Below are 576716 nucleotides of genomic sequence, written 5' to 3' on the forward strand. Positions count from 1 at the left end.
GGTTTCCATGGATACGCTGTCACAGCCACATCATTAACTGCCCACTTCCACAACAGCAGTAATAACCCTCTCTTATGACCTCACTATTGCTCAACAGACACAACATCTTCATCTTGTAATGATTGTATAAGGGAAGCTATGAAATCATCATATAATTGGACATGATTATGTTTTTTCCTTTTATTCCTTTTATATAAAGTTATTTGTTTCAAATGGAATGCGCTATCGCCTCGCATCTCGCATGATTAATATTGCATAAATCATTCTGCTTTTCAATCGGCGACCATGACGTGCAGTTTATAATTCCTGCACCAAAATTATAGTGGGTCTGTAAAGAATCTGTCATTTTAGTGCTACAGTTTCTCAATTTTAAACAGAAATTCAGCTGAAACATGTGACTGGGTTATTCACCGAATGTCGCAGATGTGAAAAATGCCTTTTGATCTATTATTTAGTTTGCTATAACATTAACATTATTTGAATGTTAAAGATGCAGGAGTGCGTTCTCTGATTGAGGCTATCAAAGCTTCTAGAACCGTCTATGGAAATGAGTTTGAGAGCAACAGCTGATTTGTCACGCCTCTTCCCATGTCCCCCCTCTGTAAATCATGCCAATTAAACCCTCATGTGTCAATTATTGTGTTTATCTGGAGTTGGTTACTGATGAATTGTGGGTATATATGTGTGTGTGCGTACACGTGCAAGTAACCTCATCTGATTCCACATATAGGCACACTAACCAAAACAATAAAAAAAATCCTTTTTATATATATATATATATATATATATATTATTTACTATATCTTTTCGCTCCATAATGATATCATTGCAACAGGAAAGAAATGTCTCCAATTTAAATTCAATTTAAATAAAATAGCCAAGGAGTGCCGCTTTACTTCACTCTGTCTAAAGAAAAGTGCAAACTCTTGAATTTTCATACCTGGATAATTGAAGTTTTAAAATCAAGTGTTCAATATTTTTGCCACTACTAGCTTGGTGGAATCCAAAGCGAGAGGTATATATTCTAATCAGATTCTGTATTGTTAATATTCAATGGAAAGTGTAACAGTTCAGCTTTTTACAGAAGCAAAAGCTGTTTAAAAATTTATCAGATTTCCCAAATCTATTTCTTAGTCTGATTGTTTCATGCTCACATTGAACATTGTTTTCCTCAACATTTTTGAGGGGTTGTTGTCTACTTTTAACAGGTTTTCCCATTTTAAAATATGTTTCCCGTTATAGATGTAAATGTCATGTTAAAATAAACTTTGTTAGTCATACAGAAACATTCTCATTAAGCTGACCTTTGTCACCAGGTTCTGTATTAAACTCAGCATGATTCTCCACAGATTCGACCATTCTAGCAGAAAATTAAATTAACATAAAATCAATTAATACATTAATTAGTCTGCTTTAATTACATCATTCGGAGTCTACTTTGGGGACTAATTATTTATTTCATAATTAATGGAGGGTGATTAATTGTGAGGTTTAGACCGAGTATATGCCTTGCACCATTCCAGAGCTAAAGGGTCCCGCGCCTGCATAGTATACTTTCCCGATTTTTTGCATGCTCTCACCTTACACTTATTGTAGAATGGACAGAGTCCAGAGTCCGGAATTTGCCTGCCTGGGTGACATAATTAGCTTAATCCTAAATTGTTTTGCATTTTAGAATACATTTATTACAGAAACCGTTCCCCTGGAGTAAGGTTAAGCTCTTATCTTCAAGGATGCAACAGTAATACTTAATCAGAAAGCAGATGCTCTTTAATCTTCACATTATCTGAAATAATTCCTCCTAGATGGCAATTCAATTAAACGGAGATCCTTTCATACTTACAGTAAAAGGATAGTTCAAGCTCTCATGTTGTTTCTTGTCTGTAACTTGTCTGTTTCTTGACGTAGAACACAAAATGACAGCCTTGCTTGACATTCACTTTAATTTCAAGGAAACAATTAGCAGAATCATCATTATTAAAATTTGTAGTCTTTGTTACTCACTGTAGAAAATTCTTTAAAATATGGCACAATGTACAGTATCGTTACTTTTTTTACTGTTTCATCTGTAGTTTGACATTTTCACTCCATTGTGCTGTGTTTTCAATGTCCATGAAACTAATAGATAATGTCCTGGCAGAAAATAACAAGAACATTTTCCTTTTTTCTTTCATTGTCAACAGTGCATGGGTAAAATATGTCATTTTTTGGAGCTGGAACAACAAGAGGACATTTCTGGGTGATAGATTACAAAACGCGCTTCGTAAAGCAGTTTGTCCATTAAGGGCCATTGTAGAAACAACATGGCGATTTCCATGTTAGAGGACCCGTGAATGTAGATAGAAATAGCTTGTTATAAGATAATAAATACACAACGCTTCAGTATGTGAGGTCTTTATACACCTCTGAAGAAATAGTTATGTATGTTATATTGCATTTCTATCAATAGATCCAAGTTCTATATTTTACTTGAACAATTGTCTCGTTTGATTTTTATTTCTCTAACAGACTTTTAGCAAATATATTTGACATAAAGGTTAAATAGAACTTAAAGGGAACTCCATTAATTCTCCTGACCTATGAAAAAGCTATACGATTTTATGGGAATTCATCAATCAACCATAGTGGGGTTTAAACCTGATATACTTTTTTTTTAGCCCAAATGGTTGATACAGGAATTTTCCATTCTATGAACATAACACACCAGCATTGCAGTGGTCTCATAGTGTTTCAACGGTACATCCCAAGAAAACCTCCATCAGATGGTTTCTAGCAGTCAGACATCTGCTGGTTGTGCATGTGTGTGCTCCGGGTGATTTTCCTCCTAATTAGCTGTCATTGGTAATATGCCCATATCAGGGGTCATATTATCATTGGGGCTGATATATTCTCGGCGTAACCACACCACTCATCCAAAGGGTACGTTAGAGGGGGTGGAGGGAGGCAATGTGAACTTGGGGAGTTAATGAGGAATCCGACATAATTTAAATGTAGATGTGTGTCATTAATCTTAGGTGTCCTCCCTCACTCTTACACTGTTTAATTCACTCACTCCCTTTCGCTCCCTGAATCTTCCTCTTCGAACCTGAAATCAAGCTAGCTTGATATAATTTGGGATAAAGAAAACTATTACACAATACATGATGCGTTTATGATGCTCTTCAGACTGCGGGGACCACCGGGGCTCACGGCTCAAACGCGGCACGGTATACCGTTACTTCCTGTTTAGCTCCTGTGGAAACTTTTCATCAGCGCTGTTTCTCGTCCAAGCTTCAGAACTTCTCTCCGCCCACCTACACAGGCCTATATGGCTCGCAGATGAGAGTCGAGATAAATGTGCAGTCAGCTGGGCTCACATCCCAGAATAGACCGGTAACTACGGCGACTGTACGTTCGAGCGAGCGTACAGGAGTTAATGTAACCACCTCCTGCGCTCCACTCTTTCTTTCACACTCTCTCAGAGTAATTGCGCGTAATTGGTGGTCCGCTGAGACGCTCCATCCACTGCGTGTCCATCCCTTGTCTTTCTTTGATGATGTTTTGGATTGCTCGGGTTGTGTCACTGATAAGGCACGCGTGTAATCGATGTTGAGAGGTAGTCGTGGAGATGACACGACCCTCTCGACTGCGTAACCATAATTATGCCCACCCCCGTTATGCGGCACTTGATCGCAAACGATGTTTGAATTTTTTTCCCCCACCTCTTAATTATTTTTTAATTAGCAGACTCTGAGAGAGAGAGAGAGAGAGAGAGAGAGAGAGGGAGGGAGAGAGAGAGAGAGAGAGAGAGAGAGAGAGAGAGAGAGAGAGAGAGAGAGAGAGAGAGAGAGAGAGAGTTGGAAACACTAAGCACCAGAGATCATTCCCTAGTTAATTACTATAGGTACACACACATATAATATGGATTTTCAGTGTATTGTGTTAAATGTGATATGCATTATTTTCCATATGTCATCATGAGGGGGTTACTCATGCAAACAGCAAACCCTGATTCCTTTAGGAAAATGAATCGTGTTTTTTGTTATAGTAAAATTATCGTATATTTTTGTGTGTGTTTGAGTACCATTAGTACAACCATCGTTTAAAACCGATTAAGTTGTGGCTTTACTGCAAAAAATTTAAATAAAACTATAAATACTGCAAAACCATGTAAAGTTTTTAAAGTAAAATGAAAGCAATAAAAAAGGAAAGATTGTATACTATAAACATCTATACATTCCCCGCTCTCTTAGCTTTAGTGGGGTGATTGTTATAGTTTCTGTAGGTGTTTGTGCGGTGATTAAGATTACCATGACAACAGTGATCAGCTGTTCTAGAGGACGCCTGGATGCATTACCTTCTATTTTACATATTAAAACTCATTTATAATTCATAATATGTACTGTTTATACATATATGTATACATTGAGTGCCCTGTCACTTTGGATAAAAACATCTGCCAAATGCATATATGTAAATCTATTTTTCTCTATGGTCATACAGTAACAATTAAAGACCCCATGGGGAGAAAATCAAGTTTTTAAGGTTTTTTATATGTTCATGTTGTGTTTTTTTTTATTCTTTAAGACAATCCATGTGCTATTTTATAGTTTTAAACCATTGCTGAGTATTTTCTCCATAAAACTAAAGTTTCTCAAAGACAGTTTAAGAAATGCTGAGACTGCCCCGGTGTGTGATGTCATAAACCTGTAACCAATCACATCAACTCCTTGCCACATGCAAGGATAGTGAATAGATTAGGCTCTGAAATAATCAGCTGTCAGTTTCATTCATATAAGGTGGGGCTAATTTGCATATTCATGTATCTGCCTATACTGAATGAAGCTGGGGTGTAGAGTTACATTCAAGCTATATTAAGGCAGGAAAACAAATCACAGGAAAGAAATTCAAATATGCAATTTTTATGGTCAATGATTAGTTTTAATCATAGAGTAAAATGATCAACCACGGGGACTTTAATTAAGGTTGTATTTGTCTATCTTACTAAATGAATTAGATAAGGTGAACTTATAATGAACAATGATGTTTTTCAGCATTTAATAATCTTTGTAAATGTTCGGTAGTGTCATTCCAGTTGTTCATGTGAGTTCGCTCTTTTTTGTTGGTAAAAGTGTATTAACCATGTTTTTGGGTGCATTGATTTCTATGTTTTTGTAACTGTATTATTTATTTAGCTTTAAACCATAGTTATTAAGGGCTGTGCAATGTGTGCATCGACTGTAGAAGTATTGTTACTTCATAATAGCTAAGGTATTAACTAATGGTAACATATGACCTTGTTGTAAAGTGTTATTATTCATAAAATATTTATGTAATATCTAACATATGCAGCTTAAAATGTTTGCTAAATTACAGCATTCCAAAATGCACTTAGTTCACCCTTTCATATAACATCACTTTCATGACCTTTTATTTAACCCTTACCTTAATGTGTAAACAGTAATGCATCTCACCAGATTACTTGGGATCGGACCAACACATTAGGTATAGAGAACAGCTACGTGCCAACAACATTACTAAATTAAACATTCACACTGTGAGGTCATGTGACATCAAAGCTTTACTGTTGCATACTGCTGCATAGTAGGCAGGACATGCATTAATAAATATGCTATATTATTCAGCTGTGTTTGCTAGATTTGCTAGATTTAAGTCTGTGATCGGTGTCGTCAGTGCTCGGTCGGTTGTCATTCTGTTATTTTTCTCCTCGGGATCTGTTTTTCTTTAGAGCAGCTGTTGATTTTATTGTTTTAGCATTCACATATTTAAGTACATGAGCCAGGCCATATGGTGGCAATTCACTGAGCCAGGACTAGAGAAATAGATAAAGATAGAGAGAATGGAAAAAAAAACTTAATTTCCTCCCATTCCTCCCATTCTGTGTCGTTTCCTTCTTATCATTAGCACTATTATTAGTCACGCTGTTGTTATGCTTGTTTAAGGTGAAGGTTGATCGCTCTCGGAGTGTATTTATGCTTGATGTTGCTGAGGGTGTGGGCAGAATTGAGTGTGTGCAGACAGGCACATTTTCACCTGTTCACCTCCTCTCACTCGAGCTGCCGTTAAAGGTCTCCGGTCCTTACAACTGCACTGACACAAAACCAGCCACCGGCATTTTCAACATCCATCTCACTGCAAACATTCTTGAGAGAAGTATCTTCGTGGCAAAGCTATTTGTGCCCTTTGAAATCCAGGAAGTTTAACAATGGCCGTATTTGTACCGCAAAAAGACTGTTTTGTGAAATGATATAGGCAGCCTTGAGATATGATAGAAAAAGAGAGGTTGTAAAATAAATCAGCGTGTGTTTTTATGTGTGCACACGTATGTGTGTGCGGTTGCTGATTTATGGATATTAAATGAGAATGCAGTTCTATTTTTGATAGTGTGAAGAGTGGTGGACTTTGACAGAAGAGTAGCTATAGCAACCTACTCTTTGCTTCATTGACAGAGTGCCAGTTTTAATGTTTCTGGGTGAAATGTGGCCAATGAACTTTCTGAATGAAGCTGGCTACGAATTATGGCCCAAATCTGGGCTCGGGAAGGAGTTATGAAGCAGTAACCAAGGACATGGATCAGGGGTCATCTATCTCCAGCACCTGTTTTCCAAGGCGGGTTTTTGTGTTTATTATACCCCATATATTATCAGACACTGCGGATTCTACCTGCAGTCACTGAAAAACTTTATGGGCTCCTTTTATACAATAGAATATGTGGAGAAATTTGTGTCATGCTGTCGTCTAAAACTCTAACCCAAAGCAAGAACACAAGATACATCAACCATATGTTTTAAAAGGACAGCTCATCCAAAAATGAGTTTGCTGATCGTCATTTCAAACCTTAATGCATTTTATTTTTTTGCACAAAAGAAGATATTTTATAGAATGATGGTAACCAAACTACAGAATTGATTTGTGTCCATAGAGGAGAAGAGAATGGGTACCGTTTCTATTTGGTTAACAACATTCTATCTTCTATTGTGTTTATTTAGAAGAAAAAAGTAATACAGGTTTGAACTGACAAGAGGCTGAGTAAATGATGACAGCATTTTTGGATGAACTGTCCCTTTCAGTGCAATGCAATGTAAAATCTAGAAAATATTTATATTATATCAAAAAGGGATAGTACCACAAGGACTACAATTCTCATTGATCTTAAGATTAAAGTGCTTGTTGTATTATAAACACATACCAACTTTTAGAACTTCAATTTTGTTCCTCAGGCCAAAAGGAAATTTATTGAAACTTGACTCTTATCTTTCTGAAATCAGTCAGATGAACACATCAACACACAAAATGTGTATGCGGCTCATGTATCAATAATGCCTTTGGTGTCAGAAACTTGAGAAAACAAGTTTTCCTATACTTCTCTTTAATATAATGCAGTGTACATAAAATTTGTTCTTGGCTCTGCAAATCCTTCCGAATGATCTCAACCTTTGCAACAAAAGCTGCTGTTGAAGGATGCATCATTAAAAACTATATTAGACCCAAAGGCGAACTTGCACCCCATGTTATAACAGTAAATTCTGCTGCTTATTTCACAGAAGGAAAAAGAGAATTCTTAAAAACCCTGCTGAAAACTTTTTTTCATTTATAATGACTTGAGAGAAAATGATCATGAAAATATAAATGATGAAATGTAAAAATAGATATGATCTCTCATATTGGTTTAATTCAATGCACAAATTTCAATTTATGCGACTTAATCAACCTCATAGCATTAGAATATGTCAACGGAAATAATTTTTGAGAAGAAATCTCCATATTTAGCTTTACTGTTTGTAATAAAACGAAACGACCTATTCTCACAGCAATTCGTAACTATTTTACATGATGGCTAATTTGTATGAATTTTATGATGTAAATTGTAAACAATATATGCTTATTAGAAAAATGCAATAAAAATTCCCCTCCCCTAAACCAAACCATCACTGGCGTGAAAGCATATTGTACAAAAGCGCACTAATAAGATTGCTTGAGTTCATACAAAGTAGCCACCTTGTAAACTCTACAGGAGTAGACCTTGTTAGCTTAAAGTATGTGAAAATTATACTGTATAGTTGTGCTGGGCAAAGACTTTCAAAAATGAAATTATAAAATGGAAGCAGTGTTGGCCTACTTGTTGTTTAGTTTTGAAAGAAGGATCCCAATAGGCAGAGTCTCCAAGGTCTCTAGTTCTCTCTCTTTCTACCCATCCTATCTCCTCCCTGGTGTTGAATGCTTGTGAAGTGCTTATGGTAAAAGTTCCGCATATGTTCTGCATTGAAGTTGGGCTGCCGTGTAGATAGATGCTAATATAATCAACTGGCCCCACTTACACATTAAACACTTTATCCTGTACCACCGCTCTCTCTCTCTCTCTCTCTCTCTCTCTCTCTCTCTCTCTCTCTCTCTCTTTCTCTTTCTCTGTCTGTCCCACTTGGTTTTCCAATGTTCACAAATGTGACAGGATTTAAATAATTATAATAATGATAAAAAATACTTTAAAGTAGATAATAGTCATTTTTACAATACCAATACACTACACTGTGAGGTCAAATCAATTTTTCATACTGCTCACATTTAATTCTCTTTCATTATGAGAATCTTGTTTTCCATTTTGATTAGGACCCATCAATTATTGATGTATAGCTATTACAATGTATTATGTTATGTTATTAAGTGCTTTTATTTATTAATATTAAAGGTCAATCTGAAATTTAGCAACGAGCAGCTTTCCTGTAGCTCAGTGGTGCTTGTGGCCAGAGCATTGTGCTAGCAATTCCAAGGTCATGGGTTCGATCCCAGGGGATTGCACATAGTCAGAAATAAAAAGTAAATTTGGATAAAAGCGTCTTCAAAATGCATAAATGTAAATATAGTAGACAATATGTCACAGAGAAAAACTTATTGAATACATTAAATACGCCTTCTAACGTCAAACTTTAATCAAAATATGAATAAACGAAACGCGTTGGCTAATAGCTAGCTTGCAAAATAACATCCATGCAAGAAATTTCCTGATGACCGCCTCCTCTCTAAAAAACACGAACGCTCTCGCTCTCTCTTCTCTTAGGTGCCCACGACGACCTGCCCGCTCTGTCTGGAAGCTGATGTGTGCAAATTAAATGTTTTACGGAGTAAGAACTGGTCCACGCAAATCTGAGTACAAGTAGCATGTGATATTAATTTAAAACATACACCAGGTTGTACAGTCACAAAGTTTCCACACATGGTGCTTCACATGGTGAGAACCAAACATATTATTTATAATTGAATAAACAGAATTACGTTTTTTAAAGGGTTTGATCAAGTAGAAATGGATCCATGTCAAACATTGCACATGCATAGGTTGTAATACCGTTATCGATATCAGTTTTCAAATTCTGTAAATATATTGTTTGCTCATTATCAGATTGATGAAGTCTGGTTTGTTTGTTTTCTCTCTCTCTCTCTCTCTCTCTCCATCTCTCGTCAGCAGCAGTTATTTGTGTAAGTCTGGGTTTAAATGCTGTGTGTCAACAGGGCAGGTAGTATTATAGATTCTTGAATGATTGATTCCCCACCTTTCCTGAGAGATTTCTGCAAATGCTGATTTTAAAATAGCTCACCTTTCCGTATGGGATTTTTATGCTAGTTTCAAGCATGCGACACTACAGCATTATACTGTCTTCCCCTTGACTGAACAGGATAATGTATTGTTTTTATGGATTGCCATGACAGCTGTTGCAAGAGAGCAATGACAGAGCTGGCATTCATTAGTACCTTGAGGATGTGACAATCGAAATTAGGTCTCTGTGATGTACCGGTCCATATTTCATCTCAAAGCTGGAGGACTTTCACTGCTAACATTCTGTGTTAGGTAAGCCATGCTTCACGCAAAATACAACTGTCAGGCGTGTCGGCTCGCAGTGTGTTCTAGCATGGATTAATGTGATATTCCTCACATTTGGTTTGTGCTTGTGTTGCTTTCTTGGCTTCGTCCCAAACTCATACCTTGTGGTGTCCCTACTCTCCGTTCTGGGTCAGTGCGTGTGTGTCGGTGTGAAGGGAGGGCTTGTTCATTCGGTGTCACCCCGCTGTTAACCAGATACCATTACGGAGGTTAAACCTTTTCATCTATCAGGCTGTGATGATCAAACAGAGCCAAGCCTGCGGCTCGTGCACAGGAGTGCTGTTAAACTAAAGGACATGCCAAAACAAGCACACTCGCACACACTCGCACACGTGCAAGCGGGCGTACACGCTCACACACTGGGCATAGCTGGTAAAGACTCATCTGGAAGAAAAACAGTCTGTGTAACCAGCCAACCGATTCTGCACCAGCTGATCGGTGTGTTTGTGTTGGCGTTCTTGGAAGGCAAGAAACAGTCCATTTACTCATCGAGACAACACGTCGAATCTTTCAATTCTTTGTCCACTAACGTGACTCGAATCAATACGCTGTGTTTGGTGTCGATACGCCGAGAGCCCATTCTGAAACTCACCTCACAGCTTGCAGCTTCATTTCCAAACGCAGCGCTTAAAGCAGCCAATACTCAGGCGCTCGGGCATTCGTTTTTCTGTACATTGTAGTTGTACGTACACACGACTGTCTAAACCCCATCTGCGATTTTCAGTCGTAATTTACTCAGGACTGCAGAAATGACCTAGAGCAAATCCATAAATACCTCAGATTTCATTTTTCTTGTATTGATTGATACACTATCGAACAATACAGACAAGCGAGGTTTAAATATTTACCAACACATCATTTCCAGTCTGGTGAGTTTTGAGAAACCATTAAATATAGAAGCGAGCTGGTAAAATATGTTTGTGTGATATTGGTGTTGTTATGAAAAAGCATGATTATTGATTATTTTCATACAAAGACACTACGGAGAGTTATTACGGGGACTTTCAATTTCCAAACACGACTAAACATACATTATAATTTTCTATGTCTATAGGTTTTTGTGACCAATCAGCTTTGTTTAATGTTTGAGATTGTGAAATGGGTTTTATTCTACATTGTTCAGCCAACAAGGATGTTTTTTTGTGAATTTCTTTTTTCACTTTGTAATACAAACACAAATGTTGCAGTTAACACTTTGTAGTTCTACCCATGGCCCACAGAAACTTCTGGACACTCAACTCAAATTTGGCATGAGCTGAGGCGTTTTATATAGACTCACATTAATCTTCTGGCCTTCAGAAAAAAAACCTCTTATTAACCCACATAACCAGAATAAGATAATTACCTTTGTTACTGCTCTTCTGTGTTTAATTCTCGTTGGGTTGAGTGTGTGTTTGCGTGTGTGTGTGTGTCTATAGGAGGGATACTATAATCTGTGAATTAAGAATATTTTATTATCTCCTCATTAAGACTTATCATTTCCTGACGTTTTAATATTGCTGGTAACAAAGGTGTTTTTTTCAAAGACCTGACAAGTCAGCAAAAACAGAATGGTCACAAAATATCATCACATACTTCATAGTGGACACATGAGGAATAAAAAGGCTCCTCTAGTGCGCGTAAAGGAAGGGGAAGGTACCCTAGAAAACACTGAGACTAGCAATGCAGATCAAGGCAGTGAAGGGATGGTCTGAAATGATGACACACTCCACTTCAGGGGCCCACGTGCTACCATGTAACACACACATCAAAGTGACTTTGATCACTGCACACAAACACACTGTGCAGGTAAACAGGAGAGAGTGAGAGAATGGAATACTAACGTCGGTTACTACTTACTGCGTTCTATAAATGGTATGTAAAATAGTATGCAACGTGGGGATAATTTCAAATGGCAGTATGCTCGGTTGCTTGCCTGAGCTCTCTGTTTTGCATAAACAAATGGGGTTATTTTGCACTTCTAATCCTAAACCTAAAAAAACATCTGAGCTTCTGGCAGACACAGGGCAATGTTAAAAATCACATTCAAAATTACTTCTGGTTCATTTATCATGTTGGAAATAGTAGGTCAAGTCGAGTAAATTGCATTGTGGGAATGGCTCAGAATATTCCTTGTAGCTTGCTCTGTTCTATACTGCACATTTTGGCGATTGTAGTACTGTAGGTCATCTCTCATGCATGCAAAAAATTTGCATACTGTGCACTGTGCTGGAATAGCGCAAGTGGTACTGTATGGTAGGATGTTTTTCCAAACATAAGTCTTGTTTATTAGACAGAGTTCAGTGCGCTGTAAAAATCCCGCAACAGCTGTGTGTATTTTACAACAAACCTGTTATAATGACAAAGAGCCCTGGAAAAATCACCTTTGAAAAATGAGTTCTGTCCATTTGAGGATAAGCTTAAAATAGCAGATAAAACCTCTCGTGACATTCCCCTTTCCGCTCAAATTTCCGTTACAATTATGTTGAATGTAGTTGTACACCCAGACATTCTGACAGACTGATCCACAGACGGGCTGGCAAACTTGAATGGCGTGGAAACCCGATTTTGTCCAAAATGATAATGCTTCCGGTGCACTTGGATGTCTACTGTTCACATTTTGGAAGACTTACGTTGTTCCAAATAAAAAAACACAGATGTTTTTACTACATGAAAACATTTATTGTTTCCTGGTTATTTACTAGTATGTATTACAATATTTAAAAACCAGAATACTCAGAAATTGTGCAAGTTTTGGATGAATGACAGTAATGACACATTAAGCACATTTGAACAAAAAGACTAAGAGTGCATTAGTCAACGTTAAACACTGTGGGACGGTTTCCCAGACAAGGATTAGCTTAAGCCAGAACTAGGGCTTTGTTAAATTAGGACATTTAGTTTTTACAAACACACCGTAACTTACAACAAACATTAAACAATAATGGCACTGCTAACTGTTTTCAGTTTAGACAGCTCTAACATGTATTTTAGTCTAGGACTAGTGTAAAGCCCTGCCCCAGACTAACTTAAATGTTAGAGGTATCCTGATCAAAAACAACTTGCACTGGCATATCATAAAATCTACACAACAGCACAATTATTTTGTCTCAATGCACACAGTAATGTTTTTGTTGTTGTTTTTTTTTAACAACTTAAATATGCTACTTTAACTAAGATCTAGTCCTGGTTTAAGATAATCCTTGTCTGGGAAACTGACCCCAGATGTATCAAGATATGCAATTATTTGTCAACTTTTGTTCATACTCAGTGTATGTCTCTGAAAAATGTTTGGACACTTAAGTCTCACTTAAAATGAAGGCATGCCATTGCATTAGTTAACAAGAAATGAAACAAAGGCATTTTATAATAAAAGTAAGTTTCAAATAATGTATTTGTCAAACTAAGTGACACATGTTCATAATGTGATGCGTTACAGCTGTGTTTACTGAGTAGCTGTGTGAACTTGAGATACAAATGCAACCGAGATGATGATTTTTTATGAAACATTTTTAATTATTCTTCCTTTAAAAAGCGGAAGAAAGTCTAGCATCATTTGTTTGCCTACTGATATGATATTTGCATTCATTCTTCTTCAAAACCGGCTTACAGTAAGTGTTTAAATGTTTTTGGAGCCACTCTATAGGATTGTATAATTAGATTATCACTGCATCTGTTTCAGAGTTTGTGTGTGTGTTTTGGTGTGTGTTCAGATATAGCATCATAAGTTTTGTATTAGGATTGATGCTATTTTTAGCTGGTTTGCTAAGTTAATTTTAATATGTACTTAAATATTAACGCACACTTCTAGCAAATACCACTTTTAAAAATGCAGTTATATATAAATCCATGTCCTTCTAAAAACCTTAATTTCCATATTTCACATGAACCATTATTATTAGTCACCCTTCATGTGTGTCACTGGGCTTTAAATATTCCAACAAAATAAAGCATTACAAAGTGATTGTCAACTTTGAGAACACTGTATTTAATCATTTAAAAAGTCAAGTGTTTTTCAATTCCCTGAAAATTCCCTGAATTTATGCATCCAAGGATTCAAATATTTTTTTAATCATTCAATTTATACTGTTCATGATTGTCTAACAAATAAAACATTTGGGTTCTGTTGGTTGACCAGCCTAGCCGATATACAACTCTGTCTAACACAGTGACTGGAATCAGGTTTTACAGTGTGGTGTAGATATATAGCTGTAGATATATAGTTCAGAATCAGCCTTACAAGAGATTGAGCTGTATGACATCAGCGGAGTGGGCAGAAAATACTGGAAGTTATAAAAACACGTGGACAGTAACTGCAGGAGAGAACTCACTCCCTTGGGCAGGGGGAGAGGTGGTGAAATACACACAGAGAATGTTTGTGGTTTTATAGATGAGAGAGAGAGGTAAAGAAACAGGCGAAACCAGAGAAAGTGAGTGTGTTTGTGTGTTTGTGTTCTGAGTGGGCTTTTCTTCTGCTGTGAACCTCCTCATTGTTATGCAACTCACATAGCGAGAGACTCACCCTGGACAGGACAGCAAAGTGTTTTGGAAAAGACTCTCTCTCCCTCTTGCTTAGACACACACACTAATGCACACACCTGGGTCTCAAGGCTGTCTCTTTTCAGAGCTCACTTATAACATTTGCACACATACACACACATTTCGTCTCTAAGTTTAAAGTAATAGTTCACCAAAAAGGATAATTCTGTTTCTATTTACTCATGCTGTTCCAGACCTGTTTGACTGACTATCTTTCATCCGTCCAATACAAAGCGAAGTGTAGTCATATCTCTTTTTAAAACTGTAAAAGCACATTGAGACAGGGGTAATTAAGCTCCAAAAGTTGTAATAAACGTATACAAAATGTAGGTCATAAGTCTCATTAATAGCTTTTTTTGCCTAATATATATTCCAGTCCCCGATCTCAAGTATAAATCAGATGTGTATGCTTTCAAAAATGAATACGGTTCAGAGTGAATAAGGGCTTACATTTCAGGCTATTCCTCACACAAAACTGTAATATGGCTGCATGCAGTATGCAGAAAATATTGGACAAAACTTGTACGGTATGATGATTATGTTGGACACTAGTGAGATGCATTACAAGCATAGCGCAAAACATTTTCTTTTGAATTTCCCAAAAGAAAGGAAACCATATGGAAATGTAACGAAAAAAAGACGAGTAAATGATATCTGAGATTCGATTTAGTTGAGCGATTCCTTTAGCTGAAGGTGTTCCTTAAGCCACATAGCCATCCGCCGTCGTAGCGCACGTAGGTTTTCGGGGCGGACTTTAGGACCATGGAGAGTTCTCCCACAGTAGCGAGCGCACACAGTGCGTTTTGAAGAGGAAACCCCCACAGGAGCTCTTGCTGCCGGATACCTGAGACATCTCAAATCGTCCCTTTCCTCGCGCCGCAACCGATCGACGAGCGCACGGCGCGCCAAGGAATGCGCAGGACTGTCCGCTGGAAGAGGGCGCGCGGTCACGCCATGGGTCCCCCTTCATGATCTATGAGTTTCTATTGCGTTCTGATGCCGTAAAGTCACAGAGACCCTTGGAAACCTTTTGAATTCTCCTTCAAGCAGCGTCTGTATTGGAATAAACTCAGCTGGTGAATTTGTCTTCGGATGGATCATTTGGTCAGATTCCCCATTCACCGTGATGCGCGCTCGCTCCTTTTTCAAGTGTCTTATTGACTGACCGCGGATCAATTTTTGGACGTGGGTTGACGGTAAGCTCGTGCTCAGTGTTAGTTTACCATGCGAAGTTTGAAGTGTGTATGTGTGTGTGTGTGTGTGTGTGTGTGTGTGTGGTTTTGGAGAGGTTTCATGGCGATGCGGGGGTGGCGAGGTGATCTGCGCTAGCTCGTGAAGATGCCAGTGTACTCTAACCTTTACGAAATAACATCTAAATGTGGGGTTCAATGCACGGTTTATGACAACTCGTTTTTGGTGAAGGTATAATTCTAGGGAGAGACTCGCGAGTGCGTCAAGAACGTATCCCGGTTGTCTTTAAGAAAATCAAGAGGAAAAACAAATGATTTCCAATTATGGAAATGTGGCCGATATCGTCACTTGTGACATTTTTATGTCAGTCAAGAACAACCTTCCACTTCCCATTAACGTAATGCGAAAAATTGTATTATACGTTTTTTCTTTTTACATTATGCAAATTATTTAACGTTAAACATGGTTGCTGTACTTGACATTTTTGCTGATTTTTCTAAATCTTTGTGCATACATATTCGTATTACTGTAAACAGTATAAAATGAGAATCTTCCCTAATAATGACGAGAAATACAAACAAACTTAAAAGTAACGCTTCCGTCACACTGAGAATGAAAATGTCGTGTTCTTATCCTCTTTAATTTCGTGTTAAGTTGTCAGATTTTTCCTTCAGATTCTTTCATAAACAGAATTTCAGGTGAGATTCGTTAACATCTTGATATAAACCACGGACATTTTATACGCTCACAAAATGTAAGATTCTTTTTCAAATCGTCGTCTTTACATTATTGGCAAAACGACGGTAGAGTGTTTATTCCAATTGCGCTACTTTTGAAACCCCACTATCAGTATATTACATTTTAGCTTGATTGATTAAATGTAAAATAAAAACGCAATGTGCGGCACCGTTTGAGGTAGCTTGTTTAAAGGCGGTGTTTGCGGGAGTATTGCACCCTCCTGCGATGGTATGGACAGAACACACACACACACAAGCACTGCAGTGGCGTCTGATCACAGTCTGAGAGAGAGAGAGAGAGAGAGAGAGAGAGAGAGAGAGAGAGAGAGAGAGAGAGAGAGAGAGAGAGAGATCGCAACGAAGAGAACAACAATCTGCTCCTGAAACCGGCTGCTACAGTTTAAACCTCTTGTGAGCTTTTCACTCTTGAAGCTGTTAACTCTGGTTCGTTTTTTTACCCTGGGTAGATTTACAGTTATCTTGAGTTACATGTGTTCGCTGTTTCCTACAGTGCATAGTCCTCGTAGATAGATTTAACATCGCGTGTTTGTAAATCTTGGATTAACGTTCTTGTTTGCATATTTACAAGCTTACTAACTTGGGATACATTTTGGACCAAATGTTAAAGTGTCTCATTCTCAATTTATGTTTGCTGGTACTGTTTGATAGTAAACACTGAAACTAACACTATTGCACACTTATATTTAGGATTTACTTTAATTTCTGCTCAGTAAATGACCATTTGTCTGTTGCTTTGTCATTTGATATAGCAATTTCTGTCATTTATATGGTTATAAAATATGTATATTAACCAAGGGTTAAGCATAAGTGGCTGTTTCAAATCCCTCATATTTTCTTTGAGGAATTGTTGTTAGAAGGTAAATAAAATTGCTTCTGTTTTATTTATTTTGGAGTATCTTGGTTGTATAGACTAAAAGCATTGTTAATGCTGCAATTTACAGGGTGTGGGGGTGCACTAAACAATGCATAAGAATCAACAAACCCGAGGCATGGAAATTAAGACATGTCATGGAGGAAGAGCTACGATTCTGTTCCAATGAATTTTCATAAACACGCACAGCCCTCCCTTCCCTTGTGCCACCCACCAAATGTTTCAATCCAATGTGTAGCCTTACTGCATTTGTTATCAGATCAGTGTCAACTAGTCAATTTCTTAATACTAATAATTACTTTCGTTTTATCCCTCAGACCTGTTCCAAGAATCCATATATGAAAATTTGACAAAAATGACTTTGACAGTCCCATTGACTCCTCTTAAAGAAACTGTCACTCAGGTTTGGATGTGGCATCAGGCACAGCTCGTGTTTATTGTGTATGTGTGTGTGCACTTTTATAAAGAATGCATCTATTCCCATGGTGCGGCTCTTATTGCCTAGGGTCAGTTGGAAGGAGGACACACGCACACACTTTAAGCTATGGGGAGCAGAGGGGATCCAAGAAGATCTGGCTTCGGCGTGTGTCATCACCAGCAGCATTTGGATGCCCTATTAATAAGAAAGGCATGTTCTGTCGTGAGCTTATTTTTAGCCTGGAGCATTGGTTAGCCACTTGTCGATAAAATCTGTGAGGGAGATATCGCAGAAGCCAGCAGGAAACCAATAAGCGTTAAGATGCGGCCGTCTTTGATGTGATTGGCGCAATGATTGGTCATTTGACTGTGAGGCGTTCTGATAGGACAGCTCTGTCTATCTTGAGAAGCTAAGCGCGTCTGTCTGAACGTTTTTAGCCCTGATACATCAGCAGTTCAAATCAAGATCACATATCACTTCTGTGACAAAACCACTGTGATTGTTGCCCCTGATCCGTGGAAAGTCACGTCTGCCGGGTCTGATAAAAGCATGCATGTGTAATTTAAAGTCATGCGCCGCTATCAATTTTTCAAAAACCTGCTTTAGCACAATGCACACTCCGGTTGAACTCCAGATTAAAAAGCTTTTCCGGGTAAATTGGAGTAAACAGGTTGTGAGTTTGTTGCTCTTTTGATTTTGATGCGAAATGGCTCGTGTGGCAGAAACAGTCATTGTTATAAAATGGCTCAAAATCTTGGATGGTTTCAACTTGTAAAGCGGTATGTTGGTTTGTTTGTGTGCGCGAATGGAGCATGTACGGGAGATGGTTCTATTGTTTTCCCGGCAAACAAAACACACTCTCGAGAACCCCAGTTTCTATGGGACCACTTTGCCGGGCACAATATCAATAAGAAGCTTCTCGCTATCTGTGTGTGTGTGTTTGTGGGTATGTGTGCATAATGAGAAGAGTATGCTGTGGGAAAGCCCTCATTATAAAACAGTTTGAGCTCTCAGGCCATTAAAGTCAAGTAGATAGAGAGTGAGGGAGAGTGTGGAGGATACTCGGGTGGATTGCTGATGATTGAAACAATAAGTTTGTTCTCTATTGTCTTGTCAGTAATGACTGCTATTGGAATCCTTTGGGATGAAACATGTTGTCAGCTCTTGTCCAGGTGATGCTTGTGACCTGCGGTTCATTGATTGGTTTTCTCAAAAGAACAGTAATCGATTGGTAATAAGAGAAGAGATAGCATTGATCTTGGGTTGGCGAGAAGTTGCGGGGTCTTTTGGGAAAGTCAAAGCCGATTTCACGTGAAAACATGAAGCGGCCTTATTTGAAGCGTGGATGGGTGAGAATCATCATCACCCATTGGACCTCATGGGGGTGGGGTTAAAATTTGAAGGATGACACATCCACATGAATAAATTTGAAGATGATGGTGCCGCATATACAGTATATTTGTACACAAGTGTGCGGTGCAAAATATGCAACTCAAATTGATGCACGCACGCATAAACTCATTTACTGCTGGATTTCCTGTGGCTGATGAAGTCTGACATGCAATCTTTTCTTGAGTTTTTTTCAAGCTCTCTTTCTCTCTATTACCGTCACTTTCTATCTCCCTTAAGACTGTCAAGCTGTCAGAACCCTCGCTGATTCCCACCGAACGGTATTGAAACCTGCCGTGTGTATGGTGGCGTATGCACGTCGGTGCGAGTGTGTGTTTGTGCAGACCCAATTTAATCTCATATGCAAGGAAGGTATCTGGCACTTGCAATATGACAAGAGTTTTCAGTCTATGAGGCACTTCTTACCCTGCTTCTAGTCAAAAAATACTTCTGTATGTTTCTGTTACACCCTTGTTCATTCATTTATACATTATTGATTTTAGACAGACAGTAAAACTTGACACCCGATCTCGCTTTACGGGCTCAAAATTTCTCGATTTTATTCGCACGGCTCGTGTTGGCCGCAATTTGATAAGAACCTCATTTTGCTCTCTCTCGTCATTTAACCTTGAAATATAAGCCTGCGACAAATGCGCTGGATTCTAAGCCTGACAACGTTTGATGAAATTGGGTATCTGAATCCATTTTCTGTCCTCTCTCCATAAATGAGATGGTGCAGTCATTTACAGCGACGAAACTGAGTCAGGAACCTAGTCATCAGTCAGAAAAGCAGCCCAATAATGACAATCACAGTAATTCTGAAAACATTGGATGGGATGAAGATTTGGATTGAACTGGAATAAGGATTTCCCAAAGGGAGAAATGTTTTATTTGAGAGCATTGTCAGCTCTTTTAAAACAACATTATACTGCAATATGGTTCCATTAGCTAATGCATTAGGTATCATAAACTAACAATGAATCTGTTACAGCATTTCTTAACCCAGGTTTATATTCCTTTATAAATTATGCTTTTGTTCATTGTTAATTCATGATCATTCATAATAAATTAACCAATGGTAATTCATACAAAGTAATATTCGAAAAAGGTTCAAGTAAATTCTCATCCACATTCAATTTTCTTTTTCACTTGATTCTTTTTCATTATTGTGATTCCATATATGTCACGTAGCTTTGTTGGCGTGTTTCTATTGTTTGTTGACAGTTATTGGAGTAGTACAAAATACTTCATTAGTGTTACGCCGATATTTGAATGGAGATGGGTGTTGTGTTATGATCAGGTTTGTTTGGATCGTGGATATGTTAAGAGTACTTCTGACTGTTGTAGGTCTTTGTTGAATATGATTGTTTTGGACACTGGAGTGTCGTTGGTGAGCTATGACATTGGTAATGCTTTGTATAGTACATTCAAGTATCATTTTTTAAATTGTGTACTTTCAGTCAGATGGTTAATAGACTTAGATTTCTGATGAGGGTTTTTCCGGTAATGTCAAGAGGTGATACTCCAAATGTTTTCAAATGTGATTTTCTTTCCCTATTCTGTTTTATTATCTTTATATATGTTGAATTAAAATAGCCTTTATGAGCATGACTTTATTATGGAAGCCCAGAAGAAAATGCGTCTGCTGATTTAATGAAGCTCTCAGTTGTGTTTCGTTTTAAAGTTCCGCTTCAGATTTTTCATGTAAAATTCATAGCATGTAGCAATGAAATTAGCCCTTGAAGGTGCTAATGATTACAGGTAAAGTTCATAAATATTGTTGATTGTTTTGTCTTAGACAATCTGAGCACTGTTTGATCTACCGTGAAACTAACATGAGAAACAAGAGACAAAATTGACTGTTCACCTGGAAATACATACTTTCTTCCTTTTCTCATCATTAACCTAATTGCTATCTTGGAAACAACTGAGAGGTTTCATTTGTTATTTTTATTTCCATGACTCTCAGTTTTTCTAAGCTTACAACAGTGGTAATCAAACTGTATATTAGCAGTTAAAAACAAACAGTAAGTCTAGATGTATTGATTGAAGCCTCATTATAAGTCAAGGAATTGCAATGGCTCACTTGTTAAGCTTTTGTGCCAGACGGAAAATTTAAGTTGCAAAAACTCCTACCATGTTTTTATGATCAAGCTTAGTCTTAGGCTTTTATATTTCAGTTTTTATTGATTTATTTGAATTGTAAATAATATTTTGGCTAAAGGTCTTCTGTCGTTTTGTGTATGCTTTTTCTCCAGAAAAAGCTGCTTGACTTTAACTTAAGTTATAGTTTTCATGCTTATGTCTTGGGCTGAGCATCCGTTAACTCCTCCCCTTCAACCGTCAGTCTGCTGCCCGTTCCATTTTTAAATGCAACAGCTGTTTTCATACAGCCAGCCAAATCGCAGAGAAAGACACAAATTTTCTCATTAGAAATTCCATTTCACTCGGAAATGCGTCAAAATACGGAAGTAAAAACGATCGCAACTTCCGGTTCACGGGGACTTTAATGTTTTTAGTCGTCTGATAATATCAGTGTGCCAATTTGATGGTAAGGGTCTATACTGTAAATCTTGAGTCTTACGGTAAACATTTGTACATTAATAAATGCAATTATTTAAAATCTAATCAATCTGAACAATAGCTGTCATAATGCTAAAAAAGATAAACGCACCAGCAATCTCTACAAATCACATCTCAATTATAAAATTCACCGGACAAAAGGTTTGGAAAATCTGGGGGTCAAACATACACATGTCATGTTAGATGTCATTTAAATAGAAGACCTTACGTTTCTTAGAAAGGCAAGCTCTTTTTTTCTTTGCCACCCATTATCTTTGCTGGCCTTTTGACCATCTATGATCTGTTCCTTTTGGACTTTTGACTGAGAATGGGTCGGTCTGGTGAGGGGATTAGTGGTGCTGTGTGTCTGGAGGTGGTGTAGGAGAGCAGTAATACTTAATAATTAATCACCATCACCAGTGCAGAGCATGGAAGAGTACTCAGGGGTCGCTTGTTAGCCAGGGCCGATCAGTGGAGTGTGAACAGTCTGCAAGCCACTTAAACCACATACACACACATACACACTTGATCAATACTGAACTTCAATTCATGTAGGGACCACGGAAAGACTGATACGCGTGTGTCTCTGGTGGAGAGGCTGTAGTCAAGGTCACGTGTGCACTAACAAGTCCATGACATAAACAACTTTAAGGAGTCTGTACGAGACGTACATTTATTGTTTCTCAATTCCTGCTTATGCACTCAGTCATACACACGCACGTACTTGAACGCACACACAATTTATGCCCCCGAGCATGTTCGACTTCTGCTCTGATATTTGGCTGGCATGTAGAAGCTGGAACTGCTACAATAAATAATGGAGTCCACAAAGACCAGCTTGGTCTTTATCTTTTTTTCATACGCACAAATACAAGCCCACACCTAGGGAAACGCACATATGTGCAAGACCGCGTTTATTTGCCTCACTGACATCTATATGTAACGTCTGAATATAGATGCAGGTATGGTTGTCCTTGAGTCATTCGTTCTGCCGTGTCGTGAGCGTACGTGTGTGTGTGTTGGTTTTAACAGTGTGTGTTTCTCTGTTCATAACTCAGCACTCTTCCTCCAGGGGCACTGTTATATTTACCGCATGGTAAATGTGTTGACTGTCAGACCTGGAGGTGTGGAGAGTTTAAATTGGATTAAATCATAAAATCACCACATCAATCATTCACAGCTGGTCCATCCGCAACACGCCTGTCCGCACGTGTGCACGTACGTGCGCGGATATTAGCTCCAATGAGAAATAAGGAATACCTTCTGTACACATCCTTCACTGGACCGTAATTGAATTGCCGGTGGTGACTATGAAGAAAGCATCGTTCATAGACTGATTTGATCTTTGAAATGTTCAGCGGAGGAGATTGTGGAAATGTGTGGCTGTATTATTAGTGGGTTTTGCTAAGGCATGCATCTCTATTACTTTTGAACAAGCCCTGAACCCAAATCTTAATCTCTCTCATTACCAATAACTCAAATCGTGTGGGTTGTTGAGGTTAGGTTTGCCTTTTTTTTGTGAAGGAATCTGAAATGTTTTGCCCTGCGGATGATGAATTTATGGAAAGCCATAGTCATATCTTAAGGCCCAGAATATTAGAGGTTTTAGGATATGGGGTCTTTTGAGTTAGGCAGTTAAGCAATCACTTTTCACTCAGAACAGACTAAAAGCCGCATAGCAACACCTTGTAAACCTGCTAGAAGAGGAGCATGAAGTTTTTCACATCTCATGTTTACCGAAAATGCTAAAATGTGTTTTACCTTGACGTTACGTTGCATACTAAATGATGTCAGGGATTCATTAAAGCTTGAATCAATGGTCCCGTACACATTAACGGCTGGCTTGGAAAATGTGAAATCCTTAACATTTTACCTTTTCACAAATTTTCAGTCTGTCTGTTAGTCTCTCTCCTCTTTTAGAACCCAGAGATTATGTGTGGGAGAGGGATGATAAGCTCTTTAAAGAGATCACAAGAGCACTTTCTCTCTTTCGTCCCTCTGTCTTTTTAACACACACGGACACATCAACACTCCCACACACACACACACACAAATGTCTATTAACCTTTCAAATGCTACTGTTCCTGATGGGATTTAGACCTTCCAGTGTCTGAATTTGGCATGCAATTCTTCATCAGTAGAATGTAATTGTAAGATAATTGCGGTTGAACAGGAATGGTTTGCGCACACTTATTAAGTTTACATGAATTACGTTAAATAGACGGGAAACGGGTTATAATAGCGTTATTGGATCGGGTATATAACGTATAAGATCTTGGAGGGAATTTTAAGAATCCTGTTTAGCTGTGGGGTGTAATTTAGGGCCCACAAAGTGACAGAAGCTGTGCATCATAGGGTAAATCATGGTGACAGGGTTGTGAAAAAGGGATTATGAACCTGAAATGTTGTTAAAGTGACTTATCTATCGGAGACTTGAAAATAAACCGAGGCAGATTGGGAGTAATTGACATAACCTGTCAAGCACTGAGTGTCCAGCAGTGTGGTTCACCTGATCTAAGTCTTTAATTTATTTTTATAAATGCCTAAATCTTAATATATAAAATAAAAGTAAGAATGTGTCATTCTGCAGGGCTATTTAATGAATCAATAATCAAAATTTCAACTACCCAGTGCATTTGCACTTAAATTCAGAAACCAGTCTGTGTCTGTGTGTCTTTATTAATGAATATTTCAGGCAATTACGTGTTCAATGGACTTTAGAAGCTTGTACATAGCGTTCAAATGTCATGTTGGTCTTTCTAATCGCTCTCCTCATTTATTCTGTCACTTTGTAATGGAGATGAATTGCAGTTTTTTTATCTTATTTGTTAACTAGTTTGATTAAAATGAACATTGGGATTTTTACATTATATTTGCTTTCTCATTTTTGAGTCTTGGTTATATGGTGAAATGATTCATACACAAGCAACTTGTCTTGGAAGCACAAAATGCACTGCTTGACTTTACCCGGAGCTATTTCGAGTAAAGAGTGCAGAAGAATATCCTCATAAATTGTTATATGTCTAGTGGTAATATTTCTTTTCCGTGGCCGTATAGAGTACTTTATGTCCTTTATTACTCGAAGGAAAGAGAAAACAAAAAAGTAATAATTGTGCCCTTATTCTGTTATTGGAATCACTTGGTTCCCTCTGAAAATAGATTTCTGTTCCCTCTCAGATATGGAAATCGTATGGACGCTGTGCACAGGCAGCAAACAGAGATTAAAATAGATTTCAAATATTAACACAGAAACTCAGGTGATTGAGTGGCTGTGTGGCAAGGCACAGAAATCAGATAAAATATGAAGAAGTCTTATGTTAATTTGATTTGACCAAGAAGATTGTATCTCTCTTTGCTTTGTCTCAAGCATATATAAAGTAAAACACAGAAATGTCTGAATTTCTGAGAAATTCAATTTTGCAGACTGTGCATATTACTACAGGAACTTGGTAAATGAAGTACAGAAGGAATGAAAATCCATTATAAATAAATGCAACCATGCAACAGGTAAACTAACTTCTATAATATATATGTATTATTATAGAGCTGTTGAAATAATTAAGAATCCATTCTTCATTTGCATTTAATCCGCATTTTAGATTTTGGCCATTCCAGTCCAGTGTCTGTTGAATTTCAACAAAATCAAACCTCAGGAGTGACATAAAGTCATTCAACACCAATGTGAATGACTGACAGCGAGGTCAGGTTATCACATAAAACACATATTTTTTACTTTTGTAGAAATATAAATTTTGTATTGATTATAGTGCATGTTTTCTTTGCAGTATTTGATGTCCGAAAAAATACAGAGCATCTTTTCTGTTATTTTGACCTTCGTTTTCTGCAAATAGAAACAATGTCAATCAATGTCTCCATGGTTTGGTGTACATACAATGGAAGTTAACGGGGGCTATTGTTGTGTGGCCAATGCACTGGGTATTTGAGCCACAATGTTTACCCTGCTGAATGACCAGCATCAGCACCCATCCTGGTCCAGGTTGTTAAATGCTTTGTATTGCTATTCTTGTGCTGGGTTGTGAACCCAAAAAAACTTTCAGCAAATAAGCCTGGGTGACTAAAGAATGTCCCTGGGCAAACAAGTTAAAACACCCGGTGGGTAATGCGCCAGCATCCAAAACACAGCATATGTTGGTAATCATCTGCAATTTGACCTGCTATTGGCTTTCTGCATAGTTGTCTCCGCACGAGGATTGTTGTCTCCGCACAAGGATTTTAACATCAATAAATTCACATTTTACTTTGTAGTCCTGAGCTTATAGAGAAAGCGGATGCATCATTGCATGCAGGTATGCGGGTGATTGTATGTTGTCTGTATAACATGTGAGGTTTGTCTCTCTACTTCCATCAGGTCGGAGAAGAAGATGACAGCTCTCAACCCAGTGCTGTTTCTGCTCTGCGGTGTCTCTGTGTCTATGACGCTGAAGGTTGTATCGAAGAGGGGCTCAGGTACGTCCACCGTCTCTCTCTCTCTCTCTCTCTCTCTCTCTTTCTTATTAATCACAGAGGGACGCTTCAAGTTTTAAAGCGGAACATCAAATAGTATTTTACGCCATAATGAAAGCCGCTATGCTAAACTGTGCTCACGGGCCATGTGACCGTATGTATTAAAGCTTGATTTAATGCAATATTGACGGTGAAGGTCATTCGTGTGTGTTCAGAGAGTGTGTGTGTGCTTTCCCTCATGCATCACCAAACTACACATACACACAAATGGGAACACGTGTAAACACACACATGCAATTTTTCAACAGAGAACAGGTTGGGAAGAGAGAAGTGCCAGCCCATCTGTCAGAGGTGATACTCTAATGTGGGTGTGTGGGGAGGAGGGTGTCTGTGGGTGTTTTAGATTTTGTGTGAGAAATTGTGTGTGTGTGTGTGTTTGACTGACTGACTAGGCAAAAGAGCACAAAATGAGAGCCAAGACCACCGTGTACTCCAGATAATTAGGTGCAGGGAGGTGTTATGAGTTCAGCCGCAGTTTGATGTTCCTCAGGACAAAATAATATTTTTTTCCCATAGCATAATGAGCGCACAGAAGAAGAGTCACTCAATTACCGCAAACTCAAACTGTTCACTGAAAAGGATAAAAAAATATGAACCCTATTTCATTGTTGGCTAAAAGAACGGGTTACAGACATATTGCGGGAACTTTTAAGTACATGTTCACTTCATCCCCTTAAATAAGGCATGAAATGGCATGGGCAACCAAGTGTGTTCATAAAAGGGCTATTCTCTCAAATATTAATATTTTGTTGTCATTTACACACCCCTCATGTGCTGCAAAAATTAATTTATCCACTTGTGGTCCAGTGAACTGTGCGCCGCCATGTTGTGCAGAAGCACTTGAGGAGTCCCAGCTCGTGGTTCTTTCCCGGCTCCTGTTTCCCTCTCTCTCATTCCATAATTCCCTGTCTCACATTCCACTTACTTATCTATATAAAGGTGCAAAGGCCAAAAAAAGAATCGAAAAGAAAAGTTACCTAAGATATTGAACGCTTTTCCACAATTGCGCTGAACCGTTCTAAGCACAGTCTGAAACGGTTACAGTTATGTTTCCACGTGGGCCTGGTTCGACACGGCACGATTACGAATTTTTCTCGGCTCGTCACGGTTGTCTAACCATGCTGAATCATGCTAATGAATGCGTGCAGAGCCGTTATAGCTCAGTCTCTTGAGTTTCCAAGGCAGCGCGTAATGCGTTTGTGTTTACATTCTAAACATTTCGGTTATCAGCCCTGCGATTGAAAATGAAACCATTTACGTAACAACTGGCATGGATCGTCACGGAGTGGAACGATTAAGCCACGAGAACGATTCGGCACGATGGTGGAAAATCACTCATTGAGAGGCTGCTTACACAAGACCGTTTTCAAATAAAAATTTTAAACTTTTTATGTGTTTTGTTTGTTTGTTTACACAACAACATTTTGGGGGATAAACACTCATTTTTGACAATAGTGTTGTGTGTTGAAACGCTTTTATAATAAGCAAAGGAAAACGCTTATGTTTTGTACTCCATTGTTGTCTTCTTTTTTTAAAGAAAATATCAAGGTTACATTTAAAACAAGCAAAAACATTCTGCAAATGGGGTTATAAACTTGAATCGTTACTTAAAGGTCCAGTGTGTCATTTTTAGGATGATCTATTGATAGACATGCAATATAATATACATATGTATAAAGAGCTTACACATTGAAGAGTTATGTCTTTATTACCTTAGAATGAGCTTTTTCTATCTACATACACCGCGGGTCCCCTTGCATGTTATTTGCCATGTTCTGTCAGCCGTCGTAGTGTTTCAAAAGGGAGGGGGTTAGTGAGCGGTTGGTCGCAATTCGCAATCTTGCCACTAAATATTACTGACTGGACCTTTAAAGAAAGTTAAAACTTTCTCACCCTTATTGTTATTTATTGGTAATATATTTTAAAGATAAACTTACACATTCTTAAATTTTCTAGGTCACTTTCCTGTTCAAGAAAATGTATTTTGATTTAATTATTTTTTTATTGCTTAAAGAAATTTTTTGCAGGGTGTCAAACCAATATGACTTTCTTCCTTAAAAAGAAGAAAATATAAAGATTTCTGTTTCTGCTTTTTACACACAGTCAAAGTAATTGGGGACTCGGCCTGTCAGTCTGTAACACTTCTGCATAACATCTTATTTGTGTTTGACTGAAGCAAGAAAATCATATTGGTTTGGATTAACATGAGGGTGCTCAAATAATGCAGATTTATTTATTGTTACGTATTGTGGAATGAAATGAGCTAAATTTTATTTTAGCAAAAGGTTATTGAATGAATCATGAACAGTGGGCATTCCATTGCAGAATCGTGGTAGAGCAGAATGTTGGTTTGCTAAAACAATGCCTAAACAGCTATTTAGCTATTGTTTAAAATAGAATGGCCCTTGTTGCTAGGTGACATCAGGCGAATTGGAAAGTCGTTTCAGAGCTCATTACAGCAAGTTATTACATTTGAATGATGATGGAAGATTACAAAGAAAAACATTTTTTTGGAATGACGTCCGTTGATGAATTGCGCACAATAAGACCAGGAACGTGACGGGAATTTCTTGGAGACTTTTCAAAGCAGCGGGTTCCTGTAACTGAACAAACATGCTGCTTGCAACGCCAGGGTCAGTAGTTCAATTTCCAGCAATCGAATATACTAATAAAATATGTATACCAGGCACCAGTTGCGGAGCGGGTGGCGGGGGGGTGGCTTTTGGGGCTCAAGCCACAAACGTTTTTTTCAAAAGCCCCGAATCTATCTCAGATTTATAAAATGAATTCATTCAGTACGCTGGGTGGCAGCATTCAGCTTTAAACTCGGCCCTCCACTCCAGTCAATTTTACAGAAGAAGACGTTCAGATTAAAACAAAGGTAAATGATATGTGTGCAAATTAAAATGCTGAATCTTTTGACATTTAACACGCTTTTCCAATCGGTCATTATTACAGTGGCATCGTTATTTCTGTGAAAGTGTTATGTGATGTGAAAACTGTTAGCTGATGCAGAGATTACAATGTCTTATGTTAACACTAGGCGAATAGGCTACATTGCTCAATGTGTGCCGGCCCAATGTCGGGATATAAGTAATCATTTTATACCGACTTGTTACTAGCTTTTCTTGTTCCTGCGGCTAGCGCTTGTCAATGTCAAAAAGTTGACCAATCAAATGAGAAAGATTGGTTACACAACCAATTAAATTACAAGCAGAATGTCAGCCAATCTGACTGAAGAATACCGAACTTCAGCCAATCGGCAGAAACCATGACTGAATTCAAGCGCGGAGATTACTGTAGTGAGACGTAAGAAGGCAGACACCCCAATGCCAACTGTTTAAAATACAATTGTAAAATGGTAAGATTCAGAGATGAAAACTACTTAACAGGCTTCAAGACTCTATATTAGTAATGCTGTTTATTCCAAATTCCTAATCAACCTTTCTTATGTAACTTCATAGTAACAGGCTTATATCAGACGTATTCTGCACGTTAACTCTTTCCCTGCCAGCCTTTAAAAAAAGTTGCCAGCCTATACCAGCGTTTTTTTACATTTTTTCTAAATTTTGGTGGCTCACAGTACATTTTCTGTAATTAATTTATGAACAAACGATATATCAAATGAAAGAACAGAGTCTCTGCTTTCAAACAAAAGAAACTGAAATCTTCTTTTGTTCTTTTTTTATCACCCCTTAGATGTGGGTAGGTTTCTCCACCCAGATTAGACTCAGAACAATCATTAAAAACAGATCAAATATATACGTTCGAGGTTCAGAGATTCTGTACTTTTTACAAAGGTGTGTAACAGCTCCAACTGCTGTACAACAGTACAAACACTGATTGCTGTAATAACTCGTCCTTGGCAGGGAACGGTTGATTTTTAAATGACGAGATAACTTGTCAATGGCGGGGAAAGAGAAAATGTAATTGTGAACATTTGTGTTGTTATGGTTTCAAAAAATGATAATACAAAGAACAGTTACAAAAAAATGTATATAGCTGCCATAAATGGGGAAACAATATTCTCCTTGGGGGACCATGCCCATTCATTTGGGCTAAGCCCCTAATGTCTACAACGTCTGGTTCCGCCCCTGACAGTCACTGTAAATTGTTTTAGAAAGAAAGATCTGCCGAATGTGTATGTGTAAGATCACATCAGAGTCTTTTGAGCTTGTTTTTGTTAAATAACCTGTTAGTTTCTTTAAGGTACTGTGGAATTACACATTTAGAAACCCACCATTTCTATTGAATGAAAGCAAGCTGACTGCATGTCTACTACAAAGATGCACACAAATCTGAATCGGCAATATTTACCAGTAAAGAAATTTGTGTGCTTTAGCAAAATTGCACATTTGATATTCGACAGCATTCCTCAGATGCCCTTTGTGAAAGTTAAGTTGAAATCAACCTGGAATTTTCTTTTAATGAAATGGTAAAGTCTGCTGGTGAAACCAGCCGGTGAGTTTTTATTGGACCATTCGTATGCTTGACGCTGTGCTCAGATCAGTGGCTCTTCCGACCATATTGCAGCAGTCTCAAAGCTTCAAAGACACTATTAAATGTCAGACACATCAACATCACTCTGCAGCTCCAGATGAAATAATAACTCTCTCCCCTTCCATCTGATCATCTCAGCAGAGGCCCAGGGCATGGCCCAAACAACAGTATACGTGTGTGTGTGTTTGTGACTTTGAGCAGCGCAAACACACATCTCATCTAAAACAGCAATTCCTCTTGATGTGTTTTAAAGGATTTCACAGCTGTAATTGAACGGGGTTATGTTCTGATGCTCCTATGCTCTAATTTTCTCCTGCATTATGTGTGATGAAGATCTTGAGTTTGAGCGCAGATTCATAAAAAGAGATATGAGAAATGAGATGGAGGAAAAGTCATCCTCAGTTACCCTGGAGAAAAATGTACTGAAGAAATGCGCACTTACATTTGAATGAAAACCGATTTATGGAAGCATTCAACCACATTTCTTTGTTATTTTTGTATTTGTAAGAGCGCCTGGTAATTTCGCGGGATTTTTGCGATTTGGTTTAAATAAAACAAGTAAACCTGTCAGATGTGTTTTAGTCAAGGTAGATTTTATATTTAATTTAAAAGGATAGTTCACCCGAAAATGAAGATTCTGTGAATCGTAATGTTACCAACATTCTTCAGAATATCTTCTTTTGTGTTCTGCTGAAGAAATTAAGTCATGTGGGTTTAAAATGACGAGTAAATGATGACACAATTTAAATTTTTGGGTGAACTATCTCTTTAAATTTAATATAAAATCTACCTTGACTTAAAAAAGAAGATCAGTTTGAAGTCATATGAAGTCTCAATGCCATGGGATCGATTTCCAAGAAACACTCAAATTGATCAAATATATAATGCCGTTGTCATTGTAGATAGGAGCATCTGCTAAATGAATACTGTAACATATGCTAGGCATGTTAATTATTCTCACCATGTCTTTACTTTTATCAATGAAGTACAAAAATTTCACACTGATTTTCTTTATAAATCACATAAATTCCAATTAACGTTTAACTTAAATCAACTCTGACACACACACACACACATATATATATATATATATAAAATATATATATATATAAGCGTACATCTAAGGTGTCAGTTCTCTCTCATTAAGAGCTTTGCAGTTCCCTGTTTCTCTCTCTCAATCTGTTTCTGTGTTTTTAAATGCTAATGACGGATTAGCCCATGCTGTTGCCTCAGGATTTTCTCTCTTTATTCCTGTGTTTGTTTCAGTTTTCTCTCTCCGGTCTCCCTCTTTTCTTTTCCTGTCATGTTACTCTGACCCACAGACCCTCTCTCTTTATGAGAGGCAATGAAAAGCTTCAAACATCAGAATAGACTTCAATCCCTCTTTTCTCCATCTTTGTCCACTGAAGGAATTTTTTCATTATGTCCTTTAAAGCTGTGAGAAAATGGCTCTCTCTCATTGGTTAAAAGAGCCACCTGCTCGCACAACGAACCTGGTCGACCTCCGTCACTATGGTGAACTGCAGGCGGAGGTGAGCGGATGCGAGTTATGGGAAAAGAGTTGGAACAAACAGTCACGCTATTATCCAACACAGACTTGTTTGAGGTTAGCGGGCATTTGAGAGGTCAAGGAAAGGTCAAAACGAAGGACGCCCGGTCGGAACGGTGGGTAGTCATGGAAATGTCCTTAATTTGCTTTATGCATTCGGGCTACGATAAATTAGAGGCAGACAAAGCGATTTTTGCAATCGAGAGAGGGGTAAGAATCCATGGGAACAGTAAATAAGAGGAGAAGTGCATTGTGGGAGATTAAAATCGCTTGTTTGGCCCAAAACACATCAGCTCAGAAATATGGGCTACATAATGAGTTTATATGAATATACCTACTCAAAACAGCTATAACCATAAAGCACAAGCAAAGAAAAGGAGCCTGGTTCTCCCTCTTCCTCTCTCTCTCTCCCCGTCTCTACGGAGAGCAGTAGGAAATGGAAATGCACACTTTATGGGTCTGGGTGATTGGATTTGCATGGCGTCAAGCCAGCACAAACACACACACACGCAAACACACAAACGAAAGCGCAGAAAGTGTCTAAGAGAGAAGTGGTAACTCAAAGTCGACATGACAGTTTTACTGGGGTGCAGTTGCTCTCAGTTCCTAAAGCAAACAGCCATTTACTGTTGCACTAAATAGCGACTAGAGTTTGCCCTCAATATTGGAGAGAGAAATTACCGGCTCGAATTCAAGCAGGGAATTGGAAATTAGAAAGCAACGTTTGAGCTTCTTCTTAAAAGAATAGCTGTTAATGTGCAATTGGAGTGAACCAGCCAATCAAGATTGAACACACTAAATGTTAGATTTGGCAAAACGTGATTACATACCATATCTCTCAATTACACTCGCTAATGCAGATCTATGTTCCTGCCAGATCACTGCGGTCTGCAAAGGAACAACGACTAGTGGTACCATCCCAAAAAGGAAAAAAGTCACTCTCCCGTACCTTCTCTGGATCTGTTCCACATTGGTGGAATGATCTACCAGCTGCTACAAGATCAGCAGACTCGGTTGGCATCTTTTAAAAACGCCTAAAAACACATCTCTTCCGTCAAAACGTTGCTGTCCGTCACTAACCTCACTATTCTTAGCTTTTTATACTGTGCTAGGCTTTAATGGACTAGTTTGAAGCACTTTATAATTGCTTCCAATGTTTCCTCATCTGTAAGTCGCTTTGGATAAAAGCGTCTGCTAAATGACTAAATGTAAATGTAAATGTTTCATCTTTTAAACTCTCATTTTCCCATTAAATGGAAAATTGGACTCTCGAAATGCTCAGACCTCTTGAATTTCTGTCCGGACGCTTGTATTTATTTCCGAAAGCATTGAATTGATTGTAATTGCGACTGAAAACCATTTTTACCAACATCTCTCATGTACAGATCCACTCAATTATTACTGCGGCACTCCAAATTGGCTTTAGACGCATTCAGTTTCCTTTGATCATATGTGAGAGCCTCTACAATCCTGCTCGAGTCTGTCGAATTTGACGCTAGCCCACCTGTGGCAGGATGACAGCGTGCGGCGTACTGCTGCTTCATTGCCTCTGATCACAGGTCTCTGCCAAGCCTTATTAAGACGTCTCAATTTAAGTAAGAGAGAGATAGTCTCCATATTCCTAAATGGTTCTTTGTTAAAGCAGAGCATTTGAATTAAATGAGACACAATTGTTAATTTAATTCTACTGTAATTGACTCCAGTGGTCTGGTGTACTATGCTTATATCACAGAGGAAGACTGCCGTCTGGTCGAAAGAGCGAAAGAGAGCCGAAGAGTGACAAAGACGGTGAACGAGTATTAGGAGACCTCCAGGGACGAGGTGACCTACAATTAGTGACAGTAACATGATAACTCAAGGCCAACAGCGGCCCATTAGCATATTTCATAATTGATTACGGGAGATCTTCGGAGGACGAATATTTATTCAGGGCTAGTTAGGGCCAATTTGAAGGTGAATTAATGAGGAAACGAGACTTTAAAAGAGACCTGCGCTTTCTCTTTCTTTAACCTCCCGTTCCTTTACATGTTGAATTATGCAGGTATGTAAATTCGAGGTTGATAGAAGAAAACTAATTCCATCACAAATGTTCAGGACAGGTGATCTTTCCGATACGAATCTGTTATGAAGACAGTTCTGTTCTGCAAAATATAAATCCTGTCATTATTTTTTCACCCTTGTTTTTTCCCGAACCTGTATATGTCTCTTTCTTCTGTATGACATAAAATAAGAAATTTAGAAAAATGCTCAGGGTTTTTCAATGTCCATGCAACAGAAAAGGATTGGTGGACAGTGTTGTTTTGTGTTCTTCAAAATATCTTATTTTGTGTTTTGCCAAAGAGAGGCATAAAGGTTTGGTATGACATGAACGTGAGTAGCCTGAATAATGACAGAACTGCCCAAAGAATCTTTAATATAGGCTAAAATAACTAGATATCAATAGATATTTCTTATTGTATGATTATTTATAAAAAATGTACAGAAAACAATCAAATATTGTTATGAACAATTTGAGGAACTAAAGCAAAAAAATGTTATCCCCAACCCATATTGTTTTCTTCTGCTCGCTACGACCAAAACCAAAACTTCAGTCCAACTCCATCTCCTTTTGTATTCCTTGAGAAAAAGAAAATCATACGGGTTCGGAACGACATGTGGTGTGAGTAATTGATGACAGACGTTTTTAAATGAACTGCTCTTTCTGAATCTCTAAGGATACAGTTTGTTCTTTTTCTCCCTGCGCTGCCACACATGTAGGCAGTGCTTTATTTTGAGGTGTAGGCACATCAGTGTGATGTACTAATCATGACCACACTGCTTGGAAATGCGTCTGTAGTTATGGAAACTCTGTAGTGAGGCATTTTAACAAGGTTCTTATCTAAGCAAAAGAAACCTACTTAAACTAATTCCCCACCTCCACCCACTTAACCAACCGCACACACACACACAAGCCCTTCTCCTGAAGATGAGTGATTCCCAGAAACGTAAGAAGCAAGTGCACACAGAGGAGATTACAAGTAAAAGATTATTTCTCGTTTTATCTCCTATATTTTATTTGTAATGCGCTTAAAATTACCCTCATATAACACCTCAGCATCGGTTCAGATGCAATAATGGGAATAAAGCTAGTTGCTTGCCTATGCAAAACCTGATGCTAGGGTTTTGTGGGTGGTTGCCAGGTCATTGCTATGCAGTTGCTACGGTGTTGTTAATGTTTTAAGTGCATTGTGATGCAATTGCAACAATGTTCCGTTAGGTAGTTGTTAAAAGGGTTCTGGGCGATTGCTATGTGGTGGTGTTTCACGGAACATTGCTATGCAAATGATAGCAGGTCCTCATATGTAGTTTTCGACTTGTTTTTCTGTTTAATCCACAAGGTGAAGTCCTGTTGCTTAGAAAAAATGTACAGTTCCTCAATAGGCAGCACAATTTAGATATTGTTAATGCTGGTGTGGGACAAGTTACGCACTGAAGTATAGTTCTTTGTTTAATAGTAATTAAGTTTAATAGTATAGAACAAATCCCTGACTTAAAGTACGAGCAATAATAATAGCGATGCTTGCCTTAGCATACACCATTAAAAACCAGTCAGCATATTAGTAACATTATCAATAACACAGTAGATTTAATTCCCTCTTCCTCTCAGGTAAATGCAGTCATGCAAAACATTGTTGTGACCAGGGAACACCAACGTCATTTGCTTCTAAATTCGTTTTCATTTGTGTGTGCGCACGCATTATATTTCCCATGAGGACTGCAGAGCGGAGAGAAGGAGAGAGAGTTGTTTGATCTTTAACAGGATTATTCATCGTCTTTTCCTTTTATTTATTTATATTCTTCCTTTATGCGCAGAGCATCTGGCCAGCATTTACACTATTAAAGCACACACTCCTCACAAGTTTTGTGAGGTGTGTGTGTGTGTGTGTGTGCATGCGTGGAGGCGTAATTCCATGACCCAACAGTCCTGTTGCTTGATCAATACTGCGTTGAATTACACACAAGTCCTTAAGCCAAATGTTTCAAGTAACCTCCGCACTGTCAGCTCACTCGCTCCCTCGACCCACACGCATACACGCACATCACATGTACGTGTCAGCTTTATAACGGCTATTTAAATTGCTGAGGACTAGATATTTGCACAGTACAACATATACTGTACACCGGCGTGATTGAATTAATTCAAATGTCAGCAGTTTGATTTGTGGCGGAAAAAAAATTAACAGAATTTTTCAGGTTCAGTGCATGTTAAGGTCTATTGACGGCAGCTTGACGTGTCCTTTACTTTGTAAAAACGGACAACGAATAAAATGCAAGTCTACAGGCAAGGCAATGGTAAACAGATAAAAATAACTTAGTTGGCAATATCTTGAATTGGCTGTTTATTTTATTCAGTAATTTGTATTGGTGTGGATCTGTTGAGAGGTTATGTAGAGAGATATTCAATTTGTTGTCTTAAAAAATATATATATTATTGTTCACTCTCTCCCTTGTTACTCCAGCTTTGATCCTCCTTGTAGCATACCTTGTACACTAACAGTACTGTTTACCGTGTTGACAAAATGTTTATATGCTCTCCTACTTGTAAATCGCTTTGGATTAAAGCGTCTGCCAAATGAATAAATGTAAATGTTGTCTATATTAAGATGTAATGTAGAGAGATGTTATTGTGTTGTTTTGTTGAGATGTAAACTAGAAAGAGGATATTACTGTGAGTCTTGTTGTGTATCTGTTCTCCAAAACAACTTAGAAATACTCTCTAATTTCTTGAATTTTTGTATATCTGTTGAGATGTGTCAATGTGAAGTTATTGTCATTGATCGCGTTTACATGCACAGTCTTCCAGAGTCAAATATCTCTCATTATAAATCTTGTTTATCTACACTCAAAACGAATGTGTTAGTTACTAAAACATTATGTTACGATATTTGAACACATTGTGTATCATTTTTATTTGATTGTGTGTTAAATAAACACACAAAATGTGTTGTTCTTGACTAAACACAGAGAGTTGAGAACAGACTGTGCTGTTTTTTGTGTGTATTATGCAGACAGAGGTTATTGTTGTGTGTCTTTTGAGATGTTATGTAGAGAGAGGCTATTGTGTGTCATGTTGTGTGTCTGTTCTCCAAAACAACTTAGAAATACTCTCTCATTTCTTGAATTTTTGTATATCTGTTGAGATGTGTCAATGTGAAGTTATTGTCATTGATCGCGTTTACATGCACAGATTATGCTTAATAAGCTGATATATATAAGGTCATGTAAATGTGAAAAACTTTTATCGAGGAAAGGTCATAGACGGCTTAAGCAAAAACGGATCGGCAGAGGTAGTTTTTTGCTCATTACTTTGATTTCGCGCTGCATATAAAGCCCTTTACAGGGTTTCTATCAGTTTTGTTTATGTGCGCATGTCTGAAAGTGCAATAGTAAAAGTTTGAAATGGAAGTAATAGTAAAATAACATATGAAAGTCCGCTCTCGAATCATGCAGTTGATGTAAAAACGTCAAAATTAAGAACCTGTTGCATATGCAGGTACTGCGGACATGAGAAGAGATATAAAAATACAGCTTCTGACCTTTTTCCCGCTGCATTTTTAATTACTAAACAGACTATCGACGATGACGTCACTACAGGCGAGAAACCCGGCAAGTCTCAAACTTCCGTGTAGACACGGTTTTCTGCGTAGCCGGTTTATTTCTATGCATGTTAACATGTGAAAACAGGTTTCTTTTTAAGCTGATTTTTGATCCGTTTATTATGTGCATGTAAACACACTCATTATGTATTTGTTGAGATATTATGTAGAGAGATGATAGTGTGGATCGGTTCAGCGGCCCGTTTCAATAAGGCGGTTCAACCAACACCGAGTTAAAATGTGAACTCAGAGTTGATTTACTAATGTACCTGTAAATGTACCAAAAAAACTAATCAATTAATTAGTAAATGAATGAATGCAATAAAACTGAAATAAAAAAATCTTATGCACTCACTCCCCATCAATGCTCTAGTGATAAGAAGAGTAACATGTCATGATGTACAAGACACTTGTTAGGGTATAAAAATGGTACAGTTTTAATACAAATGCACAGGGAAATAAAAAAATGTCACTCAGGTCCTAAATTATTCTCCTGAAATTAAATGTATGTTCACACACACACACGCCCCAGGTGTATTGTATGGATATCATTGTTGTTTATCTGTTGAGATGATATTTTCGTTGTGTATATGTTATGTAGAGTGGTTATCATTTTTGTGTATCTGTTGGCATGATATGTCAAGAGGTGGGTTTTGTTGTTGTGTATCTTTTTACGTGTATTGAACCTCCTTATTGGAACAGGCCCCTGATGTATGGTATGGACAGGATTGTTGTGTGTCGAGATCCAAGATCTTGAGATATTATTTCGAGAAATGTTATTGTTGTTGTGTATATGTTGAGATGTTATGTAGAGAGATGTTATCGTTGTTGTGTTTTGTAGAGAGAGGGTTATTGTTCTTGTTATAGTCTATTGTAGAGAGATGTTATTGTCGTTGTGTATCTGTTCAGGTGTATTGTAGAGTGATCTTCTTGTTGTGTATCTGTTGAAATGCGAGAGAGTTATTATTGTCGCTGTGTATTTGATGAGATGTTATAGAGAGAGAGGTTATTGTTGTTGCTGTGTGTCTCGAGGCATTGGATCATGGTGGATTAGTGGTAATCTTGGCCACTGACACTCCCAAATGGTCGGATCACTGAGCACAGCCTCTCAGTCTTTCTCCTAAACAACCTTTTGACAGCAGCTTCAAGCTTTGTAAACCTGAGTTTTGTGTGATTAGCTCACATATGCATGCACACATACATAGACACACACACATTTCATTGCTCAAGACAGTCAGTGTCTCTAACTGTCAAGTGATCATTAATGTCTTACTTAAGGGACACACACAAACCAATAAAACCCTCTTAGTAAGCGCACAACGAGGCATGTGCTAATCTCTTTGTATTCAATTTCATATTAAAAAACAAAGTGCTTTAATGTGTAAATTCCTCATCACAAACGGCTCATTTTACTAATGACCCTTTAGACAAGCAAAAACTCAACCGGACCAGAATTCTAATATCCTTCTCAAAGCCCGGACCGTAATTCAACCTGCCTCAAACGTTTTAATGGTTTCAGAGCAGCCTTTTCCTTTACTGCCTTTAAAACCTCAAGAATTGCTTCAACAGACACAATTTTCTCTTCTTTGTTGACACATCCCCTATTAAAAGAAAATATCTTGGAGATTGTACTTTTAATAGCCAGTTTATTTCACAGCTAGGCACAACGACAATTTTCTATTTGCTATCGGTAGCCGGTTGCTTTAGTCAACTAATGATGGTGTAGAGCTTTTATTTCACCAATCTTAGCTGAGTACCTTTCTAGTTTCATCCTTTTAAGCTCCATTCTATTATGATGTATGTGCCTGAAAGTGTCTAAACGGGTGAGTCGTTTACTTTGTAATCCGTCTGTCCGTTTTCGTCTGGTTATGAATTTGATAACTAGACGTTATCATATTGTGCGTCCTCATTTTTCATCTCGTTGTGCTTAGTTATGATGAATGTTGAGTTAGATACAAAGCGCAAATTCCAATCGGACTGTTCACACTGAAGTAACATCATGTTATACAATCTATTTCCCCATAATAAAATGGGGATTATACATGTCTGATTCGGGGTGTTTAGCTATTCACATTGTCATCCTGAAAGATCTGTCACTTGTGAAGGAAGGAAACAGATTTGGGCCACATTCAGCTGCAGTGTGAACGCAGTCCTGAGACACACGGCTTAGAAAGATGAAAGTGCATTGCTATAGAGACCTGGGATAGAATTGTGTGTGTGTGTGTGGATTGGTTTAGATGCAATTTGCATGAAAAGCATCCAAAATATTAATGATTTGCAAGCTGGTTGTTTTATCTTACACAATGGGAAAGAGAGATCGCGCTCAATCAACTTCTCGTTCATTTTCTCAAGCTCCTGTTTTTCAGACTATTTTAGTGCAGTAGGTTGCGCAGGATTGAGAACATGTGAATGTTTTATAGGCTTACATAAGGGACCTCACCCCAGAGACAACCGACCTCGTTATCATTCATTTAGCAGTGAAAAACAAGATAGATAGATGGGGTGGGGGTAGATGAGAGAATGAAAAGAGACCGGGGAATGCAGAGGGGAGAGAAGCATGTACATGCAGAGGAGCAGAGCATGATGGGAATGGAGGAGAAAGAGGCATTGGGGGTTCAGGGTTTCAGGTGCGTGAGTGATGCGAGCGTTCGGAGAGAGAGACGGAGAGGGTGGAAGGGAAAAAAATAATGCAGTTGATTCCAGCATGATTCCATTTGGTTTCTTTTATCAGTTACCCAGAATGCCTCAGGGAAGCTTAGCTTTTTAGCATCGCTTGGGCAAAGAAATGTTGGATTCTTTGCTGGAGATAAAGATGAAACATCTCTATTTCTTATTGCTTTTACCGTCTCTTTTTTTTTTTTGCTTGCATAAAAAGGTCAGAGTTTCCTAGAACAGTGGGGTGCCATGTAAATCGCACCTGATATTAGAGTAGAGACATTGCATAATTGTGCAGCCAACCAACGCGTGTTTTCATGTGTGTGTTTGAGAGCCACAGGCTGTGGTGCATGTGCATGTGTTGGAGTTTATTGGGTCAGTGAGTTCAGGTTTAATATGAGTGACTGTGTAATTGCCTCATCTGTCTTTGACTACGTTATTAGTGCGATGCATAACGGCCCCCTAGAAACAAGGTTGTTATACTTGAATTTTTCATTTAGGTTTTATTTAGATTTTCTTTTCAAATATGAGCTTTTCATTTACTTTGGGGTTTTGCGTACAGACAACTATCTCTGTTTACACGGACAACAGACTTTGTTGATACTTTTGCTCACATTTCCTTCAAAAGTGCACTTTTTCGCTCCCCAAAAACGCTGTTGCTGTGTGAACGAACAGCCAAAACGCCTTCTTTATAGTTTTGCTTTCTTTCTGTAAAGATTTAAAATGTAATAAATTATGTAGAAATGTTACATTCATTTCATTTCATACTTATTTTTATTTTAATAATAACCTTTTAAGCAAAGCCGTTGAATATGACTGTTACGACACTCAATCTCTCCTCTGTGTGGTCACGTGGTTCATGGAGCCCTCAATAGTTCCAAACAAATCGGTGCTCTCAACCTATTTAAATATGATATTGATAGAGAACACGATGTGAAAACGGTTAAAGAGGTTAACAGGGTTTAGAGGCATCGTTTCAGTCAGTAGTGTTACACCACCCTGATGCAAGACAGATGTAAGACAAAACAGCAGGAAAACAGTGAGATGGAAAGAAAGGAAAGAATGGTGATGAAATTGTCATATTAAAATGTAATTTATTTGGCACATTCTGCTGAAAATTGTCCCATTTAGCATGTGTCATCAAATAAATGTTATTCACTTTATCTTATTTATGTAAAAGATTCAGCAAATTACCATCTATTGCCTCAGCGTTTTTATAAGTGACAATCGTCCCAGTCTGGTATGATGTTAACAAAAACTCTTGAGGGTCGCAACAAAATTGAGCAGCGTGTCAGTAAGCATTTCTGCACAGTATACGCTATTTATTATCATACCTTTTAGCATAGGCGGAATAATGAGTGGACGTTCTGTCCTCCACAGCGGGAAGAAAGTGTTCTGTAATGGGTTTCACTTAATTTGAACACAATTGGGAAGTTATTACAAAGACAGATTTAGCTTCTTGTGAAGTTGGTCAAGGCCAGTGCAGTCAAGCAGCAACAAAGAGGAATATGTTAAATAAAAAAAGCTTCATTTAAGGGGTGCTAAGCTGTATAATACACCTTTATGCTCTAACATAGTCTCACAACTAGCATTACAAATGTATTTGTTTGGCAACAGTCACAAAAACTGTCCATGAATGTTCGGGTCACAATTCACCCTTAAAACAGAAATAAAGGCAAACTGAACTGCCTTAAGCAATCATTATGCACTGGTTAACTGGCCAATCATAGCATACCTCGCTTTTCAGAGCGATGAGCTTTGTACAAAATCAGTGTGTTTCAGAGAGGCGGGGCAAAGAGGAGATACAAACATGCAGGCTATGTGGAAAATACCGCGTTTTTTAACCTTTAATCGTGTATACACATTGCATAACATGTAAAACAAAACGTAATATTCATTTTAGCCGTGTCATATGACCACTCTAAGGGGATAGTTCAGCCAAAAATGAAAATTCTTTCTGGTTTTGTGGCAATACAAAAGAAGTGAATGGGTACTGCGTTGTTTGGTTTCAACAAACAGGTTTGAAATGACAAGAAGGCAAATAAATAATGACAGAATTTTCAATTGGGGGGAACTATCCTTTTAAGGGTTGTAGTTAGTCAATTTTAACCTGTAAATTGCACACCCTGTACACACACTTGCTGTCTGACCTTTGAATTCTTTTTTTGATCAAGATGTACTTCGTTGTCACTTAAAGGCCACCAATGTCATGTCACATTAACTTGTACACAAAGGCTAAATAAAATACTGGTTTTGTAAGGGACACCCACATTGCTCACATTATTTCTAATTATGGGGGCCATTTACATTTTTCGTTTTTTGGTATCTGGCACTACAGTCACTCATTTGACTATCCCATCAGATTTGAATCGATTTATATTCTTCATCTCCAGAGTTTCAAAAAGCAATTAACTGCTTTTATTACACGCTCATGTCATCTCTTGAGTACACACACACGTGCGCACAACCATCTCCAACACACATATACTTGCATATGCAAACATTTTAAAACACAGCAGTTAATTACAACAGTGAAACATAATTAGTTAGCGTATAATTACTTGCAGGGGTTAACCTCTCTATAGCAACCAAGCTTTAAAATGAGCTGTGACTCATGTTGACTTAACATCTCAATAATTATAAGATTTTCTGTCGAAAAATCTGCATTTCAGTAGATCAGAATTTGCCTTTATCACAGTGGCTTATTTGTGAGTTTGCATCTAAAGCTTTGTGCGCCACTGGGATAAATGAACTACTGTTTATTGAACCTACAGGATCTGATAAGCTCTGTTAAAGTAAAATGTGTTTATGGATTAAATAAATCAGATCAAATACAAACACAAAAAGTGCCATAAAGTGAAATGAAATTATACATAAAATATATCAAATGTAAGACATTTTGCACAGTGGCTTGTAGTGTCGCTTGTTTAAAAAGGAAATTTGAATAGATTCTAACGGTAAGGAGACTAATACCTCTTTCTGTCTACAGTGGACGGCTGCACCGATTGGTCCGTGGACTATCTTAAATACCGGGTGTTACATGGGGAGCCGGTGCGGATAAAGTGTGCTCTGTTTTACGGTTACATCAGAGCCAACTACACCCAAGCACAGAGCATTGGACTAAGCCTCATGTGGTACCGGAGTTCTGGTTTGGGTCATGGTGACTTCGAAGAACCCATCTCTTTTGACGGGGTACGCATGACCAAAGAGGAAGACGCCATCTGGTTTCGACCAGCCGAGCTGCAGGACGCCGGTCTTTACTCCTGCGTTCTGAGGTGAGAGAGAGGCGCCGTACACACACACACACGTGCATGCAGGAACACTCGCATGCTTAGATATGCAAATCCACAGAGAAACAAGCACACACTCTGCCTCTCGGACATTAGCTGGATTATGGAACATGGTTAACTTCTTCCTTTGATCTTTTTGATTGTCTTTCAAAAGCCTTCAAGATAAGTTGCGCACTGTGAAAAATGAGAGCGTGTTAGCAGCTTCATGTATTGTGAGTGTGTGTTTGCATCCGAGTCTTCTCATGGACAGTAAAACTGGAAGTGAAATCTGTAAGAGATGGCAGAGGACAGTGAAACATTCTGTCATCCATCAATCAAGTACTGACACTCAGGCACTCTCCCATAATGCCGCAGGCCACTGTCACACATATTAAACAGTCAAGAAACTCTCTAGGGTCCTCATTTGCTCAGGTTTCAACCGACTTGAGGTCAAAGCACATAATCTACTCATCATATTCACTTTTGCATCACATAATGTCACTGCGCGCGTGTGTGTGTTTGTGTGTGTGCTTGAAAGACAGAAGGAACGAAAGACAGGTGGAGAGAAATAGAGTGAATTTTAAATACTCTGCTGCCTTAATTCGTAGCATTCCCTCAGGACAAATACAAAGTTTCACCATGAGCTGATTTTTTGACACCTTGCACTGTAAAAAAGCGAGTACATAAGGAAAATGAGACACATACTGTATTCTTAAAATCTACTGAGATGCTTACCTAGCATTTAGAGTTCTCATAGGTTCCAGCAAGGTGGTCACAGAAACGATTATTAACCACAGATTATAATGCAGATACATTTTGTTGGCCAAATCTAAAGTCAGCATCACATCACATTCTCACCAGAATGTATTGCAACAATCTTAGTTGAAGGATTTATTCAATATCCAATATTGAAAGTGGTTCAGTCTAAATAACACCGCGTCGACAACGGACACGACAGCACGACCACCTGCTTGTTCTTAATGGGTTTGTCGCATCGCGCTGTGCCCCATCCGGTCTGGACAAAATGTAAAATGATAATTGGTGCTTTGTCACGTCGCGGCGGTCGCGTCCTGTGTTGACACGACATAAGACTATTATTTACACAACATCCCGTAAACAACATGTTAGCATGTTGCTAAGCAAATAGTAAGACTCCTGCAAAAATCAGGTGCTGGTGTGGGAACTGCTGTTACAATGCATTTTATATTTAGCAAAAATGTATTTAGAATAAAAAGGCTTTTTTTAAATGAAAATGTTTAAAGGAAAATGTTTTAGGCCACATAATACTGTACACACCGTTGTTACGGCATCTGCCAGCAGAGGCTTACTGACAAAGATAACCAACAAAAACCCTCAAGAATCAATTGTGGGGCTTTTGTAACCCTTCATGTGAAGTGCCCAGAGTTACTGCCTGTAGAGCGTTTCAAATCTGTCACTTAAGAGATTTCATTTGAGTTATGAGAAGCCTGCCTATGAAGGCAGTAGAAGGCAAAGAAAGCAGAGTCATTTCTGGAACGGAGTTATTAAAATCAGTTTTTTGGGTTAGCAACAGGATACAGAGCTGTTGTTGTTTTTATTCTAGCTTTGAAATGATTAAACTGCAAACATTCGTTTTTAGCATCTTGGTGGTATGGTATAACAGATATTTTTATTATCTTCAAGGCTTTGTGAAGAGATAAAACAAGCTCATGCTGACATACGCAGATCTGGAAATAATGACGGTGTAAAAACATAAATGATCCTAACCGAGGTTTAAAACATTTGCCATATACTGTAGCTAATAGGGCAAAGAGAGAAAGGTATTTTTTTGCAGTTTGTTTATGCATTTTACTAAAGGTAAGTGCATTGCAGGTTGCCGCCCCAAGCACTCTGTAACCATGGTAACCTGGTAGGAGGTGTGAGGTCATTACCTTGAAAAGGTCAAATTTCGACAAATCTTATCAGCAGCTATTAAACTCAAAGCCTTTGGACAAAGCAAAAACTCTATACTCCTTAAAATTGAGATACATTATTGTGAATGTGTGTATTGCATTGCATTAGTATTACAGAGTGTGTATGTTTGCCTGTATATTTCTTATATAGTGTATTTTATTTACATATACAGTATATTTTGTAGAATTGTTTGACAATAATATACTTAAAGAACCTGACTTTTTGTATGTACATTGAATGGAGTTCATTGAGTAGACGCCTGATGCTTGGCGCTCTAGTGATAGGGGAGGAGCCATGAATGCTCAGACGCTCCATAGCGTCATCGATCCCCTGTTTTAGCTCTGACCAAAAACTCCTGAACAGAGAATTGGTCAAAAACTGTTTAACGGTTTAACTCCTCGTCTCAGTACTAAATAAATCTGAGTCTTTATAATGTTTGTCAGCAATAAATGTTTTAACATCAATAACGTGTTTAGAAACAATTCTCAGAATTCTCTTTACCCGGATTAAGTATAAACCAAGAAGTATTCATTTTTTTAACTTATGTTATTTTATTTGAGTTTTCGAAGTATAATCTTTTTTTAAATATATATAAGGGGCTTTTTGGCCTTTCATTTGAAAGGGCCGTAGAGAACAGACTAGAATAGAGACAGGGGACCGGCAAAGAATGCTTGAGCTGGAAATCAAACTCAGGTCGGGCCGCAAGTGCACTGGCACTATATGTCCTCACACTAGCCACAGGGCTATTGGCACCGACTCAAAGTATAATCTTGACGTGTAGATAAAATAAAATATCACTTACAATAAGGATACAGAAAATATATTTTTTAAATTAACCAGGTGTGCATGTGCCACCAAAAAGAGAAAGCAAGAAAATGACACAATTGTGGCACAAGTTCAAAGAAGATCGTTGGTGAAAAAGTGTTTAAAAATAAGAGCTGTGATGCTGTGTTCTCTAGGCATCCTGTCTTTGTTATCTTGGCCAATAAAGTGTAATTTTGGCACCTGGAACTCCTTGTCTCAAAATACTTCTTTTTAAAAACAAAGAGACTTTCCACAGTAGTCACTGTGTAGAGTTTTTTACATCTACGGCTAAAATAACGTAAACAGAGAAGAAACGATTTACTGTCACATTTTCTTAAAAATAACATATATTTGGGCTGTTACTGGCACAAAAAACATAATTGGACCTTAGTAAAGTTCTATAGTGGTTTCTCATGTGGTGTAAAGCAGTGCTGTAGTACTTGAGTCCCGACTTCAGATGCTTTTCTGTAGTCTCAGACTTGTCTTGGACTCATTGGTATCTACCCTCGGACTAGGTCATTGGACTCGCCAAATGTTCTAGTTGGTCTTGAGTTGATTTTTTTCTCCCTCCAAAAAACCTATTGATGAAGCGTATATGTTTGCTTTAGTTGGACTCTTTCCTTTTGGAGTAGATTACTTTTTGTGATGGGTGTCAATCTGTAAAACAATGATAAATAATACTAAATTAAGTTGATGACTGATTTGATTGTTCTGGTTCACAACGCTAAGATACTGTGCCAAGTTTTCCTGACATTGGTGAGAATCATCAAACTAATTCAGATAAACAAATGAACTGCAATGCATGCTGAGAGTCATGAATGTGTTTTGTACTATGATGTTAACCAGTATGCCTTGCTGCATGAAGCTTTCTTTTGTTGATGTTTTGTGTGTGTGTATTATCTGTCAATTCAAAGACGTATAATGAGCCATACCACTGCTTTAATCTCACACTGTACTAGTATCAGACAATACTCATAAATCAATAACACAATGCACTCATGAGCAATTATTTAGGTAACTGCACAAAGACTACAATCATTATCACCTGATCCCAATGGATCTTTGTTTTCATTGCTCCAACAGTTGTATTTTAGCACACTGTTATAACAGACAATGAAAACCTAACGCTTTAAACACAAGAATCAAGAGCTCAACTGAGGCAAATACTGATCACAATAATGATGGTATGTTGAAACTTCGAAGTTTTTTCAACATTAATTGTGGATGCAAAAGGGATTTTGATTCAATGCTGTTAACACTGACAAGTCAACAAGCTGAGAATGGGAACATTTTCCATTGGCAGCCCAGAATGTTACAGTACAATAGAAAGACAAAAAATCTGAAGTTGCACTTTAGCATTATGTGACTGAAAATTGCTATACCTAAGTCAATTAAATTACCTAATTTGATTCGGATTTTGATCATTAAAAATAAAGTATTTGGTCTTGAAGAGACCGTTTAATTTGAATTCGGTCTTGACTTGGACACGGACGGACTCGAACCTCTTTGAACCTCTTTTGACATCTTGACTCGGTCTCGAGTAGTCCTGGTCTTGGACTTGTCTTGGACTCGACAAAGGTGGACTTGACTACAGCCCTGGTTTAAAGACTCTGTGAGATGCAGAGCGCAGTTAATTCTCTGTCTTTATGTTACAGGAATTCCACATTTTGTATGAAGGTGTCTATGACCCTGTTGGTTGCTGATAATGACACAGCAGGTTGTTATAACTCAAAACTGCGCTACAGTGAGAAAGCAGAACTGGGCAAGAGTAAAGACATCTCCTGTCCTGATATCCAGGATTATATTCAGCCTGGAGAAAAAATGAAGATAACGTGGTACAAGGTACAGCGAGATACAGTGTGTTTTCAGTATAAAAAAATACATAAGTTTGAGAAGGCGTTTATGTTCAGTATAATGCATCTCTTTCCCCCTCTCTCTCTCTCTCTCTCTCTCTCTCTCTCTATCTATCTATCTCTCTCTTTGTGGTGCAGGAATGCAATGTGCAGCATTGGAGGAGCAGCGTGTTACAGTCTGCGGACATGCTGTCCATACAGGAAGTGAGAGAGGATGATATCGGCAACTACACCTGTGAGCTTGTTTTTGGAGGGTTCCAGGTGCGACGGACGACATACCTGGGCGTGACAGGTAAATGCATTGTGCGGACTATACTGTATGTGCAAATATACATCATTATGAGTGAGAACAGTTCCTTTAATGGTCTTTGTTGCAGGAAGTTTGTATATTTTAAATAAAGAATATTGGTAACAGTTTATAATTTTGGACATTAAAGCATTTCAATATGATTATGATTTACAGTATTTAGGTTCATATTTATATGTACTATTTTTCGTTGTCAATTTATGATTATTTTAATACTAAATACAAAAAGATTAATTTATACAACCTGAAATGTACAAAAATGTGTAAGTACGTGTAGACATTTCCATAATGCTTAATTACTAAATGCTGTAACATTGACCTTGTAGTTCATTTCTACAAAAGGTCCAATTTCTTGCTTCTGTTGAACTACACAAGATTCAGGGTTATCATGAAACTGTTATGAAGAGGAGTGCTGTTTCCTGTCATGCCTTAGCAACCGCATCCATTCACCTCGGCATCTTAACGATGAATTTTGCGGAGGCAAGCGCCACCCACATTTCTTTTAGAAAATATGAACATCTAGTTACTTGTGCAATTGTTTCTGGTGGCAATGACATTCCACATTCCACAACTTAAATATAAAGTTTATTAAACAAACAAAAGTGATATTTAAACACCCCATGAAGGTCATTCCCATGTTAAATGCAGTGATGAAGTGCTTCATTATAGCACAGCCATGAATGGCTTTTATTTTATTCGTGGCCTTTTTAGTTGAGAGAGAACGTGTGAGAAAGTTATAGGATTTTCTCGCCTTCTTGTGAGCACAACAGCTTATGAATTGTGTGCATGTGCTCACATTTGACCTCCATTACTGCTTTCTACACAAAACACACACTCACAGATTGAGAAAGAGATAGAGAATGACATTTATACAGACACCAAACCAAGCTGTCAGCAGAAAGGTCTTTTCATCAATATTTTTAGATTCTGACATCTCTGTCTACATTTAAACAAAATGTTATTGGCCCCTTGTGGGTTTGACCCCTTCGGCATCTGTGCAAGGTCAATAAAACAACACCTACAGTTGAAACGAGGTCAAACATTATTCTTTTTTTTCATTCCTGAACCCTCATTTTGTTGAAACCTATTAAAAACCCTGCACTGCTCCTCCAGCACTCATTTAAAGTTTATTTTAGGACTGCATTACGCTCTCAGGGACGATTTCCCAGATTGAAGTTGTAGTCCAGGACTCCAAATGATTCTCAATGGAAAACCACCATTAACAGCACAATTTAGTCCATAGCTCAATTTAACCCATGCCCAGCAAACAGAGTTTTCATGTTACGAGACTTCTAGCAGTTACAGGAGAATCATAACAGCATACCTCAATTTGTTTTGAGCTGGTTACAGTCGTACGTCTCTATAATTGCTACAAAAACCTGCCTCGGCGGTACATCTCTGCGGCGGGTTATCTGGTGGAACCGCCTGTACGCCTGAGGGAGGAAGTTAGCGGAAAAACACAGAATCATTTTCTTGTTTTTGAGTGCTTACAGACAGTCTATTACTGCAGACATGGTTTTCGACAACAAAGATTGGAGCAGTAGGTTTTTTGTGCTTGCGAGTGTGCATGCATGTCTGAAAATCTGAAGCGTGAAGCTGACCTACAAAAAAAGACGACCGATGATGTGAATCTGAACTATTGTACATCCTCTCTCGAGGCAGAAGGCCAAAAATGTGTGGTTAAACAGTTAATCATGCGCATTTTGCGCACGCTTACACGCGAAGAGAGAAAAGATGAGCGAGGGCCAGCAGTGAAGACAGACTGCGAGTGTATGAGTGTGTGTAGTCGGGTGTGAAGTCTACATATCGGTGATAAAGCTGATTCTAGTATTAATAGGACAAAGAAATGGTTCAGGCAGCTTTGGTCAGTGAATAGTTGCTTTTGAGCACAGGGTTGCATGCTGTTGTATATCTACAGGCCACAGGCGCACCATGATGCAACCGTCCGCACACACAGCTGACCTGCCTGGTGCCCTTGTGATCATTCAGTGATTCATCACACTTTGCTTAAATTCATAAAAATACAGATTGTGCTATAAAGAGAGCAAAAAAAGGATAAACAGCTGTAGGTTTTAATGGGAAAAATGGCAACAGAGAGAATGGGATCGTTAGAAATGGTTGAGGTGTTTTTTGTTAGAAGGAACACTTAATGGAACACTTAATGGAAAAAAATATATTTTGAATGTCACTTCATTATGTTTGAGGCCATCACACACTGTGGGGGAAATGTCTCTGAAATTGGTGGCCTGTGAGGATATAAATAGTTTCTAAACACGAAATAAAATATATAAATAAGCTTAATAGGACTAGGTATTATAATCCCACTATTTCAGCAGAGTTTAATTGCCCAATAGGAATTTTTCCACGCCTTATGTAGGACAGGGGGAGCAGTCAAGAATATGAATAGAGGATAGGGGGTCCGATGTTTCGCTGGGTTCGTCGGGTAGGCATCCTCTTGTGTTTGGGAGATCTATAATTATAGAAATACATAGCATATTTATTCTTATCTCTCCTTGCTATTATCAGAGAAACATCTCATGGGTTCTGATTCAGATCCCACTTTCATCACATCCATTATCCTGGGTGAAAGATGCCTTTTGGTGAGGTATGGTTCCCAACAATGCGACACATCCTCACTCGTGCCTCAGCCTCCTTGGGTGTTTCGGCCCTCTATCACAAGACAAGGGAGGCCCTCTGCAGGTTGATCAGACCTGGGTGTGTTTTGCCTCGTTACATGGTCATCTGGCAGCCCATGCTGTTTCCATCCACCACAGCCAGTGGTTTCTTCTTTCCGCACCACTGGCAAGTTCTTGTTTATCCTTCACTGGACCTGTCCTCTGAACCCCACTTCCTGTGTCAATTAGCTCATCCCAACACTTGCTTTGCTGGTAGCTCGGTGGCATCACACCTCAATGCAACCATACGATTCGACCCTTTGGCTAAGGCTGCTCTAGCCCCACTGGCACCGTTTATGCATGCTCAGTGCCCCCGGTTTCGTATGGCATAACATTACAACACATTAATAAAACCTCAACGCAACCATACAAGCCACCCCGTTGGCTAAGGCTGTTCTAGCCCCACTGGCACTGTTAATGCATGCTCAATGCCCCGATTTCTTTTTGGCGTACCATTACAACACCATTTTATTACGTGGTTATTTGGCAGCCCATATCGTGTCATTCCATTTCAACCACAGGCAGTGGCTGCTTCTCTTAGCAACAGTGGCAAGTTCCTTGACTACCAACCGTTGGGCCTGTCCTCTGATCCCCACTTGCTTAAGCAGCTTTGTATTGGAATTGGAAACAAAGCCTCTGCAGCCCACTTCCACAACGAGCACTTTCGCTGTCCATCCCGGATCTTCAGCCTCCGCTGCCAAGTTGGCATACCCGAGATTCTTTCTTTCAAATGCTTCGTTAATGGCCTCTTCCCGTACAGTCAACTCAACTATGATAACTGTCCTACTGCAGCTCTTATGTGGGTGTGGATGATCCCAAACCAAATCCCCCTCTGCCATATTGAACTTGACCCACGATGTCTCAACAGTATCTTAGAAAATCTTTTTTGGAGAAACTGGTCAATAGTTAAGTTTTTTACCTTGGGGATCAATATGCCTCCTGCCCTTCTCGAGGCCATTGATATCACCTGCTTTTTCCATGCCAAAGCCATTAATCTCCAAAGGTACCTCAATACTCCAGGGTCTTTTTTGTAGAGCATGTACTGTATACTGTTGGGTCCAGGAGCTTATATCGCCTTGTAGTGCCTCTTAGTCAATTCCTTTCCTCTTCTGTGGCCTTCTTCCTCTGTTTCCTCGGGCTCCTTCTTTCTCTCACAAGTCTGTCAATCTCTTTTTGTCTCCTGGACTTAGGTCGGCCCGTCGTCTCCTTCTGGCTTTTCACTTCAAATATCTCCACCCCATAGGTGTAGATGATCCCCCCTCTTCTCCAGTTTTCTTTCGACATCTCCTTTTTGGCCTGCTAAAAGCTGGACGAGATCCGAGTCAATGGTTGCCCACTCTTTATTGCAGGATTTAGCCCAATGTACCTGAGGTCTTCTTCCATCCATTTTTCTTTCTACTGCTTGATGGGTAGTCTCCGGGTTACTGAGTGCTGTAAAGTTTGTGCCTGGTTGGGCTTTGTCATCGTTATGATACCCTGTGGGCTGTGGTGCTGGTCCCGTCACTGGGCTTCACCCGACTTTGCCCTACCTCTTGTGAAGTATTGTTCAATGCGAGGCCCCTCACTAAGCTCTATTAGGCACTACTTCCTGCCCTGAGGGATTTCAATATCTTTCTCTTATGTTACCTTTGTCCAGCCGCAAATTTATTTCTGTAGTTTCTGTCCTGTTGTTCCGACTTCTGCTGTGCTGATAACCTGGAGAGCCCCCACTCTCGCAGATTCCAGGGGTATTCTTCCTCTTGTGTTTTTCGTAGCCATAGATGGGTGGACCCATTACACTTTATAGTAACGGATCCTGCCGACATGGGTAGCTAGCTCATGTCTGCCCCGATGGGGTCTATTCCCTCCTGCCAACAGTCTCTCCAGGCTGTCACCAGGTCTTTCCCTGGTTGTTAGCTGCCATTTCACAGCAGTCACTGGTTTTAACCAGATTGTTCAGATTATTTTGATAGGACTAGGTGTTATAATCCCACTATTTCAGACCAGTTTAATTGCCCAATAGGACATTTCCCACGCCTTATGCATGACAAGGGGATCAAGAACATGTCGGGTAGGCATCCTCTGTGTTTGGGGGATCTATGATTTAAAAAAACACATAGCATATTTATACTAACCTTTTCTTGCTATTATCAGAGAGATATATCTGACAACATTATAATTTTTTATTTAAAGAAATGTATCTGAAGCATTTTATATGCACACGTTAATCTCTTGTGGTCTTTGGTTTATCCGAAATTTCCACCAAACAGAATTATTCATAATTTAGTTTATTCATTACTTTCTGTTTTTCTCTGGGGCTTTGAGCATGTCTTTTAAACACAGGTTGTGTAAATTGCCGTTTTTACATGTTTAAGTTGATATCGTGTTTCAGTAGATTGAACGCTCTGAGCAGCAGTGTCTTTTAAATTACCGAAATCAAGATGGCTTTAATATCTCAATTGATTTTTTTTAAGCAGCAGCGAGTTTAAATGAAGAGGAAGAATTTTACTTGCATCTGCTTCTCGCGTTTTCCTCCCTGAGAAGACTTCAGTGATCGCACATGTATTTCCTTGATTTAGAGTTTTCGATGAAAACATTGTTACAATTTGGAATGACCAGCATTTCTCTTGTATTTTAATATAAACTTCAATTACACTTAAAAACATTTTTCATCCAGTTCTACCAAGAACAAATTATCTAAGCTATGCGCAACTATAAGCTATTAGTATGTCAACCATTTTTGTGTGTGTGTTTGTCTATGGAACAGAGAACTCAAGTATCTTAAGCTACCAAGGACCTCTAAGCAATAATATTTTCCTTTGGGTTATTTTTAAATGAATACTGACAGGACCCTAAAAATCAATTTTTTAGGTGTCTGGCTGCTGGCTATAGAGCTGTGTGTTAGTTCGTTGACGTTGTTCTTGCTGGCAAACAGTTTCCAAAAGTAGCTTGTGTTTCCTATTGCTATTTTAGTACAGACAATGTGGTTTCCATGGACACTTGCGTGGTGTCCATGCCAACGGCAGGTTTGGAGCAGTGTAAGCGTGTAATCGCGTGTGCCCAGTAGGGACGTTCAGTGGAGTGTTCCGGGGACAATGCCAACCATTCTTTACCTCTCCCACCTGTACCCACCTGTGCCCTTCCCTCTAAATTGCCATGGCAACGATTAGTAGGGCAGTTGCTCAGGCTCACTCCAGTCAACCATGTGCAGAAAGGATTATGGGTAGTGTAGACCGGTAAGGAAGCGCTGCTAAGTGACAGGGTAGGTATTAAGTGGTTACAAGATGATGCGTGGGTAAGAATGTGTTTTGTTTGTGTTTATCCATTGATCTTCATGTTGATTGGAGCCGTGTGGTTTTAAATCCCCCATGATACACTGGGGCTGTGATCTCACATAGTTTACACATGCTCCTAACACTTTGCATCTGTTGAGTCTAATCAGGACACGATAAGTGTGTGTGTGTGTGTGTGTGTGTGTGTACGCCTAATCAGTGGAGAGTTAGGTAATCATATTTCATTAAGGATTAATTACAGATGCTGCTAAGTGAGAGGGCGACAACTTAAAGGGATAGTTTATCAATTATTCCATCACTCACCCTCATGTCATTTCAAACCTGTATGACTTTCTTTTTTCTGCAGAACAGAAAAGAATATATTTTGAAGAACCTTAGAAAACCATACAACATTGCCCCCATTGACTTCCCTTGTGGACACAAAGCCACTAAAACATTTCTTTTGTGTTTCACAGAATAAAAAATAATAGGTTGTGGACGACATAAGGGTAAATAGGAAACATTTGCGACATTTACATGGAAACATCGTATTGAATTTGTTCAGATTGTGCCATCTGAATGTAGTGTTTACATGAAAGGTGAACTGATTTATGTGCATGTTTATATGACAAGTTTCACATACGATTCAATCTGCTGACATCTGCACACTCGCCTAAATGCCCACTACGCACATTATGTGTATATTTCTTTAGTAAACGGCACAAAAAGAAACACAGTAGCAGTTTTTTAAGGTCATTGTCTCGTGCACAAGCACATCCGATTAGGTTTAACCATGGTAAAACCATGGCAAAACTACCAAGACCCACCAAAGCATCTTCAGGCAAACAATAATTAGAATATATGTTTAATAACAGTGTATACCGAACTTTAGAACTAATACAATGCAGATTGATATCAGTATTATCGGTAAACATAGACGGCTATGATGATATTTACAAAAGGGCTAGTCAAACAATGTTATAAGCACTGATGTGTTTATTTTATATCGCAGACACCAGCATAACAATGTACAGTTCATAAATGCAAAATAATGTATACATATCAATGAAGCATGGTTGTTTTACACAGCGATTTACCATGGTAAAACCAGTAAATCCTTCCAAAGCACATAACATAACTAGATATAAAATAAATGTTTGGTACTACAAATACAAATTACATTTTATGATTAAATATTTTTGTATGTATGTACATTTGCAAATGTATCATGTTTTACAAAGAAACTGTTAAAAACTCACTCCAGGAAAACAGTTGACATTTTAAATGCGTAAAAATATTAATATGTTCCTTGACAAACATATGTAAATTTGTACTGCTTTGTCAGATTTATACCCTTTTGAAAAAAACAACATATGCTGGGTTAGGTATGTTTGGATGCTAGTTTGCTGGTTCAAGATGATCATGTGCTCACCATCTTAAACCAGCTCAGGACCAGTTTAAACCAGCTAAGGACTAGCACATGACAAGCTTAAACCATCATCAAAACATACCTAACCCAGCATATACTGTTTTTTTCAACAGGGTAGTAACAGCTGCTTGTTCCGTGCATCAGTCTGTGAGACTCAGTGATGTCTTTGTCCAAAACTTTCTACTTCGGTTTTTAATCTAATCAAGTGTTTACATGTCCCATCAAGCAGATTACAAACGGCATAAACCACTCTTTACAATCCGACTAAAATTTTAATCGGTTTGGGCATTTGTTTTCCGATTGACGTGTTTATATGGAGCACTTTCATTCGGATTGGATTTTTAATCGGATTACATTGGTCCATGTAAACGTAGCTAATAATGACAGAATTTTTTTATTTTGGGGTCAATCTATTAACTCTGTCTCAAGAGTCAAATAACACAAATGTTTGAAGACGTTCCAGTGAGACAATGTATTTTTAACCCCACCCTTAAACTCACAGAAACCATATTTTTCTAGATATTCATTTTTCTAGATTTATTTATAAAGCCATTTTCTTTATGCTAGGTCCACAGACTTACACACACTCAAATTTATAGTTCACCCAAAAATGAAAATTCTGTCATCACTCACCCTCTTGTCATTTTCTTTAAAAATAAAAAAATCTTGTCATTTCAAACCTGTATGAGTTTCTTTCTTCTGCAGAACACAAAAGAACCGAACAGCGATGGCAACCATCAACTTACATTGGTTTTGTATCCATATAATAGAAGTGAATGGATAAGGCACTGTTTGATTACCAACGTTCTTTAAAATATAGTTTCCGTTTTGTGTAAGAAAGAAAATTCATACAGGTTTGACATGACAAGAGTGTTAATAAATGATGACATTTTGGGGTAAACTATCATTTTTAGCAATACAGTGTGAGCATCTGTGTAATATTGAGAATATACACACAGCTGAAGGGTGTCGTTCTAAGACAGAACATATCGTGAATATAGCACAGCTGTTGACCAATCAGCATCCAGAACCGCAGCTATGCATTTTATAAATGCAGATAACACACTTTATTTTTTGCATTCCACCCTAGTAGTTCTTCCCTCAGAGGCCCCTTTTATCTTGGTGTTTATTTCACAAGGACATCTGAACAAGAATAATGCACATCATGAAAATCTCTGTTATCGCCGAAAATAGAGTCAGATCTTCTGAATGCTCTACTAAAGTGGATCGGAGCCAGCGCAGTGTGCTGCAGCGCAATGAATACATTGTCGTGTCCTCCCGAGCATCAAATCTGCCCTAGTTTCGACAGCAAACCGTGCTCTCGGGCTAATGCTAGGTCATTGCTGGTAGCTTTCACAGGTTAGAGATCACGCATGGCTTATCTTGTAGTTTATGCCGCAGATTAGTAAGGCACAGGCGTGTGTGTTACAGCAGTGTGTGCACATCTTCGATGTTGGTGGAGCCGATGGACATTTAAGGTGCATGCTTTTGATTAGCTGCGCCCCTGGTTTGGGTTCATCTGTTATGGAAAAGTAGTGTTACAGTAGTCAGGGGGGCACATTAATTATTTACCCTGCACTGTGCACCGGCCCGGCTGCAAAGAGTTATGCAATACGGACTATGACAGAGAGAGATGAAGAATGCGTACATCCTAGAGAAAGTGGGTTTGCATCTGAATAATTATGCAGCCCAAATGAGATCCCAAAAGGTATTTGGACACTAAAAGGGATATTTCACCCAAAAGTGAAAATTCTGTCATCATTTATTCACCCTCTTGTCATGTCAAACCTGTATGACTTACTTCTGCAGAAGACAAAAGAAGATATTTTGAATAATGTTGGTAACCAAACAACATCGTTACCCATTGACTCGCATTGGTTTTGTGTCCACACAATAGAAGTAAACGAGTACCACCATTGTTCGGTTACCGACATTCTTCAAAATATTTTTTTAGTTTGTTCTGCAGAAGACCCAACGGCGGTCCCCATTCACTATTGTACAGACACAAACCCAATGAAACATTCTTCAAAACTTTTGTGTGCCATGAGGGTGAGTGATGACTGAATTTGAATTCCACATTCTGTTGTTGTTATTCACCCTCACGTTGTTCCACGGATATGAAACTGAAGAGTAGAACTTTAAAGAATGTTGATGCTGCTCTTTTTCTATACAATGAAAGTAATGGTGACTGAAGCTGTCATTTTATGTTTAATGTGAAAAAAGAATTTTAGGATATGGAAGAGTACACAAAAAGTCCCAGTTATTAAAACGTATCCATTGAATTACGAAATCAAAACTTTCCTTTTTTAAGAATACACTACGAAGTCAGTTTGCTTCACATTCACACAGGTGCCTTTGAAGATTGATGCTGCATTCAACTCAGAAAGTCAGATGCCACTTCAGGTTGGACTGCCAGCTCGGAAACGGGTTTGCTAACGCAGAGCCATTCATACATTTTTAGATGTGACTCAAGTGTCCAAATGCTTTTTGGGGGTACTGTACGTGCGTGTGTTTGTGGGAGACGTTGAATGTGCATGCTTACGTGTGTTTGTTGCCATGTATATGTGTCTGTGTGGGTGCGTATGTGTGAGTTGTGAACCTCAGAGGGAGCGAGTGCTATCACACCTCTCCTACTCGCAGTCTGTCAATATATCAGACTCAAACTCTGTGAACTCATCTCACACAGAAAACTACTTGATGCTTGTGTGTGTGTGTGTGCACGATAACACAGAAAAAGAGCATGGAGGAATTTAAAAGAGGAGAGATTCTAGGGTTTTTTCTCCCTCATTCCCTGCTGTGTCTAACTAGTTTCCCCACCGTGCCGGCCTGAGCTCTTCTTTATTTCTCCCCTCTTCTGCATCACACCATTCCTCCGTCACACGCATCCCTTGCTACTGAGCCAACCCACATTACCACTCCATCTCTCGCTCTTCATCTCTCTCCCTCACAGTCTTTCTCCTTTTTAGACATAGAGGCGGCAGCATCTTTATATTGAGGGTGTTTTGTCACTGCTAATGGTTTGAAGACCAGTTACATGATGCTCAGTTACGGTTATATAGTACCTTTTGAGCTCTGTAATGTTTAAAGGAAAAATGTGTTAGTCTGCGTTGTAATTGTAGACAGTATATATATTTTATTTTTTATAGCTGAGCCACTTTTACTTTAATGAGTAGCAGTTTTGTTTGAGTGTGAGCTTTTTAGCAAAAATTTTTTTTTTACCAACTTTTGATAAAATTTTCATGTTATATCAATTAGTTTGTCTGTGTTGTAATTGTAGAAAGTATATCTTAAAAAAATATATAGCTGAGCAAATTTTTTCCATTAATGTCTTTGTCCGGTTTAACACAAAGGAAGATATTTGGAAGAATGTAAGCAACTGTTAGCAAACTTCTGGGGCACCATTGACTACTATAGTGGGAAATAAAATTTGTTTTTTTCCGTTAAACACCGAAATGTTTTTTTTATGAATTTAGGAAAGCAAGTTTTTACTTTAGCAAGTTGTTTTTGGCACCATTGACTACCATTAAATTTTTTCCTAAACTCTTACCAACTCTTTCATTTCACTATGATTTATTATTGAGTTGCCTTATTCTTGCCTTATTCAGTCAATATTAAAGATATCGAGATTCAATTTTCGTAGAATGTACTTTACATTTGACAGCAAATCACAAAAAAGAAGAGAGCTGGGTTTTCACATTCGTGCTTTATATCCGTGTTGCTGTTTGCTATTAAAAATTAAGTAAAAAAGAAAATACACTCTTAAAAAAAGGTGTTTCAAAAGGTTCCTTTTGATTCCATAAAGAACCTTAAACATCTGAAGAGCTGTTTAACAAAAGGTTCTTTGAGGTAAAAGAGGTTCTTCAGATCATTAAAAGTAAGAAAGATATGGTTCTTTAAAGAACCTTTGGCTGAATGTTTCTTTGTGGAAGCAAAAATAGTTCTTCTATGGCATCGCTTTGAAAAATTTCAAGCACCTTTTTTAAGCGTGTAATGTTACTTCCAGGAGGATGATGTCATTAGAAACTCACTTTTTCAGTTGAAGGTAAAAGTGTTTGTTTTAATTAAAAAGAACAGTGGTATGAAAAATTATTTCCATTAAAACAGAATCATTCCTAAGAAATGTTTTGTTTGAATTCCTGTGATTAGTGAAATAAAAAATGATGTCTTAACCCTCACAGAAACCTCCATAAAGAAACACCTAGAACATTTCTTAATAACTTGTCAGTTCTTCGTGTTACAAGCACCCTGTGACATGGGAGCATCTGCTCGAAGCAAAAAAGCAAAAATACCCAATATATTAAACCATAAATTAACAAAAAAATGACCCACTCCATTTCTCACTGCTTGGATTAGCTTTGTAATTGTTCTCCCAGACAGCCAGCAACTTGTTTGGTGACTCATCCTCTCTCTCTATCTCTTTTCCTCTGGTTTTCTCCCGTTCTCAGCACGTCTGAGACCCAAGCTGTGTTTAAAACATGTTACGATAGATACAGTCTTGACAAGCTCATTAAAAACCCTCACATTCTACCAAAAAACTCATTGCTTAAAACAAGCATAAATCAAAGCAAACAAGTGGCACTGTGAGCATTCTTCAGTACAAGAGTGTTGTTTTCCCTTACAACCTTAACGGGCAAAAGTGTGGCATGGGTCAGCAGCGTGATGTGTATATTCCGGAAGCGTAATTCATTAATTTGCTGTTTGCTATCCGTCAGTCACCCGGAATAATCCGTCAGGAGGGGCCAGCGCGCTTTTCTCCGCCGAGTGAAAATTGGATTTTGGATGAGCGATCGCGCGGCTTAAACTTCCACCAGCTCGCTGTCTATTAAGCGCACCCCCACCGCATCACACACACGCTCGTGGCCAATCTTGTGCCACACACGCAAATATACAAATATACATACTTGAGTATTGAGACTTATTTAAAGCCAAATACAAACGCACGCATGCACACACGGTAACGCCATGCATGTTGTATTACCTTGAGCGACGTGCTCGAGGAAAGCCAACTAACAAACACAGTCAGCATAACTCACCAGAGAGAGAGAAATACACACCTCTGACTCAAAGGAAATGAGCTGGAATTTAGTGCATCATGCCCACATGGAGAGAGGAAGCTCTGGTGAGGGGGATGGGGGGATTGATGGATAGAGAAAAAAAGTCAAGAGGAGAGAAAGAACTGAAACGAGAACACTAGGGAGACCAGGACAATTCTCGCTGAGATGTTGATGGCGAGATGCTAGAGTTTACTCATCCAATCATGAGCGCGTGGGCAGCGAGGGGACCGCGTGTGTGCCTCATCAGAAGTGCTTGATGGCACTTAGTAAAAATAACGCTGTGTGTGTGTGTTTCAGCTCCTCTGACTGAAGAGCCCCCCAGGATTCTGTTCCCTTCTGAAAACAAGCTTCTCACCATGGACGTTCAGCTCGGTAAGACCGGCTTCTGTTTGTTTGTGTGTGTTTTTTCTGAATTCCATATTACCGGCTGTTTTAGAGAGCTTTGTGCAGTGTGTATGCTGGGCATAGTATGTGTATATTTTTCATGTGAATGGAATACCCCAGGTGATACATGAAAGTATGAATAACTGGAGAAAGCATAAAATTCCTGTTCATTCAAATGATGATTTCTTAGCTGGTGTGAGAAATGTATTTGAAACTTGTCTGTTTCTACTCTGGTATTTTGTATTTTGTAGTTACATAAGTCGTAAATCCTACATAAGAATCACTTTGAAGTCACAAAAAATCATCACTGATTGGCTGATGGCAGCACAGCTGTTTCCTCTTTTCTGCACAAATGAGGTTTATTATAGAATGCACCATTACAAAAAATCAACCCTGTGGGCCTTAGGAACATTATTAAACATTTTTGAACACATGAAAAAGCTGCTGCTAAACAATATATGACCTGCAGTAAATGTTACTGTACATCGGATCAAGTGCTGTCAAACGATTCATCCCGATAAATCGCATCCAGAATAAAAGTTTGTGTTTACATAATATGTGTACTGTGCATATTCAATTTGTATTTATAAACACATACACATACATGCTATATTTGAGAAAATATACGATTTAAAAAAAATTATAAATAATTTAAGCTATTGGTAAATATACATTTGTATGTGTTTATAAATACAAAATTAAAATGCCCAGTTCACAGACATAATATTATGTAAACACAAACTTTTATTCTGGATGCGATTCATCAGCCCTAAATCAGATCAAATGATGGAGATCAGTGTTATAACATGGCCTGTATCGCAAATTGCAGTCAGCTCAAATTTTGTACCGAAACTCAGACAGTGCATATAAATAAATGACACATCATTTTTCATTCTCAATTCACCAATTCCCCTCTCACGTAGTGACAATATCGTCGCAGCTTGAAACATTTATCATTTCATACCGCATACTCTTACTTTGAAAAAGAAACAGTATGCCGCATGTGGCATGTACTTGTGCAGTAGGCAGTGAGCATTCCAAACATATGTGTTTTAAGTAATTCTGTTTACATGCAGGAGACATTTTGTGACTGCTTACACAATCACACACACACAGAAAAAAACACAAATTTCAACAGATTATTCTAATCTGTTATTGAAAAGACGTCAAACTGTTACTAAAAGAAACTCATCAAGAATGCTTAAGCTCATGCCACACACTGTTATAGCTCGGCAACATTATTTCTGTGTGTGTCACCACACACACACCAACTGAGAGGAGTTCCCCTGCTAGATAGATAGCTGCTCTAGTCAGCATTATGATGCTATGTTGTTTGCGCTCTGAATAGAAGTCATTCAAATAAATGCAAATCCTCTATGCTTATTATCTGCTGTTCTCTCCAACAATAGTGGCTCCATATGGTGCAGAAATATTTGCTGGGCGCTCTGTTGGAAGTCACTGTGTGTGTTAAACCAAGCACATGCAACATGCCTTTATATACGTAGCGGATAGTGACGCTCGTCTGCGCATGTGCAACAGTCTATTAGTGTGTGTATTGAAGTGAACCGTGCGTGTGTATGCGGTGGATGGAGGCGCGTCTGTTTGTTTGGCCGAGACATTGGATGCAGGCATGTTGGAACAAGAGCAGATTGGAGCATATTGTGACATGTTCTGCCTTCAGAATGAGCAGAAAAAGAGCAGGACACCGTTCATCGACTGGAGACACACATTGACCACATGATTAGTCATTTTGAGGCGGAGATCCTGCGTGTGTGTGTCTGCATGTGTTTTGCGTGTGAGCTAATACAAGCGAGTGAAGTTGAGCTATGCTGTGTTGCAAATGTATGCTTTGTAATTATTTTTTTCAATTTCATTTCAATCTAGTGTGCTTTTAGCGTAACGCAAATGTGTAGCATAGGTGTTTGCAGCGTGATGAGTAAAAAAATAAATGGTCAGGTTGGATACAAATATTTATTTTATTAATAAAAATGCACTATTCGCAGTCAGCTCAAATCATTTATTTATTAAAAATGTCCAATGGGGTTACCGAGATAAATTGAGGCTGCGTCTTGCAAAAGTTTTCAGTTGCCAAAAAGTATAATTTGCACTGTCATGATTTATTCGGTGAAATGAACGTGCTACCAAGGGAATGTAAAACAGCATGGAAAATGTAAGTGTACATAAATTTAAACACATTTCTCAAAAGTACTATTTACAAAGTTACCGAGCGCACCTTCAACAAGTGAAATAATGTACAGAGTGCAAAACAAACATAAAGTAGCAATCAATGAATTTAACAAAAAATAACAAATCAAAGTAGTTTTAACCCTCCTGTTATGTGTTATTTTAGCAATGATTTAATTTGTGGGTTTATATTGACCCCACAAATGGTTTATGGTAAAGAAATATGGTATTATTATTAGCTTTTTTACTCCTTTAACTAGTTTATAATCTGGGGGAAAATTATTATTTTATTAATTAATAGTTTATTAATTAAGTCATTATTATATAAATGCGTTTTCTTGTTAATTTGACCCTAAATATATCAGAAGGATAAGGCAATGTCAAATGAGCAGGGAATTAAGAGAGATCAACTGATGATGAGAAAGTCACTAATCATTTAAATGAACTATTAACTATATGTACAAAAAGGGTGTCCTTTTGTTCTAGAGAGGCAGTTCATTGTTCATCTAAATGTGAAATGTGCGGCGTAAAGGTGTGGGTTGCAGGTGACATTTAATGAAAGAAATTAGACAGATGGAAATTAGCAAGAGCAATTCTGAAGGAAAGGATAGCATTAAAAAATGAACGAGGTTGTGGGAAAGGGAGGTAGAATTCTGAGCTGGTGGAGGAATTCTTAATGCTTTAAGGACTTTTCAGAGAGGAATCACTTCTGGCTGAAGACTTCCTGCAGAAATCTTATTGGACACGCGCCGATACAGACACACACACACACACAAACTTACACACACAGTTTCATAAGTATAGCAGGTAAGAAGATATTGCTGTTCTTATACTAGTTATTTCCAGCATTTTGATGCTAATGTGTAATACTATGTGATATGTATGATGCATATGGTCATTACTTGGCTATAAACATGTTTATTATGAGAGATGAGCTTTCGAAATCATTTTTCATGCTCTCGGCCGTAGATGTGGAACAGATGATATGAAAGGATTGGATGATGGCTCGATGAGTGAAGGGTGCAGAGAGAGCAAGAGCGAGAGCGAGGGAGAGGGAGAGAGAGAGAGAGAGAGAGAGAGAGAGAGAGAGAGAGAGAGAGAGAGAGAGAGCTAGATAGATAGATAGATAGATAGATAGATAGATAGATAGATAGATAGATAGATAGATAGATAGATAGATAGATAGATAGATAGATAGATAGATAGATAGATAGATAGATAGATAGATAGATAGATAGATAGATAGATAGATAGATAGATAGATAGATAGATAGATAGATAGATAGATAGATAGATAAACGAAGAAAAGAGGGGGAATCTAGAGAGATTAAATAGGAGATAAAAGGGGGGAGCTGACTCCCATTCTACATGAAAACGAAATATTGTGACCTTTCTAGTCCTGTCTCTTTGTGTCTGTGCCGTTGCCATTCAAGATGAACTAATAGAATTGCAACACATGCTGGACTGAGATCACATTTCTACATCAAATCTAAACTGTATTGAGTACATTGATCTGAATTGAACTGATGAGAGTGAGTTTGGAACAACATGAGGGAGAATAAAAGATTTTCAGAATCTTCATTTTTGGGTCAACTGTTTTTTTACTGAACCGAAAATAACAATTGAAATGTATTCACTGTATATCTTTGCTTTTCTTCCTCCACAGGAAGAGCACACAGATGGCACACACACAAACAAACGCACACACACATTAACAGAGAAGCACACACAAACTCACACAAACAAATGCATTAACAGAGAAGTGGGGAGGATTTGTGCAGAGGTATTCAGAGAACACTTCTTAATATTAATCACCCTTGCCCAAAATAATACAGTTGTTGCTAAGCAACCATCGAGAAGAGGGCATTTCTCTTAATAAACATCTCAATTTATTATTGGGTAAGATTGGACACTGATATCTTTAAAGGAACAGAACAAAAACAGTTGGCGTGCAAAAAAGCTGCGTTTCCGTTGTTAGGATTTTGTGCTAAATAGCCTAGAACCAGATATTTGCGGTCTACAAGCCCATTTTCAGCTATCGGGCCACGGCTGTGGATTAAATGATTAATTTTTTATGCCATTTCCTGTTCATTCAAATCTAATCTTGTTTATTAAACTTTGCTATGTAATGCGCAGCAGGCAAATGAGAGATTGTAGCAGCCAATGAGCAGCAAGTTCTTAATTAGCCGATTCACATTTTTGATCAGTCCATCCAAGTTACATTAAAATGTTCAGTTCAATTTGAGAGAAAGAGCAGTAGAGGAATGACTAGACTTAATAAGAACAGACTGTCTTTTTCTTTATTCTAAAGTATTCACTATAGAGTTCTTTGTCCTACATTCTGGGTCCACAAGGGCACGATCCAATCAAGCACATGTGCCTGTTAGAGTCATCATGACCTTTCATGCACGGGCGGTTTATAACATGCCCTTTAAAGGAATGTTTCAGGTTCAGTACAAATGAAGCTCAATCGACAGCATTAATAGTGCAATGTTCATTACCACAGAAAATAGTCGTTGCTCGTATACTTTAGTTTAAAAACGTGGAATGATTGTGAATGGGCCTAACGATGAATTGCTGCTTGTGACAACTTGTGACATGCCCGCTACTATTTTTGTCACAGCAGAGTTATTATAGTTTTAAACTTTTTTCATATTTTGAATTGTCTTTTATTTTTATATTTATAGTTCTAATTTTTGTTTCTTTTTTTATTTAATTTATATGATTTATAGAGCTGAGGTCAAATTTACAGATCATGTCAACATTCAACAAAACATTTTTTCTAAATTTGCTACATGTGGGTATGGGACAAAATACAGAAAAGATGCTCGGTATTTGTTCTGACCTTAAATACAGCAAAGAACACAAGTTCATATTCACTTTTCACAGTACAAGTATTTAGAAAAAAATTAAATAAAATTATATTAGCTTTCATGTGTCTTGTCATGGTCTCGGTGTGTTTCACATTGGATGACTTCACTTCTGAGGTTTGATTTTGTTGTATTTCAACAGACACCGGACTGAAAGGGCCTCGATACATCTAGAAATTAAAATGTGTAAAGGTCTCTTAATCTTTTCCATGGCTGTATGTTTATTGTTATGTTCTTATATACAGTAAGTTTATTTATTTTTATTTGAGTTTCAGTTTAGTTTTGATTTATTTTCAGTAAAATTCATATTTTTCATTTTCATTTAGTAATTCTTTTTTGTCAATACATATTTTTCTTAACATAAATGTTCTAATAGCTTTAATTTTAGTAAACTATGATAACTTTGGGCCACATCCTTATAATTGAAGAATAATTAAGTTTGCTTCGAGAACAGTGATCTCATGACAGAAATCGCAATTTGGAGACGTTTACGGCCGCAAAATGACCCAGAAATGGCCGATGTTTGAGCCATATATTAGATTAGATTCAACTTTATTGTCATTACACATATACAAGTACAGTGTAACGAAATGTAGGATATATAAGACAGCCAACGTTTTCGCAAAGACACAACAAAAAAGTGACATTTCATTCACTTTCTCTGTGCTCCCTCTATCACCTACTTGTATCTATCTCTACACTCTTCTTTGATGCTTAACCTTTGACTGTATATCTTCTGCATCCCTGTAAAATGTTTGATCTCCGTCCTTTCTGTCCTTGCTTTAGCAGGAGGAAATCCTTTCATCTGACATTCAACACCACCCTGTCTTTCTTCTTTTATTGAGGTTTAGCTTGAGCCGTACCTTTAAACCATTTGCAAACCACCTGCCAATCTGTTAACAGACTCATACTCGCATACATTTAAAAGGCAGTATTAAACACATGCGTACACAAACGTGTCAAACATAGTCATTCACGGTCAAGCATCTTGAAACTGTTGAAAGTTACAAACACAACTGTCATTTTCTATAAACTGGAGCCCCAACCAAGGAATAATCTCACCAAATCAGATTTGCAGTCCAGAAATACCTCATTTATGTCCATCTTTGTTCAATTTGTCAGATATCCAAACTTTTTTATCAGTACATTGGGGGATTTGACTAGACAATCCCTCATGGCTGGCTCTTATGAAGTTGAAACTGAAGACGAGGAGGGAATTAGAGAACAGATCTATCAAATTCAAGTATAAAGAAATAGCTTATCTATTTATTCACTGTTGTTCCAATACCACACTTTTATGGATCTACTGTAAACAATAATTTTGAATCATTGGCTTACAAATGGACAGTGTTAAATACTTCTGTAAACTGATCAAAACGTTAGGGGTACTCGAGAACGCATTGCATTTCCAGTCTGATTTAACAGGAATTTGTGATTGTAAGAATGTGGCCTAGTCGTATCAATTAATGCGATGTGAGTCATACAAAAACAAAGTAATATGATTATTAGAAAAAACAACCCCTAAAATGAACCATCATGTTGCAAAAGCTGATTTTACTAAAATGCACCAACGAGCTTGTATAAATTCATACAAATTAGCCACCTTGTCAAATAGTTACGATAGTTATGCTGCGTTCCAGACACCTCGGATTTAGGATATTTCGGAAATCATTCCTGGAAGGGCCCTCTTTTATAGTTAATAAATAGTTGAAATGTTTTAATGTTATTCAATCTTTGATAACATTCATGTTGTAATGTTACTAAACACTTTTAATGGTTTTAAATCCAGTCGGTATTTCCAGGTTTGAGGTGGACAACGTCCTAAATCCGAGGTGTCTGGAACGCAGCATTAATCCGTCCTGATGCATATGGGATACCAGATATGCCCGTCAATAAACTATTCTGTCATTTGAAACGCACGCAACGCCCAGGTGTAAATGGGGGTCCGTTTCGCCTGATGAAAATTCCATTAAAATGTGATTTAAACTCCTGCCCACCTCAATTAGTCTTCCTTGTACTGTGACCACGTATCGTTGTGAAATTGTGGCTGAGATTAACCAACACCACACATGATCTCTCAGGGGTCCGAGCAGGTTTGAACCCACTGTCAGCTTTGGAAACAGACAGGAGAGAGAGAGAATGCTGAGAGGGAAGAATAGAGGCGGCTGGTTGAATACTTAAGGGTCTGCTGACATGCTGATATATCTGGATTCGGATTTATTTTGGAGATTGAAATATTCTCTGGAGAAATTCAGTGTGAGGGGGGATGGGGACATTTCTGTCAGCATCTTGTGTGTGCGCGCCTGCTTTTGTATTGGAAGACCATTTTAACATCCTACTTATCTAGAACAGTTGTGTGCGTATTTCTGCGAGTCTGTTTTATAATAGAAAACTTTCTCTTTGTTCGCAAATCTCCCTTTACAATTCAAATGTGCCGGGAGCTCCAAAAAACGGATTAAAGAGTTCTAATTGTCTTTTCTTTATCATTTGCACACTCTTTTAGTGTCAAATACTGCAAGCGCGCACACGTTTAACATCCCGGGCTCGGTGTGAGAGTGTCGAGGCTGGGTCTCTATTATGACATCACAAAGAAAGGATGAGGGGAGGACAAGGAGTATGAAAGGATTTGCGGAGGAGTACCTGTTCACAAAGCCGTATTCTATAGGCCTACCGATAATTAAAGTCTTACATGTCCCCATTGGGTTGCACTGCTGAGGAACAAATCAGCAGATGAATTAGAGGAGGGGGTAAAAGAAAAAAGGGGATTCAGTGGCCTTAGCTGTCTTTTAGTGCAGAATCTTGAATTTTAAGTGAAGGTCAGAATGTTGGTGTATTAAGTCTCTAGTCGTTCAAGGATGCGCGATGTCTTAGGCATGGAAAGTGTGTTTGTATGTGCGCGCGAGCGTCTTCACGAGAATGCCCGGTCAATGTTTCCGCAGTGTCGCTAAATGGAGCGAGCAAACAGCTCGCTAAACTTGCACGCCTTTCATTCACACACACACTGAGGGGGAAACAGCAAAATGGCTGGTTAGGGCTCAGAGCTCCCTCTGGTGGACGACATTATGAAACATCTGCGGCTTCTAGCTATTTTCTAAATCTAAATGATGCATTGAAATTGCTAAATGAGTCTATATTTGTAGCGGGTTATCCCCTGATTAGGAGGCAGAACGAGCTTTTGAAGACAACAGGGAACAGAGGAACTAGACGTTTTCAGGAGTAAAACAATAGTGCTTGCAAGGCAACAAAAGAATACTGTGAAAAAGCTTAGGTTTTGAGCTTTTACTCTATTTAAATGATATGCTGCATCAGATCTCTTTAGACTTTGTTCAGGTCACGATACACAGCACGTGATTCGTATTGTGTTTGATGTTTCTGTAATGCAAAGACATCCTCTTTTAAGTTTAAAACTTGTTGGGTAAATAGAACAGGAACAGACCGATCATAATTCAGCATGAATTACAACATTACAATTTATATGCAAATATTAGGCTACCATGACAAAACCACTGTTTTATTTTGGATGCTGAACATTCTTTTTAGTGTTTAAGTGACTGTAATCTTACTTTTTATGGTTATTCAACCGAAAACTGCGCGCAAAGCTGGAACGGAAAATGTACATTAAACAGTTTGTGCTGCATTAATTGCAGAAATTTGAGGAGACGAAGAAAGAGATTTGCATTTCCCCAAGGAAATACCAGTGCTTACAAGGCAAAAAAGAAATAGTGTTACAGTGTTAAGTAAGGTAAGATTTGGGATTATGGATCTGAATAAATGAAATTTGCTCTTGTAATGACACTGTGCGAGACACATTACATGACTACAGTAGTCCTAGCAGTTGAATGCATACAAGAAAGAAAAGACCAATCACAATTCGCAAATAAATATAATGAATTATATTTTGTTATTATAAGAATCTGAATGCTGAACGTTACTTTTAAGCCTGGCGAAATAAATAGCAAACCTAACATTAAATGTGTTTCCATCGTGGTTTATGCGCCTTTCTTCCTATCGAAAAGAAAATGTATCAACTTCATGTATCAACGCATACATTCTTTATGCTCATTTTCAAAATTTAAGTGCATCTTTGTTTCTGTACATTTTATGCTATATTCTAAAATGAGCGTTAAAATTGGTGGATGGAAACATGGCTTTAGAAATTATCTAAAAAGCCTTGATGCGGTGGTCACAATAAGTGGGTCAAGCTGAATTGCTACCTGAAAAGATTGTAAAAAATAACAATATTTCTGAAGAAATTGTGCTACAGTGTGCAAATGTCACCACCTAAATTCTAGGTTATTCTGAGTGAATGCCAGGGCGTTGCTGTGCTATTGCTAATGCTTTCTGAGTGGTTGTTAGCGTGATGCTGTACGGTTGCTAGGTTCTCAAAAGAGACTGCCCACAGATCTCTGATTTTAGATTTTACTTTAGTTTAGATATATCTTGTATTCTAACCTTGAATATGAGCAATAGTGACACCTAACTCAGCCTTAGCAAGTGCCACTAAAATAATATGAAAAACTGCATAGTAAAGAGACAAGATTCAGTCCAGAGAGAGTGAGTTGGAGGAGGGTTAATCCATTACAGGTCTGATGACAGGTCAGGTTATTGGCTGAATAAATATGATTTATTTATTCTAGTCCATTGAGAACACAACTGTTTTCAAAGATTCGCCGCCTGTCTTCATTTATTTATAATAGGTGTACGGACAAACAACATTGTACCGTGTCTACAAATCTGATTTATAACTACATACATACATACTACATAACATTGTACAAATGTCATTTGTGTTTATTAGCATACGTCACACTAGCACACGTTAGACCCTGCCTCTGTTTAATTCTGTGACTTGAGTACAGTATGTGGGCATGGTGCTGTTTTATAGAATTATGATCTCAGTGTCTCTTTGATCAAATGCTCCACATGTATTTCGCATCCTGATGAGAGACAGACGCTATTTCTGGTTTGTTTGGGGGCCCCGAGCAAGATCTTCCCTGGTGCTGGGCCCTATTCGTTAGCAGTCTAAAGACATGCCTAATTAATGTCAAACACTTGACAAACATCACAACATTTAGGCAGAAATGTCACCTCATCCGCAACTAAAGAAAGAAATGAAGACGTGTCTGAAACCGCTTAAGATTCTTATTAAAGGGACAGTTCACCCTAGAAAAATATGATGTGCTAATTTTCTCGCCCTCAAGTTGCGTCAAATCCCGTTGGTCTGATGAACCCAGAGAAAGATATTTGGAAGAATGCTTGTAACCAAACAGTTCTTGGCCACCATTGACTTCCATTGTAGGAAAATTACTATGGTTGTCAATAGTGACCCAGAATTATTAGCTTTCCTAGATGCTTCAAAATATTTTATTTCGTGTTTAAAAAAGCAATTTTCCTTGACTACGGTTGTCAATGGTGACCAAGAATGGTTTGGTTCTTGACATTTTCATTTTTGGGACTGTTCCTTTAAGCCAATGTGCATCTGAAATGCACACGTAGAGTTTATAGCCTACAGATTTGGTTAATTCGATCTGGAAAGGACTAACCGGGATTCTCCATTGTACTTTTGAATTAAATTTCAGGAATAATCCATGCTCCACCATACACAGGTAATTACTTTAGAGGATTAGATTGAATAGATTGCGATGATTATAGAGAGTTCATTAGAAATATTAAAGAAATTTGAATAGCTACATATTATTCAATGATATCTGAAAGAAATAGTATTCTAGTACATAATGCTACATGGAACAAACACTTTCTCTGTCCTTCCAATTTCTTTCCTCCAGCACACGCCATTGTGAGAAAGCTTGTCAGTTGCCATTGACCACAGGGAGGCCCCCTAGTGTCCATTGCAGGAAATTAGTCATTATCTTTGGCTTCATAAGCACAGTATGAGCCCAGAAATTTCTTACAGAAGGCAACAGCCCCAGGCAAAGAACGATAGCGTACAAACCACACAAAGAACATGAAAGATGTTTGTATCAATGTGTAATCGCAAACCTGTCTGCCTTTCTCAGGAAGCATGCTGAACCTGACGTGTCGAGCATTCTTTGGCTACAGCGGCGACATCAGTCCGCTCGTCTACTGGATGAAAGGAGAGAAGTTCATAGAGGACATGGACCAGAGTCGCATTCGAGAGAGTGAAATAAAGTAAGACAACACAATGGTAAAAGCAAATGATAAAGAATAATGAATTATGAATAAATCACACAGACATCATACCGAAAAGCTGAGAATGCATGAGCACAAACAGGGTTGCATGCAAGTTACACATCAAAGAATCGACCATTTAAAAAAAACAATACTGAAACCATCAGCAAAATTTGGTAAAGACATGATTTTTCTTGTCTTATTTGACAAAGATGTCTTGCTGGGTAGAAATTAGTATATCAGCACAGTACACAGTTCTGTATGAATATACTGTACATATCACAGTATGGAAAAACTGACTCATTACAGCATTTCAAAGAGTGTTAGTCATATCTTTCACTTTCTGGCGGGTGTGTAAGAGAGGTTTCTCTATATTGCCGTCTTAGTTGATAGATGGATTTTGAAATGGCATTGAAAGAGGACCACACGTGTATAATTACTGCGAGGGATTTGATAACTTCAATCTTAATGAATGGCATTGTGAGTCAACTCTAATAACTGGAATAGTTCTCTCAGTCCTTTCAGTCATGGGCAGCTTCACACAGAGGGACTGCTGAAAAATAGCTGAAAGTGATTATAGCTCAATTGGACTTGTGTTATGATGTTTGAATTCATGGGTGGAATTCTGCAGGTTAAAACAAATGTGTGTAGATTCCACCTGGGCCTACTTATGGCATAAAATAAACTTGTAGGAAACAATAATCACAATAATCATCAATGTAGTCATTTAGTCATTTGTACCACAAACAAACAAACAATATAATTACATAAATAATGACAGTTTACAAACAGGTTTTCAGGAAAATAAGCCTTCAAATAACTTAAAGTCGTCCCTGCACATTTAACTGGGATATGAAAAAAGGACATATTTTACTTCTAACAAAAAGCACCATGGTGATACTTTGTTTGGTGGAAATGCACCATAGCAATACTGCTGTTGTCTTTGTATTACTGAAAGCAAGATGTTCCAAATTTTCATTCTCAAGACCCACAGAAATGTTTTTTTTTTATGTAAAACAATGCATTCATTACCTATAGTCAATGAATAAAAGGCCATAGTTAATTTTTCTGGCCATTTTACAAATTAAATATAAGTTATATAATATGTCTGGATAGTTCACTCAAAAATGTGTTTATTTACTCTCAAGTTTATCAAAACCTGAATCTGACACTTTTTTCTTGGGTGGAATGCAAAAGAAGATATTTTGAGAAATGTCTCAGTGGTTTTGTGTCCATACAATGGAAGACAATGGGAGCCAAAATTGTTTGGTTACCAACATTTTCAAAATATCTTCTTTTATGTTCTGCGGAAGAAAGAAGGTCATACAGGTTTGAAACGACAAGAAGGTGAATAAATGATGAAGAATTTTCGTTTTGGGATGAACTGTTCCTTTAAATGCAATACCTACATATGTATTGGTAAGATATCAAAATTGCTAGTCATTAATGAAACTGTTTTTGAACGACCCACCTTAAAGGGGAAGTTCACCCAAAAATCTACTTTGTGTGATTTTTTTCCTCACCCAGATGACGTTAAACATGTTTAGAGAACTTCTGCAGTCTTCGGAGCACAAATTAAGATATTTAGGTGACATCCGAGAGATTTCCGGTGCTTTGACTCACATGCGTCAAAGTGCTCTCGTCCAAGAAGACGAAGAAGAAATGCTCTCGTGAACGCACGCCATACACTGACCAGACAGACGAGAATATATCGATTAAAGTCCGTCTTTTGGTTTGTTATTCGCACGTAAAGCATTCTCGTCGCTCCAAAAAATTCAACTGAGCCACTATGTGCGGATGGACCAATTTTACAATGTCTTTAGTACTTTTCTGGACCTTGGTCCAAAAAATTACACCATGGTGTCTCTGAGTAGGCCTGGAAATCTCTCGGATATCACCTAAATATCCTCTAAACATGTTTAAAGTAATTTGGGTGAGTAAAAAATCACCCAAATTTCCCCTTTAACACACCATATGACCCACAAGCAGGTCCCAGTTCAGATTGAATCCCCCTTAATTCACTGCTAATAAATCAACACCGTGGCATTTTCTTTTTAAATCAACAGCATCAACTATTGTTGATAATCATATTATTACTTTATAACCAAAGTATAATTTAGAGAGCATTCAAAAAACTGTTGCTTTAAAAATGATCCCACTGTGAAATGGCATATTAAGTCCAAACGCGACTGCGCTTTAAATGCTCACTGAGATATAGACAGTACATTTTCAATTACTGATATCACAAGCTTGTATATGAGCCTATTTATATCTAGCAGGGGCGGTCGCTGCGATGACACGCTGTTATTAATTCCCCTGTCTGAAGGAGCTAGATCAGAGCAGTGCTGAATACGTCCTAATAACACGAGGAAATGTATCGTACAGCATGCATCCAAGCATTTGCATTTACATGCAGTTATGCAGCAGCAATGTCAGCATCTTTTAAATGAAATTTCAGTTTCAAATGCTTCGGCCGGGACAAACAAGAGAGTGGATGCATGTTGCTATAATTAAATGAGAGCTCCATTTGTTCAGTGCCAACCAAACCCAAAAAAAAAAAGTCCTTCCAAAATTTGTAATCTCCACAAGCTGCTCGGTCTAAAATATATCCCCAAAAGATGAATTCATTAAACTGCTTTTTATTCCACAACACCCCGGCTGTATCGATCGTTTTTTTACCTGGACCATCTGTGATAAGTAGCTCATGGTGTTGCTCTTTTTGCCAGGACCATCAGGGAGCACCTGGGTGAGCAAGAAGTGTCCATTACACTGACCATTGATTCGCTGGAGGATGGCGATTTGGGAAATTATTCCTGTTATGCAGAAAACGGCAACGGGAGACGGCAAGCCAGCGTACAGATTGGAAAACGAGGTAGCGTATTAATAAAGCACGGCACGCCAGCACATATGGTCAAAATTATGATCTAAACAGCAAAGGATTAGATTACCAGGAAATAACAAGTACTTTAAGTTGTTTTGAAAAATGACGAATATGAACTTTCATATACAATAAAAGACAGTGACCAAGGGCTCTGAAGCTCTAAAATGATGGAAAAGCACCATCAAATTCATAGAATGATTTATTCTTATATCTTGTAAAGCCTGCTTTGTGCGAGGAATAAATAAACATCACTGACGTTATTTATTATTCGTTGAAAATCATTTTCGGCTAAGCTCTCAAATATCATTCGCACGTCCACGTATTGCTTGGTACGCAAAGTTTAAATATGTGCATGCACAATGATATTTGAGTGCTACGGTGGAGGAAAGATTTTCAGTAAACAATGTTATGAATTGCACAAAGTCACTGTAGAAGACTTTGAATGTATAGCATGAGACTACTTTACTGAACATTTCGGAACCTGGCAGCCTGGTCATTGTCTGATTCATTGTATTGAAAAGAGCATCTCGGACATTTCCAAAAATGATTCCTTTTGTGTTCCACTTCTGAAAGTAAGTCATATGGGTTTGGGGCGAATAAATGTTGACAGAAGTTTGGTTTTTGGGCGAACCATTCCTTCAATGTGCTATGGTAGTTCTTTAGATAAACAGCACAGCTTGTTCCCGTGTCTCCTGCCCCTTTTCAGTCTTTCTTTCTCTTCTTCAGGGAAATACATCAGCCTCTAAAATTCGCTCTCTTTTTGCGAGAGCCGCTTTGAAGGCGTCCTATCTTCTCTTTTAATGGCTGTTCAGAGGAAGAGACAGCTTCAGCAGTTCAGACATATTCTCTCCCTCTCAGCCCAACTCAAAACTATTCAACTGTTCTCTCTCTCTTTCACACATGCACGCACACAAATAAATGAATACACACACATACATACTCTTTCAACTCGTCTCAGCCGTATATACACATTCATGCCGATAATCTCAAAGCACACATAAACACAGACCAAATCTCTCATGTGCACACGCTCTCTTTCAGCTCACTGCTAAGCACACGCACACACACGGTTTGAGAATCAGCGTCCCTGAAGCATCTGAGTGTACTTTGTGTGTTTTCCTCCATTAGCTATTGCACTGCTGGTACACAGAGGCTGATACGAACATCATTAGCACTTAATCATTCTGAAGTCAATTCTTATTTCTCTCCCCTCGCGTATGTGGTTCTGCCTTTTCCTTTTGTTCATTTGTTTGAAGGAATTTGGTGTGTGAATTGAGCTTGCCCTGAATCAAGCCTCCTGAAAAGACCAGCTTAGCATGAATTTATGTGCTGGTTTGGTGGTAATCTCTTGATAGAGCAGCAAAGTCATGGTGGTCTTTCTTGTGAACTAGCAATATATTCCTAGTTCAGAAGCCTAGTCCATGCTGGAGACAAGCATCCAAAACAACTCGTATGTTGCTGGTCATTATTACAGGTATTATAACCATACAGGAGATATTTCCAGCTATGGATGAAATTAGGAGACCACTGCAACCTTATGGTCTCTGATTTATAATTTTTTCTGGTTTTCCGAAATTTACTTTTTATAGGTGGGATATTCTACAGAATTGGTTTTATTCATACACATTGTATAATATCAAAAGGTACACATTTCTAGTCATTGTGCAGTTAATTTTCATATTTTAATTTCAGAATTTTTTTGAATGTTCCTCCTCTCGCCAAGATTTCTATATTAATATAATATAATTAATATAATATTTCTAATAATATGATAAGAAGTATTATGTTTAAATATTAAGATTTTCACATTAACATGTAAATCAATAATCTTTCTTTGTAAAAGGCATAAAATGGATCATACAGATTTCATACAGAGTTAAGGATTAATTAGTTTGTATATACATTGAACCAAACACTATCATAACATCTTATAATGTTAATATAATTTAATATACTTTACTTTTGATAAAATATTTAATATTCCGGTCGTGACACACAAATATTCAGTAGGGATGGTAATGTTTTGGTAGTGACCACAGTATTTAATTTGCACAGTTGAATCGGACTTTCAACATTTTATGTTAATACAAATAACTAACTATGTTGCACATACGCAGCCAGCACATAAGCCAGACACGCATCTGACAGTTAATATCTCATAAACCTACAGCTGGCAAACTGTTTCACTACTAAAACATACTAAAATACTAATGATTTGCATAAGTGCAGAGTTTGGTTTATTTCCCCCAAAAATAGGCCATTGCACATTGAGTCTGATATTTGCGTCCGAAAATACGACCAAACTTTGTGTCAATCACATTTACACACTGCCTCCGATATTTTCGTCTATCATAAAATATTCTGACTGGGTTCAATTTCCTGCGTTTTTTTCATCTGTAGCAAGCATTTTGACAATCCAGAGACACCATTCAAACGAGCACCGAATACAAAAAAAACGCATATGAGAATTTCGGATTGTACTGTATCTGCAAAGACCTTAAATGTTCCTTTTTGTTTTCTGTTCACTACCAAAACATAAATTCGGCACAACCGAAACCCAGTGATACGTTTAGGTCGTTTAGGTCGTGACTGTTTTGATAGTGTCAATTTTTGAATACTTTTGAGCCTAGCTCAAAGATGCTAATCAGCACATGATTAGCAAGCACAGTTCTGAACAGATATACAGACATCAAAATTACATTTTATGGAGTATGTCCAAGAAAAATGTTTGCTTAATTGCAGAAAAAAAGATGTTTGGTGCTGACGTGAAAAGTCAGACTTTTGAACCAATGTACTCACTATGTAGCTAATAGAGAAAGGGACATAAAAAATATAGAGGTGTGGCTAAAATCAGTATCGGTAGTGACATAAAAAATCAGGGCACATTTTTTTACATAAAGTTTAATAATTTAAAAATAAAATATACATAAATATTTTTTGGAACTTAACTTTCTTAAAAACACCAAAATATTTTTTTTAAAACAACAATGGAAAAAAACATTTTCATAAGTTGAAATTCAGGGCTTTGGGAAACCAATCTCCCAATTAAAAGTAACCTGTAAATTATTATTTTTATACATTACGCTTACTGATATTATAAATATTACTGTGGGTTTCAATAGATAATAGATAATATCTTAGTAAACAACTAAGATTTGAATACTTGAATCCTTTTTAAATGTTTTTTTTTTATGTGGGACAGCAGTTAACACAAATTCTGAGAATGGCACAGGTATGTGTGGAATGAACATTTTTGCATCGCTCCATGAATCTTTCTCCCATATTCTAAATAAAAATATAGTTTTTTTATTGAGTTTGTTTGCATCCTTAATTTTTGACTAGTCCAGTATTTTTCCTGCAAAGTTTTCAGTCCTCGAGAACTGCAAAGAAAGCAATTATGTTACTAATGTTTATTTTTGTATAAAGTTCTTATGTATTTAAGAAGAAAAATATTTGATGGTATGGGTTTCTTTCCCAAAGCTGTAGTACATAACTCAGATGTAGTAAAATAAGATTGCGATTACCAGGTTATGTTGGAGTATCCAAAAACTATGGTACATCAATATAGTAATCATACAGTAATGTGGTACTGAATCCATCTCTTTACAGTAAAGCTGCTGCAGTGTTTTTTGCGAGCTGGTAAAGTACAATTTTGTGATAGGCACATTTTTAAGTTATTCTTTATGTACACATTTAAATGAAAACACTGACAACATGTCGCAAACAAAACTGGGTACAATAAGTGTGGTTCCCATTTTGAGTACTTGTGGCAGGTAGATTAAAAGTGGAATTTGCTTATTACAAGTTAGTGGACTGTTTATGTTCTTAGACATTTGGGGTGTAAATGAGGTATTCTGTACTGAGAATGAATTGGTGTTTGCTTTTTAACTATACATGTAAAAAAAGAGGAATGTTAAAATGTCAGTTTGAACAGTTTTATATATTTTGAAATATAATTGTTAAAATAAAGTTGTATTTAAAATTCAAATTCACTCTCTCTCCATCTCTCTCTCTCTCTCTGTTGTTTTTGTTTCATCTCTCGCAGTAGAGCTAATGTACACAGTGGAGTTGGCTGGTGGATTGGGTGCCATTCTTTTGCTCTTGGCTTTGCTGTTGTCTATATATAAGTGCTACAGGATCGAGCTGCTGCTCTGCTACAGGCATCACTTTGGTGGAGAAGATACAGACGGAGGTAAACGCAGCACACACTCCCCCTACTGTACTTACTGAGTATAGCACTGCAGCAACCACCACTGTATACTGTACACTTCCTTTAACAGAAGCTTTGTGAGATACAAAACATTTGGTTTTTATTTCAACTCATTTTCCTCAATATCTGCTTCCTGTTCTTTCTCCCTTCAGAAAATAAAGAATACGATGCCTACCTGTCATACAGTAAGGTGGAGCTTGATCAGTGGGGTCAGGAATTACAGGAAGAGGAGCGATTTGCTCTGGAGATCCTCCCGGATGTCCTGGAGAAACATTACGGCTACAAGCTCTTCATCCCCGACCGAGATCTAATCCCTACCAGCAGTATGTGCAGAACGTGTGTTATGTGTGCGTATGTCCGCGTTAGTGTGTTTGTAAATGTTTAAACATGTTCACAGCAAAATGTTTGACGCTCTAAGGCATCGTTGCTGGTGAGGTTTTAGGAAAAGCATAGGTCACAGAGGAAAACACCTTAGACAGAGATTTCGGAAACATCACTAATTATACAGAACTAATGAAAGCTAAATGTGGCATTTTCAGCTTATGAACACAACAAGAGTGCGCTGGGTTTACCTTGCCTTCTAATGTCTGCTGCTAAGTAATTAAATCATTTGTAATTAAAATCTAATTAAACCCCCTCGTCTGCAATAGTATGATCAGAAAGCCTTATGTTAGCTAGCAAACAGTGGAATCAAAAGAATACAAAACTTTTTTTAGACTCTTTGTTGTGTAGAATTTGGTCCATGAATTTAAACTCCCAAATATTGTCATTTTTTCATTGCGAGCCATCTGTTTATGTGACATTGTATGTTCGCATCATGATTTGATGTTGTGTCCAGTGTTTTTGCCCTGTATGTGTGCCGTGTCTGAAAGCTGAATGTTTATGTCCAGGTATGAGCAGTGATCATTACCAGGATGACACACATCTTCTTAGAGGTACAGCTTTCTTTTAATGCAAAGTCATTGACACGCGTGCACAGCGCACGCATCACGCATACAGTTCTGCATGTGCATTGGTCAATGTGTTGTTCATGAGTGACTGCGGTTGTTGCGTCTTGTGTGTTCGTCTACTTTTGTCCGTTACTGTCTTTTCAGCACCTGTAATCTGAATCGTTGCATCTCACGATCTCTCTCTTTCTCGTTCCACTGTCCTGTAGCGTACATAGAGGACGTGTCTCGCAGCGTAGACATGAGTAAACGACTGATCATCGTGCTGACCCCGAGCTACGTGCTGCGTCGCGGATGGAGTATATTTGAGCTGGAGTCCCGTCTGCGCAACGCTCTGGTCTCGGGGGACGTCAAAGTGATCTTAATCGAGTGCGCCGATCTGCGAGGAGTCATTAACTACCAAGAGGTGGAGGAGTTAAAACACTCCATTAAATGCCTGAGCGTGGTGCACTGGAACGGTCCACAGAGCAACAAGCCCGGTTCGCGCTTCTGGAAGCAGCTTCGCTACACCATGCCCTACCGCCGACCCCAGCAAACCCTGACCAATCATGCGCTGGACGCCGGCGAACCCGGCCCCTTCGCCGACCTGCAGACCGTCTCGGCCATCTCCATGGCCACGGCGACGTCCGCCGCCATGGCGCCTGCTCACCCCGAGCTGCGTCCGTCCCTGCGGAGCTCTTACCGCTCGCATTCGCTGGCACGGCAGAAACACTCGCACTACCGCAGCTACGACTACGAGCTGCCCTTCACGGCCGGAGGCACGCTGCCACCCCAGCACACCTACTGCAACCTGCCTCTCACCCTCCTCAACGGGCAGCGACCCGTCAACAACAAGACCCTGCGCCCCCAGCATAGCCTGGACGAACACCACGGCAACAACGCGATGCTTCCCCTGCTGCCGAGAGAGACGAGCATCTCCAGTGTTATCTGGTAATACTAGGACCAAGAAGAAAAGCATGTTCAGTTTAAGCTGCTGTAGCCAGACCATGGCTCATGGGAGACTTAATACGCTCATGTGGCAGGTATACAGCACGGGACACACCGAGGTTAGTGGGTTCCTGTGAGCAAAACGATCATTCTGTCTACGGTAAGTGGGTCTGAGGACGTCTTACCCCCTAAATCTTCTTCTGGGCATTGCTCCAGCAGCGAGGGATTACATAGTGCCATACCAGTTTTATCTAGCTGGGACTGTAGGCGTGAACTGAGCATTCAAAGTCACACCACACAGAGGTATACAGGGTCTCGTGTAGATGTTAGTGTTATATTTGTAGCACCACCGTCTTCCGTCTTCACGTTTGGTTTGATCTCGCCATCCTTATTTTTAGCATTCAATGCTTTCCTGTCTTTTGTTCTTTTCCTTTTTTAAGTTGGACGTGGACATTTGATGGAGATGCATTTTTTTCTACCCGTTTTTGAAGATGGACTGAAATAGCCTATGATTTAACTATTGTCATTTTGCTCGAAAGCTACTGCGTTTCGTTCCGTTTCCGTTGTCCAACGTAAGGTATGTATTTATGGTTTAAATTGCAGATTTATCGAAAAAGAAAATATATCACAAATTATGCAAAATATACGAAGGCCTAAAGGATGGGTTGATGGAGGCGGTGCTGTCTTCTCTCAGCAAAAGTGCAGGAGGAACAGCACCCTTTCTCAAATACTAAAGGGGATTTTAAATGACGAGAAATCTATTTTTATATCTGAAGAGTGCTGTTTCTCTCTAATATCACAGGGTCATTGGGACTATGGGACTGAAGACTCTTATTTGTGAATCTGGATATTTTATACTGTTTACTATATTGTCCTCATCTGTGGGAAAAAACCTGAAATGTTTTATGTTAACTTGCGAAACAATAACCAATTACATTTTTATGTTTCGTTTCTTTGTGTTGCTTTATTGGGTTTCATTTATTGATACTTTGGGTGGTTCACAGGTAGACCTTTACACATTTCTAATCCGTTTAACTCTCAGTCTAATGTCATAACTCACTGGATATATGCTTGTCTTTTTCTCCTCCAGCTGCTGTGTAACTCAGATACATGCTGGCATGTTTCACAGGGAAACACAGGCCTGTAAACGGACATTCTGTCACAGAGTGTAAATCTAAATATTGAATACATAAAAGATACCATATGGTTTAATAAATGCCCAAAGTCAACTTTATGTATTTGTTGTATCTTGTCTTATGGCAGCATGTACTGACTTTAAGGGGGGGGAACAAACTTAGAAACAAAGTCAAAATAAAATCGTTTTACAGTAAGAGGTCTAACTGTAAAAAAAATCTGAACTATTCCTGTAAGTTTCTTTCTGTATTTTCTTATTTTACAAATTTGCAAATTCTGTTGCAAAAAAAAGGTTGTTTATAAAATGAATTAGCATTATGTATGAATGTTTACCTCTTGAGTATGCATAGAGACTAGTTGTGTATCCTGATTTGAATATTTACTGTATTATGAACAACAGCTATCTCAGAGAGATATGTAATCTCTCTAGAGGCACAATCATTTTTCTTTTATATTGTTTCTCACTGTGTACAGTAAAGTCACAAACCACTATAAGCTTTTTGTGTGTGTTTGTATGTATGCATGGTTAGAGAGGTGTCACCAATTAACATCAGTTCTGATCTTTTGATCTTTTCTTTTAGGTTCACGTGAGTTGCCCCTTGCATTTTAAGCAAGTTACTTAGTACTGAATGCTACAGTTGAATAGACAGTTTCACAAAATTGAATTTTAGGTATATCAATCCACTTTTTAAATAAAAAACAAATGAGAAAAGATATGTACTTATTTCTGTATTACTACTGTAAATATGTGTGGCATGGCTATGATCAGTTGGATTACTAGATCATTTTTAATTTTTTTACCTTAACTAATATTTAAAAACTTCTTAACTTAAGACCTCTTACAAGCACTAAACTTAACCCAGTCTTACAGTTTTCTCATAACTCATTATCAAATATCTTAGACTTCCTTTCTAAATGTCTTTACTTTAAACCTACAAAGTTACCTATAACTTAAATAGACTAAGCATAAAACCTTCACATTTACATTTAGTCATTTAGCAGAAGCTTTTATCCAAAGCTTTTATCCAAAGCTTACAAATTAGGTATCAAATGGAAGCAAATAGAATTGAAAGACAAGAAAAGTGATAGAAGTCAGAACTAATGGGTCAGGTGCTGACTGAAGAGATGTGTTTTAGCCGATTCTTAAAGATGGCTACAGAAACTGCTGATCTAGTAGCAGCGGGCAGATCATTCCACAAATGTGGAACAGATCCAGAGAAGGTGCGTGAGAATGATTTTTTCCCTTTTTGGGATGCATTGCACTTTCAGTGATGGATGTTATATAAACGGGGGATATAACGCTCATGGATTTGGAGATTGTTTGAAACTGACACTTACACAATAAGCCTAATGAATGTAACATTTAGCCTACAATGCTATTTTAATTTATTAACATAAGTACAGTATGTTCATTGTTATCTTTTTAAAAAATTGTTGATATAAAAACAGTATGATTTTATAAAATTAGTATGATAAATATAATCTTATAGCATATGGCACAGTATTTAGGGCAAACACACATCCATTAGAGATTATTTGCCAATCAGTCATTAATGATTGACTGAAATAATGAATGAATGCAGACAAGGTTTTTTGGTTACAGAATGGCAACGACAAGATAGTTAATAAACATTATGTAAATGAAAATGTAGGCCTATATAAAACACAACTGTTAATAAACGTATTTACACATAAGATAACATATGTGTTTATTCAACCACAGATAAATATATACAAGTACAGCAAATTATGTGCAAAACTCCAGCACCTCAAAGTAGTAGATTTTCTAGTAAATTCTGGGGTATGTATACATAACAGTAGGCCTACATGTTTATGGAACATGTCTCTTGAGCTTTGATTAATGGGTTACTTCACACAAAAATGAAAATTCTGTCATCTTTTACTCATCCTCAGATTTTTCTAAACCTGTATAAATTTATATTTGGAAGAATGTCAGATCTCACGCCCCAATTGACTTCCATATTATTTATTTTCCATATTATGGCAGTAAATGGGGTATGAGAGCCGACATTCTTCCAAATATCTTTCTGTGTGTTCAGCCCAACGAAGACATTTATACAGGTTTGGAACAATCTGAGGGTGAGTAAATTCCATTCCAATCCATTTTTGGGTGAACTATCCATTTACGCCGGCTCAAAACTCTCCCTTGTGGAAGATAGCAGAAGATGCTTTATTAATGCAGATACGAATCACGTCCATTTACAGAATTTACTACATTTCAAGTGGAGCTATTTGAAAGTGAACCGAAATTCAGTTTGACTATAATCTAATATTAATCAGAATTATAAATATTTAACGTGTTAAAAAATATGTTGGAATCAAGTGAAGAGTGCAGCAATCATTTTGACAACTCGCCAGACAACGACACTGCACCACATGTAGTCATGCAGTGTATAATTTTGTGATATGTTTTTGAGTATGCACTGCTTCAGCGATAAAAGACAGACAGTAAAGAAGACATGCCATATGTTTTATACACTGTAGTTACAGTCATTACATAAATCCTCTGTCAAATAATAATTTGCTCACTCCAGCCTGATACCCGCCCACGTTTTAACAAAGCGAAATGTGATTGATCGCTTCACATGTCAGTCAGACTGTCTAGCCACTAGTCTCTGCCCTTGCTCGTTTTCGAAGAAGTTGACCAAGAACCGCCCACCTTAGGTGACCAATCACAGTTCGTCCACATAGTAACAGTTGTTTCTGGTGGGCGGGTAAATCTGAAATCAACTATGGAACAGCAAAAACGCAAGAAATGTTTGGAAAATTTGTGTTTGCTCTGTGGTGACGAGTTCTATCCGTCCAAAAGTAATAAGCATCGACTGTTTCACGGAAACAAAATTAAAATCAAAGCGGAGCATACAGTTGTGTTGGAGGAATTTGTTGGCAAATTTCAGGACACGACACGACTGGCCATTTGCGGCTCGTGTAGAACTCTCACATTGAGGTACGATCGGGTATCCAAAGACACGGAGAGACTAAAATGGCTTATAAAGGATACGTGGAGGAAGAGCAGAGAGAGACGATGCGCGGCGTCAACGCCTGCAGCGGCGGTAGAGGTGAAAAAACGACGAGAAGCGATCGACTCCACAACACATGATGATAGCACTGCGACCACCTCGCTACAGTCCACCGATATTTCTACAGCTAAAGTGAGTTACTTCTTTACTACACGGTAATGAACAAATCGGTTAACGTGATTGGATACTAACTCTTTCATTTATTTCAGGAGAAACTCAAAACTGCACTAGAACCATTGCATGACAGGCTGAGAATACTCGAAGACTTTAGTAAGACTTTGCATGAAACTGCAGAACATATTGTGGTAAGTATTGGCCAGATTAAAAGTTTGAATGTTGTCGAACCACTGCTTTGTAAATGCATTTGGATTCCTGCATCCCTATTGTTTTTCAGTGAACCATCCACTATTGGGATGTTCTTTCATCGTTTACTAACCTTCAGGTTTCGAGCCTGTATAAATGCATTGGTTCTGTTGAACACAAAGAAAGTTATTTAGAAGATGTTAGCAATTTTCAGTTCTGGGACATCCACTAACATAGTAGAAATTCATATTGTTAATTTAAATAAGATATTTTGAAGAATTTCGGAAAACAAACCGTTCTGGAGCACCTTTCACTACCATAAAGTGGTAGTCAGTGATGTTCCAGAACTGAAAACTGCTAAAATTCTTTCAAATATCTGAATTTGAATATATTTCTCTGTGTTCAACAGGACGAAGTAGTTCATACAGGTTTGGAACAACTTGAGGGCGAGTTGTTGACAGAATGTTAATTTTTGGGTGAACTATACCGTTTAATGAATTTTGTTTCAGTTTCAGACTCAACACACCGAATTGAAGATTAAGGACGAGTTTGTGAAGCTCCACAAAATGTTTTATAGCGAAGAAGCAACCAGGATAAAAGCACTGAGAGAGGAAGAAAAGCAGAAGGGTCTGATTATTAAGGAGAAGACTGGAAAAACGGGAAGAGAGATTGCATCTCTTTCACTCGCAATCAGAGCCATCGAGGAGGAGATGAAAGCCGAAGAAACTTTATTCCTACAGGTATGAAACCAAATGCAGAATTAGTATTCGTTATATACTGGAGACTACAAATTGTGTTTTACTAATGAACATGTATTTTAATTTTTGGTTTAGAACTATGAGACGACTGTCAAAAGGTTTGTATTGCACCCTCTTTTTATTTACTTTGAAGTTCTGAAATCATACACATTCAACATCATCACTGACTTTTAATGTTTTTTTTTTCTTTAGGACCCAATGTAGATTTCCAGATTCAGAGAACATTTCAGGAATGTTGATCGATGTGCCAAAGCACCTGAGCAACTTGAAGTTTGCTGTGCTGCATAAAATGCAGGAAAATGTTGCATACAGTAAGTGCAAAATTCAAGCATTTGACGGGCGAAAAGTACGATATTTTCATGTGAGTGATGCAATGAAAGCAATACAACACGGTGGTCAAGTCAGAATTTTTGGGGGTCCCATCTTAAAAAATGTGGGGTTACAGTGGCAGGGATGTCAAAGTAGATATTCTGATTGGAGAGGCAGTCTTTCGCTGCCGTGTGACATCATACTGGGACAAAAAATGATACAAACTGTTTGACTGCTTGGTTTTTGGCCTGGCAATAAAGTTCTGTTCTTGTAGTAAAATGATTGCTCATATGTAAAAAGGAAAAATTATTTCTTAATCCTTTTAAAACAAGTTCTGATAATTTACCATGCCTACAATCCACCTTATTTTTTATGTAAATGAGGTTAAAAACATCTTTGAACTGTATGTGTTTAGACATTCGGTGAGCCACTTTAGCTAATGGCAGTCATATTGCGAGTGAGACGAGTGTGCTGTTTTGACGGGCGAGTCAATATTTATTATGGAACCCAAAGAAACAAGAGTAATGTGTGCAGTTAGAGGTTGCCATAATAGCCGGTACAAACACAAAGAAATGTCTGAAAACCATTATCTTTTACCATAATACACTCCCCAGACCTGAATCTGGATGTCTGCATCCATTATTCATTACTTTAGCCTACTGTATGTCCTTTCTCCTGGACAATTTACCTACTTGACTACAATAAATAATAAACTATTGCTAACATTTATTAATAAACGTTCAAAGGCAGGAGTTTACGGGGAGAGTGACACTAAGTAAAATATCACATTACATATAAAGCATATTTAGCTCAACTAAACCAGTATCCAAATAGTGGTATAATAATATTAGCAGCAGTTAAAATTTAGCTGTTAGCATTTTTATATGATTAAAGCTGAAGAAAGCAAGGGAGAGAATGAACAACACGAGGTATTATCTTTATTGTATAGACATAAAAACAGACAGCTTTTGGTTAGGATGTTTTTAGAAAGTTGTGATGGATGCTGCAGCTAGGTGGCGACCTGCGATACAAGAGCAACCAGCCATCTCCATTCTTCAGTTATTAGCTGTAAGGATCCAGAAATGTTTGCTCCACTTTGACTGGTATTCATATCTGCTTTTAAAAACATGACCTCATGTCTGTCATGTATACTTTCCCACTGTGCATGTAAAGTTACTGGTACGTCTGTGCTTTTATGGTGGCGCACCAAAGACTCGTCAACTCATTGAATAAATCCTCATATGATATATCAGGCCACTTCATCCTCCCACGGTGTAAAGATCACGAGTGTGAAATTATTCTTCAGAGATGTTTTAAAAGAATTTTGTGTTTGCTCACGTGGCGACACACTTCCATTGTTTTCCATCAGCCGGCTAATAATACAGAAGATTTAACACAAAAAGAAAGTACGTCACTTGTCAAAAATAAGGCGGATAGAACGTGTAGAAAGACATGGTTTGTAATTTTTGGTCTGTTGTCTTTCCTCAGCTCATGTGACTTTGAACCCCAACACTGCTCATTGTAATGTCATTGTGTCTGATGATCTGACCAGTGTTAGATACAATGATGAAGAACTGGGACTCCCTGACCATCCAGACAGATTTGATATGTTTGCATGTGTCCTGGGCTCAGAAGGTTTTAACTCGGGGACTCACTGCTGGGATGTTGAGGTTGGAGACAGCACAGGCTGGTTCTTCGGTGTAATGACAGAATCTGCTCAGAGGAGAAATAAAATATTTTCACGCAGTGGAATCTGGCTTGTGGGACATTTCTGTGGTGAATACAAAGCACATTTTACACCACAGTCACCTACTCTTCTCCCAGTGAAAGAAAAACTACAGCGGATCAGGGTTCAGCTGGACTGGGACAGTGGAGAGCTGTCATTCTGTGACTCTATAACAAACACACACATACACTCTTTTATACACAGGTTTGCTGAGAGATTATTTCCGTTTTTTGGTGTTGGCTGTGACATTTCACCCCTGCGCATCTTGCCAGTAAATTCATCACAATCACATTAAAACAATCAACTAAAATTTAAGCAGAGATAAATTGTGTATTCATATAAACGTTATGAGTAATTATATATATATATATAAAATGTCTAATCTTAATTTGAAGTTACTGCTACAATGTGGTTCTGCTGGTCAGGATGTATCTTCTGTCATACATAATGAATAAAAGACTGTGTCAAGTCACCTTTTATATTTTGTTTTATAAAACATATTTTGGCAAGGCTTCCAAAGGACGGCAGCAATATTCAAGGCAAAGGGTTACTACTTTGAATATTCTAGATAGTTTTGATTTCTTTTGAATGCTTTTAGTCTCAGTATAATTTTCTGAAAGTAACAATTGTGTTGTAAGAATAACAAATAAGTGCTTAAATTTTTTTATAATCTTCATATTACACAATTAAATGACAAGGAGTAAGCTCTGAAACTCTGCTAATAGTTTTTTGTTTTGTTTTTCTAGTTATACGCAAACTTGAATGAGTTTGCGTGGCGTAAACGAATAGTAAAGTTAGTGTAAAAACATTATAAAAACACTAATATTGTGGTTCGATAAAGATGTGATAGAAACTGGAACAAATTTCTAAATTTCAGGTTCGAATTTTAAAAGATTGTAAACTTATGTTGTACAGCATCACTTTTTAGTATACTATTCATATTTAAAAAATTGTTTTATTTGCGATCTGTTTAAAATATTTCTGATCTTTGTCCATACTCCCCTGTTATAATAGTTGCTGATTTAAAATATGTATTTTTTTACATTTATAAGTGTTTATTTTGCTGTCGTAGGCATTTCCTTTTATTTCTTTCCACATCTGTCATCAAATTCACATGTTCTCAGTGGATATCTGCAGTATTGGAGTACTGATCTCGCTGGACTGATAACTGCTGGTGACTTTGAGCAGGCAGCTGAGCAGCATGTCTTTGGCCTGTGCCGTCTCCATTTTCTGCTCTCTGCTCAGCTGCAGGGTCATCTGGTCCAGGTTGGTCTGAAGCAGCTCAGAGGCCATGACGGGCCTTGTCCCCGCGGGTCCCTCGGTCAGATACTGCCTGTACAGCTCCAGCAGCTTCTGTTCCAGATAGCTGTTAAGCTGGGAGTTAGAGAGGGGGAGACCTAACTGCAGAAGAGAGGAGCGCTCACGTGCGCTTTCTTCCCTCCAGCGCCTTGAGCTCCTGTATTTATGGACTAAAGGAGGGAGCATGGAGGGGGAAGGGACATCTGCAGACAGAAGGAAAGGACCAGGTTGGGAGTCCTGACTGTTATTTCCAAGTGCATCATCTGCACTAGGGCTGAGAGGCAGCACCTGGCCACCGGCGATGTGTAAATCGCTGTAGTGCTGACAGATGCTATGGCAGCTAGAAGGCACCAAAAAGGCCTCCGCTTCTGGTGAGGCTGACTGTCTGGGGATGTTCACACCTACGGAGAGCTGTCTTCTTGCTGCAGGGGCTTTGGAGGAAGGACTGCCATTGGTCATGGTCGTATCAGTGTGCCTCTCTGGAGATGTGTGCACTGGGATTTGGGCTGGGAGGTGCTGGCTTGAGGGAGGTGATGATGGAGCTGTGACTGTGGAACATGTGCGAGGATTTGCACACTCAGGTTCATAGTCATACGCCAAAGACCACAGCTTACTTTCACACAGCATCTTTGAATACACACACAGAAGTTTGGATCAGTTCAGAACAAACTGTTTAGAGGACAATGCATTGTTTAGCAAAATTATCAAATTTATTGTGGTCCCTCTATAAAGAATTGAGATTTAATTTTCATTAAATCGGTATTTCTAGATTTATTGTGGTCATTCCGTTCCAATGTCTGTTGAATTTCAACAAAATCAAACCTCGGGAGGGACAAAAAGTCATCCAACAGCAGTGTGAAAGACTGACAGCATGACAAATAATGGTAAAAAAATCATTAACTTCTTTAAATTTCACTTTTTTAAATACATGCTTATAAATATTTCTCTACTTGTTTTCTTTGCAGTATTTGAGGTCTGAAAAAACTCAGAGCATCTTTTCTGTTATTTTGACCTTTTTCTACAGTTTTTATTTTCTGCAAATAAATGCAAATAGAAACAATATTTTTAGCTTAAATTTGTGAGAAAAGTTTTTAGTAGTTCAAAGAATGAAACAAACATTTTCATTTTACCTAAACACACACTTATAAATAGTACATTCATTAATTTGACCAAAGCTTACCTTCTTTACCACTGAAGATTCTCTGGATGCTGAGCTATAGGCTGCACCTGATGCTTAAAAGCACTGCTGTAGGTGTTTGTTTCGTTATAAAAGAAAGTTGTGCTGTTTCCTTACTTTTATGCTTCAATGAAGGAGGAAGTGAAAGTATTGTGATGAAATTGTTTTCCAGGTAAATTTGGAACTTCCTTTGTGTTAACATGTAACACTTAATCACTGGTGCATATTGTAGTGATAGCAGCTTGTTATATTCATCTTCAACAGACATGGAGCACCTCATGCAATATTAATATGATCATACATTGGCAGCAAAATTCAGTGTACCACCTGTCTAGCACACTGGAAAGCACCCACATTATTTCTGTCTCAGGGGAGCGTATCACATTGTCTGCTGTATTTCCCCTAGATTTTCCCTATAAGCTAGAATTGAGAAATTCCCTAATAGGAGCAGCCCAAATAAATATAATATATTTGAACAGATATGCGGTTTATTAATGTTACTGGTCAAAAAAATATAGCAATAACGTCTGTGTAAACTTGTCTGTTTGCAGAACTATATGTATTTTAGAGTTTTCTCATACTAGCCTACTTCATCCAGCTGTTTGCCACGTGGTTTTGCAGTTTCAGTAGAGAACATTTCTCTGTAGAACACTTCCTCTAATGTGTAATGCATCATGATTTGCACATGCAGCTTATAAATTGTCAGATTTTAAAAACACTACAAAAGGCAAAATTACTTGTGGTTGGTTAAGCTGTCTAGTGGTTGGATTTTGGCAATATGGATAAGACTATGCAAACGTGTAAGGAGTTTGCAGGTCTGGAGAGGGTATACAATTATAATTTTAAGAAAAACGTACACTAACCCTCTTCTCTCAACAGGTGGTGGTCTAGCTTTTGTTGAAACTAGTAACTTTGTATTAGCACCTAATGAACAATTGCTCTTTTATGACATATCGCTTATTGCTTCCCGAACTCTTTGTAAGTCGCTTTGGATAAAAGCGTCTGCTAAATGACTAAATGTAAATGTTAAACAATGATTAGCTAACATAATACAGAATATTAATCGCAGGAAGTAAACTAAGAAATAAATGTTTGATGTGACAACAGCATCCTTGTTGTTGTTGACGAGACTGGAGACCACATGCCACAGTTCACTCAATACCCCACCAGAAACTTTAACTGCCCCGATGGTATCATCTCAGGTGTCTGACTCATTTGGTTAATATGAACAGATGATTCTCCAGATTCTTTGTTTACAGCCTAAAACTTTTTATTTATTTATGTAGGTATGGTAACTATGATAGTTACGGACTGGTATATTTTCATCAAGAGGATGGTAAATATCAAGGTTGTTTTAAATCAAGCAATGAAATAAATAGCAAGCTGTCATTTAACAGATGCTTTTTCTATATTGATTCAGTCAATACCCTAACAGAGCAAGGTGCATACACACAATTTTGGTCTGACAGTGTTTATAACTAATGACAATTCCATTCCATAATTGCATTAAGTTTGTCCAGCAAACTTTATTTAGTTGTGTGTATCCTAATATGTCTAAGGTTGATGAATTATTAATATGATGTATAGGATTACAAGCGCACCGTTGCTATGGCTGAGTCAGAAACCTACCATGACTTCTTTTTGCGGATGGTCATCTCTTTTAATATTGTCTTTAGTCTCAATATAGGCAGTTCAGGACCATGGACAAGATCTCACATCAATACTCGTATATGGTACGAGCGATATTAACCAAGATATGAAGTAAGTTTTCGTGTGGAAATATTTTTAAACTTTAAAGTCAAGGGATGTAAAGTCCGTTGACTACAAAACCAGTTGACATCAAATGTTACTCGTTAGTTTTTAAATGCTGTTTTTATAAATCTGGATCAAAAGCACAATGCTGATCGATCCCTCGTGGGGTTTGAACCTACATATTATCAGTTTTCAGTCCAGATATTTGACCGCTAGGCCGTACCATCCCGTCACCAAGTGTAATGTTTAAGAAAATCAACGCAGCTTTCCGTCCGAACCATGCACATCGCTGCCGGGACGGGTTCAGGCCCAAGGATGACTACCATAGCGCGTGCACGGTGAAACTGGTCCGCAGCACCTCGATGCTCGTGGTCGGGGAGAACACTCGCGCGCATCAAGACTTCGCGCTGAAGCGCAGCGTGAGCTCCGTGAGCGTCGAGTCCAGTATGGCCCTGTATTACTACCAGAGCCGAGAGGATCGAGTATGGCTCTATTCCCAGAACCAGAACTGTTTGGAGTATTTACAGGAACTGGTAGCGCTCAGGCGTCAATACACCCAAAGTGTCATTGCCCTGAAGAATAACGAACGGAAAGAGAGCGCGTCCCGCAAGAAGAAACCCGCACCTCTGCCACCGCAGAAAAGAGTTGCACAGGTGAGACGCAACAAGGCTAATATTAGTATCGTTTTGTTTGTTGAAGGGGTTATGCTGTTCACTTAAAGGGATATAATTTCACACACAAATACAAATGATATCATTATTTACTCACCTTGGCTTCCAGTTGTTCCAAATCTGTATAAATGTCTTTGTTCTGGTGAGCACAGAGAAAGCTATTTGGAAGAATGCTTATAATTTAGTCTTGACTAAATTACTTTTTTGTTCTGTTGAACACTAAATAAGATATTTTGAAGAATCTGGGGCTGCAAAACAGTTCTGGTGCACTTTTGACTACCATTTTTCCTGCTATGCATTGTTTGCGTGAATGTAAAGTTTACCCATAATAGTTGTAGTAAAACTATGGTAATCAACACAGTTAGTAAACTTTTACTACAATGACATGTTAAGCGACAAGGTTTATTGAATAATAAAATATTGAAGGAAATTATTGCCTAAACCAGCAATGCAACCATAACCTTAATATAGTATTTCTTTGATTATTAAAGACTTCACGGCCTGAACCTTCTGCTCCACCAATCCCCAATGAGGAAGACACACTTCAGTTCTTTGATGCAGTGATTGCAAGCTGTGACCTAGAACCCAATCGAAAACCCCATGTGGACAACGGCCATGCGGATGTAGACTTCATAGGCAAGTTTGGAGCTTAGCAATTATAGGGATAGTTCGTCAGAAAATTTAAATGATGTCATCATTATTCAACCTCATTTTAAACCTGTATGAAGAAGATATTTTTTAAATGGTTGGTAACTGAACAACGGCAGTATCCATTTTTTGTGTACGTACAATAGAAGCAATGGGTACTGCCATTGTTCGGTTACCAACATCCTTTAAAATATATTTTTTTGTTCCGGTAAAAAGAAAGTCATCCAGGTTTGCAATGGCAAGACGGTGAGTAAATGCTGACAGAATTTTCTTTTTTTGGGGGGCTGAACTGTTTCTTAACATTGTCTAACATTGTAATCGCAAGCAGTGTCAAAATAATACGAATGTACTTGAATATGCATCTTCATGTTTTCAGCCTCAAATCAAATAGTTTGGTCCTTTGCACCTCACGTTTTAATTTTTCTTTTAGTGGCAACCAGTACCAGTGAGCATGACCTTCACTCCAACTGGGTGCTTCGGGACCCTCGTCGAATCTCCATCACAGAATCGCAGTCAAAGTCTTCAGATATCAGCCCTGGGCAAACAGCCCAGAGGAAAGGAGACATGGGAAGCACAGGTAGTAGGAGACGCTTGCAACGAAACCCTATCCACTTGCCGAAAGTGGTGGAGAGCGCCTTTCAGACTTTGCGCTTTAAACCAAAGGTAAAGAAGAAAGACTAGCTGAAGAGCACCCTGGGAGAAAACCTTTCCATTCCACTTTTACTGTTATCCAAACAGGTTGGACTCACTAGAAGACACCTGGGTAGAGTACATTAATAAAGCACAATTACTCAAAGCTGTTGTGAAACAGACATAGGCAGTGATGTCATTTCAGTGTTTTAAAGCTTACTCACTGCCACAGCTTCATAAATTATGCAATACAGCTGATACTTATTCAATTGCTCTCAATAACAAACTTTTAAAGACATCACCAGAGCGTAACCAATCTGGATAATCCAGTGCACTGATTCCATCCAGGCTGGGCAACTGGAATTTCCTCATCCCAATTTAAAATACTTATTTTTGGATAGTGCATGACACATGACTGATTCATCTTATTCAGTGCCTTTCTTGAATGGTTAATATGGGGAACTGAGTGCTTAATCTTTTGTTAACTAGCAATACTTTTAAGTTAAGTTTTTGTACATTAAAATGTATAAAGAGGAACTAAACACATGTGTTTAAGCCAAAGCAAAATGGTCTGGTTTCTGCTTTGAGAAAAGGAACTAGAATTCTTTCAACCCATAAAAATGGCAAACCAAACCTCAAAACGAACAAGCCAAACCAGGTGCAATTAGACTCCTAGATAAGTACAAAAATTGTATTATGTATAAATGAGATATACCTCAAATGGCGAATTACACACAATAAAAGTGGAGCAGTAAATAAAACTACAAAGCACAATGTCTTTTTTAATAACTTTATTAGCAAAAATAAGCACATCCACTCATATGAACACTCCTTCAATTCTTCTCTTGTTTGACTTTGAAGAACGATGCCATGCTCTTCATGCCAGTTTTGTCTACTTTTGCTAAAGTCTTCTGAGCTGCGGTCATCTTCTTTGGAGGCTGGGAAACCATGGACCACATTTTAATATTACACTTAATCTTAAGGTGCTTTATCAATGAAACCATTCAATTTAGCATAACTGACAATATCTGAAGCATGAACTGCGAAGTGATTTTTTAAGGCACAGACAGGCGAGACATAAACAATAAACATCCACAAAGTTTGGCAATGAAAGTTCTATTGTGTTTAATGAAGCATTTCTTTCCTCAATCCCATCAGCACTAATTCTGTGTTTCTAACTTACTTTTCGTGCAAAGTCCGAACTGTTGAACTTGGAGTAGTCTTCTCCAGCCTCTACTGGTTTATCTGACAGTTTTCGTTTCTATCAAATCCAAGACAGCAGTCACAACAACCATGAAGACTATATACTTAGTAATATAGTAACAACTACACGTGTTACTTATATTGTGTTAATAGTTACTAAGAAGTTCAATAAGGGAAGATAAGAAAAAAACTAAAAGCAACTCGGAATAACTGGCATAAATCATGGAAAGCAGGAACCAAGCAGCATTGATTTAACATTGAAGCATGACTGTAACATGCGGGCAGCTAATGTTAAGAGTTACCTTAGAGGGAGGCTCTGTTTCTTTGGGGTTGGATATCTCTGGCAACCTTTCAAATGAGACAAAAATAAAACATGATATTTTTGTTAAGGTTCAATATATGGCTATGAACAGGGCGTGGGTGAATAACTCGATAGTAGTGACCAAATTTGCTGTTTAATATTGCCCTGTTCATTTGTGAGGTGATAAGTCTAGTGTATGTACATACTGTAGATGCGTAAGGAGATCTTTGCTCAGGTCTTCACTGATGTATTCTGATATGAGACCATGTGCATAACGCAAATAGTCTTCTGAAAGTATAACACAGAAACTCATTAGCAAATACTGCAAACAATAATTCTTAATAAAAGAACTTGTTAAATGCCATAATCAATCCCAATATTATACACTGTAACAAATGTATGCATAATTTCCGATTTTCTTTAAGTAATGTTTTTTCCTAATCTGTCATTGCTTTAGTATTCTGGTGTTTGGACCCATCCCTGACTTCTGACCTCCTTTACCTTCTGTAGCATCTGCTTCCTGTTTAACTCTCACATATGTGCTGGACTTCACTCCTCCACCTACAGATATATTGCTCTTTTTCAGTGTGGTTACTGTCCTCTGAACCTGCGAGAAATATATCATTGATTTAGTACTTCAAATACCATTTCAAATCGTTATTAGTTACACAAATGCAATACTGTGCATTTTAGGCATATTAGTAGCTTTATCCAATTTGTAAAGATATATTTTGTTTGTATCAAAATGCTGTATATACAGTGATGTGAAAAAAGTGTTGGCCCCTTCCTGATTTCGTAATTTTTTTGGCATGTTTGTCACACTTTAATGTTTCAGATCATCAAACAAATTTAAATATTAGTCAAAGATAACACAAGTAAACACAACATGCAGTTTTTAAATAAAGGTTTTTATTATTAAGGGAAAACAAAACTACATGGACCTGTGTAAAAAGGGTTAAAACGTAACTTGACTGTGGTTTAGCACACCTGAGTTCAATTTCTCTAATTGAACCCAGGCCTGATTACTGTCACACCTGTTCGCAATCAGGAAATCGCTTAAATTGGACCTGCCTGACAAAGTTAGGTAGAATGTTATAGCTTTATATTTCAATATCTTAGAATAACAAATTTGTTGAAAAGGTTACAATAAAAAAAGGAGAAAGTCATTTTGATCCACACTCCATACCAGTTGGTGGCGGTAATGCACCCTTTTGTTATTTGTCAACCGCCAATAAAACCTTAAAAAAGAAATGAAGTTGACCAAAAGATAGACATCATGCCGAGATCCAAAGAAATTCAGAAACAAATGAGAAAGAAAGTAATTGAGCTCTAGCAGTCTGGATAAGGTTATAAAGCAATTTCTCAAGCTTTGGGTATAGCGAACCAAAGTGAGAGCCATTATCCACAAATGGCGAAAACATGGAACAGTGGAGAACCTTCCCAGGAGTGGCCGGCCGACCAATATTACCCCAAGAGCACAGTGATGACTCAACTAAGAGGTCCCAAAAGACCTGCAAAGGTTCAACATGAAAAGAACTGCAGGCCTCACCTGCCTCAGTTAAGGTCGGCGTTCATGACTCCACTATAAGAAAGAGACTGGGCAAAAATGGTCTGCATGGCAGAGTTCCAAGACGAAAACTGCTGCTGAGCAAAAAGAACAAAGGCTCGTCTCAGATGATCCCCAAGACTTTTGAGAAAATACTTGCTGGACTGATGAGACAAAAGTTTAACTTTTTGGAAGGTGTGTGTCCATTACGTCTGGCATAAAAGTAACACCGCATTTCAGAAAAGGAACATCATACCAACTTTAAAATATGGTGGTGGTAGTGTGATGGTCTGGTGCTGCTTTAGACCTGGAAGACTTGATCAATGGAACCATGAATTCTGCTGTCTACCAAAAAAACCTGAAGGAGAATGACCGGCCATCTGTTCGTGACCTCAAGCTGAAGCGAACTTGGGTTCTGCAGCAGGACAATAATCCAAAACACACCAGCAAATCCACCTCTGAATGGCTGAAGAAATACAAAATGAAGGCTTTGGAGTGGCCTAGTCAAAATCCTATTAAGATGCTGTGGCATGACCTTAAAAAGGCGGTTCATGCAAGAAATCTTTGACTTATATTTAAACTTGTTTGATCTGAGACATTAAAGTGTGACAAACATGCAAAAAAAATGTAATCAGGAAGGGGGCCAACATTTTCACACCACTGTACGGGACCCTGCCTGTGAAAATCCAGCAAGTCTTTTTTTTTTTCATCCTACAAAATGTAAATAACATTATGTAAAAATATAACAGAGTTGTCTTAGATAAAACTGAGTTAAGTCATGTCAAAGATTTAAATTATAGTGAAATGAATAATTGAAATCAAGCTTTGATTGTTATGTAATAACAATATATAATTAGATTGAGACTTCAGCCTGGATTTCACAGCGTAAAACATCACGTAATAGTATAAAATATCATAAAGTGCATTAACCTTTTTCTTCAGCCAATCCATGGTCTTCTTCTGGTTATATCTGTGAAACTTCAGACTGCCAACCTCTACAAAAATAACTGCTTTTATATATTGGGTGCAAACTATTGTAAATTGTTCTACTCCTCACATGCCTTCAAATATACACACAGACCTTTCTCATCTGCCACATGATGAATGGAGTCCAATCCCTGTTTGCATTGCAGAAGACGTGTACATCCAGGGTAATATTCATCCATCACCATCTGCTTCACTGGCTGGAACTTTCCCTGAGAACAGAGATCCCACTTCTCATGAAGGTCACGTGACAGATTGTGCCTTTGCTTTTTTTATTTGCACTTCAATTTTTGTTTACCTCGGTGGCAGCGCTCTTAATGTATGGCAACAGCAGAAATAAAGGATCAATGGGAGTCACAAGAAGCAGTTTACCATCTGTGCAAATGCAGGAATAAGAGATGTGTTATTCCACTTCACTTGTCCTATTGCTTACTACTGCAGTTCATCTAAGCCTCAAAAAGCCACAATCAAATGTCGCTTGGTGAATTGGTAATGTGAGCTTACCCCTTTGCACTGTCTGTCCAATAAACCAAGACCGAAACTCCTCTGTAAATGCCTTAACTTCATAAACACTGTCATCACCACGACCAAACAGGTACAGAGATGAACCTTCTGTTGTCAAACAGAATTAAAGAACTGTCATAAAGATGCAGTTTAGTTGAACTCTGGTGTAGTAGTTTAATAGTTAGATGCAATGAATCAATTTGCTATTGTAGCATTAATAAAGTAAGCAACCTGTAGCAGGATTTTTTAGTTTAGTGAAGGCTGGATCGCTGTCTTCAGAACTGCCTGTGTGCAGCATTGAATCTGAAGGAATGCAACACAGCATGACACATATATAACTGTATGAATCCATTGTTCAACGATTCTTATACTTTGATATGTTCATCGTAATACAAGTTGAATGTGCATTTAAGACTAGACAAAATAAAGAAAATATGATCTTAAATTAACGTTAATCACGTCTAGAATCTATGTGCATGTAACTTTCTTGCAAGTAGCACGCAACACTGTTAACGTAGTAGATAAATTATAACGTTACCTGGCGCAATGACAACCCAGCTATCGCTGTTGGTGTAAGCAGAGCGTTTCTTTTTAGTAGCCATTTCAACAACTGTGTTAAAACTGTTGAACGTGATAGAGCAAATTCGGTAAGGTCCAACATTCAGAAAGAAATGGCGGCAATTTGTTGTTTACAGTACTGACAGGGGCGTGAAGAAAATCGAAATTTAGTTGTGTTCCGTTATTTTTCTGTTGAATATTGCTTTACAATATTATACATTACTTAAAAAGACGGTAACATTTTTAATCCGGTCCAACTTTTCTTTAGAAAATCTTTGCACCTCGTTTAAAATATAGTTTCTGAAACCCCCCCTTAAAATGGTACATTCCCAAGAAGCCCTTAAAGGAACATATGTTCAACTGTTAAACTGGCGCCTCTCTCTCTCACAATTCTACACATAATTTCGCAATAATTTTGAACAAGATAACATTTATTTTCATTTATTTAAAAGAATTATAATTTCTGATAAATATAGCATAATATAATAATAATTTTAACCCCAAAGTGTCTTACCGTTGGCTGAACATATCAACCGTAAATCATCGAGGTTTCTAAATCTTACCGCAAGATGGCGACATTATCTTATATATGTAACGGTTTATGCCCTAAGGCAACAAGTATTCCATAATTGCGGATTAATTGCAAATTCAATATCTATTCTTAAATATTACCTGAATAAAATATTATAGTAATCTTATCTTAGTTTTTAATGTCAATAAAACAAAATAAATAAACTGATAGGAACGAGATACAGTCATATAAATAAACTTAATTCAACCCAAAAGTTAAACTGATCCATCTGATGGGACTGTTTTAAAACCACTTACCTATAACACAATCATTTATTTTGTGTAAGATTGAGGCAGAATCTATAGTTGGATGAGAGCATTAGTAATAAACATCAACCACTGACACCATCTGAACAAGCTTAAATACATATCTGATCTGTTGGTCTGTTTTATACCATGTTTGATGGAGTCGTCTATAACCTTTACAGAGATGAGAATAACCATTTTGCATCTGAGCCATACCTCCTCCCACACATATGCAAAATTAGGCAAACACACTAATGCTGCCTTGCACAAACATGCTCCCACAATATTGTTGGAAAGCAAAAAGAAAACGGACATTTAACTAGTGTTTGTTTTAACTTTTCCACTCTAACACACACGGTTTTCGAGAAGCAGACGTTACCTAAATAAGTAGCCTAATCCTTGCGAATCAGTTGCGTACTGTTGCTGGACAAATGGGGTCAATATACCAGGCACGAGCATCTTACAGCATCACCCAACAGCAGACACAAGCCTCTTTCTTAATGTGGGAACTGTCTGAGGTCCATGAGAATTTGGTGAGTGGGTGAGTAAGCTACTAAGATTGAGAAGCACAGTATACAAATAGCCACCAATAGATGGTTTTGAGTGTTGATGAACTAAGTGGTTTTATTGTGTTTTATTCATAGGGCATGTCGCTAGAAATCTATTTGATCTTTAAATGCTTTTATTGACACTTTTTGGGTTACTTTTTGGTCAAACAAACATTCAAACTAATTTTATGCTATATTTAAGCTTTCGCATAACGGGGTTTAGTTTAAACCTTAAAGAAACCTAAATTTAGTCGTGAAGCTAATAGGTGAAGGTAGGCTAATATTTCAACAATTTCGCGTATAACTTGGGGAAACAATCTTAGTGCGACCACGAAACGAAAATACGAAGTTTGTGGAGCATCGTCAAAATAAGAATATGTTTATGTCAGCAAACTGACTGTCAAGAGTTATTAAGCAGGTTATGTTATTTTATAAAAATGCTCCGACTAAGAAGTTTCAAGTTAGTTGGGCTATTTATATTCGTAAAAATATAGAAATGAATACAGTTTTTCACAATTTAAACAAGAAGGCGAATAGAGTGATATACTAAGTCAAGAAATACGAAGACATTCGTTACTTATTCTTACAGGCAACGTCTTCGGTGGATAAATCCATATACGTTATAGGTGTGGATTCGTTAAGTTACATTTTCGTTTGTTTTGACGCAGCCTGAAAACTAAGAAATATGAGATTTTCTTAATCAAAGCGACGATTTCAATGCTTCAAACTTATTTTCCAAATTACTACCATTTACCAACGTTTCAAGTCGGTGCAAAACAGCAGTGGGGGCGACGGATTTAAGTCTTGATTCATCAATAAAAACAAACTTCGTAGTATATAAGAAATCGCAAATAAGTTATTTATGATGAAACGCATACATCCTAAATGTAGGCTATTAGGTTGCTTTTGGATAACAATCATTTTATAACATTATGATATATTTCTGAATACCTATATCATATTTAGTTTTATCCTAAAAATCACCTACAGCCACGAAGTGATAATCGTCAGCATGTGTTTGCTTGTTTGAGAGTGAGTCGAGGAAGGTCGGAAAATGCTGAAAACCTCACCTCAGCTGTGTCAACAGGCCGTATGTTTTCCCTGTTATAAATAGATCCACTTTCAAATTAACTTTCAAAACGGCATGAAACATCCAAAATAAAGGAAGTCAAATTAAAGATTTATATTTAATGTAACATCGAGCACAAAGGTTGCAGTTGTACGTGACCCTTTTGTTGTCAGTTTATAGCTGCCTGATTTCCATAACTTTGGAAGTCAATGTTTTCCGATTTAATTTATATGTACATGTAGGCCGAATTATTAGCGTTTTTTGCAAAATAGTAACAAATAAAATAATTATTTGTATGCAAAAATACCTTTATTTGCCATTCACTCAATGTGGGACTTCACAATGCATGGTATCCTTAATATTAAACCTTTAAAACATTTAATTCATAGTAGAATTATACAGAAAATGTGTTCAGTCATTATATAAAGTGCAATGCATGGTTAAACTTACTAAAGCTCTAGTTTTGTTCAGCAACCGATGCATCTGGACATGCTTTCTTGCTTGAACGCGGCTCAATTCTGAAACAAAAACAACCCAAAGTGAAAATGGTTTCTCAAATTATATCAAGACAGGTCGTGAAATGCGTAAATTAGGCGTTGCCTAATAAAATGTGTAAAAGTCCACTTCAAAATGCATCCATAAAAACTATGCGTTGTTTAAACACACCGTGTATTAAGATAATATCTTTAAGAATATAATATGGTCGAGAAGTTTCTCACCTCTTCAAAATACTTCACAATAAACGGGGACTTTGGCTATAATAAGGTACTTGGCATCTCTCGAGCAGCCAGAGGGAAAGCCTCGCTCTTAAGTCATGCTGTGGAGGAGCGCTGCGACCGGTCGTCTCGTGTCGTAGAGATCGGGATTGTTTGCAGTTATGACACAGGACCCGGTCTCCGCTCCGCAGCACGTGACCAAATCTGATCCTGAGGTTTTTTGTAAGGCTAGGTCGTAGAGTTTGAGTCTTGAGTATCTAAGGTCGAGCACTGGCGCTTGGTCTTTTTTCCCCCTCTCTTTCGCGCAGATCTACCGCTCCGCCTCCTCAGCGCGCAACTTTGACGCTCTGTGTATAAATACTGGAACAAAAGAAGAACTTCCTCGATGGCTTGTGAAACGGCAATATAAAAAGGTGAAACTGTGATGCGAATTGGAATGAACGTGCTTCAGGAGGGAATTGTCAATACTTAGTAGAACATCCCTCAAGAGTCAAGTGATGTCTTCATATATAGATATATAGATATATATCAAAAAGATTCCCGCAGCGCTTTGGGTAAGTGCTATTCATGTGAACTTTGAAGTACCGATCAGTCTATCTGCACCGTGAGTAGACCAGCAGGAATTAAACATATCTATTTCACAAAATCGTTTTGTATGGTGGTGAAGTTTGGGTGGCAGATCAAAAAACGCGTTTATCAAGTTAATGTCGTTGTTGTTGTAACAATGATGCCACCGCTCTTGTGCCGGAGTGGCAACAAACGAGCTGATTCTCGAAAAGTTTTTGTCTCTTAGCTGACTGTCAGTCTTTACTTTGTGTTGAAATTCTAGCAAGTTGTTGAATTCTAATGATCCTTGAATCAAAACCGTAACTTTGACATTAACAGCGATGGGTTAAATCTACGCGCTACTTGTCAAAACATGAGCAACTCTTGCTTAAGTTGCCGGGTGTCTTCGATACATGTTTCTGTCTAAGTGTCAATATTTTTTTTTGAATTAAGAGTCTAATTAAACTACTTGTTTAAACTGTTAGTCGGTTTCTTATTAGTTTTTACGTACACAAAGACATGAGTTCCATAGCACGTCCACTGTGTTTTAGTGAGTAGTCTTTTGTCGTGTTGATCTTCTCAGCCAGTGAACAAAGAAACGCTAGCAAAGGCTCGGGACCCGAGAGCCCGTGGAAAGTAAGCGCCCTGTTTACAATAATAACACTTGCCCCGTGACGTCACACGACGGACTGAGCGCTCCTCCAATGGGGCATTCCCGTTGCTTCGGCAACACGCTATATTTGGAATGGCTTACATCATCGCAGATCTGCCTTTGAGGCGGGACATCCGCGAGGTTTGACGCGCTTGTCTGGACCTGCCCTGCACTGCGTTGTTTTATTACTTTACCTTCTGATAAAATATAAAAAACTGTCACGGATTAAAATACGAGGCGTGCTCATTAAGCAGTTCTAAAGCATTGGGATGGGTAACCGCATACTTTACAGTTAATAAGTGTGTATTAGGCTGGTGAGGACAGTTCTTTTGAATTTAAAGCAATGAGTAATTTCATTGACCTTTAAGTATCAAATGAGGTTAAGGAATGCAAAGAAAAGAAAATGTAAGTCTTGATTTAAACTTGGTGTAGATTCTTGGGTGGTGATGCTGTTGAAAAGCTGATATTGTGATTGTGGGGAGAAAATAAAAAATAAGATTACTAATGCAAGTAGAAAGAAGCTATACATATTTTGAGGAGTCTAGCACATGCTTCATTTTCATCAACTGGAATTAACAATATGTAAGCACAGTAAGTAAATCTAATATGACAGTCAAGTTTGAAAAGTCTAGTGTTGCAGAATTGTTCAGATACAACCACACTTATGAGAGACATTAGCAAATGTCAAATACATGGCATATAACTGGAAAATGAGGTTGACACTCTAAGTGTTTCATGAGGTGTACATGTTATTTGGCATACAGTGCCCGACACACTTCCAGTTCTCTCACCATCTTATCTGTGAGTACAAACAAGGGTGTCTATTTATTATTTCACTGTTCACACATTAGACCTTTGCATGCATACTCGTTTTGTTGTGTTTGTCTATGTTTGCAATTTGTTTAAAGAGGCTGAGTCGAGCTATCCTACTATAATCATATGCATCTAGATAACAAACCATTTTAGCAAAAAGCAATATGCATCGACAGCTTTGCCCCAGACTTCTGAGTACTCTTGGAAGTAGTCTTTGTCTGGGTTTTTTCAGTGGACGTTTATCGTTGATCAATAAGGCTCGGATTTCAAAGCAATTTGGTCACACAGTCAAGTCAACTAAATGTCCCCGAATGAATCACCTGGGGTTGATGGTCAAATAGTTACAAACAAGTGCCAAATTTTGAAAGTCTCTATCCGAATGATGCAGTCGTCAGTAATCCGAAAGGGGCGTATTTGACAGCTGGAGCACAGTTTCTTTCTTCTCCCAATCAACCTTCACGCTCGTGCTGGTGGTGTGAGTGACGCAGCTCGCAGTTGCTCTCAGTCTGCTTTAGTACAGCACCGAGCCTGTTGTCGTTGTTAAGCATCCAAGTGAACTGTTTGCTTCGGCTTAACAATATCAACCATCTCTGTTATGCGTTAGTGTAAATTTACCCGCACGTTTATATTGGGTTATAGAGAAAGACGTTTTGCCCGCAATGCTTTAGTTCCCTCTTACTTTCAATGAGGCAAATGAAAAGGCTTGTCCTCCTACTTCGCATCATAGCTTTGTCACATACGCGCAGTCGCGTACTAGAAAAGCCCACACTTTAGCATGAAATGCATACATTGCATATAGGTTGCTGACCGTACACGAATCAGATCAACTGTTTCAAGATTCATTTCATAATAGTGTTGTTCTGAAACGTACACAGCAGATTTGTGATGCAACTAGAGCTCCAGCGTACACCCATCGTCTATAACAAAGAACATCCAGCTGAATATATAAATGGCGTAAAAGCGCTGGGGATATTAACAATCGCTCGTCCTAGCATTCGTTATTTCAAACACAAACTGGCAGAGTTACAGTTAAACCGTGCTCTGCTGGCCGTGTAAGGATATTGTGCGTGGGTTCTGGGTTGCTAGCCGGTTTGAGGGTGCATTTTGTTTCGACCAATCCGGGGCGCCGCTTTAGGTCCTGGCATGCCCAATGCGGGCAGGGGGAGGCTCCGGCCAATTTGAATGAAGACTAGAGCTTTCGGCGCCATTTTCGAGTGAGAGCAGCTATAGCAACAACAGCTGCAGAGGCTCCGTACTGCAGTTCAGTAATACGAGACGGTGGGGGACGCACTTTTCGTCTGTTCTGAAGAAGAAGAATATTTTTTCCTCAAATTCACCACAAATTTGGGCTTGGCTATTTTCAAGAGGACAATGACGGGACATACGAAAGACAACGTAAAGTTACCTCAAATTGAAAACTGAGCTAACAGGCTAATCCGGCTAGCATCTCCGGCCGAGAAGGGGTGTCCGATAGGAGCCGCGCCGTGGAAACGAAATATTATTATTCTCGAAAAATCAAACAAATACACGGATGACCTGAAAAATCTGCAAAAAATTGAAAAATTACACCTGGCGACGAGGAATAGATTCGCGTGGGTTGCTTGAATGAGTGAGGTGGTTTTGTGCATTTTTTAAAACGTTGAGTTTGAGCGGGATTGGTGATGTGAGCGAGACGGCCGGTGAGCCCGACAGCCTATCAGCGAGCGATACACGGGATCCCACACCGTCCTATTCTTTAGTACAATTTTATTCCTCTTTCAGCAAAATAAGATTCAGCGTTTTAGCAACTATGGCCAACGTTTTGCTTTTTTGGCATTGACTCTAGAATTTGTGCCCCGTCGTATTTTTTCTCAACCCGTTTTTATGGATTTCCGAAGAAAACCGTTTAGGTAAGTGTAACGTTTTCCATGAAAATGTAGCGTGTTTTGTTTAATGTATATGATCATTTACGTTGCATTCTATCGCAAATAGACTAAGAGTGCATAGAAATAGAATAAAGGTGGAAAAGTGTTGTAATGGCAACTAACTGACCGCACTGGAGTTGGAAGCTGAAATGAAGAAGGCAACCAGTTTATAAACAGTTTGTAGAACAGGATCATCTCTCGATCGAACCAACATGTCATAGTGTGGTGATGTACTGTAACCACGCGATTGCAACATCAGGTTCGCAACTTTACTCAGAAAAATTTTCCCCGTGCGATTTGTAACGCACAAAGTGTTATGGACACGTATTCATGCTTTTATACAGGCAGGCCTATAAATTGAAATTACATAACCAAGTTGCACTATCGGGTGACTTAGGCCTAGCTGTATGATCGTGGAGTGCAATTTCTCATCATATGGATTGTTTTAGGATTATATTTACTTGAATGCCTTTCACAGCGACAACGAGTGCTGTTTATCATTTGAGAATAACATTAGGTGTAAATGCATAGACGGCTAATGGTTGATTGTCAGTCCTTGTCTGCGAAGGGTCGTGTCAGCCTGTGCGCCCAGTGTTTTCTGTCTTTCGTGTTTTCTTTCAAGTAATTATGTTTTTTTGTATCGCACTCGACCCGTGGTACAGCCCCACTGTTTTGAGGAAAGTGGCTCTTCGTGAACTTTTGTCCTGCGTAACGTGGTGGTCACATGCAGAAAGGTCATCAAGTCATTACCGTGATGCTTTGACCTCCTAATTGTCTTGATTGATGTAAAGACCTGTCCATGTCATGGGGGTTAACCTAGCAGAGACCTAAGGTCGGTTTAAGCCCAACCAGGCAAGAAAATGTATTAACTCCAGTGGGTTCAAAAATAAAGTTTTAAAGCTTTTAATAAACGTCAATAATAGTTTTATACATGTTATGTAGAGCTTTTTTTTTGTTATTTCTGATGTACAATTCTGATGAAAGACTGGCATATGAGTCTGACCTGTCTTTTGTATGTCAATTTTTATAGGTTTGTTTTTAAAGGATTTAATACTTGGCCTAAATATTAGTCTTATTTTGTTTAACTGACAAGTTATACCAAATCAGCCCAAGCCCAATTCACAGGTACATTTCATTATAATAAAATACACATTGTACTTCGGGCACAGTCATAATTTCCTCATTTACTTGGTTAAAATTGACAATGATTGATCATTGTTAGAGTAAAAATTAACATTTAGTTATTTTTGTATAAAACCTTTTATCGTTGTTTACATAAGTGTTGTTTTTGTATGTTGAGAACATCCCAATACCAAACTGTGGTATTTATTTGTGATGTAAATTTTCACATGCAGCCTTTTTTGTCTTACTAGTATTTTACTTTATTTATTTATTTTCTTACATTTCCTGGCAGTTTTTTCTTCCCATGAGTTGACCTTGCCTGCCACTGTAGGGAAATCCCCAGAAGTCAACCACAATGATTTCTTTATCATGTTCACAACATTGCAGTTTAATCAACACCCGTCATACAACCACTCAAATGGCAATTGATGTTTCAGTAGCACAATGCTAATATTATATAACTTATAACATTTCCTAAGTTGTATTATTTTTTTTTTTTTGTACCTCATGACCAGTGACACAACCTTCCTCTTCTATAAATAAGTGATATCTAATACTTTTGTCAAATCTGTATTTTAGTGATGCTGTTAAGTCCTGTCTATGTCATTGTTAGTAACACTTTAGTTTTTATTGCTTGAATGGTTATTATTCGACCCAGTGGAAATTAATGCACTCCATAAGACCACTGCGACAGCCATGATCTGCTGACTTCAATGTGTGTAATTATCTTATAAGTTATGTTAGGTAGGTTACACTTCACACACAGGGTAATATGCATTTCTCATCTGTGCAAGATTTTGAAAAATGTGATTTAACACTTATTTGGCTTTTGTAGAATATGTGGAGAACTGCTAGAGTCTTTCATCTAGTCACAGTTTTGGTCCTTTAGTGTCGTTTCTTTGCTGGCATAGAGAAAATTAGCTTTTTTCATAAGAGTTACAGGTATTGTGCAGACTTTGACTGAAGTTGAATGGTTTATTAATATTATATGTTATATATAAATGATCTAAGATGAGATACATTTTTACATTGGCCTAGGGTTAACTTGAGCAGTTTTTGTGCTGTCAGCTCTTCTGTAAATGTAATGAAAAAAATAACGTTTTGTGAAGTTACTTGTGGGGTGTAAAAAATGAAAGTGGGTACGAAAATTATTTGAGTTATGAGACCGTGTAACTTCAGAAAATAAAGTTTTATGGTCTACTGACCATAGGCTATATATAGACTAAATTTAACAGAGCAGATCATTTTTTGAAATTGTGGTAATAACATGCCAAGATGCTCTGAATTTGCTAAATTGATTGAAGTTATGTTACGAGTGGTGACAAGGTTTTACAGGTTTTTTATAATTGAAACCCTATTTTGACCTGCTGTACTATGCAGCAGCAAATGTGTGGTTGTAGACACCCATATTGTCTTTGACATCACGGATGCTTGTAATGATTATAAGAAAGGCTTGTTTGTGTATTTGAAAGTTTTTTTAAGAAGCCAGCCCAAATTCTGAGACTTAAAGGACAGGCATTGAGTGACAAGTATATCTTCTGTAGTGTACAAGCTGCAAGATGGAGTTTCTTTGCAGAGTTGCAGGGCTTTCTTTATTCATTGCTGTTGAGAGGTGGTCAGTGGAACACAGGTGTATGTTTCTGTGTATCGTATAAGCCACATTCAGGTGCAGCGGTGTCGTACAGGTGTGCAAGCTTGCCTGATGTCTTTCCTACTTTGAATAAATATTAACACATACATAAATGTGATGGAGACATAAACAAATATATACTGCTTTTTTACTTTAGTTGTAGGAGTGTAGTTAAATCACTGGGGTTTGGCTAATATAGAAATTGTTTTCTCTTAAGTGAGAAGCTATTAGTTGAGACCTTTTACAAAGTCTACACTGTTTCTAATTATTATTATAGTAATCTAAAGTCATGCATACGAAATGCTATATATTTAGCCAGAATTTTGATTCGACCATTTAACAGTGACAGTAATTCGTTGGGAGGTTTCCCCATTCGGAGCACGGGTCTCGGAGTGTGTGAGTGTGTCACATGCCAATGTTGATGGAGGAGTGGAGGTGATACCCTTTGACCATAAGGTCATGTGATCTCTGTTGAACACGAGCAGAGAAAGGTTAAATGTTATACATTCATTCACACCCTCCACTCACTCACTCTCACACACACACACACACACACACACACACACACAAGTGACTATCTTTCAGATAATGAGTTGTGCTGATATACTGTAAGTTATATAATAATAAAAATGACATAATTGTAATAATATAATGATGCCATAATATAATGCCTATCATGTGCATGTAATCTTGTGGGATTATGGTGTTGCCAGTGCACGAGACAAAATTAACTAAAAGATTGTAAAAACATATATTTTTAATCTTACCATCTGGAGTGTAAATATGGACAAACAGACACAACCTTGTTGAAGTGGCTTTGATTTGTGGATATATTTATTATTTTAACCGCTCTTTTCCTTGGTGTTAATTTTTTTGTGCATTTTGGTCTCATTTTGTAGCCCTTTCAGTTTTTTTTGTGCCTGAGCCTTTTTCCCAAGGGCTAAAAATTCATGTGGTCAGATGTTTCCTGTGAAGATACTCGTAATATCTTAGTACAGTACTTGTGTGTGTGTGTGTGTGTGTGGGGGAGAGAGAATTACAGACATACAGTTAAAAGAAAACGTTTGTAAATGTGGATTTCTACTTCTACTAAAATAATGCATAATATTTTCTTTGAGAAATTAAAGTTATTTAAATTTCATGCTGTGTTTGTAATGTCAAACAATATAGTTATTTATTTATATAATGGACTGTACTGTTGATGTATTACAGGCCACTAATGATTTTAATTGGATATTTCTTTGAAGGGTATGTGTATAAATGTGTTTGTTGAAATAGATAAAGCTAAGTTCAGGTTTATCTGAGAAGCTGCAGAGACAAAGACATATCCTCTCAATTTTTGTACACACACACTCTATTACACTCACTGTGTTGTTTTTGGTCTTTTACCAATGGTGCAGTTATTTATATACATATAAATGTTGATAATCCTGCTTGTTGATGTATTTTTTTCAGAATTTGCCTGGTGGTGATGTCAGAATGCTGAAGACAATTAATGGTAATAGCATCTCTCTGCATTTTACTCAAATGTTTTCACTTGATTGTTTTTAGGAAAGCAGTGTTTCACACCAAGCTGTTGTGGTGATATTAAAACGTATACAAAATAAAAATAAAAAAACTTTAAGCTTTAGGTTGTTTGTCTTAGATTGAGACCTCAAAAGAACAAAATGATCATGGATCATTTATTGGGTACATTTGTAATCCTGTTTTTGTCTTTTAAAAGTAATAAATTCAGTTTTTATGTCCAGACCAGCGAATCACTCTAATTTTCAGATTTTGAAAGATTAGTTTAGGTGAAAGTGTAAATAGATTGTTAGAACTAGGTTATAACATTAGGTTTTGTATATTCTGTAGAAGTGAGGAAAAATTCTCAGATGCTTGATCTTGATGAGAATAAACGCAGGCCATAGGTTCCTCTTGTGAAATAGTTCTCTCATATGTATACTTAACTTAACCCATAGGTATAATAACTTTTACATATTGAAATTTTATTTACTTTAAACAGCAAAGAATTGATTAATATAAAGCATATAATAAATGGAATACCATATATCTTTAAGCATAATGTAAGCATGGGAAATCTCTGTTAAAGGGAAAGTTGTTGGCAGGTGCCTGCTGTTGAAGTTGATTTGGATGTTGCCAGTTTTTCTAGAATGGTTAGTTGCTTGTTTCCTTTTAAATCACTGTTCAGATGAGCAACTAGAGGCCAGGTTTCCATATAGCGAAGAAATGGTGCTGATGGATCTGGAGGGAAAATAACCATTAATACCATTGACATTTAAAAACATAAAATTCTGATTATTTAAAACTTCTACTTAGTGTTGGGTGCTATCTTATTAAATGTCCCTAAAATGTAAACATGCCAAAAAGTAAAACTTTGGAGTTTTTAAAAATCCAAGTTAGTGCCATAACGTTTATTTTAATTTTTAGGTTCTGTTTAATGCTTGGCATTAAAAATGCTATTATTCATTGATCCATAGTGTTAATCTATAGAAATACATGCTTTATTTAACTGGTGCAACATGCTAACTTTGCATGCCATAACTTTTTGTCTGTAAAAATATTTTGATAAACATAAAATATAAATATTTACTGAATTGAATCTAAACACATTTTTAACTCTGACATGCAGACAAACATGTCATAGTGAACATGGAATTTTACTGCAATCTGACAGTATCACATCCAGTTGCAGGGTCTATGTTCTTGTTCAAGCGTCCTGGTCTCCTCTGTTTCAGATGGAGTTCTGGAGTACCTCATGTCCTGTTGAGAGAGAGAGAGAGAAAGGAAGGGGAGTCACTCGCATGTGGTGTTTGTGTGAAAAGAGAGAGAGAGAGAGAGAGAGAAAAGGGACCCTCTCTAGGTGATGGTGTAGCAGCACAGAATGGTTTGTGGTGATACAGAGATGCAGGCCGTGATGTGCTGCAGCATCAATTCCTGGGACCTACGCAGCAGGAAAGAGATCGAGCTCGAGTCTGTGAAAATCTGTGTGTTGTCTTGCTTTAGCAGCATGCAAATATTGGAGTTACTCCTTGTCCAATGCCTCCAATATTGCTCGTGCTGCTGAAGCAAGAAGTCACCAAGCTGCACGTGTACATTTTTTTATCACAGCTACCAGGGCCTTGCTGGTAATGGCTGACTCACTGGTACTAAAATACCTCCATGGGCTGAATCACAGAAGTAAGCTCAGCGCTCAGCTTCACTGGAGCAAACTGAAGGGTTAAAGGTAAAGGCAGACACAGTGTTGGTGAATCTAGGAAATTTCACTCCGTTTTATTTTGTATACCAGTCAAGTTTTTAATGTCTTTACCAAGTTTGTGTTTTTTGTGTACAAAATGTTTTCCTGAATATGTAAATGTATAATTCTACCAATTGGTTTTAATCGCCTTCATTACATATTCCAGCTGCTTAAATCTCTTTTTATGACGTGATATTTTTATTTATTTTGTGTCGATACAAATGATAAATAAATCCAAAAAAAAGGAAAAACTTGTGACCGCTCCTATACTTTTGACTTTGGCACACTTTATTTATTTGTTTAGCTTAGATGTTGCATTGAATATATGAAAGCTAGTATTTCGTGTGTTTTTCTGCTTTATTCTTAATTGACTACTCCAGATTTTATTGTCAATAGCGTAAAGTCAAAATGCGCATTAAAATTTTGAGGTGGGTAAAATAAGACTACTAAAAAATACTAAATAAACCTGCATTCAAACTTATTTTAGGTTTTTTCTAAAATAGTGCATATAATATTGTGACAAGTGTCCTCAATTCTATTTCTACAATCTAAACGGCATTTTAAGATTTTTAAATGTTAATATTATTACATTTATTAAAACGCAAAAATAATTGTGTTAGGATCGTTTTGTCAGTTTTTCCTGAAATTGTACAAGACAAATTAATTGCATTCCGTACCGTTATTAAGATTTTCAGGCTTTGATTTATAGATGTAATATTTGTTCAAAATAGTGTTCAAAACAAATCCTGAATGAAAAAAGATTTGAACTACTTTGAACAGTAATAGGAACAGTATGATGTGCAGGACTCAAACACTTAAATCGCCTTTTAATGATAAATTAGCGCCATTTATAACTACAGTTTGTTCTCATTTTTTACACAATGTTCGGATGAACTGCTTGCTTTCGATTCATTATTTTATTACCGATGCTGTAAACGCATGTTTCTAGTCTAACTTTGTGTCTCATTAGACTTTGAAACTGTGCATTTTATGTCCGTTTGAGAGCAGAAATACATCCTATGTTTTTTCTGTCTGAACGGCTCACGTTTATCACATCTTGTGTCCTTAGCAATGAAGAAACGGCGTTTAGGCCGACCACCACTCATCCTGTAATATGACCACGTTTAAACACACTAATTTAATTATCTGATGCTTCATTTGAGTCTTATGATGCTTTTAGACATGAATTAAAGGAGGTCGACACAGATATTATACTCTAGATGAATATGCTTTCATTGAGCTGTATTATTTGGATAACGTGAAACAACTATTGATGTAATTTAAGATTTGGAGTTACGATTATAGTTTATACGTGAATGCTTAATAATTACAGCTGTTTATTTAAAATAATTACGGGCAAATGGACGACTGCACACCAGCATATTGCAGTGTTTTAAAACATCTCTTAATGTATTATTTTGAATCAGAATCGAATGTCCTATTTGTACACTTTACTTGACTTTTATTTTGTGTGGCAACATGTAGGCCTACTTTAGAAGTACTTTATTAAAAAACTTTTCACCACACCACGGTCACGGGTGAAAAAACTAAATTAAGTCAAAAATGTTTACTCAAACAAAACAAAATGTGCTTTGATTTTCGCGCAATTTGTATTATTCCGTATGTGTGTTAGAATAAAAATGAAAAAAAGCCGGTCTATATCTTAATGTTTCTGTAAACACAAAAAGGTCGCTTAATAATTTTACCTTCATATCTTCCAGCACTCAAAATTCGCAGTGCACAGACTGAGACCCTGGTGCTCCTTATTCTATAGAAACACACAAAATATGTTGTAAGTCTTCAATCCGGACGGCGCTTGCATATTGTCTTGTTCCTTAAATGCTAGGAAATGGTATCTTTAGTAAACTGAAACAATTTTAATGGGAAAGCATTCTTTCTTTCTGCACCATTAAAATTGTAATTGGAGTTTAACTCTTAGTGCTAAGCTCTGTATTGATGCGCCATTTATCACCATGCAAGGTTGATTTGCGATTGCGAACGTATGGTAAAATAAAGTAATTTTGAATTAGGATATTATTCTTATATATGATAGCTGTGATTTTGAGACTAATTTAATATCTGGTTTTAGTCTAGAAAACGATGATATTACATTTTTACAAATTTTAGGGCACAGTGAAAATGACCTTTAATGCGGCTTCAAGTCGTTGTGTGATGATGTACCTAGTTAAATAATTTGAAGTCAGCATAATGCTAAAACTAAAATGCTTTTAATATTTTTTTATTTTTTTCACATTTTAAAATGGCCTACATGCGGTTCTTTCAGAAACGAATCTTGACAATACTTAAAAACAGCCAAGACAACTGAATCGTGAGTCAGATACAGAAAGGCAGTGAAAAAAGGCACCCAAGCTGACTACCCTTTTCCCTACAAATCTTTGTATTTTAGTATAAAAATGAAATGGAAACATGAAAGCTCGTAATTTTATACAGTGGTGCATTTGTTTAAAAAGATGTGAAAAACATCAAGGAATGTGCATTACATAACACCATACGCCATTTCATAATTAACAATTTCTTAGCAATACATTCGTCAGGATTATAGAATGTAACATATTCATCAACAAATATGGTATTCGTGTTATTCTAACGATTTTAGAACATTATTTTGTAAAGTAAATAAAAAATGTAATTTAATTGATCAACTCAAGTTCGCCTGGCAACAGTCGGCTAAATATATGTGCAGTGACGTGCGCAGGGCTCCAGCGATGACGTCATACAAGAACAGTCATCTCTGAATCTCTCAGGATTCCAATATTTAAACGGTAGGAAAACGGGAAAAAGTTTATTAAATCAGTCTCAACTTCCTGCTATTTCTGCAAATCTCGTCTCTCATGCACAGAAGGGCTAACATTTCCAAGGGGCTGTGGAGTTTTTAATCATTTGAAAGAAATGTAGAATATTGTTTAAAATAGCTCCATAACTACAAAACTCAAAAGACAGGAATTCGATAAACAAACGCAGCTCAATTAAACTTAAAATCAAGATTTTAGGGCTTATAGAGTTGAAGACTACTGTAAAATTCGTTTTTATGTAAACATAACTGTGTTATAAATAGGATGTTTAATTAAAATAATTAAAAAGGACCCCAATATTCCTGAATGAATTACATTGAGTGAGTTGTCGTGGTTATGTTTCCGACATTAACGCAAAACCTCAACGTATAATCGTGTTAATCCTCTCAAAGTTGTGTTTGTCTAAATTCACTTCACTACTGCTTCCACAGATACCCTAAAAATGATGACAATTTTTTAATATGTGAGAATTGTCCATTTTATTTCGAGAGGAGATTGGCCACTTGACGTGGAAAGTGAAAAATGATTTACTCCGCAGTGTCAATCAAAAAGTAAACGATGATTAACAGATTTTCCATTTTACGTGAAATGAGCAAAAAAAGTCAGTGTTATTTTTAAAGCACAAAATTGGTGACTATATATGAAACGACCATTCTTGTTGCAAGTTTAACAACAAATGAAAACACAAACTTAACTTCCCCAATGCCACAAATCTGATGCATAGTCTAGGTTGAAAAAAACTGTACCTAATGAAGTAAGTTATAAAATCAGCTGATGAAGTCGGATGCCGTGTTTATCAGGTCCATGATACAGTTCCGACACCGCTCAATGAGAAGTGTGCAGATTGCGGCTCCTTCTTTCCAACAAAATCCGAACCAGCGCACAATCTCTCCTGGACCTGGCAGAGTAAAGCCAGAGAGTGCGACCACCTTATCGTTTAAGCTCAGAGCAAGACAGTCTGAAGGGAGAAAGTTCAGCGCTGGCAGACACGCGCATACAACCAGAACAACTCTCCACAGTACACGGGAATAGCGAGGAACGGGGGCCGGGGGTAACGAAGCTAGGTATGGGCCGCTTTCGTAGGGGGCGCACAGCTTGTCCACCTCTCCAAATCGCACTCGATCCCATTCCTTCACATCGAAGTTCTGCAGGTTATGCAAACCCACTTCCAAGTCAGTTCGGGACGGCAGTGGTGTTGCTCGAATCACGCGCAGTTTTTCTCTGAAGTCTTGCATCTGCTGTAGAAAAGTGTGAGGATCAGACAGTGACCGAAAGGATTCGGCGATGGCGAGAGCGCGCCGCTGTTCCTCGAGCGCCGAGCGCAGTCGGTTGATCTCGGGATCAAAGGTCTGCATGACTGCGAGCTTCAGAGTCTCGAAGTCGGAGAGGATTTCGCTCCGTTTGTGCTCCAGTGTGCGCAAGAGTTTGTCAAAGTATTGAGAGACCCCATCTGCGTCCCGTGAGACCCTCTCCAGCGCTTTTTTCTTCGCTCCCTCCAACGATTCCAAGCACGAATGCACCTCCGCACTTTTCCATCCCTCCACGACACGAAACAACTCTTCAAACGCGACCTTCTCTCTTTCATAAGCCTCCTCTAGCGCGCAAAACTTGTGTCCTTTATGATCCCCTGTTGTGGCGCAAAAACCACAAATAAGTTTTAGATCCGTAGCACAGAAAATGTTAAGTGGTTGCCCACTGTGAGCTCGACAGAGAGACATCTTTGGCAGCACACGAATTCTGTTGTACTTCTCCACGATGCCGCGTAAGGAGTAATTGACTTGCAAGCTTGCGATGCCATTGTGCACGGTCTCCTTTCGACAGGTCGGGCATTTGAACGGAGGTCTCCATGCGGGGCTTCGGTTACCGTCCAGAATGCCCTCGAGACACTTCTTGCAAAAGCTGTGGGAGCAAGGCAGAACGCGCGGGTCCTCAAAGAGACAGCAACAAATCGGGCACGTGAGGTCCTCCTCCAACAGCTCCATGGTATCCTAATGTGAAAAAATAAATAAACAATGAGAGCTTGTCGACGATATGACACATCAATAGAACTGCCATCAATTTGCCAAGCTTCTATCGAGTGCATCTCTGTATCTAGGGCGCGCACTGCTGTCCAGGATCAGAGCGTCCGTTGTTTTATCAAAAACAAGGCACATTTGAGGTCGAGATTGTCCTACGAGCCAATAGTGAAGATTTCTTTATTATATATCTTAACGCCATAAGATCAAAAGACAATTTCCCTCGTAAGAAAAACAATAAAAAAACAACATCCTTGAACGGGCTATTTAAATTAGAGTTTGGCGTATGTCACATAATCTATAATTTAAGAATGAATATAATCTGCATCGATCGATTTTGAGTGTCCGTGCTAGTTTTGTTTTTAATGAGCGTGCCCGACGAAGAAGCTGCTGAAACTAAATATAGTAGTTCAGATTGCCTGATGATGAAGACTTCTGAGTGCACCAGTATTTCATTTTTAATTGCCCACGTGGGAATTATCGTGCACTGATATCCGAAGACCTTTTCCAACTTCGAGGTATTGATGTGAGGTGGGAAAAAAAGAAACGCCACCGTCGAGTTGTCAAAATGTTTGAGTTTCGCCCTATGCCCGGTGCTACGTTCGTGGAAGATTTTGCAGGCAGAAAGCATCAGCAATTGGACCAGAAACGCACTAGATGCTAAGGCAGTGTGCGACGCAATCGTGGCTCGTGTTGCTGTGCAGACTTCGCCGTGTCCAATCCAGCTCACGTGAGTATGCTCAAACAATTCAGATGAATTCGCTCAACGTGATATTCGACAGTGCAACGAAAGCCATACATTGCAATGGCGAATTCCGCATTAAGTCCGGATGGCATGTTGCATTTGCAAGCCCAGGTAGTTAGATACACGTTTTGTGCAGTGTCAACGAAAATGCAGAGGGTCCCTTCATTCGTGGATGGGGTTGCTAGGGGGAGTATACTCTCTCTCTCGCTGTCTCTCTCTCTCTCTCTCAGATCAGCATTTCTCTACATATAAGTCAATACTGGCGTTACCTATAATTTGCAATATAGCGTGCAATTCATCTGTTACATAAATAACTTATTCATATTTGTCATTTATCACTCGTCGTGGACCACTGGACAAACATCCTAAAACATGTCAAAATATACACTGGTGAATCCTATAGTATATGCTACATCACGCCAATGTGGTCTGTCCGCATATGCTCCTGCCATGTGTCGGGGTCTTGACGCATCGATAACCAATCGCTACGGAGTCACGTGTCAAAATATTGTGACCTCGATTTTTCTTCCCCTGTTTCCATGCCATCAGGAAGAGAACCGCATCCCATCTCTGCGCTCATTGGTCAAATCAGGGATGAAAGCTCAGGCAGTGACGTAATTGGCCACGAGAGGGCGAGAACCTCGGCGAACAGCAGGTTTGTCATAGAAGTACGATAAGATCAAATTGTTTTATTTTATTTGTATATAATAAAAACAAATAAGCGAATACAATACAGGTCATTTAGAAATAAACAGGGTTCATACCAAATAAATGTAATATTTTAGGATGCTCTTATAGCTTTTATGTAGGAGATTGTGACTACAGTGATAAATAATTAAAATTAAAACCGATAAACCCAAAATATTAACATATAAATAGTATCAAAGCGGTTGTTTAGCTATTTAGACCTGAAAACGGGTGGTCATAAACGACGGGTCTAAAATGATATAGTTTATATTTTGACACTGTGAATTCAGTGTTTATACGTTTACTTATTGTCCAATAAAAACGGCATTTTGTCACGTGGTATCTGTTACTGTTCTCACCGCACGTAAAGATGGACCAACCATAGTTGTACAAGATTGCTGCATAAGGATTTAAAACTTACAGCTGAACATTATCCCAAGTAAATATTTCTCAGTTCGGAAAATAACAGGAATCAAAATATTCAAACAAAATGTTGTTACCAAGGGTGTTTATAAGACAGCAACCGTACTGAATTTTGAATGCAGCCCAATCTTAGATCAAAGCCCGTTGGCGCCTCCTTGAGGCGAGACCATACGAAGCCGCTTCCAGCACTCAACTTGAATATTTACGATTTTCATTTGGGATGGAAAGTTGTGAGCTCTTCAGTATGACGTGTGTAACTGCACTTCCGGGGATCTCAGCGCTAGAATGGCTGCGGTTTTTACGTGTTGTTTGGGCTGCTGCGGGGATGGCGGACCGGGTCACGCTCCCCTCAAAGAAATGCCAACCGTGCATTTAGACACGCATCATATGGGTAAGCGTTATCTACACTGCTCGGAGAACATCAGAACCGCGGGTCCGAAAAAAGAGACAGATTTGATGCGTGTCGAATTAGCCAATGACGGCATATCCCAAAACAACGACTAGCAGTTCAATACTTCGGTAAATAAAGACGCATGCGCTCGTTGTAGAATCTATAAATCAAGTAGTTCGAATAATTTCGACAATCCATCAGTTGTTTATCGCTGTTATATAACGTTAGACCTGCCAGATCCGATATGACGTATCATTCACATTTCAATGGATTCCAGGAATGATTCTTTAAGAAGCTGCATATACGTCTAGTAGCCTGTATAAATACATACCTTGTGACTGCTGTGTCAGTGTGGTCATACAGAGTTTGCTTGGCCTTGTTTCCCAGGGACGGATGTGGTCATAGTGAAAAGCGGGAGGCGGATCTGTGGAACTGGAGCCTGCCTCGCCAACGCCCCTTTACACCAGAACAAGAGCTATTTTGAGTTCAAGATCCAGTCCACGGGTGAGAACCTTTGAAGATCTTGTACATTAATGTCTGTATGGGTATGCTACGGCTTTTTTTAGTGACCTCAGTATCACAATATGATGGTGTATTGATAACAGGTTGAAGTGGCCAAGATCTACTGGGGGGACTCTAGTTTGGGACATATTTTGTATATTTAAACCAAAGAAGCAGAAAATGCCACGTTATTTATGTATAATGTGTGCATAGCATTTGGAGGCCATTGCATGGATAAAATATAAAAATACTTTGACGTGGAACACTGTCTCCGGTGTTATTTAATATTCATATTTTTTCAGAAGATTACATGTTTTCTGTACCTATCAATGATTTACAATTGACTTAAACGGAATATGATCAAATTGTATCTTATATTTTATTAATATTTGTTGATCCTCTCTTGTGATAATACTTTGTAGCCACTTGATAAGTTTTACTTTCTGTTGTGTTTACTTCTATATATTGGGCTAATTCTTCTCAATGCTGAGCTTCTGTTTACATTCCAAAAACAACTACACTACATACATAAAATGTTTGTAGCGCATCATACATGCTATATTTAAATAAAAAGTGACAATTTTCTAAAGACGGACATCACTTTTGGTCAGGTCTGTGTATCTGTCTCAGTGTATGGATGTTTGAAATGCAGGTGTATGGGGGATCGGTGTTGCAACACAGAAAGTAAATTTGAACCAGGTGCCGCTGGGTCGAGACAGTCATAGTTTGGTGCTAAGACATGATGGCTCCATATACCACAACAATGAGGAGAAAAACCGACTGCCTGCCAACAGTCTGCCACAGGAGGGAGATGTAGTGGTGCGTTTCTTCCTCTGTTTGTTTGCTTACTTACATGAGCTACCAATAGCTTCATTGTGTAATATAGGTACTATATATACTGTATCGTTTGTGTGTCTGTTTTCAGGGACTGACCTATGACCATGTGGAACTGAACTTGTTTTTGAATGGAAAAAACATGCATTGTCCAGCCTCAGGAATTCGAGGGACAGTATTCCCTGTAGCTTATGGTGAGTGTGGTTTATGTATCACAATATTGGCACAATGATTCACCCTTGCATATTACCCCACGGCCAGTAATATCAATTCAACACCAATACTTATAAATGCTCATAATATAACTTTAGTTATTAATTTAAACCGGAAGCACATTTCTGAGTCAATAATCAACATGACACTTGTAAAAAATAGAGTCATGTTGCCATTCATGTAATATAAATAAACAAAGATGTTATACGAGGAACCATCTTCTTCTTCTCTCTCTCTCTCGCTCTCTCTCAGTGGATGACAGTGCCATCATAGACTGCCAGTTCAGTGATTTTTACCATACTCCACCTGAAGGCTTTGAAAAGATTCTGTTCGAACAGCAGATCTTTTGAATCTGAAGCTGTGTGTGCATACACAGTGTGAAGTGGATCTGTGTGCCTGGCAGCACATCGTTGTGTCCTCTTTCAATGTTGCTTCTGCCTTTGCTGTTACTACTGCTGCTCTTGTCCCTCTGGAAGATGAAGTGGGTGTGTGTACACGCACGAGTGAGAGATAATCTCTAATAAAGATCAATGGCACCTAACCCTGTTCCTGGAGGAGCCCTGCGGTACACATTTTGAATGTCTTGAATCAAGTCCTCAGCTCTTTAAGGAAGACATCCAAAATGCGTACGGTTGAGGGTCCCTGAGGAACAGTGTTGGGAAACACTTCACTTAAGCACTGAAGACACTTACCGATGTCAACTTTCTGGATTGGGTGATGTGAAACTGAGTTTATCTTTTTATTTAATGTTAGTGTACAGTGATCAGGTTTGTGCTGCCTTTATTTGATTTGAATTACATGTTGACTTATTTTAGATTTTCCTCTATATGTACAAAAATATCAGCTCTCTTGAGCAAAGGCTTGTATTTGCACTAGTTATTGGTCATTGAGAATCAAACCAAACCTCTCTTGTTAAATTAGTTTTGATGTGTGATGATTGTTGACTAATCTGTTACTGTCATTGCCTTTCCTCTTAAATAGGCAAGTGTATCTTTGTCCTGTTGATAAAGTCCTACCTACAATATCAATTATTTACATTATTTTCCACAGTGTATCTCTTTTTGCACATATTGAAGTGACTTAAGCTGGACAGGCTACACTTTTAAATACCAACCAACACTATGAAGAGATTGTTGTTGTCATCAGACCACACATTTTTGGTTTTAGTTTTTTCTTTTTGTCAACAATTAATGTATTGGCTATTAGCTAACAAAAACTGACAACTTTTTACCAGAATATGCTATTCATCTTTACAGTAACTGAAAACACTCAACCTAATTTATCGGGCTAATGCAGAGATGTGCAAGTCATCAAACTACAAACAGCATATATCATTTTTATTCTATGCTTACATGCAGTAACCCAAAGGTAATGTGTTTTCAGAAAAGGGGCAATAAAATATAACCACAGAATTATTGCCCACAATGAGGATAACAAATGTTTTTACATTCCAGAAGTGCTGTATTTACCTGAGGTATTCTGTTCTTTTCATACCTGTGTTATGATATGTTGACATCAATGGCCTATCAACAAATAAAGTGTTTAAAAGTGTTTCTGTTTATTATCTTAGTTCTAGGTTAAGGATTGAATGTGTTGAAGTTTGTAATATCTAACTTTTATTTATCTATCAACGATATGGTGTTAGTTTTTAACTGTTAGTTTAAATATTTATGGATGAGCAAAACACAAATTGTTCATGCTCACAATAATGGGCCTACGTTAATTTTTGGTGAGAAAGAACATTTTCGTTATTAGTTTGACAACATACATTTTATTGAAAAAATAACCTTATACATAAATGCATGCTTAATCACCACTGTACATCAGCCAGTAAAATATAGTAGTAGGAGAAATCCTCTGCTTTTTGTGCTTAGGAAAAATGTAAGGGATTACAACACATCTGTATGAATTATATACCAAAGTTGGTTTACGTTACAATAGCACAAAAAGTTTGAAACTATATTAACGACAAATACTTAAAACATACACTACCAATACTAAAAACTATGTTTTAGTCAGTCATAATTGTGGCCTATAATACATGATCTTTATTTAATGTCATAACTGTCTGGTCAGCGATGACACTGGTAGTTATGGATTAATAGATAAACATTTTAGACCTACATCTTATTTCTAATCGGTTAAACTTGTGGTGTTAGAACTCACCCCAAGTCCCTCAGTCTCAGCGTGCATAAACATTAGTCTTGACAGACAAGGATTCAACTGATATTTTGAGAAAATATTAAATAAGGTGCACAGCATTTATTCTGTATATCCTTAAGAGATGAAGTTTACTGTTCATAATTGTCATTAATAAAATGTAGCCTACAATCTGTGTTTGTTTTCTAAAAGGTATAGGATGAAACATAACATGTTAAGTGATTGTTCAAAAGTTTTTTAAATAAGAATTCATAAGAATGCTTGTAAATTGTTCAATTTAAATGAATGAATTAAATTAAAACTGGGAGTAAATATAGCAGGTATATAAATAAATATATTAATCTTCACATTATTACAGTATACTTGCTTATCTGCTTATTTATACTTTGAGCCTTAAAAAGACTTCTTAAGGAAAGATGTTTAGAAATAGATGTAAAAAGCTAACCAACAACATTGAATAGCTAGTGAAAACTCACAGTTTTGCATTTAAAGAATCTATTTTTTAGGGAACTTCTTAGTTCACCCAAAAATGAAATTCTGTCATGAATTATTCTAGTTGTTCCAAATCTGTATTTCTTTGTTTTGTTGAACACAGAGAAAGATATTTGGAAGAATCCTTGTAACCATTTCTTAACCCCATTGTAGGAAAAGGAACAATGGTAGTCAAAAGTACCCCAGAACTGTTTGCTTTCCTATATTGTGATGTTTTACTTTTCCACAGTTCCCTACACCTTATAGGCAAATACATCCCTCTCTCTTTCTCTCCCTCACAATTGTTCTGGCTTTTGTGACGTTGGCACTTATTGTATTATTGTCAGAGTGACATATCGCTTTATTGTTTCATAAATTCTCTGTAAGTCGCTTTGAATACACAACATGTGCCTATGTACAGAAGACATAATGTGCAACTAAATGGTAGGTATATTTTTTAAAAGACATTTGTGTTATGAATTTTTAAGACATCAAAATTAGATTTCTATAAAACTTAAGGACAAAAAAAGATAATTATTGCACAAGGTCACACTAACATTTGAATATTTTATGTTGCAATGAATTACTAAAAGCAACTCTTGCTCACTGACAGCTAAAATTAAACTAAATGTACCACTAACAAACCTATGTATCATAATGTGTAACACAACCTAGCAGTTCTATACATTTGAGTATTAGTCTAATTTAAGCTGAATCTGAGGACAGCTCTGGCATCTCTCAGTGCTGCCATTTTCCTCCGCAATTCTCGTTCCTGCTTCTCCAGGTCTAGAAACACAAAGAGCGAAGCATCAGCAAGCAAAGATATGTGCATAAAATATTAAATAATGCTTACTTCTGCAATGCACATATTAACTCTCATCAATAGTTACTCTGAGAATTTAAGAAAGTCACAACATATGAAAAGTGGAGCGATGCAGGATATGATGATCGTCATCGTGAAAAGCAACCTAAATATTGTACCTTGTTCAAGCTGAGTTATAATTGTAGGCAGTCGTCCAGATGCCTCTAATACCTTCAGAGCAACATCAAAATCTGTGTAATTTTCAAAAGTGATCACGGTTTAGCAGTGGTATTAACACACCCTTTAGCAGATTTTACAGAGGCTGCTCTCTCACCTTGCTGAGTGGCTTCCTGTGACTGTATCCGTTCTCTTAGGCTGTTCAGCTGAGATACAAGCTCTGAGAAGATTTCTTCAGTGCATCCGGCCTCATTACATTTAGCCCAGAATGTTGCGGCGCTGGACTCGAAGCTCATCATGGCATCCACATCATTAGCATCCGTGGTGCCAGGATGATGAGGTGACGCGGACGCCGCTTCCAGAGGAGAACGTTCCTCTGGGTGATCTGTTGTTATGTGAGTTGCTAAAAGTGGTTGTATTGCGGATGGTAATGCTTCTTGAAAGTCTGATGTGGGGCTTTGTGACTGATCGGTGGGACCGCTTTCTGAGCGTTCTTGTTGGGGCATGTGGTCAGCAGAATCGGGAAAGGCCGGTTCAGTGTTTGGAGCTTTGGGCTCTGGGGTAGTAATGTTTGTTGATGTTGTATCTTCAAGTTCAGGTTTAGGAGCGACAGAACCGGGTGAGGTACAAACATCAGCCGTGACGGCCCTGGAAGGTGAACGAGGGTCTAAACTGTTCTCTGAAAGGCAAAGAGAGCATATGATCAAATCAGCCCATTTGTTTACTGAAGTCAGCAGCGAGACAAGCCAAGAGAAGATGTACCTGATTCCATCGAGGGCCCCGAGTCCATGATAACAGTGCATTGAACAGTGAAATTGTAAGGTCCTGATGGTAATAAACTTTGAGACACATCCTGACAGACAGTGAAAGAGCATTGTGAGCCAGACAGTGTATACTAAAATATAGTGTTGAATAACGTAATCAGAATAAAGTATTCTAATGAGCAAGATATAGGTGTAGAACTCACTGAATCAATGTCAGTATCATCACCATCATCTCCTGAAAATAACAAGTGTTTTTACAATAAGGAAAAAACTTACTGTTAAAAAATGATTTTTATTATATTAGTATTTTTTAAGATATACAAACAGATAGTGTTTATTTATACCTGTGGGCAATGAATTGAGTCCCTCAGAGGGTCTGCAATGAGACATTTTTGACATGTTTTTACAGACATTTATAGTGTTAACTAAAAATTTTGCCAAGATAACAGCACTGCCTTAAAAAAGGTTTTTGACAGCAATAACAATAATGATAGTATCTGAAGTATATTGTCAGAAACTAATAACAAACTAAAGTGGTGTCTAAACACATGATTCAAGAGTAAAATTAAGAATAAACTTAGATTATTAAGTAAACAGAAAAAAAACATACCTTTTATTTTCACTCAAAGGAGTTGAATGCTATTAAAAGGGAACAAGAAGCTACAATTTAACAAGATTCAAAAGCACCCAGTTGGGTTTGATCCAAATCAGAATGTAAATTCAAGTAGGGCCGTCAAACGATTAATTGCATCCAGAATAAAAGTTTGTGTTTACATAATATATGCATGTGTACTGTGCATATTAATTTTGTATTTAAAAACACATACACAGATAATATACAATATAAAATTGTATAAACGTTTATGTATAATTTAAATTATTGATAAAAGTAAATAAATTGGTGATGTCAATCGATTAAAAAATGTATCTGATTAATCGCACATAACAATAATGTTTTAAAATGTACTTTTGCATTATAATGATTTCAAATTTAATCTTCAAATTAGTGTAGAACCAACAGATTTCTTTAACAGCATAATTTTATGAATGAAATCTTACATTCTGACATTAGTACTGCAACTGATGTCTTTTTAACATTAAAGGAAGGATAGGTGATTCTGTTCAGAAACATACATCCTGATAACAATCAAGAAGTATAGTGGTCAAATAATATTTTTATAATTATATATTGTCCGTGAAAGGCGTAGGACCGAAAAACGTTTGCCCAATCAAAACATTCTGGCTGAACCCTTGTGACTAGTCATGTGTACATTTTCAACCAACGTATTTTACGTTCCCTGTTTTACGCACCCTGGCAGATAAACAGCAACAACCAAACTTTCCCGCGAAACAGACAACAAGTCAATATACAAAACGAAAGTCAGTTTTTTAGAAAGCAGTGACGAAAAAACGTCTGGGTCATGAAAGAGGAAAAACTTGAATTAACATCGGTTCAGCTTTTACACGGTGGAGACAGCTCCGGCAGGCAAAGGGTCTGAAAGACGATGCCATGGTCGCTCTCTTTCTTTTGGACAAGTATGTACATGTACGACCAAGATCCACTATTGGATGACAAGCAGTCTGGCTTCAAAACAAACCACTCCACTGAGACGGCACTGCTATCGATCACAGAAGCACTGCGGCTAGCCAAGGCGGATTCTAAATCCTCGGACCGGATTGTGCTAGACCTATCTGCAGCGTTTGACACTGTCAATCACCAGATACTGCTAGCAACCCTGTCAACTCTGCCGGCAGATCCTTCAGGGTGTCATGGAGGGGCTCACTGTTCACTGCTGACCACATGATCACTGGGGTCCCTCAGGGATCGGTGCTTGGACCGCTGCTTTTTTTCATCTACACAACATCCTCGGGACCCATCATATGGGCACACGGCTTCTCCATCACTGTTAAGCGAATGACACCCAGATCTACATCTTGTTTCACCCAGATGATACCACTGTAGCAGCTCACATTACAGCCTGCCGAGAAGACATCTCAGCTTGGATGAAAGAGCATCACCTCCAGCTGAACCTGGCCAAGACAGAACTATTCATGTTTCCGGCACACCCCACGGTACAACACAATCTCACCATCCAACTTGGCAATACCACAATCACTCCTTCCAAGCAAGTCAGGAACCTGAGAGTCATATTTGATGAACAGCTGTCCTTCAATGATCACATTGCAAAGACAACGCGATCATGCCGAATGCTTAATTCAACATTAGAAAGGTTAGACCCTATCTCACTGCGGCACAACTCCTTGTACAGGACCTGGTAATCTCAAGGTTGGACTACTGCAATGCTCTCTTTGCTGGTCTACCTGCAAAGGCTATTAAACCACTCTAGCTGGTTCAAACGCAGCAGCATGCCTCGTCTTCCAACAGCCCTAAAGGGCTCATGTGACACCCCTTTTCATGTCTCTCCACTGGCTACCGGTTGAAACCTGTATCAGATTAAGTCACTGATGCTCGCTGACAGGTCTATCATTGGATCTCTGGTCTATACACCCCATCAAGAACCGTGCGTTCAGCAAACGAGCGGCATCTTGTATTGCCTTCTCAAAAGGGCAGTAAATTGCTTTCCCACTCATTCTCCTTCACTACATTACACTACACTAGGAACATTCTTCCTAACTCGGTCCGGTCAACCACATCTCTCACAACCTTCAAAAAACTACTTAAAACCCTTCTCTTCTGTGAATACTTGACAGACAAATGAAAAAAAAATTGTAATGTACACTAACCCTCTCTTTCTCTCAACAGGTGGTGGTCTAGCTTTTGTTGAAACTAGTAACTTTGTATTAGCACCTATTGTATTATTGCTCCTGTATGACATATCGCTTAGTGCTCCCTGAACTCTTTTTAAGTCGCTTTGGATAAAATCTTCTGCTAAAGGACTAAATGTAAATGTAATGTATTTAGTTTGTAATAACTTTGGTGGATTTACGATTTAGCTTCTGGTCTGTGCGCCTTCATGTGTTTTAAGCCCTTTAATTATAGCCATTTAACAGTATAATTGAGAGCTATCATGTCTAACAGGTAGGAAATATACAGAAATTGTTCTCAAACACTTTACAGTTTTTAATGCTAAATTGTAAAAGAAATACAGAAGAAGGTTACACTTTATTTTACAGTGCCCGTGTTACAGTGTAATACATTTAAATAGTAAATACCTGAACATGAATAAGAGTGCGATTATAAAATGTAACGCTAGACAAAGGATGATAAAACAAACGGATGCTTCATTAATCTGAAAAAAAACCTAATATTTCAGGGTATGTGTATGCTTTTGTGTTTATGAATACAAAATGTATATGCACAGTACACAGACATATATTATGACAACTTTTATTCTGGATGCGATTAATCACAATTAATCGTTTGACAGCCCTAGATTAGCATGAAGTCCTAGAACCTGTGTGTACTATGTAGACATTTAAGATGATCACAGTTTAATATATGCCACTTACATTTTGCTGTGTTGGAGAGGTGCATCCCCATGCATGTGGCACTGCTACTGAATAAGTGCTGGTCTCAAGTTCATCATCTAAATGAGATCAAATATGACAATATATGTATAAAATATGACAAAGTTTTCTTGTGATGTTGAATTAGCATTAGAAAATAACTGCGTTTTGAAAGTAATATAACCAATAACAAATACCTGAGTCAAGTACAGAAAACCTATTTTTCTTCCTTCTGGGAGTTTCTGGTGAACTACTGTAAAAGCATTCAAAACAATGTTTTTTTATTAAAAAGTTAAAGTTAGTTTTGCCACACACACGCACACAAACTCTACTTACGCTATTGGTGATTCAGATTCCGCCTGTTAAAAAATACAAAGGAAAGGGAAATTAAATTGTTGTTTGCCATATCTGTTGGAGTGCATGAGATATGTTCGGCTCTGTTTAAGTAGAACATTCATCATTGTGTTACTACTGTACATTTCTTAAACTGACATTAATTCCTAGATAATGTGCTAGAATCCAAATCGGATTCCATAAATATGTTACAAATTAAATCTGCGTAATAGTTAAGTTTGCACTTCTAATGCGGAAGATCCTGTAATAAGGAAAACCTCAAGTGTTTTTATGTGATAGAAGGCAGCGTATGTGTGTTATGTGTGCTGACCCTCTTGTTATGTTGTCTTGGAATGTCACTTTGACAGTCATTCAAATGAGATGCTGAAGCCGCATAAACCAAACCTTATAAACACACAAACAGCATGAATGTATCTCATTAAAGAAACCCTTCTGTCCAGGTTAAATTAAACCAATAAGGGTGTCATCACCATCACAGGGAACCAATGCTTAAACCACCGTTTTACCTTATTTAGAAAAATAAAGTATTAATCCGTACCTGTAGATGGTAGATTGAGTTTTTCACTGTGCCTGAATTGAAAGAGTTAAAATCTCTTAGGGAATTCCCAGACAACAGCTTTTACAGGATAAATCTTTGCTGTAGTGTTAATCTTATCTCATCTTCCAATATGTTTATTTCTCTCTCTTTAGATGATTAAAAGAGAAGTTCACCTCCATTTACAGACAAAAGAAGATATTTTGAAGAATGTTGTTAACAGCCCCCCCCCCCCCCCCCATTCACTTGCATTGGTTACGATATAATTGAATGAGGGGGGCTGGGCTGTTCTGTTACAAACAACTTTTTAAATATCTTGTTTTGTGTTCTGCAGAAGAAAGTCATACAAGTTTGAAATAAAAAGAGCGTGTAAATGATGACAGAATTTTCATTTGGAAGGTGAACTACTCCTTTAAGTAAATCGTACCATAGGTAAAACATACCTTTCACCTTGAGCTGTAGGAATTGACTGAAATTTAAAATGAACAAAGATGCATCAATAAATAACATTAAAAACAACTCAGTCTGAATCAGTCTAATGAGTTTGATGGGTCCAAATTTGCTTTACTGACTTATTTAATGACAATGTGTAGCCAAAAACACACACACAAAAATGTTACAATAAATTGCTTTTTTGTTCATGGCCTAACTTTCGCAAGCACATCATTTTGTACAAGTTTTGAATATCCACATTAAGTTATGACACTTGATGAATAGAGACACAAATTGTTTTACAATAAAACACTTACATTGTGCTGTTTTGGTGGTGTCGAATCGTCCAGATCTGACTCGACTGGGGCAAATATGGGGTCAATGCAGGTCAGCTGAACTTCATCATCTGAAATTATCATATGAAATTACAATTATTTTCATCTTTATGAAGAAACATAAATGTACTGCCTCTAACTGAACCGTAAACGTGACCTGGGTTGTTAGGTGTTGCTGTGTTTTTAGACTTGGAAGTATTTCCCTGTTCTGATGCCCTGAAAGAGCCCAAACAAAGAGAATCTTTAATAATCCCACTGCAGTTATTACACTCTCAAGATCATAACTACAGTCATCCAAGAAAGACTCAGATGGCTGTTAAAATGTGCAAAATTGTAAACACTATAAACACTAATACAAATCTACAATTGTAACAGTTTACGCTCATTAAAATAGATGATGATTAAACACAAACTGCACACTCACCCTGTAGATGAATTAGATTCCCTCTATTACCAAGCAGACAAAGAGAAGACAGAACATTCAATAACAATCCTTTGTCTCATATTTTAGAATAGTGCAGGTATCTCTTTACTAACCACCCCAAACCACTATGTGGTGTTTGCGTTTTGAGGTGTATCATTCACTATACTTGAGCAGGGCAGTATAGCTCTGCTAAAGTATGGCAGCTGCCAGCGATCTGCTGCATCCTCATACCAAACACACAACACGATAAACTGCAGGAACTAAAAATCTTTCAAACTACATTTCTGTGTGTGGTGGTGCCATAAGCATGTTTCATCATCTCAAACATCATGTAACTTTGGTTTGGGGGGACACAAAACAGGAACATTTTGTTGAAACAATTTAATATGCCAACAATCAGTAAACAGTTATGTTAATGAACAAATATGCAAAATTTATTAAAGAATGCGCAGTGGTTTTAAAAGTGGGGTGAGTTATATCAGCAGAAAGTATACACCGGCGAACAGAGAAACGCTATTGCAACCCTGCGACGCTATCGCGACGGAGGGGACCCCGCATGGCTAAGCATGAGCCTCGTCGGGCTCATTTTCGGTGACACTTGCTGCAGCTCCTCCGTCACCCGAAGCAGCAGTAGCTTCATGGGCAGGCTTATTTACAATCAAATAGTGTATGCTTGCCTTTCATGATCTCCTTTTGTTTTATGTCTCCCGGTTGAACCAATGGTCCAAAAGTCAGTGCGTCGCACTTTTCCTACACAAAACGACGTTGTTGTGTATCCTCAACCTTTTTTAAGTGGGTATACGAAAATCTTTAATCTTTTCTAGAGGGTATACGGCGTATCACGTAAACTACTGCACAGATTTAACATATCTAAACAACGACCAGGGATCCACACGTTTCTGTCAAGCCTTGTCATAAACACTAACTGCTGATAAAAGAACGAGTACTTATTAAACGAAAAAAGTAATAAATCACGCTTTACCCGTTTCTTCCCGATAGAAGTCCATTATAAAGAAACAGCTTAACATAGCCTACCGAAACAACGACCACTAATTGTATAAAAACTAATTTCTATTCAAATTAAAACCACGTGATTGAAAACAATCTTTCAGTGATCAAGTTTTCGAGTGTGCACGCGATGCTCGCAACGACACAGGCAGACTGTGTCGTTCTCGCTCCTATAGCCTTCTTCTCCGTGGCGATGACGGCGTGTGGTTAAAAAAATCTTTACAAACTAATTTGAGAGTGAGGGGGACATGCCCCCCTGTCCCCATTGGAAATATTCCCCTGCAAACAGGGCACATGCATTTGCATGGAAACAAGGTATGAAATGAATGGCCTGAAGTTATTATTAGTGTATTAATGAAGGTACTGTGTGTATCTATGAAATGCAAAGTGTCATGTGCTGCTGACCCTGACAGGCCTACGTCCACGACTGTCTGGTGATCCACGCGTAGACAGATTCAGACCAGACGGTGACGGAACATCAGATATCTCCGAACCTGAAACATAGGCTCATTCAATCCTAAACATTTAAATCAGTATTATGTAAAAAAAAACTTTCTATCTCAATACAATCGTTTTGAGCATAAGCAATAAACATTATATTACATAATGCTCGAAATGCAAACATTTGGACATTTTATTAAAACTTGGGCACAGCCTTATTAAACTAATTGTGTCTGAAATATTGTTGTGACACTTACTTGCTCGTTTGGATTGTGGATCATGCTTTTCACAGTACAGTCTAAATGGAAACAATCATTCATTTTACTACTATCTAACTGTAAAGAATTGAATGGCATTCAAAAGCAGAAGTGATTACATATTGTCTTACATAAAACGGTCTTCAATGACTCTGGCATTAGCCTCGTTGGCACAGGGATAGTAGTGATACGAGCGCTTACAACGGTTTACTTCACACCCTGCCGTAGCCCCACGTTTCTGGCAGTGGTGACAAATCTACAAATAGAGCAATTGTCAAAAGTACATCAAAACCACCAGGCATGGTTGTGTGGCGCACATTTACATTACATTGTAATTACAAACAAATAAATGTTTGATACATACTAATTTCCTTCCTCTCCGGACCTCTTGCTTCACATCATGTACATCGAATCCAAACAGGTCATCATATATAGGCGAGTTTTTACAGTAGATTCCTGATGCGTACAACTGCAGACAAAAAAAGAGAATAAAATAAACACATATGACCGACAGGTTTTGCTCTCTTGTTTTTAAAGTGATAGTCCACCCAAAAGTGAAAATAATGTTCATCATTTGTCATTTCAACCCTTAATGGCTATCTTACTTCCGCAAAACCCAAATGAAGAGATTTTGAAGAAAGTTGGTAACCAACCAGCACTGGACCCCTTCTATGGCATGGACACAACCAATGCAAGTGAATACCTTCTTTGTGTTCTGGGGAAGATAGAAAGTCATGCGGGTTTGAAATGACAAAAGGGTGAGTATGATGATATAACTTCATTTTTAAATAAATAAGTCTGCTAATAATTGTTAATGTAAGCTTTCTCCAGAGTCTATTCTGTGCCCAAAAGCTGAACTTGCACTGTGCTGAACAAAAGTACCGGTAACTACAGAAACTAACGTTAGTTGAAGACATTTTGCTTAAACTTTTGTCTTATTGTATTACCTGTGGCTATAATATGCAGTTTGTGCAATGTGTATTATAAAAGTCCATTCCCAAAAGTATGATTTCTCGTCCCTACTATTGTTCTGGTCATTGGTTGTATCTAACATAGTCTATCTCCTAACCGTAACAAGTATGACCAGACCCCAGTAGTTCCTTAGCAAACACCACTAGGTTATCCAGTATAAAACTCACTCACAAGACAGTTCTGGTGTGCCGAAATGTCGTTTTTGGATGAGAGAGCGCCGGTGATGTCGGTTTCGTCGGATTTATTGCACAGCACACAAATAATCTTCATTTTACGGGGTGTTGGATGTTGATCCGATCCCATGTTGAACTGCGCGTGTTCACATTCAAATGCCAGGGGCGGGTCACAAATCAGAGCAAGTGAAACTACTTTTGTTTAGTAGTCTAGTTTAGTTCTATTACCATGTCACACCGCTCGCCCGGAATTCACAAACAACGGTTACATCCGTAAGCAATAGCTTTCGATTTCGTGTGGCACCAAGTAGACCGATCAAAGTATGCCATCACAATCACGCGAGAGCCAATTGCTTCGTAAGATTTCGGAGCGCACTCGCGGTAGTTGCCGATCGTCTGCGCAATGTCGCATGCCATGATTTCTTCAAATCTAGACGTGTCCGCCACCGTTCCACTGACGTGCCCTCAGTTTGCTAGACTGCCACAAGACCTGCGCAGCCATGGCTTTGCATTTAAACTGGATACCCTTTCGTTATTGTCATGTGTTAGTGTAGTAAGTATAATGTTTGATTTTGCACAACAACAAATATATTTACGCCAGCTTCAGCGTTAACTCAGGGTTGCCAGATGTGTGAAACAAAATCCTTCATGACGAGCCTAACGTTTTGACGAGAAGGGATATACAGTTATGAAATTTACTGTAATTATATGGTGGCATTTTCACCATTACGGCCGTAGCTGTATCCCTTCTCGCAAAACCCCCCCTACCCATAGAAACAGATGCTAATGCGGCATTTAGTTTTGATATCTCTGTTGAAAGCGTACCGACGGGTTAGACGCATGCGTACTACGACCGCATTGTCGTTATGCCATACTCCACTAGACCAACAGAGGGCAGCACCTCTAACCACTACAATACATTTAACGCCAGGTTTCTATATAACCAACGATTAAAAAAAACTAAAATAAATAGATGTTTTTTATTTATATATTCGTCTATAAAACAAGATTTTAATATTAGACAAATGTACATAGAAATAACACAGGGTGATCACAGTCACTTTGAGAAACAACATATGCATATATGATATGCTTACATGTAGGTCCTGATATAACAAGTGTTACATGCATTTAGATCACAGGACATGACAATAAACATACAATTTCCCAGTATGGACACATAAATGTGGCACATACTACTTAATCACTTTTAAGGGATATGAAAGATGTATTACAGCCTTAATGAGAGAACGCCTTGGCTAGGGTTTTTCTGTGAATTTCACTGTTCACTCTGTTAGGACCACACTCTAAAAATAAAGGTTCCACTTAATATTTTTAATAAAAATAATTATATATCTATCAAATTCATCCTTTTTGGCCAGTAAACTCATAATATGAGTGCAGGAAAGCAGAGTCTATAACCATTGGGGTTCTTAAAGTGAGAGTTCATCCAAAAATGAAAATTCTGCCATAATTTACTCAGCCTCTTTTCATTTCAAACCTTCATGACTTTCTTTCTTCCGCAGAATACAAAAGAAGATATTTTGAAGAAATTTGGTAAACAACCAGCACTGGACCCCATTCACTATTGTATGGACACAAACCCAATGCAAGTAAACAGGTGCCAGTTAACATTCATATCTTCTTTTGTGTTCTGCAGCAGAAAGAAAGTCATACAGGTTTTAAATGACGAGCAGGTGAGTTAATAATGACAGAATTTTTATTTTTTGAGTGAACTATTACTTTAAATCAACGTTTTAAATAGATGCTGAATAATTTACATATGTATTAACACCCTATTGATAATCACGATTTTTAATATCACAGTTAAAGGGAATATCAGTATATTGTTATATCCCTACAGTACAGTATATGACAGACACACACACACGTATGCAAAACTCTTATTTCTGAAGATTCTCTGTGTTTTCAGAACACTGGATTTCTTCTTCTGTCCACACCGGTAGTGGTTCATCTTCACACTGAAATATAGAGGACAAACAAAATGTTTCAAACATGACTCCCGTTTACAGAAATACAAAAACTACCAGGGTTTCGCACCTTTTTCTCTTCTTTCTCCTCGTCGGGGTCAGAGGTCACTTGCTCATCAGCACTATAGTATCCGTCACGCTCAATGGCATCCAGTGAGAGAGATCCTTTAGTCCATCCTGGGAAAAAGGCAAAAAGACGATATTTGAGGAAAAGACCCTAACAAAGACAGGAGAGGTAGAGTTTGTGAGACTTTGTATTGCTGAACAAGTAAACACATAAATGAGAAGAAGAACAGAAAATCTGCTATTGAAACCTCACCGTGACAGACAGGAGACAGACCAGTGACCAATTCTCACACACAAAGCATGCGTGTAGGCTATGTGTTAATAGGAACGTTTGAACATTTCTGGGTTTAAAACAAGTTAATCTATATTGCCAAAGACAATAATAATAAGCAAAGATCATGTTTACAAAGATGCACAGACAATATCAATACAGCCTAACTTGTATTAAACCCAGTACACTATTTAAGGACAAAAACTTGGTTGAGAAGTCTAGTTGATAAGCTAGACAAGTTAGCACCTTCCAGTAAGTATCAGATGAGAAACATACAGACTACACATGCCACACTAGTAGCGCCTCATAGAATTATGCGTGCATGTTCACATACGTGTGTAATCAGTATGTGTACTTCTCCTACGATTCTGAAACAGGCTTGATGTACTGAACCACCTGACTCCGGCCAAGTTAGGGTGTGACCCTGTTTCTGAGAGGAAGATAGCCAATCAGAATGCTTCTCGGTAGCTGCATGCCCTGAGGTACTGTCTCTTTTCAAAAACTATTTTACATAAAAATGTCACACATCATTACTTTTTGCATCACATTCAGATCTTTGTTGGTGTCAGAAAACTTTATTTAATCATAATTTACATACAATCTTATTAGTTTAAAACAAATGATATTTTGTAAACGATTCCTTCTTTTTCTGCCATCATTCTTCAGACAGCGTTGCATACAGTTCAGTTTGGTGTCTTTGTGATAATGAATCAGAGATTAAAAATCAGCCATTGTCTATTTTTGTTTTTATCCTTGTGGGTACTAGCAGATATGAAATACAAAAGAACATCCTAAAGGCATACCTAGAGGCGTAGGGTCACTCCGGATATCCTGTCGTTTTGGTTTTGTCTCTGACCTGCAAGAAGACCCTGTAGACCACCAAAGAAACTAAAGAAGTTAAATATATTCTCTCCTTGTGTATCTCTAAACCTGAAATCTTCCACCCCACATTTGCATACAGCTAAAAAAAACTTGACAGATTGGAAATTCTGCTAAATATCTCCCAGACATCTTAGACAGTTTGTGTGACATGCTGGTGGGCAGATTTACATTTACATTTAGTCATTTAATAGACGCTTTTATCCAAAGCGACTTACAAAGAGTTCAGGGAGCAATAAGCAATATTTCATACAGGAGCAATAATACAATAGGTGCTAATACAAAGTTACTAGTTTCAACAAAAACTAGACCTGTTGAGAGAAGAGAGAGGGTTAGTTTCTTTTTTTAATTTGTCTGTCAAGTATTCACAGAAAAGATGGGTTTTAAGTAGTTTTTTGAAGGTTGTGAGAGATGTGGTTGACCGGACCGAGTTAGGAAGAATGTTCCACCAGATGAAGATGTAAGTTTAATTTTTGCTTGAACTTTGAGAGTCAGAAGAGTTATTTAATTTTCATACCTTTTATTCTCTCTGTCGTTCTAGGTTGTGGAACGTTCTCATGTTCTGTGCCTTTTACTTCTTCTGTCTTCTGTTTCTCCACTCCTCCACTTCTGACTCTCACATGTTCACCTTTCACCAGTCTGAAGATGAGATATTTTGTATTTCATGCTGTGAAATAAGCTCAAGTTATCTTAAATCTGTATATGTTATCAAAAACATACCTGCTGGTTGAGCTGCTATCTGAGCTGTTCTGATCAGGAACCTTTTGCTGACTGGCTTCTGCACAACACAAACATAAATTAGATGTTTCTATGTGCTAATGTTGGATTGGTGTTTTGGTTGATCAATGTCTACTGTAATGCATGAAATATTGCATGTGTCATTATTTCTAAATCATACCTTTGCAGGCCTCCAGCTGTCCTGTCAGAAGCTTCCGGATTGCTGTTACCCAGATGGTCTTAATTGCTTCAGATGTGGCCTACGGCACCACAAAGGAACATAAAAACCTCAAAGTACATTTGAACACGAAATCTCTGTGCACATATTTAGTAGACACATGCTTTGCTCACCTGTACCGTGTACACTTCATCTCTTGAACTGGACCAGATCTCAAACTTCTTGCTGTCCCCTTTAGCCTGTTCTGTTATTCCAATAGCACTCATCTGACACAGGATAAAACCAGATTTTTGTACTTTTTCTATGCACTTTTACACTAGGCAATGCTTTATGCATAAATAAATAAAAAGAACATTTTGTTAGAATGACTGCACAGAAAATATACAACACATCACTGACCTCTATGTTCAGAACTAATGTTACAAACACTCACGCTGAGCTCCTGTTTAAAGCTGTAGGAGGGGGCTTTCTCATAACCCTCCCCACTCTCCTCTCGTCTCTTACAGAAGAGCAGAGCTTTCTCCTGCAGAAACAGGTGTCTTTGCATGGGCTTAAACCTTGCAAGCTCCATCACTTTCACGTGACCTCTCTTATGCTCCGCCCACACGCTGAATGACCCCTGCATCAGCAGGCGACCCAGGTCTGCAAGGTTACCCTGCATGGAAACACAAATAAAGTTAAACCCTAGCTTTAAGCTATTTTTGGGGGGAAAATAAGAAACCCCTTCCAAAGTTTAATTGAATCAGCAATTCTAGATGTATGGTCATTCCGGTCCTGTGACTGTTGAATTTCAACAAAATCAAATCTCAGGAGTGACAAAAGTCATCCCACAGCAGTGTGAAAGGCTGACAGTATGACAAGACGTATAAAATATGTGATGAAGAATTGAGGTTATCACATATTTCTTTTTCTAAATACATTAAGAAACATTTTATTGCCCCAAAAGGTGTTTTCTTGGCAGTATTTCAGGTCTGAAAAAATACAGAGCATCTTTTCTGTTATTTGGTTTATCCAGTTTTTGTTTTCTGCAAATAAATGCAAATAGAAAGAAGATTCTTGTGTGAAACTTGCTCGGTAAAAATCGCTGGGTTACATGCTGGATCCAACCAACCATCCATGATTTTTTTATTCAGGTAACGTCAACTGCATTAGATAAAAGCTATGCCCCTTAATCTCACTGATTATTACAATTAATTATAAAAATAATGTTTGGAAATGTAAACTGAAATTTCCTACTGACACACTACAGCAGGTAAAAAAACTAGTGTTCTAAACATTTTGGCCAGCACTTTGTTTGAGATATATAAATTCTCAGAAGTAAATGATATACAGTATGAATGTAATATCATTGTAAATGATGTAAAAGACTAAAAGTGCAGTATGAAATTGTCTTCTAATATAAGCATTTCTATCAGCCCACTGTGTTTTAATGGCACTATGTTTTGACCGATTCTCATGTGGCAATAATAAAACTTTGAGTGTTCTAATGCTGCAATGTTGACATAAAGTATAGTAATTTATTTTTTATTTAAAAATTGTAGTTTTGTGTTTAAAAAAAATCCAACTGTAGGTGTTTGATGAAATGTATGACAATGGCACCCATTCAAAAAATGTTTTAAAGAAATGTAATAAAAATTTATATTTACAATTGCATTTGTGTTGTGTAATTGTATGACAGAAAAATTATAATAATTGTACATTCCTTTGTGGTTATTTATTTTTATTGGTAAATAAAAAAAGTAGCTAGGCAATGAGTCAACATATAACCCAATGTTTAGGTAATGTTTAACCCAGAAACACAGTTAACCTGACCCACTGGTTGGGTCAATTAAACGACCTAGCATTCTATGTGAAATGGTTACACCCAGGACTTGGGTCAAAATAACCCAGCACGTGTTGTGTCCCATAGTTACCCAGCAGCTGGGTAAAGGTTGGGTCATTTTTTAACCCAGCAATTTTTAGAGTATGGGAGAAATATTGTTAGTAGTTCACAGAATGAAATAAAAAATATAGTTTTACCCAAATACATACAAAACTAATAGTATATTTGGAAAACCTGAAAATATCTTTGAAATGGCCTCTTAATTTTAGGTATACTGTATATCCATTGAAATAAATGTGTTTCACCTCATATCCAGTGATAGCGATGAGATGCATTGAGTCATTCACAGCCTTCAGGATGTCCAGCAGGGAGGAAAGAGCCGCCTGCAGCTCCACCGACCCCTCGCAGCCTTTGCTGTATTTAATCATCTCCTAAAACACAGATAAACTACTGTTTTCAGTTTCCTCTTTGACAAACAATTATAACCACGTAAGGTACACATAAAATTAAAGGGGACATATCCCACACAACATTCAACAGTAAAGAACACGATCACATAACCACACACACACATTGTACCTTCAGTAGCAGCTGATATTTAGTAATCCTCTGCACAGGTTTTAGTAAATAGGAGTCCAGCCCCAATTTGTGCTCGAGTTTCCTCTGACACTCCTATGGGTGTATTGGTATAACATGTCACAAAGAATACTCCACTATATTTGTCATGCATACAGAAAACTGACAACCCATGACATTGCACAAATAGTATGAGTGGTTGCATGCAATTTAAATACATGCTTGTGTGCATTGTACCTGGAAGAAGGCACAGTCAGAGCACTGCCTCCAGAGACTCTCAGAGCGAGGCTTATTGTGACAGTATTTCTCATATATCTGCAGCTCACCCATCTAAACAATCACATTGACCAAACATTTAAAAAATAAATCACACCCGGTCTTTAAAATAGCGTGTACTTGAATTTTTAACGTCATACTCATTATTTAAACTCACCCAGTCCAGAAAGCATCGTCCCACAAGCTCAGGGCAGTCAGTGTACGCCTCCAGTGCAATGAGGAATATTCTAAGAGATAGGACAAGAGAAAGGATGAAAATACGATCTGTCTTTTTCTGTAATATTCCCTTTAGTCAAGCTTTCTCACAAAAACAAAAGGTTTGTATTGTGAAATGTGAATACGAGTTCGTCTACACAGTAATACTTTTTTATTTCAAAATGTCCCCTAAATGATGTACATTGAATGCTTATTCATGCTTCCAATCTACTCCACCAGATGACGCTCACCTTTTGTGGAAATTATAAATCTCCTGCATGTTCCCAAATAACACATCTTTTTTGTTCTGTAGGGCTGAAGGGATGAGAGGAGACATGGAGGGGTTGTCCATTTCAGTAGCATACCCCTGCAGCACACACAAACACATACTATATTTAACAAAGTGTTACTTGCTCTTTAAAAAAAGCTTCCTGATCCTGAAAGTTCCTGCTCAATCTATATGACTGATAAAAAAGTTCAATATCTGTCCCTTTAAATTACTTTCAGGACACCTTCATAAATAAAATGATGTAATTTATCTATGAACAAACTCATATATTCACTCACCTGCAAAACACACATAAGTTCTTCTACATATGCCCGCTCTGTTTCCAGTAACTCATTCATAACATGTCTGTGAACAAACATAGACACACACACACTTTATTTTATTGACAATACAATAGGTGGCTGTCAGGCTTATAGGGTCTTTCCCCTATGACCTTTGACCTCGAACAGACCTGCGGAGCACAGCGAGGGTCTCCTCCTCCTCAGATACAGAGACGTTGCGACTGCTCCTGTCAACCTGATCACAGCTAACCTGCACGCAGATGTTCTCAGGATCTCTGTGAGCTGAAAAAAGGAAGGAAATAATGCATTCATCTCCGAAAGAAACAAAACACCTGGTTTGAAGGTCCACTTAAAAGCTAGCCAAGAAAAACTTCAGTGGGATAGAAAAAACAGCAAAATGAGATGGACTTATGAAGAGACCTGGAGATGTGAGTGACTCCGGTCGAGGGGCGACAGGCTGAACTGGTCGTGTTTGCTTGGCTGCTAGTTTCTTTAGACTAACCCTCCTCCTCTCAAACATCTCTTGTAGTGAGGCTTTTTTCTCAAACAGATGGTTTACCTGCTCCTGTAAGACACACATACGATTTATATAGAGTTTGCTAACCAATATATGAATACATGGACATGAACAAAGACCTATAATAACTATAAACAAAGATTTATGTGTATAGATTTTGTAATTCTTTACTTTACAAATTAAATAATCAAGACATTGAGGAAAGTGTTTATCTTGCTATCATTTTGTATCATCCTAGTGTTTAAGAATTTAAACTGAAGTGAGTTTAAATTACAAGTGAATTGGATATTTTATGCTATGAAGTCATATTTCCTCACCCTGAGCTCAGTGTTCAGAATACTCCCATATTCATGCCAAACTGTGTTGATGTCCCATTGCTGCTTCTCATTGGCTGTCTCCAGGTAACTCTCCAGTTCTGACAGTGCCGATTCTGCCCCCTCCTGTGACTGGCACTTGTCAAGAGGCTGTGACGCTAGCATGTAGATCCCATCATCACACCATTTACCCATCTGAAAGAGCAAGAAAACAAAAGACATTAAATAAAAGAGAAGCCCAGATAAAACAGAAACCTATATTGCGGTTTGCATGTAGGCTATATATTTATAATTGTACGTGTTGAATGTACGTCTGACTTTGCATGTGTAAAAGTAACTGCATGACGTTAAATCCCAGCTAAGAAATTTAAATAAAGTTATATTTGTGAGGCAGTTTTTAGTCAGTCTAAAACAAGGTAATATATTATTGCTGGAATCCAACTGTTAAATAACTTGTTTGTGTGTGATAAAATAACTGAGCCGTTAAATGTGCATATATGTGATGTGTGCATGCATTTAGAATCACCATGTCGAGTCTATTATGTAGCTCGATAGCTTGTTTCAACATGGTCCTCTTGTCATTGAGCTCTTGGGTGAGTTTATCTGAGATTCTTTGAAGTTCACTGCATTTCACTGCAAGTCTGCCATCAATGTTCTGACTGCTGTCAATCAAACCTTTGCCCTCAGCAACCAGGGACCTTACTCTGTCTAGCACTTCCTGTAGTGAAGAGAAGTGTGTTCACAAGGTTTATTAAACATTTACAAGCCAACAGGAACGATATATTTAGTTACTTTGTATTAGCACCTAATGTACTATTGCTCTTTTATGACATATGGCTTATTGCTCCCCGAACTCTTTGTAAGTCGCTTTGAATAAAAGCGTCTGCTAAATGACTAAATCTGAAATATGCATGCACACGTCTGTATTATAAAGTGGGTGGAGACTCACACAAGTATTTTCTTCCTGATTGGCCAGCTCTTCGAGGAGGTGTTCTGTTTGGGTGTGGCTTATTCCAACATCTGAAAAAACATTCAGTGTGTCTGTAGTCTGCTCCAATTCTGCCCGCACCTACAATAAAACAGATTAAATAAAACGGTGTATGAATACTGTAAGTAAATTCGAATGTATTACAATAATAAGAAAATTTGATCAAAATGCGAAACCTGCTGAAAGTTGTGCTCAAACTGGCAGAGTTTCAAGTGCGATTCCAGTTTATTTTGATGCTGAAACCAGAAGTCATCGAACGCTGTAGAGCTCTCATTTAACTGGGATAAAATCCTGAGCAATAAAGAGAATAGGAGCCGTTATAAATCTCAATTTACATGATCTATAACAATGTAGCATGTGTAGTAAACACATGTAGTAATGTAGCAAAAAGCTTTTAAGCACATCTGAATTCATTTTCCAGAAAGTGACAATACGTTTTCCATTTCATTCTGTTTTGTTTGGATATTGGAGCATGTCTAGATAATGTATTTTTATAGACGGTTTCAAAGCAACAACATAAACAAAGGTTAGTGCGCATGCATTCTTTTGTGGCCAAAATATAGTCCCTGTAGATTATTTCGCATAACAAGCAAAATAAATAATAATTAAATTACACTAGCTAGCAAGTTAAAAGTATGTCTAACAGCATTATTTTGAGTTACTTGGCAAATGGACACAAATGACATAAAATATTAATATTTTTATAAGTTACTATCTTGACGAATAAAGACCGGAAGTTAACTTTGGGCCAGGCGCTTGTGTTCGATGAAACCGTCTATAGTCAGATGTGAATTCTTCTTGAGAAAGTCTAGAGACCTGTGCACTATAGCGAGGTTCTCCAGCTGATCGGGGTTTAGACTACTATCGGGATCTTTACGCACAGGTTCTCTAATGTTCTCCAGAAGTCTCCGTCCCTGGCTCAGGGCTCCGGCCATCTCTTCCTAAAGAGAAAACAATGAAGATTTTGTCATCACCAAGATCACTATTCTATGAACTTAAGTGAGTTGATACATATAAAAAGGTTTGATAAATACTTTCAGACTCTCTTTCCTGCTGGTGTGTGTGTTCAGCAGATAGTTGGCTGTTTGGAGGTTGTCAGGAAGTTCTGTTTCTGCTAAATCCCTTCCCAACACTTGCAGTCTGTGTGCCAACCTCTTCACTAATGCAGCAAAGCTTTCAAGATCCTACAGGCACAAAGAAAGCCAGATACACATGATGCATATTTTGACTGGAATTTTTTTTATATTGTGTGATTTTTTACGTTAGAGGTTTTGAATAGCAGTGTCTCACAGGTGTCTGTGTTAAAGAAATAGTTCTCCTAAAACTAAAATTACCAACCCCCAGGTTCTTGGACGCCTGCATGTTATACAATAATAATGATTTAAAGGGGAATGTCCATTGTTCTCATTGTCTGTGATCGTCTTTTGTCCATATAGTTGTCCATATAGTAAATGGTAGATTTTTAAGGTGAAATTATTGGTTGAACTTTCACTTTAAGATGTGTGTTTTGTTCTTACGGTACGATGTGTGATCCAGGTCTTGTGACAGTAGTATTGAGAGCCACCCAGTTCTTGTGTCAGCTGACTCGGCTCAATGTAATGGTGCAAATCAGCCACTGAGCTCAGCATGATAACCTTCAACGAACACACACACATGTAAGGTGACCGTCACACACAAGTGTGCACTGCATAGACACAACAATAATTGTTCAGACAACTTACCGGCACCTTAAAGTCATCTCTTTGTAGCTTGAAGAACACATCAGACAGTGTTCGCTGCAGTATGGCACTGGGTCTCAGCACCAGAACAAGCCGAAGATTACCAGGAAACCAACCCTACACACAAACAAAAAATAATGGACATTATTATATAAAGGTGTATTTTGTAGTGTATTAAAAGAAGACAAGTAAGTCAAGAACAATAAAAAACATTTTAACCTTCAAATTTCTTTTTGTGAAACATAAAATCTGCAATATGTAACGACTGTCAAAGTCTGACAAGTAAAGGACATGCAACCGAGTCAATCGGACTTACTGAGATCCGCAATAACGTTCCCTTTAAACAAGTCCATCGATCCCTGCGTCTGTCGATCACTACAATAAAGCCAACGCCTGCTGCACTCAGACTGATGAGGACACATGCACATGTGTTACTGTTGTCAACATGTATGATTTATATCACAGTCATAAGCATGTGTGTTTGTTTTTACCTGGGAACACTTGTCAGGTAGGTGAGAACATTACGAAAGTCTTGTTCTGCAATTTCACAAAATGAAGGGAATTCTGGGAAGATTATAATAGGGCTACCATCCTGTCCTCTTCCTCCTCAAATGCAAAAAAAGAAATATGGAGAATCAAAGAGGAGAAATCTGCTTCTGTTTTATGTGTAAGCAGCAGAGGGCAATAAACGCCGGAGAACTGTACATGTCAGAACAGACGTCATCACCAACGGTGTGCTTTGTCTTGTGTCGGCATGCATCAGAAATCTTAAACAGGCAGCCAATAAAAATCTGATCACACCACCTGTACGCTGTATCTTTACATGATGTGCTATTCCTACTGAACAACAAATGTTTAAGAGCCCTGTGACAGCCAAAAAACAACATGATCATAGATCGCCTTATTTTTACTACCAGTAAAAAATATTGGTGATTTACGACTTGCTCCTTGTGGGGTTTAACCAGCATCCCAATGGTTACCAGTCCTAAATCTATAGAGATACACACAAAGCAAACACCACAAATATATAAATAAGTTATATAAACTGAAATATCATTACTATTAATATTATATTATAGTTGTATAAATGTAATTTTTAGCAACAGTAAATAAACTATGATTATAACAATGTATATATCTAGAACGTCACTCTAGAGTCTAGACTCTGTGTGAACCTACTCCGACTAATCAGGAGGGAAATATGTGGTGACATTTGGGTGGTAAGAGGGCGATGATGGAATGAGAACGACGGACAGAAAGAAAGCCACTGGCTAAAGAAGCTCTTGTGACAAAAATATAAATTTGGCAAGTCATGCCTTCTTCTCCCTGTCTCCATGACAACAGGACAGAGATTGTGTGATCATCATTTACTCTGGTCTGGTCGGTTCAGTTTAACGGTTACACACCTGTCAGCCAAACCAACGCACATCTTCATAACACAGATACTGTATGTGTTTGCTTGTACATGCATGAACAAATCAAACATAGCCTACATCCTAGGCAGACAGGAGCAGGAATTTATGGGAGGTAAATTTTGACTAACAAATCTAAACACACACACTCTCATTCACATACTGGTGTTACAATCGGTTATATATTCAAATAGGCCCCTGGATGAGTTAAACGATAAGCAGGTTTTTTACTGACAAACTTTTGTACTTAGAAAGAATAAACACAAACCTGATGATTAGGTAGGACAATGACATTACACTATTATGTTATAATGTTTATAAACATAACCATTAACGTGCATCTGCTGAGAAACATCACAACACCATTGACTACCATAGAAGGAGAAATTGCTTTATACATTTCTTAATTCTGTTGAACACAAAATAAGTTTGGAAGAATGTATGAGAGCAAACAGTTCTGGGGCACTTTCGACTACCATTGTCATTTTTCCAACTATGGTAGTCAATGGAGGCCAAGAACTGTTTGGTTACAAGCATTCTTCCAAATATCTTTCTCTGTGTTCATCAGAACAAATAAACTTATACAGTTTTGCAACGTCACAAGGGAATTTTACTTTTAGTTCAAAATCTCTGACAACAGAATCAAGAGACATCCAAGAAGATTTTCTCTCCATTGCTATATAGGAGAATTTTCATTTATTTTCATGTCTATTGGCCCAACAAAAGAAAAAGTTACCTGAGAGGTAAGCAAACTGTTTCTTGAGCTCGGTGATGATGTCCGCAGCGAAGAGAGGGCTGGACTCATTCTGCATGATCTCATCTGTAACAAACAGACACACTAATATTATTTCCGCACGCATCCTAGTTCTGTCGCGTTGTTTGGGGTAAGAACTTAGACACCGATTCTACAATATCGCTCTTTATATGTCACGCTTAAAACATTTATCTGCAAAACATTAACAAATGGGTGGAAAGCACCTATCTTCTTCCTTGCCTTTATAGTATCATAAGGTGAAATAAACCACAGGTGATTTAGTGGCCCACGGTCTCCCCTTTGCTAATATATATCAGTGTATTGTGTCTTTGGCTGGTGTACATTACCAAAAGTGCAGGTGAACCTTGCCTAAAGCAATTCCCATGCTCTGGTCAATAGAAGATCATAAAAACTAGTTCTAGGTGATTTTCTAGTACCGAAGTCTCAACCAAAACCACAACACCTTCACCTCAGGATATGGACACAGACAAATATGTTCTTAGATACATATTTGCTCAAAAACAAGTGCATAAAATGACAAGCGTATGGGCTGGTTTCTGATGGGTAATGATAGCATAGAGGCCCCCTTAAACACCAGAAAACCAGCAATCCAAATAATATAATGGTGACTTCAATAGACCGTGCAAGGAAAAGGAATATTTTACCCAAATATTACTAATCCTCTTGCCATTTCAAACCTGTAAACACGACAGAAGATATTTTTAAGAATGTTTGCAACCCCATTGACTGTGATTATATCAACAGTCTTCTATATTGTATTTCAATATCTTCTGTGTTCCGGGTTTTGAAGATTTTATTTTTATTTTTGGGTAAACTATTACTTTATGATATAATAATCCATAACATAAATGGCTTAAAAGAAGGGCTGTATAACGATTACTAATCATTTGCAAAAGAAAGGTTTGTGTTAACATAATATGTATTTGCATTTCCTTAATATAATTATATAAATACACATGTGGATGTATGTTTAAGAAATATTTACACACTCTTTATTTTTATATATAATTTATATTATATATAAATATATTTTTTCTTAAAATGATACATGCACGTGTGTATTTATTTAAAAATAATTATTATAAACAGTAGCTTACATGCACATATGTAAACAAAAACTTTTCTTTTGCAAAGGATTAGTTGCAATTTATCATAATGCAGCCCTACTCAGAAGTATAAAAACATTATTATTTGGTTTAAGTATAACGTTTGACATGAATGTATAATGTTTTTAACTGCAGAAATAAGAATTTTGGCAAATAACCTGTGCCACTTGTCTTAAAAGCGACACTTGAAAGAAAACCACAGAAGAGACATGAAAAGGGCTACAATATATTCACTCCCCACTTTTGTTCTTTTTAAATAAGAGCGCATTGTCCCATTGGAGTCAGGTTCTACCCCTTAGGATGTTCAAATACTGAACAGAAAGACACATTTCAAATTACTTTAATCTCACAAATGTATCATTCCCCCACCTGCTAGAGCCCGTCCATACACAATGTCACATATTACCAAAAGGGCTACTAGACTAAACAACAGAATTAACAAATAAAATGACAGACAATACAAGTAAAGAAAGAGGATGATTTGCCAGAGAGACGAAATCCCCATCCTCACTTACTGTGTAACCAGTGGCAACGACGGGTTAAGTTGTAATATTTTTCAACTTCTGCTAAAGGAATGCACACAGTTCGCCCTTTGCTCTGTACATCCATCCCTCTGCAGTTCAATTCTGATTCTGTTGCTCGTCTGCAGCAACTCTCTGGTTGTGTTGTTACCGTAAGCAGCAACTTCAGAATGAGCTACCTGACACAGGTGCAACAATGAATGACTTCCTCTCTCTCTCTGTCTCTGTCTCTCTCTCTCTCACACCTTATTTCCACCCCCACCCAGACTTCCTGGACTCATCACGCGCAGGTTCTCTACATCACCTATAATTTTCATAAATGTGATCACTGACTGTAATGAACTACCTTCCTTCTTTACAGTCCTTTGTTTTTTTGCTCGCCTTGTGTCTGCATGTGGATAAGCACGATCACCCCTAAATGAGTTTAGCAGCCCCTCACAAGGAGTCCCTTCCCCCGCAGATGAATGAATGAAACCCTGTGTGTGTGAATACGATCTGATCTTGCTGAGACAGATAAGACCGAATTCAGACATCAAACCACTGTTTAAAGTTTAGAATGAATCACCATCCAACATAAGATATACTGATCTGATAGACTGTACCACATTTAGAGTGAAGGAGCCACAGCTTAATACTAAAAATTTAGCAAAATTGACAAAATGAAAATTATTATGTTTAAGAACATTTTGTCATTTAAGAAAAAAATCGGATATTCACGTTTGCTTTCCAACTTGACTAAATGATGCTAATAATATAGTTTGTAACAGAAAAAAAGATATTTGCATAAAAAAAAGAACTTTTGAAAATGTTTATTTTAAAAGCATAATGGTCACTCACTCTGTCCTCGTGTCAATGGGACCATAGGAAGTCCACAGTCTCTGCCTTGTTTAGTTCGCCCTTTTCTGGGTCTCCGCAGCATACTTTTGCCCTGACTGCTGCTATACACTTCTTAAAACGATCATATTGTTCCTTTAAATATGCTTAATGATACTAAATGGAAAAATCCAAAGTTTGTAAACTACACCTATAATTTAAAAACATTACATTTAACAGCAGCCTACCACTGCCATTGTACTTACTACTGCAGTAAGCAGTTCTGCTATTGCAGAAAAATATTTTTGGTATCTGTTTTCGTACTTAGCAGTGAGATCTGCCAAACACACACACATTGGTCAAGTCACCTCAAGCAGGAATCTCACAGGAACTGTCTCACAGCCTTTAGGTTTCTGAATACAAGAAATAGAGGAATCTTTTATTACATTTATTAAGATACAGATACGCTTAGCATTTCTGTGAAATACACAGCATAAACTGAAATATTTATTTCACCTGTTGTTTTATAGTAGCCCATTTTAGGAGCATGAAGCATTCATTTGCAGAAAACAGACCCTGCATGAGGTGATTACATCAAACGAATTTCGTATTCTTACTTTCTCTCTTTTCCTCTGTATGTCAGTATTTCAGTTTAATTGACATATTTTTTCTGTGTGTTATGATGACAAGAAACTAAATTCAGACAATTCAAACAATAAATATAAAACAATATAAATTCAAACTATTATGATACATATGTTGTATTCTGTAGCTATCAATATTTCTCCTGATAATAAATGAAAATGACAATGCATATATAAACGTGTGTCACAAAACATTTGCATGCCACATAACTCTATGTGGATGAAGAAAACCATTTGCCACTTAAACCAAAAATGACAGTGATGATGCATATGTGTTCAATAGAAAATAATAATGCTTACCATTAACAGCTGTCATTACATTTAAACAGTGCCAGAGTATATTTAATAATTATACACAGACACACACACACTCATATTCCTTACCAATGCTGTGAGCGACATTGCTCAGTCTGCGTTGTAGCTCATGAACAACCACCTTCTCTGTCTGCATCCATATCATCGCCATACTCACAAGGATGGAGGACAGGAGGACAGCAGTTTATTAGAGAGAGAAGAATATCCTTCAGTGATGGCCAATTCAGCATCAGCACCACACAAACGGTGGAGGGACTCTCAGATGTCACCTACAGTCACACAGTCTAAGAATATACCAAGCTGCCCTCACACGCATGTGCATATTGCTGGCACAGTGTGACGTCCAACTAGGAAAGTGGCGCCACCACGAGGACTGTTTCGACAATTACAGCATGACTCTATTCATCCAGAGTGCAAGATGGAAAGAATACAACTACTGATAGCAAACGTGCTTTTATGTATACTGTCAAATGACTAAACAATGGTATAGAATACAGGAGGAAGACACCTTTGTTGTGACATATTAATGGGATATGCTGTGTATGACAATTCAAGGTTATCTGGGCAGAGGTGGAAAGTCAAAGAGTGTGCTGCTATTCTGACCTATAACACGAACCATGAGATGTACACGGTGATACAAAAATGAAAAATAACACCCATTAGAAAACTGTGGCAAGGACAGTTTAGCATTGTATGTTTTAAAAGGATGCACAGGGACGCTTTGTCATTCAAAGTGCACAAAAACCGTGAATTGTGACAATTCGGGATTAGATTCCCTTTTGTTTTGTAATTGCTCTTAGGCCATAAAACATTTGATTTGTCACATCTTTGATATATTTTCGGATATCCACCAAAGGAGTGTGTATAAACAGTTAAAGGAAAAATTTACTCTTGTAGAAAACTACAGATGGGCGTTGCAACTTCCGGACTACAGCTCCCAGCACGCATCGCGGCTTTCATGTTGATTGTCCGTCTCGCGGGCTTTGCTTTGTTATGGCGGTATCTTTCGAAACTTACCGAGATTCAGACGATAACTTTAAAGACGTTGAAATCTATAAATACACACATCGGCGACCCAAGTCAAGGTACGGAGTTTATATTTACAGTTCTTCCGCTATGATTCAGTATAAAATAACACATTCATTCGATAGCCGGATTTCTATTTTCATCCAGTCGTGTCGTAATGTACTAGATGCACATTCTCTTTAAACTCCATGAGCTGCTTTCATTGACGACGTTATTAACGTTTTCGTGTAACGTTTAGATTTGCCTGTAAACTGTAATATATATAAGTCTTGATCTAGTGACGTCTGCTTAAGAAAAAGCTTTTTTTTGGGTGTATTGGGATAATGTAGATATATAAAAATGAATGCCATCATTATGCCAATACACCACAGTGTTCAAGACCTTTTTATTTTATAGTGACAGCATGCTTTGCTTTATTTATCAAGTTTGTGTCGTTTTATGTGTTAAACAAACCTACTTCTCTTCTCCTTATTGTTGTCTTTTAAGACAACATGTTAAATGCTTCCTCTTTTCTAGGTCGCCTTGGAAATGGATCGTCTGCTATATTAATAAATTGAACAATCAATGTAAATGTACCAATCCTTTAAACCCTCCTATTTAGGGCTTTCGCCGGCTTTTCATCGCCATCATGTCGTCTCCAGCTGGTCTCCAGCAAGGCCAGTTTCACTTCCTCTCTCAGTGGATGCCGGACATCTCCCGGGCTGGGGTGATATTACATGGGTCGCCGGGAGAGGCGTTATCTGGGTCCGTCCGGGGCAGCGCCAGGTCGGTGATGCAGGATCCAGACGACTCGTTCATCTGTCATTTCGCCCCGCTGCCCGTCTCCCAGAGCAGCAGCTGCACCAGTGTGGACATGTGCAGTCCTGCTGAACGTGCAACCGAGCAGTTTGATGCATCTTTGAGCTGTGACACGCAAAGCATTCAAGATATGATAAGAAACTCACGGGATCTACCTTTAATAGCAAAGCTTGAACAGGTGGGTCAAGATCCCCAATTATTCATATATTAAAAATCTTTTTGCTTGGAACCTTCTTGTTTTTGCAAATATTGCATGTGAAGATGATTTATTTGGTGTTTTTTTTATCTAGTTGAAGCAAGTGCAACATCGCATGCAGGAGCAGCTCAAAGTCCACCAGCAGGAAGAGCAAATTAGATTACAACAAGAGCAAAGACTTCTGGGCACAGAACGGACTACTGCAGGTGCATTTCCCATTCATTCGTACACAGAGAGCTCTTGTCGTTTAGGGCTTCTAGCTGTGTTTACATTCAAAAGTGTTGAGAATAAATCACAACAGTGATATTCTTTTTCATATTTTAACCAACACTTCATGCTTCATGTGTCTAGAGAGCAGTATGTGGAACCAGGAACAAAGTCTGGCAGAACTAAACACCGAACGTGATGACAATGATCATGATCATGAAGAGTCACTTCAGTCCACGACCGAGGATCATACTGTGTCCAGGAATGAGTGTGATCCAGAGCTACGGGACAGGTATACTTCGAAGCTTGTGACTGTGACAGTTTACCCGAAAGTTCTGACATCGTTTACTCACCCTCTTGTCATTTCAAACCTTTATGACTTTCTTTCTTCTGCAGAATACAAAACAAGATATTTTGAAAAAGGATGGTAACTGAACAGCATTGCCTCCCCCCATTCACTTCTATTGTTTGAACACAAAACCAATGCAAGTGAATAGTTAACAACATTCTTCAAAATATCTTCCTTTGTGTTCTGCAGCGGTAGAAAGTCATACAGGTTTGACAAGGTTGTTTATTTTTCACTTTATTGGACATTGTACATGTAAGTTTGATGAATGTGTAAATATTTTATGTCTTGTGATGTTTAGACCTATCAGATCAGGTTTTGTCGGGAGGACATTTGAGGAGATGTTGGAGGAGCAGCTTAAAATGGAGGACCAAAGACATGTAGAACAGGTCAGATGTTGAACTTAAAACAGTACTACGTTGAATCTCAGTATAATCTGTGTAGTAAACCAATGTATTTTTGAAGCTTTTATTGTGAATTTAACTCCAAATGCAAGTCCAAATTTATCTTTACATTAATGCTATTCCTATTTCCCTCTTGTAGAATGCGCCAGCAGAAACTGTAAAAGTAAAGAGACCTTTTCTAAAACGAGGAGAGGGTCTGGCCCGGTTTACCAAAGGAAAAGCTGCTGCACTGCCACACAGAAAAAGTCAACCCAAGCCCTCATGCCCAAATCCCAAAGTGTCCCAAGATCCAGTCACGAGGTCCAACAAAAACCTAGTTATGAACAAACCTGAAGGCTTAAAATCCACACATCCTGTGATCCAACGCAAGACTGCCGTGCTCAACAAAGAAAACCTTCCTCAGAAGAAGACCACAGTGGGGGTCGCCAAAACAACCGTTCGCCCTCACGTCCTTGGTGCACATCAGGGTCACAATTTGATCTCAACTCAGATCCAAAGAGATAGAAAATCCGATCCTTCCTCTAAACAAAAAGGCAACGGTGGCACTAAAACAGATGCTAACATAGGCAACTGTGGGGGTGGTAACGTTTGCGCTGCGGAAAACTCCTTTGACGTGTGGTTCACAGAACGCCGGGAACATTGGGAACAGGACCACCAACGTGAATGCGTTGAACTCGGGGAGTTTGAGTTGCTTGAGCAAGCTGCAAGTGAAATCTCCTTCACCAGCAACTCTTCCTTCATCAGCACCCTCCTTCAAAGAGACCGCAGGCGTCTTTCCTCAACACCTATTAAATCTTCAAATCAATCTACGTCAGGTGTCGGAGACGCTCGTGTTCATGGGGTGGGCCATACTGCACCAGTCCCTCCTTCAAACAAAGTAACAACAAGAGACGGCGAAAAAGAACTGATGAGAGAGTTCACTGAAGTGGAAGCTGATGCTAAAGACAAAGAGTTGCAAGCCTTTCCCATTACATCCAATCCTCCCATAAGCCACTGCTTTCAAGTGCCCGCTCTGCCTTATGATAAACGCACCTATCAGGATAGAGATGGAGCCAGCAGTCCAGAGGTCGACGATAGAAGTTCCTGTAACAATGAAGATTCCACTCTCATAGACTCAAGAGGCCAGATAGAGTTTGACGATGATGATACCTGGAACGAACCTGAGGATGAGTCCAGCTGTCCTGTGGAGGAATCTCCATCAGAGAGGACATTGAAAAGAAAAATTGCCTTCTCTAGAGGGTCAAAGCCAGTGAGTGTTAGTCCAGATGTTGAAAATGAGAACAAAGCTCCGCTCACATGCCCGTTGATTTCAAAGATGTTTCCAGCGCTGAAGCCAAATGCCTCTCCTCCTGTGGTACAAGCACCACAGAACATCAATACCGAAGGAGCAGGTAATAGTTTTTGTTTATCCTTGTTTTTTTGGTCAATGTGGTGCAAACAGTGCAAATAGATGATCTCACTAAATCCTGTTTGTGTTTTCAGCTCAGTCCAGCCTGCTTCGTGAGCGCTTGGTGGAGCTTGAAACCGAAATCGAGAGGTTCAAACGTGAGAATGCAGCACTGACCAAACTGAAGCAGGAGAACCAAGAAGAGAGAGAGAATCTCAGGTAACACCAGATGTGAAGTTATTTCTTTTTTGCATTATTTTCTTTGTTCATAGCTAAGATTTATCTATTTGTCATGACAATTGCATTTTAAACTCAATATTTTCCGATACAGGAAAGAGAGGGCCCAGTTTGAAAAGAAGAGGACCGAGGAGTTTGCAAAGTGGGAGGAGTTTAAAAAGGATGAGAACAAGAAACTCCTACGTGAAAGGAAGCTTTTCGAAAAACACGCTGCAGCTGTTAGAGCAAGACCTGACAAACAAGAACGAGATGAGATTCAGGTCTGTTTCTGTTATTCCCTAAACATAAGCTACATTTTGTGGTGTTTGAAAATCCAATGTATGAAATTTAACGGCATCTAGTGGTGAAGCTGTGAATTGCAACCAACAGCTCGCTCCACCCTGCCCTGTCGAAACAGTAAGGTGGTTGACACAAGACTGAGATGTTACATTTTCGCTTCTTGGCCAAATGAGATAACGTTTTTACGAAGCTCTGTAGAGCAGTGTGTCTGTTTAGGGCTACTTTAGAGACAACATGGCGAATGCCATGCAAGGGGACCCGCGGTGTATGTAGATAGAAATAGCTCATTCTAAGGTAGTAAAAACATAGCACTTCATTATGTAAGGTCTTTATACACCTTTGAAGACATAGTATGTATATTATATAGCATTTCAGTCAACAGATCCTCCAAAAATCACACAGCACCTTTAGGTTTTTACATATCATTGTTGCACTTTGGAAACCATTTCATGAAATGAAAAAAAAAAACACTATTTAAAATGATTAAATACTGTGTTGTCAAAGTTTATAAAGCAACACTTTGTAGTTTTCTTACCTTAAAATAATGTCACTAAAATTATTTCAGTGATAGAACAACTCTTAACCGGACCAATTTTACTGCCACTGCTGCCTGTGCAGCCTCAGAGCGGCTACAACCACACACTGTTACACCGTCTGTGCACACAGCATCGCCCATCCCCTGCCTGCCGAAGAGTTTCCAAACTGTGTTTCTGCATTTGTTCCATCAGCTTAGTCAACAAATATGTATTTGTGTGCCCACGGGGAAGCTTAAACAGCGACAGTATTTACGACACTAGTAACAGACAGTTGTGCTTTTCTACCAAATGGGGGAACAAGTGAGCAAATGTCCAATGTGTTAAACCCAGTAATGTACAAAGGGTGACTGAAAATGATTTCAATTTATGGTTTTATAGGTATGGCAACGATATGAAGGCAACACATTTTGGTATAGAAGAACAGGTTGTCATCTCTGTGAAGTTATTTTGTGTTTTTGTGTTTACGTCAGGTTCTGAAGCAGCAGGTGAACGTGCTGCAGGAGGATTTACGCAAACGAGAGGCTCGGTGGAGCAACACGCAGAATCGTCTCCGGCAGCAGGTGGACGCCTTGAGTTCAGAGAACGCATCTCTCAGAGACCAGGTGCGAATGCTGGAGAAACTGCGGCTCAGTGTGTGGAAGAATGCTGAAAAAGAGAAGGAAAGAGGACAGTCTGGTGTGTCAAACGGTAAAAGCGGTGCCGGATCCAAATGCACAGATTTTAAAGTAAGTGTGATGTGTCAGATCTAAGTTGGTTTTACTTTATAAACTACTACACATTCTGAACTCCTCTTCCTCCATCAAACTCTTCGATTATTTTAAGACTCTCTCATTCTGTATAAACAAATGTGCAAGATTTTGTCTTAATGTTTCTGGTTTTATATGTCTAGAGTCCATCCCAGGGTTCAAAAAGCAACACCGGCAGGAAGGGAAGTCCAGAAACACAGAGCCCTCCCAGAAGCTCAGGTATTATTATATCAGGTACACTATTGCTAGATTAAATCAATAGTGCAAATTAATTACGGTGGTTAACGTTTAAATCTAAGAACATTTTTATTTACAAATACTGCTGTCATGTAACTTGAACATGAATTCAAACCTAGCATTAGCTTCTTACTCAGAGTCAACAAAAGAGAATATTAGCTTAAAAAATGAGCACATTCCAGCGGGAGGATCTGATGGACTGGTTACAACTGAGAGGAACAATGATGCTTTGCTGATTGACTCTATCAACATTGCTGCTACTAGACACACCGAGCAGAAACAGGAAGAGATCACACATTCAGACAGCAAGGTAATCAGTCACAACAGATGTACCGGGTGCAACAGAACATAAGCCAGTAATGCCCGGCTTACTCAAATACTCATGCTTCTGTCAGATAGAGAAAGTGCTTCCTGATGGCAGCAGACTCATCGTTTTCACAAACGGCACAAGGAAAGAGCTCTCTGCAGACGGACAGACTGTCAAAGTCATGTTTTTCAATGGGGATGTAAAACATACAATGCCTGATCAAAGAGTGGTGAGACACTGAGATGCATGTGCCACAAAGTTGCCATAGATCAAAATATTTTTTTTTATCGGAAATCATGATTGTTTTTCTTTTTTTAGATGTATTACTATGCAGAAGCTCAGACCACACACATCACATATCCTGATGGTATGGAAGTACTTCAGTTTCCTAACAATCAAACAGGTACGCCCCGATTCCTTTCAAGTCTATGGTATGAGGGAGAAGTTTGGTTTGATACATGGAAGTTCATATCACACCCCTCTTTCCCTTTCCAGAGAAACACTTTCCAGATGGTCGTAAGGAAATCACCTTTCCTGATCAGACGGTTAAGAATCTTTATCCTGATGGTAGGGAGGAAAGTGTGCTCACAGATGGGACCATAATACAACTGAACCCGTGAGTACAAATAGCGGTCCACTCTTCCAGTTTAGACACTAATAAACTTGTAACATTTTCCATTATTCTTTCTATCAGGGATGGCAGTAAGGTGATCCAGTTTAGCACAGGTCAGCAGGAAATTCACACTGCAGATTTTAAGAGGCGCGAGTATCCAGACGGCACAATTAAAACTATTTACTCAGATGGACGGCAAGAGACACAATACCCAACAGGTCGTGTGCGCTTAAAGGATGCTCAGGGTCATATTATTATGGACACTAAGGCTTAAACAGCCAACAAGAGGACTTGAATTAACTTTTTGTATGAAAGAAAATGTGTATGTAAATGTATGAATTATTTATTGTGGATGTGATTTTTGTGGAAATAAATCTTAAATTGGTTTAAGCCCATCTCAGAAATGTAAACATCACAGGTTTGGACACTCACATAAACGGAAATCAATTTAAACATTTTAACTGAAGTCAATATACTGTATTATTCAAGGCGTAGCACAAATATCTGTTCATGTGCTGAAAAAAAATACACTTTCAGCTAGGTTTCTGTACTAATAACTGATGAGTGGGTGAAAGTCTGAATCAAAATAAAATTTATTTAAGCATTGCGGAACAAAGATCTTATACAAACACAAAATCTTTAAAGCAGCCTTAAACATGAACAAGGCGCATTTGTTTTTCCATTTGAACCTTTACATATTTAACAAAATGAGCTATAACTGTACCAACAAAGTTGGTAAAAGTCTTTTTAAATATTTAACAAAACAACTGCACAAATAAATATGAAGTAGCATAAACACCCAAGTATTTAAATATAAAAGCAACATAAAAAGATTTGCTATCCCACACACTTATCAAAGACTGTCTTCAACATCACGGTCACCCTACAAAAACAGAAAACAATCGTGAAAAGCACATTGAGGCACATTTTTTCCCTTAACACATTTTACTTCAACACTCACCTTTCTACAATAGATTATAGCTGCCGATCATAATCGGCAAGGCCTTTCTCCACTAGAGGTGTGTGAACAAGTGATCCATCAGCGTTGTACAGCAACACTGTTAACTGTGGTTCTGTTGACTGTAACCGCACATATTTAAGCAAGCATCCAAGTACATTAAGGCCCAGTTTCACAGACAAGGCTTAGCTTAAGCCAGGACTACGCCTTGGTTAAATTAGGATGGTGTGCATCCTGAGACAAAATGGCAATTACAAATTTCAAGCTATATCAGGGAAAAGTTATTTTTAGCTAAAACAGCTGAAAAGTTCATTTTAATCTGGGACTAGTTTTAAGCCTTTTCTGTGAAACCTATTGTAGATGTAGCTTAAAATGACAAGTTTATACAATGTGAGGTATGAATGAGACTTACAATTACCACAGCAGTCAGCTCGCCATTCAACAGGTCGATCATCTCCAGCATGGCTTTCATGCTCCACTGGGGACAATAAGGGATCAGTTCCTGCTCGGTGTTCATTCTCGGTGGTTTAAAGCCAGCTAACCTCACGTAAACAGCCCCACATGGGATATGAAGGAGGTGGGAAGGAAGCTGGCGCAATCTGTAGCACAAAAGCACACAGGGAGGTTACTCGCCATGTTCTTTTGACCCCATTTATTTTTAAGTAATTTCTTTACTTCAACATATTTTTTCACAAAAATATTCTCTTTTTGATTGGATTTGTTGCTTCAAATCCAAAGTTAATGAGGCAAATTAATTCAGATTTTCTTATGGCTGTAGATATAGCCTGCTGTGGTCCATTTAATTGATGTTTACAGACATACAATTTCTGTATGTATCAAGTTTTTTTTTTAGATCAGCGGGAAAGAAAAAATATGGAAATTCTAGTCACATTAATTTCCTTGTGAATCGTTTAACCAATAAGAACATTGTTTTATGAACATCATACCAATTCAGTTAAAATCTTACTTCTGCACTGGTAGGCTGTCATCAGAGCCAAAGTCCACATGTCTCACAAGGAGCTTTAGAGTAGGAGCGAGATCAGAAAACCCCAGAAGCTTTGCACGATAATATTTACCATCACTGTATTCAGCCAGACATGGAAAATCTGCACACACAATACAAAACACAAGGTCTCAAATTTGTTTAGTTCTTGAAATTGACATCAGATTTCCTCCAAGAGCTAAAACGCCACACTAATATGCACTGTAACCAAAAGCCAAAAACTACCAATGGGGAAATCTGTCAACAGGCTCAGATTTCCTGTATTGTCATTGACACACTCGAGAGCGTCCTGTAAACTTCCTTCCTGTTGGTTTCCAGTCGCATCCAACACACAGAGGAACACCTGCCGGGACACAGTAGAACAATATGCAAATTACACAATGCGACGCTTATGAGGCAAGATTAAAGACAGTCACTGTTTAAAGTTTGAGAAAAACAACTCAATGTGTCACTGTTACTTTTAATGGTAGGTCTATATACTAACCCATCAGCTTACATGATAACATACCTCATTCGGTGAGCGGATGTGCTTGACCTTGGCAGAGAAATGTTTCTTCCCGTCAGGAAGTTTGAATTGTGTATAGACCCCTAAAACAGGCTGGGGTTCCTTCAAGCCCTGAAAAACCCACAAGTTGAAATTGTACCAGCTTTGACATTTATAGAGCAAACTGTGTGACGCACCACAATAAGTTATTTTGAGCAAATCAATATAGAATTAACAGACGAAACTTCACCTCTGTGTTTATGTCCCAATCATCCAAATCAGGGATGGGAGGCTTTACCACATACTCCTGCACATAAACACACAGTAAATATCAAGAGGACAACACTTATGTAAGTAAATCAAACCCTGTCCTCTAACTTTTTACTAATCGACCTCTTGGCTTTTGAAGTCAGGGCCCATGGTGGCATACTGGTGGTGCACCATTATTTTACTGAGAGCCATGCCATCCACGGTTATCTCCACAGTAACACAGCCACGTGGATCCTCGGGGTGTTCCTGCGTCACAACAGGTTTAGAAGGACACTGCTGACTGCATTTGATGCATGAAGGGGTTTAGATGTCAGGATGTTAAAAGAAACACGTATAATCTACCTTACCATTATGTGCACGTTGACTGAACGTCCAAGCAGCAATTCCTTCATTAACATCACAGCGTCCAACTGCCATCCCTTTCCAATCTACAACAGTCAAATACTTGGGGTTTAAACCTATGCATATTTAATCCCAATCATATTCATTGAAATCACGTATTGATTTCTTCAACTAAAATGCTTAATCATTATAAAACATACCGGTATGACTCCATATATTTGACAGGGTATACAGAGCTGTGCCACATCCTCACAGAGAACCACTGGATACACGTGGCAAACCGGAATACTTTCCACAAGCCCCTGATCCACATATCGTACCTGTGACAAACATTCACACATAAAACAATATCACCCAGGGATTCAGACAAATTTTATCAAAACTAAATTAAAAATACAGATATTTCCAACAAGTAGGGATGTAACAATTCACGATACCGACCTCACATTAAATTTTTTCCCACAAAATGAGTGGAGACAAATAAAAAATGAACAAGTGCCCTTTTATTATTTCTCAAATGCTGCATATTTCTTTGTAATATAAAAAGATATGACAAAGTCTCTTTAATACAAACAATCTTACACTTTGTCCGTGCTTTTCCTAACTTGGAAAGCTGTTACGCTTTCTCCAGACCTAAGGGATCTCCCTAATAACACGGTGTCTGGCTTCACCCTCTGTCTCTTGGACAAATGTGAAAGTATTTGTTTGTTATCAAGCAACTATCTTGTCGTTATGAACACAATTATTCTTTGCTGTTTGCAGCTGGTTCTGTCTACAAAGATATTTTTACTAGACAGAGACGCTGATCTTGCACATGTTTTACTAGACAGGTGAGCAACTGTTTAGATTCCTTTACTGACAGAAAACGTTATGATTAATATATAGATCAACAAGGTTAGTCTCATTGTTTGAATGTCTTTTTCTGTCATTTATTTAGTTACTGAAAAGCAGTAATCGTTTTTAGATAATCTGAATAAATAGTAATAACTACATTTCATGAATTACGTCTAATTCATTACAATCAAATAAAATCATGTCATCAAACTCAACATTTATAAAACTTTTTTACTTTACATCATCCATAAACGTGATTTCTCATTCACGTCGTATTGATTATTAGTGGTGGTGGAGATGAAGACGACAGTTCCCATCATTCCACGCTCCTTCGTCATCGAGCTAAGCCGTTGTTGTAATCTTGAACATATCCGTTTTCAATATTTCGTACGCCCTCTAGCGACAAATTTTAAAAACTGCACCTTTAACGTCTCAACCGAATCGTCACATTTATAATCTATTTTCAACCGGCTCACAGTGAATCATAACATACCTACCAACAAGTAATGCATGTCTATCAAAGTCCAGTGGAAGCTTGCTGACCTTAACGTGTCCTCCAATAACCTCCAGCACATGACCCCTGTACCAGTACATGTCTGTACCCATGACAGCACACCCTAAAACACCTTTCCATTTGTAGTTCTTCTGCCTGGGCAGAGTTTTAATGTGCTGCTGAAGACGGTCCCGTAAGCGATCAAACTCGCACACTATAAACACAAAATGAAAAATTTACTGGAATCAAATAATATAAAGTATCTCACAAAAGTGAGTACGCCACTCACATTTTAGTAAATATTTTATCACATCTTTTCATGTGACAACACTGACACTTTGCTACAATATTAAGTAGTGAGTGTACAGCTTGTATAACAGTGTAAATTTGCTGTCCCCTTAATAATAACTCAAACACAGCCATTCATTTCTAAACCGCTGGCAACAAAAGTGAGTACACACCTTAAGGTGGGCGTACACGGTGCGAATTCTGATGGTCGGAAGATCGTATGTCCACGCACACGTCACGAGTGAGTTTATCGGAAAATCATACGGAAGAGGTGATATACGACACGATTTTACGACCTGCCGATTTCCGAAGCAATCGCACAAAGTTCCGCGCCCAAAACATGGGGTCAGAGGAAGATTTGCTTTTTTTGTGGCAGCAATGGCAAAATGTTCGGGAGGTCGGGAAGTGCTCGTAAGGCACTCTGCTCGGATCGTATTTCCTCGCACTTGATATGAGCCGCGACCATACGAGCATACACGATTTCCACACGATTGAAAAAAATCGCATGGAAACTCGTACGACAGCAAATATCGCACTGTGTACGCCCGCCTTTAGAGAAAATGTCCAAATTGGGCCCAGGTGTGTCTTAAGACAAGTGTGTCTTAGCCAATTTCCCCTCCCTGGTGTCATGTGATTTGTTAGTGTTGCAAGGTCTCAAGTATGAAAGGGGACCAGGCGTGTTAAATTTGGTGTTATCGCTCTCTCATACTGTTCACTGGAAGTACAACATGGCACATCATGTTAATGAACCCTCTGAGAATCTGAAAAAAGATTTGTTGCTCCACATAAAGATTGCCAAGACCCTGAAACTGAGCTGTAGGACGGTGGCCATACAGCGGTTTAACAGGACAGGTTCAACTCAGAACAGGCCTCGCCATGGTCGATCAAAGAAGTTGAGTGCTCATGCTCAGCGTCATATCCAGAGGTTGTCTTTGGGAAATGGACGTATGAGTGTTGCCAGCATTGCTGCGGAGGTCAGCCTGTCAGTGCTCAGACCATACCCAGCATCACATTGAGCTGTCGTCTCAGAAGGAAGCCTCTTCTAAAGACGATGCACAAGAAAGCATGCAAACAGATTGCTGAAGACAAGCACACTAAGGACATGGATTACTGGAACCATGTCCTGTTGTCTGTTGAGACCAATTTGGTTCAGAGGGTGTCAAGCGTGTGTGGCGGCAACCAGGTGAGGAGTACAAAGAAAAGTGTGTATTGCCTACAGTCAAACATGGTGGTGGGAGTGTAATGGTCTGGGGCTGCATGAGTGCTGCCTAAGAGGGTTAAGGCAGTGCTAGGAAATAATGGTGGCAACACAAAGAATGTACAGTTTTGGCCCAATTTAGATTTTTTTTGTAATTTCTTCAGAGTTGTCACATGAAAAGATATAATAAAATATTTACTAAAATGTAAGGGGTGTACTCACTTCTGTGAGCTACTGTATATTACTATTTTACACATGACCACCCACTTTCTAATACAAGTTCAGCATGCAGCCAGTTTGCAGATGAACTGTTACTCAAGGACAATTTTTACAGAGATCACTTACATATTAAAGTATAGTACAGTAGCAAGAAAGCAACATTTTGTCAAGGTGAAAAATGGTAAAAAGATCACCTGCTTCATGCATCATGGCGTAAATGACACCTTGGTCAGAGATGGCTGAGATGCTCATGACTGTGTGTCCGCAGGGAGGCAGATCTGGAGGCGGGTAGGCGTGTGTTTTTACGCTCTCTGGTGGAGGATTGAAACGGGGGGAAGGTATGGGTGGAGACTGGGGTGGAGTCTCAGTTCGCTGTGACTCTGTGTTCTCTCCATTCAGCACACATTCCTCTGAAAAAGCCTTCTGGGATAGGGAAGCATCCCTAGAATCCCAATTCAACATGTTTTTAAAATGGTTGTGTAGTACAATACCAGTTAACTTTGTTTTGATACTCTTCTATTTCTTTGGACAGGACAGCATACTGTAGCTATTCTAATTTACAGCTTAATACAACACAGAATACTTTTGTATGATAATCTAATATTCTATTAAGTAAGATGTACTTTTTTGACATTGGAGCACTTTTTTAAATAGGAGAACCTTTTAAAATAATGTTCGATGTGCCCTAAATTAAAACACTGTTTTGTTAAGCATTTGAAAAGAAAAGCATCAATATCTTACTATACAGAATAGGAGCAGTAAAGAAAACAAAAACATTCATATCTGTTACCCAAGAACATCATATTTTCTTACTTTCTCTCCTTGAGTGCAAGACCTTCACTGATAAGGAAATCTGTGATACTGATGTTCTGACCAGCTCGGTTTGAACAGAACAGAGATATCATCACTGGCCTGACAGTTGGATCCTGAACGGAGGTAATACACAGATTATTTGCATTTTTAACCCTTTAGAACCTGAAGCAAAAATAGGCTGTTTTCACACATTTAGTTTTTTTTGACAGTCAAATTCTAACACAATGTGCCATCATCATGTCTGAAGCAGTTCCTGTCTAATTGCAAGCTCAGGCCCAAATCACACACGTGTCATTGTCAAAAATTCCCAATCGCCTCTTCTGTTGTGTATCTCCTCTTTTGCATGATTTGTTTTGCTTATTTTATTAGAGTAGCTCCGTAACTACCTGTTAAAGGGTCATATGACACAGCTAAAACAAATACTACAGTTAGTTTTAGATTAAATGTACCATTTATACCCGATTTAAGGTAAAAAACTATGTAATTTACACATACCCTGCATGTTTGTATCTCCTCTTTGCACTGCCTCTCTGAAATCCGCAGATCTTTTACGAAGCTCATCGCTCTGAAAAGCGATGTGTGCTAATATTGGCCAGTTAACCAGTGCGTAGAGATTGGTCGAATACTGCAAGCGTGTGACGGAAATGTAATGTCTCGTACCATATTTGGAACATCAGCTATGCCCACCTTATCACAAATTGAAGTAGATTTGTGGGGTTGTGGTCACACGAGGCGTTTCAGGCAGGTCTAGGTGACGTTCGCTTTTAGATATAGTGCATCTTTTGTTCCGACACTTTAGTTTTTTGCAATTTTACGTGTCTAATACATACATGGGCAACTCATACCACACCAAAGACACAGAAAAACCCCATATGACCCCTTTAATATTCGCCCCTGCCACTCTCGACAAAAACAGCAGTGATTGGCTGACGAAAAGCAAGACATTACCATAGTACACCATATATGTTCAAAAAACACAGTTTGTCCACTTTTATGAGTGTTGTAACTTCTTTACTCTTACCTTTATGGTCATTATAGCTGTCGCACCAGTCAAGAACTGCGAGATTGTCTCACATGCTGTGGCTGTCCATGTGGAGCGTCCACCAGCTGGCCTAGCATAGAAACAAACTGGCTAAATCGAAAAGATTAAAACTACATGTACTAATAAAATAGGACACATTGGATAGCCTTGGACTAGTCATGGTGCTTATAAAAGGCAGAAGTTCAAATCCAGCTTGGGTTTGTTTCGAACCCCCCTCCTGTCCTTCCTTTAGTGGTGTGTAATGCAGTGGCAAAATGTGCATTATTAATTTACCTTATACCACTGAGGTTACACTCCAGTAAGTAAGATCCAATCAGATCAGGACGAAGGGGTCTGAGATTGTTCACAGAGAGATTCACCATATTGCCAAAGTCACAACGCAAAACCTAAAAATAAACACACCATTACATAGAAATGTTTGTTTCTAAACTTTTCAAATTTACTTCTAAATGTCAGTAGCTAACATTTAACCAAATATTTTTCTTTGTGTTCATCAGAACAAAGAAATGTATACAGATTGGGAGCAACTTAAAAAGGGAGTAAAGGGATTCTCCAACCAAAAATGAAAATTCGGTCATTTAATGAAAGTGTGCGTATGTCTACCTCTGCAACACTGCTGGAGGACACACTGCAAACCTTTCCTCTTTCCCACACCCCTGTGTTGTTAGCGGCACAGAACATCTCCCCTTCCCATTCCATCTCCTGTGGCTCGGATTTACTGTGCAGATTCTTCAGGATGTCATGGATTCTGATAACATTACAATAATTCAACACTTTCAACTCAGATTTGTGACCTCATTTTTAATATATGACCCCCCGCATATACTGTGACATTAACTAGAAATAGAAGCAAGCCTTAGCAGAGACCTGTTTAGGTGGCAGTCATTTTGTAGCAGCTGCACGCAGATGCTACCAGGAGAGGTGACGTGTGTCACACGAACCCTGATGTCTTTGAGACAAGTGGGAAGGGTCAGGGTGGGCTTGAGCTCTTCAGAATCACGAGACACGGAAGTCATCTCAACATGCAGTTCCTCTTCAAACGGAGGATCCCAGACAGTTGTCTCCAGTGATGGAGGGTCTTTAACCAGAGCCCTGAAGAGCATGACACATGACATATTAACAAAGATGAGAGAAAAGGGAAAGATGGAAGGGACAACCAAGATTACATAGTTTCCACTTAACCGTTTACTGGAAACCGCAAGACCCTTTCCGACCAACAGCTCTCCAATACTAGCACCGGTACCATCATCAGTGATCTCAAACAGACACACAGGCACAGGTCTAGTGACGGGCACAAGCTCTGAATAGGAGGTGAGCAACAAAAATATTTTCAAAACAATAGTCAGTCATAATATGTCACAATGTGCACAAGTGCATGTACTTCACAATAACGTAAATGTTAAGACTAAAGACACAAAAAATCTCAATTTTAAACCTAACTCCCACAAATCTGACAGATCGGTCAGGTCTATACACCTGGTACAGCCTTGTGTGATGATGGTTATGAATTTCAATTCTTACTTTTTGCCACAACAGTGACAAGTTTATTCTCTACAAGTTCCTTTAGCTCTTTACATGCTTCATCGCTCCACACATCCTCCAAACTGGACACATCAGCCAAAGTGCACCATACCCCCTGGGAAACAAAAGGACCACATTTTTTTCAGCCACTTTACTCTCCATCGTCTGTCTTAAATTATTTTTCAACACAGGTTTATGTGTGTTTTTTAATCTTACCATTTCTGGCAAAGCAAAGAACTCATCCTTTATCTGTCTCAGATCTTTCACAGAGAGAGTGTTTTTATAGCCAAAGTCCACATACCGCACGTCAATCATTCGACCACCAGGGAAACCTAAACGAAACACAGGCACCCTTTAAGGTTTTATAAACAAGTTTATATGCCTGACATGCACATATACACACATCAACACACCTGTGACCTGGGCCCTGTACCACTCTTGGTCATAGCGAGCAACACAAGCCTGTGACAGAGAGGGGCAGTAGATCTGGAGCTCACTGTCTGCCGCAAGTGGGCCATAACAGTCCTGAAGCTTCGAGTGCAACAGCAAGTACTCCATATTTTCAACCTGCAAACCACAGATTGTAAGTTCACGTGAACACTAATGTCCAACTACTACAGTTACACGAAAGCCTCATTTGAACTGGATTACAAAGAAAGTTCACACAAAAAAGATTGATAACTTTTACTTAAAGCCCTTATTTATAACGCATTATATAGGGTATGATGCATTATAACTAGGGCTGCAACAACGAATCGATAAAATCGATAAAAATCGATTATTAAAAATGTTGGCAACGAATTTCATTATCGATTCGTTGTATCGCGCGACTATAACGCGCGCGACATGTTTGAGTGGCGTGAGCGTGGCGTTTCTGTTGCGTGTCAGCTCTGTGGCGGCTGCGTCGTGTTTTCTGTATCTTTGCACACCAGCACCGTGCCTGACGCGGCGCTGGCGCGCTGCTGCTGCTATAGGTGACATAGAGGGAGGCCGCCGACAGACAAGGGTCTTGTATTCACGACAAGTTTAAACTTTTTTCACATAACCTACACCTTCCAAAATCCGAAAAATGAGTAAGTAGGCTGTCTGTTTATTTAAATAACATTTCCAAATGTTTTGTAGCTTTATTACCTGATGTTGGACCGTCACTCAGATGACACACTAGACTACGTTGTTATTGTAGTGTGTCATATTTTTTTCCATTTTTAATCACATTGTTAAGAGCATAAAAAACAAAAATAATTCAGTCACCAATACATTTTGGGGTTTAATACGAACCACAATTCGTATTAAGATGATTCTCAGATATGTTATTAAAGATGTAACGTAATCAATTGATGCACGTGTTTACTTTATGCAATATGTGTTTAAGATGGACATAAATTAATATTCCCATTCAATGCAATGTATCTTTTCATTGGATATAGCCTAAGCATTTTCTTGGAGGAAGATTTTATGGAAAAAAGTAGTTAATTGGAGTATTCATTTGCAACATTTTAGTAATAATATCTCATACTTAATAGGAATATTAATGTATAATTTATTTCAATATTCACTTGTTGTTTCTCCAAAAATGCATTATAAACATGATTTAAGTCCTGATGTTTTCTACAGTGGACATGTAAACCCCGTAACGTGTAGATGTTGGTTTAATGAAATTCAATTTGAAAATACGATCAAATAAATGATGATTAGCTTTCAAACATCAAAATGGCATTCATTAATATGTATTCGTGTACAAAATTACATATAAACATCTTTTCCTATTCTATTTTGCCTGGAAACGCTTCCAACACGCTTGCGTGTCTCGTGAAAAATAGGCGTCGATTCAATTCCTAGCATGCACGCGTTTTCCGTGCGGCTCGTCTCACGCAGGCAGTGTGCAAGCTCTAACCTGTTAACATGGGAGCCGATTTAAAAACGGTCACGCCAGGCTTCTGAGACGCTCACGCCACGCATCTAGTGTGTCACAGGACTAAAAAAAGTTGATCGCGCCGCGCAGCATAGCGGAGAAAAAATAAATAAAAAAAGCAGAGCGGAGGTAGAGGAAAGACCATCAGAGAGACCCGAAAAAAACAGCAAACCATGAGAGGCTTCTTGATGGGAAATGCATCATGTAAACCACAGCAAGCTGTAATAATAATATAATAAGTAATAATAAAGCTTTTGAAATATGTTTTGCAATGTCAGTTCTATTTTTCAATAAAGGGTTGAAAATGAATGCTTTTAAAAATTTGTATCTGATTCATCGATTAATCGAACAAATAATCGACAGATTAATCGATTATTAAAATAATCGTTAGTTGCAGCTCTAATTATAACTGTTCATGTGTGTTGTAATATATTAAAGTCCCGTGAACCGTAAGTTTCGATCGATTTTAACTTTTGAAGCATTTCCGAGTGAAATAGAATTTTAAATGAGAAAAATCGTGGGCCTGGCTTTCGTCTTTCTCTGGGATTTGATTGGATGCATAAACAGCCGTTGCATTTAGAAATGGAAGTTAACGGATGCTCCGCCCAAGGCATCGTACATCATACAATCCTAAGATGGATAGTCATTACAGGACGGAAGAGCATTTTCACATTTTAAGTCAATTTTATGAAGTCACACGGTTTTTAAAAAGAGAATGACCTACATTTATAAACTTAACAATAAACGTTATAAACAGGCATTGTGTTATATGCAAAGTGTAATAATTAACAGTGTTATATTTTAACAGTATTATTAATTCAAGGGACTTTACAATGCATTGCATTATAAGGTTTATTACAATGCAATACATTAAAACAAAGCATTATACAGGGATGCAAACTCATCGGGGTGAAAAATGGTGACAATGATGCAAGACCCACCCAACGAATATTCCATGGTCTGCTAAAAGTATCTAGAATAGACAACAACATAAAGAGTTCATTTGCAAAACCATTAATTTATAAAATCATGTTTTTATTGTGCCATCGTGTTTCTACTGTGTTGCTTATCTGTATCTTTTTAGTTATTATTACTTAATCAAAACAATCCAACTGTTTAAATGATATTACTCGGAATGCACAATGAAAGTGTGGAAACAGGAGAAGTGGATGCAGAGCAGACCGACACTGAACTAGTGCCCAGAAAAAAATGCTACCTCTGTTATTTGGCGATATTTTTGTTTCACGCATCAGACCCTGAGCAGAGAGGTACCGTGCAGAATTAGCAAAACTAAAGTTGTAAATAAAGTACTAAATAGAATGTGTTAGAAAGAGGATTCAACCAGTTGGTTGAGTAACAACCATTTAAAGTAACAACAAAGATTATAGAGGTTTAAGTTTTACAGAGTGAACCAGAGTTCATACTCTGTGTTAGTTACAATATGCTTAAATGTGTGTATATGTTGCAATCTGCTTAAATGTCTGTTTGTTGGGATTATTTTCCTAAAAATGTGTACATCCGTATTTATGTTCTATTTACCTGTATATTTTTTAAGTTAATTTAATTCAGTAATGCAAAGATGTTACTGCTATTTGCTTTTACAAGATTTTATTTTAATTTGAAAACTTTGTGCAATTCTAGTTCTTGTTGCTAGTTTGAAATGTATATCTCAGTTGAGAAATAATAATTTCAGCATTTTCAGTTATCTGTGTTTGCATTTTCCTTGATATCAACCAAGTTGACTCATTATACCCAGTTTATCGTATCGCAATCGCACATAATGAAATTCGGCAAAGAGGAGATACAAACATGCACGATATCTGAAAAATACAGGGTTTTTGTAATCGTGTATACACATTACATCACATCACATCAAAACAAACAATAATATAAGTTTTAGCCGTGTCACGGGTGACGTGTCAAGACAAATAGTTGTCCAGTACGATTCCTGTTACATATCAGGGCTTCTCCGTAAATGCAGTGATAGCGATTGTCACAGTGGTAACGCACTAACCCCATATTATGTTTCTTGGGTCTGCTCAGTTCCTTTCAAGGCAAACAAACCAGCGCACCTGTTGCTTAGTGACGGTTGTGTTGAAGTCAATCAGAAATATGCAGTCAAATTGCTGCGTAATTCAACAACATCTAATATTGATTCATGAATTGAGTATGTGCACTCAATCTGAGCGGCATTCAAAAGATAACCCTCATAATTTCATTCACTCAACCCCGTCCAAAGACTCACAGACCACTCATTCTCAAAAACTCATCGGATCCACACGAATCACAATGACCATTTTGGATCCAAAACGGCAAATTTCACTGAAAGGTGACAAGTTGGCATCCCTGATAATAAATAAATTCTATAAGTAAAGTGTTCCCAAAAAATTTTTCATATCTTCATCATTGACCACTGCAACATTCTTTAAATCTTCACATTTGGGATTGGAACAACATGAGCCCAAATAAATTATGACATTCTTTTTACATTTGTTTGTGTGTGTTTTTGTACCCACCAATTGCACATAGAAGTCTGAAGGTGTGTTGACATGAGAAAGCACAGCATTGACCTCGACATCTCGTTTGGGGTGAACTGGAGGATAAAACAGCAAGGGCTTACTGGATCCAGGAGCTGCCCTAGGACAGTAGAACCTGCACAAATATACTTCATATTCATCCTTATATACCAGCTTATAATTAAAGAGACATTGAAGCGCCAAAACATATAATGTCATATTATCATATGACACATCTAAAACAAATCTTATCGTTTGTTTTGGATGTAATGCAATGTGTATACAAGATTTAAGGTTAAAAAACATATTCGCGCAATATGACCCCTTTACATGACGTAACAAGTCATAAGGATTAATTATTCCGGCCATTACAGACCTGGCCAGTTCCATGAAAACCAAGTGTTCTCGAAGAGACACCATTGGTGCCTTTTTCAGATCCACCAAGAGCGTGCCGCCTTCATCCCCGAACACCAGCATCTCAACGGCCTTGGAACCCAGCAGAGACCTCATCTCATCACTTGCTTCTGTACTCCACCCTCTCACCTAATGCGCACATGAAAACACAATGACAACTCAACTGCCTCCATGGCTCGCCAGTTATCAATCGAGCCTCAAAATAAAAATTCTGAATACTCCAACTTTGCATTATGTAGCGGTCCTACAAACAAATATAGATGAGAAAGCAAATTTGACCTATTAGCAAATGAAAACCAACAGAACAAAATTTGCAGTTATTCCAGTCAACAACAACATTGCAAATGTCCCAAAAATGAACAGGATATTTTCAAAGCAGCTCACCAGGTCTGAAGGAATAATATCTTTAAGGGAACATTTAATGGCCATAGGAATCCAGGCATTCATTTCAGCCAGAACAACTGCATCGGGTTTCCGAACACATTCGTTCAATTTGCATAAACCTTTATCACTGAGAAAAATAAAGAGAGAAATGCAGAGAGACCAGGAAAGAAACATTAAAAGACTGAGCGAAAAAAAGAGTTAAGGAAAGTCTTATGTACAGATCATTTTAGAGAGTTTTGGTTGGAATAACTAAATCCCTCAAGTATGCATCACGCATTGTGTATTTTTAATCATGACACATTCTTTCCCGCCAAGTTTACACACATAGTGTTTATTCTCACCTTGGGATTGTCAATCCCTTGGAGAAGCCATGGTCCAGGAAGAAAAAACACAGCCGGGAGACTTCGGAAGCGAGGCATTTAGGAACATTCTCGATACTTCCCTTCTGACAGAGCTCTGTCACTTTTCCTCTACACCACGTATCCATCTTCCACCAGACAAAGAGCAGAGAGTCTGCTCATGAACACACACAGCAGATCAGCCACACGTTCGCAAACCTTCCCATAATACACACTGAATCAACAACTGAAAAGCCTGTTAGGTGTTTCCAAGTTCAAAACTGGACTGATAAAGGCAGAACAGGGAGTCATATTTAATATTGAGGGGAAAGATGCACATACCTATTTTGATTTCATCACTGAATGTGAAGAGGCTACTCTCTTCTGAGCAGAATGCGTTGATCTTTTGTGTCAGTTTGTGTGCTGACTTATGTTCCGTCATATATCGTACGTGGAAATTGCCAGGGTTTTCGATGTGGCTCACCATAACGTAGTGCACCACTACATTTCAAAACAATAACAAAAAATTCATGCATTTTACCAATAATGGCCCAAAATCGCTAGTTTCAATTTGTCTGGCTCACTTTACGTACCTTTCATACAGATCATTTTATTATTCCACCGGAACAATTGTGGACCAACGGAACTTCAGATCTATGTCCTTAAAGGGTAAGTTCATACCGTTCACTAGAGCACTTAGACGCATGCAGTGGGGGCAGATGCCGGCATTCTGACTGACAACCCGGAAGCGCAATTTTGAGTTTACAAGACATCGAACGCTGTATATAAGCTGATCTTCGCAAAATGTCTGATGATTTCAATATTGAAAAAGACTTGCACTTTTTTGCCCAAACCGAATGCGCATTTGTTGAAAAGCCTAGGTGAACATGCACCATAGACTGACATGACAGAATATATATTGATTAAAGTCGTTTTTTTGGTCTGTTTTTCACACATCAAGCATTCTCGTTTTTCGAAACAAATTCAATTGATCCACTATGAGCGGATGGACCAATTTAACAATGTCTTTAGTACTGTTCTGGACCTTGACAACAACCATAACCCTTATGTCTATGTGGAGGCCTGGAAATCTCCCATATGTCACCTAAACCTCTTTATTTGTGCTCCGAAGACACCAGGAGGTCTCAAAACATGTTTAACGTCATGTGGGTGAGTAAAAAATTTTTAGTAAATCACACAAATTTGATTTTGGGATGAACTTACCCTTTAAGCTACATGTAAAAACTAAAATTGCCAAAAAGGCAGAAGAACAGTTGTTTGGTTCATTGAGTCATGATACATGACCTACAAAAGGAAGTACATACATTTAGGATGTGAAGTTGAAGACTTGTCAAGCTTTCGATGTCTTCTGTGCATCCAGTGTTTATCTTTGTGCCTGGGTTGAGGGAGCAGTGTCCTGTGCCCTAATCGCACATGGAAAAGACTTTGAGTACTGTATTTACCCATTCAGTTCTGACCCTCAAGCTTATCATTTTACTCGAACTGAACTTTTGTTTGGACATTTCAATAAAATAAATTCACTCACACTTAACCGCACCACCGCTGTGGCAAAGTACCATGACGGTGGTGATCGCGCATTTAGTGCAGCTGTACACATCTTAATCTGGACAATGATTAGTTTCCCGATCCACGAGTAGGAAACCCAAGGTAAGTTTGTTTCAAATCGAAGTTGTCACTGCATCAAGAGCTTTTTTATTTCATATTTAACTTTTATATATTATTTAAGTTTTCATTATTTACTGATGTACATTTAAATGTTTTATATCCTATAGAGTGCCATTTCGCTGATAGATTTGCGCGATAAGCATGGACGGATGTTTCATCCTCATTTATTTCAGATATTATATTTTAAAAAAAGTATTTAAATAAGGCCCATATCTCTCTTCCACTCGTCATGTGGTTGCTACATGCAAATATGATCATATAAATATTATTTATATAAATAATATATTTTTCCCAACCACCGTGGTGGTTAAAAACTGACACCATCACAGCCCTACTACGCCCTACGCAACATCACTATTACATCATGAATCCAATTGCTGATCATTTTTTTTAGTTGAGGGTTTTTATATGATCTGATTCACTTGCACAATTTATAAATGTTTAGTTTACCAGATAATCTATAGTTTTAAGTAATCAAATAACCACACACCTGTTTCTACCATCTCTGGGCAAGCATCTGTATATTCCATAACGTCCGTAATGAATTTGCCGGTATCTGCTTTTCTTTCTGGAAATTCTTTTTGAGGGCGTGTCTTTTTAAGCTTGGTGTCGTTCCTTCCCATAGCACCCAGACTTAAGTTGTCCCAGACCTCCACTCTGTTCCCAGATTCCTCACTCTTCACTTGGCATTGGAAAGGCTCGACTGTGATTTTTTCCAAGATACTGTTAAAAAAAAAAAAAAATTCTAATCAGAATGCCTTCAGTTTTTGTGTCTGTAGTCTAATAATGGTCAATACTAAAATAACACTTGTTTACACACATGCAATGGAGTACATTACACGAACACTTACAGATCATCATCTTTATTGATGATTTTAAGATAGTTTTTAAAGCATTCAGTCAGACTGTCCACCTGAAGACTGCAGCTACATTAAAAAAAAAAATATATATGTTATGTTCAGAAGAAGAAGGAAAAGTATTGTCACAAGGATACGTAAATCATTCAAATGTAAATTTTTTATCAAACTTTCTTTTTTAATGGATAAAGTAGAACATAAAGAGAGACGGAGTGTATTCAACCTGAGTCCTGAACGCAAGGACAAAGAACTCATGTCATATGACTCAATATCCACTGGAATGTGTAGAGTCTCCAAAATCTAAAAATAAACAAATAAGTCATACTATATACCACATTAAAACTATAAATACAATCCACAATGCACTAATCTTATAAAAAAAAATTTTTTATAATGTTTAACTTTCCACTGACAATCCCATATTGGTAAATGATTTCCAATACAGCATTACCTCATCTAGATTGCAGTAAGTCCCTAGAGAAGGAACCTGACGGACATGTCGAGCTTTCTGAATGGCAGTCCGTAGCTCTTTTACTCTCTCTTCTATTCTTTTACATTCCTTCTGGCCAGCCGAAAAGAGAAGATCCACAGCACTCAATTTGGACAACAACAGACTCCGTCTAAACAAATAAAATTGGTTTAAAAAACAAACAAAAATAAAACAATATTTTTTTGAGCAATTTATATTTGCACAAACAAGACTTTCACACGAAACAATTTGACCTCCACATACCTTTTAAGCAGAATACTCTTTGCTTTATCTACAGCATCATCGATTTCTCTAATAATTCTGGATCTCTCTTTCCTCAGCTGAGCCTGAAGACCATTGACTAGTGTCTTGACAAATACACACAACAACATGAACAACTGTAACAGCACTTGAAATTTACTTTTTGGGTCACTTTTCACCAAATATTGTACGAATTATAATGGTTTTTTTTGTGTTATGTATATATTTATTGAACAAGTAGCAATCAATTTCAGATCATCTGACTAAATAATAATACATTCATTTTATGAATTACGTTTAATGTGTAATACATTATAATAAAATAAAATCATGCGTCAAACGCAACATTGCTAAAAGTTTATTATTTCCTTTATTACTTAACATGATTTCTCATGTTAAGTAATAAAGTCGGATTGAATACCATTAGCGCTGGAGTTGAAGACGACAGTTTCCATTCTTCTAGCTACTTCACAGTGTCATCAAGCTATGCCGTTGTTTTGAACATCTTTGTTTTGAATGTGTGCCCTCTAGCAGCGGACCTACATATTGTGTCTAGAAGTCAACTAGAAGTCACTTTTAACCTGTTTACCTGGTAAAGTGAATCCAGTTTATTCAGGTTTTCCGTGGCCTTCGTAAGCGCTTCATCCAAAACCTTACATTTGTCTGGTCTCTACAAAAACAAAACATATTCTCATACGGTATCATACGTTTTAACCTTCAGCAGAGCATATTATGTACATTTGACCATAACAACAACATTATCCAGCATATCTCATTAAAGTTAAATGAATAGAAAATTCATACCACTTCAGCAATCTCCTGTGTGTAGACAGTTGCAGTCGAGGCTGGGCTCTTTACCATTTGAGATTTCCATCTCCCTCCTGAATGCCTAATGACAATATCCTTTATTTTGCCTATGTTTGCAATTTATTAAACCAGTTTTTGTTTAACGGCTAAAGAAATGTAATTATGACTCTTGGTGGGCTTACCCTTTTTTAGTGTTCATCCTTGCAGTATAGATGAGGCCAACGATTCTGCTGTCCACATCTAACCCATCCACACCATCCTCACAAAGACTGGTTTCTATCTACAGTTCGAATCAGAAAGTCAACTCCATCATCAACATCATCACCAAGCAAAAGATCCACGTGCTTTTAACAGAAATCCATTGGTTTACCTATAATCAATTTACTATATTATGCAAATACATTTTAGCACTATGCATGTCTAGCATCTCAATAAGAACTTTTAAGTGGGCACACTATGAGGAAAGTCATAAATATATATATATATATGATGAAATGCGTAGATTCTTCAGGGAAGTTACCAGGCAACGTCAGAAAGAAAATGGCATCGTAGCACTATGGTGACTTGAGTACATGGTGTATGTACATGTTTCACAATATGTGTTTTACACCAATTTTACCACGAGAAAGATAGTTGTTAGGCATCACGTGAAGCGGTTTTCAAGGAATTGTTAGCTTGAACAAATAATGCAACTCACCTCACATTCCGTACACGTGATGACGTTCTGCGGAGACTCAAGCGCGCGCAGACATGTGGTACAGAAGATATGAGTGCACAGCAGCACGCGCGGAAGATTCCCCAAATCTTCATCTTCTGCTTGAAATAACATTTGCATTAGTATCCATATAACGTTACCATAAAAAACAACTCATTATTACACATTTCTGGACTATCATCTAGTCACGTTTGCGTCACATCGCGCGTCACATTACAAAAACGCTATACATTCAACAACAATTGAACAGTGTCGTGTGTTAAAAAACCATAAGCCTAAGTTTTGTTATTTTTGTACCGGGTAATGTGTACGCCGAGCCACAAATATTACAAACATCTGCCGAATCCGACATCTTCCATCGACTTCAAACTCCTACAACAACTAATGAACTCTGCAGGAGATTCCCGTCCAACAGTCCAATCAGAGTATGTCGTCGCAGAACAACTGTCCAATCAGAGTTCATTTTACAAATACAACTCTGGCCTAATGTGATTTAGTCCAATCAGAAGCCCCGTTTTAATTGAATGACGCCCTATGACAACCAGAGCCATTGAGGCTGGTCATCTCAATGGCTCCGATGACAACCTACCTGTCCGATTTTAATGCTGCTGCTTCATGCGCTTCAGTTTTTATAAACGTTGGCCAGCTTTTAGTGTTTGTCACGATATTTTTATTTTCCTATTATTTATTTATTTTCCTTGTTTTACGACACTTAAACCGTGTTGTTGAATCGATGCTTTTATTTGATACTTTTGATTTCCTTGATTTGGATCATTTATCTAAAATGTAACCTAAAGCAGGGGTCTGCAACGTTTTTCGTAAATTCGTTCATCTGACCTATTTAAATAGAATATTATTGTATTATATAATTATTTTTTCCTGCTTCTCTGTGTGTTGCAGAGCACACCGCTATTTTATAATTTTGAGCTCCGTTGTCTTCTTCGTGGATCAGCATTGTCGCAGCTGTTACATGAAAATAAAATAAAAACTTCTGCAGAGCACCATATCAGATTAAGGAGAGCAACATGCAAGGAGTCTCCGTTACTTTGGGGGCAACATGTTTGACGTGCACCATCACAAATTCCGAGATTTATTAAACATAAGACACAGTAGAACTCAAGAAAAGTAACAAGAAACTAAAGTTCTCAAACAACAGGGACACCAAAGCAACGTGAAATAACAACTGACACTAGACAACGGAAACACAAGGGCTTAAATACAGAGAATTTAACAAGATGAAAAGGCACACCTGGGGAAGACTAATTAACACCAAAAACTACAACAGACTACACGGAAAATTACACAGACACGAAGTCACAAAAAATTCATTAGCACAGGGGAAATGTGGACTGGGATCATGACAGAGCCCCCCTCTTCAGAGCGGCTTCCAGATACTCACAAAAGTCCAGGAGAGTGGTGTAGCGGAGGCGGAACAGGGGCAAGGACGGAGAGCCAGGGCTGTGCCGAGCAGACCTGGGCCGTGGTGTAGAGGTGGACCTGGGCTGCGGAGCAGGGACAGAGCAGGCAGAGCAGGAAACCTGGGTGTGGCAGGCCACGCTGGATGAGGGGCAGGCAGGGCAACTAAAGCATGTTCGCACACATTGCCAACAAAACACAGAGAGTTTTACTTACTGCGTGCGGTTCATGCCCGGCATCGTTTAGGCCTGGGAAAGCCGCTCCATCTATCAGTTTCAAGCGATCTCCAAATTCAGCATTATATCCACCATATATATATATATATAACAGTCCTCAACCAAATGCAGTGAACAGACAAACACAGCTGAACTTTGTGAACGTAGTTCTCTCTCCTCTGCACACAAGTGAAAGTGACTTTTGCACATGCTCCTTCTCGCGCTCTCCTTGGTTGATGTGTGGGCATGCCACATGCTTTTCCGGGAGAATTGTCCAATAAGGGAATAAGAAAAGTTGTTACGTAACAATTTTTCATGTTCGAAAAAAACTTTCAGAAACCTATACGAACACGGGGGGAGTGTATCCTGCAAAGAAATACTACGTCATTTGTCCAACTCGTTTTTGGACAAGTTGTTCATGTCAAGCATGAAAATACAACACGTTTAACATTGCAAATAAGTCAGAATGCATGAAACACCGTTGAAGGGCCGCTTTAAAAAGAAACTGTTTTGGGATTTTTTTATCAAAACACTGAGTGTACTAAAGAAAACTAAAATTACGAAAAGATGTCCCTCTAAACATGCTGTCATGCACTCCTCTCTCCATAGCCATGTTCTGTAGATCTATATCCCCTTGAGATCCCGCCTTTTAAATCCTCCCCCCAGCTACTCCAAGACATATATAATCTTTCACCATTCAAAGCGGTAAAAGACAGACCTCTCTGAAACAAACACAAGAAGATGAGAGATTGATCGCGAATGAGAAAAGTATTAGGAACTCAAAAGCAAAGAAGCAGATGATGTTATGGAAGCATTGATTTGATCAATCCTCTAAATTACCCTCAAGCGCTATTTGCAAAGATTGTGACTATGGGATCATTACAAGAGCTTGGATGGCAGAAGAGAGTCAGAACCAAAAGTTGTGGGGATTTTAACCATTCTAATGTAAGTGAGGCTATATTTCATAAGCAGGTGCATGTGTTATACAAAGCAGATAATATTAAGAAAACACATATAAAAAGGTAGCCTATGATTTACATACTTTTTGTCAGTATTGTGTGGTCTTTCACACGTTTAGCATTATATTATATGTCATTTCATTTTTAATAAGATAAATAATTAATTGTACATTTAGCTTCATGATTGATATATCTGGCAATTTTCAGATTAATTTTACATATCGTATATATTGTCATTTAACAGATTATTTTATTTCAATTGACATATGCATGGTCATTTATAGGAAAAAAAGTATTGTGTAGTTTCCTAGTGTCTACGTCCTTTTATACATGTTTATATAGAAAGATAAATTTTGTGCATAATAATTATAATATGTTCATTAAAACAAAAAAACTTTTTTATCTACACCTCCGTTTTAACAAATAGAGGTAAAATAAGGTCAATATATCCTTAGGTTAATATCTATAAATATACTTGGAGACATTTGTCCCCAGATTATTTTAACCTTGGAGTCAATTATTAGAGGTGTTTATAGATTACCGGATTACCTACAGCACATAATCTCTGATTAATATTTAGTACAACAACACTCTTTCTTATGTGACATTGATCACCCTGTCTCTCTGTTTCTCTCCTTTTTACACTCTTTTTCTTATTCTCCTACTCTGTAACGTCAAGTCGACCTTTCGGCGCAGGCAGTCAGCTCCCTCTCTTATTCTCAGCAAAGCATTAACAAAGTCAAAACCTGTTTACAGGTATGATACAAACAACACAACCTATACAATCCTCTCTGTGTTGTATGTTCAAATTATTAATGTTTATTTCCATGATGTAAATTCAACCAAAGTAAACCCACATATAGGTTGATGTCACATACAGTGAGAACTTGTGTAAGGGACTTCTGAATATATTAGCATTTTTCTGAAAGGAGACAAGGACCTACAAGAACCAGTCTGTGTGTGGTCTCACAACAAGTGTGTCTTATTATATGCAAGTGTGTGAAAGAGCCAGAGAGAGAGAGAGAGAGAGAGAGAGAAAGAGAGAGAGAGAGAGAGAGAGAGAGAGAGAGAGAGAGAAAGAGAGAGAGAGAGATGGCTGTTTTCAATCTCTTAAGAGCAATGCATTCTGACATCAACCTTTTGTCCAATGCGCAGTTGTAACACTAAAGCTAATTTATCAATGAAACACGTGAAAGCTCAGACAAGTCAGAAGACTTGATTAATGACAGACCGATTGAGGCCATTTAGTCTGAAAATCTACCAGTTAAGAGTGTTTGAAAGACAAAAATCTTAGTTAATGTATTTATACCACATTTATGTGAAGTCAAACCTGCTCTTTCGTTTATAATTGACAACTTTGTGCCATACGGCAACTTTCATTTTTAAACTCAATATAAATGTAATCTCAAAATTCTGTCTTGTTCTCTGATGTACGTGTCAGGGATTGTTCGTCTCAGGTAAGCCAGGATCCTCACGGGCTGATCCAGTCTCTGCTCGGCCCTACCAGGAAGCTCATTTCTCAAGGGAATGTGCTGTTGCAGACAGGTGTTCAGACCCAGGAGAGATACCTCCTGCTCTTCACAGATCTCCTCATCATCACTAAGGCCAAGTATGGAGAACTCCGATTGGGAATGGTGTTGGGAATGCAGTGAGAAAATCAGAAGTCTTATTTTTTGGTGAACTATCCCTTTGATGACTGTAAATAGTCAACAGCATCCTTTTGTAAATCTGTATATTTCAGGTCTGTCATGCAGGTGAAACAGAAGGCATGCGTCCGTGTGAGTGAGATGTGGACGGCCAGTTGTGTAGATGAAGTGTGTGAAGCAAACGCCATTACAGAAAGGAGCTTTGTCATGGGCTGGCCGACGTACAATTGCGTAGCTACCTTTAGGTAACAAACACACCCACTATCAAGCTATATTATTGAAGACCCCCATTCACATTCTATTGATCTTACATGGAATAGAATTGAATCTTAAAAGAAGATGCTTTCGTTGTACTGTACGTTTGTTCTATATTCTTCAGCACTTCGGAAGGGAAAGAGAGATGGCTTTCCCTCATTGAAAGGTCAGCTGGTTTATCATCATCATAAAATAATTCATATTAGAACCAAAACAATGTCCTTATGGAAATATGATCTTTTCTGTTTGTATTTAGTTGTATTAAAGAAGAGAAAAAACGGGACGATCCAAATATAATTCCACTCGAGATATATGTAAAAGATGCTGGAAATTGTGACTATGTAAGAAGTTATTCTTATGTGCTCTTTAGATAATGCTATTTTGGGGTAATTTTGTAAATTAATGTTGCTTTCGTTTATGTAGGCAAAAACTGTTTCTGTCAGCAACATAGACTGCGCCTCTGATGTCATTGTCACAGCACTGAAACAATTTTATCTTTCAGTAAGTTATCAACACTGTCTACCACTACCACTGTCAATAATACAATTTAAAAACAATAATTTTAATAAAAATAATTGTCATATATTGTTTACGTACACTTTTGTTGTCCACAGGGTGGAATAAAAGACTATCAGTTGTGGGTATGTTCGAAAAAAGATGAAACTCCATACCCGTTAATCGGTAAGATGAATATTTGAATATTTAGGTCACACACTTGACTGTCCACATAATCACGATCTAAACAGATGATACAATTTGTGAGACCCTGCCATGGGACAGAATTATAAAGTTAGGCCCTATAACCCAGAAATGCCCAGCATTTACCGCATCACCATGTCTGTTAGTTCTAAATTTAAGGACCTGATACTTTTATCATAAAATGCACATTTCTTTAAGGGACCTTTGTTCCTGCAGGTCATGAGTTCCCCTACAGCATTCAGATAAGCCACATGCGCTCACTGCAGCAAGATGCAGTAACAACACCTCACCGCCAGGAGGAGCATAGAGATTCATACTGCCAGTTCTTCCTAAGGCCCAGACAAATAAACTGCACAATCTCAGGTGAGACTTGTTATTACAGAATAGGATACTACTATACTATCTGTAGTATATTTACAATATAAAGTTATGGAAGTGATCAAATGTCAACTGTCTCTTGCATAATTAATTAAATTGTTCATAGTTTTAAATTAACCTGAAAGTTTAAACTGTTTTAAACACATCAGATGACTGTATCCAGGATTTGGCTCAGGCCACATCTGACGTCTTGATCCTATCGAGTGTATTCAAGAATTCAATGTCATGCTTTTTACATTATCTATTGAACTGATTGTAAAAGAAGTGGTTTTATTTATTAACTCGTTTGAATTGAGGACACAGCATTTAGCTTTGTAACACGTTCTTTGTAATACGTTCATCTTGGGTTGGAAAAGAAAAGGGGCTTAGCCCCCTGAGAACAAACTGAACTTTGTGAACCTTTAAGCTAAAATCTTCCATTGTCACCAATTCACTGCTTTTCATAAACTCAAAGTCAAAGTCGTGAAACATTTTTTGTTTATGAAATAAAACATTTATGAATCTTCAAAAATGTCAAGGGGATAAGCCCCCAGTACCTCACAAACTCAATAGTATTATATCACATAAACTATACTACATTGTCAACCTTGAGTGTCAATTTGATAACGAAACTGAGCCATTATATACAACACGTACAGTGCATCCGGAAAGTATTCACAGCGCTTCACTTTTTCCACATTTTGTCATGTTACAGCCTTTTTCCAAAATGGATTCAATTAAATATTTTCCTCAAAATTCTACAAACAATACCCCGTAATGACAACGTGAAAGAAGTTTGTTTGAAATCTTTGCAAACTTTTTAAAAATAAAAAACGAAAAAAGCACATGTATAAGTATTCACATCCTTTGCCATGACACTCAAAATTGAGCTCAGGTGCATCCGGTTTCCTCTGATCTTCCTTGAGATGTTTCTACAACTTGATTGAAGTCCACCTGTGGTCAATTCACATTGGACATGATTTGGAAAGGCACACACCTGTCTATATAAGGTCCCACAGTAAACAGTGCATGTCAGAGCACAAACCAAGCCATGAAGTCCACGGAATTGTCTGTAGACCGCCGAGACAGGATTGTATCGAGGCACAGATCCGGGGAAGGGTACAGAAACATTTCTGCAGCATTGAAGGTCCTAATGAGCACAGTGGCCCCATCATCCGTAAATGGAAGAAGTTTAGAAACCTCAGGACTCATCCTAGAGCTGGTCGACCGGCCAAACTTGGCGATCGGGGGAGAAGGGCCTTAGTCAGGGAGGTGACCAAGAACCCGATGGTCACTCTGACAGAGCTCCAGCATGTCTCTGTGGAGAGAGGAGAACCTTCCAGAAGAACAACCATCTCCGCAGCACTCCACCAATCAGGCCTGAATGGCAGAGTGGCCAGACGGAAGCGGCAGGAACTGGGAGACTAGTCAGGATCGAGGAAACGATGAATGCAGCAATGAAACAGACATCCTTGATGAAAACCTGCTCCTGAGCACATTGGACCTGAAACTGGGGCGAAGGTTCATCTTCCAACAGGACAATGACCCTAAGCACACAGCCAAGATAACAAAGGAGTGGCTACAGGACAACTCTGTGAATGTTCTTGAGTGGTCCAGCCAGAGCCCAGACTTGAACCCGACTGAACATCTCTGGAGAGATCTGAAAATGGCTGTGCACCGACGCTCCCCATCCAACCTGATGGAGTTTGAGAGATCTTGCAAAGACGAATGGGAGAAACTGGCCAAAAATAGGTGTGACGAGCTTGTAGCATCATACTCAAAAAGACTTGAGGCTGTACTTTGTGTCAAAGGTGCTTCAACAAAGTATTGAGCAAAGGCTGTGAATACTTATGAACATGTGCGTTTTATTTTAAAAATAATTTGACAAAAAGATTTCAAACAAACTTTCACATTGTCATTATGGGTATAGTTCATAGAATTTTTAGGATAATAATGAATTGAATCCATTTTAGAATAAGGCTGTAACATGACAAAATATGGAAAAAGTGAAGCGCTGTGAATACTTTACGAATACACTGTATGTTGCATGTTTTGGCCTAAAATCAGTCATCTTTTTCCAGATTACAATCCGTGTTTTGCTACTCTCTCTACACCAATAAATATTTAAATGTTTTAAATCTCCTTTCTTGCCTCCATTTCTCTTAGGTGAACCGAAGGGCAGGAAGAGAAAGATGTCTCTCATTAGCTGGGCATTCAAACGAGGCTTCAGCATAGAACAGGATGTGTTTTCAGAATCGCTCGCCTCTTCTGGCCACATAATGACATCATCTTCGGGTCATCTGTTTGGTCGGCCACTCGCAGATGTGATAAAGGATAACACCCTGCCACCACCCATTGTGGTAGAAATCATTTTCAGACTTAGACACAAACACCTGTGTTCAACTGCTGATTGTTTGAAGATGTACAAAAAATGAACATTGTTTTGCCTTGTGATCCCTATTGAACACCCAAGGCTTCCTCTACCTTTTAGTTTTTTATACTGGTAACAGTAAGAGTAGTAACATTCTCTACCTGCTCTGTTAAAGGACATGCTGATGTGTTTGTGCAGCGAGGGGGCCATGACACATGGAATATTCCGGCGCTGTGCTGGAGTGAAGGCCTGTCGAGAGCTCAGAGAAAAACTTGATGCTGGTCATCATGAAAGACCACTGAATGAAGAATCGGTATTTGTTACAGCTGGAGTGTTTAAGGTACATATTTGTGGGGGACTACCTCTCAGTACCTCCACTTCAAGTAAATGATTTAGGTCAAAGGGGTTCGGCTGACAAAAAGATTGAAAACCCCTGTAACAAAAGAAGCATTTTTGGCTGAATGGCTCCATAAAGAACCGTTAACATCCAAAAAAAAAATTGTAAAAAAGGAAAAATGTTTTTTCATTAAAGCAAAAAAGGTTCTTCTATGGCATTGCCGTGAAGCACCTTTTGAAGAATAATTTTTTAAGAGTGCAAAATCCAATTTAATGAAGTTTATGCTAAAACAATCTAAAGGCATAATCTTAATTCAAAAGAGAAAACAGATTTTTTTGTACCCAAATGTCAAACAGTTTTACATGATTCTCTGCAGTGCTCATCTATTCAGAGCACTCTCAAAATCCAAAAATCTCAAATAAATCAAACGAACTAAATCTGAACTCATCAAATCCATATATTGTATTGCATGAATGGCAGGATTTCTTACGCAATATACCAGGCAGCCTGTTATGTGAAGAACTCTATGAGCTGTGGCTCAGGGCAATGGAGAAAAATGGAGAGCGAGATAAACTGATGACGGAGAGGAAGCGACTACAGGAAGTGCAAAGGTAAAGACTCTTACATGCTGCCTTAATCATGATAATGATTGACAGCTGATACTTCATTCTATTATAGTCAAATTCAAAGTAAATGTAACAAACCAATCAATAATGGAGTCACGCTTTCAAAAATGGCTTTGCAAAATGATAGGATGTTATTCCACCTGCAAACATTATTTGTTAAAGATCTGATTTTGTTGAAAGCTGAGATAAACTGTTATGAATGGTGCTTGACAAGTTGTTTTCATGTTTTTAGGCTTGTTCAGCTCCTGCCTAAAGAGAATCTAATATTGCTAACTCACGTCATTGCTATGCTGCATCACATACACCTCAATGCTGGGCACAACCAGATGAACTCTTTTAATCTGGCTGTGTGTATAGCACCTAGCTTTCTATGGAATAGCAGCCCGCATTCTCAGGAAGAAGATGCCAAAAAGGTGAGTGCACACATGCATGTTTGTTATATTAACAGTTGAGCACTTTATCTAACAATGACCAATATTATCAGAAAGAGAATTGCTTTTTAATTTGAATGTAATCTGTTTACAGGTGTGTGACCTTGTGCATTTCCTGATTGACAACTGCTGTGCTTTGTTTGGGGATGCCATTATAACCCCATTAAAGGATTTGACTGAAGATAGGAGGAGCAACTATGGATCAGGTTACTACAAATAAACATGTCTTACTTTATTAACTACAGTACATGCATACAAATATAAATGCCTACACTTTAAAAATGTCCTGTTAAAGGAAAACAAAATGTGTCATCATTTACTCACCCTCCACTTGTTCCAAATCTATATACATTTCTTGGTTCTGATGAACACTGAGGAAGATATTTGGAAGAATGCTTGTAACCAACCAATTCTTGGCCACCATTGACTAACATAGTAGGAAAAATTACATTGGAAGTGGCCCAGAACTGTTTCTTCTAAATGTATTTGTGTTCAACAGAACAAAGAAATTTATAAAGCAATTTTTTCTACTATGGTAGTCAATGGTGGCCATAACCGTTTGGTTATAAACATTCTTCCAAGATATAAGCATTCCATCTTACTCTGTGTTCATCAAGAAATGTATCAATACTTGAGGGTGGGTTAAAGACAGAATGTTCATTTTTGGGTGAACTGTTCCTTTAAGTTATTATAAAAAACTAACTCCAGCACATGTCCTCTTTCTATCTGTAGCTGGGTCCTTGCATCAGATGTCAGACTCAGGATATGACAGTCTAAAGAATGAAGTAAACACTGACACAGAAGACATTTTGAAGAGCGAGCCTCTTAAGGACAGTCGTAGTATGGATTCACTCATTTCAGTGAGTGACTGTGACCTCGATTGGCCTGATGATGAGCTGGAGGCAGACTCCTCCCGCTCAATGGTACGGATCAGGAAGGTTACGCCCGCTGCCTGTCAGCCCAGATCCGATAAATGGCAGCGACACTCTGTGTCTATCACTGGTTGCGCTTTAAAGTCTCAAGAGCAGGACGAATATCTAGAAAGTAGAAAATGTCATAAGGTTGAGATACCTGAAGGTGAAGTCAATAACAATATGTTATTGGAACAGAGCTTTCAACAATTAAAGCTGGTCAGTGAAAAAGATGGAGTCAATCACAGGAAAAAGGAAGAGAACGGCTCTCCGTCCTTAAACTTGTCTGTGAATTCAATAGAAAGTGGCTTTTCTCAGTCCAGTGATTATTTAAGATCGCTTAAGATCTTCCAGTCACCTCAGAACTGTCCACCCAAATCTTACTGGGTTCGCCGCCACAGCGCAGATTACCAACAACCATTCAACTTGTTGAATGAGAATCTGCATCTGTTACATCATCAAACAGACAGTGTTCTTTCTCAAGGTGGTTTACAACATAAAACGTCTCAGTCCAGGCCCAAAAGTCCTCCTTCTTTTAGGCATGCCTTACTAAACCTAAAAAGAAAAGCAGTCGCTCAGAATCGCAAGCAAATGCAGTCTACAGGGGAACCATGCAAGGAAAAAAGCCTTTTCGGCAGGAACATACAAAGCCCTTTAGAGGACCACCAGGCATGCCCTGCTCCTCAAATCATCAGGAATACATCCAGTTATAGTAAAACAGGTGCTGGATGTGACTCAACATGTATAAAATTCAGGACAGAAGAAAAGGTCATCCTACCAGAGAGTATGTATTATGGACAGAGTCGTAAACTAACGGTCCACAGGATTAGGGGACAGAATCTGAATGCTGGTTCTAATGCTGGTAACCTCAATGGGCAGCAGCAGATGTTCAAAGGCACTGATGCTTTAAAAGTGAGAGGCGAGGTGACCGAGAAGCAGGCTGATGGGAGAAGTCGACGGCTCAGACGATGCATTAGCAGTCAGTGGGTTGGTGAGCTGGGATTTCATTCTGAAGAGTCTTATGTTTAGAAATGGCAGACACAAACATAATGCAATTAATACCGGTTTCATAAAAAGTCACTACCAAGTAATGACAATCGTCTGGAACGTCATCACATGCCACTTATTCAAACCCATAACATTTTAGATAAGGTTTTATTTGTGGCAGTTTTAATGTCTGTAAAAAAGCAGTCCAAATTTAAGTACTTCAAAAGGCACATTCGCAAACACTTTTTTTGTTTAAGTTGTAACCTTTTTTTAGGTACAAGAAGGTATTTTATAAACATTAAGCTGTTGTTAACGTGTACTTTATATTTTGTATAACTAAGAAAATATTTTTTTATAGATTGTTTTGTTTAAATAAATTTTTAGCATTCAATGTGTCTGTTTTTTTGCCAACCCTAAAGCTTATTAAAACTTAGTCTAACCCATCCAAGTGTGAGTCTTAATGTATAAACACTTGTACAGTTTAACTTGCTCGCACCAATAAAAAATGAAATCCAAGAAAGAATATATTAAAATGAATGCAATGTGTAATTGGGCATATCACTATGGCTTACCGAAACACAAAATAGAAAATGAAGACGACTTTAAAATAGTTAATCTAATTTATTACAATAAATCAAGTATACAATTATATTAGCATTCAAACGCATCTCAACAAAGACACACCCATTTCTTAGTTTCATACAAAGACTCTCAGAATCTGTGCAATTAAAAATTACATTTATTATGGAAGTGATACAAATAACATTAAGGAATAAACTCATTATGAAGGTTTACTATTAAAATTCTGCTGAATGAAATAAACCTCCATCCTACAGTGTTGATAAGATTACGTAGAGGATTCTTGTTGACTGTCCACTCGAGCATCAGCCACCGTCTCTGGTACACGCAGAAGCATCCCGTCAAGATCTTTCCTTAAACACACTTGGCAACCCAGACGAGATCTGAAATCCAAACAGGCAAAACAGAAACTGTTCCTGTGATTTGGTTTAAGCACTGAAAATCAACCAAATTAAGTGGCAGGTAAGAAAACGGATGTAGACTATTAAAATATACAATAAAAGTGTGTAAAAATACAATAACTTTATATAAAAATTATACTGAGCCAATGTTACAATGGGGGGGTGAGTGGTTTTTTGACATGCCACATTAAAAACTTTTTTTTATGTGGTGTGCATCGACCAGACTTGTGCTAGGGGTCAGAAACACAACAGAAAAAGTATTTCACTGAAAAATATATTTTGGCTCTAAAGGCAAAATGCTCCATCATTTGTAAGTCACTTTGCATAGAAGTGTCTGCTAAATAAAAAATGGTCTGTATGAAGAAGCTCTTAAAATAGCACTAAGACCATAGTTAAAACTACAACCATTCTTATATATGATTTCAAAACGAGTAAGTACATTTGGACGGAATTTTCATTGTTACCATGTTGAGTTCAGTCATTTAACTTTTGCACTAAACAATGTCCAGTTCTTAAGGCCTCTCACTCACGTGTCTGTAAGCCCATAAGCCAAGTCCAGCATGTCCATTTCTTCATCAGAAATTGATCCAAGCTTCTTATATACATCCTCTTCCAAAATAACGTGGCATGTCGAGCAGGCCAAAGTTCCCTCACATGCACCTAGTCAAACAACCCAAAACATGACACACAAAAACATTAAGCACACTCACTGTGAGTTTAACCAGCTTGTAGGCTAAACAGATCTGAAGCAAGCACTAAAATGCTTTGCAAAACATGGGAAGCAGTTCACCTGCTTTAACCGTAGATTACATTCACAAAGCAAGCCTAGCTTCCCAGATCTTAGGTTCTACTTTCCCACAGCAACCACATGTTGACTTTTGGCATATTTTATATTTGATGCTTGTATTTCTAATCAAATAAAATTATTACATTTACACTTAATAGTTTGTATTGTATCTCTTAACTTACCAAATCCATCAAAATCTAGATCCTGGTCGACAACAACATCAAGTATTGAGTTTCCAGTTAATGCTGTCACCGAAATTCTTTTTCCGTCTCGATTTACGAAGTTTAATGTCACCTTCTCCTCAGTCCTGCAGGATGACATTTTTAAATCTTCAAGTGACAGCTCACAAAAAACACATTCCTGCTGTCATTTACTTATTGTGTTCTATTTTTTCCATTGAAAACGAATCAAGACTGAATCGGTCTGCCCTTAAAGTGATTGCCCTTAAATTTTCCACCCAAAAATGAAAATGCCATAATTTACTTGCCCAGTTGTCATTTCAAACCTGTATGACTTTAGTTTGAAGAATGTTGGTAACCGAACAACGGCACCCCAACAGTACCCATTCACTTCTGATGTATAGACACAAAACCAATGTAAGTCAATGGGTAACGCTGTTCTACCAACATTCTTCAAAATATCTTCTTTTGTGTTCTGCAGAAGAAATAAAGTCATTGAGGTCTGAAATGACAAAGAGGTAAGGGGAGACAGATTTTCCATTTTTGGGTGAGCTATCCATGGGGTACATTTACACCAAAACAGCTAACTGTTGTCAGCCTAACCATAAAGCAGTGTTGGCCAAGCTCAAAAATCTTGCCTTCGGAGGCAGGTTTTCAAGATAGGAAGGCATCAAGGCACCTCCAAATCCAATGATTGCTTTACTTCCTGTCTCCTGACCTACCTCCATCAGGTCGATTTTTGAAGGTAGCATAGATGTATCCTTCGCTGCCTTCTATGACCGACAATTCTATGCGTTTGCTCACGCATGCTCGAGCAGTGTCAAGTTTAAAAATGTTTATGGTGGTCAAGAAAGCGGCTAGAGCACAGTTTTTATGTAAATAAAGTTCTATTTTCTCTTTTTACAACTTTCGATTGCATTTCTCTCTCTAAATTAGTATTGTAGTTTCAAAATTTTCGATTAGTTATCACAAAGGTGCACTCTGTTTATATTTCAAACAGATTTCCTTTACGCTGCCTCTGAAGGCATTGCCTCGTGAGACAGAGAGGCAACAAGTCAGCTGCCTAAGGTCCAATTAAGATTTCGCGTCTAAAACACACAGAAAACACGATCCGCACACACAGCACTCCGAAAAGTTGAATTATTTTAATCTCGATGCGACTACGTCGTCCCCTATTTGCGCACACCTGCCGTGAAATGTGAATCGGGCCTAAGCTTTCGGACTCCACCCTGGCAGGATTTTTCTAAAATGTTAGGTTTCAGTGACCGACCGAGTAATCAGTTTGCGTGTGGATGAACGGACAGGGCCTTTGAAAGAGAAGTCCTTACATATCATTAGCTGTGCACAAATATAAAACAATGAACAGTTGTGTGTGTCCTTAAGCAACTTTTGCAGAATAGTTTCACCTACTTAAACAGTCCATTGTGGAAAAGGCCAAGGGCTTTCCCATGAAAGGTAAATCTCTTAGAAATCCACACTCCAGCCCTGGATTGCACAAATCGGGATTTTCTAAACGCTTAAATATGCAAGTCCTGAAATCTGAACGCCTGCTGCACTGCAGAGATCATCTGAAATTGTTGTTGTTCCATTTAATTCATACGTTTAAGTCTGACAATTATTAACGGAATGCTTAAAAGAATCCCTCTTCACAACTTTACAATCTATTACAGACAAGATTTCAACAAGTTTTAACATTGAAATGAAATCTAGTCTGTGCTATTATGCTAGGATTACGTGCAAAAGACACATCCTGTAAAATTACTAATATTAGTTCACTTTCAAAATGAAATGCTGTCATTATTTACTCTCTCTCTTATCATTTCAGACCTGTATGACTTTCTTTCCTCTGCAAAACACATATTTTAAAGAATGTTGTTAACCGCCTATTGCATTGGTTACAATAGTAGTGAATGGGGGACTGAGCTCTTCTGTTATAAAAAAAATCTGAATATCTTCTTTCGTGTTCTGCAAGAGAAAAAAAATCATACAGGTTTGAAATGATAAGAGGGTGAGTAAATGATGACATAATTTTGAAGGTGAACTACTCCTTTAAATTTCTGTTAGCTGCACAAAAGGTCGCAGCTAAAGTATGTGCTGTAGTGACTCCCCCCTTTCCTCAAATCATATGGCTCTTTGTGTTTTTTCTCTGACTTTGATTTAAAATTCTTTGTTGGAGACGAGTATTTGTGTCATCTGTCTGTAAATGCTACGTTGTCTTCCCTATTTTAATCTATGGACATGACATTCACACAGTTCTCGTGTGGCTTGGTGGCGTTAAACACAAGTTATGCAACATTAACGTGGTCGTCCACATTAACATCACAGTGGACTAATCGCAATATATCAAGGCTTGTGTCATTTTAAAAACAATGTCTTACCTCAGTGGAAGCGTGAATGTGTTTATTCCTCTAATCTGTCTGTAGCGCTGAGCCTCGCACCGCGAAAATGCGCTTGTTTTACGCAATGTTTGATTCGCAGCTAACGTTAAACGAGCAACGGCTGCTCGATGAACGAACACCCTTATCAAAGATGACGACATTATTATATTTCGTTAAAAGCACGTCGAAATGATGTCCGCTGCTTTATAAACTTTATCTTAATTTAAAAATAAAATGTCGACTTATGCTGTGTGTCTCAAATACGTCTCTCTGTACGTCGCCCTACTAGTGGGCAAAAGTTAGTGGGCGTGCCCAAAGATTTCGGTTGGTGGAAGGAGGTTCCGCTTGTGATCTTTGTGGTCCAATCGTTGGTACCCCGCAACGCGTCATTTCCTTTGACTCGTTTTAACGCTAAAACTGATTCTTGAAGTTTCGGTAAGTTTTCCTGCTGGTAATGTCACGAGTTACAGATACATTCAACATATTTAACAAATTCGTAATGGTGTATTATTTTCGACCGGATGGTCAAATTAATATTTTATGTGACACTCTTTCTGTGCGGGTTGTACTGACACACGATCATATTTACTGCCATCTGGTGGTTGAAAAGCGCACTCGAAAAAACCGCGTCAGGACCTTTGGGTGTGAAGGTTTAAATTGTTTTGTCACGTGAGTAAAACAGACTGCTATTAAATAACAATATAGAAACACCGTGAAAAGACAAGGCTTTTAAGTAGCCTACCAGCTATGTAAGGTAGTTGATGAAGAATTCAATTGTGCTCGAGGAGTGAGGACCATTAACTGAAGAAAGGTTACTGTGTTGGGGGTTGTCCTTCTTTATCAGTCAGATCAAAGTCTCTGATCACATAACGCACGTAGTTTTTTGCCCAACGAAGCTTCGGACCTCAAACGATCACGTGCGTATGACAACTAGTTATTCTTCAGTTATACAAGGGTGACTTCACCTAAAAATAAACATTCTGGCATCATTTACTCACCCCGAAATTTGGAATATAACCAAACAGAACGCCCATTTACTCCCATACTAGGAAAAAAACAATGGTAGTCAAAGGTGCCCCAGAACTATTTGCTGTCCGACATTCTTCAAAATACCTTCTTTTGTGTTCAACAGAACAAAGAAATGTACACATTTGGAACAACTCGAAGGTGACTAAATGATGACAGCATTTTTGTGTATCACTTAAACATATGCATTCAAGTTTGTTTAATCAAAGAGGACACACTACCAATCATGATGTCAAGCCACGAGAGAAGCCCGGCAGGTCTCAAACTTCTATGTAAACGCTGTTTTCTGCGTAGCCGGTTTATTACTATGCATGTAAACAAGTTAAAAAGTTTTCATTTTAAGCAGATTTTTGATAGATATACGTTTATTTTGTGCATGTTAACACACATTACTCACTGGTTTGCTTATGAACCATGTACGCGTACGTTTTATAATTACAGATTCTTTGCACTTTACACACTAAGACACATTTTTTATTTAATTCGTATGACAAAATATAGAACATTTTCTACGCACTGTTGATAAATGAGGCCCCAACTCGCACTTTCCCCCTTCATGAACATCAACTTTTGCTACACAATAAAAACACCTTTCATGGTTTGATCGATTTGAACAGTCAAAAACGATGCAAACATAGGTATTTTGAGTTTGTTATAGTAAATTCCTATGGAGATAATCACTTGCTGCCCTCCATCAGCACTTAGCGCAGTGCCGTCATTTCATGTGCAAATGACCTAATCACATACAGTTAATGTCCTGTTCCAAGAAAGAGTTTGAAAGCAATGTTGATAATCACTGCTATTGCGCATTTGGACTTTTGACTTAAAACCATGTTGTCCCGTAATAAAATGTACACACCCAAGAACATCAGAAAACATTTAATCACAATGCATAGACAACCTGTTCATCAGGTTGCACATTATGACATTGTTAATGTTGTGATCGATTCTGATGTCCTTCACAGCTGCAACAGCGATGAAGGAAACTTAACATCACTCCAGAACAAGTCCAATAGAGAGTCAACAAGCATCACAGCTGTGATTCAATCAAGATTCAATTTAAGAATTAAGTGTATAAAATGATTTTTAAATGTATGCTTATTAAAATTGACCACAAAAGATCACAGATCACAATAGACACTTATCAGATGTGTAATTTTTACTATATGGATCTGTACAAGTATAGGATTGCAAAGGTTTTTTTCATTCCATAGAATACAGACCCACAGATCTGTAAACAGTAAGAAGTGATTACTGTAACAGAATGGATTAAACATGTTGAAATGACTTTCTTCTCAAACATTCTCTACATTTAACGTCATATTGTTTTAACTTTTGTATATTTTGTAAGTTGGAAATGTACCAACAAGAACCACATCAAAACTGCAACTAACATCCTAAAATGTGTAGACAGTTAATCTACTGACTCTGAGTGTTAGCACTGGTCACGATGGTATCGAGTGAGCTGCAACAGCAGTAAAAACTTCACTATTTTGTCAATATCACCCCTCATAAAGAAATGCAACAGACAGTCGGCAAGAGGGTTGAGATACAAGAGACAATGACAAAATATGTAAGCGTTATAGGCAACATCCAAATGTTCATAATCCAGCACACACCGGGTAAACAAAGTTGTAAATGAAAGGGGGGGATGAGAAACGTGTAGTTGACCAGCACAAGTGACAGGTTGCGTAAAACAACTGGGCGCTTTTTTGAGGTAAAGGAAATTGCATGTACCAGACAAAAATGGACAGGATGATTGTCACACACATTGGGTGACATTGATAAACTCTGAAACGGCTGGTATTGCATAAGTCAGGGGCACTAACCAGATGATCAGTGTAACTGTGCGGGAGGTTTTTTACCGTATGGTGAGATCTATACCAGTGAGGATGACAAACCAGAAGGTATCTTTCAAATGCAATACATGTCATGAAAAGCAGGTCCACCATCAAGTTATACTTATACGCATGCCACAGTGGTTTACCCACCAATGAAGTTGTTACCAATAACATCATAACACTGTATGAAATCCGAAATAGGCAGATGTATCTCGTAAACTGAACCAGCATGTTACGATATGACAAGAGAACACATTGCAAACAGGGTTAAAAGAACGACTGGAATTTCAATGACAGACACAACCCAAATGAATATGGCTTCTGGGTATCCTACATCTTCGTAAATCTTCTTTACAGATGATTTATTAAATACAGCCGAGCTGTTGATGCTGAAATGTGTCATGGTCTCACAGTGACTTGACAGTCAGCACTGTAATAATAACAAACCTGACCGTTTTTAAACATTCCCGTGTCACTCATTTCTGACTTCAGGCAGCACAACATGCAACCACTTTTAATGGATGTTTGTTGTACCACATGCATTAACGTTTACTCATGAATCAAAACAAAGACATATAAGCGAAAAATTTGATGACTTGATCTTACCTGGATTCAGACTGTGTGTCCGCTATCAGAGCATGTTGTTAATCGCTTCATAATGCTGTTTATGAGGAGTTTAAGGATGTGTTCTAAACCCACATGAATAAAAAACAAGCGACTTTAAATGGAAAGTGGTTACGATAGTGAGAACATGAGCCTTTTATGGTACAAAAACGTTATGCTACCTTCTCCCCCACATCTGAAGAAGCATAGTCCACAAACACAGTTGACAGAGTACACTTTTATTTGGAGAAATCAGCAAAGTTTTAGGGCACTTCTGAAATTGCATTTTATATCTCTATTACAAGGGTGGTGCAAATAATGAGCATGTATTATTTACTAGGCATGAGATTTGCTTCATTTGGTTTTATACATAAACTTCACGGTGAAATGACTTAAAGTATTAGATCAATTTGAGAACCCATTTATTCTTCCGAGTGTTTTTGTACAAGATCCTTTCAAATTTTCCGTCATTACACTATGGTTTCTTCAGCAATTATAAGCCATATTCACATGCAACAGCATTGTCAAAACTTGTTTAAAAAGTCTTAAAAGCTTCACTAACAACTTGGTTGCATTTTGAGTTCTTAACAGTACATTACCAATAACACAGTCGATTACTGCTAATATATAAACATTTAGGTCACACCAAAATGTCTGAGATACAACAGAAAAATGACATACTGTAGGCTATAGATTGGTTTATTCCTTTGAAAGTGGACATTTGAAAATCTGCAAAGAAATCTGTCACACACGCACACCAGTATATTTGTATAGCCTACTCAGCAACATAATCGAATAACCTGATAATATAATGGAATGGCGTCCCCTTGTGGTAAAATTATTTAACAACTGCTATACTTTTACATTTATGCATTTTGCAGACGCTTTTATCCAAAGCGACTTGCATTTCATTGTACTATACATTTGTTTCTAACTATGTGCAAACTATGGAATTATTTTTGTGCCAATAAAAATGAACGCAAACGTAAAAAAATGTACAATGAGAAAGAAGAAAAACAATTTGATAATGCAATACACTCAATTGCTCAAAGTGTCAGATTATCAAAGTGTTTTTCTTCTTTCTCATTGTACATTTTTGTTCGTTTTCTAAGTTTGCGTCCATTTTTATTGGCACAAAAACCTTATGACCCATGACCTGTGTTGCCATGCTCTAACCACTGAGCCACAGTAAAGAAAATACTCTCCTTTCATACTTCACTTTACTGTGATGCGTTTATCTTTTTACTGCTCATTTGCATTGCAATTGTTAAAGAGCGATTTTTGAGTGATATGTTGTTATCTTTGTTGTTAATTCAAAGGCAAGACAACTACTGATGCCAGGATACATTTCTGCTACATATGTATACAGTGGTTGTCTTGACATGAGTATCACCTTACCTCAGGGCCGGATTGGGACTCATTTTCAGCCCTGGAGTTTCATGCCTTAGTCCGGCCCACTTTAGTTTACGACTGACTATATTAAAATAATGATAATTAAAACCTAAGTCTGCAATAGCGCACTGTTCTCTACAGCCTTGAATTCATTGTCATTCAGTGAAAATACAGTAGCCTAAGTTTTGCTTCACAGTGAAGATTTATGAGAACAGTAAATAGCCGGACAGTATCAGAATCTATTTTCTTTAAGAATTAGTGTTCATAAATATCCAAACATTGAAATACGGAAAAAAATATAAATTACAAAAGATTAAAATAAAATGTATTGCACTGTCTAATGACACTATAATTTATTTTAATGAAACGTCTGTTTTACAACTTCAAATATTTTTTACAAATATGAGAACATTAATTAAATAATAAAACTATTTGACTGTTATCTGACTTTTTTTCCACAATGATTTCTAATGATTGTTTCATCTCTTTTTCCTCTGCATAAGTGTAGCTTCAAGGAAACATGGACAACCCTAAAACATTAATTAACGCGGGCTTCGAACCGACGTCGGTCCGAATGTGGGACGGGTGCTCTAACAATGAGCTACCTTGCAACTATTGAGACAATTTTGTTTTGCACGGCGGCTAGCATCTTGCAATGCTCCTATTCCTAAATACCTTAACGTTAGCTTACCGGCCGTCTCCTCGTCTTCATTTGTTTTGAGAAAAAATGTGGTCGGCTTAGAACATTTGGCCGCGTCAGTTTCCAGAGCTTTCTTGCTTTTTATTCTGGCCTTTTCAGCGCCGCCTTTGCGCTTTCTGTCATCCATTTTTTTTTCTGACGGTTTTTTATTTTGAGCAACTTGCAGTGGCGCTGTCGGGGGCGGGGCCAGGGAGTCAAAAGATAATCACGTCATCATTAACCTGCAGGCTGCGCTCTGAGTTGGGCTGCGAAAAAATATGAAATAAAAAAGAGTGGGGCTGCGATAAAATAATAAATAAAAAGATTAGGGCTGCTGTGAGTGAAGGCAGCCTAGGGAAAGCCACATTTCAACCGTGCCATGACAATACCGGCCCTCGCGGCCAAAAAAACTGACCGGCCCACCGGGAATTCTCCCGGTGCTCCCGATTAGCCAATCCGGGGCTGCCTTACCTACATTAAACCTGTTCTGCCACATAGTCTGTATAATATTTATTTCTAACCTTTTTGCTAAGCACAACACCAGAAAACAGTTCACTTTTTCTACAATGTCTTGGCGTAATAATTGCATTTAACAGACATCATACAATAACTCAAACGTGCTGATTTAAGGTGTCCAAATGTAGTTTATACTCAAAGAAACCCCGACTAGCCGCGCGTGCGCAAACAGAATCAAAATAATGATGCCGTGGCTGGTCTTAGTTGAACCGCGCGCAATAGGCGGGGTTTGGCGAAATATCAGCCAATCAGAGGGACCCACGACCAATGGGCATGATGTCTGCTAGCCTGACTGCTGCGCGAATACTCAGCGTGGCTTTAGTTAGTTTATACATTGAATCAGGGATTTGAAAGAGTCAATAAAAAGGAAACATGGTTACCATAAACCCAACAGCGCACAAATTAATGAGTTACGTTCCCTTTTTACTGGTTTTGATCGATCTTCGATTTGAAGGTAAGCTATCGGTTCTAATGCTCATTGTTAAAAGTAACGTTTTGTAACTAAGTGTGTAATGACGCGAAGTTCGTCTTTTTAATTATCAATAAAGTATTAAGCAATACATTAATAAATACATTGTTTAGACAAAGTGACTGTCTGGTTGTTTCAGTGCGCGAGATGTCAGTGAGTGAATAACAGCTGTTTAGATGTGCACACGTCATACACATGGAAAAACCTGACATGACAAATCTGTCAAGAAACCTGTTAGCCTTCTTTTACGTTTTAATAATGGCGATCGACTGCTGTCTGCTTACGATTTCTCGATGTAGCTTGTGAGATTTTACTTTGTGCATAGTGGATTTTGTCTTAACTTTTTAACGATTTTGGCTCAAATAAATGACGTTTATTCTGATTTCCATAGATTTAGTATACTTTGTTTATTCCATTTCTACATTAGTGAATACTGTATTATATTCATTGTCAATACAATTGGAAACTACTCATGTCTACTCTTCTTTTATAAATGAGACATCCCTTACTGTACTTAGTTTACATCTGACATGAATTTCAGGTGTCAATGGTGGAAAGGACGGTGGAGTGGAGAACCATCTTGAAATGGGGAAGAAGCTTCTGGCCGCAGGGCAGCTGGCTGATGCTCTCTCTCATTTCCACGCTGCTGTTGGTGAGTACTGGAACCTCCAGATCTAACAGCTTGCATTTGATATCGTGTCAAACAAGCAATAGTGCATTCTCACATCTTTGTTACATCTATACCTAATTTTCCCATGTGCCTGTTAAATTGATCAGATGGAGACCCCCAAAATTACATCGCCTATTATAGGAGAGCAACTGTGTACCTAGCCATGGGAAAATCGAAATCTGCATTACCAGATCTCAGCAAAGTGATCGAACTTAAACCTGACTTCACATCGGTAAGTAAAAAATGAACACAATTTGGTCTAATCCTGGTTGGTTGGTCCTAGCTGGTTTAAGAAGGTTTAGCTGGTCTTCCTACCTGGCCAAACTAGTGTAGCTGCTCTGACCACATCCATCCCCCCCTCAAAAAAACTGACCAGCAGGTTTAAATTGTTTTTCACCAGGTATGACTAACTGGGTTGAAATTGTAATGATTTATCATCACCAAGAACAAGAAATATGCCACTGTTCTTTTGTGATCCACAGGCGAGGCTTCAGAGAGGAAATCTACTACTGAAACACGGCAAACTTGATGAAGCAGAAAGCGATTTAAAAAAAGTGGTGAGTGACATTTGCATTGACCTTCGAGATTATTCTTCATCAATATATGCAAAATCTGTAAAAGTATATGTCTGTAGAAGGATGGATATCATTATCATTACAACTATTGCAAGGCTTTCCAGATCGCATAACACCTGACATTGTGTCACCTAGAAGGAAACGCAATATTTAGCTTCTCCTGTAATTACTGTACACCTCCCTGAAGTGCCGTAGTATTCCTTAAACATTGATAATGTCTTTAAATTCCCTCTTCAGGGTATAGACTCGCATGAGTCAATTAGTGGGGTATATTATCAGTGTAATTCTCCCAAAGGCATTCACTGAAGATCCTTTGTTTTTGTTTAATATGAAGAGGAGTGCAGTACTTCCTGTTGCTGCTTCTGCTGTCGGGCATTACCTGTTGGACTCATACGTTTTTGTTCGTCTCTCATCCAGCTCAAATCAAATCCAAGCAGCAGAGAAGAGCAGGAGGCCCAGAGCCAGCTGAAGAAAGCAGATGAAATTCAGAGACTGGTGGCTCAGGCTCAGAGCGATTTCAGCCGCAAAGATTACATTTCTGCCACCTCGTACCTCGACATCATCATCGATGTGAGTTAAGCAGAAAATGTCCCGCACAAATGTTTATATTAGACTTAGAGGTTGTATTTGCTTCAGGTGTTCTATGCTGCCTTTGTACTGTTCTGGGAATAAAGCAATGTTTTGGGAGAGCTCTCCATGTTTGTTTGTTTGTTAGATCACAAGCATTTTCAAACAAAACAAATATTATGTTAAAGGCCAGTGTGATCTGTTGACAGAAATGGAATATAATATACACAAATATGTCTTCAAATGTGTATTAAGAGCTTACGTAATGAGGCATTATGTTTTTATTACCTTAGAATGAGCTATTTCTTTCTACATACACCGCAGGTCCCCTTGCAGTGAGAGGAAGTCATTGGTGAGTGTCACACTCATGACTTAAGTATCTGTTATTTACTGTCTTGTGATTTTCTTAAGACATGTGTCTGGGATGCAGACTCCAGAGAGATGCGTGCCGAGTGTTACATACAGCTGGGTGAAATGGGTAAAGCCATCAGTGACCTCAAAGCTGCTTCAAAACTGAAAAGTGACAACACTCAGGCTTTCTACAAGCTAAGCTCCATCTATTACAACCTGGGAGACCACGAGATGTCCCTGAAGTAAGACATGGGGTTATTATTAATGCATTAAGACCGACTATAGTAAGTCTTATTGTGAGATACATAGAATGTGTTTTGAATAGAACTAGTTGTTTTCAAAATAGTATGTGAAAAAGTAGTATGCATGTAGTGTGCAAGGTTTTTTCTTTTGCATTATAAGTAAACATGAGGCAGTGTCCAGACACTATTCAATTGGAACTGGTTCATTAAAAATGTTTATAGGTCATGCAAGCCAAGCAAATATACTGTATAAAAGATAGCACGAAGAGTATAGCAGTATGCTATTCTGAATATAGCCTAAATTTGGACTATGCCTTTAAAAACCCAGATCCTGATCTAAATCTCTTGTTTTGGTGTGCAGTGAGGTGAGAGAATGTCTAAAGCTGGACCCTGATCATAAGCAGTGCTTCAGCCACTACAAGCAGGTTAAGAAACTCAACAAGCAGATCCAGGCCGCAGAGGAACTGATCGATCAACAGCAGTACGTCACAATACTATTATATAACTAACCTTCAACAAACATAAATGTTAGGTTCTGTAGACATATACTGGCTTAAATGACTTGTCATATTTTGTAATTGTTTAGCAGGCTGTTACCTCCGCCTTTGAATCTACATTCACCCTTTTGTCATTCAAACCTTTGACTTTCTTCTGCCGAACAAAAAAGATCACAGAACTGGCCCGCATTCGTTTCTATAACATTCTTCAAAATATCTTATTTTGTGTTCTGCAGAAGAAAGAATAAATAATGACAGATACACATATTTAACCACTAAAATACACCACGCCCACTCTCTGCATGTTTTCTGTATACATCCGTTTAAATGATTTACAAAAGGTCCCCATATTCATTTTCCAAAGAACTAAGCTACTGAATACAGCCGTTTAGAAATTAAGTGTTTTTTTCACAAATCTACAGGTACAGTGATGCAGTTAGTAAATATGAAGCTGTCATGAAGGCCGAACCAAATGTTCCTCAGTTCTTACTTAATGCCAAAGAGCGCATATGCCATTGTCTGTCTAAGGTAAGAGTGAGCACCCTGACCACCAGGTGGCACTGTCTACTACAGCTTACACTTCATTCATGTAAAATATATTTTAGTGGTGTAAATATGTTTTTTTTTAACAGGACCAGCAACCTGCCAAAGCCATATCCGTATGCAGCGAAGTTCTGAGTTCAGATCCTCACAACGTTAACGCTTTGAAAGACAGAGCCGAGGCTTATCTTCAGGATGACCAATATGAAGAAGGTGGGTCTGAATTGTATTTATCAAAACAATTTTTGGTTTTTAACCATAATTTGAAACGTAATGAAACACCAGTTTAGACTATATTAGACTATGTTACTATTTAATATATTAAAATGTTATTTTGAAATTAGTTGTCCTTACAATAATCCTAAATAATCAAAAATCAGCTCAAGACAGACATATTTGGCCAGTGGCGGCTTTAAATTGTATTTATTTATTTTAAAGCGTGGTGTTAAATATCCCCTTGGTAAGAATTGAGCCCATTGGTCCATTTTGATGTTTTGTTTTTAAACATTGCTTTGAAAAAACTGGTTGGATAACAGAATGTTGTTCTCCTGCAGCCATTAAAGACTTTGGGACTGCTAAAGAACTCACCGAGAATGACCGTCAGATAAAAGAGGGTCTGGAGAGAGCACAGCGACTCCTTAAACAGTCTCAGAAGAGAGATTACTACAAGATTCTGGGCGTTAAGAGGTTAGATATTAGATACTGCAATTTGGCATATTTGTATTGTTATGAATGTCTTATATTCACTCTTATTAAACGTGGTTGCAGGACTGCCCAGAAAAAGGAGATCTTGAAAGCGTACAGGAAGTTAGCACAGCGGTGGCATCCGGACAATTTCCAGAATCCAGAAGAAAAGAAAAAGGCAGAGAAGAAATTCATAGACATCGCTCAAGCCAAAGAAGTTCTAACTGACCCAGGTAAAAAGTCTACAAGTCTGGTTTCAAACCAGTGCGTTTTTGCCTGCTTTTACTCTGTTAAAGTAACAGTTACACAGTAACAGTTATTCAAGACGATGATTTATGCTGTCATGTTCGTCTTGTATCTCTGCAGAAATGAGGAGTAAGTTTGACCAAGGCGAGGACCCCATGGATCCAGAGAGTCAGCAGGGAGGAGGGCATCACCACCACTTCCACGGAGGATGGGATAATTTTCACGGATTCAACCCTTTTGGTTCTGGACCTTTTAATTTCAAATTCAATCATAACTAAAAGGTTCAGCTGAGAGGACATATGGAGGATTGACGTGTCCTGGAATCAGCCAATGGAAACCGAGACGCTGATCCCGCCCACATGCTTGGTTCTATCATCAAGTGGCTTAAAATGCCCATGTGATCCTGTTCAGTGGTCAAGTGATCCCACTTGCTGACTGTCACTCTCATTTGAAGAATTTGTGTTAAAGCAAATCCCTTTCAGGGATCTTATAACTGTCAGCATAAAGGTGTATTTGCAAAGCATCGTCTATGCTCACACGGACCTTTATTCCCAAGAATAGTATGTACATAGAAAACAAACTATTTTTCTATGAATCAAGTAATATGTAAATACTGAAATAAAGAGATATGAATGCTTATTTAAATGAACAGAGACGTTTGTCAATTTGCATTGTTGCATCCAAGTTGTACGTCACACTCTAAAGAGAGACCACAATCCAGTACCTCATGATGTATTTTTGTAGGCTAACCCGGAAGTAAGGGCCATGCTGGTTCCCTCGATCGAAAGCCTATGCATTTTCCACATAGACTGGTGGAAGATCATAAAACATAAGATCTGTGATTAACAAATGTTCATGATGTTTACATATTTTGTCTATCAAGATCATCTTTATAGATTGACACAATAGTTGCTATTTTTGAAGCCGAAATACAATCGACAGAACTAAATGCGAACATGAGGCTACACGTGGCCGCCGCCACCAATCCTCCGACAACTTTATCAAACTTTATTAAAAATGTGTTCCCTGGCAAGTAATTACTCCGTGAATGAACCCCCAGCAATTATTTTAGACATTTGTGCCCATGTTGCATTATTTGTGAGATTTGTGTGAAGATGTAATGTCCCCACCAAAGGAAGTAGATTTTAGGAACTTGTTAGCAACCGCCGCTTTAAAGACACAATAAAGGTTTAAAAAATCAAAAGCGGGTTATAACTGGTGTGTTTCATGTCATAGAATAAAACGTGGACACATGTAAAGGTTTTGTTAGCAAGAGACTTATTTCAGGCGAGTTACCAAAAACCCATACAAAAAACCTAGACTTTGGGTCGATGGAACCGGAAGTCTTAAAATGCTAACTCACTTCTGGGGTTGGCATACAGTCATCTATGATGTGCTCCATAGATAGAAGAACGAAAAGACATTTAGAACAAAGTAAATAGATTTTAGCAGCATCTAGTGGTGATGTTTCGAATTGCAAGCAATGGCTCACTCCACCCCTCCCGATTGAAGCATTTTCGCTTCTTTGCCGAAGGAGATTGTCTGTTAAGGGCTACTGTAGAGACAACATGGCAAATTCCATGCAAGGTGGCCCGTGGTGTATGTAGATAGAAATAGCTCATTCTAAGATAATAAAAACATACTTCATTATATAAGGTCCTTATACACCTCTGAATACGTTACGTTCATTTGACTGCATTTCTGTCAATAGATCCTCTAAAAAACTACACACTAGACCTTTATCATTTAGTAGATTCTAAAAACAGTCTGCCATAAATCACAGATTATCTTTCTCAGAATAAAAATATCACTTTATTCCTGAGAAAATCCACATCCTTTTATATTCCAGGCATTGTAAAAAATGTTTGTATGAGCAAAAAACAATACAACCAATAGCAATTTAGTGTTCGAACTAAGGTAGTATTTGTAGTGACAGTAGGACCGGTTGACTAAAGCTGTGACTGCAATACAGAATGTATGCTTTACTCTGCAGTACTTTATGACTGCATGCCATGGACTATGCTGGAAATTGTTCATATTGTTCAATTTAGAGTGCAAATTCAATACATGATTTAAAAAATGTATTCAAAAGCCAAAAACCCTTCATACTGTATGTGAACAATGATGTTGAAAGACAAAACATGGTGACAAAATACTGAAACATAAAATCCGTTGTGTAATATATTGCAAAACAGCACATCTGTTGTCTTGAATGGAGGAATGTGCACAGTATCGACATTATTTTTCGTTATAAATATGACATACATTTATAAACCCGTGCCATTGTAAGATCATAGACTGGCCAAACATAGCTCACAACACAATGTCTAAATCGTTCCTGACAATGATACAAAAAGCTGCAGAGTGTATTCGCCACAGTTTACATCAAAACATCAGAAAGGTTGATCCTTCATTCAAAATGATATATACATCACCAAAAATGACATGAAGTTCTTTAAAAACGTTTATTTTAGTGTATATTTCCTCAGTGTTCTCTGAGCTGCAGTGTAACGGTGTGTTCCGGTGTGTTATGTTATAGAACACATCTCTGTATGGCTGTCGAGTTCAAGCATCTCAGGAAGATCATGTGCTAACATCAATCTCCCCTTAGCCGCTGTAAGCACTCGCCTAAAGTTCGTCCCGTTGAGTACCTGTCAAAATACACATGATGTTTAGCAACTGCGCTGTAATGGCACCACATTGATCATAGATCTGTAATTTCTGGGTGAACTGTCCCTTTAAACATCCAAATACTGGGCTATATGACACATCTTTAGATTGGATATTGCAGTTCAATAATTAGAGTGGCCCGAGTACAAAGACTAGTGTGGCTCATTTAACAATTTCAACAGTAGAGATGTCATAGATGCCACAGTAATGGCGGCCTCTATAGGTTAACGTGTATTACATGTGTTTTGTTTTAAAGTAGTTTTAATGTATGCGCATACAAATCTTCAAGTATTGAGAGTAACTTGTTATATGTTGTGATTGTATAAATGGAACAGCATTGTTAATAATTGTTCAATGTTATTGTCGTGCATTTGTACCAGTGGGCCGCGACGATGAGGATGGGCTTTCTTGTCGGCTTGTTTTCTCTTTCTGCTCATTCACCTGCCTCAGAAATTGCTTTATCTCATTGTCGTACTTGGACCATTCCGGAACGATCCTTACTGCTGCAATCAGCTTGGGCTCTTTGGTCTTTGGGTTATTGCACTGCAATAAATCAACACAAAGCAAACCATCAGTTTTGGCAGCAAAACACTTCTTTGAACGGCAGCCTGTTCAGACTGTGTCTGGATGACCTTATTTAATTTCGTGAACCCTCTTGAAGTGAAAATTGCCAACGCTGTTCATCTATAATGGAGTTTGAAATCAACACTTTAATGACTTGTGAGTCACAAAGCTCATTTTTACAACATAACGGCACTTTCATTGCATCAATGCCACGGGAAGTTGGGAAAGTTAGAGGAGGAATGACCCATGAAAGTAAAAGCACATCAGGACTGAAAACTTCAGTTTGTTTATAATCCACTACTAGATTTCTATGTACACCTAAAAAAATCTGTAAACCTGTTAATCGTTTACAGGGTAGATGCAAAACATGAATTTTAATTTTAAGTCATGATAAACATTTGATAAAATTATGTTTTACTTTAAATCTTGTAAACCCAAAAGTTTTCTTTCATGTCAAATTAAATCATAAGCAATTTATTGCTGTATAACAACAGAACAAGATAAAAGAGATAAAAACGTTTTATATATATTATATATAACACAATTATATATATATATATATATATATATATATATATTATGTACGGATGCTGAAAAATTTAAGAAACCATTTTCAAGATTATTTTCAGTTTCCCAAATACGCTATTTATAAGTGTGAGTTTTTACAACATGCAACATTTTTGTTTTAATTCTGTGAACTACTAACAATATTTCTCCCAAATTTCAAATAAAAACATTGTTTCTATTTATCTGCATTTATTTGCAGAAAATGAAAGCTGGAGAAACAGGTCATAATAACAGAAAATATGTTTTGTATAATTTCAAACCTCAAATTCTGCAAAGAAAACAAGTTCATGTTCACTTTTAAGCAATACAAGAGTAACATTTGTACATGTATTTAGCAAAAGTAAGACAAAAGTGAAAATCTTTTTGATCAGTGTTTGTGTCTTGTCATGCTGTCAATCTTTTACATTCCTGTTGGATGACTTTGTTTGGACTGTCACCTTAAATCCGATTTATGTGCATATCCGATTTAAATCTTATTTAAATAATTTATTGTCCACACTGTGTATGGCAACAGTTCAGTTCCGTTTTAAATGCATTTTTTTGCAATATCTGATTTGGTTGCTATGGCAATGACAGGGAGCGTTGAACTTCATGCGTCGCTGTGCAAGCACATTGCTCTGTGTCCCTCTTGCAGTATGGTGATGTCATATGCTGATCAGCGCTGTGTAGAGTCGAACATGGCAAATCTTTCCACCGCACCGGATTACCATGTCTAATAAACCAGCTGCTGAAGTGTATAAAGCGGGTATGCGTGGCTTTATTCAGTGCTCGCGTCTCCTCCAGTACACAGACAACACCATAGCAGCCTTATATCTGCAAAGACGTCTGACGTGCTTGAGTTTCAACGTTGTGTTTCACGTGGTGCAAGAACGTAAGACAAAAGCTACTCAAATCCGATCTGAGCGATCAGACTGAAATGGATTTCCAGAAGTTCAGGATTTCAGACCACATATGAATGTTCACACTTGCTTAATATGATGGAATTTCAATTAGATAAGCACATAAAATGGATTTAAGGTGACAGTCTGAACAAAGCCTTGAGGTTCGATTGTGTTGAAATGGATTGGAATGACCACAATACATCTAGAAATGCTGATTGAATGAAAATGATCTCTTCCCACAGCGTTACAACTGTATTATGCTCCTAGACAGCAGGTAGACTTGTAATAGTCCATGAAGGAATGAACCCTTTCAGTAAGTCTGAATAAAAACAAACCCATATACCCCTGGAGCAAAACAGTTTAATGACAACACTTGGTATATATAAATGAGGTGAGAGTTTTGAGTAGAATGACACGGTCAGCATTCTTGGAAATGTGAGTGAGAGAGCAGCAGATCCGAGTCCATACACTGAACCTGTGCTATGTCTGTTCAGCAACCCGTTTCTAAACTCACACCCATTTTCTTTACAACAGTCTCTAATGAGACATTTCCCTCCCCACCTCGGAGGAGCAGCCGGCAGGGAAGGAGAGGGTGTAAATGAGACTACTATTTTTGTCATTCTGTGCATGTCTTAGCCATAGTGGAAATGAAGAAATCTGGATAGCATCCGCTGCAGGCACTTTAACCACACATCACATTATCAGGTTTTCAAGGTGCTCTTTTGTAAAACTGTACCAAAAAGTCACGGATTTGTCTCTGCTAAAATGGCGAGCTGTACCAAACATATTGTTAAGTTAAGCTTGAGGATTTTAAATATCTAAACTCTGTAATGGATTGAAAAACATGCAAGATCAATTAACTTTATTTAAATGAACAGTCACAAATCAATTCATGGTTATGCAGTGAAAGAACACAGTTGTTAGTGTATCTTCAATACTAACCAGATCTATGGTCTTGGCACTCGTCTTGGATTTGTCGTCACACCAGGTTTCGCACCATAGCCACTCCTGAGGAAGGGACTTAATGGCTACTTGATGGATCATGTTGTTGGGAAGGTCCTGTTACAAAAGAAACAGCGTTTTGTCTACCGTAATTCTCACGTTTGTTTCATAGTGGAAGTGTCCGGTGATGTCAGGTACGTACCTGGTCCAGGTTGGAAAGACTGTTGGGATCTTGGCTTAAGGCTTGATACTGTCCTCTGAGCCTGTCTCCAGCTGCTATCTTTCGGAATTTCTTTAGGTCAACCACATATAATGCACTGGAAAGTAAAGTCCACAATTATTGAATCTATGTTAAAATATTTGTGAACACATAGAGAAAAGTGATATTCTGTGATCTCAATGATTTGTTTCTGGCGCACCTGATGTGGTATCTTCTGTGTCCAAGATGGGATGCCCAGTAGCCGGTCTTCCAAAACCGGTAACCTTCCATCTCTTTTCGGCTGTCACAGAATGGAGTATATCCATACGGAGCGCCCTCTAGATCCAGATCTTTCAGCTCTTTCAAATCCGCCCTGACAATCTGAATACAATACACTTAGCTTCAGAAACCAAAACACTTCAAAGTAATAGTTCGCCCAAATATTTGTATTCCGTCATTATTTTCTCACCCCCTTTTCAATTAAAATGTTTATGGCTTTCTTTCTTCTGCAGAACACAAGAAGATATTTTGATGAAAGCTGGTAACCGAACACACAGGCCCTCATTCACTATTGTATGGACACAAAACCAATGCAAGCGAATGGGGGCCAGTTAACAACATTCTTCAAAATATCTACCTTTGTGTTCTGTGAAAGAAAGAAAATCATACAGGTTTGAAATGACAAGAGGCTGAGTAAATGATCACAGATTCACTTTAAAGGAACAGCTCACCCAAAAAATGCTCCCCATTGACTTTCCACAGTAGGAATAACATTTACTATGGTCAGTGGGGACCATTTTTCGGTGAACTATTCCTTAAATGAGTATAATAAATATAGAAATGTAGAAAATTAGATAATAATAATATATATTTTGAAGTTATATAATTATATATATTTTTGAAGTGTTATGTGTTCAATGAAGTGAGATAATAAGACAATAATGTTGAAATTTGGACTTTATCAGCACCAGAGCATTACAATGTTTAGCTTTTTTAATTTATGTTCAGTGTATACGAAGCAGATTGCTAGTAACTCATTCTGTGGGTAACCATGTGTAAGTTCACCTGATCAGCATCAACAAAGATGATCTTGTCCACAGCCAGAGGAAACAGCACATCCAGGAAGAGGATCTTATAACCCCAGATGATGCGCTGCTTTTCTGTCTGCTGGTGAAGCCAGCGAGGCCACTTATACTGAACCAGTTCATACTGGAAACCATACGCCTTTGCCATGTGAGCAATAGTATCCTGTACAAATACACAAAATGCATTAGAATGAATGTAATTTTACTTTATTAAGCTCATCACGACAATCTATTTATTTTAGGTTCCATGTTGGTGCATGCAAGGTCTGGCGTAGGCAGGATTTCACCATCAGCATAAAGTTTGGTCCACTTTGCAGCTTGTTTTGGCCAAGAACCGCCCACTCAGACAGGAAGAGACCGTCTGACTGACATGTAAAGTGACCGACTTATGTTTATTTATGTGACAAGTCTAAAATCTCAGACACAAAGCAGAATATTCTTCCTTTTGGGGCGGAAAGCTTGTCTCTTTAAAACTGCTACTTTACAGGAAATGGAACAAAATTGTGTATTTAAAAAAAGTAATACTGTGTTTTCAGAAATTTTGATTACAGTATATACAACAGTATATACGTACAGTATGGTATTTTAAACAAAACTATGCGCAGTAAAGTGCATCACATATAACCTATACGTTGTCACATGAAGGGCTATATAAGTCTTACCTTGAATGAGGGGGAGAGGTAGTTTTTGAGAAACCAGAACTTGACTGGGGTTGTCGTGTGTTGAAGGACAGAGAGCATCATTATTCTATAACAGCAAAAAGGAAGCAGCACAAGGCATGCGAGGATGAAATACAGAGCTGACGCAACTTATTGTCAGTGTTTTTTCATACACGTGGGTGTCTTACCTCAGGAAGCGCTCGTATAAATGTCCAGAGGCCACAGAGAAGATGTTGAGGACATCTTTCTTCTTCTGGTCTCCTTTGTTTGCACTCGGGACACCTGCAAAGCTGTAAAACACACACACTTATTTTAAAACCGTGACCAGATTAAAGACCAAATGCGAGTACAGTGTCACATTTGCAAGCACAGCATCAGAGCTGTTGTGCTGTGTCCTGTGAATGTCATGACAGGAATACGTAAACTACTAGTTGTTAACTGACTGTCATGACTCGGCTATTGTAGTATAGAATATATATAATGTACAGTATACATCCTATTGCTGGTGACAATATAATTTATGCATATATATACACACTGATATGCATTCATACACATACAAGTGACAACTGCTTTGAGAATAGCAGTTTCTGTAATGCTTCTTTCTGATGATTGCATTATTTTCTCCTTATTTACTCAATGCTTCTTGTGTAGCTGTTATGGTTTAGCTAAGACGGATAATAAAAACAATCAAAATGTCCTGACATGGTCCACTGGTTAAAACAGGTCAGTGTTGTGCTTCAGGCAGAGTTGTGGAAATTGCAAAGTCTCTCGGTCAGAAAAAATTATAATCAGGTTTAATCGGTTCAACAAGCACCTCAATTTAATAAAGAAGACCGAACATTGCCTTTACCTAACCAAAAAACAATCTTCATAATGTTTGCAATCCATGACATACAGTTCTCCCAAAAAAGCATCATTCAGCAGTATTTGAAAATGCATGAATTTCATTGGATAGAAAAACAAAATATTAAGAACGTAGAACTAACTCAAAAGTGTTATGGATATTAAAGGTCCAGTGTATGATATGTAGCGGCATCTAGTGGCGAGGTTGTGAATTGCAACCAACGGCTCGCTCCCTTCTCACCAAAATCATTACATTTCAGCATCTATACAAGGAGTTTAGATTAAGACAAAGCCTAAATTATTAGACTTAATATTATGCATATAGACAACTCAACAGATATATGTTACGAAGATGATCAGATTCCTAAAGACCTCAGCCTACATCCCTGCCATACAAAAATCAAGAGCCATCTGTAGCTTTCAACAACCACTCTAGCCAAGATCTCACCTACTGCTGCCTCTGCATACATTTTCACATTAAAGCTGATTTTGATTTGATTTATGTAACAAGCTTTACGCCATGAAACAGCGTATAGCTTTCAGAGCTTCATACTTTCAAAATACAGAGGTTTGTCCAACAAACGGAATCAAGGAGATTAAACTGCAGAGTATGAGTGTTTTCAAACAACTTTCCAAACCTTTCCAAAATCAAGCCCTTCACTAAAGGCAAAGTCATTGAAAGAGAAATGATGGTTACAAACAGAAATTGTTCCGTGTCATTCGCTTGAGAAAGAAAGAATGTAGAGATTAAGGTCCCTACCTTTTCTCCAAAGAACTCCACACACTTCACAAAGAGACAGCAAAAGAGACAGATCACAAAATTGTATTAACAGTGCTGTTAAACACCAGAGCCCACATATATTATAGAGTTTTCAGAATAAAAGTCTGCAGAATGTACTGCACTGAATACATTTTCAAATATGCCAAAATATTTATAGCTCATGTAGGGAGAAAGAAATGTTCAGAATTTAGTAACAACAGATGCGCAATTTGTGAGGAAATCTGCAGCCGTTTACAAGCACAGATTGCAAGCGGGCTTAGTCACATACAGTGTGCAGAGTTCTTGCAGACCACCGTTCTGTTAATGCAACACCATCACTTTGAGATTATTTTAGCAGTCAAAGCCTGTTTTCCAAAAGTACCGTATAAAAAGTGACAGTAAACCTGGAAAGTCTGGCCAATGTGCGGCACAGACATGAGATGACACCCTTTCCAAAGCCTGGTGAGCTATGGTATACAGATAGCATCCTAACTGTCTGAAGTCACAAAAGACTTTACTTAACAAATCAAGTTACAGCAGTTTTTCTCTCGGTCACACACCCCTTTAAACCCATAAAAAAAATCTGGTGCCCACACAAGAAATAATTGCGGACGTGCCACACTGAGTTATAGTGTCTTTTACAAACATCTCACATGTAGCACACTCCACACGAAGCACACTATAGACGCGACTAAAGCTAATGACTTTTAAAACAGACATTTTTTATAATGAGCTACTGTATTGCTATTTTGGCAAAAGTAAGGTATCTCAGAAGGCAGCAGCTTTTGCTGCTTATTATTTGGAATAGGCTGTGTGTCTAGAAGGCGTGTATGATACATTTTGTAAATGCCATTTAGATAGGCAGCACACTAGGTTTTGGAACGGAGCTTAGTGTACAGCTTGCAAAGTCCGACTCGCCTTGTTATGGAGTCCCACAGCCCTTTGGATTCAGTTTCTTCACTTAGCAGATCTTCATTGAGTTTTTCTGGTTTCTTTTGAACCTAATATACAAACAAAATGAATTTGCATTGCTCACCTCGGTTGGCGTTTTACAGAGAAGCGCATCAAATGGTCATGAATGGATTTAGTGCTACTGTAACTCAAACACTTACTCTCACTTTGATGATCTTGCTGTGGAAGCTGTTAAGTACCACGATGACATCACCAGCATCGGCAGGAGAGTCTGTCCCATCATGCCTAAAACACATGACATGTTTCTTCTCTGAATTCTAAAACAAAATCTAGATTTCAACTCCTGAAGGAAGTGCTAGCGCTTGTTAGTGGTGACAGAAAAAAGGAAAAGTTTAAAAAATGTAAGCTTAAATACAGACGAACGGAGGTAGCATATACTTTATGCTAATATGCTAAAAGGTTGCTTTTGAATTTATTGCAGAAAATGAAGACGAGGCAGATGTGGAGCATTTTTTGTATAAAGTTGAAAGAAAAATGCCGTGTTAACTTTAAAGCATGATAAAAGTGCAGTTAACGGTAAATGAAAGCCTGGATCCGTTAGCTTTCACTTTCTAAGCTGAGAATATAAGTGAATCACACACTGGAGAAACACTGAAAGAGTCAGTAGTGTGTGTGTGTGTGTGTGTGTGTGTGTGTTTAAGATTCACACACATACGGTTGGTATCGTTTTGTGCCAGACCACAGAGTGTATGAATAATCATACTGACAATGTGAAAAATGACACTTTCTAACTTTAACTTGCATGAATGAGGTATACATTTTACAGTCTTTACAAGACTTTTAAAAGAAGGCACAACTGTGCTGCCATAAAGAACTGCTAATACAGGCAGAATCTTGACATTGAGGAAATATATTAAAGATGACATAAACAGCATAAACATACGGTTTTGAATGCAATGCGTGTTTTTATCTTCAGCAATATTTGAAGAGAAAACACTCACGCTTGTATTTGATATATGTCCTCGGAGCGGCCTTCACGTAGCCTCAGGATCCAGGCGCCTGGGTTGGCCTTCAACTGGAAATAACCCTTTAATATACAGAGGACCAGAAGACTTTAATACAAGGACAAATGTGAGAGTCTTCATATTAATGCATACATTATATTTAAAGCTGCAATCTGTAACTTGTCTCCCTATCACCATTTGAAGCATAAAATCGCAGATTACATTCAAATTGAATGATATTTTTTGATACATTTTTATTATGAGGTCAACTTTGTTTTTTGAGGATCTATTGACATAAATGCAATATAATATACATAACTAGGTCTTCAGAGGTGTATAAAGACCTTACTTAAGGAAGCGTTATGTTTGTATTACCTTAGAATGAGCTGTTTCTATCTACATACACCGCAGGTCCCCTTGCATAGTATTGGACAAGATTTTTCTACAATAGCCCTAAATGGACAAACTGCCCTACAGAGCATGTTTCGTGAATATGTTATCTCCTACGGCAAAGACGGGAAAACATGATGACATCTTAGTCCTGTCTCAGCCCCCGTAGTGCCTCAAAAGGGACGGGAAGGGGTGGAATAAGCTGTTGGTTGCCGTTCGCAACCTCACCACTAGATGCCCTAAAAATGTTGTACAATGAACCTTTAAGTGATTTTGCTTCATGAAAGTTGCCTTGATACATATTTTTCAGCTTTAATATTTGTAATGTATGGTAACCACTTTCTAAAAGCAATAAGGTACAATAGGGTGTGCTTTACTGTAAATAAATCATGGCTGTAGTGCGTCTGCTTAAAAAAATATTTGTATTTAACCACCATGTCCTGTTGGCTTCCTAAGGACTACAATGCTGAAAGTAAATGTTTTAGATGTACTGTACACCACTCATTCCTTCTCATCTCTCTTTCCTCTAAATGTGATGTTCCAAACTGGTCCTATCCCCCTCTCAATGTCCTATTCATATACACTGAGGCATAAATCTTGCACCTTTGACATCTTTTCCACCAAATTCAGGCAGGCACAGTCAACCCAACTGCTCCAAAAACTTCCTCCTCCTTCCCTCCATCAGATTCTCCCATCAACCCACTCAGAAAAAGAAATTACCGGTATTGCTTTGTGTTGCCTTGCTGCACTTCTATTAACATTCTCATTGCTTTGAATAAAAGGATCTGGGAAATGTAATTGTTCTGGTTTAATGTGGCCTCTAAGAACCCAAACCGAACATGAGGGTTTACTTAAAAATCAATAACATCACAGAACATTTCTTGTCAAAATTATTCTTTGTGTTAATTGAATTCAACTTTTATTAAACCAGGAATATTGCCCCAAAATTTCAATTAGTACGAAATCACAGATTCCTGAAGTTATAACTCAGACAGGGGGTTCTAAAACCGGGGGCCCCAAGATGGATCCAGGGGGGCCACGGATTTTGTGGCATTTTATGAAATATAGAAATTTATCACAGATTATATGCACGTCAAAAATAAGACCACCAACCAAAAATTGTATGTTCCAGCATTGTTTAACTGAATATATACTGAAACTAGATGTATTTAGGGGGGTCACAAAGCAATGCACTCTACACAAAGGGGGCCTTACAACTAAAGTTTGAGAACCACTGCTCTAGACGACAGAAGATGAGAATGACCTCACCAGGTTGGCCATGACGATGGTGTCGTGCATGAGGGGTTCGCGACTCATGCCCAGTGTAAACTGAAGTCCTCTGGGAGGCTGACCTGTGGACAGGTCAAAACAATGACCCTCCAAGAGCAGGTACTCCAGTTCGTACTCCGCGTTCACTACACCGCTGACCTGAAAACAGACAAGATACGATCACTTTCTTTTTATTAGAAACGACTTTATCCACATCACAGTCTTGCCGATATTAAACACGCTTCTTTCCAAAGATGTTTGGCTGAGTGGGACAGCATCCCTTCAGTTATAATGAAACAAATAAAGACAAAACTGACATAAAATAGGAAATAATAAATAAAATAGTGAAATTACAAAGTACAGAGTGCAATAACAAGAAACCTTAAGATAACCACAGCCCAGGGTGAGGAAAAGCAAAGGGAATGTAATAAAACAGAGCGACTCGCTACAGAGTGTTTATATGACAACAGCATTAAAGTGGAGAGCCTTTATGTAATATATTACTTCAGAAATTTAGTGTACATCTCATTTGAACTGTGCTATGTACTGTATAGTTGCATTATCTAGATCCTCCATGTAACTGTTTCAACAATCTAAAAGCCCATTGTGTTGACCACTACTAAGAACTAGACATTTGTATCACTATCCAGAAAAGCTACATAAGATACATTTGTTCAAAACGCCTCGATATTGCACTTAGACTTCAAATTTATACCTCCTGTAGGTGGATGTTGTCAAGATCATACGGGTTCCTGACCGCCTCTACCATCCAGCTCTCCGGGGTGATCATATTGAGGGTGAATAGAGGAGATTCTGGGATTTCAGTAAAGCGAGCCATGGGGCCAGGGGAAAGAGAGTCGTTGCCAAAGAAGGAAACATCCGACTCCAAAACAAATCGATAAAAGCTGCAAGAATAACAATAACAGATTTTGATTTGCTATTTGATTTGGGGAAATTGCTGGGCATCAGTGATATTCAACCTGAATATTTTCTAATCACGACTTCTTTTTTTTAATATTAAAAAAAGCTTAATTGGTTTGCAGTAAAGCTAGCAAATGACTGCGCTTGGAAACTGAATGTTACATAAACCATTCACATCATAACACATTATAATAATTCTATGTGAACTCCATCACATGTGAATGCAGATGGGCCATCCTAAATTAGTGCCGCTGTGCTAAATATCTTAAATCACCTTTATTATTCTTAAATGAATAGTTTCTTAAATTAAATGTGTTAATAACTGAAATAAACTGTAATAATATATACGTGACTCTGTACATGAGAAAACATTGAGCTTTATCAAGACAACCAATTGATTCCAGAAGCCCCCGAGGGCAGTTCAAGTGGGCATTAAAAGTTATAAAAATCACAAACCTGAAAATTGTATTGCTCATTCTGCATTCTGACCTGACATTTAACGATTGAATGGTTAAAGCTATAAAACCATCATTAGGAGAAACACAAAAGCAAGGTGATATCTGCGAAACAGCACTAGCTCCTGTATGAGCTCTGTGTGTTTTTGTCTTCGTGTCCCTCGACTCTCTCACAGCTGAAGTTTAATTAAGCTCTTGCTCTCACCTCTTCAGGGGCATCTCAGACAGCTTGGCTCGACAGTTCATGAACACCTGCACTTTCATATTGACCACTTGACCAAGCACCTGCCGCACACACAGAGGAGACAGGCCGGTTATTAACCACACACAACAAACAACAACATTCAGGAGGGAGGGCTCCAGGCCAAGGTCCAGGTCACGCTCTACAGAACTGTGTCGACAACAGCATCTCGCTATTATTTTAAAGTTCCTTAGAGGACGTACTGTAATACGCCTTGCACTTGACATGTTATGGTGACCAGAGTTTTTCAATGAATGCCAAAGCTGCAGGCAGCCCTGGCAATGAATCACAGCTCACTGTACACTCCTGCCTGAGGTGTGATAGCATTTTTAATTGTTATGCTGCTAAAACCAAGCACCCTTGCAGACTCAACAACAGAAAATGTACATACAATCAGTAAGGGAGCTAACTTCTGCGCATCTCTGCTGAGAGGATCCACGATGGCAACAACGTCATAGAAGACCTCATCTTCCCTCTGGGCGAGATGTAGAACGCTGTTACAAGACACAGCAATAAATGACATTACATGTGTTGCAAGTTGTGTGAGTGAAGTACCAGATATTGCCAGTAAAACAAGCAGAAATGCTTGACATAAATATTTTTCAATCTGGTCCTCTATTTTACGAGGTGGCTAGCGCGTATAAAGTCACATGATGCGAATTGTACAAAAACATACGATTATTAGAAAAAAGCTATAAGATAAGATATTATCATTATTTGAAGAACGGCTAAAGAATACGCCATTGGCATTTTCTGGACCTACGTGAGTTTCTGTGAAACTCAGCAATTGTACGATATATCGTCCCAGCCCTACCCTATACCTATCGTCACTGGCGTGAAAGCAAATCATTTTAAAGCGTACAGATAAAATTGTACAAATCCAGATAAATTAACTGTGTCAAAACTGACCAGCTCTTTTGTTTAAATATCTGCTACATCCTCAGATAAACATGAAGGGTGGCCAATAGTTATGATTTGTGAATTTTAATAAAAATAACAAAATGGAGATATAATGGTGCAGTCCAGCAGAGACGATATCTGCTTACACGGCAACTGTTATTTTCTCAAGCGCAAATATTAATGTTATTGAATAATTTAGAGAAGACCATATGCAAGTCACCCAAAACATTTATACTCCAGTAAAGCAGCAATATTCCCAAAATCTAAAGTACAGTAATAAAGTAATCCTGCAAAATGAGCCCATACCAGAAAAACCTTTGACTTGCACTGACCTGTGTTTGTCTTTCAAAAGTTTGACATCTTTTCTGGCCTCTCCCTTAGGTGCTGCAGTAAGGAGGGCGCCCACTTTCATGACAAGATCACTGGCCCTGTAACATATGACTGATTAGAGAACAAACATAACTCTAGATGAATGAATCAAAGCAAGAATGAAAAAAAAAGAGTGTACTTTTGGCCGTCCAGGTTCATCTGCTTGATCTTGGCTTTGATCTTTTCAGATGAAGTGCGCAGCGTGATCTTCTCCAGCAAATGGAAATCATCCACGCTGAACTCTTCTTCCTCAAGTAGACCCAGAATCTAGAAAACACGTTAAACATGTTTTAGGTGAGGAAATAATTTGTGAGAGAAAGCAAGCGGATCAAGACAGATGCAGAGAAAAGAAAGAGACGTGGGGGGATCATTAGGAACACACTGCATCAATATATAGCGTTGTTTATTTTCGCACGTTGCATGCATTGTTTTAGCACTCAACTCGCTAAAGGGATTATGTAAATTAGATAACGGCACAAATGGCCAACAGTTTTGCGCTGAACGCAATTTGAAAGGCATAAATCCTGACCTTGTAAACTGGTTCTTAGCACTTGACTGATGCAGAAGATCTGGTACAGTATACTGAAACTGTAAACCACCAACGCAGTTCTGGCACCTTTTATTTTTTGAAAGTGCACAAGACTACATGCATGTGGATTTAAGCCTGGTTATAGACCATTTTGCAAGACAAATCCAGCATTTCTGGTTAAATTATTTGATCTATTTTACACAAATTAAGCTTTAAAGATGTTTATATAACATTATAATAAAGTTGGGGGGAAAATGAAACAGGAAGTTAATCTGGACAAGAGTTGTTTACATCTTGCAAAGTGGTTTGTAAGATAAACCTTTTAGCATTTTGTTATAAAAACTCTTAACCGCCTACTTGATGGCAGTAACATTTATAATATCAGGCAAACTGCACATTTTGCATTGTACAAATATTGATGTATATTAAAGCCTAATCACTGTAGAAAGAAGCTTTGTTTGCACTGTAAATCGGACCACAGTCAGATTTTTTTCCGACAATCCTCGGGACGTCTCTATGTCTACATGAAATACATGGTAATCTGTATGCATGTCAACAGCAGACCATTTTTAATGCAAAGCCACCTGCCACAGCTCATCTCTTTGCCAGATGGCCATTTCTTACAAACACGCATCATTTGGTTTCTAACCCTGTTAAACATTTGCTGTCACCTTGGCTTTAAAAATGAACGTGTTTCACCCTGAATACACCTTTTAACACAGAAAATGAAAGCTTATCACTTCGCAATTTCCTGTTAATCGTTTTTGCATCAGACCATCTTATTACTGTAAACAAACTCTCAGAGCAAACGACTGCATTTAACCTTTTACGGTAATAAGCTTGGCGCCAATTAAACTGTAGCCAAAATAAATTGACCGAAAAGTGAACTTTTTTATAGTATAAATAGTTAACACAGGGGTGATACAACAAACATTTATGATTAAGTCACGATTGTTGTGCTGATAGTATAAAATGACCCAACATTGCTTGCTTAAACTGTTTCTCTATATTTTTGCCATAAATCATTATTACAACTCACCCTTTATGTTTGTCACTGGGTTTTGCAAATATCTAACCAATAAAAATGTTTGTGTTACCCAACCTTAATATATAATTATATCCATTATTCAACAAAATCCAGAGATCAAGGTGTTATGGAACCATATTTCTTAATGGACAAATACAGATGTTTACTTTCGTTTGTGTTTGAGGATGATAAGGAACGCCAGTCCTGCATCGTCTGTATCCCGCAATGACACTGCTGAGAAAGAGTAGCTTTAGGAAACTTCATCAGTTCTATGTGACCTCTGCCCCCGGCAGCACTTGAAGCTATATAATTAATGCCATGCGTCATCTTTCTCCTCCTCTCCTCACAGGTGAGGACAAGCCGGGCAGGCCGCTTAATACGGAGTCGACAAAAATAACTGGAGCAGCAGGTAAGACTTTGCAGTTCAGACTATTTATCACCCCCATTGGCGCTACATACCACAGGTCATTATGTTATTAATGATTTCAGAACTCCTATGGAAATTTTCTTTAGGTGTTTACGATACGAGAGTGTGTTTGTGAATCTCACCCGGCCGTTGCTGACCAAAGCTCTCTGTCCTGCTTTCAGCTTCAATACATCCTTACAGAAATTCTGCTGGCTGTGGAGAAAATCGACTTCCATTGTGTTGAACTTCTTCTCAAAGGCGTCCTGGTCTATACCCTACAGGAGATCAAAACACACATGTAACTTTGGTTTGATATCCGAGTTGCAAAAAATGCAGAAAGAAACAAAATACCGGCTCATTAGCTTGTTTTTTGATAACACTGCAACAAGGAAATATTCAATCCATAACTTATTGACAACTAAAGGAGTACATTTGCAGAAATGCAGCCTTTTCAGTATTTTGAGTACAACATTAAATTGGCTAGACCTATGAAAAATGTGTCGCCATAGGAAATCGTACAGTGTTAATAAATCATTAAACATTTTCATTTATCAGACTCGTAATTAAAAATGGCTCCACTGTCGATAACAAATCTCGGGAGTATGTGTTTGCAGAGTCAGATTTTTAGGTTTCCAACATTTGGTCCTTATGAGAGGATGGAAAGTGCTAATATCAGCACAACACGTCTCCTCGCCATCCAATAACAGAGCCAGAACAGGGCTCACGCATATTTCTCAGGGTACCAAGCATTTCTCTTTTTGCAACTAACAACAATAAACCGCATGCAAGAGCTGGGATAGTTGGAAATAAACAGAGAGAGGAGGAGAGAGAGACAACAACATAAGCAGAAGATAGAATCAAAGAAAGCCTCTCTACGTGCCTGACAGATCCATCAATCTTTCTGAGAATTGCAATACTGTGTCGATAAGTCCCCAGATTCAAAGCGGAGCGGTTCAAGGTACAGGGCAGCCATTCCCAGAATGCAGTTTTGTGTGAGTCAGACAAAATGATGTGTGGTTGAGAGGTTTCAATCGAGAGTCAAAGGGGCTGTGATCTTGTGTCATGTTTTTGTGGTGATGTCAGGAAGTACCCGTAAAAGTTGTGTGCATCTAATGCGACGAAATGTCAATGTTAAGAGGTCAAAATAAATATAACTGTATTACGTGGATGACAAATAAAATAACTGGATTTCTATGACTACTTCGAAGACTACTGGAAGACAAATAAAATAACTGGATTTTTATGAATCTTGGAAGACTACTCCTCAGACGGAGTTATTGTTCACAAACATTGAGATGACTTTCCTTTAAGCATAATGCTTGCATTTACTCAACATGAACATATGAAATAATCTTAACATAATATTCACACGAGTGTTTAGCCTATGTATGTTCTATAAAATGGCTTATATTTGAAGTCTGCTTTATTAGCGGCTCCATGCGTTCTTCAGTAGCCTACTTGTTCTGTACTTTTTGTCCATTGCTTTCTATTCGCTTTTTTGTTTACACACATTGCTTCGCTTTATAAAAAACATGATATAATGTAGGCTATCTAATCTTGATTGTTGATTGGCAATAGGCCTACTGTTATAATAACATAAATCGCGACATCATTTAAAAAAGCAATTATTTTTTCATTCAAAATCAACAAATAATGAAGCATTCGTTTTTAAGCTTTTAATTAATTGTTGTTAAATATTTTAAGTTTCATGATTTCAGTGTAATATAAACACTTTTACTAAAATTGTATTTAAATAAATTTGATTACTAAAATGTAATTGACTTTTTTTTCTTTAATTCTATTTTACTATGATTTTATAAGGTCGTATAGGCTACATATTTCAAGCCCAGGCAGAGACCAGCCAAAGCAAACAAATGTTCATCATGTCACTTCTTGCAGCCGGTAAACGATCAAGTCAGGGTTGGCGCATCTGCAAATTCAGAAATATTACTGATTATAACGCAAGGAACACATATGCCTGTTTTAGCAACATTAAATATTTAATTTGACAGTTTGATTAATACATTCTTTAGTCTTTCAAATGAAGGCTATTACATATGCCCTACACAGTTTTTGACCGCCTTCTGGGCCATTCTTAGTTTTAGACTAGTCGACTACACGGTTACAAAACTGTCAAATCAGGCGTAGGGCACATCCCTAATATATTTGGACACGTTTACCAAGCTTGCTGCTTTTCTTTTGGATGTTGTATTCCTATTTGCCCTTTAATTTTGAATGTCAAGCTAGTGAACTTGTTGTTTTATGATGCAATTGTTGCCCTGATGCTGGAATTTATACAAAAAAATCACTAAACTTGTGAATAATTTGTTTGTTATTTTGTTTTACAGGGTTAGGAAATTATCGTTTAAGGTGAGCATACAGTTGCATACAGTTTGTTAAGTAATTCAGCAATTTTACCTTAGTATCGAATCGGTACTCTGTATCGGCCAATACTGAATCTCAGGTATCGGAATCATTTTCGGAAGCAAAAATGGTGGATCCGAGCATCCCTAGTATCGGATCTGTTTTTTAAATCTGGAATTTTATAACTGATACACGTATAGAAGTGTGTGTGTATATATTTGCCTTTTAACAATGAATTTAAACTTAATTAATGTATAGTACAATGCAATGTAAGTCGCATTGGATAAAAGCGTCTGCCAAATGTATAAATGTAAATGTTAATCATGATCCAATCAGATTTCAGTTATTTCTTCGTAAAATTAATTAGTTGATGAGTTATATAAGAACCTGTAATTTATAAAACACTTTCCAGCCATTTAGCTTAACACAGAATGACAGTAGAAAACATGCTATTTCAAATGGTATATATTTTATAATATATAAAAAAATTAGATGGACAAGAAAAAATAATAGGGAAAAGAACAGGTGTCTCATAAATCTGAATCCTCCAAACGTAATTCAACATTATTCAGCCACTACATTTCACACTCCACTGACCTGTATAAGTAAGTGCTTAATCTTGGTGCCCTGATTGAGGAGCTCAACGTTTTCCTCTTTGAGGAGTTTTAGTGTGAAGTCGAGTGAGTTCTTGCTGCTTTGGGTGAGGAGTGATGCCCAGACGGCTCGGTACAGAGCGCTGTTGTCCTCGGTGGGCTTTCCGCTGGGGTTATTGATCACACCGATTCGACAGCTGGAGCCGCTGGATTTCTGCAAGCAAATACTGTGGATTTAAAACTCTCACATAAAACAGCACACAACAACAGAATATTGTGCTTCTGAATGTGATATAACGGAAAAAATGACTAATTACAGCATAAGACTATATGTTACAGTTTGAATGTTGAGATGTTTACAAAAGTCTTGAATAAAAAAGCATGTTTTGTGACATGAAATCACATATTTTCCTACATCGGTCTTATATTCCTATATAAAACTACTTTGTTTTCTAACAAAACAAAACATACAAATGTAACATCAACATCCAGAATAAACATACAGCGCACCATCTGGAAATCATATCTTTTTTGCATTGTACCCGTAAACATTCATTAATATCTAAACACCTCTAAAATCTGTTCATTGTTTAACATCTGACTAAAAATGCATGATAATACATAAATGCGTGCAATCAGGAAATTATTCTTATGGTGTTGCTTAAAGTGACAGTTCACCCGAAAATTAAACCTTTGTCTTCATATATTCACCCTCGGGTTGTTCCTAATCTGTGAAAATTTCTGTGAACAGAAAGATATTCGGAAGAATGCTGGTAAACAAACCGGTCTTGGCCACCATTGACTAGGATAGTAGGAAAAATTGCTTTGTAAATTTCTTTCTTCTGTTGAACACAAAAGAAGATATTTTGAAGAATGTAGGAAGGAAAACAGTTCTGGAGCACTTTTGACTACCATTGTCATTTTTCCTAGAATGGAACTCAATGGTGGCCAAGAACAGTGGTTTGGTTACAAGAATTCTTTCTGTCTTCATCAGATTAAAAACATTTATACAGATATGGTACACCTCGATGTAAAGTAAATGATGAGAGAATTTTTATTTGTGCGTGAACTGTCCCTTTAAAGTTGCTTTAATGCAAACAGCCACCCTAATTCCAACACTTGTGCACCGCGTTTAGAAATAAACTATACAAATATCATATGTATGTGTGCAAACTAAAGGCAATCCATAGCACTTCATTCCAAAATCTATCCATTAAAACATCACTTAGATTTTTCTGTAGCTTGTTCACTACCCAACACCACAAGAACGCTCTTGAAGATGAATTGCTCTCAAATAAATTACAACGATGTACGTGACTCTCTAAAGATGAGTTTCCTGTGGATACAGCTAATTGGAAATAAAAACTGCAGTAGTTCACCATATGTTTCAAGGCGTTCCGCAGCAGCAGCCTCCCAGAGGCCCGTTCAATATCCGCAATAATCCACACGGTCACCCCATACACCACCTCCTCCTCTACAGGCGAACAAAAACATGACATTATTGCATTTCTGAAGAATGTCTGGGCTAAAGGAATTTTGCAGTGCAGTAGAATGTGATGCATTATGTTGTGAGGTATTACATGTTTGAAAAAACCTTATTAAACATCAGACATTATCACTGTATATTATGCTAACAGTAGAAGAAGTGCGTCAACAAACGCTTCATCAGTGGCTGCTTCTTTATGAAATCAAGCTGTCTAGATAAAGACGAATGACATGAAATAGCATGCTTGCTAGGCAGTAAAAGAACAGCGCTACATTTTAGTGTCCCGTGTGAATGGCTATGCATCTTCCGTGCTGACTTTGCAGCAGCTATAAATTAGTAAAAATATCCAAGAGATGATGACCGATCACAATTTAGTATGCAAATTGATGTACGCGAGAAGACCTAGTGGAATTTATAGACAGCTATTCCAATGCTGTCATCGCTGTTAGTCAAATGTAGAACACTACATTAACGCAGGCAAACCAAACATTTTAAAAACATAAACTGAATGTAAAAACCTACGATAAATGCTTTCAATAAAAAAAGTGTTTTATACGGAATTGTGTCAAAACTGTTCCAACAATCTCCACCTGACTTACCGTCCCTGATGAAATACTTCATTCTTTTAGAGACAACTGCTGTTTTGTCCTTGGAGTCCAGGTAAGAGAACATAGTGGTGTCATGCCATCCATCAGCAACTATTTGTTAAATAATCAAATAATAATCAAAAACGTTCCATAAGAAAGGATATGAATTGTGGGAGTGATGTAACAGTGACAATTACCTGGTGAGGCAGTGAAATCCAGATATCTCCTCTCAGAGCTCAGAATCAGTGGGTTGATACGAGGAACTACATTGGCCTGCTCCATCAGAAAGTCCACCACATCAAGACTCTCAGTGATCTGACCCTGTACATGACAATAAACAAACATTCTGCAAACACTGGCTCAATCCTAGTTTGCCTTTTTCCATATTTAAGTACTTTACCATGAAGACAGCTCTCTGGAAAAAGTTGGTCGTTTCCATGATGCGCTGCAGTAGAATTGTTTCCAGCTCATCAGGGTCCATCTCTTCACTGCTGAGTGGAACACCATTAAACAGACCCACCGGTAGAGCTGCTAAACCACTCTTCTTGTAAAACACTCCTCCAGCCTAAAGCAACATATAAAAGACAATATGTTTTCAAACAAGCATTGGTGACAATTTTACTATGCTATGCATTAAATATATTTGTTAACGTCTGGAGATGCTTTGCATTGTCAATTTCAAATGCAACTAATATAATGCAGAGTGAAATATCTTTATTAACTGCAACTCATAACATTGGCAAAGAAATCAACATATAAATGACTTCCATATAATGTCTCTAAAAATCAAACAGCAAGAATTCCATTAAAAACAAAACAGAAGCTTTATCTGGTATACCTTTACAGTGCATCCAGAAAGTATTCACAGCGCTTCACTTTTTCCCACATTTTGTCATGTTACAGCTTTATTCGCAAATAGATTTAATTAATTATTTTCCACAAAATTCTACAAACAATACCCCATAATGACAACGTGAAAGAAGTTTGTTTGAAATCTTTGCAAATTTATTATAAAAAAATAAAAAACGAAAATAGCACATGTATAAGTATTCACATCCTTTGCCATGACACTCAAAATTGAGCTCAGGTGCATCCGGTTTCCAAAGATCTTCCTTGAGATGTTTCTACAACTTGATTGAAGTCCACCTGTGGTCAATTCACATTGGACATGATTTGGAAAGGCACACACCTGTCTTTATTAGATCCCACAGTAAACAGTGCATTTCAGAGCAAAAACCAAGCCATGAAGTCCAAGGAATTGTCTGTAGACCGCCGAGACAGGATTGTATCGAGGCACAGATCCGGGGAAGGGTACAGAAACATTTCTGCAGCATTGAAGGTCCTAATGAGCACAGTGGCCTCCAGCATCCGTAAATGGAAGTTTAGAAACCTCAGGACTCATCCTAGAGCTGGTCGACCGGCCAAACTGAGCGATCGGGGGAGAAGGGCCTTAGTCAGGGAGGTGACCAAATGTACCTGATGGTCACTCTGACAGAGCTCCAGCATGTCTCTGTGGAGAGAGGAGAACCTTCCAGAAGAACAACCATCTCCGCAGTACTCCACCAATCAGGCCTGAATGGCAGAGTGGCCAGACGGAAGCCACTCCTCAGTAAAAGGCACATGACAGCCTGCCTGAAGGACTCTCAGACCATGAGAAACAAAATTCTCTGGTCTGATGAAACAAAGATTGAACTCTTTGGCCTGAATGGCAGGCGTCATGTCTGGAGGAAGCCAGTCACTGCTCATCACCTGGCCAACACCATCCCTACAGTGAAGCATGGTGGTGGCAGCATCATGCTGTTGGGATATTTTTCAGCGGCAGGAACTGGGAGACTAGTCAGGATCGAGGAAAAGATCAATGCTCCATGATGAAAACCTGCTCCAGAGCGCTCTGGACCTCAGACTTCCAACAGGACAATGACCCTAAGCACACAGCCAAGATAACAAAGGAGTGGCTACAGGACAACTCTGTGAATGTTCTTGAGTGGTCCAGCCAGAGCCCAGACTTGAACATCTCTGGAGAGATCTGAAAATGGCTGTGCACCGATGCTCCCCATCCAACCTGATGGAGCTTGAGATCTTGCAATGACGAATGGGAGAAACTGGCCAAAAAATAAGTGTGACATCTTGTAGCTTGTAGCATCATACTCAAAAAGACTTGAGGCTGTACTTTGTGTCAAAGGTGCTTCAACAAAGTATTGAGCAAAAGCTGTGAATACTTATGTACATGTGGCGTTTTAATTTTTAATAAATTTGCAAAGATTTCAAGCAATTGCAAAGATTTCACATTGTCATTATGGGGTATTGTTTGTAGAGTTTTGAGGATAATAATGAATTGAATCCATTTTGGAATAAGTCTGTAACATGACAAAATGTGGAAAAAGTGAAGCGCTGTGAATACTTTCCGAATGCACTGTAAGTGAAAAAAACTAAAATTATTGTTTACTCACCATCTTGTCATTTCAAACATGTACTGTTTGTATTTCTTCCGCAGAACACAAAAGAAGATATTTTGAAGAATGTTGTTAACCAGCACCCATTGACTTGCATTGGTTTTTTGTGCATACAGTAGAAGGGTATGGGTGCCAGTGCTTTTCGGTTACCAACTTTCTTCAAAATATCTTCTTTTGTAAGTAAATGATAATCGAATTTTCATATTTGGGTGAACTATGCCTTTAAATTACCTTTCTGTTGTCATCATAGCTTGAGTCCACTCCAAGAATTCTGGCAGCATTTGCTTTAGGAAATTTCTTTTTTAGATAAGCAGTGATCGTATCCATTGACAGAGTCTTACCGACTTCTACTCTGTTATATATCTGCATGTGAGAAAAAAGAGCTCACTAGAATTGAGCAGTATAACACAGTCTCAGAACACTACCAAAACCATGCACAACCTTATAAAGAGATCTCATCTTGAACAAAAGGCTATGAACAAAATGTATCAGTTTTGGTGCAAAGAAAATCTGTGTTGTTGTCAAAGGGAACAACTGACCCTGTGTCTATGTATAGTGGCCGATTAAGTGCATCTTTTTACTGATGAAGGTTTGGGGCTTACACAAATCCTGGCGGCAGCCTTTCGTAATATAAACTGTGCTTTCAAACATCATACTTAAAAGCAATTTAAGATACTCACCGACAACATTGACGTGAAAGCTTGCGTTTCGTCATACTCCTCTGAAATGTAATTTAACAGCCTAAACAGAGCCACACCTGCATCCAAAAATCCATCTACAATGTCATCTGTACTGACAACCAGCACAAATCCAATCCTTAGACACAGAAACATACAATCATGTCAATGTTTTGTACAGTGTATGATGCATAAAAACAAACGCAATACATATGCTGAAAGGTGAACAGAAAAAAATAAGTAACATAAGGATTGATTGTTGAATATTAAATAAGTACAGAACTGATTTATTATTTTAGATTGGAATACATTTTTAATATAAGAAACAATTATTTATTTGGAATAAATAAGAGAAATTGATTAAAATAACAATTATTTTTAAAGGAAAAGTTCACCAAAAAATAAAATTCGGTCTTAATTTACTCACCCTCAAGTTGGTCCAAATCTGTTTAAATGTCTTTGTTCTGATGAACACAAAGAAATATATTTTGAATGCAGGAAAGCAAACAGTTCTGGGGCACTTTTGACTACCATTGTCATTTTTCCTACTAGTCAATGACGGCCAAGAACTGTTTGGTAACAAACATTCTTCCAAATATCTTTGTCTTCATTAGAACAAATAAATGTACAGAGATATGGAACAACTTGAGGGTGAGTAAATATATATAACATTTGTTTTTAACTGTGCCTTTAATTATGATGTACTAAAACTATTTGAATGCATGATTGACCAATCAAAATGAAGCACCACGTAGTAAAACATGTTAAAGGCACGTGAGACACTGAGCATACCTGAGTGGAATATTATGTTTATAAAAGAGCTCTGCTAATTTCACCAGTTCAATGCTTTCTTCTTGTACCGGGTCTAGAAACAGAACCTGCAAACCACAAACAACTCATCTGTCAATCATCAACGGCAGGATTTATTTCTATTCCATTCTCTTTATCCTAACAATCATAACAAGTAAGAATTATTGGGGTGATCTGACCAATTTCTGTACTGTAACTTATTCTTTGTAAAAAAAAAAACAGATGATGTCATTTGGTCCCCACTGGAAGAAAAGCACTAACCTGCTTATGCAATTTTAAGATATGCTTGAAAATAAGCTAATCGTCTAAAGAGCATAATGGACTGACATTTACCAGAAACAGCTCTGCATGAGAAATCTGGGAGCTCACAAAGTCAAATTTGGAATAAACAAATGCACACAAACAAGGTCTATAGCAGCTCTGAAGGAGTATTTCTACACAAGAAGAATAAATAAAGAGGCTGAACAAAAAGAGAAGAAACTGCACTAGTTAAACTTCGGCTCTGGAACTCACCAGGTTGTAGAAGTTACGGCGTATTTGTCTGATGACACCAGGAAACGTCGCTCTGAGAAGCTCTTGGACACTTGAGGGCCAGTGACGGTAAGTGGAGTCCTTCTCGATATCATTAACCCACTAGAAAGGGTCACAGACAATAGTGTAGTCTACGTGATACGCAGTTATACACCGTATACCGACTAGAAAACAAAGTATTTCCGTATACCCACTTAAAAAAAGCACGGGAGATCATGAAAGACCAGCATTTAAACTACACCATTTCTGTGTTTTCGTAAGCCTGCCCCTGAAGCAACTGCGCTTCGGGTGACGCTGCAATTTGTTTCAATATGATTTACTGTAATGATTTACTTTGACATGGCCATAGTCAGTCAAAACTATATCAGAATCTAAAGATTGTAGTTTCACAGGATATTCTTTTTCATTATGTTGGTTACCCTGCTGAAAAAAGAATTGTTCATGTAGCTCAGTGGTTGGTTAACAACACCAAGGTAGTAAGTTCGATCCCAGGGGATTGCACGTGCTTAGAAACAAAATGTAAAGGACAATGCAATGCAAGTCGCCTTGGATAAAAGCGTCTGCCAAATGAATAACTGTAAATGTAGAACCCTACCCAAAACACAAGAGATGCAGATGGGGATCAATAGAACACCCATTAATGTGCAAGACATTTTCTTCTAATTTTGTTAAATAAAAATGTGTGGTTCATAATAGTAATTGTAAACCAATTTTGATGTAATCTTATTTTTTAGCATGGGTTGGTTTATGTAGAAATAGTATATCACAAATAAAGGACTTTATAGCTGGGTTTTCACATGGATCACAGATGTGCCAGCTGATAAAACCTGTGCTTTAGGGATTGTGCTCATGGGTTGTCGATATGGGACGGGTGAGGAGGCTGGGGAAAATCAGAATATACTCACTACAAAAACTAGACTGGCCACAGAACATCACAAATAAATTAAATATTATAAAAACATGTCTCCATGGTGACTCCCAAGCATGTTACTTACTAATCATACTCGAACAATATTTTTGGTCTCACCTTTATGGCCGAGTGACGGATGTCCAGAGCGTAGCTGTCGTCCACAGTGGAAGTGGTGGGTAAATGCAGGAACTTATTGATGCTGCTTCCTCTGATGCCGAGGTTATGAAGACCTTCAAGTATCTTAGCCTCTCCTCTGAGAATATCCAGGATGCTACAGGGAAGACAAGTGTACAGCTATGTGAGCAGCACACATAACACATGATGAAGGAGCCTTTGACAAGTTATCAAAATATCAACAGCTGGTACCAAAACCAGGGAAATTTTTGATTTCTCAGTATAAATTTAAAGGGACAGTTCACCCAAATAATGAGTCTTCATTTACTCACCCTCAAGTTGTTTTAAACCTGTATACATTTCTTTGTTCTGATGCACACAGAGACAAATATTTGGAAGAATGCTTATAACCAAACCTATTATTGGCCACCATTGACTACCATACTAGGAAAAATTATAATGGTAGGCTAAAGTGCCCCAGAACTGTTTGCGTTCCTACATTGTTCAAAATATCTGCTTTTTCAACATTCTATGGTGCCCCAGAACTGATATTTGCTAATATTCTTCCAAATATCTTTCTTTGCGTTCAACAGAACTGAGAAATTCAAAATTCATGATAGAATGATAGAGTTTCCCTTTAACATTATATCCATACAGTTGAATTTTTTCCATTCCAGTTTCTAAATCTGTATTTTTCCACACACACTAGACTGGATTAACAATACATTACATTACAGGATGGTACCTCCAAACGGAAACAAAATCTCTGCAATTGGTGCACATTCATTCCACACTTCAGCTTTTAAATACAGATTCTACCTGAATGGGTCATGAAGGTCCAGGTCAATGTGTATTCCATTAATAAAAAGACCAGCATCACCAGGATGGATTCCCATTGAGTCACCAAGCCTCTGCAAGTAAAGATCAGGTCAGATAAATAAATAAAAAAGCTACATTAAGACATTCAACTCAAGGCGATGAGCTTAAATGCGTCTTGTTCTTTCATTACATGTTTAAACCACTTAGAACAACCTGTAACTTGATCAAAAGGTGCTCCATATCGAACCAACAACCTTTCATTTTTGCTTTACACACTAAATCTATGGTACACAACCCGAGAAAAAGTAGAAAGATACTTTCGTCAATTGATAAAGCCTGATGATTCTCCAGGCCAGGGCTATTGTAAGGCACTTGCCATGTTCGCATGTGTAGTAGCTAAAGTGACTTTGAAAAAGGTGATTTTTTTTGCACAATTTAATCTTATCAAACCAAAGTTAGGGTACAGTCCATATAAAGTTAAATTATTGATTGAAAATGCTATTTAATTGTGAATTATCTGCCTTTCACCATTCAAGGAGATAGAACTGATAAAACAAAACGAAAAACAAGCTTTTTAGCAGCAAACACTTAAGATGGGTTAGGTGCACTAAATGTGAAAAATGATATGCAATGCTGTAAATGTAAGATCCTGGGTCTTGTTTAGATAGATGGCATTATGGATTTTAGTTAATTTTAACTTCAAAGCCTGACTGTCCCTGCTAGGAGTCACGTAATGAGCCAAGTTCGGATCTTCAAACAGAACAATGGTGTAAAAACAAACATCAAAATCTAAACAAAACGAGTCACTAAGCAAAAGACCATGCTTCTGCCATGGCCATCCCAGTTCCCTGACCTGAATCCTATAGAAAATGCGTGGGGAGAACTGTATAGGAGAAGCACCAACTGGAGTTGGAAATCTAAAGGGTCTGCAGTGATTCTGTATAAAGGAATTGTCTTTGATCTCTTGTCAGGTGTTTCCTAAACTCATTAGGCATTATAGATGATTACTCAGAGCTTTTATCTTGACATAAAGAAGGTTGCAAAAATAATTGAATAGTAGGGTACGGTTATTTATGAGCAATGTGTATTAGAGAAAAACATTTATTTCATAATGAGAAATATCATGATTTCTCCTCCCCATTTAAAATTATTATTTTTGAGATTAAAATAAAAGATCCAAAAGCTTAATGATGCAGATTTATTTTTACAGCCTGCTTTGATCATATTTACCTATGGTATGAATAATTTTGACTTGACTCACACCTTTTGGTTCTCTTCTACCTCCTTCTTCAGCTCTTGGTTTACGGACACTTTCGTCAGTGATCTGTGGGAACAGTAAAACACGCACAGTCAGTACCAGCTCTTTCCAACATCCCAGACCAGTCATAAAAACTCATTTTAATCTCAGAAAACCTGTTCTGCCTTAGATGCCACATCTTCTATGCGGACAAACTGTAAAGCACAGTAACGCTGACTCAGCACATTCTCAACACCGCACGTAAAACTGTCTAGAGCAACAGCAGAGGAAAGTCACATTCACACATTAAAAATGACCTAGACGTTCTGCATATGTGTGCGTTCTTTGCTATTACACACATGAATGGGCAGGAGGAACCCTAGGAAGTTTCCGGCGGGGGAGACTTAAAGCAGAGAGAAATGGAAAAATTTGAAAATAGCTCAATTTAGCAAATAGTGTACATTGCGGCTCACACGAGGGTATATAGAAGTGCCGTTCTACTGTATTTGAATATTATAATGGAATGTTAACTTATGAAAGTAACACTTCAAATACAGTAGAAAAGTACTTTTATATACCACTGCTGTGTACCGCAATGTACAGCATCTGCTAAATGTAACTGTTTTCTCATTTTTCCATTTCTCTCTGCTTTAAAGACCAATGTGTAATTTTTGGGATGACCTATTAATAGAAATGCAATATAATACACATAGCTATGCCATCAGAGGTGTATAAAGAGCTTACACAATGAAGTTATGTGTTTATTACCTTAGAATAAGCTATTTCTATCTAAATACACTGCGGGTCCCCTTGCATGGAATTCACCATGTTCTGTCAGCCGTTGTAGTGTTTCGAAAGGGAGGAGTGGAGTGAGCGGTTGGTTGCAACTCGCTTTTAAGTCTTCCCAACAGGAAACTGCCTAGGGTTCTTCCTGTGAAACACGGGAGTCACGCATGCATAAAGCCCATTGTGGGATATTCTAAACTGTGATTGTTTACAGAGGGATTGCTTTAATAAATAATAATTATGTTATTCAATAAACACAATAGAAACAATTCAGCATTACTTCTTTACAGATAGACACATCTTTAAATATTTCCTAGGCAAGAGTAATTTAAAAAGAATGCATTCGTGATTCTCTCAGATACATCAAGAATGAGTTTTTGACTGCACCTGGCTCTGCTGGGAAAATTTTGGCTGTGATCTTGCATCAGTTTGAGGGAATCAAACTTTGGCACGCTCAGGATCCGAGATGCCGCCTGGAAACTGAGGTCTATTGGAAAGAAACAGAAAGTGTTTAAAAATGTGCTTCCAGAGGGGCCAACAAACCCTTGCAGAATCTGTATAAAGACAAACATTTATAATAAACCAATCTCATTCTGTAACTAATGTTCTTTAAACACTTCCTCTTAGAAAGTAATAAGCAGATGTATGTTTGATGAGTGGAAATACTACAACTGTGATTATAATTATTAAACTAATCTAAACGGTTTTAGGAAATTCATTGAGTTTTAGAATTCTACTCCACCCAAAGTTATTACAAAATCAACAGAGCGTTTCAACAGCCATCATGGAGAGCTCATCACTTCCAGTAAAGTAAATCGCTTCATTTGTCCATCAAGGCTGCACATATTTCGCTATTTTTTTCCTAATCTCACTGAGCAAAATTTAACATGAGATTGTGTTGAAAAGTCCAAATAGGAGCAGGACAGATCACTGCACCAAGCAAGGGGTACAAACTGCAACCTTCTCACTGCTTCCTAATTCATCAAATTGACAATTCACACCAGCCCATGAGGATCGGTTTAATCTTGCTGGACACCAAACAAACTGTACGATAGGACCATCAATAATAGCAGCCTGCCCACCTTGGAGCTCCCACACTTTTAGAGGAGTCATGTCATTGGTGCTTTCCAGAAGATACTTCCTCAGCTCGCCAAGTTCCTCTTGAAGTTCTTCGTGAGACTTTCTGGAGGTGGAGAAGGACATGTTGACACATAATGAGAGTTGGAAAGGATCTGCTTTTCTTGAACGCTGGAATTAACTTGTCAATAAGCCTTTTGTAGAATGCAACACAATCCAATATCCATTTTAATGTATGGAAGGTACTTATAGCAAAATGTAAAATGTCAGTGTGCTTACTTTAATTTCCCAAACAGAAAACCTTGGACTTCATCAATTTCATCTTCATCATCGGTGGTGACTGATTTAGAATCTATAAAAATATACAGAAATTTGGCAAAGATCATTTAATCTCTTCTATTTGTGTAAAAGGTCAAAAATGGCATTTGGCATTTGAATGTCATTGCATAATACCTTTAACCTTTGTGTCATCAATGACTTTGTACTCTGTGTTTTTAATAGCCAGTTCAACACCATAACCAGATAGCAGCATCCTTTGCTTTTTAGGCTCCTGCAGAGTGAGATTTGTTTCTTTAGCAACACATATTTACCATTATAATGTAGTACATACTTAAAGACATTTAAATAGTGTTCGTAATTCATATAAAACCAGGTTTAAGGTTATACACTTTACATGTAAAACTGAAATGCTAATACTCACCGCCACAAAATGTCGCAACATGTAAATAAGTTTGCCCTCCTGCGCCCGCTCAGACAGCACCTTATGAAATGTGCTGAATTCTTTGGTGCCAATTTCAGCATAAAGAACAACAACAGGCAGATCAGTCCCATTGACTCCTGGATACCGGTGATCAGACTTGTATAGGTATGGCCTTGGCCTGTAAATGAAAGAGAAAGATTATGCATGCTTACGTCACCCCAATAGAATTAAAAGGATACTTCACCCAATATGAAAATTTAATTTACTCACCTTTTCCAAATCTGTATAAATGTCTTTGTTCTGATGAACACCGAGAAAGATATTTGGAAGAATGGTTTAAACCAACTATTGACAACCATAGTAGGACCAAAACAATGGTAGTCAAAAGTGCCCCCATAACTGTTTGCTGTCCTACATTCTTTAAAATGTCTTCTTTTGTGTTCAGCAGAACAAAAACATTATTAAGTCATTTTTCCTAATATGGAAGTGAATGGGGACAAGATCTGTTTGGTTATAAGCATTCTTCCAAATATATTTCTCTGTGTCTTTATCGGAACGAAGACATTTATACAGATTTGGAGCAACTCGAAGGTGAGTAAAATCTGACAGAATTAAATGTTTTGGGCGAAGTATCCCTTTAAATCAAGTATGCCTACACGCCATATATGACTAATTTATACAACCACAATAAATCATTGGTAAGCATTACCTGCCTGCTGCTGCCTTCAGGAGCTTTTTTATGTCCTTGGTATTGCAAGCATGTTGACCATGGACAGCTAAGAAAGCAGAGCAGCCATCAGGAGGAGGTTCATCACTTGCTATCTAAAGAAAATGAGAAAATGATCAACATTATTGCCTAAAAAAGTAATCCACAAAGCAAATTAATAATGTCACAATTATGAGTTTGAATGCAATGCATTAATGTACACTCTGAAAATACAGATGAGTTGCATAACTTTAAGTTTGAATTTTGTATGTAATGGCGTACTTGTTGGAAAGCATGTACAGCTGGTGAATAAGCCCTGAGAGACAGAGAAAGCTTCAGAAGGTTGACCTGGAGGTCCGTCAAAAACTGTCCTGCCTTCTTGATGATCAGATTATAATATGACCTCACAGACTCTAAAGACAGAAGGTAAACATTTATTTAACTTTCACACACATTTCATGCGCATTACATGATCACGTACATACAGCTATTTTTGAATGTATATTTCCTGGCAATTTATTAAGGCAGCACAGCAATCATTGTAATAATAAACAATGCATGTACAAATGAAATATTATTCCATTAAACAAATAGACATCAACAAGAAAGCAACGAGAAGCCACTCAGTTCAGTTATGAGTCATAGCAGAGGAGAATTTCAGAAATTTCAGCCACTGTCTTTACCTCCATTTTTGTAAACAGTTAACTCCTTCACAGTATCGACAAACTGCCAGAACTTTTCATCACCGTCCTCTCTTATGAACTCACTGCAGAATATTAGATTTGCAGAACAAAAACAGATATGCAAGACAAATGTGAGGGAGTAATACATACAAACAAGAGAGCTCAAGTAATGGAGAGAGATCACGGCGGGTGTAAATCCAAGGTGTTGATCAAAATCAAGCCAAAGGAAAGTCATGTTTCTTTACTGCCATCAAGTTTTATTTCACACTCTCTGCGTACATTAGCAGGGAGGGACTAACCGCGAGTACACTATCACACGGCTGTATATTACAGGTTTTTGGCCGTATAAATAATAAAGCATAACCAGCAAGACACTAAATTCAATTATGATTCCCACCCACCTTGTTTCCAGCAGTAGAGGGGTCGTAGCCCATTTGGACTGAAGACTGGCAATTACTCCTTTGGATGCCGAGTGCACATGCTGGACCCTCAGCAAGACCAGCACAACAAAGACCACCCTCATGATCACAGCTAAGAGTAAAACCATACCACTTTATTAACATTGCATTGATTCGACTCAATTTTATAACAATTGGATACTGTCATTAAACAGCAGGCTTATCTCATATACTCTACTTATACTCATATACTTGTTTAATGTATTTTAAATTAACGGTTTGCTCTTTTAACATGGGCAATACTGGTCAAAAGACATACAGCTTTTTTGTAGTTGTACAGTAGGTGACACAATGTAAAGGTTAAACCATCTGACTTCCAGAAATAAACCTATCCTGGGTAAAAACAAAGGCAGTAATAGCTACCATATATTGATATTTAAATGTGTATGAATTACTGATCTGTATATATTAAAGATTTATTAGTATAGAAAAAAAATAATCCTAAGTGAAAACAAGCATTGCTACCTCAGCAAACGCCACGTATATAGAACAAAACGTTACAATGTAGTAAATAGCTCCGCAACTGTTACACCGCCTTTTGAATTAAAGCAGACATTAGCGTCATTCTCCGTTTTATGCTATGCACATCAGATGAAAGTGAATATCATTTTCAATGGTTATTGTTACAAATGAATAAACAACAAAATAGGAAACAACAGTCCCAAAACGTACAGTTTAACCCCCCTCGGCCTTTTCCCCGTAGAAACATGTCATTCAACAAGAACGATAACTTGACCAAGCTCTTACGATACAGACTGTGAATATAAAAACAAACAGCATCAGATGGCGAACCGCTGTATTACCCCGGTTACACAGGACGCCGCCATTGAGGGGTCCTGAAACTTTAATGTCCTCGTCCACCGTTGGAGAAAATACACATTTAATCCACACACATCACAATATACAAGATAAAATTTGAGCGGCTAATAGTGTATCATGCCAACTGTAAAATATCTCAAAACGTCAACATGATTTGGAACGTGCACGCTGGATTGGGTTGTTCAGGCATCTTTGTGGACAACTAATGGATGTTAAGGTAGCGCTTCAGCGTTTTAGTGGAGATGTGTATGTATGAGACACATAAGTAAACTTTCTATAGAGTATGTAGCTCTATTTCGACATGCAAACAGCATATCATTTAACCTTTAGATCCGCAAAGTCAACTACAGCCTCTACACAACAAAAACAGAGTTTCTCAAAAAAAAACTAGTGGCAAAAGCAATAGTGCCACCCACTGCCACGATTCTTGCGTTAGGTCTTATTCGCGTTTGTTATGTATTTGTAAAACGAACTATACTGTAAAAAAAAGTGAAAATGCAGTTCCTAGAAGACGCAATTAAATAGATTTATATCTGCTCTGACACAAAATGGTTTGGTGTGTAACATAAAAAAATATCGATTCAGCCATCGAATTGAACATAACCATTATATTGAAATAAACATCTTACCTAATTACAAAATTTAATCATTTTGGATAAACAGTAAAAATGAGTAATTACAGTACTGAAATAGCCTTATACGGCGATTTCTTCTTCAAAAATACTCTATCTAAGTGGACAGGACAGGATTATTCGGTGTTCGATCCGTTTAGAAAGTCAGAACAGTTTATTGTCAGGCCTCGCATTAAGAAGAAAGGAATCTGCAGAGTTGGCTATCTGCATGAGCCACAGTAAAGAATGATACTGTAGCATATCTTTAGCTACACGACACACATCACTGTGCAGAACACAGTCAATAAATAAATTACCAAAGAAAAACTTGAATTCCCACAAGCCAATGCAAGCAATATGGGTTATATTAAGATCGACAAAAAATGCGTAAATAGGCTAAAATAAATAAAATTCAATGAATGTTTTTGGAATTCCAAAAGCACTTATTTTACGTGATAGATTGCAGTGAAAAATGGGTTATGGCAGTCACACGACGAACTCTCTCAAAATAGTCGTCTGTTGATTTATTCCAGAGCTCTGGTCTGGGTACCGGCGGGGATGTCACACTTTTGGAGATGAAGTATGCGCGTGCTACAGAAGAGCTCGTGGTCCTGATGTTACTGCCTCTTCATTGATGCGCTGGATCGTGTCTCGTTGACATCATTCGCATCATCCCGCTGATACGCGTCGCGGGATGTATTGAGAACAGGCTCTCATCTCAAGTGCATGGATAAAACACAGCGGATCAGCGGGGCGCACAGAAAGGAAAGACGTTAGTATTTCTCCGTCTTTATATGCATTACCGCAATCATCTCTTGTGGAACATTAAGACAGATCGCATTGATCTTTGTATTATGTTTGGTGGCTTAATGAAATTTGCGCAACTTTATCAGAGAGGCTGAAGTGAAGACTTCTCGGTGGATGTCACACTTTTGCGCATCTTTTACCATATCAACATGTGGCATGGGTCCTTTGGTCTGGATCACACGTCCTGGAAGATCTGGAGAGGATATCATGATTCACACTAACTGCGTGAAGATTTTTCTCGTGTTAAAATGAATGATAAACCTAACAAATGGATTCTTATGCCAATTTTAGCCATTCTTTTTTTCATGATTGGGTATCAGTATATTTGCCCAGCAGGAAGTCAGTCTTGTCGTTTCAGGACAGAAGACAAACTCGTGGGATTCGGTTCACTCTCCACTCCATACCCGATCACCGAGGACATGTACCGGGACCAGGACTCGGAGGATGACAGTCTACCTAAATGTGTGTCCAAATTCAACTTCACGGAGCGAGATTTGGCACGCGATGTAGATTTCAACATTAAGGGAGATGATGTGATTGTGTTTTTGCACATTCAGAAGACAGGAGGCACCACATTCGGCAGGCATCTGGTAAGGAATATTCGGTTGGAGCAGCCGTGCGACTGCAAACCGGGACAGAAGAAATGCACTTGCCACCGTCCCGGTAAACAGGAGTCCTGGCTCTTCTCGCGGTTTTCGACTGGCTGGAGTTGCGGTTTGCACGCAGACTGGACGGAACTGACCAACTGTGTACCTGTGGTTATGAACAAAAAAAAATCTTCAAAGCGAAAGAGGTACCCCATCACTTACAAGCGAATTACAATTTACATGTCACTTTGCATAAAGTAAAAGTAGTCCAAAAAGTTGTCTGACTCAGATTTAAGTAGACATTAGTTGTCACTGGGTTTTACTTTACATTTACACACTTGTCACAACACAATTGTTTTTTTTCAAGTACTAGAGATGATATTGTATAATTGATATTCTTCTATTTCTATTCTGTTCTGTTCTATATTGGAATAAAAAACAATTCCAAACATATAATTATATTTAAATTATAAATTTGTAACAATTACTGGCCATTTTTAAAGATTTTTTCATTTATATTTGAGAGTCCATGTAAGATTGAAATTTATTTGAGATTTATTAATTTTTTGTGCCACTTCTGTCTATTATATACTCCAGGAAAATAGAAATTATCGAACCTTGAATAACACAAGAAAACAAAGACTTGTTGGTCACTGTACATGCCATTCATCCAGTCTTTTCCACACTTTCCCGTTTGTCGGGCTCCATGGTTCTTCATAGAACCTTTAACATCCACAGAATCTTTTGGCACAAAATTTTCTTAGGTTATAAAAGTTACCATCTTTTTAATAAAATAGTGTAAGTGGGCATTTCTTGACCAGTTAACTGTAGACCACACCTTTAATGGTTTAGTCAGATGTCTGGCAACACCCTTCAGATATGGTCTCGTACAGCTGACAGCCATTGGGATGAGAAATTATTTCAACCTTAGAAATTGATCAACCACTCTTGATGGATTAGCCCACTATGTTCAAAAATACTATATCCACAAACCGGGTCTGGGCTGACATGACAGCAGTATCTATTTTTTGTTCGGTGCCAGTTTGATTGACTCCCACCTTTCTATTATGCATTTATGGTTAATACATTTTTTCCTTGGACTTCATCACTGCTAAATGTCTTTTTGGTCCAACATTAGTCTTCTTTACTGAAACGGATCTTCCTCACATATAGCACATGATTTGATATATCATGATCCTTTCAGGAAAACGTGTAATTGGGTTTTATTGCCTGTGGCTCAAGCTCAGTAATATTATTAACTGGATAAAAAACAGGAATTCACTTATCACCCAACATGATATATGGCAAACACATTGAAATGCAAAACAAAGAGATAACTAGTTTTAGTCAAAATGACTGGAGGACAAGACTCAAATGCTAAAGGATTTTCTCTCTGTGGCCCCTTTTTTCTTCCGGAATTTCCATTTACTCAGATTTTGTTCTCATCTTCATGATGGAGAACCCGTGCTGTAATGAACTTTAAATGAGGTATCATAAACTTGAGCTTAGCTGAGCTGTCTACATTCCTTTAAGAAATTGACAGTGCCAGTGTGGACAAGCAAGCCATTATAAAGTTATTTCAGTTGTTTACTAAGTATAATTATGCCTTCATAAGGTGAAAACATGCAGACTTTCCCTTTTATAAGTGCCTGTAAATAAAAGACATATGTGGTTTTAGTGCCTGTGAAGGCTGTTCTCGTAAATGGCGTATAAAACCGTTTTTGTTGTCATCCCTGCTACCTGCTGATCTAACATTAGTTCTTGATTTATATCTGACACTACTGAATGTATCCGTATTTGTTTAGTCCTGCTCTCATAAAAATCTTGCCTCGTATTGTTTGGCAGTCATTTATTTAAACAGTTGCCAAGTAAATGGGTTGACTTAATTAGTTGCTTGGCCTGCAGCGATTTTTACATGGTTCAGTATATTGTAATGAATGAAAATGTCTGCTCCTTTCGCAATTAATCAAATGTTAAAGAGTGTTAAAACAGCTGGGAAGGAGCTAGCCTGCCTTCAAGACATTTTCAGATATCTATTCAGAATTATTATGCTGGCGAAATCCAGCCACATTGGCACCCCAAAAAGAGTCCATAGCCATATGATTCATCTCTGCAGAGTCAGCTGACTTTTCCTGCGAGTTTGCTGCCTGCATGCGACAGATACACAAAGACCAAACGTAACAAACTCATTGCTGTCTCTCTCTCTCTCTCTCTCTCTCTCTCTCTCTCTGTGCGCATGCGCGAGCGTTTGTTGTGCGAGCGAGTGAGACGCGTGGTGAGTGTGTGGAAGTTTTCTACTCTTTTCTATCTTTATTGTTACTGTGGTTATCTTGTTTTTGCGGTATACTGGTTTAAAAGTATCAAGATAGCGTTTTGTTGTCTCTCTGCCAGTTCTCAATAACTGGCAGGATGACTTCGGCCGCGAGGTCGTTAGATTTCCTCACACGGCGGCACGCTGTGAAAATAAGTCTGCACGCTACTGTGGAAGAGTGTAGTTTAGCTGTTGGGGAGGTGGTTGGCTGTGAAAACGTTCTGTCGGCATCAAGGATGAATAACGCGGTTGTTGTGTTTTTGAAAACCGTTGAGTTAGCGAACATGGTGGTTGAAAGTGGAGTTGTTATTGACAATGTTTTTGTTCCAGTGCTACCACTGTCGTCACCGTCCAAAAAGGTGACTTTATCAAACGTGCCCCCATTTATTAAAAATGACGTGCTGGTTGAGCTGTTGGAAAGGCACGGCAGACTGCTTTCGCCAATTAAGATGATGCAAATTGGTTGTAAATCAGCACTACTGAAGCACGTAGTGTCTTTTAGACGGTTTGTGTACATGGTTTTAAAGGACAATAGAGAAGATCTGGATTTGTCTTTTAACTTCAGTCATGACGATTTCAAATATGTAATTTATGCCACGACGAATAGCATGAAATGCTTTAGTTGTGGTGAAATGGGACATCTGGTAAGGTCTTGCCCAAGAAAGGATGCTAATTCTAATAGTGAAACTCCAATGATTGTGGTTGAAAAAGTGGGTGAAGGCGACAGTGTGCCGTTAGCACAGACTGCGAATAGTGACGTGCCGACAACAGCAGATGTGATTTTAGATAGGGTAACTAATGTTCAGACTGCTGTTGAAGATGCAGGCTTAGCAGGCTCATCGGGTGATGCTGCAGTTTTGAAACAAAAGGGGATAGAGTCAGTGGCAGGTAGAGAAGAAACTTCTGTCGCTGTTGAAAGGTGTCCGTTAAATGGTGATTTGCAGAGCTCAGGAAGGAGTCAAGCTATGGAGCTGGAGGGGAGTCAGGCTTCTAAGGGAGAGGATGAATGTGTTTTTAAAACTCCACAAAAGAGGAGAATGTTACAGAGCCACTCCAGCAAATCTAGAAAGCCCATGAACAGTCAAACTGATACTGAAAGTGACACGGACGTTTCAGAATGTAGTGTTACTTTTGAGCACACGAACGAGGAGTCTTCTGAGCAGTCGTACAGTGTAGACGACGTGAAGCTCTTTTTGAGAGTAACAAAGAATGCAAGAAATGTGCGCATCACTGAGTATTTCCCTGATTTAGAGCAATTTTTAGAAAAAGCTAAGTCTTTTAAAAGTGAGGGACTTTTTACGGATCAAGAGGTATACAGACTGAGGAAAATTCTCACAAAAGTACATCTTCAATTAGAAAGTAAAGCTGTAAATAATGTTTAAATTTACGCTTATGAGATGAGTTTTATTTTTTTTTGTTGTGTCTTGTGTATCCTCTTCTTCTCTCTTATGAAAGAATTAAACTTTGCTTCCCTGAATTTAAATGGGGCACGAGAAGGGAGGAAAAGGTTTGAATTGTACGAGTTAATGAGAATAAAGAAAATAGACATTTTGTTTGCGCAAGAGACTCACAGTGATAGAACCAATGAGGAAGATTGGGCAAGAGAATTTAATGGGTTAAGCATCTTTAGTCATAATACATCTTTAAGTGGTGGTGTTGCTATCTTATTCTCTAAAAACTCCATTCCAATTTCCTATGAAGTAGAAGTTGTTATAAAAGGCAGATTTTTAAAAGTAAGGGCTCAATTTGAAAATGCATTTTATTGTTTTGGTTGTGTTTACGCTCCTACTAATGCAGTTGAAAGAATGGTTTTTCTAAATACATTATGCACAGCAGTAAGTGATTGCAATACTGAAGACTTTTTCTTAATCGGAGGAGATTTTAATTGCACAGAAGTTGCCTCGGATAGAAATCATGTTGAGCCTCACATGGCTTCTCGAAGAAGGCTGATACAACTTTTAGAAACACATGATCTTGTAGATATTTGGCGGAACTTTCACAAGACACAGAGACAATATACATGGGTTCATTCTTATAATAATAGGTTATCTTTAGCAAGGTTAGACAGATTTTATGGTTTAAGTCATCAACTCAATCTTTTTAGAGATTGTTCCATTATTCCAGTTGGCTTTTCGGATCATAGCCTAGTACAGTGTTTTGTAACTCTAGGTTCCATAAAACCAAAGAGTGCAATGTGGCATTTCAATAACAGCCTCTTAGAGGATATGGAATTTAGGGATATTTTTAAGTTGTTTTGGAAGGATTTTAGAACCGCTAAATCTGATTTTCAATCTTTGCAGCAATGGTGGGATTTTGGAAAGACGCAAATTAAACAATTGAGTCAACAGTATGCTTACAACATCACTAAAGAAACAAATCTTTCAATGACAATTCTAGAAGATGACATAAAGAAACTACAAGAATCTATTGGAACTGGACAGAATCAAGAGCTTATTGATGTCTTAAAGGGGAAGAACAAAGAATTGTCAGAAATTTTAGATCTGAAAGCACGAGGGGCTCTGATCAGATCCCGGTTTAAGGACATAGAGTGGATGGATGTATCTTCCAAGTTTTTTTTTAATTTGGAAAAGAAAAATGGCCAAAAAAGATCGATACATGTTCTGCGTTCCAAGGATGGTGTACTCTTGTCGGACCTTGCAGGTATCCGTAAGAGAGCGGTAGAATTTTATAAGGAACTGTATAGCAGTGAACTGATACACAAGCCAAACACTAATGTGTTTATTGAGGATCTTCCTCAGGTAACTGAAGAGGCAAATGCCGGTCTCTGTAAAGAAATAACACTGGAGGAGCTGAGGAAAGCTCTTCAAGGCATGGAATGTGGCAAAGCACCGGGAGTAGATGGCCTATCTGTAGACTTTTACAAGTCGTTTTGGCCTGAGATTGGTGCTGATTTGCATGCGGTTATTAGAGAAAGTCTAAGCAGTGGAAGGTTACCACTGAGCTGCCGTAGAGCAGTGCTGACTTTACTGCCTAAAAAGGGAGACCTGAGTGAAATAAAAAACTGGAGGCCTGTGTCATTGTTGTGCAGTGATTATAAAATTCTATCCAAAACACTAGCAAATCGATTGAGTGCGGTCTTGGAAGAAGTCATTCACACTGATCAGACCTACTGTGTGCCAGGTAGGCAAATATTTGATAACATTTCTCTTGTTAGGGATATGTTCGACATCAGCAAGCTCTTTGATGTGGATTTCGGTTTGATCTCATTAGACCAGGAGAAAGCGTTCGACAGGATCGAACATAGTTATTTATGGGAGGTTTTAGAAGCTATGGGTTTTAGTACAAATTTCATTGATAAGTTGAAAGTTTTATATTGTGATGTTGAAAGTCTGTTGAAGGTAAATGGTGACTTATGTGCCCCCTTTAATGTATTTAGAGGGATCAGGCAAGGTTGTGCTCTTTCCGGTATGCTATATAGCTTAACAATTGAACCTTTGTTACGGAAATTTAGAGCAGATTTAAAGGGTGTTATTATTCCAACTTGTGAGAAAGTGGTTAAAGTATCAGCTTATGCTGATGACATTGTTTTATTTATCAAAGAACAAAGCGATGTGTCAAAGATAATAGAGATTTTAAGTGACTTTATGGTTGTTTCCTCTGCTAAAGTAAATTGGCATAAAAGTGAGGCTATTTTGGTGGGGAAATGGCCGGGTGGACAGCCCAGTCTTCCTGCAGGGTTAAAATGGAACAGAGATGGTTTTAAATATCTAGGTGTATATTTGGGAAACGAGATAACTGTAAAGAAGAATTTTGAGGGGGTAGAAGAAAAAATTGTGGGGCGTTTGAATAAGTGGAAGTTTTTACTTTCCAATATGTCTTATAGAGGACGGGTTTTAATTATTAATAATTTAGCAGCCTCTACTCTTTGGCATTGTCTAGTATGTATTGACCCACCAGCTCTCCTCCTGAAAAAAATCCAATCTATTTTAGTCAATTTTTTTTGGGACAATTTACATTGGGTGCCGCAAAGTGTTTTATATCTGTCAAAGAATGAGGGGGGACAAGGCTTGGTTCATCTACAGAGCAGAGTGGCAGCGTTTCGGCTTAAGTATGTACAAAGGCTGTTGGAGAGCTCTCTAAATGTAAACTGGACTTTGGTCGCTTCCATCATTTTGAGGAACTTTGAAGGGTTGGGCTTAGACAAGTCTTTGTTCTGGATGAACCTTAAGAAGCTCTCTGTTTCTAAGTTACCGATTTTTTATTGTAATTTATTCAAAGTATGGACACTTTTCACAGTTTTGAGAAGTAAAAAAACTGACTCTTTGTACTGGACTCTTCAAGAACCGTTGATTTGTGGCTCGCGCTTGGATGTGTCCAATGAAGGAGGCTTTCCTGCTTTGATGGACTTACTCATTAAATCTCGTATCACTACCCTGGGAAGTCTAATCCGTATAATTGGACATGATCTATCTGACTCCAAAGCAATGGAAGAAAGGTTGAAGATGAGGTCAACACGGGTGGCAACTCGGCTATTGGCTAAGTGGAAAGAAGTCATCACCAAAGAGGAGTTAATAATGATAAAGGACTTTCAAGAAGGGTGGGTTCAACCTAAGGAGGACGATCCCTTTCCGAATTTGTCGTTAGCTCCTGATTTAGAAATGTGTGACGGTTTTTTAATGAACTTTAACAACATAATGTTGTTGGGAAAGGAGAAAGCATCCAGCAAAGCTATGTATGAGTGTTGTGTTAAAGCTTTCAATAAGAAGAGTCTTGATGGTAAAGTAGATACACCATGGCGCAATGTTTTACATTTAAGCGAGAACACAAGACCTAATTGGGGGGCACTTTATAAGTCACCATTGCCTAAGAAAACGGGGGACTTGCAATGGAGAGTTTTGCATGGGGCAATAGCCGTTAATGCGTTTGTTTCAGTGATAAATCATGAAGTTACTCAGGAATGTCCTTTCTGTTCACAAAGGGAAACCGTGTTTCACACCTTTATGCATTGTATAAGATTAAAGCACCTGTTTACTTTTTTACAAGGTCTATTTAAACTGTTTGATGAAGTTTTCTCTTTAGAGATCTTTATCTGTGGTTTTAAGTATTCAAGAAAACGCTCTTATGAATGCCAGTTATTTAACTTTTTTTTGGGACAAGCAAAAATGTCAATTTATGTAAGTAGAAGAAGCAAAATCGAAACAGATTCTGATGTAGATGTAGTTTTGCTCTTGTCAAAGTTGTTGAAATCAAGAATCCAAGTAGATTTTCGATATTACAATGCAACAAAGAATTTAATGTTGTTTGAGCAAAAGTGGGGTATAAAAGGTGTTCTTTGTAGCATAATCAACAATGTTTTGATTTTCAACAGTCTATTGTGAGTTTATTTATTTAAAAATTTTTTTTTCCTAACTCAGTTGTTTGTATCCTCTTACGTGAATGAATAACAGAGTTGTAATAAAGATGTTAAATCTCTCTCTCTCTCTCTCTCTCTCTCTCTCTCTCTCTCTCTCTCTCTCTCTCTCTCTCTCTCTCTCTCTCTCTCTCTCTCGCTCTATGTACTTTCAAAATGCCGGTTCACATTGCTTCTCTAAATATCCAGCAGGAGACACAAATAAATCTCTTTTGACAACAGGCACTTTTGCTCTCCGAACCGCATGCGCTAAGTGGTTACTATATGAAAATTTCATTTTTATATACCGGCTCGGTTTATCACAGTTAAGATGGATCACTTTGCGTGTAGAGGTGGACATTCATGGATATAATCCTCATATTTTTTCGGTTTTAAAATGCAGAATTCACACTTGAACTTGCTTCAGTGGTAATGCATTATCTAATGACCTGAAATAATGTTGATTGTTATGCAGGGCTGGTTGGTGCAGATGGTGGGCCGGCAATGCGGTGGCCTGGTTTCTCTGGCATGGTGTGGCTTTTTCAGCCTGGCACGGAGCAGTGCGAGTGCAGCACAGGACCTGGAAAGGTCAGCCATGTCAGAGCGGATCAAGGGACACCCTTACAGTTGATGGGAATGGAGAGTTGCAGCCAGCTCATCTGGGAGTGACGGTTCTCTTCTTGTCATTCTCTTAGACTTGTCTTCTCTTTGGGGCTTTGAAAAGCACAGTGTTATGAAAGTAAAAGGTTTGCTGAAACTCCCAATGCTTGGGCTTGTATAAAAGCTAACGCACATATACACAAGACACGAAAATCTACGCAATTATGTGAGCATAAAAATGCTTCTACTCGGCACCTTAATGGCACAGACATTTAGGTTACTCTATGGCTCCCTTGAGGACTGAGGTTTGTTACAACCTCAGTAATGCAAGAAGTGGTTTTAATGTGCTATTAAAGGGATTGTTCACCGGAAAAGGAAAATTGTATCATCATTTACTCACCCTCATGTCAGTTCAAACCTGTAATACATTCTTCAGAATATATTCTAGAAAGAAAGTCATACAGGTTTGAAATGACAAGAGGGTTAGTAAATGATGACACAATTTGCATTTTTGCATCAACTCCAAAAACTCAAAAAATTGATCTTAATGTCCTTACTTGAAGGGTATCACTGTACAATCTGTATCCTAACGTCCCACCTGCTTCGGTGACAGACAGTACTAAACCAAAACAATACTAGACGGTAAAAAATGATGGTTACTGTTGTCAAAATGTTTATTTAGACAAAAAAAAGCCAATGGAAAAGCTTGTCAGCTGAGAATGCGCAATATTGTACTATTGTATGTCAATATAAAGCGAAGTTAACATTTGGCTTTGTTATTTTTTATATCTTTCATACATTTTTATTCATTTTATATCGCATTTATTTGAATGATGTAGTTGAGGTCATAAGAATATAAGATTATGGGAAAACGGCTGATATGGAAAAACACCACTGACTTGTTCTTTTCACCTTTCTTTTTTCATTCCTCTGCCTCTCTTTGGGACCTCTCTCAGGCTCTTTTTATTTTAGCACTAATTCAATTTGCCAAGTCCCCAGGCATTATAACCAAATGGAGTTTCTGGGTAGTCACGAATGTGCAATCTGCTGAAATGAGATGCAATTAACTAAGCCAACTGCACACAGGCTCTAAGATAAAAGGTGCCGCAGCGGTCTGCACATGTTTATGGAATCACTGGGAAGTTAAAAACAACAGTATGACAGCTTGATTATAATTAGGAACACAAAGCATAACAATGATCAGTGCTGATATTGATAATGCACTTTAGTAATTTTTTTAAGTTACCTGTTTTTTTATAAAAAATGTAAGCCTTTTCACTTTGGAAAGCTAATAGCACACGTTTCCTTAACGCAATTTGGATTCGTTCTTATAGGGATAGTTCACCCAAAAAACTCTCTTATCATTTCAAATCTGTATGACTTTATTCCTTCCGCAGAACACAAAAAAAGATTAATTGAAGATTTTAGAAACCAATGCAGGTTAAAGGGTACTATCGTAGTTAGGTTACCAACATTCTTTAAAAGATCTTCTTTTGTGTTCTGCAGAACAAAGAAAGCCATACAGGTTTGAAATGACATGAGGATTGTATGATTATATTGTATGATGACAGAATTTTGATATTTTTGGGTAACTATCCCTTCAAGAATGAGGAGGTAGGAGTAATGATAGTAGGGAAAAACTCCAAGTAGTGATGCATGGGTAATTTGGCACATACAGTATCTAGAAAGTTCTTTCAGATGCATTCATCTGCGTGTGTTTCCAAACGCAATACCTGCTGCCACATTGAGTTTTCGTGGTTTCTGTGGGATGATTTTCAGGCAGAAACCCAGATTATAGTCCAATGAGCCACAGAGACAGAAAAATCTTCCATTGTTCTCACAGAAGTCCAAACATACAGGGCCCCGCACAGCCGAGGTCGTCCTCACCCCCTCAACAATTAGAGTACAAATAGATTCTCAAGCTCCTCATTTCCCAGACAATCACAGTAATGAGTAACCTGCAGCTGCACTAATGGGCCGTTATTACTCATATGAAGAAAGAGATAACATTCTCTTGGCATAATCACACTCTTTGCATGATATTTTATTCATTACGGTCAAAACAGAGACATGTACCCCAACTACTGCGAGCGTCTGCTTTGATCAATACTGAGATTTTACCATGCATGTTTTTGAAAAGAGAGTACATTTTTATTTTCTTTGTTATTTTTCTTCTTCATGCCATCTAAATGTTTCTTCCAAGTTTCTGTTCTAAACACAAATGAGCATGGCCGCTGTTGTCATGTTCAGATGTTTTGAGGTCTGCCAGCCACGAGGCTGCAACTAAATTTGAAAGATTTACAGCCAGAGCTTCCTCACTGTTGTAAAATGTTTTTAGATGCTGAGCTGAGTACTCCGGTTAGAAAAGGGCGGTCTGGAGTTCACGTATGATTGATCCACGTCGCCACATTCTTTACAAATAAAGCTTTAGTCCACAAAGAATCAATAGCTGTTTAATTGTTTCATTTAATGTAATAAAATCAATTTTAAATAATATTAATGGAATATAAGATAAATTGTTATATTTCTAGACACTAGCCAGGCAGATAACCAAACTCAGACCGAAAGTTAACTCCGACCATGGGTGTGTGTCCGACGAAACCATCTATACCAGTGAGGATGCCTTTAACTCAAAAGTTACAATATGGCACTATTGACACAAAGCTTTGATCCCAGGCAATGTGCATACTGTTAAAAACATGTATAGATAAAGTGCACTTTAAGTCACTTTGAATGAAACCATCTGCCAAATGCATAAATGTAAATTAATCATCAATGTTGCCATTGAAAGAAAAGGTGCATGATATATACATGATATATACATGATAACATACATGATAATATAACTTGTAACTTTATTGATCGCTTTATATTGTATACTTTTAGTTGTTTTTCGTGGTATATACATTTTCAATGTACTGTAGTTAATAGGTTATTTCACATTTAGGAATTAGACACTTTTAGTTCAACTGATACCAATGGGGGGTTTAATGGCGCGAATACACGTTTTTATGTGTCTTGGTGTGTAAAATTATCTATCTAAAAGCGACTGCTCACCTAGAACTGCCTGAAACGCCTCGTGTAACCACACCCCTACAAATCAGTTCGTGGTATGATTTGACGAAGACCAGACAAACGTTTTCGCAAGTAAGGTGGGCGTGCCTGTCAGTACTATTGCTTTGGAACCTGATGTTCCAAATATGGGAAGAGCATTACATTTAATTTCCGTCACACGCTTGCAGTATTCGACCAATCACTACGCACTGGTTAACTGACCAATCATAGCACAACTCGGTATTCAGAGCAATGAGCTTTGTAAAAAAATCTGCGCGTTTCAGAGAGGTGGGGCAAAGAGGAACATACACGGTATTTGGCAAAAACTGTTTTTTTAACCTTAAATCGTGTATACACATTGCATTACATCTCAAACAAGCGATTTGTTTCAGCTCTGTCATATGATCCCTTTAATTAATGTCATTGTGTTCTAATTCCATTGTTTCAGACTATAAGATATATATAGAATTAAATATTGTTCTGTTACAATACTACTGTATATGTCCTCATGTTGATGAAATTCAGTCTAAATTTTGAAATGTTGAGGCATTCACTGTAAAAGCTACTCAGTGCAATGAAACAGGTCTTGCCAGAGCAGACAGTTTTTACACTGCTGTCAGAAAATGTGCTGCTATAGCATATATGACTTTAGTCTAAACCAGCTTTTGCTCTCTTTCTGTCTCACTGCTGATGTCTATAGAGACTTTACTGCAAGGATTTGGATTCTGATGTTGGACAATTAAAAAACATATGCAAATGTGATTACATAATGAAACGCATCCCCTACTTCTCTCATAAATCATCACTCTAAAATGCTTGCTTGTTTAAAAAAACTAATTGTTTGTTTTTTATTGAAATCTGGTAAATCATTCCCAAAAAAGTCATAATTTTACACAACTGTGGATATCACAGTGTGGTCTGTGGGCTGCGGTCGCTGTTTGTTAGAATCAGTGTAATCCTTAAAGAATTACTGTCAGCACTTCCCAGGTTGTGCATTATGTAGGCTAATATTTGAAAGTGCTCTTCCAGTTAGTCTCATGTGAAGTCGTCCGGGTTCAGGTTAGGCTCTATACCATAGAAAACATTTTTGTCCATCGGTTAGTAGAAATCAAACATTTAGTTTTAGGAACGCATTTTTTAAAGGAATTTGTTTTGTTTTTCAGCTTTAAGTCTTAGGTTTTATTGGTCACATACAACAGCCATCCACAGTATGACATACGGTATAGTAAAATGCTTGGTTCAAGCACAGCCCACCAAGGTTTACGATAAAAATGGAATAAATCACCTTTTTTTTGCACAAAACTTTTTGTGTTTTGCACAAAATTGCAAAAACGTAGAACAGAAGAGAACAACTTCATCCTCTCACAGCAGTCTTTTATCACACATACTGTAATGATTAAATCTTGTGGCTGTATTTTTGAAATTTTGAGTGTGTAATGTTTCAAAAAGACAGATATAATGTTGATTCCATGCAGTGCAATGCATTGCTCCAAAGATTTTGTTAGTGTATTACAGCAAACATGATTAATGTGTATTTTAACAGACTCATTTCCTTTCTTCCCTCATAAAAATGAATCCCTCTGGTTATCAACAGTATGTCACAGATGCTGTTTGATAGAGCTTAATTTGTCTAGGCATTAGATTTAGATTCCTCAGGCCCAAAGATTATTGCAGTACATTATGAGAAGCAGCTAGTCTGACATGTCTATAATGAAATTGTATAAGTAAACAACAGACATGTTAAGGAATCAATACTATTTGAGAAATTCATTACAATTCAATTCAAGTTAACTTTCCTACAAGTTCAATAGTTCATTCAAGGGTGGTATGTATCCAGATCTTATTTTTAACATCTTGTATATCGAAAGGACTCCAGCGAAGGTGTAGTGTTGCCACAGACAGGGATTTACTCCCCTCGGGTTGCTCCACTGAAGCCCTATTTGTTTGACAGATTGACAGATCAAACGGTGACAGAGAAATCGCCAGCTCAGAGGCTTCCCGCGTGTTTTTTTCACTCGCAATCAGTCAGGCCTGACCAAAGGTATCTGTACAAAATAAGTCACTACAAGCACGATTCATCACTGCCACGCTGTGAAATGTCATATTTCCTTATTTGGCTTGGCCCTTTTGACAGGTAAGTGATGTGGCGAGTGGGCGGCAGCAGGGATGGGGCAGAACGGAGTCACCTTCATAACACCTAATCTGATCAGTGGACCTAAAGCTCAACGGGCCTGATTGCTGCAGTATTGCTCGGCACCTCGCTGTAGAATCTCTCTGAGAATACTGCAGTCCCAAAAGATGCTGGATGTTTGGTGGACACACCATATCTTCCAGGTGACTTTAGAAATGTTGAAGACTATTTAAACAGAGACTTGGAAGTGAGGTTTTTATGTTTGTCTATTTAAAATTAGAGATCTCTTAGTGTGAATACATGGCAGTTAATTTTTTACATCCAACATCTATATGCTTTGTTGATTCGGTTCGAGCTTTTTCGTGCATTGTTGATATTTGTGGCTGGAAAAGTGGCTGCTGTATTCTGGTAAACTTCTGTTTGGTTAGGGTGAAAGACTGCCGGGATTTCATGGCGTAGTGGTTGTGGTCATGGTTTATTCACATATTATTTTTCTTATTTTGTTTGGACTGCTTGATCGCACACAATTCTGATCTATATAATTACACCAAAGTATGCTGTTGACTTAAACTCCATGTTTGTACGAATTTGCATGTTTTGTATTGTGACCATGGACTGCAAAACCAGAAACACGGGTATATTTGTAGCAGTAGCCAACAATACATGGTATGGGTCAAAATTATAAAAAATTTAAAATCATTAGAATATTAAATAAATATCATATTCCATTAAGATATTTCCTGCCGTAAATATATAAAAATGTTATTTTATTGAGTGGATGCAGCAAAACCGTGAAAAAAATGGCCAGAAACACATTTACAATCATTGCTCGCTGCCCGCCCTTTGGGAATTTCGGCTTTTGTGTTCATCTACACTCCACAAAGTAAGGTTTGTTAGGATATGACAATATTTGGTAAGACAATAGAGTGCATTAAAACAAACTTGTTTCTTCTTAGCAGCGGCCTGCTACAGCGCCTCTGATGGACAACTATTGTGATGATTTTCACAATAGTTATTTTTTTGTTTGAGTCTTTTCTCAGCCAAATATTGTCATATCCTAACAAACCACACTTCAATGGAATGCTTATTTATACATCATATGATTTATAAATCCAAATTAAAAAACATTTACCATTTAATTCAATGTGTAGCCAAATCATTTGCTCAGTTTAATTTAATTTAGTCATATAAATAAAGGTGTTTACTTTGATGTAAAATATTACTAACAAGGACTTTAATAAAGTTGTGTTCTCATTTAAAGATGCAGGACATTAGACCATGTCTAAAATCCCACCCTTTAAGAATCTGCGAGTAAACATGAATGCTTAAAACGGCTAAGAGGCAGAGAGCACATAAAAATCTGAAAATAGCATCCCATGGTCAGATTATTCTCTGCAGTTTATAAAGCCTAGGGCTGTCACACAGACAGGTGGGATATCTCAGGAAACAGTACCTACAGTATTTCAGTGATGTCTGTCAAGTGGTGCTTTTCCAGAAAACCACCTTCGCATAGTAGCTTTTCCTTCAATCTTTCTCATAAAAAATTCATTAGAAAAAATACTTTTGTCGATTGACTTGTACAGCATGAGTATAGAGCTGTAAAATGATTGTGAAAACCATAATGCTCAGGAAATTTCATTTTGCCACTTAATGAGAAATTGATTTGAATTCATATAAATTTTTCTCTTCTTTTAATCGCAAAGTAAAAGTATTAGTTGTGTTTTTCTTTCCTGTAGGTTTCCTCTTGTTGTATCACATAGCTTCATTATTTGATTATTGTAAATTTTGTACTAAAATCTCTTGGTGTGTTTGGGCATGACATGCTTTGAGTGGTCTTCAATGCTGAGAGGTGCTTGAGAACAGGGTATGATCTTAGTGAGCAGATTGCCGGCCAGATTGCATGTTTTTAAATTTGCATGTTTATAAATAGGCGACTATGTGACAGCTTACATTTGCATGATCATTTGATATGTCTGCCAAAATTGAGACCAGCTGTTTCTTAAAAATGTCAGTTTTTTAATTTGTGGTCGTGATTTTGTGTTAGTTACAATAGTTAGTTATAATAGTTATAATTTTAATTAATAGTTCATTCAAAACATTTTGTGTACCCTAAGGTGCAACCCGTATTTTCTCTAGTTTTGCAGAATTTGTGAATGAAAATTTACTGAAATGCAAATACTTGTGTTATGTAAATTCCTGTCCGAACAGGACCTACTTGTAGGGTGGAAAAGACGCATTGTATATTTAAGACATGTATGAACTGTATGTATCATTTTAGACCCAGTTTGATAGAGCTCTTGTTAGTTTGCATGTAGCATGCATTTTTTTCTGAGACTTGGTTACTGACACAGTGAATGACCTCCTGATGGATGGGACAGTGTCAGGCAGACAGTATGACATTGCAAAGGAGCATTCAAGCTTGTGTCTGTGCATCTCAGTGGGGGAATGTCAGATTCCCGTAGAGAACAGCAGTTTAAAAACACTTTCCTGCAGTGTGGTACGTCATGAAAGCTTTTTAATTGTGTAATGAATTCACTGTTTAGTTCTTTTAATGTGTGGTCAGTCTCATACAGAGATACTTTGTCACGTTTACAGGTTTTCATCAAAGATTTACAATCCAAACAAAAAATTGCTTTTGAGAAATTAAATATATCCAAATTAGAAATAAAATGGTTAGAGATATACAATTTATGTAAAGTGCTATCTAATCATATGGATGAACTTGTTTGATTTGTCTGAGCTGTTTGTATATGATAGTGTGACGAAACACTCTTTGTCATGTGTACCTGTGCATGTGCTTGAATATAACAGCTTGACATTTAGACTAACATTGTATTGAGAAACGGAAAGGTGAAGTGTGTTCTGCACCACTAGTGGAACCGAACAGAATTGCAAAAATAATGATATCCAAAATACAACCCCCACCACTCCGCCCCCATTTTTATTGTTCAGAGTAAACTCATGGTATTGGTGAAGCCAAATCAGTTTCGAAAGTGCTGTAATAATGTCTTACTTATAGTTGTCTATTAAATCATTGTATTGAAACAAATGAAAACAAATGTCTCATCCTTTAAAATGAATAGAATGAGCTTTTATTTTCTTCTGTGGTTTGTTCCCCTGCTCAAATTTGCTAATGTGTCCATCAGCGTTAATGTGGCAACATGGTACCGTGGGGTTTTCAAAAATTGCAAATGAACACAAAGACACACTTGTTTGTACGTGACTTTGATAAATGGTTTCTTGCTCTGTATAAAGACAAACAACACACAGAGGAGAGCAACGGTACCGCTGGTTTTAATTACCGGGCCACACTCGCAATAACAGCAATAAACCTGTCGCCGCTGCTGTTTAATGAAGGCAGATCAAAGTCAGAGCTGTCCAGCGAGGCATCCGTTCTGTTTGCTAATGCAGGTTCATGTGGGAGTTGTGGGAAATATTTATTACCATGTTCGCTGTCGCTCATGTCTGGAGGCGTCGGCTAAGATGGACTGAGATATTCTGGAGGTGTCCACATGACCGATTACCTATCCTCATTTTTGCATTCAGTGTAACCAATGTAGATAGAATCAGAAACAAAAGTGTAGGGAATGATGCTCTTGGGGCAAGTGGAGGAGAGTGACATTTAACTGCAAGAGAAGATCTCCTTACTCTTTTTCATGTGTTTTCTGGGTAGACAGGAAAAAAAAGAATTAATGTCATGGTATTAGGTAAATTATAAAACCATGTGGCATCGGCAAACACATGATTCTAACACATTTCCAAGACATACCTTCAAGTTTTTTAAGACGTTTTTCTAGAACTCATTGTTTTTGATGTTATTGTTTCTTATAGTTGACAACCAAAAACAGTTAATAAATTCACATTTCATGTATTGACATTTACATTTATTCATTTGGCAGACGCTTTTATCCAAAGTGACTTACAAGTAGTTTTTTACAGTGGCACATCACTGCAGAGCAATCAGGGGTAAGGTGCCTTGCTCAAGGGCACTTCAGTCATGACCTGTTGGCACTGAGATTTGAACCTGCAACCTTCTGATCACAAGCCCAACATTCTAACCCCCAGGCCACAACAGCCAATTTGATTTAGAAGTTTTTCAAATTATATATATGTAAATGTATAAATAAATTGCTATTTTTACCTAATGCCTTGTACCATGGTTATTTGGAGAGACGTACCGATATGTCATGATTCTGTCCCACCATGTCTTGCTTTTATTGACCTAGTGGCAGAACCATGACAGAACTCCCATTGCGTGAGGGGTCGAGGCCGCTGGGTTCCCCTCCGGGGTCCATCCAGTCCGTGTCAGCCAGCATCCAGTTTGTGTCAGCCGGTATCCAGTTTTCCTTGTACGGTCAAGCAGCGACGGTACCCAGTCCAGGTCTGGCCGCAGCGCCGGCAATCCAGCTCGGTGCCGCCGGTATTATTGTGTTTGTTCCCCAGTCGTGCCCTTTTTGCGGACTTTGTTTTGGACTCTCTTCTCTTGGACTCTTGTGCTCCACCCTTGGACTCTTGTGCTTTGTCTTGTTAACCCCTTACCCGTTGTCTGCGTCTGGGTCCTCTGTCCATGTCTCACCTCGGTCCCAGACACAGATAAATCTGCCAATAATAGTTATTGGTAAAAAAAGTATATTTTGCACTACATTTACATTTAGCAGACGCTTTTATCCAAAGTTACTTACAGAAAGTTCAGGGAGCAATAAAGCGATATGTCATACAGGAGCAATAATACAATAGGTGCTAATACCAAGTTACTATTTTCAACAATAGCTAGAACAATACCTGTTGAGAGAAAGAGAGAGGGTTCGTTTTTTTCTCTCATTTGTCTGTCAAGTATTCACAGAAAAGATGGTTTTTAAGTAGTTTTTTAAATTTTGTGAGAGATGTGGTTGACCGGACTGAGTTCGGAAGAATGTTCCACCAGGAAGGAGTTGTGAAGGAATGTGCGGAAAAGCGATTTACTGCCCTTTTGAGAAGGCAATACAAAACGGTGCTCATTTGCTGTATGCAGAGTTCTTGTTGTAAGAGGGTGTGAAAGTATGTCGGTGCAAATCCTGTAGGCGAGCATAAGTGATTTGAATCTGATACGGGCTTCAACCGGTAGCCAGTGGAGAGAGATGAATAGGGGTGTCACATGAGGCCTTTTGGGCTTTTAGAAAATGAGGCGTGCTGCATTCTGAGTATCTACCGATAGTTTTAAAACAGAATATGATCTGGGCAGATATCCTGTTTTGTTAAAGAGGACAGGAAAATGCTGTTTGTTTGTTAAAGGTCTGGATGAACGCCGGTTTCTGCCAATTTCATATCAATATTGAGTACCTATAGAGAAGTATTGCATACTTTCATATCTTCAAAGAGTATTTAGTTTGATAACATTTATAAAAGATGGATACAGTTGTACGATTATCTTCGGAAAAAGTCGACCTCCAGGGAGTGTGCGGGGGGAGGAACTAAATCAGGAGCAATACATCATCACATTATCCCTGCATAACTGTTGATTCGCTACAAGTTCGTATTGTTTTCATTATGTACTCTACGTACGCACCGATTGGCAACAAACACAGACACATGACTTAGTTGCGGTAGCGTGTGGTTCATGCTTTTTTAGATGTTAATGTTCATGCATATTTTAGCGCTCCATCTATTAGTTTCAAACGATCTGCAAATCCAGCATTATATCCACCGTTTATTTAACATCCATCACTGAAATGCCATGAACAAACAAACACACCTCAACTTCTCTCACTATCGCAAGAGAATTTAACTGCAGCTGCAGGCCCATAATGTTCCAATCTTGACGCAGCGCAGCCAATCTTGATAAGCAGATCTTCCTATCGCTCGTCAAATGACGCGTGGGCATAACGGTTTTTCATGTCCGAAGAAAACTTTTCAAACCTTCGGGGAACGTATCGAGCACAGAAATACTACGTCATACGTCCAAACTTTTTGACAAGTTGACAATGTTAAGCATGATAAGACAGCACGTTTAACATTGTGAAGAAGTCAGAATGCATAAGTTAAATCACCCCTTTAAGAAACATAACAAATTTGATGTTCATAGTCATTATATGAATAGTCATTATATGAATTAATAACATTCTTAAAGTTAAGAAATATTAATTTAAACCTCAGAATCGGTATCGGCAGATATCACCGGAATCGGTGTCGGTGATATCGGTAATTTGATTCACACCTTGGTACTGAATGATTAGTACATCATAAACCTAAGCACTACTATATATACAGTATATATATGATGATTGTGTAGTATTTCGAAGAATAAAATGACCATAAAATAAACAAAGCATGCCATTAAGGTGATACTTTTTATCAACCTATCTGATCAATCCTATGTGAAAATGCTGCACTGGTATAACGGAAAACATTAGACTGTGCTTAGGTGGTGTTGTTGACTGGGCTGGTGGATGAAGGGCAATGCTGAGTTCAAGCCCTGGCGAGAACAGTTTGATGAGACAGAGGGAAAAAATCGATACTCTCACTCTGGCCGGTTTGTAACAGGGCCTCGCTGAGTGGTGTCTGTCACGCTGTGTTCTCCTAGGAAGTGCTGACCGCATGAGGTGTCAGACCGGTGTAGACGGAGGCAGCACTTTCAAGAAAACAGGACCACAGACAGTGACATTTGAACTCATTTCCCTTCATTTCTTTTTAAATCCTACTCTTTACACCCCAATCTATTAAAATTATATACTGAATATACACTTTTTCAGCCAGAAAATGAGGTTGTGTCTAATTGGATGCGCATTCGGATGTGTTCCAAACTGTCTCCCGCTTCACCTGGCCTAAAGCTAGAGGCGTTCATTTGTACTTATTGTTTTTATCGCAGTCTTGGTATTACGTCTCCAACAGCGAGCACGCCAATGATAATCAAGCCGACGATATAAACGTTTCTGTCACTCTTGATTAAACGCCGTGTCATGCTCAGAGTAATTGCCTTAATTAGCTATCGAGCAGGTTTCAGGGTTAATGGGACAACAGGTTGGTCGCGAATGTGATTTAGCGCTAGCAGCTAATGATTTTACTCTCATCTCCTCAGAAATGATTTGATTAACAGTAGAGAGAAACAGATCCCCATTGTTTGTTATTACTAAATCAATTTCATGGCTGGCTGACCTTACTCTGAGGCTGCTATTGTCGGGCGAGCAGAGCCCTCTATCAGAGGCCGGCGAGCCAACAAACAAATCCTGCCGGCATAGGTAGTGTAAATCTAAATTCCTCTCAGGAAATACATGTGCTTGACGTATTGTTTACTTAACTGGAAACTGCACTGTCTGTACTGTTTGTTTATTGAAAGCAAACACCTTAGTCGAGTTATACTACGGAGAATGTTTTTTCCGGATGCATATGAGATTAGGTGAAATGTTTAAGGAACGGCGCCTTGAGGATAATTGGGGAGACGGTATGCTGTCAAGCACCAGAACGGGCACATTTAAAGACTGGCTGGTGTGAAAGCAGATGGAAAATCGTAACAATGCTTGAGTTGAATCTGCTGTTTAATCAGCTGGTTAAGTTAAGAGGGGCACTTAACATCACACGCATGTCTAAAAATGATTTTTTAACTTCAAAGGCACAGTTCCGCTCACTCTGCAGTGATGAAGATGTAACAGAAAGTGTGTCAACTGGCAAGTTCTTTTCTTGCGAATGAAAAATGTCAATTTGCACCATCACACACATAATACAGCACACCACTGTTCGTAAAAAACAAAGTACATTCTTGTTGCCTCTGAAACATTTTCCACTATATAAACATCACTTTGATAATAACAGTATTTTTTATATAAAAGAGTAAACCTTTTAAAGGTTTTTCATTGCGTCTGTTCGAAACAAGATAGTGTTTGCTAAATATAACGTTTACTGCAATGTATTTATATTAGACTGGGATCTTGCTTTCCCTTTGTCGCATCTGATAAGATCATCAATATCTCAGTGGAAACCTGTCTGCGCTTTCAGAAGCCATCATGACAAATTCCTCTGTCATAGTCTAGTGCGTCTGAGAAGTCTCTTCTCTCCACTTGAGTGTTTGATAAAGTTTTAATATGTCCTCTGTGACAGCAGCCTCTCCATAAACACACCTTATTTTAAGCTTATACGACTGTCTCATCTCTCCCATGTGAACAGTTAAACTAGCATTCACAGGCACTGGAAACGATTTTACATTAAAACAATTGAATAAATGAATACATAAAAAGATCTACGTAATATCCCCAAGAGTTGAAGTGTATTTTGTTTCCTAAAAAAATTTATAAAAGCGTCTTCCGAATGCATAAATGTAAATGTAAATGTGACAACATCTTAGCCCTGTTTCAGCCTACGTAGTGCTTCAAAAGAGTGGGGTGAGCTGTCGGTTGCAATTCACAACATCACTGCTAGATGCCGCTAAATTTCATACACCGGATCTTTAAAAATAAATCTCAATGTAAACATTCTGTAACTCTAACAACTCAAAAAGTCTCTCACAGTTCAAAAGGTTAACGCACTAAAACTAAACTGCAGGACTCACATCTCGAACATCTTTTTGACACATGAACGCGTACATTTACAGGTTGACGATACCTATCTGTTCTCAAGCCATCCTGTGATGGATATCCAGCAGCGATGAGGACAGTCATTATGACACTTCCCCTCAGAATAAGTCAGCTCATTTAATCATGATTAAGCACACGTAACTGCCTGCAATTAAGAAATCTATAAATGGCCTGTCTGGCTCGGATTCACATTACACCTGCTGGATTTGTGGTCTTGAAACGAGAGCAGATGAAACAGAACAGAAGCGGAGGGTGAGGTATGGTGGACAGGAGATGAGCTGTAACACCATGTCCTAAACACACGCAACGTGACAGAATTCCAGTGACAAGTCATTTTTCTGTCTTCAACTGAAAGTAAAAGCTGAGCGATGCAACATAATTGCAGCCAATCACAACGGTGTGTGAAGGAGTGAAGATTCTTTCCCGATCTCTCGCAACACACTGCAGAAGAGGAGCAGGAAACTAAGATAACACCTAACTTTTATTTTTGTTTTGTTGTGACTTTTCTCCTTGATATGGTATGATTGGTAAACCTGCAAAAAAATAAGTATACTTCAAGTTACTTATTAAGTACACTAAAGTTAAATTGGTCAGACAATCTCTCTCTCTCTCTCTCTCTCTCTCTCTCTCTCTCTCTCTCTTTCTCTCTTTCTCTCTTTTCAATCTCACTGTCACTACATGACTCTGTTTTGAAATCCTGTGTGTGAGAACTATATTTTCTCCTCACATTCTCGGGTATGTCACATCTTATAGCACATACTGTAGCAAGAGCTAGGAAGACGAGTAGGATTTCAGAGGCGTGTTCACTTCAATGTTTTGCAGTGATTGATGTGCTATTGCTCCCCCCGTCAGTGTCCCTGACAGCTGAAAATGAACACGAAGCCTGTTGTTAAGTTCTAGCTGTGATAATAGCCATTGAAGAGCAGAAATATGGCCGGTTGTCTAATTTCACGAGCCGTCATCTGCCTATGTACGTCAGATCTGTCAACTCGGGCCAAACAAGCCTTCTAAATCTAGGTTCAGGATACATGAGTGACGAGTGTGAGTAATGAACGACCTCAGTGTGACGTTTCGTCTGAAGCTCAATTGAGCAGATGCACCAAACGCTGCAGGATCCATCTGTGTCCATCTGGTGTGATGCTTTACACTTGGCAGGTTAATTTGGCTCAGAAGTAAAACTTTGAATTTCAGGGAATTAGGACATACAAAACAAAGACTTTTGATGAGGGCTTGGCTAAATAGTTTTCAAATGTGACACCGCTGGATGGTACGTGCAAACCTTCTAAGACCTCTGAACTGTGGGCATCAACTTAATCATGAATCATCCAAATTCAGGTCACAAGTGCCGTTTAGAGTATAGAAGCGAATCTCTTCAGTTACCATGGTTACAGGTGTTTTTTGCATCCAGACAGTAATGTTTGTCCTGAAAATGACCAAAAAGTGTTTTTGTTGGCAATCAGTTTTGCAGGCTATATATCGATTTATTTAATTTTATTTAAAGGCTAGTTGGAACTACAGCAGCTAGATCATGTGAAACGATTTCAAGTCAAGTCAAGTTTATTTATATAACGCCTTTTACAATGTTGCATTGTTTCAAAGCAGCTTTACATGACTTTACAAAACAAAGACATAAAAGAGTTTTAGTGTAAAGAGTACAAACCGAGAGGACCATCGTAATAAAACACAATGAACTCATATTTTGAAAAAGTTGTATCGCTTAAAGTTTCTTTATGAAGTATAACATGCTGAATACGAAAATCAAATACATTTTATTTACCATTGACGGTTCTCACAAAAAAAGAAAAAATATATTTTCAAACATTTATACATTTTGGCATTATTACTCGTAAGCAGAAATGACAAGGTACTGGCATAACACTGAGCACAAAACAACATAACAGTTTCTAAAAATGGACGTTCAAAACTTCAGAAGTGTACATTTGATTTTTTTTTGTCTTTTATGACTTATACTCACAAACCAAGTTCCACACGTTGTCCCCCGTCCTCTTTTCATCCCACCTTCTCTGTGCTACAGAAATGTCTAGAATCTTCTGACATTGACAACTGTAAAATAATGGACAAAATTAAGTTTTTGTTTATTTGGAATATACCGATATATATTGTAATTAATGATATAAGCTCAAAATGTACTTGAGCTAAATATACACTAAAACAACAATGCTACATGAAAATAAATAGTACCACAATAATTAGCACCACAGAACTGTACAAGAACTATACAAATATCAGCAGTCTCACGGTGAGCAAGCCAACACGGCAACGGTGGGAAGGAACCAAAACTCCAAAGATTAGTAAATGGAGAATACAATCTCGGGAGAGACCAATGTCAGCTGGGAGTGCCCGTTTCCTCTGATGCATTACAGCTGCGATCAGTGACTTTTGAGTAATACTAAATAAGTGTTTATGGGAGTAAAGAAGTATTTTTTTATGTTTAACAGAGAGAACCTATTAGTATGAATAATTCAATTTAGATTTGTTTAAAATGTCCTTTTATTGATAGACTGATCAATTACATGGCTGACTGACTAATGCAAAGGACTCTTCTGGTTTTCTTTCATTCTAAGTCATTTTTGCTCCTCTCTGTGGCATAACCTCTAGTGTAAGCGGAGGACTATTGATTCTAGTCCTGCTCAAGATGTTATATAGATCATTGGATTAAATTCCTCTCTTGTATTGATTATGGTTTTTGAGGGGAGCAGTGACACATCATTTCTGATGAGGGTTTATTCACAGAGAAGAGGCACGGATCGATTCAGTGCAAGATATTACGTTCCGAATCAATTACCGGAACATTTGAGGGAAGTAATCATATTAAACTATTAATGTCGACGAGAGTTCTCGTTTTAAGTTACTTTGGTAAAAAAGACCACACGGGTTCTATAAATACAGAAAAGATGCAATCGTACCGAGCAGGGTCTGGAGACTAAATGTCACTGTGGCTATAAAATGAAAATATGAAATAAATAAAGGAACGAGGGAGGCAAGTTACGGCTGAAAATAGGAGAATATATCAGTGGAGGTATTGTCCTGTTGCCTGTTAGCTGAGAGATGTTTTTGTGTAATGAGGTAAGGAGGAACCATCAGTGTTGGCTCTCTGCATCCCCCACACACACACACACATAAATCTCTCTTATGAGAGTCACGCTGTGGCACCTCATGTGCCTGCGATGGCAGATGCGCAGACAGGGGTGTCATAAACCCATTCAAATGGAGAGTATGATACTTCACCCTGAGTGTTTGTGAAGGATCGTGGGTATATGGGAAAGTGTTTGTGTGACTGTGTGATTCGTGCGCTCGGCTTATCTGCATAACCGTGCACTTTATAGAAGACTGTACAATGATTTGGCTGTGTGTTTTTATGTGATGGTGGGGTTAGGCTTGGGTCCAGCTCTCCAGGGCTGTGGAATCATCACAGTCTCCAGCTTTCATCAGGATTATCTCCTGCACGCAGGAAAGGGGAGCGGGTGTCACAGCATTCCACACTGCCCAAGGCTGTCATACCTTACCAGTGCACAGCATGCCACACTCTGCGTCAGATCTGTGCACAAAAACAGAGAAGAGCAGAAAATTATGAATATTTATACATATTGTGATCACACGTATATGATTCAAGCACATAGGAAGGAATGTGGAATAGTAAGCAGAATCTATATAGAGAAATGCAATATAATTTACATAAATACGTCTTCAGAGGTGTATAAAGATCTTACATAATGAAGCGTTTTATTACCTTAGAATGAGCTATTACTATCTATGTATACCGCGTGTCCCCTTACATGGAATTTGCCATGTTGTTTCTACAGTAGCTCCTTTAAGGAACGCTTTTTGTAAATGTATTAGCTCCTTCGGCCAAGAAGCGAAAACATGATGAAATCTTAGTTCTGTGTCAGCCTTCGTAGTGTTTTGAAGGAAAGGGTTGAGCGGTGGAGTGACTTGTTGGCTGCAATTAACAACTTCACCACTAGATGTCGCTGAATTCAATACTGCTCTATATAGATTCTCCTGTAGCTCAGTGGTAAGAGCATGGCACTAGGAATGCCAAGGTCGTGGGTTCGAGCCAAGGGGATTGCACATACTTGGAAACAAATGTGAATAATAATGAAATGTAATTCGCTTTGGATAAAAGCATCTCCCAAATATGTAAATAGAAATACACTGAAACGAACTATTTCATGTATTCTGACTTCTTTATGGGTAATATTAAGTCACAAACATAGAGATAGTTTACCCAAAACTAAAAAGTCTCTCTTTGTAATATATTCAATCTTATGTTGTTTGATCCTGTTTATGACTTTTTAATTGTGTATCACAAAATAAGATGCATTTAGTGGTTTTGTGTTCATACAATGGAAATCAATGGGGTGCAGTGTTGTTTGGCTACCCATGTTCTTCAAAATATCTTATTTTGTGTTCTGCAGAAGAAAGTCATAATGTTTTGGAATGACATGAGGGTCAGTAAATGATAAAATAATTCATATTTTTTCACTTTAAACTTGGTTTTGTTGTCATACTATGCTTAAATATTTATTTATACTATGCTTAAAAATAATTTTACATTTCCAATGGCATGTTAAGGTTTTTGTCAGGCAAAAATAATGATTCCTCAATACTTAATTCTTAGTCATTGTGAGCATTATTTCCCTTACCCCCATTTCTTGCACGATGTAGAGAGATCACGACCACTATAGGAAATCAAATATGAGTGCTCTATTTTGCCATGAATGGGGGGTATAGAGGTTAGGAGAGGTTGTAAAGCGGTAATCCAGTTTGTGCAACACAGAATGAAAAGAATCGTTCAGCTGCAGTCTCATAATCCCTTGAAATAACAAGTTTATGTACCAAAGCTTCCATAATTTCATCTGGCATCTCTCATACAGTGGCATTACAATGACATCAAAGCAGGGCCAGTAATTCACAGATAGAAAATCAATAGACAGATGAGCCGTATTAATTCTTAATGCGTGGCAGAGTGCAGCATGGACTAAAGCTGGTGTCTGGTTGGGTTTGCCTGAGGTTGCTGGTCTTGTTTGATGCTCTTAGCACCTTGCTTAGTTTTCTAACAAATGTGTATACGTCTGGTTATTCCCCAACCTCAACCTTAATTCATGATCAAAACTGTTGGAACACACCTACAGTAGTTGTCAAATATGATGTCAAGAGGCATATTTGTACCATATTTGATAAGTTGAAAAATATACTGTACATATGTCCTATGGTGCGAGGAAAACTGAGAAAAAAACAACTTACACTGAAGATAAATCACTAATATACTATCTTATATAATCAACATAAATAAATAAAAGAAATATATCATAAACATTTTATTTTATAAATATTTGCTGTCACACCATTGGACACTTGTAAGGTATTTGTCAGCTACTTGTTTGTATTTAATGCCCCCTCAGGTTTGACTAAACCAAAAAAAATATATATAGTATAGTACTACAAAATGCAAATCCTTTATTGGTTTCTATTCAAAAATATTATCTAGGCAAAATTTTGCATATCAGAGAACTGAGCTTACACCATTAGCTCAATGCAACACGAATACAGAATGTTTAAAACATCTTTATCAATATATTTAAAAAAAAGTGTCAATTAATAAAAAGACATCCATTTTATAAGATGGATATACGTGTTATACGTGTTTTAGAAATACGTTCAGTTTACAGAAAAAGACCGCAAATTTACTAGAAAAACACAGAGAACATTTAATTTTACAGGAAAAATTTTTTACGGTATATTTCTGACACCCCAGCTCCAGTTTTTAAACAGGATTTTTTGCAGTGTTACCTGAGAAATAAACAAAAAAGGACAAATTTACAAGGAAAACAGAGAAAACCTTGAAATTTTACGGGAAAAAACAAGACGTTGGAGGGAAAGAGACGTGTCGAGACTGACAGAATTGGGTTTGACTAAGAGCTCTGTGTACGGTCCGAGTAGAGGCGCAGGGAATGTAATGGACATGACAGGGAAAGGGTAAGTCTGAACTTAGCGGATATGTTTATGCAACTGTCCCTATGTTTATTGAAGCTTTCACACTATTAAGAACTTTCTTAATTATAGTTAACAGCTGAATTGGGTATATCCATCCTACCTTCTTGGGTGTTTTGTGTAGCCCCACTAAAGAAGATTAGTCTCCAGAAACTTAATTGAAAAAGTTTATGGCCCACTTGGTAATTTCTCTTCATTAAAAAATACAAATAAAGATGTAAATAGCTTTCCACAAATATGATTAATACAGTCAGGTCAGCAAACAAACAAAAAAAAAACAAATTACAATACTAAATACATTTCATGCATTCCATGCCAGTACTGTATGTGTCAGTATGCAGTCCAAAATAATTGTTGCAAATAAACGAAAGCCAATCAAGTAGGCCCCGTTTACAAAACATTTATTTGTGTTGCTCAGTTAGCGTGACATTACATCTCAGTGGTGCTGCAATGAATTCATGCAGTGGTGATAAACAGCATTTACTGCTCGTATAGAAGATTACAATTGCGTAGTGGAGAAGACAAGACAATAATAATAAACAAGATAATAATAAAGTTGGCAATCAACTTTAAGTGCTAAGAGAAGGAAAAAGGAGGGTGCTTCTAAATTAGGCCTATGGCAAATTAGCTTTAAGCATATATATGCATTTAAATTGTACGTTCTGTCTCTTTTGAGAAAATCAACCAGAACAATTATGACTCATTTTGCTCACAACTTCATTTGCCTTGAAGTAAGAGTTTTAAAGACATAGCTCAAATACTGTAGCTTGAATTTGTTAACATATAATCGACATAGCTGAGATGGCTGAATGTAAAATGACTTACAGATGTTGGGTAAAAGGCTTATTGGGTGAATTATTTTGTACAATTTTAGTTTATAAATATAGTTTTGTTCAAACTGTAGGCTAATTGTGAAACCAGTATATTACATCTGAATGTTAAGTTATGACATCCTTTAATATAAGAGTCTAATCTGTAATCTTATTGTTTTTTTATTTCTGTTTATGTGTTTTTGATTATATATTCTAATGTACAGCACTTTGGTCTTGTGGCCATTTTAAATCGTGCTCTATAAATAAATGAAAAAACATTTTGAACCTTGCACTATTGTTTTGAGCCATTATCGCTGTGTTGGGCTGGTTGGGATGTTTAAACATTAATAAAAATGTTAGTATATGGTATATAAGTATACTTACAGTTTACAGTTGTCTTGTCATATGAAGCTGTGAAAGGACAAATCATTTTAACAATGAAAATATTACATGTGCTAAAGAAATCTCATTAAAGAGAACATTAAACAGCTTAAAAACTAGATTCTTAACTATGTTAACCTGAGACTGTATTTGAAAAATGCTATCAGACCCTCAGCTCATCTGCACTCGGATGAAGATGAGACAAAAACACATAAGTTATTCAAATGTGCTTTTAAGAGACGGGATTGCGTCATGCGAGCTAAAACAAACTTCCCATGGCTGTACTGTCAGTTGGAATGAAAATGCCGTCCTAACGTTTAGAATCGAGATGGCACCACAGCTCTTTTTTGTGGTCGAATGATATTTTACAGTAGTAATATAAATGTTTTTGTGGTGAAAAAGGTTCTTTAGACTATGAAAAGGTACAATGAAAAATCTAATAGAAATTAATAAAAAAAAATAAAGGTTCCCAATATGATCTTTGTCAGATTGTATGGTTTCATAATGAACATAAAAGGAAAGAAGTGACAAAATGAAAGCTGGTCTTCTGCGGCCTAGCTGGTAAAGAACACATTTTAGCACCTTTATTTTTGAGCGCGTTTGAGCGAAATAAGAACAGATGCAATTGAAATAACTGTTGACGTCTTATGTAGTATTGATCTACTCTTTATGATCGAACATTTGTTCGTCAATGGTTTCATTTAGTGAATGTATCTTTCAGGCTGCAGGCATGAATGAGTGTATTTATCTCCCATCTCTACAGGACTATCATTTCATCCAGTACTACAGTTCTGTACCTTATACAGTGAGAGAGCATCCTCACTACTAGTACTAAACCTTACTAGAGTAGCCATTAAATTCAGATGTGTTGTGCCATTTAAAAAGCCATTTCCTCATTTAAATTCATCCAAGAAGCACATCTTTATTCAGAGAGCATACGACAGGGGACGCAGCCCGGGCCCTCATCCGAGAGTTCCAAAGGGAATGTCAGCATGCACCTTGAAACTGGCTTCATTTGTCAGAATCAAATTCTTGGCCCGGCTACCTTTTTGTATTCTGTGCATTCTGAGCAAGAAGCTTGTAGGGACAAATCGTTTATCCCTGAAACCAGCTTCACACAGCATCAATAATAGCTGTGTTTAACATGGACCTGTGTTCCTCTTGTCAATGACTTCAGGCTCTGCTGGCATTTATTCTTGCTGTCACAAAGTCTTTTTCAGAGACGTGCATTGAAAATCAGATTTTGTAGCTCAAATCCATATGGTTATTTCTGCTCCGAATAACAGAAAATGCATAAAATATGTTTTTAAATGTTTTTAAGTTATTTCTGGAAATGTACTATTGTCTGAATTGTCAGGTCAGATCTTTTTAAGATTCTTTTTTCATCACAAGAACACAATTATTTCATGTTTAAAGAATTTAAGGTTACACACAATGTGCAGTGTTAGTTGTCTCTCACTACATTCATAGACTTTGCAGACCACAAAAGAAGATATTTTGAGGAAAGTTGGTAACCGAACAGCGGCAGCACCCATTCACTATTATTGTATGGACACAAAACCGAGGCAAGTGAATTGGTGCAATCGCTATTTGATTAATAACATTCTACGAAATATCTTTCGTGTTGAATTCACGTCAAGGCCTTGTTTTTCCACTTCCCCTAACACTTTTACATTATGAGTAAAAAGGTAATTGTATATACTTATATAGGCTGTTGTTATCAGTTGTGTGTTTGTCCTGCTTAGCCACCTGTTTGATGGTTCATCACAATGTTTCTCACAAAGACAAATCAATGAGTTCATGACCCTTCATCACCTCAAAGTGTCTGTGAATTGGATCTCTAATGAATTCCCCTGTTGATTAACAGTTTGATTCATCAGTTGTGTTAACCTCTGTTGATCAAAGTCAAACATGGTAAATGGGCAATCTTTTAAACAAAGGTTGGTGAAATTGCTCTCTTTAAAACGATCCATGAAGCAGTGACATCTGTCAAACACTTTGTTCTGTTAAACAGCTGTCCTAAAATCTGTTTAATGAGGAGAATGTCTCTGTTAAGTCTAGAAGCATGTCTGATTTAATAGTGAAAAATAGACGCCAAAGCACGTGTTTATAGTATATTATGATGGCCTGTCAGGTTGATGGATAATACAACTGTTACAGTGGCAGGTTTGTACCAAGTGTGCTTTACAGAGTAGATCGGAGTCAAAAATTACAAATGTAACAACAAAGGAACTAGGTTGTCTCAAACACTTCAAATTATTTTGAAGCTCTCAACTACTTATTTTGGGTGATATTTGTTATAATAGTTATAATTTACATCCACAGTGGTTGCCTTTTGTTACAATATTTTCACTGTCTTTTCCTCAAAATATTTCCCTTAAAGGGGTCATATGGCGCACCCACAGGTTGTTTCAGTAAGTGCACAGGGCAGAGGCTGGAAAACTTTATTAAAAAACAGAATTATGGGCCTGTTTAATCAGATGGTTGCATTTTATTGCCATTGTCTAAAGCTTCGCTTTAAGAAGTTTTTTTACTGTAAATACTTGCGATGGGTCATTTGCTGAAAGTTGAGGGCCACTTATGAATTATAAATATGCGGTTATCATATCAGTTGTAAAAAAATCAGCACTACGGGCCATATCCAGTGAATTAAGTGTATTAAAATGAAACAAGAGGCAGGAATTGATTGTCTTAAGGGAACAGAACAATATTTATTTCAGTTAGAGTTAGGACACACATATAACCAAATACCAGTGGATACACGAAACGCTGTACACTCCCAGTAGTGTGATGTAAGAGCTGTAAGACATTCATATTATTGGTTGACTCACAAACTTGTTTATGCCACTGGCAATGTCAGCTTATTTGCTGTTTGGCCAAAGAAATGGCAGATGGAGGGCAAAAAAGGTGGAGTGCTTTTCATTATTTTTGCAATTTATTTGGTTGGAATTAGTAGCACATCTTTTACTTTACTTTTTACAAATTGTCCGCTTTGTGGTGATGCTGAGTAAAGCTAAACACAATTAAAGTAAATGCCTGCTGCCACTTTAATTTGACTGCTTTGACCTCACCGAGCCTAAATGACCGAAGTAATCCCATTCACATTAGTGCGTGACAAATGATGAGTCAGAGACATCTTTAAAATAGAAAATGAGATTTTTGTGGCTTTTAGTCAATGTCTTTTAGCATTGAGGCTACCTATACAGTCATAAGACTGGACAACATTTACTTTCAGAAGGTATATGCATTAAACATTTGCAGTCTTGTATAAGTTAAAAATTTAAAACATTTAGGAAGCTCTCTGGTTAGCCTTCGTAAATCAAGGTTTATGCACTCTTAAAAATAAAGGTGCTTTATGATCCCAAAAATAATTTTCTGTTTAATTAACAACTCTTGTTTCACAAAAGGTACTTTGTGGCAAAATAGGTTATAAAAAGGTAAGAAACAGATTTTTTGACTGAATCATTCTTTATGGATCCAAGAATGGTTCTTCTATGGCAAGGCTGGTCAACTGGGGTCTGCCGGCCAAATGCGGCCCGCCAGTCATCTTTACCTAGCCCACCTTAACTTCCCGCGGATCATAACGATTGACGTCTTATAAAGCGATTTGATCAGTCTGTCCAAGAAACGTTATGTTATTTTCAACGTTATAATCGTCAATCCACAGGCAGTCAGTTTGTGTGCATGATAGGTCGCATTCCAAAACGCATCTCCTACCCTTGAAAGTTACTGATGCAGAGTGGAATATGTGGACCTTTAGCGGTGTAAAAAGAGAAAGTTTTTCACTGGGATGTGAATCCTCTCTACTCCACTTTGGCTACCATTCTATTTCGCCTACCAAACGGAACAAGCCTGCGAGGGCAAATGAGCAGTGGCTCAAGCCACAGAGCCATCCCCTTAAATGTGTTCCGGTTCCCTATGGTCCTGGAGTTTCAAAGGAGAAATAACTGGAATACATACGTTTCACAGGAGAAATAACAAAACGGGAGACTTTTTTAAGACAACCAGACTGTTGACAGGCATGATAATAGTGTTCAGTTTCTTGCACAGATCAATTGATATGCTTTATAAGACACCTGTTTAAAGCCAAGGGGCAGGGATTACTTTTTTGCTGAATGTATTAGCGTTTTTTACTTTTATTCATTTGACTTTCACTAATTCAATCAAATATATTCTTAAATTGGCCAATAAATTTGGGAGCAAGCTTTTAACTGATGGACCGCAGGTGAATATCCTTCGAAGAAAGCCACACTTTTTGAACAAAGACATAGACGGGAGGATTCGACCGTTGGCGATCGGCCTGACCCTTGGTGTGCACCCCCACCTGGAGGAGGGTCTGTCTGGCCATGCTCCAGGTGTACCGGCACCTCTGGGCAAATGCGTGGGCAGAGGGAACCATGACTTCGGATTCTGTACTGGAAAACCCAGGTGGCTGTACCCTAAACTACACTCAAACGGAGATAGGCCTGTAGTTGAGACTGGTAATGACTCAACCCATGAGAGTTGCGGGCTCCAGGACGAGGGGTTCTTACATTTAGTCATTTAGCAGATTCTGAAAGACCAAACACTGCAACATGTGTTCGAAATCTTGGTTGGCCCTCTCGGTTTGGCCGTTACTCTGGGGGTGGAATCCAGAAGTAAGACTTACAGTGGCCCCCAACAATCTACAAAACTTTCCAAAGTTTGGCAACAAACTGAGGTCCCCTGTCAGAAACCACGTCAAACCCGAAGGTAAGAAATAGAAAAATTAAAACGATCGAAAAAAATTGCCAACTGAGCCTGCCTTTTGGTACACTTGATGTATTCAAGATTCTTGTCCAAACGACAAAGGGAATCCCCGAACCGACCAACCAATGGCCCCGCTCTTCCAAAAAAGCTTGACCACCAGGAACTCTCTGTTACCAATATCATAATTGTGCTCGGCGGACGACAAACGATGAGAAAAATACGCAGCTCCACTAGAAGTCCTGCCGCTTCTCTTCCAGAAGCAGCATGATCAAAGTCCTTTTTCAAATCCTCCGAAAATGAGATGAATGAGGCACAGCAAGGCAACTTACGCTCCCACATGGTAGTTTCCCAGCTAGCCGCCCGTCCTGTGAGTAGAGTTATGACAAAGGCCACCTTAGCATCCTCTTTGGGAAATTACGAAGATTGGAGGGAAATGAAGAGGGAACACCGAGGCGAATTTGGTACGGTGGAGAAGTAATTCTTGTGGCGGCCAAACTTTCAATCTCTGAAGTGTGTTGGTTAACTCAGAAACCCGAGCAACCAAACCCGTAACAGACTATTGACCTGCTGGCTTGTTTCCAAGCAACGAAAACGCGCGCGCGTGCACACACACACAAGACAGAGACACAGAAATAACCCACAGACTCATGAACCGTGACAAGACGTGATTGGGGACTGGGGGTGAGTAAATTAACAGCAATTTCATTTTTTTGGGTAAACTAATGCATTAAGTGATATTAAATGCAATTAAAAAGACAATATCCCTTTTAATTAAACATAATGAAAAGTCACTAATACTGGATGCAATATTTGTGCATATGTTTTAATATTTGACCTATAAGTAACAGCAACAAAAATAGGATATAAACGGAGTCTAATGCAATAAAGAACAGAAATACAAAATAACAGAAGAAACTATGATATGGACCGATGGAATCTAAAGGTCTGTAATATGACCTGCCCGAACTGGTTGAATTGTTTTTACTAACTGGAATTATACGAATTTATCCCAGACAATGTGAAATCTATACATAATGTTATTCATTGAAACATTCTTAATGTACTTTTTTATATTACCAACTAGACCTCTGTCACATCATTCAAAAATTCAGACCTCCTTAACTCAAAATTCAACTTTAGTGACATTATTGGCACAATTAAAGTTTAGTAATAATTGACAGTTTTTTCAAATTAAGAATTTACCTGTAGATGCAACACGTCACAAGAAAATAATGGTTTGTTTAAACAGGTAGGCTATTTGCACACCTTGTGCTTCATTGCAAATAGGTGTTTTTGGAGGGTTAAATTAGTGCATCGACTAGGTACTTGAAGTGCACTTATTTTTTTAATTTTACAAAATAGCATAGAATATTTGGGATAAGATTTGGGACATACCTTAACTCTCTTATTTAACACACTTTTAAGATTATGATCAATCAGTGAAAACCACAAATCTAAATAATACACCCGTTCAGAGCACACTCTGAGGCATAAAGAAAAGCACATTCATATTGTATATGTAGTATAAATGCTAATGCATCTCACACAACATAGCGATGGTCCACAGACTTACATAACATATAATTATTGCTGCTAGGATTTTTAAAACGTTGCTGAAATTGGTGTTAAAAGAACTGTCTAATCGAGTTTGGTTTTCTCTTCTTTATCTTTGCTCAACACCTATGTTCCCTCCCACTGTCGGCTTGCAATTGCTTTGAAAACGTGGAGATGATTTGATGTTCTGTCTGCGGGAGCTTCTTTCACATCTTGCACATTCAAGAGTATGTCATCACCATGTATTAAGTGCTTTCCTGTGTTTCACGCAAGACAGCCTTCCCATTTCCTCCCAAAGGACACACACATACTGTATAGAGTATATACCACTGCGTTCACTGCTGTGTCTCCTAGCTCATCCAGTTGACAAATGCTCCTCTAAATCCAAGAAACCGGACCGGTCAGAGCTGTAACCCTAAGACTAAAAAAACATCTTAGTTTGAATATTTGCCTCTGAGCGTAGATGTCATCGCAGCGTGCCAGGGTCAAAGGGCAGGCGTTCCGTGCAGCATTGTAACTGCCACTGATTGCCATTTTCAGAATGCACACCATGTCAAGTAAATGAAGGGCCCCTCGTTCCTCTTGTTTCTTCCCAGGTGACATGCCGTCCCCATTCCGTCACTATCAAAGAGACAGAAGGAGGTTCAGAGAGTCTGGAAAACGGTCCATTATAGCCTGCCAGAGGGAGTACAGGCACAATTGTGGGGTGATATCCGTTACAAATAATGCATGTTTTCAGGCTGTTGTTCCATTCTGTCAAGAGAGAAGGGAGACGGTTGCAAATAGGCAAAAATGAGCACATTACTGCTTAAGAAAGATCGTAAATTGGTTCTGTAATTGTCCATAAAGCAAGCGATTTTTGAGGATATTTACAAATTATAATGTTAAAAAAATCGGTTGAAATATTTAGTATGTTATAATTTTCATAATAAATGACAGATGTATTTAAGTATTAAGCTTACAATCCTAAAAGCTTTAACCATGCATCAACTGTTGCAGTGAAACTTGAAGATCTTTCAACCATTACTTTGCAGATGGGCACGATTTGCATATTTTCTAATGGTTTGTGGAAATCTGTTGCTAGATGGTTCATGGTTGTTGTTGGACATTACCTTTTGAAGTATGTTAACAAGCGAAAGATCTGCTGTAGGTATTTAGCACAGCTGACTGTAAACTGTATTATAAAGTTTCAATGTTTGAGTCAATGCTGTATTGAGAAAGTTAGTGGGGTGTGTGCATAGCAAGGGGATGCTAGAAAAATGAACCCTTGAGCTGACCAATGGATATATTATTTGTCAATGCATTTGGAGGAGAGTTCAAAATCAATGTGACAGGATACAGTATGTGATAGCTATGGTTTGTCGTATGTTTGTCATTTTATTCCGTAACTAAAGAATTCTGCAAACCCTTGTAGTACTTTAAGCGAAAGATGATGTTTTCATTAAAGCATCTTTGATTACATAAACCTTTCAAAAATGTCAGTCTCCTACAGACTATTACTAATGAACCACTGAAAAGAAAGGTTATTGAACTACAACATAGAAGGCAGTAAATATAAGAATATAGAAAATAGAATAGATAATGCATACAAAATAAAGTCAAATATAATATGTATACATTCTAGGTACGTTTAGAAATATTTTTGCTCAGATAAAAGATTTGTTTGTTAACAAATGAGTAACATTGAAATACAGCAGACACCTCCAGACATCTTGGAAGACAGAGGTGTAGACCCGACGCATAAAAGGATTTTATAATTATTACATTATATTGATAACTATATCGAACATGCACAAGTCTGCAGCAACGTACTTTTGGAGAGATACTGATGCGTGATATGAATGGTCAAAAACAATTCAAAGACAGACAGAAGCTGATTCAAATGTACTTTTAGTTGAGTTGTCCTGATTCTTCTCAAAAATTTTCAGGAAAGTGGTTATTAGAGCTTTCAACAGACAATTACATCTGTATTGTGTAGTCAACGGGTGTCCGCGTCTGTCACAGACAGAACACTAATGAAATTGAGACTGTGGATCATGAATATAATGCAGCATGTCAATTATAATGTCACTCCTCAAAGTGAAATATTAAGATGGATTTGGTTTTGTTATTATGGGCTATATTTGCATTTCTCTTATTTCAATTATCCATTCAACATTAATTGTGGTGTCTTATATAGAGATAATTTGAGTGCAACCTCATTTAATAACAAAGTTAAACATTTGCCAAAAAGCAAATTAAGTCATCATAGTCGTGTCATAACGTTTACATAGTCTCCAAGGATGAAAATCTATCTTGAAATCACCAAGCCTATTCCTCCCTTTTCTAATCATGATAAATTACTGATTAAAAAAACTGGGACATTGTGATGAAACAATCTTGTTTCATTCAAAAATGCATCCCGGATGTAAAATGGGCAAAGAGTTTCACATTGACTTTAACCTGTCTATCCTTGTTTGCCTTGTGTCATGTTTTCACTCGCGCTCTGGCTTTAATATTAAGTGTGTTGACGGTAATGCAGTTTCTAGCCTAAGGGGTGGTGTGCTAGAGACCCTGCATTGGGATTATAGCTGTTGTTTGGCCTGGGGATCCACCAGAGGCAAGCTTAGATCTACCACATAAAAACATTTTGACTGCTGTAACTTTACATTCGTCCTTAATATCACATTTAGATGGCAAATAAAACCAAATAGCCCTAAACCATTAGACCAAGTAGACACCGTGAAAAAGTGGTAACACTTTAGTATAGGGACCAAATCTCAATATTAACAAGTTGCTTATTAGCATGCATACAAATGGGTTCCAAATAAAATTTTTGCTTCAGGTATTTTTTACCGCTTGACTTTAAGTGAAAGTGGAAATATTGAGACATTTCTTTTATTAGGAGATGCTGTGGGCCTTGGTGGAGTTTCACATTTTTGCCTGGAAGGGCACCTACCTACATTTCAATGATTTATAGCCTATATAATTTATTCTATATTTAAAATACATTTACCAATAACAAGGCTAAACAAAGAAGAAATAAAACGTATATCTTAAACTTATACCTAATTTAGTAGAATCCACCTCTTTTTTCCGATTTGCGTAGATGTCCACGATCTTCTCTTCTATGGAGCGATTTTAGTCTCATTAATTATTCATGCGTAAAACAAGATACACACATGCGTAAACAGTTTCGCATGCATAAAACCTAATTTACGTGCACAAAGTATATATTTACATTTACGAAAAGCAATTTACGTGCGTAAAACAAAACTATTTTCTCACAAATTACGTTTCGCAAACATACAACTGCGCACATAACTTTCGAAAAGTTAAAATGTACGCGTTTGTCTTGTTTTACGAATGTGCAAATCGTCACACACGTGTGAATCGCCTTGGACGTGTGTGTGTGTGTTTTTTGAGACTCTCCTGGCGACGCAACCCCTTCCACTTGGGTTGTCGTACTCTTTAGCCAATCAGATTCAAGCTTACCATTCAACCAATCACAACCCGCTGAGGGCGCCGGACTCAAGGAAAACGGCTCTGCGCAACTTTAGTGCAGATTGGCTCAAATAGAACGGAAATGATGCATCACCCTTACCGCACGTTAATCACATTACGATCTTTTCCACGCTTGCGCAGCTTTGTGGGTACAATATATTATATTTTTTACTGTTAAAAAAAATACAATACTCAATTTACTTCGCTGCTGTCCACCTGGTCTCATTTCACTATGCGTTCTGTCAAGTCAGTTTGAAATACTGTAATGTTTCCCCTGACTTTGTAGTTCTTTCTTCATGTAAATTAATATAGTCTAGTTAGACATACGTGTTATGTTCCTTATTGGCTTCTGTAAACGCCATTGAAGGGATTATTTTACTAATGGATAGATATATTAGCCTATATAGACCCATACTAATAAATGACTACATTTAAAGTTAACTAGTATTATCAGATTTTAATTTAAAAAAACGACACAAACCGTCTTTGACAATACTACTGACCGCAGATAGAAACACGGTAAGGTAAATAGACATGACATACAGCAATGAATCGCAAAATGGGAGGAAACTGAAGATTTGCAGTGGATTAAAAAACTTTATTCCACATGTAACCAAAATCATCTATGTTCATGTAACAACTCTATTATTTTGGATTGGCAACCACATAAACACATCGTAATGGTAACGTAAGAAACATTTAAAAACTTTAAAACAGACAAGCCTACAAAACAAAATATGTGCCGCACCAAAGCTGCGCAGAGCCATTTTCCTTGAGTCCTGTAATTGGTTGAATGGTAAGCTTGAATCTGATTGGCTAAAGAGTACGACAACCCTAGTGGAAGGGGTTGCGTCGCCAGGAGAGTCTCAAAAAACACACACACACGTCCAAGGCGATTCACACGTGTGTGACGATTTGCACATTCGTAAAACAAGACAAACGCGTACATTTTAACTTTTTCGAAAGTTATGTGCGCAGTTGTATGTTTGCGAAACGTAATTGGTGAGAAAATAGTTTTGTTTTTACGCACGTGAATTGCTTTTCGTAAATGTAAATATATACTATGTGCACGTAAATTAGGTTTTATGCATGCAAAACTGTTTACGCATGTGTGTATCTTGTTTTACGCATGAATAATTAATGAGACTAAAATCGCTCCATACTCTTCCGGTAAATTTAAAAATTAAAATCGTTCTCTTCAGATTTTTCTCATAACTGAGAAACTTCTTTCTGGCATAGCAGAACCAACGGACAGTGTCAGAGCAAGCTGCAGGAGTCACAACACTTTTGTGTGTTACGTGTAGAACTTCCTCAATACCACTTTTCTCCCTCTTCTTCCATGTCTTCCAAACAGCGAGTGATAGCAGCATACTGTGATTTGATAGCATAAACATATCTATATTTGGAAACGTTTTCACTCTGCAGTACTATCTCTTTTGGTTTGAGCCTGTGTTTTCTGCATCATCAGAAACCTGCAATGGTTGTTTGGCTCTGCAAACATAGAGTACAGTTTGTGAATCACATTTAGATATGTTTTAATGTCTCTGTTCACTGTGCATGATTCAACAAGGACAAGATTCAGCTTATACGCCATGCAATGAACATACACAGCAAAGGGGAATTCCTCTTTGATTCGTTGCTGAACACCACTCAAATGTCCCAACATTACTGAGGCTCCATCATATGCCTGTGGAATTATGAGAATGTCCTTCAACCCACAAGACTGCAATGCATATTTAATGCCAGAAACAATCCCTGGAGAAAGTAAGTTGCTCCTTTATCTGAAGCCCCTCTGTGCATCTAATGCAAACAGAAAGCTGGTCTTCAGCAATAAAACCCATCTTGTGTACTTCTTTGGTATTTCTTCACGAACAAGCTCTGCACACAATGCAATAATTTAATTCTGAAAATCTCGCCTTGTGCATTAAAATATTTGGCCTGCATGGATTTGAAATCAGGGTCGTCGAGAGACAAAAAATTGCATATGCTTAAATAATTCCCCCTTGTGTCTCCATCAGCATCTTCATGGTGTCTGCGGAAAATCAGGCCTAGTTTGGATAGAAATTTTACAATATTAACAGATTTGCACAAGTACTGTCTTGTGTTTTTGTACTGTGCTTTGATAGCTGTGTGACAGTTGTGCTGCCACAGACCCTATCGTACCAGTCTGTAGCGCTCCCACATTTCCATGCTTGATAAATGTACCTGTGACAAAGCATGTTGTGTGAGCTTCTCTGACAGCTTTTTTCCAGTTCTGAGCTCCCACTTTTGTAAACAGTTGGAGCGTGGAGTTTTTAGTTGGAGCGTGGAGTTTTTTCTTTTTCGAAGGCCGGAGCGATCGCTCTGTCTCACTCCGGTTCGATACCGCTCACACCACGAGTCTAGGGCATGCACAAATCCACCCAGAATTCACATGTGCCTTGAACAATTAACAAAACTGTCAGCCTATACTTCAAAAGTATTTCGTTTTGAAAGAGAGATGTAGACGCCAAAGGTGAGGTTGAAAAGATCCTTTCATCCCAGAGGCAGAAACCGGACGCAGATGTCATAAAGTTCTGGCCAAAGTAGCTCGCACTGTCTTCAGTATCCCTAGTGGGTCTGCAAATGCCGAGAGGGTGTTTTCTGCTGCCGGCCTGGTGTCCAGAAATCACTGAACTAGTCTGAAGCCTCAAACATTGTCCAGGCTTGTTTTCTTGAAGGTGAACTCAAAAGAACTGTAGATAGCCTATTTATTTATAGGCTAATGTAAGGGACGACCATCATTTCATTATTATTTATCATTATTAATCAAAGGCTATATAATTAGGCTCAAAGGCTAATCAAAGGCTATTATAATTAAAAGGCACATAGCCTAAATTTCTTATAGGCATCGATAATTTATGTTCAACATATGGATGTTAATTTGAGCTTTTTAGTTTGTTTGACGCCTCAGACTGACATCACTCCAACTTTAAATTTATGTTCAAAACTTGGATTTAGGCTGTTGTGTTTGAAATAAATATATGTTCTATTTTGACCGATGTTGCTGTTGCTGTGATTTCCTTATAGGATATAACCAACCACACCGCAACCGCTGCGACAGAATAGAAGTGAAGCAGATTTTTTCCGCAGCAGTCACACAACAAACCCGCTCCACGTCCGCCAAGCAGCCGTAAGGTTTGGTTGAAAAGGGCAGGTGTAAGGCATGCAGAGGAATTTTTTATTTGAGAGAGCATGGAGCGATTTCATTGGAGCAGGATGAAATTGTAGGTGAGCGGGGAGCGGAGCGATCTGGTGCGACATTGAGCGGTGAAGCGGGGGAGCGAACACCCACATGAGCGGGGAGCGGAAATTCTCACCGCTCAGATCCACTCACATGCTCTGGGAAGCAGTACTGCAGGTTCCACAGCCAGATGAGTTCTCTGAAAGGGCCTCGATTGCTGTATCAGGTTTGGCGGCAGTAGAATAAAGATCAGACGTTTCAGAGTAAGGTACCTCCACTCTTTTAGCTGTAGGTTTGTTAAAAAAAACGTTGAATATCCATTTTGCATATCTCTTGACGTTTAGACTAAAGTGGGAACAGAACGAGAGGAGGGTCTACTCACGTGATACTTTGAGATTCGCGCCAGAGGAGAAAACATCCATTTTAAAAACATGAATTTTAAAATAATTAACTTACTCATGTGCCCTCCCGCCCCCCCCATCTCCGCCTATGGCTGAGGGGCAGTTTCTTTGTACCTTAAACTGAAAAAGTTTCAAACCATGCTGTGTTGTGCATTTATAACTTTCTCACATAATAACAATTTACATTCTTCTTATCTTTGTCATCATCACTGACAACCAAGAATCTGTTCGATTATCTTTCCAATGCAAATCACTTTTAGGTTCACCTCTGTTCTCCTCCCCACAAAGTGCAAAAAGATCCTCCTTATCTACAGGTATTACTCTGGCCCAGTGTAATTTCACAGAGAATATCCCTGTACCGAGACAAAATGTCATTCCTGATACCAATAATTAAGAAGATGAACGCAAGACGGGGATAGAGATGAAATAAGTGATGGACGGATACAGAGCGGAGAATTTGTGTGAAATTCAGCGGAATCAGAAGCGTGATTAATCCAGCAACCTTTTGAGGAAAGGTCTGAGGTCCCGCGGGAGATCTGATGGCTGTGAGACACGGTGAGGAAACTGAATCAGGAAAGGGCAGAAGTCAATAGAGGTGCTGAGTGCGCTCTCAGCCTCGATCATAATGCTCTTACGGTACTGCACACAAGCCCTGTAAATACATCAGGTTCCTTTCAAAAATCTTTACTGAAGTCGTAATTGTAAATGTGTGCAGAAAATGCACTGACAAATGAGTGTGGATGATCTGGCTACAGAGGTTCTGGATATTTGTATTTTTTTATACTTTGTTGATGCAGGATATTTTCAGTAGGTATATCCAAATATAAACAGTTGGTAAAAGCTGTGCCTTTATAAGCATTTTTAATGGACATTAATGTGTTTTTTATGCATGTATGTCCGCTGGTGTTTACGTGTGTGATAACTTTGATCCGATATCGCCAGGTTAGAGATGAATAGATTAGTGCACTTCTGAGTTTTCTGTGAAGATTAATCTACATATGCCGTTAGAAAAACATTTGCTTCACAAATAATGACACAAAGTTCAAATCAAACTGCTGCCCCTCGAGACACCTTCTGTAAGGATTGTGTCATGTATTACTCCCACAAAGATCTTCCAAACCTGCTATATACATTTCTTTGTTCTGATGAACACAAATATATTTGGAAAAACTGACATTTCTGGGACATTTTTGACTACCATGGAATATAAAAATGATTGTTACATTTTTTTTGTTCTGTTGAACACAAAATAAGGTATTTTGAAGAATTTAGGAAAGCAAACCGTTCTGGTGCACCTTTGACTGCCATTTTAGTCTTTCCTACTACACTACAGTAGTCAATGATGTCCCAGAAATGTCAGTTGCTAACATATTTCTAAATATCTTTCTTTGATACATTACTACAGGTTTGGAACAACTAGATGGGAAGTGATTCATGACAGAATTTCATTTTTGTGTAGAGTATCCATTTAAGGACTACACCACAAAACAAATGGGCTGTAAACCTCCCATCAACAAGCACTGGCCAAGACAAAAGACCCATAGACTGTAGCGGAAAGCGTATAGTTTGGTAGCATATGTTTGTCTGCTTGGTAGCATGTAATTTGATGAACAATAGCAGAGCTTGATGGTGTCACTGTGTGTAATAACATGCTATTAAAACACACAGCTTAAATGGACATGGCTAAAGAATGGAGAGATCTGTCTGGAGATGGTTCCTTTGTTTGCTATGGTACATTTAAAGGAGTAGTTCATCCAGAAATGAAATAAACTGTCATTATTTACTCACCCTTAAGTTTTTTCAAACCTGTATACATTTAATTGTTTTGCTGAACACAAAAAAAGACATGTGGAAGAATTTTTGCAACCAAAGAGTTCTGAGAGATCAAAGAGCACTATTGACTTTGAATAAATATATACAGGTTTGAAACAACTTGAGGGTAGGTAAATGATGAAAGTTCATTTTTAAGTGAACTATTCCTTTAATCATATTTCTAGTAATTTAGGTCTAGAACCCAGGTGTATATTTTCAATACAAACTTGAGATTTGTAACTCTGCAAAATGCAGCGGAAAGAGTGGAGTTCAATGAACCGAAGAGAGCACTCGTCACTCCTCTCTTCATTAAGTAACACTGGCTGCCTACAGTCGTTCGCATCAAATTCAAGACTCTGCTCCTGTTCTACAAGACCCCCACTGTTTCGGCAACCCCTTATCTTCATTCGCTATGCAGCCTTATGTACCTGGCAGGTCCCTATGCTCTGCAAACGAACGATGTCTTGTGGTGCCATCCCAAAAAGGTAAACAAAATCGCTCTCACATGCCTTCTCTGGATCGGTTCCACAGTTGTGGAATGATCTGCCCGCAGCTACAGGATCAGCAGATTCTGTAGCCATCTTTAAGAATCGGCTGAAAATACATCCCTTCCGTCAGCACCTGAAGGATCAGTTCTGACTTCTATCTCTTTTCTGCTCTTTCTTAAAATAAATAAATAAATAAAACACTTAGCTCTGTATACTGTGGTGGGCTATATGAGACCAGTTTTATTGCACCTATGCATTTTGTTGTTCTTATGTGGTTCCAATTGCTTCCATTGTTTACCTCATTTGTAAGTTGCTTTGGATAAAAGGCTAAAAAAAGCTAAATGTAAATGTAACTTTGGAGATTTACTTTAGTTATCCAGTATGTTTGGTTGAATAATTAACTTTGTTTAGTGTACATACCCTCACAAAAATAAAGGGCTCTTCACAGTAATACCATAGAAGAACCATTTTTGGTCCCCCCATGAAACCTTAAAAGTGCTTAAAAAGTAAGAAATTAAGAACTTCTCTCCAACAATATTCTCTGTCTAGCATATTTTTTTAAATAAACCGTAAAAAATCCACACAAAGAACCTTTTGTGTGACAAAAATGTTTGGGATGTTGAAGCTTTTTTATGAAACCATACATCCCAAAGGTGTATGGATCGGTTTTCTCAAAAGAAAAATCAGAGAAATTGATGATTTAAACAAAAGTATTAACTTGCTCCCTATTAAATCTTATTGTTGTTTAGGAAACACAATTTAGATAAACACCTATGGGCAGAACCATTAGCATATAGCTACAGAAATCTAGAAACGACCAGGGGAAGTTTAAACTTTATACGTCTTGTTTGCAGTAAACTCAGAGGAGCTGTCTAAGTGTCAGTCATTAATGCTCTATGACAGTTTATCTTCTCAATCTCAGCTGTTGTCATTTTATGTACAGTTACTGCACTCAGTGATTTCTCTCGTGCTGCGCTCTGTTGCCTGCAGTGCCTCTAGGTGTTGACAGCTGAGTGTTATTGAGACACATTGCTTCACAACACTGTTATTCTCTCTGGATTTTAAAGGAGTCCTATGACGCGATTTTATGTTGTCCTGTATCTATGGTGTGTCACAAGTTGTTCATGCATATATTAGACACGTAAATTAGCTATTTTTTTGTCTCAAACCAAAAGAGATTTTATTTAAAAGCGGAGGCTATTCCAAACCTAAACGCCTTGTTTAAACACGGCCTCACATTTCTATGTCAGTTCGTGAGAAGCGTTGAAGAACACCGCCCAAAACGTACTGTACACGCAGAGAACGAAAACGTGTCTATTCCCGCTGTAGTCTTGTTGTTGCTGCCGCCATGTCGTGGAGACGCTGTTTCATTACAAAAGAAAAACTGCTTAGTTGGGTCTTCCAAACGAGGACACAATTAGAAATCTGTCGTTAAGTTTTATTTACAACACTGTTACTGTGTGTGCAGCACATTAACACCTGGTTATGCACAAAGGGTGTTTCTGAAAAGTGGGGCAAATCCAACTTTGTAAGTATAATCTGCCGCTTCTCACTCACAGCATGTTAGTACGTATTCATCAATAAAGAATTTGCAACTGACTATTCAAACGTAAGCTTTTTGGCGCTCCAACGATCACAAATGCAGAAATTGTTATATATTTCCGAGGTTGAATCCATCGGGAGCTGGATTCAGCCTCGTATCCTCTGGCTGTTCTCCCCTGCAGCTTGATGCTACATGAAAAAAGTAAATATAAATCGTTATATTCAGTTACCATGTCCCTGCTGGATGCAACAAATGCCTTGTTATAATATGTTTTATTGACTTTGTCGCGCTCAAGCAGTCGGCTATAGTTATCAATGTCATGATTCTGCCGCATCATGTCATGCTTCTTTTGGGTTAGTGGCAGGATCATGGCAGAGTCTCATGTTTTTTGTGGAGAGAGGCATTTATGGCCCGTATGGCCTTCCATATGGTCTCAGCTCTGTTCCCATCCTCTCGGTTCCTCGTTATTGATTCATGACCTACACCTGTTCCCCTCTTCATTTGGTCCCTTATTTAATGCCCCCGTGTCTTCTGTCTTTTACTGGTTAACTGTGGTTGTGTGGTGAGGTCATGTGTTCGTCAAGTCTAGTCATGTGTTCGTCAAGTCTAGTCATGTGTTCGTCAAGTCTAGTCATGTGTTCGTCAAGTCTAGTCATGTGTTCGTCAAGTCTAGTCATGTTACCCCCTTGTGGGTGTTTCTTATCATTTATCATAAAAAATCTGTTAACCCCTTACCTGCTGTCTGCACCTGGGTCCTCTGGCCGTGTCTCCCCCCCCCCCCCCCGTGATCATGACAATCAAATTGTTAAAACTAATACTTTTTAAAAGTAAAACCTTACCACTCTGCTGGCAAAGTCGTGCGGGGAAAGTTGATTAATCCGCATGGTCACATGCATTTTCTGGATCATATTCGGGCTTGAACTCACATTATAAGCTGTCATTATGCATTGAAGGCTGATGTTCCGAATATGGTAAGAGGTGTTACATTTCCGCCACATGCTTGAGGTATTTGGCCAATCACAACGCGCTGGGTAGCTGGCCAATCAGAGCTTACCGCACTTTTCCCTGCGATAAGCTTTGTTAAAAATCGAGGCGTTTCAGAAAGGCGATGCTCAGAGTGGCAAAAGTAATGCATGGTATGTGAAAACAAATGTGTTTTTTAACCGCTAAACTGTGTAAACTCACCTTATTACACCAAATATACAGAAATAGTGTTTGTTTTAGCCATCCAATATTAGCCCTTTAAGGGCTTCACTGGGATCCTGATGTCAGACATTTGGTAAACGTCAAGTAATCCTTCAAAACATTTGCCTCTCTCTAGTTTAGATGAACAGCTGAGCTATATTTGCACAAACTTATAATAGCTCACCCAAGAATGAACATTCTGTCATCATTCACTGTTCTGATGTTGTTCCAAACCTGTGACTTTCTTTCTCCGGAAAGCACCACAAATGCATGAGAAGTGCAATTCAGCTAGCTATATTCCAAATGTTGAAGATCAGGAAACAGTTGAGACATAAATCACGCAGCATGAAAAAATATATGGATGCGTAAGAGAATAAAATCTTGGTTTTCAGTCCGTAACGCACCAAATCAATAAAAATATTTTAGTAAATAGCAGAATTAAAATTTTTGCAAGAAATGTAAGCTTCGGCGCAAGTTCAGGTGGGAAGACTCTAATTTTACGTCACCTATAACATCTAAAACTTGGACTATATAAGATAGTTGCTTACTCTTTGTTTGTGTTCCTCCCCACCACCACCAGTATGGTCCCTGTCCATTAAACCAAAAAGGGGGTTGGCTGTTATTTTGTGTACCTTATTTGGTCAGTTGTTTAATAAATGGTCATTGTTACGTCTGAGTCTTTCTGGTAGAACAATTTCGTTACCAAGCAAAGACAGACAGACAGATATAGGTGCTTTGTGGAATGGTTTCGGGGTAGGACTCACATAGATGTACATCAAGCAGGAGAAATGAGGACGGCACGCAACAGCTCAGCCTGGGTATGTCTCTCGGCCGAGGTTAAGGTTCTGGAAAGAGCGGTTTGAAGCTAATATACCGTGACACTGATAGTGCTCACCGTGACCTTTTTGCAGTTGGCTTGTTCTGACACCACTTTCTGCATGTGTTTGTGTCTCCGGGACAGACTAATGAGAGCGAGTCTGCACTCTGCCCACTCTGAAAGACGAGCCGGATACAGCTGCTGCCGGCAGGGTTCTAATCACACCCTACAGCCTAACACCCATCTATATGTGTGTGTGCGTTAAACCCCAACGCATCTCCTACCACCCACACAACATAATCATCATGTTATGTTATCTACTGATTTTCCAGTGAAACAGGCCCAGTAAGACAAATAGCATGAGTGTCACCTTTCTATTAATACATTCTCTCTAGAGTCTTCTTAACGGTGTCATTTATTTCCACTTTTTGATGTTGATGTACAGTATACACTATTTTATGTTCAGTGACTTTCTCCTGGTCCAGATTAACAAGCAGAAACAAATATAAATCGCCAATTCTTGAAATGGATCTCCAGAAAATGTGATCATTTACTCACCCTCGAGAAAGATATTTGGTAAAATGCTTGTAACCAAACAGTTCTTGGCCAATTTTCATTCATGAAAATGAATTTTCATTTATGGGCGAACTGTTCCTTTAAATTGCCTGAAAGGTCAAAGTCAACGTTTTACCAGTTTGTTGAACTCAACGACGTTACCCATTCACTTCTATTGTATGGACATATAACCAATACAAATCAACGGCTACCGCCAAGGTTCTGTTACCAACATTCTTCAAAATATATTTTTTTATCCTGCAGAAGAAAAACACTCATAGGAACTAAATGTAAACGATGACAGATTTTTTTAAAAGCAGTGTATTCTGTCTTTTGATTGGACAAAATGATCTGGTGAAAAGGCAAGCTACTACATCAGGGAATATAGGTTTTATATCAAATATACAAATCTGTTATTAATAATAATTATTTTTATTTTGCGTATCTATATTTCGTAAACATTGTCCTAAGCCTTAAACTAATAATAAACCGTCCACATTATGTGTAATTTTCAGTCACACCCCTTAAATGCAGTTTACGCTTCCAACACACCAATGCAACATGAATTCATAATTTGTGCTTTACAATAGTACAATATTTGAATGAAGAGCAAATATCTCATTTGTCAAAAGTTGAAAATCATTTCTTGCCACTTCTTTATATAATTCAAGTAGATTCTTTCGCAAGTAGCTGATTTTAAGGTCCTTGAAAGTATGAGTTATTTCTTCTTTACTTATATCCGTTTCCCAAGACATGAGTGAACAGCATTCTAATGGAACCACTTTCACAGCAACTCAGTTGCCATTTTCAGCTAAGATGATGAACTCTTATAAAACTTTATCGATCTACAGAACGTTGTGCCCATTATAAACAAGGCAGCATGCAGGTTTACATTTCCATGTTACATGTGACAACCCATCAACTGCTATTGATGTGAATGCTGACAGATGTAACTCCAGGTATTGTAGAACTCTTCTGCTAGTTCTGCCAGTGTTGTAGAAATAGCCGGCTTCATCTTTAAAGTCCTCCACTAAGCTAAATAAATGACAACTGCTGTAATACAAACCCTGTACTGCAGAACACAGGCTAACTGATATTGACTCACAGAAACAGTCTGGCATCACATCAATGCCAGATTACCGGAAAACACAAACTGTCTTGTCAGTGGTACACCACGGTCAGAGTCAGAGAGAGTGACAGGGTCAGCTCTGGGGATTCTATGTTCTCTATCTTGGCTGTCTTTCCTCTCAGGGGGAACATCATAGTCGCCTCATTCACTATTCTCCTCAGCTCAGAGGCAGTAGAGGCAGTCACCACCTGCCTCCGCCTCATTCTCTGGGCTCACTCCGTCAGACCATGACTGTGCGCCTGGTTCCTCTCTCTTCATTAATGCATCAGCCTGCTGCTAAAAACACTTTGGTGGCATCTGCTCTCTCACGTGTTTTCCAAAGGAAAGCTCAAAGGAAGACATCTGTGATTCAATCACTGGGGACATTTAATTTGGTGTATATTGACCTATGGCTTATTTTAAGATTATTACTTTGCCTAGGTATACAGCTTTCATGAGTTGAAGGGTCTAGTCGACGGAGCAATCAGAGGAACCGGATCCGGGGACCAAGAATGACACAGACACAGAAGTGTAGTTCACCCAAAGTCAAAGTTTACTAAAGATGGGTTCAGTATATATATATGCATAAGTAAGGAAGTGACGAACATATCACTTATGTCTGAACATCTCACACAATAACAAGATAACACATTGGTTAGGTCAACGTGTACCGAGCACGCCGTAATAGATGGAGATTACGACTTTAACAGCATCAATTGCAGCCATGAATTTGTATGTTAGGGTTACACTGGCACATTTAAACCACAAGACAATTTAACTGTCTTAAGTTACTGAAAGAATTGTGCATGCTGTCTGCTCTGTGTATCATGCTTGTTCAAGTCTGAATTAAATTATTTATATGGTGTCACTATTTAACCTACAGATGTCTTCCATAGTGCTCTAGTGAGGATAGTTTAATTGAAATGTGTTTCATGTGGCTTTCCTGAGGCAAACAAGAATTGAGAAGATGGTCTTTCTCTGTTAGAGAGGCAGTGATGTGTGTAAAAAGAATGTGTTCACTTTTGCTGCCACACGCCGTCCTAAAAGTACCACTGAAACATTGTGCTTCAGGTTTTTCGACACTTACAGACAGGGTCATCATGTATTACTTCTATATTAAGAATTATACCTGCTCTGTGGAATTGTAGCAAAATTCTACAGATTCCCCCTTGTGTGATAATTTTCAATTTTTGGGGGCTATTAAATACTTCTGAAAGATCATTGAATAGTAGGTTAGCTACCAACAAGAGTGTCAGACTCTAGACTTAACTATTTATTTTGTAGTCTAACTACAGAAGTTAATTTATACATAAAAATAGGAAATTACTGAATCATGAGATTATAAAAATAAGAGTTATTTTAAGTTTCTTGAATTTTGTGATTTTCACTGCAGGAATTTCTATTACATCACCATGTTGCGCGACCCTGTTTCACGCTACCTGAGCGAATGGAAGCACGTGCAGCGTGGAGCTACCTGGAAGACTGCCCTTCATATGTGTGACGGTCGCTCGCCCACTCAAGACGAGCTGCCCACCTGCTACAGCGGAGAGGACTGGTCAGGGGTCACGTTGCACGAGTTCATGGACTGTTCTTCCAACCTGGCCAACAACCGACAAGTACGTATGCTGGCGGATCTCAGTCTGGTGGGCTGCTACAACCTCTCCACCATGAACGAGAGCGAACGCAATCCCATTCTTCTCGCTAGTGCAATGAGCAACCTCAAGAACATGGCGTTCTACGGCCTCACAGAGTTCCAGCGCAAGACGCAGTACCTGTTCGAGCGCACCTTTCGCCTGAGGTTTATTTCCGCCTTCACACAGTTCAACAGTACACGCGCGGCCAACATTGAACTGCGTGACGACATGCGCCGCCGCATAGAGAAACTGAATTTCCTGGATATGCAGTTGTACGAGTTTGCCAAGGACCTGTTTCTGCAGAGATACCAGTTTACCCGCCAACGCGAGAGACAGGAAGAGAGGTTGAAGAGGCGCGAGGAGAGACGCTGGTTTAGGGAATGGAAAGTCAACCAGAGCAAACAACCCGGTGAGGATAACCATCCTCAGGTCACTACAACTGAGGACTATGCCAGCCAGGTGGTCCATTGGTGACATGAAAACAAAGACACAGAAAACTGACCGCTTGTGGTAGAGCAGATTATTGGTTGTATTTGGTCATGTGACTGGCAAATTTTTCCAATGCCCAGTGCCGATCCCAGACGTCTGGGGGGCCCTAAGCAAACCTTGGGGGGCCCTTGTCATAGTTAAATTTAGATAAACATAACTTCAAATGATAGGAAATAAAAATGATAAATCAATTAACACAGTTAAATGAATAAAAACTGAAAGACAAAAAACATTATACTTGCAGTTCAACTTCAAATTAGGTAAAAATTTTGATTTCAAAGTAACGCGTGGCTCTGGAACCATCTAGCTGTAAAAAAAACTTTAACTAACCGAATGAGTGATTACCAAAAATAAAACATGATAAATATAGTTTACTCGAGAAAGCTAAGCATAGGACAATACATTAATAATTATCTTAATGTGATGACACAAATATGACAGTGGATTGCATCGGTGACACCCACGTGAACACAGTACAGCGGGTTTTGCGACTTCCTTTAAATTATATTGAAGATAGAAACGTTAATGTTTAGCCTTTGCAACTTTGGAGACTATCCCTAAATTCAGACTATCGAATGTCCAACGTCAAACCAATTTTCTTTTCAATTTTATGCTAGTGGATAAATCCTGGATTTGTAAACCTGTACATGCATAAATACTCAAAGTAATTATATAAATTAAGAATAAAAAGGACAATTCAAAATGATTGCTGTAAAGTTGAATCTGCAAGTTATGAAAATAGTGTATAGTGTTTAATTCGGTTTTCAAGGGGGCCCCCTGGTGGTGCAGAGGCCCTGAGCAGCCTGCGTAGTCTGGGTTAAGGGAGGATCGGCTCTGCCAAGGCCATTGCAGAAATCATCACATTCTGTGTCTTGTTTTCAGTAGAAACATCTACGAACAAAATCTAATTGCTTGAGAAGCAAAGTGGTTATTCTTGCTTAATTCCAGGAAATTTGGAGTTAAATTGAATTTTTATTGCCACATTAAGAAAGTTCTCCTAAATGAATCAAGACAAATTTTGTTGGACGTATGCTTAAAAGTAGTAAAAAAAACTATTTACCAAAGTGGTCAGGGTAAAGCATAATTTAAGATACTCTGATTTTTTCTCTGACAATATGGATTTTGTTTTTAAAGAGATTTCGTTTTTTTATTGGTAAAATAAGATACTTCTTTTAAAAAATACAGAAACTGCTGACATTTAAAGAACAATAAATGTGGCTCTGTGCCCATTCACTAAGAACCTCCAACATCTTTGTGAAGGAACAACAAATCCCCCACTGCAGAGTTTTATTGGGGTAAGTCAATCACAGTGTAAAGGATGTTCATCCAGAATGCAGACAGCTTTGATACACCTAATCTTTTCACCGGTGGCAGAAATATTTCTTTCCCAGCTTCTTTATTTAAAGCAGGGGATGGTACAGTAGGTGATTGATGATGGATTACCAAAAAACAGCATGATGAGTGTACATATATCAATGAATAAACAGTGCAGAAGGAACGCCAGAATGTGTCCTGTGTACTGTACAGTATGTGCCCCCTAAAAGTGAATGTAAATTCACCTAACCAGCAAAGTGAAATAAAAAGCTATTTGGAAGAGATTAACAACTGGAATTATACATAAAGTACATAAGAAATGCCATGTCTGATGATGTAACAAGAAAGAATCAACAATATGGTATTTCTTTCATCATCTATTTCTGCCATCTATGTTTCACACATTGCTGTTGACCTCGCCGGGAAAATATTTCTAATGCTAGAACTTGATCAACTCACAGGGAATGAAGCTCTTGTGAGCTTTACATCCTTTTACCTGTGAAAAATATGCTTTGTAGCACTTTTTGAATAAAAAAGTTTCAGAGATGCTGTGTGCAAATTAGTAAATGGTTTAACATTGCTGACACGAATCGCAAATAAACCGAAACCAAGAATTATGGGTTTCTTTTGTATCTTAAAAAGCAAATAAATCAGCCATATTACTCTTTGTGGTTAAGGAGAACATGCACCACTCAAAGAAAAAGTTTTTGGACTGCAGTACCAGATATCTGTTATTTTAGACCAAAAATAAATTTAGTTTTCTTTGTACATGATGTTGTTCTGTACTATGAATCTGTGCTGCTATTTTGTGTTTTCTCCATCACTTAAGCTTTTACTGTATGAGGCCAAAAGATCTGAGAATGTGTGCCATTATAAGTTTTGTGGGTGTGTGTTCTGAAATGAATATCAGTGTTGCAATGTATTTTAATTGCTTTGTTCACTTAAGTGCAATATAGTATTACAAGTAATCCCTTATGGGACAAGCAGATGTTTGTGGAATATATACAGAGATTTTACTGTTTTTGCTTGTTAATAAGAAACGTTGATAAATATTTAATATTCACACAGTACAAATAAGTTGAGACACTAACAAGGAAAATTTCCATTACAAATAAAATAAAAGCGATAATGATGTTTATACTTACATTTGTATACGTTTCATTCATACAGTGGCCCCTTAAAACAGTTGGATACATAAACAATTATTTACAATGTAAGTTAAATGTTATTGAATTTATTTCAATTAAATTGAAATAAAATACAAATTCATTGAATTAATAATTCGTTCATTCTTGGGAAAACAAAATAATATTGTTTTGATTAATATCTCAGTCACATAGGTTTGGAAAAACATGAGGGTTAAAGCCAGTGTGGACAATTTCAAAGGCGCTAGACTCTGCAATCGTGTTTCGCCACCAGAGGTCAGAGGTGCGCCATACATGTTTTAATGTAACGCATTTGTGTTAGCACAAAATACACTCTCAAGAATCCTTTATTATATACAATAATATGCTTAAATGAATATGCTCTTTATACTTACATATATATGCTTATACCATGAAACACACTTCAAATGACCACAAAACAGATTTCCAAAACAGCACAAAAGAAAGTTAATGAATCAAAAATGTGTCATCATTGAGCATTCGTATTTATAACTTGTGTGTATACTGTAAGGCCAATACAAGTAATAAAAAATGCTAAAGTTTTACTTGGAAATCTCAATTTAAATGGTTTTACACTTAAAGAAGCACTTTTTGCATGTGAAACTGTAATGAATAACAATACACCACAATGAGATCGCATGACTAGTTAAATACTACTCATCTAATAACCCCCTATTATAAGTAACGCTTTCTTCTGCAGTAAGAAATGACATTCAGCGTCACATTCATGCTTAATTTAGCAAAATGACGGGTTATTAGAGTCACATGAAAACCTTTTCTCTCTTCAGTCACAACACCTTGAATGAGCTGTAAGTGTTTATAAAAACTAAACAGAAGTGTAGGCCTATCTTTTAAGAAAATTGTTACACGCGGTACGTGAGTTGTCAGAGATTCAATTATTTACAGATCAACAAACTATTTTAAGTGTGCTCCCACATAAAAGGAATTTCATAATGCAGAGGTTTGTTTTGCTTGTCTGCATCGACATAGTGACAGGAGAAATACAGAAAATTATTTATTGTTTTGCAAATCTATAACGTTAATAATACCCATTTTAGTACAAAAAAGTATGTTTCAAAGTAATTTTAAAGCAGTGTATCTTTTAAACACATTTCAATTTGAGCAAACCCAGTTCATAAAGTCTATCTGTTCTCTGATAGTGTGTACCGAAACTGTCTGTTCTTTGGTAGTGTCTCCTGTTACTGTCTGTACTCATTGTCTACTGAAATTGGTTTGGAAAGCTAGAGGAGTCCTCTTAAAACCAGCTCATTTAACCGAAGTTTCTGACAGTCCTCCTCACAAACAGCACTTAAGGGAAAAATAGTCCCGGAAACCTGACTGAAGGAATGTAGGTTAGCTTACGGTAATGTTTCCTTATCGTAATGTAATACCTAACAGCGCTAGCTTGTGTGATTCAAATGGCTGCCCATAAATAACAGCTTCTTTGTAAAGATTCTCAGTCATCCATGTAATAAAAAAATGTCTTTCTATCAGCTCTCATCGGTTACAGAACAGTGGAAATTTCCCAACGTTTAGGGATTAAGTCTCATGCATGAGGGCTGATTCGTCTTAAACAAGATCTTGAGCCAGAAGACAGAATTCTATATTTGATTCCGTGTTTCGTTTGGAGAAATACAACAAAAACATCTGAATGACTGTGTATCACTTTATTTGAATCATCATTCTATTCAACAGTGTTATAATTCTTCAATTATTTGGTTTTGTTTGGTCTCCATTTTCCAGCCCATATAATATCATACATCCAGGGAATATAAACAATTAAAGGATCAGTTCTCACCCCCAAAAAAAATGCAAATTCATTTACTCATCCTTTAGTTGTTCCAAATCTGCATACGTTTCCTTGTACAGATGAACACAGGGAAAGAATTTGGAAGAATGATTGTAACCAAACAGTTCTTGGCCACCACTGACTTCCTTATAGGGAAAATGACAATGGTAGTCAAAAGTGCCCCAGAACTGTTTGCTTTCCTACATTCTGCAAAATATCTTCTTTTGTGTTCAAAAACATCTATACAGATTTGGAACATGTAGGATCAGTAAATGAAGACAGAATTTTCTTTTTTGTAAACTGTTTCTTTACATTTAAAATGTGTATGTATTTATATATTCTATATATAGAGCTCATATGTTTCTGCCTAACTTACTGTTATTTATAACAGTAACATCAAAAACAACAAAACACACTTCAAGTATTCAAACCTAGTTGTTTACTAAGATCCTTTAATCATCTATTGAAACCCACATTAATATTTTTAATATCAGTAAGCTTAATATATATACAATCATCAGTTATTGGGTACTTTCAATCAGGACATGGGTGTCCTGAACCCAAACCACAAAATTTCTACTTAAATTATATCAAATAAATATTTTTTTTATTTGTCCCGTTGTTGTTTTTAAAAATATCTGTTTGATGTTTTAAAAAAAGTGAAGTTCAAAATTTTTGTATTTTATATTTTATTTTTGAATGATTAAACTTTATTTTTAAAAAAGTGTCCCAGATTTTCATATCACTACCGAAACAGTGTATGTTTTAGTCCATTGGCTGAGACTGATTTTAGCCACACCCCTATTTCTGACCAACAATCTTTACTGTGTCCCTCTCTCTAATACACAGTGAGTAGATCGGTCTTATCATTTTGAAGTACATTTATTTGGGGAAATAAACAAAACTGTACACTTATGCAAATCATTAGTATTTTAGTATGTTTTTATTGTGATATAGAACAGTATGTGAGCCGTAAGTTTTCCAGATATTTACTGTCAGATGTGTGTCTGCATGTTTCGTCAAAAATAAAATCAAATAAGATTTTATGATAGTGTTTGGTTCAATATATAAACTAATGAATCCTTTGATATCATTATGATAAATGTTATGCCTTTTACAAAGAAAGATCGGATTAAAAATACAACAAATCTCATAAAGTACACTTGAAATATTGTTTAAATTGTAACTGTTATTGATTTACATGTGAAAATGTACAACGTTTAACGTTTAAAAATAGCACAAAATTGATTTAAACAAAATCTTAATTTGTAAATATAATCCTTTTTATTAGATTATATATTATTGTGTTTCGGTAGTGACTAAATTTGGGGACAGGTAGAATATTCCAAAACTTTCTGATATTAATATATGAAAAGGAACTGCACAGTTACTAGAAATGTGTAGCTTTGATATTGTGAAATTTGCATACATACAATTTCAGGATGTTTCCAACTGGAATTGTCCCTGTACAGCCTATACAGAGGATCCCAGGAAACAGATGCTGTGATAAAAAACCATTAATTAAATGACCTATTGCTCTAAACTGCTTTTGACAGAACCATCAGTCAAATGCATAAATTAAGCCTGTCAGCTTATGCAAATCTTCCTTTTAAAAGAAATGCCAGAGTGCCGTACAGTTTTAGATTTTTAACTGTGGCTTGCAGGGAGTGTTCACTAAAAATCTTTCATCATTTACTCAATGTCATTTCAAACCTGTCTGTCTTTTTTCTTCTGCAGAACATAAACAAAGATATTTTGAAGAACGCTGGTTACCAAACAACATTGGCCTTCATTGATTTCCATTGTTTGGACACAAAACCACAGAAACATTTCTCAGAATATCTTCTATTGTGTTCCACAGAGCAAAGACTCATATACAGGTTTTGGGGTGAGGGTGCTTTTTGAGTGGACTTTCCCTTTAAATGTCCAAACTTTTTCTGCGAAAGCAGGTCAAACAATGTATTCAGATCCTCAGGAGATTTGACTTTGACAGGTTGTTTGGAGTGTGGATCACAGCTATGGTACTGTTAATGTGTGTCCCCCTGTGCACCAAGTTCCAGAAAGCCTTCTGAAACTTGTCTCCTGCCAGTGTATAAAGCGCTAAGTTGAAGAAGGTGTTGAGGCCCGCCAGGGGTCGTGACAGGATGTACGCTGTGTTGATGCTTCTCCTCCACGTGCATGACATGCTGTGTAGACTAGCCACCCTCAGCGCCCGCATGATATGATAAGGCAAGAAACACACCACAAACACAGCCAGAATCAAAATGGCGAGGCTGCATGCACGGGAACTACTTCGTCTGTGTCTGGATATGCTGTTGCTCAGAGTGCTCGCGATGCGGGAATAGCTCCAGCTCACCACGACCAACGGCATCGCGTATCCAAAAACGGCAAGTATCCAACCGTACCACCACACAACCTTTGGATCATTACTGGCAAAGTCAACGCACTGCGTCACATTGCCCGTCCTCAGTTCTGTAATCATTCCCAACATTGGACCAATCTCCAGCAATGAGACGGTCCAAACGGTAAGGCAGGCCAAGACACCCCATCTCTTTCTGCTGATCTGAGCGGCCTTCAGCGGGTGTACCACCACGACGTAACGGAAGATGCTGAGGCAGGTAAGGAAGAGGATGCTACCGTAGAGATTGTAGTGGAAGCAGAAGCGAATAAAACGGCACATGAACTCCCCCAGCGTCCAGTTTTTGGTAATGTAGAACTGGACCAGCATGGGTAAACTTAATGCATAAAGCAGGTCAGCCACCGCTAGGTTTACCATGATAATGCTGCTGCTTTTCCACGGTCGGAGCTTTGTCAGGTAAATGACAAGGGCGGTGAGGTTACCTGCTAGTCCAACTACACAGATGATGCCATACATCGCTGGCAGATAATATCGATTTGTAATCTCGTCAATAGGAAAACAGTCAGTGGCATTGTTTTCCACACGTGCAATTGTTCCGCTGTGTTGCACCTAAAGTGGTAATGAATGATTATCATAATCACATACTATATTTACTTTAAGGTTTACAATTATTTTGTATGGTATGTCAAAAAATAAAGCTACATACCAAAAACGTTATTGTTTTGGTGTCATGTTATCAAAAATGCGATATTACAGTATTATGAAGAAAATATTAACTGTAGGAAAAATTGAATCATTTTGTCTTACCATTATCGTTTCTCCGCTGACTACTTAATTTATTTTAGGTTATCACCAGAGATTTGGTAGGCTACATGTTATGTGTCCGTTGTCATTGTGTTTTATGCTGTATTGTCTGGTTTTATTCTTAACAAACACATTCTACTTGAATGAGTCATGACGCCCTCAACAGAAGTCAGCATTTGGCCTTTAAGTTAATGTTTAACACCTTGACGGGATAGTGTGTGTGATGAGTCATTTGATACTGGTTATCATCTTTTCCAATGAAAATGGGTTAGTTTGTTAAGGATACGCTAAATACAAAATTCCACATACATGTTTCTATTTGTTATGTGACTTCTTAAATTACAACTCATTCATTTAATGTGCAATCTTGCCTCACACTTTTTTAGATTCCCATTTATGTCTTTGGTAGGGTGTCTGGTTTTCTCTCCTGCAGCTTTGCTGTCCTCTGGTGGACTTCAAGTCTAGTGTATACGTTCATGTGCAGACACGAGCAAGACGTGTAAACACTCCGGGCAATTTGTGAGAAATTCGAATACAAAGAGTCTTTAAGATATCGGGTAAATTTGATGATAAGGGTGAGTCTGATATTACCTCATAAGTTTAGGTGGTCAACTTGAGTGTGTTCTCTATGGTTATTCTGGTTAATTTTCTTTTAACTGTGCACAACAAAACATTTAATTCAGTTAAGCCTATGAAATTCAGCACTGTTAACCTAAAACTGCATCTAACTAGACTTAACTGTCCCAGAGCAAACCAATTCAACCGCAAATGTATTTCTTATCATCTATTCATTCTCACATCATCCCAATGACTTTCTTTCTTTCTTTCTTTCTGCTGATGAGCACAAAATAAGATATTTTGAAGAATTTTGGTTACCAAGTAACTAAACAACCTTGGCCCCATTGACTTTCATTACATGGACACAAAACCACAGAGACATTTCTTTTGTGTTTCACAGAAGAGTCAAATAGAGGTTTTTAATGATGTGAGGGTAAATCAGTTTTACTTTTGGATGAAATACCTTAAAATTCTGTGTCAATCAAGGTAGGTATGACAACAGGTACGGAAGCAATATTAAAGCAAAAATCTCTATTAAGATGCATTGAAGCAACAAAAAGGTGCCATTGTTCTTGGTTTGGAGCCTAAAAAAGGCTGTTCCCTTTGCTTTATGAATTAAAACGTAATTTGCATACACAGTGGAACAACATCTTTCAAGTGGCCAACAGTCACATAAAAAAAAACAGTATGGTTATGTTATGTAATTTCATTCAGATCAAATCACAAATCAGAATATTTTACAGATAACTTGAAAAAAGCGCTTTTGACCTGAATGTTGAGTCCTTAAACCTCATTTCCTTGCCTCGCATAGGCTACATATTTATCAGAAACCGCTTAAAAAGGTGTTAACTTAAGGAGAAAAGACCTGCTCAAGGTCGCTTTAACATCAGCAATAATTCAAATGTGGCGGTATATTGTACTTGCTGGTGACTTTCACCCAATTTATTCACAGACTGAAAGAACCCATTCATGCATGTACAAGATCGGTCCAAGATGGCGTCGTTTAATTTCCCCAGAGTAGCAGAGCGCGAAGATCGCTTAGGTCTTCATTTGTGTTTGACATTAGTCAACCAAGTTTATGACGCCACGTGGGTGATTACATTAATAATCCATTGACCCCATTGCTAATGATTTGTGTGACCACCATCTGGCACAGAGTTTATAATTGAAAAGATCGTACTTGAGCCAATGAAAAGTAACACAAAAGTAGCGTAAACCAAACAACTTGTCCGACTTCACTTAATGGCATGTTTATTTTCTTATAGCAGTAACACGTAAATTGTGATGCAAACAGAATCCAGTACTCCTCAGAACATTCTGAATTTAACTTTTTGAGATACAATGCACTACGTAACCTACAAGACCCAGCACTAAGACAGTTTGTTCCCAATGCATGAGGCTGACAATTTAATAGATAAATCACTTAAAAAAGGTCTTAAATATCAATTGTATCTTAATAAGATTTATTTTAGAGTGTTACGGTCACGGGGTGTGTAGTGGAAGAACCCAATTGCAAGGCAGCCCAGATGAAGGGATTAACAAACAGACTTTAATGAACAAACAAAAACAGCCTCGATGGGGAAACACTAACTAAAGATAAAAAATCAGAAAACAATCACTTCCCACAAGGGGGGGGGCAAAAATAACAAAACAATAGGTAACTTAATATATAACATGTCATGAACTCTACCTACAGTGCAGGAAACATGTACAACAAACAAGCACAAGACAAGAGACAAGAGGGCATTATATAGGGAGCCTAACAAAGGAGATAACAATGGGCAGGTGTGGGTAATGAGACACAGGAGGAAAGCTATAATAGGAACGAGAGGGGCGGGGCCAAATGACGAGACTGGAGAGAACGCATATTATGTCCTGATTGACAATAATATGTTTCTCTCCACATAAAATACGTGGGTCTGTCATGATTCTGCCTTTTCTCTTCTTGATTTTCTGGTCTAGGGGCAGTTACCTTCCTCACCTGCTCCAACAAGAGAATGAGAAAACAACAGCTTTGAGCAATTATTGTTGCCTTTATTAAGGAAGCCTTGTAGCCTGTATTTTATTAGAGAGTGCACACCAGATCTTGTTTAGATGGGTGCGTGCAGCGTAGGTTCATTCTGTGTTGTATGACTTGAGGTTTGGTTATGTTCGATCACTGTGTTACTTACAGTATGGGGAGACTGGGGACGGTAGCAACACTTTATGTTTCATATTTTCTTCAGTTTCTCAGAGACTGTTTTAAGTAGAAAGTAGAAAATGTATGTGATTGTTTCATCATTTGATGATGTGACCTCTCAGCCAAGTGGCATCATAATGATTTTTAGACAAATTCTCAAGTATAGTACCCACCCAGCATGCATACAGCAGGGTTCCAGATGAATGATTACTGAATATTCTCACATAATTCTTCACTCATCACATACAACATACGCACAGTTGCCTATTCGCATTACTTGTTCTGCTTGGCAGCACAGTTGTAGCATTTGCATATTGGAACTGTTTAAAAGCAACTTTTGAAATCAAGAATTTGAGGGAGGCTGTACAAGGACTGTTGTATGGATTCCGATAGAAAGACCGTCTTCTAAGTCAAAGTTTCATATAAACACAGTGATAATGCTTTAAAGTTTCTATCCGTTGATACTCTTGGGCTATTGCAAGCCCTAATATTTTCTTATTAAAGAGACTTGTTTTATTCATTTCATTTGGCTGGGTCTCAATGACCCAGTCACAGCAGAAGTGCTAGTTGTACATTTTTTATCATTAATAACATTTGGGACAAACTCTCTTCTGCTGCCTGCCTGTATCATTGAGCTTCAGTATCTACTTATACATAATATGGTTATATTTTACTTTTAAACCATTTGTTAGACATTGCAAAATCCCCCAAAATATGTCAAAGTTTTATACATTTTACTCTGTTTTATAAGAAAAGCAGAAACCTATATTGTTATACATTACAAATGTAGAGCTATAATTTGAAGTGTATAGACCAAAATAATTTATTTAAAGATAAAATCGTTTTTTAAGGAAACAATAGAGCTTATATTTGAGTTTTGATACATTTTCAATAGCTAGACCGCGCTTGTGGCAAGTCTTTTTGAGAGAACAGTTGCTATGTGGTTGACAAGATGACGGATGGTTTATGTTAAGCTAGAGCTTTTGAGTCTGAGATTTGACATCCGAGTTTGTGATTGGAGTACTTCTAAAATCAGCAAAAAATAAATAAATAGTGTGATGCTGTATCCCAGCAGACTGGTCTGCTGACTTTTGTTTTATGCGACATGAATGATAAGAAATTAACTTTCTAGCCTTTCAAGGCAAGGGCAGGCAGATGAACAAATTGACCTGTCAGTCGGTTCTCTTACTGGGCAGTTTTTTGTAGTACTCTTTCGTTTGATTTATTGTATTGCTTGAATATAATAAATAATATGATGATAAAACAAAATAAATGCAGGCACATTTATACACACATAAAATGTAACTGTTATTTTACACATATTTTTTAAATAAAATTTGTTGTAATTATTTTAAAATGTCCAGTTTAACCAAGCTTTTACTATTGTCTTGATGGGACAACAGTTATAATTAAGCTCTTTTACAGACAGTATAATATAAAAATGTATCATTTTCAGAGTCATTGTCATTACATCCTTATTTTGAAGTTCCCAATCCAATTTTATTACAAAATGCATTAAAAAATAAGATTTTGTCTTTATTACACATACAACATTTCCAAGAAACAGGTCCTGTTTCTTTTATATAATTTCTAATATAATTATCCTAAAACACAAACATGCACATGCCCTTCACCAGGGTGAAACACGTGAAAGCCCAACATGAGGCTTCTGCTTTTTTTTCTTCCTTTGTCCTGCTGTACAGTCCCACATGTGCATCATCGCGATCTGAGTACCTGACATGAGCCGACCCCGGTACCCAGGTGCAGTATTTTAGGGGCACAACATCACCTGAACAGACCAACATACACCACTCCTAATGGCATGGTAATCATTATAATTTTTTCTGCATTAAGGTCATTTGGACAAAACGAACAAATGGATGCATAAATAAATAAATATAATGGATATAATACACATCATTCAAAACATATATATGACTCACAAAATAAGATGTTATTCTTCAAAATATAAATATACTTTTGTGTTCTGCATGTAATTGGGGTTTGGAATGACCCGAGTGTGAAAGAAAATATTTTTTTTAAATATCACTTTAACTAAAAAAATCTGTTCAGGCTTGGCTGCAAACTAACAAGTTCCATTATACACACTATGTTTTTAAAATAAGAGACCACCGAAAAGTAACACTAATTTCTGAGATCCAGATCTTCTATAGATGGTTTCAACGGCAAACAAACATTCCGTGGCCCAAACTCATCCTCTGGGAGACCTCCACAAAGAATCAATAACTGTAAATTTTAAATGAGTACAATTAATGTTACAATTAATATACAATGAAACATTAATAAAAACGAATAAACGTATTAATGTAAACTTAATGTAAACTTTATAAACTTACTTTGGGCCGGGTACATGGATGAAACCATCTATAACTTTTGCAAATTGATCTTAATCATCACACCTGTCAGTCATTTGTAATCACCCTCACAGTTTATAGTTCAGTTCTTTTTGTATAGTCTTGGCCAGCGCTATGGTGACTTTATGCTGTTTTTACTGGGCCTTTGTTCATGGTCATTGCATGCTGGATTAATAAAGACTCTCTTTTTTTTTATTAGCTTCCCTGTGCGCTGAGACGCCTTGTCATAGGTTTACTGTTACAGGTATATCATTCAGCTCAAATTTTTACTTCGCCTCTATTTTGTTTGACATTGACGGAACTGGCTTATTTAATGTAGTTTTGACAATGGCTTTGTTGATGGGGCCAATTTCTATATAAGAAGTTACAACCCTTAAATGTGGACAGAAGTGTGGTTATTTGCGATGGACTCACAGTAATGTGATTTTTACTTTTAAGAATTTTTTCTAATGTGGCTCAGAGCTTTGCGTTTGCAGCGCAAAAGATGGTGTGTTAAATTCCCAAGGAAAATGCATACTGAAAATGTTATAAGCTTGAAGGCACTGCAAATCGGTTTGGATTAAAGCGTCTGCTAAATATAAAAGTAAAATAATTGTCTTTTGGTCTGTGCAAAAAAGGAAGCTGTCCGGGATGAAACTGTGATGAATCGATATTCAAAAGTGTTTCTCACAACAAACCATGTATGTGGGTATTATTTTAACGAAAAATAAAACGGGGTCATGTAACCATTTTTTGAAGGTGAAGGCTGGCATGGATAGTGAACCGTTTGGTGATGGTGACATGCAACTTCCAGTAAGCGTCTCAAAACTATTTTTGCAAGTGGAAGCAGCAAAATCGCGAAAAAAATGGCTGGAAATAAGATGGATTATATATAGAACTAAAGCATGTGCGCATCCATTGCTAACAAAACAGACATTTGACAGCGTGTGGTTCATGTCTGGCATCTTTTATTGCAGGAACCGTTCCATATCAGTTTAAACGATCTCCAAATCCAGCGTTAGAGAAGTGTTAAAGTATTGAGCGACTTTCGCGAGCGACTACCCATAGGAGTGAAGCAGTGGAGCTCACGTCATCCGTCTATCGTCAGTTACTGGAGGGTTTGTTCAAACTGTTACTGGGACAACCGGTTAAAACATCAAATGGTTCATAACAAGAGACCAGTGACAAAGTCTCTGGTGTAAGAGGGTATTTCTGTCGCTCGTCGGTTGAGGTGTGGGCGGGCTATTTATTTCGCCTAGCTGTGGGCGTGCTTTTCCGGGAGAATTGACCAATAAAGCTGCATTCACATTACAAGCGGCATGATCAAATTAATTTCAATGGAGAGCTGGCGACTTCTAGCGACACCAGCAGTCGCAACCGTTGGCGACTGGATGGGGTATAAAGGTAAATCAGTAGCAAAACTTGAGAGCATTTAGATTTTTATTTTTGAACATGTAAAGCATTTGTACCTGTACACAAAAATGGACACTCACAGCCCCAATTTGAAAACTTGTCAAATAAAAAACTAAAGTTGAATGCTGAGATTTGCACTCTTCTGAATTTGAAGTTGCAGAAAAATAGTCACAAATGTGTAAACTGGCATTTACAAAATACATTGGCAGATACAAATGCATTGCACATATTTACTTGTTTTCCTTGATTCAGATTTGAATTGCAACCAAAAATAGGCATCTGCAACCTCTCAAACCTGTCACTGCAGTTTCAAATCTTCCCGCCTTGACTTTTGTTACCACTTTCGCGATAAACCCGATGCACAACTAACTTGTGCACTTGAAAGCTCAGAGGCGAGAGAAAGTGCTGCATTTGATGTCATGCGGCTGAGCAACACCGCCCCTTAATGGCAGAAAAATCACAAGTTGACCATGTCAAGACGGAACGTTTAGCATGGTAAAGAAGTCAGAATGCATGAAACGCTGTTGCACATCCCCTTTAACAAAATGTGTCATCTTAGCAATGACCTGCTACAGCTCCTATGATTTACAACTTTGAAGGTGATTTTCTCAATATTAAATGTTTTTGCACCTTTGGATTCTGGATATTCAAATAGTATATTGGCCAAAGATAACAAACCACATGTCAATGGAAAGCTTATTTATTCAGCAAAAATTACCTATAAGACTGGTTTTGTGGTCCAGGGTCACGTTTAATAATGCATTAATAAATTTATTTAGAATTTTATCAAAACAAACAGTCGTGCGCTTTGCAGAACAGAGCAAGGTAGGCATTTGTGTTTATAAAGCATTTACATAAAACAAAATAGAAAATAACCGACCCTTTAGCTATAAGACCTTTATTCACCGTCTAGTATCTTTAAAGCCCTTTGAAGCTGCACTAAAACTGTAATTTTGACCTTCAACCATTTGGAGTCCATTGAAATCCACTATATGGAGAAAATTCCTGGAATGTTTTCATCAAAAACTTTAATTTATTTTCGACTAAAAAAATACATCTTTGTATTGTTTTGCATACACAGGATTTTATACATTTTCGCATGAACAAAATTCAACTGTAAAATAAAACGCTGTGTTCAAGGGCTCTTGTCTGTTCCCTCTTTCTTTCCACATAACGAGAACACTCTTATGCCAAAACCAAATGTAAAATGTCTTCATATCCCTCTCTTTTCAACACATTTTTCTATTTAGAAGATCATCTTCTACTAGTGACTGTGTGATTCCACTTCTCTCTGTACTTTTGGTCTATCTTCCTTCTGAGTGAAAGCTCTTGCCAATTGGAATATTTTACCTGAAGAAATCAGGCTGTGCACATCTATTGATTTGTTTAAAACTTAAAATCTTATTTACAATGAACACAATTTTGTGACCACTGATGTTTTTTTCTTTCCTTTGCTCTGACGGGTTGTGAATAAGTACGTTTTTTGTAAATGTACAGTACATGTGTGTTTTAAATGTATTTATGTTTACCTGCCGGGGGCCCTGTGATGAAAATTAGCCTTTTGGCTAAATACAGTACAGTGCATGATATACAAACATTAATGTTGTACATGGTCCCTTTCAAATAAACTTAAATAATAATAATAATATCTTGACTAGCCACAGTTCTGTCAAAAACTGAATCAGGCAACTTTTTCAGTAGGCATGTTGGAGATGGGAAAATAATCTTGAAGTCTTTGAAAAGTTGAGCTCAGTCGGATAAAAGGAAGGTTTCTTTCATCATGAAATGTTGGCTGCCTTGATTGACAGTTACCTATTTGGTTGATCTAAGGGTAGACTGTCATTGGGTTTTCTGTTTTAAAAAATACTAGTCTGTACAATTACATAGTGTGAGAGAGAAGCGGTTTAGGAGTGTGTCATCTCCCCCCCCCCCATTCATTGATAACACTGATGCAATTAGAGGGGTGGGTATGAAAACGTCAAAGAGTCTCAATTAGAAAAACCACTCACAAACAGTCTGGTCCACATTGCAGTTGTTCTGTCCATAAAGGGCAAGTCCAGTGATTTTTTTTCACGCTCAAAAGTGTGCATTGTATTCACAATGTTTCTTATATGCAATTTAAAAGAAATACTTAATACCCCAGGTGCTAACAGTTGCGTAAACTCTATATTGAGACAGTACTAGCCAATTTCACATTCAGTATGCTTCTGTGGGTGTGCTGCCTGAGGATTGGGACAGGGTCATCTTTATGTAAGTGGAAACATCTCAATTAAACTCTATTAGGCATAAACAGGGAAACATTCATTTGTTGAAGGATGAGATATGTAATGCTCCAATAACAGATGACGATCATTTAGTGATCATGATCATTTATTTTACTGAATTATTATTTTACTATCTGCCACATCCTTCACAATGTGTGATGGTTACAAATTGAATCTATAGATAATTATAGACTATATAAAAAAGTTTATATAAATTAACACAGCCTATAGTTCAATACATGGAGACTCCATGTAAGGTACATTTTCTCTTTAAATTTATGGGATGAGGGTAACTAAGTAAACTTTATTTTTTGTTTGATTCATCTAAAAATCGAAGTTTGCCTAAAACATTGGTGTGTTTATTTAGGCATCCTTGACAGCCATTATCTTTGCATTAAAAATACACACTTCCCTATTAAGGTAAATAAAATGAAGCCATGCAAAGCAAGAATGATTTCACATATAATGTGCAAACTGGCAATTATCTATTAGACATTCTTCATGTATTCGTACATTCTGTTCCTCCTTCTTCATGATATGATGGCATTGTTTTTAAATATGACCTGCCAGAGCAGAAGAATAAACATCATTCTCAACATACTTTTTACAGGAGAGTTAATCATATGTTAAAGGCATCGCTGACAGGCAGCTGTTTCATATCGGTTCATTTGAATACAAATGAGTGAACACGTCAACACCAATTAAACAACAATAACAAATGCTTGCAGGGACTTGAGTGTTTCTTTGGATCTGCTTGGTCTAATGAGGAGAATGTGCAGCGCTTACTTTGGACTGAAGCTGAATCAGTAATTATTTTTGAGCAGAGGTTTGTCAGTGGAATCTGCATGGATGTGACTCATACAGATACTAGTATTTTTGCAGTGATGTCACTATCGCAATAACCATTAATGGATGCATTTTGCAAGTTCAGCTATGAAGGGCATCAACAAACATCTGCAGTGTTTATTTAGCAGATTTGCAAGAGGCAAGCGTAGCCCTTCCGGAAAGTGCACACAGTGATGGTATTTCAAAAGCCAAACTGCTACAGTAATTTACATTGTAATGAGAGCAGAATCATAGGAAGCGTAGGACGTTTGTTTGTGGTGGAGTTTATGGTTGTCGCTAGACCTAATTTTAGATACAACCTGCTATTTTTTATTGTCACTATATACGCAGACAAACTATGACCCTCCCCTTAGAGGCAAAAACAATTTGGATCTCTCAGGAATTTGTAACTTTTTACAATGTGGCTAAATTGTATGATTAGTCCAATCATCTTATTTCACACAGAGAAAGAATTCAAATGGATAAACCACCACGTAAAATAGACAAATTTCTGTGAGAGTGGGTTTAGACTTCTGGAGTCTAGAACGGCTCATAGTCACCCCTGTTTACATGGCTTTGGAAACTTCTTTCTGATTGGGAAATTCTTTAGTTAAAATATAAATATATAGAGGAGTCAGAGCACAGAATGTTCACTGGCTTCAAGAGCTTATTGAAGATGACAGGTGCTGCTGGTTTGGTTTTGTTCAAGATCAGGAACATGTTTTTTATTTCACTAAACTTTGCAGACTTTCTTCTCACTTTAGCCAATTAGGCTTCTTTTTCAAAGAAACAGGATATTTGACTGTGAATATCTATAACAATGTTCTAATCTGAGAATAGTTTCTTCCAGTTAAAGCCAACGAAATTTCGTGGGACAAATAACCTATGACATCTTCAAGACTGTGTGAAAAATCCAGCACAGGAAGCTGAAATAATGCAGAATAATGAAGAGGAAAAGCAATTTACAGTTCATGAGTGCCTATGTTGTTGTTTCGTAGAAGACTGTTGCTGAGGATGACCATTGACATTTAATCAGACTGTAAAAATTTACTGTTAAAATGTAGAATGCTGACTTTTAACATGTACTTTGTACAGAACAACATGAGTTTTGTTATGTGCATAGGGAAAAGAGACGGCAGGAAAGATCACAAATTATGGACTAGCTTTCTACATTTGTGACCCTGTCTATGAAACCCAGGCTTATCCAGGCCAAACTCAGAATTTGGTTAATATAATGATTTTATAAACAGTAAATCACAAAAAATGACTTTAGCTGGGTTGCACAGACAAGGTCTCATTTTCTTCATATGTGTCAAGAATATATTGGCAATCACGAGAGTAGTGCAGTTCAACCCATATCATTTCATTAGATGTTACACTAAATGATAAAATTATTTATGGTGCGTTGTGAAGCTCAATAAAAAATGTAACCATCAAATGTAGCATTTAGACCAGTGCTAATTTTGACAGCAAATTCTGATTTAGTCTTAGTCTTTTGAATAACACACCATTTTGTTTTAGTCATATTTTAGTCATCTGAAATCTTTCAGTCTTAGTCTAGTTTTAGTCGACTAAATATGATAAAAGTTTTAATCTTGGTTAAGCCTCAAGTCTCTTAGTCTTAGTCTAGTTTTAGTAGACCAAATATTAGCAGATTTTAGTCGACTAAATCTACAGTGGATTGAGTTGACTAAATGTTTCTTCAGAATTTCCGGACATGGAAGTATCCATCAGTCTCTTATGGAATGATATTGCGGTTCGAATATACATAAAGACACAGATTTAACGGTTGTAATTCAAAACATGTATTTTATTTTATTCTTAATGTTAAAAACACTGACAATAAGAAAAACAATAAAAAATGATCTCACATAAAATAAGCATAAGGCCTGCTCTCTCTAAAAATATAAGATATGCATTCTCCCTGAATGATATGCAATGCATATGACATTCTTTCAAGATGAAGTACAATATTATTGAAATAGATAACCACCTTTAGCTTCTATTTTATTCCAAGTTTAGCGGAAACACGGTGGTTTATCTGATAAAAAACCTTTGCGTGTATTTCTGGATGAGTAGTCTGTAAATGTCGGTGAAAAAAAGTTGGTGATGTTTTTCCCAGTGCCCCACGAATAGTGTAATTCTGATTGGATCTCTTCTCCATTTGTTCCTCCTCAACATTTCGTCTCATTTTAATTCGTTGACTAATGTGTCAGTTATATTTCGTCACAATCTTCGTCATCATATCTGACTTTTTATTTAGTTTTCGTCCGTGAAAAAGGTTCGTTATTAACACTGATTCACACACACGAGTCATAATGAATACAGTACTACAATACAATACCTGGTACAGTCAATCTACACAGAGGGAGTGACATTCTTTTTTATCTTTAAGTTTTATAGGTGTTTGTTTGTAATTTTAAGCTAAAATTAAATGTCTTCCCTTTAACCCCTGGATGTCATGGGAGAGCAGATCCAATTATTTCACAAAAAGAGAAAAGTTATGAGTTATGAGTCTATTTGAAGTAGTTTGACGCTGTGTCAGTGAGTAACATCACTGATGTCTGGTGACGAACACACAATCAATCTCATCCATTTATAGATAGTCTTGAATACTCCCTCCTGTGGTTTACCAATTAGCAGGTAGAATATTATGGAGAAGTGAACCATGGAGTTGCAACACGTTTTTAAGTTCGATGGAGGTTTGTTCTTTGTTCATATGGTTATTCCATATGTGTAGCAAGGTTTCATAAAATACAATGATATTTAGGCTATGTGCTGCAGTCAGCCGTTATAAATCGGGGTATTTTATTATGGCTTAGAACTCCGCTCAGCCAATCAGAATCAAGGACCAGAACTGACCGTTTTATAATTCCATATTGGTCTGCAACAAATACAAAAATATAGTGTAAAATTGTGACAACTCTCGAGAAGATTAGTTTGGGAAGGCAATTTATCATGCAGTACTGTACTGGTATGTTGGTATTTCATTCATTAGCCTGGACCCTGTCTTGCATTTCACAAAAAAAGTAAAAAAGCAATATGTGTGCCTGAAGTTCAAAGCCAAGTTTTCTCTTAAATTGTGAGGCTAAAACAATTACCACATTTAGTTAAAGAACATGAAATAAAATAAGTTTTAAAACCCACAAATCATTGATATTTTTCTTATTTATTTGACTTGTTTTTTATTGGTTTCCCTTAAAAGATTTTCAGACAAATCTGTAAAGCACCATCCTGACATAGCTCTAAGTACAACATTTCCATTTGAATCTGAATTAAATGTCCAAGCATTTGGTCTTATGATACTACGTGAAAAAAACATTACCAGTGGAAATCTCTGTTTTTATTGAACATTACCAGTGGAAATCTCTGTTTTTATTGATTATTGGCATTGATATTTTTTGTTATGTCTTGAGTTTCCATTTGTGTTCTTATGCACATTAAAAGCTGTATATTACTTATGCATTTATGCATCCAGGTGAAATGCTTAAACTCCTTGGTCTTTTTAATATTAGTGACCTTATGAAAATATGAATGTGAACATTTGGGTTGGGGAAAAATTGTTTTGAAGATGAACACTAATGGGGTATGGTCTTATAAAGAGACCATAAAAGAGACTCTTTTGTTGTATGTTAATACAGGAAAAAGCTGACGACATTAGAGAAAAGCACTCAGAGCAAAAGCCACTGAAATGTTGAACTATAACAAAAGACATTCATGCAACTGGAGCTTTTTTAAATCTTTCGTAATTGGAGCACTTATAAATGAGTTTTATCACAAAAGCCAATTTGTGTGGATAGAGGCAAACGATATAACGCATTACCAGATTTTCCACATGAGTCTTCTAATCTTGTAAAATAGAAAAAGTGTTCAGTGTCAGATAGATACAATGCTGGCAGTAATAGGCTTACAAGCAGCAGCATAACAATTGAACCACATATGTGTATGAAAGTACATATATAGTTTGTCAGTCATCAGCCAACAAGAAAACATGACTTTTGCATTGATAAACAAAGTCGGAATTAGAGCATGTAAGCAGCCTTTTATACTTTTAAGGTGGTATCTGTTTAATGAAGCTTATTACCTTACTTGTATTGAAAGGAAATCAATCTAAAAAAATTGTGAATTGGAACTACCTACTCTTTTCTGTGCTAATTTAAATGCAAATCCTAAAGGCAGAAAAAGCAACTGTAGCACAAAGAAAGCTGGATGCATTCTCAAGTATAAAATGTTAAAACTGGAAAAGGAAATTTATGCCAAATAAATCTAAAACAGTATGCATTCAACAAAGCAATATCATTCCAACAAAAAAAGCAATACATATGTAAATATTGTTTTTAGAAAAAAAAATATTTTTACAAAGAGGGGGCAGATAGTGCAATTTTTATCTTGTTTACATATCTGAGGTTTTGATATGATTTAAAAAAAGGCATTCAATCCCAGAAATATCATGTGTTTCTTTTGTGTTATTTTAAAATATTCAAGTAATGATGCCCACCTCAGCTTAACTCCTCATATACAAGAGTATTTCAACATATTTTTCATACACATATCTTCTCAGAAAACATCAAGTTAGGGAATCTTTTATTAAGCATTTTGGCCACTTTTCAACGGTTTCAATGTAAATCGCTAACAGCTCAGGGGAAAACACAATGTGTGCGCTCTGTATCTAAAGAGCTAAGGCAGTGGGATGTTGTGCCACTTCAAAGAGATTGAAACCAACTCATAACAGTTCTGCTGAATTCTCAGAGCTCTGTTTGTTGGCGTTTTGCTCAGCAGGTTTGCTTTATAGGATGTATAAACGCATTTTCAGCAGGGTACCTTTATACCTTCATTTCACTGAGTGAAGCAAGATGGATAAATAGTCTGTAAATTCAGCACCATGGACAGCTCAACAAAACTCCCCTGCAAAGGAAATGAGTAATTTATATTTTTGGGACATTCTCATGTGGATTAGTACCTTATAACAATAAACATATTCAAAGTAATATTTCTTTGAAGTATTTTTTTCTTTTCTCACGATTTTACCATCCAACTTGGCAATACCACAATCACTCCTACCACAATGCCAGGAACCTCTGAGTCATGTTTGATGAACACATTGCAAAGACAACGCGGCCATGCCGATATGCCTTATTTACCATTAGAAAGGTAAGACCCTATCAAACTGAGCATGCGGCACAACTCCTTATCCAGGCCCTGGTAACCTCAAGGTTGGACTACTGCAATGCTCTCCTTGCTGGTCTTCCTGCAAAGGCTGTCAAACCACTCCAGCTGGTTCAAACGCAGCATGCCTAATTTCCAACAGCACGAAAGGGCTAATGTGATGCCCCTTTTCACCTCTCTGTTCTAGCTTTTGTTGAAACTAGTAACTTGGTATTAGCACCAATTGTATTATTGCTCCTGTATGACATATCGCTTTATTGCTCCATGAACTCTCTGTAAAACGCGTTGAATAAAAGCTTCTGCTAAATTACTAAATGTAAATGTAGTCCCATAGCAGGTCTTTTGCCATTGTAGGGCTGTTTCAAACAAATCAATTCAATGTTCCTAACTCATTGAAGGATTTAAGAGCAATTTGCAGTTTTAACCACTTTAGGTTAAAATAAAATCCACCTTACCCTGACTGACAAATGCTACTGACAAAACAAGTTCACGTCTGTAACTATATTTTGAAGTATCACATGCAGTCATGCTGTGACTGCCATTTTAAGAGCTTTACTGTCACAAGCTGACAAAACACATACATTTTAGCATTGTATACATTTTTGGACAGTTTGTATTTGTATTTAAATTGTTTTATTTAAGTATTGGATACTAGTATTGTAGTAGGATATATTGTCAAATATACTGCCAATAATTCGTAAATTAATTTTATATTAATGTTGTTTAGTAGAGTAAAATTAAAGCTTCGTTTTCTCCCTGTTCGTGTCCTGTTCGTTTACATGCTTGTGACCGCATCGGGATGTCTGCGCGTGAGGAGAGCGGAAGGATAAATAGTCCCAAGCCAGACAACCTGTTTACTATTTATTTTACTTCGGGGCTGTTTACTATTTATTTTACTTCGGGGCTCATGCGACGCAATCATTTTCACGCGTAACTATAAAAAAGTAACGTGTTTAAAACGTATAATTATAAAACTGTTGTAGGAATCGAGCTGAGCAAAAATCGTCTGAATCAGAAGTGACATTTCAGGATGCATCCGCCCAGGAGAGACACGCTGAATGTGACGAGAAGACCGTGTACCCCTCAACAAGAGTCTCACTCACACTAAGTGCTTGAGCACAGCTGGTCGCGGGAATCCCTTTATGGAGTACACTTTGAAGTTGCGCTTACGCCAAGTTGTTTCTTTGACGTGACGCAAGAATCTCTGACAGAAGAGCGCTTTAAAGGGTAATTCATTGCTTTCAGTAGGACGTTGGATTGCGGGTTGCGGAGAGAATTTCGGGGAGATGTTTTTAACTCCTGATATGAGTAGATCACGGTCGGGGGAGGATGCGAGGAGATGCGCAAAGTGTTGAAGGAAGAGTACTCGAATGCTGTCTCGACCAAAAACAATCATGAGACATTGTCTTATGTGGAAAGTGATTTTGTTTTGGACATTAGTTGATGCTCAGGTAAGGTACTATGTTTATTATTAAGGGGGGTAGTTTTAACACAATTTACTTCAATTCAATTCCGTTTCATCTAAGCACCTTTAACTGTTGGTTGCGTAAAAAGTTGTGACACTTTTACCGTTATTTCCCAGGATAAGACAAACACTTAACATTTAAACACCTTTTTAGAGGCACATGCCTAATTAAATCGTCGTTTTACTTTAGGCATAGTCTATAAAGTAATACATAAAAAACTCAAAAGGTTTATTTAGCTAACACAGATTGTGCAGTTGTTTAATAACACAATACACGATAACCTACTGCGATGCGATGTTTATGAACGCTTCAGTTTCCGATGCACTTGTGAATTTTTGATCAAATTTATCTTAACGATGTTGACTTGTTTGAATACGCTAGCCTACTATATATTTTTATAAGCCCAGCAAAATTGCAGCTGAACTTTAGAGTCAGTGTACAAAATCGATATATGGGGAAACAGCTTTACATGCAGATGATGACTTATTTTGTGTTCCAGCGTCTAACGCGTGGAAGCTGATAACATCATTTAAAGCGTATGATAAAAATAATCACACATCTCCGCAGATAGCGGAGGGCGCTGCTTTAAGAAATGTACACGTACTGTAGTGATTAAATTTGGTAAAACATTTAACCCATGGCAGCATAAAAATCCACTTGGTTTGAAAACTGAACGGCACGTTTTTAAATTAACACTTCTGTTTGCCTCTGTTATGGACTGTTTGGCATTTTGGTTTTCAATGGCTTATTGAACACAAATGGACAGACAAACTACCTATTTTTGCATGTCTCGTAGTGTTGTGTCCTGAAACAGTAAATTTAGGCATTTGATCAAAGCATTTAGTGTTTTACAGCCCTCACAATGCTTCAATACTGAAATTCCTGCTATGTTGAATATGCATGTATTTTCATCATTTAAACCTTTAGTAATGCTATAGTAATGCTGTTGAGACATTACTTACAGTGTAATGTCATTGGTTGTTTGTGAACAATTATCGCAGTCAGCTGAGCTAAGCACATTAAGACATTTGCTGAAAAACACAGGGAAGGCTTTAATAATGAATTCTAATGAATTACATGAATTGTGTTTTTCCTGAATGTTTTCGTCATATGTTTTCTTTGGTTTTATGCAAACAGTGTTGTGAGCTACCTGTTATAATATTAAGCGGTTGTGTTGCTACTTAGCCACTCCGTGTGTCTCACTTTACCTGCCCTTAACATAATTATCTTTCTTAAACACTAGTTGTCAGGTTGTAACATTTATGAAGAATGTTTTTCATGAAGATGAAAATTATACCGTGACTGTATGACAGCAGCACCTTGTTGAGTGTCTAAAAAAAGCAGCTTTAGTGTTAGGTCTTTGCATCTCAGGTGTTGCCCTGATAGCTGTCACCAACAAATACTACATGTATACAGTCATGAATACATGCATACCTGTAAATATGCTCATTGTGTGGAAATTATACACCGTGAAAGGTTTTGTAAACAAATCTTTGTGAAAATGTGCGTAATGTGCCATGTGTAGTCTGTGTGAAAAGGATAATTTTTTCCCCTGGTGAGAGGAAAAGGTTTCTTGAAAGTCAGAGTGTAAGCAAAGTACATGCTAATATTCAGTAACACTTTTGCCCATGTAATTTTAATAAGGATAAACATATATGTTGTTAAAGACAGCTGTTAATCTAAAAAACAATTTGTAACACGCAACCAAAAAGCTCCTAAGGGGTTCTGTGTTTAAAAAAGAGCCTTTTACATCCACAGAAAACTTCTGTTGCACAAAAATCATCTTTGTAGTGGAAAGTGGTTACACGGACAAAAAAAAAAGAAAGAAATTGTTCTTTTACAAACCTTCAACAAAAGAATGATTTTTTATTGGCATTGCTGCTCCTTTATTTCTGAAAGTCTACTAAACACACATGCTGTGACTTTGGAGAAATGTCACTAAGAGCACTTTTCCACCATTGTGCCGAATCGTTCTCATTGGTTAATCATTCCACTCCGTGCCGATCCTTGCATGTCGTGGTACATAAATTGTCACGAAATGGTTTGGACAGAACCCAGATGCAGGCAGACGAGGGGTAAATGTAAAACATTTATTAAATAAAAGACCCACAATGGGGAAAAACAAGCACAAAGAAAACACTAGAAAAACAACCACTATAAAAGTGAAACTAATAAGTTCACAAACTGTAAACAGGAACAACAGGTAATCAAATGACTTGATCACAAACACTGACATTTAGACAAAAGATAATGCACCAACAATGAACAGAGAGAAACTGAGACTATAAAGGGAGACACTAACGAGGAGTGATTACATGGGGAGAGTGGTGACAGGTGATTGGAATGAAACCATAACGAGTTAAACAACTAACCAGGTGATGGGAATAAAATCCTAACGAAGGTGAAACACAAAACAGACGATGGGAATGAAACCCTAATGAAATTACAGGAGATAGGAGGGTGGGGCTGAGAGACATAACAGGAAGACACGTGGCATCAAGTAACAACATAAAGCCACATGTCTCCACACATAACACAACAGAAACCCGAAAGACGTGGCAATGTCATGACTCTGCCCAGGGAGCTAGAAAGCTCGAGACAGGAAGGACAGAGTCCTAACATAAATGGTCGTCATGTTTACGCTTCTTCGCTGAAAGAAGATAACGTATTTTTGAGGCGTGCTCTGTAATGCAGTTTTTCCGTTTAGGGCTACTGTAGAAACAACATGGCGAATTCCATCCAAGGGGACCTGCGATGTATGTAAATAGAAATACTGTAGCTCATTCCAAGATAATAAAAACATAACACTTCATTATGTACGGTTAAAATGTGCTTTACCTTGGATATCTGCTCCAATGAGAATGTGTGATTTGTTGCCTCTGAGTTTTTTACATTTGAACAGGAGAATGATAAAAAAAATCATGATCTTCTAAGACGTTGGAAGCTAATCACCCTCACTTTGGTTTGACAGAGATTTTTTAAATGCATTACCCATGCAGACATATGATAAATAGACATATATACTGCAGGGCTCAACATTAACGCCTATCCGCTTGTCCGGGACAAGTGAATGGTTTGTATAGGGAAGTGAGAGAGAATTTTAGTAACTTGAAAAAAAATAACAACAGTGTGACATATGTAGAACAATAACATTATACAGAGCTGCATGTTTGTTTGAAGTGCGTTTGTCGTGGTTGTGCTTGATTTTGTGACAATAAAGAAAACAATAGTACACTACAGTTATTTATGTGGACAAATATACCACTATTGTATACCACTAAAACACAGAACTTAATTAAAACAAGAAATTTAAACAAATATGGGTAATCTGAAAATGATATGGCCGTATCTTTATTTGTATGAAACATTAATGTATTTTGTCGGTTACCTGCCTATTCATGATGAACTGCACATGCTTCATATTTTTTTATATGATTTATACCTGTGCTACTACTGATTGGCCTGTGCTATCAAAAACCTCTCTTACACCACTGCTATGTTCAGAAAAAGTTAACTTAAAATCTTAACACTGTTTTAAAACAAAGCAAGCAGTCATTTTTATTAGTCACTGGGCCTTTAACCAAATTCAGGCGGCCAAAGCGGACACTAGTTAAAATGCTTAGAAGCAAACTTGGCCAATCTAAATCCAAAACAATTATATTGATTATATTAAATTATCATTCAAATAAAATATAAGTTGTTTTATTTTTGGACAAGTGAATGACACGTTTACTTGTCCGAAGGACAACCACATGACAATGCTTAATGTCAAGCCCTGTATTCTTTATATATATTCATAGAATTCTTTGGTACATTTTCAGACATGTATTTCAACAAATCTTCTTTTGTAAACAATTGTATTCATGTTTGCACATGCAGTATGCTTTATTGTGTGTATGTTGAATCAACAGCTGAATCAGAGGTATATAAATACAGTTCTGTCTTATAGTCACAGAAAAAGAAATAAAAAAATCAGTTGGCATTTAAAATGAACATTTTGGTGGTATGATATAATATAATCATTATTTCATATTTCATATAATATGTTCCTTACAGAGCTTTACAAAATATGCAAGAAAATGAGTCATCTGTGGGACAATCTTTCCACTTGTTAAATTGTGACGTAAGAAATGCTGCTTCTGGGTCCAAGCCTCCACTGGAAACTCCAAAAAAAGTAATGTTTTTATAAACTCACAGTTTACTCTAAATTCTCAGGGCTTATCCCCAATACCAGAAACGATTGATTTTAGAAATAGAGGTTTTTGCCAAAAATGGGTTTTGCATCTGAACTCATATATTTATGGCATTCTTTTTTTAAAGCCTATACTTCAGCTTTTTTCTCTAGTGCAGAGAACTTTTCACATTAATTTCACATCCTCAGTAGCTTGGGTAGCCACGGCAGTACCGGTGGTTAAGGGATGGCCGCTGTGGCCGTAGAAGTGGGGCTGGGAGAGCCATGGATGATGGCAGCCATGTCTGTGACGGTGTAGCCAGGAGAGCAGGTGGCAGACTCGGAAGGCTCTGAAGACTATTTGTCCGCAATACATATCCACAAGGGGGAGCTCGGGTGCAGGAGATCTGCGGTGAGACGCCGGCTTGGGGGTGCGTCGAGGCATAGTTTCTTTCTTTGGTGGAGGACTTCGCCATGATATTGGGGTGAATTGGGTTGCATACATGCTTCCTGATGGGATCCAACGATGATAAGTCTAATGCGGAATGGCCTCGCTCACGCAGAAGCGAGAGCCATTAATTTCCAGGGTGAGACTAATGAACTCAACCACAGGTCTGTCCCAGAATTCTGGGGACAGACACCGATGGGAGACATCAACCAATCCCATCAGAAAGCATTGTATTGACAGAGCGGTCATCCCAACTCACCCAATGAAAAATCTCCAAGAAGTCCTCCACATACCTCTCCAGAGGGTGGCTGTCTTGGCACAGCTGGTAAGCAAGGATGTCCGCCATCATCTTCCGCAGCACCGGTTCTGTAACGGTGACCCCCTTTGGACATTCCCTTCATTTGGCCCCAGCCATACCTAGCTCTTCCTACTCTGCTCCACCTACACCTGCCCGCCCTAGGAAGCGAGCACCAGTACCTCCCAGGACTTCTCCCCCTGTTCCACCCATGACTTCTCCTCCCGTCCCACCCATGCCTGGTGTCCCCAAGTTTTGGCCTCCCATTCCCCCTTCCCCCTCACGCTAATGCTATTTTTGTTGTGCCACCCCAACCCCTTCATTGCCTCCTCCATGTTTCCCCTCGTTTGTTGTGTTGTGTGTCTCTGGTGTTTGTCCTCCGGCCTGTCTGTCTTGTCCCACTGAGGTTACTCCCTTGGGCTGCCAGGGGACTTCCCTTGGGGCGGAGGTATTGTCATGATCCTGTCCTTCTTGTCAGGAGTTTTCTAGTTCTGTGGACAGGGTCGTGACAGTACAATGTAATTTGTGCTTGTTGTGTTCTGTGTGGAAACACACGGCCTTTGTTGTGACTTTGTGCCACGTGTTCTCCTGTCGCGTGCCTTGGCCCCACCCCGAAATCTCGCCCTTAGTGTTTCATTGCCCTCACCTGCCCAGTGTCATTATACCTCATTAGTTTTACCCATTTAAGACCCTCATTTTCTCTGTTCCTTGCCGGTATGTTATTGTTCGTTCCTCAGACGGTGTGGAGTTTCCCCTAGATATACCTTGTTACTGTTTTGCCTTGACAAGTTTTGTGGACTTTATTTGTCATCTGGACTTTCTTTGTTTTGCTCCGTTGTGGGAAGGTTTTGTTTTCTTGAACGTATTTTTTGCTGTTTGCCCCATCGTGGGTATTTTTTTTAAAAGTAATTTTTCCCATCACCTCTGTCTGTGCTTTGGTTCCTGTTCTGTGCATATCATGACACATTTCGCTGAAAGTCATATGGCTTACTTTCTTTCATGAGGAGAATCTCTGAGCTGTGTGATTACAGTGCATGTTGCTGCTCTGGGTCATACAATAAAAGTGAATTGGGATCAAACCTGTCAAGTTTCCAAAGTGACAAAAAAGCACTATAAAAAGTAGTAACTGTGAATTGTGTGTTATTTTTTCAAGTCTTCTGAAGCCATACAATAGCTTTGTTTGAGCTTTAAGTGTGAAAGGAAAGAGTTTGAGCCAGTAAGTGGCACAAAAAGCTTCTTTGAAATGTTGTGCTACACAGAAAACAATGTGTAGAACAGGTTTGCCATACAATTTTTTGTGAATTACCCCTTTAGATTTCATTCAAGTTTCTCACACAAAGTTGTCATATGGATTCACATGTTGGAAAATACAGTAGGGCAAAAGTTGACAGAGAAATTAAACATTGCTTTTTGACAGGCAGGTGAAGATGGAGAGATTACAGCTGAGGAACAGGTACAGATGCTATTGGATGTGAGGCTGCAGTGTCTACAGAAGGTGTCCATGGACGACCCTGCAGGTAGGAGCATCTTGCAAAGATTGTTTTTTTTTAGTTTGCCCTTTCACCACTTTACATTTACATTTTACATTTGGCAGACGCTTTTATTCAAAGCAACTTATTGCATTATCCTATACATTTATACATAGGTATGTGCAATCCCCCGGGATCAAACCCACAACCTTGCGTTGTTAATGCAATGCTCTTACCACTGAGCTACCATTAATATTACGCTTATATTACCACCCAAATATTACGTTAATGTGGAACATTATCACTGCTGCCAAGATCTGGTTGCCACAGTGCATGAATGAGTCAGCTCACTTACATAAATGAAGAGGGATAAGAGTAATAAACCAAAACATAGATAATTAGACTTTTTTAAGACCTTAAATTGGCACTCTCTTCACCGTTTGTACATTTGCATTATACTGTCAGAAACATATCACAGATGAAGGGAGAGAGAAGATGTGGCAAGCTCTGTTGGATGTGACTCATTGTATAATGGCCTTATAGTGACCATTAATTGAGTGATTAATTTGGCTCACTCCTTTCTCTCTTTTATCTTAACCAGGGTTTAAGGTTATGCCTATATGAGAAAGATCAAAGTAATTATGTACTCACAAGTAAAATGGTGCAATGATGCATAAATTATCAATTATTATGTAGAACATGTTTATTTCTCATAATGGCATACATAATCAGTTTGGATGGACTGGACCCAAATATAGGGGCAGATGGGCTGTGTTATATTTAAGTCAGTCTGAAAATCAATATTTAACCCATTTCATTTAGTTTATTACGCATTCCTGGCATTGTTTGTCTTTATTACCTTTGCTATAAATGTAAAAACCTGCAATAAATTTTTTAGCTTACTGTACTTAACAGAAATGGCAAACTGGGGATAACACAAATGTTCGCGCTGTTTACATTGAATGCACTTACGCACTGATTGCAAACAAAACACAGATATTTTACAAAGTTTTAATTACAGGCTGTTTTTCAGACTCCAGAACGGGAACTTTTTTCATTGGCACCGCTCAAACATTCAGTTGCCAACAACTTGCAAATCCAGAGTAACTTGTTTGAGAAACAATCGTCTTCGAAATGACACATGTTTGCAACTTTGTTGCTGTCCGGGATAAACAAACAAGATGACCATGTTAAGCATGAGAAGCCAGTATGTTTGACTGTTTGAAGAAGTCAGAGTGCATCACATAGCATTATACCTCATCTTTAACTTACCTTACTTTACTTTACTTTACCGCATCTTTACCAACTAATGTTCAGAAAGAGATTTACGAGGGACTTTCATGTTGCCAGATGATGGTGCTTGGTACTATCTGAATTTGCTTTATCTTGTCTATTTGTGAACTGTCGCTGTATTGCTGTGATATTTTTCCACTCTCAGTTGGTGCGTGCCTTCCGGAATGGGATGGTTTGATATGCTGGCCACAAGGATTTCCTGGAACTCTCACCAAGACCCCCTGCCCCAGATATATCTATGACTTTAACCATTCAGGTTTGCAACATTTCCTTTTTCTGAGTCAAGCTCTTTGTGTGTTTTTTCCATAAACATGGCCCTTCACTAAAGTCAGTGTCAATCACACAGGACACGCCTATAGGAGGTGTGACTCTAATGGTTCCTGGGTGTTGGCAGAGAGCTTAAACAAGACCTGGGTCAACTACACAGAGTGCATCAAATCCCCAGAACCTAACAAAAAGAGAGTAAGCTACAGTACATCACAGCTGTCAGTGATTTCACTGGAAGTAAATAGAAGCTTCTTAGGTTTCCTGACAGGTTTTTCCCGCTCTTTGTCCCAACAGCAAGTCTTTTTTGAGCGACTGCATGTCATGTACACAGTGGGCTATGCGGTTTCCTTTAGCTCTCTTCTCGTGGCCATCTTTATTATTGGATACTTCAGGTGAGTAACAGTATGTGTGTGTGTATTTTTAATGTTATATCATAAATTGACAGAAAAAGGTTTTACTGAAAAATGTTATACTTTGAATAGCCCAATTTTCTACATCGCCTCAAAAAAAATCTATTTACAAAACTTAAAGCCCCAGTGAAATCAAAATGAAAGCTTTTTACATTTTATTAAAAACAAGTTAGCTCCTGCTACTGATATGCTCCTTCGTGCTGCCAAATTACAATTTAGAAGATATAAGCCTTCAAAACTGACAGTCTGGCACGTGCACTCAAAACAATCTAGAATTTCAATGACATCACGCTTAACTTCAGCCTCTCAAGTTCTCAACCAATAAAATCCGCTTTAGAATCCGAAGAGTCCCTCCCCCTTCACTTTGAGAGCTGCCACTTGTCAGCCATTTGCACAGACATTTATTATGTCCTGCATGATGAATGACACATAATGTACTAGATGGGACATGGGGAAGATTCAGACAGTGTAACGATGAACATTAAAGTCTTAATTTCGTGTTAGTGTCACGCAACGGTTGCACGTGACGTGAGTGTCCTTCGGTTTAGAGACATGATAGCACAGAGCTGATCATTTACAACAATCTGCTGAGAAAACAAAATGTATCTGAGCCATTTCAAGTCTACACAGACGGTTCCACGTTAAGGCTCTATGGAAGAGATCGGACATCGCAGCCCTGATGAGTAAAGGAGAAGACAAACGCCAGTGTCAATAACAAGCTTCAAATGACACATCACTGGTATCACCGATCTTCCTATTTTTTTCGATAGACTTTTACGCCACTGTGGATATTACGCTGTTAAATTCAGCTTTGCCAGTCCGAAAACGAAACGCTACTGGTTATTTTAAAAGGGGGCAGGGTCACACTAGAGAGAGTCGCACTCTCTGCTTTTTTCTATTCACATCAGATACCCCTAGTCCATTTTTTTGTTTTGTTTGTCTGACAGCTGTTGCTGTTTATAATCCACCAAATTAATGCATTGGAAGAAAGAAGGATCCTGTACACATTAATTAATGATGCTGCACACTTCATCGCGAAAGCCCCAAAATGATATGCTTGAAACGGCAGTTCATGAACTCTATGTATTACAGATATAACCCTGATTCTTCTGCTCAAAATATATGTGCATACATAAAAAAGTGCATAAATGGTCGTAAGACACTGAATAGAAGTGTAACATTTTGCATCATTGAAAAATGTTAGATCCTTCAGGTCTCATGCTCAAATCTTGACGGGAAAATATGGGCCACATAGCTATATAGATTTTAATGCTATTCTGTAACAATGCACATTTAATATATTAAACAAGAAAACATCTGCCCTTTTTAAAATAATGTACAAAAATGTACAAATTAATATATTGTTTTTAAATACAAAATGCTAATTGAAACAATGTGTTTATAAGGTGTGAAAGATGTTTAAATGTAGAGAAGCAATTTATATTTCAGTTCAAATAATAAATAATGGCCAGGGATTAAAGACAACCACACTCTTGTTTTAGACAGTTACATATTTGAGGAAAAAGGCTTTTTCACACACGTTGAGTAAGCTGTCAGATGCAGTCAAGGTCAACAACATCTTTGGCTGACACAATCCTCCTATCAAAGCATTTGCTCTTGTGGTGAAATTTCGCATTTAAGCAGGCATAATTGGCAGATTCCTTTTTGCTTGACTATAAGAGTCAAGGCTACTCTCAAGAATTGCATTTGAGACCATAAAGCTTTGGATGGTTGTATTCTTGCTTCTTTTGGGAAAAAACATTTTCTGTAGTTCATTTCCAAAGTTCTAGTGACCTTACTACCTTGACAGGTTAAGCCACTTTGCGGAAGTTAATATTTTCTGCGGCTGTAGGTGGTAGTAGGATGATGGACATTCTCATTCTAGAGAGGATTGAATTGGACAAAATGAGTGAGTGCAGTATGAGTCATCGATATTTTTAGTCTGTATTCCCACAAGTAATATGGGGTTGTACATTTTAAATGTGTTAATCTGCTGAAAGGGAATCTTGTTTGGATGTATGCTAGCAGATGGATGGCCTCAAATCTAATAAACGTAGACAGACACGAAACCGTCATTTTTATTTCATTTGGGATGAAGTCAGAATATCGCATTCTAATTTTCATGCTCACTGCAACTTGCTTTAATTTTCCAAATCCTTTAAACTATTTTTTAAATGGTGCTTTAAAAGCCTTTACATACACACTTTAGGGACCTCTGAAAACTGATGGCTGTAGGGTGTATTGCTATGGCATATCCTGTTTGTGTCCCCTGTAAAGAGACTGCATCACAGACAGCAGATACATGTTTATATTTAAATAATAGAATATAGTATATAAATGTACAAACATCAGTAAACACTTTTAGGTAAGTTTGAATGTGCAAAGTACAAAAACTTTAAATGTTTCAACATGGTGGCATTACGTTTATCCACAGTATTCAATTAGAACATTATTCTGTACCTCATTCCAGAGAAAGCTAAAATCTAGCATATGTTTCATTCAACATTCTCTGTTTTAACAAATCTTGTGTTTTCGTGTCTTTAGGCGTCTCCACTGCACCAGGAACTACATTCACATGCATCTGTTTGTTTCCTTCATGCTGCGTGCTGTCAGCATCTTTGTAAAGGATCATGTGGTGCACACCAGCGCTGGGCTGCAGGAGTACGATGCTGTGCTCATGAATAACTTCACTAATGCAGTGGATGTGGCACCAGTAGACACATCACAGTATGTGAGTCAAGCGGTATCTTTTGCATCTTAAGGTTCCGGGATTTAGCTAAAACGTTTTCATTTATTATGTAAATATTAGATATTATTTTTAATCTTTTGGCATAAGCTGCAGTTTATGCATTGCTCTGAAATGTGAATAACAAAAAACAGTCTTAATTTAGATTTCTACATAATCTGAAAACTGAATAAATACATTTTCCATTGATGTATGGTCAATATTTGGCCGAGATACAACTATTTAGAACTTAAAAAAAAGTCATATTCAGAAAATCGCCTTTGAAGCTGTTTATCAGAGGCTCTGTAGCAGGCTGTTGCTAAGAAGAAACAGGTTTGTTTTAATGCTCTCTATTGGCTTACAGCTGTAATGACGTTGTGGAGTGTAGATGAAACTGTAGGCGGAAATTCTAAGTTTTACACAAATACCAAACTTGAGTGGGAAATTGCCAAAGAGCGGGAAGCAGCGAGTGATGTTTGTAGGTGTGTTTCTGGCCATTTTGTTAGCGATTTTGCTGCATCCACTACATCCATTGAGTTTTGATAAATTTTACGGCAGGAAATTTACAAAATATCATCAATCTCACTCAATACGTGAAGTACACATCTATGATTCTAATTGTCTCTTAAATAAATGCGTATTGTGAGATACATTTTTACCAAGTTCAGATTTGATTAGTGTTTCACAAAGCACACTACACGAAATCACCAAATTGTTTAAATAACCTTAAAGGCTGGGAAGGCAATCCTGTCCAGAAGAGTTTTCCACTTATCATCCTGATAGCAATCAAAAAGTAAAGTGATACATTGGTACTTTTATAATTATATATCATCTGTGAAAGGTTTAGGACCAAAAACGTAAGTCCAATTTTTGCCCTCGGTGCGAGGTCATCAGCGAGGGTCACATATGCTGTGCATACACAGCGGGGGAATGGCAGGTAATCAGATGGAACCGAACTTTTCGGTCTGTTAGCGATTTTACATGTACATGTTATTTTTCCGATTTTGATGGGTTTGAATTAAGTTGCTTAGTTTGTGGACCTTTATGTATTACATCGTTACCCAACAGCGTGTAACGGGAGCTATGCAGCCTGTAATCCCGTTTTAAAGCTGTTGTTTACGTTAGCGGTTTTCGATATTGTAGTAACGTTATTTACTTTGTGCTTTATCATGTTCTCACTGTTGAATGAGACATGATTTAATTGGAATTGATCCAAGAGCTTCTGGTTTGTGCGCATTCATGTTTTCCGAGGAGGCGTTTGGACGGTGATTTGCATGGAGGGTGATATTTCAGTATTAGCATTCTACCAAATCATCTATTAATGCTGCCACTGTGCAAATTAGGTTAGGGTGCCTTCAAAAGCAACACTATTTCTACACTATTTTAGTATTTTCACCATATCCATAAATAAACATGTATAAGAGTAACTTTCAGTTGAGCAAAATATCTATTATTACACTGAAGCATTTGCTTGATTTGTGCTTATTATGAACCACACCACTTTAATTACTTGATAATTTTTCTTTTCATTCAATGTAAAATCTTTTCTTCTATATCTTTACTAGAATTCCATAAGAAAGACAGTTTGAGAGAATTTACAAAAAATTAAGACAACGCAAGAAATAGCCGATGTTATTTAGGAGCTGAAGGAAAGAATGTGAATATTAGGGATGAAGAGCACATTGAGCACTGGGTGCATTAACTCATTAAAGTCCTAGTGAAATAAAAAAAAATATTGCAGTGTTTACTGTAAACAGTTTATCAATGTGGGTCATTCTCTTTAAAAAATTTGAGTGCCCTCATAATCTTTAGTTAAAATCTGAAAATGCACTTCCTTGCATGGCGGTTTTTACACATCCTATCAAATCGCAGAGAAAGACGTGTTAAAATATGGAAGTAAAAATCGATCACTACTTCCGGATCAATTTTCCTTTAAAGCTTTTTCAACTGAAGAGTACTAATTAATAGACATTCAGGTAATTTGACCATTAATGAGAAATATGGTTATGCGTACTAGCGACTTGTTTTTTTTAAATGTTTGTGTTTTGTGGAACTCATAGTTGTTGTTGGTGTATGGAAAATAACTTATCTAAGTGTTAATTAGAAGAAATAGTGCAGGTGAATATGTAGAGCACTCTTTTAAATCATCTGCTGTTCGTTCCAAGCACACACTTTGCTAAATGCAAAATGTGGCATTTGAATTCCTAACCAGAGGTACAAATGACGTTCGAATGTCACCTATTACAACCTCAGTGCTGCAAAAATGCTCCACAGGGTGTTAAACACCACCGGAAGAGCAGAAATTGAAAGGGGTCAAGTTGGCTCCGGAAGAAGTGACATCTGCGTGAGGATTGACCCTATGATGAAAAATAAATATTTTAATGTTAATGATACTTTTTTGGAGAGTAGGGTTGAAATTTTGGCAGGAAATTCCAAGCTTGGAGTCAAAGGGTATTGGATTGATAGCAGCTGTAGGTATTCACAATTTCGTGTGTCATAATAATACGCTTACCAGGGGTCTTTCCCTCCCATCTCCCCAGCGAATCTCAATCTTTCAATAGGAGCGTTTTAACATAGTATATATACCCACCCATCCATTCAGAGAGGCTAAAACACTCACTTGCCCTATTTGGTTGTTTAGGTTGGAAAATGATTATCCATCCCCACCTACGCTTGTATCCGTGCCCATGGTGGGCAGTGCTGGGGATGTGCTGACTGTACCCCTAGCTATCTTCTTTCTTTCTTCTATTTCTTTTTACAAAACAGCTGCATTGCAGGAGATAAGTGCTATGGAACCAGCATATTAGGGAAGATTAGGGAACCTGTTGTTTTATGTCTACGGCTACCATGTTTACGTTAGCTCCAAACAGCAGTTTCTCTGTACTTTGTCTATGAAGATCAAAGCTACTGGAGGCTTTGAGTCATTAGTTTTTATCAATAAAACCAGGTAAATAATGTTTGTATTGCATTTCATTGTGTTGTATGTTTGAGTTACACAACACTCTCACATCAATAAGCGGTTACAGCTCATTCAAATTTGCATGTTTAGGAATGTTCAAGAAATTTCCTGTGCTTTCTTATCTTTCAGTGGAAAATATGATGCCGGAGCAATTTGTGTTTCTATGTCCGTAGTCTCATTAAAGTTTTCTCATAGGTTACAAGCAAAAACTTATGTTTGCAATTTTCTTTGTTGTTATTCAATTTACTTCAGACTGAACAGTATTTTAAATAAAGGAATGGAAATATACAGTGTTATTAGGTCTAATGAAACCCTATGTGTTTCCCCTGTTTTGGTCAAGAAAATTATAATATAGAGTGATACAAAGGAAATTGTAATATTGAAATGTACAATTCAACAACAAAAAAAATATATATTATATTCCAAATACAAATTAGATTTTTACAATTCAACAAATCAATCTATACATTTTGTGAATATACCACAGGGATGCCCAATCCTGCTCCTGGAGATCTACAGTCCTGGTGTGCGTTTCCCAATAGCATTGTTAGCCAACTTTGGTCGCAGGTTCTGTCGTTCCAGCATAGTTCAACGATTCAACGAAGTGGTCTCATATGCATCATATTACTCCAGGATGCGCCTCCATGCAGCCCCCCCATCTTAGTCAGGGGAAATTAAGTAGAGAATGTCACCCCTAAAACATCTCGGCCAGAGGGACGGGCTCGATTGTCCCCTTCTCCAGAAGGGTGGCGACCTCGAGCCGAAGTACGGGAGTGATCTCACCTCTGAGGATAGAGAATGTTCCATGGTTTGGGCGAGTGCCTGGCAACCGATCGCGAGGCCGAAACGGATCATCCTCACGAGACACCGTCACGGAGGAACTAGCGGGGAGATCTGCTTCATTGCCCCGTGGGGGGAGGTTCTGTGGTGGCAGCACAGCTGTCCCGCCAGGGTCAGGGCCCTGGGGGGGCGAGCGGGTCTGCTGACTTACCTGCCTTAAGTCTTTGCTGCCGAACGCACTGTCACGTGGAGAGTGCAGAGGGCTGCGGAAGTGGCATGTCACAACGTCAAATTGAGGCTGTTGTATGCAGTGGGCGCCCAGGGAGAAGTACGCTGTCCTGGAGACCAAGTGGGCTTCAGGCCCTGTGAAGGGCCCGGCCTTATGCGGGACGTGGCAAGGACCGTCCCATGCAGCACGACACCGATCGTGTGGCCGGAGCTGCGCCCGATGTCCAAGTCTCCCCGGGTGGCTCCAGCCGTTTCCTGGCAGGGAGCTGACGTCCTCCGTTGAAACCACCGTTCAAACCAACGCGGAGGTACGGAGGGGCGGGGCTGCTGGGATGCAGACGCCAACCATGACCTCGACGCCCTAGTGGGGCGTTTAATGGTGTTTGTGGACCATTTAGACAAAAAAAGGTTCATCTATGGCATCGAAGAACCTTTTGAAGCACCATATTTTTAAGATTGTACACAGCCGCAGAAGATCATATTTACTTTTAAGCAATACAACAGTTATACTTGTAAATTTATTCAGGTCAAATTGAAAAATATTTCTTTTATGTGATAACCTTGAGTTTTATCACAGTTTGTGTCTGTCATGCTGTCAGTCTTTCGCATTGCTGTTGGATGACTTTTTGTCACTCCTGAGGTTTGCATTATTTCATTATTATATTTATTTTAACGTTTATTTGATTTTCCAGCTATAAATCGTTATCTTACCTTGAACAGAGGTCCCTCATACAAAAAATGGCTTCATTTTCAATCCATTATCCAGCCTGCAGTATTGTGTGAAAATCAGGCTTGCTACATATTTCTGGCATTTCCCGTTTTATATTACTTGAAAAAACTGAGATATGCGTCATGCGACAGGAAAATAAAATTGTCCAAATTATACAGGGAGTGAATGGACATTACGATTCTTTGTAATGTTAAGAAAAGGGGACAAAGAACTCTCAAGAGACCTGCAGGTGTGTCGACAGCATAATCCGCAGCTTGCTCTCCCCTGGCGCCTCTTTGATCATCTGTTAGAAGAACTGAAGCTCTTGTAGGAACAACTAGTTACTGGCACTGTTATGTGTCTGAAGCTGATAAGTCTTTGTCCATGTTTAGAACGGTAAATTCTTTTATTGAGTTGCCGATGCAGACAATACACAATCCACCAATGCATTCCTTAAATGAATTGTTCACTTTCAAAACACATTTTCATGATAATTTAAGTTGAGCATTTGTGTTTATAAAGCATATACATTTAAATTTTTCTGAGAAAATGACCGATTGTTTCGCTAGATAAGACCCTTATTCATTGTCTGGTATCGTTTAAAGCACTTTGAAGCTGAGCTGAAACTGTAATTTTGATCTTTAACCTTTTGGAGTCCATTGAAGTCCACTATATGGAGCATAATCCTGGAATGTTTTCATCAAAAACCTTAAATTATTTTCGACTAAAGAAAAAAATATCTTGTCATCTTAGATGACAACCGTGGTGAGTAAATTATCATGAAAAAGTATATTGAAAGGGAACAATTCCTTTAAGGAAAAGGGAAAGAATCAAACAGAATATTTAAGCTATAGGTCACTCAACAAATTAATATTATTTTATCATGTTCTCGCCCTCATTTTGTTTTGGTCTCTGTGGAACACAGATGTATGGATTATTATTCAAATATTTTTATTGGATTTTAAATTGTAAACACTTAACAATTAACAAGTCCCCATACAACAACCCTAACATGACAAAAAAATAAAATAAATAAATAAATAAAAATATACATAACTAAATAAATACAAAATGAATTAAAAAAATATATATAAAGATAAAATAATATAGTACAGAGTTACAGAGCCTGTAAATCAATTAAGTCCCAGCAAGAAATCGTGAATTTAAATAGTCCAGAAATGGCTGCCAGACCGCATAAAATTTCTGGGTTGAACCCCTGATCGTGTGTTTCAACTTCTCAAGTTTCAAGTTTGCCATTACCTCCTCAACCCAGCGCCTGTGCGTGGGAGGCGCATCTGACTTCCAGTTGCACAAAATAAGACGTCTGGCCAGCAGTGGCGGCTCCAGACAATTTTGATTGGGGGGTCAATGGGGGGTCCTGGTCATTTAAAGGGGGGTCTCATGAAAACCGACAGAAAATACAGTGGACACGGCTAATAGCTGCATATTAATGCTACTAAACAAATAAAACAACACAGCATATCAACTTCTTTGTTTTTAATTAATTAATCAATTGTAGTTTGCCAACAATATGCTCGAACTTTAATTGCCACACCCAGTGCCGCTGCTAGCCATATTGGTGCCCTAAGCATAATTCCATTATGATGACCCCCCCCCCCACCCTGAAATTTGCCAGTTTTACTTTTTATTACCAAACATATAACTCAATACCAATAACACAATAGCAGCATCGCAGTATAAAACCTAGGAACACTAAATAGAGAAAGTAAAATCTTCACAGCTTTGCTGACTTTGTAAACATATGTAGAATAGCCAACACACACTACACATTTGAAAGTGCAAACTTTTCTTCAGTAAACAGAATTAGTAGCAGCACATCCACATTTCCCGAATTTAAGTTAATTAAACATGGACATACCTGCATGTGATGCACGGGCATCATCTCGCAGTTTCTTCTTCTTTCTTTTCTCTGATCTTGACTTATAATGTCTTTTCGGGGCCATTTCCAAATAAGTTGCCTAGGCAACCATCTGTCAAACTGCGTCAGGCGCACGCGCGATCAACCGGCGCTGCTGCGGGTGGTGGTGATATGGGAATTTTTTCTGCCGGTTTTTTTACATATACATGGCTGAAATGTGCCTGCCTAATAATTTTTCTATAGCCTAATGAAATAAAATTAGATTTAAAAAAATGTTGTTCATTACGCTATTTTTGGTGCCCCCTCATCACTTGGTGCCTTACGCAAAGCACGTGATGCGCGTGGGAGCGGCAGCGCTGGCCACACTCATGACAGATAACATATTTACAATCCAAAAGAACGACGCGGGTATGATTTTAGTTGAGCCTGTCTTGGTTTCTCGGCTGAGCCATGGATAAAATCCCCAGTTAAATGCTCTCCGCCGTCAGGATTCCCAACATCCGTGCCCGCTGTAGCGCTCGATGAAGCGCCATTTCTTTTCAACTGCTCACCTGTCTCCTCCGCCCTTTTTAGGTATTACAAAACGACCCATTTTTAGCTTCAAGAAAAGTGCGTAGCAGCTCTTGCGGGCTCGCGACACCGTCTTGAACGTAATGACGCAAGGCGCAGCGACAGCAACGTTCATGAGGCGTCGCTTTGATTCTTATGTTTATATTTTTTATATGTCGATTAATTATTAATTATTATTGTTCTGCGTAGTTTGAAGAGAACAATTTTTAAATCTTTATCCAGGATATATATAAAATATTTTTTAATCAGGAAGGGGTGGGGGGTCTAATGGGGGGTCAAGGCGTTTTTTGGAAGGGTCTTGAGACCCCCCAAGACCCCCCCTGGCGCCGCCACTGCTGGCCAGTATGGATGAAAACGCAATGGCGTCTGATTGTGCACCAGATATCGCCTCACCAGTAGGGGTGACACCAAATATTGCGATTTCAGGAGCAGGGCTTATCTCTCTGCCACAAATGTAAGAAAAAGTGTCAAAAATCAAAGACCAAAACTGTGTTAACTTTGGGCAAGCCCAGAACATATGAGAGAGGGTAGCCGGGGCCTGACGGCATCGAGAACAAGTCGGGTCGACATCTGGATACATCCTGGCAAGCTTACTCTTAGATAAATGAAGCCTGTGAAGCACCTTAAACTGAAGCAAACCATGTCTGATACAAATCGAAGTTGAATGTATTCTCTTAATTGCGCTTTGCCAGGATATGTCCGACAATCCAAATCCTAGTTCCCCCTCCCATCCTGCCCTGATATGACCAAGCGAAGGCAAGGCCATCATCTGAATATCCTCATATATTCTGCTCACTCCTCCTCTTTGGTTCAGATCCCTCTCCAACCACTCCTCCATCCAATTATTTGACGAGAGTAACGGAAAGGAAGGGAAATGTTTCCGAACGAAGACACGCACCTGCTGATACCTGAAATAATGGGAGCTGGGGATACTATACTCATTTATCAGCTGCTCAAATGACATGAACACACCATCCCTAAAAAGATCCTTCACCCGCTTCAGACCACTCCTGAACCATGATTTAAATGCTGTATCCATAGGTGAGGGTGGAAAGAGTGCGTTGGCTGAGATTGGGAGAGAGGACATAGCCTGTTTATGTTTGAAGTGGGTCCTGAATTGGGACCATATTCGAAGTGAGCCACCCACAATAAGATTATTTGTAAGACGCATCATACTGAGTGGCAATGGCGCACATATTAAAGAAGGTAGATACACCGGATGAGCGGAATATTGTTCCATTTCAACCCATTCAGGTCCACCCCCCTAATAAGACGCAGAGACCCAGTATATTAGTTTATAGATATTAGCTGCCCAATAATATTGTAAAAAATTTGGTAGAGCTAGGCCTCCTGCCTCTTTCTGTTTCTCCAGATGCGACTTCCTTAATCGTGGGATGGTCTTGTTCCAGATAAAGGTAGATATAGATTTATCTAACTCTTTGAAAAAAGATTTTGGGATAAAAACAGGTATTGTATTAAATAAAAATAAGAACCTGGGCATAATTATCATCTTGACAGAGTTAACCCTGCCAGCAAGCGATAACGGCAGCGTAGACCAACGGGAAAGGACCTGTTTAGCCCTTTCTAGGGCTGGTTTAAAGTTATGCTTGAATAAATCCTTGTATTTGCTGGTTACTGAAATGCCAAGATATGTAAAAGTGTCGCGAGTTTCTTTTAGTTGATATGCCTCAAAAGACATCTGTCGCGCCTGGTCGTTAATAGGGAAGAGCAAACTACAGATGTATAGATGTTTAGAACAATGTTTACACTGTTGTCTTTAACCAGATAAGCATATATTAACTGTAATCAGACATTTGTAGTTTTCCATACTTTCATGTATCATTATTTGCATATTTTTTAACCTTTCACTTGTTTCAGATAAACATAAATGGCATGTAAAAGTAATTGTGGTTGATGGCCACATGGAATAAAGTCAAAAATCTGGCTACCCACAACAACCAGCAGGTGAACTGACTGTTACATTCTGAATGATTATGTTAAGAAATCACTAAAGCATATAAAATACAGCTCTGTTGGGGCAAGACTATTTAGAATTTGCACAACAGTGAAAAATCTTTAGTTTCATAAAAGGTGTTTATATTTAAATTAGTTCTTTAAAATAATTTTTAGCACATTGAAGGCCAATTCGAAAACACATTTTAATGTCTTGGGAGCGATTGAGTGACTGCTTGCATTGGAGGAAAGCGGAGGCGCTGTAACAATGTTTATAAGATTGCAAAACTAGAGGAGCAAGAATGCTCTTACAAAATTCAAAGTGTCTGTGGCTAGGAAGGTTAAAAAGTTTCTCCATGTCTTTTGTAAAAATGCACAGGACATGCAAAGTTTGATCAAGACCTGTTTGATCTAAGGGAACCTTTTTGCTGTGGTTGTGGCTGGGCCTGACAACCCCAAAGAGATTATAATAAAACATTATTGACATAAAGGACAGATTGGTTGAGAAAGTTATTAAGAATGGCATTTTTTAACAAAAATTTTGCTTCTTGATTTACAATGGGTTGTTAATTATTAACCTATGTTTATTGTTGGGTCAAAAAATATACAAATTGTTTGGGTTAATTTATCCCAGTTTTGCCTTTGAAAATAACCCAGCATTTTTTGGAATGCATAGAGAATGTGAAATGGAGATCAGGTTGGGATCACACAATATGCATATGACTGCATGTAGAAATGGAATGGAATTGTTGAGACAAATAATATTCAGTGTTAAATACTTTTATACTATATCTGCATTTATTCTGCATATTAATATCCATCATCACACTTTTGTTATGATGTGTGACATCAAATTTCTTTTGATTGAGTTCGTTGGTCTGGAGAGACATTATGGTCATTAACCACACAGCGCTGTCTTCTCAGTAAGCTTACAGCTTCATTAAACCTCACAGCTCTCCAGCCTTAGTCAGCTCATTGTTATGAAAGGTTAGCATTTAGCCCCAGTGCTTCTCTCCTAAAGAATATTTCTGTCATTGGTTTTGAGGGTGCCATTATAAAGGAAGTTACTGTATATTAAATTAGTATCATTTAAAATAAATAGTTGATACTCGTGTAGAATTTTTAAAGCTTGCATCCTGTTGAAGCATCTAAAGTGTGTCTTAAACTTGTAAACTGCAGGAGAGCATGTAAACCGAGAGGATGTAACACCGAGAACAGGAGAGCGTGTAAACCGTGAGGACCTGTTCGTAATTGGTGATTGATCGTGTCACGTCACGCCCCATATTCTCTTTTATTATAAACAGACCAATTGCTTGTCAATGTAATTTGGTCGAGACAGCTTTTTCATGTCATGGTATTGGCACCTCAACTGTGAATTAGAACCTGCGGTCACCTCCAACCATGTGCAGGAAATCAGTTTGTCACACAGCTAGTATTGTATCGCAGCCAATATGTTTTCGTAATAACTTGGGAAATTGGGCTCCATTTGAAGAAAACTCACATGTGCTTTCCTCTGCTTCACTTTCCTTTTCAGATGGGTTGCAAAGTGACAGTCTTGCTGTTTATCTATTTCCTGGCTACAAACTACTATTGGATTCTGGTGGAAGGCTTGTACCTGCACAGCCTCATCTTCATGGCTTTTCTGTCCGATTCGAAGTACTTGTGGGGCTTCACTTTGATCGGATGGGGTGAGTATGTAATGGTAGTGATTTTCCCGAAAGAAGCATTTTATGGATATTCAATTCGAAGCAATTTAACATTTCTTGGCAATTGAGATGCCTTTACTGCTGATTTACTCCTGCTGAGCACCTAGTTTTGTTTGAATTAATTGACATGTTATTTAACTCTATTAGAAAAAAATAATTTTGCTGGACAACAAAGAACACGGCTTTTGTCCGTAGTTGTTATGGTCTATTCAAAGCTACACTGTAGTGTAACAGTCATCCTCATAACATGTAAAATACCAAAATGTAGTGTCAAAATGAATAATAGTGACAGAACATTAAATCTCCTGGACGTTCCCAGAGGTTTTACTAAACAGGAGAAAGAAAGAATTTTCAAGTTTTTAGCTTACAATTTTGTTAATTTCTAGATTTACTTAAATGTTTAATTTAATCGGCTCCACACCAAGGGCTTGTTACTATAAATAAGGACAATTTAAGTTACACCTTCATTTATTTGTGTGGGTTGTAGCATATTGGTGTCTTCTGCTGGAGAAAATTACCTTAATATAATATATATCTTAATACCTTAAAATGTCTTGCAGTGTCACATGCTAAACTCTACGTGTTAAAATGAATTATAATTATTGTCATGTTGTACGAAGTCTCTATATTTGTGCTTTTAAAACATTCTAGTTGCTTGAAAGTGAAAAACAGAGTTCACTTGTTAAAGCTTTCAAAAAATAAATTGGCTAATTTGATTCTATAATTCTTCTCATTTCCCTTCAAATGAATTACATCAAAAAGCCTAGATTTAATTTTATTTTATTTTTATAAACAGTTATTCATTTATTCTTATTTAAAAACCGTTATTGTTTTCGAAAAGTTCTAAAAGTTTTTAAGCTGTTTAAATATCAAACCATTGTTGATTTTAAATGTTAGACATTTATTAGACAAATAGTGGCCATACAGTATATTACAGAAGTTTTGTCTGGTTTCTTTTTCGAAAATAAACTAAATACTGATATAATATCTTACAGGATTGTTTCCAGTATAAATATTAATTGGATATAAACAATATCTAGTCTAATAACTTGTTCTGTGACCCTTCATGTTGTTTTTCTAGTGACTTATCCTCTGAGCAACATTGACTCATCGTTTCACAATGAATACAGAATATGACAAAACTACATTTCATTTCTGATCTATTGCTTTTATCTATGTTTTTTTTTGCTATTATGCGTTTTTCTTTATTTTGCTCACATTTAACATGGTAATACAGTTCACACTGATGCAGCTTTTAAATACGAATCCTTTTTTTTTGTTGAGAAACATCCACCAATCAGCAATTATTTATAGCTTTCATTCCCTCCCCTCCACTCCTACACTGTCAAACAACACAGCGATAACTCACTGCAGTTTGTTTGGAGCGGTTGCTTCCTTTTCAAGTGGTTTCAAGTTGAAGTGTTCTTTATTTATTTATCATTCCTGTTTGATGTGTTCCTTCAGGAAGGGCAGAGGTGGATGCACGTTTGATATGCAGATTTTCTGTTCTAAGAGCGACTGCTCACTATATCCTTGTGATTTTGATTGCTACAGCTTATTAATGACCTCCAGGTTAAACCTGTGAAAATACTTTGCAACAATGTCACGTTGTGTCCGACCACCTCTGTTATTATAATCATAATAAACTGTGGCATCACTACGGCATTGGACAATTTAGGTATGATTATAAAAACGGATTGGTGTCATTACTTACCTTTTTATTTATATTTCTCACAACATGAGAGGTTTAGCTCAATAAAAGTTAACACTTTCTTTATACATTTAGAAATTAAGTTAATTTACTTGATTGTCTACTCTGCTCCCCTGCTTCTTTTAAATTACCATCGATTTTTCTATTGACTTATGGGTTATCGTGAAACATGAAAAAGCTCCACTCCTTAAATAGTGTCACCTGCAAAATATATATGATTCAAGGCACAAACTCTTTCCCAGAGATAATCCCTGACTGCTTCTGATATCCCATTATCTCCATGGGAACTGCTAACTGAGAACAGGAGACCCTTAACTGACATGTTCACCCTGAGATCCAGCCAGCTTTGCTTCTTGATATTCATGATATGATCCCATTTTCTTTGAGCTTTAAATGGTTCTGCTTATCAGCGGGAGGCAGCATTCTGATTTAGTTGCTATATCACCCGAGATTAAACATGCAAATAAACTATATTTAGAATAAAATGTAGTGGAGCAAATGTTGGCCTGCCTATAATTGAGCATTGAGTCTTCTGTGGTTAAGAATCACCTGGTCTTTCATGTACACAATAAAATGAATACCACATAACCAGGCAACATTTTATTCTTTGGAAATTACTATTCATTCCACCTTAACTTTCAAATAAAGCTGTGTATTTTTAAAGGTGCAGCTTCTAGTGGCGAGTTTGTGAATTGTTTGTGAATTTTACAAAACACGCTCAGAGCAGTTTGTCCGTTGAGGATTACTGTGAAAACAGCATTCCATTCAAGGGGACCTGCGGTGTATGTAGATATAAATAGCTCATTATGCTGGATGGAAACAACCCAATATTTTTTCGAATGTAACTAATTTAAAAATGTTCTAAAAAGTTCAAAATAAATGCAGTGTTAATATATATCTATATTAGTATTAATTATATATCAATTTCAACAGGTATAATGTCAGCCATTATGTTCTCTAGACATTATTATCATGTGCCATTTAAAATTTTCATCAGTTTTGGTGTTCTGGGGAATCATCACAAACTTTCCTGTTATAAGATGGTCCAGGTAGAAGCTTACTTTTACAAAATGACCGAGAGGTATTCCTGACTCACCCTTGTAAACTTTACTATTATAACACTATTCTAATTCTTTCATTACAAAGCCTCAGTTGACATCACAATCTCACAAATCATAAAGCAGAAACGTAAAACACCATACCTTCAAAGTGTAAGAAAAAATGTCCTGATTCTGCGTTGTCTTGTCTTGATTTTCTGGTTTGGGGCAGAATCATGACAGACCCACGTGTTTTATGTGGAGAGAAGCATGTTATTGTCAATCAGGGCATAATATGCGTTCTCTCCAGTCTCGTCATTTGGCCCCGCCCCTCTCGTTCCTATTATAGCTTTCCTCCTGTGTCTCATTACCCACACCTGCCCATCGTTATCTCCTTTGTTAGGCTCCCTATTTAATGCCCTCTTGTCTATTGTCTTGTGCTCATTCGTTGTACTTGTCACCTTGTCCTAGATGATACTGTTTAGTATATTCTAGTCTTCGTGAGTGTTCGTTTTAGTCTTAGTGTTTTATAGTTGAGTTCTTGTTGAGTGTTTAGTTATCAGTTAATTGTGTGTTATTGTGTACTGTTTTGTTACCCCCTCGTGGGTTTTTGTTTTCTGTTTATATTTATATTTATATTAAAGTCCTGGGACCCGTTTCAATAAGGAGGTTCATGCAACACTGAGTTAAAATATGAACTCTGAGTTGATTTACTCAGATAATCGCTACTCTGAGTTTTCTGTTTCAGAACAGCTGGTTTCAATGAGTTCAATCCACTCTGAGTAAGTTCAGCCGAGGTTACGCGTCATCACCGCGGCTTTAAAAAGCCATCATCAATTGAGCGAAGATAACACGATTCACCATGGCAACGCCACGTGACAAAAAGCGCTCCGTTTATTTCTCGCCAGTCGAATTGGAGGCACTATATATATATATATATATAATGTATATCGTATCGTATATGTATAAACATATATACCTACGATTTTTTGTCATGTAGGTGCAATCCTTCTGCAATAAAAAGAACATGGCAGAAGCTGGAAATGAAATATAAAAACATCCTTCAGTCCGGTGAGTTTAAATGCTCTTGCTAGTAGGATGCCTGACTGGGAAATGTTTGATATATTTAATAAACTGGCCTTGAAAGTTTTGAGGATATGAGAACCGAGCACTGTGGCTGTAGAAGACAGAAAACTGGCCATGCTTGCCCCTGCTCCAGCTATGTGTAACGGAGGCCAGCTAGAGATGCTCTAGCGACAGACGCAATAGAGAATGCGGTCGTTAGGCTCGTGGTTAGAGCGCCCGTCCCTCGTTCTGACCGACGGCAGTTCGAAGCCCGCGCAGAGCGGGGCGAGTTGGACCTTTTAAATGTGCCCCCAATCACATTGGGAAATCCTAAAGGGTATTTGAATTATTAGAGTTGGCAGCAAGAGCACATTTATTTGATCAGCTTATTCAGAAAGACGTTCACCATTCACCTGCAATCCTATGAAACTCCTCTTTGATGGTTCTCACAGGAAACTTAACACAAATGTATAAAAAGAGCTTGAGAGCGATTCACACTTTTCTTACTGCTCTGCATACAGTTGCCTTGCTAACGTGTTCTGCATCCCCGGTGTTATATAGAAAGCTTCCATTAGCAAAGATACGTAACAGAGAATCTGCTCAGATGTAAGAGCGCGTTCACGAGTGAGGTTTGTGATGTAAGGATGAAGCAGATTGTGAATATATTTAATGGACTGTAAAGAAAAACTGTATCGCTCAAATAAAGAATCCTCCGGATATGATAAAACATCCAAACGGGGCTTCACCATATATTCTCTCCCGACGTAAATGTAACTCTCTCTGAATGAATGCAGCTTCCTCGTCTACGGGTACTGAATTAACGGACATTTAATGTCTGTGTTATAAATTTGTGCGCGATTAAGGAAAACGAATGAAAAAACAAACGGCGAAGGCAATTTCAACACCGCTCGTGCTTCTAAAAGGGGCGGGGATTGAAACAAACCTCGGGTTAGTGGAATAAAACCTGCTCCTGACCAGGTTAGGTTCACAGAGTAGGTTACTATGGTTACTCACTCTAAGTAGAAGATACCTTGATTTCTGAAACGGGCTTGACTTACCCCACGGTCACGGGTTTGATATACCTCGCGTTCTGAAACTGAAAACCCAGAGTATCCCGTTTTCTGGGGTTAACTTACTCTGAGTTTGCACTTACCCTGCTTTCTGAAACGGGTCCCTGGTGTTAACCCCTTCATCCCCGCTGCCTGCAATTGGGTTCTTCATCCACATTCACGACAATAAAGACACAAGTTTACCATAACAAAAACAGTCTGTAGGCATATATCTTTACATGATGAGAATTGAAAATGTTTTCATCAGGTCCAATTTCAAAGCAGGCTAATGTTAAATTCATGCAGAACGTTCAAAGCCAAAACAAAATTATTTAGAGATTGGCCTGAAAAGCAATATTCAGTCCAGCTCTGTAATATGTTTTTCACCAGACTGAAAATAAGTCATTTGATGTTTATTCTGTCTAGAATCTTGCTTTAAATAAAAAAAAAACAATTGACAATGAATAAACAAACAGATTGTTAATTGTTTATTAAAATTATTTAGCAAGATAAGTGTCTGATTGTAAGTCTCCGTGGGTACTCTCTCGAATCTCTGGGAAGGCTGGCAGCTTTCAGATCATGCTTAATTTCCCCTTAAAACTATCTAAAAGAGATGTTTACAGGGATGTTAGCTTTGGTTTATTGCAAATGTATTCAGGTGTCCAATATATTTTAATTATAATAAGTCAAATCTATTTAATTTTCATTATGCTTGTATAGGAAAATAATATTTCTTCTCGAAAAGGCTGCTTAATGGTCAAATGCAGTTTACTCTTATAAGTTATCTAATGGCAACAAAATAATAACAATTAGAAAATCGGACAGTGTTTGCAAACACACTATTTCTTTTTTTTTTCAGGTGTTCCTGCTCTCTTTGTTGCAGCATGGGCAGTTGTCAGGGCAACGGTGGCGGATGCGAGGTACATACATTCATATTTCTGTCTGCAAAGAGTTCACGTTCTAATCATTTTTAATCATACAGTACTGTAGATGTGATGGCAGACATCCTCTAACAACTTCCTATAGTGAAAGAGCTGGGTGATGTACCATGTACAGTGACTAAAAATATACCTGTACATATCTTGATGCTTTGAATGCTCCGAGATAACTTAAAATAGTGACCAGATTGTAACTGTAAGTGTAAGATTTAAAGTTCCAAGTAAAACAACACATTTCTACTGAATGCCTTCACTGAAGATGTGGCAACCCAGTGATTGTAGCTCACTTGCTGTAGTTCATAAAGTAATTATCAGATACTTGGTGTTGGTTTTGTAAATTAGGTTTGGTTTTGCGTAACACTTCGTTCAAGCTGTTTATCACCAGATCATTTAGAGTTTGACTCGCTTTATAAGTAGTGTTTTTTTACAGGAAAAGTATTAGACCATGTCTGAGGCATAATCTTCTCCTCTGGTTATTTTCATACACTTGCAAGGAAAATGATTTTGTCCCCCTGGGAGTACAATTTGTATTCTTGAAGCTTGCAGGCTGTTTGTACTGGAACAAAGCAAATGTCTTCAAGCAACAAAGGGTTTCTCGGGGGACTCTACACATTTGTTGACAACATAAAGCTTTGGTATTTGTTCGCAGGTACTAAAATGCCCTATAGTTGAAGTACGATTATCACAGACTGTGTCTTTAAAGCGTTTTGTAACAGTGAGTTTGTAGCCTAGTCTTCTGATGCACTTTTACCAAGCCTCTACATTTAATGTCATCATAGTTTATTTTTAAGTGCCGATAAAAACCCTTTTTTATTGTTAAACTATTATTTAATGCTAAAAGTTTTCTTTAGATTGTATCTTATATATATTGTGCATCGATGGTGTCCTCCTGAAACCTCATATGTTCAAATCTGCTGTTTTTCGGAAAATGTAAAAAAAAACTTTTTAAATGATTAAATACTGTGTTGTAAAAGTTAACAAGCACCTTTTTTAGTTAGTTAGATTTTTATTATTTTATTTTATTAGTTAGATATTTGCAAAACCCAGTGACTAAAATTCTGATTTATGGCAAAATATTTACAAAATCACAAATAATGGAGGTTTCTGAAGGACAGCAGTGGTATACTGTTTACTGTTTAAACAAAATATCTAATTTATTTATGTGTAAAACTAGTTTAGAGTGAAATAAACCTTCATTAACATTATATTTAACCACAAAATATATAATCTTACCTTTCGTTATTATGCAAAGGTCAAATTAAAAGGTAGAACTCACCAATTATACAATATAAAACACAAAAATATGGTGTGACCTTGCAACTTCTTTCAGATTCTCAAGTTTTACATTTCTTCCTTTTATCTAAAAGACTGGAAATTCAGTTACTTATTGTATGTCTTTTGTTATATGTTCAATACTTTAAGAAGAAAATGGAAAATTAGAAATTGAAAATTGAGAGATAGAGAGAGAGAAATTAGTTTTTTTACTCAAACTTTTATGTATCAAAACAATAAATGCATAAAGTTCATCACACCATTAATAACATTAAATCCACATAATATAAAAATCCAGCACTTTGTAACACCACAGTTTAACATTTTCAATATCATTCATAGATTTGTAATACTTAAACTCCACAGTAATTTTTGACTTAACAAAAGCTTTCAATAAATGTATGACCTCTTCTCCATTCCCATTCTCTATGTTTTTCCTTGTTTTGTAAATTGCAAGTTTAGCTTGCCCAAACAGAAAATTATTCTGTTAACAAATATATCTACATCCCATTGTTTTTTCCAATCAATCTCATTACTACCATATGCGTCCTTGGACAAATGATAAACTCAAACAACACTGCCCTTTGTGCATATCCCGCGCTCCATTCAAATTAAGAGAGCTCACCCTCATCAAAAAATAAAGAGTATTAGGGGAACCAACCAGTCCGAGACATGAGAACACAATGATTATGCTGTTTCAAAGCCATCTTCGGATTTCTAATTCTGCTCTCAGTTTGGAAGCAAGTTTCCTCAATCTATACATTTCTTGGATTGCAAAATCCCCCCCTCCCATCACCTCTTATTAATGCTGTTGCAGAATTAATAAACATTCTACGATCAGAAAAAAAATCTTCAAATTGAACATTCTTCACATTTTAGTTACCTGCAGAAAGGACTTTATTTTGTTATTATCACTAAGTCTACTTCTTGTTCTACTATCCACCGCTTCACCATCAGAATCCTCAATCATACTGGCTTCAGTGTCATCACATTTTTCAGAATCTATTTTTGTTTATCTGCAAATTTTAGCCTCTTCCCTGATTTTTTAGCTCTTTTTCTCTTAACATTAGGTACTATAAAAAGCGTCTCATCATTGACAACTTCTGTAACCATTTCTTCTTTTACGATAGCTTCAGCAACATCAACCATGTCTGAAGATACTGCTTCAGTTTCTTTATCAAGTCTATTTGTATTCTCTTACACAGCATCGTTTTTCTCACTTCTTTACGTATTTTGTTCAGTAGCATTAGTGCCCTGAACAAAACAATGAAAACAACACGCACATTTTCCCCACTCGGACCTGTCAAATTTTACTCTTATGCTCTCTCAGGACATGCTGCCTAACATGTCTTTCTCGTCCATAACCAAAATTCTTCATTGCATGAGATGTCGCAAACACAACATCATCAAAGCCATCAATTCTAAATTTAACGCCACATTTAGTTTAGCAAATCTCTTCTTAGGATCACGTGTACCTGCCTTCTAAAGCACACAACATGTTTTAGCAATGGCGATTTGGTCCCCAAATTTTTCCATGCCTCGACAATTCATTAACCAGAAGCTTATCTTTAATAAACGGCGGTACATTTGAATTGCATTAGCATTTTTGCTGGTTGAACCAGAGGGATCGCAGGAGTAAACATGTCCTGAATTACTACTCCGTTTTGATCAACAGTATTAACGTTCTCAAATCTATCCAGGAAAATAACGCCAGCACTGTTCATGCGTAAAGCAGACAGTATACTGTGAAAACAAACAACTTCAGGCAAACTACACTCTTCCACCAGACAGTTCATCACAGGTGCAAGTTTTATTCCGTGTCTGCATGAGAGCTGTTCATACTTTATTTGACTTGGGCCTGCCCATTCCCTAGCAGCACCAAGCTAAATGACAGCGTCCCACGCACTCTGGATACCTAGGTCTTTAGTTTTCCTTTTACAACATTTAAACTAGAAAAGTGACAAATATAACACTCCGCTGAGCACAGAGAGAGAGAGAGAGAGAGAGAGAGAGACGCATACAGTATTAAGTACAGTCAGGTTTCAAAACTAACATTCATCAAAATGTAACTTCTATACATTTTTCTTCCACAACTCCATGGGATGGAATGTGGAGTATTATTTCAATTCAATATATTCATATTTCATGTGACTGATACAAGAGAAATGAACTGTAAATAATTTGCTTGCTTTAGATGCAAATATATATACAGTAAATACATAATACAAAACTGTTTCATTGACAGTAAGCAATATATTCTGTATATTGTTTTTTTATATGTATATATTTCATTGTTCATATACACACACATATATATATATATATATATATATAGATTTTTAATGTGTTAGCACTGTCTGTTATAAATATATTCCATATCAATTCATTTATCTTTCCTTATCCTCCTATTATGTTTCTGTTTCTCCCTCCCTCCCTCCCTTTCTCTCTCTCTCTCTCTCTCTCTCTCTCTCTCTCTCTCTCTCTCTCTCTCTCTATATATATATATATATATATATATATATATATATATATATATACATATATATATATTTCGCTTTCATTATCTCTGCAGATGCTGGGAACTGAGTGCAGGAAACATCAAATGGATTTACCAGGTTCCCATTCTGACAGCCATTGGGGTGAGTTAGAACAAGCAAAATTCTGCGTGTGAACGTGCCAAGCTAAGAAACTGTTCAAAGACTGAGGCAATCCTCCATGAAGAAGGAGAAATCATCTGACTTCATCTAAACTTTTCTCTTTTCTATTATGCAACACTGTAAGATGAAAAGCTCTTTGGCAAAGAAGGCAAATGTCAGTGTAGGACTGGCAAGAACATTAGCAAAATTACAGTGTTTTTGGATACGTGTGTGCCTTTGCAAGTTCTGCCAGTTACTGCATACAGACAGAAACAGACAGTTAAGAAAGGAAAAAATACAGGCAGCGATAGAAAACAGTCGCACCCAAACATATTTGAATAGATTGAACCAATAGATCCAAAAATTAAGATTCTTTTATCATTTACAAACCATTCCAAACTTTGTTGTTTGTTATGGGGGCCACTTTGTGAAAGCATCCCAAATGAGGGGCCAGTTCGAGGGATGACACAACAACAATAAGAAATATTTTTCTTTTTCTGTTACAATTTTCCAGATTTTGTGTTTTCTGTCCTTTACTTTACAATAGTAAAATATTTGCCCACATGAAGAAAATACTTCAGTACATTACAGTATTAACTTATAAACTATATTGAAAACCTGCAGTAGATATGTTGAACCATACACAGGAAAATGAAAATATAAATAAATAAATCCTTTTTTTAAGTCTACATAAATATAAGTAATATTTTTTATAGTTCAAATTGTTACTAGCACATTTACTTAAGTTTACTATCAAGAGGGATGGTCTGGTAAAATGTGGGCATGTTATAACTTGTTCAAGTTAACCAAATTTGTAATTATAATTCACCCATTTAACTTATATTAAGCCTTGAAATTCTGCAAATTAGGTGCGTGACCATTTGAGTGACAAGCGGTTTCAGCAACCAGGCGCCTCGGCTCCAACCATGTCCCCGCTCTCTGCCCATTTTCGATTCGCAGATAGCTACTTTCTGGTTAAGAAATAATACGTTTTCCAGATTCTGTGCCATTCCGCGTTATACAGCAAAATCTTTTTTATCATTCAATCATAGGGCCCTAAATATGGGAGCCCTGAGTAATAAAAGTTCTCATCCGTCATCGTGCTGTTCACCATATCTCACAGGAGAGACTGCTTGTGAGTCACGCCACTCGCTTAACGTCACGTGATTCCAGCTCTGTGCTGCTGCTTGTACTGAATGGAACAGACGCGCGATACTTCAAAAATGTAGGGTCCGTTCCGTATAGAATTCAATTTATTTTAAAGATTATTTTTCACACTATCCTACTTGAAGGGCCAGAGCAAATTAGAAGATATTGTGAAGAATTTTGGTAACCAAACAGCATTGGCTGACCTTTCTCAAAATATCTGCCCAAAACGTGCAGTATTGAGATGAAAATATTAACTTTGTGTAATGCAGTAAGTAGATAATTTACAGTTCTCTGCATCTCTGCCCACCTTTTCCGCTCTAAAAGCCAGTCTTCTTTGAAGCCATGAAATGTCACAAATTCCACATTTCATGCTAGGTTGTCTGACAGCACCGTCTCATCCATCCCTTTGCAGCTGTTGTAGATGCCTGCTGCATGCTTCTCTCTGAGTGACCTACAGCCATCCAAATGACAGAGGGTCACTGCTACTTATTTTTTTCCACAAATACAAGGTGGAGAACTGTGATGGATCCACAGGTGTTAGCACACCTCATCAAAGTGGTTGAACTGACACCGACTGTGCACCAGCATGTCAAGCTTCGCTTGTGTGGGCAAAACAGGGTCGAGTCTGGACTGCATTCTCATTTCTTCTCCTTGTCATTTCCATCCCTTTCTCTGTGCTCTGCAAGAACACCAAAATGGCAAATATGAAAATGTATTAGTCTCCCACCAAAGGCCAGAGCAGTGCTGTGCTGCGTGTGATGTCATGAAATGATGATTGACCATTGCTACCAAAGAAAATGCAATTTTGTTTATACACTAGGTTTGAACTTTTTACAGGGTCCCTTACCCACAGTTTTTAACATTTACACATTTGGCAGGCGCTTTTATCCAAAGCTACTGGCATTGTATGTTACTTTACATTTGTTTTTGAGTATATGCAATCCGTGTGATGGAACCCATGACCTTGGCGTGGCTAGCTCCACGCTCTAACCACTACAAATCGCTTAAACATTAAAGTGAAGTTAAACTTTTTATTAGTGTACGTGTTCCCTCGGATCAGACCAGTTATATTTGAGAATTCAGTGCTCTATCAATTGAGTTACAGTAATCCCTGATAAGCACACGGATAAAATCTCTAAAGTTTCTCAAGGTTGGAAGATCTGTTGAAACGTGTTTTCGAATATAGACATTCAAAATTGCTTCGACTGTGCAGTCGGGAAATGACAGTTGATTATTATGATAGTATTTCTGTGTTTTTCTGTGGCACGCTTACACAGACTCTAATGAGCTGATTTTTCGCACTGTGTCACTGAGGGTCACACATTTTCACACACTGAGCAATGCAGTGAATATTCAATGAATATTTGAAGCTTTTTTTTAATAAACAGACTTATTTGGCGTAGAAAAAAAAAATTCCCTAGCAGTAACAAGTATTGTATTGTGATGTCTTTCATAATTCACATGTGCAGTCAGCAAATATTAATTGAAAATAATAATATTTATAAATCAAACGTGGTGGAAGAAGAATATTATTCAAATGTAAGGAAAACTTGTTTTGACCAGCCTATTTAGGATGAAGATTACTCAAAGTCAGTATAATGAAATAAATCTGGCTTATGATGATTCACATGCCAGAAACGGGAAGAAAACACATTTCCATATTCCCATTAAATATATGATTGATATGGAGGCAATTTTTTCAGAAGTGGTTAATGAAATGTGTGATTGCTGTGATAGGGATTGACATGAAGATTTGGTCAGAGAAGAGCTTTGAAAGTCCTATGTGGACAAAGATATGCTAGTTAAGAGGTTTATGTGTATGGAGAGGTATATAGTCAAATTGCTTCACTAGTTATCCGTTCTAGAAGTCGATTTCATAGCATGATTTGCATAAACACTTGGCTACTGTACAGAACATATGCATAACGTAGTATTGGAAATTAATACTAGAATAAACTTGCACACAAACCTAGTTCAGTCTTTCTGTGAAACATGTATGTAGAAACACAGGCTGCACTTTTGTTTGTCTTATTGATTCCATTGATTCAGTTTAAAAGCCTGAAAGTTCAAGGTTTGCGTCGGCCTCATTTTCAATCACTTGCATAGTTCCTGCTGTTTCTGATTAAGCAATTTGCATATTTCAAATTACTACTCTGTTCATTCTGGTTTCCAGCCATGATCCACACCACTCAGCAAACCATCTGCTAGTGACCCCTCTGATGGGCTTTATTTTCCAGCTATCTTTAATGTACTAGGAAAATCTGTGCTGATTTTATTCTTTGTCATGCCTGCTCCCCCCCCCCAAGAAAATCAGATTTGATCCTATTTGAAACTTTGTATTCCAGCCCTTCTGGTAATTTTGCCTCCTTGGGATGAATGGCTTCCCTGTACTCCAATTTGTTACTTTGGACCAAACCATCTGCTTTAATAATGATATGCGAAAACAGATAGATTTCAGAAAACCTTTTCAGTACAAAATTATTTAAACTGTGATATTAGGGGTGTCGCAATATACCAATATTGAAACGGTGATTACTGATATTGTTAATACTAGATAATATCATAAATAATTCAGCACTGAAAAAGGAAAAAAAAGAAAAATCTTTTATCTTTTACTCCCCTGTCAATTTGAACCTGTATGACTTTCTATATGAAAACTGGAAAGTGTCTGGGTTTAACTGGGCAGAGGGCAGTGAATTTGCTTGTGTAACTTGGTTTATATACAGGTAGCTGTCAAAATGTCCCGGCAACATTCAAACCGCTTACTGAACCACTCAAGGGCAAAAGCGAGGCTTCAAACGTCATCTATGATGTCATTGTTCTAAAGCGATACAAGCCTCAACACGCGCCTCACTGAAAGCTTCTGGCATTTCTCGGCACACGCTCCGAAGCCTCGCCACAGAACGTAACATCACTTCCACTCGCTGTCTTCCCTTGCTGCAACGTAACAGTTTGTACCTAAAAACCATTGTTCCCTATTGACTTATACTGTATAGTATGGGCACAAAACCAATGCAAGTAAAAAATGGGGAGAAACGGTTTTCTGTTTCAAACATTCTTCAAAATATCTTATTTTGTGTTGTGCAGACGAAAGAAAGTCACGCGGGTTTGAAATGACAACAGGGTCAGTAGATGACTGTTGGGGGAACTTTTCCTTTAAGAGCCACAATGGTAGTTGATTGATTCATTGGCTAAAGAAAGGAAAATTAAAAATGACTTTGGACTGATAGCATCATTTCTTTCTTTAAATGAATAACAATGATATTGTGATAATATCGTTATTGTGATTTCCACTTGCCATGATAGTCATGTCATGTAAAATCTAATATCGTGACAGCCCTACAGTATATGACATTCACATACATTTAATTTATTTTTCTTTTATATATCTCTACATGTACAAGTATATCAGCAGTTGTCATCTATGTCTGTTCTAAAACATTTCAAGAGAAACAGCAATCCTGTTTCAATCCTAAATTGAAACATACAGTATTGAAAACGAGAAAACTCCATTACTGAATCTTTTGAGCCATGAAAAGCAACTGCTGAGCCATAGTGTTTTCTCTGGGCACCGGCAATGTGATGGAAGTGTAAATGAATGAGCGTCTTTATGAGATAAGAGAATGGCGCATTAAGAAGATGAGCTTCGCATTGAGACGAATCGAGCGGAGTGTGTAGAAAAGGGATTCAGTTGGTTATCATACTCCTGCTCAGAGCAATTTCTCATATCAATGCCACTTTTTTTCTCTCTCTTTTTCTTTCTCAGCTCAACTTCATCCTGTTTGTGAATATCGTGCGGGTGCTCGCCACCAAGATCCGCGAGACCAACGCGGGCAGATATGACACTAGGAAACAGTACAGGTTTGTGAAGCGTCTTCATCTTCATGCCCTCTGAGCTCACGTCCTCTGGGGTTGTTTTAAAATTTGTAAGTGCCCCTAAAACGGTAAATTCAATGCGTCAACTGTCATTGGAATGCTGTAAGCAATAGCATCCACACCGGCTCTATATTGCTTTGAGTGGAAGCAATGCTTGTAATTTACAGCTATACTGTTTATTTCCTTATGTAATTTGGACAAAAACCTTTCATCTGACAGCTTGAAGGCAGTATTCCCCACGGCTTAAAGATGCGATAATAAGCATCCCTTCCTACGCACATTCAATGATTGTGGCTTCCATCATTTCCATCTTGCATTTACAATCAGCGTTCCGTTTTTGGGATGCTGCGTATTAGAGGTTCAAGCTTGTTACATGCTGAAAGAAAGTTGCTTCCATTTTAATTTGGCTTTGGGGAAAAAATGCTTTCAGACTCAATGAATGCACAGTTGGATGCTGGCAAGGCAAAATGTTTTTCTGGATTTATTCTAAACAAATCCAGTTGGGAGCAAACACAATGGAATGGGATGTCATATTGTGCCACTAATAACAGTAATCAATTTGATTATTATTGCCTCCCCGCTAATTTGCTGTCCACGGAGCCACAGGTGTTGGACGGCACAGCTGGTAGGACAGACCAAAAGCCACAGACAGTGTTTGTAAACACGTCAGTCAGCGTGGAGTCAAAGCAGATCAAAAGTGTGTTTGTTCAACTGAAGGGCCCAGCCGACTCTCACATTCTGGGGATAAATGAACTTGTAATGCTCATTTGATTTGACACATCATATTTGATACGATGCTACCATTACTGAAAATGTTTTATCAAAATAGGTCAAACTTCAATTGAAAAATGATTTGCCCCTTATAATCTTACAGAGTACCTTTCTTCCAATTATTTCGATGACTCTTTTCATGACTAATTTGCAAGACATTTTAAAGGTGGCTCACCTTGTAAAAAATAGAATTCCTATTTCCTACGACCTCATTTGCAGGCATTTGATAGCCATTTATCGTTTCTTTGCCACCTTCTGAAACTCGTGTTTTAGCCAAATTAGCCTTTGCGGATGTGATTTTAGGGTTTGGGGTGAAATAAGATGTTGGTTAGCCACCTCATATAATATGTTTTGACTTTTGATATCAGGTTATAAATATATTAAGTTACATACATACGTGGTCTGTGCATTGAAAGTTGTGCTAAGTGACACGAAAAAGGTGTCCATGAACACAAATCAAAACATTCCAAATTTCGTGCCTATGCCGCGATCTGCCTTGAAACTGGGTTGGATGAAAGGATGGTTTTCAGTAAACAAAGGTTCAAATTTGGGTCTGGTTTTTACACAGATGGATTGCATAGCTATTTTAATTAATTTTTCTCTTCAGGAAGCTTGCCAAATCCACGCTTGTGTTGGTCTTTGTGTTTGGGGTGCATTACATTGTGTTTGTTGGAATGCCTCACACATTTGAGGGTTTGGGCTGGGAGGTGCGCATGTACTGCGAACTCTTCTTCAACTCTTTCCAGGTAACTGAAAATGGATGCTTGTAATGCATATTCAATTTAATCAGTGATCCCTGCAAGTCAAGATGAATATGTTTTTCTTTTGATCATCTTAGAATCATGTATTATAATTTTTAGGGTAGGATAGCATCACTTACCATAATAAACACTGTGCATCCATTTGCATGATTTAGTATTGATTAAGCCGATAGAATAAACACTGGGAAGCAAAAGTGGAAGGCAAGGTTTTGTGACTGTAATGTCTTTATTTACAAGCCAAGGAGGAACCTCAAGGTGTTCTTGAAAAGTGATCATATACAGTGCATTTATGGATTCAGCAGACGCTTTTGACATAAGCTAAATTATTTATTGTCTTATTTATTTATAGCTTATTTAGTTTCACCTCACACACAGGCTTATGATTAAACACTCAGATATGCTAGTGGCATGTTAGAGTTGGTTACACTTGGGAAGGAGTAAAGCAGGTTGAGAGTTATAAAATGAAATAGTATCTGCACAACACAAAGACAGAAACTATTTAACTGCATTCTTAGCATTAAACATATCTGTGTGATATAACTAAAAAAGCATCACAAAAAACTCTTCCCATGGAACTGAACCTGGAGTCCTTTATCAGCATGGGTACACTTAAAAAGATGGAGGTGTGGTCAGTGAATATGATATTGGTGAGAAACATGATTGTAAATGTATCTGCATTCAGCACAAGGCCTTTTTAAGCCATTTCAAAAGCAACACGCCTGAGGGGGAATGGACATTAGATAATACTATGTAATTTGGACCACTATGTGAAACATGTTATAATTAAATGAATCAAATAAAACAAACAACAGAGAAACAAAGGTACAGATACAGACTAGGCTCCTGGCAGTACTATAAACTTTCATCAAAACAAATAAAAGTGTACAGTCCACCTTAGAGTGCTTCAAATAGGACTGACATCTAATGACTCCCCACATTGATTTCTGTGATATTCAGTTTGGAGTGACAGGTGGGAGTCTTTCCGTCAAAGATGGGTTAGACAGTGACAGCATGTGGTTACATCTCGACATCAAAGAACAAATCACTCCAATGCCCACTTACCTAGAACGCACACAACCACTAAACATGAGCAATAAAAAAAAAGAAGTGATATTTTGCAAAAGCCTTTATTAGTTGACCGAAACTTGCCTATTAAAACTAAACTATGAAACTAAATGTGACTTTTTGTATGGCAGTAGATTCACACTGTGTAACATGTTATCCTGTTTCTCTTCTCTTTCCAGGGTTTCTTTGTGTCTATCATCTACTGTTACTGTAATGGAGAGGTGAGCATCTGCAGAGAGAAAGTGTTCACAGCAGCAGCCTGTAATAAAGAGACACACAGGACATATTCATTCTTTCTTATTTAATTGGTCCCTGTCATACAGTCTGCATAACACCCAAAGGCGTGATTTGCGGGTGGACAGGCGGGAGATGTCCCCACCACTTTTTGCCAAAGTCCATTTTGTCCCCACCACTTATTGGAAGATATAAAAAATACGGAGTGTCTATTTACCGTGCAAGTAGCCCGCTTTGTAAGCAATCCGCGGATCAGTTTCATATTGGAATGGACAAATTGTAAGAAAGGCACACGGAAATCTGCTGTTCCGGTGGCTGTAGAGCGTAAAGCATGTGTTACCTACTTCATGTCGTTGTGTGTTCGGGACAGCTGTTTGCTGAACTTTTTCCCTAGCACATATCAGATTGTAGGGTATTTATTTTTTATAAAATGATGAAAATATTTGAAAATGGCTGCTCAAGTCATACATACAGTATGCACCAAACATTTTGCGCTTAATTGCACTTTTTGTTGAAGGATACATTCGTCCTAATTGTAATTATCGTCTATTGCAAGATTAATAACATTTTGATACTTGATAGAAAACTCAAATAAATGGAAAAGTCACAACTTTGTAGTTTCACCAGTTCAAAACTGAATTTTGAAAGTTTGTTGTATATTTGTATCTGACAATACCCGTAGTAATAAGTGAAAAAGCATATTGTGAGGCTATGCTGAAGAACTTGTGTAGACTTTGAAGAGGAGGAGTGGGTAGAGAAAGTTGATTTGTTCATTCATTTATTTCCACAAACGGAGTGGGTATAACTGGACCAAAGGTTTGTTTTGAGCTGGTGAGCGAGTGGTTAGAAAATCCTTGACAATTTGTCATGTTGTTTCTCTATCACACACTTTCACCTATCAATGCAGTTGAAAAAGTCCTCCCCTGCTGGAGGATGAAAGTGTTCGACCTCAAACAACCTGCCCAGAAAGCACTTTTTATTCAGTTTAAGTTTTCCCAATAACAGTTGGGCCAATATTTGATTTGAATTAAAGGAAAAGTTCACCTCAAAATCTTAATTTAGTTATTTTTTACTCACCCACATTACGTTCAACATGTTTTAAGACCTCCATTATCTTCGGAACACAAATAACGATATTTTAGGGGGACATCCGAGAGATTTCCAGGCCTCCTCTTAGACATAATGGGTATAGTTATAGTTCCGGAAAAGAAAGACATCATAAAATTGTGCTCTCATGAACGTTCACCATAGACTGACAAGACAGGAGAGCCTGCCCCTGCTGCAAGATAGAGGATAATATATCAAAGTCATTATTTTGTTTTCGTTTGTATTCTCGTCGCTTCGAAGAAATTCAGTTTAGGCATTATGAGCGGATGGAACAATTTAACTTTTCTGGACCTTGACAATGAGGAGTCCTGGAAATCTCTCGATGTCCCTTAAAATATCTTTATTTGTGTTTGAAGATGCCGGGAGGTCTTAAAACATGTTGGACTTCATGTGGGTGAGTAAAAAATAACTCAATTTTGATTTTGAGGTGATCTTTTCCTTTAAATCTATCTTTCCATAGTTTTAGCTTTAGTTTTGGTGAATTATAATAATCCTGTTGGAGAAATGTGTTAAATCAACATATTTTCTAACAGTCACATACTCGAAAGTTGGCTGAACAAGAAATCTTTGAAAAGCAGCATAAAACACTTTTTAAAAGTTTGTAATGGCCCCATGAAAAAGTGCATTAATAAATAATGTTTACAATGTTGCAAAATGCATGATTAAATTGTGAACATTTCTACTCGTGCATTTGGCTCACGCTTTCATCCAAAGTAACATCCACAGAGTTTTACAATTTATCGTTACACAAATTTCTGAGTGTGGGCAGCACCAGAGCTACAGGAAACAAGGAAAATAAGCAAATATTCAGCCAGCCCTAGTTGCAACTGAAACAAATTCTTCTGTTTAGTCTGTTTAATTCCACCATCCTCTGCTCAGTTCTTTTGATGTATACATCCTGCATGTGCTCAAGCCTTGTGAATCACAGACGCTAATACAAAATCTGTATCCTCAACTTTAATCCTCAGGTCCAGACGGAGATCAAAAAGATGTGGACGCGGTGGAACCTCGCCTTTGATTGGAAGGGCCCGGTGATCTGCGGGAGCTACCGATACGGCTCTGTACTGACCGGCCTCAACAACAGTACCAGCAGTCAGTCACAGCTGGCCGGTGGAGGCTCTGGCACACGCTCCACCACGCTTTTCTCCAGCCGAGTCTACCGCAGCAACGGGGGCCTGACCGTCAGCACCCATGCCGCTCTGCCAGGCTACGTGCTCAATTCGGATGCTGACAGCTTGCCACCATCCATACCCGAAGAGCCTGAGGACAGCGCTAAGCAGGTGGATGACATCCACCTGAAGGAATCTCTGCCCACGAGACCCAGCAGTGGCCTGGAGGATGGTGAAGAAACTTTGTAAATAATGATGCAGTAACAGTTGTGTGTGCCAGTGGTTGAGATCAAATATGACAGCATGTTCCATTAAATACACATTGCTATGGAAAGCAACTTCCCCTTTGCAACGGACACTTCCTGTCAGAGCTGTGACATTGATTTTTTGGCACGATGGCATTAGCAGACAGATTGATATGTTCATGACAAGATGTCTCCTTCTCTTACTGTGAAAAAGACTTATGGCAGATCTGGATATGCTAATAGGGGAAACTTTGAATGGTTGCTTCACAGGCATTTGGAACTGCCAGCGGCGAGAAGGGAATGGTTGATTGCCTTGTCAATGTATTTTCAAATTCTTGTTTCCTTTGCTATAAAATCATGAGAATCAAGTGTTTTTATGTGGTGAAAGCATGACTTTCCACATATTTGTAAACTTAATGGAGGCAATGAGGGATTGTTTAAAAAAAGAGCTCGGGGGAATAAAAGATTTATTGAGGCCCCGATCAAACTATCTGTACCATTCCAGAGGATGGATTTTAATAATTGTATTGCATTTGTCATGTGGACAGTAAAGTTATCATTGTTGGTTTTGTGCTTCACACTTTTATTATGACGTACTATAAATCTGAATGTTTGACACAGACAAAGCTATGCATTACCTCACAATATTCCCCAGCATTAACCAATCATCTGTAAGTTGGAGACTAGACTTCAGCCACAGGAGAATGAATGGATACATTTGTATCCTCATTTATTTTTACATTTACATTTAGCAGATGCTTTTATCCAAAGCGAATTACATAGCATTATCCTATACATTTATACATAGGTATCTGCAATCCCATGGGATCGAACCCACAACCTTGCTTTGTTAACGCAATGCTCTTACCACTGAGCTACAGAAATTCGTATGAATTTGTACGATTCTTACAAAAGCAAATCGTACTATAGCGTACGAATAAGATGGTACAAAATTATACAAATTCGCCACCTCTTAAAACAGTTACGAATTCCTGAGAATGTGTTGTCCTAGCCTTTAAGGTCCTACCCTTTAAGGTATAGTTCACCCAAAAATGTAAATTCTGTCGTGAATTACTCGCCCACAAGTTGTTCCAAACCTGAATGAATTTTGTTGTGTGGTTGAACTCAATGAAATATATTTGGAAGAATGTTAGCAACTGACAGTTCTGAGATTACATTGACAACCATAGGAGGAAAAATGAAATGGTAGTCAAAGGTGCCCTAGAATGGTTTGCCTTCCTGAATTCCTCAAAATCAATGATTTTCTGTTAAACAGAAAAAAAAATACACAACATTTTTCCTACTATGGTATTCAATCATTCATCAGAAATGCGCATGTCAAAACCTGTGAGTACGCGTATGAGTCAAAAGCAGTATACTTTGCAAAACTGTGCATTTGGCTGATCGCAGATGCACATGTACACGTAAAAAAGAAGTATGCCACAGGATTAAGCCTTTTTCTTGTCATATTATGGTTTGTCCAACATTTATAAAAGAAAACCTAATAATTTTCATTTCCAGAAAGGCTAGTTAGTCTAACTGGAAGACATTGCAAAAGTGTGTCAGAATAATTCATACAGAATAATTACCTTAATATGCATAATGAATTGATAATATGGAAAATTGTTATGTTCTGTTTTCTTTTTTCTTTGGCTCTGACGCAAAAAGGACAACCTTGGCAGAAGACAGACACACAGTAGGCTACATGCAGAGCTAGCAATGCCAAAGTCATGGGTTTCATTTTCAAACATCCCAAATTCATTTTTTGAGCATACATACACTTTAAAAAATAAAGATTCTCAAAAGGTTCTTCACAGCGGTACCATAGAACCATTCTGAGAACCATTCAGCCAAAGGTTCTTTAAACAACCATCTCTTTCTTACTTTTTTATGATCTAAAGAACCGTTTTTAACTACAAAGAACCATTGGTGGAACAGAAAGGTTCTTGAGATGTTAAAAGTTCTTAATGGAACCAAAATGTTCTTTTATGGCTTTGAAGCACCTTTTTGCATACATGCATACATAAATGCAATACATTCCATGCAGTTAGTTCCTGTGTGCATGCTAAATTCTAAAAGGTTACTACTCATGTGCTGTCCAAAATGACACAAGAAAGACAGTCATACTTTACCATCAGATTTTGAGAGAATGAAGCGTTTCTATTTAGGAGCTTCTGCTTTTAATTTTTAAACCAGTTTTTTTAAATATGTTAATTGACCATCATAAAGCATGTACCTAAATTACATCATGTGACTAATACATATGATTAAAAATACAGTGTGCCGTGACTGTCTAAACTAATAATAGGCTAGAAAGAGTGTAGCGTGTACGTGTAAAGTAATTGACTTGTCAGTTGATACATGCCCTTATGAAAGAAAATGGTTTAGTGTGTTGTCACTCCATTACACGGAAAATGTTGAAGTTATGATAAAATTGATATGGTGTTCATCACAGAATAGACCCTACATGTCTGGCAGTCATAAAGTGTCTTGCAATGATCCACTTCACACCAAACGTGTTCGCGTCGCATTCCTCGCTCTTTATTACTCGTGGGAATAGTTCGGTATTTTTGCATCCGGACCTTCAAACAGGTGTCAATAATCTCTTTGCGCGAATTTCTCCATAGGAGAAATAATTCCCTGTGCAAGTTAAGGGGTAAAACATATAGGAGCAGTCCAGATGGTTTGCTGTATACCAGCATGAGAGGTGTTTTATCAGTGTAAGCAGAATTATTAACAGCTGTTGGAAAAAGGACAGACTATAACAGCTTAACAAACCAACATCAAGACAACATCTTATGCAACTGTGGGGCTATAAATACACAGGGGGGGGGTAAGTGCTAACTATGAGAAAGAGTTGAACATATTTAGAAACCATGGAAACAAATGAGCAATGAACATGCCAAACTAAAACCAAAACAGGAGACACTGGGGAAATGGCATGCCAGTACTCAATTATTAGAATCGTCTCTCATCCGATATAAGTGCATGTCAAATTGGTTCTTTTATATTGGGGTTTTCTGCATGATTTCCATTTTAACTTGGAATTGATGTCATTGATCTTTTTGCAAATGTTTGAGTTTCAAAAACATAATTATTTCTTTCTCCCTCTTATATCCACAGCAAAACTATTTCTCATAACTCCAAACAGATGTGTTTTGTTCTGCTGTAAATGCAATGGGTCTTTTCACTCTGGACTCGAAACAAAATTATGTTTTGACAAACAGACCAAAGTGATTAACTGACAGCAGCAGAAGGAAAAAATGTTATCCAATTTAACCCTTTTTATTGTCACTTGCAAAACATATAACTATAATAATATAATAAACTACAATAATATATTTGCTATTTACATGTTGCTTGCCATTTTTATCTGGCAGGTCTAGTTTGAAAGGCTGTCACTGATGCAAAATTGTGTTTTTGGCAGCAAAAGAACCTGGCAATTAAACGTTTTTACAGTAAGTGAAATCAAAATCATTCTTGTGAAAACCTAAGAGCTCAACGTTGGGTGGTAGTTTATAAATTAAAATAATAATTTGTTCAGAATATAAATGAGATTTATTCTGCAGGATCCTGTATATGTGATAGCTCATTAATAAAGTAAATGTGCTTTGCTTGAGCATGTGTCATTATTGTTAGTGGTGCTTACCATGGGGAAATGGATATTTCGGTTATTGATCTCCAAAACGGGAAAGTCTATGCCAGAGTACTGGAAAGCAGAATACGGGCGATAGTAGAACCTCGGATTCAGGAGGAACAGTGTGGTTTTCGTCCAGGCCGTGGAACGCTGGACCAGCTCTACACCCTCTACAGGGTGCTGGATGGTTCATGGGAGTTTGCCCAACCAATCCACATGTGTTTTGTGGATTTGGAGAAGGCATTCGACTGTGTCCCTCGCGGCGTCCTGTGGAGGGTGCTTCGGGAGTATGGGGTCCTTTGCTAAGGGCTGTCAGGTCCCTGTACGACCGAAGCAGGAGCTTGGTTTGCATTGCCGGCAGTAAATCGGACTTGTTCCCAGTGCATGTCGGACTCCGGCAGGGCTGCCCTTTGTCACCGGTTCTGTTTGTAATTTTTATGGACAGAATTTCTAGGCGCAGCCAGGGGCCGGAGGGTGTCAGGTTTGGGGACCACACGATCTCGTCTCTGCTCTTTGCGGATGATGTTGTCGTGTTGGCCCCTTCAAACCAGGAATGAAAATCAGTACCTCCAAATCCGAGGCCATGGTCCTCAGTCGGAAAAGGGTGGCTTGCCCAATTCAGGTTGGTGGAGAGTTCCTGCCTCAAGTGGAGGAGTTTAAGTATCTCGGGGTCTTGTTCACGAGTGAGGGAAGGATGGAACGGGAGATTGACAGACGGATCGGTGCAGCTTCTGCAGTAATGCGGTCGATGTACCGGTCTGTCGTGGTGAAGAAAGAGCTGAGCCGCAAGGCGAAGCTCTCAATTTACCGGTCAATCTACGTTCCTACTCTCACCTATGGTCATGAGCTTTGGGTCATGACCGAAAGAACAAGATCCTGGATACAGGCGGCCGAAATGAGCTTCCTCCGCAGGGTGGCTGGGCGCTCCCTTAGAGATAGGGTGAGAAGCTCGGTCACCCGGGAGGAGCTCGGAGTAGAGCCGGTGCTCCTCCACATCGAGAGGGGTCAGCTGAGGTGGCTTGGGCATCTGTTACAGATGCCTACTGAACACCTTCCCCGGAAGGTGTTCCGGGCCCGTCCGACCGGGAGGAGACCCCGGGGAAGACCTAGGACACGCTGGTGGGACTATGTCTCCCGGCTGGCCTGGGAACGCCTCGGTGTCCCCGCGGAAGAGCTAGAGGAAGTGTCTAGGGTGAGGGATGTCTGGGCATCTCTGCTTAGACTGCTGCCCCCGGATAACCGGAAGAAAATGAATGAATGAAGGATCTCCAAAACCTGCCAAATCACTCCAAATTCCAAATATGTCTGGGACACATAAACGAAAATACAAAAGAAATTCGTTAAAATTTTCAAATATTTATATTTTTTTAATTACATTGATTTCTTTCACATCATAATTTACAGTAAAACACACAAGGAGAAACACAAGCAATTGATCACTAACTTAAAAGCCTTGGAACCTCTGAATTTTTCCGGTGTTTCTTTAGAAACCCATGTCAGCGTGGAGGTGTTGCTCCCCTGGGTGAAACTCTGAGAGATCAGCGTGTTCCCCCTAGTCTTAAATATGTCTACTGCCTACCCTGAACCAGTTTCCATTATTGTGGAAATGAATGCTTCCTGGATCTTCACTACGGTAACAGCATGATCACTCAACTGTGTGCCGGTGTGTGCTCACGGTACAAACACATGTATAAAGGTTATTAGGGTTGAGAAACAAGAAGAGCAAAAGACCTGAAGACTAGACTGTTGGTGAGGTGGAAAACAATCCGGAATGTAAAAATTTGTGACTAAAGAAGGTTTTTTACTTTGTTAAGGTATTTGGTTAAAAAAGAGATTGTATCAAATAATAAAGATGACTCCAATCAAGTAAGAGGTTATTGTGAGGTTGACTCATTGCATTAGGGTCTGGTACATCTGTTCTTCTGGTACATTTTCTTAAAGTTGATAATAGAGGACTCTTGCACTTCAATGCAGAAAGTGTAGTTGGTTTTCTAAAACAATAAGTGACATCATTGCATCTGTGGTAGAGGAAGAAAGACAAAATAAACCAAAGTTAGTATTATTATTAAAATAACAAGTGTCATAAAAATAAGAGTCATCTTCCTGAAGCATGACGGACTGATATTTAACAATCACTTTGTGTTGTATTACAAAAATACTAAATTTCAAGTTAAATAAGGTTTAATAGGGTTTGAAAGGTTTTAACTAAAACAGTTGTTTTGAAAGTGCGCCCTCTTCTTTATTTAATTCATTGATTATACATTTAGCCTACAGGTGTTCTCTGACAAACAAATTACGAAGTGAACAAAAACATGCCCCACAATTACTAGTCAATGAATTCAGATGCAGTCTTTGGCAGAAGTGCCAAGACTTAACCGGAGGCTCTTGACTGTTATAAGAAAACACAATTTAAAGAGTTTCGTTCGTTTATCATTTCAGAAAAGGTTTCATTAAATTGAAGCGCTTGTGTGGTATTGAAAAGAAGAAGACATGAACCATGTCAAATTATAAAATGCCACACAGAACATTTTCACACAAACACCTCCTTTGCCTCTCCGAAAATGTTGCCTGTCTTAAATAACAATATTTCCACTTTACATTAACTCAAAATAATTCAATTTTATCAGTAGTCTGGGGGAAACTTTGCTTTTCTTCATTCAGTGAGATTACTGGTCTCAAGCAACAAAGCTCTCTCAAATCCAACAGCATACTAAAGAGGCAGAACCCATTATACTGAATGATACCAAATTTCATGGTGGCTGGATTTGACTTACTGTTGTCATCACTTTAATTAAAATCTTGCACGTACACATGCAAAATATACTCTGAACGTCGGTCCAAATCTGTGAAGTATGTGATGCATGGATCGATCCTCAAAGGAAACTCACTCGTTGTGGTGAAGTGGCTAAAGAAATACAAGCACTTTGCTGCACATCTATAAAACATGCAAAATTTTGGACGGGACTTGAATAACTAATGGAACGGACTGACTAATCTTTCCCACACAATGGCAGTTTCTCATTATAGGAAACTGTTCTTAGAAGGATGACACACACACCAACCACATAAAAACAGATTTTCAAAAACAACCTAGAACTTTATAATATAATGCCGTTTACCCACTGTGATCTGTGTATTATATTCTTTGAATACATAACAAAAAAGTGACTGCTAAGGCAATCTTGACCGAATACCTTAACTCCGTGATTAAATGTACTGTATTAACTTCATTGTTTAAACTGTCACACACAGTTTGGTCTACAAGATTTATACTTTGATTCATTTAAATTGACCTGAGCCATTTAGGGTTTATAACACCCTGGCAACCTCTCAGAATATCTGTGGTGGATTTTACGCAGGTAGGCTCTTCACACTTTATTTCTTCTGGAAAGTATAAAAAAACAACCTTTTCAACACTGCAACAATTCTGCAATACTAGACACAGTGTAGGATTACGCCACAGTTGAGCTTGCCAATATGACTGGGGGTTAAAGTTGTTAACATGCTGAGGAGGCAAAAGACATTTTGCCCCGAGGACACTCCATTACTAACTTTGGGAACACATTGTATTCAATCTTGGTGAACTGACATTTACCTTGACTTGCACTTCATGAATGATGCTTCTGGTGGATCGCTAACCGTTAATAGTATTGGGGGTTTGACACTGTGTACAGAAAGCCAAGTAGGGGAAGAAACTAAATGTTTAAGTTATTTAACGGCAGTCTGCAGCCACTGTAATGATACTAGAGAAGAACTACCATGTGTGAGAATCCAATCTGTCAATCAACCTTGTTATTATTGACAATTCTCATTCTTTAATTGTCAATTCAACAGTAAATTATAAAACTGTGTATGAGGATGTTTGCAGAATGTGCATCTACTTCACTGCTGGTTGGTTATCTGACTATGTTCAATATGGCATTCCACTCTTGCTCCTGTAGATAATATTTACCGTGCAAGGTATGAAAAATAATCCGTGTGAAATCTCAGCGTGAAATACCAAGGTGACCTATTACTCCTGCTAAATGTGTGTTATGCAATGTACTTAATACAATCATACAGATGCAATGCACTTTATCTAACCTTTCAATTTCAGTGGATGAATAAAAAACTATAAAAGCTACCTTTTAACACGTCTTTTTCAACCGAGTTTAATGATAAATATTTTTGACCTATGCATTCTCTCAATTTACCTGCTGTAGGCTAGTGTTGCAAAAGTTAACTTTGGATCCTGTGCCTAAAGTGCTTCACATATTATTTACAAAAAATAGAAGGCGGTATAAAACTAGAATTCCATTCTGAATGTAGCCTTCGAATCGTGCAGAGTCTTACCGCAGCGGTTAATTCTCAAATCTCTACCCCCACCAACGCTAGTTTACACCCCAGGGTGGCAGCTCAGAGTTTGATCAGGGTTGATACGGCACCGTTGAATCTGAGTTCCACAGCTGGGAGGCATAAAAAGTTCTTCATGTCCAAACAGTACCCTGCTGAGGCAATTCAGCTCAACCGGCGACATCAACATCACCACTTAAAACTCCACAAACAGTTAGAAGCACGGCCTGCTGGATAACACATATTCAGACATGTTGTATAATAGTACTGATATAAAGTGGCAAAAATAAATTTATAATGCTTACTGTTTATAATTATTTTCTGTAGGACATTCATCTCATTTGAGCTTCTTCTGGGGTTTTTAACCCTGCTGTCCCCTTCGTCTATCCCCTGCTTTATCTCTTTCAATGGCCACCCAGATGCAATTAGGAAATCTTTTCATTTTGTCACATGACCCATTTATGCATAACAATACCATAATAGTTGATATGTATAGCTAACATTTCCCCCAAACTTCAAATAACAATATATTTTATATATTATGATTAATATTTAATATTTTAAGAGCAAAGCCAAATCATTTTCATTTCCACACATAAAATCATTTCATCATTTTAAAATGCTCCTTCTTATTTCATATTAATTTAGCATTTCGCCAGACTTTTTCAATATTAATATCCATGAATATCAAATGCACAGAAATATATATGAAGCACGTACAGTATATTATATGCAATGCAACCTAGACTCATCAAGTCAAATACATAGCCTTGATTTTTTGTAAATTAAATTTTTCTCTTTAAGACATGTCATGTTTTCAAGTCAGCTTTGGTCCTTTCGCCATCCAATTAACACAGCGCAGTGTTCAGGATCAGCATCTAAGTTCTCTTGTACAGATTTCAGATTGAAGCCGTGACCTATAGTGGTTAATTCACATGATCGGGCAAGCTATGATTGAATTTGGTCACCTGCTCCTACCCTTCAGCCCATCAATCCCTGTCACACACAACTCAACTCACACATCATTGTCAGCTGTTATGTAACGTAGAAGTAATGAATGATTGTGATGGCGGTTTACAGAAGAATTAGAATCAAATTTATTTTGAGTCATGAATGAATCCTGTTTCTGAAAATGTCTTTGCTCTGCTGCCATCTGCTGTTACACACATTTGATCCACTGCATGTCAGAGCTCAACATTTCGGCTGACCCTGGGTCACAAGAGGGTGGGTTTTCAGGCTATGCTGTTTATCAAGAAATGCGCTTTTTAACTTCAAATAAAGTATATTCTCATCTTTTCTTTACTGAAGCTATTCAAAGCTATTTACCTTTCAAAGATTCAATAAAAACCACTCTCTACAATCCTTATCTCCATTTGTATTCAAACAAAGCAGAGCGTTCTTTTATAATGACATACACATTGTAACACTTCCAGTCTTATCAGTGGGTGAAAGAATACAAACAAGAAACCGCATAATTGAAACATTTGTTGCAGAATAATATCAACCTGACATGTTTCACACATCGAGCAAATGTTTGTTAGGATGTTTATAGAGATGACATCTTAATTAAATACAGTACTGTAAAACATGTGACGTGCAAAAAATAACAATGTGTCTTATCATCTTACATTGAGATGATTTCTTAATATACAAACAACTCTGGTTTTCACATTGTTCATTAATAATTGTTGGACCACAGAATCATAAGCTTGTTTGAGTCTTTATTTCTTCACTTGTGGCAAAGCAGAACATTATGTAAACAATAAATAATGCTCAACGGACCTGGTCCAGATGTATTATAACATGGGTTTGGACAGGGATCAAATCTGACCCATGTACTGAACTGAAATGATTGTGTACTTCTTTTACCAAACCAAACAAATGTGTAAGGGTTGCATGAATTAAATGATTGAATTGTATTTTGGTAAATTGCTTGAATGCATTTGTAATTCGGCCAAATTATTTCAAATAAAGGGGCATCAAGCTTTTTTCGTTGTAATGATATAAAAAATGTATTCCACATAGCTGTGTGTTGTCTCTTAGACCCTCTAAGAGACAACACACAGCTATGTGCAATAAAAAAATTGAAGAGAAAGGTGGGATTTCTCTTGACACCTATTTCAGTGATTTCTGTCACATGGGAGAAACAGCATTACAAATTGTGTCTAACAAAAGAAATCGCTAGAGACCCAAACATTAATGTGCCTTTAACAAAACCACAAAACACTGCTTACATTTGCAATCGCAGCAAACAGCAAAAGATCCCATGAGTAAATAACATGCCCTACTGGAAAAGTGCCAAATGACTTGCATTTGTGTGCTAGTGCAAATGGGACCTTCATTTGGTTCAGCACTGTTTGTGCTTAACACCACACAGCATTCTCAGGAAGTATCAAACACTCCCATGACACCAAAGTGTCCCCATCATAAACAAGCTCTATTACAGCTACACTCCTGCTACAATGTCCCCCTTAAACATGGCAATAAATATTCATTAGTAAGGCAAATTTGAGTTTTTCTTACGGCACCCCTGAACAACAACTTCCTACAATCCCTGCACATGCTGAAAAAGCTTTGCACAGCAATCATGCATCCTCTGTATGAATGTTGGGAAACTGTCAGGCACAGTTTTTAAAAGACTCCCGCAATGCTTAAACCCTTAAAACAAGCATCTGTAAGAGCTGAGTGATTCTATGACAAAAAAAAACATGGGCAAAACCACACATTATGTCCTATGTCCCCCAATGTGCTTCCCTGAGACAGGAAGAGATTGTTTGACTTCATGTTTGATGTATTTTGGTAGTCAAAGTATTTGGTCCTCGGATTAATGTAGATTTCCAGTCAGTCCTCTTGGCAGTTTATTGCACCAAATGCTAAACATTATTTTACTGTAACAGGAGAGGTAGTCACAATATCACACAGTGAAGTCTGTGGGAATTTATGGCTCTTTCTCCACGCCATTTCATATTTTTCTTCTTTTTCAGACTACTCTCTGGAATCTGTTGCCTAAAAATGTAAAAGCAAGAATGAGAATGTCAGTTCACTTTAATAGATGACTTCCAAATACATTTTCTACAATCAAATGTAACTGCACACATAAAATGGTAAGAAATTGTTCTGCAAAAACGTCTGGCCAGAAGTTAACTTTGGGTCTGTGTTTGTCGATCGGTCTGGCTTTTGTGGCTAATAATAAAACTATTTATAATTTATTTAATTTATACTATAATTTTTTTGTATAATAATTGTATTGAATGCTTTTGTAACTGGAGATGGTTCTTTAAAAAACCTTTGATTTAATGCTTCTTTGTGGAACCAAAAATGGTTCTTCTATGGTGGCTTCTATTCCCTTAAACTCTGGGCATTTTTGGGGATTTCCACCTGAATTTTGCACACCCAATTTTAAATACACAACATAAAGACATGGTGTCAATACACAATTTTGGTGTGATATTCCAGGAAACCCCTCCAAATTTGATAAAACACTGCTGAAAGTGATAAACATTATTGTATGTGTTGTCAGTCCTATGAAAAAGTCACGAAAATAAAGGCAATCTTTTTTCTAAAGTTCTAGAAAAAAATCTAATTTCATAGTAAACCTCTCAAAATTGTATGTAACACAGCTGAAAGTGCATGTAACAAGCGAAATTTGGTGTTGAGTTCAATGAGAATGCCTATACCCTGTAGTGCATTGCCATATCTCAGCATCTGATTCACCTATTTGAACAAATGAGGGTCTACATAGAGGTCCGAGTCTGAGCTTCCGTTTAATATGTATCTGGATAGAAAGAGGTTCAGATATTTTCCTGAATTTTTAACTATTCAAGGTATGACACGTTGCTGAGGCAGCTTTTACTTTATATATAACTTGAACATGTTATACATATTTGAGCGTTATGAAAGATTTTCATGATCATAAACGTACATGGTTTTAAAGGGGCTATGACATGGGGATAGGAGGAATTTCAGACTAAATAATTTATTTTATATAAGATAAATGCCAAAATGGTTCACTTTACCAGAAACTATATACTCTAAGCTTTCAAATTATACCACATATGAGTTCAATTTATAGAAATATATGCAAACATTAAAGAAATATCTTTGTGATGTCATATTGGAACTAGCATAAAAGCCAACTAGCTTTTAAACACATTTGATCATCTTTGTCCTACTTTCATAGTTCACTGTTCTTCTATATAAGTACAATACAGATCTTTGACAAATGTCACATTCAAAGTTGAGATGACAAGCTTTATTCACCTGATAACTCTGACCAATTCATGAAAAGCTCTTTCCACATTCATTGGGGGATCCTTGGCACTTGTTTCAATGTAGCTTATCTGAAGTAATACAAAACGCAAGATATTTAACCATATATTTCATAATTCTTCCCCACATTTTTGTTAGCAAAAATAAGAATGACAAAAAGCACCAAATATTCATCCATACATTTCTGTGCTGTATTCCAAAAATGATTATTGTCTGCTAATTTCCACAGTATGTAAATTCCTTTTTTTTGTCTTTCAGAGAAGAAATAATATCGCTAACAACATGAAGGCGAGTTATAAAGAAGGACCTGTATTGGATTTCGAGACAAAAAAGAGCAATATTTGCCTTTCTGACATGGGCTATGCTTCAATCTTCCTCAGGTTTGTTGGTTCTGTTTATAATGTATCATGTAAATAATGTTTGTGTAAAGCACCATAACAAAAATATATTTAATTAATTGTAGTAAATGTAGCAGTAAAGTAGTACTCACATTGTGTTTGGTGGCCATCTCAGAGCCCTGTTCATTTGTCACTTTCCTCAGATGTACCAGGTCAACTTTGTTAGCTACCAAAACCATTGGGAAAGACTCTCTGGTGAAGGCATGAAATAAAACAAAATATATACAGCCTTTGTGAAAGAATATTGTGACGTCAAGTTGGTGATGGTCTTGAATTGTATACAGAGTTCTGACCGGTCTTTCACTCGCAGGATAAGCTGGTGAAATCGGTCAACATGTTCAAAGCTGGCCTTGTCAGTAACAGAAAACACAATGAGGAAACCATCACCAGTTCTCATGTACTGCTCTCGCATGGCACTGAATTCCTCTTGACCTGCTGTGTCTAGAACTGCAAAAGGATTATTAGTGACAGGATAATGTTATAAAAATCTATATGAAACTATCTTCCTGGAAGGGCCACGCAAAGGTCACTCAAGGTCAACATCTGCCCCACCAGCAGAGCATTAGTCTAATGTCAACTAATGACCACAGATGACCATCTTAACCCAGCCTGAAAGCATTAAAGCCAGTTTCCGTCTAGTTGTTTTAGCAGGGATGACTGTGTGATAAATGATTTTTCACTAAATATCTCGAATGTTCTACTCAAATCGTACTTTTTTAATTAGGAAAAAAGTACAATAATCTTTTTATTTATTTTAGAGGAAAAGCACACAAAAAATAGGAATCATCAAAAAAAATTATTGCCCTGTATAAGCCTGACATACTATTACGTTTACAAATACACACAAATGCTTTACAGACACTTAAATTGTAAATGTAAAAAATTGCACAGATGTAATATCAGCTTTTACCATCCAAGATTGCCCACTGGCCATCAATTTCTGTGTGTTTCAAGTAGGAATCCTCAATGGTGGGATCATAGTCTGGCACAAAAATCTTCTGGAAAAACTGGATGGTAAGAGCACTCTTCCCCACACCTCCATCTCCTACAACCACCAATTTATATGTCGGGAGGTTGTCGCTAGGGACCGCACTGGTTGCCATGATAACAGCTATACCTATGAAGTGTGAGAAAAAGAGAGAGAGAAATAACGTTATCCCTGATCATAATTTAAGCCTTTGCGTTGGGTAGATGACAGCTGATGTGCACGCTCACATGTGGAATAATACAGCTAAAGGTGTTAATTTAAAAAGTTCGATGAGGTTTCTGTAGCTTGGGAACAGTTCTGCAGTCCAGTGAGAGCTAATTTAAGAAACAGGGATAACATTACTAAGGATATGGTCAAGACTCAGACTGTGTGGTTCTTCGAAAATTGCTGCTATTTTCTGCAAAGAACTAACTCTTCCATGCCTAGGTCTGTTTTATTTGTTTATTACAGTCACATAGAGTAACACTCACACGCATAAAGCTTCAGTAAAGTTTTGAAGTAAAATTAAGTTTCTGGTTCAATGTGAAGATAGCGGTTAGTGTAAAGTATGTTACGCTAATGTATTTCCCTACAATTACTAAAAACAAAACAAAATAAATTGTGGGAGCAAACCAGAGAAGACCGAATGAAGTCCATCTTATGCAAATCAAGGCGAATGACCACAAGAAAAGTTAAAGTTACAAGAATGACAGTGAAAAAATACAACAAATGACAAAAGAACCCAATGTCCTAATGTTACCAAGTACTGAATGTTACACATGTACTGAACAGTGTAACCAGTTTTCTCTTGACTTTGAAAAAAAAAATCTCTTACCTAAAAATATCCTTTTTCTACGACTTGTCTTGAGAGCAGCTAGGCTAAAATGGAAGCATTTACCCAGCTTGTTGTGAGCAGGGTGCGATGGGCTGCCTAGAAGGAAAAGTCTGTCAGTGGGTAACAGCCACCCCTTCCGGCGGCCCACAATGTGAGGAAGGAGTAAATTTCCTTCCAAATTCCACCAAGCCTGGAAATTTGAGTGAACTGTGAGACACCTCTGGACAGACACACCCCAGAGACTGACCATTTAACAGTTCCTGTATTTAAAGAAACAGGTCACTCAAAAATGAAAAATTTGGAATGGTTTACTCTTGTTGCTGCTGTTTCAACCCTTCGTTACTTTTTCTCTCTGAAGAATGTTAACGTGCACCTTTACCTATCATTAAAACCTTTAGTAACCAGCCTGAAATCGAAGAAAAAGGAAGAAAAATGTTCCCCTTTAAAGAAATGAGGATTACTCTTTTGTCTCTCCTGGCACAGTCTGTCAGTTTTTAACGTCAGAAGGACGTCAACATAAACAACATTGGGCTGACGTTGGGTTGTAAATAAAAATCTGATTGACATCAAAATCCAAGTGATAAATCAAGTGATGATAGAGATATTAATGATAAACACCTTGGGTGCTTCTCAATATGTCTCCTCGTTTCCTCGGTCCTCCATCCTATCACCCGGAAATCAATCGTGGTCAGCCATCTTTAAGGACATCCCAATTCTGTAATTGCATCGGGAGGAGGCGAGGATCGAGGAGGCTTTCTGAGGAGTCATGAGCGAGAACAGGTGTTTCCTTTAGAAGTGTATTAATCGACTAAACCTGACACGCGTTTAAATTGTTCTCCCCGTGCACATCGTCACATCTTCAGATCATATTCAAACATGCATAAATGTGATAATTACACTTTTATTTTTGTAAATGTAGACCTATTTCAGACAGTTTAGTTCAAATGTATATATTGTAGTTAATACATTAATATAGTTTATATTTATGTATAACATGTATTTCATATTTTACTTTATTGCAGTGCCAAAAGTATGTAGTCAACTTTATTTTTATATTTTAAATGTACAATGTGTAGAGTCCTTCATTAACTGTGGCGCTTTGAAATTATGCTAAATGGAGCATTCATAATTCATACTAAATAAAACATTCTCAGCTGTCAGATAACGTTCCCCCATGCTATGATATACAACATATAGCCTTCAAAGGATCCTCATCGATTCTGGTTCCAACCCAAAACCCCAGTGATACTGTGGTTAGTGCGATTGCTTTCAAGACAGCAGGTTGTTGGATCAAGGCCCAGATTGATCTTATTCAACACAGGGAACCTTATCCGACAGCAACATTCGTAGTAGTCCACCCCATGCTATGAGTGGCAAAATATAGCCTTCAAAGGATCCATGTTCAATTTGGTTTCAATCAAAAGGTCCAGTGGTCCTGTGGTTAATGCAGTTTTTTTAAAGACAGAAGGTTATTGGATTGAAACCCAGCTTTCTTTAATTTTAATTCCAAACATTGGAAGCTTACCTGACAGCAACATCCTTAGTTTTTAGGATACGTTCTCCTGCTTTGATGGAAAATTTAGTGATATCAGGCTTGAATTCTGAGAGCCTATTTCAGCAAAGGTGTCGTGCTAACACGTGTTAAATCAAACATGTCAAGTGCCCAAGTAAAGGAACAAGAACAACTGATCACCAAAATGGCTTGAGTTTGAAATGACTTCAAACCAAACAATGAAGCATCAACATAGAGTTAAATCTCTGTTAATTCTCAAAAAGAGCTTTTGTAGATGTATGACAGAAATAAAGTGAAAGTTGTGTATGTAGTGAAGAAGAAGATATCTTGACAGATTGATGTGTTCACCTTTTTACAGTTAGGGAAATGATCAAAATCCTTATAAACTCTTGGATTGGATGATTTGCTAAGTGTGCAAATAATGGACATTCCTGTATTTTGTGAAAGCAGATTCTGTCCATTCAAGATAAATGAACGAATTAAGACTGTAAAACAAATGAACAGATATAAGATATTCACAGCCTTTATGAAGTTACAATGTAACAATCTCCACATCGAAACTCCTGATACTATAAGACAGCGGCTTCGATGGGGTGGACATACTATATGTTAATGTGGCAGTGTTTATATTTCATTTATTTATTTCGCATGTTACAAACAAACCTGAAAATGTCTACATTTTATCAAATAGTCTACTTTGAATCATTAAAAGCATCACAAATCGCAAAACATTCAGCACACATGCAAATGGCTGTTCCCCTGTGATGAAATTTTCATCACCACTTTTAAAGGGGTCTAAATTCAAAGATTTAAAACAAATAATTCGCTCAACGAGTAATTAAAAACAAGGCTCAAAGGAAATCAGAAGCGATACGTGGCAGGTGGTTTTAATATTTGGTTTTGCTATCTGAACATTATATAATTATACGCTTTATTCAATTACACGTGACTCATTTACAGGCATAAAATAAATAGGTTTAGCCTTCTTTGTTAGCATGACACTCATAAAGTTTTTATATTAAAATTGTAAAAATGGAGATATGGACATTCAACTTATCGGTGTATCTGACGGTTCTCTTAAAATAAATGACGTGTTCCTCATCGGACAGAATAGCTTCACAGTGAGTCCCAAGGTTTCCAACAGGGGGCGCCTGCTGGCTCAAAAATCGGATCCCCAATGGGCAATCTTACATTTTGATATTGTATCGAGGCTTCGTATAACATGTATCCAAAATATAACGTGCCATGCCGCTGCCTGATAATTTAAATAAAATGTCTTATAGAAAGATCAGTTACAGACTGCGATCCTGACCGTCACCGAGAAAAGTAAGACGTTACTTTTTTACGCTTTAATTAAAAACACTCGACTTAATAATACAGGCATGACAATCCATTAAAATACGTGTGTTGAATCTGTAACTTCACTCTATAAAATTTCTATTGTGTCCACAAATCGTCGGTACTAACGTAAAACTGTCGTAATGTGCTCTTACAATACGTCACGTGTTACCATAAAAGTCTGCGTCCTGTCCTTGTGAGAATGAACACAGAGTAGGAAGTAAGCAATTTTGTTCTATGTAATGCACATGACCCCTTAGGTCATTTTAAGTCTTTTCATATATTTGTTTGGACAGTAGCACTCAATGCGAAAATGATTTTTGGTTGGAAAAATGTCTAGGCTATTAGTCTTGCGAGACGTTCAGTTTTGTAGAAAGGTGATTTATTTATACGCGGTAGGATACTGAGATTAGACAACACAGAATTAAATTAAATGTAAAAATGTATTTTTTTACCATTTGTCCTGACGATTTGTTTCTGTGCTCAACAGATCAGAAGAAATGGCTTCGCCTTTTTTAAGATTCTCGGCATTGATTCAGAAGTATAGGACGCCTCTGCTCCTTGTTGGATGTGGTGGCGTTTTCTCTGCCAACATTTTCTATCATCTTTTTCCAAATCATACATACAGAAAAGTGTACCAGGCTTGGCACAAAGGAGAACCAGCCCGCCTGCCTGAGAAGCTCAGTAATCTCTTTCAAGAGGTTCTGAAAGATTGTGCTGTCAACTATCCTGATAAGTTCCATGCTTTTGCTGCCTTTGGGTTTCATCCGGTAGGGGCAGGTGTTCCGTGGCCTCCCTCTGGAGCACAGATCGGTATTCCTGCCAACTTCAACAGCACCACTGATGATCCATCGGGCATCACCAACCGCACTATTCTTATCAATGGCAAGGAGGTGGAATGGGACAGCGAGTTGGGTACCACTCTCAAAAATTCTCTGGTGTTCTCTCCGGAAGCACAGAAGTTTGCTATAGCCCGAGAAGTAGTTCGGCTTGGGGTTGGGGGTCCGGTGATACACGCTGCAGTGGCCCCAGCATGTCTCGCAGGGGCTTGTGTGTATAGCGTAGCCCTCAAGCAAATCTTTGGTCTTCATGCTGGATCCATCATCCCTAGAGCTTGTGTTAATGTGGTTGGTCTTGGTTTGGGAGTCATCTCATATGTCTTGGCCTCTGATGCACTTAGTCAGGGGTTGGACTACAGCTCGGATCGCCGTGCAGCGTCCCTGTCTAGCAACTACGCGAAAGGTGGCGTAGAGTTTTATGACAAAATCTTGACACGGAACAGGACCCTTCGCACTCTGATGGGTCCTAAAGGGGAAGAGTTGTACGCCCCCAGTGGAAACTTGTTTCCCAGTAATCTTCTGAAACTCAGACACGCCCCTTATACATCTAGACGAGATGGGATTTTAAATCTTTTGAAAAAAGAGAAAATATAAACTGCAAAGTAGATAGCATGATAAGATAACACATGTGAGGAAAAGGTTTTAAGTGTCCACCATGTAAAATTGTACTGGGAACTCAGATATTTATCTAACTGGTACAGCTGCTGTGAACCTGAATAAATAATTTATAATCTTATTGTGTATCTATTTTACTGCATGTATGGTTTCAAACCGACCTGAGATTGATTACAAAAATTACTTCAAAACTTTGACAACACATGACAAATTATTTAACACACAAATAATTCACCATACATTTTTTTGTATAATGAGCAAGTGTAGTATTTAAATATATATTGCTTCTTTATGCATTTACTTAAAAAATCGTTTGCAAACAGAACTCAGGAACAATGCAAATAAATTGTTCTTCTCTGATGTCACTGTCAATATACTGTTATGTGGTCAGAAACTGTCATGTGATATCACAAGAAAAATTATTGGCCCGAATCAGTTTCATTGGTCCTAAGAGCATCTTTCAGTGCAACCCTAGCTGTTTATCTATCATACATTTGTGGTGAAAGACCATGAAACAATATTTAAAATACATAAAGTATTTTTATGGAAAGTCTTCTGGCGTGTGATAGGCAAAGAATTACTGCCAAGAAATTGTTTCAAAAGTCTTGCCGAGGCACATAGACTTTTAGATTTATTTTTGTAGATTTTTCTTGCATTGTTTTTTCTCCACATTCAAGTTAAAACTGTGGGTGATTATAAACAAAACTAAAATCATAAACACATATATCAGATACAAACCTTTTTTTATTTTAAGAATTCTTATTTGAATAGCTCAATCTGTTGTGAAACATCGCGAGCTATAGTAAGAATTAACAAGCTTCAGCCACAAGGTGCCACCAATGCCATATTCTGCAAAGATTTGGGCTCTACAGAAACTAAGATATTGAAAATATCAGCATTATTTACGTTCGAATGAAATAAACCCGTAAATAGCATTACTGTTTTCATCATCCGAAATGTATTCATAAATGCTGTTTTGTGCAATAATGCATTTGTATAAAAAATGCCTGTGCTTAATAGCAGATTAAAATGATAATGGTGCAGTTATGTCTGTGATCATCAAAATGATCATTAACATTCTATAAAGTATAAAATCATGTCTGTGTATATATTGTTGACTATGTATTTATATAAATATAAAAATACATATAATACAATAAGTATTTAAATATGGCCATTCACTTAATATCTTGGTGTATATTTAACTACCTGGCCATCACAATTTGACACCATCACTGCACCACAGTATCGCCACAGAAGTTCGTTCTAGGTTGTTACGGATAATCGAACATAATAGTTCTCCATTCCTACAGCTTTACTGTACAGCGAATGCCCCGCCTCTTCTGGTTGTGACTCCACCCCTGACCTCTGGTAGCGCTGTTGAGAGACGCCGCGCCATGTTACAATGTAACACTCAGCACTGCTGTTGCTTCAGCTACTGGTACAATGTAACAGAATCGTGAACGGAGAAGCAGCTGAGAAAGTCCCTGATCCCGATGAGTCGATCAAAGAAGTGGGAAATGCGTAATTACTTCCCCGAGAGATCTCTTCGATAGCCCTAGCGGTTCGCTCACTGGATTGTTACGTGTCGCCGCGTATTGGTCTTACAGAATTGGGTTTATGTGTGGATTATTTGAACCCGGAGGCCCCGTTGAGTTGAATGTGTGTGCTGGGCTGGAGTGGGTCGGTATGAGGTTGCTGCTGGTCTGAGCGGGGGTCTCCGCTCCTTTACCTTGGGTATCTTTCGAAATAGGATTCACCTATAAAACTGGACACCCCTGGGGCAGTTTATGACGGTAAGCTTCGCCGTGTCAGTTTGCTTTTGCTTTCTGGTGGTGAATTTCTATACTCTTGTACTATCCAATGTTAATTGTTCCAACAGTAAATAACTACAACGTTACGTAGTTGAAGACGTTACAGACAGCTTGAGCTTTGCTTCTGGAGGACAGCATTTTGCCCGTACACCAGTGTTTACGTGTGCGTTTTTGTTTATTTATCGAGTGTATTATTATGACTAATCGACCAAACACAGTTTCCGAGTTTATATTGGTCAACACGAACTGAAATATTCAGAGATTGGAAAGTCAAATACGTGTTTATGTGGTCATTGGGGTTTTATATCTGACATGGCAGTGACGTCATCACCTTTGCCAGGTACATGTCGGCGTGTGACGAGACACGTGACCCGATCGATTCGACGTCATAGGGATAGGTGATACACGAGGCGAAATAACCAGTTGTTCAGTATTCAGCCTTAACATTCTTTCACGTTCATGTAGGCACGAGTACAGTAATAGATGCCTTGGTAATGTGCTATTTTGGTCAAGAAAAGGACAATTTTAGGCTGAAACATCCAACAGATGCTGTGAGTAATACACACAGTATGCATATTATGAACCGTGCACAGTACAGTAGACTTAACACAGTCTCTACACGGAACATTTTGACAACTGTGCTACAAACGATCATATAAATGTGTGTGTGTTGATATGTTTTGGTTCTCTGGGAAATACGCTGGTTATCCCATTGGGTGGATTTTGTACAGGAACAGTGCTGCTCGTTTTAGGGTGTCAGCTGTTAGGGGAGCGAGGCCTGCAATGAGGGTCCTGGCATGCACTTCTGAGCACCTGAGCCAAGGCCATACAGAGCTGAATTTGGGGGGTTTGAAGAGGGGGTAACAGGAGGCAGGTGTCCAGACAGTTGGAAATGGCAACACCTGCCCGTCATCTCAATATAGGAAACCACATTGAACTGACCTAGCACATTGCTTTGAGAGTACCAACCTTCTGACTTACATTATGCGTAAAGTTTTCAGGGGATATTAGCGCCATGTCTTAATTTTTTAGATTTAGTTGTTTCGGAAAGTATCTTCTTTTCCACAGTTTAAAGTCAGAGACTTGGGAGTATAAGTAGTTAAAGTGTTGATTTATATGCCTTCTTTCGGAATGGCAAAACTTTGCATAAACATTCATCAATTTATAAAATGACAGCCAAAGTTACAGAATAATCCGCCGTCACATTACCAATATGTTGGTGTCCTCTGTCAGGTCTATCAAAGATGTCCCTAAAGCAATGAAAGTTATGCTATATTTGAGAAGGTATGAGTGGGATGACTGGCTTTGGTGTTGTGAATAGCGTGTGTTCTGTCAGCACTGTTGTGGAATAACTGCTCATGTGGCAGTCCAAAACATATCGCCAACCACATGTCACACGCGTTCCTGCAAAAAACACAGACGCAAAACACAGCTGTGTGTAGAAATCCATCTGTCACAGACTCGCTTCTTCAATCAAAGGTGTTTGACCAAAACTATGGTACATTTTAGCACTCACAAAGTGTCAATTGCGTGTGGGATGATCCATTGCATTTTCCTGACATACTTTCAAATCCACATCGTAGATTTAGTTAATTATAAAGGTTGGTGTAGCTTCCTTCTGTTGTCACCAAACACACACTCAGCCCTGAGAAAATCACTGAGAGCATCAGATTTTTGTGGTTAGTGTTCCAAAATTAAAGGGAAAAGCTTTCCGTTTATTCGATTTATATCACTCTGTGGACAGGAAGTAAAGTGTTTATCGTATGTTTTATATTTAATGCTTATTATAGTGGTGGGGATGAAAAATCACTGAATTTGCCTAAATATTATGTAGCATTGTCTGTATGTCTTTTAATATTACAACAGACCATTGCAATACACCACCAAAATACTGATATAAATGTAACCACTGTTTTTTACCTCCATACCTTTTTTTGTCAATATAAATAATGCAGGGCTGCAATGCACCACATAGATGAAATTCTGTGTTAAAGATTATGTATTATATTGCATTCTAGTGTGATTTAAAAGTCCCAACGGCATTTCGGTGTAGGATATGTTAAAAACTGTGTTTCAATGGCTTCTATTGCATGTCTGCATCTAAACTCAGACAGATAAAAATAAACGGCCTCCTTTTCCCCCTCATTTTAAATGCAAGTCTCGTGACAAGTCTCAAAGAGACAATGAGATCCTTTAAGTATTAATGACTGAAATTCTTGTCTAGGAAAGAGGAAGTCTTTTTTTATAATTCCGCTGCTGCATCGTTTTGCTCTTTTTGTTCCTCTCATTTAACAGTGTGTCTGGATGTCTTGTGCATGGATTTCCACGTAACTTTTACAATAAGCTCATGTCCGTTACTTTGAAGTTGAATCTTAATGTGTTTATGCACACAATTGTGATAACTTGTGCTACATTCATTTATAATTTACAGTGTTTGATGGATCTCTTTGTGCTTTTTGTACTGAGTGAGTTTTAGTGCATTGCTGGTCACACCTCTCTTGAATAAACTGCATAGTTTGAGGAATATTTGATGTTCTTAGCAGTTAGCATAAACAGAATGAGTAACGCGCCAAATGTAATGCTTAGGGTTTGAGGTCTGTTCAACTCCATAACCTTGGCTTGTAAGCAATAGAAACAGATGTATGCATTGTACAACAGTCGCCACCAATAAACTAAAATATCTGTATTTTAAGGGTTTGAATGATAGTATATGACATAGGAAAATCCTGTAAATAATGTTAGAGCACAACCCTTTAATTTAGCCATGGTTTTGTTTTCTGAGAAAACTCTTAACTTGGCACTTCAATATGTGCACTTATTAAGTAGGAAGTCGAATTAAGTGTTGTTTTATTGACCTGTTATATAAGATGTGAAGTTTTACAAGTTGCACAGCTTTGATTCTAACTTGAGTGACTTATTTTAATTACAGAGCTATGGTGGAAAATGATAGAAGTGCCACTTGGAGTTTTCACAGCTTGTAGTTCATTTGAATGTAGGCAGACAGATTACAGATGGAATCACTAGGTGTGCTGAAAATTTGCTTTACAACAGTATGACTGTACTCACACGTTGTGCCCTGATGTGGAGCAGTTATGGAGAACATCAATCACAATGATATAAACTTAGTAAAACTGCTGTTGTTATGAGGCATTTGTCATGTCCCTTTAATGCATCCTTTCATACAGTGTTTCTAATAACGCATTGAATGCATCAATTCATGTCTTTGGAGTGCTTTGTAAAATCAACACCTTAACTAAGAAGAGCTCTTATCAGTATGTAGACAGACAGGTAAACATGCTTTGATTCAAACAAACGCTCATCAGACCGACATACAGGAATATAATTGAGCTTGTGGTAATGTACAATAAAAATCCTGATACATGAAGTGCTTTCCCTTAAAATTTCCTACCGTCCAAGCTTTTTTTTTTTTTCGATTCCTCATCCACATTTAAACGGCTTTGAAGCATTGCGGTTGGAAAAACACTCTATTCCTTTTTTACTTCCTCCATTAGTTGCATTTGTGGTTTCTTTGCAAAATGTAGCCAAAGGCTGCGAAAATGTCAGAGATCGGCTGGGTTGTGCTCGTAAGATCTGGTTACACGCTTCTGTAGATGAAGTTTGAAAGCGTGTGTACTCACCTGAGTCAGGAGATACGCCCACCTCCGCCAGAAAACACACTCACTGTACATTACAGTGTTTATGTGGGCTGCTATCGGCTGCCCGCTGTAGAGGAAAGTTCTATGTTTGTTCTCCCGAACTGGGAATTTAACAAACTGCAAACAGGCTGACTTGCAACATGCAGTAGCCCTTATTAGTGTATGCGGGCTGTTCTAAGCTTTATTCATTGTCTGCATTTTTGCAGTTCTGTTCATGTGACTGCAGTAAAATTCTTCAATGTTGCAGATGTCTTCATAGTTTGGATTAAAGTAGAGATTCTTTGTAGTTGTTTGTTAAAGGATGTTCTGTATCTGTGTGTGTATCTGTAAATGTCTTCAGGTTATAGAGGTTTGCCACAATTTTTCCATTTTAATCTGATCATATTTAACTTTATTAAACAAAACAAAAACATATCAGGCACATTTAAAAAGTGTTACTACTCATTGTTACTACTATTAATACATTACATTTTGCATTAAGCTTTAAATTATAAAAGGCCCGTAAGAGAAAAAAACACGGATGAATCTGTCGTTAATCTCGTGTTTATATTCGATTTTTAGAATATATCTCAACAATGTCACAAACTTTTTCTAAATCCAGATTATTTTACCACTACCGTCTATTTGTATTTTACAGCTCCATTTGTTTCTATTTTATGTCTGTTATTTTCTCCAAAAAAATCTCCTAAAAAAACATATAGCAACCTCTGAGCAATTTAATTTTATTGTCTAGTTGCCAGTGTTTTAAAAAAGCGAAACAATAATTCAAAGCCAGCGATTTCACCTCAGGCTTTGATGGCTTCCCCCTTAAATAGCATGGTTTTTCCTGTGAAATTATTTTGTGATGTAATCTGGTTTGTCCATGTTTCATGAGTCACCCCTTACATCTATGATGCAGATGCCGGGGGCTAATGGACAGAGTAACACATGTCCGTCTCCTGAGTCATCTGTATCAAGATGAATGAGAGAAAATGTCTTTGGGGGTTTCCAACATGCAACAGATCCCTGCAAAGGGCTCGAGGCTCAAGTTAACTGTGTAGTTGCACACATCGCCTATTGATCCGGGTGTCCCTCGTCTGGGGACGTGTAATGAATACAGAGCATCTCGTCTGAGCTAACCTTCTTCTCAGCTCTAGTCTCCATTACTGAAGTGCTTTAAAACGCTTTTTACGGTCTCCGGCCCAAGGGAGGCATTCTTAGGTCTAATGAAGTGAAGTAGATTCGTTTACACGATATTGATTGCTGTTGTAGGCGTCTTTTTATTCAGGCGGATGTGCGACCCCGTGTAGGAGCAGAAATGTGCAAGGTTCACGTGACTAAATCTTAACTGTAAAACCTCCTCCTGTAAATTGTTCAAAATTGACGGAATTGTTCAGTTTTAATCAAAACTGTTTTTCTCTATTAATATGAGTCTGCAGGCTCCGACGTGACTCAGGGGAACCAAGAAGCTTATTGGTGTAACCTTTCTCCAGGCTGAACCTGAGAACACATAAAAATGTTCCTGTGTAAGCTGCTAATAGTTTCTGTGTATTTTTCCTTACTATTCACATAGTCCAAATAGAACATTAAGATAAATGTTAGGCTGAAGTAACCTTTTAATCACATGCATATTAAACCATTCGCTAGTCTATTTCCAAAAGTAAACATCAGCCCGTTGGTGCTTCAAAAAATGCTTGTTTGACCAGTCCGATATGTTGACAGGCTTAACCGAAGGTGGGAGTTTAGGGTGGGAGTGGGACTACCTGTTTTATAAACAGTGGATGACAGGATGAGTGTTTGAAAACCTGGTTTGCTATTGCATTTGATGAGTCCGGCATAAACATTTTACTCTCAGTTAATGAAATTGACGCCTTCAGCTTTAAGAATTCCAGAACAGAATAGAATTTTTGAAGACTATTCAAGAGCGCTTTGATTTGATTAGGCAATGCCCCCCACCTCCCTGAGGGCGTGGATATGTAGCTAATGTAGAAGCTATGCAGAAGACACCTGGGCTTTTTCGGTGGCTGCTGTGTTTGCTAACCTTTGCACTCAGTTTGTGTGCTTGGAATGCATTAAAGCTGATGTTTTTGGAATGGAGTCAATAGACCCAAGTAAACCTTTAAATGTGTTTCCCTTTTGCTTACAATTTAGGCGTAGAAACATCACACGTTACACAGCATCTGTCTTGCATTTGCAAAATTACTCTGTCGTTGGTGGAATTAACATTTGTTTTTTATTTTGTACTGCTGTGTGTCTTAGCCATGCTGAAGAAACCTATTTACATTCAGTAAATGAAGTAAAAAAGCAATGAATGTGTGTGAAAGACAGGACTTTTTTCAAAAGCAGAGGAAGGTGAGATGCCATTTTTACAAAACTAATGCTTAAACATAAGCTACCTAGCTACTATGTGTCATTTTTACTAGATTTTTATAGGAACAGCAAAGATCTGTTAAAAATCTGGGTCTACATTATCATCCCGGTGTGAACAAGCCTTAATAATCGCGTGTGTTTATCGAAGATGTTTAACGCCTCGTGAGTCGTGACTAAACAAAGGGCGCCAATGTGAGTGTGCATTCTGAAGCGCAAAACTCAAGGCGTAAAAGCGCCATTTAAAAAAAAAACGCCTCTCGCTTGTTTTTTTTGGGGGGGGGAATAGTTTGTCTTTATCATGGAGAGGATAATGCCATCATCCACCACTTTTATCTCATACGGACGCCTCAGCCGTCAGCAGAATTACTGCCACAGTCTGTGATCATGGATGCCTTCATGAGCGATGTGGCGAAAAACATTTATTTTCTTTTTCCCTCATGTTTATAATATGAATGAACCGTCTTGTTATATAAAAAATGTAGGTATGAATGTAGAGTAATGAATGAAACAAAAGAGGATTGCATCGCAGTCAGGGAGGTATAAGGCCGCCTACAGTAGGTGAGACAAAAGGTTTCATTTTCGCAACTTTTTTACGGACTGAATTTGCTGTGGAATATGTACCGAGCTGGTCGAGTCGGCTCCAGCCGGGTGGGGGTCCAGTTTTCAAATAATATTCGGGTCCGCGTTGTGTTCAGGTAGTAAATCTATGATTATTCTCGGTTCTGAATGGGTCCAGGTCCAACTTCAAAATTATTAGACGAGTCCGGGTTGGACTTGTGTAGCACATTCACGGGTCTCTTCGGGTCCACATATTGGGATCTCCCTGAACCCCATGACGTGGGTTCACAGCAACAGCTTCCAAATGCAAACACCATATGTAGAATCAACTCCAGACCTTTAACAAGCCCATACCTGTGAATAAAACAGCGTTTGATTCAACTGTTCAATTACCTTTGGTACCTTGAGAAAGGGGGAGCTTCATATTAAAGAGCTGTAATTCCTAAAGCCTTCAGATAATCTGGATGTGAACACACTCAAAATAAATCTGAGAGTCTGCACTTTAAGACAATATCCATTAAAAAACGGTAACTCGAATAACAAAAAAATGTCTTATGTCCAAATATTTATGGAGCTAACTGTGTTTCGGGGAGTGATTTTGCACGTTCACTCCGCTCAACGACAGTGAAAATCGTTTGGGTATGAAAAATGTAGAAATGCTGGTGATAAGCGTGTGCGATTTAAGTCCGGGTGTGTACCTCTTTACAGTGTTTCCCATTCTACAAATCCTTTGAGGTGGATTCTCCAGAAATTCATGTTAGGTACTTTTAAAGGTCAGAGATATTTCACTGTGACCTTTGTGTAGTTGTAGATCTATGAATGAGCATGAGGGGATTTCAGCAGTCTCTGTTGTGGGTCTGATGCTTCTTTGACATGAATGATCTGCTGACCTGGACTTAAAACACATCTTTACAGGCCTCACAGATCTCCCATGATGAGACAGCCTGGGAAATGTGGGGGATAATTAGGATTAATAAAATATACCTTAAGGTAAATTAAAATAGGATATGTGATGCTGTAATTATTGTGCAATGGGTAGTTCACATGGCACTCTTTGGCAGGTACATTTCTTCTGAAATTGTCTGAAAATTGTCTACACCAGGTTGGTTTTAATCTTTAGTTTTATTTGTTATAGCATTCTTTACTGTTAATAGAAGGAACACATTTTAACAACAAGGAACATGTCTTGATAAGGTTGTTGAAGTGTCAAGACACTAAATTCTATGTATTGTTTACCTGTACTGTGTGACCCGCTTGCTTTTGCCAGGATAGCTGATAGTGTCAGATGAACCCCTAAGGAAGGTTATATTTAGGCAAAATGTCGGCTGTATGTAAAATGTCAGCTTGTCTTGTGTGAGACAGATCCTCTCTTTGAGACCGCAATGGATTAGAGACACTTCGACAAACTGTCTGTTTCATTATAGCGTACTTTTGTGCTTGTTCAAGCTGTACAGTAACAATAACAGCAACACAAATAGTCAAGTAAAGCCTGTTTTTGGTGTTATGGGCACTTGATGCTGTTGACCGTGGCTCTCTATGCTTTCTGTTTGTAAAGGCTTTGTTCTTCAGTCTTATATAAATATGTCTATAGATGCATTTTATTTTCAACTGCATTTTAAAATGCTTGACAGTGATGCCTTGTGTTACAGACTCTGGTTGGACCGTAATGACCGCACGCTTCCGGTTGCCCGCAGGCAGATCCTACAATGTCCGGGCGACGGAGCTGGCACGCGACAGGCAGCGTACCGAAGTGGTCTGCAACGTTCTTCTTTTGGACAACACTGTCCAACCTTTTAAAGTTAATGTAAGTACCCCTTTTTAAGAAAAGCAAATAAGCAAATTGATGTGGTTTTAATGTCTAACCCCATGTCTGAGGATGTTTAGCAAACAGCACTAATAATAAATGTAGCATGTTTTACACTTCATGTACCTACATCTATAATGTAATATAAATCTATGAGTCCACAGAATGTGTCTTTGAAGTTTCAGCTGAAAATACACCACTGATCTTGTGTTATACTGTTCCCTACATCCCTACATTTTTGCCTGTGAGGAAATCTGGCTATTTTGATGGGTGTCTCTTTAAATGCAAATGAGCTGCTGGTCTCCGCCCCTTTCCTGCAGAAAGTGCAGGGCCGTGTGAGACTGCTTAAATGTGTCTGTGGGTCAGACACTGTTTGTACTTTGTATTAAGATGCGTTTTGGTCAATATTTCTATCAAATAGACGAAATAAGTGCACACCATTTACAAATGAACACGACCTGGGCAGATAAACATACAGAGAAAAGTGTTTTGTTTTCTGCTCTGACAGCCACGAGACACGCTGAACTCTGTAAGCGTGCGTTAGAAATCTGAAATGAAGAGAAAACATTCTGCTTGCTTAGTATGTTTTTCGTCATTAAACAAAACCAGTTTAAACGCTGACTTGTTGTTTTCTCTCGTTTACTTGTCTGTAGGCGTTTGTGGATGTTTAAACGCATTCGACCACAAGTGCTTTAGTCTACTTTCATGTCAGGCTTTCGACTGTCCTAGAAAAAGGCTAAAAGCTAAATATAACTAAAAACTCAGTTATGAGCAGCAGGCTGTGTAATATGACAGACTGTTTTATTTCAGTTTTCACTTAGATTATGACCATTTGACTAATAGTAGTGTCTGCCAGCAAACATAAACACAAATCGTGCTTCAGAACAGTTTGAGAATGTGCTTAAAAGTTTTGAGCATTGTATTATTACTATGAATTAGACTGCTATCTTGTACACTGCAATAAACACTTACTCAATCGAGTGCACTGTTTTGAAGAGACATGTCTTCAACAAATGTATAATTTAACCAATATTCTGTATCGCTTCTTATCACTGAATTAGATTTAATGAGATGCAGGTGGAAAAAAGAAAATCATGCACACATATCAGCCCAAAAATGCAGCATATCGGTCGACCTATGGGGAGACCGTAGAGTCCATTAGCAGTCAAAGGGTGGGCTCAAACAATGTGACCTCAAATTACTGAGAGAATGCCAACAGCTCATTCAAGAGGACAGTTGAGGTTTATTGGGGATTTAAAAAAAAATGAATGGGTGGATTTTTATCATTCTAGCGTGGATCTGTACATACACTACTGACACACAGATATGGTGAAACAACATTTAAAAGTGCATTTTCTGGATTAGGGGGGCTTTAAGAGCTGCCTCTCTAAGCAGGTCTAAAATGTAAATCCTATTTTCACTACTCATTGAATTCCTTGAAAGACTTTATTTAACTCGTTGAAGACTGTGCTTAAGAAACAGCTTTCCTGTAGCTCAGTGGTAAGAGCATTGCAAGGTTGTGGGTTCGATCCCAGGGGATTGCAGATACCTATGTAAAAATTTAGAGGATAATGCTATGTAAGTCGCTTTGGATAAAGCGTCTGCTAAATGTAAATGTAAAACACTAGACAAAATGTGCTCTCTGGCATAATCTTGTATGTATTTGCTCAAACAAGCACGAAAGAGAAGTTAATACTGGTGCGCTGTCTGACAGAGTCTGACGCAGCCTTTAGCCCGTGTGTACACCAGACGGGACAGCTGTCGCGTTGAGTTGAGCCGTCTTCCACAGCCAGAAGCTGCCGCTGGACGTCAATACAATCATTTCAAATCGTGCCGATATAGTTTAAATGCATTTATATGAATAAGAGCGTGGTTATATAATGTAACGCTAGACAATGATGACAGATTAGGTAGCCTCCAGCCGTTGCCAGGAGATAAATAAAAATAAATAATAAAAATCATTATCATTATCAGAATTTAATTTGATATCTTTATTTGATATTTGATAACTTTAGTACATTTTCATAACTTGCCTACATTTTAACTATGGTGAGCATTTCAATGAACTGTAATAAATAAATAAATAAATTAAAGAAAAATTAGGTATAAGATATAGAATTATAATGGGAAATTGTTACCAGAAAATATATTTTAAAAAGTGAGAAATATTTATCATTCCGTGAAATAGATTTTTGGTCATTACGGCCACCCTCTCTTTCTTATATACTTAGAATTATATAAGTCTACTTGATTGTCATTAATGTGAGTTTTGTGTGAAAGGGTCAAGATAATTTATAAAGTGCTTCTGTTCCACCTAGGGGTTAGAGTTATAGGTTGTACTTATGGAAGGGATGCATGCCGGACATTCCAGCAGGATGAAAAGTATCCCTTAGGGCTCAAGAGATTCATGTACATACTTGCACCTGCAATGTTGGTGTGCCAAGGCGCACCCCCACACACGCGACATCCACACCTCTTTTATATCCGTGCCTGATTGCGAAACCCATGTTTATTCATACAAGTTCTCGCTGTGAAAAATGCAAAAGGGTCCTTACAGAGAGCTACTACTTTGTCTTGACATGTAAAAAGGGATAGTGCCGGGTTGCACCTGGTTGTGGAAGGTTATAGAGTGTTTCAAAGGTTATAGTGGGTTGCTCAGGTCATAGTGGGTTGCTTGGGTTAGCGGATCATAGACTGCTGCTCAGGCTATAAAGGAACCTTTTTAACCTAGTCATTTTCATGATCTTACCTATTAGTTACATAACCTAATAGGATTTCCTGTGTATCAGGAAGTGTTTCTATATACGTATTAAAGTGAAATGAATCTATGACATTTCAGACATAGAGCCTTTTCTACCCACTCGAGTGTCCTCAAACAGCTGTTAATCTGTTAAATGAATCAGACCATTCTTTTACTGTTTGTCTGTCATGCTGCTCTTTGATTTGTGACCAACTTTTCCAAGAAAGCCAGTCCTCATGTAACAGCCCCATTGATCAAATTTACTCAATCGCTCTCTGGCCTCTTACATTTCTGCTACAAACCTCTGAGTGACCTAGATAGTCCAGCAGCACAGCGAGCCCTTGATGAGGATAGGGCGCATTTGAACAGAAGCAGACGGTTTAATGTGAGAAGAGAAGGAGGACCAGAGGCAGATAAGCTGGAGGAGTGAGGTGTTGAAAACAGGAAGGCTGTTATTTGTTACAGGGCTTGATGTTGTTGATATTACGGAGAATAATAATATGTCTTAGCTAGCCTGTTTACGTGAAGAGGTGCATGCTGTGTCTGAAATGCAGAGAAGTTTGTGAATATTAGAAATGGTTACTTCATTGTAACATCACTTACGTTCTTTACAATCTTTCTGATCAGAATTGTGATTGTGAGTTGAACGTGAATGTGGAGGACTGCTCCTCCCTTCAGCCTAAATTTAGTTTTTTGGTCAGTGCCACTCTTCCCTTGATATCAATTATGAAATCTTTGTTTTGTTTTGTAATGGATAGAGTGTGTTTGCTACCGGTTTTCATGTTTAGATGGCTGTCTTCAAAAACACAGAAAGTCTTTCCACAGACCTCCTTTGGACAAGCTACCGCATGTTTGCTTGCATTTCTGTCATGCCTGTGTTCAAACTTCTCTCTATTATCCTCCCTTCTCCTTTAAATTACAATTGATGATTTGCCATTACTGTAAATGAGACAAAAAAGCAATAAAGGAGAATTTACATTTATTATTGCTGAGTTCATGTGTGGCGTGAACTTCATGCTGAGGTCACGCTTTGCATCTCTGTGTCACATCAGACTGTTTCCTCTCACTCCTGGCTGGCCTGCCATTCATTTTTGCTGATGTGACCGTTGACATATTTTGTTTATTGTGTAACACTGTGTATGTGAGATGTTCTGCCTGTCTGTATTTATCAGGGGCCGTGTGTTCAGAATATGCTGTTTTAGATAATTTATAAGTGGAGAAAAAGGAAGTGAAAACGCTGCTTATGCATTAGCTCTTCTGTCAGGATCCTGTAACGGATACCACAGCCGATAAAACCAGCCTATAAACCTCTTGCCTGTTTTTAGCTGCCTTAGAGCCCTGGGCTTTACTGGATATATGTAGAAACTTCCTGTTTACTTTCTGTCTTGCTGAAATGCATCTGTCCAGATGGTAATCAGCGTTTGGTGCTACCAAATATCAACACTGTAGTTGCTCAGAGTTGGCTTTTTTGCTTACACATGCAACTTTTGAACTACAGTACACATTTGTATTATAGTTGTAACTTGTCATAATGAAATGGATTAGCCTACTTATGTCCGGATTAAAGTGTCTTTTTAATGAATACATGTACATTTTAATTACAGCATATAAACCTTCTCCAACTCCCATTACTGTAATTAAAAAAGTATTAAAGTGCATTAATCATCATAAATTCTGATTGTCTCTTATTCTCATGTTGTGTTGTAGTTTTTTCTTTTTACCAACTTTGATCAAAACATGCTGTAACATTTCAAATTTAAGGACAGTCTAAAGAGAATCTCATGTAAAAACAATGACTGTTACAAAAGAATTTAAACAGATGTGCAAGTGTCTAATTGCCATGGTTATAATAATTCATCTGATTGATTTTTCTTATAATTATGTTGTCAAAAATTAACTGTACTCATTTTTACTATTTACTTAACTTATTAAGATTATGTTTCTGTGTGTGTGTGTGTGTGTGTGTGCACAACAGAAGCATGATCAAGGACAAATCCTTCTGGACGCTGTCTATAAGCACCTGGAACTGACCGAGAGAGACTATTTTGGGTTACAGCTGGCCGATGATTCCTCCGACAGCCCGGTGAGTTCAAAGGTCAAGCTCAAAGATGAGCTACAGCAGAGATGGTCTTCCCTCTGTGATTCACGATGGTTTCACTCGTAGCACCTGAAACCGTATGAAGGGCATGAATGGGCTATATTTCTAATTTTGTTGATGTTTAAGAATTTGGGACATTCCCCTTGAACATTCAATCTGTGAAGTGTTGTGTTTGCTCAATGTTAAATTTTGGTCAATTCATTTAGGAAAATCTGAAAATAAAAACATCTACTGAAGGCCAGATAAGAAAACAATGTAAAAGTACTTGAATATAAAATATCTTTGTCTCCGTGCGCTTTTATTCATGTTTTACAAATTATTTACCAACTGCTCGATTTGTTGTTTACAAGTCTCCATGGTTATATTGATTCGGTTGAAACTGGATCAGTTAAAGAGTTTTTCCTCAACAAACCAATAGTTTTGTTTCTGTGTGTTGTAACTGCTGATAAGTACATCCCCGCCTCCCCACAGCAGAAAACACAAGCCTATTGAATTATTGAGTGGCATTAGGTTGTGTTGGACTGTTGCCATGTTATTAAAGATTCTTCCTCTCTCTGTCTCTATCCCTGTTTTTACTCCATCTCTTTTTATCTCTCCATCTCATCAATATTTTATAGAGGTGGCTGGATCCAAATAAATCCATAAGGAAGCAATTAAAAAGTAAGTCAGTATATACAAGCCTCTAAACTGTTCTGGTGTTTAACACAAGATATTGATTTGTTCTCCCCTTTGGTTTTAACTACATCTTTGTACTGACTCATGTGTTGTGATTGATGAAATTACAGGGGGCTCCCCACATCACTTGAACTTTCGGGTGAAATTTTATGTGAGTGACCCCAACAAACTTCAGGAAGAATACACACGGTAAGTGTGTTCATTTATAGTATAAATCCTTGATCGTTCTTCTGTTGTGCACACACACACACACACACACAAAGAAACATAAGTCAAGCAAATAGTAAAAATTATATTTGACTAAATCATTTAAAGTCCAGTTCATTTTTGACAACAAAATTGTTGGTAACTGTACTTAATAACTGTAAGCCACAAGTAGATTTGTGTATCGATTGAATTTTAGCGATTCTGATTCCGTATATCGATTCTTTTCGATTCCCGGCTTCGATTCAACAGTTGAAGTAAAACACTTAGATATCAACCTGTATCAACCTTTAGCCTGCTTATTGACTGGTTTGCAAAAAAATATATATACATATAAGAGCACCGTTTTGTACATATATTTTCAAAACATCGATTTGTTTGATTTATTGAAATTTGTATGACCATAGTTTAACTACATCATGGTTAAACTGTAGCTACTATGATGACGATGCATTTGTGGTTACTATATGCTTACTATAGTAAAATATGTTTAATTTTCACAATGGCTTTTATTTAGAGATCAGCAGATCACAAGTTAACACATGCACATTTATTTAAAAAAATGCACACCTGAATTTAAATTTTGATTCCGAACTGGAATTTATTTTCGATTCCCAAACCTAGCCAAAGGTTTTATCTAGTTTATGAATCATTTTAATATAAGCATTAAACGTTATGATAAAGTGTAAGTTATAAAATAGGCAATTTTGTCATTTTAAATACTTTTTTTCCATCTCTTTGTAGGTACCTGTATTTTCTGCAGATTAAGCAGGACGTACTCAGTGGAAGGTGAGTTGGATATTATTTGACTATTTGAATGCATAACTCTTTCTTTAGAGTGTTTAAATGTAACGCATCCTCATTAAAGGGGTAGCTTTCATCATTTACTCTCCTTATGTCATTCCACACCTGTATGATATTTCTTTATTTTGCGGAACCCAAAAAAGGATATTATGAAGAAACAACCTTCATTTATGTTTCACAGAAGAGTATTATACAGGTTTTGAATGACACGAGGGTAAATACATGATCATAGAACCCTTATCTTTGAGTAAACAGTCGCTTTAAGATCTCATTTAGAACTATTTTAAACCGCTGTTTATATATGCATTCAATGACCCTTGAGTGCCTGTCATGTGATATCTTTCCAATTTATGTTCCTGAAATGCTCACATATTCTAATTAATAGAAAGTTAAATACTGTTTGGGACTATTGGCTTTTGGCTTGATCACAAGCAAATTACACTGTTCATTTAATATAATTCATGTTTTTCCTAGACTGCCCTGTCCGCACAATACTGCCGCACTCCTGGCATCGTACACTGTTCAGTGTAAGTATGAGCTCTTCGATGTATCTGAGGTTATTATCCATGTGAGTTCGGCATGTTACCAAATAAGCTACAAAATGAAACAATGTGTGATGGTTACTTGCATATAGGGCTGAGAAAACATTACATGTACTCACCCACATTTTCCAGTTTGATGCAAACTGTAAATAACCGTTAAGATTAAGTTGGAATATTTTCATTTATCTGCACTAATTTCACAGTGCATAGTAGAGAAACATTGACCTAGACAGTTCACAGAAACTGAAATATTTAACATATTTTCACGTGTTCATGTGTCTTTTATTAAGCACGACTCTTTAAAACTAGAATAATATGGTAATAGGCAGTCTGTTACACTATAAATGATTGTAAGATTTATACCAAAATCCAGTATTAAGTTTCCCATGAAACTCTGTGTGCAAACCACCAATATACAGCAGTGCAAACTCAGCACGTCACATTCCATCTGTGCACAATCTCAACACTTAACAAGCACTAGCTTGTAAAACAGGAATACATGCAAGCAAGAAACCTCTCTGAAGTTCAGCAGGAGCTAACGCCACCCGGCACATCATATCAGACCTAACAGCAGTGACATGCTTTATACAGGCATGTGTGTGTGCTGACGGTGGCATATCCCGGGAACCTCGGGGGCCCGCTCGCCAGATTGACCTCAGTAATAATGACTCTTGACAGATTGGCGTAGTGAGCACATTTGCTTCGGTCTCTACGGGGCCTTTAACATGCAGTTTAGGCACTATATAGGTCAGAGGGCATTCTGCTGAGCCTGGAACAGCACTATCTATTGCAATCCGTTTTATGTTTGTTTTAATGTTAGCTTCTTGACAGGCTATTATAGCAGCAAAACCGATGCTGCTTTTATTGTCTTTGTTGTCAGTGGAACTGGTTTAGGTTTGCAGATGTGAAAGCATTACTAATCTTTCATGTATTTTACGAGATAACAGATCATGTAACGGGTGTTTCATAATGCTAAACCCTTGAATAGCTTGGAGTGTAATGCTAAACCTTTGAAAAGCTTTCTTATTAAAATGGGGATGAGTGCAATGCTTGGTTTATGGGAATGTAAACTGAATTTAAATCAGTAGGCCTACAATCCTAGATTAATGCCCAACATGTTTGAACTAACAACATTTTGCCCCTGGTCAATGACAAATAAGAATATGCAGGACAGTGATGTAATCCTTGTGATCGTGTTGTTGAAAATGGTATAAATGTTTTTTACAACCAAGATTTTGATTTAATATATTTTTTAATTGGCAAGCCAATGTTATATATAATAATTATGATACAAATTGTGATAAAATAATAGGCAAATAATGGTAGTTTTCCTACCCGAAAGTACATATTTTATTCATTGAACACATTTTCTGTGAAGTTTGCTTCTATATTTAACAAGTAGAAACGTATAAAAATTATATAAATATATTATATCAAATAAAGTGAAATTTAAACTAGATCTAGACCGATATATCGGGCCGATATTTGTAATTTTTTTAAATATCGGCAGCGGCCAATATCCGTGTTTAGTAGCGGCAATTTAAAGTTGGGCACTTCCACGGGCAGCCCGTGTAATTGGTGCGGTGGAACGTGCTGCTGCTGCATGTGTGAGAACTTTTGGAAGAATCAACAACAGTCCTGGGAGATAAAGACGAGGCTTAAATTCTGATAAGTCCTATGGCCATACATTTACTATATATAGTACTAGTAAACTATGAAGTGTTGCTTCGCTTAGTGAACGAAAAAACAAATGCATAGAACCGTCGGTAACTGGCATACAGCTAGTTGAAGGTTAGCTTACTTGCAGTTAACTTTAAGGACTGTAGTGGAAAACTATCAGCAGCTTGCTTGATAACATATTAGCCCCAATGTGACAAGTTCTGTTTTATTTTGCCTGTATCGGAGTCGAAGACTCCGCCCCGCTCACATGTCTTAAGTTAATGTATACAGCTGAGAAAGAAACAGGATGTGTGTCATTATCTGGTCTGTGCATTTAGTCTTAGAGGCAGCAGCCTATAATACCTTCTTCTGTCTGCTGATCATCTGTATTTAACTTATGCAGTAAGCGTTATTGTGTCGTTTTACACTTGGTATTTACTTTTCTAAACCTGAATACTACTGTTACTTTATTTATAATTTCAGGTTGTTGGCTGTTCATCTATGCTAATTTGTGTTCTTGTTTTATTACTGACTTTAGTAGTTCAGCTAGTAGTTTACACAACTTTTTTTCCTTATCCGAATAATGATCCTTGATTCAAAATCCGTAGCATGATCCGAACTGTGAGTTTTGTGATCCGTTGCACCACTAGTTTTGGATATTTAACACTTTTTTCAATTAGAGAGAAATTGTTTTAATGTGTATCAAATATTGGAATCATAGACTGAATTGAAGATGATCGTGCAACTAAAATGCTAACCATGAATGTTAGTTTTGTTTAGTATTTGCTGAACAAAAATCAAATTAGAAATGTTGTGCTGCCACTTATTATTAGTGTGACATTTAGCATGCAAATGAATGGGAAAACTATATATCGGCCCTTAAAAGTTAGCACATATCGGCCATCGGCTGACCCTGACCTCTAAACATCGGCATCGGTTATAGAAAACCCATATCGGTCGATCTCAAATTTAAACACTCGGGCCCGGTTTTATAGACAAGGCTTAGCTTAAGCCAGGACTTTGCCTTAGTTTAATAGATATTTAAGTCGCTTTTATTAAAATGCCTTAGATAAATATATTACTGGTGTGCATATTGAGACAAAACAATGCCCTGACAAATCTTAAAATATGTAATTGCCAATTTTCTTTCCGTTTAGGACTAGTCTTAAGCCTTGTGTGTGAAACCAGGCATCAAAGTATTATGTGTACTACTTTCAGGGTTCTAAATTAACACCCGCCAACCCGCCAAATGCGGGTAAAAATTCATTTTGGCGGGTGTTAATAAAAACTTACTAGCCAGTTTGGCCGGTGATGCATGAGGCATTACATGCATGATACATAAGGCTCTGTTCTCGGTCATTTATCCTATGCATTTATCCACCTGACAGTACTTCCTACATTTCCCAATAACACTGTTTCGTAATGCTACGTGGTGACGTTTCATACGCCCATTGGCTGCGCACAGTTTGTAGTGAAACCAGCGCGAGAAACCATGGAAACGAACGGAGCCAGAGCAGGGAGCAGACTGAAATAAGACGGAGTTTAGCTAGATAGCTAGCTAGCAAAGTAAAGTATAAAGTTAAGATTAGCTAAACTAAATGAGGCGGTGGTTGGGACAGACTTCTGGGGGCGAGAAGAGGAACGAGGCAGGGGATGAGGATATCAACAGAGAAACGAAGAAAAGAAAATTTAATGCCAAATGGCTGACGGGTCGTGAATGGCTTGTGTTTGATCACGAAAATGTCGTCATGTTTTGTCAGGATTGCCGCATGTACGCGAAAGAAAAAAACAAAACGAACAATTTCGTGGTAGGAACTACTAATTTTAAAGTCGAGGCAGTAAAGGACCATGAGAGTGCCCGAAGTCATCAGGAGAGCCTAAGGATTAAAACTGCAGATATATATAAAGACAGATAGAAAGATAGATACTGTAGATAGATATAAACACAGATATAAAGACAGATATAAAGACAGATAGAAAGATAGATAGAAAGATATAAAGATAGATACTGTAGATAGATATAAAGACAGATAGAAAGATAGATACTGTAGATAGATAGAAAGATAGATACTGTAGATAAATCCCAAACTTGAAATGTATGCACTTTCTGTGTATATTATGTTGTATGTATTGTACTTTATATGTATTTTTCATGCCAAAATTGTTAATAAAATGATCAAATGCATTCAGTGTTACTCATATTTTCACCCGAAAAAAATTGGCTAGTGGAAATTCTGATTGGCTGGTAACTTTAGAAAGTTACCAGCCACATTGGCTGGTGATCAAAAAAGTTAATTTAGAACCCTGACTACTTTACTTTATATTATAGAAATAGGTTTAATGTCACTACTACCTCATCCACTGTTTATACTTTTTTCAAAGCATAATATTGTGTGTGGGCCACACAAGTGATGGATTAAGATATTACCACAACAGTGTGAATGTAGCTTGTTTATTGTTACATGATCATATCTCTTTATAAACAGTATATGGTTGTGTAACCCACATGTTGTCAACACATCAGTTATTCATAACAATGTGGTTTTGTCTTGTGATTCAGCTGAGGTGGGCGATTACGGTGAAGCAGAGAATTCTCCGGTATACCTTTCGGATTTCTGCTTCATCCCCAACCAGCCCCAGGGTTTCCAAAAAGACGTCACGAAACATCACCAGCAACACAGGTGAGAGTTACAGCTTTGAACATTGACATGTTGTGTACAACACTAATTCATAACCTCTATCTTTCATGTGATCCAACGGTCTTCTTCATTCTGAGTTTCAATTCTGTGTTTGCCTTTCTCTTATTCTCTTATTTTTTTGGACACAGTGGTCTTACACCAGCACAGTCTGAATTCAACTACTTGAACACTGCTCGGACGCTGGACCTCTATGGAGTGGAGCTGCACTATGCAAGGGTGAGTGCAGCTGTTTTACGAGCTGTCACACATACAACCTTCACAGTTAATTTAACAGTTTCTGTACCTGCTGGATGCTTTAAAGCTTTGTGAGAAACTGACCCCAGGGGTCTCTTTCAAACCTGTTAACCAATTTTGTGTGACAATCTGTCTATCACCACGGAAAAAAATCATTTTGACTCATCTGTTGGTTTATATAAAACAAAAATGCTTTAATTTGCAGTGAATGCGCTTATATTGGAAGTCTATAGTACAGCACAAAAATGTAGCACAGCACCACACTGAAGGATCCTGTGTTTTTCCTCTCTCCCTTTGTTTTTGCTTTTAGGATCAAAGCAACACAGAGATTTTCATAGGGTTGATCTCAACTGGCATAGCCATATACAAGAACAGGGTACGAATCAACTACTTTCCATGGTAAGTCAGTGGTAAAGTGTAATGGCTGTGGTTTGGCTCATGAGGTTATATGAGTGTTTTTATGCATGTTAATATTAGCCTTTTTCTTACCAGATTTCCAGTTTAGGCCAGTTCTGTGCTTTAATTTGGAAGTTTTGGGTATTAATGCACATTATTTTGTGTCTAACTACATGTCAGATTCCAGCGAGAAGTCTGTATGTCTGTTCACACTGAGATGCCGCCACACAAAAATAACAGTAGACTGTAACGTATTTGATCTTTGATGTACAATTTTAAACCATATAACATCCTCAGTTTTGTTTTGTAAAATTGATGCAGTGGTCCCAAATGTATTTGCACACTTTAGCTACCCATAAAATTGTAGAAAGAATCTCATTGCATTTACAAAACGTCAAACCAAGTTTATAACAAATATAATTAGAACTGTTCTCATGAATGAAATGGTCAGGCTTTTTAATCAGGTAAAGAAAGCAAAAGGGGCTTAGATCTCCCCCATTTTTGTTGTACTTGCAATATATTGTGACAAGGAAATAGTGACCCCAAATCTTCATCACACAAAGCATTTATAAACACAAGCACACACAGAGAGGGACATACACAGGCTGTTCTTCTGACACACAGGCCAGCTGCTCTAGCTGTAGTCCAAGCCTCTACTGTTTGAAATGGACACACAGATGCTTTCCAAGCAAACTATGTTTAGCCTACAAATATACAGGGGTCATCTGTCACAGACGTCCAATAAGGTCTCGGGGCAAACGTTTGCTCTTATCAATGATTCTCTCTCTTACCCAGTCATGTAAACACAGCAGTAGTGAAATAAAGTAGTGGTATTAATTGTCGTCATGTTGCTTGCAATGGTTGACGTTCAGGATGGATGTTCTCTACAGACATATGAATTAGAGCTCAACCAGCTTGACTCATGGACCATCTGTTTGTGTGCTGTTGCACTTCAGCGTGTGACAGAATGTGTCATAAGTGGGTGACACTGTGCCGGCATGTGTTTGTGTGGACACCGGAGCGTGTTTTTGTGTGCGTGTTCTGTAGAATCTATTTAGCTTCACTGTGAGTCATGTTTTAATAGGAGGGAAGCTAGCAGACACACTCTGGGCTTAAAATGGGTCAGGAAACTTTAACAGCGTAAAATTTTTGTTTGTCACTGCCCTCGAATATGCGTTTTGGTTTTGCAGACCACATCATATTTTTATTCATTTTTCCTCTGTTTTAGGTTGAAGATTGTGAAAATATCTTTTAAATGCAAACAGTTCTTCATCCAGCTGAGAAAAGAGGTGGTGAGTGATACCGTTTTTCCCCTTTCATTTATTGTTCCTTTCAATCTTGATCCAGAAATATATACTGCTAAAACAATAAAAAAATATAGGGAAGGACTTGATCATCAGTTTTATATATGATCATATTTATCATTCATGTCATAGGATTGTGGGCAGGGGTTAAATTGGGCCGGGGCCATCCGGCTCCACGCATGTGTGAGAACACTCTTATGGTGTTATGGAGCGGCACTCCTTTGTGCCCCTGTATAAATCTCAAATTTTAGTAACAATTTACCTTTTTTGTCAGTGTATACACTTACAGTACTTTGATAATAGTGGAAAAACTTCATTTTCTCTTTATTTGGAGTGACATTTTGTTTGGTGTTCTCTTATCAAAAGGCCCCTCGGAGTGAGAGATATTCTGTTTGGAACGCACCGCGATTGTGTTTCCTTTGTGTTGCAGTGCCCAGCCTATTTGCGAGTTGAAGACATGACACGCAACAACGCTGGTTTTAACGTGTCAATTCATAATGAACTGTTTGTGAAGAAAGGCTCTACTTTCAAATGATGTTTTTTAAATTACATTCAAGCATTTAAAGCTTTCCGGTGGCTCAGTGGTTAGAGCATGGCGCTAGCAACGCCATGGTAACAGGTTTGATACCAGGGGATTGCACATAGTCAGAAACAAAATGTATAGTACAATGCAATGTAAGTCGCTTTGGATAAAAGCGTCTGCCAAATGCATAAATGAAAATGAAAAGCGGTTTGTTCATGGCAGAAGCGATGCATACGTTCATGGGTCAACTCAATCATTGTGAATGGCTTTGTCTCTGTCAACTCCCTTGCTCGTGAGATCGCGAATCAGTTTATTTGTGTACATGGGTCCGGGCAGTGGTAAGGACCCTCTGCTCATTTCTCATTGGGACACCGTTCACTTATTTTCCTGTGATGTGACTGCTTATGCTCATACAGAATAGTACTGGAAACACACAGGTCATACATACAATTCTGTGCCAGGTAGAATTTTTTATTCCAATTACAATTTTTTCATGAAATATTGCAGCGTTTATTGTAAATAGCTTAACAATGTAGCTAATTTTCTTTTTAAAGTTCATGTGCCCAAAAAAACTGAAAATGCACTTCCACCCAATAGTGACTATCCATCTCAAATGACGTAAGTTAGACAGCTTGGGCAGAGCATCCATTAACTCCTCCACTTCTAACGTCAGTCTGCTCCCCAGTTCCATTTCATTTTCAAAATGCAACGGCTGTTTTTATACATCCAATCAAAACTGAAAAAACACTATTATTTTGACATTTGAAATTCCGTTCCATGTCGGAATACGGAAGTCAAAATGATTGCAACTTCCGCTTCCCAGGGACTTGTAAGAACACTCACATTTAAAATGTGAAACAGCAGTATGTGAGGTTTAAAAAAGTTTGTATGGGTGTGAAGAGGTCTTGAGAAATAGAAAAAATGCCTATAAAATAACTAAAATGTATTGTTTTATGGTCTGCAATACAATCTCATGGCAATTCGTAACTATTTTATTTTCATTTCATACTTTGTTTAGTTTCATACTCGTACTATGTAGCATGATTTGCTTTCATGTCATGGATGGTTTGGAGAGGGTCTTCAGCAGTAGCGAACCCTCAGGACCCTCTAGGCCCTCTGTCATGACCTAAACTATCGTAAAAAATTATATTTAAAAACTTTAAAAAGTCGACCGATTTTCCCTATTAGATTTGACTTCCTGGATCGATGCAGACTCCATCCACGTGAGATTTCCAAGTCTCACGAGAGTAATTCAAAATCACGGAGCAGTCGCAGTTCTGCAATGTCATACGCTGTCTACGCTGCCTGCAAGACGTCAAACACATGCTTACACAGGGTTAGGGTTAGGCGCCTTCTGTTAGCAGACCGCTGGCTGACAGTACAGTAAATCCATGGGAGAGAGTAATTTTGAGTGACAGTAAAACTAACCAATCATATCATCTTTCTAAATGGCCCCCTTTTTTTTTGCTAACTTTCCGCCAACTGCAGGGTTGTTCACCAGCAATCTCGTAAAGCGGAAGAAGCAGCCGAAGCAGGTTTGCCAACCGCCAAACCTAAAAAAAAGAAGAAATGTGGAAAACTTAATTCAAAACGCAAAACTGTGGCTGTGGATGAACTTTATCAAGTCTCTGAAAAAAAGAGAAAAGCTGATAAACATTGTTCAAAACAATAGGAGGAAGCTTTGTTATCAAGTAATTTGATCATCAAATTGTAAGTTATTTATGATTTATTAGGCCGCCATGCCTCAATACATTCTGGTTGCTGATGTGAGCTTAATTTGAGACGAATGATTTTGTCTTAAATGTAACATATTGTGCATATTTGCTGTTATTCTGCATGGCAGTGACATTTTATCAGATAAATGGTCAATTTACTATGGTCAGTTCCGTACGTTTAGTTCACTCTAACGTTACCAGTTTAATATTAAGATTTATTATAATCATAGTTTATTCGCTGGTGAATCTCTGTTTACTGTCTGTTAGCATTGGTTTTCTTTGCTGAGAGCGCATCATGAGGTATAGCTTTTTAAACTGGTATTGTGTATGTTAGTCTGTGTTGTTTTATGATCAGACTGGGAGGCAGTGTCAGTCATGTGTGTGTGTGTGTGCGCGCGCGCAACCAGGTCCATTACTACATTGAAGAGCACATACTTGCGGCACGCAGATCATAATGCTTATGTGTATTAACTTAAGGATTTGTTTTTGTATTGTGTGTTATTTTGGTGATAACTGTCTTGCTGTGCTTTTGGCTTCTTGCGTTTCAAGTCTGGATTAGCAATGTAATTGTATCATGTGATAAATGTGATGGTATAATGATGTATGCGCACTTCTATAGGAAAGCACAGCACAGTAAGATAAAACAATGATAAGTGTGTGGGTTGGGGGGACAATGCTCAAACGTCACGATTCCTTACTGGTCTTCAGTATTGCTTCAGTATAGACATCAGTTATGAATTTTAATATAGAGCATTATTAAATGTATTTTGTTCTTTTAGAACAATTCAATAGACTCTTTTAAAGTGACAACATTCACAATCGTGGACTGCCAATAACTTCCAGTACACATTCACAAACAATAAAGTGTCTGGAAATTATTTCTGATAACAGGTAAAAGAAAATGAGAAGAACCGTTACTTGGCTAAACTTGTCTCTCCAATATTTGAGACTAATTTAGACCACGACACCAAGCGCAACCGCTGTATGCTACCAAACCACAGGACCCATTAAACAAATTGTTTATTTAATAAAATGAACAGACAACAAAATACAACGAATGTATTTAATACAATTCTTTTTCAATAATATAATCATATTAACATAAATCAAATCAAACATTAATAGTTATATTATTAGACACTGGCCAAACACAGACGGGAAGTTATCTGCAGTCCTGACACGCGCGTCTGAAAAACCGTTTTATAATGTATTTATAAATTACAAAATCACCATAGACTATTGTAAAAGTAAATGGGTACATTTTCATAAACAAAATACTTTGTGTGTTTATGATGTGTGACAAGGTTTGTGTGCATGTGATGTTTTTTATTTATATTTGTTAATTTGTTTATCCCAAGCTGATTATGATTTAAGTTCAAAGACTTCAACATACATCATTATTTCCAGTAACTTCACTGCACTGCAGGGTGCTTTACATTCTATTAATAAACCATCTACATTAAATGAAAGAGTATACTGGCTCCCGTGGCTCCAGTGATGTTTGTTTATTTGAAAGCGTTGTGTAATTACTACCCTGCTGTCAGTGGAGGTGCAATGAGAGAGACTCTTTAAAGCGTATTGATTATGAAGAGCACATATTGCACTTTGCTTGTGGGGGAGCGGGACACGACCTGACGTTGGAATCGAGCCATTTGCAGAGAATCCTGCATGCCTGAGCCGGGTCTCCACAGCATCGGGCCCCTCAAGTCACCCTGGTGATGTGAATAATGCACAGGGACCTTTCAGATGCAGTTGTACTAAAAGCAGGACTCAGTGATGTCATGATCTATAATTGATGCCCAGATGGCAAAGCTTGGCTTAGCGGGTCCAATTACCTTGGACCTGGGTGGCAGCCTCACCAATTCACCAAAAACAGAGCGGGAAGTACATTCCGGAGTCCCCGGTGACCAATGGAGCTTTGCAGATTGGAGTGTCAGTCCTAATAGGACTCTCCAGAGCACAGCCTTCTGGGTATTTTGGCAAGGTTTCAAATGAAGCCCCATGTTTTCATGGCAAAACAAGACGGCTGTAGAAAGCAAGAGCTAGAGGGTTTTACCATGCGAACACCATCGGGCAGCTAAAACGCAGCATGCTGTCCTTACACTGCGTAAAGCTACACTCCTACAAATAACAAAACTAATATACAGACAAATCTAGATAAACTAGTTGACTATCCTAACCCATCCCTAATTTTAACAGGTACGATGAACTATATAATAGGTAAACTAAATCATTTTCACAAACCTTGATTTAAACTTTGTAAACTATAAACCTGTATTCTCTCGGTCTCGAAATGCCTTAGGTTAGCATTGACATTGCTATATTTTAACCATGGCTTTTTCTTAATACAGAATGACACGAGAGATACTATGCTGGGGTTTAACATGACGAGCTACAGAGCCTGTAAGAACCTCTGGAAGGCCTGCGTTGAACATCATACCTTTTTTCGGCTCGACCATCCTGTTCCCCCGCAGAAGAACTTCTTCTCCCACTACTTCAGTTTAGGCTCCAAATTCCGTTACTGGTAAGCATCTGTGTTATGGTTTTCATTCGATGATAAATACTAATATTATCATCTCCCAAGTACATAGAACAGTAGAAGCATTGTATAAAACCTGTGAACGTCACAGAGACCATTTCACTCGATGTTACAAGCTTTGGAAAAGTCACAATGAAGGTTGTTTAATTGAAGAAAACTGTTTGAATTTTAACAAACATTGTTTATCTCACAGCGGGAGGACTGAAGCACAATCTGTTCAGTACGGCAAAGAAAAGGGAGTTAAAGACAGAGTGTTTGCAAGGTGAGCTTGTAAAGCAACTGTCAACACTATCCGTGCATCCATTTAACATTTTTATTGCAAGCTAATCATAATTATGAGATAAAGTATCTGTAAAGAGACCGATATTACAAGTTTGTTTCATTCGAAATAGCTAGAATTGAAATGTAATGCATCATTTCTTTTACTTTTTGAAAGTATAACTATAACAGAACAAGAACAGCCATCTGTTAAATTGTACTCCAATGTAATTGTTCATGATAGTAATTATTGACATTTATTGACGGTAAATTCAGTGCTGTCTGACTTTTTAAACTGGATACTGACAGAAATATGATGACATGCCTTGCTGTAAGGAAAAGAAAAACCCAGAGGTTGCTTGTCAAAATGTAACCTGAACGCCAGCAGTAAAACATTTAAAATGTAAACAGAACATTGTGAAACAGAAAGGTCAAATTATACACTCAGATTTCTAGGAACTGTGCATGGTTAAGGAAGATATTTTCAACCATTTCACAGAAACGTAGACTGATCTGTTAGATAATGCCCCCACCAGTCATGCTTCTGAAATTGAAATTCAGTGAACCAGATGGAGATGTCTCTGTCAAGATTTTTTATTTTCATCTAGGTCTCCCAGCAAGCCTCTGGGCAGGACGTTGATGGGTCTGACAGACTGGGAAGCAGTGAGCAGGACCTCACTGTCTGAAGAAAGGCTGGAGACTCGCAGTCTGCCCACCCGCTCACCCCCTGGGACGCCCAACCAGTGAGTGCCTTTCTGTTTTAGTGCAACACTCGATCGAATGATCTAAGACTTTGCTGGGTGTTAGACTATTGGGAAAATGAGGTGTTAAGCTGTATATGCGGGTGCTTCTCACAATAGTATGATATAGTTACATTTCATGCTAAACAGCTCTTTTTTCTTTTGAATAGCAGTCATCCTCAATAGCCGGACAGCGGTTAGGGTTAGCAATGAACAAAATGCAGCAAATATTAAAGCATTTGTATCCGTCAGTCTGTTTACTGTTTGCTATATGTCTCCAACCTTTCAAACAGATTTGTGATATGTTATTAACCATAACGTTTTTATCTACATTTAGCATTAGCATTATTGGTCAGCTTGTAAACATTTGTGATCCTGGGGAAACCCAGGCTAACATCTCATAAACTAATTGATTATTAGACAACAAGCATCAACGATTCATTTCAAGCATTGATTTCACTTAGATTTTGGTATTATACAGTCAATATTAAAGATACAATTAAGTAGGATGATTTCATGAAGGACTTTTGCTGGGTTTTCACAAGCAGGGTCACATTTTGTAATGAACAACGTTTTAATTGGGAAATTATTTAAAGATTGAATTAGTTCTGGAATGAATGGCATGGAAAGGCCAATTTAGTAAGTAACTTTGTTTCTGTTTATGATGAACATTTTAATTGTTACATTACATCACATTTGCTGTTTGCATGTTGTCAGTAGTGTTTTTATTTACAAATATTAATTATCAGACTTCTATTAAGAGGGCATTCCCCTATAACCACAAAGCCTATACAAACATATATCAAAATACAAAATTAATGGCCTGATAAAAGATCATATCTTTTATACAGTATATCCAACTGGGCTAAATTGATTCAATATTAATTTATTAAAAAACAATATAGTGTACGGACCTCCGTTTGGAAGAAAATATATAGACCGGACAACCTTTTTCAAAGGTTTTCTGAGATTTACATGTGCATTTAGGGAAAGGTTAAATTTATATGTAGCTATCTGCGAGAAGTTAATGTTACATAACCATGAATGTTACTGTATAATATTTTCTTTGGTTTAATAGGTGACAACACCACACTTGCGGTATTTATAAATCAAACATAATGACTGCAGCAACTATATTTGCTCTGTCAACAGTAGAAACTGCTTATTTGTACAAGAGTGTCCCCGGCTCCGGCCTTCCTCCATGGGTCACCTGGTGGATCATGTCATCCATGCCTCACCCAGCCTCCCTGTGTTTTCCAATCACAAATCGGCCTTGTCTACGCAAGCCAACAGTATCAGTCTGGAGTCTACGCCGTAAGTACTTTCTCTTCCTTATAGAACTGGCTTATTTTATGTTTAATGTAATAGAGGCTAGTCATTGACGTCTTCTGGTAGCATAATGGTCATATGATGGTTCTTGATGATTTAGGGAGGAATATAAATGATTGATAAACCCAATCAGGGAGCAAATGTGGGCAGCCATGCCTTTGTTTTTAAAAAGCTAAAACCAAAATTTTGTTGACAGGCGCACCTGTAGCAAATGTTGTTTTAAAATAAATATGCACTTGTGTTAACACGGCCAAAGTAGTCGCACTGAAATCTGAGTTTTGTGTTGGCAAGCAGGGCTTTGTTTTGTGTAATGCTTAACCCTTAATTAGTAAACAAACATTTAGAAAGTTACTGTTTATTGAAACATTATGTAATATTGTTCATGAAAGTTTACACATCATTCTTGTGTTTATAAATTATGCATTTATGAGTTTCACTATTTTAAGCAATGATAGTGACATTTTAAAGGGATAGTTTACCCAGAAATACACATTCTGTTATAATTTACTCACCCTCAATTTGTTCCAAATCTGTATAAATGTCTTTGTTCTGATGCACACAAAGAAATATATTAAGAAGAATGCTTGTAACCAAACAGTTCTCACAATGGTAGTCAAAAGTGCCCAAGAATAATTTTCTTCCATTCTTCAAAATATCTTCTTTTGTGTTCAACAGAACCAATAACTCTTTTAGCAAATTTTCCTACTATGGTAGTCAAGAACTGTTTGGTTACAAGCATTCTTCCAAATATCTTTCTCTCTGTTCATCAGAACAAATATATATATTCAGATTTCAGAACTCGAGAACTGTCCCCTTAAGCTTAGAGTTTTCAATATTCCTAAAAGCAGCTTCTACCCGTGTGAAATGTGTTTGTGCAGGACAATGCCACTGAATTGTTTTAACAGAAGTTTGGGTTACCCTTTCAAAGTGCATTATAATGCATTTCAAGTCTTTATTATTTATTCATTTTAACCGCAGAGCAACTCTTAACGTTAAATCATTTCGGTTATTGTAAAACACTATTTCCAGAAGCCACATCATTTAGTGTAAGAAAAGCACCTCAAATGTTAAAAGTGGTTCTGCTGCACAATACCATACTTTTATTGTCTATTTGTTTTGCCTGGCCCTCCAATCACCACCCTCCATCTAAACCCTTAACCGGCCCCAAATGGAAACTAATCGCACACTGCGCTGCTGTAAAACATGTTTACCGCTTTGAGCGGTGGGCACAATGCTTGGGTTTAATGGGTCTGTGGTAAATATGTCAAGGCTTTTGTGTAGCTCTTGAATAGATCTTCAGTATACTTCAGCGTAGTAACATTACTAGTGGTAGATATTTGCATGGCATGTGGTTATTTCTGCTTTGTTCACTCAGCTTGTTCAAAGGAAAGGTATTACGAGTTCTTTTGTATCAGTCTTTAAGGTTTTGCAGAAACAGCCTGTTTACAGTCAACACATTAGCCCATCTGATAACATTTTGTGTCACAAAACAATTGTCAGTGGTTGTTAGTTTATGTGTCATATAAATGTTTTTCATAGTCATTCATATCCCCTACAAAGTCACCAAATTGTTAAAGATAATTTATCTTTTTTTAAGTATTTTTTGATCACCGTATAAGAATACACACACCCAAGGGAAATTCCAATGCATCAGAGTTCAGTTTTATTTTTAGTGTGCGTGCCATGGTTTCTTTGTTAGTCTATTTTTATGTCATTAGAAAATAGAACACAAAACATTTCTATCTCACAGAAATTACTATATTTCTTCTTTCCTAAAGATTTGACTAAAATACACACACACACACACACACACACACACACACACACGTACGTTCCTGCTTGTTCATCTCCGTCACATACATTCAAATGATGACACAACCACCTGCTGCAGAATTCTTCTTTAGCACTCGTAAACACAACACATGCAATACTTCAATACTTTCCATTGGTTAGATATTTGCAAAACTCCGTGACAAACATATACAGCGACTAATAATAATGATTTATGACAAAACATAAAAATCATGAAATATGGAGATTCAAGGTTTCAGAAGGACAGCAGTGATATGTTAATCTATTTAGTGAGAGCCACAGCTTTCTGTAGCAGTGTAGATAAACAGATTGGTAAATTGCTTTAGGTGACCTTTGACCTCTTGAAGAATTGTTCAATTTGGGCCACTTAATGACACCATGATTGGGTAAGAACACAACTAGAGACAGACACAGGACTAAACAGGGTCAGTTTGAGCATGTACACACCATATACTGTATATAAACTACACATCAGGTTTGGTGTCGGTGTGCTTTGGAAGCAGAACCTCAGTGTGAAAGTTAAAATACACTGTGTTGCATTATTGAATGCTTCACTGAATTGTTGAATACTGCATGCATTTAGACCAAATGAAATGCATTTTACTGAAATGTAAAATGTATATGATAATGCTATGTAAGTCGCTTTGGATAAAGCGTCTGCCAAATGCCTACATGTAAATGCCCTGAACTAGTTTGAAATCTATTATAGATCATGGATTCCAAGAATGCTACTGCAAAATGTTTATTGCATCTAAAACGCTGTAAAATGGGATTTATTTAAGGATTAACATACCCTGAATTAAATTTTCATAAGGATTACTTTTATAAATGTTGTAATCATATGGATTACTTGTCCTTTTGGAGCTTACCGCCAGGGTTAGGCTTTCATTTTCTGGAAGTTCTCATTTTATTTTGCATAACTTGAAAGTATATCTAAGTATATATAAGTATATATATAAATTTTGGTTTTTATGGGGGTGTGGGGGTTCCACTTTAGGAACCACGACTAACTCTCCAAGTCTTTTTCACCCCTTAGGTCTCCAGAAGGTGTTGAAAGCCCGCCACCCGCCCTCCCTCCCAAACAGTCCCGGAAGAACCTGAGCCAACTTATACTGTCCCACTCACAACAGGACTTAGATAACCACATCAACGAAATGTATGATGTCCCCATAGCTACAGACAAGACTACGGTAGGATTACAGTACATCCACTGACCCGATCTGACTCAGTCCAGTCTGACTATGTGGCAATTTATTGTTCCTCTTTCTAATTCCGTTGGTGCTCCTTCTGATATTCTTGCTTTTCCTGCCTTGTTTTTCTAATGTGATTGTGCTTTCATTGAACGTTATATGAGATTATTAAAAATGTTTTATCAATTTGTTGTTGCATGTTTAGCCCAATGGGGTCGTTCCTCATGACAATCTTGTCCTGATCAAGATGAAACCAGATGAGAATGGAAGATTTGGGTTTAATGTGAAGGTAAAATGTTCAGTGTCATATATTTTGACTTGACAATTTCGTTGCTTCATTGTAATAACCTGTGTTCTATCTCTCTTACTGTCAGGGTGGCTCTGATCAAAAGATGCCCATTATTGTGTCTCGGGTAGCACCTGGAACATCGGTATGTTTACGTAGCTGTACATTTTTGTAAAAACTGCAGCATAAACCCTTTTATAGAGCGACTGGGATTGAAGTAGGAAAAGAGACTCACTAAAGAGTGACCCCTGTAGGATTTACAGCGAACTGCTTAACATGCCTCTGACAAACTTTAGTACATTAAAGGAAAGGAAGTTCCTGTATATTTGAGTGGATTTGAGCCTTCAAATGATATGATATCTGCATACATTTTCTGTCTGTGTCTCTCCATAGGCTGATTTGTGTGTGCCTCGTCTAAATGAGGGCGATCAGATCGTTCTGATCAACGGTAGAGATATTTCAGAGCACACGCATGATCAGGTGGTCATGTTTATTAAGGCCAGCTGTGAGAGCCACTTGGGGGAACTCATGCTGTTGGTGCGGCCCAATGGTGAGCACTTGCCTTGTGTTCTGATCTTTGATACACTAGTCTTTGACTTCCTCGTTCTCATGTATACACATTATATGCTCAGATTGTGTAACATTAATAGTATTTTTTTGTAGCGATCTATGATGTTGTCGAGGAGAAATTGGAGTCTGAGCCTGATTTTCAGTACATCCCAGAGAAATCTCCCACAGATGCCTCTCAGTTGGACCAGGATGCTTGGAAGGAGTCTATGCTGCAGCTGAAAGAGGATCTTAACAGTGGTACTATACTGGCCCATTTTGATGTGAGTTATTATGGATTCACAAACACTTGGATTTGCTTTTTGAATGCTAAAGCAGAATTTGTTTTCTCTCTGTTTTGTGTGTTTTCAAATTCATTGCACACTATTTTAGAGCACCTGAACCGAAGAAAAAAAGTAGAATAAGAAAATTATGATTTTTAAACGCCCTTTTAATTGTGTGGGTTGTACTTTTGATGGTTTGGTTACAATTCTTGATATTGTGGAGATGCAAACCTGTATAATTATAGTTTGGGTTATTGCTTATCTAAACATCTCTCTTGCAACATTCTGTGACATTCATCATATCCAGGGTCATTCAGGATGTGGTCACATCAACAAGAGCTCTATTACTTCCTGTCTTTGATCAGGCAGACTTTATGTTTTCCTGTTAGTGTTTGGGTGTAACACTATTCAGTAGAGTAGAATATGTCTTTTTAAAGTGTTGCATGTACTATCTAGAAATACTTAGACTGTCTGAGTATGAATCCCGACTTGAGGTCCATTTGTACGTATGACATTTCTGTTTTTATACAAACAAAAGAAACACAATGCTTTGTTGTTGTGCATGCCACTAACAAAGCCAAGGTCTTGTTTCTTTGTTTACCATGGAATGTGTATTCTGATAAAATGCATAGCTTTCATTCATTAATTCTTTATTTAACCAGGTAAAAAGATCTCTTTGATATTAGAATATATTTTACAAAAGTGACCTGGCCAAGGTGGCAGCTAATTTAACAAATGTACAATTTTCAGCAAAACACAAGTTTTAATGCCTCTTTGGATAAAACATACCGAATGAATGCTGTCCATTATTGAGTTTTAATAAATTGGAATTTTGACTGATTTGTTTGTATTTTGCATTTAAAAGCAACTGTACCGGAAAAGGCCCGGAATGACAATGTCCTGTGCCAAATTACCTCAGAATATTTCCAAAAACCGCTACAGAGACATCTCACCCTGTGAGTATCACTGCCTGACATTCCTTGGTATTAACAACGGGTGGAGGCGGTTTAAACTAAATTAGTTTTTGTTGTTCTTTCTTCAGATGATGCAACCCGAGTCATCCTGAATGGCACAGATGACTATATCAATGCAAATTACATCAACGTGAGTAGCTCATAATGACTTCATTATCTTGCACACAAACTCAAACTGTGATGTATTGCCTCACTATGTTGTTCTGCCATTGAAACATTTGCAGATGGAAATCCCTGCCTCCAGTCTCATAAACCGCTACATAGCCTGTCAGGGGCCGCTGCCCAACACGTGCCCTGATTTCTGGCAGATGACGTGGGAGCAGGGATCGTCGATGGTGGTCATGCTCACCACTCAAGTCGAGCGAGGACGTGTACGTGCAACTCTTTGATCTGTGATGTTATTACTTGTTTAGGGCTTTTACGCTGTTTAACGTTTCGGTATAACATTCGTTTCTAATGTAGGTGAAGTGCCATCAGTACTGGCCAAACCCCTCAGGTAGTGCTACATACGGAGACTTTCAGGTTTCCTGCAAAACAGAGGAGGGAAACTTGGCTTTCTTGGTTAGAGAGATGACTCTTACTCATATTGAAGTAAGTGTATCGCAGATTTCAGGACTTGTTTGTTTACATGATCTGTATGTTGTGTTGCTTCAAAATTATAAATGAATAAATCTAGTTGATACGATTATAAGATTTGTATTATTATTAATATTATTTGTTATCATATAATGTTAACATAACTATTATGTTTTTTATGATTATGTCATTATCAGAAATAAATAATATTAAATTATTAATGGTAATATTTCACATTTTAAATGTGTGTTGTTAGAGTGGGGAGGACAGGGAGTTGACCCAGATCCAATACCTGGCATGGCCAGATCACGGTGTACCAGACGACTCAACCGATTTCCTGGATTTTGTGGCTCTGGTTCGAAGTAAACGAGCTGGAAAGGATGAGCCTGTTGTGGTCCACTGCAGGTAAATGATAAAGCAGTGGTCATTTGATTATGATGTTTGTGAGTCTTTAATTGACAATTCCGTTGCTCACTGTATTCATTAAAAGTAGATGTTTCTTAAGAAATTTAATTCCCCCTCTCTGTCCTCCGTGGCCAGTGCTGGGATAGGCCGGACGGGAGTTCTCATCACCATGGAAACGGCGATGTGTCTGATGGAATGTAGTCAGCCTGTGTATCCGCTGGACATCGTGAAAACCATGAGAGATCAGAGAGCCATGATGATTCAGACACCTGTAAGTCCTAACTATGATCTTATTTCTTATCATATACATGTATGCTTGTATATGTCATAGCCTTCATCAGTTACTATGATAAAAAGTTAATTCTCTCATCATTTATTTACCCTCGTGTCATTTAAAACCTGAATGTGACTCTTTCTTCTGTGGAACACAAAAATATATATTTTGAAAAAAAAAATGTGTCCGTATAATGGAAGTCGATGGGGCCTATTGTTGTTTGGTTACCAATGCCCTCAATAATATCTTATTTGATGTTATGCAGAGGAAATTCGTACAGATTTACTTTGACATAATTAAGGAACGTTCATTTTTGGGTGAACTATCTTTGGAAACGTAGTCAGTAAGCATATTTTTTCCTGGTATCCGTTAGAAGAAGCAAAGCTTTTTTTCAAATTACTGTGATTCTGTGGGCAATATATATGTGGACATTTTTTCCTCTGTCTCTGTGTGAATTATGCTCTCATGCCAGTTTCACATAGTGCCTTTACACTTGACTACTCTCGTGTGACAGGCTGACACATCTTCCATTGAACATGACTTCCCCTCTGTTCTGTTCACACAGGGCCAGTTCAAGTTTGTGTGCGAGGCCATACTGAAGGTTTACGAGGAGAGACCGCTTAAGTCCACGCTGTACGAATCGAACTAATGTGATGCCAGCTTTTCCTAAAAATGATGCTGAAGTTCACCGACGAGACCTTCTCCATGCGATGACATCACAGAGCACTGGAAAAGTTTCTGGAGTCGGGAACACGGGACATAAACAATGCACTGCTGCACTTTAGGCTGGCAAAAAAAGACATTATGCCAAGCTTTAATGAGGAGAAAAAAGGACAAACAATTGAATTTGAGGTGAAATTGGTACTTGTTGGGACTTTGAGTGTTCAGGGTTTTGACAAAAATATATACGTTAACAATGAATATAGTGGAGATTTATGGTGCCATATGTAAGTGTGAAAGGGCAGGCCCGTGAATGAATGAGTTTTTATATGTGGTCACCTCCATTATTTCAGAAACAATACAAACACAAGACAATTCACATCCAGGCCTGTGCTGCAGATGAACAGTTGTTTTTTATTTGGGATATTTATTGTTTTAATCTTAATGTTGAGCCCTGCCCATTGATCAAGACTAACTACTTACAAATCAAAATCTGCGTTTCTTACGACAATGATAATGGATCATGTTTTCAGCGTGCTTTGTTCTCTTTTTTAACAATGAGTCAAATTAACTTTTATTTATTGTGCTAACTCATCACTTAGCTAAAATCAATGCTATCAACAGGTATTTAAAAGCACTTTGTATGTTTTCAAAGTGTTCTGTGGCTGCAGTATATACTGTTGCATTGAATCCAGCCTGACTCTGTCAGAATGCAAAATATTTACATGGCATTGCATATCAGTTTAGTCTCAGATGGTTAAGCAATAGTTCATTTTCTCAGTCTGATTTCTTCAATGGAACAGATATTGTTTAAAATAATCGTGCAGTTATTTTTCCTATAATGTAAGCATACAGAACTTAAAATGACCAAAAACAACTATAAAGGTAGGCCGAATTATTTATTATATTCTATGAAATCTTTTGAAGTTACAAGTTCCATGCGAGGAACAGACTGAAATTTTCTATTATTACTGAAAACGTTTCTCTCTGACTAAAGCTCTCAAATCTCATTTTTATGTCTGCATATTTAAATTCATCAAAAGCTTTACAGTCAGTTTATATATTTGGCAGACGCTTTTATCCAAAGTACTAAACACTTTTTAACCATAATTTGAACACAAAGTGGGTGTTTCCACTGCTAGCATTGCCTGGTTTTCTTCAGGATATGAGAAGCAATAGCATTTGATGGTGTTTGTGCAAGCCAAGTTTGAATATATAAATGAGATCTAAAAGCTTTGGTAAAGAAGACAATTTTAGTTGGTTGTAAATTTCATTCTCTTCCAAGGCTATCCAGTCAGTAGAGTGGGATATTTCCTCACACCCTATGGTAACTTCCTTCTGTAGGCTTGAAACCTGGCACTCAGAACAGCCCCTCCCTCTAACATGCCATTAACAAACTGACTCTCCTTTGTGTATGAGTGTGTGTTGAGTTATTACTGTATGCTTCTCCTCTCTTTGTCTGTCAGTATCTTTTAACAACATACTGTACTATACTGATAATTGTTTATACGCGATAGCCAAATTCTCATTCAGGTTTCACCTAGGCCAGGCTTGTGTTTATTCCTTTGAGCCCTACATTTATGACAGGACTTGTTTAGAAGCAATCAAATCCAACACTGAGTTTAAATATAAAATAGCATTGCCCTCTAATATGTTTGCTGACATAAACATAAAACTTTTGATATTAAATTTGGGACCCATTCACAGGTCATCTCTAGTTGAATGGTGAGTTGAATTAGTCCACGCCTATACTCTTTGTAAGGTACTATATACTTTTGCAGGCAAGTACCTGTCATTTCTTTGTAGTTATACTTGCTGGAGAAACTAGGTTTTAGGACCAAATAATTCCCTTTTATGATCATCATGCAACATAACAGTAAAATAATAGATTTTACCAAGAGATTATATTCAGAAACAAATCATGCAGTTTGGGAGAAACTAAATGTCTCATGCCTTGTGGGATGGACAGCACTTTTACAACATAGACAAGTACAGAGTGGTGTTAACATTTTCTTTGCTGCAAATTAAAGGAAGGTCAAGTTGTTCCACTTGTCCATTTTTATGAAAATATTATAAAGTGTAAATACAATGTTGTATATTAAAAAGAAAAGCTTTAAACTTAAGTGTGTGCTCTCTATTATTATGTAAGCTACTTATAAATTACAAATTGTGTACAGTGATACAACTGCAACCTCTGGTGTGGGAAAATGAGAAGAGGTTTTTGGCTGGAATGAGAGTTTCTGGACCTACGGCACTTTCAATGCTTTGGAGTAACCTGTGGGGGGTGCTGTTGCTAAAACACAGAACAGAGTACCTGTACTGGCTTGACTGTATCATTTGAATTTGAATGAATCATTACAATTAATCCAGTAACTAGTATTTCAAAGTAAAGTAAAAGTGATTCAGGCTTTTTCACCCATATCTTTGTTATCCAGCTAGATTTAAAATGATGACATATTTAGTATGGCAGAATGTGCGACAAAAAATGTATACATTACATAAAAACTGTTGTCTGTGGCATAGCAACGTGAATTGTTTAAGGTTTAGATTTTTCGTAGAGAAATTTTTTGTTTGGTTCTCCGTAAAATGAATAAACAAAGTATTTTTTGTCATTGGTCACACACTGGAATGATCGAATTTCTACAATACACACGACTAGTCAACTAACTTTATTCTATACAGTATATTAATAGCAAACTACGCTACATTTCTTAGAAAGCATTTCCAGAATTTGAGAAAAGTTGTCCATGTTCAACACACACCGGCCCTTTAAATGTAAATCCACTGTTTGGGATTTACATGACGTCATTTCCTGAGGGAAAATCGCCACCCCGCAATCTTGCGGAGCAGTGAGGATATCAGAAACGCTTATCTACAAGAAAAAACACGGCGCTGAAGGCAGACTGCGGCTTACAAGATGGATAATTCAAGGCACAAAGGTGTTTTCTGATAAATGGCGATGCTAAAGGACTCTTTCATAAGCGCAATATCGAGACATCTGCTGTGAGTATCGCTTTTGTCTCTGAACTAGAAGTCAGGATCAACAAGTGGATTCGCGCCGCTCGAGCGTCTCGAGTTCTGAGGTGGACGCTTATTACAACAAAGAACCTAAACCGACAATATTAAAGTTTAATAATCTAAAAAGTGTGCAGCCGTATTGTGAATGCTGGTATTTGTGCCAGTAAGGTGATTCCTTTTGTCTGTAGTTGCGATAGTTAAGCGTTAACGTTATTAGTGCGTAGTTCAGCAAACAGGTGTCAGTGGAGTTCATCTCGAGACTGTTTTTTAACGGAAAATATTTCGCGTCAAATCTGACAGGCAGTTTAAACACTCGGGGTTATGCTCGTACTTTAAACGTATTTTCTCTCTTTGAAGGTCGTTATCGGTGTTCCTGAGCTGCTGTTATAACGATAAAGGAATACCAGCTAAGATATAGCAATAGCGAGATCGTGGCGACTTGTTATTTGAGGAAGACTAGTATTTGTGATACGTGTTCATTAAATTGAAATTTAGTACTCATTTAACGTATACATTTTACGCATTCACACTGTTAGATAACAAATACCTCTGTTTAGAAACCGTAATACCGTTAACAGAGGCGTTCACGGTGTTACATGTTCATATGATTTTACTCCAAATTTCACAGTTAACTTGTTAAAATTCAAAATTTGTGGAACATTTTTATAAGGAAATCTCTACTTACTACGGTATCTCTACAGATGCCACAGATAAACTAAAGTTACTATGTAACTACATTTTCATAAGGGTTGGCCTGAGTCTAACCGATATGTTCTTTGGACTGTCTCTTCCAGGCTGGAATAACACATCTTCCTGATCATGCTCAGCTTTCTGCGCCGGACCCTGGGCCGTCGGTCCATCCGCAAACATGCCGAGAAAACTCGACTCCGGGAAGCCCAACGAGCTACAACACACATCCCTGCTGCTGGAGATGCCAAGTCTGTCATCACTTGCCGAGTGTCTTTGTTAGATGGCACAGATGTCAGTGTTGACTTGCCGGTGAGTTGCTTCAGACTAGTCCTTTTGGAAAGTGTGCATTTTGACTTTATGCAGTTGAACTGCATCGCAATGGTCAATTTTGTATTCCAGAAACAGATGTTACTCCGGGGTTGGTGAGTTAGGTTCTTGACAGCTGCAGTGATAAATTGTGATTTGGTTGTGAAGTGGTTAATAGTGGTTTCACATCAAGTTTCACTTGAATTAAAAGTTGACCTTGATTTGATATAAGTTCAGTTAAATCCAAGGCATGTGCTGTGACACGTCCTTGATCACTGATGATAAAGCAAGTTTTAGTAAATTGCTGTTTGAGTTTGTGTTTGTACACTACACAATCCTGTGAGAAGAATTGAGTGACAGTAGTAAAGTCAAACCAGATGAGGTGTCTCTAGTGATCACCAGAAATGTCATGATTTGGGCCTGTTGACACTCAATCCACACATCGTAAGAGCTTTAGCTTGACCGTTATATAAACATTTGGGACTCGAAAAAAAGTTAATTATTGAAATTTTGTGGCTTTTCATGCTAGGAGGTGGCTTTCTACAATGATATAGTTCAGTCCTCCATTCATAACATTTTTCTTTCCCACACACAGTCCACCTGCACCACTTATTTATTTCAAATAACACACACACCCACAGTTGAGTTTGCTGTGCCAAAACTAGCATTCTAAATAGATTCAAAGAACCTGAACATCCAGGAACTAAGGACCAGGCTCTGCATTAATTTGTCATAAGAATGAAATAATAATGACCTGATTTATTCCAATTCCTTCTCTGCCATGTAAAACGAAATAAAGATTCAGGATAGGACCTCGAGCCCAATTCTAATTAAAAAAAAAAATTAGGAATCTATTGTTCCAGCTAAAACTTCTTAAATGTTTTTCTCAAGATTGATTTACAAAGCATGTGTAGTGAATGATCTTATTCTTAATAGTGAAGATGGTAAGAAAATATTTGAAAACTGAGCTTTCTATAATTTATCTCTAGAACAATATTTTATCTGAAGAACAGTTTCGTGAATCTGGCCCAAGGTGTCCAAGCTAACCAGATGCATTAGCTATAATGGCATCATCCCTCTTGTAGCATGTGATCATTGAACTGTTTGAACAGCGAATTACTTGATCTCTGTTTATGCTGTGGGTGAGGAATTGTAATGATCTCCACCTGAATGTGTGGGCATGTTAGAATTGATGTGCCTGTTGTTGTAACTGATGAGTTCGGTCTCAGCGCTAGTTTGTTTGTTTTCCATTGATGTGTTTTTGGCTTTAAGCCAATCATTAAACAAATTTCGTGTCGTTTTTGGAATTTTCGTGTTTCTTAGTTTATTTCACTCAAGTCTGTGGATCTCTTCACAGATTGTTTGGTTGTTTGCTGTTGCATTTGATTTCCGCTTTTGTTTGTATCAATTTCATCTGGACAGTCCAATACAGCTGTCACTCAGTTGAAAGTTCATGCTCATTATAAATAGTAGAGGTCCAATGTTGAATTTTTTGGAGGATCTTTTGACAGAAATGCAAACGCAATATTCAGATGTGTGTAAAGACCTTATATTAGGAAGTGTTATGTTCCTCTAACCTCAGAATGAGCTATTTCTATCTACATACCGCGTGGGTTCCCATGCATGGAATGTTGTTGCCATTTTACGGTTTTATCCCTAAACAGACCAACTGCTCTACAAAGCGCATTTCGTAAATAAGTTGCAGTGTTTCCCACAGGATTTTCAGAGACTGTGGCGCTGATGACGGGCAAACCATTATTATCATATTCGTGACTTCCTCACGTCGTGTTTGCGCTTGGTCCAGTTTCGGCACTTGAAATGTCTTTCGCTTCTACTCTCTGATCACATTATATTGTATTTTAACACAACTGAATGCTGTTTTCACACATCATCTGTTCTGTTGTCAGACATAAAATGAGTATAAAATAGTGACTAAACAAGACCCAATAACATTTTGTTTAATCCAACCAGCTTTAACTGCTGCTAAAATCCTGATTTATAAACACAGCATCGTCTGACAAAATCATCATACATTTTCATTGAAGAGCGGATACATGAGGTTATTTTGGCTGTATTAGGCTACTTGTTTTTAAGAGTTTTTAAGATAAATTCTCAATGAAGAAATATATAGGGGAAAAAGTATTTTTTTCATCTTAAAAACACAAAATGCTAATATTGTAGGCATTATGCGGAGCATACGCGTGAAATGGGTGTGAAGGTTGAAACTCATATGTCTAGCGCTTTCAGAAATATGAGCGAATACACTGTTGCTGCAATACAGGGTTACAACTACAGAACACCACACCGTAGGGAGGGTGAGAGCTCGCACACAGACTCTCAACAAACACGGAGAGAGGAAGTGTGGGAAACCTTTCGTTAAGTCATTATGAACTCGACCAACCTGTGACTTGTTGAAGTTTACGTGGAAAGGCAAGTACACCGAGGAAACACAGCCACCTTTTAATTTTGTATTTATCATTTTGTAGCACAGGGCAAAATGTTCTAGCATGTTGTATAAAACGTCTGTTTTCATCACAAAGAGGCAAGTGCAGTTCATCACATGTATAGGCAGGTAACATTGACATTAGTTACATACAGATTTATAAATCAGGGACATATTGTTTATAGTTATACTATACAATGGTGGTATTTTTGTCCAGATAAATTATTGTTGTATACTATAGTAATATACAAGGGCACTACACTTTTCTATAGCAAATACCAGTGGCGGCTGGTGAATTTGTTTTGAGGTAGAGCTGTGGCACACTGGCGCAGCAAAAATTTTAGCAAGTAACAAAGTTTAAATTACCTGTTTATTCATTGCAAAATCCTTGATCAGTTAATTTACCAGTCTCAGTTAAATTACAGAATTATCCATGTGTACCCTGGTGGTCTCATGTTTTCTTACTTTCTCGGACAGGTGCTTCATATCCTTCACTCCCGTAGCTGTACATGCTGGATCTGTCCCAGTTGCTTTATACAACACGCACAGAAAACAAAATAAGGCATTAGCAGAAACGCAACCACATAGCCAGGCATTTTGGTGTACCAACGGGAGAGAAGCTTTGCGTGTACTTCCCTTTTTCGCTTGTCTGCTGTCTGATTAAGAGGTCAGGCTGATCTGGACCCAGCTCCTTTTCCTCCTGGTTTTCTGCCAAAGTTCTCTTCTCAAATGTACATTGGAGTAGAAAGATACAGAAAGATAGCCCGTTTCAGATTAGATTTGTGGACACTGATTGGGTACATTTTATGTCACGTCTTAAATATATGGATCAGAATTTGACTAAATTCTACAAAGACCTGCCTCCTGTGAGTGATATCTCGATCGCCCCAGCTGTTATTGAGACGTGCAGCCGGAAAACTCTCAAAATAGCCTAAAACTGGATGAAATAGCTGATTGATTAATGTCACACACAAACAAGCACATCTACAAACGTACTTCGTACAAGCACGCAGCTCTGTCTAATAACTGTATCGCACACGTGCTACACTGGCTAATTTATTCTTGGCACAGACTGATTTTTCTCGTAGCATGTGCGAATATATGTCACACTGTACAGCCCGGTAATGAATGGAAAACACTGCATTCGGGAAAGAAGCGAAAACGTCACAACACCTTAATCCGCTCTCAGCATCTGTAGTGCTTTGAAAGGGAGGGGTGGAGTGAACAGTTGGTTGCAGTTCGCAACCTCGCCACTAGATGCTCCTAAAACTATACATTGTTTCTTTAATAACTATTTTCTCTATTGGAAATAATTTTCAGAAAATAAAGGCTTGAATTTCTTCATCCATTATATATGTATTACAACTATCTCTTTTTGTGTTCAGTCCTACAAGTTTTCAATTATGGGTGTGTGCAAATGCTGACCACATTTTTTATTTTTGGATGAACTATTTCCTTAAACTGACTTAAATTGACCTTTGTTTTTCGACAGGACAGACTGTTTATCTTTCTGTTCTCCTCCTAGATTTCACTGCGTTCATAAATTAAGCTGTGAAGAAAATCAAGGACTACACCTCAGCAGAGAAAGAGACCAGGAGACCTGATTGTGCAATACTATGCTGCGGAAAAAGATTAAAGACATAAAAAATATAGTTACAGTCAGCTAGCTTTACAAACATGCATTGACCATCTGTAGCATCTCCAGGGAAAAGCCTTTCAGGCAGTCTCCCCTGGATACCCATAAATGCTGAATTGGTGTTTCACTGCCCAGGCTTCAGGTTAAATACTTCATTTCCTGGCTTGACATGTATGTCCCATTGCTTTTGATTAAAGCATAGTCTAGCCTACAGAGAAGCTCAATGTGATAAATCATGTGAAGCGCACACTAGAAGTGGGTCGAGATGGCAAATAAAAATGTCATTTTTAAACACTTGTCTTAAAGGCAAATAAATTTGTTCTGATTGAGAACTTTGAGAGGAAGTGTTGGGAGAAACAGAATGCCAGCCTTTTACACAGAGTGGCCTCCCATGATTCAACGGATTAGGGCTGCATTTACTTGGATTAGCCCTCTATTCTATCTTAAGGCAGTTTCACACTAAAGCTTTCAGTATTTGCCCAAGTTTGGTTTTTGATGGATGTAAAGCCTGTTTTCCATGACTTGCAGTCCTGCTGATTTGAAGTGAAAAGCTATTGATGAGATGCACCGGGCCTATTATTATTGTAATGCATGACAAATTGTGAATTTGTCATTGTGGCTTGTCTTTACAGAAATGGCATCTTGTTTTCTTTGCATCTTTTTCAGTGCATCTATGCAAGCAGCAAGTTCAGTATTGTCAGATAGTACAGTGTGAACAGGGGGAGGGGGTAGAATTGGAATCAGACCAGGCAGCCCAACTAAGTATCTGTCCTGGTTGCTGAAAGCAGACTAAGGAATGTAACTGCGCCTCCAAAGGCCGAATGTTGGCCTAGCAGGCTGAAAAACCTCAGACGAACAATGTGAGCCCTAAGCCTAGGGTTCACTCAAGTGCACAATGGATTCTTTGTCAGCATTCTTGTAGCTTACTGGGATGCTTTGTACGCTATGCCAACTCATTGGGGCCTCCATGAGTATCCGGTACTGTGTGACCAGGCTGCAACTACACCCGCCTTCCCAACTTGAAGCACAACAGTTGGGTGAGCGGCTTGTGAGTCAGCGCTCTTTGGTTTCTACATGGATGTATTAAAATGGGCATAGCTTTCCATAAGCTTAGTTTTGCATACTGTAAAAGGTTTGCTGATGTTTGTTTGACTCTGTCAGAGGTCTTAACACTTAACTCGTTTCCGCATCGGAGCCCCCTAAAACTTGACAGACTGACTTTTAAACACTTCTTTAAAATGCAACCCTGTGAAATGTTTGACTATTTGTCTTTTTGTTTGTCTCTGATGGTCATAGCTCTTTTGTTCGGGATGGGCCAGACCATGGGTCATTTGCTTGATAAGATGATGTAGAACTTTGGTTTTGAATCGGGCACAGTTGGAATCAAGTTGTTGAGGCAATACTCACGGTTATCATGGTTACAATAGAGGAGATTCTCCTGCAGTTTGTACACAGTACATCTAGTTCCCATAAACATGTTTGAAACCATAAATTAAAGTGCATAGATTCACTTTCATTCAAAAGCTTTTCCTGCGAACTAGACTTTAAATGATCTCGCTCTTTCTCTCCAGAAAAAAGCCAAAGGTGAAGAGCTGTTTGATCAGATCATGTATCATCTGGATGTTGTAGAAAAGGATTACTTTGGCCTGCGTTTCATGGATTCAGCCCAAGTCCCGGTAAGAGCAAATTCTAATTACACTTTTCATCTGATTTGACTGACACTGAGGTCTTTCACCAATTTCACAGTGCAAGGATGCTCCTCTCTATTTGAATGGAATTGAATACAGAGCGGTGTATTTCAAGTTGTGAAACAAGTGGTAAAATTTGACATTTGTCTTTAGACATCATTTCTCAGGGACTGTTGACCTTGTAGGGTTGGGAGGATCATTCTCCCTTTAAAGTAGCAGCATGCTCCGATAAGGTCCGATCTTACTGTTGTACAATGCCAGTCTGCATGACTATGTGGTCTTTGTCATGTCGTACAATGTGGTGTAAGCAGCTCTAATTCAGACTTGCATTACACTTGACTAAATGCTAAACTTTAATGTAACTTTTGCAGTAAACGGCTTAACCTAGTTTTGAGACTGGAGAGAGGGAGGGAGAAGCGTGTAAGGAATTTGTGGGAGAGTACATTGAGGAAGTCTATTCTTCCATCAACATGAGTGTCTCCCTCCCTTCCACCCTCCACATTGTTCATACATCACCCCGATACAGCAGCCCAGCTTGATAGACGGGACAGAAGTTTCTTCTGCATTGACACAAAATGTTGCTTCCTGTGTTTAATGGTGTCTGTTTATGAAATGTTACACCGTATCTACACTGGACTCGGCAACTTGCTTGTTCTTAATGTGGTTTTGTCGCATCGCATCCAGTTTGGACAACATTTGTAATTATAATGGGTTCTAATGCGTTTCTAATGTCTTTTGTTGTGTCGCGTTGCATCCGGTGTAGACACGGTGTAACATTCTTGCACATTTGACTTTTTACAAGATCAAACGACTTGAATGCAAAGATTTATTTATGCATATGTTTTAATTGATGTTTGTTAAATGTAATCGGTGTTTGTTTAATGTAAGAAACGAATAAACGGTTGAATGAAAAACATTTGATACATCATACTAAAGGTTTTCTAAAAATGTGATGCATTTTACAGCATTGGCTTGATGTCACCAAAAGCATCAAGAAACAAGTCAAAAGTGAGTAGAATGCCGTTGCACATAAATGGCCAACTAGATTTTTGAACAGTTTGTATTTTTAGATACATGAGTGCTCTCAGAAATAAATGAAAGTTTAATGATTAACTGTCTGTGAAGTCCAGTTAGTAATAAACTTGAAAAAGGAGACTGTATCCCGTTCCTTGCATGACATTCTCCCTCAAATTCCATTTCTATAATGCCATTTTAAGTGCTGTCTCTTAGCAACAAACTGCACCACCTTACACACATTTTGTAAGTCATTTTGCTGTGCTTGTTATATTTTGTGCTTTGTCTCGTTCTAGTTGGACCACCTTATTGCCTTCATATGAGAGTAAAGTTCTATTCCTCTGAACCCAACAATCTGCACGAGGAATTAACAAGGTTTGTTGCATGTTTATGTCATTTTGATATGGTATTATGTATGCATATATTTTCCTCATACTATATTTCATAAATTATTTCCTGTAGATACCTCTTTGTACTACAGTTAAAGCAAGACATCCTCAGTGGCAAGTAAGTGTTTAGATTTATTATTAAAGGGATATTTTTTTTATATACAAATAAAAAAAAGGTCATGTTTTTTTTACTGTTTTTACAACAAGAATCTGTAAATGTAATTTGCACTGAAAGAAACTCAATGTAACCTTGTCCCACTCATCTGTCCTTACCAAATATTCAAGTTGTATTTTGTTTGTATTTGTTAACGATTTGAAAAGGCTCATATTTCTCTACAAACATTAAAGAATGCTTATATAAACATAAAGACACATAAATAAATGTGGCTAAATTTAAATTGTTTAAAATAGGTTAGAGTGCCCATTCGACACAGCAGTGGAGCTGGCTGCATACTCGTTGCAGGGTAAGTATGAGTGCTGTTATTTTGTATCACTTTAGTGATATGTTCTTTTGATTTAGCAAAAATAAAAATAATAGTAAAAACAAAATAAGAGTTTGTTTTAAAACATCATGCACTCTCATGTTCTTTACAAATGCTCACATTTTATGTACTATGCTGTTTTAGTTTGTTGCACATTTGGCAGACCTTTTGACTGGAACGAATTGAAGTAAATTTTTTAGCAGGATGTGTTGCTCACACAATACTTTACCAACTGAGCTACAGAAACACTTAAGGGTTTTGTTATTGTTATGCAATCGATAGGGACAGTTTTGACCAAAATTCTATGTTACATTCAAATTGAAACTGTTAGGTTGCACATTTTATATGACGCATTTTATCATTCATTTATCTTTGAAATCTTACCTTTCAGCTGAACTTGGTGATTATGACGCTGCCGAGCATGTACCTGACTTAGTGACGGAATTCCGTTTCATGCCAAACCAGACGGAAGACATCGAAGTAGCTATCTTTAATGCTTGGAAGGAGTGCAGGTATAAATGAGAGAGCTTATTTTGTAAATAAAGTTAAAGCTGCATGTAATGACTTCTCTTTAGATAGTTGTTAAAGCGGACATCTAAATGGAAAGCAGGCTGATGAATGTCAGTATGCAGGTCATCACCTCTAACTCTGTCTGGAAATCTTCTATCTACTCTACCAAAGCTCTACTGTTGACCCTGACCTTTCTGTATGTGATTTATAACCTGTCACTCTGTACTTGACAAGCTGTAATGTACAGCAGATGTGGAGCACCTCAGGTTGAGGCTGTAGCACACCAAAAGCAAAGTTGCTGTCTTCTGCGTAGTTGCCACTGTGACTTTTGCTCATTGTTCATCAGTACAGTACCTTGTATAACGGGTCATTCGCTTCAGATTATGTTTTGCCCTATGTTACAGAGGCCAGACTCCAGCACAAGCGGAGATAAACTACCTGAACAAGGCCAAATGGCTGGAGATGTATGGGGTGGACATGCATATGGTCAAGGTACTCCAATCATTCATTGTCAAGCAGGTTTACAGCAATTAAATCTTTAAAAGTCAGACATTTGTTTCATTTGAAAATCCGGCTACATCCAGATACTTATGTGTTCTTTATGCCACCTCCTTCAGGCACGAGACGGAAATGAATACAGCCTGGGTCTGACCCCCACTGGAGTGCTCGTGTTTGAAGGGGAAACTAAAATTGGTCTGTTTTTCTGGTGAGTGCTTAATAGTAATTCAATCTAGTAGGACCAAAGCGAATAACTTGATTTTCATGTTTTTATAACATAATGCAAATTTGTAGCTTATTGCCCTATTCTCTCTATATCTAAAATATAAACAGTATTTACATTATTATATTTATGATATTGGTCTATGATATTAGGGTAACATGTTTGATGTTTGGTGCCTGCAGTCATAGTTGCACTAAATGGAATATAATGGACATAAAGCAATTTTATAAAAACTGAAAACTGGTTGTCTACCCAGGCCGAAGATCACACGACTGGACTTTAAGAAGAGCAAACTCACCCTTGTGGTAGTGGAGGATGATGAACAGGTAACGCAGGAGACCGAAGAGGTAAAGACACGTCTTACACAAACATTCTACGCCACGATAGACCATACTTTAATGTTAAATGTCTGTTGTCGTCTTAGGAAGAGATAGAGTTTCATATTTTCTGCTCTTAAGCTATGATAGTGTCCCTTCAGGCATGCTTGCTATCTGTAGCACTTCACACTTTATGTGAATATGAAGCACTGAGGCTGCTAACATTAGGACAGAACTGCCCTCACTCTTCAATATAAACACACCTCAGCCTATAACTAGCTACTATTATACCTATTACTCATTTTGAGGATCTGAATTTATTTAAAAAAATTCTGGCAATAATTTATCCATTTGGTTAATCTTTAATTTTAATTAATTAATCTCTCAAAGGCGATTATTTGCATTTTATTGTATTGTAGTTATCGCTGTCTGTTAATGATGCTATTGTCTCAGTGGTCCATAAAAAAAGCCACAGACAATATTTTATTTGCCTCAGATGGGGTTAAATTGAGTAGCTGATAGCACTGTTGGAGGATCTGTTTTATCTTTTGCTATCAGTCAAAGGCAAAACTACCAGGTAAATAAAATAGTGACTAAGACAAATAACATGCCACATCTGTTTAAAAATCTGTCCACGATTTGGAACCTTCATATTGAACGAGCCACTAATGATACCTGACACTTCTGTCTTGGTAGGCAGCTCGTTAGATTCTGAAATTGAAATATTGTATATAAAACCTGTACACTTAACACTTGTCCGAGCCTAATTCCTTTGGCTTAAAGCCTTTTTTATTTGATATTTTATGTGTTCACACCAGCCTGTGAATGAGGTATTTATTGCTTTTTGCCCTCTGCCATAGGGGAAAGAGCAGGAGCACACGTTTGTGTTCCGCATGGACCACCCGAAGGCTTGCAAGCATCTGTGGAAGTGTGCTGTAGAGCACCATGCTTTCTTCCGCCTGCGGAGCCCCGTCCAGAACAGCTCTGCTCGCTCTGGGTTTATTCGCATGGGCTCTCGTTTTAGATACAGGTCAGTATGTTCTGAAATTGTAACATTTTCTTTTTACATTTTGTTATATACAGCTTCATATATAAACACTTTAATTATATTTTTCCCCTGCACTTCCCCTCACACTAAAGACAAGATTTACAGTTTTTTTATAGTAGTCCCTAACAATATCTGCTGCAGAGTTGTAAATTGTATCATGGCCTTGTCTGCACAGTGCCCTGTGTTTGCGCGTGTGGAATTACATCTTATCTTCAGCTGCCAGCCCTGTGCTTCGATGCTGTCCAGTTCGGCTCCATGTTGGATGGGCTTTTGTTTGTCTGCTCTCATTTTAGCATCTTTCTTCGCTCCAGAATTAACCCATTTTACATGTTTATCAGTTAGCTTATCTTTGTATTCACCTGTGTGTGTCTGATTGTTCTGTTTTTTGTTTAACTATTTACTAATGCTGAATAGTCTGTGTTTCATCCTAGGCATAATGTGTTTGTATTGTGAAATTACGCTGTCTGATAACATTAGACTTTCATTACTCTAAGCACATAAAAAGAAATGTCTGCAGACTTATCAGATCTGTGTAACTAATGGTAATTTGTTTTATTTGTAAGTGGGAAGACAGAATATCAGTCCACTAAGGGCAACAAAGCCAGAAGATCTGCCTCGTTTGAACGGAGACCAAGCCGACGTTACTCTAGGAGAACCATGCAGAACAGAGGTGAGGAAACAAGATTGTCAGCACTGCACACTGAACAGTTAAACATATTTAAACTTTTCGGGGGAGAAAGTATTTCAGCTTTTATTTCAGTTCAAAGAACAAGTCATTTGTTCACATTGTAGTATCCTAACATTTTTACTTGTTTTATTTGCATCATTACTTACTGTAGTTTTGTTCCCAATATTATTGTACAGCATTTAGCAGAGATCTTTCATAAGCTACAGTTTGTTCATAACTATTTTTTAAATCACTGTATTGATGCTGTATAAGCCACGTGGTGAAGCCATAAAATTGCTTGCAAAGAAGTGGTTTTTAGCCCCACGTGTGTCATTCTGGTATGTGATGTCTAATGAAATGTTCGTTCTTTTCTTTTGTATTTCTGCAGGCCCCATCAAGCTTTTTGAGTAAGTACTTTACGTTCCTGGATTGTGCAGTTAAATATGTATTGCTTTCTTCATGTAAATAACGAATGTGACTTGAAGACTCCGCCGATATATCAGTCATATTTCTAATTGGCTATACACAAACACAAATTTTTACAAGCTCTTATCAGTGTTTACTTGAATGATCAGCCATTTTCCTCTTATTCCATTCAGTAAAAATTATTAAAGTATATGCTTCCAATAGACCTCTTATTGCCTTCTGTAATCCTGCTGGTGTTAAGGCAGGACAGCAGTATTGTACATATATCACGCGATGGCATCAGTCATACTCTTTTATAGGGTGTTTTCAGCACTTCTTCTGTGACTAATAACAATTCTAACTGATTCCCAAATATGAAGGTTTGACTCAATGTGTGTCTGTTAGTCACATGCTGAAAACAGTGTCAGTGAACCTGTGTCATGGGTCACTGTGATCCTTAAAAACTTGCGATGTTTGATGGTCAAAACCATCAGTCAGCAGTAGCTCATAAACCCTCGGATAAGGGCTCATTTTCTCTCCTCTTTCCACAGCAGCCACAATAATGGAATGAGCCCAGGCTTAGAAAAAACAAAGGTACTACCAGCTTGTGTTTTATCATTGGATGTTATAATACAACATATGATAATATAATGACTTGTTTTTATTATCAAATTGTGTTACAGTACAATACAACCTATTATAAACCCATGTCGCTCATCTTTTCTTAGCATGCTCACGCACGGCCTCCCTGGTCTGGTATGCCTGTGGTCAGCAGCCCACCCTCTGTTTCAAGCCCTGTGGAAATCGAAACCCTCCCCAGGAGTCCCGGTGGCAGCCAATCGGACAAGAGGAGGTGAGCTGCTCACAATTGTAATGCAATAAAACCTCTAAGCCGGTTAATCCAATGCCCTGCTGTTACTTCAGGGCCCCTGCACGGGCACTTAACCTTACTTTGGCAGAGAGCCACACTTACCTATTTGATATGCTTTGACTATTTGTTGCTGGTGTGTTGGTTAGCTGGTGTTAAGTTATAGTGCTGGCTGGTGACTGGTGCTGAAGGTGCTTTATGCTGTTTAGCTTTGACGTTAAGCAGATGGCTGCTTCAGCAAGGCAGAGAACGCCTGCTGGGCTGACGAAAACATACTTTCTCTTAATGTGAAAGACCACTCGCTCTCTCCTCCTCTCTTTCCGTCTTGCGCTGTCTCCTGAGGCTGTTTTTTGGGGTTTTTGTGCTCTGCAGAGCTTTGGCTTAAACTTGCTGAAATATTGAAAAGAAATTGAAATGGACTTTGGGATTGTTTGTGTGTGCGTGTGTTTCGAGTGTGTGACTGTTCGATATGTTTTCCCGTCTTCTGAAAGTTAGATCCTTGTTTCTTAATGTTAAAAAATGTTTTAACTTTATTCTAGTCTGATGTTCTGAAACCCAGTGGCCTTTTCATAAGGCAAGGTATGTACACTCTCTTGTTTTCAACATTGAATCGATACGCTTCATCCAATCAGTGCATCTCTGCGGGGGTCCTCATGATCGGCTTTTGATTGGTTAACCTTCGTCTGGCTCTGCAAATCAGTATCTGCATACAGTCTTCTGTTTATTGATTCTAGTTCAAACCAACCCAATGAGTGGGATTGAGTGTAGACAAGTGATTTGAGCTTTCCTTGGGACTCAAATGTGGGACTTGTCCCACCGTCTTCCTTCTCAATCCTGTAACTTCCACTTCCAATCAATCTTGGCTGACTAGTACCTTTGCTTAGCAAATTTAGGGTGTCACACTCCACACAATGTCTTATACAGTATGTGGGGTTAAGGACTCAGTGGTGCCTCTCTGACTTTCTATCCTGTTACTGCAAACTCTGTTAAATAATCCAGGGAACTAAATAAGCATCTGATCATCACTTTTCTACTTCTTTTCGGTCAGTAGATTTCTCTATGGTGTTTTTCCTATCCGTATCGAGTTGGTGCTAGATTTGTGATTATTAATCCTCCTCACTAGCTAAACATAACCTTCTTTTGCCTAACTTGGAAAATAAGCAAACATCTCTCTCCTGATTCTGGCATGTTTCAGGCTTTGCTGATTATTTCTCTATTTCTGCACTCTGTTCTCGTGTCACTGTGCTTCTGTCCTACCATCTGCTCCCCCATGACCTTGATCAGAACACAAGTGTTGGCACTGTGAGAAGTCGTGAGGAAGATTACACTACGGTAACAATAAACATAGTGTTGCTGAAAACACCTTCCGAGGACGCTTTATTAACTCTATTTAACTAGCTTAGACTGGAATGAGTCAACTTTATTTATAAAGCTCTTTTTACAATTGTCATTGTTACAAAGCAGCTGTACAAGAAACATATATATCGACTATAAGCAAAATATATAAGGTTATACAAGTAAAAAAAAGCGAAAACACAGAAGTGTGATGTCTGTCAGTCAGAAAAAGTACTGAAGAACCTTATTCAGGTTATGGATTTGAATGCAATGCATATAGTGTAATATGAGTTAAATAGGCATTATAACCAGGAAACACCTTAAAGTGCATTAATTAGAAGAATCTTAGATAAGGTGTGTTGTCCTACAGTCCTCTTCTCTTTCCTTATGCACCTCTGTTCCTTCTGTCTGCTCCTGTAATCTTTTGGTTGCCCTTCCCCTTTTCAACTTCCCTCTGCAGCATTCCTGTTTCCCTATGCTAATACTCCCCCTCCACTGACCCATCCAGGCCTCATCCCCCTCCCCAAACACACCACTCACGCCAGCGTGACCGCCAGGCACCTCCCTGCACTTCATCTCAGACACGGACGCTGCCACAGTCCCTCCACCCTCGCATTCCTCTGATACGAACTCAGCGTCAGGATGAAAGGCGCGTTCTCTGGCTGATCTCAAGCGAAACTACCTGGACTGAAGTCTTCATCTCATTTTAAGCGCAGAAACTGCACAGTAATGTGTCCCTCCCAACTGAGAACGAAACCAGCCGGTGATGAGATAATCCGCCTGTTCAGAAGACTTGTCTTTTAACCAACCAGCTCTGTTACACAGGAAATATCCTGCTGACATTTTAGCCTTTTTATTTGTCATTTAATGAGATCTTGATTATTTGACTCAACTTGATTTGTTTGTTTTAATATATAAAGCACAGTTAACATTCACAGTTATTGTCATTAGGCACTTCGCACAAATACAAAAGTACATAGGTCTTGAAGCTCTACAAACAAATGAAAATGATTGTTTTTTTCACAGTGACAATGAATGAAGATGCTTTACAATTAGAATATATTTATATATAATTTTTGTTTACTAATATTGGTTCTAAAGAGGACAATTTAGCTTTTCCTGTTCTTAAAGTGTTGGGACTCTTACCCTTTGCATAACAAGTGCCTAAACTCGAGTGCCTATACAGTAGTGTTGCATACGTCATATCTTCGAAGAGTATTTAGTTTGATCAAATTTATAAAAGAGAGCTACTGCTGTACTATTATTTCTGGAAAAACATGAGCTGCTAGAGGTGGGGAGAGTGGGATTGAACTACAGCGCGAGCAAGCAACTCATCACAATAATCCCCTCCTGTTTTGTACATTATGCACGCACACGCCGATTGCCAACAAAACACAGATATATGACTTCGTTTGGCGTTCAGTTCATGTCCTGCAGCTTTTAGCACTTGGACCACACTACAGTATCTATCAGTTTCAAAGGATCTCCAAATCCAGCGTATCCATTGTTTACATAACATCCATCCATAACAGAATTTTTTTTAACTTTCCAAAACAAGTTTGAGTGCTGGGGGAGTGTATCAAGTACAGAAATACTTTGTCATACGTCAAACTGTTTTTTTTAAAAGTTGGACAATGTAAAGAGGGCAGAGTGGATGACAGGATGGTACCCAATCTTAAAGAATATATTGTTTCAATATTGCTATGTGTAGTCAAAGTGGTGTGAAAATTGACATAATGTTCAATGGCCTTTAAGTTCTCACTAGGGTGATTTCCTTTTACAGTTTTAAACAATATGCATTGCCACTGTACTATTATACACCAATTGCTGTGTGTTACATGGCTTGAAGATGTGTTATTAAAAGCATCAGGTGAAAGTAACTCAAGTATTGTTTTCCATATATGTTTGAGACATTTATGTACTCTTTGTATGATACAATTACATTTTCTGTAAATTACAATCTCTTGGAAAGTACTTCTGGGAGAGTTCACCCAAAAATGACAATTCTGTCATCATTTATTCACCCTCTTTTCATTTCAAACTTGTATGACATTCTATTTTTCACAGAAAAGATATTTTAAGAATATTGATAACCGAACAGTGTTAGGCAAGCATTGACTTCTATTGAATGGACACAAAACCAATGCAAGTGAAGGACTGCCATCGCTGTTAGGTCAACAACATTTTTCAAAATATCTTCTTTTGTGTTCTACAGAAGAAAGAAAGTCATACAGGTTTGAAATGACAACAGGTTGAGTTAATTGTGATAGTTCACGCAAAAAATTTAAATCTATCACAAATTGTTCCTAATCTGTATACATTTCTTTGTTCTGATGAACACAGAGAAAGATTGTTGTAACCAAACAGTTCTTGGCCACCATTGACTACCATAGACATTTTTTTCTGTTAAACACAAAAGGTGGTATTGTGAATAAAACCATTCTGGGGCACAACCATTGTTTGTTTATATTTGGGTGAACTGTCCCTATAATACAGTATATTCAGTTCTAATTACTTTTAGAGGAACTTACTGTATTGTGCACTACATGCTGGATTTGGTGAGAGTGTCGAGGAGTGACCTGTCCTTTGTGCTTTAATCACATTCCAGTAGCCAATGGAATGTGACTCAATTCCCTCCCACATTTCTTTGAAGTTTAATAGGAATCTTACGTTTTGTGACTTTTATGCTGGTATTGCTATCATAACCGATATACATTGCATGGTTATATGTGGTCTTTTAATCTAGATCTGTGGGGTGTGTGGTCCGTTGGCATATGAATCTGTTAGATAACAGCCCCATTTCTTTGCTCGGGATTCTTGAGCGGTACGTTTTTAGTGCTGCTTGCTCTTATTTGTTAGAATTGTCCATAAGTTTGCAAAAGATCTTCTACCCATTTGTCAATGGAATACATTGAATATGTAGAATATTTTTGTGTTTGTTTTGCTGGTGGTGATAGAAAATATTCCAAGAGTATATACTTTAGGGCACATGGCATTATGTGAGAACTATAACTTGAACAATGAGGTGAGTCGCATTTGTCATCTATCAATGAAGACTCTGTATAAGCTGCACTCATGAGATACATTTTTGCTTTAGAAGATGATAATCAACCCTTTCATTCATCACAGTGTGCCCTTGGTGACTGACCTGCTGGAGACGTGCGTAGATGAGGTTCTGCAGGTCTCTGTTCCCATGGTGACGCCAGAAGAGGTGGGACCTATCGGAGCTCATACCAGCACAGGCGCTGAGGATACCCTCTCTCTGACCGGTGAGTTAATATATGCAAATACAGTAAGGAGATACACTTCATAACCTGATCTGACTTACCCAAGGATGGACATGTTGTAATCCCAACATATGCAGATGTTTTGACCTCTCATTGCTTCACTGAATGTGCTTCTCATCTACAGATGCTGCAGCTCGACTCAAGCAACTGGAGATTGAAAGCACTCCAGTGCCTGCTCCATCCAGATCCAACATCAACCTTAACATGAACAACCAGGTCAGTTTAGTCATCCGGAAGACCACACCGACACACACAAACTCATTGAGAACAAGGCTTTTTGTAAATGGTGTTTGTGCAGACTGCTTTGCCCGGCATTGAGACATCATTACATTTGAACTGGTGGTTAAGTTACTCATGAAAACCATGCATAGACCATGTAATTGTGAACAAAGGAGACTTTATGCTTTGTGCTGCTTTGATCTGTGCAGGAGGATGTGATGAAGCTTACAGAGAAAAATTTGAATAGTGTGGGCAGCAGTCCTGTTCTGAACCAGCTCAAAGCTCCTGATGATCTCAAAAGCAACATACTAAAGGCTCAGGCAGAGGCAGCGCTCAAGGTGTTCCACATTTCTTGTAGTCTCTACTAACACGTGGTATAAACATGTCTCAAGGGATCCGATCTCACCAACTACCATTTACAACTGGTTTTTATAACACATTATAAGCGTGTGGCCTGTGTCATTGCATTCGGAAGATGGCCTATGAGGTGTTGTGAGTGTATAGGTTTGGCTTTTTCTACATTTGGTTCCACAGTTGTTTTAAGTCACCTGAGACTGGTCCTAATATAAAGGCTTGATGGACATATTTAGTAAATTTAACATAATTTAATTAAACTTTGTTACAAATCAGAGGTATTATTGAAGATTCCATAGTTTGACATGTTTATGTTTTAGGATACTATATATGAGCTTGGATTGACTACAGACAAGAACTGTAATCTGCAGGATGCAACAGCCAGGTATGATGTGTGTGTTTTTTATTTTATGAATATTGAATGAAAAGTAATGAAATCATATAGGCAATTGTGATTTTTATTTTGAGAATGTGACGACATGTCATCACTGTTCACCAATGTCATTATATTAAATGAGGATTAAATGGTAGATAATACTAATAATTTCTTTTAATACTAATAATAACTTTCTCATCATAAGACTGACGGGCCATGGTGAGACAATTGGAAGCACCAGCTCTCTGCCAGTGACCGGGCGTGCAGAACTGCAGGAGACCTGGGGCTTGCTTTCACAGCCCGGCCTGCCTTGCTCTTCCAACAGGTGAGACCATTTCACCAGCATTGTTGGGCAGATCCAGTGAGCAATTATTCCTTAAAGATGCATTGCTGTGTCGGTTGAGTGTGTGGCTTAAGATATAGCAGTGCCATGTGAGCCAGTCTGTGGGCCTCTAATCCTCCTGGGACTGAATCTGAGGCAGTGGAACACTAGTAGGCAGGCAGAAACTGGGGCACACCTAGAATAAAGGGGCCACTTGGTCCTCCCATCACTGGGATAGTTTAGGGAAAGTTGATTCCTCAGGATGTGATCATATGTTTGCTACAGTTAATGGTAAGAAATCTCCTTTTTAATGTATTTGTTGTGTATGGATTTGAAAAGCTGCCACTACCACTGAAACACTGAAAGTGTAGAAATCTTTAAAATGAAAGTTAAAAACATGACCAGTTTAAAATATTTTTCTGCTTATGAACAGTATTACATATTATTAAATCTGGACAGTAGAGCCGTTATTTGTTGTTGAACCCAGAATATTCCTTTTCAGTACACTGTTATCCCCTTCATTTGAAGCACTCTATTGCCATCTAGGGTATTCTGTCATCACTGATGGGATGTGGTCTCATATGGAAATATGTTCTTATGTAACCACATGTATTGATATGATATGTTGACAGTAATTCATTATCAAATTTACATTTGTTTACTGAATGAAAGGAACATCAAATGCCTCATTGTGAAAACTAGTTCTTTATGATGGGCTGCTTTGCTCGATAGTACTCTCAAAGTGACCTCGAGTAATTTCCTCAAACACTTCATAAGAAGTCCTCATCACATTTCTTTCAATGAGCTAATTCCAAGGACATACAGGAAATCACCAAAGTGCCTCCTCTAAAGCTCTCAAAGCTTTTTAACTTTTTGCACTTCAGTGCTCAAATCAAGAGCTTGATAACTCTGACATGCTTACTTTTTATTGTGAAGATGCCCATATTTCTGTTGTTTTTATCATCACAACAGCCGAATGAATCTTCATACACATCCAACAGTGTGCTTAATTTACACTGCATTCACTGACCATGCGTTCATTCATAAAAATGCTGTTTTGAAATGACGTATTCTTTATTGTCTTTTTTCAGCCTTGACGCGAACGCAGACGACTTAATTTCTTCTGTGCCCCCTTTGTCGTCAGATCCAGTGAGTGAAGCACAGTCATCCATGGTATCAAATTATGGCTGAATGCCAATCCAGCTGCTGACACACTGTAATGAGACAGCAACAGCTGTCAACATATGTTTTCGTTTACTGACAGATGCTCTCTTTTACTGACACATACTCTCCTTTAAAAGTAAACCGACTAAATAAAAAAAAATCCTGTCTGTCCAACATTTAAGACACTGTGTTGTTTTACAGTATGACTGCTTAGTTGTAGACCACTTTGCAAGATGTAAACACTGGTCCAGAAGCACTTCCGGTTTCCGTTTTTATTCATTATTTAAAAAAAAATCCTGCATGATGTCATTTTTAAAGATATTTGTTTAACATTTTAAATCTGTTATACATATTCTTTTGGTTTTATTTTCTATAAACGTTTTTGTAATAAACACCGGAAGATCTGCCAGACCAGCGTTGTTTACGTCATCGAAAGAGGTCCATTGTGACTGCAGTGTCAAGTGTAAATGATCTTGAGGGAAATTTGCCCCATCTTTCAATAAGGAGAGAAACCTTAGCCTTATCTAGGAAACAGAAAATCAATAAAAAAATGTTTTACAGTGAGCAACTAACAAGAACACCCTAGCAACGCCCTAGCAATCACAGCAAAGACCCAGACGCATCTAGTTAAGGAATGTTCTCATTGATAGCATACCCTTTAGAGTATGATTCTTTTTGTCAGGTTAAAGTTCAGGATCCCGAGCTGCAGACAGACCCCCTGGCTGAAAACCTGATAGACTTCACAGACCCCATCACTGTAGTAAGTTCCAGAGACTTTTGAAAAGTCTTTACTTTGTTTCACTATTGGCACAATTTGTTCTGCTGCTGATTTTACAGAGTTACAATGTTGTTAAAGGACTAATATGAGATGAATAATTTGACGCAGGTACCACCCCCCAAACCTACAATCACACCTCGATGGATCATTCCTGCATCAGTACCAACAGTGAGTTCACTTAACTGATTTCTGTGATGTCTGATTCTATGCAGCATTCTGTGGGCCAATGTTAAATCTGTGTGGTTAAAACGGTAAATGTTAAACTCTGTCATTGGACTTTGTCCTAGGCAGCCGATTTCCTGATGTATCTTGTATCACAGCTTTTTTTGTCAAATAATTTATGTAGCGATATGTAGTAAATGAATGAAGAAATGTACCTGTACGCTATACTAGATCAAACAGCTTTATCTTCACATCTCACTTGTATTTCTAGTAATTTGTGTAGAAACTGACTGGGCTTCTCTCCTATTTCTCCTCTAGCTGTCCAGCACCTTTACTAATGGCCTCCTTGACTGTACAGCAAATATGTCATCTCAGCATTCTGAAAAGTCTGCTATTTCCCTACCTCCCAATCCCTCTCACACTCACAATGTGATTGCCACCAGGTTTGTTTCATCCCTGCTGTATTCTCTTTGAACAGACTAAATGTTTTTCTAGTAAAATTGTAGCTGTGCTTCAGAGATCCGTTGTGTAATTAGCGTGTTATTGCCTGTTTGTGCAATTTCTAACTGCTGAATTGGTGTCTTTGTTATTGACAGTATTATGGCTGTCTCAACCAAGGACGACAACCACAAGCCCAAGGGTCTGCTGACCACTGAACTCTGAATGCAGCACCTGTCACTGGACCGTCAGTGCTTTTCACTCAATACCACATTCCAGTCAGAAACATTCCAGCACCCTTATAGTGCTGGCACAGACAACTGGACTCGAGGATACAGCAACTTTATCTTCAACAACACTGGCTTTGAACAGATGGTGTCTCCATGTCCTGACCCCTACACTGATTAGAATAGAATACAGTGAGTTGTGTACAAAGGACTAACAGGAGGCAGTGTTCAGGGATCACTGTTCCTTTTATTACTTTTTTACTGCTAAGTAGCACCGGCATTTGGATCTCTGCAAGATGTTAAGCTTTTAATTCAGATGACCACAGTCCTGTTGTGATCGAATGTTTATGACGACATGGTGTTGCTCCACCACTTGCTGACCACTTTCTGTTTAGGCAATCAATAATGTAGTCCTTTTTACAGAACTTTTCTTTTAATCTTTGCCTTTATATTGCTCTGCTTTCATTTTTATGAAAAGTAGTTGCATTCAGTATTAAGTACTGTACTCCAAACTGCACTGTTGTTATAGGACTCTTGCGTAGGATTTGGCAACCTGCAGTTATGAAGCCGCTGAGCCAAGTTTTCAGTTTTCGATCAATGCTATTTTTATCCACACTGTAGTAAAGACGGCCTTATTTTAAAAGTTTATTTTAAATTTAAATGGTCAGATACTTGCATTATATTATGTATGCGTTGAATGATGAATATTTTACAACATAGAACGTATTTTCATGTAATTTTATCTTCTGCATTTAACAGGAGTAATTCAGTGGTTGTTTTGTGTTGTATGTATTAGCAGCTCTTGCAGTATGTGTTCTTTTACACTGTTTTTTAAATGTTGTAATACATGTTATGTAAGACAAAGGAGCAGCTCTGGTAACTGCTGGCTTATAGAATATCAAAACTGTTCAACAAAGACAATGACAACATACTAAACTGTTATTTACAATGGACAAAAACTCACTTACAATTTGTGCCAGCAGTTACCGCAAAGAGAGGCCTTGCTTTTTCCTTCACTGTACATTCCACAGGCATTTGCTGCTATTGGTTAACATACAGAAGACTGCATCACAAAATAATCATAGATGTGTTCACTGGATCTGAAATCACTGGGATAAAATGGAAATGTTTCTTTGATTTCCAGCGCCTGTGAATTATGTTTGAAGGCCCAACACTTGTATACAATAATTTTATGTGAATAGATACAGTAGACATCATCCAACATTTTCTAGTTTCATCTGTACTGAATGTTTGAAAGTGCTCAGTCGCAGGGCATTTGTAGCTGGAATGTATTCATATGATCATCACTTTTTTTTAATGTTTTTAATTTCACTTTTAATGTTTATTTACATTGTGTTAATGTCATCTCTAGACATCACAGCAATGATCTCTCATATATATATATAGACTGTAAGCTTTCTGTCATTGTATGCGAAGCATTCCATAAGTAAAAGGTATTTTAACGTTGCTGTTAAAATGTTGGTGCTTTTCTTTGTGTTCTTCAGAGGACGTTGGACATTTTATTTAGATTGATCAGCAAGCAACATGATATAGAATGTAGTGTAACATGCACAATAGAATAGAATGCTCTTGGGTCCGATTGATAAACGTATCAAGAAGATTTTTATGAGTTTGTATACTTCTTTTAGTGACCTTGGGTACTGATGTATGTAAGGGGTTTAACTTTGGACTAAGGGATCTGTCCAGGCAGAAGCAAAGGTCAACACACTGTGCAAAAGGAGGTGTCTTAATTTTCAAATATATAAACAAATTCAATTGTATTGTATATTAAATTAATATATAGATTTGTTTCTAGGGGTATTAGCCAGTTTCTTCTGGTGTGACAAAGGGATCTAACCTGAAAATGATCAACTTAGACTCCAACAGGACTAAAAGCAAGAGTTAGGGTAACGATAAACAAAAGCACGCCGCCACGGACATAAACGGAAAAGCATAGACGTGACAGTAAGTATTAATAAGGTGGTAAGGTCACCGACACAATCTCTCTTTTACCGCGGTGTCTCTAGTGGACCAGCAGGTGGCGGTAGGGTTCTCTGAATGACCCAACAGTGTACAGGAGAGAACGATCCCTAGTTTCGCACTGCCGTTATAGTTGATGTTTGACTTTTGATGTGAATAAACTAAAATGTCAATCAATTTGTACAATAACAGTGAATGACTATTTAGGCTACTAAACTGTTTGCGTCTCATGCCTTTATGCAGCTATATTCAGATCAAACGAACTGTCATTTCTATTTTTAACATCGATGGCGCCAAACGTTATTCAGCATTTACATTTGATATGAAAATCAATTGCTATAATCTATCCAAGCAGTTTTTGCTTTGTTTTGTGATGTTGAATATGAAAATATGACATGTAGGTTACATATGTTTTTTAGTACAAAGCATATTTTCTCATAAATATTGTATTGTGTTCTGCTGTGACGTTTCACTCCCCTAATGAATTATGTTCATGTTTATTATTAGCTAGCATAAGTTGATGAGCCATGATCCCTCCCTCACTGGACTCACTTTAACTCTTTACACACCGGCTGTGTGTCTGCACGCGCACTGGAGCGCAGAGCGCGACTCTCCACCGGTGACTCCAGTGCGTCCTGCCGAGTCTATGCGCGTCTGCTGACCTGGACACGCTTTACCTTTCGTGTTTTATTTGTATCTAACGCTTTTCATTATAGACATGATATGGTGACCGAGAAACGGGGGAATGAACGTCTTCAATGGAAATTTAGCGTTAGGTGAATGAAACTCTGCGTAATTACCTGCCAAAAGCGAAGATGTTTCGAGATGTACGGGAATAGCGTCGTTTAATCGACCCCGACACGAGCGAAAGTCTCAACAAACTTCTGTTTCTGTTTGACTGACTTTAAAGCGTTATGGCATCTGTGTGGTGGAGACGGACGCTGCTCTTCGTTGTTATCGGTAAGTTCAACTTGTTTGTTTCTGTTTTATGTTACCCAGAGTAGAAATAAGTAGAGAGAGAGAGCCGTTACAAAAAACAGAACTTACTAAACATAACTTTGTTGTCTGGTTAGTAATTGGATAATGATCAAACACACAAGTAGTGTATACTTCAATTTCTTATCAAACATATAATGCGACTAGTTCTGATGATCTAATCGTCAAACAGCGAACAAGGATGACTGGATAATAAGTAACGTACAGTTAAAATATCTGTTTTGATGATATTTTGCATATTTCTTATATGTAAAGTCCATTTTCACATTTTCTTTTCTAAATTGTGTTCATGCATTTTGGATTATCTTAGGCAATATTAATTGTAACGAAAATTAAGTTTTGTGATTACAAATGACAGATAAATAAAATATATAAATATATAATAATATATAAAAAATATTATATATTTTATATATTAAATATTGAAGACATTATTTGGGCAACTACCCACACACACACACACACACACACACACACACACACATATATATATATTTATATATATATTGAGCATGCTTAATAAATGTACATTTAGTCATTTAATAGTTTTAAAGAATTACAAACTGTATAGAAATTGATTGACTATTAACCAGTTCGTTTTGCCATGGTGAGCATGATACATTCTATCTCTTATTCAGTCTCTGTCTTTCACAATGCAAATGGGTTGGACGTTTGCTAAGAACATTCACAACCTTTCAAACTCTAACAAGTATGGGTCTATTATCTCATTTTTATTAATAATGCATGGCAACCTTCTTCTGTTGCAAAGAATTCCATTTACACTTACCTTAACAAGCTCACTGAAGTGTGCCGAGCATGACTAACACACTTCTTTCTGCTCGCCTTGATATTCTGTCACCACTCATGTGGAATTATTGTATTCTCTTGAACATTTATACTTTATATTGTTATTTAGGAGGAATTCCTATGAAGAACATTGCTGCTGCTCAGAGCAGTCAATTACAAGAACTAACTAGATTCACAAATGCCATTAAGCAGAAAAACAAGGAATCGGTCTGAAATCTTTTGCTGTTGGGTAAATTAATCTGCTCTAGTTGTCATGTTGCAGACAGTGACCTATAAAAAAAGCTTGCTTCTGAAGGGTGCGAGAGAAAACAAAATCCATAAGTAAACTTTAACTTGTCTCTGAAATAATGCCAAAACGTTCTCTGTAAAACCTCTGTCCATGTTAGTTTCAACTCACACTTGAATTCTGAAATGTGTCAGAATGTGATTTATACTGTAAATGCATAAGCTTCTTCTTTCGCGTTGCAACTTAGTTAAAGCAAGCTGCCGACATGCTTTTGGATGGCTGAATAATAACACTGTTTAATGTCACAGTCTTTTAAAGGTACTGTAACACTATCATCACATTGGGTATTGAGGTATGCTACAGAGGCTGTACCGCAAGAATGCCCCTTAAGTACTTATAATGGAACTAAGCACTCACAACGTGTTTGTGTCTGAGTTTACATTCTTACCAAGAGTAGTGAACATTTCTGACCTGTAATTCCTGCTCTGCCAGTTTATATTTGAAGTCCATATACAGAACTTTGATGCACACACACACACACACACACACACACATTTTCCCCTTTCTCTTTTCTTTCCATCGTGACCGATTATGTCAAGGAATGATTTCTAGTCGTCCCTCGATATTGATGGCATCATGACAGTTCATTGCTGGCACGAAGAACAAATGTGGCCTGACGCTAATGTCGCAAGCTAAGAGATAAATGTCAAGCACACATTTGAAACTCGAACAATGCTTTCATTGTGTCGAAGCCAGAGTTGAATGCTGTCTTTTGAACCCCCTGAGATGTATTGCTCTCACGTACCCGAAAATTGAAAGATAAAACACTAAATCCACAAGGACATTTCAGAATGAAGGGACGCACGAGGATGTGTATGATACAAGTTGTCTAAATATAGAATAGCAGGTTGCATTTCTCTGATTGAGGTGAATAAGCTGATGGCAGTGGGTGGGGAGATTTGGACAGCCGTAACAAGCAAAGATGAATATATGGGTGCTTTATTTCTTTGCGGTTGTCAGGGCTGCTCTATTTCATTCCCAATGTACCGCCTTAAGCAGTTCTATCTATGTGTGGGATAGTGAATTCAATTCAGCAGGTTTCGAGTGCAAGTGCGTATTGTATTGTACGCAAAAAAAATCTTGGGAAATCACAATGGTTGTAGAATTTGTCTTACGAATGGAACGTTAGGGATGACATCCTGAATAGTGTGAACTGGCTGTTTTGTTCCCCAGGATTGGTGTTGATCTGTTTATTGCATTGAGATACAAGTGTAAGGCTAAAATTCAGTTCCTGCTTGATTCCCAATGTGTCGTGTGATGTCATCAGAGAATTAACATGCTAGAATGTGCAGATCTCTGCAGCGCTCCTTTCTGCATTAGCTGATTATTCTTTATGCAGATCGAGTGCCCGTATAAACAGCGGTACATCGCTGTGGTATAAATTAAGTTCAAACGAAAACAAGAGGAAGATTGATTTTATTGGTTTGGCATCTGATGTTCTTTTTTGTGCTGGCCGTAGTATGTTGACCGTATCAAGAGAGGGCCAGACTACAAGAAACTGAACGTGCCCCACTGTGGTGTAATGCGCTGTGAAGTATCATTCTGGGGCCTATGGTATTATTGTGTAAAGAGACATCTAGACCCGTTGCAGCCTTTTAACACCTCTTTGATAGCTAGAGGACCTGAAACAAGATCTTTCTGAGCTCTTGAATGGATAAACGTTTCTCTGCTGCAACTGCTTGCCCTTGAGTTGTAAACCGGACACTTCAAGTCAACAAAAGCATTCTTTTTATTTTTCTCTTAGATTCTGCATGTAAACATGCGTGACAGGCCTCCGGGGAAGGGATGCAATGCCCCTCCAGATTTTCTTGGGTCCCCCAAAATATCCAGCTGAGAATTAAAATAATAAAAAATGAAATACTTACTAAATACTCATTTGTATTATCTGTTAAATAATTATATGTCCATTTAATCACAAAAAAAATGTAAAAACTATGTATGCAATGTATGTTGTTCAGGTATCTGCCCAACCAGAATATGTAACTGCAAAATAGCTACATGTAAATGTGCTAAATAGTCATTTTATTAAAAGAAAAGAACCATTAATATTCTGCCATGTGTGGGCAGACAACTTCAGAGATTTTGAGCCTTCTCCTTGTCCTTATTTCCATAAAGCTATGATATTTTGTCATCAGCGTTAAGGTGACTGCTCGACTTGTGCGGATATACAAATTCTGATACAAACACATCACCCAATTTCTTTTCCCAAATCTGAACATTGGCACTTGATATAAAGTGCACTTCAATAACAGGCTATTGCGAATTGCAGTGCAAGGTGTCGATTAACTCTTACGGCAGTGACCCGCAGCAAATGACCCTATTTAATGGGAGGCAGCCGTTGGCATAATGGCCACGAGTAATCCATCACCTGTGCGTCCAGATGCACTGACGTTCATGGTCCCTGTAATTGCTCGATCACAAAGGGCCGGTGCCGTGTAGATTATTTTGGAATGCCATAATGGGTGTCGTGTGTGCACCTGTGTGATAAGCATATGGTGTAAACAGTGGCAGTTTTCCTTTACAAGTCGTCTTTAAACATGTTATACATTTAAACAATTTTTTAAAAAGCAAGCCTTCACAATTTCTTCCAACACGTTGCTTATGGTTTTTTAAACATGAAATGTTTGCTGCATATATCATGTCTAATATCAGTTTAATGCAGCTCTGCCAGACGATGAGGAAACCAGCGTGTGTTTGCTTATAATACTACTAAATAATTTTACCGCAGGCTTCCTGACTAAGTGCTGTACTTGACTATGTTTTCCCTGTAGCACATTGCAGCCTAATGCATTTCTGTGGCATTAATGCAGATGTTGGCGTGCTATTCTCAAGTTGCTGCAGGGTGTATTTGTTCACACTGGGGTGGTTTCGTCTTAGCCTTATTTCTGTGCACTCTACATGTCAGGACATAAAACATTTATTTAGCTTGCCATTGTCCTACGATTACATGTGCTATTGTAAGACATGATAATGTTGTTTTGTTTTATTGCTTTTCAATGATGGAGGCAGTCAAGAGAGGTCAGGACAGTAAACACAATGGAGTCATGACACGACAGCGCCGTGTTTCTGGAGCACATGCATTAACCTTTAGAGGGCCAGGGATAACTGTTGTATACATTTTATTGTTTAATTATGAATTTTTGAGGTTATGGTATATCTTGCCTTGTAGATTTTTGCCTCTTAATGCATATCACAAAAGCTCCACTTGAGATCCACTACATAGTGTATGTAGGCTATGTGTTGAGGCAACCTGATCCGACAGGAATTTGTAACTGTTTTACGTGGTGGCTAATTCGTATGAATTTGTACGATGCGAGTAGCAGAATAAATTATTATTATTCGAAAAAGCAATGCTGAAGCTCCCTCACTCGCGCTAATAATAGCAAATAATACTTAAATCGTACTTCGTACTAAAACGTGTTTACACACACCTTGTACAATAGTTACGAATTCCTGTGAGATTGTGTTGGTCATGCTATAGAACGACAATCTCTGTCAATCCGTCTGCATCTGTTTACCTTCTGGAGACGTTCTCTGTGACACGTGTTATTTTAAGCAATTATGCTTTTAAAGAACACGACAGCTTGACAGACGCACAAAAAGCATGTTAAAGGAAAGAATTTATTTTACAAAACCTTGGCAGGTGGGCTATAATACTACTGCCAGCATATCTATATTGCGTCGTAAATGCTTGATCCTGTACAATAATGTTTTCAGTTAACTCTTTCTTGCCACCAGCGTTTTTTTTTAAGTTGCCAGTCAGCACCAGCACCTCCATTTTTTAAACCATCATTTTCTATTAAACTTCGATGGCTTATTATTCTTTTTCAATAACCAATGCAATAACCAATTACCCTTTACCATTAAAGCATGTATGTGTCAAACTATTCTGACGGAACAACAGCTATATACACACATAACTGAAAACAGGGCCTCACAGGGTCATATCATGTTTGGTTAAGCATAATAGAGATGATGACACAGGAAAGAGAGAAGGACACTGGTAAAGCAGCAGCTGGACTAGAAATAATCAGAACCATCTCCTGTTAGGTGCTTTTAAGCAGCTTAATTTAATCAAACCAAAGGGCAATGCTGAGTTTGGTAGGATCTGTTGTCACCCTTGTATTCGGGAGAATCTGGGCTATGTGAGGAGAGGAAATGTACTGGGTTTATAAGAGATTGATTATAATGTGCATAATACAAACTGTTTTGGACCTGCACGTAAGGGACAATGTACAGGCAGCAGGTTGTTATCGCAGAAATAAGCCCCGACAGTGTGATCAGGACCCGACACATGAGAAAAGGAGCTGGGCAAGAAATGTGAATTCTAAACATTTGCTTAGCTCATTTTTACAGAATTCAGACCTTCCGTGAGAAAAGGTAAGAAACGTTCAGATGTTACGAACAGGTAATTTGGTTTAATCATTTGTAAATATAATGCCATATATGTTATTAAAAATATGAATGTTGTCAAAATAAACTGTCCAAAATTATTTGCTGCATCCATGTTACCGAGTGTTATTAATGAGAGGTTGTTATCCGGGAATAACCAACCTGCAAATGTTGAGACTGGCCAATCAGAATCAAGCATCCCAAGACCCGTGTAATAATACAAAAATATGATGTTCCAAATATACGACTGATATAACTCTTCTCCTGTGAAAGACAAAGGAAGCATTCCCAAATGAAAGCACACTGGGGTTTGATTTTATTGAAGTTCATAATACATCTAGAAAGGCTGTTTAGATAAACATTTGGAACGGTCTGTTAATTTTGTCCGCGGCTGTATACAAGGCCATTTCTTTAACGGTAAACATCAAATTTAGATCTTCAGAGAATCTGTGAAAATACCAAACCAGTTGAAGTTTGATAGATCATCAAAAGGGCAAACGCAGGAAGAGCTCGTGCTGTTTTCCTCCCTCTCAAAGGCCGCTTAGAGACTTCACACATATTTTTGGCAAGGTTTTGTGTATAATGTGAGATGAAAAGCACAAAAAACAGCAAATTGACTGAGATGTTTGAATATAAAATAAGGACATTGATTAGTACTAATGTCACTTAAATGCATTACACAGTAATTAATAACCAATATATAACAATAATAAAATACTTTATTTATTAGCTGTATTGTTATATATTGGTTTTTAATTGACCCGCGTTTTCATAGTTGTTGGACTGACTTGGAAATGCATGTGTCGCATGCACATGTACTCACTTATTGTGAGGTTGTATTTTGTTTCAAAACACTTGTTTGTGAGTTTAGTAATTAACAGACATGACTAGTGCATCCCAGAACCCTCCTACACACTCTAGGCTTCAGCATTCCCCTCCATTATTCACAGTTCTGCACAGCGTGTCCCCATAAACATCTGCAGCTTCTCTTGATGTACTTTTCACTATATGCATCGTAATTCAGATTCTTACAGAAGGGATTTTCGCTACTTCTCCCTTAGTGATGCTTACCAATCAATCTGTAATATATTTCTATAATGTGTTTACTTGCATTTATTAAAAACACGACATCAGGGTGTTTTTTCAATGAGGCATGAGGAAATGACCATTATAATAACACCATAACACCCATTTTGTATCTCTGTCAGTTATTTATTAATGACTGTCTGTTGTGATATCGGTTTCAACGGTTGTGGCTCCTCAAGAAGCAGACATACTAAAAGACCACACGACCCCTCTACAGTGAGGACCCCACGGTCTTGGTTAAAAGAAAAATCCTTTGGACTAGGCAAACATGACACTTGGTGGTGTTGTAAAAAGTGAAAACTAGAACAATGTTCTTTTGTGTAATGTTTTCCCACTAGCCATCTTCAGAGTAATGTAAATGCTTACGCCTGCTAGAATCACTATTTAAACTAAACTGCTCTACCTTGGAAGACAGTCTGGAGTGTTTTTACAAGATACCATGGTGCCTTTGTGTGGCATCACAACACATGTACCATGTAGTGAAGACATGAAGTAGTTACATTTTAATTCTCGCTTGCTCGATCCTGGATATTATCCAGATGTATAGGATATGCGCATGTAAAGTAGTCAAACACACACAGACACAAATAATATCATTGTCTGTGTTCATGTGAATGCACAGGAATAGCTCACTAATGAACTCTTCCTTTCACATTAAAAATGTATGTTGGTATATTTATATATATATATTCATATATATATATATATGTGACGTGTGGTCTATAAATAGACTGTGTGAGAAGATTGGGTGTGTGTTGTACACAGCCCGAAAAATCTGAGTGAGATGTTTGTTTTACAGTAACTGTTTAGCTTGAATTAGTCGGTCACTAAATTAGTTATTCAGGTTATTTCCAGGTTTGGAATATTTCAGGTTCAAAACCAAATAAGTGGAGTTAATAGAATTTCCTTTATGATGTTAATCACCATAAAAACTATACTGATTTAAATACCATGTACATTTATTTTCAGTGTTACCCTCCTTATCGTCATGGCAACAAAGTTGATGGATGGATAGATTGATATAGATAGATAGATTTGCTTTTGTCTCCAGTCTTATCTTGGGGGAGACTCACCTGTCACATAATTGATGTGATAGAGCCGTTGTTGACTAACAATGAGCTGAGGGAAGCAGCCGTCACTGCTGACCTGACCGTAAGCCTGTCTGTCTGCTGATCAACCGCTTTCTTTTACATCACTTGGGGCGAGTGCCACAGCAAATCTCTGTGTAGAGGGAGGATAAAACAATAGGAGACAGAGAGAGAGCAGAGGACATAAGAGGAGAGGACAAGCTGACAATGGCCGTTCCATTTACAAGATGATTGTCTTTCCAAGAGCTGAACATTAATCCCATTATGTCAGAGTTAATGAAATGACTCATTGTTCAAGTTTTTTTTCTCCTATCCTGCTCTATTCAGATCCCTGTTAGTGTCAGACACTCTTTGTATCAGAGTATAGTTTACGTTAAAATTAGATTGGCCGACAGTTGACTAATTAACAAGATTGCCGGGACACTCAGAGTGTACAGTATATGGCCACAAACCAGTTTCAAGATAACTGGTAAACTTTGTGTTTCACACACTGAAACTCAAGCGTCTTCGCGACAACTAGACAAAATAAAAAAAGCTTCTTGTCCGATGGCCACTGCCGCTTTGAAGTCTCCAGTCATAATGAGGGGTTTGTAAAGAAAGTCTTGACTGCAAATTCAAGGATTAAATGCCATTGTGTTCATGGTGTGTGCAACTCTCAGAGATAGGAAGTAACGCTGTACTTTTTTGGGGAATTGTACAGATTGTACAGATTTTTCTGGTATCAGTACTTTTCTACACTATTTATTTTTCTGGCGACTTTCTGGCGATTTTTACACAAATATCTGTACTTTCTACCTCTTGCATTTTCAAACCAGGCTTGTTTCTTTAGTTTTAATCTGTATTTGATGCACAATCGATATTATTTATTTTTCATTGTGTGACTTTTTCAACCCAAGCGCGGTGTGGTGGAGAATGAGGTGAAGATGCACTCTTTGGTCTGTGCTACAAAACTTTAAACCTAATACGTTGCCTTACATAGATTGAAAACATTATGTTGTTAACTGCCATTCATCAACATTAACAGTAAGTCAGCTGGCAGTGTTTTTAGGGCGAATCGTATATTTGTAGGACCTGTCAAAAAATAAATAATAAATTACACTTTTTAGAAGAATTTGTTGTGTCAGCTCTCTCACTCTTTATTACTCATTATATGACTGTAATGCTTTTAATGGAATATGAAACAAATATTTTGGATCGTTCCAGGGGCGATTTACTGTCCGAACCAGCCCTGGTGTTGACGTAATTTTAACTGAAAATTGCAGCGAGCCGAGACATATCGTGTGATCCCGCCCCCTTTTAAAATAGTGTTCCATTTACAGCACAGTAAGCATCAGCCTGGCAAAGCTGCATTTAACAGCGTGATAGCCACAGTGGTGTTAAAGTCTATTGAAAAGAATATGAAGATCAGTGATACCAGTTATGTGTAATTACAAATTATACAAATTACAATTTGAAGCTTGTTATATACATGTATGTTGGTGAGTGACATGGCGCTTGTCTTCTTTATTCTTCAAGGCTGCGATGTTTAATCTATTCCATAACGCCTTAACATTCAATATTCTGTGTAGCCTTGAAACGAGTCAGATACGTTTTGTTTTCCCGGCTGATTTGCTTTTTAATAAAAGTCAAAAATCTTAAATTCAGATTTCACTGGGTCTTTAAGATTAATGCCGGAGCAGAAATATGCAGCTTTTGTTGTAGTAGTGCTTAAATTCTGTCAGATATAAATAAATGCTGTTCATCCTTTCAACATTTCAAAATGTTTCCTTTTTTATACTTATTCAGCTCTTCATCTCTTTCTCCTGCAGCAAATCTGTCTGTGCTAACCGCAGCATGCAGCAACCACTATGAATATGCCATTGAGGAATTCTGCCTGGCCAAGTTCAAGCTGGACATGGAGCTTCTTGACCAGCATCAGTGGTGCAGCTGGGAGGACACCGTTGAGTAAGTATTCAATATTTCTCATTCTTAGCATTGATTTTTATACTGTAACAATATACCAAAACTATAATATAATTGCGATATGCATATCAATATACAATGGTTGGCCATAACGCTGTCAGGTTTGTCCTTATTGTACTATCACTACGCCAAATAACATGGCTAGTACGAATATTATATATTGCATTTTTCCGTAGTACTGTGCCGCTTCTGGATTTTGATTTGTCTACACGCACAGGAAGTCATTTTTAAGCGTATATTTGTTAGCATTACAGTTAAAGTTGATATTCTGATATTCTTCCAAGCACATTTTACCAATTCTTAACCGCATCAATCGTAATAACTACTATTAATTGTATATAATTATTTATATGTGATATGTGATGGTTAACACAGGCTTAAAGTAAAAAAATACCTTTTATTAAGATGTGCATAATTATTAAGCAGGATTTCTTTAACAGGTAAGATAAGTTTAAAAAATGCATTTAATATACACAAAAAAATCAATAAATATGAATTGCCATGAGAATTATGCAATACTAATGCAATATTAGAAACTGCAAAAAAGGCATGATCAACAGGCATCAAAATGCTCATTGGTTCAGCAAAAAGAGTCAGACAAAACCAAGAAGAAAAGTTTAAGTGCAAAAGAATTTAGAATTAATTTGAAGAATAAGGTGTGAAACTATGAGCAACTCTCTAGTCTCCAGTGCCACCATTTTCCAGAACCGCCACCTACCTGGAATCTCCAAGGTGTCAGTTTCTTAGAGGCTTAAAAGGTAAATAATCCTTAAATAATGATTGACTGAAGATCTTCTTTAGGCTATAGATCCATTAGCTTAATAGTATATTCATGTTCATTCCTATTCAATAATCTATTCCTTTCTAATCTTTTCTAATAATAGCCGAGAAAAAACAGCTTAGTGTACACAATATATGGAGGTATTATTAGGCATGAATAAGAACTTGTCATGTCAAATCCAATTTGCAGTGTCCCCAAAATGGCCTATGAATGTTGAAAATCCTTTTTCACGACTTCCTCTAAACATTTACATTTAGTCATTTAGCAGACGCTTTTATCCAAAGGGACTTACAAAGAGTTCAGGGAGCAATAAGCGATATGTCATAAAAGATATAAAGATACACATCACAGCCACTTTAGTCCAGCACTCTTTTCCAGTGTACAGAAATATCACTTTGCAGCTGACGCGCTTACATGTATATTTGAACACCTTATGACAAAGTCAGTGAAGGGCAGAGTTTTCTCAGTAAAAGAAAGACGATGGTTCCCATAATAACACCCACTTCCAGGGATTTACAGCAGCATGTGGCACAGCTCCAGGCATACACCGTTCCTGGGCACCTCCATATGCCCAGCTGTCTCTGTGACATAACCGAGGAGGTTATTTGTGGTGCTTCCAAAACACGATACGGAAGCACTTTCACTTTCCGGAGCTGTACTGCTTTTACGTCTGTCCCTGTCACAACTGGCCTCGGACAAATTCGAGCGTTAAGCTGCTGCTAGGGTGTGAAAAAGAAAGAATCAAGAAAAGTAACTCTGAGGTCCAAGCTGTCAGTTTGCGACCTGCAAGGTTTGCATGTCATTGAAACTGAATGCACGGTTTGTCCCCATGTGACCCAAACCGTATTATTGTGTTGTTGTTGTTGAGGCAAATTGCTGACAGTGTTCTACAGTACTGGTATCAAATACAGTACCAAATAGTTTTTTCCCCAAGTCAGTGACAATAGGATCTAGTTTACCTACACGGGTAGAGTGATGATCATAAAGAAAATAAGTCTCATATTTCTTGAGAATAATAGTAAAAGTTGTTTGTTAAATTAAACCAGAACTGTGTTTAGGAGGTCTAATGATTCCTGCGGTTGTTGTTGAATTAAACCTTCATTTGCGACACAGTTTTATTATTCATATCACCCGCTTGAATGGATATGTCACCTTTATTAAAAGCCTGTTTGGTTATTTTGCGTGATACTCTTTTGAGTCACAGTGAATTATAGATTCGATTTGATTGTTTATAATACATGGTAATAAACATAATGACCTTGACGACTTCTGGCATTTCATTTTGTGTTTCTTCACCTTATAAGTGTCGCTGCCCTTTACACAAAATATGCACGGTGACTTAATCATCCTACCTCAAAATGCTTTTCTGTCATGGATCAGAATCAAGTAGGATCATGTCAGACCCATGTTTTGTGTTGAGAAAGGGCATTGTTTTGGTTTGTCACGCCATGCTCTCTATCCGGTGTTGTGTCCTTTAGCCCCGCCCCCTTGTTTCCCTGTTAGTGGCGCATTAGTGTTTAGTCTTGTCACGGTCCATGGTCCATCTTTCCCTTAGTATTTCATTCCCCTCACCTGCCTCGTGCAATCCTCCTGTTAGTGTTCCTTTAGTGTTTAATTCCTGTCACCTGCTGCCACTCTCTCTGTGTAATCAGTCCTTGATAGTGTTTCCCTTTATCTAGCCCCAGTTTCCCTCTGTCCTTTGTTGGTTCATTGTTCGTTACTACTCACTGTGTTGGATTACCCCCTTTCCTGTTTCCAAGTTTGTGGATTATAGTTGATTTATTATTCTAAGGACCTTGGTTGGTTTGTCCCCCCTGTGGGAATTTTTAATTTACATCTTTGTCTTGTTTTTTGTTCATGTTTTGTTCATTGAGGGTTTTTGGTTTAAATAAAGTTTTGTCATTTATTTCACGTCTGCCTGCACTTGGGTTCTGTCCTGAACCATTTCAGAATGAACCGACCAAAGAGCCCCCAGCAGGCTCCTCTGCAGCATTCGCCAGGGGAACACTGACCTGGAGAACTATTTGGACAGGTTCCTGGAAGCTGCAGAGGAGATGGTCTTTGGGGAGATGGAACTGGCGCTACTCTTCAACACCGGTCTCAGGGACCCACTTTCACGGGCGGAGATGAGGTTGTTGAGACCGCTGGAATTCGATGTCGTTCGGCAGTACGCCATCGCCCGACCGGAGTCCAGGGTCTCAGCCCAACCCAGCTACTCATCTCTGCTGGCTGCAATTCCAGAGGGTCGTGCTCTGCAGATCAGGGTTGTGGGCATCGCCACACCATCTGCCTCACCCCCTGCAGCCTCCCCACCCCCGGTCAGAGGTGGCAAGCGAGAGTCCTGGGGGTCCTCTTCGGAGGCCTCCAACCCGGAGTCAGCAATGCCCTTCACCTCCTTCCTCCAGCCGGCTGAAGAAGAAGAGGCAACGGAGGAGAGCGCGGGATCCAGGCCAGCTGGTGCAGCAGCCTGTGTCCTGTCCAGTGTCCACTCCAGTGCAGCTGCCGGTTTTCCAGGTGTCCAGTCCTGCCGAGGCGTCCAGTCCTGCGCCCAGTCCTGCCGAGGCGCCCAGTCCTGCGCCCAGTCTGGTGAAGCAGCCGGTGACCAGTCGGGTGAAGCAGCCGGTGACCAGTCCGGTGCAGCAGCTGGCTTTCCTCCCTGTGCCCAGTCTGGAGCCGGCGTTCCTGCCGGTACCTATTCCTGTCCAGCCGACAGCCCAGTCGGCATTACCCCAGCCTTTCTCTACCATGGCCGTCCTGTCTTGCTCTACCAGTTCTAGTTCCTCCCGTTCCATGAAAGGTTTTCCTTCCATGCCCAGACCTCCCTGCCCCACCCCTCCGCCCAGCTCTAGGAAGCAGGGTCCTGTCCCTCCTAAGTCCCCACCCAGTTATAGTGTTCCCAAGTTTGTCCCACCCATTCCCCTCCCCCATAATTAGTTTCCTTTTAATAATATTTCGACAAAAATGGCTGAAGTCAGAAAAAAGCATTTAATGCATCCAAAACTGCAGGCATTTAGATGTGTTGGATGTTGATTTACTATCGTTGTCTTTGGAGTAACTTTGAATACTTCAATACGCCGGCTTGTATGACATGTTCTCCCCGAATTCTTTGTAAGTCGTTTTGGATAAAAGACTAAATTTAAATGTAAATGTACTTCTTATTAATAGTTTCTTATTGGAATGTTTGGTAAATATAACAGTTTAGTTTAGCTGTGCAAACATTGTTTCCTCTGTAAAGACACAAGGCTCATGAGCGGATACTAGGTAAGGAAAAACATCTCAGATCTGGGCAGGTTCAAGTCTCCCTCTTACCCGTGAAAGCACTCATTAAAGTATGTATGGCCCCTAAGCTCCTTCCATTAGGTCATCCAACTCCATTGCTCAATAATGCACAAAGCACTGTCTGGGGACAGCCACAGGACTGGAATCATGTCTAAGCATTACTGTAGTACATGTGGCCTCCAATGAGCCTTAAAAGGGTTCGGTAAGACTAATGAGCTCTGAGGACAGTCAATTGCAGGCAATAAAGGTTATATAGAAACTATCAGAAGAGCCAAATACTATTGCACTTCAGCAAATTGTCTCACCTGGGCAATGGTGCATTAAACTACTTCAAAGGGAACCTGCAATCTATAAACTGGCCCTGTCTTGCCCTGCCAGGGGTCATGCCTGTGTGTTTTGATGCAATGTGCTCATAAAACGCCTTGTGAAGCACAGCGAGAAGGCAAGAACAACTTTTACAATAAATACAAAGTGACAAAACTGAGGCTGGGATTGTGAGCAGGTGTTCATCTAGTATAAAACCGAATTTTTACACTTTTCAACACTGGGTTTCCTTAATCAAGTGTTTCACTATAGATAAGATTCCCATTGGTTTAATATACTGTATAGTGCACTGGATCAAAATGAAGACTGGAGATATTGATGTAATTTCAAGTTCAGTAACTTCAAGTCAATAAGCATTATGGGGAGCAAAATGTATTTTGTTTTAATGACTACATTTCTCCACCAATACCGATAGCTGATTATTCAGAGTGATATCTACCGATACCGATTTTGAAACTGACTATTTCTTTACTTTCCGAATGTTGTCAATTCCTATAATGACTATTAATATTGAATATAAAACTGGTGATGTTTCTTTAAACATTTATATACAGAATGCAAATTCATTGCATTTTTCAAACCTCTTTTGATTGACAGGATATATTCTCCCTGATCATCGGCTGTTTTTAAACTATCGGCCGATAGTATCATAAATGCTATTAGCGATCGATACCGATTATTAGCAGATAAAACTTTTATTAATTATTGTTCCTTTGCTGTCTTCTATATTTACATAGCAAAAGATACAAATGATTTAATGGTTGGCTTTGGTTGAACTCTTACTTTGAAATGATTGGGTGGTATCTGTCATTGCTTCTGTGTCATTATCAGTAGAACAGAATTAGAATCTCCATTAGCAGAGAGATGTACAATACAGTGTGAATTTAACTGGAGCATAAACATTTGGAACAATTCACACTGTATAGGTTCATCTAAAACATATTTCAGGTCATGATTGCCAAAGCTATAGAGGTAAATGTAGAGTATGTTCCCCTTTGGCCTCACCAGAAATGTGTTTCATGATGGAGGTTGATCTCTTTGAACCAGTAATACCTTTGACGTTGAATAACAGCTCAAGTCTCCTGACTCAATGGACCTTATTTCTGTGTGCACCGCCTGCAATGTGTTTGAGCAGCTCTTACTGGTTAAACCCTATGTGACCTCTTGTAAACAACAGATAATAGCTTTTTAATAGAATAACGTGTCTTAGTCTTCAAATATTGAACACCAAGTGTTTGCATGGATAAACTAATGTGGAAAAATATAGCTTTGACGTTCTGCAAAACCCCACAGAATGCCTTTCCCCACAAACATTGCAAACCTGGTTTAACTGAGGATTGAAGGTTGATTTTTTTCTGTGGTAGTTTCCATTTTTTACTGGTCTCTGATCCCAGGCTTGAGTTCTAATGCCAAGGTCCATCTGTTGCCTGAGGCATGTAGCAGTCACACATTATAGTGGATGTGCATATGGAATTGTTTCCAGCTTTTCAGAATGTGACCGCACTCTAAAGCATTTAACCCCATTGTCAAGTTTGTATTGTGTGATGACACCTAATGACTTTGAGAGAAACACAATGAGAGTCCGACATTTAAAGTGTCTCAGCGATTCACATCTCCTTCAGCATCCGGTGGATCAACTGCAGTTAGAGATCAGCTACAGATTTCACTCATATGTTTTAATGGGCACGTCAGGATCAACATTCTTGTCAGTGTTCTGTGTCAAAAATAACTTCTAAGTTGAATGTGTTTTTGTTTTAGGTATCCAAAAAACAGAATGATGATGAAATGTATGATGTGACTGATATAAAATAAGTTTTATAACTTGAGAGCGATAAGAGAGATTGTCTTTATACAAGAGAATACAAGATTGTTAATTCGTACAGTAAAATAAACCTTGTTTGATAATACAATTGACCTGCTTCTGTGCTTCAGAAAGTAGCTAAACCTCCGTTTTTATTAACTTCGAGTTTATAAACCCTGAATCTGTAAAACATGATAAATTAGGTTAATCTTTGGTTACGTACTGTATATGCAAACCTAAACTTCCTACACTTTTCTTTGACTTTATCTTTATCTAAAGAGACCCTGTCATTAGAAAATAAATCCTTGATCCGTTGAATTAAACAGGTTCAATGTTTTATGCAGTAATTCAGAACTGAATACTTCCTCCTCAATCCAAACATTATTTTTATAAAAATGAACTTCCTTCATTTGAACTGTCTCCATTGTACAGCACAGCGGTCAACCTTTGTTGTGTTTATTTGTGCTTTATAAGTAAATAAATGAAATTCATCCAAAATGACAGAAAAACGCATCACTGCTGGCAACTAAACTGGTCCCGACAGCAAACCGACATCTTATGAGCGCAGCACAGTACTCATTTCACATTCACAGAAGGCTTTATCAAAGATTTCTTAAAAGCACAGCTACAAAAAGGATCATTTGAATTGCAAGGGTCAGAGAGAGTGTGAACATTTTTAATGAAAACGAATTAAACATTGTTGCAAAAAGCGTTCCAGTATATTAGATCTAACATTATAATTGAACCTCAGGGAAAGAATCTTGCATGATGTATAGGTCCCCTTTACAGCAATATTTTTTGAAATGCAATAAAATATCCATCAGCCTGTTGTCTGATACCTTTAGTTCTCAGCCGTTAGTTATGGAGTATTAATGAAATATGATCTTGTTTACAAGAGGAACAGTATCGTGTCGCAGGAGAATTGAGCATTCGCTGTAGTCATGGTCTCTGTTGATGTTTGTCCAAGCCGATCTCTGTCCTCTCACGCTTTATATTTAGTGGCGTTAAACCATTTTGAAATTCTATCTGGTGTCCTACACCACCGAAAGCTACAGAGAGACTTTCCCACCACATGAACATCAGAGAACACCAGCAATTCATGGATACCTCTTCTTAAAATAGACAGACTTAGAATGAGACCATATACCTGTGTGTGTCCCCCAGTGCAAAACAAGATACTTTTGAGAACAAATATGCTTTCGTCCTTGATTCTTCAATTATTGCTGAACACTCAAATATTTTTATATGATGGAAGAAACATTTTGCCTCAAGAGAAATATATAGCCTATATACTATAATGTATCTATATTACACAATTAGATTTAAAGTACTTGCACTATACTGTAACTGTTAACTGTTAACATTGCCCAAACCATAACCAAAACATAATATAACCTCTAAACCTAACCATAATATACCTTAAACTCATTTGTTTTGAGACATTTGTAGCTACACAGTAAATCTAGAGTGTAGCTAGCAGGTATTTAATGTGAAAACTGTACATACCGTATAAGACCACCTAATAGTCTTATTTAATTAACACTGCATATAGGAATTTATTGTGTGTCTGATATTTGATCTGTGTTTTGACTTCCATAACCTTTTTTGTTTGAATTATAGTCAATGTTTTCTTGTACAGCTGCTTTGTAACAATGAAAATTGTAAAAAGCGCTATATAAATAAAGCTGACTTGACTTGACTTGACCTAATACTTAGTTTGACTTAAACATTTGACAAAATCCTAAACTTGAGGTACATGGAAACTATACAAACATTTATTTACCAATCTGTAGTTCTCAACTTGTATGACTTTTGCAAATATATTTCAAAAATCATGTTATTTTTTTGTGCATACCAATTAATATCAATCCAACTGCAGTTGGTTGGTTTTGAATTCAGCCATAATAACTCTAAAAATAACAACAAAACATGATAACATCATAAAAACATGAATTTTGAAAATTCTTTAAAAAAATCATTTTGGAACCAAACTCTTTATATGTTCGTGAATATGGTTATGTCATGCTTTAAACTGATAAAATGACACCATAAACCTAGCTCATACGACTTACTATTTTCCAAAATCTTCTGAGGCCAATTGACAGCTTTGTGTGAGGAACAGGAATATTCTAGTCACTATTCTGCCGCAAATGATTCTGTAATCTACATAAAATAAAGAGTCATACAGGTTTTAGATTAAATAAGGTTGAATAAAAGATGGCACGACTTGAACAATGACTTAATTATCGGATTAATGTTTTATTCCCATTGCTGCAAAATCTTTACAAAATGTATTAATCTTCATATAAAGACTTTCTAAAATTGATGTTTCACGTCTGTGGTCAGAGAATATTAACTCGGCCAACTTGAAGGCCAGCCCAGATCTGACGTGAAAAGCCGCACTATTTTCTGTGGTGCAGTCTTATTTATTGCATGTTCCTACTGTAAGTTTTGACAGGGCAGTGATGAAAGTCACTTGCTCCTATTATTTTAATTTATTTTAATTTTGATAAGATGGACACAGTTATCGGTTTTTTCTAGTCATGATGATGGCACACATGACTAGTTCGTCTTCAGACTACAGTATATGGGTGGATGAAGAAACTGAATTTTAATAGAAAACCTGTTGACACACTTCCATCTTTCTCTTTAACCGAGCAAAAACCAATTTTGCCTGTGTGTATTTGCTTCCAATGAATTAAGCAGATGGTCCTGCAAATAATATGGTTAGCAAATGCTGTCATGTGAGTTATAATAGAGTTGTGCTGGGTAATGTTTGAAATGGAACTGGATGAATGAAACACACATTAACACAACGTGATGACCATTTCCCTGAATGTTTGAAAAACACTATTGTAGATGTCCGGAGGGTCGATGCATGGCACAGCTGTATGCACATGTTGTTATAAGCCATCATCCGTGAGAGGATATGATATTATTAGACTCTCATTTACCGGTTTGTGGTGACCTCTGTAGTGCCTCAATGAAATGTCACCATGGAACTTTGCCATTTGTTGAGTCTGTATGTGGATCCATCTTTTAACCTTTTCAAATGTGCTGCTATGTGGTTTCAAATGAGACCTCTGTTGTCACTTGCACCTTTTGACCTGCTGTTATAGCAAAAACCTGCAATATACAGTTTAGTGATGAGTAATGTATGGTTTATTGCAAAGAAATCTTTTACATTCCTTTACATTTTATTTGTGATTAAGTAATTAGAAACACATTTCCAAAAGTATATATCAGTGGATATAGAGGAAAAATGTTGACATTTTAGGTAAACGTATTGTTTTTGTGTCCACCCCTAAACCAAACATCACTGGGCCGAATGTACAAAGCAGAATGTACTAAAACATATGAATACGGTAGAAAAATATACAAATTAGGCACCTTGTAAGTGCCTTGAGGTTGTGTTGATTTGTTGGTTATGAATATAGTCTGAATACATGTATGGTATGCACAGGGTGACTGGATTTTTGTGGTTGCTAGGGTCAATAGGTGGTTGTTTCTGGCTTAAGTCAAAAGAACCCACCTCCAAAACACTAGTCCTAATGATGAGCAACACTAGTGATGCTTGTCGACTAAAAATAGAATGTTTGAGGAATATCCATTCATTGTATTTGTTGGGATACAGTGGGATGGTTCTTTGTAAATCTCAGTCTTTAATGTGAACACACATGACATGCTATTAATACACAGGCAGACAGAGCCATTTGAGGGCTGTGAGCTCAGGGTCAGTCCATTAACAGACAGGTTTTAACAGACTGCCTCACTCCCACCACTGGTGAATGTTTATCACACGTCTGTATTCGCAATTCATATTACTATAGGGCAAGAAAAGTATAAGTCTAAATAGAGCATTTTATGAATATCTTTATAAAATGCATTTATCCAAAGCAACAGTGCATTCAAACCTACAAATGTAATTATATCAAAAGGTCATTTTAAAACAGATAAAATAGACTCAATCCTTTAAACTCTTCTCATTTGGCTACTCCACTCTTCATTTGTTTACCAAGCCACCTTTACCCTCTACAGCCCAGACATTCATTTGTGTCACACATGCCTCCCTTGGAAGATGAGATGTGCTTTTTGTCTGGCCCGTGGGCATGAGCTGCTGTTCAGCGAGCCATCTTTATCCCTCCGGATGAAATGTAAGGGGAGGAGGCGTGCAGCCTGCTGCAGCCCGTAAAACAGGCCTGGAAGAGGGCTCTTGATTAAAAGTCTGCACTGGTTATGCCAGGCATCCCACGCTAGGCTGACTGGCTTTATGAATAGACAGCTGAGGATGGGGGTCGGGGTCTAACACTTACACGGGGGGCTATTAAGAGCTCATCTGTGAAACAGTTTCTCATCTGACTCCTCATTCAACAGAGTGGACATCATCTTTATCATCATCATTATTGAGGCGATTTGACTTCACCATACCCCCTTAAGGGCCGCAGAGAGACTCATCGTGTATTCGTGTAAAGAGGCATCGGCTGGCCTCGTGCATACGTACACGTACTTGCACATGATAGTTTTCGCTGCACCATATCTTACAGAACACGCAGATGTGCCAGAGAGATTCATTTGAACTCAAATGGTTAGCACATGTGAAACGTTTTAAAGGTCCAATGTGTCTATTCATAGAAATGCAATATAATATACGTCTTCAGAGGTGAATAAAGACCTTACATAATGAAGCGTTACGTTTTTATGACCTTAGAATGAGCTATTTCTATCTACATAAACTGCAGGTCCCCTTACATAGAATTTGCCATGTTGTTTCTACAGTAGCCCTCAACGGACGAACTGCTCTACAGAGCGCGTTTTGTTAATACGTATCTCCTTCGGCAAAGAAGCTAAAATGTGACAACATTTAGTCCTGTGAGAGCCTCTGTTGTGCATCAAAAAGGGAGGGGTGGTGTGAGCCGTTGGTTGCAATTCGCAACCTCACCACTAGATGCTGCTAAATTTCATATAATGGACCTTTAGTAAGGGAGAGTGCACAGTGTCGTCATTGTTTTGTGTACTTTATTTATTCATTTTTAGCATACAGTGTTAATAAATATGAATGAATTATCATTTAGACTTAGAAATCAACATACGGATGGTTTACTAACTGCACACCTACCTTCTACGACATGAACAATTTTAGATTTTCTCTTTGTAGTGACCTTTTGTATTATGCTTTCAAACATTATCTCACCTTGGCAAATGCGAGCTTGCATCTTATGTAAATGTAAGAGTACAATTGTACATTCACCATTTCCTTTTTCTAAAGGTCCTACGGAGAACTGACGAACTGCACATTCCTGGTGGCTCTGAAGATGAACTGTTTCTGGCCCAACCACCTCGTGGATGAGTTTTTCATTCGGGTGCACCGGCACTACTTCCACAACTGCTCGTTGTCTGGACGATTGCTTCACGACCCACCCAATCGGATCCTGGGGCCTTTTATCGTGGTGCCCATACTGGTGACACTGCTCATGACAGCTCTAGTGGTGTGGAGGAGTAAACGCAGCGAGGGAATTGTATAAGTCTGCAGCTGCTAACCAAGAAACCCGAAGGCTGAACAAGTGATATTGGACAGACTGAACACTAGGAAAGTGTTTGTCTTGGTTGGATATTGAACTATAGACACTTACACTTGTGTTATGGACAAACAGGTAACACACAAGTCCTTTGAGGTGACATTTTTCATATGTTTTTGATTAAATATCATGTCAAAACCGATCTCCAGTCTGATGGTGGATAAACATTACCTTGGATGGAAAACAAGGAAGACTGCGCTATTCATGTGTTTGTATCTTTGCTGGATTTGTGAACACTGGACATTTTATTTCACGCATCAACCTCCCTACATTTCACCTTTGTTAAAAGTTTTTGTTATACTTTGTGCCAAATGATGACAGCAGTAGTAAGGATAAATATGATGATTCTGTCACGATCCTAATTATGTACATATGTATTAAGAAATTAAAAGCCTTAATGTATTGTTATCTTTTATCAAAGGGTTAAGATAGAAATTCTTATTAGAAACAGCAGCGCAAAAAATTAGGAGACCATTTCAAAATCAGTTTTCGTGATTTAAAAATTTACTATTTATAGCTATGTATGTGTTGAGGTAAATTAATATTTTTTGTTTTATTCTGTGAACTACTAATAATAATTTTAAATAAAAAATATGGTTTCTATTTACATTTAGAAAACCGGTGAAGCAGGTGAAAATAACAAAAGATATGCTCTGTATTATTTCAGACCTCAAATACCGCAAAGAAAACAAGTTCATATTTACTTCCGAGCACTACAACAGTCATATTTGTACACGTAAATATTTAGGAAAAGTTAAAAAAGTTATTTTTTATGTGATACCTCGATTTGTATCACAGTCTCGTCATGCTGAAAGTCTTTCACATTGCTGTTGAATGATGTTACTCCTGAGGTTTGATTTGACTGAAGTTCAACAGTTGCTGGACTGAAATGGTCATAATTAATCTAGAAATGCTTATTCAATGAAAATTGGAATGGTCTCTTGGATTTTTCTGCGGCTGAATATGGCTAAATTAAATGTCATCTCAAGCAGGCTCAAGCACTTCAAAAACTAATAAGCTTCCTACTGAGACATGTTAAGGGGAACTTTTGACTTGAAACTGTTTAACATTTAGAGAATGTTGTATGAGAGAATCCCAAAGTTAATTGTAACAAGCTCAGTGAAACACCTTAACTAAGAGAAATACTTATTATTATGTATATATTATATTGAATAATAGGTAACCTTAAAACAAGTTAAATCTAATTGATATAGAACTGTTGTACTCAGAATGTGTATTGTATGTGCATATATACTGCATATATTAAGATAATGAGATATAAAAGGTAGATTTATACAGTGCAACCCTGTTTATACAGTTCCAGTGGATCTCAACGTAAACAGTCAAAAGTTTGGAATCACTTTACTGAAATGTTTCATATAATCTCAAGATGTATGCTTAATGTTAAAATTACTCTTAATTGTTGTCTTGGATATAAGTATATAATGTCAAATAATGAAGTGTAAGAGCCCTGAATAGATGGCAATTCTCTCACTACGCTACCTTAAGAGGCTTCAAGATAAAATGCCAAATTCCCACAGTTACGCAATTCTATAGTTTTGATGAATTTTTACTTATATTCTAAAAAGTGATTTTTTTTTAAAATAATGAGTCAGTGTTCCCAAACTTATGACCGGTGGTGTAAACTAACCCAGAAAATGTTTATTTGACCCAACAATGCGTTAAAACAGTATATGTTCATTTTTCAGCCCGACAGTTTTTGAAAACAATGCAAGATTTTTATAGCATAACTAATAAAAAAACCAACATCAATAATTATCTTGGTTTATAGTTTTTTCAGCTGTTTTTTGTTTTGTTTTGTCTTTGTAAAATCATCTTGAGACCCCCCTTTGAAGTTGGTCAATCCCCTGTTGAGAAACAAGAATGTACAGTTTATAATTAAATATTATTCCAACTTTTCCTAAACCTTGTTTTTTTTGCTGCTATGCTTAAAGGGCTAGTTCGCCTAAACATGTTGTCATGAATCACTCAATCTCCAGATGTTCCAAACCTGTATAAATTTTTTTTTTTTGGTAGAACACGGAGAAAGATATTTGGTTGAATGCTTGTACTTAAGAGTTCTTGTTTCTTCAGTTTTACACAGATTTGGATCAACTCAAAGGTGAGTAAATGATGATAACATTTTTATTTTTGTGTGAATAATCCTTTTACGTGTCATGTATTGAATTTTTTTTTTTACTTTGATTATTGTGCTTTGATGATGATTAAAGTCCACCATACAAGGACTGCAAAGGTTTATTGTGTAATGTTCCATCTGGAAGTGTATTTTAGAATGCATCAGTTGTTTAGAAGACCTGTACGCTGGCAGTAGACAGCGAGGTAGCTTGATGCAACTGTAGTGATAGCAGATAATATCAGATATTATTAAGTGATCTTAGGAATTCACTTGGTATTTCTAATTTCAGGTCATCGTGTAAAGGAACATTTATTTTCTTTCATTGAAGATAACCTACCGGCTAAGGAGATTACATTATCGGTGCTGGGATTAGCACTGAAAGGATGTTTTCTTTCAGGCTGTTTTGCTAATTGCTTTTTAGATAAACGCCTCTACATCTGTACCTCTGGAGTGCTTTGCCCACATGTAGTGGTTTAAAAGCCTGTTTACCTGCCTGTGGCTTTTTAAGACAAAGTCGATCACTTTTTCTATCTTCCGCAGAACACAAAAGAAGATATTTTGAAGAAAGTTGGTAACCGAACAGCACTGGCCCAATTTTATTTTGGGGTGAACAATCACTTCAATACCACAGTACAAACAGAAATGATTCATTCAAATGTCTTCAAAAACCTTTCCACTGTGAAAAACAAAAGAAGATTTTAAGAAATGTCTCAATGGTTTAGTGTCCATGCAGTGGAAGTCCTGTGTTGTTTTGTTACGTTCTTGAAGATATCTTTTGTCCTTCAAATAAGGTCCTTCAAGTTTGAAATGACATTTATTATCTGCCTATTACGGCTTGAAATCACAGTGTTTATGATGTTGTTTAGAGACTAACCAGAAATAAAAAAGAAAAAAAAAGAAATTGAGCATTCACATATAATTTCTCTCTGATTTCCAACCACATGGAATGCTGAAATAAATATTAAATGGCAGGCTGCACATCAAACTTCAAAAGCAAATAAGTGCATGTCATAGCTCATATAGCTCTTTCCAATGCAAAATGAATCCAATGCAAATTTTGTTTGGCTTACCCCAGGCAATGTTTGTGTCAAATAAATCCTTTAATATTAAATATAAATTATAAATGTTTGCTATGGACATATGAGGTGGTGGCACACCAAATATTCACAGCTGCGTATTGATGACAAAACCCATCCGTCTGTTCTCATCAGTACTGTACAAAAACAGGCTGTTTGTTTTTAATCGCCTCTGGTCTGTTTAGAACATTTACACAATTCTACAATTTTTTCTGACTATACAATTATCTGATTTGCTGGGATTTTATCGGGAAGGTTCATCTCTCTAGGGCAACATTAATAAATAATTTGCATATGCAATCAATAACGGTTTTCAAATGTGCAGTTCACCGTTCTTGTACACTGTTTATTGATCAGAAACAATGTGTGGAGTATTGAATAAATCTTTGCCTCGAAATACATAGGAGGCCATGTCCAATACATGCTAATAGCCGAATTCCCTTACTGCACAGTAAATTACAGAGTTGAGATCAAGACATCAAGTCAAGTCCCGAGTCAAGACAATCAAGTCGAGTCCAAGTCCTCAAGTTTAAAGTTCAAGTCTTTAACAAGTTATTAGTTCTCTTTCCCCAAAAGCTTCACTCTATTAAATAGTATACAACAGAGATGAAGTTTACATTATTTTCTCTAAGGGCACTGTGGTAGAAATTTACTTCACACCCTGACTGAGTCATGACAGAAGATATGTCTTATAGATAAAAGCTGTATGGGACACACAGGCCATTCTAACCATCCTGGATTTTTGTTTCTGACCCCTATACCTGTAATATTACTGTATACTCAGTTCATATTATAATATGCAGAATATGGAATTAAGGTAATAATTGTGTTACAAAACTGTTGTTCTTTCATCTTGAATAGTGTATTCAAGGTTTCCAGTAGGAATACTAACAAGTTTTATCACAAACAGAATGCAGTTTTCATTTAACGGTACATTGTATACATTAAATTATTTATTGTTATAAATTAATTATTAACTTTTTCATAAAATGTAACATCAAACGAAATGTATAATGTAATTGAATAACATGAAGGTGAATAAATATTTATTTTGGGATTATTTATCATGTTAAATAATTCAATGACAATAAAAACTGCCCTATTTGAACATAATATTTGTAAGAATATAAAAGGTAAGAATATATTTTCTGGCATACTAATGACTGGTCAATATGTTTGAGTTTTAGTTTAGTTGAATGCAAGTAGGATAGCAAACAAGTTCAAATGTATTACCAATACGTTGAAAATTGAAAATGCTCCTATGTATACTATGTATAATCTTTTTGACACTTTACTCTAATAGTCACGGTTTCATAAAAGCGCACATATAAAAGCTCTGCAATTAAAAACAAAGGATTATAAGCCTAAAGAAACACTGTGCCATCTGAGTACAACAATTGTTGTACTCTTAATTTTATTTCTAAAAATATAATTGTTAATTATTCATCATCCCTTTCACCTTAATTCTATCATAATTTATAATTCAAATTGGATGTCACAAGCACAAATAAGCTCTGATAAGCAGTTTATACGCATGCTATCCATCACTACTGTGCAAGACCTTGTTTTGATTATTAATTTCAGATATTAGAATACATGAAAAGGTTTATGGATGATTTTATTGCTGTTTTGCGCTTTTATCAAAGTGCACAATGATTATCTTAGCAACATGAAAATCAAAACGGATAATTTTTCAAACAGGAGACAAAGAAACAATCAAAGAACATTCAACATCACTAAAACACGTAATGGCATCAGGTTATACAAGAAGGAGTCTGAATACTCTACATAAATTAGGTAGATATGGTATGGTTCAACAAAAATTGCAGCGATCCATTTGCTTCTTTTCTATCTTTCGTCAGGCTTTCGTCAGGCCTAAGTCAAGTCATGAGTCATTGGTGTCCAAGTCTAAGTCAAGTCTTTGATTTTGTCGAGTCGAATCCCAAGTCATCAAATTTGTCTGAGTCCGAGTCAAGTCCAAGGCATGAGACTCGAGTCCCCGAATTATCTTTGAATATTTGACTAGGCAGGCTGCAGATGTCATCATTCTAGATATGGGCGGATTACTATATCATAACTGCATGAATCACTTTAATATCAGGCAATTAAAATGACTATATTCACCTTGATGAATGTGAGGAGGCGAGTAATTGTCTCAAATTCGTCCGTTTTGAGTCATGCTTGAATGGTTCAATCATACTCAGATGACATGAGGAATCTGCGCAGACTCTTTGATAACAAGATGTCTCTTTGACGTCTGTCTCTGGAGACACAATGGAGCTAATAGACATTACCAGAGAGTTATTTCAGCTAAGTGTTAAGTAATGCACCAATTAGATGAGCCTCTGTCTCCGAGGGCTTCTGAGAAATCTGTAAACACTTTTGATCACACCTTCACACTATCCCTCATAATAAACCATAATAAGTCAATTAAAAGAAAATTGAAAGAATTTCAAGCAGCGAGGTCACAAATTGCAACCAACGGTTCACTCCACCCCTCCCTCTTGAAGCACTCCGGTGGCTGACACAGATCTAAGATATCGTCATGTAACGGAGGCCAGTGAAGAGCTGTGCAGTGTGTAAACCTCACTCCCCGACCTCAAGATTTGCTCTAGCAACAGACAATAGAGGCTGTCTTCTTTAGCCTCCATGTTGGAGCACCCGACTCCAAAGTCGGATCGACCCAGTTCAAGGCCCCCCTGGAGCGGGCGAGTAGAACCGGTTACAGTCACATTTCCGCTCAGTAGAGCAGTTTGTTTAGGGATACTGTAGAAACAATTTTATGTAAGGGGACCCGCGCTGTATGTAGATAGAAATAGATCATTCTAAGGTTATGAAAACATAAATATGTCTACAGAGGTGTATAATTATGTATATTATATTACATTTCTGTCAATAGATCGTCCAAACAATTACACACAGCGACAATCATCTTCATTTTACACTTTTGCAGACATTTTATTTGTACAGTACTTCTGATCACATTTTAAGCTAGGATAGGTAAAAAAGGCCTGCTTCAGCTTTAAAAGAACAAAACAACTTTTTGACAGTTGCTTGAGGGGATTTTACATGCATGTCTGGTAATGTGAATGGCTCATTAAATCGGAAATGTTTCTTTGATAGCTTTGCAAATGAGCGCTGATATCCTGCTGGGACGTGTGCACTTTTTAGAACCAAAACCCCTCTGAACTGGGACGCAATGCTTTTGTGACTCGAGCCAATCACATGTCCTTTGTGGGGGGGGACAACTTACTGAAAGTTCACTTTAAATATCACAATAACAATATAAACAGATGGCTATATACTATGAACATTAATGTACAGGTGGCTATGAACAGATAATAATTTAGACTAAACAATAGTGCCAGTGACTTAAGTGTGCATACATTATAGACAATATAATTGACCAATAAGCATCCAGGATTAGAATATCATTTTAATAAAAGCTTTTAAAAACCGAACAAAAATGTACAGCCAAGATCACAACTAAAAAGACAAAGCCAGCAGTCATGTCCGCTGGCTTGCTTTCACACAAAGAGTGATAATTTGTTAATTTGTTAATGATTCTGACCTCATTCTAACTACAGTCATTGAGCTTCTAAGACAGATTCTCATTGGCGGCTTTCAGTCAGCGTAATGTTTTATTAGTATATTTTCATTTATTATAAAATGTACTTGTCTTACAGCAGGGAATTGACTAATTTCTGAGGGGTATAATATCATATCCCAGCATGCCAATTTCCTCCTGCTTTAATGAGCCAAGTTTAGCAGACAATAATTTCTCTCACGTTGTGACCTTCAACAATGATATCAGGATGTTAAAATGATGAGGAACATTTTGGTTTTACATGGAAGAATTGCCAGAGATAAAATCTTGGCTACAGAAAATGTGTCTTTGTTTGTCCTGGATCCTCATTCGCTTGGCTAGTCTAAGAGAACGGTGTGTCTGGATTGCTCATGAATTATATCAAAGATGTTTTTTTGTAATTTGACTATTAGCATATTGGTAGTAAATCAGATGTATTTCTAACTTTCGGACAGCACACGATGTTAAAATAGATTTCAGCCATTCTCTTTGAAATACTTATATCAACACATGCCTATATTGAATCTAAAATAGAGATTCCTTCATGTTCAGGATGTGAATTTGATGTAGCTGTGTAATTATTTTTTATAGACGTTATATTCATATTATATATTATATTTCATTGGACGAACACGCCTGGCCAGTAAACTTTCAATCTGTGTTTGTTAATACTATAAATCTGGGTAGTGGCTAATAATATAACTATTTATATTTTATTTGAATTTATATTAATATCCATTTTTATTAATAGTTGATTGTATAATAATTGTATTAAATGAAGAATTTGATACATTTTATAGTATACCATTTTTATCAAATAAACTATTTGTTGAATGGGACGCATAACTTTGTCGCATTTAAGTTTAGCCCAACGGTTCTACACAAACTTTTAACTTGCTAATAATTTAATACTAATAATAATGTTATTTATTTTGCATGTTGTCAGAAAAAATCAGCAGGGACTGTATTCTTTGCAGATGTGTACCAAGTTCGGGCCACAAATGCATGCCTGCACAGTAACGTTTGTTTATGTTGTTGCTTTGAAAACGTCTATACAGTCTGAATATATGTAACTTATTATGATGTCATAGCATTTCATGTTTCAGTCATTCAGGAAAAGAATTCTTCTGAACACATTTCAGTTTTCCATTCTTGGGTTTGTATAAGCCATTCAACCGTGTCAATTGTGAGGAACTCGGCTGAGTCACGAATAAAATTTCTGCCCCATTTTCTGTTTAATTTGGCAGCACTGAAAGGTGTTTGTTTGGATGGTTCAATCGCTCCACAATGAGTCCCACGTGTAAAGTGAGCGTGTGGGCTTGTTCACCAATGTAGAACGAGTTCATGCTACCAAGTGCTCTGAACGTGGGTGGGTTTCACGATTGAAAGCAAAGTACGCAGACTCAAAGGCTCTTCATCAAAGTCAATGCAAGTGTGGAAAATCAGTAGTTATTCCATTGAAAAAGACAAATAATCATCAAAGCATAAGTCACAGTCTACTTGTATAGTTGCTGTTTTCATTGGTCGTTTCTCAATTCCAAGAACGCAAAGAACGGACTTGTGTTCTTGTGGAGACCGGTCTTGCGAGGAAGCTAAGGAAGAACGAACTTGGATGCCGCCCCTTCACTTTATGTGGATTCCGTGGGCGCGCAGGGCTAAATATGATGCATCCGTGATATAGAGAACACATCCGGGTATTTCATGCGTTCTCTGTTTTTGTGTTCTTCAGTATTGGAACAGGACTTTGACGGTAATTGATGACGTGAGCGAGAACATGAGGACACAAGACCTCTGAAGAACCTATATTGAGAAACGGCCATTGTGTTCTAGAAAACTACAGGGGCCTCGTTTATAAAGCGTGCGTATGCCAGATTTGAACAACAGATTGTAAAGTGTGCAAAAATCACAGCAACGTTCATATTCATAAAAACGATCTTTGATGTGAAAAAAGCGCTTAGCGCCACATGATGGTCTGAGCAGATGTACGCACATATGCTTGTCCGAGTGCTGAAGGTTGTGACAATTTTAGACCATTTAGCTTTACTGTACATGTTAATAATTGCTGTTCATTTTCTGTAAGTACATTTGTGGTTTTAAATAGTAATTTTCTTTTTGTTTAATAGATTTTTGCATTAAAGAAAAAAATATACAAAATATATGCATTTTTTATTCTTGAAATAATACTTTATTTTAATATTACTATATATTTGTCCAAATCAAGCAGTTGCTAAGCAATGTTATATTTTTTAATATTTACACTTTTTTTTTTTTGAATAACCCAATGGTAACATGACTGGACTCTTACATCACTTACAAAAAAAAGGAAAATAAATGTCTGACCGATTAAATGTCCTTCTTTGTATGTAACAAGTCTGAAATTAGAGTAACAACCCTTTCTTAAACCGCTTTGTGTTATTCTTGCATATCATAAGTGCTTGACCAAACAGGTACATTAGCTTCAGCATTAAATATCATTTTCTTTATTCCAACAACAGGAATGTGAATCAACAACCCTGGAGGGTTTCATTTTATTACTGTAAAGATTATCTTTCATGGCTCTGGAGTTCTTCGTTATCTATTGATGTTTGATACCTAAATACAATTGAATGTGATAAAATATTCTACAGTTCTATTTGGAAAAATAATATATATAAAATGTGGATGGCCTGGATCTTGGTCTTTAAACGTCTAAAGCGATTTTGTGTTCATACAATGGAAGTCAATGGGGGCCCCCCATTGGTTACCAACGTCCTTCAAAATATCTTCTTTTGTGTTCTGCAGAAGAAATAAAGTCATACAGGTTTGGAATGACATGAGGGTGAGTAAATAGAAAATAAAAAAGAGTTTTCAGTTCCTATCATCAGTTACAAACATTTAAAAGAGGAAACATAATTGACATGGATAAGGCTTTTGGTAAAGGCATGCATCTAGGTTTTTACAAACTGCAGATGATAGCCTACTACTTCATTTTTGGCTTACAGTCTCTTCCAGGTCACCGTGTCGCACGTTTGAGTCAAATGGAAAGAGAATTAAAACATTGTGCTTAGAACCGGCCTGTCTCTCTCGTTTCAGGCTTTTCTCTCCTGGGCGAGTTATTTGCAGCTAGTGAACTGCTTCAAACCGATTTGGTATTAAAACAATGAGGAAAAATGCCCTTCGCCCTCTCCACTCCAGCTTGGCAAGAATCCTAGATGCTCCAGATTTATAGAACACAGCGTCTGTTTATTTCACTGTCTAAAAAAGGAAAAGTATCCATCAATCAAGCAAACAAACATTCAAACAGGATGAAAGCCATGAGGGAGAGCAATGCTCCAGATGATCCAGACTTAGAGGAATAGTTTACCCCAGAAAATCTGTAATGAATTACCCTTATGATTCCAAACATGACTCTTTTATTCTGAGAACACAAAAGATGTGAGGCAGGAAATGAGTGGCAGACAGCTTCAGTATTCACTTGTATGTACAGCAAAGAGCACAGTCAACATTTTCTTTGAAATGTCACCTAAAAAAAATCATATGGGTTTGGAACCACATGAGGTTGAGTAAATGACAGATTTGTACATTTTTGGACGGTTTAGCTGTTAAATAAAAATATTACAATACCAGTGTAGATAGTGCTCTTTCATAACAGCATGTGTGATAATGTTGAGAGAGCTGTTGGCTCTGAACTCTGACAGTCATAAAATCTATTTTTAGATCTGAGAGCACCAGGGATGAGCAATACTCAGTTTTATTTAGAAACTCAAAGGCAATTGAATGATGGTTTTACAGGTTTAAAGTTGATGCAGGTGAATATGAGTCATTGGTTGGTGAATTGTTTTGTTAATGCCATGCAATAAACACGAGTCTTGGTCTTTGTAGTCCTCTGCACAACAGAATATGTTTACTAGTGTTTTTAATCGATTTAAAAAATATATCTGATTAATCACACATAACATTAAATGTTTTTAAAGATACTTTTACATTCTAATAATTTCACATTTAATCTCCAAATGAATGTGGAAACAACAGATTTAATTAACAACACCATTTTATGAATGAAAGCCAACAGTCTGATATTAGTACTGCAACTGTCTTCTATAAATGTATAATTTGTTCTTTATTTTAACATTAATTATAGCCGTACAACATTGAAATACAGTACATTGAGAGCTATCGTGCCTAACAGGTAGGAAATATACAGAAATGTAATTAAGTTCTCAAACATTTGCAGTCTTTAATGCTAAATTATAACTTAAATACAAATTAAAGCTACAAAACACATTGAATTACTATTTTCTTTCCAATTTTCGCAACTCTGCATTTATTTAGGATTTTATTTTATGGGCTACTTCACCCAAAAATGACAATTCAGTCATCATTTAAGCCCCTTCGAGTTGTTCCAAATCTGTATACATTTCTTTGTTATGATGAACACAGAGAAATATATTTGGAAGAGTGCTTATAACCATCCAGATTTTGCCCCCCCATCAACTACCATAGTAGAAAAATACAATGGTGGTCAAAAGTGCCCCAGAACTGTTTGGTGTCCTACATTCTTTTACTGTATTTTTCTGTCCTACAATTTGTACCTCCATATTTTTTACTTTTTATTTTTTGCCATAAAGCATTATTTTTAGTCAAAATATTTGTCACTGGGTTTTGCAAATATTTAACAAATAAAAAGTATTAAAAGTACTTGTCAACTTTGACAACACAGTATAGTGTTTATTAGATTTATAGAAAAGCAGTGAATTTGGACATAAGGTTTCAGAAAGACAGGGGCGATATTCAAAGTGTGTAAGCAGTAAAAAAAGGATTTACTGTATTTCAGAAGAATGTAAGCTAATTTCAAACAGGTTTGGAATGACAATAATGCTCACGTGACACACATTTCTTTTTTCGAACTGCTTTTCATAAAAATTACAGCTATTAATGATAAAATTCAAGGGCTCTTGGGCCAAAGTGAGACTACGGAGAAATAAGTGTGAAGGGAGGAAACAGTGCATGTCATGTATTTGTGCCCCTTGAGATCAGTGCAGTGTGAAGAGACTTTCATTAAGAAGCAAGAGAGGAGCTCAAAGCAATAAGCTGATACTATATGTCAGTCACACTTCATAGCATAGAATGACAAAGACAATCTTTTGACTGCTCTTCACTGACCATCTTAATTATACCATTTCATTCTTGAAACAATGAATGCACTGAGGATGAAGAGGCCTTGAGGACACCGATGGCTCTATGATGTTTTAATGCAATAGGGCTATTACAACTTGTTCTGTCAAATATAAATATTACAAACAAACTGATACAGTAACATTTTCTGTTCAATTTTGTTAAATAATTTGAGTGTTTTCCTTTTTGGGAGCACAAATAGGATCCAACAGAATCTCAACTCTTGACTACAAATGATTGATGTGGCAAAGCTGTGCACACGTGCTCCTAAAAGGGACAAAAGATAAAAAAAGGTGTGTTTTACTGTCTATACAGTATATAGCAATGATCCATATGTTCAGAACATGCCACCCTTTCAATAGTTTCCAAGCTACACTCTGAATTCCTGCGCTGCACAAAATAAATATAGGTAAGTAATGTAGAAGCTAAACTGGAGAACAGTGATGGAAAATAGCATCATGTTCACCTCAGTTACATAAAAGAGATGGAGTAGCATTACCCGGTGGAGAGAAAAGCAAGTCTAACTTTCCATGGGTCATCGTTTAAGAGTATATAGGAGCCATAAATAACCTGGGTCTCCAGAGAGAAACATTCATATTCATGTTTGAGTGGTATTCTGAGTATTGGGTACATTTCCCAACATAATTGACAGTAAATGTTTTATATAGCAGTATATTAAAAGGTAAAAGTGGTCCCAGGATTCCAGGGGGAATATTGTATGAGCAAGCAGCTGGTTTTATGGAAAATCATTTGGGAATTTGTCAGCTCGGAGAGACAGGGCTTTTCTTCCAGGCTATTTCCTCATATGCGACGTGCTCAGTTAATCCAGATCTTTAACACAACCAGTATTATATTTAACTAGATAGTCTTTTATTCCAGGCTACGCAAACTTTTTTCAGCAGCCTAGCAGGTGGCTGAGCTTCAGTTACGGACGTCCAGGGCATTAGATTAATCCTGAGGGAGGATGGTGTCTAAAGTGTGAGATGATAAACTCACTAGGACCGGTATATCCACTGCCCGGGTTAAAAACTCCCATGCATATTCAATTTTCCCACAGGTCTTTCCCGGATATTAAATGTCACACTGGTTCATTGGGACACACTGATTTCTGTCCTGAAAGAAAAAACTGCTGCCAAATAATATCCAAAACAGAAACTTGGGTCATTGGGTGACGCGATGAATAGTTCACCCAAAAATAAAACGGTCATAGTTTACTTTCCCTGATACCATTCCGAAAAGGTATGACTTCAGCAAACAAATAATAGATACACTGGATTGCATTTATGGTCCTTCTACAAAGTACAGTATATATTTTCTTAAATATTAAAGGGATAGTTCACCCAAAAATGTCATCCTTTATTCACCCGCAGGTTGTTCCAAACCTGTATACATTTATTTGTTCTGCTGAACACAGAAGAAGATATTTGGAAGAATGTCAACAACCAAACAGAGGGGAAATAAAAACTATAAAATAAATAATGGGAGTCAATGATACTTTTAATGTATTGAAAGATTTAAATTGACAAATAAACCACATGTGTCCTATGGTGTGATAGAAAAAATAAAGAAAACTTACAATGAAGATAAATCTCTTATAATTTTTTTAATTATAAATATAAATATTAGCGCGTTTCGTAAATACATTATCTCCTTTGGCAAAGAAGCATTAACACGACGACATCTAAGCCCTGCGTCAGCCACCGTAGGGAGGGGTGGAGTGAGCTGTTCAATTGTCAAACTCAACGCTAGATGCCGCTAAATTTCTTACACCGATATTAAACCTCTAACTAATATTGTTATTAAGGCAATGGGAATCATTTTTATATTTTCAAGAAAATGTAAAAAAATTGCTTTTATGTGCCACTCACTTCACGTATGTGCCACTGAACTGCTTTAATGATAACTTTCAGTAACCGTCCTCAGCTGTTTCCTGGTAAGATGTTGGGAGCTGTGCTGTTTCAAACTGTTTCAGTCCCCTGATGCGCTTCTCACCAAACTGCATGAGTCAAAACATCAGTGATTATTACAATGCTATTCCTAGCCTGTTCTCCTGGTACCTTTCCTTTACAACAGGCCTTGATTTGATAAGCAGATCATATGAGCCCTGTGGGAATGAGCTTTCATTAGAAAATCTCAGACACGACACCATCCACAGGATGATCATACACAATACAGATGACAATACAGTCAATAGGCCGGCAAGTACAGAAAACTTCAAGGAACCCTAAAGAAATACTAATGGGATGTATTTTATCATCATGTGAAAGCAATCCTAAGTGATGAAATCCTCTACATTCAAACTAAATCCCACTGGATATACAGGTATTCTGTAGTTGTAGACAACAGACCCATATGATCATTTTCCGTGGTTGGTAAGGAGACAGATGAGATTACTAACACCGAGGCATATAGTAAAAGACACCTGTCACATCATTACGTGACAGCACTGCAATACACATGGTGATCCAATGGCATTTTTCACAATATAAGACAACAGCTGAAAAGCTCAGCTCTACGTAAGAATCATTTATATGAGGAGGATGGGTGCAGGGGGACCTGGTGTGATTTATTCATATTTACAGGATCCAAGAAGACTGACCTTTCAAACGAATTGTGCTGCTCCATAAGATTTGTTTAAACAAGCAAAACTCAACAGAATGGGCTTAGTTGCTTATTTCATGTGTTTTTATTACATTGTGCGATATAAAATGAAAACTCGTATGAGTCATGGGTGCTGTAAACAAATATGATAACACAACACAGGAAGTTGCTTGTCTATGACACATTTCACCTCCCTTCCATTAATAAAGTTCAAAGATGTCTTCATGTAAGTTTTGAATAAAAATATACATTTGTTTATTTGTGTATAAAAACCCATATCCAAAAATGGTACAAAAGTGGTGATAAATACAATGTGTTGATGATATATGATGCATACCCAAATGTTTCTGAGTCAAGTACGGGTGCAGAAACAAGGATGTGATGTTAGAAACATATGTGTGGAAAACAAACACGTCTTCCTACTCCCAGGAGAACCTAAGAGACCCACAACACTCATCAGTCATCTGAGAACTAACACGTATGACACATGTGGGAAACTGTAACTCTAAATCCTAATATAGTCCACAATAATATAATTTGTTTTAGCGGCAAAAAGATATGTGTATGTGTGAAGAGATTTTAAATTCCTACAAATACACACACTTACGGTGTTTGCAATATTAGCACACTAACTTCATAGACTTTACTAGATGATTTTATGTCATATATATTTTTGTTCTTTAACCACACCTAAACCGAACCTTCACAAAACTGTTTTAAAGTGATTCAAAGGTCCAGTGTATAAAATTTAGCGGCATCTAGTGATTAGGCTGCCAAACGCTTAATCTAAAGTAATAAAAACAATGCTTCATTATGTAAGGTCTTTATACACCTCTGATGACATGATATATTATACCGTATTTCTGTCAATAGATTCTGCCAAAAATTACACACGGCACCTTTAAAGAAAAACATGATCTATGACTAGTAAAATGTTATCACAAGTTATATTTTAGTGTTAGTGAGGACATTTGGACCTCAGAATAGCTAAAACCACACACACCAATGGTGACATACCTTAGACGTAATGGTTTTTATACTGTACAAATTGTATTTTCTATCCCCAAAACCTTACCCTCACAAAAACCTTTTTTTATTCTCAAAAACTATAACTATATAAATGATTTGCTTGTCTGCCCATGGGGGAGCTTACACCCCCCACACACATTTCCATGAATACAATGCATCTCATGTTATTCAAGCTGATCAGCATAATAGAGTTAAAGTAGAACATTCTGTCCAATGAGGCACTACATGTGAGAGAAAATATGACAACTTGTAACTAATTCACCTGCACTTGACTTCATTTTCACTGAATACCTTCTAATGAGTCACAATCTTACAAGGCCCATTAATAACAGACACTGAAATAACAAAGAAACACCAAATGAATGATGAATGAAGGCCGTGCAAATTACATTGCTTGATTACAGGCAATTTGTGTGTGTTTTTATAAAGAACAAAAGATAATTAAACAGGACAATAAGCAACAAAGTACATGGCTCTTAAGAGGACGTTCAATTATTTAGACAGACATAAACGAGTGCCAGTGCTCTTGATTCTGTGGCCCAAACTATGTTGCCAGGAAAAAGGAAATTTTATTGGAAGCATTGATTTTTTTTTCTGTAATTATTCTTTAAAATTTCGTTATCAGCCCTTTAAAATGACTAAATTATACACTGAATCTTTGAATTCAAGACAAATAATATTATTTAATAATAATCAACTATTTTTATATTCATAAAAACACACAGAACACAATTTTTTGCTGGCTTGAAAGAAAGAAAAATTGTTTCCAAGGAAAGTTACCTAACATATTCTCATTCAGTGAGTCAAGCTTGTTATTGTCAACAGATAATCATTGTACTCCTGCTTGAGATCTGCTTGAGAACACATGTTTTTTTTTTCCAGGAAGGTCAATTAGGACCTCATCCTAACATGCATTGAACACTGGGGTTTACATCGGCTAACACACAGGGGAGCCACATGAATCCGTGCTTCATGGGTCTGATGCCAGTAAAAGGTATAAATACTCATCAGCTTTCAACTTAGAGTCAATACTGTCAGAGGACTTCCTACTTTTTCTTCTAAAAACAAGTTGTAAAATATATGAATTAGTTACACAAAGGTCACGGTAAGTTACAGCTGGAATAATTTCCAATAAATAAATAATCATTCCCAGTGGCACATTTATTTATTTTGTTGTCATTCACTGTCAATCATTCGATTCTATTCCAATATGTGGTGTCTGTGGACTTTTACGATCAAACATCCATTCATTTTAAACAGCTTTTGTATCGTCATAGCATAAGGTCACTGACGCTTAATATTTATGCAGAGTTTTCTCAAATTAGTTTTTTTAGAATTGGAGTGCTGCTCTTGCAAACCAAGATAAAAAAAAAATCGCTGTTGTCATTCTGATTAAACCCAGAGCAGGGGGGCACGACTAAGTGTTTATGCCCCTGCAATCGGAATGAGCCACCTAAGTAAGAAGACATTAAAATCTAACAGCTTTCTGTCTCATTTCTTCAAAACAGTCCTGTCCACTGTATTGAAGATAAATTATCCTGTCTATGGCTCCCACCACCAAACGTATGAAGCTACATTCACTACAAATAAAATCAATTGGTTATAAAATAATTTCGAGAATTTCAGTTTTGGAATGACATGAGGGTAAATAAAATGAAAAAAATAGCTTCCAGCGTATTTAATGAGAATAACAACAACAACAATAACACTTTTGACAGTCTTAACAGAGCTCAAAGCAAAACCGTGCCATTTTTTCTTTATGATCAAAGTTAGGAAGTAGGCTTTGCATGCTTATTGACATCCATACAGACGCATGCAATTTAAATGAAAATCTCTTCTAGAATGCAGAACTGTTTTTATACGTGAAGAGAAAGATGATGCATCAGTGGACCTCCATAAACTCTACTGCTGTGATGAAAGGTTGTTTCCTCCTGACATGTACACAAACCCCTGTGACAGTCATGCATAATTCTTACTGTTCTAAAATCAACATGCATCACTTCAAAAAGATAATTTGAAAGACAAAATCTAAAATATATTTTTCATAAAACTCTTTTTTACACAACCCAAATCTTGTTGTAAAATAAAGCAATATGCCCCATGAAGCAATGGGTTACAGTGCCGAGGGCGTTGTGGCACGATGCAGAGAGGAGTGGTTATTCCATGTGCGTATGCAATGTTTCATAAAAGTAAGTATATACAATGAAATTTTGGCTATATCATGCAGTCAGTCGTAATAAATGGAATTATTTTAGAAATGGCTTAGAACTCTGCTCAGCCAATCCGAAACAAGGACCAGAACAGACCGTTTTATACGTGAAATGTCATGGTGAAGTTTATGAGATGAAGTGACTTTCAGTTCACAGGGGTCTAAAAAGAAAATAAAGCTGTGACTTAAAGGAGACAGGTGGTTATATTTCACTGTGAGTTGATTTGTTTTAAAGGTTTACCTGATGGACGGTAGAGATTAGGATTTAACAGATACAGACAAACGCTTACCTCGCCAGAACCTATTATGAAGTCTCAAACATGTAGTTATGTAAGCCGTTTAGACGTACTTCACAGAGACACACCATTCTAATGTGAGACAATGAGCAATGGATTAACCCGTTTCAACTCTACGAACGGGTGCTTAAAACAGATTATGGTACACAAATGTGATTATCGTGGGGAAAAGCACGCCTTTGTTTGAGATAAAAATAGCCTTCAGGTGTAAACAAAGCATATAGGTAAACTAAGGAAGTCACTTATAAATTCAGTTGAAGCATGTTATATGCAAATTAGTACGAACTGTTTCCGGGCAAAAATTGAAATAGCTAATTGCTGTAATTTATAGCAGAGTTAATAGCATAAAACAAGGTAAATGTAAAATGAAGGAAATAAAGCAGATCACAGAAATAAGTAAAACACTGAACAGCAATTATGAACTGTAAAACTGAATATGAGATAATTTATTTTTACATATAGTACTGCCCTTCCAGCTAATCGGAGTAGATAAACAAAAGCAACAGATAAAGAAAGGCAATGTTTTAGCTCGAATATACAACAGGTCAGTGCTCATTAATAAAACCATCATCCTTACCACCGTCATGATATGGACAGAGAACCCAGACAGACAAAATAACCAAAAGTACATTCATTAATAATAAACAAATTGAAACCCAAAATAGGGCAATACAGGAAACGATAATGATAAAACACGAGGGGGAATAAACTAATATATATATATATATATATATATATATAGATAGATATAGATATATAGAGGGACCCAAAAAGGAACTAAAATGTATACTTCATAAAAACAAAACAAGGCAGGAACACGGCAGGGACAAGATTCTAGACAAGGGTAACTAGACATGCACTATAAACAACGAAACGGCAAGAGACAGTAAACACGAGGGCATTATATGGGGAAGCTAACGAAGGGATGATCACATAGGGCTGGTGATAGGAATCAAACACTGAGGGCGACGTTACAGGAACAAGGGGCGGGGCTAAGAGACCCGACAGGAGGACACATGGCGCAAAGTCACAACAAAGGCGACACATTACACAACAAGAACAAAAGACATGGTACTGTCACGACTCTGTCAATAGAACTAGAAAGCTCACGACAAGAATGACAGATTCATGACGCCTTTTGTGGTTGGCAAACAACTTTGCACTTTGCTATCTGCATTTAACGCTTATAAACATGTAATTTTTTGATAAACAAATACAACAACTCATATCAACCACAATAGAAAGGAGCTGAATGTGTTAAATGGGTTTTGTAGGAACTGATGGTGTGAGTGAGTTTGTGTGTGCTGATAGTTTGAACAGAGAGAGTAGGTGGTTGTGGGCTGAGAGCCGAGCTGACGGATGATTGGTGATGTCATGTGATGGATGTGTGGGCCACAGCTATCGGAGCAATGAAGATTGAAACAGAATGCCGTCACTCAAGTGTGCACGTTCTCTCCCCGCAGATAAAAACAGAATGATTGTCAATTGTCACAAAAATGTTTCTAAAAAAACTATAATTAATAAACCTAGATTTATATTACATTTAATTGTATTTAATATAAGATGTTAAATCAAGGATTTTAGAAAGTTTTTATTTTCAGCATGAATTGGTGAGTTTGAGCTCTCAGCTGGGAAAGAAATGCACCTTTTTGCATTTGTGACTTTTATATCTATTACACATAGTCTCAATTAACATCAGGTTACAGAAATAATAAAAATAAAAATAACTAGAACTGTGATGACACCTTGCATATCATCTCAACTGCTAACATACAAATCAAAGATTGCAGTGAAGACAACAAATACCTCAGACTCCTTGTCCTTAGCCATTGTCTACCAAACTATTCAGTATCACTGTGATGCTCACATGATGAGCGGTGTGCTGTGTGTGTGTGTGTGTGTGTGCAGGTGCCATGACCCCCATTTTCTTCCCGCTAATCCACACTAAGCGCTCTGCTCCAAAAGGTTAATCGGTGCAGCATGAAAGAAACCTCCCCTCTGCCCTCATCTCCCATCTCAGCTCTGTTAAATTCTGAGTAGATGCATTATTAAATACATTATTACCATCACTATAAATTATTAATTTACAATTTAATTACAATACACCTATTTATCTGCCATCATTTGATGCATTAAGCAAAACAAAAACCAAAAAAAGTCAAATACACTATAAAAAAACTGTAATTTTGCCGTAATTTTTCTGTACGTAAAAAAACAAACTTTTACAGGTTTTTGTACCTATTTCTCAAAAATTGTCAAAACTGTAAAATTACAGAAAAAGACCACAAATTAAGAATTACAAAATGAGAAAAGAGCAAGATTTTTAATAATAATAATAAATAAAAAATTAATAATGTTATTTTAATACGAAAATATGGTCACTACAATTACAGATCAAGACAAAATTGGGAAAACTATATAATATTTATCTTTAATATTTACTCTATAATATTTATAATATGTATCCTATAATTTTACATTAAAAAAAATCTAGTTTTTTTAACTGATTTATTTTACTGTGTAGACTAGGCCAACTTGGCAGACAGAAATTCATGCAGATAATGATTAATAACTAGTAATCTTTTAATAAAAGGTCAATGCTGATAAGCTACCCTGTCTCTGTTGTTTTAATAAGGCATGCATCGTAAAGCCTCTAAAGCATGACAAAAAGTCACATTTTTAATTTTCATATAAATGCACTCATTCCAATTCATTAAAAGAGAGAAGGAGAGCGGCTGTAGGACAGAGACTCTTCATCTATTAACACAAGATACCGAAAGTGATGGATCGCTTTATGCAGCCATTCATCCCCCAGCAGAAATGCAAACCGATTCACTGCATTACTCATTGATCCAAACACACAAGAGTCAATAGAGTGATTTATTACAAATGTAAAGGTCAGGCTAGGGTGCTCCCGGCACGTGTCCAGCAGGCACAGCAGTGCCAGTAACAGAAACAGGGACACCATAGAATTGTTCTTCCTGGAGCTAGAGCAGCTATGGCAGATGTTAGGTAATATGCAAAAAATACAGAACCACAGGCCCAAAGCAACGTTGAAAATAATGTGATACTGTTTGAATAAATGAGCCATTTTTTAGGGTTGGGATTAGATTGAATTTTATCGATTCCAAGTTTAGCTTTCACAGTTTAAGTAAAACATTTAGATATCAGCGGGGCAGGCGTGGGCTAATGGTTAGAGACTCGGACTTGTAACCCGAACGTTGCAGGCTAGAGGAAGTGTATGTGGGGGGAGTGAATGGTCAGCACTCTCCTCCACCTTCAATACCACGGCTAAGGTGAGACCCTTGAGCAAGGCACTGCTCCCCCAACTCCCGTGTGTGTTACTCACTGCTGTGTATGTGCACTTGGATGGTTTAAATGTGGATCACCATATTTTTTAGCAGACTTGGCAAAACGTAACGTCACATTATTTAGCCTGCTTATTGACTTATGATATTTATGAACATAGTTTTTTGAATATATTAACTGTGTTTAACTGTAGTAACTAATGAAACTAGTATTTGCAATAAAAAGCACAAGTTTAAAATATAGTACAATTTACTATAATAAAAATATTGTTAATTTTAATAAGGGCTTTTACTGAGGTATTAGAAGATCACATAACATGTGTACTTTTCTGAAAATATGCACACAGGAATTGATAAGAGGAATTGAAATTTTAATCTCAAGTATCCGATCCCTATTCTTTTTGTTTCCGATCCAATTCCTAGTCAATTCCAAATTGGAATAGATTTTTTATTCCCAACCCTACTGGTGGGTCTCGTGAAAGAACCAAACAAACAAGGGAGGTAAATGAAAGAGACAGACTGGAAAGAACGAATGGGTTGAACAGATATTTGTGTTATACAGTCTGGGGAGCGGATTCACTAAATGTTCACAAATTGTATTTATCATTTGGATTTTTGTGGCAAATGTTAGCTGATTTTCCAAATTTCTTAAAGGGATAGTTTACCCCAAAATTTGAATTCTGTCATCATTCACTCACCCAAACCTGTATGACTTTCTTCTGCAGAGCACAAAAGAAGATATTTTGAAGAATGTTGGTAACTGAACTACGTCGCTAACCTTTTACTTCTATGGACAAAAAATGAATGCGAGTCAATGGGTACCACCATTGTTCATAATCGTAATTGTGTTCTGCAGAAGAAAGCAAGTCATATAGGTTTAAAATGACTCAAGGATTTGTTCATTTTTGGGTAAACTATGCCTGAAACAAATAAAATGTGTGCAAATAAAATGCAAGTCTTTCCCTGAATATGAAAGTAAATACCTCGAAATGCAAAAATCTTAATAGGCAGGTATGATGTAATTGCATAAGATTAAGAATTCTGCAAATTATGGAATTGTTCAGAGAGACAGTTTAGACCTCATTGTGAGAAATCTAAACACTTCTCTGAGATGAAGAGCTGCACCGCTGCTAACGCTAACAACCACAGTGGCTCCCCAGCCTCCAAAAATAGTCAGCATCTCCATTATCTGAACTCGCCCGTGGAGAGGCTGGGGAACTGTGCTGGCAAACAGGAGGTATTGAAATCAAGACAGCTTTATCAGCAGCAACTGCCGTGATAGATAACTATGAAAGGGTCCGACGAGAGACGTGCGTTTCACAAGTGCACTTACCTTTTCTACTGCAGATTTAATGAGGCGATACAGACTGGAGTTCCATAATACACACAGATTTTTTTGGCCTGCTTCTTTTTGTTCAAGGGCTGCCGGAGCAGAATTAACTAGGGTGATATTTTACACTATAAACGATGGAAATAGAGTTAAAGATTTAGAAGTGAAACTGGCGGATGTGATGTGGCACCAAACAGGATGGCTTTTATCCTTCTGAACATTTTCAAATAATTCAGGGTACCATAAACTGAGTAATTGGATCACGGCATTCGGATAAAATATGGAAGGACATTTAATAAAACAACCAACTCTTTCTCACACTCTTTTTCACAATCTTAAGCTTACAACACAAAGCCAAGTATGTATTGGCTAAACACTCTTGAAAGTAGAAAAGCACGTACTGAGATCTTGCACTGCTACTTATCCTTGATTTGATCGAATACACTGTGATCAATGTAAGGGTGGTGTGTCTTGTTTCCTACTGTATAAAATGAGGGAATCCATTCCATCTTTCTGGAGATCAAATGTACTTGGACTTGCTTTACTGTCGTCTTGGGAAGTATTTAACCTACATGCTTCCATTATGGATGTGCGAGAATACCGAAATACAGAAAAAGAATAAGTTTCACAACCTCTGGGCTTCATTTTATTCCATAAGTTGTAATAGACAAAAAATCATATAAATGCACATACATGATTTCTTTGAGAATATAAATAGGATCCTCCCTGGAGGATCTGAAAGCAGCATCATTTCCAGAATATTTTTTAGCCAATTACCAGAGCTGTAAAAAGCCATGAGGAAAAAGGACACAAACTAATTGGCTGATGGGACCATCACATGCCAAGTCCAGAGCCTTCTGCTAGCAGTATATATTACTATATTAACTGTGATGTCAAAGCCAGCAGAAAGGGACGAACACTTTGACTAGCATTTCTACATGTATATTGTATGAAAAAAGTATTTATGTCGCTCACAAAAACACACCGTGGAGCCACAACGCCAGAATGCGGTTTAATCAACTGTACAGAAAATATATTTTAAAATCCATTATTATTTCATGCTGATATACACTCACCTAAAGGATTATTAGGAACACCTGTTCAATTTCTCATTAATGCAATTATCTTATCAACCAATCACATGGCAGTTGCTTCAATGCATTATGGGGTTTGGTCCTGGTCAAGACAATCTCTTGAAATCCAAACTGAATGTCAGAATGGGAAAGATAAGCAATTTTGAGCATGGCATGGTTGTTGGTGCCAGACGGGCCGGTCTGAGTATTTCACAATCTGCTCAGTTACTGGGATTTTTACCGAACAACCATTTCTAGGGTTTAAAAAGAATGGTGTGAAAAGGGATGATGTTTGATCAACTGTACAGAAAACATATTTTACAATCCATTCTTATTTCTTTAGGCCTCATAGTGCCAACTGGGCATCGTTTAAATGCCACGGAGCATTGTTTCTGACCATGTCCATCCCTTTATGACCACCATGTACCCATCCTCTGATGGCTACTTCCAGCAGGATAATGCACCGTGTGACAAAGCTCGAATCATTTCAAATTGGTTTCTTGAACATGACAATGAGTTCACTGTACTGAAATGACCCCCACAGTCACAATCTCAACCCAATAGAGCATCTTTGGGATGTGGTGGAACGGGAGCTTCGTGCCCTGGATGTGCATCCCACAAATCTCCAACTGCAAGATGCTATCCTATCAATATGGGCCAACATTTCTAAAGAATGCTTTCAGCACCTTGTTGAATCAATGCCACGTAGAATTAAGGCAGTTCTGAAGGCGAAACGGGGTCAAACACAGTATTAGTATGGCGTTCCTAATAATCCTTTAGGTGAGTGTAAATCAAGGAGGGCTTACAAATCAATTCTGTAAGTGTATTTACTACAAATACTTTTTAGAATATATTATTTTTGACAGCATCATAGCACACTAATGAGCACCCCACAACAAGATTCAGGAGATATAAAAATACATGTTTTGTAAAAGTGTTGGTGTGCTTTATTTTACATTATTCTTTTTAATTTTGCCATGCATTTGAGGCGTTTATTAGCTGGTGACACGTACATGGAGAACTCAAGAATAACTGTCTCTTAATTCATAAGCAGTCATTAGAGACGCCCGTATATTGGGGAGAGCGCAGCGCTCTAATGAGCTGCAGTTATTCTAATGGCTCTTTTTATGACACACATTTCCATCTGCTTTTGATGGGAATTCGACATTGTAGAGAGCTAATTAACCTTGATGTACAGTCAAACCCCTCAGAGCCAGTTAAGGACCAAATGAACGGCTGAACTTTTCACATGAATTATCTCAAGCTCAGGGGATGAGGAATGTTCAGTATTGATAAGCAGATGTGTGATTATTCAAATGTAACACATGTTTTAAGTCCCAGAGAGAGCACTGAGACGAAACAACACTCAATGACAGCTGTCGGAAAAGAAGTCCCACTTTTCATTTAAATGAGCCAAATGACATTACAGTATTTGTAGGATGAGTTACTCTTCATTTATTATTTTACAGATCATTCTAGTGATAGCCATCTGAATTTGTGTTTTTGCACCATCAGCTATTTCGCTGAGGTTGAAAGACTCTTTTTGAGTCACTACTCGTTCAGTCTTTTCTTTAGACATGTCACATTGCTTTCATCAGATCGATCGTGACATCTGACCATCCTCTTTACTATCAGTGAAGCATAACATCAACTGTCTGTCTCGAGCTCAACCAAGAAGCGTTTGATCTCCACCTTTTGAATTTTAAACTTGAGTAACTCTTTTCACCAAAATAACACAATTTCAAATGTATCATAATGCATCATATTTATCACATGGTATTGTACTGTTAATTTTATAAACAATACTAAATTAAGAGCAATCTCAATAATATAGACTAGTTTGGAAGACGTAAGCCATGCTGGTCCAAAATACCTTTTTAACAAAACCAACCAACTGAACATTTATACACAAATCAAAATGTTGAACGCATATCTTTTTAGATTTAATAACATACGTAAGATCAAAATAAAAATCGAAAGTGCTTCTGGGCCAGTGTTTAAATATTGTGAAGTGGTCTATAGTACCATCATGTAACTATAACCTTTTTTGCACATGATGCTTTGCAACTGCCAGCAATAAACTGTCTTGATAAAGAAGCTTCCGTTGATTATATTTCATACTAGTTTAACGCATTCACATTATGCTACACATACAGTAATAGCCTTAATATTTTATGAAAGCTCTTAAAAACAGTTTAAAGCAAACTTTAAGCCCTCAATAAATCCATAGAGCAGTACAACTATTCACTGCCTGTTAACATGCCATTAATATAGAGCCCTGCTACTGACACCTTCATAGTCAGCTGCAAATTTATTAGAAGCTAGTGTGGATGACAGCTAGATCAATAGCCCTCTTGTTCAAAATCACCACATCATCTACAGTTATAAAGATCTGATATAGAAGTGCAAGATTTATAGTTAACTGTGAGAAATGCGTAAAGCTGTGAAAAACTCTTTTGGCAAGCGGAACATGGCTGTGTTCTACACAGGTTTATTTTGTGTGTTCACAGAGCAATGCTTCTGTTGTGAGTTTTCCACAACCGGAATGCTTTGGTTTTGTCTCGTTGCTCGTTTCGCAGTTTACAAAGATATGTATTTCCTGTTTTCTCCCTTGTAAAGATATTTATTGCACAGTTATACAAGTAATGTTATGCAACATCCTGTGTGGTTCAGTTCTATCAATAAAATAGGCTGCCTTTCCTAAACTATTATTATTGTCTTTTGCGTCTTGTTTGAATAGTTAATGTTGTACCTTATGTCACTTTATGTATATACACTCAAAGGTTTTTTTTTTTTTTTTCTTTATATTATATATATATAATTGTTTTTTTTTTTTTTTTTTTTTTTTTTTTTTCTATTTGTTTTTTATTGATTTTTCTCTGCATTTTCAATTAAGTAAGTCTCGAATGTACTTATAAATGTGAATGTATTGATTTTGTGTTAGTTTTAATTGATTTTCATTTTGGTGTTTGTATTTCTTGTCTGGTGTATTAAAAACCCAATAAAAATAATTGTGAAAAAAAAATAAAATAGGCTGCCAACCCTGCTTATTTATTACTCTCTATCAGAAAAATCTGTCACAGCACAGCAAGTTATGCTCTCACGTTGTGTGTAACGTTATAACTTGTCAATGACAAGCGCTAAAATCCACGTAATTCCGATAAGATCTGCAGGAGCGCATTCCGTTGATTTTAGGCAAGCATACACGCACATGTTTGCTGTGACGTATTTTTTAGTCTCCGGATGAATGATTTGAGACATTTAAAACAAACTAAACACAGATGAGTTAAGGAAATATATTTTAGCTAAACCATTGCCAAGGAAGGACCATGCGTGTGTGTGTTGTGATGACACGCCGGATGGAAAAGGGGTGGGGGTGCGCTGTAACTCATTGTCATTTAAAGAGACATGCACCAAAACGGGATGCTGTGAGCAGAAGGTTTTGTTTACACAGCCATTGAGTGTTTTTAAGCAAAATATGTTACAGACATTTCACAAAGACCCTAATAAATCCTACCAACTTGTTAAAACTGCTCTTCCAATGAGTCCTTTAAGACACGATAAAGCTTTAAAAATCACAAGTGGGTTATAACCCCATTGCCTTTGAGGCATTGGAACCGGAAGTGCTAAAATGCTAACTCGCTACCAGTTTTGCATACAAAAGTACGTCATCTCTGCTACACTATAAGCATTTACATTTATTCATTTGGACCCTGGTAGGAAAATGTATTGCTCCTTTAATTTTTTTATCTGTAAAATATGTTGCAGGGTGGCATTTATATTTAAATGCATCGTTGGTGTCTCTTTAAGACCCTTCTACGCTCTAACCACTAGGCCACAGCTGACCCATGTTTTGATAAGCATCAATAACATTCCAGGAATGATTTAGAGCTACCAGATTTAGAGCATTGTAAGCTTAAGATTTAATGTTTGGGCTTTTTGCTTTATTATGCAGAACACCGTTTAAGAGGGCATAGCATAGCAATAGGAGATGGAAGCTAATCTGAATATAGAGGTGTAGATGTCAAATATACAGAAGCCTATACTGTAGCTTCAAAAGATACACTCGCAGTGGTGAATGGTCACATAGAAAACTAGAGAAGTGAAAGTAGGTGGAAAGAAAAGGGTATTTCGAAAGGAGAATATTCAACTGGCTTTCTGTTTTTTGCAGTATTCCATATGGCATGTGGTAATTTTGTACTCAACCACAGGGTTCAGATTCAGTCAACTGCTGTATTCTCACCCCTTCATGACTCATGAACGCAACAGTAACACTTTAAATGTTAATTACCATCTGTTAAACCAAACTTTTCTTGCTTTTGTTTGTTTTTATTTTAATTGTATAGCATATTGCTGGATTTGCTTAGAAGGGTCTTAAAGGGACACCAAAAATGCATTTAAATATAAATGCCACCCTGCAACGTATTTTACAGATAAAAAAATAAAAGGAGCAATACATTTTGGGACATCTCCCACCGGGGTCCATTTATATTCTAGAGAACAGACAGCTTTGACTAGTTGAGTGATAGAGGCATAAGCCAAGTTAACTGGCAAATCCATTATATGAAAGTCAGGGCATGGCAACAAATGCCAAATAGTAAGCCAATATGTTACAGTAGCTGTAATCTTCCATTTTCCAAATATAATCATCCATCTGTTTCAGAAAATTACATAATATAACGAGACATGCAGGCGAAGATTTTGAGGCATGGTAAGAAGGATAACACAGCGCACTATAGATGGGATGAACTGTAAAAGAAGTTACAAATGGCTCTTCTAGCACTGAATAATAGTGGCTTGAAGATGCAGTCAAGCGAGGGGAAAATGCCAAATCTACATAATATCAGACCAAGTGAACAATACACAAAAATGACATGATTTTAAACATGAAATCTAAAGATTTCAGTATGTGCATTTTATCACCTTCCTTCTACACCAAATAATTGATGTGCGAATGCAAATGTGCATGACACTTGTGAATATCCTATAGTACACAAAAGTAACATATTAAAACGATTCAAAAATGATAATTATTTCATTACAAACCTGTATGACTTTCTTCCTTCTGCAGAACACCAAAAGTATTTCAAAATGTTGGTAACCAAACATACCTGACATTTCTCAAATATTTTCTTTAATGTTCCACAGAAGAATAATATAGAGGTTTTGAATGACATGAGGGTAAACATCTAAATTGATACATTTGACAGACGCTTTTATCCAAAGTGACTTTCTTTGCATTATACTATACATTGTATCTGAATATGTGCAATCCCCCGTTGCTAGCGCCATGCTCTAACCACTGAGCTACAGGAAAGCTGAACGAATTTTTCATTATTATTTTGTGGTGACCTGTCCCTTGAAATTTACACTTTCATGCCCAATTTGAAAAAGTTCAAGTCTAAAATTGAACGTTGCCATTTCTGAAAAGCTGCTATAAAACAATATACCTGTGAAAACTGAAAAAGGCACTTTACAAATAAGAAACGTGTTGACTTAAATACACTACAGCAATTTTGTTGAAAGTGAATATCTCACTTTAAGGTATTAATGAGATTTGGCCATGCCTCTTTATATCTCTGTGACTCTCATTTAATGGAGAGGATTAAAGTTATTTAACATGACATAATCCCGCTTTCCCTCTTTGCAAACAAAAGTTTCAAACAAAAGACCATGAGAAGAGCCTTTCTGGGGTTTCTGCCAGGGTTTGTTTGGCACAGGTCCTCACAGTGACAAAGAATGTCTTGCTTGAGAAACTACAATGAAACAGAATCACTACTAGACCAACGCCCAGCACAACTCCTAACTGCAACTCCAATTGGACGTAACCCAGCTAACAGCTGTGAGGAACTCCGGTGAGGAAACTGAGATTAATGGACCTGACTGCACAGGCAGGAATAATGGTAATCCAGCTCCCATGTGTAGCTTGTAGCTTTGTTGAATTGGGAACGGCAGCATATCAAGAAGAGTGCATATTTGCGTGATGATGGTGTGTATGAAAATAACAGATGGAAAAATAAGATCATGATGGGACCCAAAGACTTGTAGTCACGATCATTGCGCTGTTAGTGATCTTTTATACAAGCCACAGGCTCGGGTCACATATGAACCAATTCATCTGCAGCGAGGCTGAGCTGAGAGTGACAGTAACATGATGATGAAACTCATGATCGTGGGGTGAGACACGGACAGAGGACCCAAGCGCAGACAGTGGGTAAGGGGTTAACAGATAATTTAATAAATAATAAAACAAAGACCCACATGGGGGTAACATAACAAAACATGGATGCATAACATGACTGGACTAAGACTAACTACACTTAAACAAGACTAAAATAAACTTTAAAGATGAACATCAAAACTACACTCGACTAACAAGACACAGGAACTCACCACACAAACCACAATGAACCAGCACAAGACAGAAGACACAAGGGCATTAAGTAAGGGAATAATCAAGATGGGGACAGGTGAGGGGCGAGAACTAATTAACAAGCAATAACGAGGAAACGAGAGGATGGGAACAGAGACGAGACCGGAGAGAGTCTATGGAAGGCCATAACTGCCTCTCTCTACACAAAACTTGAGATTCTGTCATGATGCGGCAGAATCATGACAGAAACAACAAAGGTTTGAAAAAAAATCCATTATTTACCTGATGGAAAGAAGAAAGAAAACTCTGAACTTATGCCCTCAGTATAGACCCATAAATTTGTAATGCAGTCCACATTATCAATCAGCTTACCATCGGCGCAATAGTGTCATATATCACAGTAAGTGTTAGAGGAGAGCAGCGTTTTGATAAATATTCATGTACGTCATTTGGTCCAAAAACAGGCCAGAGGAATTCTATCGGGGTTTCATATCAAAGTCTCAACAGGTGCTGCAACTCATGCGGTTTCGCATATAAAGTCCAATGCTAACAGGAAGAGAAGAAACCACTGATGTGGTGTGTGTTAAACATTCTGCCAATCTATGACTGCTGTTATGGATGTTCATGTAAGTTTAAAATAACAATTCTAAATCTGAAGACGCACTAGCAATTCAGTTATTTTGTTGCAATAACTATGGTTTACATGTTTTCATGTACTATTTATTTATTTCATGCACCAGAAAAATTTGGTAGAAATTTTTCATTTTGTTTGTGTTATAAAATCGATTATGATATAAAGCTGCTAATTGCCAAGCTAATGGTAATTTCATATCTGCATTAACTGCAAGACAAAACATGAAACCAAACATTTCATGGTGTATAAGTTATGTTCATCATTCAGTACAATGATATAAGTAATTTATGCCATCAGTGAACAATGATATCATTGCACTTCTTTTTTTTCTAGAATAATCATAGAACAGCTGTATATCTAAATGCAGCTGGCAGAGTGTAAAACTATAGGAGCAGCCAAGGTCATGTCATAAAGTACCAGAACATTCCCATACTGAGCAAACACACTTTGTACAGTATAAAGTCACCAACTAATTACTTTTATTCACCAAATAATTACTTTTACTAAAAAGTTACAGTAATAAACACCTGCACTAAGCCATATACCAACTGGAATACAGCCATCAGTTCTGTGTAAGCATCTTCCCCAGTGACAGACAACACAAATGTGCAAGTTAGTTGTGATAAGTTTTTCGCAACCTGATGCAAAACTTATCATAAGAGTGCACATGGAACTTCACAGAACAAGTAACAAAGACCCAAAGGGACAATTACAGTACAGGATATTTGAAAGCCAGTTCCAGTCTTCTGAAAACATACAAAACATGCAAAAACAGTAAATTCTCACACAAAATTATTATTACAAAATGTTTATATATATATAATCACTGTGTTCACTTTTTTCTCTCTCTCTTTACTGTATATATTTCTTATTTTATAATATTAAAAATAATTATTTACTATTGTATTGCTGTAGACTTCCTATGCCCTCACAAAACCATTGCAATATATACTGTCACTGACAAATACTGTTTGACAAATAAACTAGAAACTTGAACTTTCAAATATATACACCCAGTCCTATAACCCAATTCAAACGCACCCAGGTTTTAAACAATGAATTAAGGTGTGCAGACTTTGTAAAGGGTCATAGAGAACAATTACTAACCTTGTAGTTCTGTAGTTTGCACAAGTGCATTCATTTTTCCATATTGAACAAAAGGTGAATGGAGAATGAATAATGAGAAAAGACCATTGAAGCTTTTATGTGGGAGTAAATGCGGAAAGGCAGAACAGTTGTGTGGTTTCTCTTTGATTAAATAATAGAGGAGGTCAAGGGTAGTTTTATACTGTAAAACAACAAAGGTATAAGGGTGGAAAGCTTATTCTATGTACACACACCTCGAGTCCCCCAATTCGCCATGTTGTTTCTACAGTATCCCTAAACGGACAGACTTTCTACAGAGCGCTTTTCGTAAATACGTTATCTCGGCAGAAAGTGAAAACATGACATCTTAGAGCTGTGTTAGCCATCAAACTGCTTCGAAAGGGACGGGTTGGGGGGGAGTGAGCCGCTGGTTCGCAATCTCACCACTACATTTCATGAACTGGACCTTTGAATGTTTTTTAACATTGTATTGGCAGAGAAAATGTTATCTTTTCTAAACCATATTCATTAAAATGATATATTCACAAATACCTAATGTTTGTTAACTGATCATTCAATACAATAAAAACAATGAATGTGAGTGCAAATGAAGAATAATGTGTTTGTTAACTTGTGCAAGCCTACAATATTCTACAAATAAGTAAACATTCTCCTTTGATTTGTGGATCCATAGATTTAAACAGGTTAGTGTGAAGTCTGTATCAAGCAATGAGAACTGCTCAATCGTGAGAATTGCATCAACACATATATGAAGTGGGAGTCGAGGTGAAAAGGACAGAAAGTTGACAGAGCGATGAGAGTTTTCTATTTCCGTTCTAGAAAGCAGCTGTCAGAAAGACAATATTGCAGCGCATTTCCTGATTACCTGCTGATATACGATACAAGTCTCATCAGGAGACAGGCTATCAACCATGAAAGAAACAATAAACAACTGCCAAAACAATCCCATGTATGGGGGATGATCCATGCGACCGCTGGCGTTTCATGTTGTGTACTTTCTGCAGCACACCAACCAGAATTTCATAATGCATTATTGATTTTATTGACCGCTTTGCGCTTCACATATACTTTATTTATTTTTAATTAAACAAATATACTGGATTTGAATTAAAGCAATAGAAAATTATAAGGGTGAATTCATGTTTTATAGAAAGGGCACCTAAAGTTGTATTGGTTGTGTTATAATATGATGCAGTTTTCACATCATGGTTTGCACATTTCAGTTCAGTTCAAAATGTTATTTTTTATATATATATATATACACACATACATGAATTTATACTTGCATATCGTCTCTGTCCTTTCGAAACTCTCCATATTTAGTGATTTTTATTTTTTGTTATTTATTATTAGTCACCCTTTATGTTTGTCACTGGGTTTTACAAAATTCTAACTGTTACAAAGTACTAAAAAGTGCTTGTCAACTTGACAACACAGTATTTAAAGGTGCTGTGTGTGATCTATTTTACCTAAGGATCTTTTGACAGAAACTCAGTACAAAACTATGTGTTCAGAGGTGTATCAAGACCTTACATAAAGAAGCATTATGTTTTACTGCCTTAGAAGCTATTTCCATCTACATTCTCCGCGGGTCTCCTTGCACGGAATTCGACATGTTGTTTCAACAGTAGCGCTAAACGGACAAACTGCTCTACAGAGCGCATTCTGTAAATATGTAATCTCCTCCGGCAAAGGACAAAGATGTCATCATGTTGTTGTTTCTGTGTCAGCCGCCGTAGTGCTTCGAAAGGGAGGGGTAAGCGGAGTGAGCCGTTGGTTGCAATTCGCAACCTTACCGCTAGATGCAGCTAAAATGTCCACATTGCTACCATTTCCTGAAAAAACAGCAAATTTTGACATGGTTTTTAAAGATGCTCTAACACTGATCTACAAAAGATCTACTGAACTACACCACAAGGGTCTGTCCACAAGGCAGTGAAAACCTCTCGAGAAATTCATTATTGCCTTGCACAAGAACTGGATTATGTAAACACCAGCGAGACCACCTGACACCTAACTGTGTGTGGTACCACGTTAGAGAGGGTCTCTCACCCATTACTAGTGTTGACAGTACGGCAAATCGTCGAGGTTCCCCGGCAGCAGCCTGCATTGACAGCCGCACTGTGATGATCCCCGAGTACGCCGCATTTAAATGCATGAAATCCCCACTCTAAATCTCACTGAGCCGTTGGCAGGTCTTCAGAGATGTGGCAGCTCTGAGGGAACCGTAATGAGGCGTCTGTGTGTATAGACCTCAATTATTCATAGGTGGAGCGTTAAAATGCAATAGCGATCGTGCATAAACAGCTCTTTAAAATGAGAGAGAAAGAACCACATCAAGAGACATCACAGCTCATCTGTACTGGTATGTTATGACAGACTACCACAATGTCATGGTATAAACTCTATATTTCTAACTTAATTCTGTTATTCCAACGATAACAACTGCAAAAGTAAGGTAAACCGAAAAAAAGGTTAAATGTCTGATCTAGTTCCGATCCAAGAAGGGAAAACCTTTGAATATAAGGGGTTAAAGAGATTCCACTACTATGCTATTCAGTAATCCAATGTAACTGTTCAAATGCATGCAAAGGAAATATGCCAGGTAACACAATACAATATTGGCACTTGGCAGCACAAGAAGTTTAACATGACATTGCATGTTTTTTTTTCTAATGAAGAAAGATCCTTTGAAATGAAAAGACAGACACAAATCTTCTTTACAAAGAGTGAGACAGGAAGGAGTGTGCATTTGAACACACTCCTCCTGAATATGCAAATCCAGACATAAATAAAATATGAACTAACTGATTTCGGAGTCTTGTTAAACTGTGGTCATGACCATTTTTGACCTAAAGAGTAAACTCCCTGTATATAGGGTGAATAACATTATACAAATACATTATTTTTCTTGTTTTTTCACCCTCATGTCATTCCAAATCTTTATCACTTTCTTTCTTCTGCAGAACACAAAAAATACATATTTTGTAGTACATTGATGATTGTTCTGTTACAAATGTAGTTTGACAAGTTTTAAAATTGCATAAACATGTGCACAGTAGCTTCAACTTTGTGTTGATTATGTATGTAATTTGCACACATGCGTAAGATATTTTTCATAACGGAGATTCACTTCTATAGCTGTACTGTAAGGATGGGAAAAAACTAAACTGTTATCATTTGCCATATGTGATTTTGCCGACATGTCACACAGGACAACCACTGCAGAACCAGCAGAACCAATCCCCAGAGGGCAAATTATCCCAGTAAAGATGGTGGGGAATATTGTAAGAAAGAGCACACTGAAAACTGAAAGAGCATGTTAGCACAGCAGACAGTACAATACATGTAAAGACAGAGAACTGAGAATCACCAGACTACAGACAGAACACTGCACTGTGGGACAGTTATGACGATTACTACCAGCAAAAAATGCATATGGCCAACTAATGTACCGACTCTTCACAGGAGCTTAAATTAATTTCATACTAAACAGTACTTAATGAGGTGTGAAACATGATTTATTCTCCTTTATCCACAATATGCTGATTATACTATAAGAATGTAAGGACAGTGGGGTCGGCCGATAATTCTGCAAACTCTGCAAAATAACAAAAGCGAGAGAGAGGAATTACATTACAAAGACTCTGGACAGTGTGGATTTAGGAGGATTATAATAACAATGGACAGAAGAGGGTATAAGTCTGTAAACACTCACTGTATAGCTAGTCAGACAACAATTTTATTGCTTCTGAAGAACACAGTTTGCTAATCTTTATAATTCAGCTGCCAGAGATTTCTGAATAATGATTGTTGTCCATACCTATACTATATAACTCGTGTTGTGTCTCTCCAGCGTAAGCTAAAAACCTTTATTGCGAGTTAAGTTACACATTTTATGATATTTGTCACGGTTCGTGCATAAGGCCCGTTTCAGAAAGGAGGTTTAGTGAAAACTCTGAGTATTTATAGAGGTTCCTGTATGTGAAGAGGCTGCATTAATTCATAAGGATGTACTTTGATTTCAGGAGAGTAATTTAGGACCCGAGTGGAATTTTGTAATTTACCTGTGCAACTTTACCTTTTTTCTTAACATTGAATTAGATATGTCAAAATATATCTCATCTATCCTCATATCAATAACATTAGCCATCGTGGCCGTGTATTACAGAGCATATTTTCCTATATGTTCTCACAAATGGTACTTTTCTATCGAGGATTAGAAATTACTTAAAGTGTTTAAATAAAGTGCATGAATAAAGAAATGGATAAATACAGACATAAATCAGCTGTGGCCTAATGCTTAGAGCGTTGGGCTTGTGATCAGAAGGTTGCCAGTTCTAATCTCAGTGCCAGCAGGTCATGACTGAAGGGCCCTTGAACAAGGCACCATACCCCTGATTGCTCTACAGTAATGTGCCACTGTATAAAACTACTTGTAAGTCGCTTTGGATAAAAGCGTCTGCCAAATGAATAAATGCAAAATGTAAATGCATAAATGAAGCTCAGTCACCTGAGGGCGGTTTCATAAAAGTCACAAAGAAAAGTGGGAATTAAGGTCCGAAACCAGACTTGAATGAACTTAACTAATCAGTCAGGTTTCATAAAGCTTTGTAGCTTCAGTTCATGCAGTCCTACTTATTAGAACAAGGCTCAGTAAGTCAAGAAAATATCGTGCGGAAGCTATTATACAAGTGTTGATCAAATCGATCCCCTAAGAAGAAGAGTGCTGGGATTGGTGCTCTTCTTATATGATTAACGGCGTTTGACATCCAGCGTATTGGTGCATTACCGCCACCTTCTTTAAAGCGTGTCAAGAATTTAAAAGTGCGAGGTACGAAATGATTAAAGGTAATACCGCTGCATTGCCTATTTTAATACAAATAAATGAATACTAAATAATAATCTTTGCAACATTTTATTCAAACAGTAAGCAAGGATAAGGGTTATTAAAATATCTTGTACAAAAACGTTAAACCTACATATCTTGTTTTTATTTTGTACAAAAATGTTGAATCTATATTACGATTTTTTATTTTTTATAAGATGTATTACAATACAGTGCTGTGTAAATGTCTTAAGGTTACCATTGCTGTATTACATTTCAGCAATTGTATAATGTGCATATATACACTCACCTAAAGGATTATTAGGAACACCTGTTCAATTTCTCATTAATGCAATTATCTAATCAACCAATCACACGGCTTTGCTTCAATGCATTTCGGGGTGTGGTCCTGGTCAAGACAATCTCCTGAACTCCAAACTGAATGTCAGAATGGGAAAGAAAGGTGATTTAAGCAATTTTGAGCGTGGCATGGTTGTTGGTGCCAGACGGGCAGGTCTGAGTATTTCACAATCTGCTCAGTTACAGGGATTTTCACGCTGACCATGTCCATCCATTTATGACCACCATGTACCCATCCTCTGATGGCTACTTCGAGCAGGATAATGCACCATGTCACAAAGCTCGAATCATTTCAAATTGGTTTCTTGAACATGACAATGAGTTCACTGTACTAAAATGGCCCCCACAGTCACAATCTCAACCCAATAGAGCATCTTTGGGATGTGGTGGAACGGGAGCTTCGTGCCCTGGATGTCCATCAACTGCAAGATGCTATCCTAACAATGTGGGCCAACATTTCTAAAGAATGCTTTCAGCACCTTGTTGAATCAATGCCATGTAGAATTAAGGCAGTTCTGAAGGCGAAAGGGGGTCAAACAGTATTAGTATGGTGTTCCTAATAATCCTTTAGGTGAGTGTATGTATATAGCTATATCTTGGGCTCGAAAAACAATAAGAGAAAGTTTAAAGCACTGATTTATTGACAATAAACAGAGTTAGAATTTTCTTTTTTATTCGGAATGTGTCTGTCTTTGTTCACAGAATTCTAAGGTACAGTAATCATTGTTTGCACATTAGATTGAAGGCCCTCTTGTGCAGTGAGGTACTCACATTGTGTACTTTCCAAATATTATTGTCAGCAGGACACTGACTAGCCCCTCTTAAGCTGTGACAAAGGGAATATTGAGTCATTACAACAAAATGCCAAGAGCATTCCATCAAATAATTATTTCTGTTACTACAGAATAATGCAAAAAAGACAAAGACTGTGAACAAGCTCTACCTTCACACACAAAGTGATGCTATGGATGTAGACATGCAATATAAAAAGAAAAAATAATAAAGTTAAAAAAGTAAGAGCTGAAAATCCAGCAACTGGAAAAAGATAATATTACATAATGTCAGAGAATCAATGGTAAAATCATCACATTACAGTGGGTCAGTGTTAACTGGCCTCTAGTTAAGCAACAACTAAGGCTTAGCCTGACACTTAGCCTGCATCGGACCAGGCTAGTTTCCCAGCATAAGTTGCCATAGTAACTGAGTTCTAACTATTTAAGCCGGTCTTATTTCGTAATCTTGTTTTATGGAACAGCCCCTGGTGCCTTTCGAGACCATTTTAATGTTTGGATGTCTGCTGTTAAGAACCTCAGCATAAGCAATGTTGTAGATCCTGACCACACAAAGATCCCTAAGGGAGTAAACAGTGTTGAGAGACTTTCTTACTACAAGACAATCGTAGACTCAGGAGTCCCACGTTGTGTTCCATCCCATGGCTATGAAGGTGAGCCTTATAATGTTTTTTTCAATAAAGCCCCTCATTGTTATAAAGTTCCCTCTTACATACACAAAACATTTTCTATAAGAAAAAAACAAATGCTATAATCAAAAGCCATATCGCTGAAAATCCCTGTAGCCTGTAGGCAAAACATATGACTGGCATTCTCTTGGCCTTTCAGATACAGGTTTAGTAAAAATACTCATAAGACTTCATATTAATGTGCTTCTGGAATGAAAAACACTGGCAGATGTGAATTTCAAAGAGCTTACAGAATAAATGAAACAACATTCATCTTTGAACTCCAGCGAACTAAACTTTATACAACTAAACACCGTGGCATGTAGAACTTTAGGCCTATCGATGAGAAAAGATCATGAATTATTTAGTGCCAGTTTGAGGAGTTACAATTTACTGAATAAACATTTTGAAGAATTATTTTCAGTTGCTAATCTTTTTCGATCAAGACAGCATCCAGGAAACCAGTACTGAAGACTTTGAAAGATTATAGAGAAAACTTCACAGATGCTGTATACCAAAACCCAGAACAGGAAAACAAAGCAAAGATGGCAAGAATCAGCTGAAATTTTTAAAGGACATCTTGTCAAGATATAGACACTGAGCTGGATGTTATTTACATTTACATTAAGTCATTTAGCAGACGCTTTTATCCAAAGCAATTTACAAAGAGTGATGTTATATGCCAAAGGAGATTTAATCTGGTGAGTGATATAAGAAACGCAGCCACTGGCTATATCATATGATATCTGAACTTACAAAGAGTTTTCTTAATTTTTAATTAGCTATAAAATATATTGAATTCCAAGAAACCAGCATTTTTATTTCATTCTTGCTTGAAAAAAAATCTGTTCTCCTGTTTTTTCCATTACCCCTCACCACTCTTACTAGAAATCCATGACCAGAATACTTAAGAAACAGAAGAGGAATCAAAGGCACTGGCCAAGCGGCACGCTGCACAGTCCTTTCTTATAGTGTTGTTATGAGGAGACATTGCGAGATGAGATCTCATTAAAACGACTGTAGAAAAGGTAAGAAGTATCTTCTTTCTGAATGTGAGTAAAATCCATTTAACTGCTACCTGCTTTTTGCCACCAGAGAAACTTTACTACGTCATTTAAACAAGATTTAGGTTTAAAATTGCATTGTAAACTTGCCGAGACATGGAGAGGGTTTAAAACGTGATCAAATAATCCTTTGGCCAGCACAAAATGTGAGCTCTCTATATGAAAGCATTACCTCCTGCAGTGATGTTTACTGAACTGTGCGTTTTTCTGGCCGCAGATGTGCCGGTTAAACTGCTGACACTGGCAGTGCGGAAACATGCAAATGAGATGAAAGATTTTTATAGAGAAAAATGAAACAATTGTAAGACCTTGACAGAGTCACAAAATCTATTGTCAGTAAACAATGATTAAAAACCTTTTTATGGTACTTGGTCTCTCACAAGGAGAAAATAAAGTGAAAGGAACATGACATCTCTAGGGGATATTCATGTATGAAAGCATCATCCATCGTCATCTTATGAAACAGTATTACAGCACAAAAAACAGCTGTAACAAAAAAAAACTTCTGTGATGGCAATCTTACCACCGTTAATTAAGATGAACAATCTTATGGTACATCAAGCTAAAAATAGCAGGTAATTGACCTGTTTTGCCGCGAAATAAAATGACCAATGAGATTGAAATACATTTTGAATGAAACAATTATATGGAAACGCTTGTAATGGTCTTACTATGAGTAGTTCTAAAACTTTGTGAAAACACTACCCAGCCCATACAGTAAAAAATACAATAAACTTTTTTATTGTAAATAAAAAATTAATTTTAATTTATCTGGCAATCATTAACAGATGCAGACCAGATTTCATATGCCCTAATATATTACAAACTATATTGTAGTTGTGTCCCAAAGGCCTAAACTATGCAGTCTACCATCTACTATATAAATGTATCGTCCCAAATGGAATACTTAACGGTTTTATACTAACCGGAGGTACAAGCGATTTGCCCTACGAGGAAAAATTACATCAATTGGGCCTACATAACACAATGCAAATCAGTAAAAATAAATATGAACATTGTACTTTCAATGTTATTTGTATCTTTTTTGCCCAAAATGACTGAAGCGTACTCATTTAAAGCGGAGGTATCACACACAGTTTCTGCCAATCACATGTTAATCTTGAGTACTTATTGCATACTTCATATCTCCGAAGAGTCTTAGTTTTATCACATTTATGGAACACAGATACAGCTGTACATGTATTTCTGAAAACAGTCGAGCTCCTGGAGAAGCTCAGTGGGCGGAACTAAAGCAAGAACACAATACATCTCTGCATTGTCCTCCCTTTTAAACAACCAACATGATTTCAAGGGAATTTGTAACAATTTTTCAAGGTGGCTAATTTGTAAATTGTGAATCATACAAAATGAACACTTTTTGGGACTTTTCAATATGAACACACTACTGTACTCACACTATTTATACAAAAAACCCGACACAGAATGAATTAGTATGAACCAAACTTCCTTGAATGATTTGTTTCATTTTTTTTAATCTGTAAGCACACACTGTTGTTAAAGCAACAAGTCACAAAGGGACTTATTCATAAAAAAGGTACAGTTTGCAAAAACCTCCTACAAAACATTCAGGGGAGACGTTGCACATTATAAACAAACGTGAGAGTTCACATTCTTAAAATTTTCACCTAAATCAATATAAATCGATATCGTTTTTATTTTGGGCAGCCTAACTTGCTTAATGTGGAAAAACAAAGAAATGCAAGCCATGCATTTCCAAGCAAACTGCAACGCTGGGTCATGTACTGGAAAACGGGTGACCCTGACTGAACTCTACGAGACAGACTTCGGAAAAATGAGGCCAAATGGACAAAGACGAGTAGCTCTTAACAATAGATTGATCAACTGTTACTCTGTTTGTTACCCCACAAAAGTTAATGCACTCACCAGCACACAGAAAATCTAGCATGTTAATGAAATAAAAATGTAATTTAACAAAAGTTCACATGCAAAGCAGCAACAAAACGTAAGTGTTGCTGGATACGCTACTGACAAGCAAACAATGATGCGTTTGTGTAGAACTGGGTGTGAGAATTCTGCATCAATGTGTCATTATGATCTCATATTAGAGCTTTTGTCTCATCTTCCACTGGGAGATTAGGTATTTTTAAAGACAAAAAAAACTGTAGACAAACAAATTCTTAGTGCTGTCGTTTCACAGAAAGTTGAAAGTTTTTCTTACTCAACACATCGTTATCGCTTGAAGAATTACCTCAGCGCTATGAGAGCAAAAGTCGCTTAGCTGGTTGAGATTTTAGCGCAAGAACATCATCGCCCTGTGTGCATATACTTCATTGTTGGTTGCCAAGGAACTCAAATAATTGGTCATTTTAATTATGTCACATTGAGACTTTATTTCAGCCTAAAGCATAATTAATCTTGTTCGGAGTCAAGGAATTTAATGATTAAATCTGGCAGATTTGATAGTCTCCTAATTGGTTAAATTAATCAGACTACAAAAACAGACATAACATAATAATGTTAACATTATAATCCCTGCCAGTTGAGAAATCTGAGTAAAATGCATGCGCTGTAAAATATAATGCTATTCTTGCGACCTTACCTGAAAATATGGTCTGTGTGTAAACTTTTGTATTTTTTCTAATAGTGCAATTCTTCACTTCAAGCTCTTACATAATTTAACGAGATTTTCTACAAATCTTCAATAACAACATTGGGCATTTTCCAAACTAAATTTATGTGAAGGCGACACCATTTGTTTCAAACTAAAATGTACACCCGAATCCCTTTGCGGAGGGCCCTTTCAGAAGTCTGTTTGAGAAAGTAAATTCCGTTTGTGATTATGTGATCTTGGATTATGAGTTCTCGCAACACAGTTTGAAGCATATATGGTGCAGGATTTTGACGTTACCTACAGATGCAAGTACAATAATTGAGTTAGTATGTGTTTCAGTAGTGATAAATATCATTTAAGATTGTTCAAATATAGGATTAGATAATTTAGGGGAAATTATGTTTAATAATAGTTACTTGTTTGCTGGTTTCCTTTATCATACGTTTCCTCTTTATATACACAATAGAATGAAAAACAAGGTGAAATAAATCATGATTAGACAATATTCAACAAGGAATATTAAGAAATATTGTTTATTTTCAACAGCTGATTGCTGGATTCAGAGTGCACGTGCGGCGTTGTCAACATTTGCTTCCTGCCACTCTTTCTTTCTCTGATCTTTATAAATGAATGCTACCACTGTTAAACAGTGTTGTTATTCCGTATGATGGTTATGTATGGCAGGAGCATGTACCAAGATGTTTTTTTACACTTTGTACGATAAATTGCTAGTGAAAGAGAGATGTGCACATTTCACACCCTGTGTGGATACATAAATACTAAATCTTGCTACCTAAAAAACAATGATTGATAAAATATTACACAGAAGTTGAATAGCTAGTGTGTAGTTTATTGAGAACAATATTTTAAAATGTCAATTGTTTACCCAGTTTGATAAATATTTTTCAATTTCTTACACAAGAACATGGGCTGTTTACTGTATCTAAGAATAAAAAGACAATCACTGGATGGTCAAAATGTAGGTTTCCTGTATCTATACAAATGTAGAATGATAGTGTAATACAGTATGTGCTTGCATATATTAGATGACTCATCATGCTAAAGATCAGGGGCCAGCTATATGTTGTCATCTTGTTGTAATTACTGTACGTGGTGTCTCAAAAGAATAGAGTAATATCAAGCTGCATACATTAAACCAATTAATCATTTTGGTTTCACTCACTAAACGTTTAATCTCTCATGGTGCTGCTTAGACATCTCAGAGCGATAAGAGCACAGCCCTGTTCATGAATAAATACTATTTAAGTGGAATATACTGCTTACATTAAATTGAGGATATCCAAATTTTCACCTCTGGGGGAGGAGAAACGTGTTTCTATTTTATGTTAAGTAATGGAAAAATAGAGCCTGGTTTAACCAAAAACTTTTACACTTTACAGTGTACATACAGGGTGGTGAGCATTGAGGACCCAGGTGCAGACAGTGGGTAAGGCGTTAACATAAGACATTTGATAAACAACAACACAAAAACCCACGAGGGGTAACATAACAAAACAGGGATGGATTCAATAACATGACAGAACTCAGACTAACTACACTTAAACAAGACTAAAAATAAACTCATTACAAGAACGACTAGACACAGGAACTCACCAAACAACCACAATGAACCAGCACAAGACAGAAGACACGAGGGCATTAAATAAGGGATCAAATCAAGTCATAAGCCACTAAACCAAGAGAAACATGACATGATGCGGCAGAATCCATCTTTCAACTGCTCAGCTTTATCGACTCATCTGGGATGAAAATATTCAACCCAAAGTATTAATATGTGGTGTGTGATGGTCACTCAGTGTGTGTGACACTTCAATGTCAAACACAGACAGAAAGAAAGAGGTGAGTACAGTGTGTTCTGCAAGAAATGTCTTATTTAGCAAAATCGGATTTTCTCTGCTCGAAACCATGGCACCATATGAAGGCAGAATTTGAGAAGTCTGCTGAGAATGGACTCTTTGTACAATCTGGCAAAAGCTGAACTAAAACGGCAGGCATTTTTAGAGTAATGTCAACAGAATCTGTGGAACACTGCCAATACGACTCATCCCTTATAGTTTTTAACATCTTTCATGTGCAGCATTGCACTAACAGTATAGTGGATGCACTACACTGTTGTCTTAGGAGCAAGACATTTTAGAGGGTGTCCTATTTGTTAAAGTACAGCTGGAAAAATATTCTAAATAATAATTATAGAATTTACTTTGGTTAGTGTTACCACCAAAGTAACAATACTTATTGGTTCAGTACCGTGGCTTCCATTGTCGTTGCATTACTCTAATCAAATCATAGACAGCTCTTTAATTTATAAATCTTTTAATTAAATAAATGTATCTACATTAGTGTGTCGTGTCACATATCATCTGCATCACATGAGTGCTGGCACTATATTCTCTTTACCTCATATCATTTGATAGGGGTCTTGTACATTGCTTTCCTAGGTAAAAGAGTCTCACAAGAATTTGTGACTTTCTCAAGCTGTAATCTATTAATTCGTGTTCATGGACACAATTTCTCACTCTTTTAGATCACTTACACAATTAAACCAGTATTCAGAGACAGGCACTACAAAAACTACACTTATCTGACAGATATAAATTTGTCCATTTAAATAATGAATCATCTAATCAAAAGCAAGTAAATTATGGATTACCTCAGGGATTGGTTTTAGGACCCTTGCTATTCTCCATATACAGTGGGTACGGCCCCCTTAATTTTTTCACTGTTATATTGCAGCCATTTGCTAAAATCATTCAAGTTCATTTTCTCAATGTACACACAGCACCCCATATTGACAGAAAAACACAGAATTGAAATTTTTGCAGATTTATCAAAAAAGAAAAACTGAAATATCACATGGTCCTAAGTATTCAGACCCTATGCTCAGTATTTAGTAGAAGGACCCCTTTGATCTAATACAGCCATGAGTCTTTTTGGGAAAGATGCAACAAGTTCTCACACCTGGATTTGGGGACCCTCTGCCATTCCTCCTTGCAGATCCTCTCCAGTTCTGTCAGGTTGGATGGTAAACTTTGATGGACAGACATTTTCAGGTCTCTCCAGAGATGCTCAATTGGGTTTAAGTCAGGGCTCTGGCTGGGCCATTCAAGAAGAGTCAAAGAGTTGTGAAGCCACTCCTTTGTTATTTTAGCTGTGTGCTTAGTCTTGTTGGAAGGTGAACCTTCGACCCAGTCGGAGGTATTGAGCACTCTGGAGAAGGTTGTTGAGGATATCCCTGTACTTGGCCGCATTCATCTTTCCCTTGATTGCAACCAGTCGTCCTGTCCCTGCAGCTTTAAAACACCCCCACAGCATGATTCTGCCACCACCATCATTCACTGTATTGGACAGGAAATCAGCAGTGCCTGGTTTTCGCCACACATAACGCTAAGAATTAAGGCCAAAAAGTTCTATCTTGGTCTCATAAGACCAGAGAATCTTATATCTCACCATCATGGGAGTCCTCTAGGGTTTTTTTGGCAAACTCCATGCGGGCTTTCATGTGTCTCGCACTTAGGAGAGGCTTCCGTCGGGCCACTCTGCCATATAGCACCGACTGGTGGAGGGCTGCAGTGATGGTTGACTTTCTACAACTTTCTCCCATCTCCCATCTCCCATCTCCCATCTCCCATCTCCCATCTCCCATCTCCCATCTCCCATCTCCCATCTCCCATCTCCCATCTCCCATCTCCCATCTCCCATCTCCCGACTGCATCTCTGGAGCTCAGCCACAGTGATCTTTGGGTTCTTCTTTACCTCTCTCACAAAGGCTCTTCCCTCATAGCGCATGCAGTTCCTTTGACCTCATGATTCTCATTTGCTCTGACATGCGCTGTGAGGTCTTATATAGACAGGTGTGTGGCTTTCCTAATCAAGTCCAATCAGTATAATCAAACACAGCTGGACTCAAATGAAGGTTTAGAACCATCTCAAGGATGATCAGAAGAAATGGACAGCACCTGAGTTAAATATATGAGTCTCACAGCTAAGGGTCTGAATACTTAGGACCATGTGATATTTCCTTTTTATTAAATCTGCAAAAATTTCAACAATTCTGTGTTTTTCTGTCAATATGGGGTGCTGTGTGTACATTAATGAGAAAAAAATGAACTTGCAAATGGCTGCAATAAAACAAAGAGTGAAACATTTAAGGGGTTCTGAATACTTTCCGTAGCCTACCCACTGTACATGCTGCACCTTGGAAACATTGTTAAAAAAACTTGGCTAAAAGATGGCTGGAGTTAAGCCAAGTTAGCCTGGAAAAATTGCATAAATGGTTGCCATTTATTGCACAATTTGGCGAGATTACCTTTCTTAGAATATCTTATTTTTTCCAGTTTTAGAAAAGACATGACATCAGTCATCCAGAGTGTATTGGACGGGGCATTTGTTGCTTTCCAATTAAGAAGGAGAAGGCGTCTCACTATCAAGGAAGTGAAGGCCAGGACCTCTAACTGTGCTAATGAAAAATGGCGGTATTCTTGAGGAGTACCAAAAATGGCTACGTGCGGAGAAATATCAATGGTCTTGAGGAGCACTTTAGACATTGTGTCAAAATAAGTTCGCCAGATATTTCCTAGGCTTCTAAATTCTAATAAATCAGAAATATTACTTATCGGACCAAAACACGTAAACAGAATATTTCGGATTATAACCTGCAAATTGAAGGCTGCACTGTTACTCTAATAAATACAGTTAAAGATCTAGGCGTTACATTAGACAGCAACCTTTCATTTGGAAATCACATCTCAAATGTCACAAAAACAGCCTTCTTCCACCTTAGAAATGTTGCCAAATTCCTAAATGGTCTGTGTGTTGCTGATGCAGAGAAGCTAATTCATGGATTTGTGACCTCAAGACTTGACTACTGTAATGCACTACTTAGTGGTTGTCCTGCATCAATAATAAACAAACTACAGTTAGTTCAGAATGCAGCTGCCAGAGTTCTAACCAGGTCCAGGAAATATGATCATACAACCGCAATTTTATCATCCTTTCAATGGCTACCCATTTAGTATCGTACTTTAAAGTTATCTTAATTACTTATAAAGCCCCTACCTACATAACAGAGCTTCTATCACACTACAACCCATCACGCTCTCGAAGATCTCAAAACTCAAGACTTTTGATAGCACCTAGAATAACTAAAAAAAGGGGGCAAGCTTTCTCATACGTAGCACCTAAACTCTGGAATTGCCTTCCATATACTATTCGAGGGTCAGACTCACTCTCCCAATTTAAATCTAGATTAAAAACACATATTTTCAGCAAAGCATTCACTTATTCACGCCAAGCATTCCCCTATTCACGCCGAATAAAAAAGAAACAAACAGTAGCTACGCTAATTAGTCTCTTTCTGCCTTCCTTCCCCACCTCGGGATGCCGTGGTGATCACGCCCGGCCCAGATGGATGTCATATGTCCAATTACGCCAGCTCTAGTTAAACACCCCGTGCCATCCTCCTGCTAGAGCCTGCGTACAGACAGACCATCCCAGCTCGTTACAGGCAATCCCATCACCAACCAAGAGCAAAGTCGGACTACAACACATACATTACTTGAAAGCAGTTTAAAGTTATAGCTGCACACAGTTACATCACGCCATTACTATTTTCCCTGCTTATAACATTCCTTTGTTGTCTGATATTGGTCTGACATAAAACTAAATTAGACTTAAACAATTTCAACAAATGCAATTTCCTAAATCACAACTAATAAGTCTCTCCCTATTATTCATAAACATTTACTCAGTACCTTTTAATCACAGTCACAGAGTGCAAGTCAGAGGGGACCTGGCCCTCCCGACTGAGACTGATTTCTCCCGAGGTTTTGCTCCATTTATTTATCATCAGAGTTAGGGTTCCTCACCACAGGGCCATGTTGGCTTGCTCACCGGGAAACTGCTGATATTAGATAATATTTCATATTTATTAGAATGATCTTGCTTGATCTATAAACACTGTGCTGTTTTTAACCTTTTCAGTTTTAATCAGATTTTCTCCTAAGCTGCTTTGGAAAAATGCACATTGTGAATAGCGCTATATAAATAAAAATTGAATTGAAACCACTAACACACGTAACACCCACTTCATAATCCAGCAGAGCATTATGATGCATGCCCTGTTGAAAAAAAACAGCACACACATCAAAATATGATGTAATTCTTTCTTTTTCATGATTCTCATAATTTACTCTCATAATTTACAAGTGTTTTTGGGAACCCTGTTGAAAAAACAGCATACGCTGGTTAGGGAGTTTTTGAAACATGGTAGCTGGTTTGTGCTGGTTTAAGATGCTCATGAGTTTGTCCTAAACTACTTATGTGCTGTTCAGGACCATCTTAAACCAGCAAACGACCATCTTAAACCAGCAGAAACTAGCTACCATGCTTCAAAACCTACCTACTTTTCAACAGGGTTCTGAGAGTAAATATTCTGAGAGTAAATTATGAGAATTATGAAAAAGAAAGTATTGCATCATATTTTGATGTGTGTACAGTAAACAGATGTCATGGACACGTTTTATATGTAACTGCGTTTCTGCTGAGGCTTAAAATTGAACCTCTCTACCTGAGTGAGATCAAACATACAAATGGTTAATGAAAACATCAAGTGGATTACAAAACACTTAAATGTTTACACAGACATGTCACTCAAATTCTTGTGTCTCTCTGTGTTTAATCACTGTACCATGGAATTACTATACAACAGTGCATATGGACAGTGTCTGACAGCCAGAAATGGTAGAGACCCTTACATACGTAAGTCAACACTGCACCCTGGTGGATGAGCTTTCAAATACATTTAAAATATTGTGACTCGTTTAATCTAAATACAACATGCAATTTATACAGAAAATGACAAGACTAATGATACACATTTCTAAATTAAAATGATTCACATAACAGAAGTAGGCCTACTTTTTTTAGGTTGGTTGTGGCATATTGATATTAATAAGAATTCACTGTTCACAATTCAGTCTGTTCATGTCAGTAAAATCCAGTATGCTTTACATCATATTTGATTACTCTATGTGATCTTTAATTCACTGATTTGTTAATGCTGTCTATAAATAAAGCAACAGTAAACAAAACAAAAAGCTTTATATTAAACCAGGTGATTCTTATGAATAGCAAAATAATATATAATATTTTATTATGGCAGTGGGTTAATGCTGAGCCTAAGACAATAAACACAAAACAGTCAATCTTCTGCAGGTTTGCAGCCAAGCAGATAGAAGTATTTCACTCCCATGACAACCTCTGTTTCTAAAGATGTCACACCCATTGCACGCAACAGTCTTTAAAAAAGAAAGGAATAAAATAAGGGAGAGAAATTAAACCACAAGAATATTTTATATGTATTTAACATTAACACCTGTAGAAAACAGTATATTACCTCTGTGTGATGTCCTGTGAGAGCCGTCTGGCCTCTTCAGGATCTTTTTCTACGAGAGCCTGGTAACTGGAAAAAGACTCCACCATGCCAATGTAGCCAGAAACAGGGACAACTTTCTTCACCCAAAACATCTTCTGCCTAAAAAAGTTTTGTACCATTTTTTCTAGTTTCTAAAACAACCGTTAATGCACACATTCAGCAACAAAGTGATAAAAAGTATTTTTTCTTACCAACCAGATTTCTGTTCATTTTTAAAGAAACAATACATCTTTTGTAGGTCAGTTTTCTTACCATTCTTTGACAGGATACTGAAGAGAGTTGTAGGTTTGGTTGTAAAGATTGAAAGAGCTGGGACCTAGGTAAGGGTTCCGGTATGGCAGCAGGGCAGCATAAAACTGTAATAGGACAGATAGAAATAATTCATGGAGACAAAATCACTATATATATATGCTTCTGGATTATCACATAGCTCCTTCACATACCTAAAAAAACAAGTGTGAAAATTATTCCCACCTCTTTGCAGATGTGGTTTAAAGCCTCCGAACAGTCTCCATAGCCAAGTTCCATGTCCATAGTGTAGTTAATAAGCGCGAGGCAGCCGTGAGGCTTCAGGACTCTGTTAGCCTCCTGAAGGAAACGTGAACGATCAAACCAATGGAACGCTGACATGGATGTCACAAGATCTACGGAGCTATCTTCAAAAGGCAGTTCCTCAGCTGGACATTCCCTTTGTGTTGCAGAATAAATTATTATTTGAAAACTGTAACGGACACATTCATCTCTACATCTCATGAGTAAAGAACATGTTCGGGTCATTTTAGAAAGATTTGGATGTTTTGTATTGTGGCATTATTTCCAAAACCTAATACTTTCCAGACATATAAAGAAAAAAAAACCTAACACTCTCCTTTTGCCTCAACAGGTATTTGTTTTATATTAGCACCTATTGTATTGTTGCTCATCTGTGACGTATCGCTTATTGCTCCTTGAACTCTCTGTAAGTTACTTTGGATAAAAGCGTCTGCTAAATGACTAAATGTTAAGGTAAATATGTTGTTTGTGCGATTTCTTAAAGGAATCAAGCTCATGTGCATGTAAAGTAGTAAAAGTCAGGTTTGCCCACCTGTATGCGATATTTGTGGAGCTAACATGCTTCCTTGCAATCTCCAGTTGAGCATGACTGATGTCTGTCCCCACCACATGAGCAAAATATGGTGCCAAGAGTAAGGTTCCTTGTCCTGACCCACAACCAACGTCCACTGACAGGTCATAGGGTGACTCTTTCTAAGAAGATACAGTAAACAGAGGCGTAAACCTTTGGGTAGACTTGATTCACAATTAATATGCTTAAAGATCGCGTATCACGGGCAGTTTCTGACGGTGATCCTTTCGACTTCCCTATGATATACACAAGAATCAGGTGTTCCGGGACACTGTTGCACAGATTTGCGTGGTGTTCACCTGGTAAAGTGACGACAACGTCCATCCCCTCTATCGCAAGCGTAACGAGCTGCAGCGCAACCCATCTCGACGCAGCCAGGTGTACTTGGATAATATGGATGGTAGTGGGCGGGCTCTTACTTTCGCCTTGCCGAGCATTTCGAGGAGAATGGCCATTAAAGCATAGATTTAGAAGTGAGAAACGAGTGATGGGGGAGTGTATCAAGTACAGAAACACGTCATGCGAGTTGCCTTGTTCAGAGAGCACGTAAAGAAGTCAGAATGCGTGACATAGCATGATACCCGATCTTGATTAGAAAGATCTAGTGTTGACCCTTAAGGACGGTCATTTTCGTTTTGTTGTGAAAAAAATTCCACGTTGTTTATTTATTCCCGAACAGTACAAAATGTACTAGGCATTCAAATTAACTCAGCAGATTCTGCAGCCATCTTTAAAAATCGTATGCTGACCGATCAGTTTTGACTTCTATCTCTTTTCTACTCTTTCCAAAAAAATGAAAAATGTTTTAACTACTGTATATACTGTGATAGGCTATGAGACCAGTTTTTGTTTGCACTTATGCGGTTTTTTGTTCTTATGTTGTGCTTCCGTTGTTTATCCCATTTGTAAAGTCGCTTTGGAAGAACGCGTCTGCTTAAATGACTAAATGTAAAATGACTTCATACGGAGTTCTGTTATCTTGTCTATTCACCAAGTTGAATGCTAAAAATGAATGCAGTCCCCCACTGTGCATATGGAAACAATGAAAAGGTGCTTACATTACTCATGAGAAACTGCATAATCTTGCTAATGAGCTCTTCGGAAGGCGATATCCTGTACTTCCAGTAAGAGGACGCATGTTCTATACCCTCAAACAAACGTACAGCCATTTGTAAAAGCTGTGTAGCTTTTCTACCAAACAGGAGATTTAAACTGTCAGCAAAACTTATGGGAGTGAAACAATGGGAGGAGCCACATCTTAAAGCTTAGTTTTCAGTTTCGCCTTCTTTCACGCACGGAGACACAGCATTCACTTGGGTCAAACCGTAATGTGCCTGGTGTGCTAATGAGGACTTTGGACTCAAACACAGAGGTTTCTCATTCACTGTGGAGTATAACTGAAATTCTTTTCAAGGCCAATACACATCTCCAAGGCAATGGGCAGAAAGTCGGAGGTTTTTAGGCTAACCGGACACCATGCAGGGAAGATACTATGTCCCAGTGATATTTTGGCATGGACAATGGCTTAAAATTCCTTGCAGTAATATTGACACAGTCATCTCAGTTTAGTTTCCAAACATGATATCTTTTAGTTACAGTATAACAGCTGAAAGCACCTGGAGTTACAAAGTACAGTAATGATACTCATCTGATCTGTGTTTTATAATACTGTACTCTGCTGTAAGTGGCCATGTTGACTTTAGTAATGAAGAACTGGCGTAAAGAGTAAAGAATGCCATATTTAAATGTGCAAAGTTGGTATTAGATAAGATGTATATACATTTTACAAAACCGAGACAGACTATACATTTTAGTGGGATTCAGAAAACATTTATTAAATACAAAGTTAAGTGCAAAAATACAAGATGATAAATTTATTTATAAAATTTGATTGACGCATCCATGTTTATGAGTGATCATTCATCATTTACAAAATAATATTAAGCAATGTAAAACACATTGATTTACACGATTTAGCATTTTTCACTACACAACTATAGCTTTTTCATAAAATGTGTTCCTTTTATTAACACATTTATTTGGATCATTATCAAATTAGCTGACCAAAAGTGAAAGTATTTAATGGAATGAAAATTCTGTCATTATATACTCACCCTCAAATTGTTGTTCTTTGTTCTGATGAACATCGAGAAATGTATTTGGAAGAATGCTTGTTACTGTAACAGTTCTTGGCCACTATCCACTACCAAAGTAGGAAAGATTACTTTAAAAATTATTGATAAATATATTCTAAAGATATTTTGTAGAATGTAGGAAAGCAAACCGTTTTAACTACATTGTCATTTTTCCTACTATGGTAGTCAATGGTGACCAAGAACTGTTTGGTTACAAGCATTCTTTCAAATATCTTTCTTTGTGTTCATCAGAACAATTCGAGGGTGAGTAAATTAAGGTCTTAAGTGAAGGTCGGTCATGTGTCACTGAGGTTTACATGCAAGCACACAGAAGTACTCCATGCTCAACTCAAGCTCGGCCTCTGTTGATGAAACATTCATCTCTTCCAGAAAACTGTAACAGAAAGACAAGCAATTACTGCAAAGCACATCATCTTAAAAAACAACAGGCATATAAGAGCATTACGAGGAGAAATAAATAAACAATGCTTTCTCTAATAGAAAATGTACAGTATGATTTGTGTTGCAAGCAATAAACTTTCAAAGAGGGCAAATAAATGTAAAGCTGTTTCATCAAAATTAAGTAATTACCGTGACGTTGCTTTCTCTACCAGAGCTTTTGCAGCACTAGGCTCTGCTTTCAGATAGGCTTGGTACATTGAGAAGGTCTCAAAAAGCCCAATTGTGTTTGTGATAGTCCTCTTCACCTTTACTGGAATTACTTCAATCCTTTCAAAGATACAACAGATTATTAGAAAGACTAATATCAAGCAACTCGTAAGTTTGTTTAGAATGAAATGCTGATAAAATCTTTATTACAGTGCAGTGATCTGGTTTACCTCTCTTTGTCTGGGAAGGGAATGGCTTCATATAAATCTTGCAGCTTATTGTTGGCCAAAGCTACCTTATTGCTTGTGAAGGGCAGCAATACTTGCCTTACCTAGCACAATGAATTGCATTTAATGTGAATTAATATATTGATGGCCTCAGTTAAATTTCAGTGAAATTGACTGCAATTGGTAAAAATGAGTTCAGTAAGTTAAACCTTTGGAATCCAAAGATGACAGTGTTGGTCAAATGCATGCATTATAAATAGGTCATCATGGCAGGGTCACTATATCAGACATGTGCAATGCACAAGTTTCATTTAGCAATTATTTATATTCTCTGTTATACAATTGTGTCACTGATTCTGTTTAGTGCATACTGTATATACAGCCGCAGACAAAATTTAGAGTTTTTTCAATTTATATAGCATTTCTAGATGTATTATGGCCATTTCAGTCCAGTGTCTGTTCAACTAAATCAAACCTCAGTAGACCTAAAGTCATGTAGCAGCAATATGAAAGACTAACAGCATGACAAGACAAATGAAAACTGTGATAAACATATATCACATAAAAATAATTTGTAACTTTTCCTAAATATGTGTATAAATATTACTGTAATATTGCTTAAAAGTGGACAGAACTTGTTTTCTTTGCAGTATTTGAGGTCTTAAAAATATTGAACATCTTTTCCGTTATTTCGACCTGGTTCTGCAAGTTTCTATTTCCATGAATTTGCAGAAAAAAAAATGTATTTAAAGTTTGGGAGAAAATTGTTAGTAGTTAAAACAATTTTAACCTTTTTGTACCTTAACACATACCTTTGAATAGTAAATTCAGAAAAAAATTATTTACTTTAAATGACCTCTTAATTTCGTCTGCGGCTGTATTGTTAAGCCATGAGCTTACATCCTCATATATGTTATTAAGTCGATCACCACAAGAACCATAGTGGAATTTAAAGTTGTCTCCATAGCCAAAGAAAGCCAAGCAGCCATAGGGCTTTAGGACGCGCACAGCCTCCTTTAAGAAACTCTCAGTGTCAAACCAATGTGCTGCAGAGGCAGCAGTCAGAAGGTCCACTGAGCCATCTGGGAATGGAAGCTCTTCTGCTTTGCCCACTCTGTGCCAAAGAACAACAGTAGTAAGCTATTAGTTAGACCAGACAGTGCAATATTGCACTGGAGTATGTTATGCTTAGAAGACAACATGTTTGGTTTATTTCAAGGTTTTGGAAAGATCGTTTAATATAAAGGTCACATGGGTATACCATTCTTTTCACATTTCAATGTGGTATCCTTCATATTATGCATTACTGACTTGTAGCTGAGTTTGGGAAAGCCCTGCACAGCTCTTGCCTCCTCTAACTGAGATTCACTGATGTCCATGCCCACCACCTGCTGAAAGTGTGGTGCCAACAGACGAGTGTTCTGTCCCGTTCCACAGCCTAAATCCACAGCAAGCTGATGGGGTTGTCCTTTCTGGGATTTTTTTGCATCATTAACATATTGTAAGAATCATGTTTAGTTATTCATTAAATATAAATGACTATGTAAAACAACCATAAAATAATTCATATAATGACTACATTTTAATATGCACAAGACATAAAAGTTGAATACATACAAATGAACAACATTTAAGTTTCCACATTTGCACTTATTGACTGTACCACCACTGTCCCATGGTACAACCACAGCTTGTTTGCACAGTAATCTACTTACTCTTTACAGTACATTTGAATGACCGTCAGTAATGTAAACCGTACAGTGCTGCAGCTGTTATTAGAAGTTATAGTAGCAATGCATACTGTGTGTTTAGCATATTAAGCTGCACACAACACGGCAATTGCATAAATAGCTATTTGACAAATCTCACCTTTTTCTCCAGATATTGTAGAAGGATCTCCGTTACATCGTCGGGTGGATCAAAGCGATACTTTTGATATAGGGAGGCATGTTGTTTCCCTTCGAACAGTCTGTGAGTCATTTTCCCTTCGACTGCAAAAAATGTCTGATAGTTAATGCATGCGATGTTTAAAGTATCACTGACTGTAAAGGTGTGGATATGAATAACACGCTGACAGGAGCAGTTTTGTCGTCTTGGTCAGGAAGTGGATGAGTGTGGAGAGTTCAAGGCGAGGTAAACAGAGATACGGGTCGGGAATCATTTCCGCGAGTCGGTTCTTTTGAACTGAATCAATAATGGTTTACATCCACACTCAAAAAGCAATTGATATAAAAATATGCATAAGCAGGGCCTAAGGTACGATGGGATAAACAATGCTTTTTTAACATTTTACTAAATTGAACCAGACAGTTGCTACGTCACTACGCCAAATCGTTCGAAACACCGGCACGCTGAGGACATCTGCTGGACAGTAGGCTACATTTAAAACGTGTTCTGTAAATGCAGTGGAAAGGCTCAAAATAAAAATACACAATGCTTACAACATTACTGTTAACACGATGACCCGAGCAATGAGTATGGACAGTGACAAAAAACGTGTGAGGTGGAAAGAGATTGATTGTTTTCTCTTCTCCAAGGTGCAAAGAAAAATAATCCAGCAAAACAGTGTGATAAAAGGACAAAATAACAAAAGAAAAATAAACTGTACAATATCTACAGGCTTGTTCAGCTAAATCCTATGGACCTGATAAGCTTCTGTAATTTCCAGTTCAAACTATCTTGACAAACACACCAACCTACTTTCACATCCCCTAACAGTTGAAATATTCAATGATAATTCCTAAACTACTAAACTAAGAACTTCTTATAGAAAATGTAAGTTTTGTTTATTTTATTTTTTGTTTATTTTTTTCACTGTCTTCATTGTACTTGGGAATGATGTGAATATTATGTTCTAATATTTGTATGTAAGCTAAGGTTGTTTGTGAATGTTAAACTATGATTGTCTTTTTGTTAATGTTCTACAATGTTAATAAAAAAAAACCTTTCACATCCCCTGTATCGTCTTCGCTTTTATAGTGGATGGCACTAACGTAAAGGTGCATTATCGCCACCTACTGTGTTGGAGTTTGGCCAGAGTTTGGGGAAAAAACTTTCTCTATATATTCATTAAATTCTCTTAATTAAATCCGTTCTTTTAAGATACAGAAATAAACTTTCTACTCCGTTAACACATCTTTCAGTTTTAATTCTTCTATTAACCTCTTTCTTCACTCATTCTTCTTTATTTCCCGCTCATTGTTATACTTCTGACAAACACAAAAAACATGCTCTACCGACTCCTCTAGTCCACAGTGCTCACATAATCCTGTTGGTTTATTTATTATTTTTAGATTTAATTAAGTTTGGTACGTCCTAATTTTAACCTTGTAAGAATATTTTCCTCTAGTGCTTCTTTTTGTTATCCTCCCTATCCCTACTACTTGCTGAATTTCCTATACTTTGGCGTCCTAAATTTCCTGTATCACATTTATGCTGCCATTCCTTAGTGGCATATGCTTTAATTAATGTCTTTGCTTCACTTTTTCCAAATGAGATGTTAAGAATCTCTTCCTTTCCTAATGCCTTTTTTGCTAATCCATCAACTTTTTTATTAACCTCAATACCCCTATGAGCTTATCATTCTATTCATATTCTTTAGTCTAAATAAATTTTCATATATCTCATTTACCAGAAAATGATTTCAATGATTTTAGACCAGCACATGAATCTGAACAAAGTATAGCTTTATTAATTTGAGTCCCCTCGATCCACTTAAGTTCTGTTGCTATTGCCATCATCTCTGCTGTATAAATTGATAAATTATCTGATGTTCTCTTATTGACAGCAATATTTAAAGATGCTTGTTACAGTAACAGTTCTTGGGCACTATTCACTACCAAAGCAGGAAAGATTGCTTTATAAATATATTTGATAAATATATTGTAAAGATATTTTGTAGAATGTCGGAAAGCAAACTGTTTTAAATACATTTTAATTTTTCCTACTATTGTAGTCAATGGTGACCAAGAACTGTTTGGTTACAAGCATTCTTTCAAATATTTTTCTTTGTGTTCATCAGAACAAAGACATTTATACAGATTTGGAACAATTCGAGGGTGAGTAAATTAAGGTCTTAAGTGAAGGTCGGTCATGTGTCACTGAGGTTTACATGCAAGCACACAGAAGTACTCCCTGCTCAACTCAAGCTCGGCCTCTGTTGATGAAACATTCATCTCTTCCAGAAAACTGTAACAGAAAGTCACGCAATTACTGCAAAGCACATCATCTTAAAAAACAACAGGCATATAAGAGCATTACGAGGAGAAATAAATAAACAATGCTTTCTCTAATAGAAAATGTACAGTATGATTTGTGTTGCAAGCAATAAACTTTCAAAGAGGGCAAATAAATGTAAAGCTGTTTCATCAAAATTAAGTAATTACCGTGACGTTGCTTTCTCTACCAGAGCTTTTGCAGCACTAGGCTCTGCTCTCAGATAGGCTTGGTACATTGAGAAGGTCTCAAAAAGCCCAATTGTGTTTGTGATAGTCCTCTTCACCTTTACTGGAATTACTTCAATCCTTTCAAAGATACAACAGATTATTACAAAGACTAATATCAAGCAACTCGTAAGTTTGTTTAGAATGAAATGCTGATAAAATCTTTATTACAGTGCAGTGATCTGGTTTACCTCTCTTTGTCTGGGAAGGGAATGGCTTCATATAAATCTTGCAGCTTATTGTTGGCCAAAGCTACCTTATTGCTTGTGAAGGGCAGCAATACTTGCTTTACCTAGCACAATGAATTGCATTTAATGTGAATTAATATATTGATGGCCTCAGGTAAATTTCAGTGAAATTGACTGCAATTGGTAAAAATTTGCTCAGTAAGTTAAACCTTTGGAATCCAAAGATGACAGTGTTGGTCAAATGCATGAATTATAAATATGTCATCATGGTAGGGTCACTATATCAGACATGTGCAATGCACAAGTTTCATTTAGCAATTATTTATATTCTCTGTTATACAATTGTGTCACTGATTCTGTTTAGTGCATACTGTATATACAGCCGCAGACAAAATTTAGAGTTTTTTCAATTTATATAGCATTTCTAGATGTATTATGGCCATTTCAGTCCAGTGTCTGTTCATTTTCAACTAAATCAAACCTCAGTAGACCTAAAGTCATGTAGCAGCAATATGAAAGACTAACAGCATGACAAGACAAATGCAAACTGTGATAAACATATATCACACAAAAATAATTTGTAACTTTTCCTAAATACGTGTATAAATATTACTGTAATATTGCTTAAAAGTGGACATGAACTTGTTTTCTTTGCAGTATTTGAGGTATTCAAAATATTGAACATCTTTTCCGTTATTTTGACCTGGTTCTGCAAGTTTCTATTTGCATGAATTTGCAGAATTTTTTTTTTAATTTAAAGTTTGGGAGAAAATTGTCAGTAGTTACAAAAATTGAAACCTTTTTTACCTTAACACATACCTTTAAATAGAAAATTCAGAAAAAAATATTTATTTAAAATGGCCTCTTAATTTCTTCTGCGGCTGTATTGTTAAGCCATGAGCTTACATCCTCATATATGTTATTAAGTCGATCACCACAAGAACCATAGTGGAATTTAAAGTTGTCTCCATAGCCAAAGAAAGCCAAGCAGCCATAGGGCTTCAGGACGCGCACAGCCTCCTTTAAGAAACTCTCAGGGTCAAACCAATGAGCTGCAGAGGCAGCAGTCAGAAGGTCCACTGAGCCATCTGGGAATGGAAGCTCTTCTGCTTTGCCCACTCTGTGCCAAAGAACAACAGTAGTAAGCTATTAGTTAGACCAGACAGTGCAATATTGCACTGGAGTATGTTATGCTTAGAAGACAACATATTTGGTTTATTTCAAGGTTTTGGAAAGATCATTTAATATAAAGGTCACATGGGTATACCATTCTTTTCATGTTTCAATGTGGTATCCTTCATATTATGCATTACTGACTTGTAGCTGAGTTTGGGAAAGCCCTGCACAGCTCTTGCCTCCTCTAACTGAGATTCACTGATGTCCATGCCCACCACCTGCTGAAAGTGTGGTGCCAACAGACGAGTGTTCTGTCCCGTTCCACAGCCTAAATCCACAGCAAGCTGATGGGGTTGTCCTTTCTGGGATTTTGTTGCAGCATTAACAGAAGAATCATGTTTAGTTATTCATTAAATATAAATGACTATGTAAAACAACCATAAAATAAGTCATATAATGACTACATTTTAATATGCACAAGACATAAAAGTTGAATACATACAAATGAACAACATTTAAGTTTCCACATTTGCACTTATTGACTGTACCACCACTGTCCCATAGTACAACCACAGCTTGTTTGCACAGTAATCTACTTACTCTTTACAGTACATTTGAATGACCGTCAGTAATGTAAATACAGTAGGTACAGTGCTGCAGCTGTTATTAGAAGTTATAGTAGCAATGCATACTGTGTGTTTAGCATATTAAGCTGCACACAACACGGCAATTGCATAAATAGCTATTTGACAAATCTCACCTTTTTCTCCAGATATTGTAGAATGATCTCCGTTACATCATCGGGCGGATCAGTGCGATACTTTTGATATAGGGAGGCATGTTGTTTCCCTTCGAACAGTCTGTGAGTCATTTTCCCTTCGACTGCAAAAAATGTCTGATAGTTAATGCATGCGATGTTTAAAGTGACTGTAAAGGTGTGGATATGAATAACATGCTGACAGGAGCAGTTTTGTCGTCATTGGTGGGAGTGAACAAAACACTTACATTTACATTTATTCATTTGGCAGACGCTTTTATCCAAAGCGACTTACAAACAGTGTTATACAGTGGCACATTACTGCAGAGCAATCAGGGGTATGGTGCCTTGCTCAAGGGCCCTTCAGTCATGACCTGCTGGCACTGAGATTAGAACAATTAGAAAAATAATTCAGCAAAACAGTGTGATAAAAGGACAAAATTACAGAAGAAAAATAAACTGTACAATATCTACAGGCTTGTTCAGCTAAATCCTATGGACCTGATAAGCTTCTGTAATTTCCAGTTCAAACTATCTTGACAAACACACCAACCTACTTTCACATCCCCTAACAGTTTAAATATTCAATGATAATTCCTAAACTACAAGAACTTATTATAGAAAATGTAAGTTTTGTTTATTTTTTTTTCACTGTCTTCATTGTACTTGGGAATGATATGAATACTATGTTCTAATATTTGTATGTAAGCTAAGGTTGTTTGTGAATGTTAAACTATGATTGTCTTTTTGTTAATGTTCTACAAAAAAAAAATCTTTCACATCCCCTGTATCGTCTTCGCTTTTATAGTGGATGGCACTAACGTAAAGGCGCATTATCGCCACCTACTGTGTTGGAGTTTGGCCAGAGTTTGGGGAAAAAACTTTCTCTATATATTCATTAAATTCTCTTAATTAAATCCGTTCTTTTAAGATACAGAAATAAACTTTCTACTCCGTTAACACATCTTTCAGTTTTAATTCTTCTATTAACCTCTTTCTTCACTCATTCTTCTTTATTTCCCGCTCATTGTTATACTTCTGACAAACACAAATAACATGCTCTACCGACCCCTCTAGTCCACAGTGCTCACATAATCCTGTTGGTTTATTTATTATTTTTAGATTTAATTAAGTTTGGTACGTCCTAATTTTAACCTTCTAAGAATATTTTTTGCTAATCCATCAACTTTTTCATTACCCTCAATACCCCTATGATCTTATCATTCTATTCATATTCTTTAGTCTTTAGTCTATTCTTTAAAATACATTTTCATATATCTCATTTACCAGAAAATGATTTCAATGATTTTAGACCAGCACATGAATCTGAACAAAGTATAGCTTTATTAATTTGAGTCCCCTCGATCCACTTAAGTGCTGTTGCTATTGCCATCATCTCTGCTGTATAAATTGATAAAATCAAAATGCACAAATTTAATTAAATATAACTTATCGCATGTAGTCAAGGACGCCAGCTGAACATGAGTTCACTAGGGTGCTCAAACATGAGCTAATTTTTAATAAAAGCCAATGATAAATCATGTTTAGTCGGAAGACCCCGGAAAAGTGTCCAAATAAGGGCACATGAGATATTTGTCTATGAAATCCTGATTCTTTATTGGTTGACTTGTGATAATAATGTGCCAACCACGATTAATACGTATCCTGTTGCCTGGGATCTTTTGGTGGCAGAAGCAGGGTTATTAAAAATAAGAGATAACAGGAATTTACCCGATTGGTGTAATGAAGACATCAGTTGCATCAGTTTCACTATAAATATGGGCTTGAAAACACTGTAATGGGAGATGCTTTGGGAAGATCTCACTTTGTTTGGCATGCGCAAATAAAGTTAACTTTTTGACACCTGGACCCTCTTTGTCTGAGCAATTCTTTGAAGCTACAAGAACAACTTTCCACGACAATTTTAAGCATGAAAAGAAGGATAAAAGTCAGGCGGAGCTAGGACCCGTTAATATTTTAAAGATTTTTCAGCAAAGACAAGTTAGGACTCACGGTACTGAGGCTTTTAGCGGAGATACTTATAGATATCTATGGACTTTCCAGCAGAGAGAAATATAGTTTATGGCTGCATTACAAAACATGGCAGCGAATTCAATGTATAGGCCGCTCTGTATGTACATATAAATAGCTTTTTCTAAGGTATTACAAACAAAACGATTCATTACGTGAGGTCTTTATACATCCCTTAAGAAGTAGTTTTGTATATTATTTAGCATTTTTGTCAATAGATCCTGTTAAAAACCCTGTATTGTTCCTTTAAACTAACGTCAAGATAATGAGTGATGTCAGTGAGACAAGTGAGATAAAAGTACTTTTTAAGGTTTTATCTCTTGTGTTTATTTACAGGTGTCAGACAACAGTTCTACAGTCATCTACTCTCATATTAAAATACAGTGAGAGACATTTTTCCATTAATTCTCTCTGTTTTAATTAATAATTATATGTATGACAAAATGCACAAATGTTTCACCCAGCAAGCAAAATGCACAAAATAAATCACATTGAATCGCAAGCATTTTATGAATTATTCATTGGTTTGTTAAGAAATATGACAAGTAAATAAAGACATTATTAGGAAGTAATTTGCATTATTAAAATATGATTGTTCATAGACTGACATGCATCGCAATCATAATCATCAGATCATAATCATTTTTTTTACATTTACATTTAGCAGACGCTTTTATCCAAAGCGACTTACAAACAGTTCGGGGAGCAATAAGCGATATGTTATACGAAGAGCAATAGTACAATAGGTACTAATACGAAGTTACTAGTTTCAACAAAAGCTAGACCATGTTGAGAGGAGAGGGTTAGTGTACGTTTTCTTTTTTTTTCATTTGTCTGTCAAGTATTCGCAGAAGAGGTGTGTTTTAAGTTGTTTTTTGAAGGTTGTGAGAGATGTGGTTGACCAGACCGCATTGGGAACAATGTTCCACCAGGAAGGAGTTGTGAAGGAGAAAGAGCGGGAAAGGGATTTAGTGCCCTTATGAGAAGGCATTACAGGGTGCCGCTCGTTTGCTGAACGCAGGGTTCTTGATGGGCCGTAGGAGTGAAGTAGGATGTGAAAGTATGCCCGCGCAGATCCAGTGATAGTCCTGTATGCAAACATCAGTGACTTGAATCTGATCCAGGCTTCAACCGGTAGCCAGTGGAGAGAGATGAAAAGGGGTCTCACATGAGTGCTGCTGCGTTTTGAACCAGCTGAAGTGGTTAGTTTTTGTACCCATTTGTTTTTGTACCCAATTTATACCCATTTGCTCATTAAATTTGTTTCAGAGAAAGTTTAAAATACAGCAGGTATTTTATCAAAGCCAAAGAAAAGGTCAGGCTACATGGCTATTTACAATGCATAATTATTAATTTCATGTTCTTGTTTTCTCAAATAGTGGTTTTGTATTATGTTTATGTTTGTATTTAAAACAGTTTTAGAATACTGTCCCACTATTGAATAGTGTTATAGAAAACGAACACATGTCCTAACAAAATTTATTTCACAGGTAATAATGGTGTTAACTCTTGCTAGTATGTGCTAATTAAAATGGAATTAAAATATTACACTCTTACAAAAACGGTATAAAACCTGTCACTGTGTGGTCCCATAATCAGGAATGCAGCAAATTACTGAGGGTTTTATGAAATCTTTACACACTGGAACAGTAGGGTGATTTCTTTCTTTGGACAGCAGATGGCAATGTCTGATCACAGAAGCTATCCATTTAGACTATTTTAAGGTGTTGTGTGGGAAATGTTCCTACTGCTTTTCTTTAAACTACCAAATAACCTGCTGTCTAGAAGTAGATACTTACAACTAGCAGATAAATGAAAAATTGTTCTTAGAATTTTGCAGTTCTTTAAGTTTTCAGCTGAATTTCTGCATGCTGGTGATAGGAGCATATGATGGCACTGTTTGAAAATATACTTAAAGTAATTTTTTAAATATAAGTAATAAAGACTATTGCAGTTACACCTGCTCTCTCACTGTCTGTATGTCTGTCGCTTTTCATCTGTCTGGAATTCACCCACAACACGCTTCGGTGTACTGCAATCTAAAACACAAAAGTTAGAAAATAATGTATTTTGATTATGATTTATTTAAGAACAAAATATAATGCTCCTCACTAACTCAAGGTTGCTTTGCTTTGTATAAACGTGTCTTAATTTAAACATGTTGACAGGGGATTCTTAAACCCTGGTCAAGGTCTACTAAGAACATCCACTGAATTGTGAACAAAAATTCTCATTACAAAATGATGTTCTGATGTTGATATTGTATGTACAAGAACATGACCAAGGTTAACACACTGTTTGCTTTATATCTTTGTCCCCTAAATGTAGACTTCAGATTCTATTAAGAAAATAAGAACAAATAAAACAAAAGGTGAAAGATGTTTAAACATACAAACAAACAATTTGATTCAAAGTGATTTAAGTTTAGACCAATATTTCAAAGGGTACATTTTCCAGCAGGCTCAGTTTTCATACTTGAACGTGATGTTACTATGGATCAAAGACTGTACAGTATGCAAATGTTACAATATAGCTTGTTAAAATGAAAGTTGCGCCCTGTGATTTTACACAAATCTAATATCATCAATTATTCAAGGAGTAGTTCACTTCAAAATTTGCCAACATTCACATTCCATATAAATTTTATTTTTGTAATCACGTTTATTTAAAACTCTGAATTATTTTATATTTTAAGTATTAATATATAATAAAAATCCAGATTATTTAATCTATTAAAAAACATAATTCCTTATTATTTTGAACAAAATCTTGAGTTCACCCATGTTTGAATAACAATGTGTTTGTCTTCAGAATTTAATAACATAATGTGAAAAATGTATATTCAGAAATTCAGAGCCAGTCACAAACTAGATTCTCAACAGCAGAACAGGGATTTACAGGCTCAGCTATACCGTTTGCTTACGCCTGATAAGGTTCGCCTTGGGATGTCGATGCCACCAGATGTCTGTTTCACTGTCTTTTTTACATGGAGATACATTCCTGGGGCATGAATCTTGAGTATGTTAGAGGAAATGTGTCCTTGTGAATCTATTATTCTTTTGTAAGTGCCTTGTCACTAAATTACTGTTGCTCGGGAGAAGAGGAAGTCAGATTTTTGCTAATGTGCTCATTAAAGAGTGTAAAGGAAACGGAAAAACGGTGTGAAAACAGAAAACCACATCTGATCTATGACTTTAATAAGACCTAGTGAAGCATTTTGTTAGTGTGAATCATGTCATGCCGCATTTTACGGCATGTGATGTATATTCCTAAATTATATTAGTGCTGATATAAAAAAGCAAATTGTGTGACTCTAAACTGTGGTTCCCTTTCTGTCGATCTCAATGTTGTGTCGAGACTGACAGAATGGGGTTTGACTTGAGAACCTATCATCTCCGATTGTACTTTTAAATGGCCAATGAACCGTCATGCCAGTACCCTCCCGTACATATGGGTATAAAGGGAAGATGGCTATTCACTTACCTTTTTGTTCTTTGGAACCTGCCAGGTTAATGCTGAGTGATCTCCTGATTATCCTACTGGATCTACGACGCAGAGCAGTGGAACTCATCCTGGTGTATGTGATTTTCCCTGGGCGTTTCGGTAGTTGGTTGACGGTGTCTACAAAGAATATTGCCTGTCCAGGCCCCGTCGTGCTCACCTAACCTGTCTCCTATGGGCCCGCAGACGGCCGCCACCAGGAGGCTCAATCACCAGATACTGCTAACAACCCGGTCATCTTTAAGAATCTCAGGCTCCCCTATCAACTGGTTCAAAGCCTACCTCTCCGGCAGATCCTTCAGGGTGTCATTGGGGGCTTCCTGTCCACTGCTCACCACATGATCACTGGGGTCCCTCAGGGATCGGTGCTCGGACTGCTTCTTTTTTCCATCTATGCAACATCCTTGGGACCCATCATATAATCGCTTATTGCTCCCCGAACTCAACCACATCTCTCACAACCTTCCAAAAACTACTTAAAACCCATCTCTTCTGTGAATACTTGACAGACAAATGAAAAAAGTAATACACTAACCCTCTCTTTTTCTCTCAACAAAGCTAGTGGTCTAGCTAGTGTTGAAACTAGTAACTTTGTATTAGCACCTATTGTACTGTTGCTCTTGTATGACATACCGCATATTACTCCCTGAATTCTTAGTAAGTCGCTTTGGATAAAAGCGTCTGCTAAATTAATGAATGTAAATGCAAATGTGGACAGGAGCAGTTTTGTTGTCATTAAACAAAACACGTCTTGGTCAGGAAGTGGATTGAGTGTGGTGAGTTCAATGCAAGGTAAACGTTCATTCCCGCGAGTCTGTTGTTTAGAACTGAATCAATAATGGTTTACATCCACACTCAAACAGGAATTTATATAAAAACATGCATAAGCAGGGCTGAAATTACGATAGAAACAATGCTTTTTGAACCTTTTACTTAATTGAACCAGTTGCATATTGTTAGAAACAACAGCCTGCCAAGGACATCAGAAGGGCACTACATTTAAAACATGTTCTGTAAACACAGTTGAAAGGCTAAAACTGAAATAAGCACTACTTTAAACATTACTATAATAATATCTAACTTTTTGCAGAATAAATGGAACAGTAAAGTTAAAACGTATCTTATTCCTAAACAAAAATAAATTGTTAAACTGTTTCAAGATCAATTAATGCCATGACAGTGGGTTGCTTGTTTGTCTGTAGAATAACCATAACTGCACAGATCTGGTGGCCGACTAATTAATTTAGGCTGCAATATGCTACTAGGCATACTGTGACTGTTTAATGTTGCAGCATAGGCCATTTGAACAACATGTGCTTTCTATATTTGAATACCAGGTGTTTGTGCGCTCTAAACCTTTTTTTGTATTTTTAAAAACACTTCCCCTTTTTTTAATCAGATTTCTAGAAAAACATCTCACACATCTCACTGATATGAAACTGAGAACAACACAATGGACACAATCATATTTCTGATTATAAAACTGAGCATTGGACTTTGTTATGAACCTGGTGAGAAAAATACATTTTCATTATGCTCTCTTATATTGTTAAACTTCCTACAAGTTATGGTAAGAACAAAACAGAAATATTTGAGTAGTTTAACGCAATTGTATAATGCTCTTTGATTTTAGCAGGAAATTATAGCAGGAAGATTTGCAATTTACCTTAAAGCCAATAAAGTTAATAAAAACAATACAAATGTAATAATGTAATTGACTAACACTCAAATCTTAAAACATAATTTAAATGTTTTTTTTTTAAATATGTAGAGAATTCTCACCATTAAAAACGTGTAAAGAACAATTTATTTTACTACGCTTACATTTTTCTCACTCTTTGGCTGGATTTTGCTTTTCTCAAAGTCCAGCGAGGATCTGATATGACCTTGCAATGTGATGTCCCAAACATTTCTAAATTCTCAAAATTACTGTGGATTAAAGAAAAAGGCCAAACATCTAACACAACTATTGTGTACAACAACTCTGCCTACATCATCTTACACAATGTTGACGACAACAGTGAAGGAATATACTTTTGTATATTACAGGAAGACGGGAGTATAACTACTGTCATTAATCGCACACTTAGTGTCACTCAGTGTAAGTAAACTTTATTTTTTATATTTATTTGATTTATTGCATAATGGTGACCTCTTTACACGTGAATCAATATTTAGTTTTTCTCGATTGCTTAAACACATTTCTTGAAATAATGCCTCAGTTTCTCAAAACTCTAAACACAAATAATATGGTAGTGTTTTGTAGGTCAGTGTGTTGTGTTGTGTATTTGTATTTTTTCTGAATGAAAGTTGTTGCGAGTGTTATGTTGTCACGAGCTTATTTTGAGACCTATGAAGTGTTTTGTTGGTCCGAGTGAGTTTTGGAGGTGAGATTGAGTTTGGTCAACAGTTATGTTAGTAATGCAGACTGTGTTAACAATTATGAAAATGTAGCTTCAGTATTGAAAAATGCTTCTTAGCAGTTGACAAAAACTGTATTGGGAATAATTTGACAGCTCTGTGTTTATTACAATATACATAAACGAGTCCACATCATCTCGCAGACACCTTCATCTAAAGCTACTTACAGAGAAGATAAATTAAATCATAAAACGATTTGTGTATAGGAGGCAATAAATAGTGTAAATACGGCATGCACCTCTACACCTTCGGCCCACTTTTGTAAAAATATACTATAGCATACTTTCTTTACTTCTTTACTGTAAGTCGATGTCTCTGAGTTCCGCAAATATAAGGAATGTGTAAAAAGCATACAATTACAAATTTGTAAACTTGACAGTCACAAATTTTTGAGTGTACACATCATACAGTTTAATGTATACTTGCACCATACATTTTAGAGTGCAGTCTACACTCCCCATTCTTTTCTATGTATATATATATATATATATTTTTATACATCTTTGTTTAAATATGTGTATATGTACATGTTCCCTCTTTTTTTGAATGGAGAGAAAACATTTAACTGTACAATGACAATAAAAAATATATTCTATTAATACTGTAACGGTTCATGCAGGGACCGCCCGAGAGACGCAGCTAATCCAAAACTTTTAATATTATCCGCGCTGACGGAGAAAAAAGAGGCCAGACAGTAGGCAGTGGAATTTTTCTCATATAGATTTCTGTTATTGTGTACTGTAATTATACCGTATGTTTACAGTAAGTAGTGTAAAGCCCTGTAGATGATTCTAGGGTCATTTAGCAGACGCTTTTATCCAAAGCGACTTACAAAGATTTCAGGGAGCAATAAGAGCCATGTCATAAAAGAGCAATAGTACATTAGGTACTAATACAAAGTTACTAGCTACTTCAGTTCATTATTTAATTTGTTTTCTGAATGAACGGTTTGGAAAATTGTGCCAACACTATCAGCTTTTAGTTTGTTAGATAGTGAGAACAAGTCTAATAAAACCAAACAAACTACTGTGTAAACATAACAGATTTTTTTTTCTTTTTTCAGATTCAGAAAGTAAAAAGCTTACAATTTACAGACCAAGCTCCAGTCACAGTGATTTATTACTAATTTGCAAATATAAAAATAAATATCACAGGTTGATGTGGACCTTGGGGTCGAGGCCTAATTCAAAAGCCGTGTTGATAGCTGTAGAAGAAGGAAGAGAAGTTCAAGTGAACGAGCAAATCAAGCCAGGAGAAAAAACTTCTACCACATACGACAGTCAAATGTTTATCCTTCACATCTCACCTGTGAAGTTCAATTATAGTGGAACATACAGGTGCATTGGGGATGAAAATACTTATACAACCACAATCTTGCGTACCGTTAGAGGTTTGTAAATACATTTGCTTTACTTTTCATGAACAGCATTCCATAAGAGTGTAAGTTTCTTTTAAACGTTTTAAAATTAATATTTCATGGTAAATAATAAACTTAAGTTTATTTTATCATTTAAAGTTTATAATAAGTTTATTTTATCATTTAAAGTTTATCATATGTCGACATGCCCTCAGTTTTTATTACTTTTTCCTGTGGTCTACTTATAATGTTAATCAAGCCTGACCATCAAACAAAAGTAAATAAGTAATGGTTTAGGCTCACATTACTTTTAATTACATTTTCATAAAGAAACTCCTGTTGTGTTGTCTATTTCAGTCTCTGCAGAGCCCCCTGGTGGTGTGTTGAGGAATCAGTCGGTTGTTCTTACCTGTGAGGTGTCTGATGTGTCTGATTCAGTGAAATTGGTCTGGCTCAGGATTCAGGGGAACCGAGCAGTGCTGGTCAAAACGCAAATGCTGAATAAGAAAAACAAGAATAAACTTCTCACAGTGAACGTCCGCCTTCGGTCAGATCTGCTACACTGGCAGTGTGCTGTATTTACTGAGAACACACTCATAGCTGTGGCCCCTATAACCATCAGTTTCGTCTCATCAGCTACAAATGCTCCAAGAATATCAACAGAAACCTCCACTTCATCAAACCAGGGTAATATCCAGGATTAAAATTCTTGGATTGGTAGTTGTAACACTGCTTGTGTAATTATTTAGCTCACATGTTTTTGCAGAAGACACCGAAACACAAGACAGCCACAGACAGACCGTGATCCTCGTGGCCTGTGCTGTCACTATCATTCTCCTGATTTTGCTGGGACTACTTGTTTTTAAATGTCGGCGAAAAACATCTACTGGTGAGTGCTTTTAAACTTTACTAGACACTGGATATTGCGAGAGGGAGAACAAGCTAAGCAACAATACACTTTACATCTTTATTTTTTATCATTTTAACCATGTTTCAATTTACTACACCTTTCAATAAAGGTCAAGACACTGTGCTGGACTCCCGAAAGGAAGATGAGGAGCTTCATTATGCTTCAGTGACTGTAGCAAGATCCAGTCAGGGTGAGACCAAGTACACATTAAACTTAGGCTGAGTCCAAATACCCCTCTTGCGGTCTTTGCACTTGAATACTTTACCACTTTCATGACGTATTTCCTGTTTTTGGCTGAAGTGTTCTAATGGGCGTGAAGATCGTAAGCATGCAGTATTTCATTTTACATTGATTGGTGTGGTTTTTCTTATTATGTGATAAGAAGCAGTTTTACAAAATATATAACTAAAGTTTTCACCCATAAAATGTGCAACACTACGTTTAACTACGAAATTATATGTAATATCAAATTTTTTTGTCAAGTCAGGTTTAAGAAAAGAAAAACACATGTTATCCAAACATGGAATAAATAAAGATATAAGCTTTCTGCAACATCTCGGGGCTATATGATGCATGATGGGATTAATTTAGCCCTGAAAACCGCTGGGAAGGTGTATTTAAGATTGTGTGTGTTTAGTGTGCGTTAAGGGCACTGCACTTTGGCGTTTTTAAGACATTGGACAGACTTGCGCACTTACTTCCTGTCGAAGGCCTAGCACATGTTTTCAAGCAGTCAAGACCGCAAGTGGGGATATTTGGACACAGCCATATACAGTATGTTTCCATCACGACACTTACAGTATTTTGTGCTGAAGGTGAATTCTGTGTGAAATGTTATTTTTTAGGAGCTGAGAGCTGGTTGAAACCCAATGCAAAGTCAAAGGTCAGCTGAAAAATAAACCCACTCATTCATTCAAACAGTCATTTTGATAGTCTCATAATGATTGTTATGTCAAGTTAATGAATGATGTCAGTGAGACAGAAAGTTTGTTAGATAAAAGTTCTTTTTAAGGTTTTATCTCTTGTGTTTATTTACAGGTGTCAGACAACAGTTCTACAGTCATCTACTCTCATATTAAAATACAGTGAGAGAAATTTTTCCATTAATTCTGTTTTTATTCATGATTATATGGATGACAAAATGCACCTAACTAATGATAAATTATTTTCTCTAAAATCAAAGAATGTAAAACCCAGTTTTTAATTGTGTTATATAATTAAATACCAAATTGACAATCTCATACATGCAACTACAACATTTGCACCAAACGTTTCTTTAAGAATTATCAGCCTTTATCAGTTTCCCTGCATCTCTAAAATAAACCACAATATGGTTTCATGACACATGACCGTGTAGCACAGTGTAGCACAGTGTTTCCTGCTTTGAAAAAAGCTTTGCAAAAATGTTTCAACCAGCAAGCATAATGCACAAAATAAATGACCTTGAATCGCTAGCATTTTGTTAATTATTCATTGCTTTATTAAGAAATTTAAAAATAAAATAAAAAGATTATTAGGAAGTTCTTCGCATTATTAAATATGACTGTTCACAGACTGACATACATCGCAATCAAAATCACCAGATCTTATGACAATCTAAAGGAGGAAAATTTTTTTGCTACCCATTTGCTCATTAAAAGTTTAAAACATAGCAGATATTTTATAAAAGCCAAAAAAGGCCAGGCTACATGGCTATTTACAATGCATAATTAATTTAATGTTCTTGTTTTCTCAAATAGTGGTTTTATGTTTATGTTGGTATTTAAAACCGTTTTAGAATACTGTCCCACTATTGAATATTGTTATAGAAAACGAACGCATGTCCTAACTGGTGTTAAATATTGCTTGTGTGTTCTTATTAAAATGGACTTTTAAAAATATAAATCTTACACTCTCAGGAAAAGGGACAAAAGCTGTCACTGGAACAGTATTCCTTAAGAAGCATTAATATGTACAGTTTTGGTACAGATGTGTATGCATATGGGACCACCACTTACCCTTGAGGTACTATGCACTCATTAGGTGTAAACGTGTAATTTTTAAAAGAGGACTGCCACAGTAACAGAAAACATGCCATTCCACAGATCTAAAATCTGATCAATTGAAACCAAATGTTTTGGATATTTAAGATTTTAAATAAGATATTTCTCTTTAAATAATATGACATTAATAATGAATGTAACTGCATGGAACATTACTAAAAGTGCTTACTGGTACAGTATATAACAATAATGATAATATATTTCCAAATGTACTTTTTTTTGTCTGACAGAAACATGCAACACAGGGGAAAAGTTACTGGCTAGTTCTTGTTTAAAACCATTGATGTAAAACAAGATAGAACAAGATAGGTCTTGTCCTAGAAAAACTAGGTCAGAGATATAACCCACTGTATGAAGAGAGAAAGTGTCATGATTCTGCGTTCTCTTGTCTTGATTTTCTGGTCTAGGGGCAGAATCATGACAGACTCACATGTTTTATGTGGAGAGAAACCTATTATAGTCAATCAGGACATAATATGCGTTCTCTCCAGTCTCGTCATTTGGCCCCGCCCCTCTCATTCCTAGTATAACTTTCCTCCTGTGTCTCATTACCCACACCTGTCCATCGTTATCTCCTTTGTTAGTCTCCCTATTTAATGCCCTCGTTCGTTGTACATGTTTCTTGCCACATATGTAGAGTTCATTTTTCATGTTCTGGTCTGCTGTATGTATTTGTTAAATTACCTAGTGTGTTTGGTTATTTTTGGCCCCCTTGTGGGAAGTGGTTGTTTTGTATTTAGTTTAGTTAGTGTTTTCCCAATAGTGGGTGTTTTGGTTCTTGTTTATTAAAGTCTATTTGTTAACCCCTTCATCCCCGCTGCCTTGCACTTGGGTTCTTTCACCACGTTCACCCTATTTCACGACAGAAAGAACAAGATATGTTTGACCAAAAGTGTTGACTGATAAAATATTTTTTTAATGATTGTATGAGAATCATAGATGCTGGTAACATTTTACAATAAGGTGCTATTAGTCAACATTAGTACAGTAAATAGCTAACAATAGAGAATTATTTTTTTCAGCATTTATTAATACTTCAGTATTCAATTCCGTAATAAATGGTGCATTAATGTTAACAGTGACAACATTTGATTTGAATGATGTATCAGTAAATTCTGAAATTAACATGAATTAATATTAATAAATGCTGTTGAAGTGTTGTTTATTGTTAGTTTGTGTAAGCTAATGCATAAACTAGTTGGTAATAAATAGCACCTAATATAACTAAGATAACAATAGGCAGGTGTGGGTAATGAGAAACTATAGGCGGGGCCAAAGACGAGACCTGCAGAGAAAGCACATCATGTCATGACCAACAATAATGTGTTTCTCTCCACACAAAACATGAGGCCCTGCCATGACTCTGCCACAAGACCAAACAAGACATGACATGATGAGGCAGAATCATGACAGAAAACCATTGACCCCAAGGTCAGCTCTAAAACATACACACCCATATTTAAAACAATTGTTTGGGTTATTATAATCATGTTATGCCATTAATAATAATATAACATAAACATATTTATAACATTAAGTCGTTAAGTCAGAAATGTTGTCTCTTTATAATGATTGTTGTAAATAGGCCTTCTCTTTTTAAAGTTGAATCTCAATATCTACAGATGTTGGACAGCAGTACTACAGTTGTCTGCTATCAAAATACTGTGAGATTCAACTATCACACAAATGATTTCTCTGAACTCACTGTAAATTATCATTGTTTTGATTTGTAATTGAATGGATTGAAATTGACTAACAAAGTTATGATAAATAATTTAGTGTGATTAATAAAATATAAATTCCAGAATCTTTTGCATCTAAAAGAACATTACTTAACCTTGTTTAGTCCTCAAAGTGCGTCCTGGGTTTGCTAAATCAGTAATGGTCTTTATATTTGAATTAAGATTTGCAATAAACCCTTTTTTAATCACACTTCAATCTCTTTGATGCATGCTAGAAAGAAACCTCAATGGTTTCATGACACATGACTGTTTTAAAATTAGCACTGTATTTCCTGCTATGGAAAAAGCTTAGAGTAGCTATAGATTTAGCTTTGCAAAAAACTTTAAACATGCGATCAGAATGGTCAAATTAAGTGTGATTGAATTTCAAACTTGTTATGATATTATTTAAAAAAGCTGTAAATGCAAGGCATAAAAGAAGTAAAATAAATATGTAACAATATTATTGACACCAGAAGTCTATTATTATGTTTAGAAGTACTTGCCATGATTTTTTTAGACTGACTTTATACATCCATTACCAGTATAAATAAACGGAAGGGCATTTCTGTCATATTTATTTCATTTAGCAGACACTTTAATCCAAATCAATTTATAGGTGTTTAAAAAAATAAAATAAATAATCTCTAACAAAATACACAGCACATGAAGTACAATACTGTAGATATTTAATCAAAAACAAAGATACAGTAGATAGATTAATAATAATGATAAATTTAATGTCTAGAGAGACATCATTAAAAGGTTATGGTAGAAGTACATAAAATAACTTATTTAGGCTGAAATTCCTCATATCCCCATGTCATAGCCCCTTTAAAATCATGTATGTTTATGATCATGAACATTTTTCATGAATCTCAAATATGTCCAACGTGTTCAATTTACATATCCAATTCTACATATGTACAGACTATATCTCCAGTTGGATTTTACCACAGATTGAATGCAAGTAGAATGAATTATGATGTATAAACATATTCATCGAATATTATTTTGACTTGATCCAAAGTCCCATTTTAGAAGCCTCATCAAACAGAAAAATGACTACAGTATATTACTTAGATACTACATATTGACAGGCCTCATTTTATAATTATAGTACTCATCATAACTTTATCTAGGAATTATGTTAAAATCATCCATAATCAATCAAAACTATTCAGGACTAAAATATATATGTAGCATATTCAAAGTTTCCATCCTTTCCAAAATTGTACTCTTGGCATTATCAAGCAGCTTCTTGAAATTTCACCTTATTGGAAGATTTTTCAATAGTATTGGCAGAAATGTAATCTATGGGCATTTCTTGGCTGCTTTTTTTATTTGGTAAATTTTTGTCTTTTAATAAAATAAATTTATATGTTGCTACGATTACATTTTTGTCTACAAAAGTCATTCTAAACATTTAAACATACATGTTCAGATTTTAAGATTTTAAGATCATGAGAAACATTTCAATTAAGTTTTTTAGAACTTTTCAACGGCTGTGTATTTTTGCATCAAAATGTATACATTTAAGAGATGGCTTCACAAATCTATGCTGTATGTTTCACAACAGAAACCATGCAGAAACACTCTTAAATATATTTATTTGAATGGCCTCTCTGGATACTGGTAGTTTGTTGGATTGAGCAGGTTTCATGTTATCTGGTAGATAGGAGTGAAATAGCTTTCAGTAGCTCGATATTTTGTTGAAAGGATTCCATATACATCGTACATTGAATATGGCCCAAAACACACAATATTTTGTCATTATTTGGCTGTGGAGTCCCGGGCTCCACCATCTCAAAGGACCTGAAGTGGGAGAACCACATATGGCCCAAGTTTGCGCTTTAATCCCTGTCAGGTTTTTCTCTGCTACTCAGTTGATCACAAGGGGACAAGAACGGATAGTCCAGACTACTGAAAAGGTCATTGGTGCACAGACTTGATCTGGACACAAAATCTTTGAACTGTTGCCCTCTGGCCGGTGCTTCAGAAGGAGAACTAGAGCATCTGGACATATTGCTATTAATACATTTTTTTAATATTTTCTAATTTTTAATCTATTTTACACACAGTATTTTACTTCTGTACGATTGTCTATTTACAATTTTAGTTTATTTGTATTTAGTTATATATTTTCTGCTCTGTTTAATTTTTCTGTGTCTGCTGATGCATTTGGATGGATGCAATGAAAGCTTCAATTACCAAACAAAAAAAATCCCAGTGTGTGCAGGCACACCAGTAATAAATAACTTTCTTAGAATTATTTTGGGCTGCAAATGAATTGTTTAACTTGAATCACCTTTAAAAAAAATTAAAATCAAGTAGGACATCTTGTTCTTACTTTTGTTCAGTAGTACCGTATTTAATAAAAAACATCATAAATTAGAATGTCCCGCTAATGTTGTCACAGATAGTCAACATTTGGTATTTTGCTTTGTGCCTATAACTACAGTTAATACACATTCAAATGAAAATGTGACCTACCTTACTGAGTTATTGAGATTGTGAGTAAAGATCACATAGATTTGTGTGCACAAAATAACTCAAGATGGTTTAATTCAACACTCCATTTCCTGCTCTTGAGAAAAAGTGCAAAGCTTTTGATTCTTAACTAAACCAAAGAAGTTATTTTGCTTAGTTATATAGGAATATTTTAGGGATATTTCAAACATTCAACATTCATCAAATGTATGATTACATCAAATGTATGATTACTATTATTTTAATAATAATATGTGCTCGATGTTACACTGTAGTATTTTATTAAATGCAAACATAGTTTTATATGACAGACTCATGCACCGCCTAGTGAAGGTTACTGGATAGATCTTGTGTAAACACCCCAAATTGCTTCACTTCATTCGAGGGACCGGATTATCAAATCATGCAACTTGCACATTTAAAAGTTCTGATATTGATGTGTGGACTTTGTTCCAGACTTCAAAGTATCTGTGAGTCTCACTTTTAAGCGATCATATTAAAAGTACATTTTGTGTATACGTTTGTTTTAATACCTTCTTCTTCTGTTGTTAAATGTACTATTAACAACGTACCTATTAATATGACCAGAGGGAATTAACAATGTTTAAACTACTTAGAGATCATTGTAAATCAAACAGAAAGTATTTTTAGAATCATGAATGAAGAGTATTTGAAGTGTATTTTCCAAAACAAAATGTATAAAGAGAAAATCTTTTGTAAATGAGCCGAGAAACACTCAGTTCTGTGAGTGATATCACAGATCTACACAGATCGATAGATCAACACATCTAGCCTCTTTCTGTTAACAAAATGTGCCTATTAAGACCCTAGGTCTATAAGGTTTGTTTTGTCTCAAACTCTCCAATTTCTCAAATTCTTTAAGGGGCCCGTTTTACCCAAAATAAAAAAAATTCAAACAGCATATTCATTAGTGGGAAATGTTATGGCTAAAGATACAAATGTATTTACAGTTTAACAGTACATAACAAATTATTCTCATCAAATGTATGCAAATTCTCAAACTAGATTCTAACTCATTCTATCTCAAAGTCCAGCGAGGATCTGATGTGACTTTGCGATGTGATGTTCCTCTCCTTTCTGAGTCTTCAACATTACAGTGGATTAAAGACACAGGCCAAACATCCAACACAACTCTTGTGTACGACAACTCTGCCTACATCATCTTACACAATGTAGATGATCACAGTGAAGGAATATACTACTGTAAATTGAGTGAAAATGGAAGGGTGGACACTGTTATTAATCACACACTTAGTGTTACTCCATGTAAGTATGTTCATTTATGCTTTATTTACTTTTGTGTGCCTACAAATCATGATAATGTCTGATATTTCTGTAAATTCTGCTGCCTATCTTGGCCAGGTCTCCCTTGTAAAAGAGATTTTTAATCTCAATGGGCTTTTCCTGGTTAAATAAAGGATAAATAAAAATATATATATATATTTCTATTTAATTGTGTAATAATGTAAAACGTGCAGATTGATTTATATCTAAGAATGTGAATTTATTTTAGTTTTTTAGAAATATGTTTAAAGTGACACTCACAAAATCTTCTGTTACCCCATTTTTGACACATTAGATTTTTTTGTTGTGTAATGAAAGTGTTGTCTAAGATAAATATGCATATTACACACATTGCTTATTAAGAAATTAAGATAAATAAAGAGACTGATACCAACTGTCATTCTAGATTCAGATGGTAAAAAGCATACCATCTACAGACAAAGCTCCAGTCACAATGATTTATTACTGATCTTCAAGACTAAAAAGAATTACCAAAAGCTGAAGTGGACCTGGGAGTCGAAGTCTCATTTGAAAACCGAACTGATAGCTATAGAAAACGGAGGAGAAGTTCAAGTTAAAGGATCAATTAAACCGGGACAAAAAACTTCTACCGCATACAACGGTTATTATTTTATCCTTCACATCTCACCTGTAAAGTTCGATTATGATGGGACGTACAGGTGTTTTCCTAATAATAATGATTCTCCCTACACAAGCACAATACTTCACACCATCAGAGGTTTGTAGAAAAATACTCTCACTTATATTTAATTGACAGCCTTTTATTAGAATTACTTCATTCATTCCTTCATGGTGTGTTTAATGAGTAAATCACATTTCAGTTTCTGCAGAGCCCCCTGGTGGTGTGTTGAGGAATCAGTCGGTTGTTCTTACATGTGAGGTGTCTGATGTGTCTGATTTAGTGACATTGGTCTGGCTAAGGATGGATGGAAACATAACGGTGCTAGTCAAAGAGCTAATTCTGAATGAGACAAACAACAAGATACTTCTCACTGTAAATGTGAGCAGCCTTCAGTCAGATCTGTTGGGCTGGCAGTGTGCTGTATTTACTGAGAACACACTCAGAGCGGTGGCCTCTCTCAGTTCCTTCTCATCAACCACGGATGCTCAAGGTACGGTACATACAAAATAAATCTCCATGTCCAAACATCCAACAAAAAGGTTATCTTTTATCTAAGTCCATTTTTTAATCCTTCAGTCCTTTCATAGTGGAAAAAACATTATTTGACAAATTAACTTTTTTAGTTATCAGCACATCTGGAAAGATTACAGTGGTCATTGTTGTGACTCTGTTTGCTGTGGTGCTGCTGGGAGTTCCTGTGTATTACTGGTACAGGAAACAAATGTCAGGTACAAAAATAGTGTTACTTGCACATTGTCCCAAAATCTTTTGAACACAAGCATCATTTTCTGTTTGTTTCTTTCTTCCTTTTTAACATCTATCACAGTGTGCTCAGTGTCTGAGGAGTCTGAACCAGTGTATATGAATATTAGTAAAACCATTAATGACAGAGGTATTCACATCAATATTTCTTTTATTTACTTTTTGTTTTAGGATCTAAAGTATGTAGATTGATTATCGTTTTGATTTAAATGTGGCGTAGTCATGCTATTCAATAGTTATTGATTCAATAATTTAATTCATCATCAATATTTTATTGTTTAGTTATTATTGTTTATTTTATAATTTGAATTATGTATTTATCATTTTCAGCAGGACAAAGGAACATAGTTAGAAGAGATGAGGTAAGTGAAAATGATTACTTTATTAAAACTTATTGTATATGGGCCTGGATGTTTAATTTCATTTGTCATGCACTGGTTTTCATTTGCTCTTAAAATGTCTCTTTATAGACACCAGTTACATCAGACAGCGTGACCTACACAAGCATTTATTTTAAGAACTCCATGTTAAAGACTTCTCCCCACGTAAATAAACGTACAGGCTAACTTCCCTGAATTATAATGAAAACCATGACAATGTTTTGTTTTCAAAAAGAGGGTGATTTCTTTCTTTGGACAGCAGATGGCAATGTCTGATCACAGAAGCTATCCATTTAGACTATTTTAAGGTGTTGTGTGGGAAATGTTCCTACTGCTTTTCTTTAAACTACCAAATAACCTGCTGTCTAGAAGTAGATACTTGCAACTAGCAGATAAATGGAAAATTGTTCTTAGAATTTTGCAGTTCTTTAAGTTTTCAGCTGAATTTCTGCATGCTGGTGATAGGAGCATATGATGGCACTGTTTGAAAATATACTTAAAGTAATTTTTTAAATATAAGTAATAAAGACTAATGCAGTTACACCTGCTCTCTCACTGTCTGTATGTCTGTCGCTTTTCATCTGTCTGGAATTCACCCACAACACGCTTCGGTGTACTTCAATCTAAAACACATAAGTAAGAAAATAATGTATTTTGATTATGATTTCTTTAAGAACAAAATATAATGCTCCTCACTAACTCAAGGTTGCTTTGCATTGTATAAACGTGTCTTAATTTAAACATGTTGACAGGGGATTCTTAAACCCTGGTCAAGGTCTACTAAGAACATCCACTGAATTGTGAATAAAAATTCTCATTACAAAATGATGTTCTGATGTTGATATTGTATGTACAAGAAAATGACCAAGGTTAACACACTGTTTGCTTTATATCTTTGTCTCTTAAATGTAGACTTCAGATGATCTCCTTTAATTAAGCGTCTGAACACATTGATATTAGTAAGGAATACTAGAGCAGTCAAGGTACAAAGACTCTTACGAGAAGTCTTAATTTTAAGTGTTGACAATCACAGCACCATTTCGATTCGGTAAATTTTCTGCTTGGCTTAATCCCCGTGATTCTGAGTAACATTTTTCAATTTCATAGTCACTCCTTTTTCTGTCCATTTTTCCAAACATTTCAGTAGTAAATTGTTGCTATGGCAAATTATTGCTATTAAGAAAATAAGAATAAACAAACAAAAAGCAAACAAACAAACAATTTGATTCAAAGTGATTTGAATTTAGACAGATAAAGGCAAATGTTACAATATAGCTTGTTAAAATTAAAGTTGCGCCATGTGACTTTACACAAATCTAATATCATCAATTATTCAACTTATTTAACAAATTCAAAGGAGTAGTTCAAATTCAAAATTTGCCCATATTCACTTTCCATTGTAATGTGTATTTCTACTTTGGAAAGTCCATTGGGGCAAATTTTGAAGTGAACTGCTCCTTTCACTATTGTATAGCAACAAAAGGTCCACAATATGCACGACTGGATTAACAGCAAAACATTATTCAAGCAAAAATTTTATCTAATCATGTTTATTTAACACGCCTCTGCAGCATCGCGTGGCGGTCGGGGACAGTGCCTCTGGGATGGCAGACCGGGGTGGTGGTCCCTCTTTTTAAGAAGGGGGATCGGAGGGTGTGTTCCAACTACAGAGGGATCACACTTCTCAGCCTTCCCGGGAAAGTCTATGCCAGGGTACTGGAGAGGAGAATACGGCCGATAGTAGAACCTCGGATTCAGGAGTAACAGGCCGTGGAACGCTGGACCAGCTCTACACCCTCTACGGAGTGCTGGAGGGTTCATGGGAGTTTGCTCAACCAATCCACATGTGTTTTGTGGATTTGGAGAAGGCATTCGACTGTGTCCCTCGTGGCATCCTGTGGGGGGTGCTTCGGGAGTATGGGGTCTGTGGTCCTTTACTAAGGGCTGTCAGGTCCCTGTACGGCCGAAGCAGGAGCTTGGTTCGCATTGCCGGCAGTAAGTCGGACTTGTTCCCAGTGCATGTCGGACTCCGGCAGGGCTGCCCTTTGTCACCGGTTCTGTTCATAATTTTTATGGACAGAATTTCTAGGCGCAGCCAGGGGCCGGAGGGTGTCAGGTTTGGGGACCACACGATCTCGTCTCTGCTATTTGCGGATGATGTTGTCGTGTTGGCCCCTTCAAACCAGGACCTTCAGCATGCACTGGGACGGTTTACAGCAGAGTGTGAAGCGGCTGGAATGAAAATCAGTACCTCCAAATCCGAGGCCATGGTCCTCAGTCGGAAAAGGGTGGCTTGCCCACTTCAGGTTGGTGGAGAGTTCCTTCCTCAAGTGGAGGAGTTTAAGTATCTCGGGGTCTTGTTCACGAGTGAGGGAAGGATGGAAAGGGAGATTGACAGACGGATCGGTGCAGCTTCTGCAGTAATGCGGTCGATGTACCGGTCTGTCGTGGTGAAGAAAGAGCTGAGCCGCAAGGCGAAGCTCTCAATTTACCGGTCAATCTACGTTCCTACTCTCACCTATGGTCATGAGCTTTGGGTCATGACCGAAAGGACAAGATCCCGGATACAGGCGGCCGAAATGAGCTTCCTCCGCAGGGTGGCTGGGCGATCCCTTAGAGATAGGGTGAGAAGCTCGGTCCCCCGGGAGGAGCTCGGAGTAGAGCCGCTGCTCCTCCACATCGAGAGGGGTCAGCTGAGGTGGCTTGGGCATCTGTTACGGATGCCTACTGGACGCCTTCCCCGGAACGTGCTCCGGGCCCGTCCGACCGGGAGGAGACCCCGGGGAAGACCTAGGACACGCTGGTGGGACTATGTCTCCCGGCTGGCCTGGGAACGCCTCGGTGTCCCCCCGGAAGAGCTGGAGGAAGTGTCTAGGGTGAGGGATGTCTGGGCATCTCTGCTTAGACTGCTGCCCCCGCGACCCGGCCCCGGATAAGCGGTAGAAAATGAATGAATGTTTATTTAAAACTCTGAATTATGTAATATTTAACGTATTAATATATAATAAAAGTCCAGACTTTTTAATCTAATAAAAAAGTTATTCCTTATTATTTTAAACAAAATCTTGTTTTGAATAACAATGTGTTCGTCTTAAGAATTTAACAAAGGAATATGAACAATTTATATTCAGAAATTCAGAGCCAGTCACAAACTAGATTCTCAACAGCAGAACAGGGATTTACAGTAGCTAAGGTATACCGTTTGCTTACGCCTGATAAGGTTCGCCTTGGGATGTCTATGCCACCAGATGTCTGTTGTCTGGCTTTTTTACCTGGAGATACATTCCTGGGGCATGAATCTTGAGTATGTTAGAGGAAATGTGTCCTTGTGAATCTATTATTCTTTTGTAAGTGCCTTGTCGCTAAATGACTGTTGTTCAGGAGAACAGGAAGTATTTTTTTGTCAGATCTTTGCTAATGTGCCTATTAATGAGTGTAAAGGAAGCGGAATAACAGAAGAAAACAGAAAACCACATCTGATCTATGACTTTAATAAGACCTAGTGAAGCATTTTGTTAGTGTAAATAATGTCATGCCGCATTTCAGATGCTTTTTACGGCATGTAATATTCATACCTAAATTATATTAGTACTGATATAAAAAAGCAAATTGTGTGACTCTAAACAGTGGCTTTCAGGGACCAAACACACAGAGCTTAAGTATGCAGTGAAGTGAAGCTTATACTGGCAGTCGATGCAGAGAGTGATGGAGTGAATGAGTGCACAGGGGATGCTGGGATACGAGGACTCAAGGTTGAAGCATTGATGGACATCGCCGACTCTCTCTGAGCTTTGAGGAACAGCACATTCTCTGTGGAAGGCGGAAGCAGGAGAGATACTCCAGAAAGAACATTCAGGTTTGCTTCCTGGGAAGTGGGTGTGAAAAGGTGTCATTGATGCATACGTTTCTGGCTTATGCTATTTAACTCTTCCATGAAATGACCCCATTTAAATAGTTTCCAGCATCCCACCATCAAAATATTAATTTAAAACCAGGAAGGGTAGTTTAACATCGCCAGCAAAGGGCACGTTTGCGCTAATGACTTGTGTTACTGAACATGAAAAGGTCAAAGTGGCCATTGTAACATTTCATTAGCAGTTCTGTTTTTAGAATATTGGATTTTAGGAACCACACTTGCTAGACGGTGAATAGACAGAGTTTTGCATAATGCTGCATTTGTATCATTAGAACCAGTAGGTTGGATAATTATGTCATGTATTTCTTCTGTAATATCCAGTTCCCATAAGACTACATTAATACTTCAATTTGAGACAGAATAACAGAATAAAAGGGACAGTTCACCCAAAACTGTCACAATTTACCTACCCTCAAGTTGTTACAAACCTGTATACATTTCTTTTTTCTGATAAACACAGAGAAATGTTTTTTGGAAGTAACCAAACAGTTCTTGGCCACACTTGACTACCTTAGTGGGAAACAATACAATGGTAGTTTTAAAGTGCACCAGAACTATTTGCTTTCCTACATTCTTCAATACATCTTCTTTTATGTTCAACAAAACACAGAAATTTACAAATTCTGTACATTTTTCCTACTATGGTAACCAATGGTGGTTAAGTAAAGACAGAATTTGCATTTTTGGGTGAACTGTCCCACTAAAGTAACAATAAGCCACACAAAGGAATTTGAAAATATCAATCATTGACACATTGTGCATGATTGCTATTTCTGTACCTGTTTGTCTGTTTGTCATTTTGCCATTGTGTTTTAGCCCTCGTGCATTACCGTATCCAGATATGATAAATATGCTTCTATATCTGTCAGGTGGTCAAGGCTGTTTAGCCCAAAGCAATTGCATGATAAATGATAGAAGCCATATCACCAGTATTAGCAATGTGCCGGTACACCAGTTCCCGCAGTTTTTTTTCCTTTACCGGTTAATCTTGGACACAGTGGGGTTTGTGGCGTGCAGACTCCAGCAATGCAACGCAAGTTTGAATACCCTAGTGAGCTTGTTGTGTAACTGGGTCTCTCAGCTGCAGTCTCAAACCTGGCAAGACCTACACAAACACATCAGCATTGGAACTCGACTTACTGCTGTCTGCCTCAGTACACTCACTGCGAGGTCACTGCACTTTACAGTATACATTATATAATGCGTCAAAATCCCTTTGTTAGTATTCCATTCTAGACAAAAGAAGTAATAAATGCATTTCATATTTTCATTAATTCATGTGATACTTCTTTCTACTTCTGTTACATGTGGCTAATTTACACATGTGTCCTTTTCTGTGAAAAAGATTTATTAAAACAAAATCAACGATGATACATATCACTTATGCTATTTTATATTATAAATGACAGACATATAATAATAATAATATATTATTAAAAGCTTGTTTTCTAAATGTTTGCTGTCACACCATAGGGCACATTTATGGTTTGTTTGTTGATTACCCATACATGCGCAGTAACACTGCTTTACAACATTATAAAATTAGGAAAAGCGCCATGGTTTTCGAAATTTGAATGCAATTGAATTTTAACATTATCACACTATAGGTGCTTTTATTAACATACTGGAAGTTGCATTGTGAATTGACTAGGACATGAATTCGGCACTTCCGAAATGTTAATGTATATATGAGTACTGCTAAATTGGATGACACATTGTAAGCCATATTATAGTGACACCGGACAGTCAAATAAATGGTTCTTGATAACAAGTCATAATAAAGCTATATTAACTGTAATTACAGCAAAAATGAGGTGTGCGTGTGGTCATGATGGAGTCTGTAGCATAACCTAGTCTGCCGCTTTCCTCAATTCCAGAGCTCTATTATGAACTCTCTGGGGTGACAAAGGTTTATTCACTGCACAGGCAATACGCTGGACAAAGAATGGGTGCTAATTTTAGAGTGACTTCGTATCTTCCACGTTTGAAATTTCATTTGAATTTAATGAATTCGCTCATCCTCATCTATCAGTATTAAAAAAATACTTTGTCTTCAAATGTTTCTTACAAGTATCATTTCACAGATACCTGACAAGATCTGACTGGAACATTTCAAACTGGTATGTTTTCTCTTTGAACCAAAAGTGTGCTTTTAACAGCTACTGAGATGCTTTATTCTGTTTTGGGTTGTTCTGTGGTTCAGAAGCTGCAGTGTATTTGCCTGCTGGACAGCGTTCAGATGCTAAAAGTGAAAGTATCTCCTCATGGCTGCCGTCTCTCCGGTGTCCTGCTGCTGAGGCTGTTCTAATGATCAACTGTCAAAGTGATGACGCAGCTTACCGGCATCTCAAGAGGAGGAAATGAATATTTAATGCCCTCTGCGATGTGGCCGCATTGTGGAATGGAACTATTTGCTGTTAAGTGTTACGGGTCTATTATGTGTCATTAGGTGCAGGACACTCACTCCCTATTGTGTTGTCGTGTCCCGGGAGAATTTCATTCTGTCCTCCTCACATCAATCTGGGCATCCTATCTGTGCCTTCAACATCTCAGAATGTCCCATCCATCTGGCAGATCTGAGAATTATTGTGTTTTCCTCTGTTCTTCTGTTTCTGTGCACCATCGTCTTTCTTGTGGTTGCTTCTTGATAAATGTTCACCATTCCTTTTACCTTATTTCAGTTCCCCGTTATATATCTTCTCGTCCCCAGAGGAAAATGTTATTGCTCGGAGGTTGCTCTTTTAAGCTCCAGAGACTTTTTTGGAGATCCCAGTTCTCCTGTTTCATTTAAGTATAAACTTTATGTTTGGGAGGAAAAAAATAGTTTCCAAGAGACAGTTTCTAATGTTCAGTAAAGGTATACAATTTGTGTCAGTAGAATATAAACATAATTTGATTTTGGAAGAATTTGATAGGGAATGCTATTTAATTTTTTGTATCTAAGCCTGGTTAGTGACATTGTTGAGATCTCTTCCTGTACTCTAGAGGGAGACACATGTGAGATTAGAGATAGACAATGTTCCTATTTCAGTTTTAATCTCATTGTTGTCTGCGAGAAACACCTGAGAAATTGTTGATTTCTTTTCCTTTTCTCTCAGCATAAATACTTGGTGTTTCCATCTCCCATTTCTCTAGTTTTCTTGTTTTCTCCATCTGGAAATGTCTACTTTGCTCCCTTTCTCTCCGTAATGGATTATTTTCTGTCGGCAGAGCCTCCCTTTCTCCTGAAGAGACTGTAGCAGACATGCTCTGTGGAATGACTGGAAATTGATTTTCAGTGCAGGCTTGAGCACAGCCAGCTATTAAACAGGAACACGATCCCTCATTAACATGAAACCTGAGAAAGTTAATGTGGAGCGAACACTGCACGAGCGGGCAAGGGCGAACTGCTCTGCCCGACGTGATTGGAGAATGTTTGCGGCGCTGGAGCGAGTTTTGTAAGTCTGCGTCTGAACGAGAAAGCTAAAATAAACCAGCTTGAGATTTGACAAGACGACGTGACCGAAAATGAACACTAGTCAAGAGATAATGCACGTGGGAGAAAATCACGAGTCTGCCTTTCTGCTTTTGTGCGTTTATAAGCCTTCAGCTAATTTGATTTGGAGAATGAAAAGCAGAGAGACAAATAGAGAGAGAAAGTAGCCAAGAGACAGATAGAGGCAAAGATCGAGAGACTCTACAGAAGCATTTGTAATTGCCATTGTTGACAATCTAAAGCCTTAATCGACAATAACAAACATAATGGATTTTTGCGGGCCGTTGTCTAAAATACAACCGACCATTTTTTCCTTCTTTCTCATATACTTAATTTGTTTTTTTCTTTAATTCCACGACTAGAGGTTGAGTCATGATTAGACTGTGGCGAGGCTATTGTTAGCCGCAGGAGGTTTGCATGTACCACGCTGCTGTCGCCATGCCAACACACACTCCACGGCAACAACAAGCGGCCGGGAGATCGCTGTGGATGCTTTTTGATGATGAACCTCAGGGGTCCCCTCACTCCCCCCCGCCCCTTACTCACTGAGCTACATTAGTGGACAAATTTCATCAAATGCCTCGTGTGTTTATTCTCTCGCATCGCCCTGGTATAAATCTGCAATGCTGATATCTAGGCTTAGAGAGGGGAGCTCTGGGCGCATGGTGTCTGTTAAATACAACCCTGCTTAAGTATTCATTGCTGTGATATATGCATATTGGAATGCAGTTTGCCAATTAGAGGGAGGGGGGATAATAAAAACTGCAGCTAGCATGCCTGTGACCGGTGCTGTCATGAAGTGGAGGGTTTGGCTGATTGAAGATCAGAGTTTCAGAGTTGTGTGTGTGGGGGGATAAAAGGGGGGGGGGTTGTCAAGCTTTTATTTCTCCATCCGTCACTCAGCCACCGATCAATAACCCTCTTTAGACCCCTCCGTTCTCTGTGAAATCCCACCTCGTGGACATACAGATTCACTTTTTTCTCTTCCTTTATTTTTAAGAGGACTCGTCCGTAGCCCCGTACCAAACCAAAACCCCACGCCGTCAATCGCACAAATCAGCCCCCCCATTGTCCGCGTGTCTCTGGCACAGAGGTGGTTTCAACAAAGCACACGTGTGATAAACATGTAATGGATTGGCTAAGGAGAGTGATGCATCATGGGATATGAGGTAATGTGCAAGTGATGTGATTAAAATAGATCATTTGTGCTCAGGCGGGGGGGAGGAAGGCGCACGGCCCCCACCGTCCCGCAGATGAGGGGGTCCCGCAGCCATCCATCCTTCTCGGTAAATGAGTAGATATTATTACTGTAGATGGATATCAGAGAGAAGGAAGGGATTGGACAGAACAGCCTTATTCATTAAGCCCTCACAACAGACTTCATCTGTTTAGTGTGGCAGTTGATGCAAATTGTGTCACAGTCAAGTAGCAAAATGGTATGTTAGCGTAACAGGAGCAGACAGGTTCACGTCTATAATTTAATAAACGGCGCATGTGCATGTGAGAGACATACCTCATCATTTATGTCCTGGTAAAAGATTACAAGCTGTTTAATGTTGGTGAACGCAGGAAAATTATGCACTGGCATGATGATCGGAATCTATAGGTCACAGCATGGGTTAGCACATCTTAAAGGAACAGTTTATTCAAAAATATTGTTATTATGTTTACCATAAAATTGTTAGAGCCATATAAACGAGATTTCTACGGGAAACTCATCACAAGTGGTACAACAACCTTTTGGTGCTTTAATGATGTTTTTGTCCTTTTGTTCTTTATGTTTGACCTTTCAGAGTTTGACACAACGGTTCTGTGTGGAATATTCTTTTTTATTTATCTCTTGTGTTTCACCGAAAAATAATATGAGTTTAATAACATGAGAGGTTGTAAATAATGACAGAATGCTAATTTTAAGATCAACGGTTCCTTTAAAGAAGTGGTTCTTAAGAGTGGGGCAGTGGCCCGCAAGGGAACGCAGTTGACTTCAAATGGGGTCCTCAAGATTACTAATACTTGAATATTAGACTAAATGAGCAGTAACATATATTTTAAAACACCTTCAATCCAAGATGTTTGATGTTACATCAATGTGCATGCCAACAAAACTGCTCACAGATAAAAAATACAGTAAATAACAAAATAAGTTTGCCTGGCAGTTTACCAATTGAACCCCATATCCCTTATATTCAACAGGGTTGAAATATGATTTTTTTTATGTAACCAAGTACCAACATATGCTAATCATTTATATCCAACGTAACCAGGTTTACACCAAAACCTGTAAACAACATCACAGTGCATATCACAATAACGGTAAAGAAATTGTTTTCTCTCAGCTCAGCCGTCGCTTGCCCCTACAGAAACTCTGCCACAAAACTGAGTGATGTCCTTTGCTGTTGCTTACAATGTCAACAGGATGTTAGAACGCACCCGTTGCAATGCCAGCAAACCAATTCTAAAAAGGTTAATTAAATCAGAGTGCTTAATATATTGTAATTAACCGGCTGGTGGAAATGACCGGAAAGCATTCCCTGTGTTTCATCTGAGCAGAATAAAGAGCAAACGTCAAAAAAAGACAAAAACCTTCAGTGGGCAAATGCTGCCTAGATCATTTGTTGGTAAGCAGAATGGCACAATGTTGGCACATCACAATTACTAGGAGAATGAAAGTCAGCACATGAGAGAGAGTGTTTGAGATAGTGTGTATGAAGGATCCGTAGGAGCTTCACAACGTGTTTGGTGTATTTTAGTATTATAGCATTTTCTTTGTGCGCTCGAACATAATTATCTCACTACAAAGCATCGCAGCAAACAAGGGAGTTTGTCTTCTTTCAAGACAGCCCCATTAAAAGGCAAAGCACATACGCAGAAGTGCGCTCGCAACAGCAGCCCCCTCAAACGTACTCAATCTCTCATTTTACCACAGCGCCCCTATTCCTTGCTCTCTCGCCTCTTTTTTCACGCTCCGCAGATTATCATAAGTCGCTGCTGTGGAGTTTGGGTATGAACACATCACTTGACCTTAGAAGCCTTTCATCCTCTCTTGTAGACCAAACAAACCGTGGCCTTTTCTCATTCCCCAACACGGCGAGGACTCTGACACTCTCCTCCCATAAAAGGAAATGAAATCAGCAGAGGGAGGATTCAAACAAATCGGATTCAACGTACTTCAAGCAGTTATTTTTTTCAGCCAGACTGTGAGACAGTAGACGTACGTGACCGTGCATGATAGGTTCTGAATCAGGTGGGAAAATGATGTGAGGCTTTAAATTGGAGCAAATGATTCTTACATTTTTCTTAACATAAGAAATACAATTAAAAAGTGTTTCCAGTAATGTCTGAATTGTTTCTCCTATAGACCAAACAGAGATTTTTTCCTAAATTATTTGAGCAAAATAAAAGGAGAATAGTCAGGAGAAAAAAAAGATTTTAGCAATGAATGCTTCAAACTGTGTTCAGATCTGCCAAGATTCCAAAACCTGCCATCAAAATATCAAATTCACTTCTCCCCGAAAATCATTCCAAGACCAAATAAGTTTTTGATGCCTCTCTAATCTTATTGTCAATGTAAACAAAATTGAATTTTCAAAGATTCTTTTAGCCTAATATAACCACTATAGCTACTAAACCGCTTGTCTTCATCATGACATCTATCTACAACACAAATTTTATTCATTACATTTAGATTCTTTGAGTTCAACCCTAACGTACCGAGCCAAAGTGATGTTCCCCACTGTCCTCCAAGCTGACCTTGTTAACATATCAAAGGAGGATGATCCCGACCTTGTTAGACACATGGATTTCATTAACTTCACGCTCTGTGAAATGAACATCAGAGAAGAACAAAAGGGTCTTCAAAAAACCTTAACCAATGTCACCCAGAGGTGGGACCCCTGCTAAAATAAGCAAGCAAAGGTTTTCGTGATTAAAGACCTTGTTGAGAAGAAGCTCAGTGAGAAGCGTGAGAGAACAGGCCAGCAGCATTGTGCATAACTTCACGTGGGCCAGACAGCGAATAGACTTGTTCTTTCAGCGTAGACATCAATCTTCGTAATGGCTTATCTGTTTTTATTTCTCCCCCACACATTCAGTACACGGCTCGGAAGTTTTTTTAATGCATTTCTATTAGGACACTATTTCAACATACAGTGCCCACTTTAAAGAGATATAGAGAGGTGCAGGAGACGAAGAGAGAGAGAGAGAGAGAGAGAGAGAGAGAGAAAGCTTGCTGAGCCATGCATGCCGGCCCAGCTGTGGGAAATAAGGAAAATTGATCTGACATTGATTTTACATGCCCGGCTCACACTTTATTCTGGTGGAGAGGTAAGGTGCCGTGCGTTCATGTGTGTCTATGCGTACAGGGTTTCCCTGGGGACACGGGGCCGGTTGCTGAATCAGTGCGGCCATATTCACGTTCACACAGTCTGGTAATGGGGTTAAACGTATTTATACAGAACCACTGACCTGCATCCAGTCTTTCTTGTTAAGGGCAGATTGAAGCCCCAGCTACCTTTCTTCTCAACAGGGTATGGAGGAATGAAAAATAAAACCAGCCGTTTTCCTCCCTGCAGTCCTGGCACTTACGTTCTTGCTTTTTGAAGCTCCTGCGAGAGGAAAACAAGGCAGGTCCATGTGACGCCGAGTTAATACCGGCATCACTATTAATAAATGACAGCCATTATGCAAGCAAATGGACTGGCCATTTGCTATTTACTCAAAGGACAGTGGGCTGATATTTTCTGCTGATAAACTGGCAGTGGAACACTGATTAGAAGCAGGGTGCCTTTATCGCTTAATGAGAAAAGACGGGCGACTGTCTCTCTCTCTCTTTTATATTTCTTTCCATTCTGTCCTGTTCTGTCTCCTTGTGCTCCCCCAGCCTGCCTGGGTTGCCATGACAATGGTGCGTTGCCATGGCAATGGTAGGAGCTGACAGGTTGGTGTTAAAAGAGATACAGTGATATGAACATCCCTGGCTACATACAGAAGGCACAGAAATATATAAAGAAATATCACAAACATGGTATTTTTAAGGGAAAGAAAGAATTTTCAAAAGAAAAAGGAGAAGAGAGAGAGAGAAAAGAGTGAAAAGAAGATATATCTGCCATCTAAAGAAAGGGTATAGAGTGCAGAGAATGTGTTCCCTTTTGAACTGATGAAAATTGAGCTGAATTTGAGATTGCAGAACAGAATCTGTCCAGCATGCACATCATATAAGAGTTTCTTACTCGCATCCACACCTCTTTCCCTTCATGCAATCTACTGTTATTGCTTACATGGTGCTTGTTTGAAGCTCTTATATGAAAAAGAACTGGGAACCTAACAATATATTTTGTGCTAGATGTTAAAAATGATAAAATATTGAATTTTGTTACATTTGATTCTGATATTCTGTTTTAATTTACTCACCCTTGTGCAATTGTAAACCTGTATGACTTTCTTACTTTTACAGAACACAAAAGAAGACATTTTGAAGAATGTTGGTACTGTAACCTGCAACAGCGTTTCCCATTCACTTCTATTGTACAGTCAAATCTCTTCTTTTGTGTTTTGCAGAAGAAAGAAAGCCTTTTAAAGATTTGAAATCACAAGAGGGTGAGTAAATGATAACAGAATTTTCTTTTTTGAGTAAACTACCCCTTTAAAGTAGAGCTATAAAACAGAAGATAGCATACAGTTTGTGAAACGGGGTGCCAAATTTTAGTTTAGTTTACTTTTTTCTCTGTGATACTCAGAGGAAAGGAAAACACACATACGATTCCCATGTATCTAGCACCATAACCTTGCTGCACGTCTGTTGTGTAATCTAATCATAGCTCTGTCTCATCCTACACTGCAGAGATAGCAGTGCTCTCACCATCTGAAAGAGAGGAGACATGAGGAGAGCAAAGTAAACTAATATTTGAAAGGGCTGGCCAAGAAAAAGAGAAGGATGGGAGAGAGAAATAGGGATGAAGCAGAGAGAGAGGGAATGGAAATATGGACAAATGAAAGCAGCAAATAGGCAAAGCAGTGAGGAAAAGTGAGAGAAGAATCAAAACCATTCTCATTTAGATTTCAGTTTCACCTTAGGTTTCAATTCCAATAACCTTTTTGTACTATTAATGAAACAACCACTTTTAATAATTAGTTAATATACTGGAAAAAAACACATAACCTAAATCTTCTTTAAGTATACACAACCACCAACAAATTCATAAAAATAATTTGAAAACCAATTTTGATTCCAAACCCTATCAAAAGGAGAAAATAACAAAAAGAAAGAAAAAAAACATACACAGGAGGACAAGAGATGGGTTCCTGTCCTTTTTGAAAGCTCTCAGCCTGGTCCTGTTTCTTGACCTTGAGTTCTGTGCTGACACCCCAGGAGCAGACGCTAACGTGGCTTGTGCAGATCAGCAATTCCCACATCACATCACTTAAAATCTGCTTCACGCTGACCCCAGCACAGTCCATGCAGCATCAATTCCCATAGCGCTCTGCTTAATACTGCTCCATCTCACTGACTCGTGTGCAGCTTGCTCCATCGAGTCCAAACATACAGAACTAAATGCTTTTCTATTTCAATGAGTTCAGAAAAGCCCAAATTGAGAAAACCGTACTAAAAGAATATCAATGAAAATGCTTTTATTGATTGGGAACAGAAATACCAGTTCGGCCATTTGCCAATCTCGGAACGAAATACTTGCAGCAGACACTGCTAACAGACGATTCAAATAGCTCAGAAAACATCATGCCTACAGCGAGAGTGAGCACCGAGACATGACCTGACAAAACTAGATACCATTGCAATCAACAAAGCTCCTATTATAATTAACTAAGCTCACTATTTTGCATTATGAATGAAGTTGCAAGCTTGCAGTTAAGACAGGCTTGCTAATTATAATGGGAGGAATCTGTTTTGAATGTTGGACATTGTTTACATTTGGCTAAATATCATTCTGGCACCTCTGAACTAGACAAGGTTTCAGTATTCTTCAGCTACAAGATCAGCAGACTCTGTTGCCATCTTTAAAAAACGCCTAAAAACGCATCTCTTCGGTCAACACGTCTCTGACTGATTTATCCTAATTCTTTTCCCTTTCCTTCTTTAAAAAAAATACTAACCTCACTATTCTAAGCTTTGTATACTGTGCTAGGCTTTAATGGACTAGTTTGATGCACTTATGTATTTTGTTGCCTATGTTGTTATAATTGCTTCCAATGTTTCCTCATCTGTAAGTCGCTTTGGATAAAAGCGTCTGCCAAATGACTAAATGTAAATGTATTTAAAAGTCCAGTTTTTCAAATTTAGCTGCATCTGGTGGTGAGGTCGCGTATTGCAACCAATGGCTTACTGCACCCCACAACCAATCCTTTTGAAGCACTATGGTGGCTGACACAGCACTAAGATGTTGTCAAGTTTGTTGTCACAGATATAATGTATTTACCAAACACCACTGTAAAGCATATGGTCCAACAGCAGTTTGAAACAACATGGCGAATTCCATGTAAGGGGACCCGCGGTGTATGTAGATAGAAATAGCTCATTCCGTTGGAGCTGATAGCCTTGCGGTTAAGTGCTCCGACATATAGCGCTGTTGCGCTCCGGGCGACCCGGGCTTGAGGTCCTTTCCCGATCTCACCCCCCCTCTCTCGCCCACTTCACTTCCTGTCCTCTCTACATAAGATAAATAAAGGCAAAAACGCCCCAAAATAAATCTTGAAAAAAAAAGAAATAGCTCATTCTAAGGCAATAAAAACAAAACCCTTCATTATGTTAGGTCCTTACACACCTCTGAAGTCATAGTTATGTACTGTATATTACAATATTTTGCATTTCTGTCAATAGATCCCACAAAATCTTGAATCTTTAAAGTTAAATACATCTCAATACGATAACAGTATAAATTTGCTCACACATAAAATTGCCCACACTTCTTTCAATCTACATTCCCACATTCCTTTTTCATTTAGTGAGCATACTTGCTTAAAAACACATTACAGGTTATATTGCCTTACGCTTAATTCTGTTTAGTGGCATACCTGGAAAGTCTAGAGCAACTGTTCTCTCCTCTCAGACGTGCCCTCAACCTTGCTTCGCCGATCTCTGTTCCTGTGTAATCGCTAAATAAAATGCAAAATAAAATGCACCCACGTTTCTGACGCATCCAGTGATAAGCTGGAGAAATTTTGCTTGGTTTATCAAAATTTGCATAGGCGGGTGGGTGGTTTTGAACCTGGGATCATTTATCTCATTTGTTGTGGTTTTTCTTAGGAAATATTATGTATATCGCACAACTGCAACATGATTCTACTTAAGTCCCCATTTTTATGAACTTTTATTGTGTCGAAAGAGCACGTATGCAAAATAAATGCAAGTCCACAGAAAGATGCAGAAATAAAGATCTTTGGTGCACTATTTCTTTAAGGCAAAAACAGGCTTGTGCAGTGACAAGATCACATTACATATTTACCAATAACAGCGAGAAAAATCCATGTTGGGACATGTTGTGCTAAATGTGGAGATCAAAGTTGATTTCTGTTTGGTTAAGACGCTTGAAGCAATGAATCAGCCTCCATGATGGTAGAAAAACTCCCCAAATCATGAATATTCAGAAGAGCTGAGGGGCAGAGTTTAGTAAGTTGGATCACACACGTTGTGGTTTGCACACAAAGTGAGCAGTGTAGGAAAACATATGACTAAAGGCTTTCAATCTATTGTTCGCTCAACTGCTTCTCCCTCGTTTTATCTCAGTTTTGCAAAATTAAACTGTTTTTAAAGAAATAAATAACTTAAAACACAACGCCTAGCCTCTCTCACTCTCTGTTAGCGTCATCACTCATGTCTAAATCTTTATTTCTCTGTGAGTTACCTCTTTTATCTTTCAAATTTTTAACACTCAATTTCTCTCTTCCCTCGTATATCTGTTTGTGGTGTATTGTAGTTGGTTTATTTGTTATGATGCATGGTGTCAGCTAAAGGAGATGATGAATGCTACATAAAGACTTTGAGCCTGGGGCTGTCCAACAGTAGTTTGCCACGTGCTTGCTTCCAAACGGAAACCATTTCCCCGTGCCCTCAGGGGTCACGCAAAATCATGTTACCGACCTAAAATGGCTCCCCCCTGAAGCTTTCTGCTACCCCCCAGAATACATCCAGTGCACCAGCGCTAATAAAACGAGCTCGCTTTCACAAAGTGAATCATTAGCCGTGAAACAACTGTATCAGAAAACCCCCATCTCCATCTTTTGCTATCTCTTCCTCATGCTCACTACTTGAGTCTAACTCTCAACTGACGCTTTGATCAAATTTGATCAAATTCTTGCTGATGCAATACCTTATTAGACTTATTATTAGACACAATATTAATGGGTTTGTAAGTTTATGGATGCCTTGTGTGTTTAATGACATTTAGAAATAATTCTAAAATGACATGAAACGTTGTTGCACTTATTGACACATACATACACGTGAGCTAATATTTACCACAACCGCCAAGACGAAATCACATATCTCTGTAATATCTCAGTTATTTCTCCTAGACATGAATAACGTCCTTCTTTCTTCTTCATTTCCCATGGTTCTCCATTGTCCTCTACAATTAAAAGCAAAATAAACCCATAAAAATACATTGGGTGAGCCAGTGCTGCATATCTTTACAACCCAGTGGGGCCACTGCATACTCAAGAGTAATTTTTCTTTCTCCAAAACCAATTTAGAAGCGGCATTATTAAGGATATCCAATCACATGGGTTATACCCGCCTAGGGCAGTGAGAAAGCTACAATCGTCCAGAGAACAAACAATTCAGGATGCAGGGTATGCATATGTTTAAACGACCCCCCAATGTGTGTTCGAACCGTGTGGCTTCAACCTGCTCGTGTTTAAATGATGGCACATATCTATGGCTGCAGACCGGGGAGGATGCAGGATTAGCCTGTGTTCTTAAAGGCTGAGGAAGATCACAGCCGTTTTCAAACTTCACCGACTTCTGCCTATTTTTGGAGTGGGCAGGTGTCAAACCAATATTCCCAATCATTTCTATGCATATAAGAACAAAACATTGTGGGTTTTAACATTGATGACATAATTAAACCCAATTTCACACTGTGATATATAAAATTATATTTGATTTGCATAATTCACCTCTAATTAGGGTTAAAAGCTCTGAGGAACAGCGTTTGCACTTTATGAGATATGAGTGGTGGGTAAACGGTAAACCCAAATGATATTGGCATCTACATGGGCTATTTCCCGTGGATGAGATAAGACGCTCTCTTCCTTCCTGCGCCCTTCTGTTCGCTGGTCTTGCTGGCCTTCTGCCACAGCATGCTTTACAGATAATCAATGAGGAGATCATGGCCGCCAGAGTCTGTCAGCGTGACTCAGCATTCGCCCATTTTAAGATTCTCAGTCAGGCTTTACTTTATGGTATCATATAAACTCAGCCTCACAGGAATCTACTTCCAGGATAACCTCACAACCAAGAAGGGAAACTTTTCAGACCAGACATTGACTATTATTCACACTTCTTTTAAGGTATCTTTCCATCTGCGAGGATGCCAGACAGGGCAAAGAATGAATGGTTTAGTGTCCTCTGTTAAAATTCAAAAGAGACCACCAAGCCATGCACAGCAGATAACTTCACAGTCTAGGACACCCACTCACTGACAAGTTAAAGAAACCGGTTCGTTCCAGAAGGCTGAATTTAGTAGCACAATAATTTATGGGAAAATAACAAGATAACATCATAGACAACATCATAGACAGCAGGACAATACCTCGCAGAATACTTTAATAAGCAACTCATTAAACACTACAAACATATATATATATATATATATATATATGTGTGTTTACTGAAGTTGGATTTAAATATAAAGCAGAACTTAAGGGCATTAACTGATAATTTTATATATATGAGACAGCTGTGTAAAAAAACACCATTCCAAATTTTCTAGATGTATTGTGGCCATTCCAGTGGCTGTTAAATTGATCAAAAATAAACCTCAGCGGTGACATAAAGTCATCCAACAGCAATGTGAAAGACACGTGTAAACTAAGGCTATCACCAAATATTACTTTTAAACTTCCTAAATAGATGTCTACATATTCCTGTGTATTGCTTAAAAGTGAATATGAACTTCTTTGTATTTAAGGTCTGAAAAAATATAGAGCATATTTTCTGTTATTTTGACCTGCTTCTCCAGCAAATTTGGGAGAAATATTGTTAATAGTCCACAGAAAGAAACAAAAATTGTAACTTTACCTAAACACCTACCTATAAACAGTAAATTCATTTCAAATTTGAAATGGCTTCCACAGCAGTATACTGTATATTATGTATTGATATGGCCTGAACACACAAATGCTTGCATGCATGCAGCATTCTGATTGGCTGAACAAAGGTTCTTACGGAAGATAAAAAAAATTGCGGCCTCTTTAAAGCACAAAAACAACACCCAACCCCAATCCTGTTGTAGACTTTTAGTCAGTAAATAATGGAAAAAATACCTTCAAAGCATGAAATCCTTTCTGGGAGTTTGGATAAAAGTTAAGTCATTTGCAGTCTATACACATTTTTATTAAATTATCATCGAAACCCAAAATATCACCTGAGAGCAAACACATACACAATGGAAACAATATTGTTGAAAAGGCTGGGCAAAGGCATTAATAAAAAACATAGTTATTTTGTCTTCAGTCCCTAAAAAAATGTACTTTGAATGAACAAGTTTTCAGCGTGTTTACTGTCTGACCTGCTGAATTGTTTGGCACTGCAGTGGACGTGTCAAGCTGCACAGAGGATTACTGGTCAGCGGTGGGCATGGCTTGAGCCCTCCGAGCCACTGCGGCACAACGGTTCTGCTGACCCTGCTGTTCTGCCAAACCCCTCACCCAGCATCACAATGAGCCTGTGCCAGGGTCCAAAATTCTAGGATTTAATCTTTAAAGAACAACAAAATCTTTGAGAATCTATATATTATTGGTCATTGCAGCATGGTGGTACCAAACATAGACACTGAGAATTTGAATACTGTTGAATACATCTTATGGAAGGTAATTTGGTATGTTAGATGGCTTGGGCGGAGCATCTGTTAACTCCTCCCCTTCAACTGTCAGTCTGCTCTCAATTCCATTTCAAAATGCAACGGCTGTTTTTATACATCCAATCAAATCACTGAGAAAGACCAAAGTTAAGGCCAGTGTTGTTTTCATTCGCAACGATCACAACTTCCGGTTCACAGGAACTTTAAGTACACTTTTTGAGTACTTGTACTTTACTTTACTTAGTATTATTTGAGTAACTGTGACTTTAACACAAATATAATACTTTAAACTCCACTACATTTATAAAAAAGGTCCAAAAGTAGAAAGTTGGTAGCGTGTTTGTGCTAAATCTTTCTGCCTTGCAGAACTTTTCCAATAAAAGATGAAAAAGGCACATGTTAAAGAGTGGTGTCATCGTCTGTGGGTTCAACTTTGCTTAGAATGAGCGCTATGAGTAGTCAAAGATCAAGACATTGTCATGAAAATGAGCGGCATAACGGCTAAACGGTAAATAAATATCACATACACCTTGAGCTACATGAAATTTCTTGAAATCGCATAGCCAGAGTTAAGGAAGTGTGCGGGCATGTTAAATTCTGATCTGCTGCTACAGCATTTAATTTAAAGCCATTTGGAAAATGAATTATGTTTTGACTGTAGTTTTTACTGGACTTTTTTTAGAGAACAAAAAAGTTCTATCTACAAAATCGAATTATAATTTGGTGCTTTACGGTTCTATCTGTAAGAGCCAATCAGCACTTTGAATGCACACAAGAGGACCAATCAGGATCAGATTTCTTTGTCATGTGACCGGACTCCTCAGTGACGGGAATATCTGAGGAAACCATGTTTAAAAGAAACCTCAAGGTTGACTGTTTATACTCTTGTCAATGAGAGCAGCTCAAATATTTTCTCTTTCTCTTATGCTAAATGTGAGTACGCCGTAAAGCTCTTAAACAAGTTGCTCACTTCAAAATTTGTCCCCATTGACTTCCCGTAGTAGGAACCATCAAAAATATATTAAATAATTTAATATAGATTTGGAAAATAAATAGAGTGGTATATTAAATAAAACATTTTAAATAACATGTAAAAAATTTACACTTTTCAAATATTCGTAATGGATAATAAATCTGTATTACAGGCAGTTTTCCAAAGGGTAACCAAATTGCTTCATTTTTATTTGCTTTTTATTTTGTGCTCTATGTCCATTTGTATGCAAACAATGAATCTTTAACTACTAAGCACAAAGTTGTATACAAGATATACAGACTGATATATTTACCTTTAAAAATGTAAATTTCTTTACAGGGAAGAAGATACATTTTTATTTCTTTAATACACTTAAGAGATATTCTCTATAGTACCGCTTTAAATGTATGTATTTGCACGTATAGGACATTTTTCTGTGTGTTGTGCACACTGTGCCCCATTAAAATAAATGGGTGCATGGAGCCTCTGCTGTGAACCACTCAGTGTATTCAGTAGGTTGCTTCAGAGGCATAAGGTATACCACAATAAAACAATTTACAACTGACAAAAAATACATTTACTTTTGTTCTTTTAAAAGCACGTACTTCTGTACTTTTACTTAAGTAAGAATCTGTCTTTATAATTTTTACTTGTAGTGGAGTAATAGTTGACCAGTAGTATCTGTACTTTCAGTCAAGTAAGGAAGGTTTGTGCTTCGTCCACCTCTGGATTTAAAAGGTCATGTCCTAGTTTAGGATCTTCTCAACAAGTCAGACTTCACTATACTCATCTCTGGATCAAGATGACATTGAGCATTGTTATTATTAAAAGTACACAGGTCAATCTAAATAATGACATTTCATTTCAGATTCGTATTTTAAATAATGGAAAAATTGAAACCAGCTCTGTCTTGGATTCATACACACAAACACGCAGAGAGAAACGCACAAACACTCCACAACAAACAGCACATCTCGCTCCCTCAGTGCCATGTAAATAGACTTCTGCATGGGGAGAGATGTTGTAGCTCTCATTGACTCATGCACAGCACACTTTCAATCTTCCTCTCCACTCAATGCTTCGGCTGCCATCCCCATAATCCTCTTACCGCCCGTGTCACACTGACATACATTCCCCCCCATCCCCGTCTCAGCATTGCCAATGCATGATCACAACTCCGTGGCCATAGCCAGTCAATTAATCAATGTTAATGTAATACCGGCCTCATCTCGCATCACGCCACTGATCGCTGCACATCGTCCGAATTGCTTTTGGAAACCCAAGGTCAGGACTTACAGGTTGCGATGCGTTTGTGTGTGTATACGGCAATTAAAATGGCAGGGAGAGGATGGTGTGGAGGACAAGGACAGGTGTGAGTTTGGAGGTGGATGGAAAGAGAACATGGGATTAATTGGAACATTATTGGATCACATGTCACAGGTGACAGAAAGAGCCAGGGAAACATTTGAACTGGGTAATCGATAGTGTAAAGGCCTGGAGGGCAAGGAAAGAAAACAGAACAGAATATAAACTTTTAAAATGATGTCTTGTGTATTTCATTTGGTTGGAATAGATACACCCTCATATACAATGAAAGGGCTATAAAATCCTATTAAAACACCAATCCATATTGCCCCTTAATAACATTATTCTGACACTGCTTTGTATTGGTTAGACTAGTATATTCCTGGATATTTTATGCTATTGGAAAGACTGGCCAAATGTATTCAAACCCTCCAAAATAAACACAGAGTTACAGTAGTGAAACGTCTCAAGTTGTATTCCATCTGTCTATTCTGCTGAAGATGATCCCATTCACAGACACTCTCCTGCACAAATCCTGACGTGCCCGGATTGCATTTTTTACGGCAGCTGATGCGGCCTGTGGATTCCAAGGCTGTTTTTTTTGTCTGGCACATATCTGACATAATTCTCACTGTATCGAATTCTCACGTCTAATCCATTTGCTTCTATTTTCAGAGCCGATAGATAAAAACAAGAGGTAGAAAATGTTGGGACACATTTTAACTGGAGTAATGACTATAATGCCAGATGAAAACAGGGGAAACAGTAGGATGCAGAAGTGAATGCAGGGATATAGGAGAAAAGGCACAAATGAGCTCAAAAACTGCAAATAAAACAAGTTCATATTAACTTCAAGAAATACAACAGTAATATTTGGATGGCCATAATACATTTAGAAAAGCTAAATAAATAAACATTTGAAATGGTCTCTTATTTTTTTCCAGTGGCTGTACGTTTGCATTTCATAATAACTGTATTAGATCCAGCAAAAATGAGTTTCATACAACCAAAAGATAGATTCTGCCATTTACTTTATAATCCAAACAATTGTTTAGAGATGGCTAGTGTGGCGAGCAGGGTGGGACAAGAGCCGTGGGGGAACGGCACAAGGCTGGTGACGTGAGTGATAACGAGCTGCACGTGCACCAGCCTCGCATCTCTCACGGAGGAGCTCCGGAAGTACAATAGAGGAGCGACAACAGGGAAGGGTGAGAGAGGACCAGCCCTGGAGTTTATGTTGTGTTTTTGTGTGGCTGGCAGTCGACCACTTTCGTTTTATTGTTTGTTTTTGATATATTAAAAGTCTATGTTACGTTTACCGGTTCCCGCCACCTTCCTTCCTTCCTTGAACTTTGTAACAGCTAGTTTCATGGAATGATGCACCATAGTGAAATCATTGACTATTGTGTTTAAGACTCTTAGAATAATTTGTCACAACGTGACTTTTAAATGATCTCAGGGCGAACAGAATTGTGTTTTAAGATTGTTCACCATTGACTCAGTTTATGTTGTCAGGGGGCCATTGAGGTTGAGACTTAAAGTGGTTAAGTGGACAAGGGTGATTGGGTGAGACGGGGTGAGAGGGAGGGGTAATGGGGGGATGAAGCAATTGTAGACATGACATCACTCTTTTATTTACAACCCCCCTTAGATCTCTACAAAAATTGCCTGGCCCTTCCATCCTCGCTTTACCAAGCCTCCCTCCTCCCTTTCCCAATCACCCCTCCTTTTTTCTTTTAGGATACATTTTCTGTCATAGTTTATCATAGTCACATGGTCCATCTAATGTGAAGAGACAGCCAGCTTTACTGATACAGACGGGGCCATTTTGGTTGAACTGACCCCGGCCTGTGTGTGAGTTATATGTAGCACATGGCCGACGGCTTTGAAGCTTTGCTTTCACAACAGCACTGGTGATCGTCTCTCCATCCACACAGACATAACTCACCCTTCCAAAACCTCAGGGTCAAAGAAGGGTAAGAGGTTCCAATGGTTGCATTTATTATGATAGCATAACAACCCATTATGCAACCGACAGTAGCTGTCGTACGCATCAACACCAGATCTGAGACCCTGTCACACTTCTAGTGCTTTAGTGTGCTAGACTTTCAGAATTCCTTGACATTTCGAAATGAGATCAAGTGAAGTGTCATCTGTGACAGAAATGGAAAAAGATGGAACAAAGAAGGACCAATGTTTGTTAAAGACAGAAGCTTTTAAGCCATGTTCCATTTTTTTGTATATGCATAGAACCTAATATAGCAAAGCAGATACAGTGAAAAACAGAAAATAAACGTTTCTAGTATTGCTCACTCTGTGTCACAGAGATTTATAATGTTATGTCAATGTTATGTCAATTGTCAAATGTGTGACTTTGTTAAAAGTATGTACATTTGTTTTCTATAAGTCCATATCAACAGTGTGTTTATTTGTGTGCAGAAATGAGGGCGAGAGAGAGACAGAGATAGGGTGATGAGAGTAAAAAGAAGGAGAAAAAGAATGAGGTAACGACAAAAGGAGAGAGAAAGCATGGAGCCTGAATTCTCTGGCTCATTCCATTTGCATCAGTGATTTAGCAGCCTTTCCAAAGCCTGCGACAACCATGCTCTCATTAATTAAAGTTCCCAGTTCTCCCCCCACATCTGCACGCACTGGGCACTGCGGACTTATTCTAAATAAATTTCTACATAGCCATAAAACCTGTCCCTCAGGATTATCCCTCAAAACCCACCACTCTGTGTCTCCTTTCTCTCTTGAGCTCCCTCCCTCTCTTTCTTTCTTCTTCAGACTCATCTCAAACTTTCTCTATAGTTTTTCCTTTTGATCAAAACAGAGGGAAATTTTAAGGAAACTTAATGGCGTTCTGAGCTGTGGTTCATTAAAACATCAACTTTGTCAGTGTTTCTTGTAAAATCCTGGAGAAATGAACACACACACACACACACAAATAAGATGATTGTTGTCAGATATTAAAGCTACATTAGAGTAGTTGAATAGAGTAGTTAAGACAGTTTTGGTAATCGTGATGACTAATGTTTGACATAGTTAGGCACTACGCTGAAAAGAGGAGAGATCTGAGAAAAAGGAGCACTATCAAAAGTGAAAATGATAGTCTCCATTTGCTATCAATTGATGTATGTTTTCTGGTGAAAAGTCGGTTCAAAGTTTTTTAATATGGTATATAGTATAGCAGTAATTAACCAGTAACCCACTGCTTTCCGATGTTTAATGCTTTTAGAAAAGTGGAATATCGGTAGCAAGGCCACGCAACCCTAATGCTACAAAAGTGGCAAAGTGATGGCTAAGAACACGTCTCAACAAATCAGAATCAAGGACCAGAACTGTCCATTTTGTAATAGTTGTTTTAATTGGAACTACTGAAATATATAAACATGTTTATTAGAAGGGGCAATTACATTTACATTTTGTCATTTATCAGACGCTTTTATCCAAAGCGATAACAATGGATAAACAATGGAAGCAATTGAAACAACATGAGGACAACAAAAAGCACAAGTGCATGAAACCTGTTCTCATATAGCCTACCACACTATACAGAGCTAGGTTTATTTGTTTATATTATTAGAAGGGTGTTTCCAGATTCTTTTGCCCATACAGTGTATATTAAGGAGATCTCATTTGTATTTTTTTCATTTGATAATATTCACTTCTTCCTCTAAGACGTTCTCTGTTCTCCTTCGTGGATCAACAGACGCTGCCAACCAGACAACCAATTGGTCACCGTACCCTCTCACCATTAAGCATCTGTGTGTGTGTGTTGACATGTTTGCTGTGAGAAGACTTTAAAATTGATGGTTAGGAAATTTAGAGCAGCTGACATATGGGTCCAAGGAGACAGAAGAACGTTTCTAACCCCTCACCTCACTGCTCCCCAAGCCACCAGATCAGCATTTTACAAGAGGACACACACACACTTATATACAATATAATACATAGTACAATTTTGCAGGTATATGACCTCAGCATGTTTGCCTACACCCATATGTATATTTTCAAAAATTTTGTCTCCGTCTATTGTTGTAAGTACGAGTAAAAAGACAGAGAGGGAATTTTAAAATGCATCCGGGGAGAAAACTGCAATGGCAGGCTTTTTGTTCAGTCCCCATGGGGTAGAAATCACAAATGAGTCAGCAGCCAGTCGGATTTACAGCACATTGATTAAATTAGCATTCGTGCAGCAGCAGAATATCAACTCATTCGACCAGCCTTGTCCTACCACCCTCACACACACCAGCTCAACCTGGGCTGACTGCCGTGAGTCACACAGCCAGGTTCACCAGTCCGATTTTCTTTCTTTCCTGGCCATCAGCATCAGCCCCCATCCATGACCTAAGAATTATTTATTTCCTCATGACAGGCAGCAGAAATGGACTCTGTAGCAAAGTAAATAAAAAAGGACCTTAAGGAGACAGATGCCAGAAATGTATCTCTTTTGTAGGTCAGCGTCCAAGACCAGGCTATGGATGAAATCAAATATTGACCCGCCGTGGTGGAAGATAAGCCCGACTCTGAGAGAAGGCCTGAGGGTAAAACCCAACTCACTGACCTGCTTCTCCGTGATATATGCTGTGCCAATTAGAGTTCTGCTCAATTAATTTGTCAGGGGAAATTGGATCAATTAGCAGGGAAAAATAACAACATACTTTTCTTTTTTATTCCACTGATCAAGAATCCCTTTCTTTTCCTCCTGTGATAGAAAAGTAAACAGAAATCTAAACTGCCCTGATAGCTTTTCTTAAAGCAGTATTTATTTATGAATATCGACTCAATTAGCGAAAGCCCTTCGCAGAGATAGCCTGTAGTGTACAACAGCAAAGTCCTTGTTTGAATAGAGTTTAAGAGATTATTACTGGAGAAGTGCTTTGTGTTTGGTGGTCCCATAAGGAAAGGAAGAAAATAAAAGGGTTGAGATTGATAAAAGGAAATGAGTGGCTGAAATAAAAAAACAAACTATTTTAGCTAATTTGTATGAATTTGTACAATCTCATTCATACATTTGAGTAGGATTTGCTTTTGCTTCAGTGGCGTTTAGACACTTAGTTTTAGAGGCTGGGCTTCAGCATGTTTTTTTATTCTTTATGATTCACAACGTACAAATGAATGCAAATTATCCACCCAGAATAAAAGTTGCGAATTCCTGTGAGATGAGGTTGGACGATATACATTTCAATGAACATTGTAATGTTTTGTAAGCGCCACAGACCCATACAGTTACACTCTCCGGGAACTCAACATCCAGAATAAAACCATTAAGCAAAATCTAAATACAAAAACATAAACCCTAAGAAAGGCTTGTTAGCCGCAACATGTTGGTGAATAGCGTTTGGTTTTGAACTTTGATGCTCAAAATGGAATAAAGGCTTTATACACAGTATTTTGCAAAATCTTAAAATAGCTTCAATACCATGAGTCAATACAAGCTCAAATTCATCAATGAATTTGCCACTTTTCTTTAAAATAATGTAAATGAAGCGTTTAACATAATAGTGTTTAAATGGCAAGATTCAGATTCACTGCGACTCTTCGCAAAGACTGTGATCTGTTGAGCTGTTGAGAAGGCGGAAGGATTTGGGCAATGTTACCAATCAGACCTATCCCAACCTCCACTAATCCAGGGTGGATTTAAAGGCTGTTGCATTTCAGGATTCGTTCCAGACAAATACACGCTGCCCCGATCGGCCCTTTGTAGATAACACACCTTACAGGGGCAGACTGGATTTAAAATTCAAAATAGATCTGTTTAATTCCTTTATCTTCAAATTTACTTGAACAGCCGTTTTTTTTGCTTGTCATTAGAATAACAGCTTGCTCCTCCCAAAATGCAGAACTCAATTCAGACCTCAGAACTGTGATTAAATAACATCTGAGCCAGGCTTTCATTCACAGCGGATATGCTGTATCTCTCAGCATGTCACTAGTGTCCAGTTTTAAAATGGATTACACTGCCAAAACCAATTAATTCACATTCATGACGTCGTTGCTGGAATTGCATTTTTTTTTTGTTTAGGACATTTACAACCAATCCGAACATAAAAGACTTAAGCCAGAATCAGTGGCGATTCATGAAGTGAGGCGCTGGGATGCGGCTCACATTGGCTATTGATTTTAATGTCTTCTGCAGATGAAGCTCCTGGCATGAATCTTCACACATAACTGAGGTGGCGCTCGATGATCTCTAATGTTCGCATAACAGTCAGGCAAAATGGATTTTGGATAAACGTTATGAGGCTTGCTGTCAATAAAGAGCCTCGTTTCTGAATTTTGTTTTGTCTAAATGTCTGACTTGGTAACTGATTGATGTCTCGGCTGTTTGCTTTTTTCTCTACTGCCTTTATCCTTGCTGACCCGAGGAAGTGTGGCTCAGCTGTTGAGGTTCAGGCATGAGGCGGGAGGCGGGAGGACAGGTGTGGACCCAGCTGCCAAAGGCACATATGTTGGATGGATTCTGTAGGGCACTGTGATGGCACACAGGGGCTAAGTTGGACCTTGCTCTGAAAATGACTGGCAGGGCATCAAAAATGACGCATCACAAATGCAAAGTCACACCACCATGGTTTTAAACACATTTTCTCCTGCAAACAGACAAACACATGAGTACTAAGGAAACACAGCAAATCGAACTTGTGGGATGCTGTTTAATACAGCCCGATGTATTAAATGGGTAGTTCAACGAAAAATTTAAACTCTTAATTTACTTACCCATTTACTTACCATGTAGAGATAGTTTAACTATCCTTTAAAGTCCTGCTTCTGAGGCTCCTTTCTCATATCTGTCTTCATTGGTGAATACCAGGCTGGATCAAACCTGCTGGCCTAATCAGGGTGCTGACAGAGCAGACAGGGTAATGGTCAAGGTCTAGTGCAGATCTATTGAATATTGCGCATTCAGGCGAGACCCTAACTAAATCTCTTGCACCAGGGATTTGGGGGAAATTTCCCTGCAGCGCAGGAGCCTCGTTCATCATTCTGCAGGTGATAAGCAATGTAGGCGTCACCAGAATAACAGTTAGATGGGCTTAGGGAGACCGAACCTTAATATCCATCGATTCCCTTAGCTCCTAGTGTTCATTATTTCAGCAGTGGGGTGTCATCACCTTTTATGAAACCAACACTTTTTTTCATCTTGGCTCGACTACAGATCCTTATGCAAATACATTCGTTTAGTATGCAGGTATCATAATGATGCTGTGAATATCAATCAGAGCTTCAGACAGCCAAAAGTAGCAGTGGTGCTTTACTCTGTGAAAGAACATGGGCATCCTTCATATTCTGATGGCAGGTAAATTGACAGTTTTACTACACCTTCCCCCACCCCTTGGTCCATCTCTGTGTTAGCATGCTCCTCAAACCACACAATACCTCATTTTTGAGTTAGGTTCTTCTCTTCAGCCTCACCAATTCCATCCGGTCCTAATGTCTGTTCTGCATCCTGTACCAGATGTGCCTTAATGTGGTTATTGCCATAACAACGCCTAGAGCATACCATCTCTGCCCAATGTCAACAGTCGATATACTCTTCTCTGTACCCCGTGTTATTGCTTCTGAAAGGCCCATATTCCTGACCCTGCCTGTAACGCAATTAAAAAACCCACATTAGGCCAAACGAAGAAGAGCCTGATTCGATTAAGAGGAAGCCGATGAAGGCCAAAGGCTTTCAGCAAGCACACAATCTTGGTTTTGTCACTTCTATAAGGTTTAAGGTCAGAGAGGATTTGGAATAGAGAAAGGAGGCATATATAATGCATACGAGTGGAAATTTTTTTATTTGGGAAGGACTTTGACCCTTGTGGTTGGGATTGGATGATAGGAGGCATAAGTGGGAAGTTGCAGGATAGCTGGCTAAAGGTCAAGGACGGGAGGATTATTGGGCCCCGCTTGTGAAGTTGTAAAAGAGGATTTATTGGTAGGGTCACACTTGGACTAATCCGCCCTGCTTAAAACTTACCTTTGATCAATATATTTCAGCAGAATGTCTGAACAATAGAGCTCGTGAGATGGACAGTGTGTGTGTCTTCGTTCACCCCTCTAGAGTGCCATTTCCCCAATCTCACCTGTGAAGGGGGAATAAAATAAGATTCTGGATATGGGTAAATGGAAAAAGAAAATCCATTTATTTAGAGTGGCCTGAAGGCTAGTAGCACAACTACACCGTCTCTCTCTCTCTCCCTAGCCGGACAGGAAAAAAGCTCACATCCCCCCACCGCGATCACTCTGGAACTCAGTTCCATCTACCAGACTTGCACACACACTTTAACCCTTGACTTTCTGTCTCCCTCACCCCTGAAAGCAGCTTTGCGTATCCCTTTACTCCGCACCATGACTAAATCCAGGGGCCAGAGATCAGCTTTTTTACCGACCAAGAAGAAATTCACCTGTCAAGGTGCCTTTATACCAGCTGAGTTTAAGCCCCGGGGCACCTGCACAGCTACAACACTGTCAAAGTTGCCTTTTCTATTAATGTAGCACGACCCAGTGGTATGTCTGTCCATACCCCTCGCCCTCTGGGAGAAGTTGGACGCTCTGATCGCACACAGAAAGCAGGACTGGTGATGATTCGTGCCTCTATTATCAGTTTCTGTCAAGAAGGTACAGGAGCTTTTCTCAACCTATGTCCACCTGAGGGGAATGACTACGTCCTGTCAGAGAGTTGACTTCTATTTCCCTGTCTTTATCTCACTGGTGCTTGGCTGACTGAGATGATCTCGCTCTCGCTCTCATTCTCTATTTCTCCATTAAATCCACAGAGCTCAACATCTCCCACGTGTCTTTTCAGGGGACAGGGGCTTGGAGGTATTTGATATAATTCTGGTATCCTGACCAAATAAGATAAGGGAGTCAGCACACACGCTCATCAAGAGCCAAGCCCTATCAAATATTCATAGGCCTTGACGGACCCTACAGTAAAATGGCCAATTTGCCATAACGGCACACTGAAGCAGACAGATATGTTCCAGCCTTCTGGATATCCACGAGGGGTCTGCAGGAGAGGGCAAGCCACCTCGAGACGAAACTTGAAAAGTCGTTTTGGTGGCTGTGGATGGTGATGCTGGTGTGGACGACAACCATGGGGGCATGCTGAGCAGAGCAGGGAGAGGAGGAGATGATTTGAAGATAGTGGAAGTGAGTGAGAGAGAGACAGAGAAGAAAAGGATTAGAGGAGGGAATGGTCAGCGGCAGCAGGCTTTAGCAGAGCACTGATATTTCCAGGCACGACTTAGAGCCTCCAGCCTCTCATTGATACAGAAATACAGCACTGCCAGCACTGTCACATACTCTCTAATCTGAAATATAGGTACAATTTAAATGATCAGAATGCATAGCATTTTGAAAACGACACAGCCAGAATATTTCGAATTATATTATCTTCATTAATCATCCTGTACTGTAATTGTTCGGCTACCAACATTCTTCAAAATATCCTCTTTTGTGTTGTGCAAAAGAAACTCATATAGGTGTGTAATAAACCCATTAAATGCATTCCAAAGATCACTTTCTTGATCAGTAACGTTGTAACAAAGATCCATAAAAGGATGTAAGAAGGCGGGAACCAGCGAATGTAAAACAAGCTTTTAATTAATGAAACAAACAATAAAACGA

The 576716-nt window shown here is 37.8% G+C and overlaps 27 protein-coding genes across 54 annotated transcripts; 14 read left to right on the forward strand and 13 right to left on the reverse strand.

The window, feature by feature from the left end:
• Positions 1-15214: 15214 nt before the first annotated feature.
• On the forward strand, positions 15215-83396 carry il1rapl1a (interleukin 1 receptor accessory protein-like 1a). The gene is made up of 11 exons (XM_079463520.1): positions 15215-15588; positions 25951-26048; positions 43435-43720; positions 48106-48292; positions 48442-48595; positions 61317-61391; positions 72475-72607; positions 75334-75479; positions 79534-79680; positions 79851-80021; positions 80855-83396. Exons 2-11 carry the CDS (start codon positions 25964-25966, stop codon positions 81577-81579), a joined length of 2109 nt encoding a protein of 702 aa, XP_079319646.1. The 5' UTR covers positions 15215-15588; positions 25951-25963; the 3' UTR covers positions 81580-83396.
• A 2007-nt stretch (positions 83397-85403) lies between these two features.
• Positions 85404-89314, forward strand: LOC306898659 (E3 ubiquitin-protein ligase TRIM35-like). The gene is made up of 6 exons (XM_079464330.1): positions 85404-85879; positions 85957-86052; positions 86560-86790; positions 86884-86906; positions 87001-87119; positions 88606-89314. The coding sequence occupies exons 1-6, from the start codon at positions 85460-85462 to the stop codon at positions 89136-89138; spliced, it is 1422 nt and encodes a 473-aa protein (XP_079320456.1). The 5' UTR covers positions 85404-85459; the 3' UTR covers positions 89139-89314.
• On the reverse strand, positions 88029-91411 carry LOC306898660 (TLR adapter interacting with SLC15A4 on the lysosome). Of its 3 annotated transcripts, XR_013787137.1 has the most exons (4): positions 91323-91411; positions 89887-90769; positions 88931-89010; positions 88029-88830 (listed from the first exon to the last, which is right to left on the reverse strand). XR_013787137.1 is itself a non-coding variant. In XM_079464331.1 (2 exons), the coding sequence occupies exon 2, from the start codon at positions 90767-90769 to the stop codon at positions 89954-89956; it is 816 nt and encodes a 271-aa protein (XP_079320457.1). In that variant the 5' UTR covers positions 91323-91411; the 3' UTR covers positions 89274-89953. The 3 variants fall into 3 exon arrangements, 1 of the variants encoding a protein (XP_079320457.1); XR_013787138.1 differs by having other exon boundaries at positions 88031-89010; XM_079464331.1 differs by lacking the exons at positions 88029-88830; positions 88931-89010 and having other exon boundaries at positions 89274-90769.
• Positions 91412-93313: 1902 nt separating this feature from the next.
• On the forward strand, positions 93314-95071 carry c9h13orf42 (chromosome 9 C13orf42 homolog; the record flags this gene model as incomplete). The annotated part of the gene is made up of 3 exons (XM_079464210.1): positions 93314-93724; positions 94234-94378; positions 94821-95071. The coding sequence occupies 3 exons, from the start codon at positions 93314-93316 to the stop codon at positions 95069-95071; spliced, it is 807 nt and encodes a 268-aa protein (XP_079320336.1).
• A 734-nt stretch (positions 95072-95805) lies between these two features.
• Positions 95806-100447, reverse strand: rnaseh2b (ribonuclease H2, subunit B). The gene is made up of 11 exons (XM_079464834.1): positions 100097-100447; positions 99790-99861; positions 99559-99666; positions 99353-99429; positions 99152-99266; positions 99001-99065; positions 97026-97131; positions 96731-96812; positions 96526-96571; positions 96204-96281; positions 95806-95958 (listed from the first exon to the last, which is right to left on the reverse strand). The coding sequence occupies exons 1-11, from the start codon at positions 100158-100160 to the stop codon at positions 95854-95856; spliced, it is 918 nt and encodes a 305-aa protein (XP_079320960.1). The 5' UTR covers positions 100161-100447; the 3' UTR covers positions 95806-95853.
• Positions 100448-111900: 11453 nt separating this feature from the next.
• Positions 111901-120641, reverse strand: trim13 (tripartite motif containing 13). Of its 2 annotated transcripts, XR_013787148.1 has the most exons (4): positions 120576-120630; positions 116730-117971; positions 114877-114938; positions 111901-112695 (listed from the first exon to the last, which is right to left on the reverse strand). XR_013787148.1 is itself a non-coding variant. In XM_079464700.1 (3 exons), the coding sequence occupies exon 2, from the start codon at positions 117963-117965 to the stop codon at positions 116751-116753; it is 1215 nt and encodes a 404-aa protein (XP_079320826.1). In that variant the 5' UTR covers positions 117966-117971; positions 120576-120641; the 3' UTR covers positions 111901-112695; positions 116730-116750. The 2 variants fall into 2 exon arrangements, 1 of the variants encoding a protein (XP_079320826.1); XM_079464700.1 differs by lacking the exon at positions 114877-114938 and having other exon boundaries at positions 120576-120641.
• spryd7b (SPRY domain containing 7b) lies at positions 119975-122836 on the forward strand. Its single transcript, XM_079464701.1, has 5 exons — positions 119975-120244; positions 120632-120748; positions 121398-121564; positions 121671-121773; positions 122045-122836. Exons 1-5 carry the CDS (start codon positions 120139-120141, stop codon positions 122140-122142), a joined length of 591 nt encoding a protein of 196 aa, XP_079320827.1. The 5' UTR covers positions 119975-120138; the 3' UTR covers positions 122143-122836.
• Positions 122837-123545: 709 nt separating this feature from the next.
• On the reverse strand, positions 123546-134965 carry phf11 (PHD finger protein 11). The gene is made up of 21 exons (XM_079463962.1): positions 134564-134965; positions 133785-133889; positions 133552-133676; positions 133421-133461; positions 133128-133216; positions 131715-131737; positions 131448-131506; positions 131273-131361; positions 130967-130992; positions 130527-130558; positions 130299-130372; positions 129971-129993; positions 129832-129887; positions 129638-129714; positions 126777-126805; positions 126511-126542; positions 126370-126401; positions 126165-126255; positions 125560-126081; positions 125405-125476; positions 123546-125209 (listed from the first exon to the last, which is right to left on the reverse strand). Exons 1-21 carry the CDS (start codon positions 134693-134695, stop codon positions 125124-125126), a joined length of 1815 nt encoding a protein of 604 aa, XP_079320088.1. The 5' UTR covers positions 134696-134965; the 3' UTR covers positions 123546-125123.
• A 567-nt stretch (positions 134966-135532) lies between these two features.
• Positions 135533-151380, reverse strand: mcf2lb (mcf.2 cell line derived transforming sequence-like b; the record flags this gene model as incomplete). Its single annotated transcript, XM_079463837.1, has 29 exons — positions 135533-136547; positions 136627-136733; positions 137249-137323; positions 137697-137762; positions 138290-138411; positions 138493-138550; positions 138671-138749; positions 138841-138933; positions 139101-139322; positions 140795-140920; positions 141069-141161; positions 141303-141395; positions 141499-141568; positions 141788-141903; positions 142104-142170; positions 142277-142388; positions 142527-142671; positions 142941-143132; positions 143464-143655; positions 143887-144006; positions 144102-144216; positions 144742-144866; positions 144960-145109; positions 145443-145559; positions 145647-145760; positions 145960-146050; positions 146135-146249; positions 147792-147875; positions 151299-151380. The coding sequence occupies 29 exons, from the start codon at positions 151378-151380 to the stop codon at positions 136470-136472; spliced, it is 3219 nt and encodes a 1072-aa protein (XP_079319963.1). The 3' UTR covers positions 135533-136469.
• A 198-nt stretch (positions 151381-151578) lies between these two features.
• On the forward strand, positions 151579-159151 carry cpap (centrosome assembly and centriole elongation protein). 10 transcript variants are annotated; one of them, XM_079464916.1, is made up of 15 exons: positions 151579-151713; positions 152857-153231; positions 153344-153455; positions 153601-153748; positions 154104-154191; positions 154346-155597; positions 155689-155812; positions 155925-156090; positions 157116-157370; positions 157535-157610; positions 157766-157938; positions 158024-158164; positions 158254-158338; positions 158431-158551; positions 158630-158947. In XM_079464916.1, the coding sequence occupies exons 1-15, from the start codon at positions 151711-151713 to the stop codon at positions 158820-158822; spliced, it is 3312 nt and encodes a 1103-aa protein (XP_079321042.1). In that variant the 5' UTR covers positions 151579-151710; the 3' UTR covers positions 158823-158947. The 10 variants fall into 10 exon arrangements, with proteins under 10 accessions (XP_079321042.1, XP_079321040.1, XP_079321043.1 ...); XM_079464914.1 differs by having other exon boundaries at positions 157535-157625; positions 158630-158942; XM_079464917.1 differs by lacking the exon at positions 151579-151713 and adding an exon at positions 152133-152314 and having other exon boundaries at positions 157535-157625; positions 157754-157938; positions 158630-158942.
• On the reverse strand, positions 159118-178810 carry rnf17 (ring finger protein 17). Its single transcript, XM_079464913.1, has 37 exons — positions 178670-178810; positions 178355-178470; positions 177840-177937; positions 177655-177739; positions 177440-177520; positions 176854-176957; positions 176572-176740; positions 176344-176420; positions 176115-176189; positions 175754-175986; positions 174903-175001; positions 173920-174078; positions 173581-173752; positions 173240-173366; positions 172818-172984; positions 172442-172577; positions 168427-168580; positions 168230-168345; positions 168014-168128; positions 167675-167792; positions 167360-167584; positions 167096-167240; positions 166766-166878; positions 166472-166562; positions 165451-165563; positions 164832-165079; positions 162983-163146; positions 161806-161925; positions 161611-161691; positions 161387-161509; positions 161244-161300; positions 161018-161125; positions 160735-160852; positions 160474-160612; positions 159919-160105; positions 159510-159628; positions 159118-159431 (listed from the first exon to the last, which is right to left on the reverse strand). The coding sequence occupies exons 1-36, from the start codon at positions 178722-178724 to the stop codon at positions 159524-159526; spliced, it is 4593 nt and encodes a 1530-aa protein (XP_079321039.1). The 5' UTR covers positions 178725-178810; the 3' UTR covers positions 159118-159431; positions 159510-159523.
• A 1877-nt stretch (positions 178811-180687) lies between these two features.
• arhgap20 (Rho GTPase activating protein 20) lies at positions 180688-190096 on the forward strand. 2 transcript variants are annotated; one of them, XM_079464363.1, is made up of 15 exons: positions 180688-180948; positions 181642-181718; positions 182404-182571; positions 182704-182853; positions 182988-183029; positions 183120-183204; positions 183287-183364; positions 183478-183544; positions 183779-183925; positions 186086-186279; positions 186466-186630; positions 187108-187238; positions 187486-187666; positions 187779-187890; positions 188417-190096. In XM_079464363.1, exons 1-15 carry the CDS (start codon positions 180874-180876, stop codon positions 189622-189624), a joined length of 2880 nt encoding a protein of 959 aa, XP_079320489.1. In that variant the 5' UTR covers positions 180688-180873; the 3' UTR covers positions 189625-190096. The 2 variants fall into 2 exon arrangements, with proteins under 2 accessions (XP_079320489.1, XP_079320490.1); XM_079464364.1 differs by lacking the exon at positions 181642-181718 and having other exon boundaries at positions 180699-180948; positions 188417-190090.
• Positions 190097-190110: 14 nt separating this feature from the next.
• Positions 190111-194774, reverse strand: fdx1 (ferredoxin 1). 2 transcript variants are annotated; one of them, XM_079464365.1, is made up of 4 exons: positions 193907-194537; positions 191532-191656; positions 191093-191222; positions 190111-190544 (listed from the first exon to the last, which is right to left on the reverse strand). In XM_079464365.1, exons 1-4 carry the CDS (start codon positions 194065-194067, stop codon positions 190430-190432), a joined length of 531 nt encoding a protein of 176 aa, XP_079320491.1. In that variant the 5' UTR covers positions 194068-194537; the 3' UTR covers positions 190111-190429. The 2 variants fall into 2 exon arrangements, with proteins under 2 accessions (XP_079320491.1, XP_079320492.1); XM_079464366.1 differs by lacking the exon at positions 193907-194537 and adding an exon at positions 194649-194774 and having other exon boundaries at positions 190187-190544.
• Positions 194775-200169: 5395 nt separating this feature from the next.
• Positions 200170-206060, forward strand: dnajc3a (DnaJ (Hsp40) homolog, subfamily C, member 3a). Its single transcript, XM_079464367.1, has 12 exons — positions 200170-200417; positions 200974-201084; positions 201210-201334; positions 201585-201659; positions 202095-202247; positions 202656-202837; positions 203199-203318; positions 203757-203862; positions 203967-204087; positions 204429-204561; positions 204643-204791; positions 204925-206060. Exons 1-12 carry the CDS (start codon positions 200336-200338, stop codon positions 205080-205082), a joined length of 1515 nt encoding a protein of 504 aa, XP_079320493.1. The 5' UTR covers positions 200170-200335; the 3' UTR covers positions 205083-206060.
• Positions 206061-206596: 536 nt separating this feature from the next.
• uggt2 (UDP-glucose glycoprotein glucosyltransferase 2) lies at positions 206597-240246 on the reverse strand. 3 transcript variants are annotated; one of them, XR_013787167.1, is made up of 40 exons: positions 240064-240227; positions 239335-239464; positions 238934-239016; positions 238533-238663; positions 238254-238366; positions 237545-237722; positions 237298-237394; positions 237124-237196; positions 236850-236950; positions 236155-236254; positions 235008-235068; positions 233745-233836; positions 232929-233082; positions 231884-232003; positions 231353-231438; positions 230564-230699; positions 230115-230246; positions 227831-227995; positions 227628-227751; positions 227443-227541; positions 226737-226831; positions 225362-225571; positions 222544-222675; positions 220578-220705; positions 220402-220497; positions 219561-219663; positions 219134-219213; positions 218268-218457; positions 217553-217711; positions 215891-215976; positions 215090-215174; positions 214896-214978; positions 212560-212677; positions 212375-212459; positions 211693-211875; positions 210848-211008; positions 210631-210745; positions 210429-210545; positions 207852-208017; positions 206597-207455 (listed from the first exon to the last, which is right to left on the reverse strand). XR_013787167.1 is itself a non-coding variant. In XM_079465108.1 (40 exons), the coding sequence occupies exons 1-40, from the start codon at positions 240098-240100 to the stop codon at positions 207433-207435; spliced, it is 4611 nt and encodes a 1536-aa protein (XP_079321234.1). In that variant the 5' UTR covers positions 240101-240246; the 3' UTR covers positions 206597-207432. The 3 variants fall into 3 exon arrangements, 2 of the variants coding, with proteins under 2 accessions (XP_079321234.1, XP_079321233.1); XM_079465108.1 differs by having other exon boundaries at positions 212560-212661; positions 240064-240246; XM_079465107.1 differs by having other exon boundaries at positions 206605-207455; positions 207916-208017; positions 212560-212661; positions 240064-240219.
• A 1208-nt stretch (positions 240247-241454) lies between these two features.
• Positions 241455-296868, forward strand: hs6st3b (heparan sulfate 6-O-sulfotransferase 3b). Its single transcript, XM_079465175.1, has 2 exons — positions 241455-242421; positions 293682-296868. Exons 1-2 carry the CDS (start codon positions 241877-241879, stop codon positions 294394-294396), a joined length of 1260 nt encoding a protein of 419 aa, XP_079321301.1. The 5' UTR covers positions 241455-241876; the 3' UTR covers positions 294397-296868.
• Positions 296869-300643: 3775 nt separating this feature from the next.
• LOC306898729 (2-oxoglutarate receptor 1) lies at positions 300644-322715 on the reverse strand (the record flags this gene model as incomplete). Its single annotated transcript, XM_079464472.1, has 3 exons — positions 300644-301648; positions 321511-321562; positions 322474-322715. The coding sequence occupies 3 exons, from the start codon at positions 322713-322715 to the stop codon at positions 300644-300646; spliced, it is 1299 nt and encodes a 432-aa protein (XP_079320598.1).
• Positions 322716-324402: 1687 nt separating this feature from the next.
• Positions 324403-359959, forward strand: pth2ra (parathyroid hormone 2 receptor a; the record flags this gene model as incomplete). Its single annotated transcript, XM_079464131.1, has 12 exons — positions 324403-324499; positions 325890-326000; positions 326091-326206; positions 326306-326403; positions 328966-329152; positions 339759-339912; positions 345652-345712; positions 349575-349641; positions 354554-354648; positions 356042-356180; positions 357440-357481; positions 359570-359959. Exons 1-12 carry the CDS (start codon positions 324442-324444, stop codon positions 359957-359959), a joined length of 1518 nt encoding a protein of 505 aa, XP_079320257.1. The 5' UTR covers positions 324403-324441.
• A 10443-nt stretch (positions 359960-370402) lies between these two features.
• mrasa (muscle RAS oncogene homolog a) lies at positions 370403-374438 on the reverse strand. The gene is made up of 6 exons (XM_079464897.1): positions 374394-374438; positions 373502-373708; positions 372885-373038; positions 372684-372783; positions 372185-372264; positions 370403-370930 (listed from the first exon to the last, which is right to left on the reverse strand). Exons 2-6 carry the CDS (start codon positions 373692-373694, stop codon positions 370831-370833), a joined length of 627 nt encoding a protein of 208 aa, XP_079321023.1. The 5' UTR covers positions 373695-373708; positions 374394-374438; the 3' UTR covers positions 370403-370830.
• Positions 374439-377384: 2946 nt separating this feature from the next.
• On the forward strand, positions 377385-379100 carry tmem177 (transmembrane protein 177). Of its 4 annotated transcripts, none has more exons than XM_079464114.1 (2): positions 377385-377464; positions 377735-379100. In XM_079464114.1, exon 2 carries the CDS (start codon positions 377745-377747, stop codon positions 378675-378677), a length of 933 nt encoding a protein of 310 aa, XP_079320240.1. In that variant the 5' UTR covers positions 377385-377464; positions 377735-377744; the 3' UTR covers positions 378678-379100. The 4 variants fall into 4 exon arrangements, with proteins under 4 accessions (XP_079320240.1, XP_079320242.1, XP_079320241.1 ...); XM_079464116.1 differs by having other exon boundaries at positions 377447-377639; positions 377735-379009; XM_079464115.1 differs by having other exon boundaries at positions 377449-377621.
• A 984-nt stretch (positions 379101-380084) lies between these two features.
• On the forward strand, positions 380085-418466 carry ptpn4a (protein tyrosine phosphatase non-receptor type 4a). 2 transcript variants are annotated; one of them, XM_079464783.1, is made up of 27 exons: positions 380085-380494; positions 388725-388879; positions 393595-393702; positions 394335-394377; positions 394503-394581; positions 395341-395385; positions 395875-395927; positions 400162-400282; positions 400429-400516; positions 400845-400933; positions 402159-402222; positions 406824-406996; positions 407205-407273; positions 407878-408012; positions 409162-409323; positions 412187-412340; positions 412546-412629; positions 412715-412771; positions 413020-413176; positions 413290-413456; positions 414322-414412; positions 414499-414560; positions 414655-414801; positions 414893-415021; positions 415263-415411; positions 415547-415682; positions 416251-418466. In XM_079464783.1, the coding sequence occupies exons 2-27, from the start codon at positions 388742-388744 to the stop codon at positions 416332-416334; spliced, it is 2784 nt and encodes a 927-aa protein (XP_079320909.1). In that variant the 5' UTR covers positions 380085-380494; positions 388725-388741; the 3' UTR covers positions 416335-418466. The 2 variants fall into 2 exon arrangements, with proteins under 2 accessions (XP_079320909.1, XP_079320910.1); XM_079464784.1 differs by having other exon boundaries at positions 409165-409323.
• A 676-nt stretch (positions 418467-419142) lies between these two features.
• epb41l5 (erythrocyte membrane protein band 4.1 like 5) lies at positions 419143-442841 on the forward strand. Of its 3 annotated transcripts, none has more exons than XM_079464510.1 (26): positions 419143-419348; positions 420158-420362; positions 426010-426114; positions 427092-427134; positions 427437-427515; positions 427603-427647; positions 427941-427993; positions 428403-428523; positions 428926-429013; positions 429139-429227; positions 429499-429589; positions 430420-430589; positions 431171-431277; positions 431663-431681; positions 432231-432273; positions 432408-432532; positions 437012-437151; positions 437294-437385; positions 437598-437726; positions 438063-438127; positions 438324-438443; positions 439532-439589; positions 440287-440364; positions 440491-440550; positions 440863-440987; positions 441141-442841. In XM_079464510.1, the coding sequence occupies exons 2-26, from the start codon at positions 420183-420185 to the stop codon at positions 441205-441207; spliced, it is 2292 nt and encodes a 763-aa protein (XP_079320636.1). In that variant the 5' UTR covers positions 419143-419348; positions 420158-420182; the 3' UTR covers positions 441208-442841. The 3 variants fall into 3 exon arrangements, with proteins under 3 accessions (XP_079320636.1, XP_079320638.1, XP_079320637.1); XM_079464511.1 differs by having other exon boundaries at positions 419145-419348; positions 432234-432273; positions 441141-442823; XM_079464512.1 differs by lacking the exon at positions 437598-437726 and having other exon boundaries at positions 441141-442820.
• A 911-nt stretch (positions 442842-443752) lies between these two features.
• ramp1 (receptor activity modifying protein 1) lies at positions 443753-467814 on the forward strand. Its single transcript, XM_079465165.1, has 3 exons — positions 443753-444149; positions 453653-453788; positions 465258-467814. The coding sequence occupies exons 1-3, from the start codon at positions 444104-444106 to the stop codon at positions 465511-465513; spliced, it is 438 nt and encodes a 145-aa protein (XP_079321291.1). The 5' UTR covers positions 443753-444103; the 3' UTR covers positions 465514-467814.
• Positions 467815-514454: 46640 nt separating this feature from the next.
• Positions 514455-517696, reverse strand: LOC306898494 (putative methyltransferase). Of its 2 annotated transcripts, XM_079464005.1 has the most exons (6): positions 517419-517696; positions 516322-516482; positions 515712-515925; positions 515490-515593; positions 515199-515336; positions 514455-515100 (listed from the first exon to the last, which is right to left on the reverse strand). In XM_079464005.1, exons 1-6 carry the CDS (start codon positions 517527-517529, stop codon positions 515004-515006), a joined length of 825 nt encoding a protein of 274 aa, XP_079320131.1. In that variant the 5' UTR covers positions 517530-517696; the 3' UTR covers positions 514455-515003. The 2 variants fall into 2 exon arrangements, with proteins under 2 accessions (XP_079320131.1, XP_079320132.1); XM_079464006.1 differs by lacking the exon at positions 516322-516482 and having other exon boundaries at positions 515712-515825; positions 517419-517600.
• Positions 517697-518171: 475 nt separating this feature from the next.
• On the reverse strand, positions 518172-521686 carry LOC306898497 (putative methyltransferase). The gene is made up of 6 exons (XM_079464012.1): positions 521201-521686; positions 520643-520803; positions 520232-520445; positions 519335-519435; positions 519087-519224; positions 518172-518889 (listed from the first exon to the last, which is right to left on the reverse strand). Exons 1-6 carry the CDS (start codon positions 521309-521311, stop codon positions 518799-518801), a joined length of 816 nt encoding a protein of 271 aa, XP_079320138.1. The 5' UTR covers positions 521312-521686; the 3' UTR covers positions 518172-518798.
• Positions 521687-523003: 1317 nt separating this feature from the next.
• LOC306898498 (putative methyltransferase) lies at positions 523004-525948 on the reverse strand (the record flags this gene model as incomplete). The annotated part of the gene is made up of 6 exons (XM_079464013.1): positions 523004-523519; positions 523717-523854; positions 523965-524065; positions 524868-525081; positions 525279-525439; positions 525838-525948. 6 exons carry the CDS (start codon positions 525946-525948, stop codon positions 523429-523431), a joined length of 816 nt encoding a protein of 271 aa, XP_079320139.1. The 3' UTR covers positions 523004-523428.
• A 6814-nt stretch (positions 525949-532762) lies between these two features.
• LOC306898533 (uncharacterized protein) lies at positions 532763-538906 on the forward strand. Of its 5 annotated transcripts, none has more exons than XM_079464073.1 (8): positions 532763-532877; positions 533416-533467; positions 534851-535177; positions 535502-535831; positions 535911-536033; positions 536164-536244; positions 536900-536937; positions 537093-538906. In XM_079464073.1, exons 1-8 carry the CDS (start codon positions 532869-532871, stop codon positions 537141-537143), a joined length of 1011 nt encoding a protein of 336 aa, XP_079320199.1. In that variant the 5' UTR covers positions 532763-532868; the 3' UTR covers positions 537144-538906. The 5 variants fall into 5 exon arrangements, with proteins under 5 accessions (XP_079320199.1, XP_079320201.1, XP_079320197.1 ...); XM_079464071.1 differs by having other exon boundaries at positions 532770-532877; positions 533231-533467; XM_079464072.1 differs by having other exon boundaries at positions 532785-532877; positions 533236-533467.
• Positions 538907-576716: the final 37810 nt, after the last annotated feature.

This window comes from Barbatula barbatula, assembly GCF_947034865.1.
Source record: "Barbatula barbatula genome assembly, chromosome: 9".
NCBI classification, from domain to species: domain Eukaryota; kingdom Metazoa; phylum Chordata; class Actinopteri; order Cypriniformes; family Nemacheilidae; genus Barbatula; species Barbatula barbatula.

Coding starts and splice junctions, on each gene's coding strand:
- il1rapl1a (XM_079463520.1), top strand. CDS start 25,964: ATGACAGCTCTCAACCCAGTGCTGTTTCTGCTCTGCGGTGTCTCTGTG. Junction 48,596..61,316: donor GACATACCTGGGCGTGACAG/GTAAATGCATTG, acceptor TGTGTGTTTCAG/CTCCTCTGACTGAAGAGCCC. Junction 72,608..75,333: donor ATTCGAGAGAGTGAAATAAA/GTAAGACAACAC, acceptor TCTTTTTGCCAG/GACCATCAGGGAGCACCTGG.
- LOC306898659 (XM_079464330.1), top strand. CDS start 85,460: ATGGAACAGCAAAAACGCAAGAAATGTTTGGAAAATTTGTGTTTGCTC. Junction 85,880..85,956: donor CCGATATTTCTACAGCTAAA/GTGAGTTACTTC, acceptor CATTTATTTCAG/GAGAAACTCAAAACTGCACT. Junction 86,053..86,559: donor AAACTGCAGAACATATTGTG/GTAAGTATTGGC, acceptor ATTTTGTTTCAG/TTTCAGACTCAACACACCGA.
- LOC306898660 (XM_079464331.1), bottom strand. CDS start 90,769: ATGCTGTGTGAAAGTAAGCTGTGGTCTTTGGCGTATGACTATGAACCT.
- rnaseh2b (XM_079464834.1), bottom strand. CDS start 100,160: ATGGCTACTAAAAAGAAACGCTCTGCTTACACCAACAGCGATAGCTGG. Junction 99,430..99,558: donor TGGACAGACAGTGCAAAGGG/GTAAGCTCACAT, acceptor GCATTTGCACAG/ATGGTAAACTGCTTCTTGTG. Junction 97,132..99,000: donor TGGATTGGCTGAAGAAAAAG/GTTAATGCACTT, acceptor TATTTCTCGCAG/GTTCAGAGGACAGTAACCAC.
- trim13 (XM_079464700.1), bottom strand. CDS start 117,965: ATGGAGCTGTTGGAGGAGGACCTCACGTGCCCGATTTGTTGCTGTCTC.
- spryd7b (XM_079464701.1), top strand. CDS start 120,139: ATGGCTGCGGTTTTTACGTGTTGTTTGGGCTGCTGCGGGGATGGCGGA. Junction 121,565..121,670: donor CACAGGAGGGAGATGTAGTG/GTGCGTTTCTTC, acceptor GTCTGTTTTCAG/GGACTGACCTATGACCATGT. Junction 121,774..122,044: donor AGTATTCCCTGTAGCTTATG/GTGAGTGTGGTT, acceptor GCTCTCTCTCAG/TGGATGACAGTGCCATCATA.
- phf11 (XM_079463962.1), bottom strand. CDS start 134,695: ATGGGATCGGATCAACATCCAACACCCCGTAAAATGAAGATTATTTGT. Junction 130,559..130,966: donor CCTACAGCTCAAGGTGAAAG/GTATGTTTTACC, acceptor CTTTCAATTCAG/GCACAGTGAAAAACTCAATC. Junction 129,994..130,298: donor CAAGACAACATAACAAGAGG/GTCAGCACACAT, acceptor ATTTTTTAACAG/GCGGAATCTGAATCACCAAT.
- cpap (XM_079464921.1), top strand. CDS start 152,346: ATGATTCAGTATAAAATAACACATTCATTCGATAGCCGGATTTCTATT. Junction 155,813..155,924: donor GAAGAGAGAGAGAATCTCAG/GTAACACCAGAT, acceptor TTTCCGATACAG/GAAAGAGAGGGCCCAGTTTG. Junction 156,091..157,115: donor AAGAACGAGATGAGATTCAG/GTCTGTTTCTGT, acceptor TGTTTACGTCAG/GTTCTGAAGCAGCAGGTGAA.
- rnf17 (XM_079464913.1), bottom strand. CDS start 178,724: ATGTCGGATTCGGCAGATGTTTGTAATATTTGTGGCTCGGCGTACACA. Junction 166,563..166,765: donor TGTAACCTCAGTGGTATAAG/GTAAATTAATAA, acceptor TTTCTATGCTAG/GCCAGCTGGTGGACGCTCCA. Junction 161,926..162,982: donor TTATTGGAGGACACGTTAAG/GTCAGCAAGCTT, acceptor TGTTTGTCACAG/GTACGATATGTGGATCAGGG.
- arhgap20 (XM_079464363.1), top strand. CDS start 180,874: ATGGGATCATTACAAGAGCTTGGATGGCAGAAGAGAGTCAGAACCAAA. Junction 182,854..182,987: donor AATTGCGTAGCTACCTTTAG/GTAACAAACACA, acceptor TATATTCTTCAG/CACTTCGGAAGGGAAAGAGA. Junction 183,205..183,286: donor ATGCTGGAAATTGTGACTAT/GTAAGAAGTTAT, acceptor TCGTTTATGTAG/GCAAAAACTGTTTCTGTCAG.
- fdx1 (XM_079464365.1), bottom strand. CDS start 194,067: ATGTCGTCATCTTTGATAAGGGTGTTCGTTCATCGAGCAGCCGTTGCT. Junction 191,657..193,906: donor ACATTCACGCTTCCACTGAG/GTAAGACATTGT, acceptor GTCATCCTGCAG/GACTGAGGAGAAGGTGACAT. Junction 190,545..191,092: donor GCTTATGGGCTTACAGACAC/GTGAGTGAGAGG, acceptor TTTGGATTTCAG/ATCTCGTCTGGGTTGCCAAG.
- dnajc3a (XM_079464367.1), top strand. CDS start 200,336: ATGGTTACCATAAACCCAACAGCGCACAAATTAATGAGTTACGTTCCC. Junction 203,319..203,756: donor GAACTGATCGATCAACAGCA/GTACGTCACAAT, acceptor ACAAATCTACAG/GTACAGTGATGCAGTTAGTA. Junction 204,562..204,642: donor AAGATTCTGGGCGTTAAGAG/GTTAGATATTAG, acceptor ACGTGGTTGCAG/GACTGCCCAGAAAAAGGAGA.
- uggt2 (XM_079465107.1), bottom strand. CDS start 240,100: ATGTTTCTACGGGGAAAAGGCCGAGGGGGGTTAAACT. Junction 239,017..239,334: donor CCTCTACTGCTGGAAACAAG/GTGGGTGGGAAT, acceptor AATATTCTGCAG/TGAGTTCATAAGAGAGGACG. Junction 222,676..225,361: donor TTAAGCACTTACTTATACAG/GTCAGTGGAGTG, acceptor GATCTCCTGTAG/GGTATAGACCAGGACGCCTT.
- hs6st3b (XM_079465175.1), top strand. CDS start 241,877: ATGAATGATAAACCTAACAAATGGATTCTTATGCCAATTTTAGCCATT. Junction 242,422..293,681: donor AAATCTTCAAAGCGAAAGAG/GTACCCCATCAC, acceptor TTTTCACTGCAG/GAATTTCTATTACATCACCA.
- mrasa (XM_079464897.1), bottom strand. CDS start 373,694: ATGGCAACCAGTGCGGTCCCTAGCGACAACCTCCCGACATATAAATTG. Junction 372,784..372,884: donor ATCCTGCGAGTGAAAGACCG/GTCAGAACTCTG, acceptor TGCCTTCACCAG/AGAGTCTTTCCCAATGGTTT. Junction 372,265..372,683: donor AGATGGCCACCAAACACAAT/GTGAGTACTACT, acceptor GTATTACTTCAG/ATAAGCTACATTGAAACAAG.
- tmem177 (XM_079464114.1), top strand. CDS start 377,745: ATGGCTTCGCCTTTTTTAAGATTCTCGGCATTGATTCAGAAGTATAGG.
- ptpn4a (XM_079464783.1), top strand. CDS start 388,742: ATGACCGCACGCTTCCGGTTGCCCGCAGGCAGATCCTACAATGTCCGG. Junction 408,013..409,161: donor CCCCCTGGGACGCCCAACCA/GTGAGTGCCTTT, acceptor CTCTGTCAACAG/TAGAAACTGCTTATTTGTAC. Junction 414,802..414,892: donor CTCAAGTCGAGCGAGGACGT/GTACGTGCAACT, acceptor TTTCTAATGTAG/GTGAAGTGCCATCAGTACTG.
- epb41l5 (XM_079464510.1), top strand. CDS start 420,183: ATGCTCAGCTTTCTGCGCCGGACCCTGGGCCGTCGGTCCATCCGCAAA. Junction 437,152..437,293: donor GGATACCCTCTCTCTGACCG/GTGAGTTAATAT, acceptor TCTCATCTACAG/ATGCTGCAGCTCGACTCAAG. Junction 440,988..441,140: donor CACAATGTGATTGCCACCAG/GTTTGTTTCATC, acceptor TGTTATTGACAG/TATTATGGCTGTCTCAACCA.
- ramp1 (XM_079465165.1), top strand. CDS start 444,104: ATGGCATCTGTGTGGTGGAGACGGACGCTGCTCTTCGTTGTTATCG. Junction 444,150..453,652: donor GCTGCTCTTCGTTGTTATCG/GTAAGTTCAACT, acceptor TTTCTCCTGCAG/CAAATCTGTCTGTGCTAACC. Junction 453,789..465,257: donor AGCTGGGAGGACACCGTTGA/GTAAGTATTCAA, acceptor CTTTTTCTAAAG/GTCCTACGGAGAACTGACGA.
- LOC306898494 (XM_079464005.1), bottom strand. CDS start 517,529: ATGGCTGTACGTTTGTTTGAGGGTATAGAACATGCGTCCTCTTACTGG. Junction 515,594..515,711: donor TAAACCACATCTGCAAAGAG/GTGGGAATAATT, acceptor GTCCTATTACAG/TTTTATGCTGCCCTGCTGCC. Junction 515,337..515,489: donor CAGTATCCTGTCAAAGAATG/GTAAGAAAACTG, acceptor AAACTTTTTTAG/GCAGAAGATGTTTTGGGTGA.
- LOC306898497 (XM_079464012.1), bottom strand. CDS start 521,311: ATGACTCACAGACTGTTCGAAGGGAAACAACATGCCTCCCTATATCAA. Junction 519,436..520,231: donor TTAATAACATATATGAGGAT/GTAAGCTCATGG, acceptor TCATTGTGCTAG/GTAAGGCAAGTATTGCTGCC. Junction 518,890..519,086: donor GTAGAGAAAGCAACGTCACG/GTAATTACTTAA, acceptor TTTCTGTTACAG/TTTTCTGGAAGAGATGAATG.
- LOC306898533 (XM_079464071.1), top strand. CDS start 532,820: ATGGACACAATCATATTTCTGATTATAAAACTGAGCATTGGACTTTGT. Junction 536,034..536,163: donor TCGGCGAAAAACATCTACTG/GTGAGTGCTTTT, acceptor CTTTCAATAAAG/GTCAAGACACTGTGCTGGAC. Junction 536,245..536,899: donor TGTAGCAAGATCCAGTCAGG/GTGAGACCAAGT, acceptor GTTATTTTTTAG/GAGCTGAGAGCTGGTTGAAA.